This window comes from Phalacrocorax carbo, chromosome 1 (assembly GCF_963921805.1).
Source record: "Phalacrocorax carbo chromosome 1, bPhaCar2.1, whole genome shotgun sequence".
Classification (NCBI taxonomy): Eukaryota; Metazoa; Chordata; class Aves; order Suliformes; family Phalacrocoracidae; genus Phalacrocorax; species Phalacrocorax carbo.
Window position 1 is genome coordinate 26,312,995 of NC_087513.1, and position 576,716 is coordinate 26,889,710.

Genomic DNA, 576,716 nt, shown 5'->3' on the forward strand with positions numbered 1-576,716 from the left:
GGAATTGCTTTTGGAGTAGAAAAAATAGTTGGTAGACAGTCGTTGCAATCCAGTTAGAATAATTCTTATACTTTAGGTGTTTGAGGCTGAGGTTTTCACACTTTCAAACGCCCAAATAGTTTCTTTCATCGCTGTTCTATCACTACCTACTATTTCTTGCTCTAATGATAACTGATGCTTTTATCCAGATTTGTTTTTTGGCTGAGGGAAGGAGCTTTTACGGCTTGCGTGATGTCTGGTGAAGGCACAGGAGCGTAAGAATTGCAGTAGCAGAACAGGCTAGCTTTCCGCCATGCTCTTTATCCTCTTTTGACGTTCTCATCTGTGCCACATGCATCCAAGCAAGGAAACAAAGTATATGCTTAAGCCAAGTCTGAGTAAAAAACTGGGTGGGATGTTTTTGAGTGTCAGGACCAATGGAAAATGGCGTTCTTTTGTCATGTTCATATATTGTGAGCAGTTAGCTAAGGATGACTGAATTTTGGGAACTGAAGCATGAATTTTGTGTAGTAGCCTCTATGAAGACTGTTGTCAGCTGTGTCTTGAATACACAGCGTACAGCTAAGCATTTTTTTTAATTCCTATGTCATTACAGGTGGGGAAAAAAAGTATAACAATAGTTATCAGCTTTGCAAAAAAAGTGCTGTGCCAAAGCGGTCGCTTTCCATACTCCATCGTGTGGTCTGTAGTGCCAAAACAGAAATATCAACTAGTTTCATGCATACCAATGAACAGTTTTTAGCTGGTCATTAAGCTCTGTTAGTATCCACCAGAAGCCTGAGATTAAAGAATCTGTATACTATTGCTCATACAGATCACTCTTTGCTGTACGACTTCTGACGCGCTGGTGTAGGAACGACAATATTTGTGAAGTTTTGTGCGAGAAATTGCTTGGCCGCATTTCGTTATGAAACAGAGGAGATCAACCCTTCCTAGGAGTATAAATGCTTTTATTGAAGAGAAGGAGTTGATGCAGCAAGAGAATTTGGCGCATGCAAAAGCACAGCAAAGTAATGACATCCTACGTTCATTAGGAAAAAGCTAAGTGAATTTAGAGAAATCTGAATTGATGGGGTCACTTTCTTTTATGCTCAGTGGTGGCTTCAAAGCTTTTTAAAGAAAAAAAAAATTGTCATAGGCATGTTTGGGAGCACACTTCATGCAGCAGTAGTTTAGGAGAACAATATTGTACACAGATACCGTACAAAGACTCCACTGTTAGAACCACAGCTAAAGCAGCCATACAATAAGTTCTTAACGTTTGCTTCATGACCAACCAGGACATTGGGACCTTGTGACTTCTCCCAAGCTCCAGTTTTCGTGCTTGAGTTTACCACATTCTCATCTTTTCAAGCTTGGGAATAGCCAGCAAAATCCTCACTGAGGACTATTGTGTAAGGGTATTTTCATCTAGTTCCCATGTGTTGTGGTGCCCAGATCAAGCAAACCAAGAAATGCAGCTCCTGGGGCTGTCTCAGTCATTTACTATCGCTATTGCACGTGTGCTGTCTGCGTTAGTGGAAAGGGAAAATGAAACTCAGGCATGCAAACAGGCTGCTATCTTCAAGTACCCCCCTTTATGTTTCATGGTTTACTGGGACATGGGAGAGGCTGTTATAAAAATAGGAACCTGCTTCAAAAAGTGTTCACTGTAGTGCGTGACAGCAGGGGATGGGAGGGGATTACATAGTAGAATACAAATGAAAATACAATTCAACTTTGTTCAGGATCTATTGAAAAGCAAACAGGAACTTATTTATCTACCTGTAGTCTTCTTCAGCATTTTTTTTTTAGACAGGTGGAGAAACTGTCACATTGTTTATTTCTGCCAATGTTACTTCATATTGTACAGCCCAGTGAGTAGCCACACCAACTGTAGCGGGAGCGTGAGCGTGTGTGTAAGTGCTGCTTATCATGACGTACTGATGGAACGGAGCTTAAACTGACATTTAAGAAGGATTATCCACTCAGGCCATAAAAAAGGAGCTATGTTTACAATGGAAAACTTCCTGTTGTGTATAAATGTGAAGAATTAACTCCATTGATTAACCTAACTTTTAGAACAGCCTAATTAGAACAGCTCCTGATAAGGAAACATGGATTAACGACAGTGTTTATTGGGATGCAAATAGAGTGAAAAAGAACTAAATACCAACCGTGAGCTCAAGGTGAAACGAAATTCAATTTGTGAATTCCTATCAACATTGCTCAAAAAACTTCCAAACAGCAACAAAACTGCTTAGCACAGAGAAAGGAAGGGGGGCCACAGGAGCTGCTGTTTACTCCTGTTGATATAACATTATTAATGTTGATGGCATTTCTCCAGCAAATGTTTCACATAAATCATGTATCATCACTTGTGACAGAATGATGGCATAAAGGAATATTATAGTTGCTCTGTGATCTACCTTAAGCTAATTGCTTGCGTAGGTTTCATTAGTTTTCAACCAACAGGAAAAAAACTGATGAAAAACATGGGTTTATGTGCTGATGTACACTTCTCAGATGGGGTTAAGACTTTTAAATCTTCTCCCTCTCCTCTGTCCTTTCCCATTCCTGATCTCTGTAATGTCCTGCTTCTGTTATTCTAATTTCTTCTGTCTCTTCCCACATGGGCTGTTTGCCACATCTCCAACTCCATCCTTTCCATCTTTGTATTCCACCTGCTATCAATCCATTAGTCCTTCCCTTTCTTTCTTCCTTCCAGATCCATTCTGTCCCCTAAGGCTTTCTGTACCCATTTAGGACTCTCACAGTTGCATATTTTCTTCAGCATTCTGATTTTTAACTCCTGTCTGATACAGTGTTCCCAAACCTATAGTCCTTACTTTTTATTTCTTTGTTTTCAAGAAGGCCATGTTTCTAATGCTTTGATTTGAAAAAATCAGGAAAGACCTACCAAGCCCATGCCTAGATTGACACTCCAGGTCTCAGCTACTGCTGGTAGGTTCCTGTGCTTCAGTTTCTCATAAGGGAGCCTCACTGCCCGTTGCACACAAAGATTGCTGCCATATGGAGTGCAGAAGGCGAAACCTGTCTGTTACTGAGGGCTAGCCTGCTCTCACAGAACTTTAAGACACAGTGACAGCTAAGCGGCACCAGGCAGTGGTGCAACAGAGCCTGGGTAGACCTCAAACTACTAGAAATGAGCATTTTGCTTTTCTTTGGCACCTGCCACTGCTGCGCTACAGCAGTCCTGTCTGGCAGGCCAGAATCCATTCACCACGGTGCACTGCTGTGAGCATGTGTTGTCGATCGCAGCATTCCTAGCAGTTTTGTCTGCCAGTGTCTGCATCGGGTCTGCTGGTCTCCTCACATGCTTTCAACTATTTGATTATAATTCCTCCTCGCTTCCTGTTTGTTGCCTGCTATTCTTCTGCTGTTGCTGCTGTTTTTCCTTTCTTCCCAGTCCTCCCAGTCTCACAGTCCAGCTGTTCCCCCGCCCCAGCTGCCATGGACCCCACCATCTCCCATATTCCACCCCTTTTGCTGCTGCAGGGGCATCTCCCACAGCCTTGTTCTCCCTCTGCAGGAAATAACTATCATTCCTGCTGTGCTACACCCCATGGCCATTGGAGGACATGAGTTAAATAACTAAATTGTCTTGAGACCAAGCACCATGTAAGGGTTACAGCATGATCGTATTTGTTCTGGGCAATCAACTTAATGTAATGGGAAACTCCATCCAAAGCCACATCCTAGGAAAAAGCTGGGTGAGACTATCAAATACATAATGTTACCCTTGTCTAGTGCAGCACTATGCAGAACCTTCTCACTTCCATGAAATGATCCTCAAAAGGGCAAATTTGGCCCAGAAGGATGGTAATCTATCTGAGAAATCACTTTCCTTTCCTACTTACTACAAAATCTTTCAGATTCTGAGATTCTCATTCTTATTTCTGGAAACAGATCCATGACCCCAGATAATTAATTTGCTTTAACAGTCAACAGGAAAATGGAACTGCCATTTATCTTTCAGCTTGACTTTGTGTACAGACTCAGGCAATTACATCTTCATCTTTTAGTTAATTTTATCTGCTACAGACTCAGTTAAATTTACTTGCAGATTTCAGTTATTTCCTGAAAGTCTGCAGGATATGAGCAATTTCTGTTTATATATTAATCACTGAAATGTTTTATCCTGACTTCCTAAGGAAATAAAGCTTATGTGAGTAATCCATATGTTTGTGTGCACACTTCTTTATCTGTCCTTTCACTCTGCCCTGTCTCTGTCAAATTAGTTGACTAATTTCAACCTATCTGAAAGAAAAGACGTTCTTTTAGAGATGAACTGTGGACTCCTTAAATGCTGTGTTGTCCCTAATAGTATGGGGTTGTTTTCTTCCTTTTGCTGAGGAAAAGGTTGCAATATGAACCTTCCACCTATTAGACTCAAGGAAACCCACACACGAGAGCAATGAGCGCCTCAACCATGGAAAAAGCTTCAGCTGGTGAACATAACTTATTTGGCACTGTTGTACACCAAAAATGCACAAGGAACCTACTTAAGCAGTTTTTCTGCTCACAGAATGTCTGGTTTTGTTTGCTCAATTTTCTTAAAATCCCGAATGCTGGGTCACATAGCGTGCATGGGAGTAAAGTTTGAAAATAATTATTTTAATGATTATTTAAACACTTCTAGTAAAAGTTTAAGTTTCAAATACCTTTAGCTGATTATCTGTAAGGAAAGATATTTCTTGCCTTTTTATAATTGTCAGCTGTACAATCATACTTTTTTCCATGAGGTCAGCACATTCTCATGGCTGGAAGAGGTCCGTATATGCTAGCATTCCACCAAGAAATGCTATAAATGGCTGCTACACCATCAGTGGCACAGAAGAATGTGGGATATGACACCATCTATCTGCTGTGCTGCTCAGAAGACATGAAGAATTCTTCTGAGAGTTGAGGTCTGCATGTGGAACAGGTAAAAAAAAATTAAAAGCTGAAAGTTAGGAGATGACAATGCAGTTGTATTAGCTTCCACCCAAATTCATGCTGTTGTAGCCTCCTTTGTCCCTGGAGCAAATTCAAAGAAGTTGAAAGAGGCAGCAGGGGAAGGAAATACTCTGAGAAATTCACCAAAATGGTGACATTGTGATTGACTGACAGAGGACAGCTGCCACAGGAGAGGATGCAGACTTTGAGGGCAGGCATGAATCTTCACTGCTCCTGGGCATGCACTGTCAGATACATGAGGATAACCCAGAAATCACCTCCTCCTTCACGATCATTAAGAAAGAGCTGTGCAAAGATCAGGGCACCTGAGAAACTGGAGTTCAGACTCAGAGGAGTTGCAGGAGACGACAGATCCTTGCGACAGAATGCAAATACCATAACTTATTACCAAAAGAGAGAAGATCTGCTAGAATTAAGCATAGGACATGGGTCTACCTCTTTGCTGTGATAATGTTAGGCAAAACTTGGGGGAAAAATGGAAGAACTGACTTTCTTGAAATTTTATGACTGGATGTATTCAAGATGGTAATAACGTAGCTGTGATGCTCTAAAGATATAATCAAGTGATCTTTCTGGAGAAGCTAATTTACACTATAATTGTTTTATTAGAGATGTACACAGCTGATTAAAATACAGACAATTTAGAAGAGCACGTAAGCTCTTCTCCAGCTGTCCTATTCGCATTTTTCTGTGTGATGTTTTTAACTTTTACAAGCATTTCACATGATCTAAACATACCTGTTTTATATATCCTTGGTCAAATTTGCATCACAACTTAAAATATATCTGCTTAGCTTACAAATGAACTAATGTTATTCCCCACTGACTTGCATCAGCTTACTTTAAGGCTATTATTGTTTCTCATTTTTATTATGAAATGCAAATTCATGGTCCCACATGTGGTGAGCCCTGTCACATTAGTTACATTACTAGAAATAAAGAATAAAATGTGGCCACAGGCTAAGTTAATACCCGATTTGTTTTTCATTTCATGCCTTTCATTTTAGTAACCTTACCGTATTTTTAGATGACTTTTAAAGGTTTGCAATCAGCACGTACCATAATGATGTAACAGGTTACCTAATGTTTGCATAAATTCAAAAATCCTTAATGTAAGCATGCCCAAGGTTATTTGAAATTGCATTGCTAAAACAGAACAGGCAGTAAGTCCCACTGCAGTCCAATTTAGAAGGATTGATCTTGTTTCAAGTTTTCATACATGTCCACAGTTCTCATGTATCTCAAGGCCAGTTCTTTCCAAAACAGATACCTAAATCTTATGCTTGCAATATTCTTTTATTTTAGTGCAAGTGGAGAGTTTGGCTGTTAGACATCTGCCTTGCGTCAGTATTGTACTGCAACAAAATACGAAGAGGTACGTAGTCACTTTGGACTTAACTGGCACAATATTATTTGGCATTCATTGCAATGAACAGCGTATTGCCAGGGTAGCAAGTGCTAGGAATGCCACTTCAAAAACAGCTCTTCTATCACAAGCAGATCTTACTCACAAAAGAGTTAATTTTGGTGAAGGGGTTCTAACTGAGAGATTTCCCAGCTCTCATTGTCATGCATGTTGGTTACAGAGCTGTCTGGTCTTTCACATTTGCATATGTTTCACCCATTAAATTTGTTGGTATCACAGAAGTTACAAGAATTAAGGGCTTTACCAGAAAAGAGAGCTACTTCATGGGAGGTCACAAGTTGAATTTACAGCATGTCAGCAACTCTGAGCTAATGTTCCAGGGAAACATATTTTTATTAAAAAAAAAAATCCTTATTGTTAATTGTCAATAATTTAAAGGAATTTAACGGAAAGTAATAAAATTACTGCATGTTTTACTCCAATTAAATTTGAAAACAAAAAGTATTTTTTCCCTTTTAATCCTGTGTTCCACTTAATTACAATGTCAGATCTTCTCTGCTCTTCTCCCTTAAAGATTAATGCAAAACACTTGGGAATGCAGCTGGCTAGGAATTCTTCAATGAAACAATTTTTTAGCTGGAAAATACTAATTCACTATATTCTAAGACACTTGCAAGAACTTAGGTGCTTCAACGGGACTTTTACTGAAATGCAAAACTCAAAGAGAGCGAGAGGTATAATAGGTAACAGCCTTGTGATTGTGAAACTCTCTTGGGAGATAAGCAGCAAATTCAGGAGTCTCTTCTGCCATAGTTAGGTGTTGGGCCTGAGATTTTTTCTTCCTGATCTTAACCTAGTCCCCTGACTGCTAGGTGTGAGAAAAACCACTATAGAGCTGGCCCAATGATTATTCTGCCTATCTGGGATGTTGGGTACTCAGCTTCACTGCTTTGTTGCAGAGAATTTAAACAAAATGTACAAATACAAAAAGTTGTAACCCAGCTCTAGCTTAGGCAAACCACTGTGGAGTTGATTTCCTGGTGGTTGGAGCAGATTCCCAGGACAGGGAGGAATGGCAGACCTGCAGACTGAACCTGAATCTTTCACATCCTAGGTAAATTCCTCTCACTGCCAGACTGTTATCTGTGCATCCATAAAACTGAAAGGGGTTTGTGTCATTTAATAAAGAAAAAGAACATTTAAGAAACCTTGAAAAGGTTTTACAGGATCAAAAAAACATTTCCTGGTCTAACCTGATATTGAGCATCTTTCATCAATACAAGACAGATTTAATAAAAAATATTTATGATTATACATTATTATAAACTCGTATTATTTCAGTTTGATTGTGATTGTATTTATATCCTGATATCATTAAGGATGGCTTTTGTTAGCAGTGAAATCTGGTACTCTATGATTTACAATGTTCTGTATGTAGAAGGGGAGAGTCTCATCTGAAAAATTTGACAGAAAACTTAAAGAACTTTACATACCTTCAAAGACAGTGTTTTATAAATTTTTGAAAAAAATCCAATGGCCTCTAAATTATTTGCATAAGGTATAATCTTAAAACTATCAGGTAACAGAATGTTGTAATGTTATAATAACATTTAGCTACTAATAAACATAGTAACAGATAAGTATTTGGTAAAACTAGAAACAGGCCTTAATTCTTTTTTACCATGGATGTCAACATTTCTTTGCTGTAATTACATCTGGGCTATTTTTCCATCTTGAGGCTAAACATAAATTCAGATTATAAATGTTTGCTTCTAAAACATATTTACTGGAAGAATAAAAGCCTAAAATAGTATGTCTTAGCAGGTCTCTTTTGTAAACAGGATTAGCACAAACAGCGCTGCCAGAGGATGATGATTAATGGTTCTAAACACTATAGATCTGCATTATGTAATGCATCTCATATCCTTGAAATGAGGACTGTAATTTGTCATTGTTGTCTAGAGCTAAAATTACAACACGTAATTTACAAGAATAGATTGTAGTGTTTTATAATTGCATTTTTTTAATTCATATGGTCTATATTTGAATAAATGTTATATCTCAGAACGATGCGTTCATTTTCTGTGTAGTGATGTGCAGTGGCTGGATAATCAATTATACATTTGTTTAGCTAAAATGACCTCTGTCATATTTCTCATACACTATGGTACCCTGCAAGCAGCACCACAGAAAAAGACCCACATTCTTCCCACCAAGAAGCACTCATTTTCTACTTTTATTTCCTCATCCCTACTCAGCCCCATGGCTGGCAGGATTTACAGCTGAACCTTGGGGTTGGAGCACGTTCTCCCAGCTCATGGGAATTACCTTCTGGTCTCTTGTCAGTGTGCCCTTACAGGGGGCTGCTTTCTCATGGGCTGTCCCCGGCACCTCTCCTTGCCCCTGCTGCGTCCCCATTTTAGACAATGAGTGAATTCTCTGACTGGCCTTGGCTCATATCAGAGATATGGCTCATTGTAGGCCGCAGAGTTCATTAAAAGTCAAGTTATTTCACATTCAAAAAATTTCTCTCTCTGAACCTCTCTGTACTCACTCACACAATTACAGAAAATCTATGTAAGAGATGCCAGACAGAAAAACCTGATTCATGGCATTTCTTTATGGGAATGCACTAAGAATCCAATGTTTTGGCTTACGACATGGTCTAATGTGCCCTAATCATTTGAATGGGAAATTCCATTAAATCAGTGACTTATGGTTCTGGAATTGCTCAGTGACCTCAAATGCTGGAGGACAGATGCAGCTTGCCTTCTTTATTCACTGGTGCTGGCTCATAAATGTATCTTGCTAGCTTGGACAACAGAGACAGCTCCCTTGTGGGCCACTTAGTTGAACTTGACTGAAGAATGTCTGCCCCTGGAAAGAAAAATATTTGGTTTCCAACAGAGAGCTAGAAGTTTCTGTGCCAAATGGGACAGCGTTTGGAACAAGCTAGAACAGAATGGAGAGAAAATTAAATTATCGTGCTAGGACTGAACATTATTATATAGATAAGTAAAAACATAATACACCTACCTGTGCAGGTATTTGTTTACTGTGAATGTTTTTCCTTTTCTGTTTTCAACCAGTGTTAACTGCATAAAACTGATGTGTGATCATTCCTTGCTACTTGCTTTCAAAAATATAAGCACGCTTTGTTAAATCTATAGCATAGGCAGCAAGTGATATGGTCACATCAAGCTGTTAACAAGAAGACAAGTGCAGGTCGGGTAAGCCTTCAGAGACTTTAGAGAGTCCTGCAAAATTAGTAGTAGCCAGAGCCAAATGCCTTTGTATCTAACATCACATAAAATTAAAGTATAATCTGGAGGTGCTCTGTGCTGGCTGTCTATCTCAGAGATGTAAGAATTTATTCACTATGAAGAATCAATAAATTATACACATTTTTTTTGCTCAGAACCAGTGTATTTGATTCAAGGAGGAATACTGTCATCTGGTTAAGATTTCAGCTTTAATCACCCACTCAGATTTGAATTTTAAGCCCCCCCTTCCAAACACACGTCCACTCCATATATCTACATGTGTTTGTATTTGTATGTGTGAATGCACATGTATACATACATGTGTCATTTTGACAATGGTGCTCCGATCTTGTTCATAGTATTATTTTCTGTTGTCTGCCCTTGCATATCTCATTTCAGTTGACACAATATATACTTATAGATTCAGAATTTGAAATGGATAGGAAGAGAAAAGAATGCATATTTTCAGTGAAGGCGTCTGTGTGGTTTTATGTAAGATTTTTGTAAGACCAAACTGAAAAAGGGCAGAAAGAACATCATAAAGGTAAGCCTAGAGAATTTAATGGAATGTCATAACTTTGTTATATTTTTTAATTTATCTTACAGATTTCATCAGGAAGTAACGGTCTCACTATAGAATCTTGTAATGACAACAGTAAAAAGGACACATACTCGGATAAATTCTGTAAGTTTTAAAGTAATTTCTGTAGAATGCTGCCAGCCCCCTCACCTCTGGTGAGTAGTTCTAAAGGATTTTCTGTAGAGACTCTATTCTGTAAAGCCCGTTCACAGGAAGGCTGAAGGCATGGGTACAGCTGGATGATGCACGTGCCTCGTTCAGTGAATTACTAGTAGCTATCATTTGCTGCCTTGCCACAGCAGTAACAAAATAGTAACAGAGAGCAGAACTCCTGTATCGGGTAACACACATACACCAGCTGTCCCTTTAACCCACTGCTCTCCTCCTTCCTTATAAAACCTTTATTTTATCATCTTTAAATATTGCACGTTTTTCACTCATGAATAATACTTTGTTTAAAATGTCACATCTGAAGTACCTAGTGAGTTATGGAAAATTCTGTGTTTGTAATGGAAATAAAATAGAAACGTAGAAGTTTGACCTTACTGTTAGTATTTGTGTAACTTTAAGAAATGTCTTTGCATCATGTACACAGGTGCCATGTGATGCAGGAGTTACCATGGAAACACCACTATTGAATGGCAAAATCAGGCTTCAGAATAGCTTTATCTTAATCACCTTCAATTTTTCCATGTGTTCCAAGTATTTTTCTCTGTTCTACAGGGAGTGAACATGGAACATAACCAATCTGTGGGCTGAAGGATGATATGCTTCACTTACACAACTCTTCAGGCATTGCTGTCCTGTTTTAGTAATAAATTACTTTTGTTCCTAATATTAGCTTGCATAAAAAAAGACAAGTAATGGACAAGCCATGTATGTACTTCATCTATATATCTTCAGAAGATATTGTAAGGCAGACATCTCCCAAGGGAGACTTTAATACTTTAAGCACTCTGTCAGTAACGGTTATCCCATAAAAGGTCCATCACAGGTACCACACCGTGTTTTATGGAATAAAGGAGAATGGTTATTTTGAGCAGGGACCCTTGATACCACAAAACCTGTGGATATTGGTCAGTTGAGCACAGCCACTATTCTATCACATTAAGACCTCTATCAAACAATGCTTCCTTCTTTGAATATAAATTTCATCATATGAAAGAGCTTTTATTTGATTCTTTGTATTATGAGATGTTCTTGAAGGAGACAGAAAATGTACATGATATAATGCTGGACATAAGGAAGAACTCTTTTCTAACAATAGTGATGACTGGTCAAATGTGTTGAATGTTCTTATATAACATAATTCAGATCAATACTTTTTTATTGCATCATTCAAGCTTATTGACCATCTAACAACTAATAAAACGTTCTTAAACCTTTATGCGCTCAGACTTAGAAAAGAATAATCAAAAATGGTGAAAAAAAGTCAGAGTACAACATATAGTTGCTAAGTATGTATGTTATATTTAAGAGTGACAATAGCATGAAAAACACCGACACAACTGTAAATATACAGATACATATTTAAACTACGTTCATGTCACACGTAACTCCATCTTTGTCATTCAGCCACCTAAAATTTTGTTTTCTTATTTGGGCAGAGGGGGAAGTTCCTTTTTCCTGTGTGGCTAAGTAAAATATGTTCTTAACACATCAGATGTGATGATGTGAAAAATCCTGCTCAGTCCCAGCTGCAAATGAATCATCTTATGATTTCAGAGAAGGAAGGAACCAGTGTGCACTGCAAATGGGCAGATACAGAAAGGGAGGAATTTCCAAGAGTTGGATTTCACTTACATTAGCTGGTAGGAGCAAAGTTTTACTGAGGAATACTTATAAGAAAATGAAAGAATTAGACGACCTGCTGAAAACTAAAGCGGGAACACATGGGAAATGGCAGTATGAGAAATAAAGGATGCATGTAAAAGCTTACTGTGAGGACCTCCAAGTAGCCATAAGACTTGTCTGGCAGAATTCAGGCTGCACAAAATAAAAGGAAATTGCTGTTCAAAACTATCTATGTCTGGAAGACGGGGGGGAAGAAAGAGAAGGATTTATGGGTAAGAAGGAGAAGAGAGGGAATAGAGCAGATGAGTAATGCAAGAAGTAGGAAAGAAAGAAGACTGCAAAGGAGAAAAGACTGCAAAGTCATGGTCACTCATGAAAGGCCAACATATAGCCAGTAAGCATGTAGGAAACAATGGTGGCTGGTCAAAAATAGTTTGGATGTTGATCTCCTAGCCAGGCCAGTGTTTAATGAAGAGAAAGATAAACTAAATGGACATTTTGGTAAGAAGAGCAGTCACTTCATAAAAGAAAATCGGAAAAAATACGTCAAAGCTAGAAGGAGGGAAGAGGTCAAATGAGTGGTCAAAATCAGAAATGCAGTTTCCTTCATACTTAGGAAACTAAAATGTCTTATTCTAGTCTTGAAATTGTACTTCCACCTAGTCACTTCCCTTTACCTCTGGTCTTCTCAAAATTTGTTGCCAGTGCTGCTTTTCCCCCTCAAGAAAATGTTCTGTCCATCTCTTGGCTTCTTTAAAAGTCAAACATAACACCTGGCTTTAGACTCTGATGGAGGTGGACTCGTTATTTGATATGGCTGTATAAATAAAAAGGATGAAATACATGAAAATTTCATTGTCACTGTAGTTCATTATTAGTTAGGACAGGGATTTTATAGGCTATAGAGAATTTTTTATGAAATCACAGCTGAACCTTCCACAGTGAAAACTGCCATCCCAAGTATCAGAAACTGGGGAAGGAGGAGAACATGCCCTTGCTGCCCAGTAGCTCTGTGCAGAGCGAGGCTGTGGCTAGCCTTCATCATTTTGGCATCAATACCAAGAAGTTGTTGTCGTGATGTGACACAGACAAATGTTCTTTTCGCTCATCTCACAGATCCAGTACCTCGTTACAAATGTAAGGTGTCCCCAGAAGGAGGTTTATCGGTATTTTAGTTTAACCAGTTTTGTGTATAAAATACTGCTGTGTGTATAATTTGTTCCACTTCCATTTTTAAAGGCTTACTGGATTGAATTAAATGTTTTCGATAATTATGAAATATGAATAACAGTCTGGGTATTTAGCTGCTGATAAACCTGAAAATGAATTTGAATGTGGAAAACAGGTTTACTTTTTTCATTCGTTAAAAAAAAGAAGGAAATCACAGGCTAAAAAGGTTACACGAGGCAGGTCTCATTTGCAAAAGTAGCAGCAATATAGGCATATGTTACATAAAAGCCAAAGCAATTAATACCTGTACAACAAAGTGCATACAGCAGCGGTTCATACACAATGAGAACTATGGCTGTTAAACTAGCGTATTAATCTACAAAGCAAACTTCGTAATCAGTCCAGCAATTTTTCAGTCTCAAATAAGCCATTTGATGGGAGTCTACTTCGATTTGTGTTTCAGTGTGGAAATACCATTGTGTGCACTTTTTCTACTGCTTTATAGGCCATAACAAGTTGTTCCCAGGACACTTAGCAGACAAGTCACATTTTCATCATTCAGTGGAGCCTTGAGTACGTTTAGGACACGTCCTGCAGAGCTGTTCATTGTAGTGGTTCAAGGACACCTGGTGCTGTGGAACAAATCCTTTATTGACAAATATAGATTTAATGACTTTCTGACGTGCAGTAAGATATCCTTTAGTCCTGAAAAAGAAGACTTGTTACATACTAGTGTGATGCAAAGAGAGAAGATGATTTAAACTAAGGCATGTCATAGCTATCAAAAGCATCCCAATGCTGTAGTACTGAAGCAAGAGCTCTTTGATAAACAATCCACCAGGACTGCAAAGTCATTTTAATGCCTTCCATGGAAAATCATGGAGAAATGACAGTAGGGAGTGTCCAAGTCACTGATGTGATAGATCAGAGCAGACAATTCTCTTCAATAATGCTGTTTTAGTGTCAGACAAAACTGAACTTTATGGCATTTGGGTTCCTACTGTGTTTTTTCAGAATCACTTACAAAGCCTATTTATAATCACTCTGGCATTGCTAGGACACTATACTATACCATAGCATTTCTGCACCCCTGTTTGTGACCAGTTTATCTTATCCGGTTGTTAGTGTAGCTAGCTGTGTTCAGCCACGTCAGAGCCAATGGGTAGTGGCACAAGAATTGATGATCTCCAGCACCACTGAGTGGCAGTCCAGTTCTGTGTCCTTATGTCTGCAGGGTAAATCCAGCACCCTCCCTCCTCAGGGTGTTTGGTCCATGGGAGTAATGCATCACTGTTTCAATAACACATTGTATACATGAGGAGCAGCCAATTCATCCACTTGAAAAATGGGCTACATTCATGAAAGGTATTATAAGGAGACTCTTCATGGCGGAATTTTAACCAATAAATGCCATACATTCTCATCTGCCAATTTAAAATTCAAAATACTTGAGAATTACAAGTACTTGTGAAAATAAGGAGGTATTGTGTTCAGAGGAAGCTGTACAATGATTCTGCTGTATATATTTATGAAGTATTGCTGTTTGTTTTGCAGCAAGTGTATAGAGGCTCCGAGGAAAAATCAGAGCCTATGCTGGGTACTGCTGACAAAAAACTAGCACAAAGATGGATCAAATTTAGGGCACAAGCAACCTACTTCAGATAACATATAGGAAGTAGAAAAAAATTGGTGAGGAAATCACAGACATCCTCTGTCCTATAAAAGATTATTTAATTCCAACTTTAATGAAAGCTAGTTACTTGCTGACTCTCATGATATTAGCCTATTTTCTCACGTGAAGAATTCTTCATATTGCAGAAATGTGGGACTGATTACAACATGAAGGAAAAATATGGTAGTAACCCTGGTCTCACTCATCATTCTGGGGAGAAAAACCATTTTGACTTAGATACCTAAATATGTTCACTTTTTCCACACATAATTTCAAAGCAATTAAAACCTTCCACTTGACAATTCCAGATATTCAATAAAAAAAAATTATCCTTTGAGAGGCATCCTTCTCATAAAGACTTTCTGTGCCTCTTCTACTTTTTCTGTTTAGGTAAGTATCTTGGCAGGCATGTACCTTTGTCCAATACAGATCTAATTATCACACGTCAGAGTTAAAAAGTCATGGTAAAAATCTATGTCTTCTAACATGGAAAAAGAACTTTATTAGAATGAAGAAAATTGAGGCAGACAACTTACTTTTCCTTCCTTCTCTGAAGAGCTTCCGTCTAAAGCACCTTCACTCCACACTTCCTGCCAGGCTTTATAACAGCAAAGTCATACATAGTTCAGATGTCTTCATATCCCTTGCCTTCTTTTTCAAGCCTCAGCATCCGTCCATCATTCTCCAGGTTTCTGCATGCTCTTTTATCTTTCTTAATGCCTTTGAATTTCCACTCCTCTCTGTCATTCCTGTGTCCTGCTTTCTCCTGCATCTCACTCAAGCCTCTGATGACAGTTTCAGCAGCAATTTTCATGGGAATTGTAAGCCAGCCAGGGGGACTTTCAGATACAAGGAGAAGGGAACACCATTTGTGTTAAGGCATCTCACGCATTGTAGCTCCCGGCTTCGTTATCAGAAGACTTTGGTGTAATTGATCCAGATACAGCTGTCACCTCAGACACTTCTTTACATGGCTCCTGGATGACAACCTCAATGGAGAGAAGAATCTGGACAAGGGACGGAAACTTAGGAGGAAAAACAGGTGAGACACAGAGTATACTTAGAAGAAGAGAAAGAAAAAAGTAGAGATAAAAAGAAGGATAAGGAGAAAAAGTAAGAAGGTGAAACAAATGAGAAGAATAATTCTCCCCTCCCTTTAAGGCCACAAAAAAATTGATGATTACTTAAGTGTTCTTCTAGTACTTTGCAACACCAGATTTTGCTTCATTGCCTCTAGTAAGTTCTTTGCTAATTCTTAATCAGAGCTGAGCTCTGATTGTCACATGTGTCAGACCTGGGACCTCTATTACAGAAGATAATCCCATAAGGGTACGTGTAATTAGATGGAGCAACAGGGTGTGACAGCAACTCTGTACTGCAGAGCAACTATGTGCAGAGCAGCACATTCACTTTAGCTAGCAAGGGAGTCTTTTCTGAAAACCTATTTCATATTCACCCTGACCTCCCCAAAGAAAAACTGCCCTAAGAGATAATTTATCAAACACTGAAAAATAAGGAAGTGTCAGAGTGTCTGTGAATCTTTAATCCCTTATTAAATTATGATGCCAGCTTTAGTTATACAATCATACACATTTTTCCCCTTGACCCATGCTTCATTATGTGCAAAAAAATGAGCCTTTTAGTATATTCTCTTAGCTTCATTCAGCATGTGGTCTATTTACTTTCCACTTTTGAGTGTCAGCTGTGAGGACAGCCATACATTTCCTGCTTGCCTGTTCTGTGGCTCTCAGAGCCCATACATGTTTCATAAACATTCCTCTCCACAGCACTTGCCCTGAAAGAAAGGAGTTTCACCATCTCCATCCTACAGCTGGGAAACTCAGGCTGTATGATATGAGTATCTGAGAATTCAGGCTGATCCGTCTGAGTAGTTGACAATGGGTAACATTTCATATTTTCAAAAGGCAGCTCCCGGTAGCTTTGGATACAGTTGTGAATGTTTAAAATTTTCTGTAAATCAGCCTGTAAGATCTCAAGATGGACAACGAAAATGGAGAACAAAATAACCACCTGGGAAAAATGCGATTAAAGGAACTTGCCACACAGGAACTCTGCAGTGGAGGACAACTCCAGTCCCCAAAGCAGCTACTGCTAATGATGAGAGATCTCCCTATGGCACCAGGGCTTTAAGATAAGAAGTGTCATGCAACCTTGATAACTTGCAGTGCTACTGGCACATCGCAGATACTAAAATGTGCTCTTTACTTGTGTAAAAATCCCCTGTTGTGCCTGAAAAGGAAGTGCAGGCTGTTATAAACAGGACTCTCAAGATCACTGTGTCCTTCCTTGTTTCTGGAGCAGTTACAAATACTGAATGCCTCCTTACGGGATTTAACTGGACGAGAATGTTTACCAAAAAAGCCCTGTGACTCCCATTATAACATCAGGCACCATATATTGAAAAAAATCCACCAAAAATAATAGAGTAGATTTTCCAAGCTGCCTTTTAGTGCAGGCAAGATCTTTCTGTTGAACCGAAATCCATACTTATGGAGAGGGGAATAAAACAAGGAAGGAGAGGGACTGAGAAGTGCCCTAGGATAAACAGCAAATAAATTTATTCTATGGCAGGGATAAACAAATCCAACTCTGTATTTTTCAGGTCCTCTAGCTGGAGTCACCTTGGGAGTCATTTTAAAGAACACTACTTTTTTAAATCCATAAAATATTCTATTCTTTTTCCCAAGCTCTATGACACATGGCTCACTGACCACATGACACTTTCTTGCTTGCTTCTAAGAAATGCAGAGTTATACTCCCTGCTTAAACACTTTCAGTGATTACCTCTGGTAGCAACCTTCCATCTCTCACTGGCTGTGCGTTATTTTCTGGAATGGATGGGATTTCCCGACTGTCCTAACAGGGAGTTAACTCCTAATGAGTTGATGTGCACCCCTACTAAGGATTCTCATCTCCTGGCTTGCATAGCACATCTCAGGACTGTTGATCTAGAAATCACGGAGCCAGATTCATCTGTTTCTGATTATCAGACACATCGTTTTTGTTATTCCTAACACATTAATTTTGATACCAAGGACATATTTTTCCAGCTGAATTTGATTCACACATCGTTGGATATGCAGATTTTTATGCATTTTTATGGTCTTTAAAAAAAAAAAAAGTCTGAAAAATGTGAGTTGTTCTTTTTCACTTAGTATGAAGAGCAAATTTGAATCTTCTCATTTCTCATTTTTTTCAGCTGCTATATGGTATATTATTCTCATATTTTTAATGTGTATTATTGTTTTGCTCCTTTTTTTTTCTTATTCCAGGTGCCCTGCCTTTGAAGAATCTGTTCTTGTCCATACTCATATCCATATTCATCTTCACAGAGAAACACTGAAACTCATGTAATAGATCTTATAACTCTCTGATTGCTTGCTCGATATGTACTGTGTACAAATTATATATTGTGTGTTTTGTTAAGAAGAGTTTTGCTGGCTGTGAAGAGGAAGGCTGTTTGCCTTGTTCCTGCTGCTGTTGTGCTCTAGTTAAGGATGAGAGAGAAGATTGCTCCCCAGCCAAAGGGTGACCTGGAGGAGCTTCTAGAGGGACACTGATGCCAGGACAGGAGACAGAGAGGAAAGAGGTAGACGAGGTAGAAACATAGGCTTAGAGGGTAACTCAAGTTGGAAGGGACCAGCTGTGAGGTCAGACCACATTGCTCAGGCATTTATATCCCTCTGGGGCTCACATTAGGAGATTGTTGAGGGGAGAGGAGAGCAGATCTGCAGCAAAGCCTCTGAAATGATGGAGGAAAGGAAAATGGTCATTAGTCCCAGAAGAAAAGATCTGCTGAAGTGTTATTTCAATTCAGGGAGCCATGGAAAGTTGCTGAAGTAGGAAGCAGGGAGGCCCATTTGCAAGACCCCATTAAGCCAGAGTGTTTTCAAGACTATGGTTTTAATCTCTTAATCTTCTGTATTTTATTAATTTCAAGTGCTACCTTATTCCAGACTGTTGTTTTCATGTTCAAATAAACCCAAGCTTTAGAAACTGCAAGAAGTTGGCATCTTTTGATGTCTCTATTTCAAAAGAATAGACACTTTTACCTCATGGTCTTGAGCAGTGCTGGGCCCTGTTACAAACGTGCATTTACCGGACAGGTTATTCATGAGCCAACTAGTACACCTTCAGTTTTATTGATGGATATTTGTGTATCTGAGAATGTTGTTGTTAAACAAACCTCCATCCTGCCCTTGACATTAATACTGTCGTTAGGGAGGGACATTGATTGGGCAGACAGTCATAACCAGTGCTGAGGACCAGGCAACAATCAGGCTTAAAAACAAGGCAAAACAGACCCCAGAGAAGTTAAGCAGTGTACCAAGCAAAGAGCAGAAAAAGAAAACATGGACAGAAAGGCTCCAGAGTAAATGGCTCAAGGAGCAAAGAGAAGGAAACTAAGGAAGTCTGAGTCTAGGCTAAAGAGCAGACAGACCTGGAGCAAAGCTGAGAAAGAGCTAAGCAGACAGAACCGAAGTACAGAATACCTCTGCAATCAAGTAACACACTTAGAAAGCAAGGCCAAGTGGTGAGATGCCTGTCTGAAACACTGACAAGCCACCAGCTAACTTCAAAAATCTATCCTCAGAGTTCAGCGTTGGCTATTTACATATGCACTATCTTATACATAAATTTGCGCATGAACAATTTGCTCATCTGAGTAGCTTGAGTTGAATGATACCACACAGAATCAAATGAATATGTGCCAAAGCACATCCACATGTATGTTCCTCTGTTCAGTACTCATCTGAGTAATTTTAAATGTTATGGCAGCGTATAAAATTACATTATTTTAACTCACTGCTTTTTCAGTGATAAAGTTTCCTGCCATCTAGTGTCAGGCAATTATCATCTAGAAGTTTACACGCATGCCTGATGTTATTCCACTTGATCAGGCTACTCACGTAGTTTAAATTAAAGACACTTGCAGCTATGTGCTGGATGGGTCTTTGCTATCTACTCCTCTTTTAATCGGTTTCCTGATGAAGAAGGGCTTATGAGATCATACTGTAGTATTCACGTAGACATACGCCTGTCAATGCGCGCTCTTCTAATAGGTTTTGAACCTGTTGGCCATTTCAAGCACATTTGACAAAGAGGAGCTAGCTTACAGACATTAAGTTTCCATACATCAAATTAAAATAGGCAGTTAAGCAGAGGAAAGAGAGATTGTCAGAGTTATTTGTATCTCCATCCCCTTCCTCTGCCACTGATGGAGAGGCTGTATCATGAGCACTTTATTTAAGTCTACAGAATTCATATTAGAAAGCTATTGTGGAAGTCCTGTCACAGAAAAAAAACCTTCACAATTTGTAGTTTATAAAACACTGGAGAATTCAAGGAAACAATACTAATCCAGAAGGCTCCAATAGTTTCCATGCTCCTAAGTCTGTGCTGCACGTTAAAGAAGCATTACTTGCTAATAGCAAACTCTTATTTAAAAATTTTTTAAATATGAAGAGCTTCACCATTAGACTTCTGTTTGTAAAAAATATCCTCTTGTCATGCCCTAAATAAAATCTGAAGTATATAGCTTAAAGAAAAACAGAAAAGCATGTTCTGAAGCAGCATAGTAGCTTCCCTGATTTTTTTTTTTTTTGGGTGATCAGTAAATACTTCCAGTTTAGTTACTGTTTTGAATGCATGGGAACTTTCTCTGTATTTCTTTCCCAGTGTTGACATCACGGAAATTTCACAAAGTTTGATAGCCTGGTAGAAAGCCGTATTCCAAAGGGACCTTCCTCTGGACCCTATAGCGTTTGGCAGACATTCATAAACAGGACCTGTTTTCTTTAGGTTTTGAGCAAAATCTCTTCTGGACAAATAATGATTTAGCTAACAGCAAAGGGATGGAAAAATTCTTTGACCAACTAGGGGATCCTCGTTATGTTTGCAATGGAGTTATTGTAACAGAATTTTAACAAATTAGTCTGAGAGCATCTTATGACCAAAGACCTCAAAGAATGGAAACTCAGAGACATAAAATCTTAAGGTGTTATTTTTAGCAGGATTTTTAACAAGTAAGAGGTTTAAGAGACTGGTTTTCTTTTTCCTTTCCTCAAATTCCTTATGCACTAGGAATGGTTCAGCTCTAAGCCAAAAAATATCTGAAACAAGTAAGAGAACTTCTCATTTGCTATTTTAGGCGTGTTTAAAGAAAAATCACTGGGTGTAAGATAACCAAATATTTTTGTAGTGCATTTTTTCTAAAACCTTGCTCAGGTAATTTTTTCTCTCTTAAGGAACAATCAAGAACACAAACACAACCTCAATTATTTTTGATTTGGTTTATAACAGACTGTATTTCCTCAGCCAAGGCTGGAGCTCAGTTGTAAACTGACACTATTTTCATAAACTGGCATGGGTTCACTGAAAATACTGTACCTGTTCAAGATCTGTCTTGCTGACTGTGTTCACTTGAAGTCTTCAGTAGTAAGAGGAATGAATGGTATGTAAACAGCACAATGAATGTACAATATCACCTTTTAACAGTATCTGTCTTAGCTGAGTTTGCCTTATTTAGGTATGGAATTAGAAATATATTCACTTGAAGATTAGAAATGTGGCATACTACGCTTCCTGGAGGGGCTCTTGATTCTAGAAAAGAGGATCAAAGTAGCAGCTAAAGCTTAGCAAATTTCAAGGAAGAAAAATCTTTGCGTGCCACATCTCTGCAACATTCTTGAGTACTTTCTACTTTACTACCATTATCATTTCTATAAATTTGGCATAAAATCCCTGTTGCATGGGATTTTATGCCCATCCATGTCCATTTTACTTTCTTTTTAAGGAGGGATAAATACACCTGAAGAGTCGGTCTGCCCCGATGTGTTACTAATGGCATGAAATCATGGAAATTAAAGCTGAAGTGAGATCCCACCAAAAGCCTCAGTGATAAGCATTTGAATATCTGGAATTTGTGTGTTTTTTCAAGCCATTGTTTCTCATGCTTCAAGAAACAGGTTTTTGTTTGGCCTCACAAGAGCTAGATTTAATCCATTACATCCTTTTTCCTCTTTCTCAGCTTTCACTAGCAGTTGTTAAAAGTCTTTATATAACATGTACTGAAGACTGTTTTCCAGTTAAGAAACATTTTTTAGTGTATTTTCTTCTAATTTTTGTGATGGTGGCACTGCAACACCTTTAAATGTACTCATGGAAGATTCTTTGCTAATCTGCATATAATCCTATATTTTAAACTATAAATTTTCCTTTTAAAATATGCAGAGATATATACATTGAAGCAATACAGATGTCAGTAGGAATTTACCACCCTAATCACCAGATGCACACACACTTTAACAGATTTCAGAGACAGAATGACTTTTTCAGCTTAGTTGCGGCATCTTTAAGTACTATGCAGAGTATGGGGCAAATCAACGGTGGTTTTGCCTAAAAAGCAACTGCAGATTTTGCCTGTTTCTGGAACAACTTATCTCCAACGTCATTACACTTCTAGATTAGCTGCTTAGCGGTGGGGAGCATGCGATGACATGTTAATGACCAGATTTGGGTTCGATGTCAACAGGTTTAATTTCCGATGCAACAGCACTGAAACCTTGTGAAACGCATGTGAACTATTGCAAAAAACCCCGTTTTGTGAGGTATTCGCCACTCTGGGCCAACATGCCGCAAGAAGGGGGTTTTGTGTATTTCTTCTTGACGGAGCCCGTTCCTTAACGTCTCCCCTGAAGGAAAAAAAAGCGAACTAACCCCCAAGCCTCGCCATAAATGGCGTTCTGAGGGTGAGTGTCTGTCAGTGGGGAATGCATTTGTGGGGATGTCCGTCGCCGGGCTTTGCCCCAGAGGCCGAGAGCCAAAACCGCCCAGGCGGACGCCGCTCCCCTGAAGGAAACCCGCGGTCTTTCCCACCGAAATCCAGGTTATCATTTCCACTCAGCCTCGCAGGTACGCCTCCGCAGCCACCGGGCTTTAGTAACCGGGCCGCCTCCCTGTTCCCGTCCGCCCTCGGGCCGGGCGCCGCAGGGCCTTCCTCACCCCGCCGGGCGGGAAGCGCGGCGGCGGCGGCGCCGGCGGCGCTAGGACCCGCCGCGAGGCAGGGGCGGGCGGCGGCGCATGCGCGGCGGTGTGGGTGCCGCTGGCCGCCGCCGCCGGACTCGGTGGAGCGGTGCGGGAGGGGCGGAGGGAGGCGGCGGGGGCGACCGCCGGGACCTTCCCCTCAGCGCCCCGCCAGAGGCAGCGCCCGCGACGCCGGGCATGGGGCGCCGCAGTTCCGCGCCGCGCTGCCTCGCCCCGTCCCGATGAGTCCTCGCCTGAGCAAGTGAGTGAGGGGGGGCGCCCCGGCGGTAAGTGGCCGCTGCCTCCCGGCCGCCCTCCCCGGGGCAGCGCGTCCCTCCCGGGCGGGGAGGGAGCCGGCGCCCCCGGGCCGTGCCGTGCCTCCGCTGCCCTTGGCCCCGCTCCGCTTCTGCGGCAGCCCGCGGCTTCTCCCCTTTCCACGGTTTTACCGTTTTTCTGAGAAGCAACTCTCGCCCGTCAGTATCTCCGAGAGGAGAAGGGAGGCTGCCGGGGGTGGGCGGCCGGTGGGCGCCGCGGGGGTCCCGGTGGGACTCGGCCGCGGCCGGTCCGAGGCCGCCCCGCCGCTCGGCTCGGCTCGGCTCCGCCGCGTCCACCTGCGCGCTGGTTCCTCGGCAAGGGGGACTCGCCCGGCCCCTCTCCGCCTCTTCCCCTGCAGGGCGCTGGCGGGCCGGCCTCGGGACGGAGGATGTGGTGAGAGGATGGGGCTGTCTCCCGCGGGGGCTCGCCATGGCCAGGGAGGACTCGGTGAAGTGCCTGCGCTGTCTCCTCTACGCCCTCAACCTCCTGTTCTGGGTGAGTGGAGCGACGCGGGGCCGGGCTGGGCCGGGTCCCGCCGCCGCCGGAGCAGGTGGCGGGGCTGGCGCGGGGCGCCGGGGCCCCGCCGCCTCTGACCGCACTCGGTGGGCTCCCCGCACCTGGCCAGGGGGCGGGAGGTGCCCGCCTCGGTGGCCTGGGTGTACCTCCATGCCGGGCAGTTCCCGTAAGGGAATACTGATCACTTAGATTAAAAAAAAAAAGCCTTTGGAAACTACTTGGAGGTAAAATTAGATTTGGTATTAACCTAGCGTTATAAATACACGTGCGAATTTGTGCACCTATAGTGTGTAGAGAGGGAAATATCCACGGGTACTGTGGCTTCCTGACTGGATGAGTTTCAGAGCATCCCGTGACCCTAGCTGAAGTGCAAGCTCTCGCAGGTATCTGAGCAGCCAGCTGCTCTGCGAAGGCCTTGCCCAGAGTCTTTTTTCTTTTTTTTTTTTTTTGTGCTTTCAGTGGCCAGATCTGAATTGGCAGGCAAGGCCTGGGGTGATTTCTTTCTTTTGTTTTCTGCATTTTGGTCAAAGCTGTATTTATAGCAGCAGGCTTTCTCGCTCCCCGGTGTAAGTGGGTGTGATCAGCGCTTGCTTCTAAACTTCTGCAGCCCTGGACAAACAGCGTGATGGAGATTGCTCACAGTCCTCACTCACTAGTGCCAGAAGAAATCTGCTTCACCTGAACAGTTGAGATTTATGCTGGATAAGCGTAAGAGAACAAAAGGGCAAAAGGTGTTACATCCCACAGCTGTTCACAATGGCTGACTCCTGAGGTGCTGTAGCCTTGAGTGATGCAGGGATAAGACATGGGCTGGGACCAAGCTTAAGTTCATAATGGAATTGAGATGAAGTCCCATGATTACTGAAGATTAAGTGGAGATCAGAATATGAATGAGAGGAAACTGTTAAACAGCATTTGGAACAGAGTGGTACTTCTTGTGTAATGCAAGTGATCTGAAAATCTGTTGAAAGTATGTAGCTTTGTATATTGTGTTTGTTAGAGGTGAAAAGTGAATTATTTCTGTAGAGCATGTAGGAATAAAACCCTTTAATAGGAGATGAGGAAAATTTTCTCTTTTTAAAAAAAGATGCGTAATTGTTTCTCACATCATACGTGGTTTTCACTGGATACCGTACAAAATCTGAAAACCTATAGTTTATTTTGATTGAGATAAAGGTTGCCTGAGTTCAGTTGACTTGAGTTCAACTTTGTATCTTCACATATATGCTGTTAGAGTTGTGTGAACAAATATCGACATGGTTGAAAACATCCTGTCCTGCTGTTCGCTGCTTTCCTCTGGTTTCCATGATTCCTGCCGTGAGCTGTCCTCATCAGTTCCCATTCACACCTTACCTCACCATTTCTGTCCCCTTAAACTTACTCTGTTCTTTGCCTTGCTCTCCATGCTCATTGCCTGCTGTGTCTCATCAGATTTATTATTCAGTGACTGCTTTTTATAGTTGAAGCAGCTGTTTAGGTGGTAGCCAGGTTACATATGAAGTCACACCCCCTACGCTGTCAGTCGATCTGTCCTGTGGCGACTGGGGCCTTGGTGCTGGAGCCAGATGCTTAATTTCTCTGTCATAGAATCATAGAGTAGTTTGGGTTGGAAGGGACCTTTAAAGGTGATCTTGTCCAACCCCCCTGCAATGAGAAGGGGTATCTTCAACTAGATCAGGTTGCTCAGAGCGCTGTCCAACCCGACCACGAATGTTTCCAGGGATGGGGCATCTGCAGCCTCTCTGGGCAACCTGTCTCAGTGTTTCACTACACTCATTGTAAAAAATTCTTTCCTTATAACCAGTCTAAATTTGCCCTCTTTTAGTTTAAAACCATTACCCGCTTGTCCTGTCACAGCAGGCCTTACTAAAAAGTTTGTCCCCATCCTTCCTACAGTCCCCCTTCAAGTACTGAAAGGCTGCAATATGGTCTTTGCACACAGCCTTCTCTTCTCCAGGCTGAACAACCCCAACTCTCTCAGCCTGTCCTCATAGCAGAGGTGCTCCATTCCTCAGATCATTTTTGTGGGCCTCCTCTGGACCTGCTCCAACAGGTCCATGGCCTTCCTGTGCTGAGGGCTCCAGAGCTGGACGCAGCACTGCAGGTGGGGTCTCACCAGAGCGGAGCAGAGGGGCAGAATCACCTCCCTCAACCTGCTGGTCACACTTCTTTTGATACAGCCCAGGACATGGTTACCTTCTGGGCTGTAAGTGCACATTTTTGGCTCGTGTCCAGCTTCTCATCCACCAGAACCCCAAGTCCTTTTCCCCAGGACTGCTCTCAATCCCTTCATCCCCCAGCCTGTACTGATATTGATGGTTGCCCTGACCCAGGTGCAGGATCTTGCACTTTGCCTTATTGAACCCCATGAAGTTCACATGGGCCCACTTCTCGAGCTTGTTCCTGTTCCTCTGGATGGCATCCTGTCCCTCAGTCCTGAGATGTTGTCTTTGTGTAGGAAAGCCTGCCCTTATCTTTAGAGGGGACTAGTATGTTGTATTGCAGTCCCTCTAGGGAGATCAAGGTCTCACTTGGGAGATTTAAACCTGTCTGCCCTCTTTGCTCAGATTTGAAGTTCCTATCCGTGTCAGATTGCTTCTTCCAGCTTTTCTTTGTTTTGTTCACATGTCTTTCTGTTGTGGACCTCAGGTGTGGGGCTGCACAGCACCTTTTGAGCTTGGCAGTGGAACAGCACTAACTACACCTGTAATGCAGTGCTGTCGTTAACTTTGTCCATTTGTAAATCATGTCTAGATTTGGTTTAAAGTGTTCATGGCTAGAAATAATTTCTCATTCTTTAGATTTTGTTGTCCTTTAAATAAAGATGTCTTGGATCACCCTTAACTATAAAGTGTGGGGTTTTGTTTTTTTTTTTTGTCCCCCCCCCACCTCCCCCATGTCATATAGGAAAAAGAATCTTTTGAGTCTGTTGTGATATGACAAGTCCTAGGGAAGAAAATGGTAACTTCTTGTGCTTGTCTCCAAAATATAAAAAAAAGTCTGTAATTAATCTTCGTAGCTGAGGCCAGGACACTGGAAATTACACCCAAGCAGCTAAGTGAGTCTGTATAGTGCTGAAACATGTGAATATGCAATTAAATAATAAATGCCAGTATAGCAGATGACTTGCACCACAGATGTTGCAAAGAATTAAAGCTGTCTTTCATAGTGTATATAAAATTAAAGTTATTGGAACTCAAATGAAAAATTGGCCAGTCCATTTGGAGTTCTCTGCATTTTACACAGCAGATGAATGCAATGGTTTTGTTCAAAGCAAAAAACCCTGAGTCTGCCAGAATTGTGTGGTAGAAAATAGGATGTGTGGTGGGTGGATAGTTAAACATGTTGCAGTTATATCAGATGTCTTTAGAGGGGAAAAACCTCTTTCTGCTTCCTATCTGGTCTTGTTCAGATGTGTATTTCACAGCTAAACACAAATCTGCTACAAGCTGCTTGTTGTAGTGAAATCTGCCGTATCTCCTCCTCTGTCAGAGCTTGAATTTTCTCCTGTTGAATTCATTGGGAGTTTTGCCGCTGCCTTTTCTGAGTGTCAGAGCGTGACACTCATGGGGTAGAGTTTTCTTGTGAAAGTTCCCCATGCCATGTGGGGGGGACATGATTTCCCCTTGCTGCTGCTCTTCCTTCTGTTTGGAAAGCTTTAGCTTGCCTGTTGCCTGTGTTAGCGCTTACTGTGATAAATACCAGCCCAGGTTATGGGCTGGATGTCAGGAAGTTTAGAGTAGATCAGTCTTTGAAAATGTGCAGGTGTGTTCCTCTTGCATCCTGAGCACAGCAGGATCTGTCCAGTGGGTAAAGATGAGAGTGATGTGGAATTCCAGGGTCTGTACAGACCTCCCAATTTGGGATGCATATGTGTGATTCTCTTCAGGCCCAATCTTGGAGGGTTTTACGCTTTCTCTTGCTTGCTTCCTTCCTTCCCAAGGGCCATTGCCTCCAAACATCTTCAAGCCTATGATAATGTGCCCAGTTGCTGTGTCCGTTCTCAGCATTTGGCTGAAAACAGTGAAGATGTGCATGTTGGCTTTTTAAAATCATGGTTTGATTGAAGGTCCTGGCTGGAATAGGGTGATCTTCTCTCGTTTCACTGTGGTGGTTTCACACATTGTGCAAAACAGGTTGCTTTTGTCTCTAAGCTGGGGGATTGAACCTTTTGAAGGTCTGACAAAAGCTGTGCAAGAGCTAGTAGTTGTTGTCTGGTACGATGTGATTGCCAACTTCTTAGAAGGGAACATATAAAGTAAGCTTCAAGTGTGCCATGTGTGCAACTGTCCCACTGTGTGTATGATGGGACTCCAGCATCTGTCATTGGCTGACTAGTGCGTGAGAAGCTCCTTAAGATTACATTATGCATAACGGGACTGGCTAGTCTGACCATCAGTCTTGCTGAAAAACTTAAGATGCAGGTGGTTGCCACAACACACTGGTGTCGTCTTAATTTGGTTGCTGTCGGAGTCTACAGAAGCAGAGAAGTGAGAGAACTTTGTCACTCTGCTGCTGTCCTTGTAGCTTCTTCAGAACATTGCTCAGAATTGTACAGCTGTGTGCTATGCATTTGGAAAGAAATAAACTTTTTTTACTGGGTGCAGCTGATGAGCTGTGATGTGAAATGGTAGACAGGGCAATGTAGCTGTGTGTGTGCATGACAGGGAGGCAGGCAGTGGTGTTCGTTACACATTTTGTAATTTTTGGCTTGAAGGCTGTATAGCTGTAAATAATTCATCAGGTGGAAGGCTAAGGCTCTGATTCAGTGGTTTGTCTTGTTTTGATAATGGACCAATAAATGTACTGCCTTTACTGCTCTAGAAAGACACTGGATTTGTGGATGTGAATGGATCGGTGCTTCTGGAGCTGCAACTTGCAGCAGATCTCAAAAGGGGTTTTCTTCTGAGGTGGGATTAAATCTGTTGTCCATGCTCTAATTGTTGTTGATTAAGTGACTGACTGTGGTAATGGACCTGATGATACCCTTTTGGAAGCCGTTTCCAAGGTCAGTTGAATCGTGTGTCTAACTGCAGGATGTCTCTTTCAAAGCAGTGGGAGTTGTAGTTTCAGGACCTTCTCAGTCTGCTAATTTCATAAGGGGGTTTTTTTTGACAGTGCCCTGGACAAGGAGTACCCTTCAGATTACATCCTGCAGTTAACATTTGGTTTCATTCTTCTTCTATCCTCATGTGTAAATGAACATCACTTAAAGTAATTTATGAGGCTGAGAGACCCAACTTGATTTCTTCAGGTTTCTCATCTTACTCTCTGTAACATTTCTATTTGCAGCATTTGACATTCCCGACAGCCTAATAAAGAGGGGACCTCCAAAAACACATGATTTGGTGTTTTGTAGTCAGGACCTAGTGCTTAACTAAGCAGAATCTTAGTCGTGCTTGAGAGAAGACATGCTCCTACTGCTTCCTAACTTTCTGTTCTTAGTGGCAATACAGGTCTTTATTGTCTCTAGACAGCATGTGTCAGGACTAAGAGAAATTTAGTTTTCATAGCTCTACAAACGTATTTTATCCAGTTTGTGAGACTACAGAGTCTTTCCTTCTGGTGGAGCTTTTCTGTATCAGCAAGTTCCTGACACTGTTCCAGCTCTGTAGCAGTTGTGGGTGTAACATGAGCATCTTCATTCATTTCGAGCATTGTATAACTTGTCTGCACAGAAATCCTTCTCACCACATTTTGTAATGTTGCCATTGTTCTTCTCTACTTTACTACGATCTCTTGCCTAACTAGATCACCTTTGCAGGTGTTCATGCTAGGGAGACCTTCAGCCGCAGAACATGGCCAGCCTGTAATAATGGCATGACACAGGACAGGGCAGTAGCCCCTGGGGGTTGTGATAGTAGATGCAAGTAAAAGCAGCACAGTTTTTTTTCAACCTTCTCATTAAAAAAAAAAAAGGCAAAATACAGCTACCATGCAGGAAAAGGTCTGTATAGACTGTCTGTATAGACTTTCTGTCTTGAGAAGACTAGAAAGCTGCCAGTTGTTTTTTTTTCTTTTTCTGGTGAGCATATGAAGTGGAAGGGAGGAGCAGCTGCTGTTGTGTCGCTTGTAATTGAGGATGACTGTACTATAGTGGCTTGGGCAAATCAAGGTTGTAAGTTGCAGATGACTGTGTCATAAGTGATAAGGATCTCTTAACTGATGATTAATAGTGTCACTGGATGCTTCAGCCAAGCCAGCGATGTTGCCACATCCTTTACCTTGTGAGGTTTTTCTGCCTGGGGATATGCTGTTTCTGTTGAGCAGTGCCTAAGCTTTCCTTCACATACATAGCGGTACCATCTAATTTAGACTGTGTGGTTGCAGCCAATAAACCCTCTTGATGGTAGTAGAAATTGTTTTGCATCTATCTCGAATTTGTGCTTGTGAACAACAAAAAAAATCACATAAAAGAGGAGCAAGCTTCCAGTTTTCAGTTTGTTTTGAATACTTTGCACTTTGAAATATTCTAGTTTTGGCTATGTGTACCACCTGAGAATTTAAAGCAAGGGAATATTAGTGTTGTGCAAGGAGGCACTAAGAGTGGTTGGAAGAAGTGGTATTGTGTTTCCTTCTTTTTCCAACCTCAAATATGTGTGTTGAGTCTTGTAATTTTTTGCTTCATTTTTCAAATCTACTGTGACATGAAGAAATCAGTCTATCCTCCCTTCCCTGGAAGCAGATTCTGCATAGAGGTTGTGTTTGTGCTTCTTTCCAACCTCCACTCACATTGGTGGAATTTGTAGATATGTGGAATGATTAGAGTTAGGGTCAAGTTTTTAAGGAATTTAAGTGGCTAATAATATCCATTGAAATGAATGCTGCCTGGCTGGGTACCTATAGCAGTGTTGACATGGAGTTTGTTCTAGGCTAATATACTCTGATTTTAGAGACTGCAGCATAGATATGCATAATTGAAACCTGATTTTCTTAGCATTCTTGTATAAATACCTAAAAGCCATGCAAGAGTAACTCCAGCTTCTGTGGGAATATGGTGTGTTCAGCAGAGCAAGCTACAGGAGGAGTTTTAAAGAACTAGAAATACTTTTAATTCTGGTGTTTGAGAAATCTTTTACTACTTTGGTGTCTTTAGGCTGCAGTATTTACATAACATCATTATATTACCAGACCGTGTCCTGAAAAAGCCATAAGTCAACTTTGTATCTACTTCTGTATAACTTTTTATAGCACGTGTTATCTGCATAGGTAACATGGCTCACCCCACATGACATGTCAACAGTGAATTGGTAGATGAGTCTGCAAAATGGTCCTGAAAAAGAGAGCGGCTTGATGTGATGATGGAAAGGAAAAAATAAACCCCACACTAATGTTAGAAATTGCATTAATATTCTTCTTCCCTGGTGTTCAGGAGTCAATGAAACCACAGACATTTTTTGCGTAATCCTCACTATTAAAGGTGTGGAACTCACTGCATCTACCTTGAGGATGAAGGCACAAACCTGTACTGACTAGATTTGAGTGAATAGCTCAAGGGGAGCTGTTCATACCAGTAAGCCATGATCTCCAGCAGAACTGGGAAGGCTAGCCTGTAGGTACTTGCATATTTTTTCTTTAAATTTGCATCTCTTCCTGTAGAAGATAGCTACCCAATTATTCACGAGTCCTCAGGCACTGCTTCTGTACCTCGAAGACTTTCCATCATCTCCAGAGTCTGTGGAAGAACTAGGCAAGGGTCGTAGGAATAATACCAATTTTCAGTCTCTTCTAGCTGTTTCCCAAGATATAGGGAACAGTTTTATAGGAATGTGTGATTTAATTAAAAATTCCAGCTTATTTGAGTAATCTTCACATGCTTACGGGTATTCACATGTAAAACAGGAAAGTTAAGAGGTGTACCCACAACCGGCTGATACATAGGTCCTGTGGATCATAGGAAATACATAGCCTTTTCTCATATCAGTCTTCCAGTTATATACCCTGGGTTTAAAAATAATTTGCCTGCCATCTGTGAGGTTGACTACTGTCTGTGAACAAAAACAAGCTCTTACAGAAACAAAATTAAGAGAGTGTTGTGTATAAATGAAAGGGTATCATCTTGAAGGTGGTGTGTAGCTTGTGATGTGGATCTGGACACTTGAGCTCTGTGCATGATTACCCATGATCTGCAGCACATGCCTGTGCTTCCCCAAAGGCAAAAGGTATCTTGACAGTGAGATGCTTACTTTTGAGAGAAGAGTGGCACAAATTGTGTCCTAACAAGAAGTACAGTGACTGAACAGTCACAGAGTGAATGGGTGTGGAGAATACATGTGCTTTCTTATCAGTCTTTGCTTTCAATGCACTCTTAGGCTACACAGCCCAGAAGCCGATATGTGGGTCTGACACTCGGAAGAACCAGCTGATAGATGAACTGTACCTAGACCTGTTTGCATATTTGGCCTCTTGTTCTTTATGCTGTGCTGCTGTAGGAACCTTGCACAGTGAACTGCTGGAAAACTTGCTTGCTTCCCCCAGGAGGGTGACTCGTTAGCAGCTTGTCACTGCTCTGGCAGTTGCCTTACTGCAAAGTGTGCAAGCTCCAGCCCCTGCCAAACGTGGAGCAGGTTGTTAACTCACTGTTGCAGCTGTGCAAGCAAACGCCGATTCAAAGTGCAAATAAGTACATGCTTCAGCTGTTTGCAAGTGGGAGGGGACCAAGGCATAACCCTATGTAGGAACCTCAGCTAAAATTAAATGTTGTCATGTCTGTAGAATGAAAGGTGCATTAGTGGGGAATAGGGACGTTTCCTTTTTTATAGACCACATGTTTTTTCTGTAAACATTTAAATGCTTTTGCCAGGTAATACAGAAAAACAAGACCTCTCGTCCTGCTCTCCCCTGCCCTTACGCCCCTCCCTCCCCAAAAAAATGTAGTCATCTTGTTTGTCCAGGGATCTGAGTCATCTGTGTTTGTTCAATGATCTGAATATTGAACCTAGTTGTGAAAATCCTGTGAAGGCATTGCAACATGCCCTGTTCATGACCTTGTAGTGATTTCAGCACAGCCTACCCCCACCCTGCCTTTGGTAAGTCACAGCTCAGGTTACCCAAATTAATTTTGACTGGAAAATTGTCCAAGGTTTATTTCTTTACTAAAATTAAAGGATGTATTCTGATGAACACTGTCATATCTTGGATGTAATTTCTTTGAAGTTGGAAACCTGTTTCTGCAAAGGAAGTTGCTCCATAGTACTGCTAGTCAGCATTTTGTACAGGTACCAGAGCATGGCCTGAAGTTGTTTATCCCAGCTGTTTGAATAAATAGAAATGCATGTGATTTTTAATGTGGAAGATACGTTAAATCTTTCTTACCATTTAATAATGCAAAAACCCACCCTTCTCTCAAATTTGAGCAAAGCAGCTTTCATTGTTAAAAAATTAAGGTGTTGGAATAAAAAAAGTGAAAAGAGAATGAAAACAGGTGTGTAAATAGCTACAGCAGTTGGTCTTGCTCCGTCAAAGACAGAAATTCATGTTCAATTATGAATTGAAAATGCAGATTTATTCTCAGCGTAGGTATGGCCTCAAAGACTTTGAGTAGCACTGTCACAGTAAGGGTTTAAAATATATGCTTAATGAATAAAAGGTGATTTGATGTTTTCATTTTGATGTGTAATTTATGTAAGAGTTCCAAAGAAAATGTAAACTATGCTTGGAAATGACCACTCCTAATAGTTTCAGTCCATTGTTTGATATTGTAATTCAGTCGTCTGAGAAAAATCTAGTAGCTTCAAAAATTTTATGCTATAAATTAGTTCGGAATTGTAATATATTATTGTGTGATCTGCATATTGCTCATCTACAAAAATGTAATTTATTACCTTTGTTTAATCAAGGTGGAAGTAAATTTAAAATGGAGTATGACAGCAGGGAGTTTTCTAAACTCGTCAGTGTCATGTTGATGGCTATATAACATCCTGTGACAGTTTAGAATGAAACCCATAGTGACTTGTGCAGCCAGCTGCAACAAATAAACATGTTTTACTGCCTGCTATCATATGATGTTTACAGCACAGTGGACTGGCTGTCATCAGAGACACTTAGATGAAAACTTTTTGGTGAAATGATGTAACTGTTAATGTGGTGAGAATTATCTTCGTAGTTTTATTTCTCATAAACTTGTGTCCTTTGGTCTGATTGCTTGATACAGATTTCTAACCATATTTTACATCTAAATTAATTACAAAACAATCGTTGAAGTAGGGGTTGCCAGTTTTTTTAAGGCTGCCTTTTTTCTGTCCTCCAAATGAACCAACAAAAACCATAATCAGGACCTTGCCCCTGCCCATGACTCCTTGAAAACTGCGTGGCAGTGAATTGCAGTGAAGTGACTGCTGTTCTTTGCTGGTAGGTTTGGATGCACACCAAGGTTTTTGGGAAGGTTATTACTGTTCCTGCCTACTGAGCCCATGGGCTGAGTTGTGCTGCTGGTCTTAGTGTAATTCCTGTGCTGCTGGCTGAAGATCTGCCCCTGCTGTGAAATGGTGGGTGCCTGGAGCCTCCTTGATGTCAGCTGGCACTTGAGGATGCGTAGTGCTTTACAGGGCAGCACGTATGCATGTTGAGTTATAAGCAGGAGGCTGTGGAGAGTTGGCGTGTGTGTCTTGTGGTTTCCCCTGTGGCTATGAAACTGGTAAGCAAGTCGATCGATGGGTGCAAGGTAGCGATTGATAATCTTTTGTCACTAAACTAAACATTGGTCATTACGCAGGGTAGTCTGGTGTTGCAAACGCATCTTTCATGTTGCAGGGTGTTCCTGCCCAGAGGCTCACTTTAGCTGATCAGAAGGGATATGGCTTTTTTCCCAGCACTTCCCTTTGCTAGCAAAGAGCTACCAAGCACTTGCTGGGTTATGTGCCATAAAATATACCTTTTGTCATTAACCTATTGCTGAATTGCCTTTTCAAATTATCATGGTTTGTTCTTCCACAGGTCTCTCTGTTCAAGAGGAGCTTCTTGGGTATTTGCCTATTCTCTTTCTGAGCCATGTCTTTATGCTGTCCCAGTGTGACAGTGTTACTGACTTTCATGGATGTGAATCCAGTGTGTCACAGCACTCTGGCTTTCAGGTCATTCGGAGTAATAATTCACTTTGGAATTACTTCAAAATAAGGTTCCAAAGGTGCCTCCCAAGCAATTTGTCTGGTTGGCAGGAGGGTGTTGCACAGGCAATTTGTGTGTGACATCTGTGTAGCAGGGAGCTCAAGTGTGTGCGTGTATGCTTTTAGAGTAATGCTGGGCTAGCTCTTGTGTTGATACCACACGTGCAATGTAAGTGTAGTAGAAGTCAGTAACACCTGAAGGAGTTAATGGTGGTGGGATCATTCAGGGCACAGGGTAGGTGAGTGGGTAAGCCGAAGTGTGGCTTTCATAGGGGTTCCAGAGGGAATTTTCTTGCATGTAATTTATCTCCAGCAAGAAACAGTAGTAATTGGCTATTAGATATTTACACTGAAGAAGAACAGCTGGGTGACCTAAATGGCTAAAAGCTTTTTGAATTAAGTGAGAGACCTTTCACAGAGAACTTGTTCTTATGATCTGAAATAGTGTTCACATACTTACATCATTCGTGAAGGTTATGTTTCCTGGGTGAAAGGAACTAGTCTTTTTCTTCCAGTTGCTGTTCATGATAAGTGAAAACAGTGTCCTGTTCCATGATATGGTCATTAAGCGTTTCTGTAGGAGTCATGTGGCCATGTGTTGACCACAACTTGGAGATGTATCTGCCTAGATTTCCCTCTCACTGATTTTATGTGGGCAAAAAATACGTATCTAGGTAGAGAAAACTCAAGCAGACAGAGCAGAAATAAAAGTTCTTTTCCTCCCTGCTTTACATTTGTAGGCAAGTCCTTTCTTCTAGCAAACTGAATGATTCTCTCAGTGGCAGGACTCTGCTCGTTTTGTTTGGCATACAGGAAGTCCTTTCTGTCCCCTCTGCCTTTTAGGTGGTTGCTCCGTGATCTCCCTGTTGTCTCTGAATAACCTGCAGGCTCCAGTATCCTTGTGGTGACTCTTGCCTGCCAGATCTAACCTCTGCTGAAGGAAGCGTCTCTAGCCTTCTTCCAAGGGAACCACCTCCTCCCATTACTGTATGGGACTATAGTGCTGCATATTGAAGGCTGAAATGTTGAAGGCAGCCTGTGAGTTCCTAATGGAGAGTGGAGTCTAGACAGTCCATCCGTCTGGTATGGGAGGAAGAGTATTATTTAGCAAGCGAACATTTTTCTGGTACAGTTTTTGTAGCACGACTGTCTGGCTCTTATTAAAAGTTCCTGAGGAGTGTGGTTTTGATGGACTTCTCACTCCTGAGCACCGCTGCTATAAAGCAAAGTAACCATAGAATCATAGAATGTCCTGAGCTGGAAGGGACCCACAAGGATCATCAAGTCCAACTCCTGTCCCTGCACAGGACAACCCTAAATTCACACCATATCTCTGAGGGCATTGTGAAAGCGTTTCTTGAATATCATCAGACTTGGCACTGTGACTGCCTCCCTGGGGAGCCTGTTCCAGTGCTCCACCACCCTCTGAGTGAAGAACCTTTTCATAATACCCAGCCTAAACCTCCCCTGGCACATCTTCCTGCCATTCCTTCGGGTCCTGTCATTGGTCACCAGGGAGAAGAGATCAGCGCCTGCCCCTCCTCTTCCCGTTATGAGGAAGCTTAGACCTCAAATTTGTCTTAATTTGGTTTTATTAATTTGGTTAATTATCTGAAGTATTTTACAACAAACAGAGTAGAAGTGCAAGCTAACACTTTCCCTGTGTGTATTGGCAGGCCTTGCAGGGAGATGTGGAGGGTTAAAAATATTTTCTGTTGCTTTTTGTCTATAAGAACATAGTCTGTCTTCTTGTAGCCTTCTTTACCTCTCTTTGTGTTAGAAACATGGTTTTTATTGCTTGTATGATACATTTGCCTGATGCTTTCTTCCAGGGAGGTAGTTTTTGTCCAGGAGTTTATCTAGGAGGAGATTCTAGTCATCATCTTTTCCTTGATCCTGCAGCTTCCTGCAAATAACACAACAGAAAATGCTCTTTACTCCTACTGTTCCACCAGCCAAAATAGATCCCACAGAGCATAAAGGACATACGTGTAATAGACTTAACTTTCAAGGCTGTGCGTGCAGCGTGCTGAGCACCCAGAGCTCTCACTGGCACCACCCAGAACCAAGGCAGTGCCTGCACTTTGTGCACCAGTTTTGAAAAGCAGGAGGAAGCTGTGGGGTAGCCACTGGGACTTGTTGTGAAGTTTTAAAGGCTGAAGTAGCCTGATGTGGGCGTGCTGCAGGCATAGAACTGGTAAGGACACAGAGCGGCTTTTCTTATTTGTTAGGTTTGACCCAGTTAACTTCTGCATAAAAACTTCAGGGAAGTATGAGGGCACGTGGGAAGCTAGCTGTTGAGGCAACAGGGGAGATTCGCACTTCTCGGCGACTTAAGTTGCTAATATAATGTTGAGGTTTCCTAGCATACACCTATACAATGCATGAAAACAGTAGTATTCAGGAGAGCCAGCATGCTTAGTTCTTCCTTCCTCAGCTAGACAGTGGTGCTTCTGAAGTCCTGAGTCTGTCAGGTTCAGCCCCTGAGCTGCGGTTCAGGCTTGGGTGCCCTTTTGAGACAGATATTCCTAAATTCTCCTTTGGGTGTAATAAACAGCTGAATTCCCTGAAGTGGTTTGAGAAGTAAACAGTGGCATTAATAACCTTAACTTTGCTCCGTTTTCTAGAAGAGCTTAGTTGTTCCTTCCTGTCCTTGAAGGAGTTTATAGCTGCACCTCTCACCTTCTGTTTTGGGAGCAGCACTCTGTCTGTCCTGTGTGTGCAGGAGGAGATACAGTTCTCTTGGCGATGGAGAGCATGCACAAAGGTGGGGATTGACCGCTGCTGTTACATGAGCCGTCTTCCAGAAGGAAGGGCCTACTGACTTGCATAGCCCAGTGCAAAATAAATGGGCAAGTGCTATGAAGTGTGCCTTGTCCTTTAGCGGTGCTTCTGCTACAGCGACAGAAGAGCTGGTGCTGTCACAGTGTGGCAGATGTGTTCTGACCACATAATTCAGGTTGGGCTTCTTAAGAAAATCAGAGGCCAGAGCTGCTTCTACTGGTAGATCCCAGGTGTGCTGGAGTGCATGATGGCATCAGGTGACAGAAATCTGGGTCTGCTGAGGTGGTGGCCATTCTAGATGGGTTCAGTCTCAGGGATTTACTTGCTGTAGGAGCAGTCCTGGTGAAAGTGTAGTGGCTTTATGCCTCTCAAGTGTCTGGCAAGTTAGGTACCCAAATGCTTTCATCTGGGGTTTTTAGTTGAAGTACAGTGAGTTTTGTTACCATTTTACAGTTCAGGAAACTGAGTCATACTGTTCATGGTGTGACTTTATCTGAATGAACAAGAGAAACAGATTCTTCTAAATTTAACCCCAAGATAAAACTCTCCTGTGTGTCAGTGTATCAGGACTGTTGTAGCCTGTGTGGAGCTTCAGATGATTCTTCACTGGCTGTGTATCAGAGCATGGCTTCACAGTTTCATACAGACTGGTAGATATCACCTGTGAGCCCTGAAAGAGTCGCTGATTTTATCAGCATAAACCCTCCCTATTGTTTCTGTGGTACACTGTGCAGTGGTGGGACTTGGGCCAGCAGTGGCATCACTGAGTGGAGGAGAAGGTGTTCCAAGCATTATTTATGCATACTGGAAGAGATTATTATTGTCACTGGCTCCCTAAATATTTGGGCAACAAACCAGCTCTAGGCATATAGAAGAACACTTTTGGGGACGGTATGCTGTTTGGATAAATGAATGCATGGAAAATATTACTGATGATTGATCTTCTACTTAAATTATGAATGATCTTGCAAATTTTTTTTTAAACACATAATAAGTAACTTCATCTTTTCTTTACAGTTGATGTCCATCAGCGTATTAGGTGTGTCTGCTTGGATGAGAGATTACCTGAATAACGTTCTCACTTTAACCGCAGAAACAAGGTAAAGCTTTCCTTAAACCTATTAATCTGTGTGGGTGATTTATTGCGGTATATGTCATTCATTCTGTATGGCAAGATTCCTAATTAGGATTTCTAGAATTAAGAAGCTTTCAGTTGAGCTAATCATTGTTTTGTTGAAAGGTGTATTTTTGCCACCATTTCTGGCATCAGTTGAAATTAAAGAAGGGGGAAAGATGTGAATTCAATCTTGGTTTATTCCTGTGCCTTTCTCTTCTGACAGGGATCAATTTTGGGCCCTTTGCCAACATGTAACTATATTATATTTCTGTTTAGTTTTGAATACTTTATTCAGACCAGAGATTTGGGAATGCTGTTATTTTTATTTTAGCAGTGCTTATGAGCCCTAGTGATGGAACAGGGCCTCACTGCACTACGTACTGTGCAAGTGCAGGACAGGAAGATTGCCTTCGCCTCAGATAGATGCCGGATGACGCATTACTTCCTAGTACCTGAATGCAGCATTTGACTTTAAAAACACATAGAAGAAATTTCTGTGAAACATTTAAGGTGCTAGAAAAAAATGCATCTGCTAATCCACTGTTTTCATTTTAATGGCTATATTGTGTTTTTATTCTGATTCATTTTTATGTGATTTTGATTTTTTGATTATTGTTCTGATTGGTTTTAGGGTGGAAGAAGCTGTTATTTTGACTTACTTTCCCGTGGTCCACCCAGTCATGATTGCAGTCTGCTGTTTCCTCATCATAGTTGGAATGCTAGGCTACTGTGGAACAGTGAAAAGAAATCTGTTGCTCCTTGTCTGGGTATGTTTCATAACCTCTAAAACCAGCTAACTTCTGCTTCACTTCAACAGCGTAAGAAAAGTTTTAATCCACAGGCCCTAGATAAATACTGATTATTTTTTATTACCGCGTTGAGTTGTGATATTGGTGAGAAATTGTAATTGCAAAGCACACAATGGGAAATAATTTACTGCCTAGACTGCATTATGCTGTGACTGAAAGACAAGCAGTGTCTCATTTGCAAAAATCCACTTCATTTTGTAGAGGAGTTGCTGAAGGGAAAAATAACTCAAACTCTTAAGTACTAATAATTATAGGAACATGAGTCTGAGTGCTCTGAAGTAAACCCTTATGCTACCCTTTTGACTCTTGGCTGCGCAATAGCTAAATAACCTAGATTTTGCTTTATTCCCACAGTTGATTGTATGTGTAAAGTAACAGCATTTGTAACCGATGAAAGTTAATTCTGAGTGTATTCAGAAACTTTGCCTTCTCTTACGTGGATGTGGAATTTTGCAGTTGCATTTGGTTGTGAGCAAGTTTAAAAATAAATTCCAAGTACCCAGGTTTTTCACTTGTTTGGAGGCTGTATAAATGAGCCAACAGCAACTGAAAAGCAACAGTTTCTCCTGCAAAAGGCTCTGTGTACAATTTAACTGTGATGAGGCCTTGACTGTCAAGGGAACCAAATGCATTTTTCTTCATCTGGAAGTCAGTGAATTTGAGGACAATTAAAAAAACCAACCAACAACAACAACAACAAAAATCCCCAAAACGCCCCCCCCCCCCCGCAAAAAGCCCAAACCAAAAAGCTCATCAAACTTGCACAAATCTTAAAGGTTGAGAGTTAAAAAAGATTTAGACCATTGGCAACACTGAGATCGCAAAGTGCCATGTACCTGTATGCCTAGCTAGTAGCCCTTTGCGGAGTTGGGCTTTGTCTTTTAATGTGAGGGTGAGCAGGATTCCAAACAGTTTCTTATCCCGTAGCCCGAGAGAGTGGGAGCAATGGATGTGAAAGAGAGGTATCAAACTTGACTACTGTAATTGCAGTAGGAGAAAGTGGACGGGTAAAATCCTTCAGCTCTTGAGAATATCCAGGAGTCTGACACAAGTAGAGTTGGTCTCCTGCTGCTTTTCACTGCAGTGTGTGTTGGGTTCTCCTGAAGTGCATAAGGTTGCATTTTTCTTGTGCATCTGGGCTGGCTTGAGTACATGATACTGGAACCTCACAAATTTCACACAAAGTGACCAAAAAAAAAAAAAGTGAGAAGTTGGCTGAGATTTATGCAACCTTTGCTTTTATCTAGTAGAAAATATTCTAACTGCAACTAAAACAGTTGGGAAACTCTACTGGGGTTTTATGTTAAAACATCTCTTATATATGAGAGGCTTGGAGTAAGCTTTATCTGAGACTTCCAGCTGAAGGTCTGCAGCAGAAGTGTTCCTCAACTGCAAGAGGGCAAATGTTATTTCTCCTTTTGGATATTTGTTAAGCCCATATACAATATGAAGATTGTTGTTTCAAAGCTATATAGTTAGGAAAAACTCTCATTTAAGTCAGAATACTTTATAATAGTCATGCATTTTATATTTATAGATCTTAACCTTGCAATGTTACAGTCAATGGGAACAAGTTCTAAGACAAATATTCCTTAGTTATGAGCACTTGCATAAAAATAATGGATTAATATAATTTCATACCATATAATTATTTATCTAGTAATCTTTCTTACATAAAGGGCTTTGTACATATTTGTTTTATATAAAAAGTGAAAGTGTTAAAAGATGGTAAACTTAAGATCATAAGATTATTTTTATAAAGTGTTTTTTTATTTTGCAGTGGTGATAGTTTTTAATGTGAATGAAAATTAATTAAAAGTCAAAAGCAACTATATGATGTAGACCAACGCTACATAGCATCTTGAAAAAAAAAAAGTTACCGGTTTTGGTATAAGCCTTGAAAAAGATCCGAACCGATTGAAAAGAAAATTAAGTTAAAACTGGTTTTGGCCTTCAGTTTATTTAAGCTGTCAGTGAAAAGAAGAAATCATTTCTAGCTTTTAATGACATCTGGAAATCAATTATTTAAAGTGTGTTTAGGCAGTCAAATTATACTAAATCAAACCAAGACATTTCTATAATTTTATGTTGCACTATTTCATTTTCAGGAGCCTGAGAATTTGCTCTTGCTAAGCAAACTGATAAGCAAAACTAAATGATATCTTCCTAAGTATGTCATTGTCTTTGATTAATTGTTAAATGAATGCAATCGTGTTATACCACAGAAGTATGCAGACATAAGTCAATGCTTCATTCATCAGACTAATCAGAAAAGTGACGGATCAACAAAATGAGCTTTTGTGCAACCAGATGAACTAAAAGAAAAGAACCTTCATGTGAAACATTAACAACCTCTTCAATCACGCTTTTAATCTTCTTTTTGAAGGACATGAACAGCCATAATGGTGGCATGCAGAGATGTTTGGATACAAATCTTGATGTTCCTGGCAGCATGCTAATTGCTAGTGCTAATGTTGTTAATTGAATTGGATTTTTGGAAAATCTAATAAAGCATAAGGATCATAAAATATATATTATGGTGTTAGATATTTTAATACCTCTGAATACATAATTATTTTAATTTGTGTTTGAAATTTTATCTTGCAATTAAATGCTTGAAACCTTCCCAGCTTCACATGGGGCATAAATCGCACTAATGTTTACTCAGTTTAATAGTAAGAAAATACGGCACGTCAGTCTTCTGAGGTGCATGGTCTGGATTATTTATAGAACCAGCATTTTAAAGCTATGATAATTTAATTTTAATTGCTTCAGGAATACATAGTCCTGAAGGCTCGTTGGTATAAAGAGCCTGTGTGTACCTTAAGTGACTATAATATAATTCTGTTGTGTGTCATGAGTGACCAACGTCCTCATGTAGAAGCGGCTGTGATGCCAGCCGGAACTGAAAGATCTGGACTCCACCAAGTCACTGATTTGAATGTATAGAAAGTCTAAGGATAAGAAACTTGAGGACAGGTTTTATGGTGCTTGTTAAAGTATTTCAGAAAGATTCTTTAATTTTTTTTTTTCAAATCCACCTTTTGCCTCTTCTCTTCTGAGGCTCTGTGCATTTTGGATTGTTTTTTAAGTCTGTTGTGCACATAGCCTAACAGGGGCGGGGAGGGAGGAGGGCGGGAGGGCGGGAGGAACCCAAACAAACAAAAAACCACAAACCCAACCCCCCTGCCACATGCATATATTCTTTGAAAATAGTAACCTTAAGGGTATGTGATTTTTTTTTTTAAAGTTCTTCTTTTATTAAGACAACAAAGAGTAAACTCTGACTAGAAACGGCTTCATGAAAATCCCACTGGAAAATATTTTCCTGGCTGGAGTTTTCACTGCAAATTCTGGCATTTATAACTATGCGTTTTCTGTAATTACGGGATTCAAACAGCACAGGATTCAAATTTGTCTGCATATGTTTTCACAAAGGGAAAAACTGTTAGAAATATTTGATGGTCAATAGGGCAAATAATTTTACTGATTTTTATCATGAAGTTGGCAGAGAAATAAATATCCCTCAGAACCAAACATTGTTAGTCCCTGTTGGTGTGTGGTCAAACAGCTTGTTAATTCAGTTATGGCAGAACCTGGTTATAAATTGGAAGTTGGCAGACTGAATTGTCTATTGAGTTGAAACACAACCAGGCAAACAATCATTAAACTAAACTGATATTTTCTTTAAAAGCAGGCAAATATTTCATAAAGGAAAAAATGAACTATGTTTTCATTGAAAAGGTAAACTGGAGATGTGACAAACCTACCATGAATGTGGCTGGCTTATGTCAGTAGTTCTCAGCCAGCTAACTGCAGCGTTGGGGAGGGTGGTTGCTGTAAAGTCCATCTGAAGAATGACTGGGAACCACTCACTGTATTGCCACTTGGGGCAGATTCTTCTGTACCCATACACCCATTTCAGTCCATGTGGATGCAGAGCTGATAGGGATGATTAAATTCAGATGTCTGCTACGTTGCAAGATATCAATAACTGCTAATGGCTTCCTAGAAGGGACTCTGTAGCTGCTTTACAGAACCACAGCACCAACTGTTCTGCAGTACTTGTGGCTACAGTTACCGTGAATTAATATGAGAGATTAGTGATAATTAATTTTTTGCCTTTTTGTGGCAATATGTATTTCTGATATAATACATAATAGCTGTTATTTGTTCTGTAATAATACAGGATATTTGTTCTGACCCCTGTGGACTCTTACCACAGTCACAGCTGCTCCAATACCTTGTACTAATATTTGGCACTGGAATTGTTATTTACCAACCAGAAGTATTTCTTCATTATTAAACTACCAAGCATTGAAAGGGAAGAAATAACTGACAAACATACTTGGTGTAAACCTGTGGAGATTAGAATTAGACAGGTTGCGGACTGGAGTTCATCATTTTCATATTTTGTGCCTTTCATCAGCAGCTCATTTATGAATGTGGTGTGAATGGGAGAAAAAACAGTGATTCACAAGATAGGTTACCCTGCCTTTTGAAAGACTGATTTAAGTGGGTTCACAATACTTTAGTACAGATTTGGTGAGAAGCCAGTACTGTGCTAAAACTCCAATTCAGCTAGTCAGTGGGTAAGTAAGGGGCTGGACATATAGCTTGCATTTTGAAGTGTTGATTGTTTGACATTCCACTTGTAGGAGAAAATACACTTGATGTTCACCAGTTGTTAGTATACCCCAGTAGTTTTAGATATGAGCAACTTTCTCAAGGGAGTAAATATAGGACTAAACTTTTTTTTGCTTTCTTAATTTTTAACTTTCAGTCCAAAGGTGAACTCTTCAAGGAGGTACCTGAACTAATCATCATTAGACGGTTTTGGCTTTAAATTGGATAGAGGGTAAGCTTCTTTCCTGTTCAGATCAGAGTTTTTAAGGTTCAGACAAATTGGGGTGGACAGTGTTGGTCCTGCAGTCCAGTGCCCACCTCTCCGCCTGTCTAACCACAAGATGCGTTTTGCTGATCTTGTCCAATGTAAATGTACAGCACTGTATATGTGCTTACAAGACTTTTTCAAAGTGCTTTGAAAGGTTACCTAATTTTTTTAGCTGGGAGAGGAGCATGACAGGAATTGAGCTGGTGGGAGTGTCCAGGTCTTCTTCTGAATGCTTGGCTTAAATCCAAATGTTTGCTGTGCTTATGGTGATGATCTGCTTCCGCCACCCTGGCGCTTAGCAGCTACCTTGAACAGGCAGCCATGTTTTACCAGGGCAGGGGCAGCGCGGTACTATTCGGTGCAGTTATCTGGCAGCTCAAAGTGACAAGAACTGTCCAGCCCCTTGAGGGCTGTTCAGGGAAATGCCTTTGACTTACAACAGCAAGGTTGGAGAGTGCAGTTATGATATTGTCAGATAAAATGGGTTGGGTTTTTTGCGTACTCCTGCAGTAGTGAAGAGCCACTTGCTTGTCCTTTTGAAAAAGGTACAGTGCTAAATTGAAAAGTAAGTATCTGTTGACAGTAGCCATTTTACGGTTTCAGTACGTTTTCAGCATGAAACGTGCTGCCTGGACTTCTGTGACCCGCTTTTCACTGCATCGTGTACTTTTAGGCTCATCTAATGGGGGTGGCTACTTTGCCTCGTCTTGGGGATGTGTCTTGAGTGTTGGTTTTACTAGGTGTCACTATGTCTGGCCTCATGATCCAAAACTTTTGGTGCAAACCTTATTCCTTTTATCTTCCTTGTTCCCATTTTCCCCCATTCCCATTCTTTAAGCCATTAATATTGCTTTCTCCCTCCAAGTTCTTGAAAGTCATTGATACCCAGGGCAGTAGAAGAGACTGAAATGGCACCAGAGCTGAAAAGGGCTCTAGAGTGATACTCCCTGGTGAACAGAGGAGGGAAGATAGTGATAGAAAAATTCAAGTGAAATGATGGAAGTGGGTCCAGGAAGCTATTGAAGAGGCAGGTTCTGCTATGACAGTAGTTTCAAGGGAGCTGGGCTGTTGAGGCAAGAGAGCTGGGAGTGATACCAGGATGGGAACAAGGGATGCTGCATCTTGAGTGAGAGAAGTGGTGCAACTGCTGAGGTGATATGTGGTCTTGCTGCAGTAGTGCTTTTTTCCCCCTCTATCCTTCCCAGCTCCTCTTTTCTCTTTGGTTGTTTGTCCAGCTTTTTTTCCTCTGCTGAAAGGAATAGGGAATGGGAGAGTCCCTGAGAGCAAGGAAGGAGTGAATGAATAAACAGATCCACAAAGCCCAGCCAAACCTCCATGCCTTGTCTGAAATGCAGCCCAGCCTCACCAGTGGGGCATGCCTTGACACTGTGGTTCAACTGCATTCTTGTTGCCACAAATTGAGTATGGAGTGGATGTCCAGTGAGGTAAATTAATCTCTTTCTTGCGTAATCTTGCCCTTTTGACTAATAAACCACAGAGATACGTTGCTGTGTGCACAGGGGCTGCACTATGGGCTTTATATCTAAGAGCACTTCTTCACTCAAAATGGTAAATATTTGAAGTGTTTTGGGGTGTGCTGAGGCAGAGTTATTGTGTGTATCAGCACCAAATTCATCTGTTTTACAAGGAAAAAGGATTGTCTTGACCAAAGAAGCATTTCTATGGTGTTTAATTTCCTTGGTAGAAAATAGAGGGGTTAGAGAGATGAAGGATGCTGTGTTTCAAAATAAGGGGAGAAGATGGGGGAAGGGTATATTATAAGGCCATGACCTTGCAGTGACCCTTATTCCTTGGAGTTCATTGACTTCAGGTAATAGCGTCTTGGGCAAATAAATCCTAATAATTGTCTGAAGTGTATGTTTGCTTATTTCCAAAGTAATACCTGTTTCCTTATATAAGCAAAGATTAACTGTTAATGATCTGTTTTAAATTTTTACTTTAACCATCTCGTAGAAGAATTGAGGCTGTGAACAAAGTTCTAACTATTTATAAATAATTTAGTTTTTTAAAAAGTAAATGGGTCAATTAAAAGAACTTGGACACATACCATAGAAAATTAAAATGTTCATTGCCATTAAAAAAAAGTTTTTTGACTCAGAAAATTAGTTGCAAAGGTTTGGGGAAAAGTGATAATTATTTATATAAAACTTGGATTTTACAAAGGTCACAAGCTTTAAGACCCTTTGTACAGATTGACAAAATTTTGTGATCAGGGAAACCGAAATCTAAAATAAGAGATATCTGATCATTTTGCTGTGGAATGTACGTATTCTGAAGAACTGGATGGCATTCAGTAGCTCATGTTGTAAGTTGGTGGTTTCAGCCCATTTCCTTGTTGACTTGTGACTGCGTCTCTCACATATTTCTGCGTTGTCAAGCAAGTAAAGCAAATTTTAAATCAGAATGACAAATGGACTGTTAATCCCTTCAGGGCAGGGCTGAGGGAGCTGGGGAGGGAGGAAGGTGGGGGCAGGGGAAAGTTTGCACTGCCAGACTGGATAAACAGCATTTCAGTTTTCCGTGCAGCTTGTGTGACTCCATTTAATGATTGCTTGCTCCATTTTTAAAAAGTATAGCTGGATTAATCGTGAAAATAATCTTGTTAGTTTTTAAAGTGTAGCAAAAGTAAAGGGAACCGTAGGTTGTAACTTATGGAGGGAGGAAGGAGTTTTTATTTTGTTTTGCACAGAAAGAGTCTGGTTCCTGTTGGTCATCCAGCGTTGTGGTGGTCATCTGACGCTTCTCAGGGTGCAGACAGATGTCTGGATGGCTTGTGTCTCAGTAGAAAAAGGCTGACGCTCTCAGGCTGTTAGCCATTGGGAAATGCTATGCATAACCCTCTTAAAATCTGGCATCTGTGTTACATACCATATACTCTAGCCTTTTAGAGATTCCCGTAAGGTTTCCTTCTGCAGCTGCCTTACCCTTGGAATATACTTCAGCCCCTGCCCTTCCCTCCCAGAGCTTTCCTTGCCTCTCTTGCCATATGGACCACGTTGCCCAAGGAGGTGGTGTGAGCACCAGACAGCAAGTCTGAGGAGGCTGGACTTGCTGATCAGCTCTGGCACGAGGGTTGTGGTTTCTTTTGAGACTGGGGGGGGCGGAGTGTGTGTGTGGGGAAAGGTGTTTTATATCTTCTGGGAGAAAAGAAAAACACTTGAGATGAGAGTGGTAAAGCTTGAAAGATGATACTTATTAAATGAAATACAGAGCACGTGAATGACAATTCCTTAATAAGTACACTGATGCTTCAAAGAAAGGCACATTTGCTCAAAAATTGAAGGATTTCTACAGTCTTGTAGACCAAAATCTCCAAAAGCTGCAACACCCTCCATGCTCTCACTTTTCTTCACAGTGTTGCAACTTCTGACTCCAGTTGTTAGCCCCTGCCGTTGCCATTTGCTTTCATATACAGAATGCTCTCTTGCTTTCTCACTGTCTGGAAGTGGGCTTAGGAAGTGGATATTTTGAGTATATGAGATGGGGTATATTTTTTCTTTAAGGATGAATTTAGTAGACTGTGAAGTCTCCTCGGGTTTTCTAGGGTGGCAGTAGTTAGCTAGGAAGCTGTCAGAACAGATGAAATAGGGTCCTAATCCCAGAACAGGAGCATCATGCAACATGCAAACCCAAGGTTTGAGTGAGGAAAAAGATGAAGTAAGCTACTCTTGTGCCTTTCTAGTTCTGCTGAAATTTGGGTTGCCACGGAACCCTGTCTTAGTTAATTTTCTTTGTGAGTTGCCTAGACTCTTGCTTCTAAATCACTCTTCCAAATCGTAAACAAAATGATTGTACCAAGTTTGGTACAAGCAGGATCAAGAGAGGATGACTGGGGATGTGTCCCGGTCTTTGATTCTCCTTGTGTGTGGGCTAATGGCCCACTGATTTTACAGGTTATAGTAGCTGAATGCTGAATAGGCATTCCAGAGGTCCAGGGAAGTACTTGAGTCACCATCCCTGGAGGCATTTAAAAGACATGTAGAGGTAGTGTTTAGGGACATGGTTTACTGGTGGACTTGGCAGTGTTAGTTTTACAGCTGGACTCAATGGTCTTAAAGGTCTTTTCCAACCTACACGATTCTATGATTCTATAGGTCATTGGCAAAAAATTACCAAACCCATCTATGGCAGAGCAAAAAGCCCCATACGGTACCACTTCAGTCACAAAGTTGGGTATGCATGGCGTTGTAGCATGGCTACGCATGCCTGTCTGGGCTGCTTGGCACCAGAGGGCCATAGTGACTCTCTGGTCACTAAGTACCCAAAGTCATCACATTTCTATGAGGGCTCCTGCTCTTAGCTTTGTTTCTGGCATAATGCTTGCACTAGAGTTTGGAAGGGCATCCTCGGAGGACAGTCATGTGTTTTTTGTATCTGTGCCAGTGGGGTTATCACAGTGGCCGATAATAGGGCACTGGGCATTCAGTGCAATAGCCAAGGTAATGTGAAAGAGACCACTGCAGGACACGAGTTTTAACTCTAGTTTTGCTTTGTTAAATGTAATTAGAATTTAATTTTTGCACTGTCAAAAAAATCTCTGGAAAAATTCTGTGTTCTCGGAAATACTTTGGAGATGGGCATTTAAAATGGGGACTGGGGTGGGAAGAGGAGCAAATATTCTTACCAACTCCCTCCACATGCTGTTTTCTGAAATCCCATTTTTTCCGTCATCCTGTTGCCATGTAACAGAAATAGAAGGTTATTTTTCACCAGTTCTTTTCACCTGTTGCCTAAAAAGCACAGGCAAAGTATATTGAGTGATTAATTGCAGGAATCGTGGTATATTGAAGACAAAAAATCTCTAGAACTGCAGTAAGAGTTTTGTATTACAGCTCTGCAAAAAACATAAAGCATGGTGCTTCACGCTTTATATCCTTCCCTGCAGCTGCCCACAATTGCAACAAAAAAAAAATCCTATACTCTGCAGGATAGAAAGCCACAAGGGAGAGATTTTATGTTGAGAGGCACTTCATGTGTGTGCCATTCACTGTTACTCTCTGAACTGAATGGAAATTGTTGGAACGAAGACCTTTTAAATGGATGCAAAATATCTTAGATTCAGTAATAGTGATTTTGTGCTTGCATTTGCTATTTTTATTAGTTTTGTATCTAAATGGTTGTGATGATCAAGAAAGAAATTTGTTCCTGCAGTGTATTCTGTGGTGGAGGTCATTCTCTTAGTTTGGCAGAGAAAATAGGATAGCAAAAACCCTGTCATAATTTAATTAGGATAAATTAATTTTGTACTTCAGTTGCTAGTCTTAGAGAGATAGGAAGACATTTTGGGCATATGCCAGAGCATATATACTCCATATAGGGAGCACTGCTATATATGGAGCTTGTATCCTCTTACGGGATGCTACTGCTGCGTGCAGGAATTTTATTCACACTAAAAGTTTTTATTCTAATTAGATAATCCATACAGATATTTCTAAAAGCAGTTTTAAATTATTTTGATTTTTTTAATGCATAGTGAAAATACCATGTACCTTTCAAGTGTTTTATCAGGTTCTGACAGCATTTATGCAGGTATCTATCTGAAAATAGTCATCTGAATTAGCACACAACCTATTACTTCAAAATAGTTCAATAGTTCCCTTTTTCTGCCATTGACTACTTGATGGTTACCTGCATTCTGTGGTTGAATTTCATCATCATTGAATTCCCATTCCATGTTCCACTGTCCCACTACTCGTTTTGTCTTATATATTAATTCCCTGTAGAAGTGGACTATGTTTGTTTGACTTTCACAAGAGCAAGACCTCTCTAGAGGCAGTTTTAACTTGTAGTAGCTGAGTATGATCTCTCAGTGTCTCTGCACTGGCAGTGAGTAAGTGGGTTTCTGTGCTGTTGATGTGTGTAGTATCTGCATCGGATGTTTCAGGGCAGGATGAGGATGTTGGCCGTGGTCGCTCTTACACCTGTACCACATGAAGAGTATTCCAGTAGAACAGTGTCTGGTGACTACTTAGGGAATAACACAGAATCACAGAATGGCAGGGGTTGGAAGGGACCTCTGGAGATCATCTTGTCCAACCCCTCTGCTTGAGCAGGGACACCTAGAGCAGGGGGCACAGGAACGTGTCCAGGTGGGTTTTGAATGTCCCCAGGGAAGGAGACTCCACAGCTTCCCTGGGCAGCCTGTTCTACTGCTCTGGCACCCTCACAGGAAAGATGTTTTTAATCATCTTTAAGTGGAACTTCCTGTGTTCCAACTTGTGCCCATTGCCCCTTGTCCTGTCATTGGGCACTACTGAAAAGAGTCCCAGTCCCATCGTCCTGACACCCACCCTTCAGATATTTATAGGTATTGATGAAATCCCCTCTCAGTCTTCTCTTCTCCAGGCCGAACAAACCCAGGTCTCTCAGCCTTTCCTCACAAGGGAGATGTTCCAGTCCCCTGATCATCTATGTAGCTCTCTGCTGGACTTGCTCAAGCAGTTCCAAATCCTTCTTAAACTGGGGGGCCCAAAACTGGACACGGTACTCCAAATGTGGTCTCACTGGGGCAGAGTAGAGGGGGAGGATAACCTCTCTCGATCTGCTGGCCACAATCCTTTTAATGCATCCCAGGATACCGTTGGCCTTCTTGGCCACAAGGGCACAGTGCTGGCTCAGGGTCACCTTGCTGTCCACCAGCACTCCCAGGTCCTTCTCAACAGAGCTGCTTTCCAGTAGTTCAGCCCCCAGCCTGTACTGGTGCATGGGGTTGTTCCTCCCCAGGTGCAGGACTTTATATGCTTAATCTCTTTCCTTGGCCCTTCCCCCCCATCTTTTTGACATCTCTTTGAAAGTGGTTTTTGTAGTAATGACTTTATTTCTGCTCCTGCTTCTTTCCTGTTTACTCTTTTGCATAAGAAAGGAAGGGGAATGGGATTCTCCTGAACTCCAGAGTTCCTAGTTCCTTTACCTCTCTTTCAGGACTGATGTGCTGGAAGAATACAGTTGTTTAAGTCTCTGCAGGCTGCCAGTGCTGGAGCTCTGTGCTCTGGAGATGGAGCCACACGCAAGTACTCATCCACTGCTGCAGAAAAAATCCAGGGGCTTCTGCAAGGTTCCAGATATTAGAGGAGATGCTCCTGTTGGAAAGCTACTGCTCTACTGAGCTGCTGCCCTCCTTCTTCCCCTGCAGCCAGTGGTGGTGACCAAGCTTAATGAGGAAGTTGCAGGAGAACCAGCTCCTGCTAATTGACAACACATCCATTTGACACGGCAGGGAGGCTGAAGTGTCTTGGCCACATGTGTGCCTGTGACTTAGTAAGGAGCAATAAATGTCTACTGCATTATTAATTATTTTATTGGCAAATATTTTTACGTTGATTTGTTACTCTGAAAAGAGTGTTTTCTACCAGCATTTCAGCCTTTTAGCTTCTCAAGGAAGCAACGTTTCAGCCTTTTCACAACCTCACTGGAGGAAGTCCTGCAGTGAAACTTACTCTGGGTTTGTAACAGGGTGAAGGCATCTCTTCAGTTTTCTGATGACTTTGCATAGTCTAACTGGAGAGTGAATGATAGTGATTACCAATTGCCTACAAAAGAAAAGCGTTAAAAATCTGTAGGATTTGCCATGTAGAGGGTCTCTAGTTCTTGAAGTGATTGTCGCTTTACATAACTGCTTGTGGATTTTTTTATTTTATGATAACCTGTAGATATCTTTGCAAAACAGTTTGCTCCCTCCTGTGCCTTTTCTACCCTACCCTCTCCCTGCTGAAAAGCCCACCAAACCCAACAAAAAGAAAAGAAGTAGAAAATGTCTCAGCAATGGCTGAGAGTGCTCTGAGGGAGGTGTGCTGTAGGAGGTAACATCAGTGACCTGCTGGCGCAGTTTTGAGCATAGTGCACCGTGGTGTTCCTCAGTCAGTCTCCTTTACAAAATGTAGCCACTCAGCCCATAGGAGGAAATATTAAGCCTTGCTTCAAAACCAAGTCCGTGTTTCTGGCAAAAAGCAGAAGTGTGTAAATGCAGGAATATGCATTTAGCATTCAGACTCCTGTGGGAATTTAATTGGGGACAAGGAATAAGCATTGAAGCCAGTAGTAATTTCTGTGTTTGGAAGATGGAAATTAGGGGTAATAAATTTAAATAATGGTTAGAGGGTTTTTTTTTTTTCCCCCACACAACTTACATAAGAATTATTTGTTTTGCAAACCATTACATTTAGAGAGAGGTATAATATTCCCCTTCAACAGCAGAGTGAAACTGAAGCTCCTGTGTGCGGGTTTGGTGTGCCTGCAGTTGCTCAGTTCCTAGAATGGATTTTCATGTGGGTAAACTTTGTCTCTTTTGCATTATGGACAGATGATGTGCTTTCTCAGGACAGAAGGCTTGATTCTGCAGTGCCCTTATGCATCCAGATGTAGCTAGAGTTAGGAGATCTCAATTCCCAGCAGACCCAGAAATGGTTTATGAGTGAATCTGGCTTAATAGTTTTCTACCCCAAGCTTTACCCAGTAACTGGAGAAAATCTTGGTTTTGGCTCTTCTGTCTCCAGCTGCTACCAGAAACTTCCTTAACTGTATGCTGAGAAAAATGAGATTTCAAATGTTAAGGTTTGTGAATGAATTAAATGTCACAAGGAACAGCAAATTAAGAGTTTTCCAGAGAATGCCACATGTACACCCCCCAGAGGTACCACTTTCACTATGATCAGTGAGTTTTGCATAAGATTTGGAGATGGCAGGCAGTCCCAGGCTTGTTATTCTATTAGAGTATAAAACACTGACATTTGCTTTGACAGCTGAGAACTCAAATTCACTTTTCATCTAAACATTTAGTTAGTATTACACGTAATGTCCTTAAACAATTTTTTCTTATGAATTGAAGAGCTAAAGCACGTGGCATTCTTTCCTGCTTATGAAGTGAATACTTTCCAAAGCAGATTTCTTTAAAAAAAAACATGGAACCCTTTGCATAACTTGCAGGCACTACAGTGATAGTGGATACATTGTCTAGAAGCTCATTAATTTACTTTTTAGAGAATGCGTCACTGTTCCTACAAGGTATGACTCAAATTTTTTCCTTTCTTGGACCTTTGGAGGATGAACATATTGGTTATTGAAGGCCTAGACTGGAGCTCTGCATGTGGTTATAGTGTTGATTTATAAGGATATATATCCTTATATATATGTATCCTTATATATCCTTATATATATATATAGATATATGTTGATTTATAAGGATTTATAAGGTTCAGCTCTAATGACTATGAAGATGCAGTGTAATGTGGTGGGGACTAGTAAAACAGGCTCTCTTCTTTCAATACCATCTTTACTGAATGGACCTTTGCAGGGGGCAGGTATGAGTGCAGGTTTCTCTTGAAAATTCACGTGGATATTTCTACATGCACATTTTTAATTTTCCCGATTGCGTCTACAGACCTAATTCAGGTAGTTAGATTTCATTAGCAAGTAGAAGTTAAGGCAAGACACTGTTCAGTAGCTGTCAAGGTAGCTGTGAATTACAAGGTATCAGTTGCAGACTGGGTGAATGAAAAAGATTCCATGTATATGACCATTAAATCTGAACACTTGTGGGCTTATTTTCTCTATTTTAAATAATACAGCTTACTGACCTTTTAATAGGAAAAAAAAAATCACTCACCCTCAATGCATATTTTGTGTCTTCTATACCTGCCCTGAATAGATTCCAGAATTAAGTGGCTAAATTAGAAGCCTTTTGGCATATATCCTGCTAATGAAATTATATATTTATTCTAGTCTGTTTTATATTGTGATGGTGTCTCTCTGATTTACAAATAAAATTAAAATCCGTGAAGACTATAAGTCTTGTATACTGAGAACAAGGGGGAGCTCAGTCCATTGACATAGAAAGTTTTGAGTCAAGAATGATTGGAACATTACTTCTGCTTTAAATAAAAGATAAATGGGTTACTTTTAACAGAGAACACCAGTTAAAGCAGTCTTAATTTCAGAAAGGGTTTGTCGATGCTGTACAGAAGATAGTACTACTCTTTTTAATCACAGCGGCCAGTGTTTCTTAAGTGTCATTACCAAGACCTGTATGGCTTCTTTATTTATACATGTATTTTCTATTTTTAAATAGTTGAAGGGTTAGATCTGGTAATAGACAAAGATATTTCAATCCATCTCAATAAATATTTGTACATTTGTGCCCGACCTCAAATATCCAAATCACTTTGATAAGAACTATTTGCTTCCATCTTGTCAATTTTCTCTTTTTTATTCTTTTTTTTTTTCTTCTCCCTTTTGGCTATTGGCATGATTTGGATTATGTTGCTTAAATGGATAAAACTTAGAGATGTCTTTTTTTTCCATGTATATGAGGGAAAAAACATTGTCCTGTTTGCAACTGTTTTAGCATACAGTGTCATGATAGTCTTGTACTCTTGGGCAACAAGGAAATTAATTTATTTTCCCATTTTAATGTTCATATGCTTTATGGTAAGTTAGTGAGAAATGTCACATGACTTAAACTTTTAGAATGTTTGCTGAATGAATCTTTCATATTTTGGTTACAAAAATGTATTTCAGATTCCACATCTTCAGTCAAGTGAAATGTTAATAATGTTTTGAGACGTCCTTCAATATTGTTCAGTCTTTTTTTCAAAGTTAAACTCAATATCAAAAATAACTATGACCATTTGGTTTTCTGCAGTACTTTGGAAGCTTGCTTGTAATATTCTGTGTTGAACTGGCCTGTGGTGTTTGGACCTACGAGCAGGAAATAACGGTGAGTCAGAAAAGGAGGCTGCATTTTTTCAACAGAAGAAAACAAATATTTCCATTAGTTAGCTGTTTTCTAATTGCTGTAGTGTTTATCTTTGTTCATTATTCTGACAGTGTAATTCCATGTGACTGCTTTTTCTAAAACAGAGAATTCTTCTGGGAAAGCTTGTCTCTCTGGAAAGTCCTCTCTGGGTTTCTCCCCACCCGCACTATATTGAAGAGCCAAATCTTGCAGCCCCTGATTTAAGGAATTTGTTTTTTGTTAATTCCTGCTTAGGCAGGTTGTCAAGTCGGTGGAAGTTTTGAGGGTAAAGTATGAACTTCAGGCTTAAGATAAGTATTTTGAGGGAGGAGATGTGAGAATTTGAAGGGATTTTGCCCTGAAAGTTCTTCATGTTTTAAAGAGCTATAGCTGAGTGTACTACGTTGCAAACAGACAGTGTGTTCTTTCACTAGAGGACTTGCTGTCTGCTGAAATCTTCACACTGCCTCCACAAACTATAAATGCCAGTTTTAGGCAAAACATGTCTTAGCTATAAAACACTCTTCTGTAAACTTGTGAAGAGGTTTTATCTCTGTCTAGTTTTTATGGCTGTACCAACCTTTAATTTTCAAACTGAAGACTTGTAACCATCGTGCAAGAAAATGGGTAAGTGTTGAGCAGAAATTAAACAGAAATGTTATTCTGCTGGCTGCTATATCCTTACGTCTTGTACTCGGTCTGGTACATTTTTATGAATAGAGGGACAAATATTTTCTCTGAGCTGCCAAGATATGCCCAATATACTGGTCTTTCCAACAGTGAGTAGCAATTATATCGCAGTAAGATGGGAGGGAGCCTTCTTGATGTTTACATGGTATTGGGTCTAAAGGGATTTCTGGCAGATTTGAAGTCTGAAGTTATGCGGCAGCACTTTGCATCAGCATTTATCCCCTTGTGGTACAGATTCCAGAGGAGTATTCTAATATAACAGCGATTAAGGCTATCCCTTTACTTTAAATGTCAGCTTACGTTGATGCATTTTAAAATTGGTAATGCGGACAAGAGACGTGCTTCATCCTATGGGCACAGCTGCCCTCTGCGGGGGTTTTGCCAAGGATGACAGTTATAGCTAACATTCATCTTTCCACAGAACTCTTGTCAGTGGAAGCTGCCTGAAATAACATAGCCCTCAGTGCACTGGTACATGCCATCTCCAGCCTTCACTATTAATTTAGAGAACCTGAAGTTACAGTGTGTTTTAGTGTGATCCCCCAAGCTTTCAGTTACCTGCTATGCCACTGAAACCCAAACCCGTGACAGTTTGATAAAAGCTGGCATAGCCCTACCATATGTTAAGGCACTGGTGATGCTGCTGGAAAAAACACAACTGTCCCTGCACCCCTGTGCCAGAAGAAGCAGCGCTGAGCTCCACGTCTGTGCCATCTGCAGTGGCTCGCAGTGAACCCGGATACTCCACACTCCTCTGGTTTTTCCTCTTTCTTCCAGGGATTCAAGTGTATGAACATGAGAATGCATATAGAACAGAAAAAAAAATCTCTTCCTCAACTGCTTTTCATTTTTTATCTCTTTTCTTCTCTCCCTTATATGTATTTTTTTATTCTTCATCCCCGAAACACTGGGGGTTTTTGTTTTCTCTTTGCATCAGAATTTCCTCTTTTTATTTCCTTTGGCCTAGCACTACTGATCCTTATGTGATGAGGTGGGCCAGACTCAGGTTTCTTGCTGCTGAGAGTCATAGGGAATGTGGCAGTCTGGAAAAGCACAGTTCTTTATCAGTGGTTCTTTCATAACTGTGCAGGTCACTTCCCTAGAGCACGCTTTCCTCTGCTCTATTTGATAAAGATAAGAAGACTCCCTCTTATACCATCTTATACTCATGGGGGTGAATTGATGTCATGTTGGTTTCAGCGTAGCGTGAAATCACACGAGCCCCTGGTGGGTTTCAGAGAATCAGTTGGCGGTGGGTGGGTGGGTGATGTTGTCAAAAATGTCACCGAGGCATAACCGCCTCTGCTGATCCAATATGGGCTCTCCTTGGCGTGTGGACAAGTTGCTGTAAGAGTCTTTGTATAAACAATTTTCCTTCCAGCTCATGATAGCTCTCAGCGTGAAGTGTGCCTCATGACTAATTTATTCCACCCACAAGATTGAAAAGCCAGTGTGGGTTCTTGGCTTACTTGGGCATTGGTCAAGCCTTGAGACTCATTAGAAAAATAATAATAAGTAGATTTCAACGGCAAACTGAGCTTTACAGAACTTATGCTAAAATCAAACCACCACCTCTAGTTTTTGTTCGTCTGCACAATCCACAGAAGTGTTAGTGTATAGTCCAACAAATGCATCATGTATTACTGTGCTCTACTGCGTGTGAGCTAACAGTAAACTATTTAGTAAATACCTCAATGTCCTTTTAGTTTGACATGTTGGTGTTCTCGGAGCAGTCAAACACACAGATTCCAATATCCCTCCATAGCTCCAGAATTCAAGTTGCCTTCGTACAGTGGGGTGTAGTTTGTTTTGACTTGCTTTTAATTTCCTTCTCTCGCTCCTTGATTTTTTTTTCTTGCTTTCCATTGTTTTCATAAAGAAGTTGGATGCCTTGTATTACGTGCATAATCTTGGACTGTATTCAACTCAAATAAGATAATAATAAAAAAATAAAGAAATCGTCTAGTAAATATGAGCTTAATTGCAGTGATAGCAGGTATTATCCAAAGAAAACGGTACTAACTTCCAATGCAATGAAAAGAGAAGTGCCTTGACTGCAAAACTAAATTATTATAGTGACCAGTGTAAATGTTTGTGGTAGAAATATTCTCTGATATTAAGTGTTTTTAGTACTCTACTGCTAACGTTTTTCACATGGACAATTGTGAGTTCAATGCCTTATAGCTTAAGAAATAAAATTGGCTAAGTGAAAGGTGTGTTACGTTTTGGTGATATTATTATTATGTTCATATTCATGATACATGAAGCTTTGCCAGGGCATCAAAAATGTAGTATAACTTAGAAGCGGTAATGAAATATTATCAAATGGTCTTATCTGGCTTACGGGGTCAGGCAGGCAGTGATTGTTCCTATCTTTTTGTAGAGCATCTAGCACGACAAAGACCAGGCTCCTTTGGGAAGTATTGTGATATTTTTATCTTTTCAAATTTAGGTTAGGGCTATTTGCAGAATGCCCTTACTGTTTGCTTCAAATGAATGGGATAGCTAAGTCACAGCCGCTAGAGGAGCAGGGCTCCCCTGCCCTCCAAACGAAAGCTGATACTACAATTGTGATTTCTTTCCCCATGACTATTAGGGCTAATGGGAACAAGGCATAATTCAGCATGAATGGTATGTGTGCCTAGAAGGGCAACTTGCAAAGTCTTCAGCTCCTTGTTTTAGTTTGGCACACTGAAATTTGTGCTGCTGGGTGGAGGTTAATATGTTGACTCTTAACTGCGTTGTAGACCAGGTGCCATAGCACTTGCTTCTATTGTTTCTAACAAATTACTAACTGAGGGTTGTAGTCTAACAATGGAGAACACCAGCTCCTCACTTCTGAAGAGTCAAATTTGAAAGAAAAATTCTTTGAGAATCCTTCTTTCAGAAGAAAAAATTTACAAGGTCGTGTGTATGAAGAAAACGTTCACAGGGCCTCATTGCCTACACTTCTTTGTTACTGTTCTTGAGCAAGATACTGAAATGGAGTGCATTCAGGATACCTGCAAGCGGGGCTCCAGGCAAAGCCAGAAAGCTAATGAAAAGGCTCTCAGGGTAGAATTCATCTCAGTTAATTTTATATATTTAAGAAGTTAGATGTTTATATCTAAGTTTATCACCTTAGTTAAGTGGGTTTGAGACTTCAAGGGAACGATTCATCTGCTTTGTTTAAAATATTTATCTTGAGATGAATTGCCCCATATGACTGCCTGTTTCTTTCTATTGACTAAGAAACCACCAGGGAGATACCTAAATTGGGGCGGACAAATGCCATCCTTGATGACTTGGAAGGGACTCGGTTGAAGTTTTATGCCAGATAAAAAAATATGGTAATGATATAATCAAATTGTACCCAACTATCTCTGAATCTCTTCAAAATGCATCTCCTTTTCCAGTGTACATTAATTTGTAAGCAAAGGATAGAAATAACTTTTTCCTGATATTTTAATAAAGACTCAAAGTTTCAATATTGTAAAAGTTGAAGCACTTATTTTTCTCTTTTCTTTAAATACGGAGTTTATTTGGTCATCACAATGGAAAGATCTCAGAATAGATGGAAGCTGGGGGTTTGGAGCCATAAGCCAACTGATCTCTTGTATGAATCACTTTTCTTTCCTTGCACCAGGTTCCAGTGCAGTGGTCTGATATGATCACGCTGAAAGCCAGGATGACCAATTATGGCCTACCTAGGTACCAGTGGCTGACCCATGCATGGAATTTCTTCCAGAGAGAGGTAAGGTGACAGTTAATCATGAGCTGAACTAATACATGCTGAGTAAATGTTATTTATCTGCTGAAGAAAAAGGTTTGATTTTAAGTGAATAGGTAAAGTGAAACCCTGCATAATGATGATGTCTTTTAACATCATTTGATATCCAACTCTTGAGCTTTTGTAGGCCCTAATGACGCTAAAACACAAAAAAACCCCAATGTTACTAAAGTCAGTTAAATTGCTAATAACTGTCTTCATCTTTGTCAGTAAGGTTAGGACGCCAACACCTTTTAATATTATTATAACATTTAAAAATATGATGTATATAAAATCAAAATTCTGCTGGTAAAGTAAAATGGACATTTCTATATGCTGTTTTAATATTAAACTGGGCTCCCCTTCCTGTAGGCTGTGTTGTTTCCTTTCACTGAGCTGTCATAGTTAAGATATGTGTTTAGCTGGAAATGAGTAGGAAAGGAAGTTTCCAAATAGATGCCAGTGGTGTCTCTTTGGCTGAGGTTAGAGAAAGTGATCAGAGTTTTTATTTCCTTTGACTGGGCAGGCAGGAAACAAACCAAAAAGCTTCCTTGTGTATTCACAGCTTTGCCCTCTAGTCTACTAAAATTCAGAACTGTTTCAAAGAATGAAGTATTATGTTACAAAAACATGAAATTGCCCAAGGTAAAACCCATTAACTCCAAATATAACTCACGTGCAGGAAGAGAGCTCTTTAAATGCCTGTCATTGTGCCGCTCTTGTTGAAATGTTGAAATCTATCATTGTTGCACAGATTTCCTGTTTATTTAAACATTTCCTGGCAGCACTTGGTTAGTCTGTATTTATACTAAAACACGAAAGAAAGAGTGGGACTACATGAGGTTAAACACCCCCCACCCTCCCCAGTCCCCTGCTCTGGCTATGCAAGTGCTCTGTGAAACAGAGTAATCCTTCATACGCAGGTAGAGTGTTTGTGTCTGTTCTGTACCTGAAATAACATAACCAATGGTCTTGATTTCCTTGAATGGAGCTGATACTGTATCTTGGTTTAAATGTGTAAGTTCAGTAAATTAAAAGCTGCCTTCTACACTCCTCGTTGTTGTAGTGTCATAATGGCTGGTTTTAAAATGAATATTAGTAATAAAACTTCAAGTGTGCCTTAACTCTTCCAGGGGATAAAAAGTTCTTTTAGAAGTTAGGTTTCCTATATTCCATCTCTGACCAGAGGAATGATTTGGGGAATGTTTGAAGAGAACTGAGAAGGCTCTTTCAGAGCTCCTAGTTAACTGATGGGCTCTCCTTTTTATTCTGTCTACTCATAAGTCAGATGGTGGGTGTGTGAGCCTGGTATGTGCTTTACGCCTGAATGAGCACTATGCCTGGGGCCCTTCTTCAGGCAGCATTACAATTTTTTTCCTAAATTTGTAATTACAATTTTATTCCCAAAGATTCATCCCTGATCAGGTTTGTGCTCTTTCTTCTGTATCTTTTAACATCTGGGAGATGGGAAATGTATTTTCCCACTAGCCCCCTTGCTGGTCTAATATCAGAGTTGTGACTGTGCTAAGGAAGATGGGAAGGGTCAGTTGAAGTCAGGAAGGAAGAACTGGCAGGGGAAGAAAAGATTTGAGAGTAAGAAAAGGATGTTTAATGAGGATGTCTTTGCAGTTACAATGAGGAGCTGAAGCTTGAGCTTTCCTTAGAGAGTCCCGTACTGGGAGGATTTTGACTGACTAATGAATTGATAAAAACAGAGACATTAAAGCTGTGGTGAAAAAGGGAGAAGTGAGATTTGTAAGAGGACTGGTGAAGTCAAGGCACAGTGTGTACCAACATGGTGTCTGGGCACTGATCTGCTTGATTGTGACCGAGGAGTGGCGTGGTATACAGAGGACTCTGGCTCTGGAGCAAGTAAGGGGGACAAATGTTCCCAGGCCCACGGGTCAGAGGAACCAGGTGATGAATTACACTCAGGCAGGTACTGGAGAACATCCAGATAGAAAAAAGTGCCATCTTGTTCCTGCAGCGAGGCTTTTTTTTTTTTGCTCATGTCAAGTCTCCATCTGATGCTGAAGAAAATCTAATGTAGCTGCTTCAGCCGTTTTTTATGTGAAAGCAGCTAGGAATGTGGTAGGCTGGTTGTTCGGCTCTAAATCTCTCTGGGTGCTTTGCAGAGGAGACGACAGGTTGTTAGTCCTGGTGTCTTTTATAGCCGATTATGGTTCATCTGCTTTGCAGCCAGACTTCCTACTTTTATGGTTGATTCTGTTGCAGTGTTTATTTTGGTGTGGTACTGCTTCCTTCCATTTTTTTCCTTTTTCCTTTCAGCATTTGTGATTTCTATACCTTTTTGCTCACTTTTAAAATCTTTTTTTTTCTTTTTTCTGTGTTCAGATAAATCTGTGCTTTTTCTCATCTGATTTTCAACAGATGTGTCCATAGTTGTAGCCTTGCAGGAAGAGTCCTCACTAGTAAGACCTTAATCATCTTTTCCTACTACTTCCCTTCTGACATGAGATTATCATGTGTTAGTTCCTTGTAGTAGGGATAGCAGAATTACAGGGTAGGACAATTTCTGTGAGGTAGCAGTTGGGATTTAAAGGACAGAGCAGCATCATTGGCTGTTTCTGAGGTGTTCATTGGTCACCACATTACATTTTTCACATTGCATTTATGTCAAAGTACAGCAAAAGAAGATACATGGAAGCTCTTGCAGGTGTGTTTAGTCCTACGTAAATATTTTGAAAGTTATTAATAGGAATTTATTTAGCTATTTTGATGACCTACATATGAAGAAGTAGCACCATTATTGCTGATCTTTGCTAATCCTTCCTTTGCAGTTTAAATGTTGTGGGGTGGTGTACTTCACAGACTGGCTGGAAATGACAGAGATGGACTGGCCGCCCGACTCCTGTTGTGTCAGAGAGTTCCCTGGATGCTCTAAGCAGGCACATCATGAGGATCTCAGTGACCTTTATCAGGAGGTAAGAAGAAAAAATGTGGATATTTCAGAAGGCTTTGTACATTCTCCCTGATCAAGTAGTTTTCCAAATTCTCATCACTTACAGTGCAGCAGAAAGGTTTGTAGAGTGATTGTGTTTATGGAACATGTTTATTGTGTTTGTTTATGTTTTGTTAATGCTGAAGAGGGGGAAGAAAGGAAGGCAGGCAGACAGAAGGAAAGAAAGAAGGAAAGAGCCCACCGACCCACTCTTACCTGGACCTGAGATAAGTTAGTAGCAATGCAGTTAATATCTGAGATATGCCTAAACATTGAGGTAGTTGTTTTATATTGGTTAGGCTGGAGTTGAAATTTGCTCCAATCAAAAAAAAAAATAATAGTTCTGGTGCAATGTCCAGTCTCCAGCTTGCCAAACTAAGAAATTCTGCATACTGTGGAGTAGTGAGGACTCTAGTGGTATGGACAGTGAAGGATGCTTTTGAGAAGTCCTTTGGAAGATGGGAGCTCTCCTGTTAACAGGGCTCATGCAAGGAGGCAGGTAATTCAGTTGCTGTGCTGTGAGCATGCATAGATACTGTGTGTGAAGATGCTCTTCCTGTCTAACTCTGTTACATTACAGAATGATTATTATTTTAAAAGAATTTTAAAAAGCCTTAAAACCAGGAGAGGACCTGTTTGAACTCAGAGTGGGTAAGGGAGGAGATCATGGTAGCAAGTCATTGCTGTTCTTAGGGTGAAAATCATAAAAACAAGTAAACATGTTTGTGATAGTTTAGCAGTTGGGCTTGATGATCTTAAGGGTCTTTTCCAACCTTAATGATTCTATGATTCTGTATTAAAACTCTTAGCTGTTCTCACAAAAATGCTGTAAAAAGTTGCCTTTGTCTGGAGACTGCTTTGCTATCTACCTTTTTTTAATGCTAGCAGTCCTCTGAAGACCTTTAGTTGTGCATTCAGTAATATCAGAATGACACAGTCCAGGTAGTCCAGTAGTGACAAAAAGCATGTCTCAGTTAGTTATGAGGATCTGAGAAGAGGTGCATTCTTCATTTATTTGCTTTAAGAGTAATATAGAGGGCATAGGAAGGAGGATGGGCCTGAGAAACATGCTTTCAGATGCTGCAGTATGAACATTTCTCTAGTGGACAGTGCAACTCTGCATTATGGAAGAGCACCCAAAGAACCATTTTATCTTGTCACAGTCTCTTACTGCTGTTCAATACTTTTTCTTACAAGAATCTATTAATGTGGCTCTTGTTCAGGAGCCACGGAGAGATACCTCTGAAGCAGGGGAGATTCACTTTATAAACAAGCCAAGATGAATATTAGCTATTGCCAGGAAACAATCGAGTTTTTGGGAAATGGCATCACTGACATGGAATGATTTGCTAGATTTGTATGGCATTGATTCTATGAGCAGAAATTATGTAAGCTCTTCTGGACTTTCAGACATCCATCCTAGGCCTCGTGTGCTTCTGCTAGGAAGAGAGAAGGTAGACTGCCAAAAGGCAGGTACCTCAAAAGGCCAATCTGTGCTAGGGAACGTTAAAGACAGTGGTAGATGCTGTTTTCTTTCCATCAGCTACTTGTAGAGCTTCTCCTGCCTTATGGCAAGGCTTGCACACAGGAAGCACTGGTTACACTTTAGAAGCGTCAGTCTCTGAATGGGCAAGTGTTTCAAGCTTTTTCTGGGGCCTGCCAATCTCTTACATGTTCTTGAAGAAGAATGAACTGGGGCTCACTCTGCAATAATGGGTGGGTTTTGTCATACTGTTGCCAGTATTGATACCATACAGCCCAACTCTGCTATAAAGAGCCCTCGAGGAGAGGGCTGTGGAAGCTGCAGGATGTTCATTTGCCTTAAGCATCCATCCTGCTTATGTGAAAAAGCAAGCATATGTAAGCAGTGTCACTCAATAACAAACTAATTTTTTTGCTCAGGAGGCTCAAAAATTTCTGAGAAGGAGTACTAGTGACCGGAGTGTATTGTCAAAACTGCAGGGTTTTCTCATCTCATCTCTTCTGCTAGCATTTCATTCACATAGCCGTATTCCTGGAACGTGGTTCTCTGTGCACTTCGAATGAAGGGTTTTTTGATTCTACTTAGAGAAAATTAATAGCCAGAAGTAATGATGATGTAAAACATAAGGGCCCTGAGACCCACCTGATAAAAAGAAAGGCTGCCGGGCTTTTGTTTTTTAAAAGAAACCTGAAGGGCACATTTCTGGTTCTTCCCCTACCACACCCCAGAGCATTTTGGATGGATTCAGCTCTTAGCAAAAATTTGGTTTTGGTTGTCTAATGCAGAATCAGTTCCAAACAGGGACAGGCTGTTTTCTGTTTTACCAGCCACAAAAATACTCTTTTGCTTTTTGAGATACATTCAACATTTAGTTGGCAAAACGTTTTTTTCCATGGTGCTTGCCTCTGGGTTGTCTCACAGGCTCGTACCGTATACTTGCTAATATATTTATCTGTATCATGCAAAACCAACTTACACTTGCAAGGCTAATCTGTCTGAGTTCTGCTTTGGAGAATTGGGGGAGAAAAGCTTTTTTAGAAAGCGATACAAAACAAACTTGCATAGTCTTGTGGTTTGAGAGGGAGCCTCACGAGATTAGCCTCGCTAGCCTAAAATTGGCTTATGTAAATGCTTCACAAGTCCATTCTGGTACTTCAGAAAAATTCTTTGTAGTACTTCAGAAAATTGAAGTTTGGTTTGGCTGGGGTTGATAAAATTGTTTTGTTGTAGCTGTGCTGTAATTTTCTGCTGGGATCTCAGAGCTTTCTGTAGTCTAACTTGGAATCCTTCACAGTACAGTTTCTGTAGAAGGAAAGGGGGCTTACTTGTGGTTCTGCTTTAGAGTACTTTTGGCAGTAATCACATTCCCCCTGCTGGATTTTTGAAGGCTTTTTTTCTAATGTGTTAGTCTTCTTGAACTGCTTTTATTCTGACAAACTTCACCTTTGGTGCAGTTTGAGGAACAGACGCACCTTAGAAAGAGCGTGGTTGTGAGGGAGGTGCGTCAGGTGGCGATGTGACCTCAGAGGTTTGTTGTGGTCTGAGGACAAGGGGAGCTCTGCCCGCCTTGTGGTTGGGAGCTGTAGCCTAGACAAAATGATTGGTAGGAGTTGATATCTTCAGAAAAATCAAAATTGCATATTCAATATTTTTTCTTTTGTTTTCTAGTATAATTTTGAGTATACTTGAAATTTGAATATACAATAGATCTGTTCAATATGCTGATGGTTTATATGCTCTACTCTGAGAAGTGCCTCATTTAAGATCTGGTCCTTATTCTGTGATGTTGCAGTAAATCAGAAATCTATGCTTTGTTTCCATTTTAAGACTGAAAATATAAAATGGCCTTTGTAATAAATATGAATCAGGCCTTTAATCCGTAGCTCTGTAGGAGTTGAAGCTAATTCTTCTGAATGATCGCTGCAAAGTTTTATACTATTTTTGAGTTGTCAACAAGAGGTCCCTGTTTAGTGACAAACTTTTACTTTTGCCAAGGAAAGTATATTTATGTACTCTTTAATTGCAGGCTACCGACTATGAATGTGTCGCATAAGCAGAAATAAAATGCATAAATGTGAGGATAACAGGGTGCCTGGATATTTCTCAATTTTGAAACTGATTTTGAACATCTATTAGAGCAGAACTGTAAGAACATCATTAAATGGAGGGAGGCAGTTTATCTAGATTGGGCATAATTTGTCTCAGTTATGTGTCTGTACTGCAGGAGATGTAGGCATTAATGTTATTGCTCTCTGTTAATGGATGTTTCCTCTAGGCAACAAATGAACTGAATTTGAATACTGCTGTGGTTGAGCATTTTTAAATTGTGACCAGCCTGTACCTTCATCCCTTAAAGTTATCAAAAGTATTAAAGTGCAGCCAGTTTCTCTGTAATTAAAAACAAATTTGAAAAGTAGTATAATTAAAACACTGTCTTCTAGTTGAACGAAAAAAAAAGACAATTTTTGTTCCTCATCAAGTTCAATTACATTGCTTTTGCTACAGTGTGGGCTTTTTTTGTTGTGGTGTTTTTTTTTCCTCCAGATTTCAAACAATCCATATTTACTCCTTGTTCTGTCTACACTGTGTTAATGTTTAAAAAACGATACATGAAAAAGAAGAATGGAGCAGGCATGGAGATTTTTTAACTTTGTACAATTGTTATATAGTACATTAATTTTATTTAGATCCTAAATGAGAATCTGTTGACTGCAGTGTGAATTTTGTGTGAGGCAGGCAAGAATCAGGCCTTTCATTTTCAGTTTTTGGATTCAGTTTCAGGATTGTAGCATTTGAAATTGTTGGCTTTGGAGAATTTTAGTGTGATTGAACACTCTTATTTATCATGTCCTGACTTCGGATGCTGTCACATTGATCAATTGCTTTCTTTTTATGGAAAAACTATAAGAAATGTGTAGTAAGGATATAAATACAACAATGACATTTTGAAAACAATGCCCATTTTGATGGGTTCCTGATGTCTTCTGCTGGGACCAATGCCTTTTTGTACGTGTGGTGTTATCCCATCTAGGTTATTACTCTGAATTTTCCCTTGGTGGCTGTGTTCCTTTGATTTCTGTGCTGTGAAGCCCTGTAAAGTTTGAAATAGAGATTAAGTATGGCCAAGGCTTATCCTTTCTAAGACTGGGCATCACCACCTCTGAGCAGCAAGCACCATAGCTTGTGTTTGCACTGTTGTCCAGTAGTTCCCAGAGTTGGTGTCTCTGTGTATCACTGCTGCCTTATGAGGGCTTCAGAACTTTCCTGAAACAGTGTACAGTGATTGCTTGTCCATTTGAGCAAACTCTGGAGCATGTGCTGATGGACTAGAAAGAGCTGAGGAGTGAGAGAGCAGTTACTCTTTCTAAACTTTCATTCCTTGTGGTGTTTTAACATACTTTTTGTTCATCAGATTTTTTTCTGTGTAAATAATAATAGTACTTATAATTATAGTACTTATTATTCTATAACATTGCTTTGGATTTGCACCTGCTCAACGGTAGATGTGGTGTGTGTGACCATCACCCAGTACGTTGGGTGGTCAGCTCTTCGGAGCAGGGTCTGTGCAGACCCTGATGCAAGGTGGGTTGTTACCGTTGCTCTCACAGTGGTTAATGAAACAAAACAAGGCAGTAATACAGTGATGTGACTTTCAAACTCAAATGTTTGCACAGTCTGCGTTGACATAACAGTCCGTGGGATATGTATTGGTACTTGCATTACTTCAGAGCTGTAGGTAACCCAAGTCAGGCTGGGGACCTGCCGTGGCGGGGGGTTGCCCCTGCTGCAGCCAGAGGTGCTGTACAGGAGGGGAAAAAGTGTGGAAACCACTGTGCCAAACCAGTTCATTTTTGAACTGGTCAATTTCCCTGCCATTTTTCACGATATTGGCTTTGATGTTGCCTCCCGGTAACAATGACTTGGAGTTGATATGATTTTTTTTTCTTAAGCAAATAACCAACAATCTTTTTAAAGACTTTGGGGCATTACTGTGCTTCCAGTGGCATCAGCCCAGCACAAGATAGGAGATAAAACTGGTTCTTGGTATAATGCCATCATAATTTTTGACAGAGAAGTTTCTACATTCAGATCAGAAATTAAGCCAGTTGATTAAAAAATATAGTCTACAGATAGGGAGATGTAGGCAGAGTGTAACTAACATAAATGGATAGGCTTTTCGCAATGAGGAGATGCTTCTAGTTCAAGAACAAAAAGCAAGAGTAACACCACGTATATGTGGTATGATTACTTCTAAGTAAAATCTGTTTGTACCCACTGCATTCTGGAAATTTGCCAGAAGTCCTCTGGTAAAGGTTATTCTGTATGATGCTCCTTACTCAGACAGTGTCTGGAAGGTAATGATTTTTCTGATCCCAAGGGACTTTCTGCGGAACTAATAAACTGGCATATGATGAGTCCAGATAAAACACTAAAAAAGAAAAGGTGGGAAGAAACACTGAGGTTATGCAGGTCTGCAGATCTTTCCTAGAATATTGTTTTAACTTCAGATTGTGGTATTATTTGTAGAAAGAATCGAAAGAGTTTAAAATAATGGACAAGCTTGAACATCTGCAATTTAAGGAGGGAAACAAGAGGATTTAATGGCCTTTAAACCTTCACAAAACCAGCTGAGTTTCTTTAAAAATCAGTGGTAGATGACAGAAACTCAGATCAACTTTGAGTGATTTCTGAATTGAAGAGTAGCACAGATCTCTTGGAGGTTGTTACATGCAGTAAACTCTCAGTGTATGAGAAAACTTAAAGGTAGCATTATGGAAGCAATTAAAAAGTAGGCAAAATAATTTTCAAAGTATTGTTTGAAAGAGGTGAGAGAGAGTTTCGAGAGCCGGAAGAGCCAGCACTAGGTAGGATGAGCTAAACCTTAGGAACTGCAAGCCAAATAATATTGACTAATTTTTCTAATCTATTTTTGTTTTACAGGGATGCGGTAAAAAAATGTACACTTTTTTGAGGGGGACGAAACAATTGCAAGTGCTGAGATTTCTAGGAATCTCTATTGGAGTAACGCAGATCCTGGCTATGATCCTCACTATTACTTTGCTGTGGGCTCTGTACTACGACAGAAGGGATCCCGGGGCGGATCAGATCATGGCCCTGAAGAGTGATACCTCACAGCAGCTGTCATGTCATTCCGTGGAGCTACTGAAGCCAAGCTTGACAAGGATCTTTGAACACACATCCATGGCAAACAGCTTTAATACACAGTTTGAAATGGAAGAGCTATAGGTGGTGCAACGAATCTGAGAAGTCACAAAGGGTTTTAATTGCATTTTGTTGTTGTTATTCTATTCCATCAAGTATGCCAAATATACCAGTCTTCCTATGCTTCAGAAAACAGGTAATGAATGGAGTGAAGGAGGCCTGCATAGAAAGAAGGATAAACCCTGTCAGCCTCTTGGAAGAGCCGTGAAACTGTTGATTTGGTTGGTTGGTTGGTTTTTTTAAAAGGCACTCATTCACAGTAATACTTAACTTATTGTCACAAGCTGTGTGATGTGTGAAATACTGATTCATTCACAGGCAGACAGACAGAACCTCTAAAGAAGCATCATGGGAAAGGAAGAGAAATACTCATCTTCTGAAGAAACGACTGTGCTTTGGACAAACAAAATGTAACTTGAGCTGACATTGACTTCTACATTTTTAATAAGCCATTTGGAAAATGTCTTAATCAGGGATCTATGTGTGTTTTTGTGTGTGCATGGAAAGCAGAACTACAATTCAAGTCAATGCTTGGATTTAAAAACTTGCAAGATTTGTAAAAAGGGCAAGATTTTCTTTTTTTCTAATAAAACCTTTATCTTAGCTGTTGTTGAAGATGTTCTAAAACTTCTATTTTTATCTAACAACTGTTGATTTTTTAATTTTAAATATATTAAACAGGGATTAAAAACAAAACTATGACTCTGGACAATAGATTTTAATATTCTGAGTAATTCTGGAGAATTCTTCTTTGAAACAGTTTGTTCTATGGACTGTTTCTTAGTGGAAAGAAAAGAAAGAAAACCTTAAACATTATTTCCAAAATGGGAATCAATATGGGGAGTAGCACATTTTTATAGATAAATCTTTTCTCCTGTCTGTGATTTCCCTGAAGGTAGAAACAAAAGACTACAAGGAAAACACTTACAGTTCTGGATGCTATTGCAATAATTGTAAAAGTACACAAGGAGAAATTAGACTTTGGTGGCGTCTTCATTAAGAGCTCTCTAGTGGCTTAAAATGCCAACTGGAAACAGCATTAAAATGTATTTATTGAGATGGGGAAAGTGCATTTTACTGTATTTTTATGAACAATGTTTATTTCATAGGATTATTTTTACAGTTGGCCACGCTCCTGAAATATATATTTGTTCCACTGAGTACAGTAGTTTGTGGCAAATGGGTTTTTACATAGTATTACATTTTAAAAATTCTTTCATTTGTTTTGGAATTTTTAAAAGAAAAAAAAATGCAAGGTGTGATTTGGTAGACAATAAAATTACTTTTTCTTAAATTCCATAATGGCTTTTTTATTTTGAAGTCCTAGAGGGTGAATGCTTTGGGTGGGAGTTGGGAGGGTGGTCTTGCTGGTGTGAGTTAATTTGACATGTCTTTACCCATTCCACTTATTGTGTCGTGGAGAAACTGAATTGTAAATTTCATTTTGTTCTTTTATTGCTTCTCAGAAAGCATCTTAAGGGCTCATGAAATTAAGCTCTTCAGTTGTGTGGGATGTTGGTTGTTTTTTTAGCAGTCTACACGTGGGTGTAATTATTTCACAGGTACTACTGAGAGCAAGATTGCCCTTCTAGTTTTGTACCTCTCCTACAGAAATGCTAATATTTATTTTGGGAGGTAAGAAAAAGGCTAAAGGATGGACTTTCTCAAAATTTTGCTTAGAGTATCTTTGTCAGAAATACTTTCTCATGCACTGTTTGGGAAGCCTTGTGCCCAGTGTTATCGCAGACTTCACCCTTCCCATCACTTAGCTGCAGAAAAGGTGCCCAGGCTACGGGTGAGGTTTCTGTGTAGAAAAAGAGCAGGTGTCTATAGAGCTGGTCTCCATCCAGGCTGACTTTGGAGCACTACAGAGACCTGTGATGCTACACAGTGGATTGAGCTGTTGTTGGTTTTTTTTCCCGTTTGTTTGGTGTGGGTTTTTTTAAATTAAAAAAAAAAAAAGAAAAAAGAAAAATTGGGAGATGTTTTGACTGTGGATTGTATGGATTACGTGCACACTGCTACGTTCAGCTGTGGATTACAGCGGTGGATTATAGCTGAATGTAGGGAATTTCACCCTAAGTAATGTAATAAAGGGTAGGAAAAAGTCCTGCCCTTTGTCCAGGAAATCTGGCCACTTAAAGTTTTACCCAAGGAGTGTCCGTGGAAGCTCCCTTAGCCATGCTCCAGCTATCCCGTGTGCTCCAATGGGAGGACTGCCCAGGCTACCGGTGAGGTTGCCTGTGTATCTTCTCATGTCTGGGTTTGAGCTCATGAAGGAACAAATATGGAAAGCTGGGCTAAGGGAGATCGGTTGAGAAGTCCACAGCTGGAACTAGAGATACTGACAGCCCAGGTCGTTTGGTTTTAGGCTTCCCAGTGGTGAGGAAGCACTTCATTAGGTGTAGTCAGGTTATTCTAGGAGCACGAATACAGCTGTCTGAATGGGTGAGCCAGTGTGCTTGCTGGGACAGGCTCAGGGCAAAGGTTCCTCCCTTCTAGAGGAATGTTCATGTGGTGGAGTCCCTTGTTCGGGACTCCTTAAATCCAAAAACATTTGGACATTGTCTTGTAGTGGTCCTCTTCCTAGGCACTGAGGAATGGCATTTATGCACCCCAGATGTTAGTCTGAGAAAAGAGGTTAGAGCTGCACAGTGGCAAATCATCCCTGGCTTCTGTGGTGGGGGTGGGGATTGATACGCCATCCTTGGTTAAGCCCAGGGTTGCTCCTACAGGGGTGTAACAAGTGGCGGAGGTACTTGTATGGTCCTCGTGGGGGCTGCCAGTCGTTGGAGTAAAAAGCAAGCAAGGTATTAAGGACACGCTGAGAAACACCAGGCTCCAGAAGGGCAGGATCTGCGGTTGTCCCTGGGATCTGCGCAGTTTTTCAGTAAAGCAGCTCATTGCCTCTTGTTCAGCTCAAACAGTGAAGGGGATTTCTCATATCACAGCTAAACCAAGAGACTCTAGGTCCAGGAGGTGATAAATCCAGGAGATGGGTTTGAGGTAGCACTTCTCTGAAACTGATTTGGTGCTGGTTCCCTCATTCAAAGATTGTTTGGGGTAGGGCTCCTTTGATATAGGACCAGCCTCCCAGACCAGTGTTTGTGGATGCCCACGACAGTGAGCATCTGTGGTCAGGGTAACCTCACGTGGGCTTGGCTATTCAAATCCTGGGCCAATCTGTGGTCAGAAGGGGGCTGGTTTCATCAGGGGAAAGACCCACATGTCAGGAATGATAAAAGTATTCCCTTCCCTAGTAAGGACTACTGGTAAGTATTCTGGGAAAGAATCCTGTTTTGAGTATCTAACCACTTTTGCTGAAATAGGTCTTAGCTGTAAATTGGAATGCTTTAAAACTTTTTTCTTCCGTTGTGCTCAGGCTATGAGGTGTCTGTTTTTCTAGGGCTTGTTCAAAGAGCCTTAAAATTGATTGACTAGGCTGCTGTGAGTCTGTTCTTTTCCTGTAGTGCTTCAGGATATACATAGGAGAGAGGCTTCTTGGCAAGAAGGGAACATTTAGAGATACTTGCAGCAGTGAAAACTGCTTCGTCCTTTTATTTCCTCTTCCCCTCAGTTTTGCAGGAGTACCTGAAGAAGGGTGGTGTGTTCTTTCTTCTCTGCAGCATAAACTGTAATGAGCCAAATCTTGTTGCAACAAACAACTATGGCGCTGCTCCTTAATGGTTTTCTCAGGTGGCTTAGTGTCAAGGAGAGCAACTGTGTTGGAAAAGGGGTCGTCCCCCACCTGCACTGGGTGTTTCCATCCAGCCCAGTGAATCACCCTGAGTCCGTGGGGCTGTGCCTGTAGCTTTGGGGCTGGGTAAGATTTGCACCATGCAGTCGTGACTTGGGAGTATGGGGGTGCTTTTAGGAGGCAAAATTCACTATTCCTGGTCTTTGGACAAGGTATTGATTCATTTTCCAGCAGGTTGTATGACAAGGTTGTATGAGAAGGAAATTTAGCTACGTTTTCTGTTCTTTATAACAGTTCATTTTGTAAAAGCAACCTGTAAATATAAGGGAAATTATAAAAAGACTGGCTGTTGGTCACAGCGACCGTACAGTTAAATATGATGGATACAGTGATTTTCAAATAGTTTTTGAAGTTTTTACCACAAAAGCATTACATTTAATTCATATGAATTGCTATTATTGAAGTGAGATTGTATCTAAAACTTTAAAACTCGTGTATGGTTGACTACATTCGTTTAAAAAAAAATTGGGATGTCCTAAATACTTCAGAATTTTTATGCATCTGCTTGCTTTTTATTCAGTGCCTCCCCCTTCAATAGTTTCTTGTACATAGATACTATAAAATAGGTACCTTAGAAGTAGATAGCTAGATTTACAGTTAGATAACCGCAGTCTAAATACGTTGTTTGCTCCTGATTGCTCTTTCATCTGCACGTTTACATACCCTGTCAGCTGATTGCTGTCCCAGAAGACCTGAAAATCTTCAGATATTTCCATAATCAATGGGAAAATAAAGTGCTGGTGGGCCCCAGATGCAGGAAAGAGAGCATATGACCTCCTAGGCACCCTCCCTGCCCAAAACTTTATGATTTTGTGATTTCACTAATGCATCCTCCTCCAGACCAGTTTCCTCTCTGGAAGCCACCCCTCTCCCTGGAGCATCTGAGGTTGCATCGTGATCTCGGCTGCGAAAGCTTTCTCTCAGCAGTCCGTGTGTTTCCACAGCGGGTATATCCAAAACCTTAAAATGTAAAGCATATGCTTCCAGTTTGTCTCTGGTAGCCATTTTACAGGAGTACAGTTGTTCTCCTTAAAAATGCTCTGGGACAGTTCACAGGCAGGTATTACCTTTACCTCTTTCCCCCCCGACAGAGCAGTGAGCTCCTGGCAGAGGCAGCCTTCACGCGTGCCGGTGCTATGGTACACGCAGCTGGCAGCATCATCTGCGCTGCCAGTCGTGCTCTGTAAGTGATACAGAGTGTTGTTACCCGCTGTTATACTACAGGAGGAGTTTGATCTCGTCTGTGCGCTAATATTTTATCAAGAGAATTTAATACCGGGTTTGGGGTGGCTCTGCAGCCTGGGAGGTTCAGCAAAGCAGTGTGTCTGGATGTATTGAAAACCTAGAAGATACTTTTTGAAAAGTACAGATAGAGGGGTGGAGTTCATCTTGCTGGAAATAATTTAATGCCCCAGTTTTCTCTGCTGCTGCAGGCTGGGATGGGAAAGGTGATGGCCACTCACACAAGAGGAGGGCAGCTCTGTTACAGAGCTGTGGCATCCTGGTCTTGGTGACTCTGGTATGGTTTAGATGCAGTCATGGCTTGCCTGGAATTGGTGTCAGGGACATTTGTTGCCCTGAAATGTAGTGTTCCTTCAATCTTATTAGGAAAAAAATAGTTCCATGAATAAGTTATTGCAAAACCAGATTGACCCATTCAAGCATGCAGATGTTTTATTTAAGTATTCCTCAAATGTCTATTTATTCAGCATAATGCGTGTATTATGCTGCCTTCTGAAATACGATATATGACTGTCAAACAAAATTGTCAAAACAACCTCGGTTTCTTTGTATGATACACAGAAATAATTACATTTCATGTACAGTACAGATGCATTTTACACAGTCATCAACAGTCATTCACTACCAAAACAGCATTTAAATCACCTAAAACACCAAAAGAATGTGTATTTCCCAAATTCAGACTAAATCGATGATTTTGCATGGGACATATGGAAATAGGAGACAGGACTGGAATTCTGCAAAATCATACTAAATTATTCCTTAAGCTGCATTTTAAAAATGAAAGTACAAGTTGCTTCAGGGGTCTAACTGTTACGCAAGTGTATTGCTGTAGTGTGTTCTTTGTAGTCCATATGAAAAGGAGAATAAAGAGATTTTAAAAGATGCATGACCTGATGGAGTCAGTAGGTTTCCTGGGTTGTATGTAGTCTGTCCCAAACTGGGCTTAGTACCTGCCTTTTTGCATTATTTACCTGATATAACTAGTCAAAAAGTACCATGTGGCATAAAGAAGTTGTTGCAGATTGCTAACATCAAGGCAGTTTTTATACCAATAACTGTTTGCCAGAAGGTGGGGACCAAGCCATTTTTTGTATGGGCGACCGTGGGTAGAAGTAGGATGCAAGTAAAAACACTGGGGCCATTCTGCCTCTCCTTTAAACCCCATTAAAATGCACATAAACCACCAGCTTCAGCAGATCATCTGCAATTTTCCAACAGGGTCGAAGAGAGGAGAGCAATGTCAGGTAATCGACCTCAGCAGAGTTCCTCAGAAGGAGCGTCCCTCTGGGTCAGAGGACAGCCTGTGCTTCTGCTCTCCGTTAAGATTTGGAAGAAATGTAGCTCAGTTTACAGTGAGTAAGTTACTCTGATTTGCAGAAAATGTGGGAAGTCAATTGCAAATTAACCAAGCTTCCGAACAGGTCAATGATAGGATAAAAGAGTAATGTAGACATTATGTACTCCTTTTAACTGCAGTTTAATTCTCATATGTGATATTTTTGTATTTTGCTGTACATACTGTAGCATGATAGTCCACCATCTACTCTTCAATCTCTGTTGACAGGTAGAGAGAAAGACCAGTATTTCTGTGCAGTAAAAAGTGTATCATCTGCAAGTTTCAGTTTTTAGGGGGTATTTTAATCTAAATTTTCAGGTCAGTAGAATGCTAGCAAATACTGTACTGAAACATACACTATTCAAACTATTAAGTAACTGTGTTAATCATTTATTTTAATGGCATCTAATGCATTGAGCCTTTTGATTTATATGCCTATTTTATTTTGCAGACATGCAATTATTTCTGATCCAGTGTTCTGATGTATATATGTATGTATTGATATGCACATATTCCATGTATATTTGATGTATAGCATCTATGGTATGTCATGTGTATAGGAAGCATTATGGTACCTCTCCTAATGTACTCTCGTGAAGAAAAATGACACTTTTTATAAGAAAGGTTTCTGGTAACATCAATGTCTTTTAGAATGAAGCCAAAAAGCCTTGATTAGTAGAGCATTCATATTAGCTTTTAGGTCTGTCCATGTGGGTAAATTCCAGTTGAAATAAATTATATTCCTATAGCTTTGGGACCCAATCCATTATTCTATCAGTGTTCTTAGGTAATTAAATATCCTCACACAATATAAAGTCTCAAATTTTAGGATGCAAGTTTACAGATAATTACAAAAAGAATTCAGCTATCTTTTTTATCTAATATCTTTCGGCATCTTCTAGCATAGCCAATACTCTGGATGCTGCAGAATGTCAACAAGGAAGGTTTGGAGGTAAATGTTAGCTGATCCCTAAAACATTGTAATTTTAATTCAGCTAGATAAATCCTGCAAGAGTACACTGGGACAAGAGGACAAAGGTTCTGAAAATACAGAAGTATACAAGGATGTCTATGGAAGAAAGAAAAGACTGTGTTGATTCACCAGTAGCCTTGAAATCCCAAATAGGATGGTAATGTTGGAGTGGACAACAAACTGTCATAGAAATAGAGGACAGTGGACAAAAAGAGCAATGACTGAAGAGCGCATTCGTGGTGCATGGTTTGGCTGTAAGATTATTTAAATGCTTGCCATTAGAAGTTTATAGTGTAGATGAAGTTGTGTAAAATACCTTAAAAAAACCCAAATCCTGATTCCTGATACAACAGGTGTACAATGACTTATTGCAGTTGTAACAGTATCTAGGAAGCAAGATAAAACAATAGTAAATATTGAACTAACTGAACACCTGTAGTTCACTAATGAGTGTTTGAATAAGAAATACTGCATTTTTCAAAGGGAAGTTATTTGTACAACTACCATGGAACATTAACAATCAGCTTGTTGTAAGTGCACGGAAATGCCCCTTTCTACAGTAATATTTTATCATGCCTAATCTGAAAAACAACAAAAGTAAACTGAGATCACAGCTCCAAATAATTTCAGCATGCATTATGGTTGTCGTTCTTTCAGTCAGTACAAACATATTTCATATGAGCATTTTTTTTCTTTCGTTTTTTGATAGTTTCTCAACAAGTTTGTGGTTTATTAACAGGAAAAAAAAAAGACATGTTATCAAAATGTTTCTCCTTTTGCATTCAGCAGGAACACAGGTTTGTTTCTATTTTTTGTTTTGCTTTTTTTTTTTTTTTTTCTAAAAAGAGCTCTCATGATAAGAAGAAGCATCAATGGGGACATTTCATTGTGCTCATATAGTAAGTCAGGATGGTCACAGAAGATTCCACCGCGTGTCAGTTCAGACAAGGGGTAAGAAACTCCTTTTGGTTCACACGCTACGACACCGAAACCCCACAATGTGTTTTGTTTCTCCTGAACCTCTTGGTCTGCGGCCGCTGGCGCACACGTCAAGGGGCGTTGTCTTTGTCAGCTCTCATTCCTTGCGACTCATTTCTCTCTGCTCGAGCTCAGCTTGCAAGTGGTCTTTATGCTAATTTATAAATAATTCCTTCTTTTATAAAGCAGATACTCTGACAATGTTTCCTCCCGAATACTCGGGAGACTCTGGCCTATCATCTCCTTCAGGTGTGGTGACTGGAGGTGTCGGGATGCTAATTATTGCTGTAGTGACGTAAGGCTGCTCACAGTTTAGTTTAACGCACTCTTCCACTTTGGCATTTAAGCTGGAACGGCTGGAGGAAGAAACAAAAATCCATGAAGAAAGAAAGCCCATGTGCTGCAAACCTCTCATGCGCCTGATTCCACTCCCTCAGCTGGCCACCTCCATCCTGCCCTGTTAGAGAGCTCAAAGCAGCACCACCCCACCACCTTGCGCCTTGGCAGCAGGGGCCCGTGGCTATGTCCACGGACAGGCCCCCTTTCTCCCTTCCTTCCCACCGTTTCAGCACTTCTAAAAGTTTCTGGGCTCATCAGCTAAATGTTTCTGAGCAGGGGAAGTGTTTGAGCTGCTCCTTGGGGAGCAAACTTCACACAGCCAAATGACTCAGCAAAGCGGAAACTAAGTGGTAGTCCCAGTTCCCTAACGATTCCCCTATGCCATGCTTATTTAAGAACATTTTGTATATTATGTATCCTCAAGACACAGTGCTATATGCACTAATAGAGGTTAAGGTGTTTCTGGAGTTGCTGCAACACCTCAGCATCATAAGAAACTTGTAAAACTCCCACTGTTTTGAGGTGAGACTGGCATTTTGTCCTTGTGCTTTTAGCTTGGTATTTTTACCACAAAGCTGGTGCTTTATGTTTTTACATACTCTGTGACTGGAAGTACGGAGCAGGAAAGTCCCCTAGCAGAGAAAGGATGGATCCAGGCAGAATATTTCCTGAAAACCTAAGACAGATTGGAGCTTTGTGCTGGCCGGGAGGTCTCCTTGCTCAACATCTGAAAAACTTCAGTGGCTACAAGCGGCTGGATTATTCATGGAAGTGAAATCCAAACCTAGTAACTACACAAAGCAAGCTACTCAAAATGTAACTTAACAAAACGATCTCTATAGCAACTAGTGCCGAAAACACTTCTTTTTAAAATGGTGGCATGTTTGAGTTCAATAGAAAACACTTCTGTGTCTCCTGAGACTGTTTTCAGAGGTGGTGTTTGGATATACCTGAAAGCCAAATGGTTGACTTGTGAGAGTAGAAAGATGTTCAGTAAGTTACAAACTCTTCAACTGCACTTTCCTCGCTTTTTTAATAACACCTCAACCTAGGAAATACGTTTTTCTTATCCATTTCATATTTTTTATTTAGAAGACTCTTTTGTATGACTATTACACTTACAACTCTGGGAATCTGTTTTATTTCACTGCTTTGTGGAAATGCGAGGAAGTCTCATTTGTCCTGTGCCTCTGAACCAAACCAGTAGAAACAGCAGGGACAGATCATTCTTTCTCTTCCCACTTGCTTGTCTCATATATGAATTGCACATTTTTCTATGCTAAATTTTTCTTGTTTTGTGTTTGTCCATGGCGTATAATATTTGGTGCTTTATTTAATTTGGGGTCCCTGGATGCTATTTGCTGCAGATTTTACACGGTAGTTTGTGCGGAGGGCGTGAGCGGGCAGAAATGGATGTAGAGAGACTATTCTGCTATCTTGGATTAAGCCTGGAGCAAATTAAGTGCAGGATGCGTCAGTACTAGTACCCGTTTTTGGATGACTATTTGACTGTCATCTTTAGCCTCACAGCCTGCCTGCAGAGGCCACAACACCTCTACATCTCTCCTCTAATGAAGAAAGGGGCTTCAGCTCTCCGTGCGCTGATGCATGTGAAGTACCTGTTAGACAGAGGCGTCCTCTCCACACATCTGATCTGGATGGTGCTGAGCTCTTGTACGCTGCCTGGACGGCTGCCAGTGATGGTGGTGTTTGGGATGCGGTAAGTCTTTTTATGTCTTCGTGAGCAGCAAGTGCTGGTAACACCTTGTTGAGATGAGAGAGAGGGGCTGTGGCTGGGGGGTCTATTGACCGTGGAAACCTCCATACAGCTCTCTTCATAGACTTGCTCATCCACAAACTCGTGATTCTAGCCCAGAGGAATCCAACAAAAGGACAAAGCACATGCAGAAAGATAATGAAAGTGAACATAATAATCACGATTGTTTAAAGGCTTAAATTGATGCAACTGAATAAACCGGGGAAGTTAGACAGCTTATTCTTTATTATGGTGTTTAGCCCATATTAGCCTGGGCTGAATACCAACACAAATGTAAACGCTGGAACAAAATGCTCAGAGCTCTAAATAAGAAAACGTTAATCCAAATTATTTTGTAAAATAGCACCTGATTGTAATGTGGTTTGCATTATAAATATCTGTATAATCTATGAAGTGCCACAAAATAGGGGATTATGTTTATTAATAAAAATGCAAGTGGTGTTTATGTAAATGCTCTGAATGTCATCTGGAAATAAATAAGATTTATTGTATTGAACTATAATAAAATAAAAGTCATAAATATTTTCCAGATGAGTTTATAAAGCTTCCTGTTGAGTTACATGTTAGAAATCAGGATCTGAAATCAGCATCTATGTAAAAGAAAAGGATTCAATTAAATAGAAGTTTTGATTAGAGGAGATGAGACAGTTATTTAAAAGCATCCAAAAAGTTCTTTCTTACTGTAGATGGATGTATTGAAAGCAGTTTAGAAGACTAAGCATTTAGTTAAATGAAGTAGTCTTTATTCATGCAATCTTTGCTTAATCCCAGCATAGACGGTAACCTGATAGGGTTGTCATAGAGCTGAATCTGAACCCAAATCCAAGCAAACGGCTGGTTTACGTTGACTCAGTAGGTGATTAGGGAGAGTTTCACACATAGCCGTGATTTCCACATTATCTTTGTGTGCAAAAGGGTGTGAAATAGTGGTGTTGCTTATGGGGCGGGTGAGAACTTTCTACAGTTGTTTTAAAGTGGCAGCGCAAACTAAGCTAAGCGGAGACTAAGATATGTTCATGCAAAGTCTGAGAAAGCCTCCTTTAAAAAGAAAATATCTTTCCAGTTACTGCTGGAATCAGTCTGCATATCCTAGGAAAGGTTTAGGGAGCATATTCTGGGTTGTTCTACACTCTACCCAGTCTCATTCACTTAAAGTTTGTTAGCCTGCTGTGCCTTTGTGGATTAAAATGAGAAATACTATTTTTCACCCTAAAAAACGATGCACTAATTGGAAGGGTGCCCATGTTTTCCAGGAGAATTACAGTACAGTGCTAGTATAAAATATATGAACAAAGTAAAGAGAATAACAACTGTAGCCAAGTGTTTGCGACAAATGGAAATACCTTTATAGGCATGTTATTTTAATTTCCATTTCTTCTGTTCTTCACTCAGACGTAAGTTTGTGTGGAAATGAGTGGTGTTGAAGATTGCCAATTTCAAGAGATATGGAAAGAAAACTTGCTTTAAAATTGACTTCTATAAGGCTTATGTCAGTCACGATCAAGATTTTGAATGTGATCACGCAATGGACATAAAATTCAGAGAGAAATCACCATCTTTAGATTACATTCAGTGCCTTGCAGTATGTTTGCCAAGAACTCTGTTAGTTTTCCAATTAAAAGTAATTTTGTCCTTCCTCGAACTTTTATGGAGCAACCAAGTAAATTCAATTCAACTCAATTCAATTTGTAGGGTCCATTAAAGAGGGTTATTAAGTGAATTTTTCATATAGACTGGAAACATTTTGAAATTATATAATGTCTCAAGTTAATATATTTGATTATACTTATGAATTAACTGTTCTTAAATCAGCTAAAAGTAGCCTGTAAAATATAACTTTCATTGCAATTATTTTCATCATTAATGTAATTTTCACAGAATTCCATAACATTGCCTAGACTGCATTTTTTAGAGTGAAAGAGATCTTATTCTATTGAATTCAAAGTTCCAGAAAAGAGGAAATATGCCCTTGCTTAGTATCATCTGGACTGATGCTTATACCAAACGATATTTCAAAGGATGAGGTGAGGCTAAGAGGGCACCTCACTTTTGCTGTTATACCATGAACCAGCAACTTGCCAGATTTCACAAGCTGAGGGCCCAAAATTTCAAGTTCCCACTAAAATTTTAGGAATGCATGATCTGACCAGGCAGTTGCAGAATACAACTTGGAACTCCTGCACACATTTTTGTGCTCATATGTCATGTGTACATCAAGACCAGTAGCAGGACCCAACAAATAATGAAAAAAGAAAGTAGATTCTATGCAAATTTAGAAAACAAGATAATACGTGTTTTACAGACTTATTCTTTGCTTAAAAAAAAAAAAAAAAAAAAAGAAAAAAAATAGGTTTACATGTTCCACTATTATGGTTAGAGGGAATGTGAAACTTTGGGAGTTGAATCCAGCTCCCACCGAATTAAAAGAATTTTTTTTCCATGATTTCTGTGACAGTTTGACAAGACCTGTGGCTACTACTAGGGTTTTTAAATATGTTTGTAATGTTCAACTGTGGAAAGATTTTTAAGGCAGATCGCTATTATCAGGTTCTAGTACAAAGTATCTCAGAAATGTTCCAGAAGGACCTAGCCTGAATCTTGGCAAAGAAACCACACTGCACCCTCAATAGGAAGCAAGAGATTTTGTCCTGCAGAACATTATATAAAAATGAATACTCCAGAAGTAAGAATGGAGAAGACATAAGCACCTGTGGGATGACATATTACTATCTCAGTGATGTAACAACCGGGCCATTCTATTTACAAAGAAATGCTGTCGAAAGGAGAAAATTAATTTTTTCTATCCATCCATCCATCCATCCATCCATCCATCCATCCATCCATCCATCCATCCATCCATCCATAGTATATTTTAATATAGCAATGACTGTTGTGGGAAAACTTTTTAATCTCTTCTTTTCTGAGAAAGAACAGAAAGATTTTCACATTTATCTCTATCAAATATAGCAGAAGCATCGCTGGGTCTTTTAATGGAAATCTAAAACTAGACTATAAAGGTATGACAAAATAACAAAGTTCCTCTATACAAAATGAAGAGAAACCATATAATTTTTATTTATAATTTTGTATTTATATATTATTTATATTAATTTATAATTTTTTTAACTTATAGAACTACATTTGTAAATGGTAATTTAATGGATGTTGACCAACTTACCTACAATATAAGGTAAATTCTACATAACAATATAACCCCCACAAAGATTAAAAATACAGGGAGATAGTTTTAGCACATCCTATGTGATATTCCAAAATCTACAAAGATTAAATTCAATAAAACTAATATTTATGTTCTTAGTTTCCTTAGGAAATTATAAAAGGGGAAACAATGTGAATTTAGGGATGATTAGAGTTATTGCTGTGATGTTGTCTGTCCAGAAAATTGCTATTAGTAAACATGGTACTTAGTTATTACTGAATCATAATTCTGCTATAGTTTACTATCCTTTATGGCTGTATAATTATTCAGGTATTGACCGGGGAAAAATATAGAGAGCACATAAGTAGTCCTTCTGACTTATAGGGAGTTTCAAGTCTAGATGAGCGTATTTGGGCTGTTACGAATTACATCAGTGATTTCTACAGGGATCTCAGTGTCTAAACTGAAGCCAAAAGACTTTGAAGCTTTGCACCTGCATCTGGATGAAGCACTTGAAGTTTCAAACTAGGATGCCTGGGGATCCTCTTTTAGAGTCACTTCAGTGAGAACTGCATTCACGTCCGAGGAAACACTCAGCAGCTCTCCCTGTACAAAAGCCCAGCCTTTGCCCAGGCAAAAACCTGCTTTGCCTGCACTGAGTAAGTATTGAATATGCAAGGATTGCAAATTGTGGTTTATGAACTGCACTGCAGAAAAGTGCAAATGATAACATTATGGAATGTATGAAAACCATACTGAAGGTCATATATACAGCTTGGCTATACTGATGTCATCTCACTGGTGACAGTATCTTTCACCCTAGATGAGGCTCTCATCCAGGAGCTCTCTGAAATTTATGTGCAACGGGTATAATGCCTTAAAATAAGATTAAATGGCTTTTCTTTTCAGTTAACTGCTTTCATATAAAGGTTTATTAATTAGAAGAAATACTAAAAAACATTCAAAATTAGACTGGTGGTGGAATTTACAGGAAAACACTGTTCACTTTTCTTACCGTAGTTTTTTCCAGGCAGTGAAGCAGGTGGTGGTGCTGCGTTTCAAACGAAGAGCCAGATTTGCTAACAAAGGCCTGTTCTTCTTCACTGGAGGACTGTTAATACATAGAACACTGTATTATTCTCATTTGTGAACAAGAGGGCTCTTATCCAAATATTTGATCAGAACTAATCTGGATTGTACATGGTAGCGTAACTGCAATGCTTCATCTACACAGTATAACCCAAATAATTCTGGACCTGAGCTCTTTTGCATGTTTGTTTTTTAATCAAAATATTGTCTTTCCTTCCCTTGCACCTCCTTTTAAATGTTTCCATCTTAGGTCTTTTATGCATAGGTGGAATAGTACAATTTACAAGTGCAATCAATGTGTAAGCTTTGAATGTTGAATCAATGCATACTTAAAATTATCATAAATTTAACTGACAGTGAAATATTTTTTTCCTTGGAATGTGCCTCATTTAAAGGAAATTAAACATAGTTGTCCTCTTGGGATCATTTCATAGCACTAAAGAATTTGTGGTATTGCTGCTTACACAAAAATTCATGTCAGTGATCCCAATCTGCTGAGTTTGGAAAGCACATAGCAGATGTTACTGACACAGAATGAGGAATTAAGTAGAAAGCATCCACTGTTTATTAATTGCTCTCATAATTATTCACTAGAAAGCAGAAAACTAAATAGGGGAGGAAGTGGGGTAATAGGAAAGATTACAATTCAACTTTAGGATATTTGAAATCTGCATGGCAATCGAGCCATTTGTTTTTTGTAGTTCAAAGATTTGAGTTCTTTCAAGCAGGAGAGGAAGCGAGCGCTCTGACTGCTCATCGTTTGTGCTAGACTGGACGGACAGACAGCCCCTTCCTCCTCTTCTGGCTATAGGTTAAAGCATTCGGCTTTTTAACACGTAGTGAACAGAACGGGCATAGAGGAATCAAAGCCTTCCTGTATCCCTCAGGGAATTGCCTAAATACCAGAAAATGTCAGGGATTAGAAAACACTGTGTCTTCAGTCTTTCTCAGCTGGCTACAGCTCCGAGCAGCCAAGGGGCTGCCTCCAGCGGCACAGGTCGCTGTGGATCCCGGTTCCAGCTGCTGCCTATGGCTCCCGCTGCTGGTCCTGGTTTCCTCAGCAGGGGTAAGGCGGGAATTTGCTCCAGGTAACATTAGATTTCAATGAGTTTGAGGTAATCACCAAGATTCTCCTTAGAGCAAAGTAGGGGCTTCCAGGGAACACTTTTCACTCTGCAACACCCCTCTGTGCAAATGGTACCCCAGAGCTACCTCTTTCCCTCACTTGACAGCGAAGCCTGGTTCTGTCACCTATGTTCTACTTCTCTAAAGCCAAATGAGATAAATCCAACCTACCTTCTAAGAGACAAATACTGTACTGTATTACTGAGGCCTTCTACATGCTCTAACTCTAAAAATGTGGGTTACCCTTGAATCCAGCATTTCTATCTGGCCATTTCCCTCATCTTTTAATACCTGGTCATCAACTCTTATTAGCTTCCTTTAACAATAGTAATTGTCCAATTTATCCTTCCTTAATCTACCTTTAAAGATAACATTGCCTAAAGACCCAAGCTGACTTGCCCTGGTGATAAATAGAATAAGCTACCGCTGGGCTGTCATTAAGCTGTTTCTCTGGAGGTGGAGGATATGAAAACATTACCTGCTGCAGCTGGTTGCTCAGTAAGCCATTTCGTTTGCTCTGCATGTAGGCATTAGCGCTCCCACTCTTTGCTGCACGAATTCGAGCAAGTCTGGCTTTCTGTGTAAACAGACAAAAAGAAGAGTGTCACTTGTACTGGTATCCATTATCCTGTTTATCTAAAACTGCTAATTGGAATCAGCTGCTTATGAATACCAATAAAATAACCACTGAAAGGTTGCATTGCATCTGTCCTCCAGGTGGAGCAAATCATAAGTGCCTACCTATTTAAAATGCAAATGACAGAAGTTTTTATTTGTTCACATGCATCAGGTAATAAGAACAACGATTTTGGAGAAGGGATTAGGCAGATCAGCATGGAAGTGCCACCTCCTTTTTTTGCATTGCTGCAACTGTGCCACTCATTATGCCTTGCGGATCAGGAACATGGGCATCCATCTCAGCTGCTCCTGCAGTGAAAATCTCTTTAAAGGGGAGGAAACGGTTCAGAAAAACATAGTATTGCAACTGCTGTGAGCTGGTTTCTCAGAGCTTTCTAAGATTTTAGAATAGCAGAATATGATAGTGTTCTTTATGCTGCCTCCCAGCTAAGTTCCTGAATGCTTGCCAGGCCTTTTAAAAGCCTTTTTACCTCTTCATGTCTATTGATATAATCAGACTTAATACTTGTCATGATTGGTAATAATCTGTCCATAACCTGTTTTTTTTCAGAGACTTCAGGCATCAGATTGCTGGGAGAGATTTGAGATTTCTCAGCTGAACTTCATTGCTTGTGAAGGTGACTTTCATCCCAGAGTAGAAGATGGCTCTCATCCCAGAGTAGAAGGTGGCTCAGTGAAAGACACTTTGCATCCACTGACTTTTGTACAACAGTTAAAAGCCAACATTAGGGGAAAACGTGAAGAAAAGACTCTCTCCACCATTAATATGGAAAACAGAAATTTTTATGGAATTTCTAGGATGGCATCCTGGTTCTGTAATATTTGTGGCTGGTTATATGTGTAAGAAGGAGTCTGGGTTTATCTTCATGCATTGATTTCTGATTCTGAAAGCCAAATGGTGAGCAGCATGTGGAGTTGAATGGCTGCTGAAGCACAAGAGACAGAGTGAAGAGCTTGAAAAACTGACTTTGATATATTAATAGGGATTCTCATATCTGATAATTACTCTGTTGATATTTTCAGAAAATAGAGGGAGTATTCCCCCTCCCCCCTCCAATTTCTGTGGCATTAAATGTCAGCATGAAATGCTTGAGAATCCCTGAACACTTATAGAGGGAAGCAGCCTGGTCACTGCAGCCGCCCAGTCTCTCTGGCATGATTAATAGTTAGCTGACTATGAGGAATGACTCAACACCACGCTTCTTTGCACTCACAGCCTCGAACTCACACATCTTCTCAACAGTGAGCCAAGAAATTCATGACAGCTAACAGCAAGCATGGCTAGAATCTGGCTTATGTTATATGTCATGTATTTATTATCTTTTAATTGTTCTGAAAGAAAATAAGTTAATGCTGTGCCTGTGTGCATCACTGAGTCACAAACCTCACGAGCGGCTGCTGCCTGATTTGGTGATATATTGGCCATTTTAGGGTAACACGTTGGTTTGTCACCTTCCTCAGTGCGCACAGCCTCTCCAGCCGTGCAGGTAATGCAGCTTATTCTAGCGGTAACGAGCAAAGCGTGCGGGTCACCTGCACAGTGCCTCTGCACAGCTGAATTCCTACCTTCCCCTTCCTCCTGTTGGCACTGAAAGGACACCTGCAGCCCCACACTCCATCGCCTTGGGTGGGTCCCCAGAAACTGAACTGGGGTAGATGTCCAGTCAGGGCTCTTTCACTGAGCACCACGGCTGACCAGCCGCGGGCAGCCTGGTGGGCTGCAGTGTCACCCGAGCGGCCAATGTGTGGGGCTGGCCTGGGGTCCCCAGGAGCTGACCAGTGGGGGAAACAGTCAACAGCTCCAACCCTCCGGGCACACACGGGCTCCTTGGCGGCACATCCAGGGCCAACGATGTGGTTAAGGCTGAGTCGTCAGGGATGACAATTAAAAATCTCCTTGGGCAGGCAGAAAATACGTTATTTTCAAGGTGGAGCTCTTTAGATGCCACACCAGCATGATGGGCTGAAGGCTGGGAGAAGAGCTTTACCTGCACCGCAGAATAGGCTGGGACATGTGCAGTGAGTTATGTTCATAAATATATTAAAGGTCCCTTAGCACTACTGTTTAGCCTTAGGAGCTTAAGATGCTTTAGAGATGCCTTTGCAGGGTGCAGCATGGAGTCCCATAAATAAGTTATTTCAGTCACAAATTTTTTAACTGTGGTGCTTTTCAGTGTGCTCTTTATACAGGAACATTCATTAGATTTAACTAACAAACATTTTACATACATTAGTTATGCTTTTCCTTTTAGCATGCATATTCATTTTCTCTTTCAGTGATTGAAGTAGTAATTAAGTTGCAGCATCATTTATTAAAGAAATATAAAAAATATAACAGTTCATCAGAATATCTTAAAATATCAATATGCTACAACACATATAATATGACGGTCATACTTTCCATAGAAAGATTCCAAGTTGCTTTGCAAATATGAATTTATTGTGTCTTAGAAAGCTTTTGTGAGGTGGAAAGTAATAGCTTACATCTTTCTAGCTGAGACTTATTCAGATGACTTGAATTTACATTATTTACCAAAGAGAAAACAATAAATCTGTTACCAAGATGGGACTCAGATATTATGGCTTCCATGCTTATACTTCAGCTTATAGAAAATACTCCTGAAACTGGAGGTGTTTACAAACCTGTTAAAGTGATAAGATTTCTTTTCAGTGCTTCTGCATGGTTTATATCAAAGCCTATAGCCTGGGTAGTCTAGTGACTCCTCACATTTCCTATCAAGGAATCATTAAAAGCTCATGTCAGCCACAGGATCTGAAGGGCTGTGCACTGGAGATTGAATTCCCATGAAGGACACCAAAATGATGTGATGACATCAGGAAAACTGTGATTACAGAACAACTGCATTTTCCTTTGGTCTGTGAACTGCATTTTCTGCGGTGTACAGCAGAAAGGGAGTGATAACTGCCCCTTTCAACCATTACAAAGCCCTTCCTAACTCTCCCCTTTCATGAAATATCTAGCAAAAAAAGAAAGGATTAAGTTCTCCTGCAGTAGATTATCTTCGTTGCTGTGAGGTTTTCCCTGTTAGCCACTGAATGTGAAACTTTGGTTATGCTGATTTTTATGTTGCCTAGGACAAAACCAGTGTAGCTGAAATACAGTTCTCTTACTCTGATGAAATTCCACCATAATAATCTCATCTGAAACTTCCTAAGGAAATTGATGATCAGCTCTAATTCTTACCACATCTCTTGTATTTGCACTGCACTTCTCTTTTGAATGCATCGCTTTTTTCTTCTAGCTTCAAATTTTACAGCTTGGAGGTGGATCCTTGTCTATGGCTGCATTTATAGAAACCTTACAAAGGGAATTCACTGTTATTCAACAGCAGCTAGCTCTGCCAGTTTTAGAAACATACACATTTATTTTCATAAGGTTTTAAACAGTGCTAAATGTAGCACTGTGGTGTATTTACAACATCCATCTTTTAACACTCGAGATGTCCTCAGCTGTCCAGCTGTGTTAAGAGAGAGATTCTATCAGGAACACTTTAGGGCAGGGCTTACCGCGATACTGGGAATAATTTTTGGCAAGAGCTTCTCTTCAATTTGCTGTGCAAGAAGCCTATGTAGCCTAGGTAATTCAGTACTTAGATTGCTCCTGTTGTCCCTCTTTTGCTGCTCTCTGGACTACATAACTATCTTACTATCAAAACCTCAAAAATTACTAATTACTTACCTTATGGTTAGTATTTTTTTATGATCTTGTACAATTAAAAGATCAGAATTCCTTCACAGTAATTCTGTGTGTACTGGTTTTGGCTGGGACACAGTTACTTTTTTTTCTAGTAGCTAGTATGGGGCTGTGTTTTGGATTTGTGTTGTAAACAGTGTTGATAGCACAGGGATATTTTCATTACTGCTGAGCAGTGCTTACACAGAGTCAAGGCCTTTGCTGCCTCTCACCCCACCCCACCAGTGAGCAGGCTGGGGGTGCACAAGAAGCTGGGAGGGGGCACAGCCAGGACAGCTGACCCCCACTGACCCAAGGGATTTCCATTCCATACAACATCATGCTCAGCAATAAGACTAGATGGGGTGGAGGTTGGCAGGGGCTGCCTTGGCTCTGGGACAGGCTGGGTATCCGTTGGTTGGTAGTGTGAGCAATTGTTTTCTTTTGCATCACTTTTTTCCCTTGTGTTTGTTTTTTTTTCTCCCCCCTCTATCTCTGTTGGTTTTTTCCCCTCCTTTTAAAAAATTATTAAACTGCCTTTATCTCCACCCATGAATTTTTGCACTTTTACCCTTTTGATTCTCTCACCCATCCTGCAGGGGGAGGAGTCGGTTGCTGTGTGGTGCTTAGCTACCTACCAGGGTTAAACCACAAAACTGTGGCTCCTAAAGCAATGACCAAAATTGTCCAAAAATCAGCCACATTGTCCTTTACACCATGTTTTCTTTGGTCTTTCATAAATCCATCCTGTATTTTTGTTTTCAAGTGAAAAATCAAGCCCACATTTAATGCTCTGATTTTCTAATTTTCAGTAATTGCAAATAATTGACTTCAGATTAGCTGGTAATAGTTTATAGGATGCCAGCATGCATTAGAGAAGAAAATGCTCTTTACTTTGTACATTAATGGATATGGAATTAAATATGGTTCATATATTTGTTGAGTCATGCTTTGCTTTCATGATCTATTCAAATTATTGTTCAATAAAAGCAAGTTTTACATGCTTTTGTGCTAAATTCAAAGATCTTGGGTAAGTTATTCTATTAGTTATGTCTGTTTCTGCAACCCCACTGAGATTAATAGCCCATCTATCTCCTTTAAAGAAGTCATAATGGCTAGCAGGCTTCCCTACTGCAAATGCTCAGCTCTAGACTGCCAGGTGCTATTAAGCAGTTGTTGCAATTTATCCTAGAACTATTTTTATTTATCTTGTAACTGATTATTCATAACTTGTCAGATAAATACATCATGTATGATCAATAAATAATAAAGCCAAGCCAATCTTCAGGATATGTTTTGCTATGTGAAGGTAGAAGACCATACTCACATGAAAGATGCAGGTTGAATTTTATATATTCAGTCAGGTTTTGGAGCTGATGATAGTTGCTTGGGTGTCCTGTAGAGGCATCATGCAAAGTCAATCTATGGAGAAAGTGCCTGGGCAACTAAAATTAAGGCTCCTTCAGTTATCAGGTAATGAATAACAATGTGCAGATGGACCTGCACTTAGGACTTGCTGGCTAAGAGGATACAAGACTCTTGCCTTCAAAAGATGCAGAAAAACAGATGTATGGAATACAGGGAAGGTGTCTAGCAAGGAATGCTTCATTCAGGGCAAGGAGGACATTGTCATAATAAGAGCTGCTGTCGTACATTGGGATGGAGCAGACACCTGTTCCAAGAGCGTAGCTATGCCTCCTCTTTTCCATTCCCAATACTGGCAGTCATCCCAGTGAATCTGACACTTTAAGGGTCTAGCCATATCTTAACCCTTGATACCTAACAAATATGGAGTAGGAAATAGTACCCAAGCTTACCTAAACCTTTCTTCTTCCTTTCCTGTCCTTTACTTTTTCCTTTCCACACCTTTCTTTTCCTTTATGCATGGACTAGTCACAACACATCTATCATTTACTTTGCCACCTGAAGGCACTGATGGGCAACCAAAATAACTTGGCCTCTTGAAGTTGTCTCTAGCTGAGAAAAGCTCCACTTCAAAACTGTCTCGGTTGTGGTAAATCTGCTTGTGGAAAAGGCATAGTAAGACTACAGGTTGTAAGTAGATCTGCCCTGAATGCCCTGGATTTTTTATTTATTTATTTTCAGGATATTTCAGATTTTTGGCCCTTATTATCTCATAAAGCAAATGTTCTGATAAGCACAGATTATTTTTCTTTATATTTTATTTTCATCTCTTTTCTTTGTTTACATTGAGGTCTCTTTTACAACAATGTATTTCCATGGTTGGAAGCAGAAGCTTCCTTTAAAATGCATTCAAAATGAGATGGTATATAAATAAATTTTCTCTTCCATCTTCTCCTGAGGATTAATGTGCAGCATCTTTTTTGCCAAAAAGAAAAAAATGGAATTGTCTGATGTTGAATGACTGTGCAGAACTCAATAAATGCATATACTGATTGTCACATGGCTCTTGAACAAACCTGATATAAGTGACAAAATATTTCTGCTGAAAATTGCCAGTGCTCCTGGAACTAGATTTCAGCCCTTCAATGGAGAACTTCCTCTTGAGTTTCCTTACAGCCCAAATGTTTTGCCATTTCTAAAGACTGCCTTGATTAAACTGCTGTATGAGATATTGATAAAGGAAGTTGCACAATTCAGATATCCAGCTCTCTCAATCAGATGGAAGCTGTTGTAGCCAGCAGGAGGTACCATCACCTGCAGGGGTTCATGCTGTGCTCTGTGAAACAGCACCTTCTTTAAAGCTTATATTCTTCAGCCTTAGAGAATAGAAATAAAGTTGGTGCCTAGGGCAACATTTATTTTAGAAATCTGTGTAAAGCTTCTATTGTATTGAATGAAGAAGGAATTTCAAACTTCAGTAATGTGACCTTTTTCCTTGAATATTCCTACACAATGCAGTAGAATCCTCCTGTGGAAAGCAAGGCTATACTCTATAGCTAAAGATTGCTAAATATGGCCTATACAGTGCCCAAGAAGTGCTTTTTGTTGTTTTTTTTTTTCAGTCCATCAGAACAATATTCAGTTCAACATCTCAGTCATTTTAGATTGACAGAGATTAGCTTTGCAATAGGAGATATCAAAGAAACACTCATCCAGTGCGAAGTTAATCAGACCTCAGTGCCATTTTCTCTAAAGCAAGAAGGGCATAAACATGGTCAGAGGAAATCTCTCATCCTTACTGTTGGCGTTGTTCTGGGGAGCAGGGGAACTCACTTGGCAAGACTGCCATTCATCACTTCATATTCCTCTGAAACACACAATAAGCTCACTGTTTTGCAAGGAGAAAAAGTCAGTTATTAACTCAAGCAGTTTCTATTCAGGAAGAGATTAGGGGGAATATCAGCGAGCCCGCCGATCTAATTTTTGCAATGTATTTTCTAGTGCATATCTCTTTTTCACTGGCAAGCGTAAAGCAGGCATAGAAAATTCTGTTTCATGGCATGTAGTAGGAGATGGTTTCTATCTGAAGTAAGGCTGGTTCTGTCTGCAGTTATTAAGAAAACTCAGAACAGACACTGATTTCTGGGATCAAGCAGATCTGTTATCCATGACTAGTGCATTGCTTGGGGGCACAGTAATGAAGCACGGTGTTCTGGCTGATACATACTGTTCTTTCTCTGCCATTACACAAATGGAAGTGGAAAAGTTCTCAACAAAAACAACATAGTGTAGAAGTGACATGTTCTCTGCATGTTCCAGCTGTGGGAGTAGAGAATGCACAGCTGGAGTTAGCACAAGGGACAAAATGGCAAAAGGGTGGGTGGAATTAGTAGATAAGTAGGGTATGATATTTGGATCACTGAAGCCGTATATATTTGAAATCAGGTTTCTAGAAAGATGTGACATTTCTGTGATATACCTAGTTTCTTTTATGGACATTTTCCTCATCTGACAGCATTCTTCCAAGACATCCCATGAAATGGTATGATATCGTAGCCTGGGCCTATGACTGACTTCCTTGGCCATGTACCTCAGTTTCTCCTGATTTTAAGATAATCTGGGAGTGGTATTACTGTGTACATTTACTTCATTTCCATGTAAAGATCAGTGAAAATGGTAACCTTTCTGGTCAAATGTGAGAAAGAAATACACAAATATTTTGTATCTCTAAATCCGGTGCTGTTGCCTGTATGAGGCAGATGCAGCCTTTGGCAGCCTGCGTTCCCTGGTTTACGTACGTAATCCCCATCCACAGCCTGCCTGCCTGCCTCTGCGGCAGCAATCCTGCTGTCTCTGGACCACTGGAGATGCAGAACTTCTGAAGAGAGGCCAAAGTGGTGACATCTCAGCCTTGGCAAGGTTAGTGTTGCATCCAGCGCCTTCTGACTGCCACCAGCAGAGGAGCAGAAGGAAGTGCATCTCGGCTCCCTTATCAGGGCTTCAGGTGCCAACGGAGGCTCTCTGAGCTGCTCAACATTATAAGGTTGGGCAAAGTGGATTTGGACTAGTGGTTTGACAGTGATGTGGAAATGAAGGTGACTACCCAGGCTTAGATGCATCTCTCCTGGTAAATAGTTCTTCCTGCCTCCTGACCATGCAGGCTCCTGACAGCAACTGTCTTCTTGTAGAGATGGTTGATATTTTAGTGAGAGACTCAGCAAATCAAGGAAGCTGGAAAAACAGACTTTTGCTTTCAGCTTTTCCCGATTAAGCTCTTTTTCTGAAGCTTTTAAACAAACTAGAGCTGAGGAGACAAGTTCCCCAATAATCACAGTCCCCAGAGACTGAACCTGGGAATTAAACACATGGATTAGTGAAGTAGGCTGTTAGGATAGACATTAGAAATCATTATTAGGGTTTTCTTGTTTGGTTGGTTTTTTCATCAGAAGACTGGTGGAAAGAAAGTCTGCCTGAAAATCACTGAAAAATCTTCAGTGGATGGGACTATTGCCTGAAAATACTAGATCTAGTCTTAACAAGTAGCATGAATTACCACAAAAATAGATCTGTGCATTTTCACAGAAAAGATAAACGAACCTTTTTTTTTTTTTTTTCACTAAAAATAACACAGTATTTGCAATTTGCATCTGGGACACGGGCTAGGCATGTAGCACATACATATAGCAGCTCTTTTGCTAGGAAACCAAACTCACTTTGAGGTTGCACAGCATATAAAAAGTCATATTTTATCTATTGCTCAACAACAAAAGGAGCAAAAATTTCAAGCTCACCTTCTGTGCCCTGCGCTTGTCTGCTCGTTGATTCTGATGGTAGATACGGCTGAAGTTGGAGACAATTACAGGAACTGGCAGAGCAATAACTAAGACCCCACTCAGGGAGCAAATTGAACCAAAAATCTTGCCAGCTATTGTCTTCGGCACCATGTCGCCATACCTGGGTTAAAGAAAACAAAGCATTTAGTAAAGACAAAATCTCTTCTAAGTATTGAATTTCAAAATTAATTAATTGCACAATAGATTTTTCTTCTGCAAATAATAATAACTGCATATAAGTAATACTCTATACACATATGCATACATATACAGCTTGCTCCGTGTTGTGCACGCATAATTTTAATTTCAAGCTAATGTAGGGTATCCTGTGTATCAAACTGTGGGCATCTATGTTTTACCTGCTCTAGTCTTCCCAGGCTGCCTCTATTGCAATGGAGAGAAGGTGACCTTGCTAAGGAAAAAAAAAAATAGTGTCAAAATTAGGTCCTTACCCTGTGCCTGTTGGAAGAACTCATCACCTTCCACTGACAAGATCCTAGGGAGATCACCTGGTAAGTTAGATGCCAAGCTGAATAATCTGTTGTCTCACTAGGTTGATATACTACTTTCATTTAGGAGGGTAGCACATTTTTGGAACAGGTTGCCCAGGAGATTTTGGACTTTCTGTCATTCGAGATTTTCAACACTTGGCTAGACAAAAGCATGGCTGACATAAGCTATTGTTGTTGATAGGCTGCCTTTGAGTGGGAGGCAGGACTAGCTCACCTCCAGAGGTCCCCTCTAAAGTCTAGCCAGAAGCAAATACAAAAAGCAACCAACCAAATTCTAGGTGCAAATCCTGGCAGTGCTCAGAACGGGGCTACCACCTTTCTTTATGATGCTGGATATTTTTTTGTCCAGCAAGTAAGAACATAGTGTTGCTGAAGTATGAAGAGGCACTCCAGTGACAGGTTTTTAAGAGATAATAGCTCTTTGCACTCTGTAGATTGCCATGTTCTATAGACAAGTATGTAATTAGATACTACAGAGTTTAATAAAGAGATACATTACCTTCTAGTACTATTCTGGTTTTAACTTTACTGAATTTTAAATTATTATTAAACATTGATTGTAGCATGTAAGTTTAGTATGCTTGTGAGCAGAGATAGCACATTCTCTATTGCAAAGAATTTAAAAATTGTTAACACAAGAAAACCTAAGAAATAAAACTGCAGGAGGGGCAGTGTTTGGAAAATGCTATCTGGAAAATAACACTTGTCTGTTCAGCAGGAACTGGAAAAATAACAGATAAGATGGGGCGGAGTCTTCAAGTCCCATTCTCCAAATTATGCACCTAATCATGAGAAGGAGGAGATAAAGGGATGAGGATATCAGATGATGGAGGCTCTATATGGGGTTAGAGAACACCTTCTAGCAATGAGAGTTCAGCATATGTCAAAAGCAGATAATGTATCACCTTGTAGATGAAGATGAATTGTTTGCATTTTCTAAGGTAAGAGGAAGGTTTTTAATGTAAATATTCAAATAAATTGTCATCCAGGCAGACATAATATCTAAGACCATGTCTTAGACTATTGACAAAGATTATGTTGTGTAAAACAAATGGTTAGTTGCTTTACTAAGCATGCCCAAGTGTAAAATATTCACAGGAAAAAATACATTAATATTTCTATCAATAAACCCGCCCACCTGCTTAGAACTTGAATGCTATTAGTTTCTGATTTTGTGACATCCAGGATTGGATAAGAAGACATAGTGTAATAGAATCCATCTTCTAAATTATTAATATAGCTGTTCTTACTTACAAGATGTATAAAACTGGAAAAATACTAGAGAGTCATGCTTTCTTTAACTTCAACATTTTTACCTCACAACATAAACACATTTGGTGCTTATCTTCCTAAAGCCAGAGCTGACTATCAGCTGTCAGGATTGATGCATGCCCAGCTGTTCTTTCCTTTGGGCAGGGAAGCGGGTGAACAACTGTCCAAGGACCCTTCGACAAATAGGATCCCCAACACCTAAGTAACACTAAAGTAGTGGTGAGGTGAGCCTTGGGCATGGGGCCAGGGTGGTGAGCTCAGGGGAGAAGTCCGAGGATCAAATCACTGATAATCATTGCTGGTTTACAGCATTTGTTACTGTACTACTTCATCCTTTTAGATACAATCCAAGTATTTTCTTAACTTGAATCAAAGTCTATCAACAGAAAGCTGTTTGAAAGGTAATATATATTTACACACATCTGACACAACCAGGTCTTGAAATGCAAAAATTACACCCACCCAGTACTGCTGGGACAGATCTCTCAAATTAGATTCCTGAACCTATATTTAGATACCTGTCACTTGAAATGTCAAATGCTGAACCTTCATAAGCTCACATTGTCACTGATGGCTGCTGTGGACAGAAGGTATTTCTGGCTCTAATTAATTTGGTTAGAAGTTGCTCAGGGATATAGTTCATCCTGTTGATAATGTGACACTGTAATTATGTGAATCAAACGCAGATTCATGCTTTAGGAGTGGTGACAGGAACTATTAGCTGATCTGTCCCTAATATTTCAGTATTTATGTGTGGACCTACCTACTGACATAAGGAGGTGCCTTTTCACAGTGCTTCAGTGTTACAGAATGAAATTAAAAAAATCAGGATTGTTTGATACTTGAAGGTATTTTGCAATGTTTTTCTTAACTTCTAGGCCAAATGAGGCATAGATGGATATACTGCTTATTTTAAAATAGGTTGCTTCTGATTATTTTTCTATTTCAGCTTGAATAAGTTGTAGTACAGTGACATTTTCCAAATATAATGCTATTTGTCCATTGTTTAGTGCTAATAATATCTTTCACATCATTAATAACTCTTACATAATTAGTTTTTCTCCTGTTGATAAACACTGTGTTGGAGATGTTTAAATAAAATTATGGTCAGAAAAAATTACTTCCAAGAAATTAGCCTTCCTGCACAGGGTAAGGAACGCATTTGCTCACTTTTGTCACAGAACAGAGTTTTTAGTACATTTACCCTGGTTAGCCTTCCTCTCCTTTGGGACAGTGACACAGATTTTAGTCTAGTGTAGGCATGACCAGAATTGTTAATGGAGTTCCTCCTGCTGGGTTAAACATTACCTTTAGTTATACCTCATACATCACTGAGGTGATAGAAGTGGATGACAGAAAATTAAGGGAAAAATTTTTCCTTTACCCCACCTGCAACTGCTTTATTCCTTGGAAAGTCCAAGCTAAAAAAGAACATAAGACCATTTTCAGACGGCAGCGTAGCTTTGTGGTGCTTGTATTTCAAAGTGGAAAAATTATACTTGATCTCTTAAACAAATTCTAAATTCTGCAGAAAATCTGATTTCTTCAGTCATGGAGACGCAACAAATATGGAATCTTATTAAGCAATTTTCACAGAGTCACTTTTCAAAAGGGAACTATTTCAAGGTTTTATCTAGTGCTACCCTGCTTGTCTCACTGCTCTTCAGACTGTAACTGCAAATATATTCTCCTTTTCGTGCCTTTTCCCCCAGTCTCAGTCTTTTTATAAGTTTCAATATAGTCTGTTCCATATAAGTCTATCGTTGTGGCCAAAGCGCAAGGCAGGTTTTGGGCATTTATGATTTGTACTGACAATGTAATTTTGTAACGTCAAAAGTGTCATCCCAATATTGTATGCTCTGGACGAGTGAAGAAAAAGAGATGTCGCACTGATCCCTGTTATCAATCAGGTACATTCTACTTCATTAGCCAAAAAGGGAAGGGAACAGGCTATGACAAACTAGATGTGTCAATCAAGATTTGTCAAATCACAAGTCAGAAACTACATGATCAAACTAATGCCTAGGTTTCAACAGACATAGTCAAGACAAGTCAGACGTACTACTGCTTGTAGGCTGTGGATATCTGTCCACTAAGTGACACCATACAGGGATGGATGGATGGATTTAAAGGCGTGTGTGTGTCTCAGTTGTTTGTATTCAACAGGTGACAGGCCACTTCTGCACACGTGACTCCTTACTGCAAGAGAAGGCAGCAGGCTAGTGGATTCCTTTATTTTGCAAAACCTGGATCCTTCAGAGTACTGATCTGAGTAGCATGGGCATGATTTCTTAGTGCTTTGCATGACAGATTTGGGGGCATGAAATGCAGCTTGAATCACACAAAAAAGGCTGAGCTGCCCTAGGAGCTTGGGGAACATGAATGTGTTTGGGATTACAAATGCACATTTTGTAACCTAAGCATTGCCGTGTCAGAGCTCACCTGTGGACATCCACCTGCCAAAGCAATACTGCTTTTCTAACTGATGAGTGAAATACGTCTATTGTCGCATACCCATAATTCAAGAAATCTCAGGCAACGGAGGCTGTATCTCTGTCATCATCAGCTATTTATCTTATTCCTAAATCTAATGAAGACAGTTTTTTTATGGCTCTAAGATGGAATATGTCATACGTCAAAGGTCTGAAGTATAATTGAAATGAGTCATACTTTTTGGCAATTGTCTGTGAGTAGTGAAGGTTTTTCTTCAATAATCTTAACAAATGAACGGGACAATGCTGCTTATTTAACTTCTGTTTGTTTGAACACAGGAGTAATTTTTTTCAAGGCAAAAATAAGTGTATTTTAGAGGATAAAATAAGTAATCACAGAAATTGTAATCTAGCAATATTTTTGTGTGTGTTTGCCAGACCAGAAATTCATATTTGGAATAGCTTCGGATAGAAACACCATCCCCTCTAAATGACCTTTATAACAAAACTCTGAAACGATAGGAAATCTATAATAGGGATAAATCCAGGATGTGCATTTTTACAAAGATCAAATAGTTTAGGCTGATACTGACAGAAACAGTTAAGGAAAAAAAATTGTCAATATTCAAAAAACCTAGATGCAATAGCTTTTACTGACACTAGAGGGCATAAACGCCATTAAAAATAAATGCAAATACAAAAACATTTTTAGATGAGTGTTACAAATACATGTGCCCTCTCCCACCTCCTTCGAATTAATTTACATTCTTTAAAAAATGTTACATTGATTGAGGTCTGTTGTCTGCTCCCATCTTATTTGCTGAAAAGGAAAGTTAGTAACATTTTTGTTTTCAAACATGTAAAAAATGTCAGAAAATAATGGAGTTGTAAAATAAATGAAAAGTCATTAAAATTAACCTGGTAATATTTAATCTAAAATCAAGTGAAATGATGACCAAGGAACAATGAAAATAGTACGAAATCCATGGAAACTAAACAATCTTTGTAGAAGCCAGCACAGGCATTTTTTTTATGTGTGGGAGACAAATCACATTTCCCAGTGGATTTAGCAAGTCATGCAGGTGGAGTTCAAGCTTTTTGCGCTGGAGGTGATTAACAGAATGGTGCCCTGCCTTTCTAGGACAAGGTCTATCCTCCCGTCCTCCAGCTGCTTGCTTGCTCTGGGCAGGGTGGGTGCTTTCCCCACCTGGGTGGGACGATGCATCTGCCTTCTTGCTTCCCGTCGCTCCTAATGGCCGTTTCCTGTTCTCCAGGAGCTGCAGGCAGAGCCCCAGAGGATGCTCTGGTGAGAGCCTCAGCGAAGGTTATACAGCTGCTCATCACCCCACGCGATCAGGCAGCCAGCCACCCAATCGGGCAGGCACTTACGTACCGGCAGAGGGAAGAAGGCAAGAAAAGCAATTCCTGGCCCCTCTGACACTAACAGTAATCATGATGAATCTGCAGCCTTGCCTAGATCTTAAAATAGCCTAATGATTTTGGAAAAGTAATTTCCAATAATAAAAAATATTGCTGAACATTACATAGATTATTCCAAATTTTATTCCAGCCTAGGGAGATTCTGCACGGAACTGCAAATAATCTTCCCAGCTGCTTTTACTGCTGTGAAGGGCCCTCTGTTGCAATAGCCCTCTCTTCTGCTCAGTTGTGATGGACATGGTCCCCTCTGGGGTCCACAAATGTTCCTCCAAGAGCTGGCCAGAATCATCACTCATGAATGATGAAAACCACATCTGCTTCTCTAGAGTGGCAGTGCTCCTTGGGCTTTCCAGCCTGCAGTGTGAGACAGTCAAACTATTGTCCCTGCACCTGGCTGAATTTACCGTTTCTGAAATACAAAGTTTCTAATAAAATTCAGGGATTTTTTTCTTTTTTGCATGTTCATCAGGACTTTCATCTAAGAATCTTAAACAGATTTGTAAAGGTGGACTTTAGTACTTAGAGGTCAAAAAAAGGAACTTTTTCAAATTAAAAGACTTGCCCAAGGAAACTCCTCCTGCTTCTTGCAGTCAAGACAGGTCTCCAGATAGCCAAATTCCTTCTGCTTTCATTTACCATAAAACGTTAAATCCAAAAAAATCTTTTTTTGTCATCCCTCCCTCACTCCATAGGAAAACCTAATATCCTGACTGTTCCTGAGGTGCTGCAAAGCATCGCAGAAGTAGGATGTCTGGTTCATGTTGTATGGGAGATATTTAAACCACCAGATCTACAGCTCAGCTGACTCCTAACGGTTGCATTACAGCTTCAAAGACATACTACTGAGGTTGCATTTTGTTTTGGGTTCCCCCCTCCCCCGATTTCAGGGGTAAAAATAAGCACATTTGTTTTTAGGAAAAAGAGAATATTTCTTAATGGATCAGATACTTTTGATGACTAAGAAAAGAACCATAGCAGAAAAACTATTCTTGATGCAAAAGTTGCAAGCTGCCTTTCCTAGTGTCACCTAAATCATGGTGGTTCTCACAATGCACTGGCCATGATCCACAGTCATAGATGAAAATATGCATTTTTTTTATATTTTTGCAGGCAAAGGGAGCTTTGTGCAACCTTTCACATGCTAGCAGGCTTCGGCACCAAGTGCAGCTGCCCTCACCCTGCGTGGCTCCTGCCAGCGCCCAAGCCCTCTCCTGCTGAAGGGTGACACTGAGACCATGACAATTGCTGCTGAGGGTCTCTGCATACAAAGGCATGCATTGGCTTGCACTTCCAAACCCCTTTTTGGCTTTTGTTTTTAGCAAAATAACATCATGGCCCATTATGGAGCACCTCAGAATTGAGGCTTCCAGCACCAGCTTCTGTGACAGAGCTGCTTACCTGGTGAGAGACCTACTGTGTATTTGGTGGGGTTTTATGCTTAGTACAGAATGGAGGACTCTAGATCAGCAATAAAATTCATCAGCTGGACTGCCACACACTCCAGAAAGAGGTAGTGACTGGTTAAGCCCTGCCATTGTGCTATCACACGTGTGAACTGCCTGATCTCAATTCCCTTTGCAATAAGGCTAGTCCTTAGACTAAGCAGATATGCTGCAAGGGAGCAAATATCAGCTAACCACTTTAACTTCGAGGCCAGCTAAAAAAAGACCATCAGTGAAGAATATAAACTATCCATTTTGAGAGTAGAAAAGGAAGTGCTACACATAAAGCAATATTATAGAGATGTCAAATTATATCTGACAATTGCAAAATGGTGTCCTTGTCTAAGGAGGGTGCTGTAAATTGTTATAAAGCTGTTCCCTAGAGCTTCACAAGATGCTTGGTGGCTAAATGCTGGCAAGTTGACACTAATTAGTCATTTATTTCAGCATTACATCCAACAACAGAAAATTTAAGTTGCTACTGGTAATAAGTTTAAGTGGAATTTCAAATAAGCATTTCAACTGTGTTGCCTTAAGGATTCAACCTGTACATTTACAATTTGAAAAGTATCTAAGTTGCTGTTTAGGAACTAATTCTATTTTTAAAACACCACTGTATGTGAATTTGAAATGATGCAGGGCTGGATTTGGAAAAAATGAGGCAAAGGTAAGTAAAAATGTCTTCATTTCCTAAAATCATCTTTAGTCCTAAGAATACTATATGTAATTAAAATAGAATTAATTTATTACTTTGTTGTATTACTTCAGAATTTCAAGTCTTTAAGATACCATGGTGATAAGCAGAGAATAAATGCTTGGCTAGATGATTACTTATAAGATGGTACAAATTATTACAGGAAGAATACACTTTTCCTCTGTCACTCAGAACTTGGCATTTTCTGGGGCCTGATGTGGACATTCCCTTTCTTCATACTATTTTGTGTGAAGCCAACAGTGACTTGAAAAAAAAAAAGAGACAATTTGATCTTTCCTCCTGCAATTCTGACTCACTTCCCTAGGAGAAAGTGTTCCAAGATCTTCACTCCTAAAAATTGATGACTTGTATTACTTATTTAGTCAGGACCTAATTTTTCAGCAGTTCTTTTGTCAGTGCATGCCCCCACACAAGCACATATATAGGATGAACTGACCAGCTCTTTCAAGGCTTAGAAATGAACAAAAGAATACCAGTGATAGGTCAAACCAAAGCTTCACCTAACCTAGTATTCAGTCTCCAGAATTTGATGTGAAGCAAACAAACATATAGGGAAAAAGAGTAGGCTAAATACACATGATAATATCCTTGAATGCTCTTCCATCCTCCAACCACTTACAAATAACTCAAGAAGTACTGGAGCTATAATTTCTTTATAGTTAGTGATCCTTAGTGGATTGCACTTCCACAGGCTCTATTTTGTCCCCTTAAATCCATGTGCATTTTTGGCATTCACAACACTGTTTGGCAGTTCCTCGGGCAGTGTCCTTTTGACTGTTCTGGCTGCAGTTCCTTGCTTCATATGATGCCCCCAGCCAGGTCCTTGTATTCCCAAAAGCAGTTGGTGCATGATCTGTAACCACCCTCCTCCAGCTACTTGTGTTTTTATACCTATTTACCTTATGTCTTTTCTAGCCTGACAAGTTCTACTCAGCTCATACAGAATCTACTCCCTAAATTTGATCATACTTTTTGCCCTTTTCTGAATCTTCTCCAATTCTTTTATGCTATTTACAAGAAAACAGGATCAGAACCGCTCACAGTTTTCAAATAAAAGGTATGGACAAGTACAGAATAGCTTATTTTTTCTGGTGCCAACTGGGACAGCGAGTCATTGTTATTCACAATGTTATGATGTGATTTCTCACCCTTGTTATTACTCTGTCCAAATCTTTATTGGTGGGAGCTGGTAGAATTTGCCTTACTTCCCAGATCTCTGTCACTGACAGAGGAAAAGGAGCTGTTAAGCTTCAGCACAGCATGGGGTTTGATGACTGTCATGACATAATCCTTGCAAAATAATTGTTGAAATGGCATAGCTCACCCAGCACCTGTACTAATCAGAGAAAGAAAATGCACTCCTATATTTGTACCAACATATACGCTAAAAGAAATGCATCTTTCTTTGTCCTGTGAATACAAATTGTTAGTTGTTCTTTCCTTTTTTTTCCTTTGTTCTTTCAGAAAATCCTTTATTGGGTGAACTGGACTAAAAAGAATGCAAAGTTAAGAGAGAGTGTTTTATATATCATGGAGAAATGGAGAAATAGGAACCAGGATGAATGCATACCAATCCCAAATGCTCAGCATTTTAAATAAATTGATACAAATACAATAGAGTATAAAGAATTTCTAGCAGTTCCTACCTGAGACATTAACTGGAAGCAACGTGAACATCAGCATATAAAAGGCCCCACCTTCAAAAGTACCACCATCTCTAGCCACTCTTCACATTAAAGGTTAGGGGTGAAAGATGGGCAATGCCTTCAGGTGAGGGTCTGGCCACAGTGTCTAGTAAAGACTGAATAGTAAAGAAGTGACTAGTAAAGAACCCATAGTACAGGTAGTAAATGAGAGCAATGTGAGATTTATTGACTATGCCAAGGTTGGCTGAAAAGAGAGTCCAGCTGCAGGCTCCATTGATTCCCAGCAGGATGGACCAGGGTTTGACACATCCTTCCTGAGAAACAATCCCAAAGGCAGCTGCTAAATATCATTCATCTCCCCCACCTGGCCTTGGTTCACGGATTCTCTCCGTTCCCCAGGCACCTCAGGAGCATGTGGAAGACAACAAATCCACACATTTCTGCATTCTTCTAGGAACACACGGTTTAGTAGAACTTTTTGGCATTGCGACTAAAATTAGGATTGAGGTGTGAAGCAGAGATTTTGGTGCAGATTCAAATGCATATTTCTGAAGAGCAGAGCTCTGTTTTGATGTGCCACCTTACTTCAGTGGAGGGGAGAATTTTCCTATTAGCGGTGTGATTAGGTACATTCTGGGTCCAGTGTTCATCCCAGAAATATTGCTGAAAATTTTATGTAATTAATTTCTACTACAGATTTTCTTTTAGTTGAAATACATGAGCTAAATAGCAGCAAAGTCAAAACAAAGCATTGATTTGCCAATCCATTCCTAAATTTCTCTTGAGTATATATTAGCCATCAGGTCAAACTGCTCCAAGTATAAATCACATTAACACTAGAAAAGCACTGTGGAAGTTTGCAAGGACAGCCGTGCCTTTTCTGTGACAGCTACCGGGCACAGCATGGAGCTCAGTGAGCTGATTTCACTTGGGAATCAAATCCAGCTGCTCCCATGTTCAAGTAAAACTCTGACTGACAGAGGTTTTGGCCACTGCTGGCTTTAGTGCTGTTCAGCACTCTAATGGGCAGATCAAGATCTAGGGATGATTCTCAGCAAATTTGGAACTCCTTTTTCTGCTTCTTTTCAGCAAAGAACTAAGCAAAGTACCCAATCTGCAGTACCAATTTATCTTCACCCTTTGGCACACATTCTAACTTAAAACCATTCTGGTTTTTCTTCCACATGTTTAGTCTTATTAGATAACACTGGAGTTTCATGTGTTAAAATACTGACAGTAAAAATATTCAAAAAATGTTCTTGAAATAATAAACGGAATTATATCCTTCTCTTTAAAAATAATCAGAATCCCTCATCCTCCCAACTTTCTCATTATTACTTGTTTTGTTTCAAATATTTTCACCTCATTTGAAAATAGGCTATTGTGTCACATTCAGCACTGGCCAATTAGGCCAAGCAAATTTTCTGCTTGCCTACACAACCACCGAAGGACCAGCATTATTTTTATATTCCTTCATGCAAAGCTGAAAAACACAAAATAGCTTGTGTCACTGCTAGTGGCCTAACTCTCTAGGGATCTCTGCCAAATATTGAATACTTCAGTTAATTTTTCTCTAATGCTAACTCTAAATCTGTTAAACCAAGAGTAAAAACTACTCTAGTATATTTTCATACATGCGTGTGCACACGCACATATATTTTATATATATGTACACTTAGAGAAGGCTAAGAACTTTCCCTTTAAGGTAATAATAATACTTTTGTACAACTTTTGTGCACGAGAAGACTGATCACAGTCCATGATCTTAGTGTCTCTTTCTAGCTAGTAGTCCAGAGAGTAATTTTTTTGAGAACATCTACTGTTATTTTGTCTCAGAAATTCAGCTTTTTCCTCTTTAATGACATTTTTCATGCCTTTCTATTTAGAATATATTTGAGAAATCACATCAGCTGAAGTTACTAGCTGCAATGGATTATTTGCTGTTTTTACCCTTGGCCTAATTGTCTTTTTTACTTTTTTCCAGTTTTCAGGGATTTCTGAGCTTGCTCAGATAAGTCCAGGAAAAATGAAACAATTCACGTACTTCAAGCCTAGCAAAACAAAAGCCTTTCCTGAGTTCAGTCAAGGCTCCTCACAACTCAGCTTTCCATCAGTGCTAAATCACCCCAAACCTTGAAAGAAGGAGGGGATGCTATAGCATTCAATCCTCTTAAAGTTTCCTGGCAGAGTAATTCGTTTTGGCTGAGCGTAGTTATATCCCCTTTCTTGCAAAGGAACCAAAAACCTGTGTGAGCGGCTCTGCCCAGGGGCAGCTTAACCCTCACCCTCCCAGCTGCCAGGCGCTGCCTCTGCAGGCCGTAAAAGCTTGGCATTACATAGTTTATATACTTTAAATAGGGTAATTTGCAATTATTACATGAGAAGAATTGGATCAATGGTCAGGAGACTAAAGTCCTCTCTTCATCAGATTATGCAGTGTGGACTTTGAATGCTTCACCACACCAGCTTTGAGTCTTGACATGACTTTGAATGGATAACTTTGGATATGGAATGGAGGCATGTTACAAAGAGTAGAAATGAGTTTGCCTACCTCTGCCAGTTTTGATAATGCATTTTGTAATGTGACCTCTCAAGTGCTCTTAATTGGACTCAAGCCACCAATGAATCTCTAAACGTTAGCAAACTGCAATGACATGGTAATGACTTTCTGTCACTACTACCCCATTCCTATTTGAATTCATGTCCCATAACTGAAAGGTTCTGTATCTCACTACCAATCCTCTCAGTCATTCAGGCATAATGCTTCATAATGCTGACAATTACCGTTCTTTTCACAGGTAGTAAAGAAATAAATTTTCCTTGTGTTTTCTTAATTGTTAAAAAATGTGCCAGAGCCCTTTGAAAATCAAACTTTTTAGAGATCAGTCTTAATACTTGAATTTTCTCATGGATGGCTCAGGAATGGATCTTCTGGGCCACTACACATCCTTTCCATCACATTTTAAAATGTAAACTCTGTAAAGTTTCAGCATTCATTAAAAAGTCTGGAGCTTTTTAGGAAATTTGCCAGACACCCAACGATAAAAGCAAGGCTTTTGGAAGGTCATGTGAGAATTCTCTGCCCAGAGAGATATGAGTATACACTCCACACAAGTACTCAAGAAATCATGCTATAAGGAATGCTGGAAAGGGATTTTCTCAATCTCTTGCTGTGCAGCCTGTGTTTCATAAAATGTTTAAATATTCACCAATCCAAGCCTGAAATTTGGTACCGTTTTAAGTGAACAATCAAACTACAGCTACAAGGAGTCTTGTAATTTTTTTAACTAGTTAATTTTCATTTTCAGATTATGACATAGACAAAATACCTGCCAATGGTGAGTAAAGGTTTTGGAGACTGGAGCTTTCACGGAGGCTCAAATCCCTCATGCAGAAAATCTGTTTGATCCCGGCTCTCCGACAGTTGGTCTCACTGCACTAAACTTCAAGGCTGGAATTCAGAGACAGCACCTGTGTTTCCTTCCTTGCCCTTTGGAAGAAAAGCCTTATCCTATTCTCTCCCCTCTTCAGGTTTTGAAAGACAAACTTGTTTCACTTAAGATGATGGCTCAGTAAGTATATCTGGAGGATGTAGCCCTCCTCATAGCATGGATCTGGATTTTTTGAGGGAATAGGAATTCAGTCCCACAGCACTACTTCGGCTTTTTTTCCCACCAATTGGCTTACACTGACCTTCCCCAGAGGGCAGACTCCATTTTTAGGTGTCTAATTCTCCCATCATTATTTGGCACAGCCTGTGTGCAAATCGTTATGCCTAATAATTAGATACTGCAGTGCTCAGGGTTGTGACACGAGACTTTCTGAATCATTAATATTATGCCTCCGCTGTAATTCTTTCCCCTTCCAAAGGTTGTGTGTCATGCTCAGAGAAATGCTGTGCTATGTCAGACATCTGCACGGAAGCACTGTAAAAGTTGCCTTTTCAGTAATGATTTCTGTGCTGCAAATAAGAGCTCCTTCTGCTTATCCACCAAGCAGTGAATTCCCCAAACCAGTGATTCGTGAACATTTTGAACCACACACCAGCTTTCTTTGACCTACTGTGAACCTTTAGAATCACACTGTTAACTGAAAAGACTATAAAAGCAATGTATTGCAGATAATTTATCTTGGCCTTGCAGGCTGTATTTTTGGACCCCTTAATGTAAACAAGTAAAGCTCCTCCTGACCAGCACTCTGACCATAGGTGAAAGATTATTTCCTGAGCCACTGTCTCCAGCTTGACCTCAAGGTCCACAACTGCGTCAAAGAACAATCTAACAGTCTCTACCTGTCTTCACTTCAAGTATAACTATATTCGATGTATTTATCTTTCTGTTTGTCAAAATCAATCAGGAACTCCAACCAATATCTGACAACGCTCATGCTTAATGTTGCCTGTGCCATTCACCGAAAATTTTGTCCTTGGATTTTAAATTTCTACTCAACCTTTTTGTTCAAACTGAGCTTCTTTTATATCTACAACAACAGGCACAATTTAATGAGGACTGCCAAACCCTCTCCTTTTTATGCATTTTCAATTAGTTTTGCTTCTCACTGAGTATAAATCTCGTTTTAGAGACCTTTATATAGCAAGTCTTCCATCCTTTTCTGCTGTCAGGTTTGTTGTTTTCAGTGTGTTGAACACTGATTTTCTTCCTTTTCTCCTTGACTTCCTTATTATTGGTACTTTCTTCTTTGTGCCTGCATTATAACTGCAAAGCTTTGCGATGGAGCTGGCATCCTGGGAGAAGAGAGTCAATGCTGCAGTCCTGGTGCAAAAAGATTATATACCTCAGAGCACTGCTTCTGCATGAACTGGGCTGGGACTGCCTGACAATTGCCTCCTGGATCCCTACTGATTTTCAGCTCTACACAGAAGTTGTGTGTCTAGGGAATGTGTGAAGAAATGACCTGCTGGCCTTGAGCTCTTACATGGTACAAGAGGCAGAGGAGTGACAGGTATGGCTGCATGTCACTGCTATGGACGTTGTGTCACGTTGCGCACACACATCTCCAGAAGTGAATTCTGCTCTCCTGTGGGAGATGGGAGTTGGTGTCTTATGATTGCAAGGACTCTTAAACTGACTCTTAGCCCAGAGATTTAATGCACTGGGTCATTGTAGCCTGAAAATCAGAGATATTCAATTTTTTTCAAGGGTAATTTTTTTCAAAAGTAATATTTTCAAGTGAAGTAAAACTTCTGATGAGGACCAGATTCTGGCCTCTCCACTTGCAACAACAGTTTCACTTACTTCAGTAGATCTTCTTTTATGAGTACTTGCTCTCAGCTGTAAGTATCTGTTTGCAATTTGGTTCGCAACCTATACCTAATTGCAGAGGAGACCCCATCAGTGCTGGTGTTAATGCTATTTCTTGTGATGATAAGGCACATTATTTAATGAAGTAATTTGCATAATTCCTATTAATTTATCTTCTGCAAGAGAATTCCCCATTTTCTCCCGTCCATTTTCAGAATACACTCTACTCTCACATTTGTACTGGTCCCTGCCACCCTGCTTAACTCCACCTGATACCACACCAGACGTTCTCCTTGGATTCCTGCTGTGTCTCTCTTTTCAGTACCCTGCTTTCCCCCACAGCTGCAGCTGCACACCCTTTTATGGGAAGAGTTTGCTTAGAGCCAGCTGGGAATAAGGGGGAAGGTAGGCAGAGCATGGATCTACTCCACTGCCACAGCAAAAACGCACAGCAGTGGGCCACACCATTCACATCTTTTTATTTTCCGTACTTAGGATTCCTTCTAGCACTACAAAAACTGAACAATTAATAATTTTCATAGAAAGAGTAAAAATACTTCAAGCATCTGAGACTGAATAATCCTGTGGTCTTATTACCGTGATTCTTGTCGTATTTGCTGGCTTTTCCTCTGGTGCATTTTAGACCATCCTTCACCCTGCTGGTAAACAGACTGTGAGATCTCAGAGTTACTTGTGCTGGAAAGCATAGATCGGTTCTGGATGTTAGGCAGCTAAAAAGCCACTAAATAATTTTTCATTGCTTTCAAAGTAGGGCAAATTTTCGTTGTAAATATTAGGAGAGTTTTCCTTTCTTTTTACGCTGTTTGCTATTAAAAGCTCATATGTCAGATAACAATTCAAGCCTCTTTCCAGACTTTTCTTTCTTTAATGTGCTCATTAGTATTAACCACTAAATGCGTTTGCCATAGGAGCTAGAAGATCTCTACTTTCTATTACCAATGTTATGTCTTTAATAAGTAGGCATGCAGGTATATCACTGGCCTGTTCCTGTTCAGAAGGAGTGGGAAGGAATGGAGAAAAAATTCACAGGAGTCAACTCTCACAAGAAAGAAAATAGAAGTCCAAAGTAATGGAAGCTTCTTAGGGAATAAAGAGCAATTCCCGTCTGTGCCAATAATCAGAACACAGCTGAGCCGAGCAGTATTTTTTCCGATTTCACATTACTCCACTTTGCTTTTCCTCTCCTCTCCCCAGCCTAAGAATGTTCCATCTGCCTGGTAATCTCTGATCCTTTCAGTCATAGGAACTACTGTCCAGTCATTCAACCTCAAATTTCACTTTGTAGGTTCGTGACCTACAGGCTTTGGGATCCTGCCTTCATATAAATCTGTGTGTCACCATATGCATAGGGCGAGGATAACCTCACAAAGAGTGAAGAACAAAGGGCATAAGGGAAGAGAAGAAAGAATTGCCTAGGGACATGGTTCCTCAGGAATTATTATAGACATGTCTATGAGGTCAGCCACATGTGTGGTCCTCCCGCTCGGTGATTCAGTTCTATAAGGGTTAGGTGGAGGCACCAAGTAGATGTGTCGGTCACCTTTTCAAGCGGTTTATCAGCTTTAGCTCAGTGCGGTGCTGTCAGAGGCCCCAGAGCAGGACAGGTTCCATCTCATCAGCTCAGAGGGTGGGCAGAAGAGCCAAGCAACCTGGCGCTGTACCCCCAATGCATTTGCTGCTCGGTACTGCTGGTATCCCACAGGGAGCGGGGCTCTGCTTCTGCTCTGAAGAGAGGATGGTCTGTGACCCTTAGTGGACAATATGGACCGCATTTTAGGGTGTGGTTACTGGTGGCTGGAAGACAGTGACTCATCTCATCTGCATCCATTCCATCCTTCTGACATCATGATTATACAACTATTGAAAATGAGCAATCAGACAAAAACAGTGTGGTTAGTTTTCCTGAAATATAGAGTTCATCAAAGAGTAGGGATGAAACAGTGATGCCAAATTCCTGTTTGTACAAGTGTTTGCTGCAGTAAAAGAGCTAAGTCCTAGATAGTGCTGGAGAAACTAAAGAAAATCAAAACTTCCTGACAGTCCAAGTAATTGATGCATTTTAGCTTGTAGCTAAGGGATTGAGCAGATTTACTTAATCCTTAAAAAAACCCCACCTTAAGTAGTTTCTAAACCTATATAACATAGTATTTGAAAAATAAATCAGAATGTGATGTAAAACAAGTATAATAAATGCTGCTGTTCTTCCAAAAATTTTTTGGACATGTCAGATATAATTACATTGGTACTTATTTTATTCTATTCCCATAAAAGGGATGAATTTGTGGAGGTCATGTACTGCATTATATCTAGCCTTTTTTACTCAACTGAGCTGTTAGGCATGAAATGCATTAGGGCTACAGGGCAGTTCTTGCCAAAGACCGAGTGGCACCATAAAGAAAGAACACTTAGCAGTGGAGACTTCATTAAAGTATTTCTCTCTTCCTTTTATAGACAAATAATTTTGCCTTGTTGGAGTAAAAATCCTGCTGTTAAATGGTCATAGATGCTGTTTTTGGTATCCTAGTCTCTCAGGTCTCAGGATAGCAGTCATAGAAGCCTAACACAATCTTTTTTGTCCTTCTTCTATGAGGACTGCCCTAAAACCCCATTCCAGATCCTGCTAAAATGCTGCATTTGAGGAGGGCAAGAGCAGCGTAAGGAGAGAGGGGTATTTTCCCTGCTGAAGCCAATGTAAAGGCAATATGTGTGCCCTTACATGTACTGTCTGATTTTATTAACTGAATTAGCAAGAGCAGGATTAGACCCATAATACTCTTCAAATCGGCAGGAGGCAGATTAGGGCTAAAACTACTGATAACAACCTGTTTTCTTCAAAAACAATCTGCACATGTGTTTTCCAGATTTAAATGCAAGAAAATGTTTGTAGGCACCATGAGAAACTACTTCTGAGTTGAAATTTACTAGGAGCATAATTCCACAATGACCAACAACTACAAGTTTGTGTAATGAATGTTCTTTAAGCTCTGGAGATACAGTCTCCTTTGACTTCTAACATAAAAGTATATAATTTATAAAATAGAGTTTTGAAAACAAAGTGACAGGAAACATGTAATAGGGCTCTTTAATGAAGGCAACTTTCAAAGTAGTGAAACAAAAAGTTTTGCTGTAAAACAGTGTTACATAAATACTGTAGACTAAATTCTAACCTCATTTACACCAATGAACCCCCACTGGAATCAATGGATGAATACCACAGAAAAAGTGGTAGTGAATTTAAGTCTGAAAGCCAACCTCTGTCATTGGGAATCTTTCAAATAAGATAGCAAATAAGCTCCCTATTGTTGGTGATGAGGATTTATTAATGTTGCAATGCTAATATACTTATGTAATTATAAGTAGTTATAAGTACTTATATGTACTTATAAGTACTACATAAGACAGAGGTGAAGGCAGTGCCTATGCTCCAAAAACCTTAACAGAGCATATAGAGACAGGACATGAAACAAAAATGGAGAAAAACCCAAATAGGAGTTGAAATACATATTTTTGCTTATATGATCTTTGAGAATGTTGTTTTGTAATGGGAACGCTCCTTTCTCTAGTAGGAATGGTGGGACACATGATGTATGGTTGTACAGACCTTCACCTGCATTCACCTCACTTCCCTTTGGAAAGCTATCTGAGGAATCTGAAACAGACACCTCTCAGTTCTCAATGCATACTTGAGCCATTTCCAAAGACTTCAGGGTAACTTCTTTCTGGTCATCACCTGAAAGCCTAGGTAAACTCAAGTGCTTAAATATGAAGAGCTAAAAAGCAGAAGAGGTGACCTTCAGCCCATACATTTATGTTCTCAGAAGCAATGTTCAAAATGTTCAGAGACCAATGATGGTGGTCTTTAGAAGTTCCTCACATTCCCTTTCCAGTTGTCAAGATCAAAAAATTTCTTCTCGATAGATCAGTAAATATTCAAGGAAATAAAACCTGTCTTTTTCCCTGAGATGCACAGAATACTTCAGTTGTTCTTTTTTTCTCCTTATTTGACTGTGTTTACCTGTCAGTGCATGCATACTTGAGTATGTGTAAGTGCATGTATATGAATCACCTTTGGCCGGAATTTTAGGGAGTCTAAGAAATAATATATTTGCTTTTTATTAAAAAGTCTGATACTTGTTGTTGGAGTACCTAATGCCTGGTGTTAGAAATGATAGTTCTGACTTTTTGGTTTACAGTTGAGGTTGACAGGTCATTTCTAGTCTAGAGATATTCTACTTCTTTTTTATTGCAATTTTTATTATTACTCTGCCTTAAGCAATGGAATATATACTTCAATATTTCGTGTACTCGGTCTATTAAGATACACATGCTCTTCTCCCTTTCCTTTTCATTTTATATGCTCATACATTTTTATGATACTACTCTAAAGGATTATCTGTAAATCAGATTATGCTCAAGTTTTATATTAGTATGTGCTAAATATTATAGAGAAACTGTTCGAACCTATTTAACACACCAGACTGGAAACTCTTTACTATGAGGTATCTTACTGGGCATTTCATAGGTCTCTAATCCCCATTAGCCTGAATAAAAAACCACAACCCACACAAAGCAGCTAAATCTAGGACTGGATTGCTTACAGAGGCAGAAAAAATAATGTTTCTGCAAGTTTATGTTAGCAAAGACAACAGAAAATTATAAGTCAGTAAAGTGTTGTCCAGAGATTGAAGTACTTTCTTCTTATTCCTCTACTTGACAAAATATTTAAAAGAGAATAAAACATAAAGCACTGCTTCACTTACAAGAGCAGCCTGTATGCTCGTCAGTGCTCAGGTCAAATGATTTCCTCCAGCAAACAATACTTCAGTGAAAAACAGTGCCACTTCTCGAGCATTTGGAACAATTATTCTAGGCTGAAAATATTATGCAGCGCGATTTCTTTCACGATCTGAGAAACCTGTCTCTGTAACTGCTACTTCTTTTATAAAAAGGATCCAGAGCCAGGCCCAGAAAAATGAAAAACTATGATGTGTGCTGAAAGACACCAAATGAGGCTCCTGGAGCTCTTCAGTGACTTTTGTCATATCCAGTAGGAATACAGATGTGCTGCCCATGTTGATGTAAGGAGTGGCACAATGACTGCTGGGGCCTTCAGTATTTGCAAACCAGAACTCTCTGCAGGTGAGGCTGCCAGTTGCATTGGTTTGAGTATCCCTTGGGTACAGGCACATTGGTAATGTGTCTTCAGCCTGGCAAATACAGGCAGCATTTCCATCAAAAAGTTGTATAAAATACCAAACTGAAGAGAAATAATGGGGTAAGGGAAAGGACAGAGTGCTACTCCATCCTCTACCAGTGACTTACTGTGTGAAATGGAGCATGCGACTTTAGGACACATTCATGCTGTCCACTGTGGCATGTAAAGTGAATGGAAACAACCCACCTGACAGCACCTGAATGAGGCCTTACAACAGGCAATATGAATGTGGTACCAAACTCCCTCTATTTCACTCTGTGAAACAGACACTTTGGCAGAAGAGGGAATGCTAAGGAAAACAAGAGCCTGCTGCTGGGTATGGGACTGAGCCTTTCCAGGGAAGACCCTTGCATGTCTTGGTATGCAAGCCAAACATGGGTCAGCAGTATGCTCTTCCTAACCACATGTAGAGCTCCATTACCAGGAGTTTAGCCACCAGGAGAAGTAAAGTTATTATAGACCTCTATTCAGCAATTGTGAGATTGCCTTTGGTGTACTGCGTCTGAGTTTGGACTTCCTGGCGCAAGGGATACATTAGTAAACTGTCAGAGGGCCAACAAGATGTCTAGGCTGTGGAGTCTCTGCCCTTGGATATATTTGGAATTTGACTGGAAAGGGCATGAGCAGTGTGACCTAACTTCAAAGTTAGCCCTTGTTTCGAGCAGGCTGGACCAGATGACCTCCAGTGACATTTTTTCTACAATTCCATGGTTACATAGTGAGCCAGCAGCTCTTAACAGCAGGTGGACTCTCAGCACTCTCCTTGGGTTGAAGTATCATGAGATATGTAGTCTGACTGTACTCCTTTGCACTTCTCTTTCCCCTCCCTTTCCTTGATCTCTGTTGTACTTTGAATTGCTGTGAGGTCTGAGGTACCTAATCCCCACAGAAAGACTATTTTATATTTATAGAGCAAACGTGAAGCACCTAGTTATGCCTGCTGGGGATATTGCACACATTATAAAAACTCTTTAAGACTGCAAAAAAGTGACATTTCATCCTAGAAATTCTAACCCTAACCAACCCAAGGCAGGTAACATGCCCACTTACCATCAGTATTATATCTTCACTTTTGCTCAGTGTCATTATCAATTTCCCCCTCCCCCAAAAAAAATTCAAACAGTTATTGTCCAGCAGTCAGTGACTACTGAAATACTGATTGGGCTAATAGCATTTGTGAATTTTACCCTGTTTTTTTCTTGCTCCAGGCTAACTTTCCTATTGAGATTCTAAAATGAAGCAGCTGATGTGACATAGTACTCAAGTAATGACTGCCATTTTAAAATAATTTACTGAATTCTGAAGTCTCTTCAGAAGTGTAGCCTGGCCTTCATTTTTGGTAAATTAGGATTTGTGCATGATATTAAAAGACAGCCAAGCTTGCATCCACAGGTTACAAGATCCAATAGGACTTACCTGGGCCCGGTGCCACCCCAACATAGCTAAATCCTGCTTCTAATGCCACTTTGGGTATCGAAAAAATATAGCCAAATTTATACAACACTGGGCCAATAACACCTAAACTGGCTTGCCTGGAATGTGTCCAGGCACTACTTGGAACCCAGAATATTGGGAATGTGGTAGTTTAACTTTGACTGGCTGCCAGGTGCCCACCAAACTGCTCTATCACTTCCTGTACTCAACAGGACAGAGGAATAAAATATGGCAAAAAAAGCTCATGGGTCAAGATAGCACAGGGAGTCTCCTGACTATTCTACCTCCCCGCCCTGAGTGGCACAGGAGGATGGGGAATGGGGGTTGTGGTTAGTTCAGAACACACTGTCTCTGCTGCTCCTTCCTCCCCATGCTCTTTCCTGGCTCCAGCGTGGGGTCCCTCCCGTGGGCTGCAGTTCTTCAAGAACTGCCCCAGTGGGGGTCCTTTCCACAGGGGTAGAGTCCTTCAGGAGCAGACTGCTCCACTGTGGGTCCCCTGTAAGCCACAGCTGCTGCCAGAGGCTGCCTCTGCATGGGCTCTACATGAGCTGCAGCTTCCTTCAGGGCATCTCCACCTGCTGCGGTGTGGGGTCCACCATGGGGTGCAGTGTGGATATCTGCTCTGCTGTGGTCTTCCATGGGCTGTGGGGGGACAGCCTGCCTCACCATGGTCTTCTCCAGAGGCTGCAGGGAAATTTCTGCTCTGGTCCCTAGAGCACCTCCTCCCCCTCCTTCTTCACTGACCTTGGTGTCTGCAGGGATGTTTCTCTCACATTTTTCTTACTCTTCTCTCTCACAGATGCTGTGCAGCATTTTTTACTCTTTCTGAAATATATTATTACAGAGGCACCACCAGTATCACTGGGCTCAGCTTTGGGGATCAGCAGGTCTGTTTGGCAGCTGGCTGAAACTGGTTCGGTCTGACATGGGGGCAGCTTCTGGTGTCTTCTCACAGAAGCCACCTCTGAAGCTCTTCCTCACCCCCCCCTCCCCCCATCAAAATCTTGCCACATAAACCCAACACAGGGGAACATGTTGGTGAGTCCCTGAACTGGCTCAGCTGGAACCAATATAACCAGAACAGAGATTACCAGCATCAGGTGAATTGTCCCGCCCAGGCTCATGACTTTCTGCTGCGCTGAGGCCTCCTGTTACCTCTCAAGAGACTGTGGACTCCTGGTCTCCACCAGCCCTGAATTAGGAGGTATTTCTGCATCTGAGATACCACAGCTTTGTATTACAGCAGCTGACGGCAAGAATACTCTCTGTTGATGCTTCTTACTGTGCTCTGTTCAGTCTTGCCCTGAATTGGTGTAACTGCAAGCATTCACAGAGAGAGTTCGGATGAACAAAAATTAAACCAGAAATTTGCTACAGAATAGTGGGCTAGATTCTTTTCAGATGCATTCAGAATGACTAGAACTGTTGGCTAAATAACAGCTTGCCAAATACTTCTGAACTGCTTGTCTCTCTGTTGCTTCCATGCCCCTGAGAACAAACCTCAGCGATCAACACCCACACGCAGGGTGGCCTTACAGACAATCTCTGGATTTTGAAAGAAGAGAAAGAAGAACTGAAACAGATTTTTTTTCTGTCCAATTCAGTTTGCACAAAAATTAGACTTGGAAGACAGGAGAACAGGTGGGGCCATCTTGACTGGCTCTGAAGCCTGTCTTAACTGGATGGCAGCAAAGTTTTCAACACCTCATCTGATGATAAACACTTATCACAAAAAAAGGCCATTGCCTGCTCAGCTCTAAATTAACTCTCACTAAATAGCACAGATGCTATAAACTCTCACCTACTGAACGGACTATCACAAATAAAGCAGCAGAAATGGTCTCCAGTCCTGACTATGAGCTGACATTTCTCAGTTTGGCCTCAGGTCTGGATGGGGCATAGATTTTTTTTGTCCCCTGGTCCCTAAACCTGCCACCTTGTCTCTTAGTTTTCTCTTCTGGCTTCCCATCTACTCTCATCAGAAGGTTTGACTAAATTTCTGAATTTCAAAACCTTCCTGCTGAGAAACTGCATGCCCCTTGCTAACTGCTGCCTCTGATAACATTTATGATCCTCTGAAACAATGGAACAACACCAGGCTGATGTGTGCAGGGAACAAAACTTGCAGAGGATAATGGACATTATCATGCCCTCTTCTGCACAAGATAAGAATATCCACATTACTCTAAAAGCTTTCAGAACAAAAGATAAGACTTAGCTTATTTTCTCTCAATAATTTATTTACACATGCATGAGACACGCATTTGCCCCTTATCACATAAACACATACAAACGCAAGCAAGCAAATAGAAACAAGCAGTTTTATCTCTGGGCTTGAGAGGAGAAGACGACTTATAGTTATTGTTCTTTCTGTTTCAGAAAACCAGAGGGACACCCAAAGTCTGTGAAAATAAGAATCATTCAGTATCAAGACAGAAGCAAAAGAGAGAGAGAGAGAAAGAAAGGTAATATATATGTAATACGAAACAGAGAGATGTCAGCTAGATTTTCAAATCTGTTTGCATGTCTGCCAGAAATACTTTCTTTTGACTGATAAACTGAACTAACTTGACACGAAAGCAGACATTTCTTTGAAAGAAAAACATGGACACCAGAGTGTCACTCTGAGGAGAACTAGGCTCTCATGACACCCAGCCAAACATGTAATTTGCTGATGAATAAGCTTATTTGGTGGACCTATTTTTTTTTCTGATACTGTGCTTTGCTGCCCACGAGTAGCATTTCTTATTCTTTCTTGCACTCCGAACCTTAGATATGTGAAATGCTGCCCAAAATGTCCATATATGCGCTTCCATAACCTTTCAACAGGGGTGATTGCTTGGGGAAAACAGGATTATAAAACAATTCTGCCTCTCTACTACCTTGTGACATGGAGGGTGCCAAAATTAATGGTTCACCCCCTCCTTCTCCACTTCTCACAGCTGCTACCAGTCAGGGGTCTTTAAGGCTCAGGAAGGATAAAACTGTTTGCTGCCCGAGGCTGAGCAGACTGCAGGCTGGCACTGCACTGGTCCCTTTCTCTGCTGTTCCTTTCTTCTGGGCCATTCTAGGCCTCTCCATCCAGGTGTTTCCACCATCCCCTGCCTGCTTTCTATTAAAAGAAGAATGCCCTATTGTTCCTTTTTAATGGATTGTCAGATGACTAGAGTTCATTCAGCTGCCTTTGTGAGGCACCCCAATTTTGCAGAGATCCAGGTCAATACCCAGTGCTACTCCGGTCTGCGCTGGCAAGACCTGCAGCCCACCCGTGTGCATACGCATTTGAGGAGCAGGGGTCACAAGCTATACAGTGTTATACAATGAGGCTGTGACTCCTTATGGAAATGGAGAGATGTTGTTGGTGCTGGGATAACTCAATTATCTCCCTGCTTTTCCTGGAAACATTTTGAGAATATGAGAAAAAAAATATAGTAGGAGTTGATCTGAGATGTGATCTATGCCCCTCATCCTCTTCATCTTATTTTTTTTCAGTAACTCGAGGCTGCATTTGCCTGCACTTGTATTGTCTATGCGTGAGTGTTTTCAGTTTCATGCCTGGTTGCCTGCCTACCTGAACACTGCTGAGAGCATGTTTTTCTCTGTGAAAGGAATGCATATGTTTGCCTGCCTGCTTGAACCAGGAACTATTTCTATGAGGAAAAAGAACAATTGCTGCTGAATTACAGGCAGGCACTTCTTTCTCAAAATTGTTCTTCTTGTAGACACAGCTGAGGTTTGCTGAGGTGAATACAAGGATGTGCCCCAGCCTGTCCATTTTTTTTTAGGTAAGGAGGGAGTATGATTTCTTACATAGAGAGAAGGGATTGTTCTGTCACCCTTAGGCTTAGAAGGCATGAAGTTGTGAATGAAGGATTCTGGATCCTTCCATAATCTCAGCAGCAAATTAATCCTTTTTATGCTGGATAAAATGGCCTCACTGAGAAAGGTGGGGTTATGGCTGCTTTCCACGGCTGCAGCTCCCCACAGCTGACTTTTATCCTCAAAGGCCTTGAACACGATCAGTGTCAAGGGTAACTTAAAAAAAACCTTTATTTTTAATTTGGGGTAAAATGGGTTTGTGATTCTACCATCAGAGCTGCATCAAGAAGTGTTGTGTATTCCTTCTAGCTTTGTGTTATGTTTTTGCCACGTGTGGGGATATGAAATCAAAAGTTCCAGCACTCCTCCCTAAAGGCAGATACTGAACAGCACGTTGTATTTCATCTGAGATATAGAGGAAAGTGGAAAACAACAGGGAGAAACAACATAACCTATGTTACTGCAGAAGCTTAAATCATGGCTGAAAGTAAAACCTTCTCAATCACATATGTACTTAAAACACACTGTTCTGAGAAAAAGAAATAGGCAAATCCATGGAACTAGAGTCATATAACATTTTTTCTTAAAGTCCACTGCATAGCCTTGCTTTTAATTCTGTAAATAATAAATACAATACAAAATATATACAAAATATATGGTTGGTCTTACTAAAGCCTGAAAATTTTCTGTGATTAGAGCTGTATTGTCAAGGAAAGAAAACAGAATTGAAAGTTCTCTTTTTTTTTTCTTAGGATTTCACCTATAGGAATTGCTTTTGCTCCGTTTTATTATATTCTTTTTTTTTTCTGGTATTATCTTCTCTTTCCCTGGTCAATGAAAACTCTAATAATTTCAATTTACTTCCAGGTTTATGCCCTGTAACTAAGCTCTTATCTGATAGCAGCTGGCCTTTTATCATCTTCATTATCTTCTCTTTTTCCCTAATATACCACTGTTCTCCATACACGTTCCCTAAACCTATTCTTTATTCCTCCTGCCCTGCTTTGGTTCACTGTGGAATCAAAGGGGTGAAATGCAGGTGTATGCTGTGCGCTGACCTTTTTCAAGTGGTCCTGGCTGGTTTTGTTTTTAGGAAATCAAATGTGGAACACCAACTTTGGATAAGTCCTTTGAGCAGGAGGTGGTAGGCCAAAACTTGGTGGTAACAAGAAATTTGGGCTGCTGCCTTGTGGGACTGTGCAACTGATTTTCTTCTATCCTTGTGTGTCTGCTCGATTTGCTCTGTAAACTCATTCAAAGCTGGACGTTTACTGCATTCTGCTTGGAGAATGTCTGAAATTCATCCAGAGTAAATCACAGACATTTATCTGAAGTAATATTTATAAGAATAAAGCACCTCTCAAAAAACTTTTCAGGTGTTAATAGTAAAGGTTGTTATTGCAGACCTCAAATTCTGGGCACTGAGGGGTCATGTCTTCTTTGCCTGGCAACGTTTGCATAGTGTTTCTTTGAAGAATCAGCGTTCAGCAATTCGGTTTCAGCCACAGGTGACATGATGCCTTTTGTTAATACTGTGCCACCTTCTGATGGCTGGTCAGACCTGTTCCTTGCCTCTTCTGTGTTTTGATTTCTATGTCTGCTTCCTAAATTAACTTCTTCCTTCATATTTATTTTCCATTTGAACCTATTTTGCATGCTTTTTATAGATATTTTGGTATTATTACATTTAGTCCTCAGCCAGCATTTTCCATAGTTAATTCAATCTCCTGAATTAGAAAGAATAAAGTTTCCCTTTTGTTATGTCATGAAGTTAGAGTATGTAAAAGTCATTTTCTTAACTGCTACAGGGGCTTTTCCTATTTATAGGGCAGTATTTTTAACTGTAATAAAGAGGTCATTTAGTAAGTGAAACATTTCTTTGTCTATGAACATGTCCCTTGAATAAATGGCAGCTGGGACAGAAACCCCAGATTAGCATCTCTCTCTGACAGTCTTTAAAATGATCTAGTAAGATCCAGGATCTTCACTGTCACCAGCTAGGGAACGTGCATCTTTGAAGTATTTTTACCAACTCTTTGTGATTTTTGTTGTGAGCTGAAAAAAACTCTTTCTGTGTGAAATTTAATAACCCCTAGTCTGAGTTCTTTTTCAGTAATTTCTCCCACTTTTTGCTAATATTGTGGAAGAAAATGTAACATGTTTTCAATCCCAGATTTATAGATGCCTGAAGCTGCAGCTCAGTTCCTGGAAGAGAGGTATTACATACCATTGTTTTGGATAACGTGTCATTTTGCTGTAAATTGAACTATTCAATTTCTTTTTTGCTTCCTCAGAACCTCAGAAAACATTATTTTCGTCTGTTCGCAGCCATTTCACCTTTTTTTTTTGTCTTCAAGAACAGATATCAAACCAATTAAAGTTGTTATATTTGAAATGAATATTCCATAGTCCTATCTAGGCAGCAGAATATTCTGAGGCATACCTTGGACATCTAATATCTGAACCAGCCCTCACTCTTAAGAAGCAAAAAGTAACAAAGCATACTTGAAAAAGTAAAATCCCACAAGGTTTTTACAGCATACCATGCTTTGCCAAACTAACAGACTCTATCACCCCACAGCATCCAACATCTAGCTCCTCTCATGGCCCTAAAGCTCATCCCTGGAAAACTCTTGAAGGCCCATTTATATTCTGTGTATACTGGATTTTAATATTTGGAAGACATGTAGCCTTAATTTTCAGCCCATATGGCTATGTCACCTGGCTTGGGGGTGGTGATGGTGGGGGGTGGGTGGACGAAAAATCCAACAAAAATGAGCACATTAATCTTTGTTAGCTTTAGAATCACATCTTTGCAATTTCTTTCAAGCCTCCTCTAGGTTTTGTAAATGTTCATCTGAAATCTTCCCAGTTATTAGCATGTCATCCAGTTAACAGACAACACCATTTACCCCCTGCCTTACTTAGCTCATTATTCTTTGAAACACAGCAGGTGCATTTTCTGTTCATACCTAAATAGCCCCTTATGTGTGTTTGTCGTCAGAATTTTTTTTAATACTAGCTGCAAAGCCACCTGCTGGCACTCTTGGGACAAGCCGTGTTTGGTCAGCTCCTCTCCGCTCAGCACTTTGTAAATAACTCTTCTGCTCTAGAAATCCAATATTGTCTAGTCTGAGCCAACGAGTGCTGGCGATTTCGTATTTCTGCCAAGCTTTTCTTTACTCCCCCCTGAAATACAGTTTTCTCAGCCCAGTCACTGATGTCCAGGGGAAGAAACGGACTCTGTTTTTCAGTGCACCAAGCTGCTTTTCCACAAGTTTTTGCAGGGCTTATGGCACAGGTCTGCTCCTGAGAAATGCGGAAATGATTTTGTCGCTAAACAGTTGACACTGCAGTTACACCTGTTACTAAACCACATCTGTAACGAACACAACTTTAGTTGAATTTTCCTACCCTGTTATACAGCTGATTAGCTACCATCCACTATAATTTAAGCTTAGGGAAAAAGTTTCTGCCCACCACTTTCAGTTATGATTGCTTTCAATGTTAATGAAGTATATTTGTAAACTACAGTGACAGGAAGACCTACCTGTTAATCATTACTTGTCCTTACACTACCAAGATACAGAGTGCTATATATGTTCATTTTCTACTGTGCACAGCCAGTGCTCAGTTATCCACGGACAGTTTATTTAGTTGACAGATTAATTGTGCCACAGATGCAGAGACGCTGGGGGAGGCCAGCCTAGTTCTGGCAGGGTTATTCATGCAAGTGCAGTTCTGTGCAGTTGTTGATACATTAGTCTCACTGGGTGTGCGGTGACCCAGCCAGGGAGGATACAAAGGACCATAGACATCTCCAGCGTACTCCAGCACGGGCAGAACCACCTGACACAATACAGTTCAAGCAGGTCCACTTGGATGCATGTGGGAGATGACTCCAGTGCTGTGGTTAGGGGCTTCTTACCAGATCGAGTAGTGCAGCATGATCTTGCCAGCCAGCTTAGGTCCGGTCCTTGGCAAAAGCTCACAAACCCTCAGAGAGCTGTGGAGCTTAAAGCAGAGAGCTCAGATAGTTCCACAAAAATCAGCTTAGGATAAACAGGAAACATTAGCTCAAACTGAGGACCATGCCACCCTTGTAATCACAGACAGCTTACTGGGACACTCCTCTTTAGGTCTATTGCCCAGGTTTCTCTCATACCCTACTGTTGCTGTACGCTTCTATGGGAGAACTTATCTTGGGCCGCATATCTCCGGGACACAGGGCTCTACCCACCCTGGGGACAGTGATGCACAGACATCAATATGATGGATACAAAATGTCCGTTTATTTAGCTGCGTCACACGCTTATATAGCTCTTGCGCTTCCTGTTCCTGCCACTCCTATGGGGAGGAGTCTATCTTTCCGTCACAGCCCGTGATCTTCCGGTCGCCGATCCATGTCTATTCCCCTACACCATACACCACCTACCCTTCTGGCACTGCAGCTTCTTAAATGAGTGATGCTCCTGCATTGGGCTGTAATTCTCCAGGCTCTTTGGTGGAGACACAGTGAGCTGACTCAGAGAATAGACTCAGGTTCAAACATTTAATTTCTTGAGTTAGTTTAAACCAGATTACTTAGCAATTTATTCCATGATTGCCTAAATACTTCTGCCAACTTAATGGAGGCAGTGGTATGGAGATGGAAAAGAAGGGCTGGGGTGAGAGGAGGACTGCCTCTTTTGGGTGTAGCACTGTTTTGTGCAAATTTAAAGTGCTTGCACAATTATGAAGTTACTTCTAGGCATCAGACTGATTTTTGAGAGTCTTTTGCAAAAGGTTGTTTAAACAACCGGTAGCAGGAAACATTTTAGGCTCGCCAAATACCAGAACACTTTAGCCTTCTAGTTGATTTCCAAGATAAAACTATTGTTCTGTTAAAAAAAACAAAACAAACAAACAAAAAAGAAAGTGTGGAAAGTTTTTAACGGTTAGATCGACTATGTCTTTATCTCAGTAAGTTCTGGTGTAAAGTATAATCCTTTAAGAACCACTTGTGCTTCATATCTGACAATATTAGGATAATAACTTTTGTATAGTGGAACCTTCCACACTGTTTGTATAAAACCACTGTCAAAGTCTGAATCTCTTTCAAAACTTTTCTTATTTGCATTATATACAGTCCCTTTTACCCAATGCAAACAGTTTATTTTTGCTCTCTTTTTTTAATTTCAAGATCTAAACCTTTGCCAGTTTTCTGGTTTGTGCTTTACCATATACAAAGGAGTTAAAAAGTAAGTAATCCACTGTTTTTCATAAAAACATGTTCAGATTATGACTTTATTTCCTTAGGATACAAGACAATAACTCCCAACATCCAAAAATGAAAGGCAACTAACGAAGAGGACTATTCTATCCTCCCTTGCTGCAGGAATTGTAAATCATAACTGAAATTAAAGACTACGTCTTGATGACACATTTTTTATATCCTCGCTCTACAAGAGAAGAGCAATTCCTTGACATTTAAAGCAGAGCTGAAATTGGGAAACTGAAACTATTTAGTTCCTATTGGAAGTGCCTTTCTATGCAATTAATCTCTCTGAACCAGTGAAATCACTTATGGAGAATTTTATAGATGTACCCCCAAACTTGTTATCCTTTCTAATTCCCGTATGAAGACTTTAAATACTGCTAGAATCAAAATCTCCTTCTAAATTTAGAGAAAAAACCCCAACTACTAAAAGGAGGTTGAAAAATGAGGAAATTATAAATTTGCTCTAGACCTCATTAACAATAGTAAAAATAAGAAATATTCTCATTTCTGTAATGTACAACTGGTAAGGAGCTGGCAGTGGAGGGAGGAAAGTAAGTGTCTTTCTTATGATTATTTTTCTCCGGGATACATTATATAATCCCAAGCAAGAACAAAGATATGAGCTATATTTATAAGTGACAGATCTGAGTCAGTACTTTCCTACACCAAAGTAAAAGAGGTATGATACCAGAGGTGTTGCATTGATTTAAATCCACAGCAAAATCAGATTCAGGTCTCACTTTGTCTTTGAAACACTGCTTAATTTAGTCTACAGATTTCTTGCCTAATTTCAGAACAATAATTAAAGGATGCCAAAGGATGACCTAGACAGCTGTGATTGAGAAATGAAAAACTGGAAGAACTGAGTGGCAAAGAGTTAGCAGCAGTGCTGGGGAGATGGGGGAAGGGAAGAAGAAAGGAACAGAAAACAGAGCAGACAATCAATGAAGGCTAGGCAGAAAAGAATCCAGATAAACTAGTAAAAGATGGGTGAGTTTCATCAAATAGAAAAATGTATGTGCATGTAGAATAGAAGGATAATAGGAGTTAGAAACTTGCACCATTTTACAAAGTGTTTTCAGAACCTATGCAGTGAGTATATCTTTGAAGGAACAGAATATCATTGCTTGTATTGTCATACAGTCTTCTTTTGGGTAGATCAAAGGAGCCTGCTCTTTGCCCTTGAGTTTTTGGCTAAAATCTTGTCTTGGGGCAGAATGACTTGTTAAGGAGCAGGGTTAATGTCACAGCTGAAGAGTCAGGAAAGTGTTATTCTCTCTGCTGTTTGTGACCTCTTGTCTATGCAGCATTAATAAAACAAGTTAGGGGAGAAAATAGCCAGCTACATATTCCTGATTTCTCTTTCTAAGGGAAATTACCTGGAAGACTGAAATCCACAATGGGCTACCTGAAGTATGACAATAGGTAGATGTCAGTTGTCATTATTATCACAGAATCACAGAATGGTTTGGGTTGGAAGGGACCTTGAAGATCATCTAGTTTCAACCCCCCTGCATGGTCAGGGACACCTTCCACTAGACCAGGTTGCTCAAAGCCCCATCCAAGCTGGCCTCAAACACTTCCAGCGATGGGGCACCCACAGCTTCTCTGGGCAAGCTGTTCCAGTGCCTCACCACCATCATGGTGAAGAAATAAAAGTGATTAGATAGAATGCATACAAAATAGAGAGAAAGAATATCTATATGTGCCTGAGTATAATCCCAGGCCCATTATCTTCAGCAGAAGAATCACCCACAACTTCAGCTCTTTGTAGTCTTTTTAACACCAAGAGAAAATGGCTGAAACCACTGTTTCTCTGGGGTTTTTTTTGTTTGTTTGTTTTAATATATGCTCCAACTGCTGAACCTCCAATATGTTTAGTTGTTTTCAAAAGTCAGTTTGATTATGGATTCATTACAGAAATTGTTAGAGCAAAAACCCAAAATATGCCTACCAGCAAAGTCAGCATAGCTACATGCTATGTGTAAGTGAAGTGCATTTATTTCAACATGACTGGAAATGTCAGCTGTGCTCCAGATATGGTTAGATGATGGTAACTGTTTCAAAACTAGTAGGCAGGAATTATAATGAAGTTTAAATGTAGTGCACTGACAAAGTACAGGTAATAGACAAAAGAGTTATTTTTAGAAAATGGAGCTGAGGGGATGCTCAGTCTCCATCCACAAAAGCCATTTATTGCACTGAGAGTTCAACAAAATATGGCTAACCAATTAATGACTATGCTCTCACTAAATGATATACATGAAAATCCTGTTTAAAGTATATGGACTGCTGATTTGTTTCATGTACCAAAAAATAAAACTTCTCAATACTTCAGAATGACATGGTAAAATCCCATTTTTTTTTTTTTATTTTTCCTAAGAGATGTCATTGTGCCCAACGACAGGCCAAGGGGCAATAGGCACATATTGAAACACAGGAAGTTCCACCTACACATGAGGAAAACCTCCTTTCCTGTGAGGGTGCCAGAGCAGTGGAACAGGCTGCCCAGGGAGGTGGTAACATTGCTCCTTCCCTGGAGACATTCAAACCCCGCCTGGACGCGTTCCTGTGCCCCCTGCTCTGGGTGTCCCTGCTCAAGCAGGGGGGTTGGACGAGATGATCTCCAGAGGTCCCTTCCAACCCCTGCCATTCTGTGATTCTGTGATACAGATTACATTAAAGGCAATGGGATATATTTCATATTGTATTATCTTTCTAAACTTACGTGTTTGGAAGAACCAGCCAACTTTTTGATCTTGGGCATTTTAAGGACATTTCAGGCAATCTGCTCCGCACAGAATGAAAACTACCACGCACTATTTAAATGGACAGTATCACACCATGAGCTCCCTGCCTGCTCATCCCCAGTTACACCTGCACAAGATTGATGGCATTATGAGCAGAGATGAAATGCTCATATCAATCTTGACTTTCTACTGCATCCACGCTTTTTCATTTGAAATCCAGGACCAAAGAATGGTTTCAGACTAATTGCTTCTAGGCATTTTTCTTTTTTGAGAAGTTTCAGGCTATGACAGTTCTAAAATGCAGGAAGCATTTTTTAGAAGCCCTTCATTATAAAACTTCAACATCTGTGAACCTAATGGTTTGTTATATTTTCAAACATTCAGAAACAAAGAGAAGAAAAGCCTGTATGTGAAATTTAAAATGGTGTGGTTACCATGGCAAATATATATATATATGCATTAGCATTCCCATGAAAATAAGTAATCCATTGATCAGGGCACACGTTATTTTTTATTTCTTATCTGTCATATTTTGGAACATGCCTTCCTTCCAGCAAAATAGATTGCACTCATAAACACTTAAAGAATTATGAAGTAACCACATTTTCTGGCAAGATATTTTTAAAAAATAACTGCTTTGTGAGATATGTACAGTACATTCCAGTATCTCTTCACTAAAAAAAGGAAAGCATTCCCTAAGAAATCTAGAGAATCTGTGGAGTTCATTTAATTGTGCAGTAACACTATAAATTATGAAAGAAAGTACTGTGGTCTGTAAAAACAGTGCAACTGCAATTAAAAGCTACAGAGAAAGCTCTTAGATAAATAAAGGAGATATTATTAGAACTATGGCACAGAAAAGGTCAATTGGTTCCTATTTACATGATAAAATTAAAAGTCAATGCATCTGATTCATGCTGGCATAGTTCCACAATTTTCATGGGGTTGATGGTGACATAATAAAGATCAGGAAGTATAACTTACTGTGCACCATGTTCCTGAAAATCCATCGGCAGTACCAAAAATGCTGAATGGCAACAAATACCAGATTTTTGAAAATAGCTCTTTTTTGACTAAACAGAAAGGAAATGAAAGCCATCTTCCTGAAAGAGTGAGTTGAAGGGTGCTACAGACCTCTAGGATGCCCATCTAATTATTGATATGAATTGCTGCAGGAATCAAAACAGCACCATTTGGAGGAACAATGGAGAATAAAGGGACATCCTGAAGAAACAGGAGTCCATTATTATTTCATGTACTATATGCTGTTCAGAACAGCACTGCTGAAACTCTCCTTGACAGCTGTGATACACCTTTTCGGAGACAATCCTGCTCTCTCCTTAACAAGTACTTATGCAAAGGAAGAAAAACTCTCAGGAACAGTCAATCTGTTGCTTAGCTAGCATGACAAATTGTGCTCTCATCAGACTCATGCACTTCTAATTTGCCAAAGCTAACATGGATTGCAGAGTTAAAAATGGGAGCAGAATATGGCTCCTCTGCAAGTCCTTTTTTAAGGCTCTCTTCTTAATTGCCCACCCTACTGTATATTTCATTAGTTCATAATCACACTTTGATTTTCATGCAGCTTAGTTTTGAAGCTTAAGAAACTCTAAAACTGAAAAGCATTTTTGTTATTGAACTCCAAGAGGTGCATCAAGTCACTTCCCGTAGAATCCATTAGTATTCAGAATATTTTGGTAATGAAGAAGGGCATGGCTTATTGCACTTGAGCTACTTTTTTTTTTGTTTATTTCCTTTTCAAATGAATTTCTAAATCATTGAAGGATCTCCAAATGACAGGCTTGCTTTCTATTGATATTTACAGAACAGGTACAAAATATGCACTTCTTTGCTGCAGCCTTATGCTGAAATGTGTTACCCAATGTGGGAAAAAATGGGGTACTAACCAGATACACACACAAAATTTAAAATGGGGGAAGGATTCATATTTATTAATGCCTACTGCCACGGAGACCATTACCTCTAACCAATCCTGAGCTGAAAGTATCTGATAATTCAATGTATTCAGCAAATAACAATCACATTACACTGATATTCAGTGTCAATATTAATACTCAATTTATTAAAAAACTTTAATGTTTAAGATACTTATATGTTTGGGATAATTTAAGTAATGTTGTCCTGTGTTCAGGTTGCATATCACTCCTCACACCTATAAGCCGTATGGTGCTCATTCTGAAATGTTATTTAATTTAGTCCTTCAAAGCCTGTTATTCTCCTACCTGTTTTTTAATACCTACTCAGTTTGCAGATAAATTTTAGCAACTTTTTTTTTGTTCATTCTTATCAGATATCTGAAAGGAATGACTTTAGGACATCTTTAAGATCTATTTGCCTTCTTTTGATTTTTGTGTCCTGTCTCAAACTTTACGCACATCGTTATTTTCTTTCTTGCTTTCTTTCAGGGGCGGGAAGAGGGTCAGGCAGGGTGAAGCGCTGCCAATGCAACGTTAACCTCTAGCAGCTGCTACCTCAGTGACCTATAGCAAAAGAAAGGAGGTATCTTGAAAATCGTTACATTCCTTTATGGTCTTTTCAATTTGCTGAGACAAGAATGATGTTGGCATGCAGCACAGTCCCAACCTAAGGTTCCTGCTAAATGGCAGGGTCTGCTGTTACTGGGACAGTTTTATCTACTGCCTCTGCTTATAGTGCTTCCCCCGTGAAAAACATCCTTTCTTCTTCTGCTTTGAGAGAGAGCAGCCTGAAACTACCTAAAAAAAAAAAAACCAACCACTTTGCTAAGTCTTTTTATCTTCTGCCTCTGTATTATATAGCCTTTTTCATCAGAGAAGGAACTGTCACTGGCAAGCTGGAGTAGCGCTGCCCAGGGGCCATGCTTGTTTCAGACGGAGGTTATGCTGAAGCTCTGGAAACAAAACTTCTGGTGTGTTGGTAGGCTCACTTTTGTAGAGCCTTTGCTAGTAGATCTAAGGAATGGGAAGATGTGAAATGATGAAAGGAGCTCAGCAGATACTTCGAATGATATCAGTGTTAGAGTTTTGACCTAGTGTGAGAATTTGCCAAATCTGAGAAGGCAATTTATTGTTCACTTACTTACTCCTGGCTTTAAATACCTCAGTTAATATGAAACTTGGACATCTATGCTTAATTTATTATCCTGCTACTGGAAATTAAGCTTTATTATGCATAGTGAACCAGTTACAGCTAAGCATGCTTGTCTTTGCTAACCAGGGGTGACAGGGTCCTTGGTACTATCAAGGCCCTGAGGGCACTAATGGTTTTTCTTCTCCAGGACTCCCCTGGAGCTGTCAACCCTTGTGCCAGCAATGCCACAGTATGGCTGGTCTCCAGCTCCTTGCAGCCCTGCCCGTCCATGGGCCCTGACAAGCTGGGTCCACATCCTGGCTTGGCCTTGGTCCATTCCCACACCCATGGAAGAGTTCAATGCCTGGGGTTGGGCTGCTCCTTGTGCCCCCCTGGTCTGCCTTACTCCCTCAGGGGAGGGGCCTCCAGCCAGAATCCACCTCACCACCCTGGCTTTGGGATGGGCCCTGGCTGGGGGACCCTGCCTCACCACCCTCAGGAGCCCCTGCTGCACCCAATGGGAAGCATAAGTTACACGTATATGTAACTTTTAAGTTTGGCAGACAAAGTACTGAAAAGGCAAAGCAAGCAAAGCCCTGAACATGGAACATCTTCAGTTATCTTACATAGCATTGGTCCAGAAGAGCAGTTCTGGTCTTGCTCACCTCTGGCAATTATGTTTTGTGGCGACCCTACATCCTTGCAAAAATAGGTTTGCAGGTACACCTGTATGTTGTCTGCAAAGAATGGGTAGTAAAAGTTAAAGATCGTCCATTGAACAACTGTTGTGAAACCTTGAGCTGCTATAAAAATTTTCTACAAGAAGCTGATCATGCTTTACAGAGAAATAACAGAGAAGTGACTATACATGTAAGATGAAATGATGTGGTATTTGTATCATCATATATTTCTGAAAAGACCATAATTTTAGAGGGGATGAAATTGGCACTATATTTTCATTGACTTGCTGTATCTGTTCCAGTTCTAAGTGGCATGTTGAAAATATCTTTTACCAAAGATTATTAAATGCCTGTCTGTCATCGCTGAAATTGGTTTGCATCCACTCCATGGACCTAGACTAGCCAACAAGCACGTCAAAATCGTTAGAGGCATTTTGATTAAGAATTACTAAGAACTTAATTTCCTAGTAATTGCTTGGAATTTCTTGTCTAGATTTTTGGAATTCAGTAAATTGTCTACTCACCCACTGAATCCAAAGTATTAATTTTGAGAAAAAATCAGAACAGTTCTGAAAGAATTAATTTTGTTGCTTATGCTTGTTCCCAAAACAATGATTAAAATTAGTATTATTAATGACTTCTCCCCTTCCATGCCTAAGAAGGCTTTCCCTTGATTAAAACACAGTCCTACGTATTCTAAGGATTCAGGGAAAAAATGGTTTTCTGTAAAATTTATTTGAAGTATTTTAAATTCCTGCCCAGTTTCTAATGATGAAAAACTGCAGCGTTACACATTGTGACAAAGACACAGGATGAAGGATAATTACAGAATATGTTACCACCATTCACGTGTGAAATCTTCTAGGCTGGAAAAGTGCATGCTCTTACATAGTAAAAGAGACACCAGTTAAATGGATAACCTTGATGCACAGAAAAATTCTGGACATGTCTAGCTCTTCATCAGGTATTCATCTGAGAATGCCCCTGTGTACCGCACTGTTTTTCATTCTGTTTGGGTTTTTGCTTTTTCAGCACAATGATACTCTTTTAAGAAGAAATACCCTAAAGGTCAAGTTATTGTCAAAAATTAATTGCTAGCTAATACATTTTTAAGTAGGTAGGTTTTAGGCAATTTTTATTATACCAGTCCTGAATTCTTTGCTAAACTATATATTTTACCTTGTCAAGGAAATGTTTTATTTTATTTACTTGTCTAACATTCATGTATGAATACATAGATGATTTAAAATATGTATGTGTAAAATTCATACAGTTATGATATTTGATAGTGAAATTGCACTTATTTCTCACAGTTCATTACACAGTCCACAAAGAGACAACTTATGAAAGAACATTCACTTAAGGTACACAAATCTTTTAAGCAAAAATAGACCCACTGTTATCCAGTAAAAAATAAAACAAAAAAGATACTAATTCATTCAAAGAAACAGATCAATTTTTAGATAAACGTCTGTGTTTGTATAAGAATCTGCTGGAAATCATGATGCTTGTCAGCTACTCCCACGAAACATTTTATAAGTAAAACATTTTATAAGTAAAAAGCATTTTGAAAATTAATAATTTTGTCAGCAAAACAAAAAGTATGATATTTTCATAAAGCTGATCTTCAATGAAGCAAAATTTGTGAGTTACGTGCTGTCCATGCTGTAGACCCCAATACGGTACAACACCTTTTTTTTCTTTTCTCATTTGTATCATGTTTAACTTTATTTTGCTCATCTTTGCTTTCCCCTAGTTATAAGACCAGTCACTGTTTCTTGTATTTCAGCAGTGGTACCAGCATTGATGGTAAGGTACTCCCCAACAACTTCTCATATTCTTCCATGCTCTATCATGTGTGCACCTTCCCTGCCAGGCTGTAACTGAACTGCTTCTCAGCACTGTCTGTTTCTGCTATTCTACCCTCAAAGGATCATTAGGAGAGAAAGACAGAGAGAAGAACAGGAGGAAACATCCATACGATATTTGGAATTATAACAATGGAATTTCATATTCATTTGAATTTTGTAAATATTTGACATTTCTTTCACTCCACTCTATGTGTAGAACCAACATGAATTCTTACTTCCTGCAGCAAAGGTGCAGAAAACTACATGACTTAACATGATACATGTAGTTCCACTGAAGTCACTAAGACTACTCAGTAGTTAAAACAAATAGGACTAAATTGTTGAGGGACCAAAGCACTTTATAGTAACCTGTTCTGAGCAGGGACACTTTTTTCTGCTGAAATGACCCTTTGTAATGCCTTAATATTAAACAGACAAGTATTTCCTTATAAGACAGTTCTCAGGGAGAGAGAGTTAGTATCCCCATCTTTGTGAGACTCAGAAGCCAAAAGATGCAGAATTGGAACTTGGGTGGTTGAGGTTAGCCCTCGGAAGGAGTCTTTTTCCATCTACGGCAAAGGAACCCTAGGGAGACCAGACTTTGTGAAAAACACATCTATGGTGCAGAACCAGCATCTGGATTCTTTCAGATGCTGCTTGGTTGATCTGGAGCAAGTTACTGAATCACAAGTACTGCTCAGTCCACTACGACCTTTCCTTAAAATTAGAGCAGTTCAGTGGGACCTCTGCAAATTTGGGTGTTATGTTTATCCTACCAGGTTTCTGTCAACAGAATGTTTATAAACTACAGAGCAGCATGCAATTATAGCTTATTCCACCTGCCTGCCTTGCTTTGGAAGACTTTTAGGGAAATAAATCTTTTAAAGATCCTGTATGAAACAATCTGTTAGTCAATTAATACAAATAGGAACAGAAATTATATTACTGTAGTATATTTTTGAATAGTAAGAGTGTTCCATAAAAACTCTGAATTCCCTAGGTTTTTAACTAATTTTATTTCAGCTTTATTGGCAACAAAGTGGCATGCATATGCAACACCTTTTCTCATGCCCTCAAGGAACAAAAGCTGTTAAAAACATTATGAAGGAAGCTTTATGACTGAAATCTGTTGTGTTTCTCCTAGTGTTACACTGGCAAAATACTCTGTAATAATAAAATTAGTTAATGGGGAGTTTAATCAGCTTAGAATAGCAAAAATACCCTGGTATAGTTTGTAAAGCAGAGTTCTGCGTCGTTGCAGCAAAGAAAAATTCAAAGTACATATTTGATCAACTGTATTTGAAAATACAAAGAAGAGTGCTACATGTACATCAGATGTGAAATAATCACAGTCAGCACCTCTCTACCAATTACTGAGAGTATGAGTTATAATCAGTTGTCACTAAACCCACTGGCAAACTTATATTTTAAACTGAATTGCAGGAGAAGAGTAAACAGTGGATAGGAGTATGTCATTTAAGAGTAAAAAGCTATATTCAGAGAAGAAAGAAGCTGGGGGCAGGATGCAGATCTTCAGCATAGCTGATTAGGAATTAATGGAATTTGACAAAAGATTCCAGTCAGTACTCAGGGCAAGATGAAATCTTGTCACTCCTGTCAATGGGTGCTTTTGGTTTCAATGTAGTCAAGATTTCTACCCTAATACCAGATTTGAGGCCCATCACTTCTTACTTCAGTCTCAAAGTCAATTCTATGTGAAAGTGGAAATGTTGCATTCCCTAAGCTATGCCACATAATGCCCTATGATGGACTGCCTTCTCTCCTACTTTTTGTGTAGAAAAAGAATGCACATATATTTAAAATGTTTACAGATGTACTTCAGTTTTAAACCAAAGTACTTCAGAGAATGGTTTCCTTACTGGGATTAGAGATCTTCCACATCCACTTGATCACTGCCTCCTAAAAGTATAATCAGTATGGCAGTTTTTTTGGTTAGAGAACTTAGACTGATCTTTAACATGGACAGAGATTAGGAAATGCCATGAGTTAACCTCCATCCTAGGATTTGGGGCTCGCTTGTTGTCAAGGCTTTCTATAAAGCAGTGGTAAAAATAAACTATGTAGCCTCTACCATTGAGGAATTACAAAGCAATTATCAGGCACTGCCTTTGATGTTGTAGATCTTCAAAGAATTCCTCACCCCTCCTCCTTACAACAGGGAAAAGTCTGATATCATCCAGCTGTTTGAGCCTCATACAGCAAAATCAAGGAGAATCAACAAGATGAAGCAGGAGTCCTTTCTTGCCCTCCCCAGTATGATCCTCTGTGTTCAGCCTGACTCAAAATGTGCACAACACTGGGTAGGCACTAGAAATGTTTAATTGTATTTTAATTTTGGTTTTTTTTAGAAACCAAATATCTGCCATAGTCTGATGTATTCATTACTGGCCATTACTGGTTCATTACTAGCCATTTATCTCATTGGGTTGATTTCAGTTTACAAAACTGAGAGAATAACGTAGTTCTGTACACAGCTTGTCATGGCAGCCATGTAGCAGAAACTGTAAAGTTCTCAGTGAAAAGATAACTGTGTTTGTTTAGTTATGAATGTTATAATTTGCATTACAGACACAGCGCATCAATACCTGTGGTTCTGTCCTCTTAAGTCACTTTGTGAAAACCCACATGGTCTGGTTCAACTTCTTAGATGTATATACAACTCTACAAGGCTCAGCACTGTTTAAGGGTGAATTTTCCTTTGTCCCTGCTGTTAAAACCTCAGAAGAGTTTTCTCCTTCTGACTAGACACCTTGAGACAAATAGTTTTGAGCTGAGCAAAGTTGTGTCACTTATTTCTGGGGAAAACAATGACTGTTGCAGATATTCCCTTCTATAGAAAGATTTCTGCGAGTTGGTCTCCTGCAGAACTATGCCTGTTTCCATTTGTTTTTGCCATATATACAATTTATCTGTGCTTTTTTTTTTTTAAGGGATAGGTCAAACATGCAATCAGAGTACCCCAGAAGACTCAAAGTCCCCATATATACCTTCAGAAAGAAAACCATTTCTTTGACAGGATTTAAAGAGTAAAAGGCTGGGAAAAAGAGGGACATTTGTGAAAGTGAGGAGATGTATTAGTAAAGAAGGGAGACATAAGGGAAAGTCTGGGTAAACAGGGATCAATAATATTAGGAGAATAGTGAGTAGAGGAATGGAAAACAGGAGGAGTAATCTGAGAGAATAAATGAGAGTGCCTATTAGCTTCACATCCTCTTCTCTTTTTCAAGCTGTGATTCCCTATCACTCTTGTGATGTCCCAGCTCAGTCTCATTCTCTTTTAAAGATGTCAAGATGCAAGGCCCTGGCATCACCCAAGACAGGTGAGCTCTCCTCCTCACCTTCCTCATGGCAACTGGGATTTGTCTATTATCTGTTCCCTGCTTCTTTTCCCATTAGTCAGGACCTCAGTCATCTCTGCTATTTGTTCTCATAACAAGACAGAAAGGAGTAGGAGGAAGGAATATGTATGCTCCAAATGACTCTGCCCTCCATGTGAATGAGAATTAAGGTTATTTTGGCATTTCAACTGGGTTTTACTATTAAAAGCTTTGAATATAAAATACAAAAGTAACTCTTCACTGCCTGGTATTTAGAAGTCAAATTTTGCTGACCACACCAGAAAGTACTGAGAAAAGCTAATTCTATGATACCGAATATTTTTGGTCAGCGTAGGAGTCTTCTAATTTGCAGAGGTGCTGCAAAGTGATTACAAAGTGTTGTAAACTCTTCTGAGAAAATTTAAAACAATGGGTGTTTATAGGTATGTTTCACAAAAATATGACAATGACTTAAGTAATATGATCAGTACTTTTAGGTGAAGAAACAAGCAAGTGAACACTGCCCTCCTCTTTTCTGTATTCTGTAACTAATGCATACAGTGTTTTTAACTAAGACAGATAATTCTGATATAAATTTGTAAATGCAGAGCAAGCTTGATTTATGCAGGAATTATTTAATGTTCTGTATTTGCAGTCTATTTCCTTTCTGTATGTTGGTTTTGGAATGAAGCACACACCATAACTTTTATGTTATTGTTGTTCAGCCTTGTTGTTGGACAGTTAATTTGCTATAAAATCCACACTATATCATTGTTATTAATTAGGGTAGCCGTGAACTTGCCTTTCAAAAGCTATTAAATGCAAATGTTTAGCCACATAAAAATATAAATGTGCAGTGAAGTTCTTCAGCAGAATAATGCCATGAAAGAATTAATACAAAGTAGTTAAATCTTCACTGTAAGGAATCCACTTTATCAAGTGACAAACTTAACTCATGGAATAAAAATATAAAAAAAATTAAAAATACAGTGCCAATTGACACAAAAAGCAACCCTTTGTGTCTTATAAAATTAAGAGGCTCAGGACTGTACCTTTATAACCTTATTCATTGAGAAGCTGAAGAAATAGGTTAGTGTTAGTGAAGTGATCTGTACTTTACAATCTGCATTGTGAATTGTTGGGGGTTTTCATAGCATTAAGAAGCATGGCAGACACGGTATTACTAACCCCTTACATGAAAATTTCTCAAATGCATGTACATTTTACAGACAGAGACACAGAGTGCTGTAAAATATTAATGGAATTATTCCAACTCTGCAAGCAAAATTAAGAATTCATCTAAGGTTTATAATTTCAGAGATTTAAACCAGAAATTGTTCCTTAATGGGAACATACTTATACATGTGCTTCACTGAAATTATTTGGCTAAGTGCTCTTCTGAAGAGGAAAAATCTTCATAGACACTCAAATGCATTTCTGATGTATAGCCTTAGATTTTAAGAGGCAAGGTTTATCATTTGCCCCCATTTTGTACAGCAGCTTATTGAATACTAGCCTGGCTTCAGGTGCTCCTAGAATACCAGTAGACCAATAATAATAAGTAGGTATTAAAGTGATAATGTTAATCAGAGAATGTGTGTTTGTGATCTACATACCCTTGGAACCAGAAATACCAGTGTCAGTTTGAGGAACTCATCTGAATTATGCTCTGTCGGGAGTCTGGTAGGACATTAACGTTTTTTAAGTAGCTACAAAGAATTCATGTAATAAGAGCTGGAATAGTAAATGAACTTTTAATTCACTGTGGTGGTAAAAAACTGTAGCAAAAAGGTATTACTGATGAAGATGTCACATGTCATTTAAATGGGAATTACATTAGTCCTAGCTGTACCATCTTGCAGCTAATATGAGATAGATTAAGAACGAGTTATGTATCAGGGAAAGATGTTTAAAACAAGAGGTTTAAGTACAATAGCAACAGAATGAAAAAGACCTGCCAGCTACAAAAAAGAAAATAAATTCATACTCAAAAAAGGCTCGGGAATGCAAGCTGTCTCTGAGAAAGTTGCATGGAATACGCACAACCATTTATGGGACTAAAATACAGCTAAGGTCATTTAACATTAGTCCTTTGCCAGGAACCCAGTGAAAACTTGGAAGCTACACTAAGTACTCCTGGCACAGATATTATACAGCTAACATATATTGAACTATTACAGATAAATATCTCCACTTCTTCCCTTAACGTGACCTCTGCAATTTGGTTTTCATCTGGTTAGAGTACAACACATTTTTCCATCTATCTTACTCAAAAAGAAAGGTCACCTCTCAGAGTGGCCATGGCTCTGCAGGGAAGGCACTTCTGTGCATATTCCAATTCTCTAGTTGCACTCTTTGTGCAATCTTCTAGTTGCACTGTCTGTCCAATTTTTCAAGACAAGCTGGCCTTTTTCAAGTTGTTACTGGGAAAGGAAACAACAGGCAGTTTACGTTGCTGTAAACTCCACTCCGGCAGATTTTCAGACCACACACCTATCCAGGGATATCTGCCAGTAGAAGCTAACAAACTTTTTGAGTGAAGGCAGGCAGGAAACTTGTAGAGATAAGAAACTCCTGAGAGGTTGTTTAGGAGAGTTTTAACTTCTATTACTCTAAAAAAGGGGAGGAAGCTGGTTTTCTGAACTCCTCTTTCCATTTGTGATTAGTGTGTGATGATGGTGAACACATAGAAAATCAAAAGCTCTGATGATTGTAGTGGAGGTTCATGACCAACATATCCCACCCAACTTGTTAAGCAAAATCAAGCCACTGGAGTTAAGTGGGGTTTCCAGCTGGCTGCTCTGGTTGTTGCAATTACGCAACTGAGTAAATCTTGGAGCAGTTTGAATTATATCTGAATCAATGAATTGGACACATAAATATTTAACTAATCTCTGATAGTTAAATAACATTCTTCCTCTATATGCTGGTATACTATTTCAGCAACATACAAGTGACACACTAGTGGGATTTCTCTCTTGCGCAGAATTTGTTCACTATATCTTGGCCAAATTTGAAAAATAAAAAAAGATTTAGACACCCCATCTCTTTTCTCCTGTTACTTGTATCAATTCCTTTCAGGTTATGCAAATATATCAAGTATTTCTCCAAGAAGCATGTGCTTCTTTAAGAAAGACCTTAGTATCAGTACTGCTTCTACCACATTATGAAGGAAGAAGTAATTGCATTGGCATAATAATTATCTTTTTCTAAAGTGTAGTTAGGAATGTAATCCTGAATAAGCCTTGCTGTATAAATGACTAGTGTCCAACAAATCCAGTGGCTTACACATATTCTTTTTACAGAAATGATGCCTCATTCATGTTACCAAAAATACGAATCATTCCTTTCACCTTTTGTTTTTTTAAACAGCTGACCGTGACATTTTTGAGTAAAGTAGTTGCAGTTCAGTGACATGCTGCAGGAAAAACAGAATATAGTGAATTTACAAAGTATTCTTACTGTATGAGTGAAAACACTGACAGTTTTCCACATAAATGTATAGAAATGTCTCAGATATTTTTGGTCAGTCATGCTTAAAAAGAAAACGTATCTGCAGGCACAATTACTAAGGTTACAATCAGAAATAGGACAGGTAATAGGGGTGGATGTTTTTTGTCTGGTAGGTAAAAACTAGTTTGGTTTTGATTGAAATGAGATGTTACATTTGCAAATGTTGGATAAGATGGAAAAGGAAGAAATACATAATTTGAAGTTAACCTGAAAAATGCAATTGAAGTGTTTAATTAATTTTGTGTTCATGTTAGAAAAAGCTTTTAGAAACCTTTATTTTTTTAAATAATAGGTCAAATAAAATTTTCATTTTGGAATACATTTATTTTTAAGAACTCATGGAAAACAGCACTTGATATTTTGGAAATTTCCACTCAACATTTTTGGCCTGTATTTTTGGCTAGATTCAATTTAATTTAAGGATAGCTCTAGGCTCTTCATAGATGTATTTTGGAGTAAATCTGCTGTTCATCAAAAAGCAATCATTTGACTTCATTTAGAAAAAAATATTGCTGATAAGTGTTCATAATTCCTCACGAAGAAAATGAGTATTCATTTAAAACAGTTGCAAATACTGTAGCTTACAAAACTTAAATTGTGGCTGGTGAAGTAATTTTAGCCTCAGAACTACTTATTTTAATCTATTCTAGAGTATGCATCTGGTCAGGCCAATAAAGCAGGCTCAAAAGAGAATTATACTAAATAGGATTGTGAAACACATGGAAGAAAACTCCAACTCCAATTGTATGCTTACCCTGGTTACAAACAATTTAATTCAGAAATGCACTTAAAAACAGGGACAATTCGGAAGTATGCCTATCCTCTTGTCATTTAACAATTGGAAAACACCTTCTGGCATGGTATGTGGAGAGTTTGGAGCCAGAAAATAGAAGTTTTCACTGAGCTGAACCACTCTCCAGTATTGAACTGAAGCCATAAATGTACCTTTCTTCCACAGCAGTGTGACAAACTTGATAGCGAAGCAGCTAGCTAACTATTCTTAGTCTCAGCATAGAGCTGAGATGTCTTTCAGCCATTATTCAAAAATATAAGATTTATAAGATCAAGAAAGCGTAATGTTTCTTATGGGTTAAAGTAAACACAAACCCCAAATGCTACACTCTTAAGGGTGTAATAGACTTCCAATGTATAAACACACGATTCCTCCCATCTTTTTCCAGTTTCAGGTGGAGCCAAATGTTATTTGTCAGCTAGTTTTCCTAAGGTAACAGGGTGTTTCTGGGGGCTTATTTTTTTTTAGTGAGAGCAGTGGAAGAGGGAATCAACAAATCTAATTGCTAGCAGCAGCTATTGCACTTCTGACCATCATGTTTCAGACCAAATGGTAAATAATAAAATGTCTCTGTAGAAGTCTCTGTTAATGATGAATATTATCAGAAATATTTTAGTCATGAAGCTGTGTTTTAGCTTTAGCAGGACCTGTCAAATCAGAAAGTCTGATATGAGGCTATAACCTGTAGCGGAGTGCTCCCACAGAGCACAGAAGTGCCTCATTCAGTTTGCATAGTATCTTGTTTGAAGAATCTGGATCCGCAGAGAGCCTTCCCTACAGGGCCTACCTCTTTGTGTTATTCCTTAAACTCAGCAGTGAATTGGATGCTTTCAAACCAGCACGGGCTGATCTAACAAGAGAATAATCTGTTTCCTCCATAGAGGAGGACTTTCTGAAGATCTTTTGCTTAAAAAATTCAGACTTTCTAACTAGAGCAAAAGTTGAAAACCTTTTATTTCTTGACCAGGAACAAATGGAAAGCTGATTCCCCTTCCCTCTGTATTTGGTTAAGCACCCTAGTCTATATAGAAAGCACTGCTGCACATGCCAAAGCCTACCTTCAGCTTTTAATTCTAGCTCTTTCTGCAGTCATTTCTTAAAACACCTGTGGTGCCCTTTCGCCTGTTGTTTCTTTCAGAGTTACTGACCATCGGAATAGCTGGCTGAGGCCTGATGTGCTGGTTATCCCAGCCAACAATTTTAAGCTGCATTACTTTGCCCTGCAGTGTCTCTCGGAACTGCCTGCCTGCTGTGGTAGTTCCTCATGCAGACAATAGTTGGAAATCATGTCAACTGAATTATTTCACTATATTAAAAACTTCAGGATTTTTTTTCCCCATGTAATTTTATTTGAAAATTTACTATTCAGAAAATACAGGAACAAGAGCAATTAATGTGCCAGGCCATAGGCAGTCATACACTGCTGAAATAGCTCTGATAGTGGATGTTATTTCCCCTGTGGTTCCTCGCTCCCTCTCTGCTGCCAGAGGTTACTGTCTCTGAAGCTGAGTGGCCGGGGTACAGCATGTAAGTGCTCCTCAGTGCACTCCCTGGCAGCTTACTCAAGCATCTGCCACAGCAGTTTGAATTAGCCTGCCAGACTCTGCACAGAGTTAGCTGAGCGCAGATGTATATTCTGCCCAGTAGTGAGGGTAATCATTTCATTGTCAGTCTCTAGGTAACACCTAGGGACAGTGATGTCATACATAGCTACAGCCTTTTGGCAAACGTACGGCCTCGCCTTTGTGAGATTACCACCATCCTGGGCACACTGTGGTTATATCCACCAGCACCTTCCTCAGGTGAAGTGCCTTCAGTACCTTTTGAGGAATCACGTAAAGAGCACTTTGCTTCACCATCTGTATTCAGCTTAGATTTAGCAATCATACTGAGAATTTCCTTTGCCTCTCTTACCTGACCTCAGGTTATGTATCTACCCAACACCTGCTGAGAAACTGTGAGGATGCTGTCCATTTCCCTGTTGGGTTCAAACACTAACTGATGAGCAAATTCTGCTCATCTCCCAAATGAAAGGCAATCATTTGCATGGGGGAGAGTCACGGTATGTTTTATATAAAGTCACTGATTTATGTAAAAAGGTTAAACACATTTGGCTCAGTATATTCCCCTAGGTCTTTGTGGAAGAAATTGGCCTCTTTAGTAGAATTTCACAGGAGTAAACACAATATGACATGAACAAGGAAAATTCCTGGTTTTAACTTAAGAACAGTATATATGTAGTGTTATCACTTTTACATTCAAACTATCAGTTCCAGTTTAGAGTGTATTATCTCCCATAGAATGAAAAAGCACATTAACATGAATGTGCAGATAAGGATGCACTATTGGTAAAATGAACATAAAGCAACATAAAAGGATACACCAACCAGAGTGTCTTGAACATATCAAAAGAGTAATATTTTACCTTTTTTTTCCACTGTTTTTTTTTTTATGAGCTTTGACTCAAAAGACCAAACATGAATTCTATTAGTGAGATCAAATATTGTATGTTAATTATTCTGACATTTGCTAGTAACAAAAGAATGCTAATATGAATGTACTTCTGAAATCTAAAAATGTAAATGTAAATTAATGTATAATGAATACCACAAAACACTGTAGCTAATAAAAGATCAAGCTTACTAGAAAGCCAGTAGCAGGCTTCAAGGCAATCTGCTAAATTAGGAAAACATTTAGTTTTAAGTTAATAGAAAGTAGTAGGCAAACAGTCTAAATTGCAAACTGTGACAACTTTACAGAAAAAATAGGTTAAATTACTTTTCTGATTATATTTTAGGGCTATGTAGACTGATCTCCCTGGTTCCATCTCATTTGTCAGTTTTCACTGGTTGTCACTAATTAATTCCCTTCATTTTGAAGTTCAATATCAGATGGAATCAAACTTCAGTATACATTACTGTAGGAGAAAGTCTGAGAATGTCAGATAGGCACCTGCCATTTTCTGACTTTCCATTTGATTTTTATAGGCTTTGTATGCTCATGACAAAAATTTATAGGACAATTTGAAATCAATGGCAGGGCTGCCGCTGACTTTGGGGAGTCTGGGAATTCACCTGTGCCAGTCTGGAAAAGCAGAGATATAGTGGGAGACTGAAAGATCTGATTTTCAGAAAATGCAACTCAGCTTCTGACAGGCAGGCCTCAGTGCTATGCTTGAAGTTGACCGCTAGAGTCATCAATCAATGATTGAAAAAGGTAGATTTATTTGCTGATATTATGACATGTTACAGGAACCAAAACTTCAGTTGGGATATGGAGGAGATGGGGGAAAATAGAGATTTTGTTGCAGGGATTATAGACTAAAATCAGAAAGCAAATGTAAGATCACACAACCTAATTTTGGAAGTGTAGTGGAGCATCCAAGATGACTATATGCCACAAAAAAACCCGCACTTACAATGTGCATGGAGAGAATTAGGCACCCTAACTCGGGATAAATCAGGCAGCCAACCAAGTGGGGAGTCAGCTGGGAATAACCTTCAGAAAAATGCAGGGGGAAAACCTCAATCTTGAAGTTTGCCAGTCTCCTCCTGCAGGTAAGCATCTTTGTCCAGGCAGGACTGAGAACCCAGAAGCTTGTCCTGAATATAGGTGCTGGTTACTTTTACTTAAATGAGAGCAGATTTTGTAGTTTGGGCTTTTTTTTTTTTTTTTCAGTGTTATTCACTGCGGGCAAAAAGTAGAAATGTACTGATCGTATATGCAGGAAATAAAGTGATGGGATTCAGTCTTTCTGTCCCTGCTGTGGAAGCTGTTCAGGACTTGCTGGTCTACAGAGGAGGCTAAAGGAAGCAAGTCTTCTGAGGTGAGCTACTTTAGGTGTTCACCTGAGAACTGGAGGCTCTAGACTCAAGGGTTGTTTGTGTGCTTTGTGCTAGTCACATACCATCTGTGGAGCTGGGACTAGGCAAACAGATAAATCTTCACTTTGGCACCCACTCAAAAGCAAGTCCTAACAGTGCCCCACCATTGCTTACACATCCCTTCCCAGGAGATGGGAGTGAATCTCCTCTGCCCAAAGATGGGAACTGATGCTTCATCTCCTATGAATCTGTTAGTGCGTTAACCATTAGGCTGTGGTTGGAGTTGAGGAATGGAAGAGCATAACTCAGTCATGTTTTAAAAGAAAGTGACTGTCGAAGTGGTGTTTGAGAAGCGTGACTTCCCCAGTTCCTGGGAAGCCCCCTCAGAGAAAGGCAAGCAGGATACCCAGATTCACAAACAGCAGAGACGTGAGCCGGACACCAAGCTGCTCAGTCCTGTCAGGACTGAGGTGTTGCTGGGAGTGGCAGAAGCAGCTTGGCAGGGGTTTGAGATCTGAGACAGAAACCTGGTTGGCAGTGTGGGTGGTTTTCAGGGCTCAGGCAATGGGAGTTTTTGGAATCAAGATTGTGTGCAAACTAAAGTTCACCTGAATTCTCCTTTAAGTGTTTAAGTCTTTCTTTATCTGTGGCCTGAAGTTTTGTATCCATTAAAATTCACAGGGATTAAAATCTAATTATTGTATTGTTGCTAATTCTGAATTTAAAATGCTTTCTCTGGCAGTTAAAAAGAACAGCTAATCATGCCAATCCACTCATGCATAAATCCATGGAGGTTAGCAGAACTGTTGTGGGACCTAGTCGGGTGCATCTGGAAGTGTAAGAGGTATCTTTTAATGTTCCACTTTGATTTGAAGGATTAGAATTTTAATAGCCAAGGGAAAATGACATGAATTTTAACTTTCAAACAAGTGACAGAGGGAAACCTGAGAATGCGTAAGCTGGCAGGGTGCTAGCTAGCTGTGATAACTGCCATTTGCACAGAGGTGTCCCCTGGTAAAGGCAAAGTAATTTAACTGTTCATGAAATAGGGACCCATGTTTGAGGGTTTCATACTTTTGGCTTTGCCATGGGGAAAGACTATGCACAGATAAAGTTTTCTATAGAAGGATGGGACACAGATTTATGTTTAAAGTTGTGTTTTCCCCAAATTTTAGACCTCAGATAAATTCCATTCAAGATTCATGTTCCATCTGTGAGGAGGAAGTAGTTTTACAATAGACAGAAATAAGATTATTTAGTTTGGAGAAGGCGGCCCCTAGATTACCAGCACTGATTCTGCAAGTATTGGGAATAAATCAATAATGCAAAGTAGGATGAGGAAAATGGGGAACAGGGCTCCAGATAACAATCTTGTACTTCCAAAAGCTACTGACCAAGTCACAAAGCAAAGCCCTGCATAGCTAAGTCTAAGTGAGGAAGGGGAAACCATACGTACAGTGTTTCAAAGTTACAGTCACATCACCAGGTACATGTGGTGTACATCACCAAGGGAACCGCTCTCCAGCATGCTTGCCAAAGCAGCCCGCCAGCTGCTTGTGATTTCAAGTGCACCTTGGACTTGATTCACCTACGCTGATGGAGTCCATTGTGGCACTAAACTGACTAGCACCAAGGGAGAGCTGGTGGATGTATGTGTGTGTTGGTGGTTCTTAATGTAACTCTTACCTATGAACTTTTGTTCATAGGTCATTAAGGTTGGAAAAGACCTCTAAGATCATCAAGTCCAACCGCCGACCCAACACCACCATGTCTCCTAAACCACGTCTCAAAGTGCCACGTCTACACTTTTTTTGAACACCTCTAGGGATGGTGACTCCACCACCTCTCTGGGCAGCCTGTTTCAATGCCTGACCACTCTTTCAGTGAAGAAATTTTTCCTAATATCCAATCTAAACCTCCCCTGGTGCAACTTGAGGCTGTTTCCCTTTGTCCCATTGCTTGCTCCTTGGGAGAAGAGACCAACACCCACCTTACTACACCCTCCTTTCAGGTAGTTGTAGAGCAATAAGGTCTCCCCTCAGCCTCCTCTTCTCCAGGTTAAACAACCTCAGCTCCCTCAGCCCCTCCTCATCAGTCTTGTTCTCTAGACCATTCACCAGCGTCATTGCCCTTTGTTCGCTAAGGACTTCACAGCAGCCGGTGATATTTACTGAACTGTTACTATTTATAGTGCTTTCCAAAGTCTGAAATAAACCATTTCTCCAGTTGCTGTGATCACAGTACCCTTTAAACCAGACCCACCTGGCATTTGTAGGAGCTGGATGCTGTGAACAGGATAGTTGATACCCTGCAGATACTACTCTGTTAAATGACTTGAATATGAACCATGCAGGGAAGGATACATAAGTATGGACATTACAGCCCCAGAAATAATTTTCCTAGGGATCTTAGTCTCACATACAGAGGCTGATGGCATAATCCATGTCTGCTGCACCTGTCTCTCCTAGAAAAGACTGCTGGAATACTTAATAATAGACCTAGGAAGAGTCATTGCATGCAGGTTAGTTTTCTTTCATACAGATTATATACATAAAAAGATTCTTAAAATATAGCTTATGTGTAATGCACAGGGCTTCAACATAGAGAAATAGTCCTTTCATTGCTAGAGCTCTTAGATTTTAATTGGAAATATTTAAAAAAAGAAGAAAATGTTTTAATTATTACATTTTTTTTGATTTAACAAAACAGAAAAGTAAAACATCTTTTCTTCTGGGATACCATTATTCATTGTGTATACACAGCATGTACAATTTAAGGCTGGTAGAAGCAGATAGGTGAAAGAGCCTTCACCAATAAGGGCAAGATTAATACATTAATGATTTTTATTAAAATATCGGAATAACTTGCTTCTTTAACATATTCTATAGAGGATTATAAATCTTTTTGTAACTTACCAAACTACATGATGGAGGCACAGAGGATTTACAGCACCTCTTAACTTTAAGATTTTTTTTACACAACACAAGCGTTTAATAAAAGTGTTCAGCGAAGCTTATTGACATTTACTTTTCCCTTTGCCATACATTTATTAAGTTTGAATATCTCATTCACATTAACATCAAACACATAAAATATGGAATAGCTGCAGAGAACAGAAGACATATTTTAGTGCTTTGATGTTGATGCCAAAGTTTTATTTAAGATATTTATATGTAACCTAAAAAGGATAATAAATTTCATTGAAAGCTCACTATATTACTACACTTTTCAAAGTCCACAGGGTAGACTGAAAGTACTGAAATGGGAAAAATAGAAATACTGCTGAACAATCAATCTTCAAAAGCAATGAATGTTATTAGGAAACCACATTTAAGATATCTGTAATTTAAATTTGATTTCTGAAAAGTGGAATGACACATACACATGAGTTTCAGGTTAGACATAAGAATGGGTTCCATTAGCTTTTTCTTCTTTTTTACACTGGGATCATTTGCTTTAGAGGTGTTGAAAAAAAGGCTACTGTGTACAAAGTGCTTACTATGAATTGCAGTATGATTTAGTAATGTAAAGTGTGGTCAAAGGCTGAGAAAAGCAAAGACAATTCCCTTGACTGAAGTGTTTGCCAGATTCTACCTACTGCTACCTAGTTGAAATTAAATTCATCCACAGATTTGTAGCAAGAATATGAGTAACCAAGCAAGAATGAACATGTACTTGGTAGATTAAATTTATCTCTGCTGTATTTCTCCATTCACAGTTTGCTCAGAGATGAATGATATTAGGTATGAGCAAACTGGATCAGATTAAAAGAAAGGTGAGCTATCCATCTCAAAGAAAGCTGCACTAGAAGATTTTATAAAGAATAAAATTGTTTTGGCAACTTTTGACATTAGATATTAAGCATTTATTGTTAAAAATAACCACTTATATAGACTGGAGGTTATCGCGTGAACACAAAATTCCTTTGCCAATATATGTACATACACTTCAACGTGAACTCAGGTTTAATTTGTTCTTGATGGCATTCAATGCAGGGGAAAGTAGAGATGAGAAATTCAGTCAGTGTCTCCCAAATATTAAAAAAATATGCAGACCTACTTTGGATTAAATATCATGCTTTGGCATCTCATTCTGTTTTGTAAAACCTCACAGATAGAACTAACTTTTTGATTCAGTTTAGCTGGGAAACTTTTCCTGTACTCTTCTGTTCAGATGCTTGAACTTTCATCGATATATTTCAATTAACAATTAGATTCCCAAATACATTTGTGTATTTTCTCTTTCTTATTATTTGCTGAACATTCCTAGAGGAAAAATCAATGGAAGCTGTTGAATGTTCAGTACTTGCAAAGAAATCAGTCCTGTGATTGACAGCTATTATAGCACCAAAGAAATTAGGAGTCAGGTCAATTACTGGATGAGGACTTAAACATATACCAGAAAGCCAACTGTATGCTCTAGTTTAGAAAAGGACAAAGGAAGAAACTTGGTCTCTGACTTTATATTGTATTACTTCCTCAAATTGTTGAGGAATCAAATAATTTTGGAGTCTATTCTCTGAGTAGTTATGTGTAAAGTTCAGCAGGTTTGCTCCGTTAGTAAAGAAGCGGCAGCTGTAACACCAAAAGTAATGAGTTCTCAGCCTGGCATGCTCCTGAGGAACACAGGGAAAGAAAGAGGAGACAGAGATGATAAAGTTATCAAGATACAGGATGAGGCAGATATAATACTCTCCCACAGTCATGACATCCAATATATTTCTATGCTCATCAGGTTTTCCTGGATCTGTCCCCTTACATATTGGTCAGTCAATCAGGGAACCGCACAGCCTTCTGTGCTTGAAAAAGACTCCCTCAGGTAGGCTGAAATCTCAGCCCAAAGGGTAGAATATTAGGTTCATACTATGCTACCCATATCTCAGTAGTTAATTATCATTAGTATGACTTGGTTCACATTTCCTGTTTTGGGCCAACCTCCCATAAAGCAATTGGAAAACCTTGTTCTTGAGATCCTGTGAGAAAAAAAAAATAATTACAATGAAATCTGAACAAATGCTTTCTTATGTTTATATACTTACTTTATATACTTTCAGGCTATTTTCTTGGTCTTGAGATAAGAACTTAGGCTTAAGACTGGTCCAAAAAGCCACACTGGAGGATCTCTGAAGTGCCTCGGTTGAAAGAACCCTCAGAGTGCAATGCCTGACCTGGGCATTGCCACAGTGCAGTAGCAGCCTTAGATCACCTATTCTTCCTTCTCCACATTTCTGCCTTTGGTGTAAATTCCTGGAGGACTTCTGACGAGGAGAATTATTAAATACCTTGTTAGATTGGTTAGGGAGATCCCTTAGTGTCAGGCACCATTAGCCTGGTCCAGACTCTGGTCAAATACCTCTTAGCATTAAAAGATGAAAATTCTGACTTTGTGGAGATGTGTAACCACTCAGTACGAGAAAAAGTCAAGTGGAATTCCCTGTTATCACTATGAGAGCAGAACTAGTTATGAAACACAAGTTATTGGAAAATCCTAGTTGGCATCAATTTCTGCTTTGGATCTAAGAGGAAAAACATACTTTAAGGTGCTTCTCTAGTATTCTGTATTAATATTCTTAAAAAGGATAAGCAGATATTAAAATCTTCCCTGTTCAGGTCTACATTATATGAGGTTTTATATCCTACCTTCCAGATAATAATTTTATCAAGTAACATCCAATTTATTATGTTTCAAATGTCATTAAGCTCCCTGCTCAAGTTCTACTGCTGTCTATTTAAAGGCTGGATGAGCCCTGCTGTTTAGAAACAAAGGTAATGTTCTTAACTATGATGAGAAAGTATTGCCATCACTCTAAGTAGTCTTGAATAGGGAATGGCTTAGTAGACCAAAGTTTGTAAAATCATTATTTAAGCTTGCATAAACAGCATTTTATGATCGCCCACATTTGTTGTAACATTACCCAAGTGAAAATGGATCAAAAATTTTATCTCAATCACATTTTGAGATAAACCTTAAGATATTAGACCATGCATTATCTTTCTGTCAACAGCTTTAGGAACAGTTGTTAGCAATATATGTAATCTCTTTTAAACGATAGCTCCTTAAGGCTGATGTGATCACTAAGATAGAAGATTTTATAATTTACAGGTTTAGTTAGCAGATGTAGTTAGCAGCACCCTTATAACGTTAACAGTCATATACACCTAATTTCAAATTCTGCCATATGAAATTACATTAAAAGTCTGCTTCTGGCAAGTATAATTTGCATATTAATATACTTTTAAAAAAGGAAAAAGGAGATATAAAATTTCTACTTTGAAATTGTCCAGAGCTACTGCATTTATATTGGAGAGACAACCTATATAATTAGCACAATTCAGATGGTTTGGGTTCACTTACAAAGTCCATCTATGCTTTGGATCTCTCCTACTTTGCCCACTATCTTTGTCTTTAGTGTCCAGTCTCACAGATGTAATGCTCAAGATGAAACCCTCTCGAAAATGTTTTGGGGTGACTGATAGGACCAGTGTGCCTCTGCTAGAAAACATATCTAGGCATTCCCTGTTGACATAACAGATGGAAACCAATGACCTAAACTTTTGAGGAGGAAATGACAGAGATCTTTAGAGGATGGATACTTGACTGGATTTTTTATTGGGTCATTTTCATTGGCAGGTGGTTTAACAACAATATAGATGGTTAGTTACCAGTCACACAATGTGCAACTTGTGAACAGCAGCTCATTCAATGAGGGTGTTTGGTGGACATAAATTCTCTCACACATGGTCTTCTGCAGGTCTAAAAGCTTATTTTTTATATCATTAATGTGTGTCTGTTCTTATAAAACTTTTATAGATGAACCATACGTATCTAAATGCATAAATATAAAAAGGTAAATCAACATGCAGGTATGTGCATGCGCACGCACGCGCGCGCACACACACACGCAAGGCAGAATTAGTGTTGTCTTTTAGTTGCTTTGCAACTGAATAAATAATTACTTACCATGAAGACATGGAAAATGAGATTTATTCCCCTATAATCCTTTGTGATGTTCTCCAGATTTTTTAATCAGTTTAATGAATTCATGTTTTGTTAATTTTTTGCCAGCCAAAAGGAGGCGACACCCGAAGCAAACAGAATTCAACCTCTTGAGAGCTGAAATTGTTGTGGATTCATCTTTGCGAAAATTAAAAACTGCATTAGACAATATCCTGAGCAACTTGCTCTAGCTAGCTGACCCTGCTTTGAACAGAGGGAGCTGAACTGGGTAATGTCAAGAAATCCCTTCCAAACTCAACTGTTCTATGATTCTATGAAGTTTTCAGGTTTTTTTTCCAATGTAGCAAATATATAGTATGAGCTATTTCTGATTGCACAGGAAAGGATATAGATGAAAACCCGCATGTTGAATAATCTTAACACATTTCCAGAGAAGTCAGTAAACTAAACAAAGTGAAGAACAAAACGGAGGAACTATTCTAATAACTTGCGATAAACATAAGACTTTAGAGATTTAAAGAAATAGTTGGGTAGAGTGAGCAGTCCAGTTCCCTGCATCCTGAACAACTCTTTTACTGGAAATCTTACTGTCCAAATGTCAAACATCTTTATTATAAAAACAAAGGGGAAGTGGACAGAGGCATTATCCTGTAAGAAAGCTTTATGTGGAGGATATAATATGTAGCTAAACACATACTGGAGTGAATATCAGTGATGAAAGTTGGTTGATAATCACTGCCCTCAGATGCTGGTTTAGTGTAAAAATCATCTTTGCCAATTAAAACTATGGAATTAGATTTAAAACAAAACAAAACCACCAACCAATCTGAGACCACCCCTCCCCCCAAAATCTGGAGGAATAAAGAATGCTTTGACAGAGAGGAAACTCTTTCCAAATAAAATGTTAGAAATTTCTTGAAACATGTGGAGACTTTTTGCTCTTTCACTCCAAATATCAGGTCCAGAGCTGCCAAGTCAATTTGCTTTCTGCTATTCAGTGATGGACTTCTTGTTATAGAATTACTCTTACATTGTGAAAAGCAAACAAACAGCTGGTACCTTTTGTGTATCTTCCACAGAAAATATCACTATGAAGATGAGACTCTTGATAAGCACATGCAGGAGAGTGGGAGTCTCCTGTGGAACAGAATGTTCCAGCAGTGTCTTTTTTCTTAAAGGTGGCAGATGTGTTCAGCTTCCAATCAGAGAGCCTGCCAGAGGTTTTTTGTCACTGTAGAGTTTGAAAAATCAATTTAAAGTTATTCTGTTTTTTCTACATTTTGTAGTTTTGCTAAATTAGAAGGTGTTTTGAAGCCCACTGAAATGAAGATGGATAACCTCAGAAGTGATAAAATGAATGTCAGTATCAGCATGTAGGTGGGTAGCCACTGTAGACTAATTAAGCGTTCTTCTCTGTGTTCTTAACACCACAGCATTCCTTACAATAATTTGATTAGGTGCACACTTAAAAGTCTTAAGTCTAGATTGAGAGAGGTACTGCAATTAGCGCTCCAAGGACATTTCCTTGTCTTCAAAAGGAGGATGCTAGTGAGAAACTTTTTACAGGTAAAAAGCTTGAATGATACATGTGGCAGTCTTCTTTTAGCATGAAGGTAATTTCCTGAGACTAAACTTAAATCATAGGGGGCTTAATTTTCTTAGTTCTTGAAACTTTATAGCTTTGATTATATGTATGACAGAGGTTATCAAAATGTAAGACCCAGTTTCTTAAATGAAATAGTGGAGGCATGTAAAATTAATGGACTTTTTTGGATACTTTGGCCTAAATATGCCAATGAGTAGGTAGATCAAAAGACTACAGCCTTCATCACGTTTCTACTAGTTTAGGTAGATGAAAGCTAGATTGGAAGGCAGGGAAGGCAGGCACTTGTCTGTAGAAAACTGAGAATTAAGAGAAACAGCAAAAGGAAAGAAGGCTAAGATACAATAGCAAGAGTTATAATTCTCGGTCTTTCAGAGTGCCTAGGACCAACTGTTTTATCACGCCTTTACTGAGGAGGGAGGGTCAGCTTAGTTTTATGATTGTGATTCCTGTTTCTCTGTTCTTCTTTTGGGATACATACATATGTTCTGCAGCTTTTACTAAAATGAAAAAAGATTGTGGATGAAATCAGAAGGTCTACATAGGAACTGAGTGTCAGATTGAGTAATTTTTGCTGGGAACATTTAAAAAGATCATTAACTTCTGCTACTAATACCTACTGCTTTGCTGTTTTTCTAGTGTTTCTTAATTTGCTTCATCAGTTCCAAGTGATGTGTTAAATCATTTGACACTGTGTACTGTGATATTTATCACAGAGTTACACGTTATTGCTATATAATATAAAAAGATTCCAAATACTTTACTATACTTTCTTCAACTAATAAGACCTAATGAGAGATGTTGTGGTTCTTAAACATCTTGAGTAATTACTCTCCTTTGTGAATGAGATGTTTAAATGCCCTATTTGTAATTGATTGCTGAAGGTTTATTTAAAATATGTTTACCCTTTTCTTTGCAGTCACTATTGACTGAACTTACATTAACAATAAAGAAGTGCACCAATGGAACTTAAATGTACATCTCATCTTGCCACTTTCTCCCCCCCTCCCCCCCCCCACGTAAAGCCAGCTTAAGCTGCCTCAGTGAAGATCTGAAAAAACAGAAGGAAAACAGATAGCTATGTCTCTAAGAATTATATTCTTAAGTGATGATGTTACTTGGCTTTTTTTAAAAGAAGACATTAATATTTTCTATCAAAACATGCCTAAGACCTGCCCACTGGGCTGATTTTAAACGCTCAATTTATAAAGCTTCTAATGGGAGTTTTTACACATCATACCTAATATTGTCATTTTTCTGAATGGTATTTTATTGTACAGTCTTATATTTATGTTTCTGTCCCCACAGAAAGAACTAAAAAAAATCTGGAATAATTTGGGACTCACTTTTATGTTCATCTATATGAGAGATAATACCATAATCAGAACTAAAAAGGACTGATACCATGATGAACATGTCTTTTCGATTGGAGAACTGTTCGAATTGGAGGTGTTTATTCGTTTTAATGCTGTAACTAAATGAAAAAGAAATACAGCATTAATAATTTCTTTTCCAAGAATTAGAATTCCTGCTACAGAGGCAGAGATGTTGAGAAAACCATATAAAAAAGCTTTGTCAGATGGATACCAAATTTTGAAAGACAAAAGGTGGAAATATTAGTATTATTTGTATTTATGTCTTCAATTCATTTTGAAAACACTAATGAACTTCTCAGCACAAGAAAGTAGATGTGTGAATAACACCATTTGTGATAAAAATTAATAAAAACTGTTCTTTCAAAAGTTATAAGGGTAACATAAGAAGACACTTGAGAATTCTCTCTGTGCTCATTACATTAACAAATACATCTTTTTATTCTGAGAACTTATTGTTAATTATGTCTTTAAATTGCTCACATCTACAAATGCACCTCTTCACCATAGTCCACCGGTACAGAATTTTTCTTTTGCTATGATGTAATTTTGCTAGGTATGAAATGTGCTTTTCATTGGTTTCAGATAAGTGCCCACTATTTCAGTTCACAACATTTGCTTAGTTTCCATTCTTCTCTCTTTTGAAATCAATAGAAGACAAAGGTGATGTAAATATTTTGTAGTATTTATTCAGCATCCTAATTAACATTCAGGAGTTTCAGCAATGGGAGCCAAATAAATATTTTAGAAGATGTAAATAGTATTCTTTTATGTGAAGTCAGAAGAGCATCTATTAAAAAAAAAAATATCTTTTTAATACAGTCAGCATAAGTTTTGTTAGTTCAAAGTCATTGTGTTTGTATTAAAAGATGTGAGGCTGCACTGAGTTCTTCGATGCACTTTTGAAATTTCTCTTTCTTGGTGTTTGAAAATGTAAATAAGAAACAAGTCATCAGATTGAGTTTAACAAATTGACTTGGTAAGTTTTGTTTCATTTCTAGGTCCTTTGGTTCAGTGCACTGAAATCTGGTAGTGAATGGTGCTAAGCACTGCTCCACCACTGAAATGGAACCTGAAGAGTCCCTAATACTGAATTAATTTCCTTATGTGTTAGAGTTTTGCTGCTACGTTTCCTACAGAAGCTTCATCTCTCAGAAGAGTTAAACACTTCATATAATGTAATTATAAGTTGTGTTCCATTTAGGAACTTATAACTTTTGTTACTATGACATACCATGAAGTAACCCTTTTGTCTAGTGCCAAATATCACAGAACAACATCAGGCAAATTTAGCACCTTGGACAGCGCTGCCACCTCTGCAGGCGCCGCCGACCCCGGACCATCCGCCTTGGAAGGACCTCAGCGGCTCTCTAGGCCATCTGCTTGATCAAAATAGACTCAGCTGTGAGGTGAGACTGTGTGCCTCTGGGGATTTATCCAGTCTGATCTTGAAAACTGCCAAAGATGGAGGCTGAACTACCTCCCTGGGCAACCTCTTCTGCTGCTTGACTGTCCTCATGGGACTTGACTGTTCTCATAAATGTCCAGCCTAAGCCTGTCTTGATTCCACTTACACCTGTTGTCCTTGTCCTCCCACCATGCACCACTGGGAAGAGTTTGGTTTGTCTGTTTTGGTAACCTCCCTACATATACTGGCAAGCTGCTGTTAAGCCTTCTTTTCAGCAGGAAGAAGAAACTCTTTTCTCTCAGAAGCTTCTCTGCACAGGGCAAGTGCTCTTGTCCCCTGACCAGCTTGGTGGCCCTCTGCCAAACTTGTACCAGTTTATCAAAGTCTTTCCCCAAACTGGATGCAATACCCTAGATGTAGTACTATCAACCGCTGATTATGGGGGCAAAGTCACTTCCCTCAATCTCCTGGCTGTGCTGCTATAATACAGCCTAAGATGATGTCGGCCTTAGGTGCCAGGGCACCCTGCTGGCTCTTGTTCGGCTTGTGCTCTGCCAAGAACCCCTCAGCCTTTTCTGCAGAGCTGCTCCCCAGCCAGGCAGTCCCTAACCTGAACCTCAGACAGGGGTTCTTTGTTCCCGGCTGCTGGATAACTCAGTAATTCTGCTGGCTAGTAAAATAAATAACCCCCACAAGATTTCTCCTACAACTGTCTTAAAAATGAAGTAACTTTAACACATGTATTTTAATGAGCGTTATTAAATGTTATGACACAGGCATTCAAGCTTTTTGAATTTCTTAAGCTGTAGGCTCCATGCGGGAGTGTCTGAATCTAGCAAGGTATCCAGTTGGTGGGCTAAATGAACTCAAAGGCAGGCAATGCACAGTGGAGGATAAGGAAGAAATAAAATAAAGAGATCCAACTTCCATCTGTTTTCATTCTATAATTTATAACTGAATGAGAGAGCATAGCATCATCAACCCCAAAACATTGATTTTTTTCATTGTTTCCATCTAAAATAACTTAGGTATATGCCCCCTTGCCAAATATTTCTATTACTTTCTCAGCTCGATATGTTCTCAATACCACTTTCTTGTATAAAAAATTAATTATCACCAGCTGTTCTAGCCATTATTTCTCTGGCGTGTATTGTGTAAAAGAACAAAATATCTCTAAACTAGTATTCAGTAAGTAGACATATTGAAAATATATGTGAAGGAAATTAGGTATTGTGCAAGAAGACTTACAAACAGATCCTAGCTCAGGTTTGTATTCATGTGAAATTAATTTTTCTTTAAACTACGGTTATCTAGAGGCATTTAAAGGGAGGGAGCTGATAGCAGTTACCAACCTGAAATAAAATACACCTGTACATGCATTCCAGGAATTAATACTTCAGAGCACTTCTCATAAGTATATTTCCACTCAAAGGAGAGTATGGTTAATATTTTTAAAATGTATAACTCATCAAGGCATGTTTTAAGAATTCCTTATTCAATGCTCTCCATTTGTCATGAATTAACAGGTTCATTTTAGCATTAGTTATGAAAAAGTTTTTAGGGATCTAAAGTACAAGACATTATAGATGATGGTATTACCTACCTTCTGAATGTGCAGGCCCCTCCAGCTGGAGACATGAAACACTCATTTCCCATTCATTACCTCAACTCATCCCACTCAAATAATTTCCAGACGACTGCTATCATCAGAACTGCAAATTTTACTACATATTCCTGCAGAATGTTTGCCTAAACCAAAAATATATTAATAGTATTTGCCTTATTTTCTTTTGGGATATGCACACACTCATACACACATGCACAACCCATTTTTCTATTTGCTCCACTGTCAGCTTACTCTTCCTGTAGTCCACCCCAAATTGGTCTTTATAATAAGAAAACTTACTGGTTGCCTGAAAGCAGAATCATAGAATTATAGAATGGTTTGGGTTGGAAGGGACCTTTAGAGGTCATCTCATCCAACTCCTCTGCAGTGAGCAGGGACATCTTCAACGAGACCAGGTTGCTCAGAGCCACGTCCAACCTGATCTTGAATGTTTCTAGGGATGGGGTCTCCACAACATCTCTGGGAAACCAGTCTCAGTGTTTCACCACACTCAATGGTAAAAAAATTTTTCCTTAGATCCCACCTAAATTTGCCCTCCTTTGGTTTAAAACCATTACCCCTTGTCCTGTCACAACAGGCCTTGCTAAAGAGGTTGCCACTGTCTTTCCTACAGTCCCCCTTTAAATACTGAAAGGCTGAAATACGGTCTTTGTGCAGCCTTCTCTTTTCCAGGCTGAACAACCCCAACTCTCTCAGCCTGTCCTCATAGCAGAGGTGCTCCAGCCCTCAGATCATTTTTGTGGCCCTCCTCTGGACCTGCTCCAACAGGTCCATGACTTTCCTGTGCTGAGGGCTCCAGAGCTGGATGCAGCACTGCAAGTGGGGTCTCACCAGAGCGGAGCAGGGGGGCAGAATCGCCTCCCTCGACCTGCTGGCCATGCTTCTTTTGATGCAGCCCAGGATACGGTTGGCCTTCTGGGCTGTGAGCACACATTGTTGGCTTATGTCCAAGAGAAGATGCAAAGGGCAAATGCATGTATGAATGAGCATGCATATGTGAGGCAGAATCAAGGAAAAGCATTCTCAGTACATGTTTCTGTGTGCATGTGTGTTTATGTGTGTACATGCATGTGTCCCAGTTTGTAGTGCCATGGCAATTGCATGGACCCACAGTTACTCTGATGAGCAGGCAAGGGGAAACCCCTGAGGCTCCAAGCCCAATAAATTCAGCCACTGCTTAACACTCACCACTGATGTATACACTAGGCAGATCAGGATACAGAGGAGAACATGGCTTATCCACAAAAGTATAAGGCCAGAAAAATGGAATTACTCAGGGCAGATGCATATTTTTATATATAATGGGAATAGGACTTCTGTAGGTGTGAAAGGAAGAAAACAAGGTAAAACATGTAAAAAGAAAAGAAAATGAGGAAACAGGGTTTCCATCCTGAAAACAGGAGGAAAACTCCTTTCCTTACTAATTGCAGCCCTCTTCAACGCGAGCTGGGAAGGATGCAGTATTTCTTTGCATGCTGTATACTTTTGAGGCAAACTTTACTCAGTGGGAACATGTTCAGATAGGTATAGTCATACATATCAATCATTAAACAGGCAGCACTCTGCATTCATGCCTCTCCTTTTCTCCTCTTGCGCCCAGTGTTTTTAGCTGGGTAGGAAGAAAAGTGGCAGATTCTGCAGGGTTGGTGAAGTCCTTTCCCAGTTTTCCAGCACTAGTGTCCTGGGTCTGCCTGGGATAGAGTTAATTTTCCTCCTAGTAGCTGGTATAGTGCTGTGTTTTGGGCTTAGCATGAGGATAATGTGATAACACACTGATGTTTTAGTTGTTGCTAAGCAGTGCTTATACTAAGTAAAGGATGTTTCAACTTCCCATACTCTGCCAGCAAGGAGATGCACAAGAAGCTGGGAGGGGGCACAGGCAGGACAACTGACCCAAATTGGCCAAAGGGATATTCTGTACCATCACATTCAGTATATAAGCTGGGGACTTGGCTGGGGGGCAGTGATTGATGCTTGGGGATGGGCTGGATGTTGGTCAGCATGTGCTGAGCGGTTGCATCACTTGTTTTTTCTTGTGTTTTTTCTCTCTTTTTTTGTTGTTTTCCTTTTCATTACATCATCATTATAATAATAATAATAATAATTATATTTTATTTCAATAATTAAACTGTTCTTATCTAAACCCACAAGTTTTCTCACTTTTACGCTTCTGATTCTTTCCCCCTTCCCACTGGCGAGGAAGGTGAGCAAGCGGCTGTATGGTGCTCAGTGGCCAGCTGGGGTTAAAACACGACAACTGGTGATTCACTAAAGACAGTGGCTTTGTCTCATGAGGTTTTATCTTGCTCAGGGGTATGATTTCAGGGCGCAGATGTGTTCTATTATCCCTTTATACACTTCCATTCCTAGCACAACAGATAAGATCTGAGGAAAGGGAATCTATTGCTTGGTGTCTCAAGGAATTAGAGGAATTGGCATTGAAAGCTGCCAGATATAATAATGGTTCTTATGGTTGTACATTACTGTACCTATTACATTAGATATTGCCTAGTCTTCATCTGGCCTCAAGGTCTGTGCAGTGTGAATACAATGTAAAGTCATCTTGCATTTTGCCTCTTTCTTGGTTCAGTCTGGATAGTTTCGTCACACCAAGAAATTTGGTCGGACTAATTTACTTGTAAGAAAGTTTTCTAGACTGTCAATTAGCAAAGCAGAATAATCACAGAGCAACTTCAACTTTATTGTTCAGAGGAACCCTTCACTCTTAGAATATATAACTGTACTTCTAAAATATATACAGCATATCCAAGTCTGTCCCACTGTTAATTTTGTACTTGAATTTCAGGCCATTTTGTGAGCAAGGTCTAACATTAAATGAAATTTGAATTAAAAAATTAATCTTGCTTTGGGCAAGATACTACAGAAGAGGAAATGTGTGGAAAATCAAAGAACAAGCTAGGCAAAACCTTCAGGAAATAATTTGAATGTAGTTAATCTTAATTTTGCTTTTATGGCATAAGCAGATACATTGGGTAATCTCAGATCTGTTCCAGCTCTATGTTCTGTGAGGCAATAAGAATTTTGAGTAGTGGTCTGCAGAAACCGCAAGGACCTTTGTTTGGGTAGTGATGGGAAGCTTGTGTATGGAAGATCAGCCTGTGAAATGGAGAGAACATCTTCAAAGGTCTGTAGCACAATTTCCAGGTTCGTTCCTGCAGGTAGCATACTTTGTTACAGCCACTGTAGAGCAAGCTTAAGCTTGACAAATGAATGTTCTCTGCTTTCCTTTGTGCCAAGAGTTTAGTATTTTGCCACAGGCACAATCCCTTAATGTTTCCCCTCAAAGACTTTCATATTGGTTTGGCAGATATTGGTGTGTTTCAAGAAATCAGAAGTTATCTTAATGACAACTTTCTGTAGATCATTTTAGGGTGGTTGGGATTAATTTCTAAAATTCTTTTGAGGATTCTTTTGAAGCACACAGAAAAGAGATTTTTCCAGTGCCTCCCAGGCCTTGCAGTACTCTTAGAAATTTTCTTTCTCAAATTGTACCCAAAGCAACAATGATATTACAAAATAAATGTTCTTTCCATTTAAATATATTTGTCACGGGTCTGGTCTCTTAACATTAATCCGTTTCCTGTGACCCAGCAATCCAATCAAGTATGAATCAGAGTTTCACAGTTCCCTACAGCGGGAGCATTGGCCTTCGGGCCTAAACAGAGCTTCCTGTAATTGCCACTATAAAAATATGCTAATAACAAATAAATGAAGTGAGCTACGCAGACTACTGGGTTCAATGTTATCAGCAAGTAGGTAGGATGGCACAAGCTGAGATCTTTGATAGGGTCATCGGCGAAGAGAAATGAAGGATCCTTTCAAACTCTCTCTCACAAAACACATTCCTTTTATTTCAAAGGTGTTTTTTGCATATCCATTTTGTGGTTTGTTAACAATTACTATGACTCTTTTCTCTGCTTTAAGCAAAATTGTGCAGGTCTGGGAAGTAGTCACTATGATTAATGGTTGTAATGTACATTAGCTTCTAATACACAGAAATTTGGAAAGTTCCGTATTCCAGAAAGTTACCTGAGAAACTTTAAAAGTAAATGTATATACAGATATACTGATAAATAAAAGAAAACCTATATTTAGATACACCTACAAGCATGCACATAGCAGTGGTGAAGACTTTTCCTCATCATCCACAGATGGCCTGCGGTGTATACATATACATTTGATCTCATTACTTTTTTGTAAAAAAAGGAAGGCCCCTTCATCTCATTTCTGGACTGAGGACATAGGTACTGAACTTAATTAATAAATTTTTGCCAAAAGGAATAAAAAAAGATTATTTCCTTCAACAGCGTGGTTGTCGTTAATGAAAGCATTTCTTTAAGCAGACCATGCAGAGAAGTAACTCACTAAGTATGCAAATCACAAGAAAGCCTATCTTTTCCTTTTTACCTTCAATATTTAATAAAATGAGATTCTTCAGGTGCTACCTGCTTCTGTGTTAAAGAATACAAGGGCTACTGCATATTACTATCAGTTGCACAAGCCATATGGCATCTACTTTCTGTTAATATTCACTGGATCACTTCTGCAAGCCAGCTAGAACTCATTCCTAAGCAGACAGTATGCTCTCAACACCTTGACTATACAGGGCCATTAAAGTTTGAATTCTGGTCTGGATTTATAGCATTTGAGTTCAGGTTCAACACAGAGAGAGAAAGCAAGTCCCGAATCACTTACTGAAGTGGTTGAATTGCCTTCTAGAGGTGTCTGCTGCTATCCATTGATTGTAAAGGCAACCTACCACTACTGGCATACTAATGTGGGATGCTCAGTCAAGTCAAACAGGATGAGCCCAGACCTCCATCTCCACCAGACCCTTCATCCTCTCTGTTCTTCCCCATTCCCTTGTTCTTCACTTGTTTGCAGAACACATGGTAGTTAACACTGAGCTACAAAGAGAAAAGGTGAAGTTATCACACTCCTGTCTTTGTATTCATCTGTGCAGAAATGAAACACAATATTGCCCTTACTCTTAAATACTTTATCCCTGGTATAGATTAGGAGTATCTAAAAGTTGAACTTCACTTTTCTTGCACAGGAAATCTGTCTTCCACAATTTATAAGCGGTTCTGAATATACGGTTCCCAGTATTTGAGAATGCCCTTATTCTCATTGCCATTCATCCTACCACTAAAGTACCTCTCTGCACAATGCACATAAATACAATTAATGGTGCATAAATCTCTAAATGTGACTTTCAGTGATTTTCTATTTTTTGTAAGTTTTATGAAACTGAACAGATTTACTTTTGGTAACTATTTTTTAAGGAGAGACAATTTTTCAACTTGTTCACGTATTAACATCTCAACATCATATTTAAAAACTATGTTCAAATGAGCCATGCGTAAACCTGATATAAACAGAACACTACTTGATGGATTCAGCTGACATTGGATTGGCAGGAAAGGAGTTGTCTTACTACATTAAAATCTATCAAATGAGGAAAACATCAATTAGTGCTTAAAAATAACAGTCTCTTGGCTCTGTAAGAAAGCAGCTTTCAGATACATAACACAGTTTACTCAGGACTGTATGTTTCAGTTAAATTAAAGTGCATGCATCTGTAAGCAACTAGGATGTGCACGATTATTTTAAGAAATACACCACAATGGCATTCCATGACTTGTGGTCCTGAGCCAAGTGAACACTTAAAACTGAATCTTATTATCTCCCTGTCAGGAAACATCACTCAACTCAGAACTACCTTGTCACCTCCCTGTGTGTGTGTTTGACCCCAAACTACTAAGGGACCTTGCCATTTAAAAGCTTTACAAATGCAGAATCATTTTTGCATAAAGAGTATGACCATGCCGTGCCATGATGAAGTGCATGTTAAACTCAAGTGCCACTGAACTGCATCCTGCCCAAAAGGTAGATTTGTGGGGTGAAGAAACTGGCTCAGGAGACTGGTAGCAGAGTATGGAGCTTTCTGTTCCTTGACAAAGTCAAATTTATTAACTTGCAGCAATTCTGACACAAGGGAGAGAGAAAGGATCATCTATTACATTTATGGACAGAAGCAATGGCGGTGCAGGGTATCACCATTTTCTTAATCTTCCCTTCAAACCTTTGATTAGATTAACATCTTCTCCTGGCACTGGGCATTGCAAGCAGAGAAGAGATGAGGAAAGGTGCAGTTATTTCTGCAGTATGTATACCTACCTCCAAAAGATTGCACTGGCATGGAGAATTAAGTCTTCTGTCTACCACAAGGTGTTGAGAGAGTCTGGTGAATCAGAATGATCTGTACTGATTCGACACATACCACTTAGACTTCAGTATGTTTCCTGAGTTTTGCTAAACTCATTAATATTGCTTAAAGGCTCTTGATATCAACTGTGCAAGTTACATTAAAAAAAAAGATTTAAAAATAATTTAAAAAAGTAAGAGAAAAAAGTGATACAGATTATTTCCTGTTATTTTGCTTCCTTACATACAGAGGGTTTTCTTTGCATTTGCGGGGCAGGAGTAGGGGATCTGTGCTATTTACTGTTTTTAATTTAATGAAATAAAGCACACAAGTTCCACAAAATATCTTAGAAAACTGTAAAACCTTTTTAATACCATTTTCACACTCTACCACAATGAGCATGACTTTTAAAAATGTAGCACTACTGCTGAATGATTAATTCTTTAGATATTGTTTGCAGATAAGTAAATGTAATGAGGTGCAGTTACATTCTATAAAGCAACCCTTTCTACATGGCACTGTGCAATTCTGTGTTCCCTTGTGCTGTAAACAAAACTTTTCTTGCTCTGTAAGCAAAGAAAATGAAAAATTTTCAACTTATTTAGAAAACAAATTTAGAATTGTTTTCTTATTGGCTGATACATGAGTTGTTATAGAGGATTTGCTATTTAGTTAATGATTCTGAAAATGATTTGCCAGCCAGAATGGAAGCAGAGATCACCATCTCATAGTTGTATTGACTTTGTGCTGGCAATGATTTTTTGCCTCTCAAAGAGAAAATACTAGTAAACTTGTATGACTGAATGCATGGAAATAATGCCTCTGATGAATAAGATTTTGCATAAGCAAGTTCCTGACCATAATGACCACTTTAAAGAAATGACTGAGGAAATGTTAATTACTGCCTGCCTCAGTTATTGCTCAATTAGAGCCCTCCTGCTCTAATTCTAAAAGAAAATTACACAATGGAACAGAAAATTTAGATTGCCAAATGTCATAAATTAATTCATTAAATGCTACACATAGTATAAACATTTTAAAAAGAGCCTACATGACTTACGTGTGTAGGTCCATTGTTAGTCAGTCTTAAGGTGAAATTGTTTGTTTGAACTTTAAGTGACTTAGAAGCTTAACTTTCATGAACTTTCAATGGGACGCTTGCAGTGATAGCATTTTTCTCGGCTGTTTCTTTCTATATGACAATGATATTTCCTGGATAATGGCTGCTCTGTTTGAAATTCCTGTATACCCAAAAGCAAGTTGTTCAGCTCAGTGAAGGTGTACCCTGCTACCTAGGGATATGCTAGAGAAATCCATTAATCCAAAGGGCATTTTGACAATGTCCCAGTAATGTTGTTTTAATGATTGCAGTATACCAGGAATTGAGAAACTTAAATATATGTTTATATAAGAATGAAGTAATATGTATTATTTGCAAACACAGATTTGTATCAAGAGAACAAAATCACTGAAAATCCCTAGAGATAAAATATCTTCTTAAGATTGTGCTCTGCGATAAGGATGTTTCTCCCTGCTTAGTTTAAGGGGCTGGATAATGAGCAGATTACCCTGTGCCATGATATATTTTTACAACACCACCTTTCCTCATGTCCTCCTGTCTAAATTGAAACACTCTCTTCTTGTTTATCTGTCCCTCATGGCCTGTGATTTGATATTGTGATGTATGATAAAAGATTAAGTAATCCCATTCTCTCAGATATTTCTTATTAACATCATTGATGTATATTTTAAGCTTTAAAGTTTCAGCTTTAAGTTCCTTTTTCCTCTTACAGACGCTGTGATGTCCAGATCTCATAACACTTCTGAATCACATACATGGTTAGTAATGAAACTGTAACAGTTTAATTATAGCTAGCCATACAACTTGATGGAGAGAAACAACTGATGAGCATGACACAGTGACATCCCTGCACCTCCTTTTAGCTTCAGTAAACTTTCAGGCCGCCCATCACAGTCTTCTACATTGTGCAGGTATGTTGACCTTGTTAGTTAGGCCTACACGTGTTTCTGAGCTTGAGTGCAATTTAAAAATTGAATGTTAAACTCTTCCTGTCTGCAGTTTGGCACTCTGTAGCAAAATGCTGGAAGGGGGTCAGCTTTTCAAAGCTGGGCATGGATTTCTCCCTGTTAGCAGCTCTGACAATGGATCATGTGGACAATGTTGATATCTAACAGCTGGCACACTAAAAGGAACAGGTTTTTACACTTTTTGGAAAAAGCTCAGTCAAACCTGTTAGCTTCAATCACCATTTAAGCTGGTTCTTACCGGCTACATCTTATAGGCATCTGACCATTTCTGAGTCTGGAAAGAGCAGTGCTGGGTCAGGAGAGTCCTAGGCCAGAGCCATAGAACCAGGCCTGAACCAAGTGTGATAAATGAACATGCTGAGAAGTATGCATAGATATTTTAACTTTTTATAATAAAAAGCCACATGTTCAATGTATTTAGGCACTTTGAAAGAGAGAAGCATCTTCAAGGCACTAAATCAGTGGGGAAATGATCAGATGGACTTCTATGTTTCTGTGATCAGAACTGCAGTGTCTAATATTTGAATGCCTTCATATTCAGTGGAATCCTCTGTCCCAGGCAAGCTTTCCACACGGCTTCTCAGAATAGCAATGTGAGCTGAGAAGGGCAGGCATGATGCAGAACTGCTTGGCAGGATGAGAAGTTTGTGCTTCCGCCCTGTCAGAAATGTAGGGACAATTGCACAAAGAATCCTAGTAATGGCTTCTAGCATTTGCAAAATATATCTAATGCATTGCAAGATATTTGTACTGTTTGCAAAGCCAGTCCTTATATGTCCTAAAATGATGAGCAATGGCTGCCATAGCAGTTTTGAAAACCCCATTACTCACTCATCTTTGGATATATTCAGTACTTTTACAGCAGTGAACTAAGAAATTTACAAAGGAAAGATTTATATGCCAAATTCCTGATTGTGGGGCTTTGTTGTCTCTTTTTTTTTTTTTTTTTTTTTAACATGCTACATTATTTTTGCACTGTAGCTGATTGCGATGCAACGTTGTGAAATATGGGAAGTTGAGAAGTACTGCCAAGGGAGGAACTAGGATGTTGTAGGGATACTATGGCTAGACCTGTATTTTGACAGATCAAAATCATTAATGTGACATGCAAAGACAAAGACATATGCATACGGACAAGACCCAGAAATCTCTGCCAAGACCTAGCGCTTTATCAATTGATGGTGACTCAAGAGAAAAAAGATCTAGTAGATATACTGTTATCAAGAGCCATTTGTGTAATGCTGTCATGTGTGTTGAAGTATATTCAATGTCTGGTTTAAATAAAAACAGTAGAACATGGGATGCGTCACTGTCATAAATGATTTTTGCACGGCCAGGTGTGCAGTTCTAGTCACCTGTGTCAAAAAATATTAATTCAGAGACAAAAGCAGAGCTGGGGTATCGGGGTGGTCAGTTGAGTACAGAGCCTCCTACAGATCAGGAGAGAGACAGTACCTTCTTGTTTACTGCAGGGAAAAGCAGCTGAGGGGGAACACGATGTCGCCAAAAACATAATAGGGTAAACACCAGAAAGAGTAAATAGCTTTTTAAACAAAAGGATAATATAGGCAGAAGAACAACTGAATGTAAGCCATCTATGAGTCAATCTAGTCTGAAAGTTATATTTCTAACCATCTGAATAATCAGATTGAATATTCAGAAGTATATGAAACAAACCCAAAGCCCAAACTTCCTAATTTAAAATGCAGGCTAATTTGTTATGGTAGTGGTTGGGTCTGACATTAAAGTACTGGGTCCTATAATCAATGCATCCAGTGTTTCATAATGGGCACCCTGAGCACTTCTGTGAAACCATCTGACTATCAAATAACCACAGCCAACATCACACCTGAGTGATCCTGAGCTTCATCAGCCCTTGGATTAAACCTTAACAGCAGCATCCTTCTGTGAGTATGTAACAGGGCAGATCTACTCAAATAGTGAAGTAAGACACCTGGATTCCCTATTGCAAGAGAATTGAAAACAAACTTCATCTTTTCAGTTAAATAGTTGAACAAAACCAGGTAGATTTACCAGTGCTACAGCACTGTCTGTTAATAAAATCACACATATCATAGCAAGAAATATAAAAAAAAATTTCAAATGGAAGTGCATTAATGTTCTAATACATATGAGCAAACCAAGCTCTTATTAAACATTCAGAGAGTTTTTTCCATAATATTGCTAGAATAATAAGAAGGCTTTAGAAATGTACACAATTTTGATACTGAAATAGCACCATTGTATAATTACACACAGCTATTACATACTTTGTAGCTTATACGACTGCCTACAATAATTATAAAGTGACTTAACTATTAAGGAATAAACATTAATGGTTACTTTAAGGGCCATATTTCACCATTTTGCCACTTTGCAGAAATTCTCATTCTTATGAGAATTCAAATGTAAAATTATTGCATTCTCACAAACAGGAATCAAATATTTACACAACTTATCTTTCTGTGGTTTTGTTTCTTATTCCTCTGACAGGAGTTTTAAAGTATGTATTGTATGTATTGTATTTAAAGTATGTATACATAAATGTATTACAAATTTACAGGCTATCAGATATAAAACATTTATCTGATGATTCTAACTTGCTGCTGCACTGGTTCCCAAGGTGGATTTTTAAATCTATTTACATCCAAATAGAATTTTTTAAAAAGTCATGAGAAAATGTACTGTACAGAAACAGACATAAATAGCAGAGCTATACACTAGAAAACCCCACATTTTTGCAATTTCTAGTTGCCTGGGTCATTTTCATAGACTTGATTAGTCATAGATACCCTTTTTCTGTTGTTCCATCTGCTCTCCATAGGTTAAAAATAAAAGATCTATATTAAGTCTGGAAAGATTGTAGGGTTTTTGCTGTTGGATAAATTAGTTTCCTTCTTTTTTAAGTTTTCTGACTGGCTTCTGATTTTGGTTATCTATTTCTGATATTCTGTTCCATCTGTTTATTTATCACCCCTGCTTCTTTTTCCAAAGCTACAAAAAAAGAAAATCATACTGCCTTATAAAAGAACACCAGATAGGTTACTGCCTGAGCTTTCCATAGCTAGATAAATTTCATGCAACATTGTTTACCATCCCTCCAGACTAGGCAAAGTATTCACACTGTGTGGCTTATTAAACAATGTCGCCATCATGCATGATATCACATTATAATGGGCTAACATAAGAAACTCTAATGAGAATGAGCCATTGACAGGCTTTAGGCACAAACCTAAACATTGTCAATAAAATCACATCAGAAATAAGAAAAGAACCAGTATAAAAGAACAAAAACTCTATGATAGCAATGCCTGGCTGTTATTGCCTTGAGCTCTCCATTAGGATTTCTGGAGCGATCTGATGGCTGAGCAAACTCCCTCTCTCCATTGAGATCTGTGTCAACTTGTGTCAACATGTCATGCCACATAAAACTTGCTTATCCCTATCTGTACAGAAGAAGGTATTCTGAAAATGCATGGGTAAAAGATGTCTCTTTCCCCTTACATACCCTTATTTTTCTTGGATAGTTAATATTGGCTTGCTTCCTGCTTTCTCTCTGAAGCTCAAATTAGGGTAAAACTTAAGCAATCCTGACAGAAGGTGTTGAATGTCACCAAAGTAGTGATCCATCCATAGCTAGTATGGTGCATTCTTCATCTGCAATGTTGCATGCTGTTCCATGCCGGGGATGAATGCTCTAGGGTCATGTTAAAGGGCATTCATTGCCTTTGTTTCACAGTGCTCTGTTTTAGTCATGATTATCACAGTCAGCTATAATGACGCCAGCTGAGTCAAAAGCAGGACTTGGGTAGGTCTGCCTGTCTTTAGGAGCTATTCTGCATATATCTCTGTGTGCCTTCTGAGAATCCACATATGCTTCCCAGCAGAAGTCAGCCCATTCTCCTCTGAGTCTTCTGGAATACAGTTAAAAGTGGCGTGTTCCCCAAGGAACAGGAGATCTATCAGAGGTGGAGCAGTTCCCCTCCTAATTACAAGTGTATATACATAGGCATATGACCCATGAATGGAATATATTTGGAATAAATAAATAAACTTGCATAAATATACACAGATCAGTACCACTCTGATATTCATTAGTACTTTCCTCTTCGTCTGTAAAACTGCTTGTTTTGGCCTGCTGGCTTAATTTTTACTTGCTAAGAGTAAATAAACAATACTTGGGATCTCCAGTGCTATTTTTTGTGCAGTAGTTTCTCTTCTGAATAGAAAGACTAAGAGCTCTGCTAAGCACCTCAATACAGTGTAGATGAAATAGTTTCTCATGTGCTTATTCTTTCTGCAGCCTATTCAATTTTGTTTAATTTTTCCTCATTCTGTGCCTTGAGTGATAAACAATACTGAATGAGGCACCACAGCCTCACTGACCTGAGGGGAGAACAGGTAGCTTTCTGCTTCCACAGATTCTTCACTAAAGTATATACATGAGTCTCATTCTATGATATAGAGGCTGATTCACAAAGGGATCCCACTATTTTTTGAGAGACTTTTGCTACTCCCTGCTCAGTTTGGTGAGTGATAACTGAAGGCTAATGCACTTATTAACCAGATATATAAAAAAACCCTCAACATAATAAAGGTTCATCATAGTATTTTTGTCATAGACAAAGCCATAAAGTCATGGACATAGAGAACAAGAAAACAATGCCTGGAATAGCAAGATGTTTGTTTTGTTAGTAGGCCAAGATGCCATGTACTAGATATTAAAAAAAGATATCTGTAAGGTCCTGAGAAAAAGAAAAAACAGAACAGAATTTCAAGTCACAGCACAAAATATGGAATAAAAGGTGATAATTTCACACCAATGTTTTATTGGAAAGTAACTGTGCCCTCCTAATCACTTTTGCCACATAAGTGTAACCCTGCTCACTTATTTTTAAAAAACAGTTTACCTCCACAGAGTGCTGATTTCCTTTCAAAAGGACATTTATGAGACTGTTTGAAATTAAAAGCTAATAAAGTCTGCAGTCCACTTGGAAAATCCCTAGAGTCCCTAGGCAGCCTGTGGTCTCACAGCTACTGCTCTCCTGGGACAGCTGGGCTGGCCCCAAACACCTGCCAGGAGCACCCTAGGTAAGGGTCTATACAGTCCTGAAATGTGAAAAAAGGTCTCTGAAGGAAACACAGAGACACTCAGTGTTTAGTCATGCTACACTGTTCAGGTTTTCGTGTTTGGTTGTTTGCCTATTTTGCTGTTTTCCTAAAGTGCATTTGTTGTACTGGAATCGTATCTTGCAGTCCAATCAATGCGCATTCCGTACATTAAAGGTTAGAGCATAAAATGATAAACATATGTTACACATGAGAGGTCACTTGCAAATTCCTGAAGCTTCAAGTACATATCTAGACCCTGCAAATTAAAATGGTGGAGTAAATCTAATGACAGCTAGAGGCAAGAATATGGAGCCAGTAGGTTTTCTTAAAGGAACTTGGAGTTGATAGATCTTTATAAAAAAATCCGTATGTACTTGACGCTTTTTGCAATATAATTATAAGTAATAAACATGTATTTATTCTGATAATTTTGTAGCAATGTAAACTTGGGGGAACATATCAGTAAGGAAGTAGTGTAGTTCCTTGTATATTTTAGAAATGCTTGGACCTCAAATGGTCTTTGAGGCAATCTGAGGCAAGGCAAAGGAAAATGGAGTATTATAAACAGCCAGAGATTCTGTTTTCATATTAAGATACTATCAGTCTTGTTTCTCCATCACACAGATGCAAAAAGTATGGGATGGCTGGATGAAAATCAGACAGATTGAGAGATTTTTCAGGGCTTGACTCAGTGGAAAGGCTCCTATTTATACCAGTAAATTGAAAATCAGTACAGTTGGGGGTGTTAATGAATTCCACAGAACAATCCAAAAGGCCAAGTTTTCAGGCACAAAAAGATCAGTACTGGCCTAAATGCAACAAGGGGCACAAAGGGAATTTCAAGGCAAAGTAGAGCACTTCTAAATGAGGTCTAATAATTACTGATCTCTGTATTATATAAACCAAATTACTCGACAGAGAAGAATCTGAGCATTAAAAATTAATGTCTTGGTTAGGGTGTTTCGGCATCTGTTTATATCCAGACATGTTCCAAGTTATCTCCAGAAATGAAATAGAATAATTGGGTCAGATCCCAGCCACTCATTTGCCTAAACTAAAAGGGAGGAAATAACTAGCAGTCTTTATCATCATTCAGATCTGGATATTCAAGAGAGCAGTTAGACCTTTTCCATCAATTTCCTCTTAATTTAGTTACCAGCCAAAGGTTTTTCTAGTACAGAACATTATTATGTTTAACACCTGCTGTGTTATTGCACAATTTTCTTTATGCTGACATTAGAACAGGGAGAGGAGAGTGAGTGATTATGTTCTAAGATACAAGCTATACTTTTGAAGATTTACTTCTTGGCAATTAAAAAAATGAACATATCTGCATGTTTGCCTTTCTCCATGCTGAGGTGAGGAACACTCCACTCAGTGCCTTCCCATTTCTTATGCTTATTATCTACCTCCACAACCTGTGGAAGTTCTGCAGTGCAAATTACTTTGATGCAACAAAACACCAGTTGTGGCAGTGTTACAGCTGTAATGGCAAGACCTAAACTCTGTAGTTATGGATAACTACTTTAACTACCACACAGGCCTAACTAAACTTGGCAGTGTTTTCTAAAAAGGCAATGAAGCCCCAGCAGTGGAATAATCTGCCTGGCTGGCTTCTGAGAAGCTCTTTTGGAGAAAACACAGTTATCTGTGTGGTCTCTGGCTTGCAGGGGACTTGTGGACAGGTCATCTGGGAGATGGCTTTGGGCCGTGGGTCAAAGCAAGTGAGGGGTCATAAGACCACTCAACTTTCCAGATCTGCTGGGAGGCTTGTTTGTATAGTTCCTTCCCAGGGTTATGCCAGAATAGTGCTGCAAAACATTTCCATTTTACCTAACAGAGGTACAGTTCACTTTTTCTTACAAGCTCTAAGTAGACTACATTGAGACCTAAACCTTCCTTCAAAATACATGTTAGGTACCAGCATCTGTAAGCGTACCAATGAAGCATTTCTGGCATGAGGTGTCGAGTGGATGCACAAAACAAGAAGATGCTCTGTGTTGGACTGCCACAAGAGAGGAACGTGGATTCTTGTTATTGTGGGCGTATAGGGATGTGACTTATCTCAGACATTCACCTGCAGCGGACACCAAAGCAAGCACCAGTGTACATTAATGGGACGCTGATGAGATGTTGTGTATGCTGCCAGGGTAAGCTACAGCTATGAGAAATTATATGATTAGCTGGTGAAATGTAGACTGGTGCGAAGTGTGGATGAGGATGCAGACAGCAGGGAGAAGATTTTTCCTGTCTTATCATGCCTGCAATGATGTTTTAGACAAATACACAGGTGAAAACTGTAGAGTTAGAACACAGCTTGTTTTTTCATCAGTGTAAGGGCAGTACATCTGATAGCTGCATCTGCCACTTTTGGCCTCCGTCAGCAGTTTGAAGGGTGAAAGATGTCTGATTCAATTAAAATGCTATTTATCTTTAAAACACAACTTTTGGAAGGCTTTTCTAGGGAGACAGTTGATGAAGAATCCTTGTTCAGCTACTTGTTCAGCAACTGCCATCAGGTTAATGTTTCAAGTGTAGTCAACAATTTTTCAGTGTTTGAGGTTGCAACCATTTATTACTGCTACATTTAAAGAGGGTTTGCTTACAAGTCTGAATAAAACTTGTGGAAAAAAATTATTCTAAGACTTTGCAGGGGGGAGGGGAGAAAAGAAGGAAACAAAGGGAAATGTTCAGGGAAGTTCTGTCACCCTGTCAGAAATATTTTTTTGTTTTAATTAGTCTGAAAAGCTGTTAAGCCTTTGCTGTTTTTTTTTCCCCTAGAGATTAGGGCTATCAAATGAGCTTGCATTTTAATCTTCTATAGTCTATTTATAATCTATAATCTTCTACAGAGAACCTAGAAGGTTAATGCTTAGTATTACTTAAAATTCATGTGAATACTTTCAACCAACTGTAGGGTGTAGTAAAGGGATTTATGAATTAAAGGATGATTGATAATATAAGAAGTTCTTGCTGACTTTACAAGACAATTCACTCATTTTTCAGTTAATTTCATAGTTTATTATATCCAAGATAGGTTAATGGAACATTGCATTCCATTTTCCTTTCTCTTTAAGTAAAAGGGGTACTGGCACTACAGTGTTAATTGTTTAATGTTATGGTTAGATTATTGGGTTGATTAAATCAGATTAGTTAGATTACTGGCTCAGAAACTTGCTATCACGCATGTCACGTTCCTTCTGCTTTGGAATATTTTAGAGTTTGCAGCATTAACATTTTAGAAACTACATCCATACACAAACGTATTTGGAGGCTGTTATTGTAAGCTGAAACTTAAAATAAATTTATTAAAGTTTGGCCAGAAGGATCCAGGACCGATTGTTTGGTACACCTAATATTTTTTTTCCCCTTTGATAGGAAGCACTTGTTACAAACGTAACTTGGTTCCAAAAGGTAACGCAGGGAAAAACAAGACCATATTTGGTACCATCTTTCCCCCAAAGTAGTTTAAGTAGTTTGCAATGGAGATCTATCAATAACTTCTGCAGTGCCAGCTCCACCACCTGAGGCAGACCTGTCAACAGTTCTTTCCATGCTGCCAGCTGGTCTTTGCTGAGTGATGAACAGCCACATGTTCTCCACTTCTCTGCCTGTCCCTTCCTGCATCACACAGAACTAGCACCATCACTAGGAATTCATCCCATGATTCTGTGCAAGGTCTTTCCTCATTTTAGCAGATATTAGGAATTCTAAGCCTCTTTCTCATTGCCCTTAAGAAAAGGCATCATCTATTTCTCTTGACTTCTGGTTTGTGAACCATTATCTGAACTTTTAGTGGGAGCAGGCTGTCTCCATCTCTGCTGCTGAATTCCCAGACTGGTGACAGTTTGTTTTCCCAGAGCAGGCAGTATCATACTCATGAATCGTTCATTCCTTCAGTGACTCTGATATTGAACATGCAGTTTTGCAACAGGCAATCACCAACTTTCCTGTTGACATCAAAACTTCTGGCCACTTAACCCTTTGCCTGACTTCATCAATTCATGAAAGCCAGATGGGTTCCCTGGCAAATCTTCTGCTGTAGGCTCTCAGGGGAACTTGTACTCTACAGAAAAGGTTCCAGCTTTGCTTCTGGCCTTTTTCTCCCTAACTTTTAACACTATTCTTTTATTACCTTCAGGCTTTCAGTGGTTACCCACCTATTCACATACCTCTCTGTTCAAATAAAGGTAAAAGAAGATGATGGTTTACCTTGGATACTTCTTCCCATACCAATTTGGAACTGCTTTCACCACTGACGCCTAGCAATGCACTTCCAGGAAGATCCTGTCACCAGTCAGTGAGCCACAAGTACAGTCAGTGCTAGTCCAGGTAGCCACTAGCTCATTTTTCCTGTTTTATTTTTTTTTCCTTCAGAAGAAGGTTTGTACATTTGCTCTACGTGACACTCTTCAGGACTGTCTTCCACATCTTGTTTGAATTTTGCAGAACCCATGAGCAGAACCGTATATCATATCTGAAGTTCTGCTTGAGGGAAAAGCACTCTGAATTTAAACAAATGTTCCCCACTCCAACAGCAGAATTTCAGCAATCCCAGTGCCACAAATTAAATCTTGTTTTTCTGAGCTACCTTTATTTATTGTGAAAGATATATTTTTTGGCAGAGGGGGATTACTTCCACACACAGCCATTTAGTGCTGGCCACATCCTCCTCTTCCCATGTTTTTATACTGCTGTCACTCATCTTATTGGCTCATCCTTGTTGCTGGTGCTGTACAGACCTGCCAAGCCTCATAGCACCTGTATGAACTCATGCTTTTGGGACCTATTTCTCATTTTGGCACATCCATTTGCTGAGCAGTGTTACAGTTTGTCCTCTCTTCATCCTTCAATCCTGACCCCAGAGTAGCAGTGCTCACACTGTGCCATGCCCAAACACCTGCTGGAGGGCATGTCCCCTGGGCCACAGCCAGGAGCCACGGGTCTCTCCTGTCATGGGACTCAGTTGCCCACCTGTTAGTCATATGAACACCATACACAAGATGCATCTTTCCATCACCTAAACTGGCACATGGAATCTTAGATATCTGCATCACAGGCCCTCTCTGATATTTTTCTAAATGGGGCTTAATTACTGTATGAAGAGAAACCTTTAAGGATAACAAAGCTTGGAATCACACCATCAAATCCATTACTTTCACTGAATCTGGTATCTTTGCACATTCCATACATACAATGACACATGAAATCCAGTCATAGTTTAGAGAAGCAGCCCAGCTGCTGGTAGGGTGGAAGGCCCTAACTCAAGGCTGCAGCTGACTCCCAAGGGTACAGGCATAAAGGCCATCCCTTTCAATGCACCCAGACTTCCCTGATCTAGGCCAGTTGCCTTTCAGGCACAGCTGCTGCAGTCTGAGTTCACACTGAGCTGTTGGGTTTTAATGGAAACCCAGTCTCCCTTCAAGCTAAGGCAGCTTGGAAAGGGAGAAGGAGACAGGATCTCATACTGCTTCCCCAAGCTGATTCAACTCCTGCTGCATATTAGGCATCCCCAGCAAGGTGCTCTTATAAAGCAAAATAATCAAATCAAACCAAAACAAAGTCTGAAAGATCGAACTGTTTCTGTCACAAGAATTACTATTTCTCTCCCTACCTGAAACAGGTAGAAGAGCTTGCATTTTTTTTTTTTGGGGCACATCAGACTCAGAAAACTTATTTGTGTTAAGCTTTATCTGACTCATCAGCTTCAGAGCCCTGTTCCCCATCAAGTGCATTTTTGTGGCTGAGGTAGAAAGAAGGTTCTGTTAGTGGTAGAAATTCATTGTTGTGAATTCTCCCTCCTTTTCCTTTTTACCCACATTAAGACACAGTGAATTTTTACTGCAACCCATAATCTCATTAGTTAAACAAAAATGCACGTTCTGTCATATGACAGGTTTTTAACTCTGGAATATGTTCTTAACTTGATTAAATTGGCTTTAGCTGTGTAACCCCTATTAACACTAACGGCAGCCACATGGCTGAAGTTCTGAATATGAACTTGAGAATAAATCATTAAAATGCAATTGTTTAACTTTTATTGCCCTGCATGTCAGGGATATCAATTGGAGAGAGTATTGGAGTCTTGCATGTAACCGAACAGGTGATTAAATCCATCTCTTGATATTTTCCATTTAGATGAAACTTTTTTTTCAGATTCTCTATATCCTAAACAGTTTTGCCTTACAGAAAAAAAAAAAAAGTTAAATCTTTAACTAAATAGATGCAGATAAATATAAATAGATTTGTGTTCAGTGTGTCCAGTCTTAAAACTGAGTTAGCATAACAACTTTATTTTTTAAATAAAAGACCTAAAAACCCTAAAATTTTTTCCAGATCTCTAAATGGGCTTATAATGAATAAATATATATATGTCTTTTTTTAAGTTTTTTTCCTTGCTAAGAAATAGTTGTTTGGTTTTTTTTTTCAGAAAACACTTTGTTGCAAAGCCTAGACTAGATTTGCACTTTGCTGAATATATTTTTGTACCACTGAGCAGTCAAACTGCGTTTATGTATCAGAAAATAACATTTAATGTAGCTCTGAATTTAAAACATTCTGTAAATAATAAATTAACTCCATGGGTACAAAAGACTTCATATCAAAGAGCTGGCCAAACAAAAAGGTTTAGAGTTCATGATTTCTGCAAGTTCATACCAAAATCAAAGAGATTAAAAATCTGCTCCAAAACCCTACTGAGGGCAGTGAAAAGGTGCCCACTGACATGAGCAGGAGTTGGATAGAGCCCACCATGGGAAAAAAATCAATAGGTTTTGATTGTGCCGCGTTCATACACAGGATACATCCACATCTTGCAGAATGAGGCATTTGGCTTCCTCCAACATGTAGGAGATACTGTTTGGATTTTAATTTAATCCCTTGTTGACTATTCATTGGTGTGAGGCTGAGGAGTGGAGAGAATACTAAAACAGATACTTTTAAAGCCATACAAAATATGTTAGCCACTTTAAATGTGTATTCAAACTTAAATAAAACATACTGTGCATATAAACACATTACCCACACACACACTCTTGTACTCTTTCTGTGTTTGTATACATTCATATACATATATATCTATGTATGTATCTGAGAGTAAAAGAAAGACTTCAAAAGATTAAAAATTTCTATTACAATTTTACATCAGACACAACTCCCTGTGTGATTTTCTTCTTTTTTTTGCATGAATGAGTACTACAGGTATCTACAGGTCTGGATAGAAAAATAGTTACAGGAACACAGCAGGCTGCAGAGAGGAAACATGCACACTGAGAAGGTAGTGTGGGAAAGTTTCCCAAGGCCTGATAGCCTCTGCAGTTTGTTGAGTCTGCAAGAACTGATAAACTCAGAACACTGTGAGCCTGCCAAACTTGTGCAAAGCCACAAGCACAGACATGGTCAACAGCTCACAGCTGTGATCTGTGCCTGCCTCAACTCAATCCCTGAACAGGAAAAGGGTATTTACAGCATTTGGGTATCTATATAATCAGGCTAAACTGATTTTTTTTTTTGTGATAAATGAATATCAAGACATTAATTTTTCAGTGGTCCAACAATCCTGCCTTCAAGTTAAAATGTTTGGTTTGTACCCTTTAGTTTTCATATAGGAGCTTAATTCCTGCTATGGCTAGGCTCAAGCTTTACTTTCTGTTAAATGCTTGCCCAAACAGCAGTGAAATAAGAAGTTTTGGTGTTGATTGACTTTTGGTATTTATCTTATGTTTTGTTCTGAAATAAGCAGATCTGATATCTCCTGGCCACCAAAAGCATCAAGATTCATGTGGTGTACACAGCAGTGATGTCCTTCACTTTCCTCCTGCTATTTCTTGGGAAAAATCATCAGGGCAAGAGTAAAGAAGAGGTATTTGTTTCTTGAGGGTAATAAGCTTTGTGTGAGTAGTTTTAACTACTGGCAGACTATAGATAGCTTTGTGTGTTATATGGCTTGGTTTAACTATGGGCAAACTGTAGATAGCTCCCTGTGTTATATTTGATCTAAACCCAAATCTATGTCAGTAAAGTACTAGACTTACCCTGTAGTCTGGGGTCTTGAGCATCAATGAGGGTAAAGGCTTGAATACACACCAGGCATTGTGCAAAGAGGCAATGTTATAGATTCATGACATGGGAGTTGACTTTTGTATTACTTGGTTTTCAGAGGATTAAGTTTAGCTATTCATTCACAATGAGAGGGCTTGAGGACTCACTGAGCAACCTAATGTTAATCTGTGCTTTAGGAAAGATTTTTTTAATAAACTTCATAAATAGGCATTTGCAGGGCAAAAGGGGAGAGATTAAAATTACTATGGTAAAGTTAATCTTGGCATTTCCTATCTTCTGAGTATTTTATTTTGTATCACGATTGTTTTCCCAGTATATGGAACACCAGGGAAGTGTTGCATAAAACTGAGAATAAATAAAAGGGAAGCAGGTTCAGACAAAGCAGTCTGTCGCCCTTGCCACAGATGGTGCATGGTTTCTCTAGAACACTGAAAACAATCTGAATCTTGTGAGCTTGAGAAGATGCAGTACAATGAAGACTTTTTATGGTATGTGATTTATGTTTTGTAACGGTTCTGAAGAGCAGTGTGATCTCATAGGGAAGCCATTTAAGGCAGGCGGATTACACCAGTGAAAAGTGCTAAGTGAAAAGCACAGCAGGAGTGTAAACTAGGAGAAATCCCCTGAATAAGGAGTGGTGAAGAGCACTCACTACATTTGCATTGAACAGCAGTATGTATCCATTTAGGAACGGAACCAGGAGGGAAAAAGGGATCTATGTTGACCACAGGCACACAGGGAGGAAACAGCTGCCAAGAACTCCTTAGCTTGACTCTCCCAGGCGTCTGAGCAGGTCACCAGTGCTTCAGGCACACTGTGGAGGACAGCTCAAAAAGATCAGGAAGGGAAAAGCTACTGTGTCAGCCCATCAGATTTCACATCAAAGGCAAGCCTCAGAAATCCTACATGACAACTCAGAAAGAAACCTGATTCCTAGTACACTCCAAGGCTGGAGTTCACTATTGGATATTTCTTTCCCATTTCATGTAAGCAGGAATCTTTAGTTTTAGTGTTGGCTGTAATAAATTTGTTTATGTCTTTGAGTTAGTATGCTATTAAACATGAATTTGGATTAATTTGACAAGTGTGCGTGTGTGTGTGTGTAACCATTCATTCAGGGCAACAAATCCAGTTATAAAATTGTGGGTAGGCAAATCCTGGAAGGACCTGCAGTCTAAGAGCTCAAAGAAGCTGCCTCCCTCCCAAGGTCAGCTTGCAGACTGTTGTGGCCAGGATTAGCTCTCAGGGAGAAGCTGCTGCCACAAGGCACACAAGTCCACAAGGCACTGGGACGCTTCTAACAGGCAGCCTGAGCTCCTGTGCCCACCCTGATGCAGTAGTGCCCCCTGCCTGCCTGCAGGGATGGAGGGCTGGAATAAACGGGGCTTTGGGTGAAAGTAAGAGTGAAAAACATTGCAGGAGTGCGAAGTGTGCAACTGGCTGGACAGAGAAATTATGTGTTTACTGTGGAAGAACACTTTCCCCCCACTCTTTCCAATCTCTAGGACTCACTAAAGAAAAAAAAAAAAAAAAAAGAAAAGAAAAGCTGCCACACAGCAGACTAGAGTGGAGCATGGGTAACAGGGAGGTAGGGTGTAGCTGCAGGTGCTGCCATACTTCAGTGGAACTCTCCTTGAACTCCAGCTCTGGCCTCCCCATTTACGTTCACTTCTCTTGTTTTTCACCCTGGTATGCCTTGGTCTCTTCCTGCAGGACTTCTGCTCCTCTTTCCCTCTTACTGCTGACTATTTCCTCCGCCTCTGCTCCTTCACTTCCCCATCCACACCGAACCGCTGCATCTCCCCATGAGCTTTCCCCACTCTTGCTTGTTTACTTCTGTGGTTCCTACTCCCTTCTCCCTTCTCTGCCTGATTCCTGTTTTCTCCTATAGCTGAGTGCATCCCACCTCCATGGAGAGAAAGCCTTCTGGCTGCCTGATCTTGTGCTTGGCACCATGCTGTCTTGCAGTGCCCACGTGGAGTCATTTGTAGAGGCCTTCCTTGTAGCTGCTGGATGGAGCTTGTTCATGCTTTTGGTGGGGTGAGGTATGAGCAGTCTTGTCAAGAAAGGGGAGCTGTGACTTGGACTGAGTTTGTTTGTAACAAACAGTTTGTGAAGAACTGATCTGGTAAACTAAAGCCTCCATCCAGACTGTGTAAAGAGAGCATTTTTTTCCACTTGGTGATCATATTTGGGCAGCTTGTCACAAGGGCAATAAAAGACATTCCTGCTTGAGGTAACCCGCAGCCCTTCTCAAACCTCAAGTACCGTTTCCCCACACAGAAGTGCTGGTTTGACTCCTAAGCTTTATCTGCCCGCTTCCCATTTACCAACTGAAGTTCCTATTTTCTGAAGAGGACTGATTTTCTATTACTTACACAGTATACTCAGCACTGAAAATATAATCAGAATGTGAAGATAGAAATCTCAGGACCTCCTCATTTGAGCCCTGAGCCAAAGGGGAATATGCTTAGATTTTACAATGACATTTCTAAATAAAGCTTTTAAATTTTCACTATATATACCATCAATCAGAACAAGATCTTCACCTTTTACCCGAGTCGAAGAGTGGGTCAAAGAGGAGAGGAGCACAGACACTCATGTAGTCATTGTAAAATGCCCCAATCACTAAACAATGTTTAAAAGGCAAAGATGTCTTGAAAAATAAAATATCCTGACAGTATTTTGTGTCATTCTGTCTTTTATATGAGGGTTAAATTAACATGAAATATAAAACGTCAACCTAACAGTGAACTATTGCTGTGTGATTGCTGTTTGTTCGACAATGAATGTGTATGTGGGTCAGATGGTGCTTGATGAGCAATTTCTCTGGCCTGCATCACCACGCGGCTGTAGGAAATTGTTTGGGTTGTTGCAGCTTCTGATGCCAGAGCAGGGTGCTGTGGGCCCAAGAGCTGCCAGGAGGCAGCCTTTCAGGGGGACCCCTCATGGGACAGCCCTCCCTGAGGATGATGCAGGACAGGGTGGTTAACTGGGACATATGGGAGAGCGGGGGCAGTGCAACGTTGCCCATGAATGTAGGCAAAACTGATTGTTGCTACCCAAAAGATCAGGTGCCCTTATCCTTGTGGGCAGCTTTGAGCGGCTTTGAAAGGGTTGTCTGCTGAGCAATGAGGTGGGGAGAGGTGTTAAGGGCGATCTGGAGGTGTCAGCATGGCTTTCCAACAGTGGGAAAGGGTGCGAGGGGCCTGGCTTGGGGAGGGAGAGGGTATGGAAGGAATATACAGCTACTGGAGGAGTCTTTTGTCAAATTTGGAGATACTGGGGGTGTATGAATCAGGTTTGGGACAGAAATGAGGACTGCATATGGTTGGAAGAAATCAAAGTCTGGGAAGGATCTAGAAAATTTTAAAGAGTCCAAGAGTAGCTGTGTGTTTGGAGGGTGATCTCTTTTTTCTTTGTTTCTTCTCCCAGTTCTTCCCTTTAGGAACCATCTTTTCTTCCCACATATCCCTGCAGTAGAATACAGCCTTTTGGGGCTCCCTTTCTCCATCCTCACACAGCTATGTACTGATTTCCAATAAGCCCTGTTCCACTTCTGCCAAATCTCCACCCTTCTGCAACAGCCCTTATTCACCTACATGCATTCCTGCACTGGTGCTGCACAACTGGTGAGGGGAGGCAGGTAAAGCAGTGCCAGACCAGGTAGCCCTGGAGATACTGGTTGTGTGTGGGACATGCATGCTTCTTTAATATTCAGTGAAGGAGTGGCAAACATTTCCTCACATACCTTGACCCTCTCTCAATGGCAGCTACTGGATACCACTAAGAGCATCAGTTATTGCAGGCAAATGTGCTATGGGCAGTTGCTTTGCTAGCAGGCTTTCCATAAGAGACAGGGATCAGCTGAAGAACTGGAGTACCTGACGTGTTTGCCCAAAAGTCCACACCCAGATGATTTTGAAGAGCCTTTCCTGTTGTTCATGACAACCAACATGATGAACAATAGGACATCTGTATTAAATCATAGAAAACATTAAACTTTCCTCCTTTGGCACAGTTAACCAGGACTTAGAGCCAGAAGACTGTTGAACTCACAACATCACTTCTACTTCTACCTTCCTTGGAAGCTAGGAAATAGAAAATACTGAGCTCTAAACCCTCTTGAGCCAGAAGAGAGCGCAGCCACAGAAGACAGCAGCAGAACATCTTTCTACAGTGGGAGAGCCATGTGCCTCAGGTCCCTCCAGACAAAGGTCTAGAACCCAAATATGCCAGATGATTGGAAATGTACTTTAGATACTGGGGTGTTACGCAAAAGGTGTCCACCAGTACCTAACGGCACCCTCACCAACAGAGAGACTGGCAGAAGTTCCAGGTGAGGCTCCCTGAATATTTGCAGGAACACATATGGCATCACCACCTTAGGTACAAGAAATATAGTTTTTTAAATTCTGAAAGGTTTTAGACTGCAGACTGTCCTGCTCAGAAACAGCAAGATATCTATTTTGCACTTGTTGTACTAGCTTTTTAGGACATTTAGGAAAACTTGTACTTCAAACATTTTATGCACAGACTGTGTTTTCTTGAATTGTTCTTAACCTGAATGAATCTCAGAGGCTAAAAAACAATTTTGCCTCCTAAGTATTTGGCTGAAAGTCTGCCCCAGATTTTTAAAAGAGTACTATAAGGAAAACTGAATTAAATATATAACTGCACTTAACCTGTGCTTATTTGCTAACTGGACACAGGTAGGCTTATATACCTGAAAGAAACTAGTTTGATACAACAGGTGATTTTGTTGTGTTATGTCTAATATAAGTCATAACCAGGCCCAAACACACAAACTAATGACATTAGTTATTTCTATCAAAAATGTGAGATTTTTATTCTGAAAGACAGAAGTCACCTACTGAAGTATACCAAAAGTTACCCATCTTTCAACTAATGTAAGAAAAGATAAAACAAACATGAAGAAAAGAAAAAGGAAAAAAATCGAAAACATGGACCACTAAATATAAAGTAATCCAGTGGCATTTGTTTATCGTGCATATTTATAGGAAGTGATACCTCTGGGAGTACACATGGTACCTCATCCCAGGAAAAGACTGAAAATGAATGCCACAGGCCATCCTGTTTAAGGTATGACCAATAACTAGTAGTTACCTGTACATATATTAAAATGCTATTTATGCTTCTCAGGATGCCTTGTGGAATTTCTTGGAAGCAATGAACCCAGAACCTTAGGCTGTAAAAATGCATGTGTATCCTCTTGAGCTGAACAGCAAATCTGCAGCTTGGGGCAGTAGCTATCCCATAAATCTCCATAAATGCTTCAGTCATCAGAGAGGAATAAAGAGGCATATTGTCTAAGGAATGTAAAAAAAAAAAAGGCACTGATATTTTAGGTCAACCGTCAAAAAAGGAGTATATCCTAAAGATAAAAGTACTTGTTAATGATTTTGTTTCTGGGACCAATTTCAAAAGTGCAATTCTGAAAGAAAAGTAGAGATATTTTATGTACTTTTTCACAACCTATTTTTGCCTTAAAGACCTCAAAGTGAAAAAAACTGCAAAATCACAGACACCAAGTCCTTTTTTCTCCTTATTGAAAGCTGTTTTCACCTATGTTGGCAGCCACCCCATGTGATAGCATACACCTGCCTGGAGGCTCAACTGTGGGATCAGGCTACAAAACCACAACTGTTAAATTTTCCTTCACAGTTCCTAGCTGGTCAGGGAATTTTAAAAATTATTATATTTTGAAACATGCATTTGTATGTAATCTAACTTGTCACTAGATGGAATCACTGTTTGAAACACTACAGTGTAGTTATATAATTACATGGAGTGAAGCAGCCATATCACGTATGGGCAATTTACAGTTTCTGTGTTACCTAATCCTGCTGGAAAGGACACTAAGATGTAGTTGTTTTGTGATAGATTTTAAGCTGGAATAGTGGGTTCCTCTGCGTCCTAAATAGCATTCTCTCTACATCCATTCATGTATGCCAGGAACTTGCAGTTATTTCAGCTGCGCTTACTTTCTGCACTGCATTTGAATAAAAAGTGGAGTCTCAGGACTTAGTATCAAGACTACTGCAGAATGCTCCAATGTTTCCCAGAAAAATACAGTTCCAAGGATTCTTGCCTGGGGCTCTTGTTCAAAATACAGTCTTTTCTGATAGTGGCAGAAAATCATTTTCATATTATAATTCTTCCAATAACAGGTAACAGCAATCAATTCCTAGTGAACAAATGTTATGAAAACATAGACGATATCAGCACCTTTCCTGAATCCTGGAATGCCTTCAATTCTGATATCCATGCAAACTATTAATGAACTTCATTTTCCATGGTTTTCTGTACATCCTAATTTAGAAGCAAGAAATCTACTTTGATTCTTATCCGATGCCTGTGCTGCTTTGACATTCATCTAAATAGATGTATAGCAAAGAAATCTAAGAGTTTGGTAGTTGCTCCTCTCTCTGCTGAGACAGATAACCAGAAGAACAAACATTAAGCATTCTGAGGAAAGAATATTATGGCTTCAGAGTTACAACAGTACACAAAGCATAATATAGTACAGAAGAATGGTGCTGACAATTTTATAAAAAGATCACAACTAATACTATACAGTCACTTAAGTAATACAAAACTATGTTTTTGGTCCTGCCTAGATGAAAATTCCTAAATAAACAAAAAATAAAACACCTATGGGAAATAATTATTTCTAGGTAGTGAAATGTGAGCAAGCTACCAAATACAAGTAAACCAGAAGCAAACAAAAGCATGAGCTTAAAACTGACATTTCAAAAGAAAGCTGGAAGACTACTGTTGGTCTGGGAATATGTGTCGAAAAGCAGGCTGGAATTGTAGGCAAGAGCATTTTGAAATAACAGAATCACTTGCTTGTCACAGTCTGGAATGCTATGTGATAACTACATGAAGAGTTAGCCATGATCTGTCTAAATAGAGGCAAACCAAAAAGATACTGCAGATAAACAGCGGAAGAGATGAATGTCTAATAATTAACTCAGCCTGACATTAAAGACTGAAGAGCTTAAAAGGCTTTAGGTAGTTTTCAGCTGCAATTTTCTTTTCTTTCCAGTGAAACATCCTAAGGAAAAGGCCCTCACACCTCCACCCACACACCCGGAGGAATTACCAGAACAAGTGAAAGCAACATAACAAGGAAAGTCAAAAGGCCTTGTGCAGTCTCCGCAACACGCAATTGCCTTCTAGAAGCAGGAATAGCCCAAAGGGAAAAGAAATCCTCACCAATACTTACATATTGGGAGAAAACAGTTGTAGCAACCTGGAAGAGGAGCTAAACTGTTAGCATGTCCATATGCCAATATTAACAGTTCTGTGAATGTCCCACCTGTAGGATGATCAAACTCCTCAAGTCGTGCTTTTTCCTCCAACAGGAAGTTACACTCAGTGGAACAATTAGTCTTAAAAACACTAAGGAAGCCAATTTCTAGCACTTTTGGAGATAAGAACAAAGCTTTTTGCTCTTGCTACTCAACAGCCACTGATAGTGTTTATATTTCACTTCAGAAGAATTGTTCCATCACTTCAGCCAGTGCAATTGCTTGTTTCTTACAAGGTCCTTCAGCTTCAAAAAAAGAAAATAATATACACATAACCCTTCCCAGTTCAAACTTTCTGCTTGAAATAAGTCCTTTTCATAAACTGAAAAGTAATAGTGTTATTGGCTCTTCTTAAACAGATTAAAAACTTTCTTTCTGCTGGTCTAATTAATGAGAAAGAATTCCACATTTTACTTTTACAGACAGCAGTATGGACTCTAAGGCAACAGAAAGTCGTGTGCTAAAGTTTGGTAACTAATCACTGAATTCTGATCAGCAGTTTTTACAGAAAGATTTAAGTGATCAACAGGAGAGCTGAAAAAACAAGAAAAAGAAATGCAAGTTTACACTGAAACCTGGTCAGGGAAACAGGAGCCTGACTTTCACTTGGAAGAGGGGGTTCCCACACACAGTGTCTGAGTATGTATACTTATCACTTACCAAGAGACATTCTTTTGGAAATATGAATTGAGTTTATGTAAATATAGAGTCAGAGTCTTGCTTACTACTCTAGCTGTGACCGTTGCATTGATAGGGTGGGCTTCGCTGAAGAGAGGGGAGACACAATTTCATCCCTCAGAAGTACCAGTAGATGTCATCTGGAAATTACTTCAGCAGTAACAGTGTACATTAATTCAGGTTTACCCATCCCCTGTCCTGCAGGCTACATCCATCCCTTGAGAATAATTCATCCAGGGCACTTTCTAAACTAGTTAAGGAATATCCTTTATCATGCTTGGGCTGGATGGGTTGTTTTGATGCTCTACACGTCATCTTTCTTTCTTTCTTCTTCTTTCTCTCCCATCGCACAAAATCCATGGAAATAGAAATTTAATTACACAACCTTGTGCTGTCACATATCCAGAAGAGCTCCTACCATGTGGCAAGAATGCCTGCACTTTTGTCATATGCCAGTCACATCTCCGGATATATAACACAAAAGAGGATATGGACTACTGATGTGTATCCAGACTAGATTCTATGTATTCAAGATACAAGATCTTGTTCATACTCAGAATACACTAAGATTTAAACATTATCTATATGGTTGTTCAAGCAAGATTTCCCTTGCTTGATGTCTTTGAAAGTAGCTTTAAAAAAAGAAGGAAATAATGAATGTTTTTTTCAAGTTTAGGGTGGACTTAATGAGACTTAGTGTTGAAAGTGATTGAGTATGTGAAGATAGATGTAAGCAGAAAGACAGTTAGTGCTTCTCAGTCTAGGGAGGAAAACTCTTTTGCTCAAATGTTCACCCCACTGAAAAGGATAACCTAAACACTATATCAGAAATTATGTATGTGCCAATATACCAAGGACATTTTATAACAAGTGCATTTCATTTCAATAAATGTTCTTCAGTACATAGAGAAATCATGATGACCTTTTCAAGTATCACTATTTCTGGAGTCTCCTTTACCCTTTACCACGTCCATTGTTACATTCTATCTGGAAAAGCCTGAATGAGAAACTATAAACCACCAAATGTCAAATGAAATGTCATCATTAACTTTAATGTGTTACTCTTCATCATAATAAGTCTAATCTTGAAACAACTCATAACAGTTATAAACTTGTGTAGCTTCGCTGGCAGTGAAACTTCCCCTAATTTACACATGTCACAGGAAGACCAGGATTGTATTGTGTGTCCTAAATGTAGCAAAATTTGCTCTCCATTTAAATAGTTTCCTAGGAGCTGTGACTAGGTCTTTTCATTTATACTGTATTATTCCTTAAAATGACATATTTTGGTAAGGACTTTTCTTCTTTTGAACTGAACAATCAGTATGAAATATTCCAGTTGAAATGAGCGCAGTGTCCTGCCAGCAGACAAAGCAGTCAGGAAGAGTGAAAAGTCCAAAATACAATTAATTTTAAGGCCTTCAAAACAAGAATAAATCACTTCGTAGCCTCACAGTAACAGCCTCTTTGTATTAAAGTTTTATCACAAAGTTCTTACAACCTAAACTCTTTTCACCCTATATTCAAGAGAACCAGCTCATTTGTTTACATTGTTAATATTAAAAAAAATTACTATGTAGTTTGAGATGCATTTTGCATTTCTTTTTTCTGATAAAACCTAAAATCACAAAATACTATGTAGCTGCCTTCAGCACTAGAGTAAAAAAGAGCAAAAAAAATCAAAGAAAAATTTATGTTGCCTTTTCAGAATTCATTTGAACATTTGTATTATACATGTAAACGTTCTGCTAGAATCTGTTTTGAGCCTTAGCAGGATGGACACTGTGCAAGCAGCATTTAATTATAAAGCTGTGTTCTCAATACCAAATAACAAGGATTTGGCACATGATTCTTTTTGAAAATAATTTCCTAACTGCCTTGTATAATCTTGAACATGATAGTTACAGATTTTGAGGCACAGCAAAGAGCTGGATTAGAATAGCTTGCTGAAAGCAACAGAAGTTATTTCATTTCTCCTTTGTCTTCTTCACAGGGCTAGGAATCACACTTCTACTTCCCTTGTTAAGATATTTTAGACCAATACATCTTACATAGAAAAATTCTGCTTTAGGCTGGAGACTGATAATCCATGAATACAGTAGAATAACTCAAAGAAAATGGTGAAGTCGTGTCATCAACGTTATACTTTCTTCTTTTGCCATCTCTTCAGATTTCATCATGTTTGGTGAAAAGACGTACTGGAGTCACTGTTTGCCTTGCATCTATGTACCCCTGATTCCAAAGCTGCCTGAACTCACTGAGTTCCCAGTAAGGTGGTACGGATAGATGTCAGAAGTCTTGTTTTAATTTTACTGAAATTCACAGTCTTAGTTATCAAATAAAATTTGACAAAGAATATTCCTCCTATAAAGCTTTTCCACAAGTTTTGTTATGATTAAAAACTTTTTCATAATCAGCTCCTCTGTCTAAAAAAAGCCTAAAACCAGAAGAAAGATGACTGTGATACACTTAGAGGACAGCAGCAGTACTTACTTCCCTTCAAATGCTCTGTTTGGTCCTAAGAGAATACACCTGCCTCTCTGAAGCAGTCCCATCCACTCCCCAAAGAAGAACCTGAAGAACATGGCTGCAGTTATATTTAAACCTCACATGTAGGTTCTCCTGGTCCCTGAAGAGCATTGTAATCTGAAACAGGCTTCAGAGAAAACAGCATCTTTGATAATTAGTCCCTTTGAAACAGCCACTAAATACAGCATACTTCAGAATATATTAATGACTCTAAAAGGAATCTGAAGATCCTGATGTGCCAAAAATTCTCATGGAACCGTTCAGCCTTCATGAGGACCTGCAGAGCATATCAGCTCTCTTCAAGTGACACACACCAGCCTCCCTGCACTCGTCCCTCAGACTTCACATGCTCAAGCTATTAAAAAAGACACCATGTTTAATTTAGGGTGGAAAGTTATAGTGGCTTACTCTGCTAGCAATGCTCATCCTCACAAGGTGTCTTTCTCATATCTCAGCCCTCAATGCAGGAGACTTCTCTACCCGTTTTGAAACACTGAACCCCATAGCTTCCTTTAAAAGTAAGTTGCCAGCTATATATACACTATACATTAAACTCTTGAGCTCAGTTTGTGGCTCCACAAGCTCCAGACTGCTGTGTCCCCTGCAATCAGCCACAGATCTCAGCACAGATGTCACAGCTAGTCACAGCCTGGAGCAGGTGAGCCTGAGCCTGGCAGCCTTCTCTTCATCTACATCTATTCCTGGGAGGACAGATCCGGGACGGACTGTTTTGTAGTGCTGTTAGCTGCCTCCATTCAATTCACCCTTGGAACCTGCCTTCCAGAAATAGATGGCAGAATAGGTCCTGAAATAGATGGCTCCGGAGCTGACTGGGATTCTTCCTCCATTCCTGAGGTCTAGGGTCTTAGCTCAGCTGAGCTGCGACCCTGTTTAGAATGACTTTTCCACCTTCCTCTGTTCCCGGGAGAGTGACGTCAGGCCTGCCCAGCCCGCGCACGGACCCAAAGAGCACCAACGTGCGCAGCACTGTGTTAAAGGGCAGCAGGCTTTCGGCTGGTGGAAAGAGAGAGCAAATCATAATTTCTTATTTGCTGGGGAAAACAAGGATGTTTTTGAAGAACTGTGTTTTCATGTTTTCAAAAGCTTTCCCATTTTTGCTTTAAAAATAAGCAGTCCTTAGCAACAGATTTTGCTAGAAGAGAAATATCCAACCTCAAAAAATGCAAAAATAACCTTAGATCTTGAGTAGATTTGCATTTTCTTATGAATATTTTGCCTGGCATTGTTAATTTTAACGTGAATGAGTTCTATTTAGGTATACTGAAAATCTGAAAGGTTCCTTTTTAGTACTAGTTCAATTAACGTCACCGCACATCCCAGCACTCTGAGATTAGGGAGGTAAAATTTACTGGCGCTCTGCCATCCCTAGCCATCTTGCAGTTATATTTATAGCCTAGGGAAGTCCCAATGCTACTTTTGCCACATATGTGCAGTACAAATATAAATCTTTTGTATCTGGGCTTCTCTTCAAAGCTGTTAACTTGGGACACTACAGCAGGCACAGTCTGAGAAGTTACCTACCAGATAAACCTCCTAGTGACAGCAGAGAGATCTAATGGAAATTCAGCTGAATGTATTGCACCAGTTTTCTGTTTAAATTATGCTACAGTTTGACTGAAGCAGAAAGCGTGAGTTAGACTGGAGCTTGCATTATAGGTTTTAGTTTATATTTTGCAGTTTGCCACAAATTGCTCAGTATTTCAATACAAAACATGTATTTACTGTTCTTGACTCATTCATAATACATGCAACTCTCTAAGGTGCACAGACAATGTGTGTGTGTCTGTAATACAAACCTTTTGCCTATTAAGCTGTAAAATAAGTATTCCAGATATTCACTATATAACATACTGTGCTAAACTATAGAGAAGGTACAAGGTAATGTAGAGTTTATTGTTAGAGGCAGCATAATGAATTGAATTATTTTATGTCAACAGATTTCTGAAACCAATTAAAACATTTTAACAGCGTGCAAACAAATACAAAAACATTCCCAGGACTGCTATTGTAATTTACTTTGATATGTTCTTAAAACTAATCTGGAGCATGGCAGGTTAGAAATCACAGTACAATGCACATTATTAAGCTCTTGCTTACAGGCTGGCTGCTGTGGTTTTGCTGTCATGAAAGGCTGTTATTTGAGCAAGGACAGGACAAGAACTGTCCTTCAGAAACCTAATAACAGCATGCAGCTTGGGTTTTGTTACGCTTTGCTGGGAGAAAAGTCCTAAACACATACCATAATTTTTTATTTTTTATTTCCTGTATTTATTTATTTTTATTTTATTTTTACAGAGCTAATGTAGACAAGACGTTTGTTTCATACATAGGTATTATCTTAGGAGCTGAAATACCGGAGAAAGAGTTCTTACATAATATTGAGCAGTATGTTAAATTGTCCTTATCACAAAAAGCCCAAAAGAGAAGTCTGCAAAAGGTTCCCTGGCTATCATTGTGATAAACGTGAAAAAAGAAGCAATGGACGGTAACAGTGACAGCAGCAGTGATGTAGCTATAACGTAACTTAATTTAATTGAATTAATTGAAATTTAATTGAAAAAATAATTACTGCAAACTAGAAGGTGTTGTACTAGGCCCCACATTCATGACTACATGATGCTGTGTGTGCTGGTTCGTCATACAGCAAGAGTGCAGTTAGCATTCCTTATATGCTCCAGCACTACTAAAGTGTTTGAAGAATCCAGAACTAGAAAAATAATACTGCCATTGAAACTGGGACTGAGTGATTCTGTGACAGTCTTTCTAGAAGCCCTGATGACACATAAACAGCAAACGTGAGGGATTTCCATACCCACCATATCCATTAGGAAAATGATCTATTGTTTATGTGCCTGTCTTCTGAAGTATGATACTGTACACATTATACAAAAGCCTTTGGAAATGCGCTATTATACAGAGCATGGAAAGAAGAGATGCTGTACGAATCTGTATTTTGCTAAACAAAGTCCAACGCCCCAAACAAAATTCAATTTTCTTTGTAGTTAGTTTTCATGCTGATGAATTAAGGAAACCATTAAAAAACCCATAAAAAGAGGCAGCAAAATTGTCTGTTCAGAAGTTTAAAAATAGCCAACTTCCAGAACTCTGTAAAGAAAACAGAAGGAAAATAAAAATGCTTCCTTATATAGGGCTGTTCAAAAACAAGAGAGTTCGACTGTACAAGGTGCCTTTTGCTATTTGCTGCTCCTCAGGAGAAGCTGCTATGACACTACTCTTTTTAATGCCAAAGCTCTATAACGGGAACTTAATGAGAGTGTGGTAAAGAAACCTGGTGCATTAGTTGAAAAGAAAAAGTGGTATTAGTTTCCACTCCAGCTATATTATTTCTTTCTCTAAAGAGGCAATGATTTGAGTTCTTGTGGCACAGTGTTTTATAACTGGATGCATTGCCTTTATCTTGTGAAAACTGTTCCTGTCCTTCCCTCTCTGCTTTTCTCCATACCAGCCTCTTTCTCACCATCAGCCCAATTGCCTCCAAATCAGCCAGCGGAAAAAGCTCCACACATGACTATTCATGACTTGCTTCTTTTGCAGTTTTGGGTCCCCTTCACTCCCTGTTAATTTGGGGCCAGCCTTTTAGAAGGGTGAGGCAACAACATTCATGAAAGACAGTCATACTCTGAAGAATTCTTGTCTCTCTCAATCAAATGCTCTGCTTGCTTTTTAGTAATTGTGCCTTACCAACAAATAACTGGGGAAAGAGGAGGAAGAGGGGAGAAGATATCAAAGATTCACTTGGTTTTGAAATGCTAATGACTAGAAGAGAATTAAAAGTATTCCTCTTATAGAGCAAAGTGCCAATGTTTTGTTGCTGCTACACATAGAATTAATTTCAAAATAGTTAACTGGTTACGTCTGAGATGTTTTAAAAAGGATTATGCAGACCTGCAGTTGAAAACTTTACGGATGTTATTAATACATTACATCAGGAAATGGTGTGGTCTGTAAAATTAGACTATTTTCAAAGAAAGAGAATACTGATAGTGGTTGGATATGGTTTATAAATAGGAGGGAGCAATCATGAGAAAATTAGATAGACTTTAGAAAGAACAATTAAAGATCATTTATGACATAATTGCAGAACATAATTCCAGAACTGAAACTACTCCTTTTCTGTTATTCAGTTAATATCAAGTATTAACATGTTGATTTTTTTGCAAATGCTCTATATTTTTAAAAATAACTGTTCTTGCTTTTGAATGCAGATAGAATGTTTTTTGAAAGTGGAATTAATTTCAATTTAAATGAAAAGCCAAGTAAAGAATCTATACATCTTGGTAAGAGAGGTGAACTGAAAAGTGGGGTAGCAAAATCCTCTTCAGCTACGAAAATAATCAGGACTGATTTCTCTTTCCCCAGACTACCCTTTAATGCATTGGCCTCTATCCACATTTGCTGAGGTTTTATTTGCAAAATGAATGCATGCTTCACTCAGTCAAGCACTTAGAAATGCATCAGTTGTAAGCATAAAAAAATTTTAGAAAAATAAAATAGGAATAATAGATTTGTGATTAAGCTTACAAAAGGGTGAAGGCTTAGGCAAGAAGGGTTCAGTCACAGGGTCTTTTGTAGATTCCATCTGGGCCTTTGCTAAATATCATGGCTTTAATCAGTAGTGCACTAACACCTAAAAGCCGCATCCAGGGGACCACACTGCGCTAAATACTATGCAGCTACATAAAGGAAACTCTTAACCGAGAAGAGTTTAGGCACTCTGCGTCTCAGTCACTTACCTGTAAAACGAGAATATTACTTCTATTTTTCTTTCTTATGTATTCCCTGGGTCAGGGAGTTTCTTCTACTGTTTCTTTGTATAGCACTTAGTTCAGTGGGACTCTAAGTTAGTTCCTGTTGGTGCTAGTGTGATAATCCAATATTAATACTTATAGGCCAGCTACAGATAGTGATACATGATGAAATTCACTGCATCTGGATTAAAACATCCACAGTGTAGGTGTCTGCATCAGAACTAGCCATGCTAGGCTCTTTTTATAGTCATGGAAGATAAAAAGACACTCTAAAGATAAAGTTTGTCTCACCTCTTTTAGAGGAGATATATCATCTCTTTAGGATGAGAAGTATCGTGCCTGAAAGATACTTGTTTCTCTCCTTTGGCTACTGCAAGAGTCTAGGTGAGCAGCTCAGACATAGACAACTGATCCCATTCGCAATACCTGTAGCCTCACAGATAGATGATGACTGGCTGGATTTTAGGGATTCTTGATTTGTATGAATCATTGTTTCTTACTTAAGACACAGGAAAGTGTACTTAGCAATTTCTATGGAAGGAAGATAAATCTGCTCCCTAATAAGATCCAGTATAAGTTGTGACAGTTTTCAGAAATAAAAAGTTTGAAATAGGATTTTTTTTTTAACAATGGCTGCATCTTTATGTGTATAAGAGATTTTTTAGGCAATTTTTAAAGGCTCTAATAATGTCCATGGGTGCTTCACAGTAGGTCTGGACCTCTCTTTGCAAGCACAAGAACACAAAATTAGATATAGTAAAAACAAAACTCTAATTCCTTTGAAAAATTATTTTTGCTATGACATGCAGTAACACATACAAAATATCTACAAGTACAACAGCATACAAAGGTTTTATCCAAGTTGTTGATGACAGTATGGATTACTCAGTCCTGGCCTTTTCTGTTCACAAGGAAGTGAACCATACAAACTGGATTATATTTCTACAGCACTTTGAAAATTATTTGGTATGGTGTCCCATTCCATGCATATGAACTACCTCAGCGGACAAACATCCTCTGACTTTGGTTGGCCAAAGCAGGGATGGCCTTCCCCAGTGACGATGGCATCTCAAGAGATTGGGCAACTCATTATAATGCTGGAGAAGTAGCTGAAAAGTCTTTTTGGAAAGTAGAAATCTAGTTTTTCTAACACCTGATACTGACAGCGGCTTGAGCTGTGCTGCAAACAGAGGACTGTCTCCACTAGTTCATGGCCCTGTGAAGAGATATTACTGAGAGTATAACTAAATAGCAGAGAGGTCTAAGCCAAAGAAATGTTATATATGATTCAAGATTCAGGTACATGCAGATACAGTTACTCTGGAGAAATAAAAATGTCCTCGTTGATAGGATGCATTTTCCCTCTCTGGTTTGTTATCCACTTTCTTTTCCTTTTCTGTTACCTCCCACCTCTTACTTTTTTTTTTTTTGTCTTCTCCAGTCACCGCTTTTTTTTGTATTTTCCTTTGCTATTTTTTTACACTGCACTCCTTTTTCTTCCAGTAAGGTGCTCCTCCCTTATCCAACTGGTAGTTCCTCCCTTATTCCTTATTAACAAGTTAGCAAATTTAGGTTTTTTGAACTCCCTCTGAAAATCACTTTGACACTAGTGATATTGTATTGGCTGCATAAGAAAACAGAGTTTAGTCTGTGATGTTCCTTCTTGCTCCTAGGATGCAATTCCCCTTGATCTCAATAGTGCATTTTGTGGTAGAACTGTGGAATTCAGTTTGTTGTCTTAGAACTCCACAGACAGTTTCCACAGAGCTTTGTAGTGTACATTGTACAAAACCCTGTAATTTATACTAATTTGCTATACTCTTCAGTTAACAGCATGCTACCAATTTAAAACTGTTCTATGCAATTTTGAAGCCACCAGGAAAGAAGAATGACTGAAATAGAAAGAAAAGGCACTGCTGGAAAGAAGTAAGGGGATGACATCAACCCTGGTGGACAATGTTCACTAGGTCTTCATCCAGTAACTATCTATCTAGGGAGAGTGCTATAATGCTAACATGTAAGGAATTAACAAAACTCTGGAAAAAAAATGGATAATTAAAAATCAAGGACTTCTTTTCCATTAAAGAAAAATTCCCCAAACTACTTAAAACACACATACATTCATAATAATAAGACAAATTTCCTTCAGGTTTTCATGACTTTTCTTTATACTATGGTTCCCCAGTGTGTCCAGATATTATGCTGAGCTGTGATTTTCAGCACTTTATTTCATATAAACTGCTTGCAGTTTAACTGATAAGTTGATGAAGCTTTGTGATAAGCATACAATACTTCGAAACCTGTGACTATCTAATCATTTCAACTGTCTGTGGGAAAGATAGCAAGCATTTTATGTTACTTTTAAAAAGAAGACCTAAATTCTTCAGATCGATTAATCTGTTACAAGTTTTATGTAATAAAAGATTCTACAGCATCATTCCAGGGCCTCAGAAACAAGATTTTCTGTGGCAAACAGCCATTTTTATATCAACATTGAGTGATTTATGAATATGCTTTGGGGCAGAATATAATTCTGAGAACCTAGAAAAGTATCTTGTCAAGATCTGGGGGGTGTATATTAAAATGTTCGCCTTCAATCAATCACATCCTCATTTTCCTAATAGAAGAAGATCAGATATTCAATTCTAATCATGTGCTATGAAAAATTAATTTAAACATGATGCACAGTAGTTTTTATTACCATAATTTTTCCCTTTATTCTAGGAGTGTTTTTTCTTTAGATCTGTATTACATACTACAGTGCCCATTTTCACAGTAGTCTCAATATCTACAGTTGTTTTATTTGGGATTTTTTAAAAGAACTGGTTTTTTTTGTAGGCACTGCAAAATTTTCCTGTGATCAAATCACTGCTAAGCTCCAGATTACTATGTCAAATAGAAACAGAGAATATTTAAATGCCCCCTGCTTTAACCTTGAGAAATGTAGACTGTAGTTAATGTAATTTGTTTTTAGTTAAGGATTGTAAGAGCAGGCTTGTGCAATCTTTACCTTACTGAAATAATACTAAATGAATCTGAATGTGGTAGAAACGGGAGAATGCTCTGTGAGGAGTATGTCTATTGCTAGAGGGAGTAGGATTTATCTGACTAATCGCAGCTGTCCATGTAGTTTTTATTATCTTTTGCGGACATCCTTTAGAGCCATGTAGGCATGATTCATAATGCAGACAACATCTGGGGAGATGTATTGTGACCTGCAAATGCCTGCTCCTCTCCAGTGACTTTAGAAAGCCTTAGAAAGCCTAAGTTCAGTAATTTTGATATGACACCTACTGTTGTAGATACTACAGCACACTAGTGATATGTAGAGACAAAGGTGTTGAGGCAAAGTCCACCTTCTAGCACCAGCTGGGGGACAAGATGGAGCAAAACAGAGTTGGTCACAAGTGTCCCACAGCTGTCCACAGAGGGATGATGAGTCAACAGAGGGAAAGTAGCAGGGCTTGGGCAATAAAAGGCAGTTCAGATGGTCTGGTGCTTCCAGAGACTGCCACCATGCTTGCTGCTGGGGGCAACATGGAGGGCTCACCTCAGCCTGTACGTGCAGGGATCACTAAATTTGTAAGGAAACAAGAGCTTCCAGCTTTTTTCCTTTTTTATATGTGAGTTGCCGAAGACTTTTGTTTTCAACAAATATTGCCTCATGATCAGTCTTTAAACTCAGGCTTTACAGAACTTAGTGGCTAAACTCTGCTTGAGATCTATGGAAGCAGGGTTTCATACTCTTTACTTTTAACTGCATTAAAATGATACTAAAAAGCATAGGAATAACACAGAAAGTTTTAACCTGGTTTAAATTTGTTTCTATGGCTTTGATGCTATTTGTCTAAGTGCTGTTTTAGATTTCTTTCCTGCATTAAGAAGTTACTTAAATTCACATTCGTTTTTCTTCCAACAAAACAAGGTGTGTAAAAACCCTCATCTAACCTTTTTCTGGAGGTTTTCTCCTGCTTTTTATTTTTACTTTGCATGTTTTACTTTTGTTTTATTCTTTTTAATTAATCTTTATTAGAAGCCAAAACCATTACATTTTTCTAAGTGAAGCTTGCATTAGAGAAATTGTAACTAAGAGTCCATGAAGATAAATACTGATTTAAGGCATGCTCATACAAATGAGGGCAACATGCTCTTGCAACTTCATATAATCCTTAGTTTTAACTGACCCAAGAAGAAAAAGATTGATTACTTTCTTTAGTCTACTTAAAAAAGGAACTCAAAATATACTTTTCCGAATATGCTATTTCTGAGGACCTGATGGCCACTTCCATCTCCATTTGTCATGTAGAACAAGTGGCTAAATGTTAAACTTCACAGTGAATTTAACATCTCAGTAAGAATGCCTTGAGGAAATAGAAACGTGCTTCTGACAGTGTAATGTGGTTTTAAAATTTCAGTGTATTAGATTACCTCTTCCCCCTGAGGGATTAAAAGGGCAAAAAAATTGCAACAGCTATACTTGGCGAAGATTTCTGAACAGCAACATCTCTGAAGTTAAAACTTGGTGTGGCTATTGGGAGTGCTCCCAATTCATCATTTCATTGTAGGAGCTGAAGTGGCCAGGTGAAGAAGAAAACTTCAAAATTCATGTGAAAACCAAGCCTTAAGTGATCTTATTTTAGGTTCTTTGTTTAAGAAAAAAGACTCTCTAGGCTTTCTCAGTAGTCTACAGGTAGAAATAGACTTCTAAGCAAGATGCAGAGAACTTTTACTACCTTTCACTTTTTATTTGGACTCTTGTGGAACCAGATTTCTCTTTTAACAGTGGGACCCTAAACAATTAACCCCTACTGTTAGGGCACCTGGGTGTTTTGGCTTCGAAGAAAACACTGAAGATTACATCCGGGTATAGTGGAAAAGCTCATAAATTGGACTTGGCTAAAACCTCCTATCTACTTAATCTAAAATAATGCTCTTTTCACAGAAATAAGAGGGACAATGATGAAGAATAAAAGTGAATTTATGTATATTTTGCCTTTCTGAATAAGCCCAGAGTCTAGTTTGTAATATTTTATTGGTAAACTCTGGAACGTTAAACTATTTGTTCACTGTATAATGGTTTGTTATGGAAGTTAGTGGCTTAAGCCAACCATTCATCTAAGATAATCATCATATTGATATTTTGACTGCTCCATTGATGCATAGGAAATTGATACATTCAGTGGAGATGAATGTTGTGGAAGTCAGACATGTAAATTATATATTACACATAAAATGAATCCTAAACCTTAAAACATTCCTTTTATATTGCAGCAATAAGGCCAAATGTCTTTATAATAAGAGAGGGATGACCAATATTGTCATCTATTATTCCACAATCGTTTTTATTTCACTTACCATTATGATCAAGGGTCCCAACTGCAAATGATGTGACTTACTTTAAAATTTAATCTAGCACCTGATTGGATAAATAAGGTGAACTAGGATGAAGCAAATGAATATTATTACACTGAACATCTGTCACTCTTTTGTATGGCAATTCATCTGATAAAATGGTTAACTCTTCATCAATTTCTTGACATAATAGGAATGAAGTCATCATAATAGAGCACTGTCATAAGATCAATGTTTCCAGCTTTGAAAATAGATGTCTTGGTTCTGCCTCAGCATTAATGTGGCAGCTGGAGCCCATTAACCTAAGACAACTTCACTGCCATTGAATTATCTCTTAATTAAGAACATACTTCTGAGCACTTTTTTTTTGATTTTCAAGTTTTAAGAGTATAAAAACTTGTTTAGTAATTATGTTACTTGAAGGAAGCAATTGCAAGTGAAAGGGGGATTTTTAGTAAGAGTAACCATATCTATAAAATTAAATTACAAAAAACTGTCATGTATAAATATGAAATATTAATAAGAAAACGTGCTGAATGATAGAGTAGTGCCAATACAGCAATGTTTTAGAACCATAATACTCCAGACATAATCTCGCACCTCTCAAATTCTGTATGTAGAATGAATATTAATATACTCATTAAAGATATTAACCTTATTAAGATTAATTATTTAAGACATATACGTCACTGAAGTTAACGTGGTTTTTATATTCCTTCTTTGCTTCTGCTGACGTCTAATTTCTGAAGTAATCACAAATTATGACAATAGAGTACAAAGATTTATTAGCAAAACACCAAAATTCAAGAATTTTCCCAGCTAATGCCATGAACAAATTTTTAAAACTTTTTGCAACTTAGTAGTAGAAGTTGCTGAGCATTTTGGTTTTGCCATTGTTCTTGAACTCCTGTTTGCAAATTGCACACCTATTTTGCAATATGTTTGAATATTCAAAAATAGACAGACATATGTACATTAAATTGCTGTTTACCTGTTGATAGTCATGTGGTCCTGTTCTATGTTTCCCGATTCCAAGGGAGCTGTGACTTAACATAAACAGTTCCATATGACTGATGTAACTAGCTAATACATAAGAGATTGACAATAGTACAAGCAGAAATTCACTTCCAGGAGATATCCCACTACCTTGTCTCAAATTTGCATGTAGTGATGTTAACATACCAATAAAATCTGAATACTGAGTACCAGTGGAAAATGAGAAAGAACCCACCATAAACATAGCTGAATAATTTTTTTTTTCTTCCGCTTATGCCATCAAAATATCTCTTCAAAATAGGAAGCAAAAATTCATACACTCAGCAACACTGATCTGCTTCTGGAGAAAAAAACTATTGTCAGAATGGCTGCAAAATTTATGATCACCACAGTGGGTGAAATCCTTTATTCATGCAAGTAAAAAACCAACCTGAAACTGAGCTTAAGGGACTCAGGAGACCACTTAATTCTAATATATCAGGAATCTCCAAGATGTGTGAAAATGTTGCCTCATGTCACGATGAAGACATTTCACAAGTTATGACACAGCAGGGTATTCACCTCAGTTTAATGTACACAAAGCCTAATCCTGACTAAATGTCTATATAGTTACATACTGCTCTTAGTGGCAACTCTGTGTGGACTGTACGTGATAGCCTAGCCAACTAATCAGGGCTCTTAATTCATACGCTTATTTTAAACTCTCACTTTACTGGAATGTGCACGTCTCTAACCTTTGACCAGATGGCTCAGTTATCAGAGACTTCTCCCTTCCTTTGCACATCTTCAGAAAACACCTGGACAATTACCCTTTCCAGGTATTCCATGAATTTTGAAAGACATGCTCAGAAATGACTGGGCAGGACACAAATGAAAAAGTTATGATTTTGGCAGCTTGTAGCCCTCTCATACCACTTCTGCCATAAATAATATGGAAGGGAACACTGCCAACATGTATCTTTCAGTGGTCAAGGCTGTGCTGAATATAACTATACTGTAGAAAAGTCATTAGAATTTATCAAACTTCATAACTGCACTCAGCTATACATTGAGGGTTTGATGGTCAGACTATTCTAGTCATAATAGTCAAAAGATCTATTATAACAACGTGAGGACGTGCATTTGGAAAAAGGCAGTGCGGATCAGTGTATACTCCAAACCATAAATCCTCATTTTCCTTGTTATTTTCACTAGCAAAATGCGTCAAACTTCTTTCTTTTATCACTGAAGTCCTTGTGCTTATTCATCACCAATAAACAAGAGGCTGCATAAAACTCCCATCTTCTTCACAAAACTGTCTTTACTAAAGATAAAATTCCTGCTTTCTTTTGGTTAAAAACTTTCCAGAAAAATTCATGTGAAGGAAGAGGTACTGCTGTGAGATCACAGTCTAACAGGCTGTTTTAGAGAAGACAATAAGTGTGCAAGAATTTTAAATAATCTCTATTATATTTGTAAAATTTAAAAGATATTTGTTTCACTATAGACCTAACTGTGCCAATGTGAACCATGCCAGCTCTCTGTTGAGCTCCATGAAATTTGTAAGACCTAAGAGAATTTATTTTAACTGAGGGACAACTGGCAAAGTCAACTAGATTCTAAAATTAAAATTAAAATCCGCACCTGAGTCTGATAAGGTTTGAAGATTGCATGGCTATAAGAATTTTCTTTATGATGATGTTTTGTCTGTAGACTGAAGGAATAAAAGCATCAAAGTGTACTTCCATCCTCATCTATTAGATATTAATATGTTGCTAGAAGACAATAGTACAGTGTCTTTTTTTGGATGGAGAAGTTCAGGGTTTAAATATATTGCAATCAGCCTTCCAAATAAAAAGGAATTACTATTGCTTCAGTTATTATTTCTTTTTATTAATTTATATTTTTATGTAAATTCTAAATGTAAATTATATATTTATATATAAATATAAATTATAACTATATGTGCCGTAATATTAATAATTATTATTACTACAGCTTCAGGACAAAATTTGCCTTAGAGTGACATATATACTAGTGAGTAAAACAGGGCCCTGAGGTGATCCTAGTGAAGCTGCCCAAGGTCATATGTATTGTCCAACTGTTAGTGTAGTTCTTGGTTAGGCTCTGCGCTGTGCCAGCCTACACTACAGGGAATGGCATGTCCCACACACTCTTCTCACCATTCTGTTTCTGCATAAGGGAAAAAAAGTTGTGTGGATGTGAGCTGTGTCATGGCTTTAAAACTTAGGGCCAGAGAATGGTTATAGATCAGCATTTTTAAGTATTACAGACACACTCACAGTCCTACAAGATGATGTCTGCACCATGTTTCTTTTAGAAATATGGCACCATCTGATTATCCAAGTGTGCCTGCACTCTTGCAGTCAAAGCCATCATTAACTCAGCAAAAACTTTTCTCAGATGTAAACATCCTTACACAATCTTGAAAAACACTAGGAAGCCACTGGTTATTAATACTTTCTTTTAATGCTAACTCCAAGGTTGACATAAAACAAATAAAACATCATTCTAATTAGATTTTTTCCCCTTAAAATATGTCAGTATCCTAATGGATTACTTGTATTTCATATAAGCTGAATTCAGCTAGGACCATAGATACACCTTTTATTCTCAAAAGCATTTTAAATCACCTGACAAAGTTGATGTGGGTTGTACAATGAAGTACTTTCAGAAATCTTGATACCAGGAATGCCATAAGAACTTTAGCTGTGGATGCTTCTTCTTCAAGAGCAAGAAGAAGTAGTATGGGACTGCTTTATTCCTGGGATGGCAATTGCCAGGAGTCTTGTCTTATTCCAGTAAGAAATGAATTGTACGAAGCACTACAAAGGAATTAGTTAAACAGAACAATTTCCTTGGTGTGTATCTATTGTAAACACCTAAACCCAGAGGGAGCAGGCATGACGGTTTAAAAGAGAAAAGAAGCAGTGCTAATTGAGACTGACAATTCCTTTTGTCATAGGGAGATTTTTAAGGAGATTTTAATGGGCTTTAAAGAGAACAAACAAGACTTTAGTATATTGACACTTCAGTTGCTTTCTTTACTAGCTGTTTGTAAACATAAAGAACATACAGCGACATGGGAAAATGGATCTAGTTTAAGATTAGAGCTTTAGGGTTAAGATTTGCACAGCAGCTTAGATCTCAAATGTCATTTTGACAACTGAGTGCAAAATGCGTACCTTAAAAACACTCCTCCAGCTCTGGCACTTAACTTTCTACTAGCAAAGCTCCTAGGCAGCCACATTTCTGTGGCTGGCCCTAGACATGACTTGTTTCAATGGTTTTGGTGCCAAATTGTCTGGCATCAGCCCCAGTGGAAATACAGACTAGGTGATATCTCACTTACAACAGTTGCTGGGTTGGATCATCCTTAAAACACTGCAAAAATCTATTTAATTAGTGCAAAGTATAGCATTTTAAAAGAAAAACTGGAGGAATGTGCCAGCTTCTATTGCCTTTAGCTCTAGTTAGTGGAGACTAACTTAGATGTGGAGGGGACTTGATTTGGGTCTTCTCCCTGCCTGGGCTACGCAGTTTTGAGACAAGATCTCCCGATTACTATGCAAATATTCTGCCTATGAGAAGGGTTGGGGAGGGGAAGACAGCGTGGTCATCCTCCTGATGACACCATGCTGATGGAAGAGCTGGGGGATCTCCCAGTGTATAGATATTGTTGGGGATTAAGGACCAAGGTGTTCAGTAATTTTAGGACCTGCCCAGCATTGGAACTAAAGGTCCTGCAGAACTTTCTTGGTAGGACTCAAAATACTTCAAAAGTGAGATCACAGGAGAGTAAGGATTAGAGGATCCAAATTTTGAATTTATGTGCCTAACTGTAACTTTGGTGTCCTAGCCCCAAATGTACTGAAACCGAATGTTATGAGATGAGTTAGCAGAAAACTGAGACAAAGTCACTTCTTACTGGTAATTATAAAGTACTTAGTTGCGCTGTTTCTGAGTTTTTTGGAGTTTCTCGTATTATTTAATTAATACAGCCCTTAAGGCCCATTTATACTTCATGTAAATCAAATATAAATGAGCTGGAGATATTACCATGGGAAATGGAATGAAATTAATTAATATATTACTTGATTAGTTCTTATCATTAGTTATTAATAATTAGGTTTTTTTCCTGTACAACTAAGAGATGCCTGTACTATAGGAAAAGCCATAAAAAGTTAGTGTGTTTTGTTAAACATAATTCCTGGCCTCCAGATACCCCAAATTATCAGCTATTATAGAAGGATTCACATTCCTTAACAGCCATGAATGGGTACTGTTAGTCAGGTGCCCTTGCTAGGGTGTTATTTCTCAATGATATATTGATTACCAGGGAGAATCATTGTGCTCACCAGAAAGTGTTGAGATTTTTTGGATGTTAAATAGATGCAGGTTTCTGCACAAACTCAGCCTTGTACTTAAACCCAGGTTCTGAGGACAATATGTCATCTGTTGGAAGCATTCCTGTGGAATTTTCTTCTCTCATCATTCATACTTATTTCTCTCATTTATCCTTCTTCTCTCAGATAAGGTCTGACAACTAAAGTGCCATTAAATAGCGTGACAGCCAACCACACAAAATCAATCTTTTGAAGGCTGTATGGCCCCAATACTATTATGTTACACAGAACCCATGCAGAACATCATGAAGGTACCTGAGTATGAATTCCCTCCCACCATGGTATGATTTCTAAAATGGCAAACTTCTTAATGATTATGCAGTAAGCTTTCAGTACATTGGTGCATTTTGTCCACTAATGTCCTACTGTGAATACTGTGCTACTAAAGAAAAAACGGATCACCGAAAATATTTTACAACTCATCGATTGGACTTGGCATAATGTATGTGTAGTTCATAAAAATATCTATTCGTATTCACTTTTATGATACTCTATGTATGGTGGACATATGGACTTTGGCAGAGGCAAAGCAAAATATTGTAACCATAGCCTACGTAAACATGTCCTCTTTTGTCTTTTTTTTTTTCAAAGAAGGTGAAATACTAAATGTTCTAGAGAGCATACTTAGACAATTTAGAAATTTCATGTAGGGAAATTAGAGCTATGTATGTTAAATAGACTCTTTAATGGAAGACTTTTTGAATCAGCATCTTAAAGACTTTTAAAATTATATTACTAACAATACTGAATCAGTTAATTTCCTCTCATTAAAACTTCAGTTTTATGGGGAGTGACATTTGCATTAGTCTCCAATCATTATAAGCACTGTAGAAAAATGGGAAATATATTTTAAAATAGCTCAACACTGCTATCACTTCATCAAGAAAAATTCAGCACGAAATATACTGTTCCCAATGGAGAGCTAGTACAAGAAAAAGCCTACTCTGTCCTTGCAAGTGTCATGTTTAATGAATGTATTTGACAAATTCTGAGATCTTTAGTAATACATAATGACACAGAATGATTGAAGCAGACTATTAAATATATTTTTACTATTCAGGTTCAAATTAAACTGCATAAATATACAGAACAGGTACACATTTGATTTCAGCTGGTGATACGAAAATTCCAAAGCAACATGTTTATCAATTTATGCACATTGCAGTTAGAATGTGCTACACTGTCCTATCAAAGATGGAACTTTAGAGAAAATTAAAGAATCTCCTTTTATTTCTGGCTACATTAGAATGAAAACTCTCTGTAATGAGTAGGACATGAACTTGACACACAAACATTATTAACTATATCTTAACTGTGTCCCATGATTTGTGGATAATGAAGAAATAACAACCATCTTTAGGAAGGACTTGGCATTTGCCACATCTGGCCATTGACTGATATGAACAAGAATATTCCATTATGTATTTACATAAACGATTTGCACTGACCTCTCTATGAACTTAATGATTTCACCTTTTTCTACTTTAACTGCTGATAGCATGGATACCCAAACCCTCACATTTTCATTGACTTAATGTAAGTTTAGTGTAGGTTAATAATTTAACTAATGGAAAAATGCACTTTTTGATTAGCATAAAAGTTTGAGCGGCTGGCTTTTTAGGAGATACAAATAACGAAATAGCCAATTAAACCATGTTGAGTTTTGACTTGGCAATTTTTCTTCCTTCTTTGCACCTTGGGTAGGGTTTCTAAAATCACTGAGTAATGAGCCGTTTCATATAATTCAATGGCTGAGTTGATATCACTGAAAATAAAGTTAGGCCAAAAATTAATGCTTTTGAAATATTGTTTAATACTATCTGGATCCCAAAGAACAAAATAAGTCTTTGCTTATTGGATAATTTTCTGTCTTTCTTACCCCATTTATATTTACTACATTTAGGATTTGGAGTAATTTCTGTGTATTTTATATACATAATAGATATGACGAAAAGCCTGTTGACACCTAGTACAACCATGAGAATAATAATGTAAAAAAACCTAACATCCAAAACAAACGTTGCCAACTTGAAGACTTTTGTTTAAGTAAATCCTTAATATAAGGGCATGTTCTTTACTTCCTGAATCTGTTCTGAACCTTTGCTATGTGTATTTGCATTTCTGCAGAGAAAAGCATTATTGTTATTAATATACCCAAATGTATGAAAATGCATAGTTAAAATAAGTTGGTTAAAATTCCACTGCAAGCAATATACTTTCCATATGCATTATTAATAATAAAAGAATGACGCTTGTCAATGATTAAATGTTGCACTATACTGTATTACAGAGTACCAAGCAGAACATTTAATATACTGCACATTATTTTTCTTTTTCTTTATTTAAATCTTTCTAGTAAGCACAAACCATGACAGCCGGAAACACAATGACTGAATATGCAGAGATACGGCTAGATCATTCTTCCTCTATTAAAACGATATTGCATGTAGCAATGATGTTCTGGCTGCTCAGTGTTATTTCTGGGTCAGCATCATATCTCACCAGGAAAGGTGGTTTTGCTGTTGGCTTGACTTTCTCTCTCTCTGATTTAACTGACATAGTTGAAACCATGCCAAGGTGAGAGAGCATCTCAAGTTCAGCAATGAGGAAAGCAGCTTGGGTAAATGCCATGAACAAGCAGGCTTCTGAGAGAGATGTGGAATGGAGATTCAGTGCACGATATTCTTGAAATGAGGAAGACACACACGTTTGCCCAGTGAATATTTTTCTACCCCTTTCCTCCTCTTTCCCTCCCAGAGGAAACAGAAATCAAAGAACACGTATTGTGTTATATTTCACTCCCAAAAAAATAGTACTTTAAATTTTGGGTTAAAATCTGAAGATGGAAGTATTTACATAGAGTCATTCTTATGGTAAAACCTCTCTAAAGGCAAACTTCTCAAAGCAAATAGGTCACTTACTTCAAGGTAAAATGAGATTTTCTTCAGACAAGCCCAGACAAAGAAGAACTATCATAGCATTTAAGAAGAAAGCAGTGTTGTTTCAATAATACCTCCTCCTGTTTCCCTTATTAGCAAGATAATCTAGGTACTAGGTGTTTTTTAACTGTTATTGTTGTTTATTGTAAGTATAAAATCTCGCAGCAGCACACGCAGGGTTCCTGCTTCCACTGCACCAGGTATTGTGCAAATAGAAGAACAAAGGCAGGCAATTTAGATTTAAGACAGCTCGTTGGCAAGTGCAGGAAGACAGAGACTGCAAAGGCACAACGAGGTAATGTTAGTCAGTATGAGTGACAACAGTTTTGTCAGAGGTTGTGTAAGCATTGCAGAAAAGGGAAGGCAGAATTTGTGATTTGAAGGAAAACAGCGAGGCAGGTTGGCAGGTACTTATGGGACATACCTTTAGGTTATGGATGAAATCACCAAAGTGCATAGTGGAAAAATCTGCTGAGGGTGTGAGGGAACCAGCTGGGGATATATGTGTCTGGGTGACTATGTGCATCTGAACAGTCCTAAAACCACAGAGATGTTATCATTATGGAGATCGATAAAGTGGCCCGGCAACAGAATACAGCATGACAGTCATTGTCATTTTCAGGACTACGGAAGAACGGTGTTTTAGCAATCCAGGCATAAATTGAACAGTTTAACTGGGGAGTGTGTTTGTGTGTGTAGAAAAAAACATCTGTATGATTTATGTTTTAATTTAAAAAGACATTCCCCAACACATTTCCTCCAGTTAAAACCAGTTAGGCTAGGGTACTTGACCTTAACAGAAGTTCATATATGAATTAAACTCAGTGTGTACTTAGTAATGTTAGCCAAAAGAAAGAAACAACACCTAAAGCTCTCAACGTTTCCAATCTGGCATTAAAAAACTGCAGTGACGTGAGATGCAGCAGCCGCCTGTGACACATGATTTCCCCAAGAATAAATAAATAAGCATTTTTTTGCCAGAAGCTTTTGGCTAACAAGGAAGGAGACAAGACTGAAAGCCAGACCAGCGCCTAGTGGGCATCCTCTAGGACAGCTGCTGGCCAGCAAGAGCTTCAAGACAGCTGGGAAAGGCAGTAATTTTTCAAAGAATGGAAGAAAAAAAAGTGGGTTAGAAAGAGAAAAGGAAAAGCACTAAGACAGAAAGCTTGGAGAAAAAAATAGGATGCAGTTTGGCTATGGGAGTTTTTGTAAAAGCTTTTTGGGTATCACTTTTTTTAAACAGAAGTCATTGCATAGCTGTGATTATTTTTGTGGTCTTCATTTCACCAGTTACAAAGGGTATGATCTCTTCAGTACAACTTGTTCATTACACTGGCACAAATCCCAAAATAGTCTCCTAATCAGGGTCAAATATAGTTGTGATTTTCAGTCTGTATTGACTGATGAGCCAGCTGACTGAGACAGCTGGTACACTATAGTCAGGCTTTAAGGCATTCCATAATTTCAACTTAATTTCAAAGGGTACACTGTAAGTAGACATGAAATAAATAATTTGCATGAGGACAAAGATAATCTCCTGAAATAACTATAGTATTCATAAATTACACAGTTGTAGAACAGCCTCTCAGTATTTTTCATTGTCTGAGCACAGTAGAGTTGGTGTCAGTATACCACTACAAAATACACATGGTATCATTACAAATGCACGTGCAGAAGGTTTACTGGTAGTATTGGTACAAATTACAGGAAAACACCATCTATGTTGTGACTGTGTACATGGTTATGTAGATGTATAAAACACATCAACAAACTCCACAGAATTTCAGAAGCCCATTTCACCTTTAGTATTATCAAATACGTATATTTAAACATGCCAACATTTATGAGGCCAGCTTCATTGAAACTAAGCTGTTAAGGATTCATTAATTAAACATAAAATAGTGAGTGTATGTCAATGGCCACTACTTTTGAGGGCTGTCACTCTAGTCCTAAAGCTACCTCTGTTCTGCATAAATACTGATTAGAAATATACACAGATAGTAATTATTTCTGTGACATGGAATCATGAGAAGAGATCCTGTTTGTACTGAATAGTTAAGTGCACAACAATTCAGGCAAACATCTCTTTCTTTGATGTTGGGTGGGGGTTTGAGAGATCTGAGATCTAAATAATTCTAGTACAGGTGGAGGATATTTGGGATTTTTGAGAAGTAGGCTTTTGGGACAAATGCAAAAGACAATTAGAAGGAACAAGAGCATAATTAATAAAAAGAATGAGGAAAAATTAAAAATGTTCTTCCATAGTCACTAAGGGATAAACAGCCTGTGAGCATCTTACAAAGGAAGGCAAATGCTCACTTTTCTGATATTCTAAACCTCATGTACAAGTTCAGAATATAAAACCTTTGCAAAGTTTAGAATTCGGTGAGATTTCATCTTTGTGGCTTCTCTTCAGCTTGTATTTCAGAAACAAGCAAAGCCTGATTATATTTCCTTGGTGTCTGAGTACAAGAGAACAACACGAGAGAAATGCCTCCCCTTTCTGCAGGCGTGACAAGCCGGGCACAATGGCATCACTTCTTTGTTTGTTATGTGACAGTAGACCTCGGTGCCACGTCCTGACAGGAGGAGCACAGCCCTCCCCGATGGCTGCTGTCCCGGGGCTGAGCAAGAGCCTACCGGGAGCGTGGGGAGAGGAAGCCCCACCATGGACCTCAGCTCTGGTGAAGCTGCGTGTAGCTCCCTCAGGCTTTTTGTCTCAGTTTTTTCACACAGAAAAGGCTACTCTATAAAATGTGTAAATGGAATATAAACTTAAAAGGCGAGAGCACGATTAAGAAGCCTGTGTGTTCCTGTTCAAGTCAATGACCAAGGTGGATTGGACTCAAGGTCTGAGTAGGAGCCACTGAAGACAGAATTGTCCATGTACTTGTATATAATTCTATTTAAAAAAAACCCCACCCCTCTTTTACTGTTGCTGTTTCAAAAAAATCACCGAAAAAGGTCAAATCATAAGCTGGCATATGGAAGCGTTCTCAGAAAATAAATATTACATGGAATCCTCTTAGAGATAATGAGACAAACCATTAGTTCTGCAAAAAATATTTTTTCTCCATGCAAATATTATGATCTTTAATAATTATGTTAATTTGTCATTTATATTCACAGCTCATCTGGTAAAATCATTATATGTCTTAACATTAACTTTGATTGCATAAATATTACATTAACTTTGATCACGCAAGTATTGCACAATCACCATTTTAAATAGTTATGAAGGTGACTGAATAGGTTCCAACTGAGTTTAAATTAAGTGGATTAGGAAATATTTTTCCTTTGATTTTTAAATAATACTTTTGAGGTAGTTATTTTACATACAGACCATAGAAGATTTCATTCTTTTATTAACTCATATAAAAATGCTCATGGAGCATTTCTACAACCAAGTGAGAGTTTCAGGCTGACTACTACATAATTATCAAATTATAACAATGGCTTGTTTTTTATGGGACAACCCAGAAACAAACTCAGGTCCTGATACAGCAGCCATTTTAACACTTGCGTATCATAAGCACGTGATTAACTGCCACGATTAATTTCACCCTTCAGTGGTGATATTTCCAGGGTGTCCATGGTGGGACATTGCACTTGTGGAGTAGAAGCATAGAACCACATCTAGCTCCTTATTTCTGGACTTGCTATCCCTGGATACAGCTTCACTTTGGTGGAAAAGGGCCAAAGAACCTTTGGTGCCTGACAGCTTTATTTAAGAACATAACCCTTTTTTTATATAGTTATATATCATCCTGGCAAACCTCTCCTTGGAGGGCAAATATCCAAAGATAAGACACTCTTCTGCTGTACTTGGGAATTCTTTCCTCTGACCTACATTAACTTCTTCCCTCTGCAAGAGGAGTACCATAAACTCCTCCTCTCCTTCACTGGACAGATTCATATTAGCAAGTCCCAGGCAGCTCTTCAGTGGCTCAAATCTCTCAGGATACCACAGTTCTCATCTGAGCACAGTGAGGACTGAATGAAAAGCAAAAGAAGTAGTCACAGATTTATTAAGCATCATGCTTGGTTTCTCCATGATCTGTTTCCCTGCTCAGAGGTGTTGCACACCACTTCTGAACCAGTCTCTTTTCCTCCTGTCTGGCTTCTGGATATTTTCCCAATTTTTGAAGCTGCGAGAACAACTGGGGTTCGTTCATTTGTTCGTTCATTCGTTCGTTCCTTCCTTCCTTCCTTCCTTTTTCTTTTATTTTTCCCCCCTCTTCCTCTTCTTTTTCTTCCAGAATGGGAACTGGAGTCCCTTCTGACTGCACATCCTCCACCTCCTTCAAGCCCTTCTTTCCTCTCTGTGGCAGCCTGGGTATGGAAGTCTTTATGAACCACAAGAGGCTGGGATGTATCAAACAGGGTCTTCCATCGCAGCTAGCTAACAGGACTGAGGTTTTGGCTGAAGCCGTAGCAACTATTCTAGAGGTGTTAAGTGCTGTCCTTAGAGATTATCTAATCCAGTAGGGAGAGAGAATTTTTGTGTATGTGTATTGGGATAAAATCTACTTCAGGCTTTTTAAAGCAAAGAAGAGTTAATGTGTTTTTACATTTTACTTATGCTCTTTTTAAAGAGAAATGCATGTTTTTAATTGTTTGGTTGTAAATTCTGTTCTTGAGGCAAAAATCATAAAGGAACAATTAAAAAATTACTTCAGTGACTCCAAATTGGCAAAAGTCAACACATAACATTCCTGCTACCATCTTTTTTTTCTCTCTCCTCTTTCTTTGGGGTAATTATGCCTCTTTTAAATTCAGGCAGTGTTTTCAAAACACAGGTTAATATTTCCAGTAACTTTGACTTCATATTGTATTTTTGAAACCTTTAGAGCATTAGCATATAAAACTGGAATAATGCTACTCAACTGCCTTCATGCATTAAAGTCTGTTTACAACTTGTATTTTACTTTAGTTCTTATATCGCAGTGTTCTTTGGAAGCATGAATAACTCAAGTAGACAGAACAGCAATTGAAAAACAAAACTAAAGTGCAAATGGGAACAGATTTCAATGTAGCAAGACAAAAGAACCCTTTCTCTGGAGGATATAGTAGTGAGAGAGATGCTGCATTAAGAGCTTCTTTTACAATACTTTAATTGTAAAGATGCTTTAAATGAGTCTTTACCTTGTTACGTTTCGACAGAAAAAACACATTCCCAGTGTTGTAAGTCATAACTGATCATAACAAGCACGTATTATCTATAAATAACCTAATCAACATTCAGCAAGGAGTTGCATAAATGAGCCCTTCTACATATTGCACCTTATAATGAGCCTCTACACAACTAATGACTTATTAGTGCCATGGGCAATGAATGATTAATTAGTCAATTCAAAAGTGACTTTTTAAGTGTATAATTGCTACCTTTTCTAATTTCTGAAGGTTAGACAGAATTAATGCCATGTTGGCATACTAGAGCTGACAGAGTAACAACTTAGTGTGTCAGCAACGCACTAAGAGCAGGGGTGGTTCCTGAGAGCTGACTGCACTAAACTGAGTATGCACTCGGGTTATGGATTCCCCAGATAATAGTCGAGTACTTTACAGTGAATCTTGTCTGGTGAACCTTGGGGAAATTTAAGAGAGCAGCTAGCAAGTGAGAGCTGGAAGTGCCAGAGAAAGTAAAGCTTTCAGATCCTGCGCGGCTGCTGCTTTGCCCAGAGCATGCTGCTAGCTTCGATTCTGGCACATAACTCATTTCCTGCTCCAGCTGCTGCTGTGCTCTGCCTCTTCTTGCTTCCCATCTTCCCTTTGGCATTTGTGTCAGCTTTGGGAGGGTATGGACTAGACACTGCTCAACACCTACGTGGACAGAACCCCACTGCATGGAGATCTGTAGGGAAGGGCCATAAACATGTGTGAGACTAGAGGCAATTAACAAGAGAAGAATTTCTTTAGAAAAATTGTGTTTGGTGTATATGCAGTTCTAGGAAGGCTTTCAAGATACCAATATATAGTTCCTGGTAACACGCTGATCCTGGTTTGTGTGATCCAAAGTTCACAAAAGCCAATGGAAACTGTTGCACTGAATCCAGTGGCATTAGGTAAGGCAGTAAGTAAAGGGGATGAAGAAAATGTTGCTTATGGTGAGCTCTGTATGGGAACAGAAAGCTGTAGTGATGAAAGAAGCAGATTTCTCTGCAACATTTTTGTCTTCATGTAGGGGAGTCAGTGGAGGGACCAAAAAGGGCAACACGAAATCTATAACTATGTGATCATTTGGCCCTAAATCAAGGTTACGAGGCAGGAACTTGACTAGCAGACGATCTGTTCTGCAATTCAGCAATCTCACAGGGCTAATGAGAGCAACGTGTCACTTCCAACACACATCTAATGCCCTCTTTTGTACCTTTGGGTACAACAGCTGACATGATATAAATTAATAAAATCATGCCTTCAGTTAAGCAAAGTTGCTGCATATGTGGAAAGGAAATTAAAAAGTATGTTTGCTAAAGCCACACAGAACTTTGTTACAGGTTTTTGCCTGACTGAAGTTAAGTTGCAACATTATTCCTAGAAATACTAGTGTAGAGACCAAAACAATTGCTTCTCAGATTAATACATCTAACTAGCATCTCTGTGCTTAGCTTATTCATGTCACCTGCCAAAGAAAGTGCTGAAATTATCAGTGGCTATGCATGAAAGAGAAAACCATCAATAAGCAACACATAAAGGGATTGCATCTCTGTGACACTCATATGCATTATTCTAGGTTATTGAAAAACACTTTGGTGGTGGGGCACAGCCACTCAGCTGATGGTCTTTGGCTACTTCATATCCCTGGATCTGCAGCACTGCTCCTGGCTACAGGAAGCTGGGAAGTAGCCACTGCTCAACATGCTTCAGTCAACAAGTCTAAAGGGAGATCTATGCAGAAATTAATAATATTCTGAATGGTATTAACTCCTTGTAGCTTTACTATTTGTAGACAGTAGTTTTATTTCATTCATACAGAGCATCTTTTGTTGGAGGATCTCGTTACCATGAAGGTTGTTGTCAGATAGCATCAGTAATGCTATTGCCTAAATTAAAGTGCAAGACACTTTCCAAGGGCTGAATATCATTAAGGATCTGGAGTGATGAAAAGTTAGAGCTATATAAAGTGGAAAATTGTCCTAATTTCCCATTTCTTGTCCTGTTTCTGAGATTAAGCATCACTCTCAGTTTTTCCCTCCAGTTCTCAATGAACTTCTTCCAAGTAACCAAAGATATATACAAAGACTATACACTACTCATTTCTATTGCATATTTTAAAATCCCATTCTTCTATCAATTTCTAAAGGAATGGGAACAATTGGCTTAAAAGGGAACCTTCAGATTTTATTTTAAAATATGCATAAATACACATTTATTTATTATTGAAGTAAAATATAAACTGTAAAATAAGATTTATGTATCACCTAAAAATTATGTTCTCTTTTCCATCCTTTTATTCTTACTAGAGCTTGGGTGATATTTAGGATACCTCCATGATTTTTTGTTAATATATGTAGCTCCTTCCTATGACCTTTCTCATTTCTTACAGTTTCCAAACAGGTGGGGTACATTCATGCATAATTTCCTTGCATAAGAAGCTATTTCACATCCTTTCTTCCTCTGTGTGTGATTTTTAATTATGCCTCTGTGTCTTTATTCTTTGGACTGAAGATTACTCTTCAGCTACCTCCTCCACCTCCTGAATATCTGGTTGTGTCAGAGCCATGTTTGTCCTATTATTTTACTATTTTGCACATGAAGAACTGCACCATGAACAGTTTAGCTAATACAGTAGTGAATGGACCATCTCCTGCCCTACGCTGTCACTTGAACCATCGCTGGAAATAATGGACCTGCACTGGGAACAGAATTACAATGAGAGCATTTTACCTCATGTATATTACAATGTTATGTCCCATGAATATACAGACTAGAAGTGGTAAAGGATTATCTAAATATGATTCATCTAAGTATAACATGATCCAACAGCTGGGGTCCTTACTTGTAGCCACTGGCCATTCATTGCCTGAGAGGTTTATTAGAATGCTGTTATGTTTGCTGCAGGAAATGTAAATGTAAATGTTGTAACTGAGACCAACAGGGAGATAAAAAATTCATGTTGTTCTCACAGCATTTTCCCCTTTCTGTTCCTGCCCATGGGCTGGCAAAGGCTGTGACAATGGGTATGTTCTAATGTGTCTTTTTGACAAAACGTAAGTCCTTATAAACATAAAAATAACTAAAAGCAAAAGCTCTGCAATAAGGCACATGCATTTTAAAAGTAATTAAAAGTCATTTGTCTTGCTTTTTGATAACCATAGGAACAATATTGTTCAAAATCTTGATTATGACATAGGTTGCTTTTATGTTATTTTTAAAAATAAAACTCTAATTAGTAGCTAATACACAGTTGCGCTACTCTGCATATAAGTGAATAGACAATAATAACACTGAGGTTCATTAAAGTGATCAAAGAGAGCTGCATACTCTCCTCTCCTTTTAATAACTGTTCTACAGAGAGCTAGAAGATTTTTAAAAAGCCTGAGCAGTCCTTGCCATTAACGTACTAAGTGAGTATAATTACCTAAATCAAGAGAACACAACTTATTTGCAATGAACTTTCCAAATTAAAATCAACATTTGACTACTAACACAAATGAGATTCTGCTCATGAAAGGATCATTACAATTAAGCAAAAACTATTACTTTAAACTATCGTGAACCCTTAGGACAATGACCTGAGTTTGTAACAACTGCTCTTTGTAATATTGAAATGATGAGTCTAACTCTGATTAACTGGTTTTCAGTTTAGAAAGATGTTACTCAGTAGTAAGGATCTAAATCCACATTATGTTCACTGTGAAATTTATTGGGTGCAAAGAGATTCAGAAATCTTTATGGGTTGCCACTGAACTGAGTGACAAAATGTGAATCACATTTTAACTGCAAATAAAAATTGCTGGGAAACATCCTGTGCTGAAAAATCTGTTTGAAGATTCAAAAACAGAGAAGCAGGTAATAATATAGTCAGAAAGAGACAAATAAAGCAAAAAGGTGAGATGTTGTCACAATGAAAAGAGAGAAGCCTCTGAGATCCATGTCTAGATCACTAAAAAACAAAGGGCAGAATAACAGTAACTGAGAAACTACCACTGTGCTGTTTTTTTCATGGGCTTGTTAGTGTAAAATGTGGGTTTGGATTTAAAAGAGAAAAGCAAACAGAGACACCCCCATACATATTAGTTGAGTAGGGATGTTTTAAGACCATGCTTAACTGCTTTGTTAAATCCAGATAAATTTCTAACAGGTGAAATCCCTGAGAGTAAAGCCAGCTCTTAAATTTGATAATTTAGCTTACAATGGTTTAATGAAGTAAAGCACTGAGGGAAAAATCTGTGAAAAAATACAGCAGCTTTAAAGAGAGAAGCTGAACAGTTTTCACTCTTAAAATATTGTGTAATAAATAAAATGGCAAATTATTAAAAAGCTAGCATGAATAACAAAATGCTAAATTGCAATGAACATTGCTGGCCAAATAAAGGCTTAAGATTGCTATATTAAAGGCCTATTCTGAAGCCTACTTTTGGTTTTGTTTCTGAAAGAAAAAATAGTGTCTATTTCATTTATTTTCTGAACGTAAAAGAATAATGTTAGACATTTTTAATTCTCAACTAAAATTTAGTGAGAAATAAGTAAGAAAATATCTATTAAACTTTTTAAGTCGCAGACTTACACAAGGAGAAAAAGAGGTGTTTGGTTTAAGTGAATAGTTTCATAGTTGGCTGGAGTGGGATCTTATTCATTAGAAATTAGGTCTTTGGTGTTAATATTAAAATGTACTTCAAGGAGGCAACTATGTCAAATTGTCTTATTTTTTATATATTGATTATGATGTGCTGTATTGGAGTACTGCACAAGCCAAACAGAAGTATTTTGTTCCTCTTAGTGGTTATGTTGAATGCACTTTAGCATGAGCAAAAACTTTTAGCTTCTGCTTGGATGATCATGGTACATTGTTGTCCTAGGGCACTTTTAACTACACATGTACTTATACCTATAATTTGATTGAAAGCTTTTCCATTTGTGTTTATAGCATTTCCAATTTGTTTACATTATACCTTTGACAATACATTGGCTTAACTGGTACCTGCCCGTTTCACTAGTCCTAGTCTTCTGGAGCAGGACATTTTTTTTCTCGAATCAGCTTCCTTTGTGAACTCCATGTAATTATTTCTTCTGATTCATTGGAAAGGTCCTTAGCTGATGAACTTTGCTGTAGTGGAATATATAGCTGACCTCAGGTAGCTCATAAAAATGTAAGACATCATTTTGTAAATCATGGCTGGTTGTTTTAAAATATTTTTGTATTACTTGGTCTTCAACTGCATTTTAACAAAATTAAAAGTATTACAACATTTTCCATTACAGCACAGATTTGCACAAAGCCAGCAATGGGATAATTCAGGAAACTAAAATTATTAGTTCAGCAAGTCTTTGTGGGATCAGTCTCTGAGTCAGTTTTTCTGGTTCTTTGCATGGCTGCTTCTTCAAGTAATAAGATTTAAAAATACTTATAAAAACATTGTTGTAAAATCAAAAATGGCTCCCAAGAGGCTCAAATTAGCCTATAGTTATATCTATCTGTATCTACATAGACATTTACTGCCTTTGTACATATTTGATTGCATCTGCAAGGTGCCTCCAACACCAGATGTTATAATATAGTCATGGTAGCTTTGCACAAGTAAGCATGGTTGTCCAAGGATTTCAGCACGGTCCAGCAGCTCAGCCTTTCCAGTAGTCCCTCACTGATGTCAGTGGCCTGTGTGAGAACCTGTGTGAGAACTCAGCTGAGAAGTAATGTTTTTCTGAGGACAAATCCTGCCCAACAGCTGCTTCCAAAGCAGTGGGGTGAGTTCTTTTACACCTACACATGAACTTACAAAAGACTCAGAAAGATAAGAAACCATTGTGCTTTCTGTTAGCAAACGGAACAACAGAAGTGACACACTGCTGTTCTCATGCTCTTGATTTTGAAGTGGTTAGGAGTTACAGTAAAAGCAAACCAAACCCCAAACTTTCATCAGATTAATAGGACTCCATGGAATGTCAACTGTTTCTCTCCCATTATTCATAACCTAAATATGCATACTAATATTTTCATAATTTTAATAACAATTGTTTTACACAGTCTTGAGCATGGCACGATGCCTGGAAACTGTTTCACTAAATTGCATACCATGATGATCTACTCTTTGGATAGTCTCCAGGACAAAGGCCACGAAGTATAATTAAAAGCAACTAATAATTAACTCCCATAAAATGTAACATGAAGGAAAGGAGTGATAAATTTAGATATATGCTACAAGTAGCTTCAATACATTTCCCCTGATGAGCTAAAATAGCTAGCTATTCTGCCGATTACTGGTGTATGTAAATATGCTAAGATAAAACCTGAGAAACATGTCTCATTCTTTACTTCAGTACATCAAAACAATGGAATCAGTATATCTTAATGAGCACTTGCTATTTGTATTTTGTGTTACATGCAACCTATTATCAGGACTGCAACACTGCATTTTAGATGGAGAAGTTTCAGAGGCTAGTTTCACAGAAGCACAGACCCACAGAATAGCTGAGGTTCGATGGGACCTCTGCAGGTCATCTGGTCCAACCCCCCTGCTCACACAGTGCCACCTACAGCAAGCTGTCCAGGACTATGTGCAGACAGCTTTTGAACATCTCCAAGGATGGAGACTCCACAACCTCTCTGGACAACCTGTTCCATTGCACAAAAAATACAAAAAGTTGACTTCGGTGTAAGCAAAAATTTTCATAATGCTGCAATACAAAGAAAGAAGAGGAAGCTTAAATCAATTAAACATACTTCTATTTAATAGAGTTCTCATAAATTAAATATATTAAATGTACTCTGTCAATCTGTGATAATTCTACTCATACTGTATATGAACACTCATTATACATAAATATATATTTAGAGATGGTTTGAGTGTGCATGTGTTTCTCCAGTTGCTATATACGCCAGCAGACTAAGAGATTTTGCTTTCACTTGCACCTAAGTAAATTAAGAGTAATTCTACTGAATCATTCTATCAATCAGAGTTATGTGATGTGGTACAACTGGCTAGGTCTACTTGTATTTAAATTACCACCTTAATGACCATCTATTTTTAATGACTACAAATAACTAAAATACTAGCATATCACTTACTAAAGGTTACTTATTAATGTATCAGCACAACCTGGTAAATAATGCAGTAGAAAACTCCAATGTCTAAAAATATGCCAAAGACAAAAAGTTAATAAAGCATGCATATTCTTTTCAAGTCCATTTGTTTTGCAAGCCTTGAGAAACAGGTAAGCAACAATATATATATATCTCTTAACACATCTTTGTGAATATTTGCCATACCTAATAATATTTTTGTAAGCAGTGATTTATAATATTAATTGCAAAAATGAAACTCCTTTTCAAGTATGTGAAAGACATCATCTGCACTATTAATTTTGTGGGGTCTACAAGTAATTTTGGAGGCAATCATGGTATATTTGTGTCTGTGAAACAAGACAAACATGAAGAAAGTAATTAAAGATATTGCAGAAGAACGAGAAGCTCCGATTCTGTACACAGAGAAACTTTTGTCTTCTTGATATGCATTTAATCTTTCCTTCACATCTACCACTACCTTAAAGGACCTGTCTTACAAATATTTCTAATGATCAGTCAATACTGACAGTGTTGTCATCAATCACTACAGAACAAGTACTCTCTTACACAGTAATCTCATAAATTGTCTTCCAAGAAATTAGAATTCTTCATGAGACACCTCTTGATCTTTGGCAAGGTCATCTCAGCTCCTGACTTAATGGAAAGACAGCATATGTCAAAACTCAAAGATGGATGAATGGAAGGAAAAAGTAGATTCAGTTTAAAAAACTGTCAAAGCAAGCCTATCTCTTTAACAACCAATGGATCAGAAGCATTTTTAATTAAGAGCTTGATATTGGCTGATAATATCTAGTCGTACTAATGCTTCTTCTACACAGAAATAAATAACAAATGCTGGTTTGGAATATTGCCAGGAATTACTCAAAATTTTGCCACAATGCTCTGGAATGGGAGTTGAACGTTTAAAAATGATTCTTGGGAGAAATGTGTGTGCCTCGTTAACAACAGTATCTGTGCATCACTTCTGATTACATGAAGAAAGGAAATATGTTCAAATTTAACTTACATTTACAGCTGCTGCTTCAGTGTCTGAGGTGCTGTTAGAAGTATTAGAAATAGACAAAACTTTAGAGCATTTAGGGGAAATCCTTGCGTGCCTTTTCTGTTAGGAATTTCCATTGTCTTCTTTTGAGCACAAGATAAAGCCTTTACACAGCATTTTGCCTTTATGTGCATATATTAGGACTTTGGTTTTTGCTTGCTATATTTTCTCCCTTTAAATGTCATTTTCTCCATTAGATGTAAAAAAATACTGAAAGCAAAACAGAACAGAACTCTTTCATTGATTGCAGTTGTTTGTCTTCCTTAAAAGTCAAGAGAAAAAAAAACCAATAAAACTTATGGAGAAATTATTTCTGCAACAACATCATTATAAACCAATTGCTAAGAAATCGCTTTATGCAAAACTGCTTTACAAGAGAAATGGTCCACGAATGAGAATTATTTCAGCTGATGAAAAACCAGGGATAATAAAGAACACCAGGGTAAGAGGCAATTAGGGTCTGATTTATGAAAAGACGCCACATACAGAGGAACAGTTTTCCTCATAACTTGTATGCATTACTGAACTTACAGGTCACCTCAGCCTATCAATAAAGAATAAATTTATGGAGATGTAAAGAGAAATAAGTGAGTTGGAAGAGCGATCTTGGAAAAAACAGTTGTTACCTGAATAAAGTTTATTGGCCAAATCTTGCCCTGGGGAAGGAGCTGTTGGCTCCTTGAAATGATGCTAAAGTTTCAGATAACAGTCCGTCAGACCAGAAGATGCCAGGAACCAGAAGAGGAGTGAACTTGTAAACTATATCTAAGGGGGCAAATGTCTGACTGGAGAGAACAACTACTTATTACTTTACCTATAACATGAAAGGTGTAAAAATCATCACAAGTTCTAAAAAAAAAAAACCCAAATCAAAGAAGAGCTGTTTTCTTCACTTAAGGGAACTAAGCTAGATTTAGATGAATGTTGGCACACAACACAGGAATGTAATAATATTCATATTTCCCTATGACAACTAAACATATGACAATAATTCACCAGAGATTTTGCAGCATAGCTGAAAGATGTTACTGGTAATCAATAGGACAAGGTTATTCTCTGGAGAAATAGCACCGACTTAATAGTCTGGAAATAAAGCCCACATACTTAAAGTGTTTACTGTGCGATAACACAAAATAAAAAATACGCATAAAGCATATATACAAGCTGAACAGGAACACCTGGGCTCCTGATGTATGAGAGGTGTCCTGGAACATTTAAGTCCCTTCACTGCAATGTTTCCTTCATAATATTATATCTTATCTATACTGCAGTAGCAAAGAAGTATTCACAGCCAGCCAGCTTGATTCAAATTAGGAATGCAGTAAAGCAAACTCATCTGAATTCCAAATAGTTTAAATTGATACATACAAGAGGAGGCTGGTTCTGTGGCCATGTCACAAGACAGAAATCAGGAAAACAGATTCAGACCTTTTCTCTACCACAGCCTTTCTCTGTGACCTTGAGGAAAGACAGTTACGTCCAGACTGTTAAAGGTAAAGAGCTGGAGAATATCAACTCTAATTTCTAGACAAGTCAAAATAAACAAAATCAGGTGTTTTTTTTTTTCCAGACGGAATGCTGATAAATGCATTGCTGCATGACAATGTGCATGCAGAAGGTGACACTGGATCAAAATCTGACCAGGTAAATTCCAGTGAGAAATACATTACAAAGACTATTAAAAACACAGATACAACTGCTGGAGCTAGAAGTCTCTGAGACTTGTATTTCTGCAATTTTAGAGGGTAACGCAGGGGAGATACCACAATATGTTAACCCTGCTCTGATACTCTTTCACAGACACTGTTCCAAGTTGTTGGTGGAAATAACATGCCAGGCTACATGGAACTTTCGTGTGGCCATTTTTGTGTTCTTACAGAAACTTTTAACTTGCTAGCTTGGAAAGTGCTTTTACTGTACCTACTACAAAATGAAATTCATCTGTTTGACAAACTGGGTAAGTATTGATGCAGTTAGTTCACAGTGAACATTATGTTGCCACAGTTTCATTATTACTACTGCAGCTAATGTAAAACAGGCTTATATCTACATAAGTTGTAGTTATTCAAGATCGAAATATCTCTAGCTAGCCAAGCTGTATTTGTACAAATTAAATATGAACCTTAATGTTATGACACATAACACATTTGGTGATGAGCTAAAGGTGCTGTAGCTCTTGTTGTGAACACATTTGCCTCATATGAACATATGCCATAACATAGTGAAGAGGATACTCCACCACCTTGTGCCAAAGGGTTGGAGTAAAGACAGGGACTGTCAATGATAAAAAGCTGACATAGCACAAAATGTAATGCCATAGAAACTCATTGTTCTATCAAAGTTCCAAATCCCATTGATTTTCAAATTGAAAAATCATCCAGGAACACTGTCATGTTACCATGATTTAACAAGATATACTGAATTAGCTGAGCAATTTTAAATGTTTGTGCACTCAGTCTTAGCCAGTGGCAAATACGCGATAATTTTGTTTAGCCTAGCCTGAAATGATTGAAGTTCAAGCTAAGCTGATGAATGGTAACATGTTAAGCAGTAGTAACGCAATTGTGTGTCTGAGTTCTCAGGCTCCTAAGTCTGCTTAAGTCACTTTGGAAAATTGGATTTCACTAAGTCATTTATAACGAGATTTTTCAAGGTATTTAGACATTTTACTCTCATCAAAATCAGTGGGAGATAGATGTCACAAGGCCTTTAAAAATCTTGTTTGTAGGACCTTGCACTGCTGAGCAGAGAAAAAAGAAAACCAGACACGCACTTGCAAGTTATTTTTGGACAATGACTGCTTCCTGGGAACAAGAACGCCCTACAGACACAAAGGACTCACTGGGCACTCATATAGGCCCTCAGAGCAGGATCAGGCCTCAAATACACGTGGTAAGAGAAAGGCTGGGAGGGAGGGGCTGAATGATTACAATAAGATAATGCTTAACTTAGGCTGATTCTCAGTAAAATTTTAATGGTTGTGATTTACTTGAAAGTTAAAACACACAAATGATGATGTATGTCACCAATTTTTTTCAAGGCAGTTGTAGTCAGTTTCTTGGCTTCGCAGCAGACATGAATAAAGAAGACATGCTATTTCCGGCACTTTGGGTTTCAGTACTTAAGGGAAATCCAAAGTCATGACAGAAGTGGGCCATGGTGCCCTTTCTCCCTGCTTAGATGGTGATAGGAGAGAGTCCAACAGTACATGGAAGATGAAGGAGTCCGTGTGTCATTCCTGGTCCTTAGAGGGCAAAGAGGGAAACCGCAGCCCAGCAGAGGACTAGGTGATGAGGCTGACAGATGTCTGCAGCAAATAAAAGCTAAAATGAACAATTCCAAGAAACAAAACAGTGATCAGGATATTTTCTATGAGCTATAGGAAGAAGAGAGATCTGATTTTTTAATGTACTGGCCTCTGCCATTGAAAATTATCCTTTACTTTTCTCTGTAGCTTAACTTAGAAATGAGTGGGAGTTATACACCTGTTATGTGAGAACAGAGGGTGACCACAAAGCACCTCTCCTTAGAGTTAGTTTAAAATATTATCTGAGGTGTAAAACGCAACCCTGCTTGTTCACACGCTTAGTTAGCATGATTACAGATGTCTACAGTGCATTCCCTTTATTAGCTACTTAATAGTAAATGCATTGAAATAACCTAATAAAGTAGAGCTAAATATCAAAAATTGGACTATTCAAGCCATAAATGAAGTTAAGTGTGCCAGAATTATTGTCTTCATAAGATTTGCCACCCTTCTCAGTTTTTTACCAGAACTGAGAGAACAGCAGGGAGCATGGCCGAGCTGCACTGCAAAAGTGACAACCCTAGCTGGCATTACACAGAACCCCCCCCCAAATATTTAAATTTACCCCAATGTTTTTGAAATGTAAAGCATGCATGGAAGGGTAAAAAATACTGACATTTTTTATCTCCACGGTTGTGTGTGTGTGTTGCAGGTTTGAGGAACTCCACATCATAAAAATATGAGAATAACACCTGTTAATTCCTATCTAGGATTGCTGAATTGAAAGAGTTGCAGATCTCAAAACACTGAAGTCAGGGTACTAACAAAATTATAAAAAGGTAAAGATTGCAGAGACTATGATCTACAGGATGTACATTCTTTTGTTCTTTTTCTCCTCACAGCATCTAAAATATCTTGCAACCTGTATTAGAGCTTTACCCTTAGTTATGCAATTCTTGAAATGATACTGATACATATCTGATACAGAAATCATATTCAGTCAGAAGAAGGACTATCTCAGAAGTATTTAAAAGGAAATGAAAATATAAATGGAAAAGGACTTACGTTCTTACTCAGCTATTTAATGCCTAAAATAGTAAATGAAACAATCTCCCACTGATTTCTAGATCTTTTGTCTGTTTCAGAGTTCCAAGGTTTAAAACTAGCAGTTCAGAAATAGCAATAAAGTAAATGTTTTTCATAATTTCCTATATCTCTATACATGAGAATTATTAGGTAAAGTGAACATTATAATGCTTATGCATGCTAGGTAGCAATTTCCTGGTGTGAATGGATTTTCTCGTGTGTGTTAGTGTGACACAAGATATGTCATTGGATACTGCTTATGAGGAAGTGACATTCATTATGAATAGAGTTCTAGAAATCACCATCTAATAGATACAGTGCAACATCTTGTAAGCCACACATTGAAATTCAGTGGTCACAAATTTGAAAAGAATTTCAGGTTTAGCTCCCCTTTAGATGCCTGGATGCATAATTCCTTGGAAAATGTGATTGTTCCTAACAGACAGTCAAATATCGGAATTATGAGAATGAGAAAATCTAAGGAAACCCCCAGACTATCCACAGCTTTTCACAACTGTATCATTTCCTCATAAAATATGGTCTACTGATAATGACCCTAAGTGTTGCTATCACTTCAGTTTTTATTACACAACTACACAGCAAAGTTGACTAGTGAGGTGGCAAGTAAATGTCTTGACCCTTCTACAGATTTGTAGATTTTTTTACTCTAAGGTCCTCAGGCTGGTTCTTGAAATTATCATGAAAAAAAAGCATTCTTCTTAGAGATGTCTGTGCAGATAAGTAAAGAGCTGCTTGTCTCTGGGGTTCAGCTGATGTCCTCAGCAGAGCAGCGTATGAAGCAGTTCACTGACAGGCAGAATTCCTAGGAATTCATGATGTTGCAATAGCCTTAATTTCTCCAGCTGTCCTGTTGCAGCATGGAATAGCTGTGGCTTTCTATTTTCATGCAACCAGCAATATTCAAAATTTGTTGAGTAAGTATAGTGGGACTATTTTGATTGAAGCTTCTATTCATAGTTGCAGGGTCTCCATTAAAGAAATGACGACTTTTAGTCCTGCTTTCCAATGTCCTATCCTTTTGCACATCTAACTATCTGTCTATCTATCTATCCATCCATCCTTCTCTTTCATTTAGAAGCAGATGTTAATACAATACTGATTTATCACTTATGAAAAACTAAAAAGATGTTCGCTGAATTTGAATTTTAATATATCTCTGCATATTTCTGTGTAAGAATTTTTGTGCAGGCATTTACACCTATGTTTTAGAGGCAGTTGAGAGAAGTCTTCTCATATCATGCTTCTAGAAGCTGCTGGGTATTATTTGGCAAGAAGTGCACTTGCTGTCGTACTGTAACCTGCAATACAGGCACAGTTTTGAGTTATGCTGTGGAAAAATTACAATGTAATTTTACGAAAAAAGGCTGAAGCTATCACACTGCAGTATTTTAGCTATCACTGAGTGTATGTTACATTATTTCCATAAAGTTTCATGGAATCCAAAACATTCTAATGATGATTGCATCTATTTACACTAATTATGTAATTATACCAATTGCGCAAATAGAAGGCAATACGTATCATTGACTGAAACCAACAACTAATTATCAAAATAAAAACAACATGAAGCCAAGCTGGTAATAAAAATGAATGAAAAGTTAAGTGTTTATTCTTCAAGTGTAACAACTATGTACAACTTCTCCAGTCCTTTTCCTCTCCTGTCTTCTACCCAGAAGAGAACTCCCCCACTTAGACACTGTCTCAGGAAAATTTCCTTGGAAAGGTCCCCAAAGCTTGTTACATATATCAAAGCTGAACTTAAAGATATGTCTAAATGTTGCCCCAAATAAAAGCTGAATTATATAATCTGGGTGCAATATTGTTTTCCAAGTTCCTTAGAATAGAACTCAAAAATCTGGCCAGAGAAACATGGATGATCTGTTCTTCTTTCCAACTGGAAGTTAATGTTACCGGTAGAGATGTGAGCGTGGATCCTGGGGTAAGTAAGCCCCATTGTAAGGCACGAACTCCTGCTTGTGAGATATATTAATTCAGCAGAAGCTGGAAGGTACACCTCCCAGGAACAGGGTTTTTTTTTAGGTGCTATCTATACCATAAATACGGAAGGCTGTTGTCACCTTCCTCAGTGTATTGCATCAGTAAAATCTTATCCTTATGTCTTATGTTGTTTTGTCTTACGTCTCTTGCTAGCGTATCTGGGATGTTGTATTTCAAGAATCCCTTGGTAACATACAAGTAAGCATTTAAATAACAAAAATGCCTAATCAAGTACTTCAAAGTTAATTATACCTTAATTCACCAGTCAACTGAGGATCGTACTTCCCACACACAATCAACCTTACAAATATTTCACTATATGTGGATAAAGTAACTTAATTTACAATCCTTTCCAATACATTTCCCCCCTGGCAGATCCCCTACCCACTTTTTTCTTGGGGATTACAGAAACAGAATAAGTATTCCAAGCATGTCATAAATCAACTCCAGAATGAAGTAGGACAGCCTAAAAATGTGTCTAAAAATCATCAAGTGCTCTGAAAGGCCACTAGCAACTGTGCTTGATGGACTCAGATTTCCCAGATTATTTGGAAACTTTTGCTTTCGTGAGGGAAAAAAAAAAAGGCAATTTGTCTTCAGAAAGAAAGTATGACAGTGCTGTCATGATGCATAGATTTCAGTCTCTATACAGGTAAGATTTGGGCTTAATGTATCTTATTAATGAAGAGACTTGTAGTCATTTAAACATTCATTTTCCTCCTTTTATGCAGAATAAAGACTACCACTGAATTTGGGTTGGTATAGGGAAAGAAAGATGATTATCTGTTCACTAATTCATCTCTCTGCCTTAAAAGTTCACAGATTCTTCCACCAAAAATGTTTTGACACTGATTTGGGACCATGTAAGGCAGAATCGCTATAGCCTGTGGACCCCTCATGCAGAACACTGTTTCCCAAGCCAGCCTAAGATGGTGACTCACTTTCCACTTTTGTTTGGCTGTATATGCAACACAGGGCACAAACAGATCACTTGTAAGCCATATTGTTCATAACAGTTTAAAGGAAGGGAATAGAATTCACAGTAAAATACGTTTTATCTATTCCAAATCACTTATATTTTCCAGTTATTCTTATTTTCTTTCTATGGAGTTTCATGCATACACATGTCATGACAGTGAGTCTTTAAACCACAGTTTTACACTTTGTTTTATTTGCTTCTGTACTAAGGGATATTAACATACACTTCTAATGACAGATATCGTTAACTTCTAAAAGAGCTGTGGTAGTTTTAATTAGGGCACTCAATGGCATTTGCTAGCAACATTTAACTTTAATCGACAACTTGTCAACATGATCTAACATTTCCTATTTTGAAATGACTATGGGAGAAAGAAGTGCAAACACCCCTAAGTGAAACTGCTAAAGGACTTGCCATTAGTTCATGCAGCTAAAGAAACCACTTTAATGAACAGCTAGATTTTCAGGTTTCCTTAGAGTTCATTATGGCAATTTGTATTTTTAAGCAGGGAGAATGGATTTCTAAACTTTAGGTTTTCCATGAGGGCCTTCTCCTGCCTTTTCTGCAGAACACTGAAAGATATTTAAATTAAATCTTGAAAACAATACAATTTTATTGACCAGTAATTTACTTTCTGCAGTAGCAACAACAATGATGATGTACATAAATAACTTTAAAAAAACTATTATCATTATTATTGTCATTATCATTATTACTGGAATGCTTGGAGACTCTAACTGACCATTTTGTGTGGCATTTGTTTGACAGCTGTTGCCTGCATTCATTTAAGAAATGCACAAACATAAAGAAAAAAAACTCATCCCAACCCGTACCCCCCAAATAGGTGCAAAGAAAAGCAGTAATTCATCAAAGCTGTGGTCTGGGAGGCAGAAATGTTCTCTCCATCTCTGCTTTCTGTAGTCCATTGAGAGAAAACAGATTATCACAAGAAGGAAATTCAAAAGAGAGGGAGTGGGATTATAAATTGAGCAATTAAGGAAAGATCATTATCAAGTGTTTATTATAACAACTGAAGATGAATTAAGTTGTTTAGCAATTTTAAAGAGTCGTAAAGCAATGGTGACATCTTCATATTGCAGCAAACTATCAAAGTCATGACAGAACAGTATATTAGGGTAGATAATATAAACATAATAAAAAATGGGGAATAGCAGAGTTCATCAAATCATCACCAGAAACAGACAAATTGGATAATGTTTTAGGTAACTACTTTTGCTGAATGAAAAATCAGGTTTGATGGTCATTATAAACAAAAAATTAAATTGCCTATTATGAAGCATATACTGTTTTGCAGGAAACAAAACATTTATCTACGCCTGCAGAGATGAATTCCATTTGCAAGCATCAAGAACTTTTGTTGGGATTTTAAGTGGTTGCTAAAGGTCGAGGAATGTATTTTTAGTGACAATAAGAATAAAAGATGTCATAGTAGAGTCCCTAACCAAACACCCATCTTAGTCCATGTTATAAGATTAAGGCTTAGATTCACACTATTTGAACTGAATTAAGAACATGGCTTCTTCATACTTTCTGTTTCTAGCCAAAGGAAAGAAACAGGAATCCCTAGATGACTATGTCATCTAGGCTCTACTGTCTACCAATGGAGCTAGATGGAAAAAATCTAGATCCAAGGGCTTTTCTGCTTTGGGATATAGGTTGTCACCACTATACTTCAGTTGCTCTTGTATTCATAAAACTCTGAGATGTTCTTATCCCTCATTTGTGAGAAACATCTATGCACTTTAGAAGTGGGTTAAGGTAAAGCATGTTAAGAGCTTGATGCCAAGTCTTTAAGCAATAGTCACTCTAAAAAGCCTAAAGAGACAAATTTACACTAATGCAAAAATTTTGTCAAGACCACAAGTGATCTGATAGTGCAAGTTACCTTGCATCAGCTGATCTGGGATAGTTGTCAATGCATATGGTCTTACCTCAGGACACAGTATGGTAAATTTCTTGACACAAGTAATCACAAGCAGAGTTTTAAGCACATGCTTGAATCTTTCTGAGACTCAAGACAATTTGAAGTTCAAAGTTAAGCATATGCTTAAATATTTTCTTGAATATGCATGAGCTGCTCAGCTGGGCCCTTCAGTGAACATACCTCCTTTTAAAATTGTTTGCTAGAATATTTGCAGAAAGTGAATCCACTGAGGCCACAGACACAGCCAATTTTATTTTTTTTAGTTCAAATAAATGTTTGTGAATAAGTTTTGAAGTATTTGCTTAGCATTTCTTAAGGGAATAATATCTGCCAACTGGCCTTGCCATCAATAAGGAAGTAACTAGATGTAAAATGTCAATATATATTGCTCTCTCCAGAGTAGACATGGCAAAGAAATTAAAAGGTAAATTACTGAACATCTGGCTAGATCTATATTTTTAAGAAGCCTGTTCTAGTTCAAGTCAGAGAACTGGGAGAAGAACACCTTGCCTCTACTCAAGCATCTGCTGTATTCAACAGCTGCCTATTCCCAAAAGCTTTGATTGAGCTAGAATCCCAGGAAGGCATTTGAAGATTCAGCTGTGCGAAAAGACTGATTGCAGGGCTGCAAGTCATAGCCATGAATGAGGGCTTCCATGGTTCAGCAGCTGCACAAACTGATTGCAGTGACCTGTGCCTTTACTACAGTAATCAAGTGACCTATGGAAAAGAAAGGAATAACAGTGTGGCTTCAGACCTGCAGCAAAGATAGAGAAGAGACAAATCTCAATAGGTTTTTCTTATGAATTCCAAAGCTAAAGTATTACTTTGTTAACTATTTCTTTCTCATTCATATACTGTAAGATGACAGCAGATGTAGTACAAGACTACAGAAAAGATGTCAATGTCTTGTCTTTTCCATCCAAATTACTGTTAGGAAATCAGGTTGGGCTAGTGTGTGAAAAGTCTTTACTAGGAAGCACCTACACAGTGATAAGATAGAAAAATATCTGATACTTAACACATACCATAATATTTAGGAAAATAACATTTTAATGAGCTATATAACTCAATAAACATAGTTTTGAATAAGTAGTATATCCGTTAAAGGAGTGATCTCTTAATTTCTGGTACACCTAAAGCTCCTGGATTTTCCCAGAGAATCAAACCCCATAACAGACGAACCTATGCTTGGAGAAAATAGCACCCATTCATACTGAAGCGTTGTACAATTCATTGTCCATTAACTATTACTGATTGCTGTACATGAATCTGGTTATTCTTGATTTTATTATTCTGCCTAGAACATACTGATTAATTATCCAAACCCCATCAAACAACACTGTTCATCGTGCTACTTAAAATAAAATTATATGAAGGATATGATAAATTTTAAGATTTTTATTTTTATGGTAATTCTTGAATGTTAGTGTAGCAAATCTAGAAAATGGGGGCAGGGAGGCAGGAACTGTAGCCTGGGTTTGCTCCTAAACTTCAGTACATGTTGCTGTAATCAGTGTTAAGAGGTAGTGGTTTGCAAAACACGATACAGGGACAAAGTGGAAGAGAGCGATTTGTTCTTAAGTGCTAGTATACTACTCTGACATGGAGTATAAAGGGAAAACATTTAGGAGACCTACTGATATGTGTTGTAGGTCACATGAATTATGATCTACCTGGAAACTATGTTTATGAGTAAACAAATCTGCTAATTAGGGCTAATCGTGTCAGATGCATGGCCAACAAACATAATTAATCTAAGCTCTTTGATTCCATTGGGGAAAAGGTATTACTGAGCGCATGAGGTGAGAAATGTAAATAAACCTCAGAGTGGAAGGAAAATAAGCAGTAAAGTGTAAAGAAGCATTCAACTTAAGCATGGTTGAAAGCACAAAATATATTAGGGATTTGACAGAAAGTTAGGCGATAGGGAAATACAGAGGCAGATGAATGCATAGAGGGAAAAATTGTGCTGGTTAATTTATGGTGAATATAGGTAAAAATGACTGTTTTACCATTTTTACATCAAAACCATTTCCGCATGGTTACTAATGCTCCATTTGCAAACCTCTGACATCAGAACATAGAAACAGCTACTAAAATGTCTACATTGATATATATATATATAAATAAGTAAACCGGGTACATATACCATCCTTTTTTGTTGATGAAGAAATACAAACCGTTCTGAAAATCCTGCTGCCTGCTATCATTGCAGGTATGGAAAGATCACTGTCGTAAGTCAGCGTAGTTGCCAGGAGTGATCAAATGTCTACCTAATTAATCTATCTGAGGGGCTTCCAAGCCATGATTTCCTATTGATGTTCATGCTCTGAATTGCAACGAAGAGCCTGGAAGGCTGTTAAAAAATTGAAAGGAATGTTTACAACCCTGTGATTCAGACTCCTTTTCCTGAGACTAAACAGGCCATTCTGTGGAGAGCAAAGCCATCAGCAAACACTTGAAATTTATTAAATACTTTTCTACAGCGTTACTCCTCCACCTCACTAATTGCTGCAGCTGCTGCTACAGAAGCATTTCAATTACAGCTGAAAGGAGAGGTGGCCCATGCAAATCTTACGGGTGAAAAAGACCCTAATGATACTTTTCTGTGATGTGGTTCAACACATGAATGTTTGTGTGACTCCTGCTTTCCACATTCATCGCTGGGTGACATTCTGGCTGTTGTGGTGCAAATGGAAAAAACTCCCATTACCTTTAACAGAATATGATCTCATCTTTTGCCTTTTTACATTATACAACTACAGAAATTCACTGTAGGAGTGAGAACGGTGAATCTTTTTCTTCTCAGCTACAATAAAATTAAAGTCAAAGATGATAACCATGGCCTTACTTCTAGGTGCCCCTTGAAAACAGAAACCAAAGCAGAATGAGGACAGGCTGGATAAATTTCAGTTAAAGTAGTCAATGAGCACACATAATGAACGAAGATTGTGCTGTGGACTGCCTAATTTGTTCTGTGCTAGGGTAGAGTAACTCTCCTGGACAATGCGATCAGACCACACATTCTGGGAGGTTCATGGAATTTCATAAGTTCCTCTTTGCAATGACCCAAGTGGCACAATATAGATTTCCATGTTTTCTTTTCAGAAACCTGAATAAACCTATACTATCACAGGTCCAAGCTGTTCTCTGTATTTCAAATCCCAGGAATGTTTCTAGTCAGGCGGGGCTTGCAAACGAGGTGGATGAGATCTGTTATATTTCTTTGTTCACTGCTTACTGCACATGTGCTGTGCATGGTATTTTCTAAAAGATCCACCAGCAAGGAGGAGTTGGCTACTTGTTTTCTTTGGCCTGGGTTAGGAAGAAGACACTAAAATGCACAAGGGTTTGTTCCTTTCCTGGAGGCAACTATGAGAAGCTTTGAGAGTGCTCACTGGGATGGCACGCAGATGGTCTGCAGCAAAGGATCCCCTAGGAGTCCGCAGTGACACAAGAGGGAAGTCTCCGTAGGGTCTCAAAGAAAATGGTGTGACAGGTTTTGCTGTCCAAGCAGCCAGTGAACACTGGTGATTAGAAAGCATGTCTGTGAGAAAAGTTTAAAGAGGAGGCAGGTTTCATAAACATTTTATTTCAAACTTACTTAGTAGAACTGAGCTTTCTGTATTTCAGTTTCCGCATTGTAGTTTATCTTCTAATAGAGCATGGCTTTAAGGAATGCTTTTGCTGGGTTTTATTTGCCCATGTTAAAATAAGATAGGATATCTGTACCACAAGGCCATGGTTATCCTAGAGTTGTCAAAAGATCCATTTTCCCCAAATATTACTGGACGAAGTAAAAATGGTAGGCCCTTTCACCTCCCTTTTCAGCCATCAGGAGCAAGAATCTGTGCCTTGATGTTCCCAGATGGGTGCCCTGGCAGCCACCTTTTCTGCATTTTGTCCTACAACATAATCTTTGCATTTCACATGCTCCTGCAGGGTAACCTCAGGAATGGAGGTACCAGAGGGTTGAGATCTATCTTACCCATCTTTGCCTTTCCTTAGCCCAGAGTCTCATGACTTAGTAACAGCAACGGAAACATTAACCTGGTTCATAGGCATAGGAAAAAGAAAGTACGTGTCTTTTCACTATATTTTTAACTCATCCAGAGTAGGATTATTCTCTCTTTGAACCTCTAGATAAAATCTTGTATCTTCTGGTCTAGATTTTAGCTAGAAATATCTGAAAAAGGTCTCTTACGTTTCACTAAAATGTTTTCAGCTTTTTAAAAAACTATGTATTCTGTGACTAGGATTGAAATTTTGAGAGACTTTTAGAAAATTTTGTCTTTGCTCTTAACATGTTTGTCATTTCATGCCAAAGTATCCTTTTCCCCTTACTTTCCCTTCCCCTTCCTTTCCCTTCCCCTTTCCTTTTCCTCCTTTTCTTAAAAACAAACAAAGCAACACTCTTCCACACTTTTAATATCTCATAATTTATATTTGAGTCAAGAAAAATAGCGACTATTTGTTCATCTGCCAAGATCAAATACCTTTATCTCATTTTGAATCACATTGTGAGAGGAAAATAAAGATGTCTTTCTTCACTAGTATGGCAGGTAGATTGGCAAAAGACTGTGAACCACTGAATTGCTGTATTGATCCTTCAACAGTACTAATTAGAGAGAGAGAATTTAGCTTGTGTTGAGATGAAATAGCAGAGCAAAATTAGTTAAGGAGTCTTATTTCTTATCTGGAAAAATAGAATTTAAAATTATTGCCTAGTTATTTCTATTAGTCTGCTTTTCCCTCTTTCTATTTGTAGTTTACTACTTGGAAAATAATATTAGGGATATGTTAAAAACTTACAGATAATTCAGAACTCACCCGAAATCAGGTAGTTACCAGGAGTCTCTGGACAGTTGCACTACTGAACAATTTGATTTTGCCTGAATAAACATCTAATCCAAAACACCTTAAGGTGAATGGAAAGTCAATGACCTCTGTAGTACATGGGAATAGAATTTGGTTTTCTAACATTTCCAAAGCCATGTCATACTGTTGTTTTTTTCTCCTATCATCCAGTCTCCTAAATATTTTTAAAATAAAATAAGTTAAAAAAAAAAGACACTACATGTAATTATATTTAGAGACTCAATATTCAAACTCAAACTTGTGAAATCCCAGTAGCACCAGAAAAAGTTCTAAAATAGAAGTGAAATTAGATACTGAGCTACCATTTATAAACACAATTAAACATTAAACCTATGCCACAGATGTGTTCATTAAATAAGTTTCTGTATGCTGTACACTTATTTGCAAGAGTTCTACCTTATTTTTATACTATTTTATTTTATCCTCTAGCTATTTATATAATATCTAGTGCTGCTCTATTTAATTTATTTTAACTCCATGAAACACTTCCATGAACTGCATTCTATATATCAGTAAAAATTTGTGTAAATAATGCCTGAAGTGGTAAAATTTATTCCTCACATTAGGCAACTAATGAGACACCCTGACTGAAAGACTGCCATTATCTTTCAGAAGAGTTGGACTGGGCCCTTAATCTTCTACAAATCATCTACTTAAAAAAAAAAAAAAAGAGAAATTGTGATGTCTGATTTTATAGAAGCTGTTAACAGAACTGAAATAAAACATCTCCTATTGGTGCAATAATGAAACCACAATGCGATTATACAGCAGTTAAATATATTTTAGTGTGAAACACACATCTGATAAATTATTTGAAGATTAATAACCACATCTACTTCATAACAGTGGTATGACAGAGATGAAACACTGAGCTCCACAAATGAAAGGTTATAATTCATTTACTTCTATGCTCTACCCAAGCTCAACATCTAAGGGATTTGCACAGTGAAGTGCAGAATGGGTCAAAGCTGAATAAATCTGTGAAGTACTCTCTAAACAAAGTGGTATATTTTCTCCTAAAATTTGCATGTAGGTTATTACAAAAGGTAGAGTATGATACACCAGCCTGGGTACAGATTGAGTTCTGAATCTCCTGTGGTCTGCAGCCTGGTCAAACTACCACGACTGTCTGTGGAAAAGGATTGCAGAGTTATTGTCCTCTAACAAAGAGTTCAAATAATACCTTTAGATACTACGTCTTGTTATAATATGTCTTGTCAGCATGCTGAAGGTCAGCTCTAAGACAAGGGTTCTGGATTTTAGAAGAGCAAACTTCAGTTCGCTCAAGGCTCAGCTGGGAGGGATTTCATGGGATGCTTCCATAGAAGACAAAGGAGCTAGTGAGTGCTGGGAGTTCTTCAAGAACTCTCTCTTGGAAGCACAAAACCAGTTTATCTCCTATAAAGGAAAGGGAAATAAGCAGAGCAAGAGGCCCCCTTGGCTCAGCCGTGACCTCCTAGGTCTACTCAAATCCAAAAGGGAAGTATACCAGAGATGGAGAAGTGGAGGATTATCTGTCGAGAGCTACAGGGGCATTGCCAGAGTGGGGAATTGGCTGACAGGCCGCACCCAAAGGGCGGTGGTAAATAGCTCCTTTTCCAAGTGGCAACCTGTCACAAGTGGGGTCCCCCAGGGATCAATATTGGGCCCAATGTTATTCAATATCTTTACAAGTGATCTGGATAATGGGATCAAGAGTAGCCTGATGAAGTTTGCAGATGACACCAAATTGAGCAGGGAAGTAGACACTCCAGAAGGAAGAGCTGCTCTGCAGGAAGATCTGGGTAGGCTGGAAGAGTGGGCCAACAAGAACCTTATGAAGTTCAATAAGGTCAAGTGTAAGGTCATGCACCTGGGAAAACATAATCCGGGAGTGCAGCACAGGCTGGGATCCACCCGGCTGGAGAGCAGCTCTGTGGAAAGGCACCTGGGGGTCCTGGTGGACAGGAAGATCAACATGAGCAAACAGTGTGCTGCTGAGGCCAAGAAGGCCAACAGGATGCTGGGTTGCATCGAAAAGGGCATCACCAGCAGAGAGAAAGAAGTCATTATCCCACTCTACTCAGTGCCTGTCAGGCCACGCCTGGAGTACTGTGTACAGTTCTGGTCCCCGCTCTACAAAATGATGTGGCCAGGCTGGAAGGGGTCCAGAGAAGGGCCACCAAGATGATCAAAGGACTGGGAAGCCTGCCATATGAGGATAGGCTGGGAGAACTGGGTTTGTTCAGGCTGGAGAAAAGGAGGCTCAGAGGGGATCTCATCACTGTGTACCAGTACTTAAGGGGTAGTAACAAGGAAGATGGAGACTCCCTTTTTACATGGAGTCACATGGAGAGGACAAGGTGGGATGGACACAAGTTGCTCTTGGGGAGATTCTGATTGGACGTGAGAGGAAAAATTTTCACTCTGAGGACAGTCACCCATTGGAATAATCTCCCCAGGGAAGTGGTTGACTCGGCCACGTTGGACACCTTCAAGAGTCGTCTGGACAGGGTGCTGGGCCATCTTGTCTAGACTGTGCTCTTCCTAGAAGGGTTGGACTAGATGATCCATTCCAACCTGTGATTCTGTGTGATTCTGTTATGTGTAAAGCTCATTGTTTTGTCCCAAATGTACTGATCACATTCATTAGTTCCTGTTTCTTTTCACTTAAGTAATAAGAGTGGAACTTAAATAATATCAAATCTGTTTAAAATATTGAAGAACATGTCCGCTGTGAGTATGACCACGGCAGGTAGAGAAATTCTTGTAAAAAGGTATTCAGTAACACACCATAATGTACCTACCATCTTCCAAAACTAATACATTATCATTATTCACCTTTCCTGGTGCAGTTACAAAATACATTCAACCTTTGTGCAATAACTTATAACAACCACCAGACTGTCACTCCTTTGTTGAGCTGTTACTGCTTCATGTTTGAGATCTGACAATAAACTTGAGCAGCTGGGTCTGTAACAGGTATCTTGTGCTATTTATCTGTACTATAAAGTTTCTAGCACATTTCTGAGGTACTAGAGTGCAAAATCAATATCAGATGTTAAGAAAGGACAATATATGATTAGAAATAGCATTTATTACAGGTTAAAAAAAGAGGATAAATGGCAAACTATTACCATTAAGCAGAATCTGAAGATATAACATTTTGCCAGATAGCTCAACAGTGATATAGGATCTGCATTACTGTCTTTGATACTTTTTGCTTAACTCACAGAAGAATACATTTGTCTATGACTGCTATGATACATCCGTATTTTAAGCACACTTTTCCAATAGACCTTTCCCTGCAGTTTCCTTTTAGAATCATAGAATCATAGAATGTCCTGAGTTGGAAGAGATCTGCAAGGATCATCAAGTCGAACTCCTGTCCCTGCACAGGACAACCTCAAATTCGTACCATATTTCTGAGGGCGTTGTCCAAGTGCTTCCTGAATATTGTCAGGCTTGGTGCTGTGACTGCCTCCCTGGGGAGACTCTTCCAGTGCTCCACCACCCTCTGGGTGAATAATATTTTCCTAATATCCAACCTAAACCTCCCCTGGCACATCTTCCTGCCATTCCCTTGGGTCCTATCATTCACTGCCAGGGAGCGCCTGCCCCTCCTCTTCCCCTTGTGAAGAAGCTGTACACCATGATGAGGTTTCCCCTCAGTCTCCTCATCTCCAGGCTAAATAAACCAACTATGCACAGCTGGTAATAATTACCAATAAATAAAACTGTACACAGTACGCAAGGTGAGGCCACACCAGCGCAGAGTACAGCGGAACAATCACCTCCCTCGACCAGCTAGCAGTACAGTGCTTGATACACCCCAGGACATGGTTGGATCTCTTGGATGCCAGGGCACACTGTTGACTGATGTTCAAGTTGCCATCAACCAGAACCCCCAGGTCCCTCTCTGCAGAGTTGCTCTCCAGCCTCTTGTTCCCCAGTCTGTATGTACATCTGGGGTTGCCATGCTCCAGGTGCAAAATCCAGCACTTGCCCTTGTTAAACTTCATGTGATTGTCCAGCTCTCTAATTTGTCTAGATGTCTCTGCAGGGAGTCTCTGCCGTCAACAGCTCCTCCCAAGTTTTGTGCCATCAGCAAACTTAATTAGTATTTCTTCCAGACCTGCATCCACGTTATTTATGAAGACATTAAAAAGTACTGCCTTATGGTGGATCCCTGTGGAACACCACTAGTGACTGGCTGCCAGCCAGATGTACCCCATTTACTATGACCCTTTGAGCCTGACCAGTCAGCCAATTGCTCACTCATTGCATTACGTGTTTATCCAGCTGTATGCTGGACATTTTGTCCAGGAGGATACTGTGAGAGACATTACTGAAACCTTTACTGAAATCCAAAATATTATATCGACTGGCTTTCCTTGGTCAGCTAGGTGGGTAACCTTGTCATAGAAGGAAATTAACTTTGTTAGGCAGGACCTTCCCCTCGTGAACCTGTGCTGGCTGGGATTAATGACTGCGTTGTCTTTCAGGTGTTTTTCAATAACTCCCGGAGTAATCTCCATAATTTTGCCAGGCACAGAAGTGAGACTGATGGGCCTGTAGTTGCCGGGGTCATCCCTTTTGCCCTTCTTGAAGACTGGGACAATGTTTTTTAGCTTCCAGTCAACTGAGACCTCTCCAGATTCCCAAGAGCAATGAAAAATCATTGAGAGAAGTCTTGCTACGATATCAGCCAGCTCTTCAAGTAACCTCAGATGAATCTCATCAGGCCCCATCAACTTAAAGGGATCCAGCTGGAGCAGCAAGTCCTGCACAAGTTTGGGGTTGATTGGGAGTTTATCACTCCCACAGTCATGGTTTTCTAGCCCAGGGTCTGGGGGTCCTAAAGCCCATCATTGGTGCTAAAGACTGAGCAAAGAAAGCATTAAATGTCTCTGCTTTGTCTATGTCCCTGTTTGTGAGGTGACCATGCTCATCAAGTAATGGGCCAGTTTTATTTCTGGCCTGCCTTTTCCCATTAGAATATTTGAAAAAGCCTTTTTTACTTTCCCTCCCCTCTTGGCAAGGGAGGTTGCAATTAAGGGCAAATTTCAAAGCTGCTGTTTCACTGACCATGACATCTTTATCTCTAAGGTGATACCTTTACAGAAGGCCAATTCCCATCTAAGATTTCTTTATTTTCTTTAAGAACCCTGTGACCATTTCTGTATTAAAGCAACCTTTAAGGGCCGTGTGGGTTCCCTCTTCTGCTTAACAGGATTCAAAGCCTTTTTTTTCCCCCACCTATTTTTCTAGTTCTTTTTCCTGGTTTCATTACTCAGTATTAATGTTCTCAGATTCAGCTTGTTGTATTGAAGTACAGTCATACAGAAAGTGAAATCAATGTTTCTTTGTAGTATTCCACTTCAGATGTCAAGTCCCAAATGGAAATTGATAGTCTAATACTTAAGACTCTTGGGCACTAAAATTAAGCTTTCTCTCCTTCATTCCTGCAGAAGTAGTAAAAACTGAATCAGCAACAGAGAAAGTATAAACGATTGCATCAGCTAGAGTGAATGTGAAAAATCGAGAGCAGTATTAGTAATTCTACAATAGTGCAATCTTCTTAGACATTGTATCTTATTACAATACCATTATGAGAATTTACTTAAGAGCACAATTATTTGTTAGAAATATCAAATTTCAGAGCCAAAGAAGAATGTGAGAGATCTTGAAAAACTCTTAAAATATTAACTTATTCAGAATTAAATTTTGTGGTGATTTTTTAACTATGCATCTTGATAATAACCACTTGGATTACACAACTGGAAACCCAGCCGGAAAGTGAACACTACATTTCTGATTTAATCAGATTTTTACAATAGTGGAATTTTTAATCAAATGATACTTTACTGAAATAAAGAAAAAAGGATGCTTATTGATGAATTTAAAGAATTTCAGGCAAAGAGAAAACTCCACCCAGACGGAGCTGGAGGCTTCAGTACAGACAGTAGGTTGCAACATGTGCCCCAACCCCTCGCCTGGTGAGAAGGTAAGTACCTGCACAAGGTGTGCACGGGTTGATGACCTGCTGTGCCAGGTGACTGAGTTGCAGGAGACAGTTAGAAGGCTGAGTAATATTAGTAGAACTTAGGCAGAGATAGATAGGCAGCCTTAGAACCACGGTCCCGTAGCAGACACCACTGAGAAGGAGGAGGCACCTTGGACCCTGGTGACTCCCAAAAGCAGGGCTCTGCCTCAGCCCCCACCTCCCAGTATCACCACCAACAACAGATTTGTAGCTTTAGTGGCTGCAGAGACCCATGAGCAAGGTCCACAAGGTGCAACTGTACCAGCAGCACAGAGCAGATACTGCAGAAAGAAGAGACGAGTGCTCGTAGTGGGTGACTCTCTGTTAAAAGGCACTGAGGCGCCCATCTGCCGACCTGACAGGGAGTCACGAGAGGTTTGCTGTCTTCCAGGAGAGGAGATCCGAGGCATCACTGAGAGGGTGCCACAACTTGCCAAAAGCACTGATTACTATCCTCTGCTACTCTTCCATGTGGGCACAAATGATGCTGCAAGACAGAGTCTGGGCAAAACTAAGGAAGACTATAAAGCTCTGGGAAAGCAAGTGAAAAATATTGGTGCCCAAGTTATCTTCTCCTCCATATTACCTGCTGGAGAAAAATGGGCGACTAGAAATAGGCAAATAATAAATAATCAATTCCTGTTTATGTGGCTGGTGTTAGCGTGAGGGTTTTGGCTTTTATGACAACGGGATGTTCTTCAACAACCACAGGGTGCTAGGGAGGGATGGACTCCACCTGTTGGGAAGGGGCAAGGGAATCTTTGGCAGCAGGCTGGTAAACTTGGTGAGGAGGGCTTTAAACTGAGGAACCTGGGTGGAGGGGGACAAACTGGCAATGCTAATGCTATCACATACAATGGCAGAATAAGGCAGGACAACCTGAGCAGTGATAAAGGTGCCGTGGTGGCCTCAGGCGATGGCAACCAGGAGACCAACCACCTCAAGTGTTTGCATGGCTATAGCGGGTCCTTGTACACCCCTCTGGGGAAACCTGTGTGATCCAGCACCTTTCTGAAATGCCTGTACACCAATGCACACAACATGGGGAATAAACAGGAGGAACTAGAGGTCTGTGTGCGGTCACAGAGCCATGATCTCATTGCAGTCACACAGACATGGTGGGATAGCTTGCATGACTGGAATGTGGTCATGGATGGCTACAGGCCTTTCAGGAAAGACAGACCAGCAAGGCGAGGTGGGGGAGTTGCTCTTTATGTGAGGGAGCAACTGGAATGCATCGAGCTCTGCCTTGGAGTGGAAGGAGAACAAGTTGAGAGCTTGTGGGTAAAAATTAAGGGGCAGCCAAATATGGATGACACTGTTGTGGGTGTTTGCTACAGGCCACCTGATCAAGAAGAGGAAGTTGATGAAGCCTTCTACAGACAGCTGGAAGTAGCCTTGCAATTGCAGGCCCTGGTCCTCATGGGGGACTTCAACCACCCTGGTATTTACAGGAAAAGGAACTCAGTGAGCCATGCACGATCCAGAAGGTTCCTGCAGAGCATCGAGGACAACATTTTGATGCAAGTGGTGGAGGAGCCAACCAGGAGAGATGTGCTGTTCAACCTTATCCTAACAAACAAGGAAGGGCTGGTTGAGGATGTGAAAGCTGGGTGTACCCTTGCCTGCAGTGACCATGAGATGGTCGAGTTTAGGATACTGCAAGGTAGAAGCAGGACTATGAGTAGGGTTACAACCTTGGACTTCAAGAGGGCCACCTCTGGCCTCTTCAAAGACCTGCTAGGAGGAATCCCATGGACTAGGGCTCTATATGGCATGGGGGCCCAATTTCTTGGGCTGTACAATATTCAAGAACCACTTCCTCCAAGCTCAAGATTGGTGCATCCCCAGGAGGAAGAAGTCAGGCAAGGAGCGAGGAGACCTGCATGGATGAGCAAAAAGCTTCTAGAGAAACTCAAATGGAAGAAGGATGTTCACAGTCTGTGGAAAAAGGGACTGGCCAATTGGGAGGAATATAGGAATGTTGTCAGGGTATGCAGAGATGCGACGAGGAAGGCCAAGGCCCACTTGGAATTAAATCTGGCAAGGCATGTCAAAGATAACAAGAAGGGCCAATAGTATCCTGGGCTGCATTAAAAGGAGTGTGGCCAGCAGGTCAAGAGATGTTATCCTCCCCATCTACTCTGCCCTAATGAGACCACATTTCGAGTACTGTGTCTAGTTTTGGGTCCCCCAGTTTAGGAAGGACAGGGAACTGCTTGAGCAAGTCCAGCGGAGACTTACCAAGATAATCAGGGGACTGGAGCATTTCCCTTGTGAGGAAAGGCTGAGAGACCTGGGTTTGTTCAGCCTGGAGAAGAGAAGACTGAGGGGGGATTTCATCAATACCTATAAATATCTAAAGGGTGGGTGTCAGGATGATGGGACTAGGCTCTTTTCAATAGTGCCCAATGACAGGACAAGGGGCAATGGGTCAAGCTGGAATATAGGAAGTTCCACCTCAGTATGAGAAAAATCTTCTTTCCTGTGAAAGTCACAGAGCAGTGGAACAGGCTGCCCAGGGAGGTTGTGGAGTCTCCTTCCCTGGGAACATTCAAAACCTGCCAATGCGTTCCTGTGCCCCCTGCTCTAGGTGTGCCTGCTCAAGCAGGGGGTTGGACAAGATGATCTCCAGAGGTCCCTTCCAACCCCTACCATTCCATGATTCTGTGATTTAGTCCTACATCCTGTCTAATTTAACCATAGAACTGCTCAAAATTACATCTTCCTATTATTACTAGTATTTCCAGCAGCTGAGGTTGAAATAGATGTGTCTTTTTGAAATGAGAATCTCATTTCAATGTTTCAAATTATAGCACATACACTATATACTTTGCCAAGTCATTCTAATGTTAATTTCTAGACTGTTTGAAAAAAATGTGAAAAAATTATCTGAAAAACACTAATTAGTTAAAATAAAACCCACACGGGCTCCCTATCAACTCACTTTACTTATGGTCACCTGTAAAACTTGGAACCTGGAAGTCTTGATTGAAGATCAAGATCATCTGTGATCTGTAGATCTCCTGTGGCTTTGTGCCTCCTCCAGCACAGTGAGCACCTCAGAACTTCTGAGGAGCTGGTTTGATTTAGCATTTGCAAGGTGTCAGTTGGACTTCAGACCAGCCCCCAACCTCACATTCCAGAAGCAAACAAACAAGCAAGCAAACAAAAATTCCAGTGCCAAGGCAGTCTTGTCTGTTGTTTAAATTTTTGAGTCTTCACTTCTCAGATTGTAAACTGTTGTAACTTTTTCTACTGGACTGAAAAACTCACCGCTATCACATTTCTCCTTTGAAATTCTGTTGCAAATCATGATCAAAGTATTCCTCTACAAAACGTGAATGGACTAAGAGCCTTCATTTTCTTTCTGTTGTGCATGTTTTCCATTAATTTAATTATCCTTTGTAATTTCACTAAAGCTGATTCATTTTTGAATGTCTTTCTGGAAGTTTGGTGACAGCTAAATACAGTAGTCCAATAGAAATAGTCTCAGTACCAAGTACAGACATGCATTATTGGTGTATTTTTTCAAAGAAATGTATGTATTGTAAACATCTGCATTTTCTTTGTGTCTTTGCTCTCATTTGCAGGAAGAATAGCATGAAAACTGTTTGTAGAAAGGTTATACAGAAAACACAAGCCCCAAATGTTAAACCAGTTTTGGCCCATATGGTGCTTTTTGCAGAGTCAGCAAAAGGGAATTTGGTCAAGGGTAAGAAATCAAAACTATTTACTATACAGGTATCATCTTATAACATCTAAAGTTAGTGCATTATGTGGTTCCAACAAATTCCATCAAATGGAGAGAAAATTAATAGCAAAACAATTGTAATATGACTGTGCAGCCACATCCTTTCCATTCAGTTTACCACTGAAAAAGGACCATTAGATCACTTAATATGTTACATTCCTGTGTGTGCACACATGTACAAATTTGTACTGATGTACAAATTGAGTTTGGCCAAAGAATATCTTCCTGAAAAGCATCCAGACTGGTTCTGAAGACATCTGGCCACTGATACTCTAGTGGTTTCCTGTAGTTTTCCCCAGCAATTAGTTAATCTCACTGTTGCAAATTTTGGCCCAGTTTCCTAGTCAGTTTAACTATCTTCCAGTTATAAGTTCCTATTAGGGTTTGTTTTTTTTTTTTTTCACATTAAAGAGACCTTTAACAGCCGGTAGTTTCTTTCTGTGAAGAAACTAATCCTCTGATCCCCAAGTTACCTCTCAATCCACTTTTGAGAAGCTAAACAGTTCATTTTTAAGTGTTTAACCACATTTCTATTTATCCACACTTAAATAATTCTCAACATACTTTTGCAAACATGTGTATCCGAACTATACACACCACAAACTTTATACCTGTGGACGCTGTATACATCTTCTGCTAGAAAAGGGCAGCTATGTCATGTCCAGAGATGTGTACCATTTCATGATGTCATATAGCTATGGTGAAACCTGTCATCTAAGATGAAGCCATGGATTTTCTGAAGTGGCAACATTTCTACCAACATTAGTAGGGCCAGAAAGAGGAACTGAAATCAAACAAATGGGGAAAAACATTCAAAGGAAAAGGAAATGCAAGTGAATTGCTGAGACATCTAATATTAGGCCTGTAAAGAAAACACATGACAGGGCTTCTGAAATCTGTATTACATGTGGTTACACTGATGTGCTGTAGTGAAATAATATGCACAGGATCTTAATGGAGCACAAGTATAGATATTTTCTTTCAAAAGATAACCCTGGGGAATTTATTGGGAAAATTTTGAACTCCTCCAGCACCATCAAAATCATAAAACTGATTAAAAAACAATAAGGTGTGGGACTTTAAGAAAATAAACGAACCCCCAGTGCACAAATTCAATTTTGTAACAATGAAAACTTGCATGTTAGAAGCATAAATGAAGTTTCCCTATTTCAGGCATGTTTTGTGGTTGATCATATGTATGTCTACTGCAGGCAGAAGTTCTCTGCAGAAGTTCCCACGGTGCAACAGTAACACTAATTGTTTACTTAAATTATTTCTTTCTGCCTCCCAGACCCTAAAGAATGAAATAATTTAAACAGACAGGGTGAGATTATTCCCACCTAACATTTACCATGTGGATGACCTACAACAGACCAAGCCATCTAAACTCCTTGGTAAGTGGCAAGAGGAATGTCACCCAGAGGTACTGCGGTGACTAACACAGGACAGAAGGACTGGCAAAGAAATCCATTGTTGAGCACTCTTTTCTCTTGACCACAAGTAATGTCTAAGCTCGATGTTAAAATCCATGTTATACATACCAAAACTGGTGAGATGTATTCCATCCATATTGATATACAGATAAAGGAATTTTTAAAAACAAATGTGGGTTAAGTCAGGCTTGTTCTTTGAGAGTCATCCCCAAGCATTTTAATTGGTGGGGGATTAATTGAATTTCCTGGGTGGTGATGAAATGTGTATTTAAGAGCTATGATGGAAAAGGAAATACTCATCAGTCTTCTCTGTGCTTGAAATTGAAAATTCCCTTCCAAACATCTCCACTGCCCCAACCAGATACAGAATGAAGATGTTGAAGTGACTTCAGGAGAACAAACTACAGATTGAGAAACCTTCTTTTTCCTCTTTGACAGCTGGCAAGTAATTTCCAAGAGGGTTAAAGGAAAGAGATAAATATAAAGTACAGTGGTAACCTCCCCTCAGGGCATCACAGATTGTTATTATAGTTGAGGATTCATAGCCGTATGAGTGTGTGCGTAAGTTGTCCAAGCTGAGGTGAAGATGGAGGGTATCTATTATGTTGCCCATGAAGAGTGCCCAGTTTATGTTCCTCTCTGTGACAACTGGAGTTGATTTGACTGATTTAGGAATGGCATTTTCCTGGCATTGGAACAAAGACTTACAAACTCACTTTTCTGTCAAAGTATGGCAGTCCAATAATGGTCAAGTTTGGAAACAAAGTGACAACATTTAACTGTTTTCAGGACAAAATATGCTTGCCTGTTTGCCCAGGGAGTAGAGCAAGGGCCAGGGATCCTTGGTTGCCAGACCTCTGGCTGACTTACAGACTGAGCAGCTGCAGCATGGGCAGGCTGCCCAGCCCACAAATATGTGAAGGTTATCAATAAAATTGGAGATTACCAACACCTTATACTTGCCTAATGTTTGTGTATGCAGTGGAAATGCAACTAAGGTCCTCCTAACAAGCATGATGGTTGACAAAAAGCACTACTGCCAATTGCAAAGAACAAAAAGCTCAAACATCCTGGTAATTAGAGGCTGATAGGCTGAGATGGCTAAAACTCGAATATTCTGAATTAGCAATGGATTGGATGGAATTTGACTAATTATAATTAGAATGTAAGCACTTGACACATGTCCTCAGCTAAAGCAGGGATAGTTGAAAAGTAGGGTTTCAAAATTATAATGGTAAGAAGGAAAATGGCTTGCTCTGATAAAACTGCAAGGGGTATTTGCACTGAATTGAGACAGGGTTAAGAAACAAAAGTTCCTACATGAAAACATAAGTATCTTATACTCAACACAAACTACATTAAAATGCAGCTTTTTATGCTGGATCTGAACATTTACAAGTCATCAAGGATGGTGACCAATGGGTACTTTGGAAAAGCAAGCAGGTTTTTGCTGCTGTAAGAGTAAATTGAAAATTTGTGATCTTTAACAGCCCTGCAGCAAGTCACATGATGTAATTATAAACCAATTCCTTACTCTATTGCATGTGTACTTGCTCTTCTACTGTGCTAGAATTGGTTATTATTTTGGAAATTGAGAGTAAGAAACATAAATTAACGGTTGCACCTTCCAACTTCTTTGGAACATACCTCTCTAAGGAGACCTGATCTAAGATAAGCATACAAATTGTCATAATGGGTCAGATCAAAGGTCTACTTAGCCCATTAGCCTGTCTCTGTTAGCTGCCAAGAACAGAGGCTTAACTAAAAGAACAGATACACAGTAAGAAGAGCTTACGAATAGAGTGCTCTTCCTTCTGGTGTATCCTTTCCGTTTCCAGGAATAAGTAGCAATGGTCTGAGCCACGTCTAAACCATTAATACCCAACCTAACACACATTATCGATCAATTTGTTTTTTCAACCTGTGTATATGAACAATCTCATAATCATACAATTTAAATTACATACCAGACGAAAGCAGCACTTTCTTTTGATCAGTTTAGAACTGCTGCCTAATATTTTAATTGATGTTTCTAATTCCTCTTTTGTGAGAAACTTAGAGAAATCTTTCTGCTTTGCCTTCTTGCCATTCATAATTTTCAAGAAAACTATTGTGTCCCTCTTCCAAGATGAAGAACCACAACCTATTCTGTCTTTACCCATTCAAAATCTGTTTTTCTCTACTTGTTGACCTCCACAGTAGTTTTTCTTTATGCTGCCCTGTTTATGGCAGGACCCAGAACTTCTCCAAGACTTTTCTATACCTAGCTCAAAATATCAGGCTAAGCTAATGATATCTTTTATGAAATGTACTAATGATTTCAGGTTAAATCATATAATTTTTATATGGAAAATCTTTTGGAGATATATAGCTGCTTGAAGTATTCAGGATAAAGATGCACTACAGGCATGTATGATGTTATGTACTTCTTCTCAAATTCTACCTAAATATGTAGCATTTACTATGCCGCTTTATTTTTGATGACTTCCAATCACAGAGTTATATTTTTAGAAATTTATTCATGATGACTCTGAGTGGCAAAAGTTAATTTAGAGCACATCACAGTATAATCGTCATTAGATGTTTGGGGACAGTTCAGTTTATATCACTTTGCGCCTATCGTTACTTAGTTGAATCTTTGTTTTTATTGTCCACTCACTCAGTGTTTGTGAAGAGTTGCAGAATAATTCCCAGTCAGTGGCAGATTTAGCTGCGACTGATTAGCTGCCTTGAGTAGCTTAAAATTTAAACATCCCCCTATTTTCCCTTCTCATTTTCTCTGCTCATTTATTACTGTATTAAATACTACTTTCCTGGGAGAAATTCCTGTGGCACATACAGAAGAAAATCTATTCAAACAAGCCCAATTGTGCACCTGTTGAAATCAAACATCAAGCTGTGTATATAATGATCATTATTCATATTGATATAGCTTTTTGTGCACATTTTCATTACAAAAATTAAGACAGCAAAACATTTCAGGTTTTTTCTGTTCTAAGATTTTCCTTCTAATACTGTTATTACTGTTAGTACTGCTGTACTGTATACAACTTAAATGGCTGTTTTCAGACACTTCTGTCATATGCTTTCTACAAAAATGCATGTTCAGTATTACAAACTGAATTTCCTGGAGATTAAAGACATATCAATTGCATGAAAACATGAGTAGCAGCCATTTAATTTTTCCTAATATGCATAACTTAACATAATATCTAATAGCCATTTATATTTCTAAAAATCAAATAATTTCTCCAACTGTGTTAAGGATGAACAATTTTATCTCACTGTATTTCCTATGTTCTGATATCTAAATGTTGCATGAGTATGACAGGGATTATCATAAAATGTGACTCAATCAGACATCACATCTCTGAGAGGATAAAACGGGGTTAACAAAATTGCTACTTATTTTTTCTTCTAAGTTTTATTTTCTCTTTCTGCTCCTGCTTGCCCTTGACAAAGAATTCCCTTGCACAGAGGTCCCTCTCCCCTTACCAAAGAAGGGAATCGATCTGGATGTTCAATGACTCTTGCTATCAAGATCTCTTTCACTTCAGCTTGACAGCAAATACCTAAAGGAACTGGAGTGTTCACGATTTCTCCACAGTCATTTGTTTAGTGACAACTGTCATCTCCCCATCTATCAGTGTGACTTCCTTGCCACCTGACAGAACAGAGAAATGATTTTCCATACAGCTTTAGATTTCCATATCCCAGGGCCAGTATGGTGAAATGTTAGGATTGACTGCCATGCAAATACAATGCTTTATTTCAAAACAATCCTTTTCAGCTCTCCTTTATAAACACACTCTCTCCTTCCTGCCTCTCCGCCCAGAAAAGGCAGTTACAACAGTTGCTTTAACATAAGTAACTCTGATCACATAAAAAAGAGTAATTACCTTGACCATTGAGAGGATATAATGCCCTGCTGTTATTCTAGCTGTTTAAATACTGTTTGAAAGTGTAAGTGTAAGCAGCAGCAGCAGCAACAACAAAAGAGACATAGTTTACTACTTTTTTCTTTTTTTTTTTTTAACGGATTGCAAATCCGAAAATATTGCACTGCAGAATCTGGCTAAGTATGTATCACCTCCAACCAATTCCTGGATGATTGATTTCCTAATTCCTTAGATTTCAACACTGAACATTATTCGTCTTAACCAAATGTTTACCTGCTCCCAAAACATAAAGAGGCAATTCTAATTATTCCATTTAGTTTAACTTTATTAAGTTCTTACTTGAAATAAGGCATGAAGTCTAAACTACAAATTCATACTTGCATTTTAGAAGGTGAGATGATGCTTTCTATATGTTAAAATGTAGAGAATATTGGGAAGAGTCAGAAGGGACAAAGATGATTTGGGGAGTTTTAAAACCACTATTTTAAGATACAACCTAAAATTTTCATTTGGATCTTTTCTTCATTCAGAGTACTGAAAAACTTCCTACAACACAAATTTAAAGATTGTGCAAGAAAGGACAATCACATTGCAAATTTAGGAGGGTCTGTGTTCATAGGAGAGTACAATATTACAACAAGTATTACTAACATTCTTGGACAGCCAGTTTGTGCCCTAATTCAAAGCAAAATCCTTTCAACATATATGTTTGTTAAAGGACAAGATTTTATAACAGATTCCTTTCTTTGTAAAAGACTGTCTTAAACTGTTCGCTAATGGGATGTAAGCCTAGGCTTTGAGTTAAGTACCCCTTTTAAATAACTCACTGAATCATAGTGTGGATGTTTCCAGGCGCCCAAACTCATTTGCTTTACACTAAGCACTTATTGAGTTAATAAAAGTGCTTTTTACTCTTGTATAGACTACCTGGCTCCTGAGCGCTCTCTAAGCTTTATAACACATACCTTTCTATGAGGCTGATACATGAAAATGTTGCTGCTCATCCAAATAAATTCTAGCTTTTAATTCACACCCTGACCTTGGAGAAGCTGAAGATTGTGAGGCACCAAACGTTAGAGAAAGGTAAGAATTTTCTTTAATGTGTGAGAAGAAAGACAGGAAGAAGGAGGACTTCTTCCAGTTTGTAGAAGACTGCCGTCAACTCTTCCCTGCTCCAAGCAGAGATTAACTGAGGGGCCTAAGGCAAGTCTACAGACAGCCCTCCTCTTCCTTCTCCCATTCATTCTATCCAGTGAGGTGCATGCTTTGTGTGTCAAAAGATATAATCAATATACATCTGCATAGTCCTCCCCTAAGACAGACAAGCCCCATTCTGTTCTTCATCTTCGATTCCAGCTAAGAACATCACAGTCTTCACCAGTTTCTTCTTAATTCTTCCAGGATTGCGATCATCACAATATTTTTCACCTTTTCCCACCCTTGGGGAGGATGACTCCCCTATCTCTAGTTCCACCTGTGGATGCCCAGAAACAAGTGTATGTGTAAACTGCAACTTGAACCGACCTACCTCATGGAGATTCCACCTCTGCCCTCAGAAAGGTGAAAACCACCACCCTTTTCTCAGAAAATTTGATGAAAAAAAAGTAAAAACCTACTTCTTGAAATGTCCTTGAAATGTCAACCAGTATAATGGATTTAGTAGACAGTAAATCCCAGTCCCATGCTGAAGGGAGGCTGGAGCTGCTCATCTGTGAGCGACAAATCTGGTTATGTTAGGGTTGTATAACCTCATCCAGTTGTCTGGGTGCCAACTTAGTTAAGCCACACTGGCCAATACACTTGCTCATGTGGTCTTCAGCTCTCCTCACCTGATGACTCCCTGTTTTCATTCCTCACACAGAGCAAAATTTCAAATGACGTGTTTTGTTGGTTTCTGTTTGTTTCCAGTGGGCCTCCAATTTTGAGTTCATCATATCATCAGGTTGAATTGAGAGCCCAGAAAGACCTCACAGTGCATTGTGGATTTTGTCTCCTCCCCTGCAGCCGGACATTGCAGTCCATGTGGAGGGCTATTTGACATCACACAGAACATTTTGCTGAAATTAGCACACCTGCTGGGCATTAATGGTGCAGAGTAAACTTAATAGCGTTACATGCATACAAGGCAGGACAGACTTTGGCCTAAGAATTTTATGCTGGTTTTACATATGAAATGTTGTATTACATGTTCAGCTTCCAAAGGCGATTTTGAAATGTGATATGTTAATGTGATTCAGAGGTTTGGAGAACAATAGGGGCTAGTTGGCTGCACCCTCATCTAGCCAGCCAATTCTATTTCCCCTCTTGTGGATATTACTGGTTTTATAAGGTGATGTATCACGATGAGAGTGTCAGCTGCATCGTTCTACAGCTGCGCTAAATCCTTCTTCACACAATGATGTCCATTATGGTGTCCTGATACTAGTAGGCTGAGTTATGAGCTGGACATGGAGTGCTGCGGAGTGCTGAAGTGGTCTGGCAGTGAGCCAGGGACATGCTACAGTAGTGTGCGCTTGGTGGAGTGTAGCAGATGATAGCCCGTTGCTGGAAATTGCAGTTCTCTCATGCTGTGCAGAGTTATGATAGGGTGTGATGTGTTGGCAAGTGGTGGCTATGATTTTATGGTAAAATTGAACTGCAGTATGAAGCAGGATGAAATTGCTTAACAGCTTTAGTTTGTCAGTATTTGACTTAAGCCATTTTTTCTAGTAATGAACTAGGTCAGAGTGCTGTGGTTCAGTACTCTAGGAATGTGGCCATTTACTTCTTCAGCTATGAGTCTAGAGGTGCCTAGGTATTTTTATTTTACTTCTGCTTGTGTTCCTTTTGAAGAAACAGCATTAATTTAGAGCAGATATTCTCATGGGATGGTACTTCAGGAGAAAGAATATTACTGTTCACACAATTTCTATCTGTAGGTGTCTTCTGTGGGCTTTCAGCATTTAGTACTGACTCCTCACTGGGTTACTGCCGTATGTATGGCCGCATCCTAATGAACTAGTTAGGCTTCACTGATTGTTTCATACAAATGCATTTACCCTCACTGGGACACAGTTGGCAATTCCTTTGATGAATTCCTTTACAGGGCAAAAAGTTCTCACATGAATCCTGAGAGCTATGAAAGAACAAGACCTTCAGACATGATAGTCCAGATTCTCTCGCCCCATTCATTATTTTAGTGTTTTGCAATGAAAAAAAAATCAGTACTGTCTATATGGAAGACACCTTTTCTTGAATTTAGGTGAAGTTTAAGATGATGATGTTTGGGTTTTTTCTGGTTTTGGTTGGGGTTTTCTTGTTTGTTTTTTCTTTATTTTTATGTTTGTTTATTAAAAAGGATTTGGAGAAAACTACTGTGATAGCTGATTAGTTTACATTTTTAAGAAGAATCCCTTTATCCATGGAACCTGCCTGTACCCTATAATGCAGAAGTGGACAAGAAATTGAAATTGACATAGCAGGTCTTCTTCCAAGTAGGACAGATTATTTAGTTCTTTACTGATCAAAGCCAACATTATGTCAGTGTGTGAATTGTGGAGCTGTAGTGTTTAATATTCACAATAACAAGTGGTCACTGAGTTGTCCACCATTTATCTTGTATGTCTAGCCCACAATAAGCATATTTAACTAGTCTTGCCTGAAGGTGGCAAAAGCATGGGCGATGATACTAAGGTCCATATCTGAAAAGATGAAAAGAACATGGTCTTTCATGAGAAGGACTTTAGACCTTATCTTTTCTATTTGGTAAATTTTCTATTAGATTTTCACAAAACACCTGAAAATTAAGGAAACTGTAATTATTTTATTTTTTTATTGTCCAAATATCTGGCAAATGTTCTAGATTCAGGAGACTGCCAAAATACCCACATGCTGCCATTATCTCCTCAGTTTTTATCTCCTTCAGAAACGAAAAGGCAATTTACTTTCATCAGTGTCCTGATTGATGTCAGTAGAATTTTTAATACAAGAGAAAGACGTAAAACTGGGCATCATCAAGATGCTACTCATATTTCAGCTGATATCTTCTCACCAAATCCTAGCAATATAATACATCCTTAGATTTAAAAGGGGTGACAGCAGCCTGAATCTTAAGGATCCTGTGAGAATGTTTAGTGTGAAGAAATTGCTCAACACTAATTTCACTCAGTCTGAGGAGAGCGAATGAAGGGAACACTAGGGCAACCTTGTCCACTCTCACATGCATGACTACACCAATTTTAGGACCCAGACTATAAAAAGTACCTAGTGTTTGCATAACAGCAAAAAAATTAATGTGTAGTTGACATCAAGAAATCATCTATCAATGAGTAAATGTATTGCTAATGTACTTCAGCTGGAACCCAATAATCATGTTTAGAGAGTTCAGGTACATTTCTGCCTGTCCTACCCTTTTCTGTCCTAACTTTTCCCATAACCTTGAACAGAAATCAAAGAGAAGTCGCTAAAAGTGTGTTGATTTATACTTTTACGACCTTACTGAATACTGTGATGTGCTAACACATTCTCCTCTGTGTTATAGTCCCATTTCATAATATTTTAATATGGAGTATTACAGGAATCACCTTCTATGATGCAATTTCTGTGCATTTTTGTGTTGTAGTTATCTGCTCTGAATTTAGTTGCTAAATTTTAGACTTCAAAAATTACATATATATACACTTCAATTTTAGTAATTTATTTAAATTTTATACCTTCCAAGACACTCAAGAACCCAAAACATCATAAGGCCTGTAGTTGAAAGTACTACAATGGTATTATTGAAAAGCTCATTGGAAATATTGGGCCTGTATTCTGAACATGACACTATGGTCCAAACAGGAATAAAATTGGACTTATATCTCCCCTTTTGGCAATTACACCACAGTGCAGTTTTTGCTTCTTGAAAGTTTGCTTGTTAGAACAAAAGAGAGTTTGGACTGTAACTGCAGAAGACCTTGAATTTTCCATGGTTTCAAGAATTCATCCTGCAACTATAGCATGGAATACAAATACAACACTGTTCCAACTATATTTTCTGACTTTGAATGACTGCTAAACAAAAGTTTTAGTTCCTAAATTGATACCTATCCTGTTCAAATGCTTATTAACTAAAACTCAAGCAGCATGAGAAAATGACAGCATAAAGCTTTGCTATCAGTCACATTTAAAAGAAATTCAAATTTCAGTATGAGATATCTAATAAGAGGAACATTCATCTTTTTGTAAAAGGTTCCTCATAATAAAGAAAAAAGAAACCAATATGGAGTACATACCATGGAGCAGATTCACAAAGAGTAAAATTATAAGCAGCGTATTTATGAAAATGGCATTGTGCAGAAATTAGCTAATGAACTATTAAAACCGTATTACATATTGGTTAAAAGATACTGTTCTTAATGTATGCCACCTAGCCTTGCAACACCCTTCTCACCTTTTAAATAGTCACAACCCCAGAGGCTTTTTCATGAAACTATTATTCTTACACAATGTGTAATTATATACATATATCTAATATACTCTTATATCTAATATACTCTTATATAAAAATAGATTAGCCAAATTATTGGGTTATTAAGCAAAACCTGTAAAAGATGAGCAGTTTTCAGGCATGAATGTATATTTATGGTTATCAGAATAGATAATAGTATCAGATTTACAGTAAAAAGACATGAAAAGTAACACGAGACAATTTTTAAAAATATACATTACTATTATTTCGTGGTAGCAGGGTTGGTTTTTTTGCTTTTCTATTTAAACAAATTATGCAATATTAAACAAAATTATCCAAAGCTTCTGTTTTACGATAATTGTACTCAGTGGAGACTTCTGAGCTTGCTGTATTGGAAGAGTATCGTGTTATATATTGTTGCTGGACTAAATGAGTAAACTAAAAGCTCTAATAACTTCTGTTGTTGGCAGAGAACCAGCAATATGCAATGTATGTGTCTTCTGGATTACCTGGTATTTAATGTAAAAATGCACAGGCATCTTAACCAACGGTTTCTTAATTTTAATTGGCTTTACTCTATTTGAAATTGTGTGCACAAATCCTATTAAAATACATAGCACAGGATGAAACCAAAGGTGGCCACAAAAATACTGCAGTAGTTATGGATTAATTCATGCATCACATCATATCACCTCATTCACAGATCAGTCAGCCAATTTTGATCAAAGTATTGGTTGTCTAATGGCTAAGATTTTTCTGGACAGGAACGCATTACAGCAACACAATCTTTTTGGAGTTTATACATTTTGACTACATAAAGCTAGGAACAATAAAGTCTAAATGCTTAATGAATATTAATAGCATTTGTGATATTAGTCCACTAAAGTGTTTTCCAGTATTTATCTTTTTTTTTCCCCTGCATAAAGGTTGAGGAGTTTATCTAGAAAAAACCTTTTTATTTTAACTTCTTGTTTCCCCTGGAACAAAAGAATGATAGCCTCAACATCAGGTTTAGTGCACAGAGAAAGAAACAAAGCTTACAACCAGTAGATTAACATACTGTATATTCAGAAAAAGGAAATTGCTTTAGCAAGGATTTGAAACATAATAAATCAGTTTCAAGAATAATACAGACCCATTTATTGTTACGCCACAAAGCCTCTTAAGGATATACTGATATACTGATTTATTTCTACTGTCTACAGACAAAAAATGTAAACTGTAATGTTGACTATAATAGCAGAGAAACACTTTTTTTGAATATTCAAATAGATGGTTTTAACCACAAAGCTGCCAGTATCTATTTCCAGTCGTCCTGTGGAAACCTAACTGTGACAGATGGCATCTAGCCTGCCTGACATGAATTTTACCTGCTGTATAGTCACCAATTATTTAAATCACCGATACCTATCTGCGTGTGCTTCTACATACATATCTTAGTCTATCTTTTCTTATCTTGACTTATGCTGCATATAAAAAGCCTACTCGTCTGGCATGATAATGATGATATAGTAAAAACTTTTATACTAGGGCATTTTATTTCTTGTGTTTTCCATTTAATTTCCAGGTGGGATCTGTGTCTTTGGACAACTCCTTTCTTCCGGACGAACACGTCTCATCCCTCTGGATCCCCTCAGAAGAAACCTTGGCACAGGTACAGCACTCAGTCCGCTTCCTTTTGACCTGTTCCATTTTTCCACTTTCTCATTTTCTCTGTGGAATTCTATTTCCTTTTCTTTCATTTTTGGATAGTGTATTTTCATTTGCTTCTCACTTGATATTCTGCTATGCCAGCTAAATCTTTCCCTTCTCCATTTACACATTCTCCTACTCATTAACATGCTGTCAGCGTTCAGCGTTCCTCCCTCACCTCGCACACGTGGAGGTGCTATCTCTTATTCACCTCCTTTGGTGGCAACAGTCATGAAAGTGCTAGAGCAGGAAGGATGCCAGCATTTTAACTACTCTGTTGTCTAAACCTGAGCAGATGGTCTTGTAATCTCCTAGGCAGAGGAGGCTTGAATGTGTGATAGATAAATTCATTGGGGTGAATTTGTGGGAAAATGGAGGGCCCTGAAATACATGGTGCACTGAGGTCAATGTTTTGAGGTGAAGCTGAGAGGTACTTTGGCTTTTCTTCCTCCCTCTATTTAGAGTTTCATCCTAAAATTTAGCCATGACAAAGGTGAGGCATTGGCCATTTTAATTTCACATAAGCCTGGCTATTGTACAGCTGGGGATGAACAGTACTTCATCCTTCCTACTTAAAAACATAGAATCTTTCCTCACTAAATATGCTCAATATGTCGCTAAATGTGTCCAGTGTCACTGGCGTGTAACCTCTCTCCTAGGGGTCCTCTCAGAGCTGTTTGTGATCCAAGGACTGCTTTTGATATAACATGGTTGTGTAATCTTGGCTCAAACTTCTGAGAAAAATTCTAAGTTGTGAGAAAGAGCTGTGAAAAAGTACTAAGCTAGAAAAGAAGGGTAAAATGACAGGCAGAGGTAAGACTGTTGAGACAGGTATAGATGGCATCTCAGTGATTCCAGGATGAAAACAATGACACGAGAAGGTATAAAGATGGCACATCAGCAGCACTGAGGGTTAGCAATGGAGGCTGACTCTTTCACACCTGCCATCAGCTGTCTGGCCAGCACAGAATTCCTGCATGCTTTACCAGGGGGTGTAACCGTATTAATACTTATTCTCTTTTCTTGTTTGTCCAGATTGTCTGTTGTATGTAAGAGCCAAAAATAACTGCTGTATACTCTTTGGATGTGTACATCCTTCCTGCAGTGTCTTTGCTCATGGTAAAAGTTGTCCAAACAAAGTGATGCAGAGAAAGCAGGTTACAGACGTCAGCTGAGCAAAGGCATCAGCCCTGTCAAGGCAAAATGTCAGGTGGTGATTAACCAGGGAGATTTACATAATAGCTACTGAGTGGGAAGCCTCTCCCTAGAAATCAACATCACTGAGAAAAATTCAGGCCGTATAAATTCTTAATATACATAAATGGAGAGCTGCATACTTCACCATCATTCTTCTCTCAGTGATCACTATATCACTACACCACTAGTACAGAAACCAGAACTTTGAGCTAAGAAAGCAAAGAAAAATAACTTAATATACTGCATCAATTCTATTAGTTGACTGATATGGGTCCTCCTTGCCCTGATCTATCAAAAAACAGTGATGCAATATAAAAAGGGAAATACATTTTCCCAGTCATATTGTACCTTAATTACAAGAAACTGGATGCAGAAATTTCTAGGCAGAGGTTTTTCCCTTCTGTGTTTGATATGACATCACCCATGATGATCTAACAGGCCACTTCCACCCACAAGTCCACAAATGAAATCCTGACGCTGTTAGTAGCAAGGGCAGAACCCCCTTTCATTCAAATTTAAAAAGTCAGAAGACCACATGGATCTATGAACTACTAAGTATTTTATCAATGATTATTCACATAAGCTGAAAATAATGAAGTTTGTGCAAGTCAGTATTGCACAGTGGTTGGGACCGATTTCAGTAGGATCCATCTGTTTTAGCATTTTATAGTGGTTCCTGCCTTTACACTCCAAAACAGTTCTGAAGTAATTAAACTGGGATTAAATCTCATTATGACTTTGACTCTTTTATCTCTCATTAAGGGATGCTCTTTTTTGGGGTAGCCAGATGTGACAAAACCTTTTGCATTTTAGAAAACAAATGTACCCAAAAGAACATCTGTGACTGAAAAACGAAAACAAACAGGAAACAAGTGCATGTGCCCTCTTTGAATCACAAGTCAATATCTACAAAACCATGAAAGAAACCAATTAAGACTGAATGCAACTTTTACTCCTTGTACCACACAGTATTTCCCATGAGGTTGTTTCCTGATATGTTACAGTGAAAGCATACTGCATACTCTAGTTCCACTTTCTACTTAATATATGTCATGATCTGCCTCTAGAAAGAGAATATATCCATAAAACGGCAAGTAATTTTTGTAACTGTCTGTTGGAAGTTAGATGATTTAAAGTTGTTCTCTGCAGTTGTGACTTAGGTTTGTCCAGACACTCTAGATATTTTTTAACTGATTATATCACAATATAGATTTAAAATAAGAAATTTATATGGCTACATGTATAAATACATGTTTCGAATACATGTAGGTTGATAATAGGGAGTTTTCTAACATTCTAGTGTTTTCAAACAAAATTTGAGGCCACTTTTCTTTACCTTATCTTTATTTCAACTCCTTCTGTATCTCTAAGATACAAGAAAAAATTCATGAAGCCTGCCTGTGTTAGGTTTTATGCAGATATGCTTTTTCATCAAGTATTGAGATTGTTATAGCATATGAAAGTGATTCAGGTAATACTGTAAGTCTGCTCTTACTTCTTGTTATTTCAAATACATTAAAACACTCAACTCCCCATTCAATGTAGCTTGACCTACAAAACTAACAACTTACTATCGCCAAAGTATCCAAAGAAGTCAAGCCAAATAGGATTCATCAGAAGAAACACTTCAGAAGTGTACAATTCTAAGAGTGCACAGTAAACAGGATTTAAGATCAAAACCAGAAATGCATCACACCTTTGTCTGTTCAAACTGAAACTAATTAGTGAAATATAGAAACAATTAAGAAATATTAATATTTGAAACCATGTTTATATATTACAATATGAGAAGTTACTATATTTCCGAAAGCTATAGTCAGTGAAAATATTGACACTGTTTTCATCCGCAGAGAAAACTGTGAACACTTTCAGTGTAACTGCCAAAATACAGGTCAACAGTTTTCATGCTGCAAGTTTGTTTTGTAACGATTGATAATGGAAGGACGAGAAGGAATAAGGAAGGATCAGAGGGAGAGGTTGCTTGAGGCATTTTGTAAGCAGTATTGAATAAAGAGGGGAACTCAAGCAGTTCCGCAGCATGTAAGATGGAGAGCAGAGATGTGGAAGGATGGCAACACGGATGCAGTGGCTGATTGCTTGAACATTGCATCAACATGAGAGAGAAAAGACAACCAGGATGAGCAGTTGAAGTAGTTTGGGACAGGGGCATGCAGGAGCAGCAGGGGGTGTAGGGCTTTTAGCTTAAGGGAACAGGTACAGTGAGATTCATACTGAGGCAGGATTCTTCTTTTTGTATTCATTAGAAAAACTAGAAATCCTAATGTCACCATGTCCATGCTCTTGAAAACCTTCAAAGTCTTCTGAAAAAATCATAGGTGTGTCAATGTGATTCTACATCATGGGATTTTTTTTTCACTGTGCTTTATTTTTTAAACTTGAGAAATCTGAGACAAAAGAAACTTAAGCTGCCTTACAAGAATGCTGTTCTCTTTGGAAAGTCAAATACACGAGGCTTATGTAACAACAAAACTAAGGTTGCATTTACTGCCTTAGCTCAGATTCTTTCTGTGTTTATTTGTATAATTTATTTTGTTTTCCAGTCACCAGGATATTGGAGATCCTCATAATCTTTCAGATTTTTATCTTCACAGCATCCTTGTGAATCTCTGCTGAGCACTTGGCAAGGCCACACCTGGAGTGCTGTGTCCAGTTCTGGGCTTCCCAGTACAAGAGGGTTGTAGAGCTACTGGAGGAAGTTCTCGAAAGGGTCACAAAGATAATTGAGAGACTGGAGCACATCTCATATGAGGAAAGGCTGAGAGGGCTGGGGCTATTTAACCTGAAGAAGAGAAGGCTCAGGGGAGAATCTCATTAATCTGTACAAACCTCTGAAGAAACGAAGAAGACGGAGCCAGGCTCTTTTCAGTGGTGCCCAGCGATAGGACAAGAGGCAATGGGCACAAACTGAAACACAGGAAACTCCCTTTGAACATCAGGAAATACTTTTTATCTGTGAGGGTGACCAAGCACTAGCAGAGTTTGCCCAGAGAGACTGTGGAGCCTTTATCCTTGGAGAAATTAAAAAAGCCATCTGGAGGTGGTGGTCTTGGGCAACTGGCCTCGCTTGAGCAAGTGGCTTGGACCAGGTGACCTCCAGGGGTCCTTTCCAACCTCAACCATTCTGTGACCCTTTGTAAGAACAGTTCCTCGTAGTTTTTCTCATTTCTGCATTTAGAAATCTGAGGTAGTAAGGGTGGGATCCAGACTGCTTAAATTCATGAGGCATCTTCCAGTTTGACCTGGAACTTTCCTTAGTTACTACAGGTCACCTATATTTGGCCCTCTTCCATTCACGTAGGGAGGCTGAAATTAGAGTAAAAAAAACTTTCGCCACCTTAATATTATGTACTTTATATTCCCAATTTATAGGACTTACATAAAATTGTGTTTGTTTTTTATTTTCTTGTGCCATTACCTTCTCCGTTTGGCCTCTGAATTCCCTCTCATCCCTCATCTCCCCATTGCCGTTCCCCAGAGCCTGCCCAGACCCTTGCTGCCACTTGCCACCTGGCAGATGGGCGAAGCAGGTAAGTCCCAGGGCTCTGTTTCTCTGCTGTTGACAACAACCCTGTGTGCTCATTCTGTCATGCATGCCATAGGCTTGCTATCATTGCTTATTATAAACTGTAGATGTGCATGAAGGCTTGTAATTTGAACCCCCAATAACCTAAAGGTTTGGATAAAGGTGGACTGATTTTTAGAGATGCTGCACATTTGCAGCTCTCATTGACCTCAGTGCTGTTTGTTTAAGTGTGCACAAGACACTTTTAAAGCCAAACACATAAGGAAACATTAAAAAAGATGTGTGGCCTTGAAAAACACAGCAAAATGACTAAAAGGAATTAAAATATTACCAGCTGATTTTAACTTCATTTTCCAAAATCAAAAGGGGTGGTTTGAAGTTGAACAGTGAGTGCTCAAAACTTTAAATATCACATATATCTCACATATAAATAAAACATATATTTTACACATATGTGTTTGAGCTGTCTCCAGCATTTGACACTTGCTATTTGCAGTTTTATGCCTTGATCACAATGTGTATGTTCATCCAGGTATGGTATTTTGATATAATCTCTGCCACAATAATAAAGATTTTGTACTACAACTTACTCTAGTTGCTTGTCACCTTTTCCAAATAGCAGTTATTTAGGGATGACTAGCTCTAAATTGCCTGTTGGAGCACCACTAATTATGGAGCCCACTGTCTTAATTTAGTCCCCAAGTTAGATGCCAGAAGTTAGATGGTGTGAATACCCCCCTTGGAGAACAAGCCATATAAAGGAACAGCAGCTATGTATAGAATGCAGAGCAGCCTAATATAAATCTCCTGAACAAAAACGCTATATGTCTATATTTGGCAGGTGAAAGCCTGCTCCTGAGAGAGGCTCATGCCTCTTATCTCCAGTGAGAACTTCAAGACAAACCCTGTACTTCCCAACATCAGGCCTTAAATGATCAAGCATTTCTATCCACTGCCGTGCTCTACCTTGCATGATCTCAAGCGGGGTTATTACAAGAACAGGGATTACACATAATTTCCCTCTACAGTACTTTGAATTATTTAATCAATGTGCTATATTCTGCAAGCCATTCTAACCGTGCTTGTGAGGGTTTAAATAAAAAGATTGCGTTGTTACATGAGCAATCCTTAGAGGAACAAAGCACCCTGCTGTTTTCTCTGTGGCAAGTCAGAAAAACGGCATATACCATTTAGACTCATGCCACTAATGGTAGTTCCTAGTCTGATGTATTATTCTAATATTCTCCCAAGTTTCATTACGATGTCATGTTGATCATGCTGCTGTCAGTGAATTTTGGAACAACCCACCTCCTGCTGGCAGGTACAGTAAGAGAAGATGGTGCTACAGCTGACACCAGGCATCTGTCATTAAAACTGTCAGGAAGCTAAATACAAAAGAGGTTTACTGGCCAGACAAAAAATTCCCAGAATTTTTAGCTTCTGCATCGTTTCTGTGTCTCTTGCCATTATTAGTAATGCTATAATGGCTACTTCAGTTATGAACATGAAACAATACTTTATAAAGCAAACCAATGGTAAAAAAGGATGCAAATGGTTTTTTCCATTTTAAAAGTATCATTAGTCTCTCACCATCAAGATTAGAGAGACCATTTTCAATTTTCAAATTTAAAGCCCATACCACTACTTATAAAACAGTCTAGATCACGTTTAGATAGTAAAAGTAACATTTTCTAGATTTTTTCACATTTTTAATTCCACTGTATAATTTACCATAGTTATAATACTTTCCTTTAAAACTGAAATATTTACCCTAAGATTAAATTTTTGTTTTCTGATATCTATTAAGCAATTTCTGTTCCTTAACAAACAAACAAACCTTACTATGTCTTTCAAGATTCATTTTCAAAACAAGATATGCAGTCTAAAGGGGAGACACATCAATTACAAAAGAACTCAAGATGCTAATATGAAACCAATTTATTCCAATATTAGTCCTAGAATTTCAGGACAAGACCCTATTATATGGGTTCACTTGAGATTATCAATTTATAAGTGGGTTTCAATTCAATATTTAGGGACTGTTGCCAAAGAACCTCTTTAACTAAATCAGAGGCCATATATAAAACCATTTGTTTTGGAACATTTATCTAGAGAGAGTGTAACCTTCTGAATTGGCCTGATTCCTCTTGGAACAGAAAATAATAAATGTGATAAGGAACAGGTCCATAAATGGTGTATGTATTTTTGGACTGAGTTAAGAAACAAATGGCTTGTGATTCTGGCTAACCAGAAGGAAAGTAAGCAGATCATCAGACCTGCGAAAAGGATGAGCCATAGTTTCCTTGTTGTGCTGGCCAAGTCCAAAGGACTTTCAGCCAGCAGGGCCAGTTCACGTCAGCATCACACGCCCTACTATTTAGTCCCATTTTTGTCACTGCCTTCCTCCATGGTATCAGCAAAATTACTTAATTTATCTCACACTTGGTGTCCCCTTCTGTAAAATGAGATGACAGTAATACATATCTCTCTATTGTCAGGAGAATATTTTTGTCAAGTATTCTGAGATCCATTTATATAAAGCTCTAAAAATGTTTTATTGTATATCAATACACAGAGAGGAAGAGTTTCAAGCATCGTAGTTGCAAGTTTGATAAAAGTTTAACCTAAGACAAATCTGCTGTTATCCGTGTTGTACGTTGTTGATGTTTTACAAAAATGCCAATTTGAATACTTCCAGCAAAGGGGCACCTTCTTTCTGGGTCTTGTTAATCTCTCACCATTCACCCTGAGAAAAGAATCTCCATTCTGTGTCCTCCATTTCTCAGAATTAAATGATCTTTAGAAATTAAGTTAGATTTTTTTTTCTTTTTCTTGTTTTAGTATCGGAAACAGAAAATAAAATATTTAAGGTCTACAGGGTTTCTCAAAAGATGATGAGACTTCATCATCAAGGAATTGAACTACCTGGAATATATTTTTCTTGCGTTAATAATGTCCAACAACATGAACAGTTCATCCCTACCTAGCCTTCAGTATCACCTTCTTAGCTTTTTAGAAATTAGCATTAGAAATTGATTTCTGTAATGGTATCTTGGCCAAGAAGTAGGTTTTCACAAATTCCTAGATCATAAAACTAAAAGGACCTCAGCAATCACTATCACTTACATAATACAGATTGCAGGGCTTCCCTGAGGTTAATTCTTGTCCAAACGACATGTCTTTCAGAACAAATGATTATTCCTGTTTATAAAAGTACTTTTGACACAGCATCCATTTCAAATCTTTGGACTTTGCTAAAAATGTAGATGAAGCTTCTTCTACCTTCAGATCTAGCCAGTGGAAAGATTAATTTCTGTCTGTAAGATTAGAGAGCCTATGTTTGTTACCCATAACAACAGTACGTGCCATGGACGATCTTACTTGACTTTTTATTTTATAAACTGAATACATATAACTTCTCCAGTATTCTAATGTATATTTTGCTTTTCACTTGTTTAAACACCTTATGAAACTTCTCTGTCCTATTTCTGAATCAATATTCTTCACGTAGTCATCGAACAGGCACAGGTTCACTGGGGAATTGTATCAACATTACAGGCTGAAGCAATGGAAGGACTTTACCTATTGCTTGCTATACGTCTGTGCACCTGAGGACCATATCTGTGTTTTGCCACTGCACTTTCTAAGAGTTAATATTTATTTAATTACTCATCAGTACCCCAAGTTCTGTGTGAACTGAAAACTTTTGTTTTTTAATGTTTTTTCACTATATATTAATTAAAATAAGATGTGACTGACCTCTTCAGAATAGCAGAAATTTCCTTCTACATGTTCATTTGAGATGTCTTGACTTTATGGTACCTTTTTATTCTCACATTTTTCAAAACAAAATAATTAACAATGCTAATCATTGTCTTAGACTATGTTAAATACAAGATACAAACAAAATTTATCTACAGAAATTGTCTTTCTATTAAAATGAAACTGCATTTGAGGGGAATAGTTTTGCTTTTATCTTTCTGATTGTCTTTCACTATATTATCTTTGTTTAATACTTTATTAATTGAGGTCCATATCGCCATTGCATTACTTTTCCTGTAGGCTTATATTTCCTGTGTTGGCTTATTTACTCTTAGATAATGATATAATAGTTATTATCTTCCATTCTTATGGAATTTCTCTATTTGTTCAAAAAAAAAAAAACAAAAACAAACCCAAAACAAAAACCAGTAGTAATAATCCAGAAAGCTCCTTCATTTCAAGGCTCCTAGATGGAAGGTATCTACAGATGGTAGTTTGAAATTGTTTAACTTCAGTAGCTGCTGTTTAACCTCTAGTTACAACTGAAACAAAAACTGTTTTTCCTCATCTTGTGATGTAACTATAGTATTTGGCTTTCTCTCCAGAACAGAAATACTTATTGAACAATTTTCTTTTTGAGAATTATTACTATGTTCAACTATTTCCGTTTAGAGTAATGTGAATTCTGAACCTGTATCATAATGAAACTACAGTCCCTTATGTTAACTGATGAAGCTATACAAACCAATTTCATATATTTTGAGTCAAACCCCATGAAGCTTTGTGCATCTTTGTGAAGTAATGAATATTCTGTGTGACAGATAATCCTAATTGATAATCAATATCTCAGCAATATCAATTGTTGAGAAATTAAGAACTATTAAATAAATATCTGTTTACAGATGCACACACACACACACAAAACACACACAGAGTCACTTTCCTTTTATACCTGTGACTGACAGAAACTGAGCTCTTGCCTAAAATTATCTTTCAAAAGACTTCAAAGAGCTTAGAATTTTTTACAAGAAGCACAGAGATGTCCCCATTTCTCCCCCATATGCTGGGGAGATGTGAATCGTTAAAGTGTAAAGCACCTAGTGCAAATATTCACAACATTATTTTGATTTGATAGTAATGTTGCATTTGCAATGGACACGTGTAAAGGATTACATGAAGTGCAGAGCTCTAGAGACTCAGTACATTGGAACATGAAAAACAAATTACTCTAATCAGGATATGCAGGAAGCATTAACACATTTATAATGTCAAAGAAACTCCCGAAATTAGCTTGAAATAAGACAAAATAAGAAACAGACCACATTCAAATGACTCTGGGAAACACAATGCCATGCAATTTAGGAGGAAACCAGGATAGATAACTATAGCTAGAAGCCAGAGTGTTTTTGGATGCACCTGTGCAAATATATTTTTTTTCAGGGTGCTAAATATAGAAGATACATTCATGCTTGATATAATAAAAGATCAGACCTTTTACTTCAAAGAATCTAAGGGGTATAAATAGGAAGAGAGAAAAAAGAAGCATATAGGTATGTGTGTGCATGTGCTTTCAGTTTATAAAGATGCAAGTCCTTCTGACGCACAAAGGGATAAACTACCAACAGTCTGCAGTGCTAAGAGACAGGAATTCTGGCAACATGTGTTTAGTGCTGGATACCATGTATTTATGTTTTCTTTATTGGTATGGTTGTACATAAATAATCTGTGTGTTATGTAGATGAACAGATAGCCTACACTTAGGGCAGATATGATTTCACAGCTTTATTCTTTTGAGTTGTTTTGACAGAATCCTCTCTCTTTAATTAGCAAATAAGACTGTTACTGGAAAATTCTTAAAAAGCTGTTTGTCTTGATGAAAATAAAATCGGACTTCTACATCTGAGCTACCTTACAGTTTTGTGAAAAGCAGCTCTATAGATGGTTTGATACTATACTAATCTGTGACCAGTGATGTGATCAGCACAGGATGTTAAAGAAAACCTGAAGTGCCTTATCCTGTGACTTCTTGACTCAAGTCTGCTTGTCGTGGTATATTTACTCCCAAGCAGGAATTCAGCATAGTGTATAGTCAGATATACATGTTCTTTATAAACTGGAAAAAATATGTTCAATGTCCAAAACGCTTTATTTCCTTACATCATTTTAAACAAAATACAAGATGTGACCAAAAGACACAACATTTTTCAGAAAAATCCTCAGGAAGATGGTCCCCTGAAAGAGGCCTTTGCAGCAGTGTAAAAATCCTATCCAGGTGACTGAAAGCAGCTAGCCATGGATTACACGAGGGCAGCACAGGAATATGCATTGGCAGTTCCTGAGAGGCAGATGGCCTTTGGCTGCCCCTATGATCCCAAAGCTGCAGTTCAATTTTCCATTTCAGCTTCACCCAGTGAACAGGGTCAGACCATGCTGTCTGCAACAGATCGATATCTTAGATGCACAGCCATTGCAGGGTGTGCATAGGGTTCCCTTACTTATTTCCTTCTTCTCCTTTTTGGGGTTTTCTTTATTCTCTTTATTAACCTACTGTTCATTCCTTTTTACGTCATGCATTTTCAAAAGACATAATAAAAGAGCATGATTTTAGCAATAATTTAGTGACAGCTTTAATGACGTGATCTAGCACCTTTTTAGTTTATTTTTAAAGCTTAAATTCCTCACTGTTGCTGCAACAGGGTGGTGTAAATGAAAGTTAAAATGTTGACTGATGAGGTTGTTACACACCTCTTCCATGTGATGCAAGATCATTGTGGCTGTTTTCTCAAGGGCTGTTCTTTTATGAGACTGAATTACATCATTGCTTCACAGAAAGCATTTTTCTGCACTATCAGGAGGCACACAGGGTGAGAAAGAGATTAATGCCAGCAGCCAGTGGAAGACGCTGCTTCTCAGCATTACTCTGAGAAGACATGCTCCTAAGGGCATGTTTAATTTTGAGCATCAGTGGCCCCACTAAAATTTAGAAGACTAGTCACAGGATTAGTGTTCTTTTAGGATGCCCTTGTATATTTGGGACATTTGGGGGTCAACAGCATTTACAAGCTGGTTTTTTCCCCTTTCCTTCTCTCAACTTTCTCTTTCAGACTTAAAATGTGCTAAAACAATAGCCTCAACTTGGTCATCTTCCCCTCAGGCATCACATGGACATCAAGGACAGCAGTTCTCATCCTGCTCCCTTACTGCAGATATCACCCATCTTGCCATACATTACCATGTCCATTCAGAGGAACAGTCTGTGCCCACACCAGAATCACTATAATAATGCCTCTAAGCAGGATAAGGACAGCTTTGTACATAAAACTGATGTTTCTGGTCATGTAAAAACATTTCCTTCCAAAACTCAGCATGACTGGCAAAACTGAAACAAATTCTGTCACCAGCAGTGTAACACAGTATTTCTTAACAGCAAAAATAATACTTAAAATTAAAGGAATTACATGGTAGAAATGACCGAAGGGTATTTAATAAGGGTTTGACTGCATCCACAAGGTGCAGTCATTTCTTGGGGTACTATAGAGTTCTGTCCTTAGAAAAGAAAAAGGGTCATAACAAAAGGTTTCAGAGAGGAGAGCTCATAGGCTTTTATATCTTCATCTGCAATTCAGTTTTTTGTCCATCACTGCTACACGGTGCACAACAAAGAAGGCAAAAGCATAGCTCCCCTTCATAGACCAGCAGATCTTCAGAGGGACAGGGAGGAGAGGGTAGCAAAGAGAACATGAGGTCTGTGGGTAGGGACAACTTCTTGGCAGACAGAACAGGCGAAGGCAGGGATAGAGAGAAAGGTTGTCTGCATACGCCAGCTGTGTCTTAGAGCTCCAGAACAGCGTATGAGCTAATTGCAAACTGCCCTGCATGGCTAAACTGAACTGACAGACAAAGAAACTATTTGGCGATGTGGTATTTATATAAAAATCAAATTAGAGCTGTTTAAAATGGGCGTAATACTGAAATGACCTACTAGGGCTCAAACACTTAGGTATCTCTGCTGCCTTAATACACAAGAGACGCCAAGGTCATGCTTCAGAAGCAGCATACAAATTAGGGCCTGTTTCCTGTAAGGAAAATCACATAAAGCTGGAGAACATAAACGTAGAAGGAAGAAACCTGAGAAAATCTACTACTAGCAAAGCAATACTTAAGACTTTGAAAATTATTTAATATTCTGCTAAACTAAAAACATGGCAACATTAACATTTTTCCTGGTGTAGTGTATTTTGCTTCTCAGCACATTTTTCCTCCCCACAAAGAATTCTGGGTGAACGGTTGCGTGAAGAGAGTGGGTACAAGAAGCCTACTTTGATCAGGGTAGAGTGGTATCTAACCAGGATCCTACACGAAGAAAATGCAAGAAGTAACCCTATTCCCTGTTATAAATTAATGTCTTCCCTTCAGAGCTGAATCAGTCAGCTTGTTCCAGGTCGTCGGCTTCCAAAGACTTCTTTTTTATAAACTTTGTAGGTGATGAGTTCTTTTTTCCTCACTGTCCAACCCTGCAACGGCCTCTGTGAAATCCCTGTTCCCTGCCAGCTTTCTAATTCTTGGTACTGTTGCCTCATGCAGGTCTGCTTTCTTGTACCACCAGCCTCCCAGCAGCGCTCAGTCCTAAAGGAGGTGCAGTAAAAAAGCAGAAAACTGTGAAACAATACAGAGAGTAGCAGATTAAGACATAAGAGTGGTTTCTTGGGAAGGATAATGTCTTCCTGTTCTCATAATCATTTTTGCTCCCTATGTGCAATTGCATGGACTCTAGACTAACAAACCAGACAGATGTTGTACTCCAGGTCTTATCTATGACATAGATAAAGTTGGTATCTGCTGCTCCAGATGTGTGTAACAGGAACCAAGTACAAATTTGCTCCCTTGAACAAAGACATGGTAAAGAAATCTAGACTGGTTTTCTGCAGTGTTAGTTACATCTGCCCTTCAGTGGATGGTGAGTGCAGGGCTGCCCCAAATCCATGTATGCTCCATGGATCGCCCAGCCTCTGCCTGAAGGACAACCCGCAGACAGCCTGTCTAGTCATGTCCAGTTGTGTACTAAACTATTCAGTGTGCTCAGACTTTAAAACCTCAGAAAAGAATATCAGTTCAAGATGCAGCATAGAAATTGAACCCAGCCAGATTTTACAAAAAAGAAACCCACCCCCAGTCCCTGCCTTTCCATGCCATCCCAGCTAGCAGCCAGCATCATACCGCTGTGGGCTACCACTGATCCCATTAGGGCTGCTCAGCTCCTTATCTGCTTCTGACAGGATGCATAGAGCAATCTCTTGCTGAGCGACTGGTGGAGCTCTGGCCACTTTGAGTAACAGTCTTTGAGACTGACAGCCTTCTGCGCCCGAAGGGATCAGAAATACGACTGGGAAACAATTTAAATCCTAGCTCTGACACTGCCTTCCTGTATGACATTAGAGATATCAGCATCTTACCTCAGGGTGCTGCGTAGGTGACTGTGGAAAATAATAATACATCATCCTAAATTCCCTGGAGACTGGATCAGACATCCTAAGCCCAATTGCCTCGGAGAGAAGACTTAAATCATATTCTAGGGGGTATTAAGCTCTGAGAGATATCAGAGTGTGCATGAGGTCTAAGCTGAGGACTCTTGCCAATTCTATTTTTGAGAATAAACTCTGTTACCTTTTAGGAAAATAGTTTGGAATGACACAAAAAGAAACTCTGAGGAAGCCCCTTTTCTTGCTGCTTTTTGCTACAGTTTGTCTGCTGAATGACACAACTCAACCCCAGAGGACTGTAGTAGGCTGAAGCTTGAGAGGAGAGGCATATTGATCAAGGGCAACATGTCTACCTAACAGCTCCAAAGAACAGTTGATTTATGTTCCTATGTTCTGTCTTATTATATATACTATACTCCTATATTCTGTGTCCTATATTCATTTATACTCCTATATATTTTGTTCCAATATGCCATAAAGAAGCCCTACATAGTTTAGTAGCATCAGGAAAGAGTAACAGCAGTCCTTCTAGCTGAAATAATTTCATTTTACTCAGAAAGATTCAGCAAGTTTAAAAGACATTCCTATCCTTTAAAAAAGTATTTTCTCTGTGCTTCTTTCAAGGAGCCTAAGGACAACAGATCTGGTTCTCAGAAGATGAGAAGGATGAAAATTCAAGGGGAAAGCTACTCAGCTGAGCATCAGAGGAAGGAAAATAGGAACCTGAGATGTCAAGCTTGAGAAAAATATAGAGATAAATATGAGGGATTAGAGGAGTGTAAGACAGGTGGAGAACAGGGGAATGTTTGGAGTGACAACAGCGATGGGAAGACAGTGGGAACCAAAACAAGTTTCATGTCCTTCAACCTAACTTTGTCCTCAGAATAGCTTCAAATGAAGATTAAGTTGCTGTGCTTCACTGAGACTGATTGCTATTTATAGACCCATATTTGTCCTAGTTCTGCAGCATTTATGCATTAGAACAAACAAACAATAAAACCTGAAAACATTTCCTCTCAATGTACACGGAGAACCTATTTGACTTTTAAAAATGGTGTTTTGATACTGAGCTACTTTCAATGATTTTTAACAATTTCTAGTTAGGTAGAAGACATAAAGGTTTTAGATCACACAGTGTAAAAACTGTAATTTCTAAAATATTTCAGAAAGTGAGATTAATGGTACCTTAATTTTTAAGAAGCATCTTTTTGACATTAAGGACTGCTGCTTATTTTTACAGAGACTGTAATTTTATAATTTTGTTTCAAAATTTCATCTTGTGTCTACACATGACCATCACTGTTCAAAAAGTTGGAGATTTAAAGGTATTTTTATTATTTCTTAGTAAAAACCTTGACAAGTATAAAAACTATCCATTTACTCAGTGTTCTAGCTTACAGGGTTCTTTTGAGATTCAAGCTCATTTATGAAGTTATTTGTATGATAGTTATCAATTTTTTAATCAGAAATTTTCATCAGTATAAAAAAAGAATGATGACCTGGTATTGCCTGTTTTAAGAATCAAAAAAGAGGGCTGTGCCTTCACCAGGCAATCTTTGTTTTGTTGGTTTGGTTGTTGTTTTTTTTTTGGGGGTGGGGGAGGAGTTGGGGCAGAACGTTCCAATAAGAAATAGGGGAGCTGAGTTTATCAGTAACCTAAAATAAAATCAAGCAATCATCTTGAAACTTTCTGCATTTAAATCTTCAGATGTTTACAATATCAGAAGCTAAATAAGTACATTTTACACTAGCACAAAAGAAAAGATAAAGAAAACAAAGTTACAAAGAGCAGAGACAACCTAGGTCGTGACAAGTGATCTGCATCAATTACTAAGAATTTAATACTGCCTTCAAAGTTAGATGAGATAAAAAAGGCTGAATTTGTCATTTGCTGAGAAATCCATTCCAGCACAAGATTTTAGGATCTGAAAGTACTCTAAAATATTATTCAACCTGAATATGGAGGTGGGACTGGCAAGAAAGCAAGCACTGGAGCAGTATACAGGAGGTGACAGGGGTGGTGGGAATGACAAAGTTGGAGAAGTGGATGTGAGAAGAGCTAAGAGTAAATGCAGAAATGTAAGCTGCTTAACATCAGTTGAGAAAGTTGCCTTAAGAAGATGAGCAAGATATAGTGCTAGGAGAGTTTAGATGAAAGGGTATCTATAATAAATGACAATATGATAAATTAAGAAAAACATGGGTCTTGTTTCCTATTTAGGTGATTTATGACCTTAGAAGTCTGAAAGCTCATCTTGTTAGTGTTCCCATAAGGGGACAGAGGTGGAAAAGCCTTATGCCTTATTATTTGCTCTGCTATGAGGGAAAATAGCTACAACCACCAATTTAACCCCTGTATTTACAGCAGAAAGTTGTGCTGATTTGGGGGGGGAAAGAAAGATGTGGTCATCTGGAATGATGCCTAATGATTAAATAATGTCATAAACTATTGGTACATCTTTTCACATGTAAAGAAGAGAAAAAATGAAGTGTTACAATAGCTTATATCAGACATGAGACACATCCAGCTCTTTGAACCTTATCTGAGAAGCGCTTTGCTCTCCTGGCTGTGCATTCAGAGCCCTTTCAGGCTCCTTAGCCTGACTCACCCTTCTAGTTTGTCTCAGGTATCATAAGGAAAGAGATAACAATGGGCGCAGGAAGAGATAGACAAAGAATGGAGTCAGACTTCAAGAAAACAAAGGGAGAAGACTGAAAAAAGTAGAAAAATTGCATGCATCATAAGAAAAAATATTTAAGCCAATCTGAACCAATATGTCTTGCTGCGACAAGAGAAATTTACCCTTGATAAAAGCATCTTAAAATCCAGCATGAGTTTTTCCTGTCAACTCCCAGGACTGTTAACTAAGCCATGCAGTCCATTGTGATACTTGTTATCCTTGATTTTCTTTCTGATTTAGGGATAGTCATCACACTCATCTGTTGTGGTTTTTCAGTTTGAGAGTATGAGCTCCCCAAGGGCCAGACTCCTCAACAGTTTAAAACATTGGAAAACCATTGACTTCACAGGAAATTCTGTCTCGATTGCACCAGTAGAGTCTGGTCCTCATGTTTTTTACTTGCTGTCTGGCATTCTGCAGGGTGTGCGTAGTAATAACATCACAACAATGGCCGTCATTTAGAGTTCAGAGGATATTATACCATTCAGAGGGGAAAAAAGAAATCTACACTCTAGTTCCACCAATTTTTCATTCAAGATAAAAAAAGATTTTGTTACATGCATGAAAAACACAGTGAAAAACATGCAGTAGTTTAGACTTGATCTTCACCAATGTTTAGATGTGTGCCTTGAGTAATCTTCCTAGAAGACTTCCCATTAAACAATTTACTGTCGAAACATTTTATGATGTTCTGGACTTTCTGTTCTCTGCGAAAAATCTACAGAGATATAATAAAAAAAATACTAGAAAATTTGTATGAAAATTATAGTGTAAAATTGCTTTTGCCCTCCCTATTTTTTTACTGCATTTTGAAGAATATGTACAATTATTTCGTCATGTCAACAAAGTAATCTTGAGGAGGGGAAAAAAAAGCTCTATAATCATTCCTTATAAAACAGTTACGCTTTCATGCTGTTTCTGTAACAGTGTCCATAATAAAAACCCACAGAAATGTTACTGCAAGAATTTAAAGTCTTTTCAAAATAATTTCTAGGAATGGGTGCATTATGCTCATTTGGAATAATACGGGATAACAGTCAAGCAGGGAATTGAGTACTTTTCCTTGAAAAATACTTTCACTCCAAAACCAAATCTAGAAATCCCATTTTTTTACCTGATTGTAGTATAAAAGGCAATCTCATGAAGAAAATATCCTGTAAGACAAGTTTTACATTGAGCCTATTGTATGCAATATGTGATAAAACCCCAAACCCTTAAAATAATAAAATAAAAGAAGATGACCTTTTTATGCTCTCATATATTAATGGATTTTTAGTTATAATGCTAATACAAATAAAGGTCATGCAATGCTAAGAGCCATCAAATGCCTTACTGTAACAGTCATATTTGAGGGATTTATATGATTAACATTACATAAAAGTGACCTTCCCTTTAATGTACTGGTATTATCGTTCCCAGTGAGGATGCCCCCACTTTGAGATATCTTGTCTTACTAAATCACAACGATTTAGAAGACACCACCTAATTTCCTTCTTAATGTAATTTTTGAGAAATTGAAATCCAGTGACTGCTATAGTAGCTCTAATGCTTCCTTCAAGCATCTACAGGTGACCTACGCATACTGTTTACCCTGAAAGCAAAATGAAGTTGCCCTCCTCCAGCAATTTGTATTGGAACAGGATTTCCTGTTTCTGTGCCTCAGCAACCACAGCACAACAACTAGTTTGAATAGCCTCAGTATTAAATTATAGCATTCCATACCTGGAAGGATATAAAGTGAAAGACTCTTTTGGAGGGTATAATAGAATAAACATACAGCTATATAAGTGAATTTGTAATTTATTAATCAAAGTCAAAACCCAGGCAGAAGCCAGGTTTTAACCTCTTAAATCCTTAAGTCCTAAAATTGAGTCCTAATATTTACTAACCTATAATTTTATATTGTATCTCAGCCATTATCAGTGAAAAAGGAAATCTGTGAAAATAAAGAATTTAAATGAGAAGTAGACCTCAGAAAAAGAAAATATGAAAAAATATAAGCAGGAGTAAACAGATTCGTAACTGTTCTTAGTTGTACTTCAGATACCTCTTGTTTTTCTCCCCTAAAAGTATATTTTCATTAACCTATTTCTCTACAGAGCAGAGCAGCAATCATTCCGGATCACGATTTACCTTCCTGAGTAATCTAAAAGGGACAGAAGGGAAGACAACTGTGTAGCTGCCTGGAATATAACACAGATTGCCTCTAGTAAAGGAACATAAGGTGCTAATTACCTTGAAGGTGCAAACTAATCAAGTTAGGGTGATAGCCTGCTCATGTTATTCACATGAATAGCCCAGATGAGGTTACTGAAAATAGTGAGAAGTTGCTGATAAAATGGACAATAACATTTAAAGGCCTCAATCCCAGCCCCCATTCTGTCTTACTGGTCCTAAATTCAGATGTCCCATTTAACACTGCATCTGAGTTGAACCCCACATGTAATACAAAAGACATATTAAATTGATCTTTCCCCATATGTCTGTGGCAACCTGCTGCTTTTCCAGCTGTTCACCAATCCCGAAATATAGTAACTATCTCGCTGTGAATAAAGCCCAAATAAATAAAACTCTATATCATGGGTATGGGTTCAGCTGGACTCATCTGTTTTACACATGATGTAGTCTTTTGCACGTGCATGATTTATCTGTTTGGGACTGAAAAGGATCTCAGACATCTCTCTGACAGGTGTATCTCATGCCCAAAGGAGTAAAATCATAATGCCTTGAAGAAAAGCATTGCTTATGGATGATGCCTACTTTGGATGGCCAGCTCTGCACCAGTTCCTTGTAGATTAGGACAGTATTGCCTTCCTATTTTTATATGTACAGTAATATTGAAAGGTGAGACTTACAGAAGTTTGGATCAATGCGTAAAAGCCTTTGTACTCATTTAGAGAGAAATAATATTGTTCATTTCCCAGAAATTGAGGAACTCTGATTTTTCTCTCCAAACTGTTTTACACTAATGTAACTCCCTTCAGAAAAGTAATTTACATCATCATAAAGAGCAACGGAGTCAATAACTACTGAGACAAATACAGGAAATCTTAACGAGGCTCCTGTGTGCGCTTTTTAAAATGATAGGTGAATAATCCCAAGAAGGGCAAAATTATGCGCCATTAAAGGCTGTTGCTACATCAGCCTGAAAAGGCTGGAGGCGGGCTGCACACCACCACAGCTGGGACAGTAAGTCCGACTCTTGCTTGCATGTCTCTCCCTACACAGCAAACGCTTGGCCACCAAGCATAAAAGCTTTTTGCTCACTCCTCAAAGGGGAGCACCTTTGAACAATTCACTTCTTTCCCAGCTGCCACACTTGAAAGGAGCAGTTACTCCTGCTCTGTCGAAGATACTGACCTGGAACTTTTCATAATGGGTAAGAGAGGAAAAAAATTGCCAGTTTCTCAGATGTCTGTATGCACTGATCTTCCCTCCCACTTCTATTTGGCAAGACCAAATCCAGTATCATAAAAGTTAGGAGGGTTTTTTTTGCTTTTTGTTTTCAAGATGATTTTAAAGATTAGTTAAAGATGAACAGCTAATGTAGCAGATCGGATGATGTCAACCGACATACCATCAAATTTGGAATAAGGCAATCTATTCTGTATTTCATTTCTCCATCTGTAAAGAAGGAACTGTATTTCTTTAATTGTCCCTCAAGTAGGTTGTGAGTGAAGTTGAGCAAAATGTTTCAGAATCTATAATCTATTGATTATATACAGTCAACTGATGATATAAAATCTATTGATGATACATATCTTTTAATGATATACTATTCTCCAAAAAATATTTTACTGGAATTATTTGTGTATTTTATTGATTTTGGATTAATTATTTCAGACAAAAACATGTGCTTTAAAGATAAAGTAAAAATGAATTATGTGAAAACAGCCATCTGCAAAACATATGAAAAATACTTTAACTTTTCCCTTTAAAATTTCCCTTTTTAAAAAAATCCATTAAAGATGGTATGAACCACACTTGAAATAAGGAATCAATTCTTCGCTCAACCCTTCTCGTGATGATAAACTTCATTAGTGTGAGAACGCAGAAATACATGAGTAGAATGTAATTATTAACTGAAGTCAACGTGTATTAATTGTCTGAAAATAAGCAGTAAGGGATTTTTTATGTAGTTTGGTGGGTATCCAACTCTAAATTTTCAAGGAGATTTAAGAGTTTATGTCAGAGATTTAATCACTTTTTCAGAGATAAGGGTGACCGGAGATAACCTTCAGCTGTTCCATAGTTTCTTCAAACTTCGATTTGTCTTTAGGAGAATGATTTAAGGTCTGTTCTATTCCTGAATACTTCCACGGTTGCTATTCATTAAGGAAATGTCTACATGCTTTGGAAAACAAACAAGTTGCCTTTGAAATTTTTGTTGTTTGTAAAAAATTGATATATTTTAAACAAACATGGAAACAGAAGAATAAATGCTACTTTTTAAATTGGTTTTATTCTGAGCTACATTCTGTATACTTTGCAAACGTATTAAATGTAAGAGACTTGGTAGTACTAACTGCATTCTTGCTTTTCTTCAAAGGAGGCCAGACTCAGATTATTCTTCAAATGATAATCACATTTCCACCTCTTCTTTCATATACTGACAGTTTTAAATTTCAGTGAGACACAATGCACTTTTATGTATCTAAAATATTTTCTTGATTTCCTGAAACCACCTGCTTCCTGATGGAGGAAAAAGTGAAAATGACACAAAAAAATCCTTGTCTGCAATTTGGAACACCTCAGAAAATGTCACAGCTGGGATTCATTGGCTACAGTAGTCTCACTGATTTCAGTGCATTTTGAGGGCCATCTTGAGACCTTTTGAAGGACCAGATTTGCTGTGTCAACAATTATGTTATGATTGTGGTGGCAGGCATAGTCAGAGCCTGGTGGGATGCCACATGGCTGCACATATCTACTAGCTCCAGCAAGCAGTCAGAAGCGTTTTTCAGGTGAAATTTTCAGGCAGGTCTGAGGCTGGAAAGCTGGTGGCTTACCATGGTGCTCAGCTCATGAGGTTTTCAGGCCAGCTAGACACCGGGGCTGTTTAGGTAGACAGTATGCCTCCACAGACCGACTACTCATAAAGTACTGATTGGTCAGTTCGAAGAACCATAAATTGGTTTTACTGATTAATCCCAGTTTAGGCAAACATTGAAGAAAATCCTAATCTTTCTGCAAATTTCAGATTGTCCTCACTTTTGCATTTCTTTGGCAGTTTCTGTAAGAAAAAGAGTTTGCTGCAATAATCCTGAGTGTATCTGTCAATTCCCTATCAATGTTTGAACCTATTGTCCAAAGCCTACCAAATTTGATAGATAAATAATCATATCAAGCATAAGAAGCTCTTCAAATTTTTAAAAAATTACTACTGTTAAATATTAACAACCTATTAATATATCCACTGAGGGAATGATTGGAGTGTGAATTAACCTCGAATTAGACATGAGAAAATCCATGCAGGAGAGAAAGATACGCTATGAATGCCCCAAAACAGAAGTTGTTTCAATTAGAAATTACAGCTTGAGGTGTTGGAAAATCCACACAAGATGCACATCACAACAGAAAAAGAGTTCACCGGTTCTTCTACTACTTTTTGTCTATGAAGCAGCTTTCAGAAACAGAAAATCTGTTCTTGCAATGAATTTTTTGAGTACCATGTTCATAGTTAGGTAACAGGATAGTTTTCTGTACTTTTACATATAAAAATAGTTATAGAAATTGAAAACACCAGCACTGCGTATATAATTTCATGTTTAATTAATTATTATTAACTTTGCAGAGTTGCTAATTCATTATAGGAAAATTGCTTTCCTCAAGTTGTAGTCTCAGCCTGAAAGCGATACATTGGTCCACATTCAAAAATTATGCCCGCAGCTATCAGGTACAGAACTATTACATTTAAGATGAAAGTATACAGAACTGATATTTGAAGAGCAGGACTAAATTAGATGAGAAGACCAGGTGTTTGACATGAGTGCGCACTGTTTAGTAGCTTAGAGCTTTTACTAATAAAAATGTATTGTTTTTAATATATTTTTTGTGGTACTAGTAAACTAAATGCTGGTTAACTTTAATTTATAATTTCTTTGATTCACACAGTATTGTTAGCTTCCAGGGTGTAAGGGAACATGCAAATCATCCAACTGATGGTTTTGTTTTACAGTCCAACTCTGTACTTCTTTCTCTGCATGTGCCTCAGCACAAAATTCTGATCCACAAACATCAACAGAGTTTTGCTGCAGAGTCTGATGGGACCATATTTTTCCAGGAATTTACACATGATTAATGGCTGTAACAGTGAGGCAGAACAGGGAATAAATTTGTTGACCTGTGTGAGAAAAAAAAAAGAACTAATAGTAGATTAATGATCAACAATATACCTTGCTACTCCTTTCTTACAGAACTGTTTAACACCTTTGGATGTCCACAGAGACATGTGTATTTTTATGAGCACCTAGAACAGCTGCCTTGGTGTAGCTTTTACATCAGAGTTGTTAGAACAACACTTCAAGTTAGAACTGCAAGTGTCAATACCCTGGACAACAGCTAGATTTCACTGCAAGTGATTTTCAGATCCATTCTGAGTCCATGTTCATATAATCAGAGGAATTACATTTTACTACTTATTCCCACTACAGTTTTGCCTGCATTCTTCTGCTAATGTTCTATAAAACTCAGGAATATCCCAAAAGGAGCTTTTTAACCAGAAATAACGAATGCTAGAAGATGCCCAGATCTAATTTATATCATATATCTCGATCACTCCACCAGTGATCCAGTTTACCTCAAAATAGACCTGGCTTGACTCTGCTTTAGACCCTGGTAAAGCAGTCAACCTTATGCTGCTGAACCTTCTGAATATTATTGGAACAAAATATTTTCCATTTAGAAGAGTCTGTCTTACTTTCTGTAAGTGACTATTACAATTTACTAGCCATTTATTTCAGCTTTATTTTACTTTCAGCTACAAATGAGCTGTTCACTTAAATTGACATAAATTTTCTGCACAGATTAAAGTGGAAGACACGAACCATTTACTGCAGAGAAATGTAATATTACAACTATGATTATATCACCCCTTCAGACTCTAAAAAACCTTGTAATGTGCCAGATTTATAAAAAAGTTCGCATGTTTATCAAAATACCAGTCAGCTAACACCAGTCACTGAGAGGGGAAAAAAATGAGTTGTCTGGGAAGAAGTGCTTTTGGTTTGGATTTCACTGTACTTAACAGCAGAAGATATAGGACAATGTCTCAAAAGATGGACGTCGCTGGCATTCATTCATTCTTTATTTAACTTTAGAAACACTGTATTCTACTGTGCCAAAGGAACTCTTATTTCTTGCTCAATCCAGAAACAAAGGATGAGAAAATCCTTGAGCCGGGGAGTCCAAGCCTTCTTCTTCGGATGACCAGACCAGAGCATTAGGCAAATGCACACAGACTGTCTCCATCCCTTTTCTGCTCTGATATTTTAAAAGGAAAGAGTGATTCAATTACCCATGCTCAAAAGAGGTGACAGACTTTTACACATCCGTGTGATGTTTACCAGGCTATGAATTTCAATCCTATGCAGATTCCTAGATCAGGATGGGAGTTTCCTTGCATTTCTAAGTTTACTTGCATGTCTTAACTGCATAAACCACTGCCATGTTACGTTTACTTGGATGAGCTCTGCACAAGAATGTAGGACCACACAGCTCAGCATGGCACCGCGCTTGCATCTGGTAAGCAATGGTGGTACGTTTCTGCAGCACAAAAAGGTATCACATTAGCTGGCCTCGAAGTTCAGGTCAGATTAGTTATTTGTTTGTGTAGCACTGAAGAATTGTGCTGTTTTCAATCTAGAAACCCTTAGGCAACTCTGACATCTGGGTTTGTGCGCTGTGTTTTACTGAGCATAACAAATATGACATGAGCAAAGCAAGAAGATGTGTTCAAATTCAGGAAATGAAATTCCTGAAAGTGTGGAGTTACAGAAAGGAACAGAGGGATTGTGACAGAGATTTTTTTTTTTCTATTCCTAAAAGGATATTTACATTGAAATACAAAACAAAGATAGACAATATCAGCAACACCTCTGCATTTTACAGGATTCACAGAAAAATAATTTTAAAACCCTTGTGATGGATCCAAACCTTTAGAAATGGAAAGGCCTGCATTAAAATCTGGTTTCACATCATACTTAAAAGCGGTTGTTTCCATGTAGGGTAAAATAGTGATGCCATGTGCATTACAAAACAAATGACGAAGTAAACAATCCTTGCCCCCACTGGTCTCTGACTCTTGAATTCTTAATCTTTTTTTTCAGAGTCCTGAAATAAAATTAAACCAATCTAGATTTAAATTAACAATCTGTCCATTTTGCTTTCTTCTGCTGCCTTCACAGCTTTCATTTCTTCATTGTGTTTTCTTAAGTTCAATACTCAGTAATTCACGAAGCCCAAAATTCTGGTTGGTAAACAGAAAACAAAGGGATGTGAGATAGTTTCTTACTGAACTTCTTGGGAGCAAATGCAATGTAAAGCTTACTGATCCATAGTGCAAAAAGCTATCAGACCCTAAGGGCTGGATCTGCTTCACATCATTTTAATCATTCTAAAGTTAGTTACTTCATAAACTTCAGTCATCTATGCTCCCTTTCTAACCAAGGGAGAGAAACAGATTCTTCCAGAGGGTAATAAAAAGTATATGCACCCTCAAAATGCCTTTTCCTTTCCTCAGCGACAGAAAACTTCCATGATTTACCTAAAATATCTATACCCATATCAATAATCTTAATTGAGATGAACCCCAAGCTAAAACCTGAAGCTAAATGCTTAAGTATGCCATGAAGTTGTGTATTACTAAGCTTATTTACATTTCTTTTTATAATTCTGGGGTACATGCTGAAAAGCCAAACTTCAATAAGTTTCAGGCATAAATCACGTACCGATTCATGTACCATGAATCATATGCCAGTTCTATTGACAAACCTGTGCCTGCTTGTATGGATGTGGCTTTGGTGCAAGCTTCTGTGACAATTTCTATTTTGAGACCTGTGAAGATTTACTTCGGGACTGCTGGGGACCTAAAAGCCTGAATCTTGGTCTGATCTTGAGAATGACAGGGAGACACTGACTCATTAATCTGTTTAGGAGCCTCTCGTGTTCATTGTTTTGTTAAGAACAGAATGGTTATGACAAGGAAAGAAGTCCGATTTTAGAGCTGTTAAAGAGGTTAAAAGAATAACTAGTGCTTAGTTCATTTGGTTTTAAATTATGGTCTTTCTATTACTTTGACTTGGGTTTTTTTGGGTTTAGTGTTCTGTTTGGATGTTACATTACTAGACTATTTCAGCCCACTATTTTGCTGACTTTTTAAAGTATATTGTGAGCCCTAAATCTTCTTTTATGCTTTTCCTGAAAGAAATGTTATTTCCTGCATATGATAAACCAATAGAGAAGATCTGATTTTAAAAGCAGAAATATATCCAAACCATGCAAAATTGTAGCATAAAATTACTCTAAGTAGTTAGGCAAGCTGGGATTCTTGTGCAAAAAATGTTCAAATTTATAAAGGCAATTATTGTAGTAAAGCATGCAGATTTACAATTTCACTCATGTTTTGTTTGTTGGCCTTGGGATTTTGCATGTTTAAAAAATCAGTGCTGAATGTTAATACTAGAAATACAGCATTATGAGGATAATTCTGCTCATATCTAAGGCATAAAATTAATTTTAAAAAACAGTTATACTTTTATAAAGGTGTATTTTATGGAAACATGATGAAAATGTTGGAGCTGTTATTTATGTAATCAGGCCCAGTGCAATCCTAGCCAATTTCATAATCTTTTTACTTTACATTATCTAGACCAATAAAGACTTCACAGTAATTTAGAAATTATATTGTATCAAAGAAATAGAAATAGTTATTAGGGTGCACAGTTTTCATCTTCCTGTAGTTTCTCATTTTATATAAGCCTTGTTATTTCATTCCTCAGCTGTTATGGTAGAGCCTACTAAATTTCTTCAACTCCGATTTCTCTGAGCACCAAGCTTTTGGAAGGGGAGTTTACTCTCTTGCTTTTGTCAAGAGTACCTCTGAGATTTCTTAGTGGACTTTATCCAGGCCAGCTTAGTACCTAAGTAAGCATCAGACTTATCCAGTCCTTTGCAACCTAGCTAGTATGCAAAATAGACCAACGAATTCTGCCTCCATTTTCACTGGAGGCATCTGTATCTCCTGTGATAATAACAGTAACTATACACAAGGTGCACAATACAGTGTGGTTCTAGCCTTAGGCATTAGATGTGGTGCTTGAGGATACGGTTTAGTGGTGGACTTGGCAGTGATAGGTTAGCGGTTGGACTCGATGACCTTAAGGGTCTTTTCCAACCTTAACGATTCTATGATTCTATGATTGCATATGCATCTGCGTAAACAATAGCTTATGACTAGACTGCTCAACAGTTTGGAGCTGTAGTAGATCGCTTTGTTTCACAGGCAAAATACATTGTCTAAAAAGCCAGTGTAAGCAAAAGTGTATAAAAAGTAAAAAGAAAGTTAAGCTTGTCTGCATGAAAGTAAATTTCTTAGGGCCAGTCTGAAGATGTGGATTGACGTGGTCAAGCATGTGGATCAACATCCTAAAAAGAGACATCGAATAATAGAAAACAACTGCCTCTCCTGACAGAGGATTTGAAAAAGAATGAGCTATGTTTATGTTATAAATTGTAGATAACTCAGTTAAAGTACTCTTGGACTGTTTAAATACTATGGAGATGGACATAGTCCAAGACACTTAGAAAACAAATTCACAGACCTTCGTCCATCTTATCAAACACATAAATCCATGAAAACTGTGTAACTACTGCCTCCAAAACTTTTTCAAAAAATCGTGGCACATAACTGATATGTAGATATTTAATATGAAAGATTGTTATGAGAAACTGTACCTCCCGTAAGTATAGTATTTCTTTACAACTTACATCTTATTTGAACTAAGTGAATAACCATCTCCTTTTGCAGATTAAACTCTGAACATGATGCACAGTCTCTAATATGGCAAAATGATTCTGTAATACTTAGAAATAATTTGAGGATATGTACAATACAAAAAAGAGAAACTGATTTAATTAACTCTGAGCAATCTTCTGATGGGAAAAAAAAAACTTGTTAACTGGATTTTCAAAAGCCAGCCCACAGTTCATTAGGTATAATTTAACTAACCATGTCATATAGGAGATAATCTTAGCTTACACAAAATTTCGTTCTACCATCTTTGGGGTATATAAAAAGCCACCTCCTTTGTTTAATTCAGTTCCAAGTTTTTAAAGAAAGTGTTACGGGCATAGTGTTGTAGCAGTGCTTGAAACCAACATTACCAGTTGAAAGATTTGTTCGATCATCGCTTGATGCTTAAAGATTTAGAGAAGTTTATACTGTACAGTTATTAACATAGAATTATAAAGTCATAGAATGGTTTGGGTTGGAAGGGACCTTCAGAGGTCATCTAGTCCAACCCCCCTGCAGTGAGCAGGGACATCTTCAACTAGATCAGGTTGCTCAGAGCCCCGTCCAACCTGACCTTGAATGTTTCCAGGGATGGGGCATCTACAATGCCTCTGGGCAACATGTTCCAGTGTTTCACCACCCTCACTGTAAAAAATGTCTACCTTTTATCTAGTCTAAATCTACGCTTTTTAGTTTAAAAACATTGCCCCTTGTCCTGTCACAACAGGCCCTACTAAAATGTTTGTGCCCATATTATGATAGCTAAACTTTGATAATGGTGAATAATCTAGATTTCAAAGAAAAGAAATGTGGAAATACAATTTAGGAAATTTTAAGACGACTCCAAATAACAGCCAATGCTTTGATGATCTAGCTAACACAGAAAGTGATTGAAAAGACATTCTACATTTGCTGTGAGAAATTGTGACAGCCTATGTCATTTAATCCTTTGAGTGTAATAATCCAAAGCTTAATAATTACTATAATTAAATACAATTTAATTGTAATTATTGATCTTGAAAATAATTTTACTATTTTTATTTTGTTGATCCTTCCTAAAAAATTATTTTAGAAGTGATTTTTTAATTAATAATCATATAACACTGCTAAAAAATAAAAGCAAAACAGTTTATCAAAGCTTTTACAAAGCCATCCAGGCTCTAGCTGGAACAGCAGTTAAAACAAATTCTCCAAGAAAGCCAGTTGCCTTAATCCAAAGGACATCAGGGGGAGCTTCTTTTGTCTTTTTAGATCAGTGCCACTAAAACCTAAGTTCCCCTAACATTTACTGAAATCTACTCTTAAAGACTGCATTCAGAGATGTGCCTTCATTTGCCATTCTCCTGTCTAACTGATACGGGTGTTCTCAAGACCACATCATGGTGGCATGTGGCAGTTCTGGCACATGAGTTTCCACTGCTCCCCTCATGCAAATGCTGACGTCTCCCTGCTAACACAGAAGGGCAGGCAGCACTTTTGCTGGTCTTACAGGATGGGGCAGTTAGAAAGGCTGCCTTCTCTGCAAAGGCACTTGGCTTTGCTTTGGTACAGTCACCTTAAATCTCAGCAGGACTGCTTCACTTCACTCTTATGCTCCAGCGTCCTGCCTTTTATCTTTATGTCCTCTCCTCTCTGGTTTTCAGTTATTTAAGCCAGAGCTTAGATATGTCTTGCTGGAGCAGTTGTTTTATTTAAGTAATTATCTAACAATTGACACAGAGGTTTGAACTTGGGTTGCCACTCCCTGGGGAAATGCTGTAGAGCTGAACCAGAAGCCTGTCCTTCAGTTTTTATTTACAGAAAAAGGCATGATTCCACCAAGCAAGAAACTACAGCTCATGGAGGCAAAGGCACCTGCCTCCTGCTTAGGCAACCTTAGATCAAGGTCCTGTTTCAGGTCAGGTGAGCGTGAAGGATCTCATGTCTCCCACATTCCTTATGGATACGCCTCCCACTATAGTTTTTTTTAAAATCAGAAGGGAATCTTTCCTCTAGATGTTAGGATGATGGCTGTGAGGAACACAACTCACAGCTGAAGATGCTGAGAGGGTGGAGGTATTACTGAGCTGACTTGACTAAACGTATTTCTTCTCCACCATTTTCACTTGCATTTGATCACATCCAGGTGAAGCTCTTTTCCATGCTGTGCGTTTCCCACAGGCCAAGGTCCCTGACTTTCCACTTGTGGTATGTGCTGGGCTCAGAACTTCATGGCACGGTAAGATGATAGTGAGGCCACATGATGCTGAGCAGAGCACACCAATTACTCTTAAAAACTGGCTATCTAATGCAGAGCTGTGTACTAGTTCAAGACTGAAATACCTACATTACTTTCTGCAGATAGATCCTACATGATGTAATTTCCCTAGAAAATCTAAACTGAGAGGTTTGCCCAAGCTAGTGCAAAAACTCTGCAGCAGGAAAAAGTGTTCCCTGGTTTCACCCTCTCTTTCTAAAGTATGGACCTATGGGTAGTCTATGGGTCACTAAGGCCAATGCTTGTTAACAAATACAATCCTGAAGAAAGGCACAGGTGTGAAGCCTACTTGGAAGGGGCTTGCACAATGGCTGAAGCACCAGGTAAGCTATCAGCCATGGAAAAAAATATACAGCTTAATTTAACAACCCTGAAGATTTACATAGCACTCAATGTAAGTTTGCTACTGTGGGAGAGAAAGCTGCCTCCATCCCTCCCAGTTTTTCTCACCTTCGTTACCAGCTAGTTAAAAAACCAACAAGTAATCCCCCTGCCTCCAAACAAGGATTTCCAAAATAGTGATGAGTTCCGATCTGGAATTCCTTGATATATTGTCCCCAGTTTGCACTCAGTTTGCCTTTAATGACAATAAAAAGTTGATATAAACTCTGTAATATAATCTGCTCCTGAGAATTTGCATTTTGTGTCAGAACACACAACAGCTTCTTGTAAAAGAAACTGTGAAAATCCATAAACTGCAAAACAGGTCCATAAAGCAGAACTGTACTCCTGAGGGCAAATTCAGTTTTTGAATTGAAGAGAAATGTTAGAGCGTACCATTCTTGTTCGCTCTACCTCTGATGGACATTTTGGTTTTTTATCTGGCCTCTTTCCAATATTTTTGTTGCAAGCATTTATGTAGCACTCCAAAGAGTCAAGGACAGAACACTTTTATAAATAAAAGATGTGTTTGTGTAATTACTAGGTAGAGAAAATAACTCTGGATTTAGTTTATTTCTGTTTGAATGCACACAGAAGGCCTATGTTTTTCCTTTGCACTTTCAGTCCATGGCCAAAGCCCTCTTTGGAATCTTGGTATATGAACACTAATTCAAAATATTGCATGGTGTGACAATACTAACGGAAATAGTGGTACCTTTCTGTATTTCTCTTCAGGTGGCCAGCTGGAAAGCCTTCTGGATTCTGTGGCATTCTTTAAAAGGCTTGGTAAATAAAAAATTTAAAGGTTGGATGTTTTAGCTATAAAAATAAAGCCTAAGGCATTAGATAAGACTGATGTTAGTCATTTTAGGGTTATGGTTTAAACAGCTTATTTTCTTATTTCTGTCATAAAATTCAGTTGCAGATGAAAAGCTGAATAAGGATGGCAGGTCTTCTAGGCTTAGCATTAAAGCAAAAATAAAAGGATGAACTTTGAATAATTTTTATGAAGCATTTCACTTTTTTTCTTTTGTTGGTACTGAAATCAGGCTCTTAAATCAAGTATCTTTCTTTACTCTAGCAAAACAAGCAAGGAAGATGTGCTGGTACTCTTCACCTGTATCTTAATGATGAAATACTACAGCACCTATCCACCATATGGGAGGGCACATCCAGGTTCAAAGCTTATCTCTGCTTGACCTTCAAGTTCATACTTTGCTTTCCTGTAAAAATACCCTCTTCTACTGGACATTCAAGAGTGAGGTGCTGTGGAAGTGAATGAGTTAATGCATAGCAAGTCACACAGTCCTGACTACTAAAAAATTAGCAAGACATTACCTCAGGAGAACATGTTTCGACATCAACAAATTTAGACCTTTACAGATCCATGCAGTTTTCTCACACTTAAAGAAGTCTTCTGATGTACAATGAACTTGCTCCTTGTATTTTCAGTTTGCAGTCTACTCACTGCTTTTATAGGAAGGATAGCTATGGTTTGATGGCTTAAGCATCACCTTTCGACTCCTCTGTGTCTCTGGCCTTACTCCCTCCTCTTGATGCTGTTCCCTCAGATATCACCCTGGGCAGTAACAAGTTCAAGCTGATTTCTGAGGTTTTAGGTAATCACAAGGAAAGGGGAGAAGGAGAGCGAAGAGGGTGTACCAGAAACGTTGGAAAGGTACAAGAATCAGTGTTAGGGCTTTGCTTTAAAAGAGTTGAAGTATGCAGTAAGATAGATACTGAAGCAGTAAGATAGAAGGCATACTGAGGCACAAGGATGGGTTCCTAGTCTGGGAAGGTGGGGAACTCAGAAACAAGGTGCATTTTTTGCTTTTGCAGTAAAATCTTGGCCCAGCTCTGAATCTTTACACAGCCATAGAGGGGGGAATGAAGCAATTAATGAAAGGGGAAAGGATTTGAGGTTACTGCAACAGGGGAGTAGAAAGATGCAAAGTGAGTACAAAAAAGGACCTTCAGGTACCTTGGGCTTTCTTCCAGACCTGCCTTCAAATCTACATTCAAATTCAAGGATCTGCCTTTAATCCACTTGTTGTATATTGAAGGTATGTGATTGGACATTTAGTTTTAGAATTAGGTAAGAAACAGGACACCCTGTGTGAGGCCAAAAGCCTGATTGATTCTACACTGATTAATTGGTAGGCTGGGCTGACTTCGTTTTAAGATTAACTTTGGTTGATTTCCTTCCTGTGGCATTATGTCAAGGTGAAAATGTATTGACTTATATTAATTTCTTTTGTTCTGGCACATTCTATATATTCAGGTTAATTTATAAATGTGTTGCTGTAGTCTGGTTTGGCACATCACCTTGATAGTGACTTTTGAAAGGTACTGGTTAGTGCAAATGCTGTTGAAAGTCTTTACACAGCTGATATTATAAAATCTCTTTAAAATAGCACAATCTGATGTAGCAATTCATTATTCTCCTGCCTCCCAGTAAGAAGGATGATCCTTACTTCAGCGTAGCTTTGACTGAGGAGGATTTACAATGATTTACACCAGCTCACAAGCCAGTCCTAACTTCTTAACCTTGTAACTGCAAGTTCAGTCATTCTAGGAAAGATGACATAATTATTTTGATTCTACCATCCATTTCCTGAAAACCTTCTGAACAATCTGTCATCTTCTGAGAATAAATAATCTGGACACAAAGTTTCATCTTTCATCTCTTGCCTTTTCTGCAGAAAATAACTTCTGTGCAAAACGAGTTGCAAATTGGGTGTAATACAAAACACTATCAACATAGTTGTATAAGGCACAACACAGTATGTAAGAAGGGAAGGGAGAGAAGAGTAATATCCTATTTCACCGAACTTTAGTAAAATGTGACTCAAATATTTCAGTAGTTTAGCAAACTACAGAGAAAATAAGTATTCTCCACAGGAAAAAAAAATAAAGAAAATGGTGTGCATGTGTTGTAAACAACTTCAGCACTGAAAGGAGTGAAAAGACAGAAAATCCCTATTTGCCAGTGAAACTACTCTCAATCAGGGCAAATTTGCAGCTGAAATTGTATTTGAATTCACACCATTACACGTCACTGAAAAACTCTCTCTATATAAGCACAGCAGACTCTAAGGAATGGTAATACACAAGAGCCACCCAACAGCCTCCTTCCCTTGATTTCAAGGGAACTATAGCAAAGTAAAATATCATTGGATCTTTTGGAAGTCAGGCTACTGATGACTGTGCACATAGAATATTTGCTAAGAAAAGTGCTTTAAATATATGGAAATGAAAATGCTGTTGAAATCCTATGTTGTTCATCTCCCTAGCTACTTTTCTATAGGGAAAGAAGGTATGTGTATTTGAGCTGAGCCCTGCCTATTAACAAATGGTGCTATCTCTGAAAATGAAGGGTCAACACAGAAAAAAGAAGAGAAAAAAGGTGGAGATGAAAAGAGAAATAGAAAGAGACCTTACTGAGTAGAAAATATGGGTAAAAGATCAGAGGCAGAAGATGAGGAATGCATAAATGGAGTAAAGAATGATGGGGATGAGTGAAATAGATTGCAGAGACTGGAGCATGGTACCAATGGTGAAAGCTGTGACTGAGATGAAATTCATAATATCTCTAACAAGAACCTTACAGTTCATGGTGAAGATACCAAAATGTGTGATTTGCTTGCTTAAACTATATTGGCCAAGCAGATAAAATGATATTTGAGTCAGTAAAGCTGCTATTTTGTTTTAAGAAGCTATGTGACACTCTTAGTATCTGGGATCCTGGAGGCTACTAAGTCAAATTATGTGCTTACAGTACAATAAAACAATGTTTTTATTCACACTAGCTAATATAAAGGACGATTGGGTTGTGTAGGATAACAATTTAAAAATAACTTGGGGAATTCCAGCATTCTGTCTACACATATCTGAAGTTTTTGCACGCAGTGCTAAATTATAGCTGGGCAAAGAACTACATTTTACCAGATATTAGTGATTATCCATAGTAAACTCAGTGCAGTAATATTAGATCATGTGTAAAAGAGCTGATACAAGGTTCGGTACAGCATTTTATATTTTATTTGATACATGCCATATTTTTTGCTGGTTTGGGATTTTTAGGTAAAGAAAAGCAGAAATGCAAAGGGGAGAATTGAGCAGGCATCACAAGGCACACCAACAGCAAAAGGAAGACTAGGGAAAACATGGCCCTGCCACTGGATGGGGCAGGCTGACAAAGGGCATGGAAAAGGCCAACGTGTCAAGGCCTTCTTTTCCTCAGTCTTTACTGAGACCTCAGGAATCCTGGGTCCCCGAGAACAGAGGGGAAGTCTGCAGCAAAGACTTATCCGCAGTGGAGGAGGATCTAATCGGAATACTTAAACAAAGTAAAATCCATAGAACCCAATGGGATGCACCCAGGATTGCTGAGTGGGCTGGCCAGTGTCATTGCAGGACCACTTCCAATAATCTTTGAAAAGTTAGGGCAAATGATGTGGGCTTCTGAGGACTGGAAGACAGCAAATGTCACTCCTGTCTTTAGGAAGGGCAGGAATGAGGATCGGTACACCTACAGGTCATTTAGCCTCACCTTGTTCCCTGCAAAGGTGATGTAGTAAATAATCCGGGAAACCATTTCCAAATATACGAAGGACAAGAAGGTGACTGGGAGTTGTCAGCATGGATTTGTGAAGAATTCCTGACTGACCTGAAAGCCTTCTGCAATGAGATGACTGGCTTGGTGCATATAGGGAGATAGGTTTTATGTTTGTCTTGACTTCAGTAAGGCTTACATACAGCACTGTATCCCATAAAATCCCCCGAGACCAACTGGTGAAGTATTGCTAAATAAGTGAATGGTGAGGTGGTTTGAAAACTGGCTAAACCATTGGGCTTAAAGAGTTGTGGTCAGGTGCACGAAGTCCAGATGGAGGCCAGTTACCAATAGTGTACTCCAGTGGCTGATACTGGGGCCAATATGATTTAACACCTTCACTGATGACCTGGACCACAGGACAGGGGGCACCCTCAGCAAGTCTGCAGATGATACAAAAATGAGAGGAGTGGCCGATGAACCACATGGTTATGCTGACATTCAGAGGGATATCAGCAACCTGGAGAAACAGACACCTGGGAAGGAACAACGGTGTGTACTGGTACAGACTGGGGGCTGACTGGCTGGGAAGAAGCTTTTCAGAGAAGCTTGTGGAGGTCCTAGTGGGCCATGAGCCAGCAATGTGCCCTTGTGGTAAGGACAGCCAACAGCCTCTCCAGGGCTGCATCAGGAACAGCATCCCATTTCCTGCAGGTTGAGGGTGCGGTCCTTTCCCTCTCCTCAGCACTGGAGAGGCCACACCTGGAGTGCTGGGTCCAGTCCTGGGCTCCCTGGTACAAGAAGGACATGGGCATATTGGAGCAAATCCAGTGAAGAGCCACAAAGACGATGAAGGGCTTGGAGCATGTGAGTTACATGGAGAGGTTGAGAGAGCTGGTATTGTTCAACCTGGAGTGGAGAAAGCTCAGGGGCATCTTATACATATGTATAAACACCTGGTAGGGGTGGAAGTTAAGAATATAGAGGCAGACTCTTCTGAGTGCTGCCCAATGACAGGGCAAGAAGCGATGGGCAGAAATTTAAATAGTGAGGGTGTTCACTATAGTGAAGAACAGCTCTAACATAGAATAACGCATTCTCTCCTATTTATTAATATTTAAAAAATGAATGTATGTAATGATCAAACCTTGATCAACAACCCATGCTAAGTACCTTTGCGACTTCAGCTGTACATTTTTGTTAATTTTGTCAGGACTACAGATTCCATTTAACCCTCCTATGGAACATGCACTTCTCTGCTAGCAAGCTTTGGTTTGGGATGGATATTCCAAAGGCTGAAAAGTCTTGCACTTCTTCTCTAATCAAGAGGAGAAATTGTTCATTATCAGTTGACTTCAGCAAGACTCAGATTGAATGATTATTTAAAAAATTGCTAGCACCATGGAGAAATAAAAAGAACTGTGGCATTTCTAAATCCTCTTGAAGCCAATCCAGAAGGTGATATCTTTTGTATTAAGAGTCTTCTATGTATGTGCAGAAAATAATGGTGGGACTTTACAAAACAGGCTAGTTTTGAAATGCAGAATTTTTGTTTATTATTTCCTTTGATATCCTTTTTTTCCTCCCCTCCCATTTTTAGTGAGAAGACTGGACAAGAATGTACCCCTCCCCCTCGCCCCTGCCGCTTTAGCACAGCTGTTGTTTTCTTCATGATCATTTAATAGAGATAAGGAAGAATGAGAGAACGGAAGATGGCATGAAAGGAAGATGAAATCTTCATACACATAAGTAAAATTAAATCTGGAATGAAAATAACTGATGCAGGAATAGCTGTGAGCATTCCTGTAAATCCCCCAAGGAATACTGGCAAACAACACTACAATTCCTAGAGGACTTTCCTGTGTATCTCTAAAAGATAACATATGCCATCCAAATCTAGTAAAGTGAAGGATTTTTTTGAAAGATTAAAAGTTTTTTTGCAAGATTGAAACCAAACATTTTATCCTGAAAGCAAATTTCATAATGAAAGATTTAATGCCCACTAGACTAATCAACTTTAAAAAATGAAAAAACAAACAACTTTCCCCTTGACTCTTTTAGTTTTATTAAGCAGAGAGTTGGTTAGAAGATCTTTGACAGCAGTTCCAGGTCTGGAGTACAACATAGAGCTCTGATCTTGTACTGTCTGACAGTGCCAAGTTTAGCTGTTATAATTTTTGCAATTTTCTTTTGTCTGTCTATTTTATAGAACACTGGAGAAAAAAATTAGGAGGCCTGTCAAAGGATTAGGAAACAAACTTTCTGGTGCAGTGCTTTCTGTGGGTAGTACTAATCTGCTTTGTGGTATTAAGAGGCAAGGGAGAGGGTCTTCCTGAGTGAAATCCGATGAAAGTTTTTTAATCTTTTAATGGTTATGCATTATGCCTCCACTTTCACATCTCAGAGTGAATAAAATTTAGGACAGATTTTCAGTGAAGCATGTTTTCAAATGCTATGATACTTTTATAATTAAATAATTCATAAACAAAGCAAACACTTAAAGACTAGATTTTTCAGCCCTGCAGTGTGCCTGGATAGCATTTGCAGTGGGTGGAACAAACGCTACTTGTGTCTGTGGGATCGGGGTAGGCTGACAGCTGGCCCTTCTGTGTCACCACTGCTGGTCTTATCCAGTGAGTAGAAAGGGGCAAAGAGTGAACAGAGACCACATCCAACCTCAAGCGAAAATCTCAAATTTAGCAGCTGGTATATCTTTGGATAGAGAATGTTTTTGCTTGCTTGACTTTTTTTTTTCCTTTTCTTAATTTTAAGCTTACATTTCAGGAAGAACTCAAACAAACTGAAACAGGGCACTGCATCACACTCCATCTGCACCTTCCCCAGAACCAGGATGAGACACCGGACTGCACGGTACAGATGTTAGCCACATCAGGTACTGCTGAAAGGCATTTATATTCTTGGTGGATGAGCACTGGGCAACTTTGTATGGACCAGAAACAGAGCCAGCAACTCCAGTGAAAGGAGCAGTGACAACTGCTTCCTGGATCGAGGGGAAAGTACAGATCAGAACCAAACTTTGCCAGTCTCTTTTTAAGGGACAGTAACCCTAAGGCCATATAAAAATCCTTTCTTTTCTAGGAGGATTTTATATTGCTTTGTCAACTTTCCTCATGGCGGAATCTATCCCTAATTAGTGCTGTTTTAATGAGCCATTGCTAAAGATAGATGAGAGTTACTGTTCTCATTGAATAGCAATTTTATCAGGCTGCACTGATACCTTTATGTATGGGTCACGGAAATAATATTAAAAAGACAGCCACATAAAATACTTAAATTAATTCTAGAATTACTTACTGGTGTGATACTGACTAAGCAATGCAGCAGATTTTAAATAAATCTGCTCTAATTACTTTTGACGAGAAGGATCATCTCTCCCAAGTCCTGCAGTTTTATCTGCCTGGTCATGTTCCTGGTCAAGCAGTTTTGACCCAAGGAAATGGGACACTGGCTTACCACTTCAGATCAGGACTCGGCTGTGCTTTTCATTTGTTTCTTTGCATACTCACTTTAAATCTGGTGAAAGAAATGTATTTCTTTTATTTTGGCTAATGGTCTTTAATGAAAGTAGGATTGTGACTTGGCAAAGAATTGCAAGCTGGAATGTACAGGCATGGAAAAAAGCCTGGAGAGAGTGATCGGGGACAGATGAAGCACTGAGACAGGTGTTGGTGGCATAAAGAAGAAGAATGCAATAGGGAATAAGGTTAGAGAGACAGCTTAGGGCAAAACTTTGAGGGTCTTTCAAGGCAAGGACACAGAGTCTGAACTCAAGGTGAGGTGTGTGAGTACAATTAAATGGGACTAATTTTCTCTAAGAGCTCTCTAAATACACATTATAACAAATTTTGTACTTGCATTTTTTAGAAGTCCAACTTAAATAGACAGAAGCTCAGTATTTTTGGTGAGAAAGATTCTGATATGCTCTTAAAGAACAATAAACATCTCTTGACTGGCTTAACATAAAGTAGAAAAAAATATGAATAGTTGCATTCCAGAAGCTAAAACAAGCCAAAGATAAGAGACACCAGGTAGGAGGGCCATGTTGTGCAGTTTCCAATTAATCATTCCATCAAGGGGTGGAGACTTCAGAGCAAGGTACTCAGGGACAGCCATGTGCTCCAACACTCAGAACATGCTCCCATTTCACCTCACGAGCTGTGTCTTTTGCAAAATTCCAGAAAAAAGAATAAGGGTAGATGTAAAGCAAGAAGCGGTATGAATGTTGAAATAAATGGTTGCCAAACCGGAAGAAAGCAGTTGCTGTGAACCTGCAGCTAAAACTAGTATTCATGGAAATACATCTGTTCCCTTCTCTGAGCTACACACAGCATTAACGGAAGAAGATAAACTTCTGGAATCCTCAGCATGTGTTGAAACACTGGATTACAGTTTTACTGCTGCTTCATAGGGTCACTTAGTAATGTACAGGGCACTTCTGTTACGTGATTAATACATTTTGACAGATATTAGGTGGTGCACGGTTCCAACTTTTCCCTAACAGAAATAGCTGAAAATATCTAGAAATCTGAAGCAAGGCTAAGCTTCACTTAAAACATTGGTACTGTTTCCTGAACAAGGTTCAAACCCATAAGACTACGTTTGAATTATATATATAGTAAGTTACCACAGGCTTGTAATAGCCTTAAACAAAACTCAAAATTATGTCTGTAGCTGGGGAACAAAAGCAAGTTAAAAGTTTAGAGAAGACACCCTGGACATTATAATTTCAAAAGTATTCTTCTGAGAAGGCCATTCACATTTAACATCCAGGAATGTTAAAATGGTTGTAAATGTTCACAATTATTTCTCAGCAGAATACTACTTCATATGAAAATGCCAGTTGTCAAAACTGGAACTTTCTGCACGGATACACTGGGTTTTCTTTGGCTTTCATTGGACCTGTTCCTTGTATCTAGAACTGAGTATGTTACCTGAGAGCAGAAATCAGTGCAGAACACACAGTGTTACTCATCAGTAGTCACCTTACTTACAGAAAAAAGGGTTCAAGTCCTTGACCTAAAGGAGGCCATTTGCTGGAACACTCCTACATCATATGACTACATCACAGAAGGTGATTCTACAGCCCTGCAGCCAGAGTATTGATATCAGACACAGGTTGGAGCCCCTGCTGTCTCTAGAACCTGGGGTCAGGACAATATATCCCACGTTGCCTTTGAGCACTCCTGCTACTAGGCTATTGTATGGAAAGAGACATGGCAGCAGATGATATAAAGAATTGTGATCGGCACCTTCAGATGCCACTTTCCGTATTGCATAACTAATTACGTAAGTATCTCTGTTTTCACTAAGGTGGCTGATACCTAGATATCAAAAATGGTTTCGAAATATCAACCGTAACCTGAAGAGACAAAGATCCTGAATTGTTTCTAGTTCCTGCCTTACTCCCTTCCCAGTTGTTACCTTTCAAAGCATGACAGAGAGTTTTTTTGATGGTAAAAATGCATCTCATATTTTTAATTCTGTCTGGGATATACTTAAGATTTCTATACACAGAAATTCCACATCAATATTTAGACTGAAACATTTCAATTGACAACAAAATTACACATGGAAAAAATAAGACATTGCTATAATTTTCTTGCGACTTGGGATAACAGGATTTTTTCACATGAAGTATTTGTTTGCGAAATCACAGCCATTGTACAAGATAAGAATAAGTGACTTGTCTGAAGTTAACTGTCTTGTGAAAGGGTAATGAATCAAACTGTAAGCTCTGATCACACAGGACATAATCTTTCCCACCAGAGCAGTCTTTCTTTCCTAATCACACTTTTCAAAAATCACTGTTCTTCAGCAACACTCCTTCCACCATGAAATGCTGCCAGGGATACAAAATAATGTAAATTCATAATAGCATATTGTGATAGTAACAGAGCAGCTCTATTTCTCAGAATAATTGGACAAAAATAAACACATGCATGTGTACATATATATAGAGATAAGCATGTACATGTGTTTTTGTACACAGATTTATACATATACACATGCAAAAACACTACATTTAAGGTAGAAAAAAATGAGCGCTACTGTTCCCAGATACTACCAACAGCAGTATATTTTCTGGTTTAGATGTTATCAGCATGATACTTTGAGAAGGCATCCAGAGCTGGGTATTGCTTTGGAAAAGCCACAATCTGTATTTAGTGACGTCAATCATATTATTAAAACGTAATTACAGAAAGCACTTTAATAATAAAACACTAGGATGAATATCAGAGGCCTTTGTCAGTATCGTAAGCACACCAAAAAAGATTTATGACTTTTTTTGTTTTGAGTCTGATTTATACAGTTTGAGGATTTTGTTTGTTTACCTGTGAAAATCATCTTAATCATAGCTTACAAATATCGTTCCATATCTCAGTAAATTCAGCTGGCTTAGAGGGTTGTTAAATCATAAAAAAGCCTTGACCATACTATTTGCCTTGATTTACATCTATCTTTACTAGGAAGCTGTCATATTAGAAAAAAACATCCTGCAAACTGTGTGCTTATTGAAAATGGAGGAAGCTAAGGACCCTATCTTAAGAACACCCACAGAGACCTTCACGGCAACTGAGGATGGACACAGAAATAAATAAATAAATAAATGCAAGGGATAAAATACTGAGACAGGATGAGTCATTTTGTATCAGTCAGTGCCAGCTCTACATTTGCATTGTGGAAGGTCAATTATCTCACACTGAAATATAGCTGAAACTATGAACTCAGTAGCTCTGGGCACTTAACACTGTTTAGATCTGTACTTTAACACTTAATTTAATATTTTTCCTGAAGGGAAATGATTAATAATTGCATTCAGTGAAGCAATACACTTTAAAAGATTGACCCTCACAAGCTGTTGGGGTTTTTTTAGGATTAGAAAAAAGTAGCTGTTTCCCCAGACACTATCCACTTATGTGACATTTTTTACACTTCACAAAGCTGCTGAATATAATGTGCTAAAGGCAAAATTTTAAAGATAACTAATTAGAAGACTACTTCACAATTATGTTTTAGACCATTCAGCAACAAATAAGAGTGAAGTGCTATTTGATGTTGAGTCTTGTATCAATGAAACTTTAAACTTTCTTCCAACTGAATTCAGTGTCATGCCTCATCTACAGCTTAAGTGGAACCAGGGAGCAGCTTGAAATGATGTCTGTTAATTCTTTAGTTCACATACTCAAATGTACACTATTGTTTTGAAAGGGTTGACTCCCACATTGAAAGGGTTGTGGCTTAAGCAATACCTTGCCAGACCTGAGATATGTTCTATGGATATTTTGAGAAACAAGGAAATTTAAGCAATGGGAGACTGAGGAAAACAAGTAATAGCATGAGGCAAGAATGCTTGATTCAGTATCTTAGTATCAAGTTAGAAAGAACTGAGAAAAATTTTCTAAGTGCTGTTTAGGAGCTAGAGCACAAATCAAGTATAGTGAAAGCTATTTATAGTCCAAAAATTAATGCTGGAAGAATAAAATAGTAAATTTTCTGCTCCTCAAGCTTCTTTTGATACTAAAACCTCAATTACAATAATTAACATTTCATATTTTCAGAGCACATTGGAAACAATAAATAATTTTGGCAACAAAGTAGATAGGCATTATTCATATTTTATTATGTTATAGATCAGAAAACTGGAGCAAATTATGACTTAGAAATGAATTTTCAAAGTTTTTTGGCATAAGAAGTTGGAGATGGGAATCAAGAGGATTTCAAAAATGCAAAGATGTTTAACCCCTATAGATTAAAAAGCAAAGAGCCAGTCACCCCCTTATTTGGGTCTTCAAACCAGCATTCATAGTTAATGAACTTGTCCAGAGAAAATGCTGACTGGACAGAGAACGGTGCACAAAACGGACAGAGATATTAGTTAGAAATTGCCTTTGAGAATCTAGCTACTTCTGCATGGAACAACACAGCATTTGCTATATCATCATAATTTTCAAGAAAAATGTTGTCATGTCTCCAATATATTTCAAGTGTATATCTCACATCCTGCCAAGGCTGCTCACAGTCATGTCCATTGTGTTTGTATATTCATATATAGATACAATGCATTAGGAAGAGCACTGAAAGCTTAGCCACTCACCTCAAAGATCTCCAAGAGCCACTTCTTGGCAATAATTGTTGGGGCACATCTGCAATAGCTCATCTTAACACTGTGTTAGGTGCAGGAGGCTCTCTGCTCCGTGTCAATGCTTTCAGAATACAATGACAAGAATAGGCTGTTCAATGTACTATAAAAGTAAATATTGTTAAGCAAATGACCTTTATGTACTCTCTTGAAAAATATTCCCACCCTCAAATATATAGAGAAGCATATAATGTAATTATTAACATGTGATCTCCTTTGTAATCTGAGTATGTAGCTTGAATATGCAGTATAACTAAAAAGACTTTCCATCAGTACAGTGGTGAACTAAAACCTGAAACTTGCAGCTGGGCATTCAATAGTAAAATGCTTTTAAATAGAAGGGGAAGGTTACGGTCAGTCAATATAATTAAAAAAACACTATTTATTTTACTGCTACTGAATGAAATGTGATGTGTGCAGACAGATGTTGCACAGCACACTGCATGTCATTTCACACATTCTCTGCAGTAAATTAGGCTTCATAGTTTGAAGTATTTACAATGGAAATGAAATGAAAAAAATTGCTTAAGAAATGCAATTTACATTTCCAGTGTGTAATTATCACCAGATTTAATGACACAGTCCTTTCACACAGTATTCCTCCAGTTCCTTAAAATAAAGCCTAATTCTCTGATGCTTTGCACATGTTCAAAATGAGAACAACATTTTACAGTTTTGCACTTAGTGGTCTGGCTTATCTCATCTACTTCTCTCCCTCTGCACCAACCATGTGGCACAGAGGAGTGAAAAACATCTCACCAGCAGGTGATACTCTTAGTGTGATACATTCCCTGGCAGTCAGAAAGCTGGTAAAGCTCTTTCCTACCCCTTCTCTCCTACATCTTCCTACTTTCCCTGGGGTTACAAAGACAGCAGACGAGCCAGAAGCAACAAGCTCACTCTTTTCTACACACCCTGCTTTACTCAGCAAGTAAATGGGCCCATTTCCCAGGAAATAGAGATTAATGTCTCTCACTGCCAATGCACACATATTTATTGTACACAATTCGGAATCTGAAGAAACTCCAATGGGACCTTAGAAATACCGTAAAGAGGTGGAATTTGGTCTCTGCGTACCTCACATTATGATACACTAATCAATGAGGTGGCCTTCGTTAGCATTCTGATGCCTGAGGTGGACAGCAGGTACCAAGATGACTATTTCCAGCACCATTATTTCTCACTAATATTTTTTCAGAGATCCTGCAAGGATGCTCCTTGGCTTTGTCCATCATGGCTATTTCTGATTCAGTGCTCCAGCTAAACAGTGCCAAAACTACTCAAAATGTGTGCCAAGGGGGCTTCTGCTATTCTGTAAGTATTACAACTTCTGAACTGAACTGTCAGTGCCCTACCTTGGTTGTTTCCCAAGTTTCAACCCTCTGTTCATGACAGGAGCACCCAGATTTTTTTTTTGTTTTGTGTGAACATTTCTATGACTGGTCTTTTTATTTAAATCACTGAGTGTGAATCACAGAATATATATTAGGTCACAGCAAAGTGGTGGGTGACACTTGCATCTCTGAAGACCTTAATTTGCTTCAGTTGAGAAAGAAAAGGAAATATCATCCAAAACACCTTACAGAACTCCAAATCATCATTCTCACCAAATATTAACCCCCACTAACCCCTTTTAGTAAAACTGATCAACAGCATAATCACTGACTTTCTCTTGCATGATGCAGTCAGCCACAGATAAGTACTTACAAAATAAAAGGATAAGTCCTAGGTAAAGTATAAGTCCTAAGTAAAGGATAAGTCCATAATAAGAGAATTTCCTCTAAAATCATGATCTATCAAAGGTTGATTCCTGAAAGAATTCTACTGGAAGAACTTTCCATATCAACACACAGAATAACCAAATGGTCTGCCTTAAATACAGCTTTTACAGCCATTTTACCCTCCTTCTGACAAGCTTGTCAAACAACATTTCATCCTATTTCTCTGCTTTAAGAAGTACAATATTGATCCTTCCCAGTGTGCCAATTAATCTTTCCAAAAATTTTAGAGAGGAAATGTAGTTATATTTATCTCTAAATCAATATTCAGTTTTCTAGTTACAGTAATCAGTTTTGGTTCAGTTCATGCAATTTTAAATCATTTAAACTTACACAGAAGAGAATTTGGGGCTGCAAATAGAGAATCAAGCGCTTATCTGGTGTGTACAGAGGAACATGGACATAATGTGCTTTGTAACAGGAGGACAGATTAAGACACTAAGACAAAGTAAAATGTAAGAAACAGCTTGTTATCTGTAAACAAAACAAAGGTTTGTAGATTTCAAATGGTACTGATCAAAATAAAATTTTAGGGTATGTATATAAATTCAATATCCACTATAAACAAGATATTTTCAAGACAAAAGTAATTTTAGTCCTTTTTTTTTTTTTTTTTAGACAATCTCAGAAGTCATGCATTTACACATTTGCCAAAATTTAATATTCAAAGTATAAGGCTGGGATATATTTTGTAAATACATTAAATACAATGGAGTTATGGATCATGACCTGTATGAGTTGACATTTTACAACAGAATCCTAACATTGCTCATTGAGCTTTGAAGTTGTCTTGTTTAAAAGTATGTTGTCAACTTTTATAGCACTTAATGATTCTCATCATGGACATGAATTGAAGCTTAGGCTAACACCTGAAGCTGAGTCTTTCCCATGTTGTCAAATGTCGCTTGCTGTGCAAATAAGGCCTGTCAGAAACCGTTCATTACATTTGTGTGTTTTTCAGTCTCATAAGTTTTCTCCTCTCTCATTAATATTGGACAGAAGGAGACTTTTAGCTGTCCACTTGCATGACCCTTCTGGTGTCCAACAGCATACCTATCATGACATATCTCTAGCTTTATTTTTACCACAATTCCCACATATTTCCATCTTCTCTTTGGATATCTTTAGATAAAAAAGTTGTTGAATACCAGTCTTATTAACATTTCTTACATATTGATTCAATGCAATATCTAGCATTTTTCAAAGGTGTTTGCTTTTGAAAGAAATGAGACCTGAGTCTATACCTTTGACAGATTTACATCCTTCACATCCATATGTTGAAAGAAAATCACATCTGAGCTGTACATTTCAGAATTTGATCTTTAAATAGCAGATTTTCAAAAGCCTAATTTTGTTTAAGATGATGAATGTAACTACCAGCTTTCCAGTTGATATTCTTTTCCTTCCAAAACACCCCTACTGGTTTGAATGCTACTGCCAAGATATGCAAACTGCTTCACTACTTGAATTCTTCTGATTTCTGAACCAACACAGGTTGCAAACTGACAGAGCTCTGACTAGATGCTCTGAGCTCACTGGTAGTTCCACTTTCTTGGGGTGCCACATTGGGTATTCTGATGTGGTTAAGGAAAGAAGCTCTTTGCTCCCCTTTAGGGGTCTCTCTGTCTCCTCAGTTTCTGTGAGGATATCTCTATGTTCAGATCTGTGCCCAACTGCGCTGGCATGGGACTCAGTGTAGAAGGAGAAGGAGAAGGAGGATGAGAAGGAGGAGGGAGGCCTCCTTCCTTTATTCTGTTCCATCCTGATCCAAAATGCGGTGTCCCAGATGTCCACTCTCTTCCTCATGGTACGTCAGAGGCACATCCACTCTGTGTGCTTACCTACTGGTTATCTATAGAAAAGCTCTAACTGTATCCATAACTAGACCTTCTAGTGGACTGCAAATGAACCTTGTGATGCTGCTCTTGTATCCAACTAATTTTTTTCCCCATAATCAAGCCAAGAGCAATGCCAGGTAGAAGAAGAAAGAGAACACAGGCGTTTTTTTGTTGCTAGTAGCAAATGTTATGCCAGCAAACCTCCCATGTGCAATAGGACTCTCTGGGCACAGGCCTGCAGAGATCACTTTGAACAAGAGAAGTCGCTACTTGCTTTCCAGTCAGATTTCCCTCATGGTGGGTGTCTTTCAAACAGCAACTCTGCAGAGAAAATATATTTAAATTTCTAACTGTAAAGCTTCAAAGAATTGCCAGGAAGTGTCAGAAGCACGTGCAGTTTCTGAAGCTGGTTTTAGTTTGCTTCTCCTTAGCAGGGCATGGAAGAATGAATTGGTTTCTTACTCTAGTGTCTGTTCAGCTGGTAGAGTGGGAACAGAAGTGATAGGTCTCATGTAGTTTCTCAACTTTAATTTTGCAAGGGTGTATCCCTCTGACTTAGGCAAAAATAAACCCAGCAAATTGACTTAAAGCCTCAGCATGACCTCTCATGAACCTGAAAGGATGTGCATACTGCCCTAATTCTGTACTGGCTTTGTGGTAGCACATGTGCTCCTAATATTCTTTTATGAACCTAGGACAGAATATCAGATTGGGATATCTCAAATTCTTCCTGGGCTATTTCCTGTAAAATAAGCAACATTCTGTTTTGGTAATTGCATCTTATGACCTTGAAAAGACAATACACTGGTCATAAAGTTTTATGGGTGGGGGTTTTTGTGGGTTTTTTTGTTTGTTTGTTTGGGGTGTTTTTGTTGTTTTTGGTTTTTTTTTTTTCTTATAGAGAAACACGGATTTTTATTCTCTATATGCAAATTCTTCAGCTGTTAAAGCCTGGGTAATGCATGACTCTGCTAGGAAAGTACAAACTACTGAGAATTTGGGATGATATGTGGCTGTTATAGCTTCTTCTCAGGTGTGTAGGGGACCATAATCTCTCATTTATTTCTATGAGACAATAATCTCCGGTTTAACTGAGAGCTTCAGCACAATGAAAATGCCTGTCTGGGTTCTAATTTACAGAAAATGCCAAACTGGCGCTCAGAAACTTCCTCCTATATGTCTTTCCTAATTCCAGACTTGTGAGACTTACATTTTGGATTATGTGAATGATCACATACAGTTATATTAGATTGCAAAGAGGTACATACTCGGACTGTACATGGTGGTAGGAAGCAGCCTGGACATATTGCCTAATATGTCCAGTGTTGAGACGAAGGAAGAGGAGGAATGGAGGAAAGGAAATTTCTGGTGGAATTTATAGGGAAAAAGCCCTGTATCCTTTGTATTTATCTAGCACTTCTCATCCAAGAACATCAGAGCCTTAGGTCTTTGATGGAAAGAGAAAAAAACCTCAAGACCTTACTGCTACAAACCTTTCTCTAAAAGAGAATTAAGCCCATGAGTGTTAGCGGTAACAGGGCTTAAATTTGCAAATGATCAAAGGCAAATGATCAAAGCAAATGAGCAATATCTCAAGCAGGTTGGGATACTGCCTTCCCACACATGTCTCTAAATTATTATTAAATAATGTCTGTGCAATCTGGAAGGTATATTTCCCATGGAAAATATATACTCTGAGTGTGTTGGGTTGACCCTGGCTGGGTGCCAGATGCCCACCAAAGCTGCTCTATCACTCCCCCTCCTCAGCTGGACAGGGGAGAGAAAATATAACAAAAGGCTTGTAGGTCAAGATAAGGGCAGGGAGAGATCACTCACCAATTACTGTCATGGGCAAAACAGACTCAACTGGGGGAAATTAGTTTAATTTATTACCAATCAAATCAGAGTAGGATAATAAGAATAAAACTGAATCTTAAAACACCTTCCCCCCACTCCTCCCTTCTTCCTGGGCTCAACTTCACTTCCAATTTATCTACCTCCTCCCCCCGAGCAGCACAGGGGGACAGGGAATGGGGGTTTTGGTCAGTTCATCACATGTTTCTGCTGCTCCTTCCTCCTCAGGAGGAGGACTCCTCACACTCTTCCCACGCTCCAGTGTGGGGTCCCTCCCACGGGACACAGTCCTCCATGAACATCTCCAATGTGAGTCCTTGCCATGGGCTGCAGTTCTTCACGAACTGCTCCAGCGTGGGTCCCTTCCCTAGGGCGCAGTCCTTCCGGAACAGCCTGCTCCAGCCAGGGTCCCCCACAGGTCTACGGGTCCTGTCAGAAGCCTGCTCCAACATGGGCCCTCCCTGGGGTCACAGCCTCCTTCGGGCACATCCACCTGCTCCAGTGTGGGATCTTCCATGGGCTGCAGGTGGATACCTGCTCCACCATTAACCCCCATGTGCTGCAGGGAGACAGCCTGCCTCACCATGGTCTTCACCACAGGCCGCAGCGGAATCTCTGCTCCGGCACCAGGAGCACCTCGTCCCCATCCTTCTTCAGTGACCTTGGTGTCTGCAGGGTTGTTTCTCTCATGTATTATCACTCCTCCCCTCTGATTGCTGCAGTTGCCAGGGGTCCTCCCCCCAAAAAAAACCCAAACCAAACATTATCCCAGAGGCGCTACCACCACCACTGATGGGCTTGACCTTGGCCAGCGGTGGGTCCATCTTGGAGCCGGCTGTCATTGGCTCTATTGGTCATGGAGGGTACTTCTAGCAGCTTCTCACAGAAGCCACCCTAGTAGCCCCCCTGCTACCAAAGCCTTGCCATGCAAACCCAATACACTGAGAAAAACACAATTTAACAAAATATGGCAAAAACCTCTGCCAGGGTTAAGGAACAGCAACAAATAGCTAGTATGCTTAAAACCGCAGTCCTAAAAATATGACATGCAAAAGAAATCTAAGTCAGTAAGATGTGTCAGAATACTTTAAATGCATTAGCTGAGCTTTGTTATAGCCCCAGTGAGACAGGTAATGAATAGATTTTCCTTTTTCTTATGATTTCTGAAAGTCACAAGTCCATAGCCAGTTATGCTCCCCCAGCCTGATTGCAGAGAGCAAAATAAGCAGGGCCTGGCTAAATTTTGCTAGTATAAAGTTGAATTGACATGCTATTGACAGTGCAAATAGATGCTGACTGGAAAACAAAACATGTCCTGACAACAAAACAAAAGAAGACATCTAACCATATAACAAGAGGAAGCAGAGAAAAAAAGTCCTTGCAAATAGTGTTAATTGCATTAAGTATTTAAACAAACAATTCTTTCAAAATGTTACACATTTACAAAAGAGTGTCTTGGGTCTACTTACAACTTAAGAGGGAGATTCTTACTTAAACATTAAAATCTTGATTTAAAAATGCAAAGTAGTAATCTAAATCAAATGTGTGAAGCAGCTGATTAATGCACACCTTGAGTACATTAGTGGCTCTCTGCATCAACAGCACCTTGTGTGTACATCCAAGGTATATTTTAATCAGAATTATTGCACAGTTTGTCATCTTATTCCTTAATCAGAGCCTTCCCTCTCGAGGGTTATGGCTCTTTGCTCATTATTATTGTCATTAAAGCATGTGCCTTTTAATGCTAGGTAATTAGTAAAAATTACAGTAAAAGGTTTTTTGTATGGTTTCAACTGAGAACTGCATAACTTTTGTAGCAATATAGTTAAAATTTTAGTCTCTTCCAGTCTATATTATGAATGTAAAGCTTCTCTGAAGTCTGTGGCCATAAAATAATACAGCTGCTTTAATAACATGCCTTAGAACTTTTGTCAGTCTTGTGAATCTTTTTTAACATCTAGCTGTTAGGACAGAGATCTAAGCCTCCAAGTGATAAATAAAACAATAGTGCTAAATCCCCATTTCCCTTGACTAGGAGAGTATTCTAATTCTCAACAAGGACTTTGATTTATGGAGATTGAAAAGATTTCTCATCAGATTTGGGAAAAGTAGTAAAGAGAGGAAGACATTTTTACACTTCATAACAATTGAGATATACTAGAAAAAGAATAAAATAACTGCCAGAAATGGTAAATGCATTCATAGGTTTAAAAATAGAACCTGAAGATATAGTCTCATTGTTAAATCAATATTAGAATTCTGTTTTAAAGACATTTACTTATCCACTGAACATGCTTTTTCTGAACTAAGACATTTGTATCTTACGATACTAATCTTGCAGTCTTCCTCTTGCCATGTAAGCTCAGTGGACTCTGTGATGAAAAGATTCATCAACATGATGAATATGGTAGGGTCAAAGTGCAAATCATGCTAAGCATACATACATTTATATATTTATGTGTATACATATACACACACAAGCAAACAGGGCACATGTGCATGTTGTAGAGTAGGCAAAGAAGAATGTCTGCTTAAATGCTTAAAAAATACTTTAATTTTACTCTTATCTATTTTGTTTTCTTGAAAGGAGAAGATTGAATGTGAACCACTAGCAGTCTTAGTGTCAATATGACAACGCAATATATTTAATTTTGTTACAGTATAAAATAAGTTTACGAAGTATAATAATAATAATAGTTTAAGAACTTCACTAGCAAAGCCAGTAACATATTTTAAATGAGAAATATTCTAATCTAGATTATACTTTGTGTTTATATTAGAAGCGTATAAACATGGTATAATGTATTCAAATTTGCTTTCGTCTCCTAATGCACTGCGTGTGAATCTTGTATGCTACCAAAAGTTCCCTGAAGGAGATGACGTAGTAGTTCTTGATCATTCTAAATTCATACTCTGTGTTTCCAGAAAACTTCACTTTCTAAAACACCAAACTTTAAAATCATATTAATTAAATATGTTTATGGATGTCAAATTACCTGCAGTAACTTGGCTCTTGTACTGGAAAAAAATCAAAGGATGAATTATATTAGCTTTAAAAGGATTACTTGTGCCAGTGAAGCTGTAGGTAGAAGTTTTAAAAGGGAGGAATCCAGTGTATAACCCGAAAGCCATTTATGAGAGTTAATAACTAACAAGTATTGATTCAGAAAGCAAAGATAATAAAACATAAGTTGACCAAATGATGGACAGTCAAGTTTTTTAAAAAGTCTTGCCTTGTAAATTTTAAAGTGGTCTTAGTAACAGGTGCAGCGTGATGCCTGCAGATGATGTGTTAACAATAGAACTCTAAATATATGGTATCTTAACAGAGGGGAATATAATTCCTCACACTCTTTCTTTACCCTAAAACAAGCAAAAATGGTTTATGATTTAATCCTAATTCCATTTCCATTTGGAAGGCCAGTCCTGTATCCAACATTAATCTCTCCAATAATCACTGAATTCCCAGCATTCATAATTTATTCTAGGCATATGTAAATTAGGAGCCTAGCCATTTTACCGTCTTCCTTCATTCAAAAGAGAGAGAGGAGTACTATTCATCCCAAGCACTTTCTGTTCCTCTCCATTGACTATGGAAGAAGTGTAAGGCAACTACGCTCTTAATTTGGACACATCAGTTAAATTTCCAATATTAGGTAGGATGAATTTCAGCTGATTCATTCAGTTTAGGATAGTGTGGAGTTTGTCCCTACCCATGGTAAGTATCAGGAATAGAGAGTTTAGTGGAACAGATTTTCTGCTGCATCTTTCTGAGAGGGACATTTGGCATTAAACAAACAAGCAAAAAACCCCTTAGTACTCTTAACAGCAATAAAGCAGGGATATGCGCATACCATTTGTATCGCCTGTATATAGAATGGAAATCTTCAGTGCATTAGTAGTAAATGCCATTTCTCATGTGTCCCTCAGCTAGAATCAAGCAGCATCCTGGGGCTCTATACTGTTAAACTAGGGAAAGAGGTAGCATTGAAGCATTGCCATATCTAACCACTTGATTTAGAAATACAAACTGAAAGTTAATAGTGTCTCTAACATTAAAGGCTCTTTTTGCCTTCGGTGTATACTTATGACTTTTTGGCTAACTATTAAAAAAAAAAAGACTCATCTGCGTGAAACATCAAATTATGGCACTGAGGTAAACAGAGACACAATCGAAGGGGCTCCTTGGATGCATTTAGTAGTGTTTAGAAACTGAAGAGCCAGTGGTCAACTAAAACACTAGGTTTCTCATAGTGTAGTTCTTCTAAAGTTTGTAGATTTTTCTCTGCTGGATTATTCATTAATTTATAGAACCAGTGACTGTACTGTGATATGAATTTCAATGATCTGTGTGGCTCAGCTAGTCTTTTCATATCAAACATTTTCATCTTTCGTAATGTTTACCTCTGAACATCATTGCTTTTATCTTTACCATTATTTTAGAAGGCTATTTTATTGCTTTTTCAGCTCAGAGGAAAAAAAAAAAAAAAACCCAACCAAACAGGGCAGGGGGGAGTAATATTGTTTTATCTTTGGGAACCTGATCCACTCCTGTAAGTGGATGCAACTCCTGTTAACTTCAGTGACAGCTGCAGCTGTTTACACCTGGGCTGATCTGGGCAGTTTAGGCAGGGCTAACAGCACTGGCTGACATTAAATTTCCCTGAAATTTCTGATTACAAAGATTCTGTGTTCCATTCTTTATGCTTTGCCAACTCAGACAGCAGTATTTTTCTACACTCAGAATCTGCTCAGACTTCAGCTTTCAGCTCTGGGCTTAACTGTACACCTTTGCAACTTTAATCAGCCTGGCTTTCCGGTGCCTTGATTTGGGGTTAGGATTGTTTTCATGGATTTCAGTATTGGGTTCCCCTCATCCATGTAACTGTCTTGTTTTATAGCATGCATGGATCAAGATAGGTAGAGTGCAGTCTAAAACTGGTGTTAGTGCAATTTAAGCCTCTTTCTAAAAAGGGTAAAATGAAGCAGAATAAATCACATCTTCTAAAGGTTTCTTCAGCTGCACTCGTGATTTGCATTAGCACAGGTGGAGTCAGCAGCTGCAGTCTCCAGGACAAAGAAGATCACAAAATAAAAAGTGTCACAAACCGGTGATGATTAGATCTGGAGTATGGCGGTTAGAAAAATAAGCCTGAAAAAGCAAAATTATTTTTTAATGAAACAGCAATTTGTTGAGTCTGAGTTGTTTCACTGGAGAGATCTCATATTTGACAAATTTTTGCCTATTCCAAAGCAAGATAGTTGTGTGGTTTACACCTATACTTCTGTTAGAAGGTCCCTGGGCCAAGGAATCATGTTTCTACAATATATGGCCATGGGAAAGACCTACAAAGACAAGCTAGTGCCTCCAGAGAACATGTACAGACTCTCAAGACCCTGTCAAATACTAGAGTTTCAGGCACATGTTTTCTGATATTCGGATTTGTCATTCCTGGCAGTGATGAGCCTGGGGAATGCAGTTCATTCCAGACATGCCCCACTGGGTATTTCTGGGAAAGATATCTTACACTTCAGAAAACAAAAAAGGCTTGATTCATTTCGGATATGAAGAAATTCCCAAAAGTGGGAACTCATTAGACAAACTGGATACGATTTATCCCATATCAGTTCAGTTCATGAAAGAAAGAAAACATCTATTCAAAATTCGAGAGAATTGTTTTAATCACTTTGGAGTGGCCAGAATATCCACCACTCTTTACTGAAATATTAGTTTGTTGACCTTCAATCATCTGTCTTTGAAGACTTTACAAAATGTGCAATTATCATCCCCAAATACATTCTATATCATATTTTATTGCATAAATGAACAGCTTTCTTTCATCTAGAGATAAGTGGGCATGGGAATTTCAAAGATGACACAAAACAAGATGTGCATTTCAAAACAAACCATGAAAAATAGACTACACCTCCTACTCAAAGCTGCAACAGGCATGATAAAATGGGTAAAACCAGATATTCCTGCACAGTGAACAGAGATGTTCAGGGCTCAGAAAAGAGAACAGACACACACTGAAGCTAATCTACAAACAACAGACAAATGAAAAAAATACATGATTCGTCCTCTGAGAAATTTCTATCATTATTGTTTAGAAATATTTTTAGAGAAGTTTTGGACATATTAAGTGTTTTTGTTGATAAGATACTCAGAAGTTTAGACAAAATCACTCATTTACCTGTTCTTTACGAGTAGCCTTTTAGAATGAAATTTCTACCAAATCTTTCATGTTTTTCTTAGCCTCAATCAGTCCTGTGATTGCTCAAACTTTGGTATCCTCAGCAATCCAAACTTGAAAACATAAACCTTATTTGTGCATACAAAAAAAGGGAAAGATTTCTTTATCCACTTGCATAGAAATAGTGTACTAAACAGCAATTAAAGCAAAATTCTTCATAAAAACATGCCTTATTTGCAGTGTTTGATCATGTTGAGTAGCACTGAAGCGACTTGCTCCAGAAGCACTGATTTTATCCATACAGCTATGTGGAAAAGTATATTTTGTAAGATTTGCAGAAATAAGAGTTGTGTTTCTGAGTTGGAGAAAAGGAGTAGCTGAGCCTATTTCATAAATAAAAGAGAAGAAAAATCCCAGCTCCATCCCCTATTCCATTAACATTAACACACATGAAAAAAAAAAATCACTGCTGTCAAAACCTTTTTTTCTCAGGAACGTTTCCTTCATTTCTTTTGGTTGAAGAGGGATCACTCAGTTTATGCATAGTACGCAAAGTATTTATGTAAGGTGATACCTGTGGAGTCAGTAATACAAAGTGCTGAGTGCCCCTGATGTCTACTGGAGTCAACAAGTGTCAAGGCTTAAAAATGAACTGTAAATTTAACATAAAATTTGGCCCTTGTATGTCAGTTTTTTCCAACAATTAAAAGAGACTCTTCTGCATTTCAGGGAATGTAGGGGCAAGGGAGAACCATCTTCAGACCCCATTAATAAGCAATTAGTGTAAAAGATCAAACAGTGCCCCATAGGGCAATGACAGGGTCTGGTTTTTGTAGTTGAAGTAAAATCTTGAGAAAAAACACTGCTAGTCTTTTTTCTCACTTACAGTAATATTTATCAGTTATAATTTTCTAGGTTTTTGTTGCAAGTTTCTCAAGTTGTGTTTTTTTTCTAATTAACAGAGGAATGTTTTAGTCTGATATAACAGTATAAAATCATATTAAGTTTACATTCCTATTTTTATAGAATCATAGAATCACAGAAGCTTTTAGGTTAAAAAAGACCTTTAAGATCATTGAGTCCAACCATTAACCTAACACTGCCAAGTTCACCACTAAACCATGTCCCTAAGTGCCACATCTACCTGTTTTTTAAATACCACCAGGGATGGTGACTCTACCACTTCCCTGGGCAGCCTCTTCCAATGCTTAATAACCCTTCTGGTGAAGAAATTTTTCCTAATATCCATTCTAAACCACCCCTGGCACAACTTGAGGCTGTTTCCTCTTGTCCTATTGCTTGTTCCTTGGGAGAAGAGACCCAACACCTACCTCACTACAATGTCCTTTCAGGTAGTTGTAGGGCGATAAGGTCTCCCCCCAGCATCCTTTTCTTCAGGCTAAACAAACCCAGTTCCCTCAGCCGCTCCTCATAAGACTTGTTCTCTAGACCCTTCAATAGCTTTGTTGCTCTTTTCTGTTGGGCTTTACTAAAGATCAAACAGGTTTTTTTGTAACTAAGATACCTTTGGATTATTTTCTCAGTTTTAAGAAGCCATGGTCCATTCAGAAGACTGGACCAAGTGGAACCAAGAGTTGTGCCTGTGTGCAGGAGGACAAGAAGACACTAACCTCCAAGCAACAACACCAGAGCTCTCTATTCAGTTCCCAGGCCTTCCACAAATTCTGCAAACACCAGCAAACAACTTACTCTCTAGGCCCCAGATTTTCCTCCTCAAAATCGGAATACTGCATCCTCCCCCCTACTGTCTACCTTTCTTACTTAGTGTGCTCCCACTATGTAATGGGAAAAGTTCATTCAGGATAGGAAACAACTTGCATAGAAATCGCATGGATGAACTACGGTTTTACTAGATTAACATTGCTAATTTACTATACACATTGGTTATTGATTGTAAATACACTGTTGGTTTGCAGGCTAAGGCCACATGCCTGTTGTTTCCTTTTCAGTCAGCTTTATGGAAAAGGATAGGAGGAATATATTATTACATTATATGCTAATACGATTTAATCCTAGCCCCACTGAAGCAGAACTCCCACTGACTTCCACGCTGCTAAGATTTTACGCAGAGTGAAAATTTCTTCTCTGCATCTTTCTATTTTGATTCACATTTCCAAAATAGCTTTGAAAAACAAATGCAAATACCTTCATATGCAAGAATTAACATCTGCATAGAAATTGATTCATACCACTCTCCATATAACAAAAATGTAGCATGAGTATGTACTTATTTTGCAAGGCTGAACAACTAGAATAAAATGCAAATTTCTGGTTAGCCAAAGGAAAGTAATGTGCTATCATTACCATCAGTACAGAAATTCCACTACAAACAAGCAATAAATAATGTCAGGAAATGTCAATTTCAGAGGGGATGTCACCATAGAAAATAAGCTTATGAAGTGCTAAAGTACAAGTGGTATTGCTTCTAATTTTCAACTTTGACAGTAGAAATCAAACCAGTTTAGAGGTATATTTCACAGGAGACAGAGGGGGTATACTTTAAGATAGGAAATTCAAGTAAATCATTCCTTCAATATAAAGTATTGAAGATGCAAATTGATGTCCAAGGATTTAAGGACTTAAGATTTTTAAGGATTGAAGGCTTAAAAACAAATACAGCACACATGCTCACTGATAATTCACAAGTTCATTTCAAGTCTCCTGACGTTAGAGTCATTGTACTATTTTTTCCAGAGTGTGGCAAACTGATTTAATCTGAAGTAAAACCTAACAAAGGTTTTACTTGTATTCTAAAAAAATGCAAACCCATTTTGGAAAATCAGACTGGTTTCACTTACTTCTTTGTCTATTGGTAACAACAATACTGCTCGTAGGATTCGTTTCAGGCCCAAAACAATGCCTGGTCATGTCAGTGGGAGTATTTCTGGTGTGTTGCAGATTAGACCCTTACAGGGCAGTGCAAATGGCACTGTTCCTTGTCAGACCTTTCGGTTACGAAGTCCCAAATGTAATGCTTACACTGCTGTACACTGCAGAGAAACTTCAGAATGGGTAGATTTATGGGAAGTCATGGTGACAGCTAGATAAAGTTAGTGAATTCAGCATGTGCAAAGATTTTTTACCAAAGAAAGCTTCTATAAGAGAAGAAAATAACGGTTTTCTGCAAAGAGATAGAACTTATCTTTCAAGAATCACATGAGAAAAAATGATTCTATAATACAGAACTTCTTCCTACAGAAGAAAAAATTAATGTTACTAAGGGAATGATACCAACAAGCTACATTCAAATAGCTTGTGCACATTTTCAGCCATTGTTAACCATTCATAGCATTAATAGGAATTTCATATTTTTAAATGCTTTATCGCAGTAGGCACACCGTTTTGTTTTCATGTGTTTTACTTCCTATTCTGGCTTCAGATGGTGAATTTCCTGTTTTTTCAATTTGTAATAAATCATGAAGACTTGTTTAATTTTCTCTAGAACACCTATTAAGGTGACTAGGGCTTTTTTGTTTTTGTTATTGGGAAAATATCTATTCTTAGCTAAACCTTGTAATGTGAACACTGTTTCTTTCCAAAGTTGCTAGTTCACTACTTTAATTTTTAATATATAGAATATGTGAGGAATACACTTGGTCACATTTGAAAATGGATTTTTTAAAAAAATATAAATATTTAGTTCCTAGGAAGGACTAAGTACCTGAGAAGTTTGAAATGGTAGAACTAAGGTTCTCTTGAATTGTAACCTAACAGACAAAACTAGATAATCACTATGAAGGTCAAAGGCTATTAAAAGTCACTTCTATGCTTGAGAAACAATGACTTTCTTGAATATGCACTGGTTTAAGTTTTCACTTCTAAAAGAAGATGCCCTTACACATATATTAGGGTTTAAAAGATTTGTGATGGTGGTCTCTAGTGAGCTAAAAAGAAATAATCCACTAGTGAAATGTTAAATAATCCAAGTTTTTTGTTGTTGGATGTATGCCTGTAACAGTGTACATTTTTTTTTCCCAAAATGGTTTATTGAAAGTAAACAAAATATTCTGTATTATCCATAGGAGAAACAATCTCTTGAATTACATGTTCCAGGACTTTCATCTTCCAATAATCCCAGAAGAATTTCAAGATCAATGTTTTCAACACAGGATTAAAAATTCCCAAAGGCTATGAAAGAGTATTTATGCATATGCCTTTTCTAATCAAATTGAGGCTGGCAACTTTAAAAATATTCTACTCAAGAGGATACAGCAAATCTCCAATTTTCAAAATTGGTATGTTTCATAATTTACAGGCAAAGAATCATAATGGTCTATGCTACTATATTAACACACTATCAAAGTTGAAAGTAGTTTACGTCAAACTTAACTGTTCTTAACTAACTAGGTAACAAGTTCATTATCCCATATATTGTGGAGTAGGTGAGTGCACTTAAATTTGACTCAGAAACACAGGACTTAGAAATAAGTACAAACAGCATGCTAAGAAGTTAAAAAAGCAGTCTTTGTATCATGTGCTAACAGATTTATATGGAACCTGCATTTCCAGTCTGAACCCCCACGCTTTCAACACAGACTTAATGCACTTTCCTTACCACTAGCCTTATTGCGATTTTCACCCATTCTGTATTTTCTGCTCTATTTATTCCCAAGTTCAGCTGGCCCTGTAGCTTTCTTTGTAGACTCTCTGAATGTGATTCGGTTGTCTAAACCTAGGCATATAGTTCTGTGTAAGATGGCCTAGGGCATCTGACCTGGCCATCTGGTCTTCCAGAAAAAGGAATGGGCCTCCTGTCGGTCATGGACGTCTGTCTGCTAGCCCTGTGTGGAAATCTTGGAAGCCCTAGGGTGTCCCACACGGCAGTCAGTACACACCTGCCTTCAGAAAACTGAAATGAGCTCTCTGTCCTCTCTCATGTCCTGCCTTGAGCTGTCTTTGGAGTATTGTAATCCATTAGGTTTGAATCTGGTTTAAAATTAATATCTAACTTCATACTTATGAATTGGTGTTTAAATTCCCGCTATAGTCAATTAGTGAAGCCACTGATGCCTGCTGAGTGTTGCTACTCACCTAAAGCAGATACGGTTTGGATGTCCAGTGCCATTTGAAAGAGCAATCTAGAGTTTGTGTATGTAAATGAAAGCTATAACATAATCCCAAAGGAGACATGCATCCTGTAGGAGAAGCAGATGGCTACCATGTGTCCTGTAGGAGGAGCAGATGGTTACCAGGTGAGATGTCATGAGTTTTTTAAAATGGCACTACAGGTGTCTGTTCAAGCAATGGAATCCTAAGTCAGCTGAACACCCAGCTCTGTGGATACCTGTCAATAGCTACCTACCTTCTCTGGAGCAGAATTTCATTTCTAATACTTACCCTCACAGGCAAGATTTCTACACAGAAGTCAGCATCACAGTGCCTAAAAAGTGGGTGCCTAACTGTGGCAGTATCTTTGGAAAGAGGTAGGCACCTTTGTCTACCAACGATCATCCAGATCTCTTGAGTTATTTACTTCACTCCATTGACTCAATGGAAAGATCAGTCAAGTCTGCAGAACAATTCAGTGTATCTGGATGCTGAGTAAGGCAGTATCTGGGGACAACCAGGGGGAAAGAATTTCTGTATTATCAACGCCTAGGGTGTTGATAATGAAACTGATCTAACTTTACAGAGCTTAATATTTCAACAAGGACTGCTGCTGAGGGTGCTGTGTATGTTTCACATTATACTCCAGTTGTTAGGAGCACCTATACAGGAAAGTGGAAGAATTGCCCTGGGAGGAGCTTCAGCTGAAGAGTAGAAACTATTCTTGCTTGTCATCTTAATGTTCCTCTCCACCCCCATCTTGCAGCTCTGGAGTAGCCTGCTTCTTAGGACCTTCTCTTAGAATAGTCCCTTTACACTGAATCCCTAAACGTACAAATGGACACTGATGCTACTGCCCGTATTTCTGAACAAAGGTAATGCCATTTGATACAATTAGCTGTTTTCTGAGTCCATCTGCTATTTCTAAATCCTCCTGGAGACTTAAGTGAGGTTTGCATTTTAGCAGAATGAAATGAGGAAATAAGTGCCCATTTCCTAGACTGAGATGTTTCTAACTGTGGAAAATGTCTGGGTACAAGCACTGAAGAAACTGAGGCCAATGTAAAAGTGACTGAGTTGACATGCTCAAAGCAGAAAAGGGCTTTCTTCTGCCTTGCATCTAGAAATATCTTTTCATGTTCCTTGAAGCAGATGCTTTGGACCCATCGATTTTGACAGACAGCATTGGTCAGTGCACACAATGGGGTGCTTTTTTGTATCTTCTTTCATACAAAATAGGAGAGGGTTAAGGGTACACATCCCAGTTTATCTTGGTGCAGAGCTGGGATTTGGGAGGTTCTGTAGCAGGATCTGGTGGTGACAAGTAAACATTCCAGAGTGCTATAGTACAAAAGCAGTAATTCCAAGCTTTCATATAGAGTTCAAGGAATAAAGAAAAAGGTGACTTAAAGGAGTCCTGAATCCTTACTGGATAGCCCGAGGTCGACAGACTCTTTCAACAAAGATATTCTAAAACAACAAATATCTGTGCTGAATTGTTTATTATGTGCTGAGTTGTTTATCTGTGCTGATAAACTTGTTTATTGTTCCTCAGGCATTTTAGTACATCTATCTATGTGTCTGTCTATCTATGTATCTATCTCTTTTGCAAATTTATCAAGATAAACATGTATTGGGATAGAACTGCCTACTTCTGTAGCCATATTAAGATGGCCATCTGGATAAAAGAGCTGTAAATTCCCTTCAATATTGATACCTAGAAGGCCCTGAAATTCTCCTAACTTTTCATACCTCAAGGAGCAGAAGGATAGGGATGAAGGCAAGAGGTTAAACTTGATCATTATTCATGAATCACGGGCTTATTAAACTTTTTAATGAACTGGAATCACAGTTTTCCAATGGCTAAAAATAATAACAACTCTTAAAAATCAATCAATCCGGGTTAAGCAAACCTGAAGAATTCTAAAATCCTTGATTCGATATATAATTACTATTGTTCAATGTATGGTACAAAGGCAGGCTTTCCTTTTCACTGATGAGATTTTAAACAGCTGCTGATTACTTTATAAATGATTTTTCCGTAGATCTACTGTTAAACCCAGGTATTTGACTTGAGAGATCACTCACATTCAGCTTCACTCAAAGGAAGGACAATCTAGTACTGAGTGGTAAATTTATATGGATAAGTACATTTGCAGTTAAATGAAGACTCATTCTTTAAGAATATTCACCAATCAGTACTATGCCTTAACCAAATATTATGTCTGCATTCAGTCTTTAATGAGGCAAAACTACAGATGAGGTAAAAGAAGGGGCTACCAAGCAGGTTTTCTTATTTAATGGACATGAAGAGTGCCTTCTGTAATTGAATGGCCATTCTCCTCAGATTTCTTTGTAGCCCTAAAATTGACTTTTCATGGTTTGGCTGTATTGGACATAACAGTGCTGCTCAGGATGGCTTTTGACCTTCTGGTGCAGTAACGGAAATAGGATTATGGCAAGGCTTCTAAATTCATACATTTACTACACCTGCAGAACTAAAGGACAGGTAAATGTGAGAAATACACCAAGGAAAGCATGGTTTGTCAGCAGAGGTTACTTTTAACTATGCTACGGTTCAGGCATCAGCATGTGGTATATGACCAAAGCAGAAAAGTGACAGCTGTGTAAGGCCTGATCATGAGCAATATGAAAATGTATGAATGCCACAGCTTATATCTTACAGCAGGTCAGGTTAGTGGTTCTTTCCAGGCGGTGAGTGTAAAGCAGATGCTGCATGTAACATCCACTGTTCATATGGAGTAGAAAGGACTGCAGTTATTTTACTCAGTTCTGTACCTGGTGCAAGGTGAATAGAAAATCTGATTTCTCTCACCTGCTGAAGACAGAAAACGTGGCTTATACAGGGGGTATGTATTATTCAAAAATTATATCAATGCTATTTGCATTTTTCTCAGCAAGGATACTCCGCACTGAGGTTCTGGACAGCTAAAGAACAGTGCTCAGGAGTTTTAATCTTTTAGGGACCAGTTTATGAAAGGACTTAGCAGCTGTGATTTTCGTTGTCCTGCTGTTTTCTTAATATCTGATATTGTTATTGTTATTATGCTATAACTCCTCAATGTTTATCAATTAGTGGACATATCTGCAGATAAACGGAATCTTTAATTAAATTAAGTCTACCAAAATATTTAACTTCCTGTAGGAATTTATGTGATATAAATTTACCAACTCGGTGATGAAAATATCATGTAACAAAAAAAAAAAATTGAATTGTAATGCTCAAAGATACCAATGAAAACATTACTACAATTAGTGAAAGAAACACATTTATAAAACCATTCAAAATTAATTCAGGGAAATGTAGTGTTCCAGCTGTACAAGCAGTGCGTGGCCAAAAATGTGGGGGGTTATTCTCCCCTGTGTTTTGCAAGACCAAAACCTACTGTCTTGCTTTATGTCACCTACATGTGTCACCTAGATCAGGGTATAAAACTTCAGTGGAACTTATCAGATTCCATGACATTTGTCAACCTTGCTGGCAGCAAAACACTGTTTTCCTGATCAGAAACTGTTTTCATTAGCTTCAAAGCATAATTCAAGAACTAATTTCGTCAAATTTTTTTTCAAATTGAATGATAAAGAAAGGGATTAACAGACTCGTTTTCTAATTTTTTTGTTGTTGTTCTTTCTACTGATGCAAAGATTTGTTTGCAAGTTTTATTCCTCCACCATCATATATAATGACACATTTCAACTCTACATGAAATATTTCCTTACAAAACAGCTTTTTATATCTTATATTGGGTTTATTCTAATTAGTAGGATTAAGACTGTCACTAGGTGTTTAATTTCTTAAAATATATCCATGTTGTTTAAGATATCATAGAATCATTAAGGTTAGAAAAGATCATCAAGTCCAACTGTCAACCCCTTATTTCTGAATATGAAAACAAAAATAAGTATACAATGCTGTTTTGCATAATGCAGCGTGTGCATGTGCCTCTGTGGGTGTGCCTAAGATAGCACTATGGAGAGGAGTTTTAACTTTAGTTAAGACTGGGCCCTTGATCTCGGCTGCCTTCTTGGAAGTGCCTGCTGTCAGAGGAGGAGGTTGCAGTACCTGAATGATTAGGCATAAACTAGTGTGTAAGGGAAAGTAGAAACACTCCTACTAGGAATAAACTAGTTGAGGAAAAACACATCCTCAGGCACATTCTTTTTGCTTGTAATATTGTGCAGCGTTCAGAAGGTTTGTATCCACAGTTCTTGAGCAGATTTTTTCATAAGGAAACCAACATACAGAACAGAATTAAGAATTTCTGCTTTTCATCTCGAAGGCACAGACACGTTTGTGGTTGAGCTGCAGGAGTTGGTGGTGGTAACTGGATTTTCATGGAAATAAATGATGACTCACTAGAGTTGAGTTCATAAACAAGTATAAGATTGATCTATTCAGCGGGCAGACTAACAGTTCAATGAGGAAAGATCAGCATAGTCCACAAAGGCTTCAGAAATCATGTAAACATAGGCAAATAGATTATGGTTGGCTCTAAAAACAATGAAAAATAGCCCATGCACACTGTAACTACAGCTTATTTTTAAAGATAAAAAATAACCAGCACAAGCTGTATTATTTCATAACAAACCGGAACAAAACACTTGCAGAAATACATGAAGGAGGCTATTGTACAGAACAGCTTTCCTTTCAGATCTTTCCATTGATAATGTCAGAAGGTTCCACTTAGCTTTGTTTAACCAGATGTCAATGGACAAAAAAACCTTTTTCCTGATCTGTTCTCCAATGTAAAGCAATGAAATATTAATTAATACTACATTTAAATGGCTATTCAATTTAGAACAGTTCATTTTTTAAAGGCACAAAAAGAGAAAGAGTAATTGACATCTATGAGCAGGTGTTCCTCATGCCAAAAAATGGCTCACTTTCATTTATTTAAAAAGCTGGAAAATGCACATTTGTTTGGGAAAGCCATTTATCCAGAGAAATCTTTAATTACATGCGCCATAACACAGGCGCAAAATGCTATCTCCTCAGACCTGTAACTTTAAGCCACTGCAAAGCATGAACTGCCTAATTTCACCAGAGAATAACAGTCACTACTTCACTCTGGTTTTGCATGACAGCTGTATATGAACAGATACTCTCCTCTGTGAAGTGGAGGGATGCCACATGACTAGAGGCAAAGCACTACATTGTGTCAGTGTCATTTCTGTTAGAGATCTTCTTGTAGCCTGACATCCAGAATGGAGTCACACATTAATGTACAACAGATAATATTTCTGACAATGTACTCTGGATGGCCTTGAGCTGATTACCACTACTTCTTCAGAAAACAGTTGTTACTGAATTGTTTCCTTTCAACAGAATCTGCCTGAGGAAGAATAGCAAGCAATACTGGATCGTTAGTGCTGGATATATCATAACTTTGTAATTGCCCTACTTTGGTTCTCAAAAACAATTCTTTGTCTAGGCCAGGAAACAGCTTGCCTGTAGGTGCAATAATAGAAAAAGTAGAGCTGATCTAGATGAGCGCCTGTAAGATTATCACATGCTTATGCGCTAAAATTTTAGCTAGTTAACAATAACAAACTCGGGTTAGAGGCACATGGTATAATCAGGACTGATGCTCAGTTTTTTAAGCAGGGCTGTACACGACACCCTTTCAATTTATTCAGACAGAATAGTGCTGCTGATTTAGCAAAATGTTTTACTATAATGTGCTATCTGAAAGGTGAGAAACAACTGGCAATACTGGTGTCCCACAATAATGCTACTATCTGGTATCAATCACGGATCCTGCATTACAAGCAGCTTATGGGTAGTCTTTCAAGCCAGATTTGAGTCTCAGAACTGAGAGTGGAACTGTGTAGGTATGGGGATTTGGGACCATTTAAACCTCATGAAGATGTAAGACAACAGGGTGATGAGGTGACATGATAATTGGCTACGGAACTCAATGATAAATCTAACCCAGATTTGAGGTGATAAGGGGATGTAAGAATCAGCTTTCATCTCTCACCTGTGAACCAAATCTAAAGCATGCCCTTCCTTCAGCTTTCTGAGGCATGCAGCTGTTAGTCCTTAAATTTCTCAGTATATGATCAGTAAGGTCAGCCAAAATGGCCACCCTGTCCTACAGTTCTACAGAAGCAACCATATGTTCAGTCAACAGTGTGCCCTGGCACCCAAGAGGGCCAACCATGCCCTGGGGTGCATCAAGCCCTGCATTGCAGCCAGTCGAGGGAGGGGATTGTCCTGCTCTACTCCACGCTGGTGCAGCCTCACCTCGAGTGCTGCGGGCAGTTTTGGGCACACACAGTACACTAAGGATACAAAGGTACTAGAGAGTGTCCAGAGGAGGGCGACGGAGTTCGTAAAGAGTTTAGAGGAGAAACTGTACAATGAGCAGCTAAAGTCACTTGGTTTGTTCAGCCTGGAGAAGAGGAGACTGAGGGGAAACCTCATCGCGCTCTGCAGCTTCTTCACAAGGGGAGGAGGAGGGGCAGGCGCTGATCTCTCCTCTCTGGTGACCAACGATAGGACCCAAGAAAATGGCAGGAAGATGTGCCAGGGGAGGTTTAGGTTGGATATTAGGAAAAGGTTCTTCACCCAGAGGGTGGTGGAGCACTGGAAGAGTCTCCCCAGGGAGGCAGTCACAGCACCAAGCCTGATGATGTTCAAGAAGCACTTGGACAATGGCCTCAGAGATATGGTGTAAATTTGGGGTTGTCCTGTGCAGGGACAGGCATTGGACTTGATGATCCTTGTGCGTCCCTTCCAACTCAGGTCATTATGTGATTCTATGATACGTATACATACATACCTGTTACTATTTTAAAATTTATTGCACTAGTAGAGATGAATTTTCCTGTGACATTTATTCCTCAAAGAGAGATTTTCATAACAATTTACTTCAGATGCAAGAAACATAGCTCATCCAGAACATAAATACATGCTAGGATCTCGCCTGTGTTTAGGAGCTCCAGCTGCGGAGATTTCTGAAGGGTCTCTGCAGGAGACAGAGTTCTGAATATCAGCCCATCATAACGAATACTTAAACAAATAAACAATAACTTCCCAAGCATGAAATCCACCTCAAAACCTGACATTCCTTAAGCAGACAAACTACGAGGAGAGCAATTGCATCAGACTATCTGTTTAACTTAGGAAAGCCTTGAAAAGCTTAGAAGAGTCACTGAGCACTGAAACCAAAAGCTCAAATGAAAGCTGCAAAGAATTGCTCAGAAAGGCAGGAAGTAAAGAATATTAGAGGATAGGGGAAAAAACTGCCTAATGCCAAACTCCTATCAGGAGCTCCCATGTTGCCTGCAGGAAAGTTGAGAAAATGTCAGGGGAAGCTGAACTCGCTGGTACAAGCACAGCAAGTGGTCCGACTTCATTTTTTTGGTCTTGGAGTACCAAAAAATTTATTAACTCTTAATAGCTTGAGTGTCCTGTTGTGATTCTGGTGCACGTGCTCTTTAAATTATCCATAATTTATACAGTATTTACTTTAAAGATATAAACATTTACCCTTACAAACAGGATTTGGGATTAATATTTCATATAAATATATATATTACATATATCTGTGTATGGACAAATAATTAGCCCTGTTTTTCTTGATACACATTTCCACGTTGCAAGGCCACATCATTTCAGTTGACCTAAGCCTCTTTCCCATCAACGTCTTTCCAATAGGTCAGATACTGGCCGTAATCCTCCTCTGGACATTTGACAACAATTTCAATAGGAACAGGAACAAGCAATTTTTGTCTGCATTTGCATAAATCCAAATAGAATTTTCACACCTTTAGTGTAACAACCTTTTCTCCTCTGTTTTAGTCCTATACACAGATCACTGAATACCCCAACACATACCCCTATCCACGCAACTTCCAATCAGATTTGTTAATCACATTTTTTTATTCATAAATTAGCATTACTCTTCCTCAGTCTTTTCCTTTAATAGTAGATATAATCTTACTGTGATCACCATACTTAGACACAAGAGATATAATGCTGTATCATCTCATTTAAAACATCCTTTAACAGGGATATCTGTCCTGTTAAAAGGAATAGAAGCAACTGTAGAATTCCCTTTGAAGCTACTACTAACTCCATTCTGCATTTTCTACTCAATAAAATTCCGACTGTGAAAAACCTGACAGTCCTTACTAAGCCCTTACTCCAAGGTGTTTCAGATTAAGACAAAGACTTCAGTACAGACTTCCTGATTTGCTCAGTCTTGTACACAATATGCAAGGTCCCTCACTATTTGTTGGATTAACAAGGATGCTGCTTCTCAGTGAACATGATATTCCTTTATTACATCATCTCGAATTTGACAGATTTGTGTAATATAAATGTTTTCCAATTGTCTTACTTGAAACTTCTGTAAAGCTCAAATAAATCTAGAGCAGGTATTTTTAAGGCACAATGCAAATACTCAATGCCACTGACAGCATGCTTGCACAGTTCTTTGTGTCTCATGAAATCTCAATACTTTTTCACAGGGTCAGTTTAGCTGTATGAATATTCTTATTCTGGTTTCACTTATTTCTTGCCATAATTACTTGAAATTAAACAAAATTTATCGTAGAGGATATAATCATCTGAATAGCTCACAGTTTATTGCTGTGGACAAAAAACCAGTGTGATTCACCAACACATAGATAGGAATCACAATTACACAGGTTATATTACTAGCAATTTTCTCTAGAAAAAGTGTTCTGAGAATACTGCATGCAGTTCTGCTGCACATAATTGAAGACTAACACTGAAAATGAAGGTGAATTCTTGGATTAACCACAAGAGTGACTGAGGTTTGGAAAACATGCTTCACAGTGAAAGACTCCAGAAGCACATTGCCCATTTAACTTCTCAAAGAGACTCTATAACTGGTGACCAATTTGATCATAGTGAATACTGAAATGTCTATCCAGAGAACATACTGATGATAAACTCTTCCATCGAGCTCAGTGGAAATAAGACAACTTCCAAATGTTCAAAATTGATGACAGAGAATGTGCATGCTATTCAGGTTCATTCTTTTCAGATACAGACATCTATAGTATGAATAGTTGCCTCGACTCTCTTTACAGGCTGTGGACAGCTATGAACATTTCTATCATAGTACTTTTTTCATCTTAGGTAAATTAACTGTGCTCTAAAGGGCCTATCACTCTCCACTAGAAAACTTGCTCAGTTGTAGATAGACATCTAAATTAAAGTTTGGTGAGAAGAACCCCTTCATTCCTATTAGAAATGTCACACGTGTTTCAACAAATATTAAAAGAATTTGATGGAGTCTTCACTAATGGCTCTTCAAATAGAATAGGAAGCACTTCTTACACTGTACTCCCAAATTTAAATCAGAACTAATTCAGCATATCCCTACACCTTGTGTCAGATATGAGGTCTGATGCAGTGATCACAATGGTCATATATGACCTTAAAAAATGAATGCAGTAGACTGAAACCAAAAAGGAATTTCCAGAAACATTTCTTCATTAGCTTAACCTTGCTACTTTAAAACCGTGCCACAAAACAAGTGTCATGATGTGCATAACCAAACCTAGATCTTTTATTTCTGCTTCAACTGTTCAAAATCAGTTTGGAGCTCTAGCTGAAATAAAGCTAATTAATAATTAACTCCCCTACAAAGCCTGTGTGAATGGACCTTTTGCAAAAAAAAGAAAGGAGACCTGTATAAATAACTTTAATGCTACGGTCTTGATATTTTTACAGAATTGTTGTAATTGCATTTCACAGATGCATTAATCTTTTATTCTTTCCTGATAGCAATGTTTGTATGCTCATGGGTTGGACGATACTATTTATTCATCCATCCAAAACACGAGTTTTCACTTCTGTCTTAGAAATCAAATTGTAAGAGAGGGAAGAGGTGTCAGATGTAATCAAAACCAAGAACTTCATTGCCTTCTGTTCATATTACCCTTAATTCAAAAAAGAATTTCCAAATGTCTTCTTCCGTTTAGCAACCTTTGTTATATGCCTACAGAATTCGCTACTCTGTGCCGAAATAATTCACTATATGTAAGACTTCAGTACAAGCTGTGCTCATGCCAAAGGATTTCTAACACAGAACATAAAAATGCTCTCTCCTGTCGAAAAATTAAAATGTGAATAAGTTTTCAGCCTTGTAACCGCACTAAATTATAAATGCAACAGAATGCATGACATATTTAACATCACAGTTCTTAATTCGTTCATTAGTTGCAAATATTTTTGGCTTTGGTTTGAATCTTCAGCATGCTTAAATCTCCTTTCTTCCTCAGTTTTTTAATTGAGCTTGCAGTTTAGACTTCTAAACATACTGTAGGTGCAACTTTTTATGTCCTAAATTTACCATTTTATATTTTACATGATAAATTGAAGGTTCAACTTCTTTTTTTGTAGTTATGTGGGAGTATCTGACTTAAACTCATAAGCGTGAAGCAGGTCCAGAGGTGCTTTAGATACTCATACTCTCAACTTCAAAGTAGTAATACAAGCTTCTGCTTACAACCATGTGGGAAATGTTTAGCTCTGGGCACATTTCACTATGTAACCTATATATGGCCAATGAGAAAGACCTCCTTTCCATAACCTATTTTCCCCTAATAGATAGAGTTTAAATTCCTATGAGTAATGAGAATCACATAAAAGAATTTCAAAGTCAATTTTAAAATGGAAGAAGATTGACTGAAAGGAATTATTAACATTATTTTGCTTACCTCTTACTCTCTTGTTCCTGTATTGGGAATCTGTCATTCTGACTTGTGTTAAGTCATTTTCTGCCCTTTTCCTAAGTTTTGAAGACAGGCAGGAGGTTTTTACCATTTTTCAGTATTGTTCCCTCCTTTTACGTTTGTATATGATGAGCTTTGATTCTGACCACGAAGTCAGAGAAATCAAATAATTCAGGAGGGCCTGAAGGGCAGGGGCAGACAGACAACTGCTTAGCGTAAAACAGTTTCATGGTGTCATGGCAGTGATAAGGCTGCTCTGGAATCCAAACGCGGCCAGCAGTTAGTACGGAAATCAGTAAGCTGTACTGCTCCAGCAAGGTAACGCTCCATAAATAAGAATGAAACTCTGCAGGTTAACTTTTATAAATTTATGTATATGCTTAGTAGTAATATTCACCAAAACTAGGCTGTTTGGTTTTGGGTTTTTTTTTTTGTTTGGGTTTTTTTTTTTCCACTTAAAGAATGAAGACAAAATAGGGAAAAAAATTACTTTGGCTCCCAACACTGTCATAATCAGACACTAATTTAGTTAAATAATGGGTGATGTCATGGGAGACTTCTAAGTAAAAATAGATGTCACTGTATTGACTTATGCTTGTTCAAATTGAATTCAGGACACTACTGCAAACAATTTATTTGTTTTTTGGTTTTCTGCAAACCAAATCTTTGGGGGTTGCAAATGTTTGAGTTCACAAAGAATAGCAAGATGGTTGTTTCTAGTCTTTTCTAGCCTATCTAATCTTAAATCTATTTTATTATTATCTTTAAAATTTCTTTCAAATTCTCTCCATTATAATTGGTTTTTTGAGTTATCATTTTTAGTAAGACTATCCAATCACCACATTGCTTGAAGAACTGTATTTCTCTTAATGTTAATTTCATCTTTGCAGTTTGAGGTGTGATTGAAGAAACCAGTAAAAAAATATAAAATATGTTTATAGATTAGGCTTTCTATCCTGTTTTCTCTTGAACTTATTTAACTTTGAACCTTATTTTTTTCAGTCACTAAAATGTAAAGTACATTCACAGCTGTCCCTAACCTTTCACATATCCCATAAGAAAAGATCTTTTCCATTCCTGATATTTTACTGAAATGTATTGGTTTCATATTCACTAAAATTATGTGTTCAGTTCCTTCTAAAATCAGATTATTAGTCCCTAAGCTTTTTCTATATGCTTAGCCTTGCAAAGACTTTTCCATGTCCTTATCTTCATGTACTGGATATAATCAAGCTTGACTGGAAGTTATGCATTGAGTTCAGTATGAATAGGACAGGGTACAAAGGAAATTTTTACCATTTTGATGCCAGATTTTACAGTTCCCTTGCTTGGGTTGAAGGCACTTCTGTGACTCCTGTGCAGTATTGCATTATTAAGGATATAAATTTTTTTTCCAACACGTCTTTACCTATGTCTCAAGATGAAAGCGAACAAATTAAAGGAAAAAAACAATGAGGTTGAATAGTCCTCTGTAGCCTCTTTTTTTAAAAGTATGGAGATGGTGTCATTAACTTGTGTCATTCACTGAAATTACATTACTTAGAAAAGATTTTGAAGGTTCTAGGACTTTTTTCAATATGTAACCAAGATCAGATGTCCTTTTACAGTGGAACTGCCTTTGTTCTAGAGCTATTTGGGATAAAGAATTAAGATTGACTTATAAGAAACGGTATTGTTTTCCCTTAGGGGAAAAAAAAAAGAGAAATTCAACTTTCCCCCAATAAAAAAGATAAGTTACTAAAAAAGGCTGGAAATGAGATATTATTTGTTCTGTCACACTTGTTCCAAAACACAATAAATGCAGTATAGCGACTGTAAACCACCAAGTGATACTGTATAGCTTGTATAACAAGAGTAAATATATTATATTCTTAAAAGCTCTTTTAATGGAAAATAGAAAAAAAAACACTATTAGAGAGAAAGGAATTGGCAGAGAAGTTTTACTTGGGTCCAATATCATAGATATCAAATCACCCACAAAAAGTTAGTATACATAGTATTGTTCCTATCTATATGCCTATCTAAATGACATAAGTGATTTCTTTTTTCTGGTGTGGACTCATAAACAACACAAGATTTTTTACTTTTAAATCTAATCTATTGGCATCTACCTCATCTGTTGTACTTCAGCTGGAAACATCTTCCTATTGAAGACACACAGTAACTCACAGCCCTCTTAGCCACATATACTCTGTCACTGTGTGGGGTCAGGGCCATGGGAACATCTTTTTACAGCTGGCAGTCAAAGATAATTTGTTGGACTTCCTCAGTACATGAACAAACTCAACTGATGAAGCAGCTGGAAACAACACCACAATGAGTCCCAAAAATGGCCAAGCAGAAACAGAGAAAATGTGTTCCTGAACTTCAACTTTTCTTACTAACAGTGCTATCTTCATAAAAACATCCCAAAATACATATATTTTAAAATTTAACTGGCATTTTGTGACATTTGAGTATTATCATATCCCAAAGATTCTTAACTCTCTGATAATCAAAGCAAAGCAAAGTTAGCGAGCCCAATATCCACTCACAGTACAGGTGTTTTAAATTATTTTGCTCAATTAAAAAAAAAAGCCTTAAAGTAGCAAAAATATACATATTTATTATTAGAAGATATTTGCATATCATAATTACATATAGATGTTAAAATGAACCTCTTAAATTAGGTAACTAATGTGTTTATCTTCAGAATAAAAGAGTGAATTTCAGGAACAGCAAGATGGAGGATCCAGGTAACTACAAGCCAGTCAGCCACACCCTGTCCCCTGGGAGGCAGAGGAGCAAATCATGCTGGAAGTCCTTTCCAAACACATGAAGGACAAGGTGACTGGGAGTAGTCAGCATGGATTTCTGGAGGGAAAATCATGCCACAAGAACCTGAAAGCTTTCTATGGTGAAATGACTAGCTCAGTGGATGAGGGGATATTGCTTATCTTGAATTTAGCAAGGCTATCAGCAATGTTTCCAATAATACTCTCCTCAACAAACTGAGGAAGTACAGGCCACATCAGCGGACACTGAGGTGAGCTGAAAACTGGCTGAACTGCTGGACTCAAAGGGTTGCGGTCAGCAGCACAAAGCCCAGCTGGAGGCCAGTCACTGGTGGTGTTTCCCAGGTGTTAGTACCGGGGCCAGTACAGTTTAATATCTTCAGTAACGACCTGGATGATGGGATAGAGTGCACCCTCATCAAATTTGCAGATGATACAGACTTGGGAAAAGTAGTTGATACAGCAGATGCTTGTGCTGCCAAAGGGACCTTAACAGGCTAAAGAAATCGGCAAACAGTAATCTCAAGAAGTTCAGGAAAGGAAAATGCTACATCCTTCACCTGGGAAAGAATAATCATGTTCACCAGTACAAGCTGGGGGACCGACTGGCAATCCTGGTGGAACAGCCAGCAATGTGCCCTTGCAGCAAGGAAGGGCAGTAAACTTTCCTGGGCTGAATCAGGAACAGGATCGCATCGCATGCAGGTTGGATGTATGATCCTTCCCGACTCCTCAGCACAGGGGAGGCCACAGCTGGAGTGCTGGGTCCAGTCCTGGGCTCCCTGGTACAAGAGGGCAATGAACATACTGAAGTGAGTTGAGCACAGAGCCATGAAGATGATGAAGGGCTTAGAGCATGTGAGCTACATGGAGAGGCATGTAGTTCAGCCTGGAGAAGATGCTCAGGGGCATCTTATCATATATATAAATACCTAATGAGTGCAGAATTTAAGAATATGGAGTCAGACTCCTCTCAGTGTTACCCAGAGAAAGGCCAAGTGGTGATGGGCCACTATTGAAATCAAGGAAATTGCATATAAACAAAAGAAAAAAAAGTTGTGACAGCAGTCAAACACTGGAGCAGGTTTCCCAAAGAGGTTGTGCAATCTCCACCCCTGGAGATATTCAGTAACTGGACTCGACCCTGAGTAGCCTGCTTTTGGTGACACTACTTAGAGCAGGAGGGGTTGGACAAGACAATCTCCAGAGGTCCCTCTCAACCTTACCTCAATTCTGCAATTTTGTTCTTCAAGAATAGAGCATTGTGCTGTAAGGCTATCTCCCCTACATTGTAACACTCCTTGTGTCTTGAAATCCATGGCCCTCGCATGGTGTGATGGTTGCCAGAGAGCCTGGCACAGCAATGTCTGGAAAGTCAGTTCAGGTATCTCACGAATTAGAAATGACTAGACTTTGCAAAACCTACATTAACATCCACTGAGCACTTTAAGAGATGAACAGTACAGACTGAGGAGTCAGGGGAAGTCAGGGGACTTCAGAAGACTTACTTATGGGACTGGTAATCCATGAGAGTCTTTAAAACACTTTTCCCATATTTCCATGTGATGCATTGCTTCAACTAGAAAATTAGGAGAGTTTAAACAAGCTCCTGCAATGAAATATGACTTATTTTATTCATCATCTGGTCTATCAAGTGTTCTAAAGTGTTAGATGCAAGTTTTCTAAGAAGTTAATGGCTTCAAATTCTTATAAGTCTTTTGAATAGCTATTTAAAATAACTGGCTTTATGGTCACAAGCATTAACTTGCAGTTTTTACAGCCTTATAGACAAAAAAAGTTACATACACATTACTGGTATCCTGTGGAAGCTAATTTTAAAGACATTTTCTGCAACTTTCTTCAGTAGTGTGATTTTCAAAGAAATCACTGGAAGTAATGATTGAGAACTTAGAAACATTTTTCTTTGTAACATCCACTTAACCCATTTTTCTGTTCAATGTGCCACTTAACTTTTTGCTAAAAAAGAAATGGCACGCATACTCATTTTTAATTAAGAACAAAATAATTCCTCAGACTAAGTATGCAGTAAGCAACATATATACTGCTAATTGGAAACTTCCTAGCAAATGTTTTATGTTGATATGATATTTATGATGAGACAATGTGATGACAATGTGTTGAATGCAAAATATTTTGTTAGAACATCTTAGGACTTCTGGTGACTCATAAGAAGTAACACCAGGGACATTCTGGAATTTTGGAATCTCCATTCCTATAGCACACAGGCTTGATGCATCTACCCAAAACACAGCAATCATGCTCCATTGCTTTTGAAGTGACATAAGGGCTTAAGAATACGTACACTGTGCCAGATCAAAGATATATCTAGGCCAGGATCCTGTGGCCATTACTGACTGCACAGAAAAGAGTGAAAAAGAGCAAGTATATTTGATACTTTCCCTTAACATTGTCTCATATTCTATCCATTTTCAGCTCAGGGATTTTATGACGCAGATAGCTTTTCTATGTACTCACGAACTTAAATGAATTTCTGTTGCATGAATTTGCCTAGCTATCTGCTTGAGTAAAACTAAGTTTTTAAACATCTATCATATGAGAAATATGCAGAGTTCAGTGAGTTTCTCGTTTGCTGAAAATCTGAGAAAAAAAGTTGAGTTCCTAAGAACTATAAACTCTCTTAATACAGGATGAAAGTAAGTGTTAATGAAGCATAAAAGCATTCATAGTAAAAAAATCGTAAACTAACAGAATTTTTTTTAGAGGCAAGTCTTTTCCATAGATCTTACGCCAGCATAGCTGAAAACGTAGAACGATGCAAAATATTCAAAGTTCCTCCATTTAAATAAAATTATTAAAAATAATCCTTAAATTTTTTAACTTAGACATTATAGCTTGACCTGCCATTTATCTAACATGTAATTTGATATGCAATCATATTATATATGATCTTGCTCTTCTGTATTAGCACAATTTTAGTAAAAAGAATTTCTATCATCTTTATTTCCTCTAACGCATTCCTTGCTGAAATAAATGTAATGATATACTCTGCAAATAATCTTTTTTCTTTCTTCCACCCTGAACCTCAAGCCTGATGAACGGCTCCTGGAAAGCAAATTCTTCTTGAGAATGTTCACTGGACAGAAACCAATTGAAACCAGGAACTTTCTCCATGCACAGCCCCAAACTAAAACAGATTTTCATGTCTTCCCAAGACTAAACATATGCTCACACATAAAAGAACAGGAACTTGGACCACGGTGAACAAGAGCACCACCTGGTGACACCTTCCCTTTTGTTACCTTGCCCTACTGCTGTGCACTGAGCCTGGTCTCAGTTCACGCTCGCATGGGAAGAGAATCGGCAGTTTCCAAAATCCCCTTGGAACTTTCACGTCCTAATGAAAAATGCTTCTTAAGGTACCTTAACTTTCAACAACACTTTCAAGTCTTGAATTCTTGTTCTGAAATTACTGGGTTCTTTTTCCTCCCCTTTTGGGAACATTATACTGTCTGGCATGGGTTTTCTCTTGAATTTTCCAGAACTGAATTTCCATGACCAGATCCATTTTGATTTTACACGGAATGCCAGGAAGAAATAATGTGGATATAAAAGGAGGAAGAAGTTACACACAGACCACCTGTGAAAAAAAGCATTTCTGAAAATGCATCTTTTAGATTACAAAATTCACTAGGACAAGACGATTCTAAAGAGAAATGTAGATCAAGAAATCCCGCTTTATCAAAGATTTTCAAGAATTTTTTCACAAATTTTGCCCAAATCTAATAATTACTATGGCTGAAGATTGAACTGTGATGCAATTTATACTTCTAAAGAAACCTACTTTTTCCTCTCTTCTGAGGTCTTTTTCTAGTAAAGATTCTTTATTGAGAAATTCCATATTCCATAACTCTCTGAAGTCAACAGGATCCTTAGCAGGCTTTGCATCAGACACTAATTTATTTGCCAGCTGCCTAAAGGACACAACTTCAACTGTAATTATTTTTCTGTCATTAATAGTCAACTTAATTTATTTTCAAAATACTCTAAAAAGATTTTGTAAAATTATCTTTAGTTTTAAACAATGAAAAAGATTTTGATTAATTTTATGATTACAAGAACAAATTAGCATGAAAGTAGGCTAAAAATTGTGAACATGCCTTTGATGAAGAAAACTTCTGGGCTCCCTGCCAATTTTAAAAGAAAAGAGAGAGGTTCAAGGTAACGATGCTACTGTTTAGCTAGTGTCTGAGTCAGAATCTGGAAACAGAGATCCTTACATTTTGAGTCCTTGCATATGCAAGAAGTCTTACTGAAATTAAGTGGGGCAAAAATAAAGCACTCAAAAAAGGAGATATTTCTGTAATAAAGATGCAGATAGACAAAAATAAGCTGCAGCACTTTCAAGATTTGAATACTCTCATACATAATGAAGTATGTATAAGGTGTGTTGCTAAAATATATAGTAAAATCACATATAACATATTTATGTGATGATATATACTACATTTATACTCTACTTGTGAGTATGTTTATGTGTGTATACATATATACAAAAACATGGATGCACACACACCGTGTAATTATTTGGTATAAATTGTATACTGTACATTTTTAATAGGCCCTAAAAAGTGTGTAGAGAAGAAAAATTCTAATAGGCACTAAATCAGCTTTGAGGCACCTCATACGTGGGCTTTTTTGTTTGGTTTGGGGTTTTTTTTGGTTTTTTGTTTTTTCCCAGAAAGAGCCAGGTACATAACAGTACAGTGTTCTGAAGATAGTTGCATGGAGAACTACAGGCTTTTCAGGAAAATGCAACAAAGGTCTTAGCTGCTTTGCAACGAACAGGCATCTCTTATGGGCAGAAAGATATGTCACCATTTGGGAACAGAAATTAAGAACACCCTTTAGATTAAGACCCCGTGAAGCAATACAGCTGGGCTCTCCTCCCATCAGGGCAGAGGGTGTCAGGCTCTTCTGATGGAGGAAGTCTGCACTAGAAAAGGAAGGAGAAAGCCTTTGGAACTAGCGCCCTTTCCTATTAAAAATGTATACAATGTGAAAAAGTTGCAGCAGGCAAAAAACAGGGACTCACATGAATATAGCACCTGATAATCAGACCTTTTCTTGGGACTGGAATCAGAACAGAATGGTCCCACCAGTTAGCTGAACAGCCTCATAACAAACTTAGACCCTTTTTGCTCAAGTTTTGTTCTACACATAACTGAGAAAATATTATCGTAACTTTTAAAATGACTTTTAAAATGAACCCTTATTATTTTACAATTTTCCCGACAAAGTGGTTCATGGCTGAAAAGTGTTCATTGCATTTTTAATACATCATATATATTGAAAAAGAAAAGTGGTCCACTGCATTTGAAGAAGCAGATGATTGAGACATGCTGTGTACTTCATGCCTTTTAAACCATAGTAAAATTTGCCATGCAAAATAATGTTTTCTTCTCTTTTTTTAATCAGCTTATTTAAAACCTATAATTGCTCAGAGGAAATTGGATTAAGCTACACAGCAATATGAATATAGGCTATCTATAACTACTATCTCAGAAGAAAGAAGAGGTAAAATGAGTATTAAAAATATACCTAGTACTTGATATGATTACTGAACATCTACTACTTTGATAATTAGAACTGTTTTATGGTATTTTAACATATATCTAGTATTATTCACAAGAAAATTGATGTAGAATTTACCAATCTATGTTAGGTGCATTCTTTCTGAAATATAATATTTGGAAATGTTGTTGAAATATCTTGTAACAGTATTTAACATGGAAAGCAATGAATGCAGAATTATTTTACCACAAGCCACTTGTGTTAAAACATGACAGTGATCCAATCTATTACCTCTTTTACTTGAAACTCTGAGCAAGGTTCTCCATTTATTATCCTTGATTATCCATGTGTACCTGCTTAACTGAGTGGATTGCTGATAGAAATAATCCGTTAAAGGCTTTGTGTTTCAAAGACCTCCCATCTAGTTCGAAAAAGAGAGTTACAGTGACATATAGTATCAAAATTAGGCCCCCAGGTTGCATCATATATATTTCAATTTATTATATAGATTTGAGATGTAACTTCTTGGTAACTTTTCAAAAAGTAGAATATTTCATGTGAGAAGTTGTAGAATCATAGAAACATTATGGTTGGAAAAGACCTCTAGGATCATCAAGTCCAACCATCAATGCAACACCACCATGCCTCCTAAACCACGTCCCACGTCCCAAAGTGCCATTTACACTTTTTTTGAGTACTTCCAGGGATGGTGACTCCACCACCTCTCTGGGCAGCCTGTTCCAAAGCCTCACCACTCTTTCAGTAAGAAATTCTTCCTAATATCCAACCTAAACCTCCCCGATACAGCTTGAGGCCATCTCCTCTCACATCCTATCGCTTATTACCTGGGAGAAGAGACCAATAGCCACCTCACTACAACCTCCTTTCAGGTAGCTGTAGAGAGCAATAAGGTCTCCCCTCAGCCTCCTCTTCTCCAGACTTAACCCCAGTTCCCTCAACCTTTCCTCATCAGACTTGCTCTCTAGACCCTTCACCAGCTTCGTTGCCCTTCTCTCAACATGCTCCAGCAACCTGATGTCCTTCTGGTAGTGAGGGATCCAAAACTGAAGACAGTATTCAAGGTGTGGCCTCACCAGGGGCACGATCACTGCCCTGCTCCTGCTAGCCAGACTATTCCTGATACAAGCCAGGATGCTGTTGGCCTTCTTGGCCACCAGGGCACGCTGCTGACTCAGGTTCAGCTGGCTGGCAACCAACACCCCCAGGTCTTTTTCCTCCAGGCAGCTTTCCAGCCACTCTTCCCCAGGCCTGTAGCGTTGCATGGGCTTGTTGTGACCCAAGTGCAGGACCCGGCACTTGGCCTTGTTGAACCTCATACAGTTGACCTTGGCCCATCGATCCAGCCTGTCCACACCTGATCCAGCCATTCCACAGCTTGGTTACTTGGAGAACTGACATTTCAAGAGAACCATTCATTTTAATTTTTTTTTTGCCTGGAGGGGAAGTGCAAATAAGGAAAACTTAGTTATAACAACAGTCCCTATGAAACACCTAGCAGAAATGGACAGATACTTCAGGAACAGTAAACTGTCCTTTTTGCCGCGTATGATCACCAGATGAGTGTGTCTCATCTGCAGTACTTCCAGATTAAGAATTCCATAGTTCCGTAAAATTCATGAGAAAAACTGTCCAAAATTTGTTTTTCCAGAAGAAAGTGTCATTTTATCCAGTGGCTTCTCAGTTGTTTGAACAATTGGAGGTGAAACCCTTCTTTTCACATGTGTAGTATGGACCACCAAGTCACCACTCCATTGCTCAATGAAAAATGAACACTTCATTTTCTTAAGTCCTTATGGCACTGTTAGCCCTAACAATAAATTTCAAGTTACAATAACAAGCATCAAGTAATAGTTGGAATGGTTAATGAAAATTGTTTCTAACCTTAGATTTTTATATATATATATCACTTGAATCACAATAGAATTGCTTCAACTGTTTCCTACATCCTACCACTTAAAAAAAAATAAAAATGTTCTTTGCTGGCAGTGCTAAGCATGACAGATCAGATCTATTTTTGCATTACTTTAATGAATGTGAAGTGAAAACCAGGAGTAGCTTGTGAAACAATGGATTTACACTGCTGTAAAACTGATGTAAGTGGGATAAGCAAGCAACCAGGCTCAGTACCCTAGATGAAAATGCCTGGAACCCCTCCAATAAAAAGGTCATGCTTCAGAAGAGAAGCTTAGTCTTTAGATGGTGTGGTAATGGATGCTATAAAACCATAAAATGCTTTGCAGAGACAGAATTCACATTGGCATAGTGGCAGAGATGCACACATTCATGACCTCAACACTTACCTGCTGCAACTATGTCCAAACTACCAACCTTGAGGGAGCTCCTATTGCTGTTGGAAAAATAAGTTGTTCAACTTGTAGAAACATGTTTACAATATATGTGCTTGAGTACTGTGAAGATGGACAGAATATAGAAACCTAACTAGAACCAGCTGCATTGCTGTGGAGCTCTGTCTTATATACTAGCTTCATGCTGAATGTTGAGTCAAACCTAGGGCAAAGAACTGTGGGGTCATGATACTCAGAAATATTCCCAAGACTAACCAATGAGTTTGCTACATTTAATCACCACAGTCTCTGAGGAAATTCACAATATACTGCATCATAAATCTCTTAGTGAAAAGAACAGGAATAAAGACAGTGGTACTTCAATCTGGATCTCACTGCTACGTCTGAACTCCAGAATAAAGCACATTTTTCTCTCTATAGTTCAGCCACGCATACACACACACGTACACACAGAGAAAAAAAAAACTAGCTATTATTTTAATCAAGTGTGCAAAGTACTGAGAAACCACAGTGGACTTTGTGTGTCTGTCTGCACATAGTTTCAGGACAGGACTTCCACTGACAACAAAGGATGCACTGAATGAATGTCAGAAATATTCATACTTCATAGGACCGCTATTTCATATTAGGAATTTAAAAATAGAGAAAGACTATCCCTGTATAAAACAAAAACTGAAAAAGACTTGAAGAAACAAAAAAAAAAAAAAAAGGAAGAAGCTGCATTCTTTAGTAACTTCTGAATGTTTCTGCAAAATAGCAAAACTGGGATACCGTTTGTGATTTAAGACACCCACATTTCAGTAGCTAGCACACTAAATTGATAATTGTTCACAAAAAAAGCTAAAACATATCTGTTGGTTTTACATGTTCTGGTAAAAGAGAACTGGAACCATAAAATACTAAACCCCACAAGTTTTTAGCTTTTCTGTCACATCTCAGTGCATTTAATATCCTTCTGTCATATTATTTATGACTTCACAAAGAAACCAGTTATTTCCCATTATCTCTTCAATAAATAAGTAAAGCAGAGCATGCTACAGTGCTGCAATTCGTTAATGAGATGCCTACAAAATCGTCACGGTGTCTAGTCTCAGAAGCTTGCACAGCATCTAACTATTAGAGTTTGCCTCTGCCCTGAAGAGTAATTGCATTTTTTACACATTGATATGTTCCAACCTGACGACTGAGACACACATTTTGGAGTGGATTACATAAAGTAAGTAAACCTTTCCATGACATATTTAACATTTAAAAACCAAAAATTTCTAGCCATTTATTCAGCTTTCATTAACTTTTCCACCAGTCTATCATAAGAAAGTTCCCTTCCTTTCTGATAAGGAAAGCAGGCCAAAACTTCTACTTTGGATTTCATGTGGGAAAAATCCAACACTCCCACCCTGACTGGAATGAGTTCTTTTTAAAGTTATGAAATAATGACACAGAACTGTTAGCTTATATACTGTAAGACATAACTAGAACCCTGATCTAAAGCCTGCTGAAGAAAATGAAAGCCTTTCCATTAGCTCCTGTGGGCTTTGCCTCCAAACCCAAAGGCTGGTAGAAATAATTACCTTTTCCACCATTTATCTATATTGCTGCTTAGAAAAAAAAATGCACAGGTGAAAAATGTTTCTCTTTTGTATTCTGTCAATAAGACTGTCGAAAATAAACTAGCACGAAATCACTTAGAACAACAAAATATTTACCAATATTTTTCAAATACAGTAAGTACATTTCTCCTGTAGTTTCTACTGGTCTTTTCATCATAAGACATAGTGTTCACTATGTATACTTCTTTAGTTTTATTTGCTGTAGTTCTCTCATTTCATTTCACTAGTTTGTAGTACAGTTCCATAATATTCCTCTACAGTTTTTTTCTTCTATCAATATTTTATATCTTGGAAAATCATTTCAGCTGTTTTTCCCACTGTTTATTAAATACACTATCAATGACAGAAGTTTTAAATGCTGTGAATTTTGTATGTTTCTATTAAATTAGCAGAAATATATTTACCCAGGACTCTTTAAAGACATGTACAGAGGCTATTGTAATATAATGCCTCAATAGAATATGGGTACACAAATTTTTCTGAGGTGACCTGTTCAATATATTCTGTGTCCTTTCTCCTGAGAAAGATGCTGTCACTCTGTTTGAGTGGGCAATGCCATTAGGAAAAAGCATCCTGGGGAAAGGAGCTTGAAAACGGAACAAGAAGTTAAACTGCATCAGATCATTAGACAGAACAGGTCCAAAAATCTAAAGGGAAAAAAAAAAAGAGAAAAAAAGAAAAAGAATTCATAGCTCTGACATCATGGTCAGTTAATTTTGCTGACCTGGAATAGTATTCAAGTAGAAAGTGAAGACACCTTTGGTGTGCTTGTGTAGGTTCTTGCACGTGAGTTATTGCTGAAGCTCCCATTGCAGTCATTGCAGTCAATGAGTCTAGGAAGTGATACATTCTTGTATATATGTACACACACCTTTGAATTCTGTTCTCTTTTTTCTTCAGCATTATTTATATAAGAGATAAGAAAAAGAAATTTCTCAGGCAGAAAAGGAAATCAGACACTAGATGATTGGTAAAATTCCTGGAAGAGTAAATGCCATCAGAAAAAACTTTTTTAGTCAACAGCTCATCTCAGGCAATGAATATAAAGATATGTGTTTATCCACAAAACTCATTTACACATGCTATATGATTACTGTTTAATAAGCCATTTCTTTCCAAGAAACAGTTGTGAATACACATAAAGTCACTCATGCAGTGCATCCAATCCAACAAAGCTGCAATATGTTCTTAAATGGAATAAAACCTAAGAATAAAACCTACTCTCAGTCTTTCCTCCAGGATTTTCAAAGTATTGGCATTCATGTGTCATATCAGAAAAAAATTAACTGAAAGTTTATTTGCTTTTCATTAAACAAATTATTTAGCTGATGGTCATCATGTATGGGAAGAACCTAAGAAAGCGTGGGCCTCCTCACTGGGAGTGATGGATTTTAACGTGGAAGGGCAAGCAAACATAGAAATGCATATAATAATTATTGTGCTGTTGATAAGTATGGGTCTTAGGCAGCCATTGGTTTTAACATACTGTTTGACAGATTCTTGTTAGGGAACTGAGTATTTCTTTATGCCCATTTTATATGTGACCTTATCCTAATATAGTTAAGCAGGACAATCCCAAAGTATAGGCAGAACTACCAGTGTAAAGGTCCTTTATACCAGCAGGATAATGATAAGATATAATATATGGCACATTTTTCACCGACTATTTTAGTAAACAGATAAACCAACAGATAAAACTTATATTGCTCTAAATAGCACTGTTATACCAGCCCAAAATTAGTTACATCAGGTTCTGGCTGTCATGTTCCCTGATGCTATTAATTTGTGACATGCTTTCAAGGTTGTCTGAAAGTTTCTGTGAGTTAACAAGAGTTTGGTAACCTAAGGAAAAAAATACACTAACTTGTTCCCCTTTTAGCTGTAAGAAACTCTGAGCAAATTCCCTACTCCAGTGCTGATTATTACCAATTTCTGTGAAATACTCAGGGGGAGATTCCATGTATCACTCAACCTCCACGTTACCAGAGGGGATGCTGTATTATTTGCTTCCCATAAAGAGTTTCTTCTTGATAAACTGCAGACAGAATAAACCTGTTATATCAGAAGCTGAAAACCATTATCTTACTGTTCTTCTGATGATGAAACTATGCTTCAATGAATATAACTAAACTCTGTCTTTTGCTTTTTTCACCCTATTTCTCTATAATGCACTGACAGCAATTCATGTACTGCAGGAATTCCTGTTGCACTGCCATGGAGTTTGGTTTAAATCCTTAGAGTTTGAGATAATTCAGATAAATAATTGTTGTCCTGGTCAATATCTTGCTAGAGTTGTTCATGCACAGGCTTGATGCAAAGTCCTCTCAGGTCAAATCCAAGTCTCTAGTTGATTTCCATGGGCTTTGGATCAAGTGAATAGCACTAAATCCTGCAAGGCATTCAGCACGCCCAGGTGCTGCAGCTTTTATTCATCTTCCATTGAAATGCTTATTAAGTTTAAGTGTTTTGAAGCCGACATAAGTTCTCATCACCCTGTAGATTACGACCTTTGATTATATAAATAGCTGAGCAAAACAGGGATGTAAGAAGTAACTGTGAATTTAAAGCAGCTGTTTTCCTGTTTGCAGTTTTCAAGCTCTAGGATATTCTTGGACCTTCCGAGCTTTTGGCACTTGAGAATAGCTAGCTTTTATCCATTGCCATTTCTTTAAAAGAATTTAGGAAAAAAGTATAAATGTTTAGTTCCCTAATCTAAGCCTGATCCAACCCACAGTTAAGTCATTTTCATTAACTGAGAACATGAGAGGGTGAGATGATGGAGACATTTAGTCCAATGCCCTATCAGTGGCCAGAAGCAAATGACACGGGTAGGACATAAGCAAAGGCAAGAATACCATGATACTCTCCCCATTACACCTCCTCAGCTTTCAGCAATCTGCAGCTTAAGGACTTCCCAAGGCAGATGTTGTATCTTTTGTATTTGATATGCATTGGTGGATATTTTGCCATTAATTTTTCTAATTGTTCAGTCAAAAAAAGAATGGAACAGTAATGGCTGGAACATGGCCTCTCATCATAAGACTAAATTGTTCTCTCATAGCAATGTTTCTTAAAAATGTTCTCCATTCCATGTATGGATGAAAAGACAAAATTACTTCGAACTGAAATCCCAAGAGCAATTCAGATCAAACAATCCAAATGTGTCATTTCAGTTTGAATTTTTGTTCTACGTTTCTAAAAAAAAATTAATAAAGAATAAGTGGTTTTCACTCACAGATTTTCAGACTTTTGGAAACAGGAAATTCATAAATCATATTTTCCATTTACGTTTTGCTCTTATCAAAGTCTCACTTAAGAAAAAAAAGTTCAAAGATGACTGAATAGATTACCTTTCATGGCAAGAGTTCTTGATGTTTTATTGTGAAACTTCTAGAAGACATATGAGGTTTCTTTTGGAAAAAGTCCTAGATATTTAATTGAACATATTCACCTTATCGTGGCACTATCTATGACTGCAAAAGTTCTTGGCACTTTTTAGAATTCTCTGATCAAATTCAGTAAACAGAATCAGTGAATAAGTTACCAATTCTTATACTATAGTAACAAAACTTGTGAACAGGTATATTTCCCTTCTACCTTGTACCACAAACCTGTTGTAATGAACCTGACTGGGAGACTGTACATGGAACTAAGCGTAGTAGGCCTGTGCTGCACGTCCATCCCAGCCTTCAGGCTGTGCTGTTCTGCCCAAATACCTTGGCTGCTGGATAAGCCTGACCAGATCATTGTAACAGAGGAGGCCCCAGGCAACTCAGTACCAGCGATTATCCTGTGTGGCCTTGCCTTCATCTAAAAGTACACCAAGAAGTTCTCATGAGGACATCCTTACTGTAAAAAAAAAGAAAAAAAAAATAGCACCAAGGACAAAAAGGAAGATCTCTCCACAGAGAGGGTCTGTGCAGGGAGTAGTGGGAAAATCCATCCAATGCTACAAGAATGCACGGTTCCCAGCATCTGAAGTGACACACGATTTACTAGCTATCTATATTCTTCTTTTAGTCTATCTTATTAAAACAGCTATTTTCTTAAGCTATTTGTTGTTGGGCTTTTCTTGTTGAGATCCAGAAAGAATCCTGCACCATCCCTCTCTCACCTCACATCCCACTGCCCCACTCCAGTGCAGAACACCAGTCACTATCAGGCTGCTCTCTTGAAGGACTAGCGATTCAGACTTCAAACACTGTCTTAATCTATTTCTCTCTAGCAAACTAGTTAGGTAAATAAGTTCTCTGCAGACATGTTACATGGGTTCCTGTTCTCAATTTGTTTCTCAAGACAGTGGAAAATTGGTTGGCATATAAAAAAATATCACTTCAAGTCTCAGAAGTATGTAAAGAAACTTGTCTTCATACAAGGACTTGTTCCAAGGACAACGTAGAATTAAGCAAGAAGCTTAAGAAAGAACCTACATTCTCTCCCATCAACATCATCACTATTCAAGCTCGTAAAAAACATCTACTTGAACTGCAAATGGAAGGAGCACTATTTCTATAATTAAATAAAAATTAATTTCCCAAAATTATGAAATAACCACTGTTCCCCTCAAAGGAGAAGCAAATTTTCTGTAGTAGTGCGGTGGTGCAGGATAGCACTTTTGCTTTAGAACTTGACTGGAAGTTTATGATAAAGCTGCCCAACTGAGGGGAAAGAAGAGGAAATATTATTTCTTCTGCAGTTTATTCATCTCTTTCCACAAAAAAAAAAAAAGTTTAATATGCTATTTAATGCATAAAAGAACATAATTTCATGAAATCTTACACAAAAGAGAAACATACTGAAGGAAATGTGGTTATTTCACACTAGGATAGAACTGTACTAGCTGGCAAATTTGAGATTTGCTGCTCTGGAAAAGCAGAACATGAAGATGAACTAAAATCAGTTAAACAAAATAATTGTTGATAACAGGATTTCATACCAAATTACAGAATTTCCTCACCAGAGAGATTGGTATGATTTGCAGAGAAGTGAACAAAGTTCAGAAGGAAAATGAGAAAGACACAAACTCTGAAGCAGTTTTGACTATAATCCTCTCTCGTGGCCCTCAAGCTTCTGCAGTGCTCCAGTCTGGACACAGCTTTAAAGAAATTGGTAATTTTAAAATTGAATTAAATATGAAAATGAATACTGCAATGAGGAGAGTGTCCCTGCTGAAATTTATTTTAGTGTGTCTCTGAGATTTTCATTCTGCTTCAGAGCTATGTATTGGCAATGCCTAACTGCAGTCTAGAGCTCTGACACCTCCTGGAAGACACCAGAATAATGAATGGCATGGGGGAATATGCTTGACACTTCTCCATTGGGGCACCCTATAAATGGACAGTGGTGAAACAGGTAACAAGACCAACACGTGAATCAGTCTTTAGGTTTCCCATTCAGAAGAACAAAAATAGTTTACAACCCTTTGAAGTTAAGGTTTTCAAGTTCTCCATATCTTAATTCAAAAACATTGTTATTTGAAGAATGACTTCTTTCCTGCAGAAAATTATAGTGGATACTTACATAAACGTTTCTTTCAGCTTTCTAGAGGCTTCTACTAAACTACCAGGAACATAAAAACTCAGTATTTTTTACAAATTTTAATTTTTTGTGTTGTTTGGAAAAGGCCAAAAAAAATGGCAAAAGCACTCAAGTGGCCTTAAGGGTTACACACACAAGAATATTTTGAGTAGCAGACACATTGCCTTTTTGATAAAGGGGGAATTGTCATTAAATCCCAAGCGCACACTCTGCTATGTTATGGGCCCTTCAGAGTTATGTAAGTGGGAACAAGGAGAGTAGACCAAACCAGCTAGACACGGAGGTTGGGATTTATCTCATCCATTTCACATGGTATTTAAATATTTAAGTCTCTGCTAATCATAATGAATTTCATTTATACTTAGTGCAGAGGAATGAGCACCTCCAGATGCCTGCTTCTCTTCATTAGCTCCTAAGTGAGACAAGGATGACTAGTTCAGAGGATTTAACTTTTGGAGGAGTAAGTTAAGGCATATAAATACCTCCCAGAGATGGTAAACAACTGGCAGAGAAATAAGTTTGAATTCCACCTCCAGATTCTTCTATAATAATTCTATTGTATGGTATGTCCTGATTGTCTCCTTTAAAAAAAAACCATGTCCTACTTGTCTCCTTTAAAGGAGTTGTGTGTCCTGATTGTCTCCTTTAAAAATGCACACACCTAAGACAGGATCTATAAATTCCATAGCTCTATCTTTCCACACAAACATAGAAACTGGGAAAAGAAAAGTATACAGACAACATGAAAGGCTTATTTAAGGAAACTTTCTGTTGTATTTGGACTTGTTTGCTTTGAAAACAAAGGAACTTCTAAGTATAGCTAACGAGCTGCAAAATAGTTATCAGGAAGTACATTAAGGCAGGAGATACACCATTGACGCTAAAGGGATGAACCAACCTGTTTTCAGCCTTTTGATATGAGTATCTTTCAGATCACTATGTGGATCCAAATCCATGGTTCAAACCATTGTCCTGTCCAGTATTCCACATCATCTAGCATTTTTCTCTGTATTTATTTAATTTGTTTGCAAAAACATAGCAAACAATGCACACTAAATTTGGTGGCTGCATGCAGAAATAGGGAATGCTCACATACCTTTTGGAAAAGTGTTGCAAAACTCACAACCTCTTTCCTACTGCATGGCCAAACCCACTGTAAATCCAGTCCGTGGACCACTGCCTGACAGAGAGCGTGCTGTACTCATGGTGCGAAAGGGCTCAGGGCAGACAGTGGCCAGAAGGAAGTTCCATCCAAAGGGATTTTTGCAGTTCACTCCAGGCACTCTTTTCTGTCTTCTAGACACCTGAAACAAAACCGGTTCCTATCTGCCCCTCTCACAACTAGGTTTTTATCTTACATGTGTGCACTGCTGCACAAAGGTGTCTGTATTTTAAAATCATTGGTCGCTCATGCCAGACACAACTAGTCAGCTTCATCTGTGGTCTGCAGCTGTGCCTGTCCCCGGAGAAGGAGAGAGGCTGTCACATCTCTGCCGATACAGCAAGAGGCTGAACCGTGCTGAAGGGCTCGACTAGCGACATTGCTTCCCCCATGAATGATTTAATGCATTAAATTTCAAAAGTTTGAGCCTTGGAAGGAAAGAAACTGTAGGTTAAATGAACGATAATGATTGCAATCTTTCAGCAGCAACCATTTCTGCAATGATCTGACTGACATGGGGTGAAGGGAAAGAGGTGCCAGAAGTAGCACGTGGTGGAATAAGGGTAGAATATGTATCGCATATTACATGTTATTCTGTAAGGAACTTCCTTTATAATATTTACCACTAAAACTCGGCACCTTTTGACACAGATTAACATCCTATAGGTTGATTACTGTGTTCACAAGCAAATCAGATAAAATTTGAGCTTCCCTTTCACTCAGAAAGTAACTAATACTGAGCTTGTCAAATCATTAAGCCAGTCTGTGGATAGATTTACTCTAAACTATCTGTCTGCGGGGAAGCTTCAGTTTGTACTCTTTGAAGTTTTCCACCCATCCAGGTGCCAAAAAGGTAATTACTAACTAAATTCTCAATGACTGTAGAGTTTACACAAGAAATAGCTGCACCTATAACTTATCTAGCTCTCATTAGGTGTATGAGAAAAGGTGTATATACTGTTTGTCTAGTTCTGCCTGTCCCTAGTCACTGATACCTGTCTCAACATGGATTTGATCAACCGATGTAAACAAATGCATCCATAACCATAGCCAACCAAAAAGCTTAGAAAAGCTAAAAATTCTCAATTCTGTAAGTGATACAAAATACCACGATATTTAAAATACAAAGCTCCTGTTAAAGAGAGTTGTTGCTAAAGTTTTTTTGGTACTGCTGTGCTTTCAATAGAAAGGCCACAACTCTCAACCTGCTATTTACCAATAATGAAGTGATTAGATACCCTAAAACAAAAAAGTATATACCTTCTTCACAGTCAGGTTTGGAAAGCACCTTAAACCTCTCTGCTCTTTATTCCTCTGTGGGAAGCAAGAGAGTTTGGGGACCAGCATGTTGCAACTGTAATCCACCATGCCAAAGAGCATCAATTTTGTTCCTAAGCAACCCTTCACAGTGCAGTAGTTGCTGTCCATAGCTGATAAGGATGCTCAGGGAATTGTTAACTGGCTGCAAGTAGGAGAGATGAAAGTTGCAGAACTGGAAGTAAGGCCACTAACACAGTAATAGAATTCCTCCTTTAGGTTATAAAAAAGGGGGGAGATGAACAGTAACAACAATGAAAAGTTAAGGATCCCACTCGCATTACATACACTCTCATACAGAAAACTCTTTTGGTTCATCTTACTGGAAGAAGAGATGAGTTAGGATGCAGCAGACACGTTCAGACTGTGAGCTATTACACAATGTTAAATTACGTCCTTCACAACCTCACAGTCTGACTCTCAGCCATTTACAAGGGATGCCTGGATGGCCAAGCTTGCAAGTCATAACTTGAAAGACTGTTCCCTGTGCATCAGCCAAAATATTTTGAGAATCTGCCAATACAATGCAAATCCCCATGTGTCTGGATACACATTTGAAGAAAGTTGGGGTCTGGCCTCAAAATAATTTTTTTTCCAAAATAATAATTAATCAAAGAATGTTAATGTATTATCATAAATTAAATCATTATAAGTACTTTTATGGAGTTTCACAGTTGATTTTTTTTATCCATGGTGATTTAAAACTGTAGTGGAATATACTTACTTTGTTTTAATTTACCAAAGTATTCAGACTAATTAAATGAATTCCTAGAAGTTCATACTGTCTGTTACACCATAAGAAGTTTTATCTAAGGAAATCGATTCTTCAATAATCAAACAGCTAAATTTATTTATGCAGATATGGATTTTATAACATTTTTAATGTTCATATTATGTTATATTAGATCTTACTTTGAAAAAATATTTATACCAGTGTTCTTAATATTGGGAGTTCTGCTTCACATGTTAATTTTTGGTATGAAGCTTTAGTGCAAGTGGTAGTTAGTACAATATCTGGTTAAGAGTCAACTCACAAATCACAATGTCTCCTCAAAGAGGAGGATGCTTACCTCAGGAAAATAAGTTTTTATACAAGGAATCAGGAAAAATCAAGGAAATGTGTTTTAAAGAGGCTTCATTTAGGAACACGGATTAAGAAAAAAATCAAATAGCAGAGCAATAGACCATGCTTACAGAACTCATATTACTGCAAAAAAGGAAAAGCAAATGCAGGCAAAGAACTTCTCAAACCTCCCACTTAAGTCTACAAACAATATACATCAAAATCAAATAGAGCCAAAACAAAAATATTTGCCAGCACACCAGAGAAGGGGATGAATTTGCAGTGCTCAAAATTGAGAAGTATGCTTTACCTTTTCTTACCACACATCAGCATCTTAACAAATTTACTGTATATAAGCTAAATATGAGACTTACTGAAACCAATAAATCCTCACGTTGGACGTTTCTTTGAAAACACGGAATCTCTTACCTGACACTGTTTTATAATTTTGCACCCAGTTTCTGAAACCATTTTCATTAATTTAACAATATCTGCATGTCACATCTCACACTTCTTATGTATCTTTTCATGCTGAACTGTTGGTTTGAAAAACACAGAGGCAGAAAAGTAGGATCAAAAAATATATCTTCCCTTGGATGCTTTACATTACTCTTTCAGTCATATTACCCTTTTTTTGTTCTCAAATTACTCATTCCTCTTTCCTAAGAATACCATAGACACAATACCTCCTTCTACAGTGTTATGTGAATATAGGGCATACTGGATGTTAACAAGACCTGAACGCTTGTAAGATCCATTTGAATCTGACAGGGGTAGGCCATACCCAGAGCCTCAGTACACTACTCTACTTATCCTAGCAGTTATTTTTGTGCACGTAAGACTATGTTTTCTAAGGTGACTAGGTACCTAGTTTCCCAGCTTACTTGCTTTCAACTGTTCTCCTTTGTGTTTCTAAGCACCTAAGCCTCTTCCGAGAATTCAAGCTGTGTGCCTATCTGCATCTCCAGATACCTAAATGCCTTTAAAAATCTTCCTTGCAGTGTTTGGCTCCCATAAACTAATAAACCCAGGAGACCTCTGTGTCTGTACGACTTGAATTCACCATTAAGCCAACCAGATAAAAAAAAAACAGTAACATGGACAAAAATGAAAAACGGGTAAAATGCAAAATATTGCTCATTAATACTTTAAATATGCCAAATTTTACTTTGTTCATATTAATAATATTTTTGCAGGTTTTTAGGCAACCTCCCATTTTCTGTTACAGTGCAGGATCAAGCCCTAATTAAGTACTTTTACACAGTGGCTCCAAAGGCTTTGAACTTCAGACCTGCAGACAAGCAGGGAACAATACGGTACCGCGGAATATAAGAAAGGAAACTGTTTTTCTAAATACACAAAGAACATGATTGCTTGTATGAATAATATCTTTGTGTCTTTAATATTCGCACAGATAGCAGCCTTGTAGTGTTTTGTTAGCTTTTGTAAATGCACTTAACTGCTAGAATCTGAACTGATGGTAGTAGGAACTCTGTACTGATGACTGGGTACATTCAGATATGCCTTCTAATAATGCATAAGGTGTGTCTATGCTGGTGTAAGAAAAAGACTGCAGCCTTATTTGAATTATAATAGAGCTGTATCTTGTTGATTTCTTTTTTTTTTGATGAAGCTAAAATATTCTAGGACTGATGTATTGGTCACATGACCTTCGTATGTGCTCATGTTTAAAACTGAGGCTTCATACACCAGATACCTGAGTAAATACTTGTATCCAGTACTTTTCTACAGAACACTTACACCTCTTGCACATCAGGTGCTCTAGTCAAAAGCACTATTTTGTATTTCATCTCAATTCACATTTATTTAAGTCTATGCTGTGGAAATGATGCTAATTTCTTTGTGTGCTTTGGTGAAAACAGATTATTTTTTTTTTTGTCAAAACTAAACCCACAACTTTTTTACTTAAGTGGTAGATTATAAAATATTACCAGAGGCACAGGAAGATCAAAATTATATGCTTCGGCAAAAAATACTTAAGAAATAATGGTAGAATTCAGGCTACTAATTGTGATAGGGGTCAAAGTCCAAGCATGGTAACTATTATTGTTCCAGGAAATGTAGCATAGAGCTACCATTTCAAAGCACTGTCTATGAATTTAAAAACCTTTCCTCCACTGCATGAGCAATGCAGAAAAAATATATTTTAAAGACTACATCTTGCACAAAAATCTGTGCTCCCATCTATTGCCCGATAAATGATGGGTACAGAAATATAGAGAATCTTTTCCATCGCTCTGTCAGCTCTGTTGTCAGGTAACCAATGAAACCTGATAAAGTTCAATCTAAACTTTGTTTCTGTATTTCTAATTTATATTCCCTCTTTTGAACAATCTATGCACTTAACCCCTGCTGAATCAGATTTTTCTCTCATCAGTTTACCATGATGCAAACTAGGAACTGCTGCCAGTGGACTATAACGGCATAAAAATCAAGTAATAGGAGTAGTTCATTCGACTTTATTTCAAATGTCTGAAAAGTTAATTGGCATCCTGAAGTTGCAAGATGTTCTCAACTTATTTCAGATAATAATTTTAATTCTGCAATATTTATAAGTTCCCATGTTCAGAAATACAGTTTCCATTTCCAGATTTTTTTTTGCACAGCAGCACTACTTCTAATACTGTATTCATAGATTTATATGGCTTTTATGTTGCAAATTTTTCTTCTTAGACAGAGGCACAAAGATATGAGTCAAGTACAGACTGTCATCACTCAGTTTGAACTTCTTGGGTTCGATCACTTAAGGATTTTACTAAAATCACAATATTCACTGAGGATTAGTTGAATGATAGGCCATAATTAATAGATCAGGCACCAGTCATAATTACTGCCTGAGTCGATTTGTTCTGCTCTACTAAGTCAGCATATTTCTTTGCTACATCCTGGCCCATGCCAATCTCATTGCTCTTATTCTTGACTGACAATAGCAACAAGGAAACAAAATTCCATCTGTTTCCACCAAAGGAGCAAATAAATTAGATTCTGAGCAGAAAGATCTTTTTGTTAATCATCACCTTCATGTTCTTTGTAGCTGAAGTAAGGAAATTCATGCTCAAGAGAAATGACAGAAGAAAACTAACTCCTGTTCCTCTAAGAGATCTTCAGGATTTTTTTGAACAGGAAAGCCGGTCCCCAGCGCAACTAAATAAGAATATAATGACTCCTGTTCTCTGTCAAGCCAACAACAGCCCAATACAGTTTGAATAATCTTTTTATTAGAGAACAAATAATTTTTTTTCACTGCCATCAAAATGATCCTTACTTTTCAGTATTTTGAATTCTCCCTGGAGCACTTTTTGAATACCTAGTAATGTGCTTTGAAGGTGATTACACTACACTTTGTCCCTCCTCTGTTATATAGTATTCTAACTATTCAGGCTAAACATCTCTGCTGTGAAGAGAAAACAGATTGAGACATCAAACACACTTACGAAATACAAAATTCACTAGGTTATATACAAGAATACAAAAATAGAAAAAAGCTATTTGAAACAGGGTTGAAGATATCAAACGCAAAATGAATGAATGAACCAATACGTAAGAATGAGATACAGAAATAATATTCCAACTTTGCTAATCTTTACCTTTGTAATGTTTATCATAAAGGCATTTCTAAATTTTTAATGAAATTGTACACGAAACAAAGATTTCTAATTTTGTGCTCTCTTTTTAGATATTATTGAACTAAATTTTTTAATACAACTTCTGAAGAGATGGATGTTATTTTACAATGATCAGAAAAGGAAAAAAATAATGTGTGTGGCATTTGGGAAAAAAGTGATGATGTGGAAATTTTATGATGCTCATAAGGAAAAAATCTATCAAACAAAGGTCAGAAAAAAACTTGTTATGAAGAAAGTTCAGGTCAAATGAATGACAATGATGACGAATTAAAGATTTGATCTAGTGGTGAAGGACGAATAAAGAATCTGGAACAAAGAAGCAGAAAAAATAAAGCCAAAAGAGTCTTAATATGAACATTAAACCTGTCTTGAACACAGGAGGAAAGGTGCCAAGCCAGCAGACAGGAAGACTGTGGAAACTGGTAGTTTGAAAGAAAAGTGAAGAAAACAAATAGATGGAATATACCCATATGGATGCTATATGAATGAAAAAGGAGTGAAGATGGGAGAGAATGAAATGTGTAGGAAAATGAAATCCATTGCCCTATTCCCCTGTTCACTATTTGAGGCTTTCTGTTGTCACATCCAATCACCTGTTTGACTATAAAGTCTTCAGGGAATTTGATATACCTTAGATGGAATTCCTCATACATTATGGGTTATATTAACAAATACTGAAAATGAATAGTTGCTTTATCTTTTCTGGAAGACACACCTCCAGTATATACAATCAAAGTAAATGAATAGTCTTGTGTTTAAGCTTCCCTTCATAAAGTATTGTGCTCATCTACAAAAGTATTGTACAACTTGATGAAGCTACCCAATGTAAAGCCTGAAAATACAGAAGTTTAATATAGCAGTGAGATTGCTTTAGAACTAGTCACAGAAGAGTACTGTGTTCCTTAGTTAAAGTATAATATCTTTACAAAACATAAACTACACTATAGCTCTGCCAGATTTGGGAACAAACATTACCCTTACACCACAAAAACCTTAACAGCTGTTTGAGTTCATTTGCTGGCAACTGACAGGGCAGAAGGAAAGTTATTAGATTATCATGTTATGAGGTGACAGCAGAAAGTGACATAACTGTGTCATTATGGGTGTAGAGGTTCATAAGCCCCCCACGTAAGTCTGTCAGTCCCAATTTAATAGACTTGAGCTTTTTTCTCTGCCAGGTTTTACACTACCTTGTTTCTTGACCTTTATGGCCCTAACTTCTATGCTTTACATTGTTATCCTGAATCTCCACAAAGTGCTTTGTGACCTCTTTCAATTTTTATTCTCTTCTGCTTTTTTGTCCCTTGTACCTACTTCACTTTTGCTTTTGCTACAAATAGTAGTGACAAAACACTAATTTTAAATTTGAAATCAGACAGCTCTGTTTCTGGCAGAGCGCATGCTGTTATTCTAGAGTAATCTTTCTCTCTCCTTTCTCTCTCTCTTTCAGCCTTCATCTCTTTCTCACTCTCTCTTTCTCTCTTCTTTCCCTCCTTTCTTCCCTTTGTACCATTTATTTCACATAACACCTCTATGTCCAACTATGCACTACTTGAGTTGAGCAGTCAAGAACAGTTAATAGCTGGGCTATCCTTGGAGGTTAAAATATAGTAATATTTGAAGGCACTGGTACTCTGCAGAGGAAAATGTAATCTATGTTTTTTAAAGACACATTAATTGCTCAGCAATCGTGCAGAACTGAGAAATATAGCTCTGCTTCCAAGATAATAACTCCCCAAATTGCAAAGGTCGCTTACTCAATACCCTTGCTATCTAGCAAAATATGAGAATGACACCAAGACTCAAAAACTCAACTTTATGTTAAATGATTACTTGGTATTAGCCTTAATATATTTTTGTAATATTTCACATAACCTGCTGTGTGCTACTGCCACTTAAAACATAAAGACTTCATGTAGTTTTGTTGCTTAAAAAAAAGTTGTTCATATAGAGGCCATTTATATAGCCCTAACTCAGCTAAAATTAAAATTAAAAATGAATGGGAGTTCTATATTAGTAAACAGACAGGAAGCTTTAGCACAGAGCAAAGGTAGCAGTATTAATTATAATCAGCTTTGACTGACCCTTGCTGTTGTTCCTTTTAATTTCCCTCTCTTTTTGTGTAATTATTCTATCAACTAAAAAGAGTTCAAAGTTTTTATTATGTTAGTTTTATTTAAATTATTCATATGTATTTAACATTTAAACATAATCTTTATATGGTTATCATGATGTTATTAAAAGGACATCATCTAGTTAATGCAATGATTAAAGATTTCCCAGAAATTTTTTATATCTGTCATATCTGAACTTATCATGTCTGAACTTCTGAGGGTGAAACTTTGGATCTCTGTACAACCTGCTCAAAACTTTCTCTGTGCAGACTACCTCGAAAAAGGAGGCAAGCATGAGTGCCTTCTTTTTAACCCCTTTTCTTCCCCTTGGGACCTAAATACTGGATGGCTGCGTACTTGGAAATAGGTTCTTAGGTGCTATTCAAAGAGATTTTTAATGATGTTCAAATCTCATTGGTACTTCTGAATATTTTACTCGGTGCAATACCTCAGAATTGAAACTAAAGCATAGCACTCATTTTTTTGGTAAAACGAACAAACAAATTATATTAATGCCGAATAGATATCACACCCATGTCACAATCAATTGCAAACTGCCTATAAAAATGAGACTCAATTATGTTCAGCACCATGGACAAGTACTGCCCAAACTGTCCACCACAGCGCGAACGACTTCCTAAAAAAACACCTTTCATTACAAAAAACACAGACCAGCTTCTTCTCTTTTATAATAAGATTATCCATTCTATATATTGGTAAATTCTTAAGACCTGATATGTTGAAATCGTCACAGTTCTAATTAAAAATATCTGGCAAAAAAAAGTATCAGCATCAGAAAATACAGGGCTATGGAACTAGTTATCATGCATAACTTGTTCCTTCTGCTAACTTGTCCCTTCAGTTTGTCGCTACTGGAAGAAAATGAAAACCAGAAAAAAACAGGAACCTAAAAAGCAGATTAAAATCCCCAAAGCTCTTGTCACTCCTTTTTAGCATAACTTGCCCTTAAAAGTAGTATGAAATATTCACAATGCACTATATTTATCTTCATTTGTTATATCACGCTGAAGATAAAAGCTCTGTATAAAAAATGGTGGCATAAGACAGACCCTTTATCTTTTTCAATATTTTGTTATGAGCATTTTCCAACTAAATTACAACTGCACATAATAAATTAACTTTTTCATAATAGTTTAATAATGCACTTTCATTTTGTTAAATTTAAGTTATACATGTTTCATTAATCTCAACAGTCCCAACAAGATGTGGCAAGATGTTTGACTAATAAAATGATGGGCTCTGTCTTCACGAAAGTGAAAAGTTTGTCTTTTAAATATCTGTAATTATTAAATAACTAGACAGTTTCTAAGGAATCAAGAAATTTTCATTTTCATAGATGATACTCTACAGCTCAAAATTAAGAACAGGGCAAAAAATTGTCTTCTCAAATTAGTCAACCTTCTAAATCCCTGTTATAATTACAGACAAATGCATTTTACAACTTGGTGCACAGAATCAGCTGGTACAATATGACTCTGGTATCAAGAGACTTTATAAAAAATAATACTATCTTCAGTCTTTCCACTAAAATGCATTGGTGTCTAATGTCAACAATGGCATTTTTTTAACTCCTAATTCTCTGAAAGAATTTGTATTGCCATTAGAATTATGCTTTCAGACATATGCTTGATCTGCCACGTCTCACATTTCTTCAGATCATTTTTCAGAGTCTGTCACGAGTCGGTAGAATTTGACACTTGCCATTTACAAGTTACAGGTCCGCAGAAATCAAAGGAAATTCATCTGGTGTCTTAAATAACATCAGGAATGGTTTATTTTGAAGCTTAAGGTACCTATACCTGTTCTATTTTCATGAAAACAAATCACTTTGTAATACCAAACTCAATATCCAAGTCTGTATCAACACATCACCTCAAACAAAATGGCAGACTTTTATGTATCACCAAATTAAGACTGCACTTGGGTTCTCCTTATAATTATCACTGCTTTAGCAACATTGTAACAAGTCCTGTCAGCAAACACATTACTCTATTAAAAATCCATTGATAACTTACAGATATTTGGAAAATATTCCAGTTTCCCTATCCAAAACCAAGTAAAATGTTAGAGAAAACTGAAAAGAACCCAAACAGCTTCAGGATTGTTTTGTTTTGTTGTTTGCTTTTTCAGTTTATCTGCAGTTTAGGGGTTTGAGTTATTTTAACTTCAGCAACACTTTTAACTCACTTGCATGTGTAAAACATTTAGAAAGAAGTGATGAGTCGTATTCATAAAGTTCTGTAACAAAAACTTACCCTCGCATTTTTCCTATTGACATTTTTGTAAACCGAGTATTTTCCATTCATGCCAATACACTTGTTGAAATGTTGGCTGTAACCAAACACCAGCTGCACTTACCCCAGTGTTGTCATGGTGACAATGGTGTACCAGAAGGCTGCAGGGATGCTGGTGAACTTGCTGGCTGATGAACCTTTCTCTGCATAGTACATGACTGTGGCAAAGATGATGATGGCCATAGTGAGTGAGAAGAGGAGGAAGCCTAACTCCGAGGCACAACTTTTCAAGGTGTAGCCCAGGATGCGCAGCCCCTGTGAGTGGCGGGAAAACTTAAAGATCCTGAAGACGCGAAAGACTCGTAGCGTCACAAAAGCCCCACTGACATCCTCATTATCTGTCATCACCAGGCCAATGTAATACGGCATGATGGCAACCACATCAATGATACTCATGACACTGCGCACGAATTTGTACCGACTCGGGGCCGCCAGCAGGCGTAGGAGATATTCGACTGTGAAGATCATGACACAGGCAGTATCCAGACAGAAGAAAGCCACAGCATAGCGCTCTCCACAGGGCAGCTCCTTGATGCGGCCCGGGCTTACCCCGCAGGGCACTGTCTCCACCACATTGGCAATAACCGAGACAGCAATGAAGAAACCAGTGACATAGTAGAAGACCAGAGCCAGCGTACTGGTGTGTGGGTTTTCAAAGGCCCGCCACATCCTCTGCCGAGCTGTCATTGAGGGCAGGGAGCTCTCGGCTGCATGATCCTGATCGGCATCATCCTGCAGGCGCTCGGCATTCTCACGCCGGCGATCCTTGTACTCCTCGTAACAGCAGTCGCCGATGATCTCAGGGATGATGCCAAAGAAGGCCAGCTCCTCATCGTAAGCTGAGATGCACTCCTGGCGGGGATAATGAAGCTTCCCAGTACGGTAGAAGTTGAGAATGTGGCGGAAAATGTCAGGGTCCCGATCAAAAAAGTACTGCTGTGTCTCAGGGTGGTAGAAGAAGTCCCGCTCCGAACTGCCCAACAAGGTGTCAGGGTAGCGCTCTAAGGTGTCCAGCCACGTCTGGAACTGTATGCCACTCACATTCAGCACAATCAGAGAGTCCTGGCTTCGCTTCCTCTCCTGCCGCGGAGCAGCTGGCATGGGACCTGTGGCCACTGGCATCCATCCTATGGCTGCTGCCCTGGCAAAGGGTAACCAGGCTGCTACTCCTGCCGCCATGGTCCCAGGCAACTTACTACAGCTGAGGGAGTCAGTCTAGAGACAGTCCTGGTCCAGCCACTAAAATAGAGAGAGGAAAGAAAAATACAAATGCTCACATATTTTTGAGGCAACAGAATTTCTGAACATTGCTGTGATTAACCGAAAATCTTTTTCCTTCCTTGTTGTTTCCTCCCTTTTTTCCACGCCAGAATATCCTTTCCTGGGGCTGGTTAGCCAGTTAGGACAATAAATCAGGGCACTTGGAAATCAAACGTATTCAAAGCAGCTACTCGAGCAGCCACATCCTTTGGCTACAAGGTCCACGCGAGGCCCCTGGATGGAAGCAACGGTCCACGAAGCGCTAACGCCAAGACCCGGCTTGGTGCAGCCACCTGGAAAGAGATTTCCTTCCCCGCGCGATGCAGCCGGTCCCCCGCCCTGCTCCGCTCCGCTCCGCTCCGCTGCCCGCCCGCTGCCGGAGCCGGGCCGCGGCGGCCGGCGGGGCCCTTCCCGGGCGGGCTGCAGCGGGGCCGCCCGGCGCCGCCGCCCCCTCGCCGTGGCGGGGCGGAGGGGATGGGCCCGGCGGGCCGCTCCCCCCTCCCCAGCCGCAGCCCCGGAGCGGCAGCGGGACGAATCCTCTGCCTGACCTTGATCGCCGCCCCGGGGACTCCTCCTGACCCCGGCTCCGGGCCGGGGGAGCCGGCGGGGCAGGGGGTGGAGCTCTGGGCGGCAGCATTAAACTTTAAGGCAAGTTTTCGGTGTGGGAAATGCGTTGAGGGGCAGGGGGGCGCCGGGGAAGGGGCGCCGGGAGGGGGGGAGCGCCCCAGAGGAAGGAAGTGGGGCCGAGGGGAGTCTCCCCGGGACGGGGCGTCGGGGCACGGACAGGGGCTGATCCGGAGCGAGGGGACCGGAGCCGGGCAGAGCGGCGGTGGCGGTGGCGGGGGTAGGAGTGGGGGCTTTGGAGACAGCTGCAGAAGGTGGGATGCAGGGGCCATCCTCGGGAGCGGCCGAGAGGGCGGCGAAGGGCGAAGCGGGGGTGCCTGGCGGCGGAGCGGGAGCGGGGCAGGGGCTGCCCGGCGGCGGGGGAGGCCGGGGCGGGCGGGGGCCGCGGAGGAGGGCGCGGGGTTCCGTAGCGGCTCGGCGGTGGGATCGTTCCTCCCCCACCCCCCGCCTCCGTCCCCTCGAGGGCCCCTTCCCCTCGGCTCCGCTCTCGCATCCCTCCGGACGTGCCCAGCCTGCGGCACCTACCTGGGAAAGTCTGGCGAGAGCGCTCAGTTGCATAGAGACTTTTGGAAATACGGGCTCAGCCGCTAGATCTCCGCGCCCCGCCGGGAACGGCGGGGAAGTAGTTGCTCCTGAGAAAGCTTGATCGCATCCAAAGGGACATCGATAATAAGGCTTTCCCCCACCCCCACCCCCCGCCGCCGCCGCCGAGCGCCAAGCAACAAGTTCAAGGGGTGGGTGGGGGGAAAAACAACGTAATCGCGCCTGGCAACTCGGCGGAGCACGTCCTTTCGGGGCGCGGATCCTGCGGCGCGGGGCTGCCGTCAGGCGCGGCTGCGGCTGCGGCCGCTGCCCCTGCCCCTGCCGCGGGGCTGCCGCGGGCTGCGGGCGGCGGCGGCGAGGCCCTGGCGCGGCCGGGGGCGGGGGGGGGGGGGCTTCCCGCTGCCTCCCCCGCGGCGGGCGGGCCATGCCGCCCTGCCGCCGCCCGCGGGCTCGGGGCGCAGGGGCGGCGGCGGCGGAGCGGGGCGCGGGGCGGGGGCGCGGGCGGGGAGGGCATCGCTCCGCCGGCGGAACAAAGGGGCTGCGGGCGGCTGCGCCGGCGGCGGCAGGTCGGCGGGGAGTGCCGGGGGGGGGGGGGGTATGTGTGCCTGTGCGTGTGCCCGTGTGTGCGTGTGTCCCTGTGCCCGTGTGCCCGCGCGTGTGTGTGACCGTGCGTGTGTCTGCGGGGCCGGCATCGCGCGGTCCAGCCCCTCCGCCGGCAGCGGCGCGCAGACCCTCCGGAGTTAGCGGTGTTTCGGGTAGGGATCGGGCGGCGGAGATGGCTTAGGTGAGGTATCCAGGGGGTTTCTCCGGAGCGCCAGCTCCTTTCGAGGGAAGGGGAACGGTTTACTGAAGGAAGCGGGGGATGGAGTGCCTGGAGCGGAGTGTGGCGGTGCTCCTCACAGCCCGCCCCGAGCCACTCCGGAGTTGTCGCTGCAATATCCAAATGGCTCTTACCAGCTTTGGGAAAGGCGGGAGCTGGGACGGCTTTGGGAGCCTTTTCCTCCTCCTCTCCTTTCCGCTCCCGTGCAGAGCCGCCCCCCTTTTTCCCGTCGCTAGATGGCGTGTGGATGACGGGAAGCGAGCTCCCCGCCGGGGTGCTGCTGCGGGGCCGGGCCGCCCCCCGCACCGCTCCCCGCCGCCCACACCAGGGCCCCGCCGCTCCCCGCCCCGCTCCCCGCCGCCCGCACCAGCGCCCCGCCGCCCCCCGCCCCGCTCCCCGCCGCCCGCACCAGCGCCCCGCCGCCCCCCGCCCCGCTCCCCGCCGCCCGCACCAGCGCCCCGCCGCTCCCCGCCCCGCTCCCCGCCGCCCGCACCAGGGTCCCGCCGCCCCCCGCCCCGCCCCCGCCGCCCGCACCAGGGTCCCGCAGCTCCCCGCCCCGCTCCCCGCCGCCCGCACCAGCGGCCCGCCGCCCCCCGCCGCCCGCACCAGGGTCCCGCAGCTCCCCGCCCCGCTCCCCGCCGCCCGCACCAGCGGCCCGCCGCTCCCCGCCCCGCTCCCCGCCGCCCGCACCAGCGCCCCGCCGCCCCCCGCCGCCCGCACCAGGGCCCCGCCGCGGGCGGGACCGGGGCCGTGGCACCGCCGCATCGCCGGGGGAAAGCGGGCACGCCGCTCCTCGGCCTCCGCGCTCCGCTCCGTTAGCTCCGATAAATGCAAGCAACTATCTGTATTTTTTAATTAAGGTTCTGAAAACGCTCGGCAGAGCTCGCAGCAAGGTACCAGAAAGTATTTCTCCTTCTAGTTTACGCTTGTTCAGCTTAGTAGTAGGAGGCTTCCAAAGGAATCAGAGTAAATAGGTTCATGTATCCTTGAAGGTCTTCTGACCAAACCTCCCACTCCGATAACCTATTTTAGGCATATGCCAAAGAAACCCAAAGCAAAAATAAACCAAATATATATACTGAAGCCTGAGAGGCATCTCTTTTCTATATTTTAATAATACGCTCAACTTCAGTATGTATCAGCTTCTGGTTTTGTTTCCATGAAAAAGATGAACACTATCAGTACTGTGGTGTCCAAGCTGTTCCTCTAAGAAATACTTGAAAGCACGGAGAGAAAAGGTTTAAAAATGTTTGAGTGCAATTCCTAACTTGGGAAAACTTGTGATGATGATCGGTTACATATATCAAATCACATGAAATAAAATATCACATAAAATAAAGGGTACTTTCTGTAGTTTTACTGAAGTTGTCCATTGGTTTCTTGTTTGGTTTTGGTTTTGGTTTTTTTCCATGCTCAAATGTTCAGTATGTTAGATCCTATAAATTCATTAATTTGAAATTGGTTGGTCAGCTGTAGGTTTCGAGCTTTCAATGATGCAGGTATTCTTCTCCCATATGAAATATTGGGAGTTTGATGTGATGCTACAAAAAGACAGTCCTGTAGCAATTAATAAAGCCCAGTTTATGGTCCTGTCAGCTCAACAGTGAGACAATAATACAGGACTTCCTTTCCTGACAAATAATCAAAAGAGGTTTCATTTTCAGCTATAGATTCTTTTTGTAATCAATACCTGCTCTTATTTTTTAACATGCCTAGCTTTACAGAAAACAGTTACTGCTTTCAGTTGCTTTTTTCTTTCCAGTTTTTCCAGAACAGAATTCTTCACTTGCAACAAAGGGTTTTTCGCCAATAGAGATGAGAATGGGTTCCATTAGGGAATCACTCAGATTCTTGTTGTGATCTTAAAGTTGTTTCACAGACTTACACATTTCATCAGGAAATGGAAAAAAAACCCAAACAAACCCTATACATTTGGACAAACAGGTATCAGGAAGTGTTAAAACATTGTGGCTGTTTTAAATCAGAGGTCTGAAACCTGTCCAGCTTCAAAGTCTTTTCTGACACCATTGACTATTTGGAAAAATGATCACATCAGCTTAAATTTTTGTGCACAGCCTGTGGGTCAGAGAGGATCTTGGAAGGAAAAGACAAAGGGTATTCTCTATTACCTTCTTATTCTAACAGAAAGTCCATTAATAAACTACTGGGAAGTGATAAGCAGGACCTCAAACTTTTGCACCTTGTGCCTTTAGTTCCTTGAAATTGTCTGGCTGCGGTATTCCTTACTTTGTACATTTCAGAAAGACTAAATTCTGGTACATAAAGTGTACCTAAATAATCAGCTCTTCTGAAGTGAAAATCCTGCTTGTGACATCAGAATTAGCTACCAAGAGATTGGTGTGATGTGACAGGGAGGATTATGACTTCACATAGGAATTAAGTAGCAGGGGCTCAAATGAGACAAAACTCCCATTTTCAAATAAAGGAAATAAATCCTAGCAATTGTAGGAAAAGAAGAAAATGGTACTAAGGGGAAAGCACAATGGACTCTAATATGAGCTGTTTCTTAATTCTTTCCAAAGTCATGAGGCACAAAGAACATTCGAGGGATTAAAGAAGATACAGCTATGATGCATAAATTTATATTCATGCATTTTATTTTTTCTTTAATATTTTTAGAAGTATTTGGAATGTTTGAAACCAAGAATTGTCTTTACAGACTGAATGTACATGTACATCCCCCCTTCCTAATTCCTCTAGTATTAAGCCACTGGTCTTTCCTTTTGAGAAAAGAACACTACAAATGTTTAAAGCCACCTTGTAAGCCTTAACCTCAAGATTCAGCTATACATCTGACTTTTTTTTTTCCTTCCTCTTTAGTCTAGAAGATAATTTCACAGTTCCTGCATTCTTTACTGGTATTTTTGTACACTCGATACCAAATGCATAAAATCAGAACTGGTTTCTGAGTATATGCTATTTTCCCCCTTCTGGATTAGTAAGAATAGCATCCATAAAAAAACATATCTTTATCTACTATTTGGTGAAACAATACAAAGGGCTTTTTTTTTTTAAGTAGGAACCAAAATTACTTACTCTTCTTCAAAATACAAGTTTCTTCCAAAATGCGCTCTGGTTATTACTAGCAGAACATTCTACTGATCTGCCTGTTCTGCCTGACGTATTGCTTGTTTGAAGGTCTGAGTGCTTCTCAGTCTGAGCAAAAGAAGTTTGGGTTTTGGTGTTTTGTTTTGAGGGGTTTTTTTTTCAATGGAGGGAACATTCCTGAGACCTTCTGAGTAGAAGAAGTCTAGTATGAGGATTTCTAGAGTGCTGATCGCAGCCCCACTGAAGAACTGGGTCACAAGATTAAGAATGTGTCTCACAGGGGAAAATGTTTGATTCTATAATGCAAATAAAAAAGTAATGCTTTGGTCAAGCATGCAGTCAACACAGATATATATATTTATAGTCTGCAGTTTCCTTGTCTTCATAGACTTGTCTGAATCTAGCTGCTTTTTGTACTATGGGCCAGACAGAATAAGTGGGAGGCTTTTGATGTGGGCATAATTTTACGAAGACAAAAAGCCACCTTTCTAGGAGTTTCCTAAAATAGGCTTAGGTCACTCTGCAGTGCAAGCGCTTGTCGTCCTTCTTTCTATATGGAGAAATGGATTGCTCTGGATGTTAAAAAATGACCTCTCACTGGTCAAGGATTAAGACATACTGTGGGGGAAGTACACAATATGCAGCATTTCTTTTAAATTCTGAAGCCAACCTGAGAGTTAGTGTAGCCATCCTTAACCTGATAAAAGACCCTTATTCCTGAGGAAAATATTCTTTTTGCATTTATTACTGATTTAGTGGATGTAAGAGGAAGGCAGAACTATCAGCACTGTGGTTTCTTTTTTTCTTAAGGTGAGGTTAAGTCAGTACTTGGAATCACCTCAAGAAAACGTCACATTCTTCCAAGGAAGGGGCTGATGCGATCTCAAATATTTGTACTTTATCTGCTCTGAACCAACAAATAATGATTTGTTCATTATTCAATGTGTTCATCGAATTCTGTGATCAAAAAATGTGTAGACATGGCACTTCAGGACATGGTTTAGGAGGCACGGTGGTAGTGGGTTGGCGGTTGGACTTGGTGATCTTAGAGGTCTTTTCCAACCTTAATGACTCCATGATTTAGTAATTATATATGTTTTTCCTGATGTACAGGGTATTATATAAAAGATTAACTATTACAAAAGATTAACTATTAACTATTAAACTATGTATTAGTCATATCAAGCTCTGGGAATTCCTCTTCAAATTAATGACACTTTACCCATCAATGAAATTGTAAATAAAATTTTTTAAACTTTAGATAAATACATATTTCTCATTTTGAATTAATGTTTCAGCTCATACAGTATCTTCAAATGAATGAGGCCAAATTTCAACCAATTTAGCTTTAGGCATCTGTGCTACTTAATTAAGAGCCTACTCACCCTGACTTCCTAGAGTTGACAGAGAGAGAAACAACTCCAGAGAGCAATTAATTCTACCTTCAATCTCAGTGTATGCAGGCAGGTATCCGTTGACTGTAAAAGGCAGGCTGGGATGTCTCTGGGCCTTAGGAGTCTTAGATACTTCAATTTAGGTGGGATGATCCTGAGACTGAGAGCCTGAGTCAGTCTGCCAAGTCAGTGGGAAAACTACCTTGGACTTCAAGTGTCTTTAAGGTCACATCCTTAGACAGAGAAACTTAAAGTGAATTAATGCAGAAAACTAATTAACCACTTGAGTTCATACTCCTGGTTGTGCTGAAGCACTTTGGGAAGCCTTCTTTGACAAGGGTGCCTCTTGCCAGACTACTGTGTCACTGTAGCCACATTTCTAATCACATGCAGAATCTCCGGTATCATCAGATACTCACTTCTCACTCCACAAGCACTTAAAAAAAGAGAAAAAACAGTAAGAAACTCTCTTAGAATATATAGCATAGAAACACTCTCATACTGAAGTGTGAAGGGCTAGTAAAGTACTTAGTTCACACAAATCTCTGCATCAGTGCGTGACAATGTGCCACTCTGACTAGTTGACTCTTAAATATGTAGAGTTTGGTACTTCTATTTGACCCATTTCGGTGTGCTGGTCCTCTAACATGAGTTTCACAATTTTCATGATTTAAGCTATTTTAATTAATCTGCTTCTCAAAGACCAATGCACATAAAGACTACGTTGCAGCAGGCAGACATCTGCGGAATTAACAGTCTTTGATTCTTCATGTTTCTTCTTGATTCAGAAGAAGGCTTGGCTATACTGAAGGACTGAATTTTGTCAAAACATATAAATAAAATTTACGAGTCCAGGTCATTTTAGTTAGGATGCTGAATCCTACTTTGCCCATTAAACTGAAATTATTCAGTAAGTTCTCCAGCCTTAGAGCAGTGAAAATGGTAAATCAGATGAGAACCTCGGTGTCAGCAGGGAAGGAACTTGCCTGATAATATTTATCAGAGAGAGCTGCAAGGTCTGCTAATACAAGAACTGATTGATTCACAGGGAGTAACACAGAAAGGGACATGCATGGTCTGTGGTCCAGTGCAACCACAGATGAGACAGACTCCATCAGGGTGGTTACAATATCTTGGAGGATGCAATAAACTTGCACAATCTTGGAAAGCTTGAACCTTTCCATTTTCAAATCAGGTTACTTCTCTTCTTTAAAGTTTCTATAGGCAAAGGCCAAGGTAAAAATTAAGTTAGTTTACATTTCAGTAGCTTCCAGATTCAAAGAATATGAAGAACATTGCAGAAGAAAGTTTCTCCCCCTTCTGTTAAGGTTTTAAGCTCCTTACTCCAGGCCATCCATAGCCCTACTACCCTTGTCTATCTACTTATACTTGTAAAAGTCATCAGATCAGTGAAATTATGAAATATTTGCTCGGTGGAAATATGAAATCTTTGTTCCTTTGGGATAATACCTGATAGAATAGATGCCTAATGTTGGCTGAATAAAGCAAGGGAAAGTTAGTGTCCTTTATGTTTTCTTCCACTTTAATTAAGATAGAAAATATTGCTAAAAATTTTGAAATTGTGGTAAATGTGCAAAAGTGCAGATAAGCAAAGCAAACTTGGTAAAACTAATACTTTTTCAGGAGTTCCCATTCTGATTTTTCTTACCTCAGTCTTAGTAGTGGATTTTGACAATGTTTTGAGAGTTATCTATAAATTAAAATGTGATGCACTTTAGAATTTTTTTAGTTTCTTTATTTATATTTTGCTAGCAGACCTTTCTCACTTTAGATGATGTTTGCCTCATAGATAACATTGTATGGTAAAATGATTTATTAGCCAAAACAAAAGAATAAATATAGTGGTTTTTTTAAGTCACAGATTTTTGACTTAACTTTCCTTTTTTTTTCAATTTTTACTCTATAACATACTCAGAGCAATGTGTATCCAAACTTTACCATTTCAGATATACTCCTTTTTCTTCATATTCCAGGAAATGTAGGGTTTGGAAGTCAGCCACCTTCCTCCGTTCCTGCAAAAGCCTCACAATCATCCATGGCTCCTTGCCTAATTAGTCCCATCTCTCTTATACTGCAAATCCTTTCTAAACTGCTTTGTTACTAGATTGGCTCTGCTATTCAGTACCTTACATGGAGGGTACCCAAAGAGGGGTAACACAGCTCTGACTGAGAGTGAGTGGAATTGTATCCTACCCATTTTTAATAACTGGTTTCTGTTCCAGCAAAGCTTCCGCCATTTTGAGTCTCAGTGGCTTTATAGGAATCCTATATGAAAGAGATGAATATGTGCAAAAATATAGTTGATAGAAATAATGTGTAATTCACTGGCGCAAATGCATATAGAACATTTTTCAGAAGTTAGTAGATTGAATAAAGTTATTATCTTGCATTACAAATTACTTCCTTAGTCCATCCAGCTCTTAGCAAAGGAAGGAGCCTGAGGTCAGGCAGACTGGCATGAAGCTGGTAACTCTTCAAACCTGAGAATATCTGGAGAGCTGCCTGTAGGGGCACTTTTTATGCCAGTAATTGCTAATAGCCCCTATACCACAGTTCAGAACAGGAAACAGAAACCTTCTTTCTTGTTAATGATTGCTTTCTCATTGCATAAACAGCAATGAGAAAGCAGTCCTTTATAGCAAGCCACTTCTCCACCTTGGGGAGGAAGTAAAATTTTTGTGGCGTTCCTGGTGGCATTGCTGTGGTGAATGTTGAGTCCAAGCTTCCAATAGGAAGAATGTATGAAATAAAATGGCTTGGAGTCTGTGTACAGAAATGAAACACTACCCATGACTGTTTGCAGGAAATTAATTTTAAAAATCAAGCTGAAATAATAAAAATCAGAAAAACTAGCATTTTCTTCATATTGTCTAAAACTGGTTTTATTCCTCTGGAACACAAATGAGGATAGAAGAGTGGATAGTTAGCAAGTCCTGAGAAATATGTTAATTAGACTTATGTCATGGTGTTAGTGGATGTCATCCAGACCTAGCCGTAATAAAATCAAGAAGTTAGCAGTCATAAAATCAAGAAGTTACAATTGAAAACTGTCCTAAATTTACCAGTCATTATACTCTACATGCTTCCAGAAGAAATATGTCACAGAGATATGTTATGCTTAGTCATTATTTAGCTTTATCACAAAGTTAAACAAATATCTTATTGCTTGATAAACAATACTTAACCTCAAGGGCAGTTTTCAGCACAGGCAGTTCAGTTACAAGTTGTGCTGCTAAGACAGTCTGTCGGCTTGCACAAAATTATTGCTGTCCGCCTTAAAAGAAGTGTGTTTCAGTGAAATCATACTTGCTTTATAAGGGCTGTAGTTTTGTTTAGCAGTTAAAACCACTATTTTCCTGTAGTATCATTGTTCATAAATCAAAAAGCAAGAAAATATCTAACTTGAATTACAACCTTTTTAAAGCAAGATAATAAGGAACAAAATCATCATAATGTCAGATCTTTAGTTTCATTCTGGTTGTGTATGTAGCATTCCTCAGTCTCTTGAAAGAAGTGCTATGTGATATAACATAAGCCAGCTTCAAGATGACAGCAATTACAGTCTAGATATTTGACATACACCATGTGATTTAAAAAAAAAAAATCTGTTCAATCTAATTCATGTTAAAGCAATAGAAAGCAGAAGGGTGAAACACCAGGCAGTAGGGACATTTCTGTAGATACAGCTCTGTTAGAAGAAACAACTTGAAACCACTTGTGTAGCTCAAGGTCCCAGAATCAATGAGAGCTCTGTCACAGGTCAAAGTCCGTTTGCAGCTTCTGCTCTGCTCTCATCAGCCTCTGAAAACCGGTCATGTAATTGACAATAAGTTTGATCGTCTAGTTTCATCTGTTACACTGAATGGAAACGTTGTCTAGATGGGACATCAATCCTTCCAAATCCTATATCATACTCTTCTAATTCATCCCCCACTTATAGCAATTAGGAGAGAAGATAATATAACATCGAAAGCTTTAAAAAAAAGAGTAGTACTGTGTGCAGCATAACAAATGATGTCTGATTTCCCTCCTGTCTCTGATGTCTAAGAAAGGGTGATCTCATTAGCTTCTTTCACAACAAATAAGAAGAGGGTGTCTATTCTCCATCCACTTGCCAGTTATCATAGAATTATAAAAACTTCTTATCTTTAGGCTCTTCACCCCTCTAAAATGATGTTCAAGAATTACTGTGAGTTTGACAGACAGACTGACATGGGAAATGATTGCATTCACTCAGTTTTGGAAATGTACTCAATTACCAAGAGAACCAGGTTATGAATCATCACCTCTCCTTATTTTGGTGTGTTAATTCTGAGAATTTCTAGCCAGCTTACTGTAGAAAACAGAGATCTGGACACACTCTTTTCCAGTCTCTTTATTGTGGACTTGCACGTTTCTCTCCCTGTAGGTGAAACTCTGGTTCCATCGGGCAGCTACAAGGAATAGCGCAGAGGTTGCTCTTGCCTGGCTGTCATGCCCCTGATCTACAGCAGCGAATGACAGTTGAGAAGTGGGAATCCTTTGGCAGCTTTTCCACAGCTGTGACCATAAACAATTGCAGCTACTAGCCAGAGGTGTGTGTAGATCAGCAGCTGTTCTTCAAAAATAGCTCTTTGGTGGCATATCCCCTGCTCAGACCCTAGTCCATGTCAGGTCAAACACTTTGTAGTTTGTGGGGATCTCAAGAAGAAATCCTGTAATAGACTTTTGTATGTATGTGTGAATGTGCAGGTCTAAAGCAGTGGAGGTTTAAGAGAACGTTATCTTAAAAACCAAGTACAATATAAGTTTTTCATTATCACAATGATACTAACAAGATGAGAAGCATTATTGGGAGGAAATAAAGGTCTTTAAGCTGTAAAGGTCCTGGTAACTTTTCTGGCGTTGCTGCAGTCGCCTCTTTGAGCTTGGGAATAGCCTGCAAAACACCCGTTAAGAGCTGGTGTGGAAGTGAACTGTTGCATGACAACTCTAAAATGTGCTTAAACATTAGTGAAAAACATACCTATGGGAACCTGTTAATTGATGCAGTTTACATATTGGGGATTTCTCTGGCTGTCCTCAGGCTGGCAGAGACAGGCGTGTAGCAACATCAGGTGAGTGCGAAAAAAGTCACAGAAGAGGAAGTTACAAACAACGTAATGCTATTTTTTCCCCCCTTTCCAGTGTATAACAACTAAATAGTCTTACCTTGTTAGTGTTGCCTTGATAACAAATAATCTCTACAGTTCTTTATTTGTACAATCTTGCTGCATTCTGTTATCACTGTGTGTCACTTAAGACTGAATAACAAAGGATTTCAGTGAGCTTCCGAAAATTTGTGTGGGGACAGAGCTCAGTATCTCTGATATAAAGGCTATTGCCAGTCCCAGTAACTTATAGAATTGGTAGAATTGCAGTTTCAAAACCCCCCACATTTCTATATTATGAAAATATTAAAGGGAAACTCTTCGGTTATTTTCCTCCTATCTCTTCCTGCCATGTCATTTTGTGATTGGGGCCGATGGGCAACTTTTCATACTTTTTAAAGTGTCTTATTTTCAGTGACATTTTATAAATGTTGAAGTGCATTCAGACTTTCAAGACCAGAGAGTGAATGAGCCAGCTTTAAATATGGTAACAATTTGAACTCTTATTTCTAGATGTTAGGAACCTTATTCTGAGCTAATGGTGAGCACCTCCTGCAAAGTGCCACGCACCTCCTGCTCCTAACGAAATTAGTGACATCTAAGAACGTTTAGCACCTCACAAGAATAAGTTCTTGCTTAGCATCTAAGAAGATACCAGGCTGGGTCATAATTATTAAATTTAAGCCCTTGTTTGTCATTCCTGTTAACTTTAGCACCATCAGGAAGACGTCCTGTATGAATTATGTATCTATTTTTCCTTATGCTGCCACATGGGTAAAATTACAGCTCAGAATGCAACTGCCTGTGTGTAAATGGCTTTTCTTAGTCAGCATCAAGATGTATTGATCAGTGATGCTCTGTATAAATTATACATGTTAATGTTTCAATCATTAAATTGGTATTATACCTGCCAAGATAATTTTGTCTTTAACTAATATATATATGTACAGTATTTTAAAAAATCTAAACAAGGAGTAAAATACCTAGCATTTTAACATTTAAAATACAATCAAACCAACCCAAAATTATGCTTACAGAAAAAAATCAATCCCAGTACAAATTATAACAATTATAGAAAATTTCCTAGAATTAATTTGCCATATATGAAACACTTCACAATGATCAGAGTCCATATCCTGCATGCAATATTAAGCAGGAAAATTCAGCAAGGAATGATTTTACGATTGCAAGCCACATTCACTCCAGTTTACACTGTTGCACCTCTGATTAAAGCCACAGAAGCAAACAGATTTAGTAGGTTTTAAACTTACGTAACTGGGAGAAGAATTTTAATACCTTCGCTTTTGTTGGTGTATCATGAAAAATGTTTTTTCAAAGGTAGAACTAATGGTTAATATCATTTGTACCATTGGAGAGATCTTTCTAGTATTAAAGAAGCACTTTCTCTACTATAAATATTCTCCTTTTCTCTTTTCTTTGACTAACAGCAACAAAGGGCAATGAAGAATTCATGTGGGTTTTTTTTTTAAAGATACAACATCAGATCATAAGTGTGCCTGCCTTTCTTCTGAATTCATAATCTCCTACTATGTTTCATTACATATGGAAAGCTCAAATACAGTATCTCGTTAAACGCACTCATCCTTTCAGGAAATTACAAAATCCAGTGTTATGTTTGAATAATAGAGATTTTGCTATTTGGTTTGCTGGAATGTAAATATCATGACTCTAAGTAAAACAGAAATAACATAAGGAAAAAGTTTTACATGCATACAGTCATAGAAAAGTAAGAAACATACATGTTCGAGTCATTTTAAGCTTGATCTAAAAAGTTTTACGTAGCCAAGTACATTTTTCATGGTAAAACTGTAAAGATGGATTACTGCTATTGCATTCAGGTTTCCTTTGTTTTGTTTTGTATTGGATATGAAGTTGACAAGCTGGTAGCTTTTCAGATGAAAGGATTTATGGTTGGTACTAGAAATGCAAATAATTGGTTTCATTTCTTTTTTTTTTCCAGTTCACTGCCTGGGCAGAAACATTAAAGTAACCCAGAATGGTGTTGTATGTTGACCCAGAGCTAATATTCATTGATTGTGCCACTGAAAGAAAAGAATGAAAACAAATTAACTTATTCGTCAGATTGTTAGAAACATTTCATTCAGAGTTTTTACATTATTTGTAAAATTTACCCTAATTTTGTCATTTAACAAAGCAAAAAGGCATTTCAAAACAATAAAAAAAGAAATGTCTTACCTAGAAAATGTCAAAAAAAATATACTTTCAGATGTCCCCTTCCAGCCAAAACTATCAAAAGTTATTTCAACCCAAAGGCTATTTTTTCAGAGAATGGACTGTTTGTGGGAAAAAAAGGTCATAAAATACAGATTTACTATTTGCTGTAGACTTTTCAAAACTCATTAATTAATTTAGGCTGCGATATGGGTTTCTCTGATAAAGAGAAAATTTAAATTTATATCCTCTGTTTGGGTTTGCTGTCTGTAGTGACAGCTAATACTAAATTTGCTGTCCTTCTAAGTACCATGAGCTTCAACAGGGTTTATGCAGGCACAGGGATGTTCAGTATAGAATTCATACTGAAGGACCAAGGCCTAGTTTTAAAATTCATGATTCCTCATGTAAGGACCCATATGTAAACATGAACGTGTCCACGGTGAGTGTTGTCTTTGGAAAGGAACCTGCAGGGTATGGTAGCCAGTCAGAAAATCAGTAGTTATTTGAAGGAAAATGTACATGCTTACCTTGCAGCTTTATGCTATGCTGATCAGTTAAGTCTGTAATTGGGAAAGCTAACATCTTTTTAGGCTTTGATCCTCCCAGTAATTGCATACGTGATTAATGTTACACTCTTGAACAAGTATTTTGACCCTGAAGAGCCATCCAGAACACCTGCATTAGTTTCAGGATGGTTATGAGGAAACTTACTTGTGTCTTGGACACTGTTTACCTCTACTTTCGTACTGGCTGAGTATTTAATGTTTTACAGTATGACTAATATATGTAATAAGCTAATAAGGGTTCTGATTATACTTCTGTAACTCTCATTCCTTGACATAAAATCTTTCTCCTACTGTGTAAGTAAGATTAATTTGTAATCTTATATGCCTACTTACATCTCCCACAGTGATCAAAGGAAGCTAAATACGTAGTCTTGAACACAGTTTGGGCGTAATTTGTAAAAATTAAACACTCTTGTCCATATGCTGCTGCCTCCCATTAATGATATGCCTGCATCTGAAAGAAGAGATTGCCTGACTTTACTGTTCATGAAAATACATATGACAAAAAAAACCCCAGGTTTACTAATATCTATGAAAAGCAGCTTTTATTACTAGTCACAACAGGAAATCTTAATAATATTTAGTACTGTGTATTGTGCATGAACCGCTGACTTATTGTCCAATGAATCTTTAGGTATTTGATGTGTACAAATATCAACAATTCCATGAGGTAAGTAAGCAAAAAGTAATTCTTAGGATGACATATGCTTATTTGATGGCATTGCAAGGTTATAATGAAGACTGTTAGGACCATGAAATATTACTCCATGTTAGTAAAGAATCAGCCCCAGGGAGGAACCTGAGGAGAGTTGCAGAGGCTCTCTAAAGGCACATTGCAAGGTGGGGTGCATCTCACCTAAGTTTAACCATCTGAAAAATAAGAATTTATTCAGAGGTAGTATTCTAAGCTCCTTTTATTATTGAGAAAGGCAAGCAATTGCACCTTGTCTTGTCTTGTAGTATCTTTCAGTATACTCTAATCTTAATATTTGCAATACTTTTGTATAGAAGAATAATAGGAAAACAGACGTCAGGAGATTTTTCTAAGATATCTGTAAAGCTCTTTGGCATCAAAGGGGGTTCTGGGAGAGCAAGAAGACATCCTTCAAATACTCCTCACTCTGTAAGACATACAAAAGGTCATGGACTGAAAAGTGAAACATGGCCTCACAATTGAAACTGTCTACTGATGTACTGCAAAGCTGCTTGTATCGTGTGTCCTAAGGCAACGTCCCTTCCCTGTCATATAATTGCTGTTAGATGGTCGTATGGCTATTCCATGAAGCTTCCATGCATTTAACACAGCGAAGAAAAGGGAAACTACAATTGTCTTTGATTGGATTAAATTATACATCTAATCTTTTTTGTTACAGATGTTAATACATAAAAGTCATATCAGACATTCAAATGCTTCAGAACCTCATACATAATTTTAATCCCTCATCCTGTGTGATATGTTACAGATCTGGAAATTATAGCATGTAAAAGCTTCTAAAAGTGGATTCCTTTCTTGTTGCTTTTAAATCCAGTACTGCTAATAGTAAACATTTTACTGAGTTATTTTGGATACCCTGCGTGAGAACTAAGTGAATTGCAAATTGTTTATACAAAATGACGGAGGGAGTTCAGCATTTCATGGCAGGTGAAAAGCATGTCACACATACTGACTCTCCATCTGTGGCTGCATACCTAGACAGTGCCAAACTGAAAACTAGGCAGCACATAACGGCTGAGAAAACAAAGTGTGATGTGCATTTAGTTTCACTGAGAGAATTATCCCATGCCATGAAACACATCAACTCCTACTGCAAAATAACTATTTTATACGAATGTGTGTGTATATATATGTATATACACACATATATATGGTGTATGTACACATATATATTGCTTGTTTGGGTATGTGGTTTTTCTTCATTATAGAGACAATCTTGTGTGACTGTAACAGCTGTACAGACTAGGTATATGGTACTCTGCATGTTTTGCAGGTGCCAAATGACAAAAGTCTATATAAGGTCTGCTAATTTTCTAGTGCACAGAAATCCCTCATTGCATGGAGGTTACAAAAAGAGAGTGAATTGAAATCTGTGTATCTATTTTTTTTAAAACCACTGGTATCTCAATAAGAAATAATAAAAAGACTGTGTTTTTGAAGAACCTGAAATGCTTTATACTTTGCTGCTGCAAATTTAGTCAGCAAAAGCAGCTCAACTCATCTAAAACTCATTTCTGAGTTGTGCTGACATTAATGAAACCAACAATTATACTGGTGAAAAACAATGACAGAAAAAAAAAAAGGTTTTTATTACATGCTTCATTGAAAATAAAAGACAAAACATAACATTTGACAAATGGGACCAATTTGTGTTTAGTAGAATTTTGAAAGTCCAAATTTAAAATGATCATACCTCAAGTGTTAGTGGATGACAGGTAGGCTACATGTACTGCAACAGGTGATAAAAAAAACCCTAATTTATTACAGCAAGAGTTAAAAAAGATTCTGAAGGCGACAGAGTGCATGTACCCCAAGACTTTTGTCCAAAATTTGTGCAGAATGGCTGTGATATATTTTCTGCTCAGATTTCAGATCCTGTGGCTGTTGAACAGTATGCAACAATCATAGTAGAGTAACAACTGTAAAGCAGCTAAGGGGCTTTCTGGAGGTTCCTGCTGTATACACCTGGCAGATGCTTGCAGTAGGTCCTGACAAGGTAGTCTTTTGCCCTGTTGGGATCACTTTTCCTTGCTTTCAGGCAGGCAGTCCACACAGATGAGTAGTTCATTTCTCTGGTGAAGGCTGCTGCTGGTGATGTGAAGAGTCCTTCACCAACTAAAGGACCTGAAAAGGAAAAACGGGCAGAAGGCACTTCAAGAGTAACACTTGTTTCTTTAGTTTGTACCCGACACTTGGAGACAAGATGCTGGAAATCTCGTCAGTAAAGCTACTGACCAGATTGCTTTCTCATGGGTAATTGGGAGTTAATGAAGAGGGAGTCCTGAGGAGGAAAAGGAGACTAAAATGGACTTCAAGGCAAATAAGCCCATAGGGGAGAATAGGGAGGGAGAGAGATGGGAAAGGTCCCTGGTGGGGTAGGTAAGTGCCCATGTGTGAGTATAAAGGAAGATATACCATTCAGAAGTCCAGCTTAATAAAGTCACCCAGAACTTCTTTTATGGTAAAGTATATCTGCCAGCTTTCAGAGGGAAAAAAAAAAAGAAGGAATTTGGTGCAATTTTGTTGTTGTTATAACAGAATTTTAAAGCCTAGTCTCCTCCTTGCTTCGATGGTGTAAAATGTATTTCATAGCTTCTCCTAAACCTAATCTGCCTTACTTGGATTCAAAATATTCCCCTGTGATTTTGCATTTATGGCAACGTACTTAGTGGGGAAGTGTATCTCCCTCTTCTCCTCTTAGTTTCTGCAGGCCTTGAGTAAATACAGTTGTGTTCTCATTTTCTTTTTTGTTTTTGTGTATCGGGAGGAAACAGTACCATGCACCCACTTCATGAAAAACTATCACGTAACATTATGTGAAAGATGCTTATCTTCTGACAATCCGAATGAAGTAATTGAAAAAGGACTACCTTCATGAAATAAAAATTCTCACCTAGTTATCTAATTGGGTATGCAAACTCCATTTTATCAGCAACAAGAATTGTCCTCTAATGGTGTTCACACTAGTTGCCCTGGGGATGAAATGGCAATCAGAGACACTGTTCATTCTATTCGGGCTTCTGAGTTGTCATGCAAATCAGTATGCAGATATAGTCTGAGGATGAAACAAATAACCTCCACGATGAAATGAAACATGAAACTCTCATTTGAACCTTTTGGTGTTGCTTTACCGAGCTTCACTGCCTAAACAACAGTATGCATATTATTACCATAAACATTTGACATTGTCTTGGTTTTGTAGTGTTCTGGTAGGGAGCTTGCTGTGACCTTATTGTGTCTTTATGTTTAAAGACTCGAACAATAGTTTTGTCTTCAGTGCAGCCATTCCATAACTGTCTCACAAAAAAATTTCCAAACTTCTTGTTTAGAATGGGGCAGTTAATGCATGACTTAAAAGGAAATTCTATTATTGCTTCTTCATATTCATATTCATATTGCTTCTTCATATTTATAATAATTATTCTATTATTATAGTTGGTGTACATTTTTATACACAGTGTACCTATACATGCATATACAGATATATAATTTGTGTATGCAGATCTATGATTTAAATGCACATTTACATTTGTAAACGTGGAAGAGCTTCAGAAAGGTCAGGTTTTTATGTTTCTTTTCTTCCTGTTCCTTTTCCAGGAAGACTTTCAGCCCTTAAAAAAATTTAAACTAAATTTTCAGCTCTTGATGCACAAAAAAAGGAATACATATAAGCTCCCGTTTTGTAGATGAGTATAGCTAAGCAGATAATGAGGGGTGAAATATGCAAATATTTATTTAAATGAAACATTGAATTTTCCATGGCAATATTCTAACTTGTTTTGTGCTCACTTTGCAAGAATATTCTAGGAAATTAATTTACTGAGAGGCTGCTTAAAATATGTATTGTTACCAAATAGTGGATGATACCAATGAAAGTCATACTTGGAGTTCTAATATGCAATTATTGAAAATGAACAATAAGCTATTAGTTCTAAGCTTTGCTCTGCCCTGAAGAGAACAAATATGAAAATGTGACTGCTGCTTATACGCTAGCTGCAATACTTTACCTGTAAAATCCTGCTCTTCTTTTACAGTTATAGTCAAACATCATCATATTAAATACATAGTCTGTCCCTACAAGCATTTATGTATTCATAATTCAAAGCATAGCCAAAATGGTCTTATAGTATGAGCAAACATGGGCAGAAATATTTGTAGGATGGGAAATTTATGAAGCCGGACTTTAGGGGCAAGACTTGTATTCACATAGGTGATAAAGTGCATCAAACAAAAGGCTTATTTCTGTTTGTTACTACAGATGAATTTGATTTTGATCTTTTATTATTTATCTTCACTGTCTCCTGTTATTCCATACTTGTAGTAAACTGCTTGCTATGCTATTACCAAGTATATTTTCAGATGGAATTTGGCTAATGCTAATGAATAAATAAATAGTAGTATTATATTATGAATCTTTAAACTAATCTCAGCACTCTGTTCAGAGGTGTACCATGTAGTATGTATGAAGCTCATGCTGTTGATGCTTGCCTTGTGAACGTCAAACACAGGTCTTAGGTGTACGCATCAGAGAGCCGTAGTTCCTCAGGTGCTCTATAGCCTGCATGTCAGGCTGGTTGGGTCAGAGGTCATCAGATGCAAGTGGATGTACACCAAGGGTGGGTCATCATGTGAAGATTTGTGCTCAGAGGACTCCCCCAAGGAGGCAGGCTACAATGATGCAAAGTATATTATGGCGTCTTGCTCACCTTAAGTGACCCAGTGGGCCATTGCCTCTCTCAGCTGAAAGGAAAATGCTCTTTCACAACTGTTCAGAAAGGAAGAAAGGAAGCTATATTCAGCAAATAAATTATTAACTCTGAATTATTCCCTTAGCTCTATGGCACAGTCATTGCCGGCCCAGTTTTCTGTCTTGCATATGAAGCATAAAATATCATCCCCATCCTCAAAGCCATTTCTGAAAGAAATTGGCAAGATGGCTGAAGTCAGAACTGGGACTTATGAGGTAGCATCTTTTGGCAAATATGTAATTTTGCAATTTTATTTTTTCAAGATCTTGTTCTATTCTTCTTGAAAGGGAGATGTGCCAATGACATAAAGGAGGGGAAGAATGGCCCTGCAGTTTCTCTGAAATGGGAAGACCTACTTAAATGCATACATCAACAGCAAAACATTCATACTGCCATCATACTTGGTGCAGTAGTTTCAACATAAACTTTTAGCGCTTTTAGCTGCTTGCTTACAGGAGTTTGATATGACCCAGCAGCATGAATTTTCACACAGGTCAAAAGGCGTCAGCCAATGCAGAGATTTTACTGGCTAATACACTGTAATGCTGAGCCTTACTTACATAAGTGAGTATTTTTATTGAACTAAGAGTAGTTTCACAAAGTAGCTCAGATGTTTTCAGGAAAAATTAAACTTGACTCATCTCACTTGTCCCAGCTCATTCATAGCAGAAATTTGTCCGGGCAAAAATTACTTTGCTCTTTTATTATATATCTATTCAACAGTAGAGCTCATTATCTCTGTCTTTCAAATACGGAGATGAAATAAGTAAGGAACATGATCATCTGAAAACAGGACAGTAAAGCAGGGTCAGAAGTAAGATTTGACTCAGTATCTTCTGAGTCCCAAATCAGTTTCCCTCTGCTAGACAGTATGTGTTTCCAGACTGTCTCCTTGCATATCTATATCTTTACAGATATATTTCGGTATAGCTACCTCTCTGTGTGACTCTCTTTAGAGTAAAACTGTTGTTTTTCTAACTGCACATTACCAGATCTGAGGTGGTGTGTAGATTCAGTATATTCTGTTATGGAGAAGAATATTAGTACTGTTTGTTAGTGATTAGGAGCCCAGAGCCCAGATAATACAGTAGGTAGATGTATGAAATATTTTTAAGGAAAAGCTGTTTGATTATGCAGACACCTAAATGCATGTGTCTGCCTGGATAAATGCGTTTTGTATTGAACTTTTTCAGTGTAACAGGGAAACCCCCACTTTATTATCAAAAAGTGTTGGCTGAAAGTGTAGTCAAAATGCCAGTCCATTAAGGTAGTTAGAGATCTGTCCACTGTAGAAATTTACTGAAATTTACTAATTCTGAGGAACACAAGAATATTAAGAAGCTGCCTAGATATAAGTCATAGAGTACCTATTTTAACGTCAGCTGTGGAGTAAGATGTTTTGACTGGATGTTCTCCTGTGTGAGACTTAGTATTCAGTAATTACTAAGAGAAAAAGAACATTTTACTTTGGGAATTTCTTTCAAGTTTCTATGAACATAAAGTCTTAGTCTAGAATTGTAATTAACTTCCAATAGTTATTTCTCCTCTCTGTAATTTAAATAGTAACATAAATATTTAATCCAATTTAATAAAATAGTTTAATATAAATGTAAACTTGTATTTTACATTTATAAGACAAGTTTTGAAAGTCTGTAATATGCTGATGCTGATGGTTAATTATAACCATGGTTCTGTTTGACTAGGAAAGTATATATGGGATCATCTACCTACAGGAGCATATTAATCAGTTGGTCGATGAATGCTCTGTGCAGAGACACATATTACACCATGCTGATCACTGATATTAGACCTGAGTGAAACAGTCATCTGTCAGACAGTCTTGGCTCCAAATGCTTCCTGAGCAATTCAGAAGGCAAGAGAAACAGTTCCAAATCTTCATTCCGCATACTGACGTCTTCTGCGTCAAAAATCTGCTTCTGCGGCAAAGCAGATGGAGGTGGCAGCTACATCACGTGCTGAGGAGTGAGCCTGTTCCCTCGGTGCAGTCTGTGCAAGTCTGATCAGACGCTGTTCTTCTGGAGGCCAAGATGGAAAACAACAGAGAAGGAGAAATGTCCCATTGACTGGAACTTCCTCGGTGAATCAATATCGAGAAGAACCAATTTAAATAAGATGCCATAGATACGTAAGCTACTAAAAGTCAGTACATACCCAAATTTAGCCTTCATACCGATCCCCTTATGTCCTTCCTACTGGCTCGTATGGTCATCCCACAGCCTATTTGGAAACTCATTCAACCTAAATGCTCTCTATTACATGAGGTGCAAAGTAGGTTTGAACTCAGCTCTTGGCAAATACATTGTTAAGGTCTCAGGAAAAATATCACTGCGTAGCCAAGTATCACTATAATTTTTTAGATCCTTTTTTAAGCTTTTTGTATATTCATTCTTCTGCTTTTATCCTATTTCTCTTGATCCGGATTTCACTGATTTTTTTTTTATTATTATTATTATTTTTTGTAATTTCAAGCAAGCTAGAAGCAGAACAAGAAGAAAATTCACTCAAGGCTCAGGCTTGAACTCATTTTGCAGTTAGGGATTTATTGCAAGGATTTTAGATTTATCCAGCCTGACACTGAACACGTAAATGTCTCTAGCCCTATTTCTTCCTTGTAGTGTGACAAACAGAAATCGTCCCCCAGAATAAAAACTCTTGAGTTATTCAGTGTTTTCCCAGCTGCTGTGTTTTCCCAGAGCTCTGCTCTGTGGCTTACTTTTTGGCCAGCAAAATCCTCTTTGTTTCTCTTTGTGAGTTTAATATCCTGTATAAATGAAGGGCCTAAATGGGTTTAGTTGCCTCAATTAGTTCCCAGGTAGTCAATGCTTTCCTGAGCTGTTTTGTTATCCTCTCTGGGAATTAAGCTCCCAAAGTGGTTCACTGGAAATATGTGGGGTCATCTGGTGGTTACCAAAGGCCTCCTCACTAGTTGTGAGTTAAATATTACCCAAAGGTTTAGTTTAAGGTTCTGAAATAACATAAAGAGTACAGCTGCATAATCCAGAAAAGAAAACGTATCTGCTAATTTTTTTTTGCCAGTTTTTTTATTTGTAAAAAATGTGGGCACCCATTCTCTTCCCAGATATTCCAGGATAAACTGACCTTAGAGGAAACAAACTGAGTTCAGTAACCGAGACAAGAATTGGCTCTTATTCAGCAGTTTGAATATATTCCTGTTGGTGAGCATGTGACCTTGCAGGAGTTTTTGGTAGTGCTTAGTATAGTTAAGTCCTTTGACTAACGATGGAATTGGACTCATTTGTTATGGGTAGTGTTAGGGTGTATTTTCCTAATGCATTCAGCAAAAGCAAGTTCAAACATGGTCTGACTAACCAGTCTAGAAAGTGTATAGATGAATACTTGATGAAACGGGGAAAATAGTACCCCTGCATGTTGTGAAGCAGAACTGTAGAAGCTACTGCAAATGGAGCAGTTCCTAGGAGATGTAGCTCTGTTATCTGTGTTTAGGGAATGCCAGTAAATGTCAGCAGTCTCTCTCCCAAAGAGATCTGAGTGAGAATCGATTTCCCTACTCCCAAAGTATAGTTGCAATTTTTTTTTTTGAAATAAAGCAATAAAATAAAATTATGATCTTGCAGCAACTTGTAAGGCAATTTTTTAGAGATCTGCAAGCTTTACCCTCCTTCCTTGTATACCCAAGGTCAAGTCATTTGTTTGCCTGTGGAAGAGTCTGGCCCTCAGTTCTTCTGACTCAAGTTAGGAATTTGAATCTGAATGCTCTGACAACCTGGGGCTGCTGTGGTTGTTAATTGCAAATTCTAACTATTCAATTAGATAGGCTTTTGAATCCTCCTTTTCCCTGAGCACTCTAACCAGAAATCTCTAAAGTCAGTCTCTAGTCGTGCTGGCCAAATGAGAGTTACCCAAAGTGTGATGCTCCAACAGAAAGACTTGTCAAGTCAGGATAACCCAGCTATTGCAGACCCACTTTGTCTTAAGCAGATCCCTCATGAAGCCTGGGTGAATTTCTTGAGATACTTTTCAGTGCAAAACTACTAAGCTTCACTCACGTTCTTTTCAACATTCACGCATTCTCCTGTGTCACTTATGTGTACAGAGATGCGCAGGGAATTTGTGTATTATCAATGAATGAGGAAACACTCCCCCTTCTTAGCCCAGACTCCCTTCTCCTGAGGGTCAGCTTTGGAATTTCCTTTTCCTTCCAAAGTTTTATTTCTTAAAGGCATCAATCTGCATTTGGAATAATGTAGGTCTGGATAGAAAGCAACAGACTGCAAGTGAAAGTGTACAGATGAGGTAATTCTCATTTTGAAAAGAAAAAAGAGACCAAAAAAACCCTATAGAGCAGCTTTAGCCTATGTAATAGTTATAGAGTGGCAACAGTCAACACATAGAGGGATCAGATGCATTAGTTTTCTAATGTGTTTATGATGTCAGAAAGATTTAGGATACTAACTAAGCGATAAAGTAGTTTTGAAGTTATGTGTTTATTGGCAGCTAATGACTGGACACTGGAGCTGAAACCCCATGAAGGAGCTTGTCATTTTACCTCCCCTGTCATTAGTTGCCAAAAAGAAGTTAAAACTCTATTTTATATCACAGATGTCTAAAAATATAGAGGAAAGTAATTACTTTTAAATATTTTGCCTTTATTACCAAATTAAAATTGTGTTCTTTCATTTAAAGCTCTGGCCTGCATCACTGCCTTTGTTTCTTATTATATTACTCTGTGGAAGAAGCAGACATCATGCTTCTGTCAGTGAAATTCTCTGAACCAGTTCCCCCAAGATTTTAATAGCATCTGATTTACTGCGTTTAGTGATCCTCTGTAGAAACAAATGGATGAAGTGCTTTATAGTTTTAACTTAGCTCCACTTCTCTCTGCCTTTAAAGCTCTAATCCCTTTTTATCTAGGGACACAGACCAACAAACCAACCACAGTTCTGAAGAGATTTTTCCAGGCAAATGAAATCTCTCAGAATTGTTTAAACCATGACCTTAAATGAAGATGATTTTGTACTGTGAAGCAGAGGGCCAAATCCCTAGCACATGGAAATCAGTATAGTGGTACTGACTTCATTCAAAATCAGTAGAACTCTTCTCATTTGTGTTAAATGAGGGTCTGACCCAAGGCTTCCTGTGGAGAACTGATGGTCTTCTTGTGCATGGTTAAGTTCTGAAGAGGTTCTCTGGAGTGTTTCCTGATAAAGGTAGTGATTTTCCCAACACAAGGAGCTGTATGAGTAAGTGAGTAAAATGGGCCAAGAACCAAATCTGTGATGGCAGGTTGTACATAGTTTTCTTCCTTCACTGAGAGGCTTCGTGCATCCAACCTGCTGGGAATAGCCCCTTGCCCAACCTGTTCCATGAATACTGCTTAGGCACTGTGAAGGACTCTCCTGGTTGGCACAGGTCAAAGTTGTTTTAGGGCCCGTGCTAAAAATTCAACAGTATCAGTGGCTGCATACAGAGCTTTTGTCTGTGACCTGTTTAGAAGTTTCTTTTAGATCTGGTGCCTTTCATTGTTGTCTAGGAATTCAGTTTAATTGGAGAAGTGATTTCTTAAGCCTTAAAACTGGTACTTGTGCAAACTGAGTCCTGTTGATTTCACAGTTGTTCCAGAAGTTTGGTTTCTCTTGCACTAAACTGCTTTGAAGACCGAGCTAGTTAAAGTTATATTAAATTACTGCTGACTCTGATAAAAAGTTCTGTATTGTCTTCTGATAAAAGGGTTTTTTACAGAAAGTTGAGAAGGTCCTACAGGCACTACACAGACTGAGTTTACATGTCTTCTTAAGGTCTTTGTTGCTCGCTTGTATCCCCAACATTATGTTAATAATGCAGCCCTTCAGTTAACACAATAGTTATAGTCAAAGTTTTGTGCAAAAATGGTGAGCCTTGATCTGTACACTGAAAACCAGCATAAGAAATCAAATCAGGAAAAGTAATATGCTTTGGAAATATCAGTTTCCATTTCTGTATGGCCTGAATGTCTGCAGTTTCTGTAAATACCGTGAACTACGTATCAGGAGAAATGATCAGCCGCAACAAATGCATGTGTTTCAATCCAGAAAACAAACAAACCAGCAAACATTTTCAGGTTATGCTGTATAGTAGTTGTTCTTTATAGTAAATATTTCACAGTTCTGTGCAAGAACCTGAATTTACCTGCTCAGAGCAGACTACTGAACAAGTTGCTATATTCTATTTTTCTGAAAAAATTGCTTTTAGGACATGGTCCTGTAATAAAATGTGCTGTCCGTCCACAAGCATGCAATCAACTGCACATAGGCAACGGCAATCCAACCAATTGCAGCAGGTCTGTCAGAAATTTATTCCCTTTGATGTAAACCTTTATGGCAAAGATGAGTGTATTTTTGGTTTTGTGTGTTTGCTTGTTTTATTTTGTTGTTGTTTTCCTTTAGCTGAATACATCTCAGTTGCTGGTAGTTTCATTATTAGCTGGCTAGTAGTGAAATAGTTGCTTTGATTAAGTCAGTATGGAGCTTGACTCCCTCTGTCCTTTCAGCTTCCATTAGCAACTATTTAACTGAAGCTCTTCATACAGTGTCTGTTACTCTGACTAGGATGCGCTCGGTTTTTGAAAGAAAATCGCAGCTGTTGCATTTGGGCTGTTTACATCTATAGCAGAAGGTCACCTACTAGTTATGAGTGGAATGGTGACACCTGAGGGCTTGTGGTGGCTTATTTATTTATTTATTATTTATGTAGAAAAATCCAGTTCAATATGCCAAGACCTACAGCTACAAATAATTGGGACTTTTCTAACTTCTCTGCCAGACTAGTCTCAAGTTTAGATCCTGAGCACGTAACAACCGAAAATGTTAATGTTATTGTAATGTTTCCTGAGGTGCTGAAAGTCATCTATTTGTGCAGTAAAATTTCCAAAACCATTCAGTTCTTGATAGTGGGGAGTAGATCAATGTTTCTCTTACACTGGCACCCACCAGGAGTCATAATCTAGGAATCTCTCTTAACTTTTCTGTACAGTCTGACCTGGCAATTATTTACTGCACACTGAGCAGAGTATGCTCTGCATACAGCATAGCCAGAAAAGGCTGGTTAGAGCACTCACTGTGGATGCTGATGACATAAGTCCAGTTCTTTTTCACCCATCCCCTCATCTTGAAAGCATTTGAATGCATCTTTTCCAAGACAGTGATTTAACCATGAGAGTCTCTTTGGGTTTGACTCTCAGATTTCTTAAATCTATTTCACTTGCATAATAAACCTTTTATCTGAGACAGGAATACTTCTTTCACCTGTCTAAGCTCTAAACCTAGAGTCAATCTCTTGTCTGACTATGTTTTAAGAATTAATTCAAGGAGAAACATTTTCCACAAGGCAAGGAAAGCATATATACATACCGTTTCCTTCTGGGTGGGTAGAGATATCAGCTCAGATTTATGTGACCAGCGAGGGATTTGAATGCATCTCAGGTGAAAAGGAGCTATTGGATTACTCAGTTATTGGATAAAGGGAGGAGAATGCAATGCTGCAGAGGACCTCTGAGAATTGGCTGGCTTAGATGTGTTTTTAGCATTTTGTCATTGCTAGGATATGAATCCTGAGTGGCTGCTGTCTTCAGTCCATATTGATGCAATTAGATTATAGTGATCGCCTGTGAAACACCATGAATGAAAGGGAAAGAGGTTCTTAGCTTACTGAAGGCTGCTGTGTGTGAGCATTGCTCTAAAGACATTGAGAGATGTATCTGTTGCTAATGTAGATGGAGAGTGCATTTAACACTGTCAAAACAGGCTGGGATACCAGTTTTCCCATTTATTTTCTTGTGAATTCTTCAGTACCCCTATCACAATCATTGATAGACTACTTCATGTTTTTATTATGTAGGCATTATTTAAGTAACACTTTTCCAAATAAATGGCTATTTAAATGGATTTTTAGATATCACAAATATATTGACACTGAAATAAGGCAGATATTGTACTTTTGTTTGGCTGTTGCTAAATCTTTGATTACATACATGCTTCCTAGGTGACCTGCTCATTTCCTACTCATATGGTGAGTGTAGTCTGTTGGAAAAATTAAGAAATTGCATCCAATAACCCATTACAATCTCTGCACCTCACACAGCATTAGAAAAAAGTCAATAACGTAATGATGAGACCTATTTAACCTTTGACAATATTTCTTCATTGGAGCAGTATCTTCCAAACTTGATTAGGACTGTTACAAGAGGGAGTTTTCCAAGGCCTGCTGGGACTTCTTGTCTTGAGAACACCTTGATGGCTGATAGCAGAATTACTGTTTAATTAGCTGTAGAAAGCATACGTCTTTGCCATTACATAAATATTTTTCTATAAATATAAAATAGGAGGCATTTTGTCATCGCCATAAAACTTGGTTGCGTTTTGCTAGCACAGTGCAGCCTGCATGTGGATGCAGGAGCTGTGCAGCTGCACGTCAGCCCTTCTCCCATGAGAAGTGGCTTGGACAGGAGAAGGTGAAGAGTGTTGCTTTCTTCTCACTTGCTAAATCTGCTTCTGCTCCACTAGATGATGTCTAATTCCATATTATCAGCCTCTTTGATTTTTTTAATTTCCCAGATGCAGATATCAGAGTGCACCTGGAGTTGCTGATTAAGTCTTTTTTGTACTTAGCCTAAGCAGCCCTCCTCCTCATGTGAATTGTTTAAACATCCTCTGCCAAGTCATCTTGTGTCATGGAGGTGAAACAGGGTTCTTCAATATGTCTGGAACCTAAAGATACACTGTCAGTCCTTGTTTCCTAGTAAATATTTTTTTAAAAAATCTACTGACATTTGGAATTAAACATAAAAGTCTAGTGTTGTTTCCCTGAGCCCATATTATATTTCACTTGATCTTCACAGCTGTCTTGCTTTGAATAAATATTGTCCTGAATTGGTTTGGGATTTTTTTCTTTCCTTTTTTTTTTCTGGCAATACTGCAGGAGTTCACTCACGTTAGTTTTAAATGTAAGATATAGTCTGTTCAGTTCAACACTGAATATTACTGTATGTTTTTTTCCTGCATATTTTGTCCCTTGGAATGTGAAATCATCATGTGATGTACGCTGATGACAGCAATGTTACCTCCAGAGTCTCTGGGCAGCCTCTGTATTGTTAGGAAAGTACCTATTTTATGATACTTCCATCAGTCGTCCTCTCTGCTGTTCATAGTTTCCAGCTGTTGCTTGTCATCGTGCTCCTTCCTCTACAGCTCTACTGTTCTCTCTGGTGAAGAGATATTGTTCTCCCTGTCCCTACTTGTGCACTATTTTTGTATTATGAGAATGCTCCTGTTGCTATTTCAGTTCTGTTTGGCTCATCTTCCATGTATTGAGGCCACCTGATACAGGACTTCTGCTTTGGGAACGGTAAGTAACATTGCCTGCGCTTGAATGTGAATGACAGTGTCTCTTCCCAGAAGTGGGGTCCTTTTATATGTGCGATTATTCTTTCTCTTATTAATTCTCGTTTGAAGTCTACATATATGCAGCATTTGGCAAACCTATCAGCTGCTGTCAGTAAAACTTCATTCTTTACCTTAATTCCTAGCATTCTGTTATAACAAGTGATGCTGTCTGAAACTGATTTTTGAAGGAAGACACAAGGAATAATAGACTACTCCAGCTTTTGAGACATGCTTTCCTGTCACTGTAAACTTAGACACAATAAGTAGGAAGGAGCCAACAGTTGCACCTTAAAAAATAGCTTGATAACAGTTTGTTTCTTAATTAGGTTAGATCTCAGTCAGCAGCTTGCCACTGTCACTTGTTCTACTTGAATTGGTTTTCCTGCCCCAATAATGAGAATCTGTCCCCAGAAAGTTTAAGTTATTACTTTTTTGTAATTGGCCTAATAAGATAAGACAGATAAGATAAGATAAGGTAATATTAACTAAGACAGGAAATTGTGACGTTTATTGTACAAAACTGTTTTCTCTGAATGAAATATATTAAAATCCAGGAGGGAAGCTAACTTGTTCTGGCACCAGCACACATGAGAACAGCACGCTATATAGTCTTGATAGTATGTAATCATATTATCTTATTTAAATTTAACATTCTTTGCATTTTTATCAACTTCAGAAGATAACCAGCTTATGCTGGTATAGCATGTTGTATCTGGAAGAAAATTGTTCTTCTGTGAAATAACAGAACTGATTAATATCCAATATTGTAGCTTCTGAAAACAACTACTCTGTCTAGTTAACTGTTTTACCCATACAAAAAACAGGTAGTGATACATATTGAAGAGTAATTATGTAACTGAAAAATAAGTTTAAGGAAAACGGACTTTTAATGTAAAATTTATTTTTAAGAAAAAATTGGCAATGTCATTGTCTGGCTTTTTTATGAAAGATTGAAAAGATTAAAATATAAGGTTTTTACAAATATTTTGGAGAATGATATATATCAAAGCATTTTTTTGAAAAAATATTTTTAATAAATCATTTTTCACAAACAATTATTATTCCAGGTTGTTTCCTGCTTCTGAATTAAAAAATAGAACCAATCCCATAATGAGATTTTTCAGAAATTACTTTTCCCAGAATGATATTTTTGAATGGACCTAACCCTCGAAATTTTAAATAAATGTCATCTTTTGCAAGGAACACCACTCCAGCCCAGTACCTGCTGAGCTCAAAGGCAGTATGTGACTCACAGGGTCATATAATAATTTAAGATGGAAGGGATCTCTGAAGGTCATGTAGTCAAGATCCTCCTCAAAGTGGGACTAGCTTCAAAGGTAGATTAGTTTTTACAGGATACAGCTTTTCCAGAAAGACTTTATACAGGTTGTAGTCATCTGTGATAGTCTGTATATCTAAGTGTACTTTCTACATATATGTTAGGGCTCAAAATATGACTTACCACAAGGAAGGAATGTGAAGTTAGTTCTCACAGTTTGGGATGGCTTCCTGCATCTTCTGCAGTTGTCAAAGAGCTTTCAGTTTGAAACTGTGAGAAAATAAAGTTTTGCTGTTCACTGTGCAGATAAACACTCATTTAAACGCAGTTCACATTTCTAAAAATACTAATTTTTATTTTTTTTCTTTGGGCTCAGTTATGAAGCCTGCTGCACATTTATGGGTGAAAATCATAAATGTAAGGATGTCCTTTACATTTTGTGCAAATACTTCATTTTGTCAGGTTCTGCATGCGAGCATGATGAAGACAGGAGAAGGGAAGAAGTAACAGCTGTTGACCAACTTTGCTATTCATGATGGTTGTATGAGAAGCAGAAATATGGAGTCAGGGTTGTGTGACTGTCAGGAGCACTGACACAAAAGCATGGAGGGAGTACAATCTGCTTCAGACCTGCGCGGTGAGAGAGCAACAAACAAGATCAGTACTACACAGTCTTATTTTGAGTAAATTCTGTGGGTGCACGACCACCTCCCTCCCCCAGTAATCAACTTTTGCAAGCACTTTTCTGACTCAAATCCCCCAAAAATATTCACAGAAGATGTATGTATATACATATAAGTAAATAAATATGCTCTTGAACATACCCTACAGAAAGACAAGGAAGAATTTTAAGGTGTCATAGTCTGCATCTTAATTAGGTATTCTCTTTTGAATCTCATCTAAAGGTGCAAAAGCAGGTCCCAGAGCATGTCCTGTTCATGTTGCAGTTCCGTGACTTATGTATTCTAAAACCCTGTAATACCACTTCATTTGTCTGTTGATATACGATATCAATATATCAATATCATATATTGATATGTGACTGAAGATTTAGTTTGAGGCTCTGAGATCCTGCTCATTGGCACATGTCTGAAGCTGCCTTTACACACATAAGGATTTTATTTATAATTTCATAACTTTTAAAATTAGCAAATATATACATAACTTTAGAGATATTTTATGAAATGACATGGAAAAGCAGTTATGACAAAAAGGATAAAAATCCACACACTTACGGTGCCTTATTTGGTTTGTCAAAAACACTTGAACTGTTGAGTGAATCTAATGGAATTCAATGAATCTGCAAGTACATTTTCAGTCTATTGACAATGACTGTCAATTCAAGGTTACTTCAAAAAACTGAATCATTAATAAAGGCTGGTGAAGGTGAAAAAGGTGAAGAAATAAAACAAAAAAGCAAATGGGTATTAATAAAGTAGAAATTAGAACAATGGGAAAAAGTTAAGAGATTTATGCCAATGCATTTTTTTTTAATCAGGTACTTCTTTGACCGTCATTGGCCTATCTATCTGTTCAGTGTGTAGAAAAATTATCTATTGACTTCAGTAGTACTATTTCAATTCATACAGGCAACCATTTCCACTTGAAAAAATCATAAATATCATTCATAAGTGTTTTCTTACACAAATGGCATTGCAGTGCTATTCCTTTCTCCATATATTTTTCACCCAAATTCCATTTTCAAGTATTATTTTGAGCTAGCATTAAAATATGAATAAATTTAGTAATCTGTAAGCTTATGTGTTTATATTTTCTTTTACATATCTTCTTATGAAAGAAACATTTGTCTTGTTAATTTTTCTTCATTTCTTGCCTTCAACTGGCATGTGAAGCATGAGATGCTTATAAGATTATAATCATCTGCTTAGTAAGAAAGGTTATTTATCAAGTATACAATTACTGAAAACATAAAGGCATTAGTCTCTCCCCTTTGTTTGCTATGCTTTCTATGTTTCTTCTGTTCCAATTCTCTAGCTAGAACTGAGTTGCTGTCTAGACAACTCTAATGCCATCCTTCTTTTGCACAGATAGTAAGATTAACTATTGATTTGGCCTATGTAAAAACCTCCAAACCATAAATGCAAACTGGGTTTCCCAAAAGGAAACGGTGCCAGATTAAATTAATCTCTTCTTCTAAACCAGATAATTTTCAAGATAATGGAAATCAAGTAAGTTTATTGTAGGTTTACATATTATACGCACTGTATAACAAGTCTATTACATAGCAATTCTGAAATTTATACGCTCACACTTCAGAAAGTCATCTGAAATTATATCACTTGGAAAACTATTAGTTTAGCAGCAGAATGAAATGGTAATGGAGGAATGGTAAAGTGATCACGTACTGGCTAAAGAGTAGACACAGAGGGCAAGCTAGAGGGAGACTGCCAGTGGAAGTTTCTGGTATTGATCATGGGAACAATGTCAGTTAATATTTCCATTTGTGACCTTGGAAAGATAAGTAGAAGTACAAAATTCACTGGTAACAATGATATTGAGAAGACATTGTCAATAGATGGAATGCTGTATCCGGGGGTGGGGGGAATAAAAATGATGGCCACAATAAAAATGTTTTCAAATACAACAGCACAAAATGCATGGGACTATATGCATAATAAAAACAACCAAAAACCTTTCTGTTAAAAGGAAAAATGCTCATTTTTGTATAACGAAGCCGCAAGCTGAAATAACCAACCAGAAACTTAAATTCTGTCCTGAGAAAAATGAAAACTCCATCTTCCCTTCTGCATCCAAATACTCCATCATTCTGTTTCCTTCATGTTTTGAGTGTCTATACAAAAATATGCACTTTTGCTGGCCTTTTAAAACACTGAGTCCAGCTCCGTGTATGTAGGGGAGGCTAAATTCTGAACTCTGATTCCAAACTGGGAAGACAAGTATTGCTCAGTATTTCCTGCTTGCCAGCAGTATCCGTCCCCCTGCTCACACAGGATTTTTCTTGAAGTGACTTTACATTCACTTATAATGTGCCAGCATGTATTTCTGAAACCCACATTGTTACAGTGAGGTACTGTGCTTCAAATGAGGCAGTAAAACATTGCTCAGACAACACAGCTTCCTGAAGTGCCTTTCAGCAGCTGTACATGGTTGTGCACGTGCTCCTAGTCTGTTGCAAAGAAACTGGACAAGGTGAGGGTACAAAGAAGAAAGTATTTTAAGTTAATATCTTTCTCTTGCATAAGATGGAATCAAAAGCTCAGACAGGCCACAGTTTCATGATGCAGAAGCTTTGGCAATAACTGAAGTTTATAGCATTTCTGCCTCTCCACCCTTTGCCATTTAAAACCCAGTCCTGCCCTATGGCTTGTTGCTCACTTGTACTGCAGGACTGTTAGTAACGCCAGTCATTTCCATGGTCTAGTTCACACTACTGTATTGGTCTGGATTACAAGCAACCCTGCAGAACAAGTTAAATAAAAACTGTTCTTTTGTTTGTAATCTGCATCTGTTTTATGTTGAGTTCGGAGCAAAACCTCACAAGCAGTTGAGCTGACACAACAGGGAGGGTAGAGTGCTATGACACAGAAGTGGGAACATTTTACAGAATCACAGAATGGCTGAGGCTGGGAGAGGCATCTGGAGGTCATCTAGTCCATCCCTCTGCTTAAGCAGGGCCACTTAGAGCCAGCTTGCCAGGACTGTGTCTAGATGGGTTTTGAATATCTGCAAGCATGGAGACTCCACAGTCTCTTCAGGCAACCAGCTCCAGTGCCCAGTCAACCTCACAACAAAAAAATTTAACTTTCACTGTCTTCAAACGTTTTGTGTGATCACAGCCTGCTGCAAATAAGAGCTAAGAAGCACATTCAGAGGTTTGTGACTGGGTCCCAGCTCAGGTCTTACAGTTAGAGACTTCGTGCTCCTGTGTCAGTTTGCCTGGATGCATCTGTACTAGTCAATTCTAGAATGCTTTTGGGCATGGGAAAGTGATTGTCCTTGCTAGGCAACTCTCAACACTCCCTAAAAAAAAAACTTGGCCTGTGTCAACTATTGACATCCCCCAACAACTCCCTGGCATACTCTGGCTACTCCGTGGGTCAGAGTAGCTCGGAATACCCAATGGGCAGTTTGCCTTCAGTTACCATGTCTTGGCAGTTTCTTAGTGTAGATACCAGCCATTCTGTGAATTATGTCCTTGCCTTTGGTACTCTCAGACATGTTTAATTTGCTGGTATACAAGTGGCCCATGTCTGCACGGTATCTGAATGTGTGCTCAGCAGTGTGACCTGATCTTTAGTGCATCTAGCTGCTTTACACACCCTTGACTCCAGGCTCGGTATGCGATGTGTGAGGGTGATGGGGCAGGCAAGAACAGCAAAACTGCCTCTTTGCTTCTTGTCTTGGTTTCGCGGGAATATTTACATTAACTCTTTCCTTTTAGAACTTCTGCAGAGCTTGGGTTCTGTTTGTGGATTTGCCTTTCTGTATGTAAGCCCTCTGGTCATGAAAATCAATTTTGTTTAATTTTTTTAGTTACTTACATCAGAGCGGATAATGTGACTCAGACACATGATAAATAAACAAATCAGTTTGCTTAATTTTAGCTGAAGTACAACTTTTCAATGTGCTTTTAGCCTTCAAAACAACAACAGTTCTCTGAGTAGAGTTTTTTTATTAAAAAACTGCAATTGCTATCTGTATTTCCAATGGATCTATTTCAGAGTGAGAATGAGAAAACGGACTTTTGGAAACCTCAGTATTTATTTTTAATTTCACCTGCATTTGAGACCTCCTGCTGGCCTACTTCTTGTGTTTTTCTCAATTTATATTCATTGTAAAACTGATTTTGGGAGAGAATCAATCACTAGATTTGGAGTGCTGATGAATTTCTGTTCTTTAGCTATATGCCTTTTTAGCACAGTTATCTTTAAGCTATAAATATATATAGCTGAAGAATGTACATTAGTAAAATAAGGTACTTCTGTTTTAATAAAATGAGGACATCTCCATTTATTGCTCTCATAAGATCTGCAGGACACTATAAAGAGTTTGAAGTTGTAGTATCATCATAAAAAAGTGGGTTTTTATGAAGATCTAAATAATAAAACACAAGAACTATGTTAAAATAATGTTTACATTTAGAAAATTCTCTTTATACTCCTGTTAGCATTGTTATTCTATTGAATGTACAAATGGTTAATTATATAAATCTGTTACATCATAACCTACTGAAGCAAGAAACGGCAGCCCTCAGCTTCTTCTTTTCTTCATATCTTGCAGTTGTCTTTGTACCAGACATTTTAAAATTTTTTTTCTTGAGACCCTATATTATTTTGCTGTATTTTTAGGCTTCTCTGACTAAATTGTATTTACACTTTTCATCATGTATTCTGAGTTCCAGTATAAATTAAATTCTCCCATACTTCTCTTTTCACTAATTCCGTTCAGCCAATTGTTATATGATAACTTCCAATGTGGTGATTCTTCCAAAGTGAGCACACCACGTAGACATACAGATACCAGACTACTGTCTATTCTTCTAAGTGAAATTAGCTATTGATTGCGGTTGGATTTGTCCTTTATTTCTCTTTCTTACTGCAACAGCAAGGAAATGTAAGATGCATATTTATTGACTGGCTGATTATAGGCTTTTGTGTAGTACTTTTATTTTAAAATATTAGCTTTTCTAAAAATGTTTGTGCCATGGACTGACGACTACATTAGTAAAGTAAGAACTATGCTTTTAAAAATGTGGAATGTCCATGTATATAGTATTTTTATAACTAGAACATAAGATGTGGTATGATTTATGGAGCAAGGAATTGTACATGCATGAAAATTGAATATGACTAAATATTTTTCTTCAGATCTTATTCAAATTAGTTATGTTTTTCTATGGGCTTAAATTCTTAGGAATTACTTCCTTTTAAATGCATTTTATGCATAGCAGAAGCGGTAAAAAGACAACACATTCTTTCCGAGCAACTTTCAATACAAAATACAGTGTTCGTGAAAGGCTTAGAATTAGCATGTTTGAATGAAGATTTAAAATACTATAATGAGGATCATCCTTTGTGGTTCCATAAAAGAACAGCACACTTTCAAATTAATTTAATGCTTATGGAAAGTATGAAATGGACTGGTACAGAAGTGAAACTTATTTATTGCCACTGAACATGTACTTCTGTACTTCTGCTTTTCTAAGCAGAGGCAGAATAAGAGTCCCCCCCACAAAGCAACGGTATGTCTTAAATGTGATATGGAGAAAGATTTCTAAATATTTTAACTTTTTATCTCTGCAAAATCAGCCAATGAGGCTGTTGCTTGTGCAGATAGGTAGTTAATATGGGCATGTAGCTATCAGAAATTCAAATGAGAACTGTGCCAGGAAATTGTCAATGGGTTTGTACATGCTGACAAGCAAAACTTCACCAGCTACTAAATACTGACCTTTCTGTTTTAACCACTCCATAGTACCTGAAAGAGAAAAGCTCTGTGGTCACTTCTCTGTTGCCCAGATAATACAGTCATGCTACACAGGACAATAAAAACACTTATTCACCTAGGAAAATGTGCTCAAATCCCATTCTAACTTCTTCACATCCCCCCAAAGCCACAGAGTGTTTCATTACTCTGCTGAAGACAGAGCTTTTAACTCTGCCATTTTCATTTCTTTGAGATCTGGTACATTTATACTATTTCCCTCTATTTCCAGCATTTCAGGTGGGTGGAGTAAAACATGCCTTCAAGTATTATTATTTATACTTTCCAGAAATGTTGAAATTACTTACCTGTTCACTAGATAGATTAGACTAGTTTGGCTGTCAAGCCCTTAAAGACCTAAGGAGAAGCAAAGAAGATATTCCCCTCCTTTCATCTAGGCATATTCCTTCATGACACTAAAAACATCTGCTTGCTTGTCAAAGATAGCACTGAAATATTTACACTATTAAAAAGAAAATTCGGCATGAAGAAGAAATCAAGTACATAGAAACATGTTGGGAAAAAAAAGGCAAAAGGACCAATGATATAACTAAACAAGCACTTGTTAAACCATTCTGGCTCTCATTCACCGTGCGAGACCAAATGACAGTGAAGAGAATAAAATGGGCTTGGATGCCAAAACACTTTAAGCACACATATATGCCATTTTACAAATTTGATGACTTCCCTGCCCCACAGGAAAGATGACACAGTCTCTCCTTGACTGTCTTGGGTGCTACCAGCACTGGCCTTCACACTCCATGGTCTCACCACTTTCATGACTTTCCCATGTTGTTTATATTTATTATCCTCTATTCCAATAACTGAGCAACTCTTTTTCCCTGCAGGGTTAATGAAAGTTCATATGCTAACTTTATTGTCTACTAGCCCTAAATTATGCTAATTGCCACACTCTTATAGAAATATTTGGCTGAACTGAGGTGTAGCTAAAGTTGTAGAAAGGTTATTTGGATGGAGAAGACTCTAATGTCACAGGTCTCTCTGGAGGTATCTGGGTAAAAATCTGGTACCTTATTGAGACAATATACAGAATAGGAGAACATGGGCAGGAAACACAGAAGTATACAGAAAAACAGTACATCAGTGTAATTATTAATCCTCTTTTGTTAAAAGATCATCTAAATATTTTGCATATATAATTAGAAAATTATCACTTCAGAATAAATATATCTATTCACTACCTTTTTAGGGCTACAGTGGGTTCCCTGGTTTCACAGACCATATTCTAACATTTCTGCACAGGATTTTCCAGGCAGAAATCTAGCAGCCCAGCTCTGGTATTAGTACTTTTTCTTTACTGCTTCCTATTCTGACTTTCTGTTTTAGGAAGGTCACACTACCCATAAAATTAATACAGTGAAGGGAGGGAAAGAGACTGTATGATCTATGTTTGTCAGTTGAACAAAAGCAAGATACTAGTGAATGGGAATTTGTTAACAGAATAGTTAAAACTCACATACAGTTTAGCTACTGAGGACACAGACATTTTCAGGTCAACTTGAGAAAAGGTAAAATGCCAGAAGTGGAACCCCCATTTTTCCAATTCCAACCTTTCAGTTTGTCTCCTTTCATGATTTAGTGAGGACACAAGGCTTTTAGGTTTCCATGATTCAGAGTCTGGATTCTTTCCTGACGATGACAAGAACAAGGACTGCAAAGGGCTATAAAGATAGACTGTAGGACTTTTTACTGCTGGCAGATTTGAAATGGGGTCCTTGGGGTGAAGAGCACATTAGTAGACTCCATAGTCTACTTTTTCACTGACTAAACTGAAATATAGAAATACTGCACATATGCTTTGCTCATGCATTGATATGGTGTACCATGCCATAAACTGGAAATTTACATTTTAAACAAGGTAGTTCCAAATCTCAGTATAGCAAAGAGTCTTCAACAGTTTGATTGATAACTCTCCAAATACCTGAACTTAATTGCTTTCATTAGAAGAGTTTTAGAAGTATAAGCTTTCAGAAACTTTAAAAACACTTAACCTGCATCATCACTGTTAAACCCTAATCTATCCAATGAGATAAGCATCAAGTACCAGCATTTCCTAAATAAAAAAGGAGATTGTTTAGGATGATAAAGCTGAAGTAGAGAAAAAAGCCTTTCCCTTGAGGTATGACATGAAAGTCCTGAATTTCCATTGCTAGTGTTATATTCACGGCCATGAGGACTTCTCCTTATTTTAAACAAATGAATGGACAGATTAAAACTATAGGTTGGCTTTCATTTTGAAGAGTCTTAAAACATTTGGAAATACACTATTTTACAACTTCATATTCTTTCTCTATTTTGTATCACAGCATTAGGAAAACTTATTTTAGGTTAGAAACATTAATTGCTATCTGAGTTTTCACCTGTTCCATAGGGACCTCCACAATACCTTCTTGATTGTGTTAGACCAAAATTATAAAATGCTACTGAAGTAATTATTTGACTCTATCAACAGTACCCACAAGACTACATGCATTTTATTTTATGTTTAGATGCAATTAAATACCAGGTAACATTTCTTGAAGACATTGTAAATTAATTTAGTATTCAGATCATTTCTGTATTGCATGTAAAAGTAAAAAACCCAGACACTCAGTATGGTTTTAATAAAAACAAGGTCAAAAGGTAAAAGGAAAGAGCTGCTGTATCAATGAATTTATACTGATATCACCTATGCATTTTACTTATTTCTAGTTAGCTGGGACATTCTAACAGCATATTTCCTCAGATTTGTATGTACATTGCTTTATTTCAGGGAAATGTATTGTAATATATTAATATGTTCATTATATGAGTTTAGAATATTGAAATGGCATGTTTTATCTTGTGCATATTTATTAACATAACAATATGCAGTAGGCTACTTATTATACTATTGTCATTTGTACCACAATATCTAAGGACCTTGTCAGGATTTACATTATAATTTCCTATTTTCAGAGGCTTATAATTCATTAATAAAACTTTGCTCCGAGCTTAAAGTTGACATGAAAATTCTACATTCAGTATCATATATTTTGCACCAAAAGGGACACTATAAAATGAGAAAGTATTTTACTGGGGGTTTATTTTCCTTTTTTATTGTTTTTCAGAACAGCTGATCGGGCTGAAGATGTTACCAAAAATATCAGTCTATTTCTCCCTACAATTCCACCAATTTATACCAATATGCTAAAGGCAGCTGTATTACACTTTACGTAAAACTCTCATAATCCACTGCAGATACATGTTGTCACCTCCACTCTTTTTGTGGTTCCCTGTGGGTATATGTATTCACTTGCACTGCTCGAGCTTCATGCACTGGAAATGTTTTGGTAGGCTGTGTAATTTGTAAAGACTAAGAATGAGATGAATTCACAAGTATTTGATTTGCCTGTGATCAAACACCACCTGTCAATTCATCAGAAAAAACAAGCAGAGATGAAGAGTCATGGAAGAAGTAGGAAGGGAATGTGAGATAAGAGGTGAAGCATCTCCATGCAACACAGTGTCAGGAGACTTCCAGGGAGGAAACATGATGGCAACTGAGCAATGAAATGAGTGAGTTTCTGCAGTGATTATCTGCAGCTAAGGCAGAAGGAAACAAAGCTGTAGTGGATAAATAGGAGTGATTATCAAGTAGTTTCCATGATTAGCATTCTTAAATATTACTTAGACACTTGCAGAGGATTTCAAATAGAATGTTTCATTAATCTGAATATGTAGATAAGTTTTCGTTCTTCTCAAACTAGTGTTCATGTAATAAAATGCATATTAAATCAATGCTGGGCTATATGTTCAGCTCATTAAAGACATACAGTACAATCTACCTCACTTAGACATCACAAACATCACATAGACTTCTACATTTGAGGCAATCAGCACATAGAAGTAAACGTTTTTAGGGCCCTAATTTAAGACATGTTTTTCATGTCTAATTTAGGGTGAGGTGAATATCACCTTAGAAGCAGGAATTCCTCTTTGCTGAATATAAAGGAAGCCTAGGATAACTAATTCAATGTAAACACTGTAGGTAACTCAAGCTTGCTTAGAAGATTCCACTCATGGGCATTCTAATAAAGAAACCACATTATCTGTCATGCCTCTTGCTGTCATAACTATCACATCATGTATTTAAATTAATGAGTTTTGGGAGCACAGAATTATGGGTTCTTCACCCGGGGCAGGGTCTCACTCCCTTATTACTTTTTGGGGTTGTGAAAGACATATATTACTCTTCTTTGCTGGGACTTTTCTTCGGTTGACTGACTTCCAGCCTCCTGCTGAAAAGCACTCTCCAAAAGTATGTCTAAATTGCTAGTCAACCTTAAGACACCTGTAAAGCCAGAGTCATGGATTTTCCCTCCTAGTAACTGTTCTCTTGGTCTCTGGCAGCAGTCCCAGTGCAAGCTTGGCCAGCAGCTCTGCTCTGCCTGGAGCCTCTGGAACTCCACCAGCCATGGCAGGCTCCAAGCAAGAGGATGGTATCAGGAAAGTCCTACCTCCTCCCCTTCCTCATCTTCTTTTCTTCTGACAGCAGGATAATGCCATTATACTTTTCAGTTTTCTTTTTGTGCTTTCACACTGGAAAAAAAAAGGGGGGGGGGGGGGGGTTTGCAGTTGATTAACCATTAATTAGTTTTAAGGAAATATTTCTGGTCTTAAACTAAACATGTTCTTTAGAAAAAAGCCAAAGAAGTAAAAGACTTGAGCAATGATCACTGCTTATAGAAATACATATAGAAATTGTGACACTGGCAGACCCCATGATAACACAGAGCATGATTGGCAATAAAATATTAACATTATACCTATAACAGTGCAGGAAAGAGTGTGCCTTTTCAAGTGCCTTACTCCTGAGTCTCTAGCACATCATTAGTTCCTTTTTCCTTTCTCTGCACATGCCAGTTGTGACAGAGAATTGAGAAATATATACAAGTTAAGAGCAGTGAAGAGTTTTGTATGCTTTCTAAATATGTGGTTGTTCAGACTATTCGTTTACTAAAACAGAAGGGGCAAATGATCTCTTCGTAGTCACAGACTAATGATCTTAGAGCAAGCAGATTCTAAGGATGGTGTTTAACACTGATGTTTATAATATGGATTTTAGAATCACTGCAGTGACAGTAAAAAGGTAAATGGATATTTAAAAAACACGAACATACAATATGCAAATCAAAATATTTACCTTCGATTTCTCCATTGATATGGCTGTGTAAATTAATTTCTACATAATTATTTTAAACAAAAAATAAAACCCAGATGTGGAATTATGTGAGCTGTTAGTAAAGAAACAAACAAAGCTTCTGCATAAAAGGAAGTATTGTGTTCTGAATTTTATAGCAGCACTAACTTCTTCAATTGTAGCAGGAAATAGAAGGAAGAAGGAAGGAAGAAAGAAAGAAAATGGAAAAGCAACCTGGATAAATGCCATTGTTCTATTTTACATCAGTATTGGCTGTCCATTTTATTTGAAGTATCAGTATAACTAAACATTTATTTCACTAAAACAAAAGTAATCAATAATGGCTGGTGACAGAATACACTCATTTTCTTTTCTATGGTTTCCCAAATTGATGTTGTTCTTTATATTTCTAATATAAAAAACATCTGTTTTGGATAATAGCCACTGAATGCCTTAATCCAAAACAGTTGAAGGGAGTAGATTTTCTCTTAGCTTCAGAGCTAAAGTTAGTGCTGCAGCTAGATTCACCCATCAGATACACCTGCCTATATAAACAGAGAAGCATATCCACAAACTCAAATCTTTGTTTTGAAAAAAATAAATCTATTCTTTGGAAAAGGCAGCAAAAGATCCGCCTAAGTATATACAAGAGGTCCTATTATCTGATGTAAAGATATAAAGACAGTAAGAAGATAACAAATAATGCTCCAAATTATTTTTAAGAAGAAAAGTATATAGCACACTGTGCCCTACCATCCATAGAAGTGGACATGACTCCAATTAGTTGATATAGTCAGAGATTGCTGGTCCCCTTTATATATGTTTAGAATATGTGAACTGCAACAGTTGGCTCCAGATCTGAAATTTATTTTATAGTTTGGTAATCATTGTAGAATGTAATGGTTTTAGTAACAAACACTATTTTTAATTTCACCACATCCTCTGCATTGATCTTCCTGATAATCCTGTATAATCACAACCAGAACTGTGAAATATGTGGCCACAGATAGTATCAGCAAGTATAATCTGAAGTATACATACAGAAAGTGAGTGAACACTAGGACAGAAGTCTGGAATTAGAGAAGAAAGCCAACACTTTAGTCCAGGGAGATAAATTTACCTGATAAAGGGAAAAAATATGAAACTACTCTCCTTTATTTTTTATTGTGCTTAGAGACAGAACAAGATATTTTTGACCCTTGTGTTTTACAAATGAACAAGGAAAGAGCAATAAAATATCTTCCTCATCTCACATATTCCCATTTTACTGTAAATTATACTCTTTCTTGGGAGCAGTAGTAGTTTGGGATTAGATCCATGAAAAGATTTAAGCATTGCAGTGGGTACAATTATACTGACTCTTAAAGCATTTTGCTGCCTAGTGGAATCTCCCATCCCAGCTCCAGTGCTTAGGCTTCCCATAAATGCCTGGAGAAAATGAGGTCTGAAGAATTAAGGTAAATAACAGAAACAGGAGCTCATTTCTGAAGATAAGATCCATAAAAGACAGAGATAACAAAAGGAGACATTGAGGTACCTAACAAGACACAGTGAAAACAGGGCTTGAACCCAGAGTTAAGTCCCAATTACAGGATACCACTCCTGTACACTGACTGCTTATTCCAGCTTCTCTGGCAGAACATGGCTAGAAACACTCAGGAAAAAAAGAGGAATCTACCACTTTTGGAAGAAGGGGCAGGTAAACACAAGAAGAGTTAAGAGACTTTGTTAGGTCTTGCAGTGAGAAAATTAGGCAAGCAAAAGCTCAGCTAGAACTCAACTTGGCTGTTGCTGTAAGGGATAACAAAAATGTTTTTACAAATATATTGACAACAGAAAGACAAGAAAAGACAATCTCCATCCTCTGTTGGACACGGAGGGGAACGTTGCAACTGAGGATGAGGAAAAGGCTGAGGTACTAAATGCTGCCTTTGCCTCAGTCTTTAACTATCGGACCAGTTATCCCCAGGGTATTCAGCCCCTTAAGCCAGAAGGCAGGGATGGATCGCAGAATAAACCCCCCATAATCCAGGAGGAAGCAGTTTACGACCTGCTGTTCCACCTGGACACTCGTAAGTCTATGGAGCTGGATGGGATCCACCCAAGAGCCCTGAGGGAGCTGGCAGAGGAGCTTGCCAAGCCACTCTCCATCATTTACCAGCAGTCCTGGTTAACAGGGGAGGTCCCACATGACTGGAGGCTTGCCTGTGTGAAACCCGCCTACAAGAAAGGCCAGAGAGAGGATTCGGGGAACTACAGGCCTGTCAGCCTGACCTCCGTACTGGGGAAGGTTATCACAGAATCACAGATTGGAAGGGTCCTCAAGGATCATCTAGTCCAACCCTTCTAGGAAGAGCACAGTCTAGACAAGATGGCCCAGCACCCTGTCATACAACTCTTGAAAGTGTCCAATGTGGCCAAGTCAACCACTTCCCTGGGAAGATTATTCTAATGGTTGACTGTCCTCACAGTGAAAAATTTTCCTCTCATGTCCAGTCGGAATCTCCCCAAGAGTAACTTGTGTCCATTCCCCCTTGTCCTTTTCATGTGACTCCATGTAAAAAGGGAGTCTCCATCTTCTTTGTAGCTACCCCTTAAGTACTGGTACATGGGGATGAGATCCCCTCTGAGCCTTCTTTTCTCAAGGCTGAACAAACCCAGTTCTCCCAGCCTATCCTCATATGGCAGGCTTCCCAGTCCTTTGATCATCTTGGTGGCCCTTCTCTGGACCCCTTCCAGCCTGGCCACATCCTTTTTGTAGAGCGGGGACCAGAACTGTACACAGTACTCCAGGTGTGGCCTGACAGGCTCCGAGTAGAGTGGGATAATGACTTCTTTCTCTCTGCTGGTGATGCCCTTTTTGATGCAACCCAGCATCCTGTTGGCCTTCTTGGCCTCAGCAGCACACTGTTTGCTCATGTTGATCTTCCTGTCCACCAGGACCCCCAGGTGCCTTTCCACAGAGCTGCTCTCCAGCTGGGTGGATCCCAGCCTGTGCTGCACTACCAGATTATGTTTTCCCAGGTGCATGACCTTACACTTGTCCTTATTGAACTTCATAAGGTTCTTGTTGGCCCACTCTTCCAGCCTATCCAGATCTTCCTGCAGAGCAGCTCTCCCTTCTGGAGTGTCTACTTCCCCACTCAATTTGGTGTCATCTGCAAACTTCATCAGGCTACACTTGATCTGTTATCCAGGTCACTTGTAAAGATGTTGAATAACAATGGGCCCAATATTGATCCCTGGGGGACCCCACTTGTGACAGGTTGCCACTTGGAAAAGGAGCTATTTACCACCACCCTTTGGGTGCGGCCTGTCAGTCAATTCCCCACCCACTGCACAGACCACTTGTCTAGGCCATAACACATTAATTTCTCCAGGAGGAGGCTGTGGGGGACCATATCAAAGGCCTTGGAGAAGTCCAGGTAGGCAATGTCCATCACCCACCCCATGTCAACCGGGCAAGTCTCTTTGTCATAGAAGGCCACCAGGTTTGTCACACACAATCTGCCCTTAGTGAAGCTTTTCCCAATCACGTGCTTCATTTGACTTGTGATGGCCCTCAGGAGGATTCGTTCCATAACCTTCCCAGGGATTGAAGTAAGGCTGATGGGACTATAGTTACCCGGATCCTCCCTTGAGCCTTTCTTGTAGATAGGGGTAACGTTTGCCTTCCTCCAGTCCTCTGGGACATCCCCCATTCTCCATGACTTTTTGAAGATTATGGAGAGTGGCCTTGCGATGATGTCAGCCAGCTCTCTCAACCCCCTCGGGTGGATGGCGTCAGGGCCCATCGATCTGTAGGGGTCAAGCTCGAGTAATAATTCATGTAGTAATTCTTCCTTCACTGATGGTGGGTCGGTGTTTGGATCAACAGGGAATTTCATTTCCAAAGCCTGGGACCCAACAGTGTTGGTAAAGACAGAGGTGAAGAAAGTGTTGAGGACCTCTGCCTTTTCAGCATTGTTGGTGATTGACTCTCCTATTCTGTTTAACAGTGGGCCTGTGTTTTCCTTCTTTTTCTGCCTGTGGTTGACATACCTGAAGAAACCTTTCTTGTTATTTTTGACATCTATGGCCAGTTTCAATCTGAGTTGGGCTTTTGCATCTCTGCATACTCTGGCAATGCCCTTGTAGCTCTCGACAGATAATCCTCCACTTCTCCATCTCTGGTATACTTCCCTTTTGGATTTGAGTAGACCTAGGAGGTCATGGCTGAGCCAAGGGGCTTCTTGCTCTGCTTACTTCCCTTTCCTTTATAGGAGATAAACTGGTTTTGTGCTTCCAAGAGAGAGTTCTTGAAGAACTCCCAGCACTCACTAGCTCCTTTATCTTCTATGGAAGCGTCCCTTGGGATCCCTCCCAACTGAGCCTGGAGCGAACTGAAGTTTGCTCTTCTAAAATCCAGAACCCTTGTCAGAGCTGACCTTCAGCATGCTAGAGCTGACCTTCAGCATGCTCAGCAGTATCCTGAACTCCACAATATTATGATCACTGCAGCCGAGGATATCACTAACCGAGATATTACAAAGCAGGTTTTCTCGGTTTGTGAATAGCAAGTCCAGCAGTGCCTCATTCCTGGTTGGCACATCTAATGTTTGTATGAGGAAGCAGTCCTCTACGCATTCCAGGAACTCGGTGGATGACATGTGAGCTGCTGCGAGGTTATGATGTCATAACCTTCTGAGTGGGCACGGAACTCTAGTTCCTCCTGTTTGTTCCTAGACTGCGTGCATTCGTATACATACACTTGAGGTGATTTCTGTTTTACATCTTGATAGACAGCTATGGAACATTTGTCACCACACTGCTTGGTCTGACTTACTCCCCCATTTTATGTGCTGGTACGAGCGTTTCCACAATGGATCCCACCCCCCAAGTCCTTCAGTTTAGAGCCCGCCTCACCAAGTTAGCCAGCCTACTGCTGAAAATTCCCTTACTGCTTTTGGACAGGTGGATTCCATCCCTGCCTAGCATGTTGTAGTCATTGAAGAAAACCTCATTGTCGTAAAAGCCAAACCCCTCATTGTAGCACCAGACATGTAGCCAGGAGTTGATATACATTATGCGCCTGTTTCTGGATGCTCCCTTCCCTCAAACTGGCAAAATGGAAGAGAAGATAACTTGGATGCCAATGTTTTTCACTTGCTCTACCAGGGCTTGAAAGTCTTCCTTGATTTTACCCAGGTTACGGCTCTCAGTGTCATTCATGCCTACATGAAATAGTAGCAGTGGATAGTAGTCCATTCTCTTGATGAGTTGTGGCACCCTCTCGGCCACTTCTTGAACCTTGGCTCCTGGAAGGCAGCATACCTCTTGTGACTCCTTGTCAGGCTGGCAGATGGGTGCCTCAGCACCCTTCAACAGAGAGTGACCCACCACGAGAACTCATAGTTTCTTTTTACAATGTCCACTGTATGTTACTGGTAGAGTTTCCCCTTGCAGGGGACTTTGCAGACCTTTCTCAAGGGTGTCCTCAGTCGCTAACGCTTCATATGTGTTTCTGATTGTGATGGTGGAGGGTGCAGGCTGATGTGGAACCCTCCTTCTGTGGGTCACCAGGGTCCATGGTACCTCATTCTCGGTGGTGTCTGCCACAGGAACATGATTCTGAAGCCACCTGTCTATCTCTGCCTCAGCTCCTCTAATACTGCACAGCCTCTTATCTGTTTCCTGCAGTTCGGCCACCTGATGTAACAGGTCATCAACCTGTGCACACCTCAGGCAGGTACTTACCTTTTCGTCAGGAGAGGGGTTTGGGCATTTGCTGCAACCCACTGCCTGTACTGATGTTTCCTTTCTTACCAGATCCGTTTGGGTGGATGCATCAGACACCTCAGGGGCTTTCACTGTAGGAACAATGGTTTTAGCTCTGAGGTGAGTGCCCACCATTTCGTGAGAGACCAAAGCACTTGCCTGAACTGTAGACCTACAAGCAGGCTGCTGAGTCCCTCCTGCTCATCCTGTCTGCGTGAATTCCCGTGCAAACTGCCACCCCATGCCCTTGTGACCTGCCACGCCCTGATTGCCCGTCCTGGTCACCATGCTACGGGTCACTCGTGCTCCCTAGGGTATGTTTAAATCTCCCACTGTTGCTTCTGACAATGCCCCACACTGCGTCAGCTTCATGTCAGCCTCACTCGTGGGAGCTGCTGGCTCCTGATGGGTCCCTTTACATACCTTTGAGCTTCTTGGGCTCGAGGAACTGCCTTGCCTGCCCCGATGTAGCACTGAGCCACAGGACTTGCCCTTGCTGGATGCTGCTGTGCTCCTCGCCGACTGAGTGCTGCTGGTGATTAAGCCGCGTTTAAATCTCCCACCATTGCTTCTGGTGCGATTCATCTTGAGTGTGCTCACCAGGCATGTGCAGAACAACCAGGGGATCAGGCCCAGTCAGCACGGGTTCATGAAAGGCAGGTCCTGCCTGACCAACCTGATCTCCTTTTATGACAGGGTGACCCACCTAGTGGATGAGGGAAAGGCTGTGGATGTTGTCTACCTGGACTTTAGCAAAGCCTTTGATACTGTCTCCCACAGTATCCTCCTACAGAAGCTGGAGGCTCCTGGCTTGGACAGCTGTACTCTTTGCTGGGTAAAAAACTGGCTGGATGGCCAGGCCCAGAGAGTTGTGGTGAATGGAGCCAAATCCAGTTGGCATCAGGTCATGAGCGGGGCTCCCCAGGGCTCAGATTTGGGGCCAGTCTTGTTCAATATCTTCATTGATGATCTGGATGAGAGGATGGAGTGCACCCTCAGTAAGTTTGAAGGTGACGCCAAGTTGGGCGGGAGTGTTGGTCTGTTCAAAGGTAGGAAGGCTCTGCAGAGGGATCTGGACAGGCTGGATCGATTGGCCAAGGTCAGTTGTATGAGGTTTAACAAGGCCCAGTGCTGGGTCTTGCACTTTGGTCACAACAACCCCATGCAACGCCACAGGCTTGGGGAAGAGTGGCTGGAAAGCTGCCCAGCGGAGAAGGACCTGGCGGTGCTAGTTGAGAGTCAGCTGAACAGTTGCTGGTTGACAACCAGCAGTGTGCCCAGGTGGCCAAGAAGACTAACAGCATCCTGGCTTGTATCAGGAGTATGGAAGTGATCGTGCCCCTGTACTCGGCACCGATGAGGCTGCACCTTGAATACTGTGTTCAGTTTTGGGCTCCTCACTATAAGAAGGACATTGAGTTGCTGGAGCGTGTGTAAAGAAGGGCAGTGAAGCCGGTGAAAAGTCTGGAGAGCAAGTCTGATGAGGAGTGGTTGAGGGAGCTGGGGTTGTTTAGCCTGGAGAAGAGGAAGCTGAGGGGAGACCTTATCGCTCTCTACAACTACCTGAAAGGAGGTTGTAGTGAGGTGGGTGTTGGTCTCTTCTCCCAGGTCACTAGGGATAGAATGAGAGGAAACGGCTTCAAGCTGCATGAGGGGTTGTTTAGATTGGATATTAGAAAAACATTTCTTAACTGCAAGAGTGGTCAGGCATTGGAACAGGCTGCCCAGGGAGGTGGTAGAGTCACCATCCCTGGAGGTATTTAAAAAACATGTAGACATAGCACTTCAGGGCATGGTTTAGGATACATGATAGTGTTGGGTTGATGGTTGAACTTGATGATCCTAGAGGTCTTTTCCAACCTTAATGATTCTGTGATTCTAGAAGAAGAAGAAACTTCGGGTTTCTGTCCTTTTTCTTGTCTGTTTCCTCAAAACTTCCACACAATGCAACAAGAGCTTATAAGGAAATAGGTTTCCATTACTACTTCCTGCTGAAACTGGCTTTTTTCCCCCATGAAATACATACATTTTTGTTGGACCAGAAAACATAAACAACTTCCTTCCAGTGTATAGCACAGTCCTTTGAACAAAGGGACTAGGTGCCAGTAAATGATCACTACTCTGTGTTAAGTATTCAGTAGAGCAGATAATCAAAGATTCTTTTCCTATCCACTTGCCTGTGAAGTCATGCTTAAATATTGAATACTGAACATGTAATCGTTTTGTACTGAGTGAAACAGCTAAGCTAGAAAGGACTAGTATCTTACTCTCGTTTCACCAGGCTGGAGAACAGAAACAAGCCTGGTGTTAACAACACTGGCATGGGTATGGGAGACAAAGATGGGATGGCTTTTTACATGGGACGTCCCCAAAATCCAGAGGAGTGCCTTTTTTTACTGATAAAGCTGGAGAAAACAACATATCCTCTTGTACAGTAACATACTTTGTGTCAGCCAACAAGTGTGCTATGAATGTCTACTGAAATTAGCCTAGCAGATAATGTGGAAAAAAGGAACAAATAACTTTTAATTGTTGTCCATATACAGTTAGTTCTAGTAATATCTAGAACCAGTCCCTACTCAGGGAAAGATAGGGCATTCTACAGTTATGGCTGTTGAACATGAGTTTTTAGAATCTAAATTTTTGATTACTGAATCACAGAATGGTTAAGGTTGGAAGGGACCTCTGGAGGTCATCTGGTCTGATCACCCTGCTTAAGCAGGGCCACCTAAAATCAGTTGCCTAGCAGGTTGCTCTAGTCACCTAGAGCAGATTCAGGCACTTAAAGGAGTTTTCCAGGCAGGTTTAGAAGCTTATGCCCTTTTGTGGGTTAGTCCCACTCTATTAATCTTTGAAATTTTTGTCACATATGAGTTGAAATAACTGTTCTGTAAGAGGACCATTGCATTTTTCCCGAAGGCAAGAAATTAAGATAATAAATAAAAATGACTCATATATCCATTCAGAAATAACAAATACATAGAAATAATTAATTACTATGCCTTCATTTTCTTTCCCAGTTCCATTTTATTTCTCTCATCCTAACAGATGGCCTGCAAATTTGAAGTTATTCTATTGAAACACACGTGAATCATTGCTGAAAAACTGTTATGACATTAATTAAGCATTCATTGATAATCTGAGGCTGAAACCTTTTGCTGTCCTCTCTGTAGCCTTCTGCATTTATATACTGTCTCCTCCAAATGTTAGGGTCAGAGTTCTGAACTGATCTTCTGACCAATGGATATAGACAGTGCTTTCCTCAGAAAGAGAATCGTGAGCAGAGAACTGTCCAGGTGATCAACATGACAGCAGCACCCAACCTGTTGCGAGCCTTTGAGGAGACTTAATCACAAGTTTTGTGCTGATGTTGAGGTTACCAGGCAACAAAGAATGTGCTGAATGGTTACTGTGTGAGTCTGGAATAATGCTGACAAATCACAGCACAGCTTTTTGTCCCAGTGCCTTGGAACAATAGCTGCTGCTTCCTTGCCTGTAGGAGCCAATCTCTGTGGCCACAGGTTCTGCCTGGCTTCTGTTGGCTCTCCCAGCAATTCTGAGATGTCAGTCTAGCTGACTGCTCCTGCTGAGAATAGTCCAGGCCTCAGCCTGGACACAGAAGCACACAGGCATTTAAAAATTATGATGGTCAATAACAATGATGATGGTAATAGAGGTACTAGTAATAATATTTTGAACAAAAGTGATCATTATTTGAAAATAAAAGAAAAGATGGTGCTTGGACCATAGGACAGCTATCTCTATTTCTTAGGTATTTCCACCTTTTGGCAGCTCTGTAAGCCTCCTGTCCCTGACTCACCTCTGATGTCCATCACAGGCCAATCTGCTTGACTGTTCAGCTATTTCTTTATGATCAGTTCAAAGTGTTTATTCCTGCTATTCCTTGCTCTTCTACCCCTGAAAGGTCCTCTTGTTGCCTGCGCATTTTTAGTATTGCTGATGAATGAATACAGGGTCCTCAGTTGGCAGAATTCATGTATTTTATTTTGCTGTCTCCATTCATCAGGATTCAGAGATCCTGATGATACTGCACTTCTTCACTGCTTTCAACTAGACCATGGGAGATGATTAATCCCTAAACCTTTGGATTTATTCTTTTTTTTTTTTTTCAGTCATCTGCAGGGGAAAAGCAGATTGCAGAGGATCTTGGCTCTAATGCTGATGTATCTTGTGCATAAACTATGAGTATGGAACTCAAGGGGATAATGGTAAGCCAGGTCCCTTTCAAATAGTGGTGTCTGGTGGTATTTGAGGTAGCAGGGCAGTATACTATGGTGAGATGAGCATGGTTTAAATAATAAAGAGCATTTCCAGGTATTAAGCAAAAGCCTGAGGTTAGGTGCTGTGCCCATGACAACCCATCTAGTGTCTCTAGCTCTGGCACACTGCCATAGAGTCCTAATGCCTTGGTGTGCAAAAGCTGACAGGGACCTTCAGTTTGGGGCAGCTTTACATGGTGGCTCTTAAAAGATTGTGAAAGTTGTAAAACCACAAGCAAGGTGTCAAAATTTTCACATTTGTTGTGGTTTAGCACCAGTCAGCGACCAGGCACCACACAGCTGCTCGCTCAGTCCCCCATGCTGGGGCGGAGGAGAGAATTGGAAGAGTAGAAGTGAGGAAACTCATGGTTGAGATAAAGACAGTTTAATACGTAAAGAAAAAGCTGCGTGTGGAAGCAAAGCAAAACATGGAATTCATTCACTCCTTCCCATGGGCAGGCAGGTGTTCAGCCATCTCCAGGAAAGCAGGGCTCCATCACATGTAACGGTTATTTGGGAACACAAAAGCCATCACTCTGAACGTCCCCCCCTTCCTTCTTCTTTCCTCAGCTTTATATGCTGAGCATGACGTCATATGGTGTGGGATATCCCTTTGGTCAGTTGGGGTCAGCTGTCCCGGCTGTGTCCCCTCCCAGCTCCTTGTGCCCCCGGCAGAGCACGGGGAGCTGAAAAAGTCCTTGACTCTGTGTGAGCACTACTTAGCAACAACTAAAACATCTCTGCATTATCAACATTATTTTAATACTAAATCCAAAATGCAGCACTATACTAGCTACAGTGAAGAAAAATTATCTCTATCCCAGCTAAAAGCATGACAGTATTGTTGACTTAACCACTTCCCTTTACATTTTCTGGCCTACTTAAGAGATATAGATTGTAACAGATAGAGGGTGTTTTTGTTGTAAGGGGCCTCAGGCAAGAATGCACTCAAGGACATAATCTTCACAAGTGTGATCTGGGACCTCCTGGAGGGATGCAAACAACCTAGCAGCAGGTGCCAGTCAAAACCAAGACAAAAGGCACTAAGGACATCTCCATCTAGATAACAGTCAGACCACCAGCTGAAACCGACACACCTTGCAATAAACTGTGACAAGATTACTCGATGGGCCAACTCATGACCATATGTGGAAGAAGTACTCAGAGTTCATGGAAAGGACACAAAAAACACCCCTTCAACAAACCACTAGGGACCACCAGGGACCACCTGATACCTCTTCTGGGGCTCCTAAGGGACTTAAAACGCATGGGTAATTAAGCTTTCTTTTGAAGACAACAGCTCAGTAACTCAGTAGGTAATAAATAAACTAGAAGGGAGAGTCAGTATTAGGAGGAGGCAAAAAAAAAAAAAAAAAGAAAACAGCTGCTCTATAGTACAAACTACAAATGAAGATAGAATCACCATTATAAGAAATATTTACATCTAGACTTATTGTAAGTTTATCCCATCTATTTAAAAAGACATAATGAAATATGTAAATCCATGATGTAGGAGGAACTGGCATGTTCTCATTAAAGAATTTTTCCACTGTTACTAGCTTGGAATTGTCAAGATCTGCTAAATATGATCTGTTGGATCAGTAAGCCCCTAAGCCCATTTTTTTTGTCTTTCAATTTTTTAAATGCTGTAGTTTGTTGGATGTCTTTGGGAGACAGATTTTTTTTTCTTTTGGTGTGAGAACTGTAGGAGAAACAAGCAGTTAAAATAGGTGAAAATATCCTACAATATTCATTCAAAATTGTCATTTGGAAGTAAGTGAGAGTCCACCCAGACTGAAACTCTCTCTTCATTTGTGGTGACTCCTAAAGAATGCAGTTAAAGGGGCCATAATATGTTTAATTGTGTTATAGTAGAGCAGTAAGCATTTCACATCTGTTCCCATAGCAACAACAACACTGCAGAAACAAGTTGTTCAGCTACAGTCTATGTCACATTGGTATGGGGAAGCTCTACCTGGCAGGGTAATAACTATAACTTTCTAAGTTTCAGAAGACATTGTTTAAAACTGTACCAGTAAAAACTGACGTTTCTTAACAAGAGTATTATGGCACCAAAGAAGGAAGAACTGCAGATGAGATATACATAGCTCAATTTGTAAAAATAATTTCATTTTTCTAGTGACATCACTTTAAAGAAAAGCAAAATAATTTTGCTGGCCATAGACACAGTATAGGTTTTAAAATACCATTGAATTTGGATCACCATACTTTGCCTGGGAAGCTGTAATAAATCCAAAACAATAGAAAATTACTGATCAGACCCAATTTTGGTTTTGTTAAAACTACTTTTTTGGTCTGTATCTGAATGTTTATTGGTGATTTATTTTTAAGGAGTTCAGGTTTTTGTAATATACAATGTAAGAGAATAATCACTTTTCCCTATTAGATTCATTATATGAACTGAGGTTCTATAGAATATTGAAATTCTTTCCTCAAAAATAAGCAGTTTATTATTGTCTTATTGGATGTGTCTGCTATGTTGTTTTAGAAGGGGACAGGAAAATTGTTGTGTGAGGAAAAAAATGACAAACTTAAAACTGAAAATACTATGAAAATATAAGGACCTTTTTTCTGCTTTCTTATGTGGAAATTCTTCACATTAAAACTGCAGGGATTAATTGAACTACCTAATAGTTCAATAAAGCATACCAAATTGGAATACATTATCTTAACACATTTGTTCCACGGTAAGAAACACAATAGTTAAGGGTGCAAAATGGTTTCAGATATAACCTCTAATTTTCACACCTGCATAATAGTTTAAATTGTCCCTTTCATGGGAAACTTCCCATGTTGTTCTGTGTCCAAATTAGGTTGTGGGTTTTTTTGTTTCTTTGGGGTTTTTTTTATGTTTAATGATACTCCAGCCAGCTATCTTCATGTCAAGGAAAGAATACATGTTTGTAATTTTAAAAATATTAGCTGTATTTGTTTTAAAAGGCTTCTCTAGTAACAACTGAAATATGAAGTAAGGAATTTAAGTCTAAGTGCAAGGAAGGAGTTGAACTTACCTTGGCAACATAATTAGGCAGGTCAACTGACAGCCTTGGGACTTGCTCTATGTAGTAGGACATTTTTGTTAGGGCTACTGCCTTTCTTACGAAGATTTAAAAAAGTCACAGAGACAGCCAGTTGCTGTGAGGGCAGGCAGCTGGGAGTTAGAGGTGTGCCTTTCAGAAAGGGTTGTATCTGGGCCATATCAAGAAGAAAACCTGATTTTCAGGCAAAATTTTGGGTGGTTTTTTTTGTTTGTTTTTGTTTTTGTTTTGGTTTGGTTTTTTGTTCCAGCTGCTTGGCATAAGCATCTTTCTCTTTGCTCTAATGTGTACTGCAAATCCTGCTCATAAGTGACTGAGGGTCACATCTCCAGAAAAGGACACTTAATTATGAGCTTCTGTTTAAATTTTGTCAATAATTTCTGGCCTTTAAAACCAATGAAGCTTTATGATTTATCATACTGTAATTATTTTCGCTCAGATGATGAATTCTGATCAAACAGGGAGACTTTTGGGTTTTTTACACAGCACAAAAAACATTTACAAAGAGTTTGTACTTTAGTCTAACTCTGCCGTTTCCTTCCTGCCATACCAAACAGGGTGAACTTACACCTATTATCCCCAGAACAAGCACTTTGTTCTAAATGTGTGATAAATCCAGATTTGTCCATTACAATACACTGACTTTCCAACTCGCCAGATGGTTACACTGATGTGGAGGATGTGAATACAGGAAAAAGGAAAATAGACAGTTGCTCTGGTAGGAAGACTGGATAAAGATCATTGCAAGGACTAATGTTTGGACATCTTAATGCCAAAAGCAATCCACAGCTCTGAGGTAAGTCTCTGGAGACTCTATACAATCTATAGGGATAATGAGATTCCTGAGGAAAGGAGCCTGTGCCAGTGGCTCCAGTATGCAGGGAGCCACGTAAGCTGCCTGGGTGTTCTTCATGCCCTGATTCAGTCCTGGGTATTTTGCCCAGATAAGTATTTACACATCATCCTTCAGGGTCCTCTTTCTGATGACTTTAACTATACCATTTCCCTAGAAATGCATCAGCTAGTCTCATGAATGAGTCTCTTGCTCATTAATGTCTCTCTCTTATGGTCTTTTTATCTTTTCTGCTGTGTCCCTTGCAGAAATTTATAACCCAATTGCTTTGTTCAAATAGTTCCATCTTCCTGGAATTATCCCACATGCTTTAACAGGCTGTCTTCCTTCCTTCTTGCTCTTGTCCATTGAAACCCACCTTACCTCTCTGTTTATCTGCCCCATGGTTTGCTGCCAGGCTCAGAACTGTTGCTCACAGTTTATCTCATTTTCTGGAGCTGCAGTCCTAATGGCCTTTCTAAGTCCATTTCTTTCTTTCCCTATATTCTGGCTTTTGTCCTTTTTACGTACCATTTTGACATCTCTCTCCTTTAGGAGGATTTTTTACACTGATCATGAAGGACAGTCACAAATGTGTCTAGCTTACTTCTCACTCGCTAGCTGTGGCTGCTGTTGGCCAAAATCTTTCTCTGGTGTGACTCTGCGATGGAAAGAAGATGCCATTGGAGATATTGCTTTATGGTTGGGTCAGGCTCTGTCTGGGAGGACAGAATCATTAAAGCTTGCTTCTAATTACCACCAATGACTCCTGCCCTGGCAATTTTTCAGAAGGCACAGCAATGCAGATTTCGTGACGAGTATAAAAAGCACTCTTCTGACACACAACAGTCCTTTCACCAATGCTAAGCCTTCTGCCAAACCACAGAATACTAAAGCTGTTAAGGACTAAGGTCTCCAGAATTTTTTAACTTGCATTACGTTTTGAAACGACTGAACTATTCCGGATAAGCTAAAAAAAAAAAAAAATAAATGTTTGATCTGAGGTAGGCGCGGAGGTCATTAAAAAGAAATCAGTCTAAAACATAGAAGTTTTATGAAGTTATAATGTAACTGAAAATGTGGCAGTCCAATGGGAATTCTACAGAAGTTATAAAAGTATATTGCATGACCAGCTCCATTTTTTACTCAGAAAACAAACAAGCAAAAAAGCCCCAACCATTTGCTAAGAAATTTGGGACATTATAATAGGACATGGGGAGCTGGGGAGAAACACCACTAATAGCAGGGAAAGGAGGAAAATTACTTTTTTTTCACAAGAAAAGAAAAAGACTGATTCTTACTACAGGTTCACACTGTTAATAGTTGCAGGAGGAACAGTTGATAGAGTCAAGAGAGATTAATGACAGGGGAAAGCTGAAAGAAGTGTATTCTTTGCCAGCCAATACAAGCTAAAGCATTTGCAGAATAGGTGGCCTTGATAAAACAAGTTATTATGAAGCTTAATTTTCTCTTGGTTCTGAGACAAACCAGCTACCTCAGTACTTCACCATTATCTGTGTAGTGAAGGTGAGATGAGATTCAGGAGAGTTTATGACTTAGTTTTTCAGCAGTAGTAGTCAAAGTAAAAGGCAAGTAAAGGGCAAGAATTGAGCTCAGCATTTTCATTTTCCACATGGGACATTATATATTACATTTGCATTTTATATGTTGCATGCAATTTTCTGAGCATTTCCCTCCTGACATTTATGCCATATGAGATGGTTGAGTATTTGTTCACTTGCATTACTGTTATCACTTTTAAATTATTGTAGATTCTTGTTGACAGGAAGATGCAGACTTTAACATAAAGTGAGCACAGGCAAAAGAGAGAGAGGAAGGAATAGCGGAATGAAAAGCAGAAGGAATAGAGGAAGAGATGAAGAGAGGGAGGGTGGGAGATAACATTTTTAACAAGCTTTCATTCCCTGTTTGCTCCCTAAATTTTTATGTAATGACAAGCTACTTCAGAACTCTCAATTTTAGTTTCTTGTCTTTAAATGGCAGATAATATTACTTAAATAACTTTCTCCAGTACTTTGAAAATGTGAAATGAAAGCAGATTGTACAGGAAAAAGGAAGAAAAATATTTTTATATTTCTGCCAAAGAGATTCTTTATTTCCTTCCACTTGGAAAAAGCTGTTCCCTCTTACTCAAGAAACAGTGGAAGGTTGTTATGAGAGAAGTCAGAACCATCTGTCTAGGACACTTATGTTACCTTAATTTTCTTTGCTTCAGCTTTAGTCTCCCAAAACCTGTTGTTCTTCTGGATCCATATTTCTATGGAACTGTTCCTACCCAGACCACTACTGGAAATTTCAGATTTCTGTGCATAGAAAGGGGTGTTGGAAAGGTAATAGAAGTGTCATTTTTGGTAATACTTTTAGGAGGTATTAGAAAAAAAGGACGGAGACAATTTACTAAACCAAGAGTATCTCCAGGTTTTTGTAAGTCCACAGACTGGAGAGAGTGGTGTGGGTCACAGGGAACAAAGGGGAGAGGAACGATGGTGCATGGCCGTGGCTCAGCTTAGTAAGGTGTCCTTCATCCAGCAAGAGGAAATGAGTTTCCACTCACCCTGCTTAGGTGCAGGAGTTTGTCAGAGAAATTCACAAGATGAACAACAGATCTTCTAATGAGTTTCCTTATGTGGATTTTATTAGCAATAAAAACATTACAGTTTCACAGCTTGCTTCATTGCATTTTCAGAAATATTTGACAGGTACATGCCTTGTTGATGTACTGGTTCTTGGGAATGGATTGAGTTTCTGTATTTGTTTGTACATTGGCAAAGATAAAATCATCCTATTAAATTTCAGTACAAGCCCTTAACTTCTGCTTTCATACTGTTTAAGATGAATCTACATAATCTTCCAGAAAAGACGGAGAAACACGTTCTGTGCTGGAAAGCTAAACTCTTAGCTAAACTCTTTTAAACATGAACAAACAAAAGCTGTCTGAAATTTTATTCTTAGTGTGGCAAATGTATATTAAAAGGTTTTACATTTTTTAAATATTGCTTTCCTACTTCAGAACTACAAAACCTCGCTTCATCTTTCTAAGATTTGTTACTGATAACTCAGTAATGGACACTCAAGCCCTTAAATGCCGTATTTCTCAAAAATCTTGAAATTTAAATAATGAATGCATTTGTGATTCTTTTTAATTCTCTCAGTGATGTCTGTTTATTTTCAGTATATTTGGCTTTCTGGTTAAGGCTTTTCTCCACAGGTAGGAGGACGTGCAAAGTTTCATTACAGAGGTGAAAAGGAACCTCAGGCTCACTGAGTGCAACACTTTTACTCTTGCTTCAGCAATACTTTTTTCTCATAGGAAAAGGATAAACGAGAGGAAGGCTTTTCTAGAAATAATTACAACTAATAAAGAGGAACTGTTACCACTGTCATTGTGGAGGCTAACTCTATGAAGACTTAAGCTGAAATAGCAGTCTTCACAAGACCTAGGGTAGGAAAAAATGTAAAAAGGGATGAGTTCAATCAACTCAGAGAAGTCGAAGGGTATATTTCTGGGGACAGTAACCAAAAGCAAAAGAATTAAAGAGAGCTGATACCTTTAAAGAAATAAAAGCATAATTACAAATGATCTCACTATAGAGGAAAAATAGGGAGACTACCAAGAGATCATTTTGATTAAATCATGCACCTTCCATAGAATTCAGGCAATAGAATCAGGAATATAGAATGTAGGACTAAGGACAGGTTACTAAGGAAGAATTAAAAAGTGTAGCACAGATGTGTAGGGACAAAATTATAAAGAAAAAAAAAAGATGTAACAAGAATAAGAGGCAACTATTAAGTGGCAAAAAAAGGCATCATTAAATCATCCTGCAAGGATCATAGCAGTCAGATGCAAACAAAGAACCAAGGAAAAGCTTGGTCTGATACAGAACTACTAACCAGTGATAGTTTTAAACTGTCTTTTTGTATCAGTCTTCACTAAAAATATTTACTGCCATCGTATACTGGCAATATTTTTCATATTAGTCACATATTAGCAACCAAGGATAAAAACTCAATAATAAAAATTATAAAATAAAAATATTAATAAATAATAAAAATAATAAAATTATTATAATAAAATTATAATAATAAAAATTAAAAATAATAAAAAAACTTAAATAATGAAAATAAACATTTAAAGGGTCTCAGAATTTGTAATGATCTGGGTCTTGTTTAGGTGCATAAGGTGCTCTCAGAACTACTGGCATTATCTAGAGATAAGGAAGTCTCCAAACAACTGGAGAAATGCAACCTAGTATTACATTTAATAGAAGAAACAACTGAGTAAATGCCAGTTCTGCTAAGAAGGATATAAATTTACAGCGGATCAAATGCTATGCAATCAGCAATGTCCCTCTGCTTAATACTGGAAGGCAAAACAGGAGTATAGCCAGGAAGGTATGTAAAGGTATATATATAATCCTTCTGCTCCGCTCAGCATCTTCCAGTCTATATTCCATTGTTAGACATAGGTAAAAGAGTGAGAGTCCCCAGAAGCAGTCTGCATAAAACAAAGTGTGAAGGGCATGGAAGTAGCTACTCAATTTAAGTGCTATCAGTGGTGTCATATTTAATATTTGTACTTCTCTCATGGAGGAAATAGTTACGATTCATGTAAAAGCACTGTTTGATTGTTCCGTATCGTAATATATACATGTTAACAATGTTTCTTCTAGTAGCAAAACGGCTTAAAGGCAGAAAATTACTAATTAAACTATTCACTTTAATCCAAAGAAGATGAGGGAGAGAAATCTGGGTCAGATTTATCTGGCTAAATACAGGTGTTTACTGTGTAAACATCTACATTTCAACTCATTTAGACTCCATAGCTTCTGCAGACAAACAGATTCTTGAGCAGATTCAACTCATCCAGATGCAGGTTTCCAAAACAAAGCAGATAAACACTGCCCTAGAGGTGTATTTTTTCTCCATTGACCACAAAAGGAAATTAGAATGAACATCTCAGATACATATATATGTAGACATATCAAAAGAGAAATGAGAATATTTCAACCTTGGCTGTCACAGTGGCAAAGCACAGGAAAAAGTACAACAACATAATGTGAAAGACAAATGAGAAAATCTTTATAGTTTAGAGTGGGATAAAAGTTGGGCTAAAGATTTTGCTTTGTGCTCTTCCTGTTTACCTGGAGAGGAAAGGAAAAAAGAGTGGCCACGTTGTTCAGAGAAGAGTGGCTGCTTCTTAAACTCGAAATGGACCATTCCAAACTAATTCAGATGAAGGAAACATGGAAGCTAGTTTAGATTGTCCTGAAGGTTTTTCACTCATCACTTCCCAATGCAAAGTGTGGTTTTACCATTTTCTTTTTTTTTTTTCTCACTGCACTAAGCACTACGTTTACCAGTAAGGGAGGGAAAATGATACCTGATTCTTAAGGGGGTTTGAGGGATAGTGCAATAGCAAGCTAAAAGCCAGGGCTTAGTGCATATACTGTGCTATGGAAAGCATTTGCTTGCGTATTGCAAATCCTAAAAATTCCCTGAGGTTCTCTGCCTGCCTGTGTCTACAGTGAGACCCACAAGTGCATTAGGGAGTGCACTCACTCCCTTTTCAATTCTCAGAAACCACAATTCACTGAGAAATTTTTTTCCATGACGCTTGAACGGATTGCATCAATACCATTTTCTGTATCAGAATGCACGTTAAGAGAGTGCTCCTGACCTCTGCCTTAAGAGGTGGTGAACAGTTAAAGAAAAAAGAGACACTAAAACTTGCAGAATTCCCCACTACTCAGCAAACCTTTGCTTCCCTGACTTATGAAAAAGCAGACTGACCATCTAAATCATCGCAAGAATTCCCTTACTTTCTCACTCAGCAGTCACGGAATGTCTATTAAATACACCTCTGGGAAACTTAAGGTTTATTGATGTATGCTTGATGAGCATTTTAAGTCCAGCTTGTGGTTCATGTCCAGAATACTGAATGACTGATGCGCTCAGTAGAAAATCTTCAAGACCAAAGTTTAACTTTTAGATGAAGGCTGTTATGAGAGACAGAGATTTGCTTTTCAGGATGGTTAGCCAGAATCAACAGTAACATCTTGTCCATGAGGGGCCTGTAACCTACTCTGAGTAAAATACATGGCTGCAGTTTCCTTCTTTTGATGACTGTAAGTAAAAATGGAAGAAAGAATTTGGAAAGAATGGGAAGAGCCTTTTTCCTGTAATGCAGCCTTGGAACCACGAGCGACATATCACACTAGCTAAATATTTAAATAAAGGTAAATGTGTATAGATTAAAAAGTGTTATAGAATATATATGTTTCATTTCAGTTTCAGGTCAATATACAGCTTTGAAAATTAGACATTGCTTTAGTTGTACTGATTCCTAAGTGAGAGTCAGCCTCCAGTCTCTATTAAAAAAAAAAAACATTTTAAGTGCTTACCTATATCCAGAGGAAAAATTTCTGGTTTGTATGTTATATGATACCCCAACCTCAAGTGCCAAGCAATGTCTGCTATTGCAGGGTTTTTCTCCACACCAAAATATGCTTATATATTATAAATGTGACAGAAAGGTAACTGTTGAGCAAAACAAATATTTTTTTGTTTTTTTAATATGCGTCATACACAGACAATGGCAATCAAAAAGGACTGAAGAAGAGCAGATACAAAACTATTACTTGGAAGAATGTTAACAAGCGTCTCTTCTTTTCTGGTTTTTGTAACACTGATAAACATGGAGGAGCCTATGCTCATTGCTGGACATTCAGGTCTGGGAAGACTAAAAACTCTTGGCTTCAACTGCTGAAGCATTAGAAGCAAATTTAATAAGAAAAACACTCTTGGATGCCAAAAACAGTGGCAATGCTGATCCACATAGTTTTGGTCCAATGTGGAATGTTTTATATCAGCCACAGATCTATTCTGTTAGCAGTATTTCATAGTTTTCCACTGTCTGCAGACAAAATACAGACATCCAGACTCACAGTGAAACATGTAAACATCAAAAAGTCCAATAGCACAGAGCTCTAGCTTTTCTTTAATAGAGTTTTCTAACCTTGGCAAACCTCTCCTGTCTTTAGTTAACTATCTTAAAAAGTATAAGGAAAAAAGAAACAAGGAAAAGACATCAAACTTGTTTAGCAGCAGAAGAGAGTACACAGGCCTACCACTGTATTCTTTGTTCCTGAAATTTCAAGTTGAAGAAGTGCATCATGTGTTGGCACAGGTGATACAAGTATGTTATCATTCTTCAACTCACACTAAAATTGGAACAGTTGTGACTGGTGTATTGGTTCTTTTGTGTTGAATGAGAAAATAAGAGTTGAGTTGAAACATATGACACTGATGACTGTTGCTATGGGCATATTTGACAATAAGCATGTCATAATGGCTCAAGTTCTTGAATGCTGTCAGTGGCATTTAATGTTACGGGAGTTTACTCATCTACTGGAGCAACAAGCAGAAAGATTTCTGGATTTCCTCACCAGATCAGTGAAAATAAAAGCCTTAAGCATATGCATCATTTTCACTGGTGTTCAGATGACACCAGGGCCAATTTTTGAGAAGACAGTGAATGGGAAATAGCATGTTTAGTGAAATGTGAAAGCCATCATGATGCAATAGCTTAAGGACATTTTGCTAACGGTGCACAGCGTGAGGGAAAAAAAAAAAGTGGCATTTTGTAGTATGTAGAAGTGTTTTGCCATGTGAACCATCTGAATGCAAAAACTGAAAAAAGTCTGGCAAAAGACAGTGTAAGAAAGTTCTGACATATAACAGTGTTTGATGGTTGCTTCTGGCTATTGGCGTCTCTTGCATGGTTATGATCCCTTGGAATCACACAATGGCATTCTTTCAGGAGTGAGATTCCATGGCCTTGTTGTTATTACATCACCAGCTAACACTTCTAAATTAATTTTCAAGGGAATAAATAAATAAAGTATACAACTGTTGAGACTGAAGAGGCAGAAGTTAGAAATACCAAAAGCTAGCAGTGCATGAAGTGTTGAAGGTGTTTATTATGCTCAGGTCAAAAGAAATGCTGAAAAAGCTGTTTAACAAAGCTGTTGTGCATACCATGTCATCAAAAATGTTAGTATTTTATGGTACTTGGGTTTCATATTTGGAAAAATGGAATTTCCTGAAAAAATTATAGAATTTTTTACTGGCTGACGTTGAGCACTATTCCAGGATGTATCTATGGGCTAAAACACTTCTTACTTCCCCTCTTATTTTGTGAATAATTCTCCTCTGATGACAGTTTTTTGGGGTGAGATGCTATGGATTAAATACTTACCAACTCCCTTGAGGACTCCAAGAACAGCAATTAGAGTGAGCCAATGACAAAACAGTTAGAGAATATGGTGATATCAGAAGGTGTGCTCATGTGTTGTCTTCTGGTAGATCCTTTTGTTTACTGCTTAGCTGTGGTTGGAGAAATGCTTGTGCTGTCAGCGCTGTGTATTGCCTTGTTTCATTGGGTTACTTTCATTGGCTAGCAGAGTAAAGAACAGAGGCTTTCCATGGTGTTTGTAAAAAATGTGTTTACTATTTTCTCCAAAATGCATGCAGTCTTAAAAGAAAAAGTGGCAGCTAACTGGTGTTAAACTGCAACAATTATCTCCCAATTATGACATAATTCAGAGTTACACATCAAAAGGGGTACCTCTAAATACAAGTTTATGAAAAAGAAAAGTTCAATTTCGTGCTTAAGTCTTTCATTAGGGTCTCAATTTTCCTGCTTTTCTAACTTAATAATAACATAATGAAAATAAATTTTTAAACTGTTTTAGATTATCCAGGTAGATTGTTTACAATTATTATTTTCTAGCTGGATGGCTGACTTGGAAAAACTAATTACTTTTGCAGTTCCCAACTATATTCCACTTCATAAGTGCCCAGGAGTTAGGATGGGGGAGCAGAGAGAAAAAAGGAATGGGCAGAGCGTTGGCTTCATTTCAGTTCTTGGCTTGAACATCGAGGCAAGTGGGACAAACACCACCACTTGTGCTGACACAGGCAGCGCTAAATAAGAACTGGAAAGCAGTGTCACCCAGGAGCCTTTTGCAGTGCATGTCAACATTAGCATTATTGGGCCATCAGTCTTACAAGCGGTGTCACATTTTCTCATACCCAACAGACTTAGCACTCACAAGCTGCTGTAGCTCCCGTAATAGTTTCTGCTATGGGGCAAGGGTGAAACAAAGAGAAAATTGGGCTCCAGAGGCACCGTGCCTCCCAGATCACATTTACCCGTGCATTTTACAGGAAAGGATCTAGTTCAATAGATACATTTGTAGTCATGCAGATGTGTTTCTGGCAGCTATAGGTTCTATAGAACCTTTGAAAGTAGGGCTTATTATTTCTTTGCTGCTGTCTGGACATCTGGGTACTGAAGGAATGAAGGGAAACAGGTATGGACATAGCAATGGCATTTACAATAAGGTAGGTACATGATAGGACTGCAGCTGAAGGCAGCAGCTGTTTAAAAGCTTGACTGATGAAAGTGAATGAAATCTGGAAAGCTGACACTGAGATGTGACACCAGGAGCCAAAAGATGTCAGAAAAACTGAAAAATGCAGTCAGGAATAGCTAAAAGATGTGGACATGAGAAGTTAACAATCTCTGAGAATGGGCGGTTAGGGAATTCAGCAGATATTTGAAGATGAAAAGAGAAGCTGAGGGAACAGAACCCACTGGGAGTTTAAATATAGGCAGTACACTGGGGAGGGTGTGGAGCGATGCGAGTAATTAAAATGTTGAATTTACATCTATCAAATAATTCAGCGTAAAATATTAATGAGGGCAAAATTCTGGGTCCTTAACCTCTGATTGCCTAGAAATCAGTTGTCACTTACAGAAATCCTTCCATTGCTCTTTATAAAGCAACTAATACACTTTTAAAAAGGAAATTTTATATGTGATTTGAATGCTATTTTCAGTTTTTAGCTGAATATGATTCCAGTGATACCTGTGGTTGCTGTGCCAATAAAGACTTGGGGAAGCCTATCGATCACTCATAGAAAGGGGGCTGCACATTTGTTCCCTAATTCTCAGTCTGGCATATTTAAACCTGCCATAAAATTATTGAAAATGACAGGCTGGGCTGGTTGTGATTTTTTTCACCTCAGTCATTACACTTAACATAAAGCAGTGTTGTTAGCATGTCCACATTTGTCTTTCTACCTGATGATTTTCTCTATTGCTTATTTTATGAATGTAGAGGCTTTTAATACAAAAGCAACATCAACATAGAAAAAAAAGGTCATTTTCAGCTAATGTACAATTACTTCACAAAAAGGATATGTGTAAAAGCAATAATTATTTAAATTGGGGCTAATGCTGATTACTTAGTGTTTATGAACATTACCTCTGTTAGTAGAGTATTTTTAAAACCGAGTAATGTTTTTTTCAGTGAGGTACATCTGCTGACAGGGAGACAGATCACCCCTCTGTATTGCGTCAGATCATAGACTCTCACGTGGCTGTGGTAATACAGCAAGCAGATCAATTTAAACATTGCACAGCTTTTTATTTTCATAAAACAAGGCCAAAATGAATTAGATCAACATGTTTTTAGAGCTCTACTGTAAATTCCTTGCTTGATGATGATAATGATAGCTTTAATTATTTTAGTTCCCAAATATGCTACCTGAAACCAGAGCTCTAACGTGCTACCTATCACACAGATAACAAACATGCAACAAAAGCTAAAGACTGTTTGCAGAAGGGGCTGTATCAAAATTCACAATCTCAGCCTCAACTTCAAGCAGGGCTGTAGGTTTCTTATAACTTCACCTTCCTGGTATCATCAATCTGATCCACTGAAGGTAGTCTCAGCAGTATGTCCTAAGAGCATCTATGTCTTGCAGACTTTCATTATATGCTTTTGTACTGCACATCCCTGAGTGAGTAAAGAGTAGGTATATCTGGAATAATGAATGAGTCACAAGAATTCTCATAAAATAAAATTTTACCACCATACAAAAATCTGTATAAATACGCTTGAACTAGAAGATTAGGGTAAGACAAAGATTCTCACTTATGCCGTTTCTTATGTTGTGAGCACTTGTTTTGTTTTGTTTAAAATTTTCTGTATGTGCTTTGAAAAAATTTTACAGATTCTCAAAAGCAAAGTGCAAAAGTAGGTATTCCAATAAATGTCATCATACTAGCGTCATCATACTCAGAATCTTTAGGTCCTATATGCAGACATTCCTTGTTTGGGCTTAAGAAGTAACTGGAATTCGGAATAGGTTGTCATGTACTAGGAAAGGGAGGAAGCAGACTAGAAAACCATCTGGAAAATAACCAATATATATATAACTTCAATACAGATTTGCCAAGAACAAATCATGTCAGACTAACCTAATTGCTTCTTTCTATTCCAGGCTAACAGACTTACATAGATGAGAAACTGTAGGCTTTTGACAGTCTTCACTGATATTCTAGTAAACAACCAACTTATGAATTTCTCTACTTATTATGTAGTGAAAGTGTGACAATTATACAGATTAATTTCTCATTTTGCCAGGCTGCTCAGAATGCAAGGTTAAATTATGTGAAAGAAAAGGTCTTTAAAGCTAATGAAATAATGTGTTCATATTATTTTTATTATTTTACCTTAAATATTGCTTAAAGTGTGCAATTTTTTAGTATCCTTATTTTTATATCTTGATTTTTAACTTTTAAATTGCATTCATTTAATAACTTGTGTTGATTTTTGGAGGTTTGCTTATTATAAACTTACTGTATTGACAGTGATTTTTAGCCAAGATGCTGGTCACCTTTCAACAGTAGAGCTTACAGGTCATGTAAAACACAGTTCCTCTTGTACCTCAGCACATATCATCACATCATTTAAACCATGAGAGAACAAATGATTGGATGAAATCTATTCATATAAGTCCCTCACATTTAATTATTAGATTCCAAACGATCAGAACTTCCTCACTTCTTCTTAGGGATATACCTACACTAGATCCTGAGGTATTTAGTCTTAATATAACTCCTTAGGTACCTGAACTATGTATCCATTTGGACATAGCATTCTTCCTAGACTATCACACTCTTTTTCTTAAAATACTGTTCTCAGTAGGTAAAGCAGCTAGCGAGAAGATGATACTAACAAACACAGCTGTACTTTTTCTAAATATGCTAGAATTTTGCCATACAAATAGATGGCCCCAACATCTATTTATGGTGCAGTTCTGCATCAGCAGAACTTATTGGTTGTGCGGTACTCCAGGATATCATGAACTCATCAGAAGCATCTACTGCTCTTTACACTGTCATACGATAGGAAATAGAACCAGAGTCAAAGTCTTGGACTCAATCTGCAAGATATTCATTAAGCACATGGATAAGGACATTTACAGTTCTCTTGTTGACAGACTTTATCCTATAATATAAATAAACCATATGCAAGGAAACTAAAGTCTAACTGAAGGTTCATGAGGACCATCTGAGACCATAGAATGAACTGCAACAAAAATCCTTGCCAAACAGAAGGCACGTTTCTGTAAAGGGTTTATTTTTCAGTTGGGGTTTTTTGTTTGTTTGTTTGTTTTCTTTGTTTTTTATTTTCTTTCCTTTTACTGGAAATCCATAGCAACAAACTTACATAAAGCAATAATATTATTAGCCCAAATTAGCCATTTCTATACCTGGAAAGAGAGAGAAAAAAAGATACCTTTCAGGTGACTTCTTAGTCATGTTGCAGTCCTATTGGAGGCTTTTCAACTGTTCTGATGAGTGCTATAAAGCCTGGGTAAAATGCAATAAGAACAGAAGTCAATGACCTAGGAAAATAAGGTTAAATCCCATTAACTGCTACTAATATCAGTAAGCGTTGTCAATAGCTCCCTTGTTACTCAGGTGTCGAGTAATTAACACATGTCTATTGGACTCATAGGCTGTCTAAAAGCCTGTCCTTGACAGTTTTACCCACAGTAGAGCCCTAAGTATTATTTGTTCATTTATGATCTTCTTCCCCTCCCCCATGGATCATTTATGAGGACTGCAAATAAAAGAACTGTAGATGCACACTGGAAGGGGCTTTTGAATATTTGATGCAGATAACCTTCTAGGGTATTGAAATGGGTACTAGAAATTTAAAACTATAGTGAGATCCAGAGAGCAGAATAATGGTCAAATTCCTTATATGTTTTCCCATTATTAACATTTTCAGCTGAGCTATAAAATATGTTATTTGCAGGAACTCAAAGACCTTTGTATGGCTGTATATTTGTGAAATACTGTTCTTAATGGGCAGTGAGACATTACAGTCTGTAAGATGATACAACCAGCTATTATTCTTGGACTGGAGTTCAGAGCCACCGTTGTTGAACAACAGCAGGAATAAAATGTCATTCCTTTAACGTTGCAGTTCTGCAAACAAAAACCAGGATTAATTCTTCAATATATAGCAAGACTGGTAGGGATGCAAAGAGACACCCATAAAATGGAAGTAAAGAGAAATAAAGGAACTTTACAAAACTATACAAAGGCTGGAAGCACCACATTAAGTAATTCACAAATATGTTTCACCTCTGGCAGGGAAAAGTTAAAGAAAACAGGGCTTGGTTAGTCTACTGCTGACATTTTCCTCTTCAGAAGAACTATCAATACTAATGTTTGGCAACGTGGCTAACTGATTGTTTTGCCTTGTGACACATACAGTATGAAGACGGTAAACTGTTAAAGGGACAAGAATTCTGGATAATCACTATATGTCATTTTGTAAAGGTCAAAAACTATTGCATGTTATTTCTACCTAAAAATATATAAAAAGCAAAATGTCAAATCAGCAACAATTTTTAAGGAAGCTTACGTAGATCTGAAGCATTTATTCTATATTCTATATTTTATTTATGTTCTATACTCTATATTGTTTCAGAGGTTTTTGTTTGATTATTTGTTTATCTTAATAAACATGTCCTTGGTGCATTGCCCTTTCAGTTCAAACTGCACTCAAGATACAAGGTTAGTCTATCTTTGTGACAGAAAGATTTATGTCTGTACAGAAAATGCCACAGTAGATATCCATTCTTAAAGTTCTTCCTAATAGGAAAAAGGTAAACTAATCATATTTCTGTAATGCTGAAATTATGGAACTTTTCTTAAGGTGATTTTATTGCAAATAACCACCAATTTCTTATTCTCAAAATGCAAACTGACATTTTTTGTAGTTAAATGGTCAAGTCATAATCACAGTGTTATAAACAAACTGATACATCAAAAGGAAAGAAGCACTCCAGCAAATCATACTAACAGCAGTCATTAAGGTTCTTACAAAACTGACCTTTGGAAGATATGAAGCAGTTCTCAAATATTTGGAAAAGCTGGTATAAAAAGTGAAAATGCATGTTTTTATGATCTGTGTCATAAATCTATGTTGAAAACTATTGCTACTACAGTTAGCTAGTTTTATGTCTATCACTATAAAATATATAATTATCATAAGTTAAATCTTTCTTGTCAGCTGTAACTTACCCCATGTTATGAACAAATAACATGCATTTCATCTATATATCATAGCAACAATCTTTGCACTTTTTTTTACAAATATCTGTGATTAAAACTATCTTAAATATAGCACTAACTGAATATTTATGTATTTAATTATTGTTGAAGAAGTAGCTTAAGATTCCCAGTCCTCTAGATGAGAAACAATATACCCATTATGCTCAGCAAAGAGTTGCCTGAAGAGATTGGTTTTTCACTGTGCTGGACAAACTAGGTTCTACTAAGTTGTAAGTTTTTGACTTGTTAAGGACGTTGAACCCTAGTTCCTGTGCCAAAAATTTTACATTTATGATGTGCATTCTGAACTAAGTCATAACCAAAAATGTTGCCCTTCATCATATCACTAAAGGCCCTGGTAAAAACAATCTCTCCATCTTTCTTCTTTCCCCCTTCATATATTGAAAGGAGGCAATAAGGTGTCCCCAGATCCTTCTCTTCTCCAGGCTGAACAACCCCAGCTCCCTCAACCTTTCTTGATAGGAGAGACGTTCCAGCCCTCTGATCATTTTTGCAGCCCTCCTCTGGACCAGCTCCAACAGGTCCATGTCCTTCTTGTACTGATTTAGTACATGATTTAGTACATCTTCTCAAGAGAAAGAAGCAAGCACCTATTTGACTACTCAGAATAAAGGACGTTACTGAATATCCAAAAAGGTACATTTCACATGATCATGAGTATTTTTGAAAAACACATAGCCATATTCAGTTCATCATGATTACTGCACCCCTTAGTATCAAAATGACTGTTTCTAATAGTCGATAGTAATCTGTCCTTGACAAACTCACACTCTTATGTCTGATTGTTTCATGGGTTCGATTTATAAATGTAATCAGTTCAGAAGCAAAAATTTTGGCCATAAGCAGGCTATTTCTGCAAAATTTTCAGATTACCAATAGCTGTGCAAATATCCTCACATTCAGTAACACACACCTGAGGACTGATCTTCGAAGACCATTAAAATTGCCAAATGTGGTAAAGTCACCCTCTTGAAATCAGAAGGCTTTAATCAGGATCTCTAGAACTTACATTTATGTATTCAAGGCAGCAGACTTCCAACTGCTTTGCAGGAGTTTCTTATGTCATGGCTGAAAGTTTTATTGCTTGTACAGTTGTACCAGAGTTATAAGGTATTATATAACAAAGGTATTTTTTTAATCCTTGAATATTTCCAACAGCACAATCAGATTTCATAAATGAAATATAATCATACTGCCATCCCACCAAAGCCTTAGGAAGCATATCCTATGGTTTAATGGTTAAAATATGTTTTTATTTTCATAAATCAGCAAACTAGGATTCTCATTCTTTACTGTATTTTCTAAAATGCATCAAAAACTGTAGAAACATAGAAAATACAATACAGGTCTAGAAAGTCTAGGCAGTAAGCTACCAATCTGGATAAGGAAAACTGTATTTACAGTAGTAACTGCATATGCTATGCATAGTCTATGTTTATACTACTAAATAAGGAGGCCAAGGCCAAGTGTCACACCAAACGCTAGATGGGAACCACAGCAACTGCACAGAGCACAAGCTCACACAGATCCAAAACATAGCTTCATACAAGCTACTCTGAAGAAAATTAACTCTATCCTAACCAAGACCAGTATACCTAGGAGTATAGTGAAATAGAGTAGAGAGCACTAGCCTAATATTTTCCTTAAACTGCTCCCTAACAGTGTGCTTGTGGTAAACGTTCATGCTGTTGTTACCATCTGCAGTTCCTTTTTCTTCTTTAGGGTGGTCACATCACCTTTCCTTGCACTTTTTTTGTAGACATGTACAAAAAGCCTTGGCAGGCTTTAGGTATTCTGCTTACATTTTGAATTATTATGCAAAGTTTTATAACAAAACAACCATGATCTCCCTTATCTTAAAACCATCCCTATGTCAAATCCTGTGTGAAAAAAGAAAAGATACTATTTGCAGGGCCTATGGAATATGTAGCCTAGTCTGCTTTTTCACCACCAACATTCAAATTTACAGGTGCTACTACTGCCTCTGCCAAGCTCTACATTAGGTGACTTCACACCACTGGAATCTATAATTTTATATTTTTTTCCCCTTTACATGCAAATTCCAGTTTGCCATCATACACACTTACAAGATGTATCAGGATCTTTCTCTGAACCATTTGTTAGCTTTTATGTTATCAACATTACTTTCTCATATACTATAAATGCCATTATAGCTTGTGTCATTTTCTAGAATCTTGGCTATTACATATATCATTTTGCCTTGAAATTTCAGCAGATGCTAACACTGTATAATTTGCACTAATAGGGCCACATTTTAAAATGTGAACTCTGGTAGCTGCAAAATCTGCAACTCTAGATGTGGAAAATCTACATAAGTAATTCACTGATACCCTTCTGAAAATGCATGTGCAAAATCTTGAATGATTATTTGCAGATAAATCAGCATAAGCTGGATGTAAATATTAAACACGGAATTCAATCTCAAAAAAAAATCTTGCTCACTGATGAGAAATAAGCTTGCAATTTCAGAACAGTTTATGTGAATACCTTCCCCATGTCAAAGCATGGGGTGTCGGTGGCTTAGGATCATAGCACAAAAGAGACATCAGATTCAGAGGACACTGACAGAGACTGGATTAGCACATTAGGGAAATCAATACCACCCACCCCCATCATACCCCAGATAACACAGCAGAACTGGAAAGAGGGGGAAGGGACTCATCTGATGTGACAAAACTGTAAACTTTTGTGGTGGGTTGACCTTGGCTGACTGCCAGGTGCCCACTAAGGTCCTCTCTCACTCCCCCTTCTCAGCAGGACAGGGGGAGAAAATTAGACAGAGAAGCTTGTGGGTTAAGGAGAGGGAGATTGCTCACCAATCACTGTCACAGGCAAAACAGACTCAATGCAGAAGATTTAGTTTATTCCCAATTAAAAAAAAAAAAAGTAAGATAGAAACAAAACCAAAACTGAACACATTTTCCCGCCTCCCCACTCTTTCTTCCCAGGCTCAACTTCACTTCTTTGTTCCCAACTCTTCTACCTCTTCTTTGCTCTATAGCAGTGCAGGGGAGATGTAGAATGGGGGTTGTGGTAAGTTCACAGCATTTTGTCTCTGCCACTCCTTCCTCCTCACACTCTTCCCGTTTCAGCATGGGGTCCTTCTGATAGGATACAATCCTTCATGAACTGGTCTATTGTGGGTCCCTCCCATGGGCTGCAGTTCTTCAAGAACTGCTCCAGCATGGATCCTTTCCATGGGGTACAGTCCTTCAGGAACAGACTGCTCTAGTGTGGGTCCATGGGTCACAGTTCCTACCAGAAAACCTGCCCCATGTCAGATCCTCTTCATAGACCACAGCTCTTGCCAGGAGCCTGCTCCTACATGGTGTCTCCATAAGCTGCAGCTTCCTTCAGGGCATGTCCACCTGCTCTGGAGTGGGGTCCTCCATGGGCTGCAGGGGGATAACCATGGTCTCTCCACGGATTGCAGGGGAATATCTGCTCCAGCACCTGGATCATCTCCTCCCCTCCTTCTTCACTGAGTCTGGTGTCTGCAGGGCTGTTTCTCGCACATTTTTCTCACTCGTTCTCTCACAACTAGTGCGCAGCGTTTTTTTTATCCTTTCTCAAATATGTTTTCCCTGAGTCACTGCCAGTGTTGCTGTCATGGTTTCAGCTTTGGCCAGCAGCAGGTCTGTTTTGGAGCCATCTGGAACTGGTTCTGTCTGACACGGGGGCTGCTCCTTGTGCCTTCTTACAGAGGCCACCCCTGAGCACCGTCCCTGCCAAAACCTTGCCACATAAACCCCATACATCTCCTAATTACATCACACTGTGAACTAAGGAATCATCTCATTTCTGGTCAGATTCATGGCACCACAGATCCTTTATGCAATAGGAGCAAAGAGCAAACTCTCATTCTAACCCTTGATGAACGACCTTTCTTTCCAAAGGATAATTTTATAGTTGAAGGGTACAGTCCTTTAGATTCTTATTCCTATGAGCAGTTTTTTCTCTTTGCATTTCATCTCTATAGTCAGTGCACTCAATAGGTATACTTGCATGCCCATAGATACTTGTAGAGTAAATGCTGGCCAGTTTGAGCCCAGATCCATTTCAGATATACGATCACCATGAAATCCTCTTTTAAGCTCGGTGAAGTGAGAGCTTTGCCCATGAGAATGAACAATAGCTGAATACATCTTTCTACTCAACTTCTAACACCATTTTCTGTGCAAACTTTCCTAATATAATTCTTAATTGCTGGAAGACCAGATAAGCTGGAATTAAGTATGACATAAATAAAAGCAGGAGGGGGGAGCAAGACAGTAGCCTAGAGCTTGTTCAGCTTTTGTAAAGAGTGCTGAAAACAATTTAACTTTGCTTCAGTACTGATGCGGAAACTGGTCTGGAATAGATGCTTCCCCAGACTCTAATTAGAAAAGAAAAAATGGAAGCAATGAAGGTCATTGTTGAAAAGGCCTGTTCTTATTGATAACAATATAATTTGTAGCCGCTTTCAAACTAAAGTATGCTTAAATGGCTAATTAGAACATCCAAATAAACATTTTTGGAGTAAAAAGCCTTTCCTTCCTGTAGACACATTTCTCAGGGTTGTCTTTAACGCTGACTGTTCTTTAGGGAATTCGTGTTTAAACAGTTAGATAATTAACAATCTGTCTAAATATCCCTGATTTTTGTTATGCTTAGCTTTTGATTAGCTTTAATCCTTATCTTTGCTTCATGTCTGTATTTAATACTCTACAGAACTCTCCTGAAATGCATTTCTACAAAATTATATCTGGGCAAATAATGCAACATAGTAAGTAAAAATATTACTTTGAATTTAAAAGAACTATTTTCTTCAACCATATTATGCTTTTAAAATAAATATTTAAACAACTATGTTTTCACTTCTTATATACTTTTTTTTCCTGAAAGCTTTTTATACAAGTATACTCTTGTACATGCTTGACCAACCTGATAGCCTTCTACGATGGTGTGACTGGCTGGGTTGACGAAGGGAGACCAGCGGATGTTGTCTATCTCAACTTCAGTAAGGCATTTGACACTGTCTCCCACAACATCCTCATAGGCAGGCTAAGGAAGTGTGGGTTGGATGAGTGGACAGTCAGATGGATAGAGAATTGGCTCAACAGCACAGCTCAGAGAGTCGTGATCAATGGGGCAGAGTCTGGATGGAGGCCTGTCACTAGTGGTGTGTAGAGGAATAGACAGGGATCGGCGACCGGAAGATTACGGGATGTGACGGAAAGATAGACTCCTCCCCATAGGAGTGACAGGAACAGGAAGCGCAAGAGCTATATAAGCGTGTGACGCAGCTAAATAGACGGACATTTTGTATCCATCATATTGGTGTCTGTGCATCACTGTCCCCAGGGTGGGTAGAGCCCTGTGTCCCGGAGATATGCGGCCCAAGATAAGTTCTCCCGTAGAAGCGTACAGCTATAGTGGTGTTCCCCAGGGGTCTGTGCTGGGTCCAGTCCTGTTCAACATATTCATCAATGACCTGGACGATAGGAGAGAGCGGAACCTCAGCAAGTTCGCTGGTGACACCAAGCTGGAAGGAGTGGCTGATACACCAGAAGGCTGTGCTGCCATCCAGCGAGACCGGGACAGGCTGGAGAGCTGGGCTGAGGGGAACCTGATGAAATTCAACAAGAGCAAGCACAAGGTCCTGCAGCTGGGGAGGAGCAACTCCATGCACCAGTACGTGCTGGGGTCTGACCTACTGGAAAGCGGATCTGTTGAGAAGGACCTGGGAGTGCTGGTGGACAACAAGCTGACCATGAGCCAGCAACGTGCCCTTGTGGCCAATAAGGCCAACGGTATCCTGGAATGCATTAAAAGGAGTGTGGCCAGCAGGTCAAGAGAAAATCCTCCCCCTCTACTCTGCCCTAGTGAGACCACATTTGGAGTGCTGTGTCCAGTTTTGGGCCCCCCAGTTTAAGAAGGATGTGGAACTGCTTGAGCAAGTCCAGTGGAGAGGTACAAAGATGATCAGGGGACTGGAGCATCTCCCTTATGAGGAAAGGCTGAGAGACTTGGTTTTGTTCAGCCTGGAGAAGAGAAGACTGAGGGGGGGTTTCATCAATACCTATAAATATCTAAAGGGTGGGTGTCAGGCCAATGGGACTGGACTCTTTTCAGTGGTGCCCAATGACAGGCCAAGGGGCAATGGACTCAAGTTGGAACACAGGAAGTTCCAGCTAAACATGAGAAAAATCTTCTTTCCTGTGAGGGTGCCAGAGCAGTGGCACAGGCTGCCCAGGGAGGCTGTGGAGTCTCCTTCCCTGGAGACATTCAAACCCTGCCTTGATGCATTCCTGTGCCCCCTGCTCTAGGTGTCCCTGCTCAAGCAGGGGGGTTGGACAAGATGATCTCCAGAGGTCCCTTCCAACCCCTACCATTCTCTGATTCTGTGATTCTGCAAATGTGCAATTTTCTTAGTTTTATCACTGATTCTTCCATATCATCTGGTATTATAATGTTCCTCCATTTTGGTAGTCATCAGGAATAAAACAACAAAATATATATTTGAAATTTGACAGACAAGATCTGTGCAAGACCATTAGTTCAAAACAGACTATAAGTGGTAATATACTACTTTGAACTATAGAGGTGTTGCTCTAGACTACTTATGAAATAAAACAATATACTTGTGAAAGCAGGATTGGTTTTATATAAACATGTCTAAATTTATTAGACAATTAATTTGTAGTGAGTAAATACAATTTCTCTACTATGGTACTTGGCATGTAGCTCTTTAAATCAAAAGAGCTGAGAAAAATGGAACTAATCCTCTAGGTATTTAAATAATTTGGCTCCTCTAATTTTGGATTTTTTCCCTATCCTCAGTTATTTACCACACTGATGGTCTTTCTAGGTGGGGGTATTCACACAATTCAGTTTTAGCAATCCAGATTCCTTTTAGCATGACTAGCAGAGGCGCTCACTGAACAGCCAGTGGTCCCCTTATGAACAGATGGCAGAAACTGATGCTTTTAGCGTCAGACCACCCATTAAACTCTGGTGAGACCAAAGGGGCTAATTCTGCATGTATCCCTGTAGAATATTACTTCTTAATGCACTGATTTAACTATGCATGAGAAAACTGAAAGCAACTGCAGGAGGAGGTGGCTTTCCCCCACCTTTGATCATTTGAGCTTCAGATATGCTAAAAGACTATACCATCCACTGGTAGAATTGAAGAATTCAGCCTGATCTAAGAACTTAAGGAGATCTGTACCTAGCATTCTGTTAAAGATTTAAATAAATGCATTATCCATGCAGAGGAGAAAAGTTTTGTTGTTAAACAGTATATCTGGAGATAGTTGAGCTCCTCTACCTATTTTCCAGTAGAGAAGACAGAGCTATGACTTTAAGTGGAAACATAAATCCGTGTTGTAGAACCCACTGCCAAGGCCTGTGATTAGAAAATTAAATCATTGCTTGTTCACTTTTTCCAAACTTTTTTTTTTATTTATTTCTGCATGCCTCTGCACTTTGAGTTACATGTTTTCTCTCAACAATTACAACACAGTAAATCTCTACAATACTGCCTGTGTAAAACCCTGCTGCCAGGGAACTGGTCCACAGTAAGTTAATCATGCACATTATATTGCAGTTACACTATGACTCTGTCTGCTTTTCCACCTTGTCAAAAGTGATTTAAAATTTCACCTTACATTTACCAGTAGTTGGGCTTGATTTCCTTGCGCAAGTTTTGTTCATATCTGGTCATTCCCTGAAGTGAGTAGCCACATATTTGTTTAATGCTTCCTTGGCATATGGATTAGCTCCCAGACTGACAAGCTCTTTAGCACTCATGGTCTGGATTTTAGAATTCATTGCCAAAAATATATCAAAACATTGACTCCTTCTTATCATGAGGAAGAAAATCTACTTCCTCAAGACCCATTTGCATTGGCTTTAGCTGCATATTCTTGGTATATTTTGAAAAAAAAAAAAGATGTTTTATTGAACAGTATATTGTCTAACTTAGTTTTGACAGCATCTATAATGAAAAATTATGGCAGACACTTTAAAAGGAACAGACTGTATTGTAGAGGACTTTCACACAATATGTTGTGTACTATGGCATGCATGCTATTGAATTCTGAACAAGCTATAAGAATGTGACTGAAATAGCAAAGATTTATAAAAATTTCTTTAGAGAAGCAAATGTGAATGAAGGGAATGAAAAATGTTTTACCACATTGAACAGGGACTGTGATTCGCATACAGGTTAACACAGGAATCAGTACTCACAAGTACAGAGGATTTATTTGATTCTTTAGTCCTTCCTTCAGAAAGTCTTATGCAGGAAGTCAGACTGGGAAATAGTTAGAATTTAAGATATCACAGAAATTAATTTCTGGTGTTAGCCTACAAGTATATATTGAAGAAACTGCCTTCCACAGGCTTACTGAGGTCAAGTGGGGATGGCTTCCAGAAGAAAGTCTTATGTCAGTACTAAGTGCTTACAGAACTGCTTCTTACAGGACAAATCACACTGCATTAACAAAAGTAGAGCTTCTTTCTGCAAGACTCCAAATATTCCAAGGTGTGTGTAACCTGTGGGCCACACAGGCTGATAATGTCTGTACCAAGAAGGCTGTTGGAATGTATTGCCACTTTGGACCTGTGCCACCTGGGTTTCCTTTGCATAGAAGAGAAGAAATAGGAGCAGATAGTGCATGCCCGTATCCTGTCCTGCTGTGGAACTGGGACACAACTGAGAAGTCTTCAGGTCAAACACCATCTCAGCATGGTCTTGTGGTTCTCTTAATGGTTCTCATTTTGCTTAGCCAAGCTTGTAAATATAACTTTAATTAACAAAAAAGTTAACATACAGCATGATCTTTCATCCACAGGACACAAATAGTTCTTGTTTGTGAAACTGAGGGAATTCTGGAGAACCATATAATTAGGAGGTGGCTCCAAATATCCTCTTCAGGGAACCGTTGTTCAGGCTTGTTTTGCTGCTGAATGTGAGAAGTCCTTATACCTCAAAACATCCACAAGTTTGGACATATGAAAAAGATTTTGTTGGAAGACAGTAATGCCATTTAGGTGTTACAGAATTTTCTGAGCAGGTGTTCCTTGCATTATATTGCCTTACATACCTGCTCAAAAAGTCTCAACCTGCATAAAAGAATATAAAGAACAAAACTTTTAGACTGATGTGCATGTCCTCATCTGTCAATGGTTATTTTATTATCCCAGCATGTGGAAGACTCCAGTTCAACTCTCCACATTATTTGATATTTGACAGTGACCAGTCCAATCTGCAACATACAGGTAACCCAGATAATGGCACATAGTTTCTCACCACAATGTCACTGGTTGCTCTAGTGTGAGTGTCTTTGCATTTTCACAGCTGAAGAGGCTTGAATGTGTAGAAATAATATTTATCTGTATTAGTAAGACAGGGTTTCTGTATTCTAACGGGTAGGACATTTTATGTGGATACATGGAGTCTAATTTAAGTCTCTGTTTGAGAAAAAAGAAGTATTTATTTGTACAAAATGGGTCAGATTAAATATGAAATTTCTACACATACCCTCTTGGAAGGATTAATATAGGTAACAAATTGTGAAAGGGAGTGTGAATCATAGTATTTCTCCTTGAGGACTCCTTATGTGTTTATAGGGTTCCTGGTCCATTTTGACCACCTCATTGAATTCCCATCTTGGATACATTTCTCTTGCTATGCCTTGTATAAAATAGAATCATAGAGTCATTTAAGTTGGAGAAGACCTTTAGATCACTGAGTCCAACTGTTGACCTAACACTGCGAAGTCCACCACTAACCATGTCCTTAAGTGCCACAACTTTTAAATACCTCCAGGGATGGTGACTCAACCACTTCCCTGGACACCCTGTTCCAATGCTTGATAACCCTTTAAGTAAAGAATGTTTTTTCTAATATCCAATCTAAACCTCCCCTGATGCTACTTAAGGCCATTTTCTCTCATCCTATCACTCATTACTTGGGAGAAGAGACCAACACCCACCTCACTACAACCTCCTTTTAGGTAGTTGTAGAGAGCGATAAGGTCTCCCCTCACCCTCCTTTTCTCCAGACTAAACAACCTCGGTTCCCTTAGCCACTCCTCATAACACTTGTTCTCTAATCAAGTGTTTATAAAGGCACCTAACTCACAGCTCAGGCAGGTTTCAGTATTAAAAATTCCTTTGCACATCTAGGCTTTGTCCAGTCAAAGTCCACAGCTCTCAGTACTTTTGAAAACACATTGACTACAGTACAGTTTTAAATTCACTTTAAAGATATAATTCTCTGTTCCTGAAATGTTTCTACTTTCACAGGCTTGTATGACCAATCATTAGTCTTGTACATAACTAAGCACACAACTTAGTGCACACATCTTTCTTATTTGTTGAGAATGCTGTCATCAGATAATTAAGCACCAGTAAGTTTTTACTGCCTTTATGTATGTATGCTCATCCCTCATCAATAGTCAGAGTGCATTTAGTCAATTGAACTTCACAAGTAAGAATGTAGAAATAAGCCTAAGTGATAGGGGAACTCTGGTTCCAACTTTTGAAGTTAAAATTCCTATCTGCAAGGCTTTTTATTATATGATTTCATAATTCTGCTTTGAATCCTGTTTCTCTTCACATACACCTTCTGCCAGCTAGACTGTAGACTTCAACAACTCAGACATTGTTTAGAAGTGTAATTTTACCATAGCATATGAGCAAGTTGATACAAAGCTGATATCACAAACATAAGGATTTATTTACCTTTATTTACAGATTACAGGAGCATCCATCTAGAGTTGGTAGCCCTTTTTAAAGTTAAGCATGGTAATCACAGAATTCAGATTAAACTACTAAAATCTATTATCACACTCGTGATGTCAAAAGCACATGAGATCTGAAATCTAAATACCCTATACAACTAAAAAATTCTGCCCAATTTTTATTTATTACTTCTGTAAATGCTCATGAAGACAACAGATGAGCTAACATATCTAGTCCCTCTCCCTCATCAAGGTGCACTGCAAAAGCATTTCTCTTTCAAATTGAATCCCTTCATTATTAAAGCTCTTATTGATATAAAGTGAATGCATAGGAGGCAAGCAGACTTATTTTCGTAACTAAAAGAAAAATCACACAGAAGCTGAACATACCTTTTGAGAAGAAAAATACAAGATTCTACTGGAAACTATAAGCTGATTCTTTGTCTCATTTGAGTGTTATTTGTGATGCCTAAATTTACCCGCATAATATGGTAGGAATCAACACACAGGTAACAGGGATGGGCTGTTCTTTAGAATTTTTGAGCTATTCTGATAAAAGCTACTAGTCAAAAAGATGACAGAGATGTTTTCAACATTTCAAAATGAACAAGAAATATGGGAGGTGGTTGGGCATGTCACTAAATATGTGGAAGAGAGATGCTGTTCTGTTAAATATTTACTGGTCATTATAACATTACGGAAAAGGTTTCAGTATAGCATTTGCAGAAAACAGTCCCCCATTTCCACACACATCCCCTCACCACTAAATGATCAAAGTACATATAAAGATATTAGTTTCTTCATAACCTTTTATTGGTGGAAACTTTACACCATTAAAGACAATGCTATTAACATTATTCAGAGTGCACTATAGTTCTTTAGAGCTTCATCTAACGAAGCATCTTTAGATGCTTCAGAGCATCATTTAGAGCAGTGCACTGCTCTGTTATGTAATAGCAGAAGTGAAGTATCAGATGCTCATGCTCTACTCCTGGCGTGGATGACATTTTGATTGAAATGAAAGGCAGCAACATATTTTAGATCAGGAGAGGAACAGTCACAAGTGGTGCATTTGCAGAAGTGCTTTAGCCTTGTAAAACAAACGCTACTAAGCCTGTCTTGTTTGTCTCTGCTCTGTTAAGGTAGTCCACTTGTTATGCTACCTCTTTTTAAAGGTAGCAGTCACATCTTCCAGCACTTAAACCTACATATTGTTCACAGCCAGCCTCACTTCTTTCATGCACTCACACAGGCCCTCGACCTAATTGAAAAACTGTGCTGTAAATAACCATTCAGAGTCTAAACTACAAGTGCAGTCTGGGATCCGCATTTTGATCAGGTATGCCTTTCCATTTCTAACAGAAAACAATTAATTGGTAACAGCACACACCAATTCCAACTTGATTATATACTTGACTATATACTTGACTATATATATTTGAGTACATACTCAATTATACACTTTCCAAGAAAACTTGGAAATCTGCATTTGAACATGTATTTGCTAGATCATTACTACAACAGTTTCCTTTTCTGGTCTCACAAAAATCAAATAACTTTTTAGAATTGAAACGGGGATGAACCACATCAGGGAAACACTGATCTTGCCAGACACCACCACTTCTGCAGAGTTGCCTTTGGGATTTTCACCAGGGAGAGTGGCTTACTAGTACAAAGCAGAAAAAAGCCTAAACAGATTTCACAGAGTTATCAATATGCAGTCTTTAATCTTAGTGTTTAAAAGTGTTTGTAGAATATTTGAGGTCTTCTCAGGTAGAATATATGTAAAAATGCTGGACTGAGAGAAAACTGAGCTACAGTTGTAATGAACTAAAAGTGGCAAAAGAAGATACAAACCTTTCCCCCCCCCCCAGTTTTAGGCAGGATTTTGCAGGCGTATGGAACTAATGTTGTCATATTAGCACTCAGCAGCAAGGTATTATTTCAGAGCAGAGTTGTCCTACTGTGGTGTTAAATGATTGCCCCCAAAAGATATTGACAGAAGGACTTGCATAAAATAAAATCTTCTTCATGAATCTGAGTTACACTTCTGTGTGGTTTCAGAAAGTTAAATTAACTTAGGTTTTAACCTGAAATATTTATTTTATATCTATAAATGGTAAACCAATTTAAAAATGCTGAAAGTGTAATATTTTTGGACTAGTTTGACTGTTTATATGCTGGAAACTTTGCTAAAAGAAGATTCTTCTCCTGTCATTTTTATACTAGTTTTTACAAAATCAAAGCAGGAAAGCTTGAAGTTTGGGACAAGTATTTTAACATTTGGCTGAATTTGAAAACTACAGCCAAACACTTAAGCCTTCTGAAGCTGACTCTTCAGTAAGTGACGAAAAACAACAGAAAGAACAAGATATCCCAAGAATAGAAAGGAGAATGCTTTTCCCCCCCATGTCATAGTTTAACCCCAGCCGGCAACTAAGCACCACACAGTCACTCGCTCACTCCCCCTGCTGGGATGGGGGAGAGAATCAGAAGAGTAAAAGTGAGAAAACTCATGGGTTGAGATAAAGACAGACTAATAAGTAAAGCAAAAGCTACACACGGAAGCAAAGCAAAACAAGTTGTTCATTCACCCCTTCCCATGGGCAGACAGGTGTTCAGCCATCTCCAGGAAAGCAGGGCCCCATCATGTGTCATGGTTACTTGGGAAGACAAACGCCATAGCTCTAAAGATCCCCCATTCCTTCTTCTTTCCCCAGCTTTTATATTGCTAGGCATGATGCCATATTATATGGATATCCCTTTGGTCAGTTGGGGTCAGCTGTCAGAGGTATGTCCCCTCCCAACTTCTTGTGCACTGCCAGCCTACTGGCAGTCTACCGTTCACTGATGGGGTGAGAGGCAGAAAAGATCTTGACTCTGTAATTACTGCTTAGCAGTAACTAAAACATCGCTGTGTTATCAACACTGTTTTCAGCACAAATCTGAAACATAACCCCATATTAGCTACTAGGAAGAAAATTAACTCTACTTCAGCCAAAACCAGCACACTCTCCACCCCTTACTCCATACCATTTATGTCATGCTCAGGTCCCACACTATCCATCACATCCTCAGTATCCACCACTCTGCTTCCCATCCTTTGATACAATGCACAGATATTGTCCCCTCAGTCTATGGTCCACCTCTGTACAATGTCCAGAGTTCATTCAGTCCATGACTTTGGGCTCCCCCTCTGTTCTGGTGGTCACTCAGGACAGGAGAGGTGGTGTGTTGTGTGGCGTTACTGGGCACCAAAGCCAGCTCAGGTAGGGTCCCTGATGCACTTGCACCACTTCTTGTAAGGCTTGTCCTCCATCGGTTCAGGTGGTTCCTGCTTTAGTAATTCCTAAAACATGCAACTCATCTCATGGGTTACAACAACTGAAAGGTATTTCCATTACATTCTCTACCTTTGGTCCCTTTGGACCAGACCATTGGGCTTAACATTGCAACAAACTCCTCTCTCTGCCCCTCCTCCTGCTTGGACCTATCCACAGACTGCAGTCCCTTAAGGGAGTATGTGCTCCAAGTGGAGCCCTATCTGTGAAGCACAGTCTCTCCAAGGGTACACCTGCTTCAGCATAGACTTATCTACAGCCACAGTCTCTTTGAGCTGCATCTGTTCCAGTGTGGCCTTCTCCGTGGGCCACAATGGCTTCAGAGATACACCTGCTCCAGCATGGCCTTACCCACAGCCACAGTCCCTTCAGGAATGAACCATCACCAGCATGGCCTTACCAACGGCTGCAATCCTGCTCTGTTGAGGGCTTATCCATGGCCACATGCTGTGAGGTGCTGCAGCATGACCTCATGAACAGCCGCTGATGCTCCAAGGTCTACCTGCTGCAGCATGGACTTATCCACAGCCACAGATACTTCAAGGTGTACCTCCTCCAGTGTGGATTATCCTTAGCCACAATCCCTTCAGAGGCATACCTGCTCTGGCACAGATGTAACCACAGCCACAGACACTTCCAGATGTACCTGCCCTGCCGTGGACTTATTCACAGCCACAGATGCTTTGGGGTGTCCTGCTCGCACTGGACTCATCCACAGGTCACAGTCCCTTCGACTTGAGTTCACACTGGAGTTCCAGCCTGTCCAGTACAGCAGCACAGAAACAGCAGGGGTGCCCTGGCCATCTGCCAGCCCAGTCGCATCGCCACTGCTGTTATCAAAACGTTCCCGGGCACAGCAGAGTAAGATGATCAGCAATACAGCAGTACAGCAAGCAGCAAAAGCAGAAAGCAGCCACTAATGAGGACTAGACTTTAACATACAGTGAGGCAAACAAACTCCATGGCAAGCACACCCTGTCTGGACATTTTCTCCAATTTAACCTTCTCTGATTTTCAACTTTTTCCCACCCTTTACCATATATATTTATAGATACACTCACTTTCATCACAACTTTCCTTTCTAATATAAAACTATTCTTTTTACTGCACTGCAAGAATGCCTAATATTTTAATATCTTTTTTTATCTTCTTTTTATTCTCTGACAGGTATCGTATCTCATCCATGCAACTATTATCATCCCTTAGTTTAGCAATCTGCCTCCTTGTTCTAAAGAATATTTTCTCCATGAACAGCTGTACAAAGCTTATGATGCTTCACAGAAAATAAAAAGCAGTCCATTTTTATTAGTAAAGCATCATCATCTGTACTATCTTCTTATAATACATTATAAAACAGCCCTTTCTACACAGGCGTTTCGCACCTTATTTTCAAATAGTGTTTTCCTCAGCAGATGTTAGATATGAGAAAATGACATATTTTTTTTTAAATCAATGAATACAGAGGGAGCAGTGAGCGTTTGCATGTGTCACTAATTCTGAGATTGCCAGTCTGCAGTAATGCTGGATTTGGGGACTGCAGACAGAGCTAGGTGTTATCGTAGTAAAACAAAACCCAGGTGTTCACTTTGAATCTCTTTTGTCTTTCTTCTCAGCTTCAGTATTAAAGGACTTGCATTCAGTCTGCAATTTTCAGCAAATCATTTGCACATCAACACTGTTAACCATCAGATACACTGTGACAATTGCTGAAGCCTTATTTTCAGCAAAACACATTTTGCTCCCCTCCACATGCAAACATTTCCACATATGCTTCTGCTGTCACATTTACAAAAGATACCAGTTAATGTAAAATTACCATATGTTCCTGACAGGATGGAAGCCTTCCTAGTAATTTTTCACCAGATTTTCAATTTCTGATGTGGAAATCCAAATAATATATATCATAAACAAGAGATATTGTTTTACCTGCTGTGTCAGGTAGTTATTAGCCTCAGAGGTCATAAGAATAATAAACAACAACAGGGTTCATTTGTGAATTGGCTATTGCAATAAAATAGGGTATAACTGGATATTGCAACACATTGAACCCTATTATTCCATTGCTGGCATCCTAAATGCAGTGAATCTGAATATTCAGTCTTTTTTATAGGTATACTCTGCTTGAACTTGCATCCTGAAATAAGAAGGAAATTATAGTAAAACCAGGGACTGAATCCATTGCAGAAGTCCTTAAGTCTTAGCAAGGAATTAACAAATTGCTCAATATAAGGTAGAATAATAAATTTTAAGTTCATAAGAGCCATAAACAATTTAAAGGCAATACTGAAGGTCATTACTCCATAAAACTGTAATTAAGAAATTAGCTGAGCACCTAAGAAGCTGCTATCCTGTTAGAAACCCTGTTTTTTTTAAAGAAGCATTAAGAAGTCACAAATAACACATTAATTAATGTTAAAAGTGTGTTAGCAGTCAAGTGTTCACCTGAAATATTGTCTGCACAGTTATGGTATTTATGGCTCAGATTCACACTCCAGCCCCCACCTAGTGGACAAGCTGAGGCTCAGGGTTGAGGATAGTTTACATGCAAGACAAGGTTAGTGAAAGGATCTTCAAAGAGTGATACCTCCTTCATCATGCAATGTCATACCCGAGACTAATGTCCAAACAGCAACAGATTACAGAAACCACAAATAGACCAAGTTTATCCAGGAAGGCACACTACCATTTCCTGGATCTATTCTTACAGTTCCAGTACAAACCATTCTTTACCTTGAATGGAAAATATAAAAACCTGAATTGCATTTTACCAATTTTGCAGCACATCCTTTGAAGAACCAAGGTTAGCCATGCTTCCCCATCCCTGTTCCCTTCCTTCAGCCCTCCTTCCCCACCCCAACATCCTTGTAAACAATTTAAGATTATGTCTTCCATAGGAATTTTTGTTAGCTACCACTCCCATGGTACACCCTGTGAAAGCCTTGGCCATGTACTGTTACTAAGCAGAATTTAATTATCAGGTCCTTTCTTCCTATCAGTAGCAGCAGCAACAGCTTCCAGCTTGGCTTGTTGCTGTTCTTTCCCAAATCATCCAAAATAGAAAGAAGAATGTGGAAAGACAGAGGGAACAGAGAAGCAGCAGTTCTTCAGTGCTGGGAGTAAAGGAAAAGGGGAGGAAATGAAAATAAGAACTACAGTTAGAATTGCTGCTAAATGGTACTATGCTTGCTGCCTCACCGAACCATGTGTCTTCCATCGCCCTGAAATCCTGATGTCACTCATCACTTAGTAAAGTAAATGGTTTATTAATCAAGTAGACTAATTTACTTGCTATTACTTACTTTACTTGTTACAAGTAATCTTATACCAAGTTGTCCTGAAAACAGTCAGCAGAATCATTTGTCATTCTATAGCCATGTACAAAAAGGAAAGGAAGCTAAAAAAAGAGGAAGATTTGATCAACTTACTCAGAATGGAAAAAGGTGTAGCTTTACTGAGGTCTCTGAAGATAGGCCTGCGTACAGCTAACAATGCTGGGTTGGGTAACTTTGCTTCTGTTATTGAAAAAAGAATAACTGCTGTATTTCTAAGTATAGGAATATTCAGGGATCATTTACCATTTCAAATCTCCTCTGAATTGTACTGATCTTTTCCCTTGAAACTCAAAATATTACTGTGAAAAACTTCCTTCTGAAAACAACATTGAAACGTAGCAGTTTGATATATCCCTGGTGAATCAAAAATTCAGATGGGAGCATTCATCAGCTGGCTTCACTGTACTATTTTGTTATTAAAGAAATGGCAAACAAAACAGGATCCTTGAGTAACTAAAATAATTACTTAATATTATCATCCCTTTGTAATTATGGATATGTGACTGCTAAATTCTAAGGTGCCATCAACCAATGTTAAAAAAAGATATTCTTCGTACTAGAAAGAGCTTCCTAGTGCCCATTCCGTTGTCTCAGAAGTCCAGAAGTAAGTCTTTCCTTTAATTAACTGTACCACCTGGGAATCCATTCTGCTTCAAAAACATTTCTGATCCCATCAAATGCAGATGATCTTCCCACTGCTTTGTTGATTCTTTCATCTGGTTGTAACCCAAGAGATCACAGCCGACGCTTCTGTATGGAGCGGTTCTGACTGGCCTGCAATGGAGAGAGGGACAAGGTGGCAGCAGCCCATCACAGGTGTTACTGTAGCTTGCAGGTGCATGCCACTGCCTCCAAACCCCAGGCACCTCAGGCTTTAACATTGCTTAAAGCCACAGGAGGTCCAACAGTCTGCGTTATGATTGACCTGCTCTGTTTTTTTGTCTAAGGTAATTTTCAGTTTGTTATTGGCAATTAATGGCTGACAGGAGATAGTAACCTTTAAGTTATTGGGCAGCTATAAGCAGCAGTACTTATTTTTTCTAAATTGTTCGCACATCTGAAATAGATGCCATGTCACGATTAATATAACAGTAATGACACCTCTCCAGGGCATTCCAAAACAGTATATTCAAAGTTCACATTGTTTAATGGGACAATTAATGTAATAATTTTGACTCTAATATATCTTCACTTGTAAATCATCAAGCCATTAACCTTAATAAAGTCAACCTGCTGTCATTTATCATGATCATCGAAATTGCTTGATACTGCTATAACAGAATACTTCACAGTAAGAAATGTTTGAATGCCCCAGTGAAACCTGATAAATACAGCAACCTTTTAATGCACTGGGAGTATTTTGCAAAGAACAAAGGCAAGCTGGAAAGACACAAGACAGAAAATAGTGCCAAAAAAGCAGGTGAAGTTATACACAACAAAATGGAAGGTGCTGTTGGAAAACCTAGTCCCTGTGCATTATACCCCAAACCAGACATGTAAAGTACAGGGTAGGAAAACAGAATACCTTGGCACAAAGAATAAGATAAATCAAATAGCTAGAGAGTGTAGACAATATGTGTAACTATCCCCTTGTGACTGAGGCAAACAGGCATGAAGTTTGAGTATGTTTCTGTAGCTAGAGTATACCGTGTTAGTCACATTATAAAGCAATCCGAAGCAACACTAGGGTATGTTCAGCAAGATAAAGTAGTAGATCAGAGGCCCAATTTTATTTACCCATGAGAATCAGACCTATTACAGTAATTTATGAGAATTTTGCCTGGAAAATTTTGGTCGTAAAAACTACATCACTGACTTAATTATAATGTAGATACCACCTTAATTCTTATCAAGTCAAACTCTCCTCTCTACTGAAAATGCTTAATCACAGTGCAGATTTTAAATTTCAGTTGCTTTCTTAATGATGAACTAATTCTTAATGTGTTTTGTTTGCCAATAATTATTGATTTATGTATTCAAAAAGGACTAAATTGCTCCCAAATGAAATAATGAAAGAGTGTAGCAACACATAAGGAAAGTTATTATAAGTTATTGTAATATGTGGATGGGTGAAAGAGCAACTTGAATCCAATGAACAATTTAAGGACTGTTTAACAGCATAGTGAGGAATAATTTTAGAACTAAATTACCAAAATAATATTAAAAAAATAGTACAAAGAGAAGGAACAGATTATTACAGTGATAGCTGTCCATTACATACAAAAATGCACAGGTTAAAATGACTGTGTTCCAGACTGTTCTGAGGGGAAAGCAAGCTCTGAAAGTGAAAGAAAAGCACCTTAATCATACTTCTCATTTTACCTCCCCTAATCATCAGCTGTCAGCATTACCTCACTTCATGGTTAAAAAGCTGTACTGGTTATGCACTAACCTGTAAGAAAATCTTGAATAACAAGTTCTAGAGTACATGGAATACTATTTAAACTTACTGGCCCAGATCAGCAGCTGGCATATATCATTGTAGTTCTGCTTAAATCAACACAGCCTAGGTATCTGACTCAGAATTTCCAGAGGGAAATGATCATATATCTATGAATATCAGACTGGCATTGTCTCCTGGTTTGTAGGAAAGGTCTATAATTGGACACACTCCCAATTTAGGTATTTTAAACTTTCTGAGATATTGGCTCAAGTTAAAAGTACAACCATTACTATCTATAACAGACACTTGGCAAACTTACCTCAACAAAAATAGCAGATTTAGTATTTCATATGAAACGATAATTTTCAGTAGTTCAAGGCAGGATAACCCCCACAGTATTCGGTCCCCCAGTAGGAGAGAATAGTTTGTTCCAAACTAAAACAGGAGTTGCATTACAGGAAAATGACGTGCAGTAACCATGAACATGTCTTTATTTTAGACCATACATTTCACAATATTTAGTGCCCTGCCAGCACTAATCTTCCACGCTAGCTGTGATTTCATTAGTCTATGTGTCTTAGTTAAACAATGTGTGAAAAAACAGCAAGGTAGTGTATCCCCATGTATAATGTATCCCCATCACCCATAGTCATCCAAGCAGACTGGATTCTTTTCCCCTACACCTCTTATCATCAAAGATTAGTAAAGGCAGAGTTTTGTACATAGCCTCTTTTCTTGGCAGTTTCTCAATCTGTAATTGAAAACCTTGGTCTAGGTACTAACTCTGAATTGAAAGGTCCAGTGAGGTAACAGAATCAGAAAGAAGAGCCCTTGGAGGGTTAAAGCCACAGGATTTTTGCATTAACCACCTCTACCACCAAATACGCAGTTCTGCTTTGGCAATGTAACTTAGCATTACCACAACTCTAAATAAATTGTTTCAGAAAAAGAGAACCTTTCCTGGTGTCTTTCAGTGCATTCGCTTAGTTTCAGAGACTTGGAGAGCTTTCTCCAGCCCAGCATTGGCTTGATAGCAATATTATAATTATGTCTGTACATTTGGCAAAGTTATGTCATTCTTGCAAGTGAATTTCTGCACTTTCAAGTGCCCATAAAATGAGATTAGGGGCATATTGCACACCTACCCTCTTCAATGGAGTGGGACGCAAAGCCACCTGCATGTCAATTTGGCACGCTGCAGTACCCTGCAGGAGGTCCACCTCAGACTGGAAAACATTGAGGCTATCTTAAAGCAGAACTGACTGCTCTGCTAACACACTTCGTTTCTGGCTCTGTAGCCAGCTTAGTAAGGATCTCAGCATTGTGTACTATCGGCATGGATGGGTCCAGACATGTTTGATACTTCTGGAAACACAACCCATGTCTGTTGATTAGGGCACTGGTCCTGGGTAGGGCAGCATAAGTCCAGCCTTTGAGTCAGAGACATGCAGGGCTGGGAAGAGAGCATCAAAACACTGAGAACCCTGGAGACAAAAGCTGCTGAAGTGCTGCCACACTCCCTGGACCAGACAAACAGAGCTGGGAATCTCCATTTTCCTGTAAAAGTGTAATATCTTCCAAGGGGTTTCTAGTTTAATAAGTGAAGTATTTCAATAAATCCATTTCCAAACATGGTCAAAACTTAGAAGACCAGAAATATAACACAAAAACTGGTGTTACATACTTGAATAGAAAGTCTTGGCCTGGAAATACATGTTTTAGACATGCATTCCTGTTCTTTGCCTGTTAAATACATACAATGTAACCACCGATAAATATGTGTTCAGAAGAAAAATGAGGCAAGTAAATGACAAACAACTATAAAATACAACACACATAAAGGCGTTAAAATGGAAAGCCAAAACCAGAAGTTAAAGAGCAAATATTCAATATTTATGAAACATAGTATATATACCTTATAAAACACCCATTCCACTAAATTTTCTACTATTTCTGGCATTTATTATGGCAATAAATATTAATTGTATTCTAATTATTAATGTGCTTCAGAGATGAATTTTCACAGCAGCATGGGTGATAATTTATTTATTTATTTGTGTATTTCTGTATTTATTATATATTTCAATAGCAATGACTTTGGTCTTCTTGTTCACAGCCTGGAAGTTTTACTCTAAAGTGTTTATTGTGTATCATCCATCATTTTGTTTCATTTTGCTCATATTTATGTATGTTTGGTCTTTTTAGGAGTGCGTGATACTTCTACTAGTGTGTGCACACCACGGGAATCCATTGTGATTTATGTTTTTCTTTTACTGTGCAACTGTCATTAGTAAACTCCTAATTCCAAAATTGTTTCCAGCAGTTCCTTAAAATTCCCACATACTAACCCTCAAATCTAATTGTTAAAAAGAGTGCTGATGTTAAAGATGACTGAGCACGCTTCTGACAAACCATTAGGTAAACACACTGCTCATGGTTGTTTCCTCAATGACATTAGAATAAAAATAAAAATAAATCCACTTAAGGCAGTAGAGTTAAAATAGCATACAGGTATGTAGACAGAATGACCAAATTTAATTATAAATGCTATACTAAGTTGTTGATATTTGCATAAAATTACATAAAAATGTGGAGAGTTTTTCAAAGGCAACCCCCAGCAGTGACGTACTCAGAACCTGCTGAAATTCTACTGCAGCAAAAGCCCATTTATATTTTTTAAAAATTTCACTTTTGTGAATGTCACAAAGAATCTAAAAGTGCTCTTTTTTCATGCTCATGAATGTTACCTCACAAGCAGTTCTACTGATTTCCTATTTCCCTTGAGAAATGCCCAAAGGGCCTCATCCCTCCTATATTCAGCTGTCTCATTCTAAATATCTCCTTATCATCTCGTAATTGCCACCCAGCTGCTCAAATTTTGGAAACCCTTCCAACTTCATAATCTGCTTTGTTTCTTAGGACATATCTTGCCTACCCTTTTACATGTCTTTCTATACATTTGCATTCGTTTGCTCTTCCATGTCCTTTGGATTGATTGGCTTCAGCTCTACTGAAAATGGTAGATTCTGGTAAGTGGTTTACCTTCTGGCTACCTTGCTTTGCCCCGGAAAGACTATGGACATTCATCTCTGGTGATGGTGGTCTGTGACTTTCATATCAGTGTTTCAAAAAGTATGATGACCAGTTTTGTAGGACAGGACTTTGCATACTTGGGGAAATGATGCAAATAGTAACTTTAGTAGATAGCTGAAGCAATTTTTGAAAGCTGGAAACTATTGGCATTAAAGAACAAAATCAGGAACTATAATAAGGATAATAGAAAAATTGATCATAGTAGTCATTGACAAATCTATTAAAAAAAATCAATTTGCTCTATGATAGACATAAACCCCTATTAGTCATATGTATCTATCTGAGAGGCAAGCTAAGTTTACTGCAAGTTTTCAGTGAAAATACCAGAATTCTAGACTAATAGGAAGGATGAGAGACTAGAGAACCCTATTTGCCTTAAGTTCAGAGTTTTTGTTGTTTGCTGGAAGAATTATTTCATGGATCATTTATTTGAATATTAGTCTTTTTACAGGGTTTTATTTCCCAGACATTCATGCTTGTTTCAGAGATAGGCTGTATTCAGGATGATAGCTCTGAAAGAAGTGCAAGATAGAATATTAGTTTCTGTCCATGGTCTTCTGCCTTTTATAAGGAAGAATAAATCATGTGAGAGAAAAAAAAAGAGGTGACTTTATGTGAACCTAGGTATTAAAGCAAACTCTTTTGTGATGGATGTTTGAACACAGCTAAGAACCAGTTTTCCACATTAAATGAAACTTTCTTTTCCTAGACTTTACAAGAGTGATTTAATAATATGATACTTTAATAAGTAGAAATGTTCTGAAGCACACAGAAATAATATGAATAGTGACAGCAGTCTTTTCAGTACATAAACCCACTTTGGATATTAATTCATTTTCTGGGGTAAAACCGCATAATCTTCAAAATACGTAAATTGATCTCTGCTGCACAAATGAAAAATTATCTGCTTATAGAAAAGCTTGAAATTTTAGTGGAATAATTCTACATACAGAACTTTACAAGTTGAAAAATAATTAATCTTTACAATTTAATTTCAAAGAAATTAAGTAAAATTCTCCTCAGGATATAGGAAATGAAATTCAGAGATTTGCAATGAATTTTCAGGATAGTTTGCTTCTAGATTTTTTACCTCAAAAAATTCTGACGATCCAGAAAGTTGACTGACCCAACTATACCACTTAAAATACACTTCATAAATATTGTAAATATCTTCCCCTGACTGAGAACAAATCAGAATAAAAGATGGAATTGATACTTAAATGCACCTGACCTCTGTTTTGATGTTTAAATCTTATCACCTTTTATAACTGTTAATGTGTGGCTCAGGATCCCACCTTTCAGGAGTCTATTAACTATAACAAGGTGGGTCTTTTTCTCTGGTGAAATCTGATCTGCTCAAAGTGCCAAAATTCCAAGAGAGAGAGCACAGGCTAAAATCCCATGATGGCACAGGTCTTTAATTACTTGCAATGAGCAGGGCCTGCTGACTACAGGAGAGGGACAGAAAATGAGTTTAATCTATTGCTTCCTGGTTACTATGCACTGAGCTGAGTTTTGAGCAGATTGTTCTTCCAGAACCTTGCTAATGAAAGCCTGTTTATTTTCCACTATCCCATGTAAATCAGTATCTTTTAGAAAAGACAGGGGAACTTCCTAATGACACAGAGCCTGGATCACTGCTGGCTGATACAATAGTAGGAGAGCCCCATCAACAACCAGACTGACCCAGTCTTTGTATTATAAAGCCAAAGTTACAGTTTGCCTGACTCAGATAATATAGAACCGAGTTTCTATATAGCTATTAATATTGATAGCTATATTGATAGTTTCATAAATAGCTGATAGAACTTCCTTTTTCCTGTCTCATGTAGAGATTGAATCAAATCCCTAAAACACAGCTTTTATGCAAAATAGGACAAAACCACACACATTTCATAGACCCTAAACAAAGTAAAAGTGACAGCATCACTTGTGTGAGACTGATGCAGGAGTTTAAGCTGTTGAAAATCAGCCAATTAAAGACAGCTAGATAGTCTCAAAAATTTTATCCCAGATTTTCCTGTTCAAATGAGATGAGAGAATATTGAAAGCAATAGAACCCCACAATAAATAATGCTGTTGACAAATTGGCAGACACCACACTCAGTTATCCACATATCTATCATTACTCACTGCAATGGGCAATGACATCATCTATCAACTAGAAAAATAAACACCAAGGAGAGTTCAAAATAGCCTTAGAGAAGCTTTAAGAAAGCTGCCAGTTGTTATTTTATACCATCTTGCTCATTTAATATTCTAAAACACCTACAAAGTCCATGGTCATTTATATTAATTGACTCATTTCCACAGCATGTTTCTGAAGGCAATCATGTGATTCAGAGCAGTGATTAAATCAAGTAGCAGGCACAGATATTCATAATCAACACAAAATAAATGGACCTGATGTTATATTCTGAGCTCTTGCGGATTGCAGAGAGAGCTGGCATGGAAATACCCTCGATAGCTGAAGACTGGCAATTTGCAGATATTACTAAAATATCAATGCTTAGTACAGTCATTCAGATTCTGGAGCATCAGTGACTGCTTTTATTTGCCCATCCATATCTATGACTGCTAAGGTGAGCACAGATCCGGGTATGTGTGCTCAAAGCTACCCACTTCTTTCAAAACATTAGCAGCTTTCTTCTGCATTAAAAGAAATCTCTGGTGGTATCCTAAGATACCTCTAATGTGAGTCTAATACAGAAATCAGTTTAGTATTTGAAACAAAGTGACAGTTATAGAGTCATCACTTAAGAGGATTAGCTTCATCTTTCAGTTGTAAATGACATTATCTAAAATCTTAGATACTGTAATATTGACTTTGTATCATTTATTTGCCTGGCATAAAATGAAAATGAACAGAAGTTTCAAGATTTGTATTGGTGAGTCCACAAGCAATGCTGGGTCTAACATGATCCTGAGGCTGTAAGAAATTCTGAAAATTTTAGGTATTGACCCTTGAAACATAATCCAAACACAATCTGTGCCTCTATTCTCTCTAGACAAATTCAGTGTTTCTTTTGGTTTTTATTTTCCCTCTTCCTCAGCCACTAGAAGCCTATTTCTATAGTATGTACAAAGCAACAGTTTCATTGATTTGCTTCTAGTGCTGTAACAAGCTGCTCTCAGTACAACAGTAGCAGTTGTCTAATGACAAATCGTCTTGCATTTATTCAAATATATATATCAACAGGGTTTATGAAGGGCCAAGAAATTGTAGGGTTTTTACTATTAAGATAAAAATGTTTTTGTCTCCAAAACCAAAGAAACAGAAAAACAGAATTTGACTAAGTATATTGTGTGAAAATGTAGCGACTTTGATCCTGAATAGTGTCCTGGGTAAAGACAGAGAGCACAGCATGCAATTTATGTAGCTTAAGTTTAAGTGATGAATTTCGAGATAATGGAAGCGAAAGAACAGGCTAAGAAAATGAATAAGGGTAAAAAGGATCTTTTAGGTTGTTTTCCTCCAGGAAATAGTCAGAAAATTATTTACATTGGGTAAAAATTAAGGGAAAAAGTCTACTCTTCAGAACTATATATGAGCCTCAAGAACAAAAAGACTCTGGTAATATGCCTCAGTGTATACCTTAATACACACTGAGATAAAGCAACAATCGAACGTATATTGATACCTTAGATTTTCCTGTCTTTTGGCTCTATTTCATTCTATAGTAGATTTTCTGCAGTCTGATAAGTGTGAGACCCATACAGAGACTAAATTAACATCTGTCTTACCCTTCCAGTGCCGGAACTCAGAGATAAGGTTGTGTCTTATAGGACAACATATCATTTTGTGCATCGTATGCTTATGGGTGTTTCAACTTTAATTTTCTTCTCATGACGTTTCCAAACATTAGTAACTAGATTAAAACAAAACAAAAACAAAAAAAAACAATCAAGCATTAAGGGCCACAGAGGAAAACTTGAATCTTCTTTCCAATAAGTTAAATGCTGTAAATAACCATCCAGTTCAAGCTTGGTGCCATACCTAAAACATGCAAAAAAATCTTAACAATATCTTCGATTTTGTAATGATTTGTATCACTCTGCATTTGAAATGTGAATAAGAATATTTTTCCTATAATACTGAATCAAAATTTCAACAGCTATTACAGCTGTCTTCATCGTAAACTTCCAGCTGCAGCCAGATGAAAGCAAATTCTGTAAGCTATGCTTGATTTCTAGGATGAGCACGCATATGATTTTATTAACTATCTTTTTTTATGTAGGGGACATAAGACATTGAACTTGAAAATTCATTAATAATTCATTAATCATTCGAAGATATTTCTTCCGTGTTTGTCTGATGGAGGAAAATTTCAGGGAATTACACACTACCATTCGTTTAAAATATGATGCCATACCTCCACTGGGCTTCATTTATTTTTGTGCTAAAAGCCATCACTGATGAGATTAATTAAATTATTTTACCCTTTTCAGTTTTAGTCAGATGCAGTGGAATAAATCCAATGCCTTAAAATGGTGAAATACAATACAATACCTAGTGAAAGTACGATGAAGGTTGTTGCAAGGAACTGGTATCTTGAAGCAACCGCCTGGGAGATTGAGATTTTTGTCTTTAATAGTACTGGTAACTAATTGCATCAGTAGCCACAAGAATTCCACATTCTCTGAAGAGTGTGGAACAGCAGCTCAGCACAGAAGATGTTCCCTGAGACAAGTCGAATTTCTCAGGAGAACTTGGCTGAGACATGATTATATACAGTGCTCCCAGGCTAGCTGGTTGTTTTTGTTCTATTTAGTTGAGTCCCCAGTGACTCAGGATATTGTCACTGTTGCCTGCAATGATAAGTTCCATTATAATGACCAACAATTTATTAAAAGAACTTTTAAGTATGAGGCTTTTTACTAAGCAGTTTTCTTTAACAACAGCAGGTGATTTTACTTGTCAGGCAGGATTCCTCCAGGCCCGTACACCCAGATTTTCAACCAGTCCTGTCTCACCCCTGTATATCCACACTATTTCCATACATTCTTCGATTGTGAACGTTTTCTGATTATCTTATTTGTTGCTACTGTTATTAGATGTAGCAGCAGTATGATAGTGACAGTATTTTGATCCATTCTCCTTGTGGCCATAAAAAGAAATATATATATATGTATGTAGGTATATACTATGCATATATCTATGTTACAGGTGTGAGAATTTAATCTCAAGCAGGCATGTGCAGAGTGGTATGTTATCTTCCCTCGTTTTTGCTAGAGGTCCAAAACCAATGACCTGAGTTCATCCCACCTTCTCTTAGGTACTTAAAGGAGACAATTATATTAGAAGCTTAGTTACTGAAAGCTTCTCTTATGGAGAGTTATAGACATCTTGACAGAATGATTCATATCTTACACAAGCTGACTCATTTTTTGGAAATTAATATCTTTTTGCACTAATAATAGAGGGAGCCTAAGGTGAACAGACTCCCAACATTGGCAGCCCAGCTAAAGACAAAATTAGGTAAGTGAAGTTAGGTCCATGTAATTCATCTCTATCCTTCTAAGGAAGTCTCCTTCAAAATTGCCTCTTACTTGTGCCACAAAAATGAGGGCATTTTTAAATTCAGGAATGTTTTTAAAACAATTTAAAGAAAACCCATGAGCAAGATATTTCCAGTTTGGGGAACACTTCTTAGTTTGAAAATTCCTGACTCTTTTAGTGATCAAAAAGCTTTCTTTTCTTCCTTTTTTTTTTTTGAAATTTGGATGAAAAAAAGCATGGCTGTTTAGTTGTGGAAGTTCTATCATTGCCTCCAGCATACAGCCAGTCAATCAGAAGTCTCTGAGCTGTCAAAGTGACAAAGTGAAAGAAGAAGAAAGAGCTGAAAGAGGAGACAGTATCAGGGGACTGAGTGCTTTCTCATTTGGAACTGTAGAGTTGAGAGTAAGGCATAAATACTTGAAAAGCAGGAAAAGAGGGACAGATCCTTGATGACGTATTTATATGTACACAAGAAGATGAACGTATAAAGTCATGGGAAAGGGAATTTTTCTGAAAAGTTGTTCTGCAGTACATTTGGTTTACTGGCAGTCAATGGCAGTGCTGTAACTCCAACTCTAATTCCACAGCCTTTCTCATTCAACTTTCCAGGGAAAGACCCATTGACCACTAGAAATGTCAGCAAGATTCAAGGCCATTTTTAAGTTTCAAAATTATGTTGTGACCCTGTATTGCGAGACCTTATATATGAGCAAAGCAACAGATATTATTATGAATTGGAGCCAAGGTACAGAGATACGCTGTTCAAGATTTTCTGCCCATGCAGTCATAACTTGAACTCCGTTTGCCATTGATTTATCAGAGGAGGTATTGCGATATTAGTTCAGATTACATAGTTGCTTTAAGAGATGGGTGAATATAAAGAATTTAGGGAAGGAACTCTAGTTATTTAAATTTATATTCAAAACCATATTTTAAACTCATTTTTGGAGCATTGTAAGAAGTTCCAAAACACTTTTGCTTGCATTTGTCCATAATGATCTGTAGGACAGGATGTTTTCATGCAAAACTACAACCTTTAACACTAAACCGGCAAAGCATTCACTCTGGAACACATTTCAGAAAGGTAATTTCATAACTTGATAGTTTTTCACAAGCAGTATTTGTAGAAAGGTCCTGAAAAAAAGGAAAAAACAAATGAGGAAAAACACTTGCAGGAGGAGTTGAAGATACATGCTTCCATTCTTTACTCTATTACTCAAAAGGATAAGGGAAAAATCAAAACCAAACCCAAGACAACCAATCAAGATTCAGCTTATATTTTTTCACTACCTAAACACTCTCTTCACCTGTGCAGCAATATTTTTCTCTCTCAAATACAAGTATGAGACTATTTTGGCTCTCATCTGAGTGGCAGGGGTTTAATAAAATAGCTGTACTGTTTTATAATTTCTCTAACAGATTCTGCTCACAGACTTGTGACAATCAGTTCCCTTCTGTAAACATATTGCCTTAATCTCAGATTTTACGGTCCCCCATCTCTTGGTATATAGATGGTGTGGGCTATGCAAAGCATACTTTGTTTTCATTTATTTAAGTCAATATTCTAGAAACAGACTTGAAGAGTATTAAAACCTTTACCTGGGAACATTCTGAGAACTAAACTACTATCATTTTCCTATACTTGCATTGCTCCCCATCAGCATTGTGCACCATAAATTGATGAGAGATAATTTTAGGGACACAAGATAATTATATTGTCAGGTTTAGCAGACATCTGTGATTATGTAAGAATCTAAAATCTTATTTACTGTTTTTCTTGCCTTCCCAAATTTACGCCTTATGGTATGGGAAAAGGAAGAACGCACAACAAAGGCCAAGAAAACCCCCATAAATAACATGTATTTATTTATCTGTTGGAATCTCCCTCATGGTTTTATTTTTTTTTTTAATATGTTACCAGAAGTATTATATCCATTGAAACATATTTGTAGGATAATATTTTTTTAATTTACTTTAATAAAAACAGTACCAGGATCACAGTATATGCAAAGGACATTATCATTTAATAAATATATACCTGAGCATTCAGAACTCCCTTTGCTTGTAAGGATGTAGAATGCAATAAGAGTTACTAAATATTCACTATATTCACTAAATATATCAAGATTTACTCTTTAGCGTAATCAGTGGGTTTTCAATGTTTGTATGACTTTCTTCCCCTAGGTACTTAAAGACTAAAACACCAACTGAGAATTACAGTTTGGGCATCAGAATGCAAGTTTAAAGAAACATCATTACATTTTATGTTAGTGACTTGAAAAAAAGTTAGTTGTTAGAGTTATATGCAAATTGGGATTTCACATTTTGCTGTTTCCTCTAGGACACAAGACACAACTCAAAACACAAATACTTGTATATCAGGATACTGTTAGCCAAGTCTGAAACTATATAGAGCCATATACAATCAATATCCATGCAGGAAAACCACTTGTGTAAGAACAAGCTAAAATTTTCAAAAACATCAATATTGTGACTTGATGCTCCATAACTTTAGGCTCCAGCAAAGAAGTTAGGTGCTCAGGGAGCGGTAATGGGTCTCAAGCTGAGCAGGACTTTAAAGAACTGTTAGACCTGCTCCATAATGCAGGAGACCACTCCAGCAGTCTCTAAAGTTGTGATCAAAGAGCAAAGTAATCACTTTCAATGAGAAAACTCGTATCTCCTGGGAAAGTCTATCTCCTGCCTGCCTCAGCTGCAAAGTCAGTTTTCTTCCAGCCTGACTTTCTAATTGGTAGTTTTCAGTAAGTTCCTGAGTCAATCAAACCCCATTCAGTCCTCTCAGATCACTAGATCACTTTTTTCCTTGACTATTGAGAGCAGTGTGTAAGCCAGATCCCTTCTCCCTACCTGATGCTCTCCCAGCCAGGCAAACTCTGTCCCTTCCAATAAGGGCATGTTTAACCCATTATGCATAAGGCATGATAAAACTATCCTTGTCTTCAGCTGCCCACAATCTTTCTGAAATAATATAGTAGACAGTAAACTGCAAGTAAGCAAACATAAAACATATTTCCTTCTTCACCAGTTTTCCCTATGCTCTGTCTACAGAAAATGGCAAAAGAAGAAATTTGCCAGACGACTCACAACACTTACACTAGACACCTGTCCTGAACTTTCTCCTGGAGGAATCCATCCTTTTTTTGTTGTCTGTGCAGGGCATCTAGGCAAAACCTCCCTCCCTGGTAAACATTAGATTTGTGAATACACAGCTGTACACCTACCAGGCCCTGTCTGCCCATGGACCTAAGCTCTTAGAGGTCTGCTGTTGAAGACTTTCTCCAGTGACATTACATAGTGAGAACTATTCATACCTTCAATAGGTGTGTATGGGTGTGTTTTGATATCTGGCAGCTGAGAAGCCAACTGCTTGTCTGTATCTAGACATCAGAAGTTCCTTTTCCCAGCTCTTTCTAGTTCCTTTACTGATGGGTGCACTGACAGCATCTGTGAAGCTGTTTCTTCTGTGGTACAAGTTTTTGTTCTGCCTTGCAGCATTTATTAGAACACAAATCTCCAATTTACATATTTGCAGATTTTGTCTTTTATGCATTTTGTTGGTACATTTAGCACGTTTGATTTATTATTTTCAACTTTGATATAGTCTAAATATTGAATAAATCTATTTTTCTTCTCTGATTTGGATGTTATTTTGAACAAAAATATTGCCTGCCATGAATGTTCATTCTTTGAATCACAAAAGATTTGTGTATTTGTTCTATCTATTGTCATGCAGGGTTTTTTTCTGCAAAAAGGCTTTCTTTTTCCTTCCTTTCTTTTTCAGCTGAGATGAACCCTTGATAAATTAACACTTGTATTGCAGGCAATCTCGGGAAAAGAAACATAACAAACAGTTATGATTAGACTTTTGGGATCGAGACTTGATAAATGAAATTACTTCAGTTTATTTTTAATATTTATGAAGAAGCAATCTGTTTGTCACAGTGCTTACAATGTAGCAAAAATTAACAAAATGTGAGAGTGGTTTGGAACCTAAATTACTAGCCATAATTACAGTGGGACTTTGCATTCACATGAAAGGACTAGGAGACTGCAAAGCAGCCCATGGGGCCTTTTATCCTTAGCTAAATGCTGATGATGAACTTACTTGCTGTTTCTTTAAGGGATGTGTTATCCCACTGCTAGGTGTTTGCAAACAGTTATTGAATACATGTCAGCTCAAGGTCTAAAATATTGTGCTCACGTTTTCTAGTCTCTTGCAAGAAGGATCCTATCTTTCTCCTTTACACAGATATTTTATGACACAATTTATTACTTTTTATTCACAAATATAGGCTCAATTTTTAAGCAATTTTTGCATACCATTATAGACTTCCTTGGACAGCCACAATCAAAAAGAGATTTAAAAAAATCCCCAAAATGAGCAAAAATCATCTTGTCAGTATGTGTGTGGATTTCCTTGTGTACATATACATATAATTAACAGTACACATATACCATTATGATTAAAAGACATGTAGGTGTGAAATGTATTTAAATATATAATGTATGGTCTAAAATGTATGCCTTCTGTCTTCAGTGGGTTAGCAGGAGAAGGATGGATGGATGGATACTCTGGTGGGGGAAAGAAACAGGATATAGATGGGCAGGTGGGAGGAGCAAGTGAAAAGCAAAAACTTTCTTGTTTGTGAATGAGGAGTGGTCATAAAATCTAAGAAGATGGGAGACTAGTGCTGAGACAACAGACTACGAGACACTTTTTCAGAGCAGGCATTTTGTTTCCCCAGTCCAGTAAATGAAGTGGTTTTTATCTACTTTGCAGAGGAAAGTGCCTCACAGTCCACAAAGCATGGGTGTGAATGCAGAGAAGCTTCCCCTGGACTCCTTCCACCCATACCCAGTATAAATAAAGGATATTAACAAGCCATTCTTCTTCCACTTAATCCTGCTGTAGGCCCTTCACTATGCACGCATGTATTTAAGTCTATCTGTGCCCAAGATCTTTTTTTGATATATACACAATACTTGTAGAATATATGTGTGTGGTGAAATATGAAGAAATTAGAAGTTAATGTTACATCTCTGTAACAGACCATTCCTTTAAAGAAGTTTAGGCATCTGCATAATTTAGGGAATGTTAATATTGAAAAAAACCCCACCAATCCTCACAGAAAATTTGATAGCCTTCTTTAGAAATATTGCAGTAAATATTTAAATTAAATTTAAATTTTAGTATGAAACAGAATGGTGATTCTATTCTAAGTTCAAGTCTCAAAGTATTCTGAACACTGAGTCTGCTATCGTTGCATCTATAATGTAGCAAACTATGAGACAGCATAATTAATAACTTTAAATTGCTATAAGTAAAAAAACCATAGAAGGAATAAAAATAGCATGTTATAATCAAGCAGTAAGTAATGCTACTCTTAAAAATAAAAAGCAACATGTTTCTCTGAGCAGTTAGATGACTGAAGGTACAGATTGTTTTTTTCATGTACTCATGCAATGTCCATGATTTATTTGTTAAGGTTATAGATCAACAGCCTGGTATGCTGTTAAAAACAAAGAGTAGAAAAAGAAAAATAATGGTTGGAATAACCATGCAATGGAAAGAAGATATGATGTTTAAAACTCAGATTCTGAGAACCATTTTTTTTTGCCCTCGATATAAATTTTCCACAAGGTAATTGTTGACAGATCCCACCAAAAAAGTTATTCTTACTGCAAATCAACCAGCTTGGTGGCATTATGCCAGCTGTGATTTTAGACTCTTTCTCTACATGGCTGTAAAATATTGTTTAGTAACATAAGTGCAGATAACATAATATGGAAGAGGTAGATTATTTAAATGAGGATTTGCGATGGTTTGCTATAGTTTGTAGTAGTAGTGATTCTGCACTGTCATTTGAGATTACTTGCCAAGCACTCAGTGGCCACTGTAAAATTTTCTTACACTCCATTTGGGATACTCAGATTAGGTTCCCCTGCAACAGCAAGTTATATGTCACTGGAAGTGGCATTGACTGTTACTCAGAAAAAACAAACCAACAAAAAACCAAAACCCCAGTCAACACCAAAAAACTCTTTCACTGGAATAGAATATTTCATTGGAATCTTCTTATTCTGTTACTACCTCTTCCAGGAAAGCTTGGAAAAATCTTATGGACAGTGAAAAACTGGAGTGAGCTCTTGCTAACATCACAAAGCTGCCTTGCCTATGAAGTCATACAGGCTTACAGCCAGCCAAGTGCTGTAGGAATGACAGAGAGGAATAACAAATACTTAAATAATCAAGTGCTTGGATAGTAAAATGCCTGAAAAAGGAAAATAATAGAAAAGGTGAACTGAGAGTAAGGCAATTTTGAAGGTGTATTTGAGTTCAATATTCCTAATATGACTGAGAGTAATTTCTTCTGTTCTTTCCCTCTCTGTCCTTTACACAGTTTGAAAATTCCCACAGAGTATGTGTTTGGTATGGAAAGGGCAAGCAGTAACAGTGCTCAGATTAAAGAAATAATTTCACAGGTTCCTGGATTTTTCCTGCAAGTAAAAGAGGTTACCTAGAGCTGTTTTTAAAACATATATTTAACTATTACTGTTACTGAAAAGTGGTCATTTTACACTTCGTCTTATTTAGACTTTTCAGGAAACCAAATTCACCAGATCATTTGAGTATTTTTTGTACCACTTCTGTTCTTCCTGCACAGACAGATAGAATACTTGGAGAAAACAATTGCCATTGTTTACCTCCATCTTCCTTGGAGACCTAAGCAATATCTTTCATCATAACTCCTATTATTATATATCCTTTAGCTGTTTATTCTACCATTACACAGTAGAAGCTCTGAGTATCATCAAAGCTTCATTAGATCATAACAGCGCAAGGATGTAGGTTACATTCTCTAGTTATTTTAAGAGTTGCTTGGCTTGCTGAAAGTACCTCATTCATACATCCAGCATGGGATTCATCTGATCTGATGTAGGCATCTGCAATACAGATCTCTATGCCTGAGCCAGCAATGCATATTCCCTTTATAGCCAATGGAGAGAAACAACCATTTCTAGAATGCAGCTCACCACCTCTTAATATAGATTCCCAAATTAGGTCAGATAAATCATGAATCACACCTTAAAAATTGCTACACCTCTCTGTTGTCTGTTGAGCATGGTGGATGACCAGTTCGGATATAGATAAATGATAAACATTCCTCTTTTTTCAAACCTGCCAAAGCTTGTTTGCATCGTTGTTTTCAAGAAAAAAAAATCCTATGGATCTTATTTTTTATCTTCAACATTATTTTTAATAACTTTTATCTTATCTTTACTTTCCACAACAGTGTTAGTTAATTACATTTCATTTATTCACTGTCTGCTTAATACAGGTCATTGTGTTAGCTCCAGAATTGCTACAGGGGAAGAAGAAGTTTCAATAGGCAATTTCATAGACTAATTAAAGACATAAATGGGTATAAATTGGAGCATGAACTTATAAATGCTCTTTGACTGGCCCTTTCCTGAGAATACTCCTTTCTATGGGATAGCATCTTCCAGCTATCCTTTCAAAGACTGACAAAAAGTTTGCTCTTTGAAAAGAGAGAGGAAGAAATTACATCATGATGATATCATCTTTGTAAAAAATAGTCTAGCAGTTAGGTACATAACTGGTTAGATTAGATGAATTCTTTGAAAACCCTCACATTAAAAAGAAAATTGGATCCAGGTGCCCAAAGTATTAGGTTATTCTGTAACAGATGGATATCACTGCTTCCTGGAAGAGAAGAGAACAGCAACAGGCTGAGCTGTTTAGTGTACTTTAGTCAGTTCTTGTTCCTGGTACATATAATTGAGGAGTCAACAAGGAAAGGATCTCTCCTGGTTCTGATACTTACAGACAAGGAAGAACTGGTTGGGATGTTAAAGTCAGAGACAGCCTTGATTGCAGTGGTGGTGTTCAAGATCCTAAAAGGAAACAGTAGGGCAAAAAGCAGGATGGCAATCCTGGCTTTCAGGAGAACAGACTTTGGTCTCTTCGGGGACTTGCTTGGAAGAATCCCGTGGGATATAGCCTGAGAGAGAAGAGGGGTGCAGGAGACGTGGTTGGTATTCAAGGATCACCTCCTCCAAGATCAAGAAAGTCATACCGACAAGTAGGAAATAAAGCAAGGTTAGTGTGTGGACTGCAAGGATGATCAAGAGGCTCTTCACTGTACTTAGATAAAAAAGGAAGAATATTAGAGGTAAACACAGGGGCAGGTAGGAATAGAGTTAGGAAACCCAAGGATAACCTGGAGTTGAATCTGGCAAAGCCAACAAGAAAGGACTCTACAAGTACGTAAACAGCAAAAGAAAGACAAGAGAAAATATGCCCCCCCCCCCTCCCCGATGAATGGGGCAGGGGATTTGGTGACAAATGGCATGGAAAATGCCAAGGTACTCAGTGCCTTTTTTGTCTCAATCTTTACCAGTAAGACCACCATTCAGGAATCCCAGGCACCTGAGATCAGAGGGGAAGTCTGGAGCAAGAAAGCCTTACCCTCAGTGGAAAAGGACAAGATCAGGGACTACCTAAACAAACTGGACATACATTGGAGGTTGTGGAGTCTCCATTTATGGAGATGTTTGAAACCCTACTGGACATTGTACTGGTCAACCTGCTCCAGATGACCCCTCTTGAGCAGGAGGTTGGATTAGGTGATCTCAGGAGGTGCCTTCCAAACTAAAGGATTCTATGATTCTGTGATTCCAGCTATAGGCACCAGCTTTTAGGGGTGGTGAATAAAGGAAATTTATGTTTGAACTAAAGCTGAACTGTGGTGATGCAAAGAGTTCAGGGCACACACAAAGCCACATCTTCTAGGCACAGACACTAACGGCAGTATGGAGGACCTCACCTGTGTAGGTTTCTGACACCGTCAATGGAAATAGAGTTTCTTTCAGAGACAATTCAGGGTGGAAAATAAGCTGTAAGAGTTCTGACTCCTTTCTCGAAGGAGTCCCTTGCTTAAGTGTCCAGCAGGACCCCTGAGAAAACATACAAACCCATGGAGGTTATATAGCAGCCAAACAGGGGCTTTTCAGTTGTTGCTTTAGACTTCGTTGTTAAATCTCACCAAGCCCCACTTCAGGTCCTTTTCTGGATGTAACCCAGGAAACTTTCTTCAAAGCCTGAATGGTGAATGAGAGAAAATCTTTGAGCATAGTTGTCTCATTAAGCACCAAGCTGCCAGGGTTTAAGTTCAGAAATATTAGTCTGATGTTCTTTCATCTGCCTAAATACATTTTTACAGGACATTTGGCCTTTTTCATTCCCCCAGTTTTCTAATAAAGATTGAACTTCACAGGAACAGAGGAGGGCAGAGAGTCTACTGAGAGAAAAGAGAAAAACTGGGAGAGTGACTCTTTCTCTATAAATTGGATCTCTCTGACTCAGATGATTATTATATACATATGATATCAAGAGCAGAATGATTGACTTTGCAAAAAGAGAAAAAGATAGAAACACCTCCAGAATACCACAGCATTCATTTGCTATTTTAGATTATATGAACACTCTTGATTTAGTTAAGAAACATAATTAGATTTAAAAGATATGCACTGAAAATGACCAGAAGTCGTAGGTTACATTTTAGATTGAAATTTCTTCCCCCTGTTTAAAAATATGGTTTTCACGGCTATTATAGTCAGGCATTTCTAGTTAAGCAGAAAAATAGACAAGAACCATTTGGACCTGTTCTTTGGATCTGTGCCTTTCCCAGGCAAGTCTTCGGTGAACCATGTATCCATCAGCCAATACTTCTGTAGTCATAATCATCCCACTAGTCTTACGATAGTACCTTTTTTCAGTAAGCAGCTGGATAATTTCAGTGTACATGCGCAAAACCCAAATCTTGAAGGTATTTCTTTTCACTTCCTTTAAAATTGTAACTTAAAAGAACTGAGACAAATTTAATTCCTTAATTTCTTTTCTCTTCTCTTTCTTTTTTTTTTTTTGTGTGGGGTGGGATTTACTGGCCTGGTGACAGTGGTAGAGCTAGACAGAAAGTTTAAGCCATTCAAAACTGCACTCACAAGTTAGCTGTGAAGAAAAAAATTCAGGCTGACGAAAGCATGAGCGTTTTATTGGACTTATTTTTAACCTCTTTGTATAGTAGCCATGGATTTTAATGAACATAAATAAACCAGAAAATTATGTAAGAGAAGAAAGCATCTCAGCATTCATAGATGCATACTTTACTTGGTGGGTTGTTGCTGGCTGGCAGCCAAGAACACACACAGCCGCTCATTCTCTCCTCTCTGATTCCCCCCAACCCCACACGATGGGGAGAAAGTAGGAAGAACAGGAGCAAAAAAGCTTATGGATCGAGTTGAAGACAGGAAAATCACTCATATATTACTGTCATGGGCAAAACAGACTCAGTTTGGGGGATTTGACTTAATTTACTGACAATTACCATAAACATTTAGCCACTGATTGAGTAACAAAACAAAGAAGACAGACATTTAAACTGTTAGGGAAAATATGTTTTCTTCCTCTTTCCCACTTCACTCAGCCACCACTTCTTCCCCTTTGGAAGTCTCCACTCCTCCTGTTTTCACTGCAGGGTATGCTCAGTCCTGTGTTTGAGATGAAAAGTGGTGCAGGAGGTTGGGTCAGAGCGTGCTGGTTTCTTTCTGTTGCTCATCATTTCTCATTCTGTTCTTCCACTGCTCCTTCCTTCTTACTTGTTTCCTCTGCTCTGGCATGGGCCCTCCAGAGCCTGTGGTTACTTTGGGGATTGTCCATGGGCAATGGTACCCCTGGGAGTGTACCTGCATTGTCATGGGTTTATCTGTGGGCCCTCTTGGGGTGTTACCGGTTCCACTGTGGATCACCTCCTACTGCTCTGGCTGCATTGTTCTTTTTCTTTGGTGTTCTTCTCTCCTTTCCTAAAGATGTTTTTATAGAGGTGCCACCAGCTTGGCAGATGTGCTCAGCTGTGTCCTGTGCTCTGTCCATTGAAACTGGCTGGAACCAGCTGTGTCTGGCACAGGGTAACCTCTGTCTTCTTTTCGCAGAGACCACCCCTGCAGCCCCACTGCTTGCTGCCAGCACCTTGCCATTTATGTCCAATACATTACTGTAACATAAATACATTTATTTTATATAAGTATACATATAAAAGAAATATCTTTCGTGGTAAACTCTGTCTTTCACAATTACATAAAAGTCCTTCTAATAAAAGGACTTAAAATTACATAAAAGTCTTAAAATGAGATGTAAAGGTAAATGCCCACTGAGTAACTGATTATTGAGTAACACCCTCAGACTTTGAGAGTCATAAGGAGAGGGAACAGAAGATGAAGTAAGTAAAAGATGGGAGAAGGATCAGGAAGGATATGAGACAACAAAAATGGTGAATTCATAAAAATTTCAAACTGCAGGCAAACTATGGCATTTATTCAAAATATAACACGTGAAGAATCTATTTACAAATGAGCTGACCTGTATTGTTTCAGTGAAATGCTTCATAGTGGTGTCAAAGTAACTCCATAGAAAGTTACCTTATTCCATGAGCAGTTGAAATCTGCAACATCTCATGTTTCATGGACTAATGCCTGCAGAATTTTCTTGTCCGGTGCCCGTTTCAGGGCACAGATACAGGGGACCACAGGCACCATGCATTGCTCCCTGTCATGTGGAATTTACAGTTCTCTCATTTATGACATCTTGAAGACTTTAAAGTCTTTTCCTCAATACGGAAAAAAGTAAAGAATATCCCTTCACAGAAGGGACACTTATTGTCTGGCTCAGAAGTGTGGCTGAAACACGGTGGGGTTTTCTTCATTTTGGTTTGCTAGGGAAAAAAAGTGCCTGAAGGATTTTGTTCCCTGCAAAACTTAACTTTGTGACTTTCTGTTTTAAAATATGGCTGATTGCTTTTTCATTCAGATTTCACCAAGCATAATACTCCCTGACTAGCTAAATCTAATTCCAAATGCTAAGTGCTAAACCAAGCCCTGCTCAACAATCAGTAAATTGCGATGCAACCATCAAAGGATATGGTCCCTACACTTAGTTTCCCTGATGCCTCTCGGTCGTGTAGAGGCTGTCATTATAGGTAGTGGGGATCTAATTGAACCAGTGCATAGTGGCGGAAAATTACAGTCCTGATAGTGAAATAAGAGCTGATATGATTTTGCAGCAGTACCAGCGCTATTCAAATCTCATAATGTTAGAGGAAGGTAATTGCCAGGATTGATGGAGGATGCTCAAATGTATATTGAAACCCCTTTAACTTTGCATGTTTGATATCTACTCTTAAAATGGAACTTTTCTGTTTGAGGCCTCTCAAAAATGTTGTGCATTACTCATAGATAAAATTCTTGTCTTCAGTGTCATTGACAATCATCACAATAGGTTACTGAGCACTCAAAACATTTGGGATGTTTTTCCAAATCTGAGGATTCTTCCAAATTGTATTATCACTCCTTTTGTGTTTTTGGACTTGTGCTTCCGTACCTCTCTAGAACTACAGGAAGAAGAAAATTTTTTTTTTTCAGATTATCCGACTTTTCACATTTCTTACTTTGTCTAGTGACCATAACTAAAATAAAGAAATAAATTCCTCTGAATATTTCAAAATCCTTAAGTGTTACTTTGAAGTAATCCTTAAACATGTAGTTCAGCAGACATTTTCAAAATTTCAGTGAGGGAAATAAACTCAGTTACACACATCTACTTTTCCTGTTAGATTTAGTAGCTAAGCATATTCATAGACAGTAGTTTTGCATAACAATAGCAAAATAGTGTGTAGCTCCTATGTCTGAAATATTTTTTAGAATATGTTGAATTAATTTTTGTGGTAGGTTTGTTATAAATCTCTTGCTGGCGTAAAGAGTGGCATAAGGTACAGGGTTAGATGTGAATGGAGACAACGAACAGTAGTTAACGGCATAAGCTTCTCTGTAGGACCAAAAGGTGAGATGGGATTGAGAAGTATCAGCAGCATTACAAGGTTCTTTGTAAGTAAGAATGAAAAGTCCTGGGAGTGCCAAGGTTTGTCTCTATTAATTTACGCAAGGCTTCATGACACAAGTTTTAAGATCTATAAACATTGCCAAGCTTAACTCCTAATCCTGTCAAAGGAACTAGCTGTATACATGGTTTCCTAAATATTTATGTATCATGGCCAAAGGGCTTCTGAGGTAGGAACCCAGAATGAAACACTAAGTTAAGTACCAAACTTTCCCCTGTCTAGTGCATATGCAGAGTTAGAGGATGCCTCAAAGCATCAGCTGGTGAGGACCTGCCTAGAGATTCCCTGGAGGAAATGCTTAGAATTGAAATTTATCTGAAAAAGACTTGGGTGCCTCTATCCTCTTGAGCTCCAGTGTACATAGATCCTCCTAAGTCTGAGAACCTGTAAAAAATGGAAGAGATCCTAATGTAAGGAAATGCAATCTCACCATTTACATTATTACTTAGACACAGGTCCCATAGCTTATCTACTTTTTAGGTATTCAAGCTTCTTTCTTGTTTGTTGAGAAAATGCAGTCTCTGTCAGACTGCTACTCTTTCAATACTCCTGCTGAATCTGTGTCACTCTGCAGTAAAGAACACATGCTGCACAGGGAGAGCTGGTGTCTTAGAAGGGTATCCCAGCATGCCAGCACATTGGAGAATGAGGCATCAATCGAGAAAGATATGTTGCATAGTCCAGAGTTTAGGATACTGAGGAAGGTGTCCTGGGTTCTACTCCTGTGAATATGAATGCGTTTTAGATCAAGTACTTCAGAATCAGTTATTGCCAGACGTGATGACTATTAACTTCTGACTATTAACCCTTGTATTGGTAACTTTCACTTGCAGAGAAAAAAATTTCTTCACATACCCTTTTTATTTAAAGTGTTTAAACTCTGACGAGGCCTTAACCTCTCCTTCATTTCACGCTCATTTTAATTTATTGCTAGACAATGTTCAGGACAGCCTCAGAATCATGGGATCTAACAGACGTTTGCATTTTTTAGAAGGTGAACTCCACAAAATCAGTTATAAACTCTTGAATAAAAATCGACCCTGTGTCATATCAGAAGCTACCCAACCAAAAAAAAAAAACACCAAACAAATTCTATGTGATGTTCACAAAAGCCTCTCAAACAACCCTCAGCACAGAGCTGTGGAAAGCTGCTCAAAAAGGAAATTCATATATCATGGAAAGCACTTGAATGTTTTGTGTCTGCTCTTGAATCAAGTTGACAGGATGGGAAAAAAGTACTTTTTGTTGTTGTTGTTTTTCACACCATATCTAGAGCTGGTAATGTCTCTTGTGCACTTAAAAAAACTAATAGAAATTATTGCTTTCCACTACAATTTCCCCTCATTGTTCTGAAAATGCTGGACTAATCAGGTCACTGCGCAGAATACTGCAACAGCGTTGCTGCCTTGCACCAAGTTAATACGGGCAGAGTTGTAACAACAGCTCCAACATTTACCTCAAACGAACCTATGAAAATGCTCCAGTGTGTGTAACCATTTTAGACGGGGAAAAAAAAACCCACAGGAGTTTGAAAATACATATTCTGCCTATTAGCATTTAAGCACAGTGATGATGCTCCAAAGATAAAATGGACAAATGTTATGCTAATCAGTTTCAACTGCATGTTCAAGAACTCTTTTGAAAGCCTTTTGTACAGCTGCACACTTTAGAAAAGGAATACAATTAAGAAGAGCAACTGAAGCTTTAGAGTCTGTCTACTAAATTTTACTTTTCAAAATTAAGATGCCATAAAAGTGCTTGAAATCTCAAAAATTTAATGTTTTGCCAATTGCTAAATCAAAGTGACAAATAGCTAAATAGAGCTATTTAAATCTACTCAATTGACAGGCTAAATTTCAGTCTCATGAAGTCTGAAGCTGCAGAAATACTAATGTCATCCAAAAGATTATTAATAAAAAGAAAGTCAGTGGAGTTTGAGCTACAGTGCTGCTGCCAGTGGCAGAAATGTTTCAAGGTTTTTCTAGTATGTCCATTTCAGAATTAATACTTCTGTAATTTTAATTAATCTAATTTTAAAATTGGTTTTAAAATTTATTTAAGTGAGCATACTCAGCACTAGAAACTCCCTTACAGCTATATATTAATCTCTATGATTTGTTTAAAGATGTCTCTAGGTCAGTTTTCTTCATCAGTCTCTACTGCATTAAGTGCAAGTCAGTTCACTGTTTCTATTCCATTTTCACATGTAAAATGTCCATGTGCAGTGCTCTATTGATTTTAAGTAGTCTTTCACCTTTGATTGAATTTTACTTTTGTTCAAAAGTCAATTTTCTTTCCTCCATTATTGAGAAAAGTGTTTTACCTTTCAGAGACAGAGAAGAAAAGAAAGTTAGGATTTTAGACCTGCCACAGGAAATGGTTAAATGATTATTTTATCAGACATAAGATGTGTCCACCTTGTGAAAATGTTTGCTATATGTAGCAACAGAACAGCTGACAAGCAACTCACCCTTCTAAAAAAGCAGGCAATCCCTTCGATATTATTTCCTGCGTTGGCCTCCAATGCAATTGAAGTTAAGCAGGCAGGTCCTATCTGTCCTATTCCAATTACATTCTGGGAGGCTTACTGCCTTTCTATATTCTACAAAATATCTGCTCCCCCTTATAGTTGCAAATATTCCTGATATAGTCCAAAGCACACTCACCACTGTGTAAATAATTTGTAAAGTGCTGTGCAAGAATTCTGGATAATTTTTATCCTGTAAGCTTGTTATTCTCCCTTTTCGCCCTCATTTTCTGCTCAGTATTTTTCTTCATGGCAATTTGTTTTGTAGCTTTTTACTAGGCTGCTTTCACAGTGAAAGTAATAGAACTACACTGGGCTGGTTTCTAAAGCTTCTCATCTATCATACCCATTCCTGCAACTTTATCTGTTGAAGTAAGTGTCTCTGTTACTGAGTATAAGAACAGCTCATTGTCAGCTGCAGGAAAACTAATCTTAGCCTTGAATGAACACATCTAACAACATACACAAAACTTGGAGAGAAAAGTATGGATTGTACAAAGAGACAAAGACAAGCACCAGGAAGCCCACGCAGTAGCAGCTTCTTTATAAGTTGTATGCTTAATTTCAAAAACAGTTTATTTTTACAGCAGGATTTATATGAGGTTTGGTTTGGTTCAGCTAACAGGTCACAGCTGGGTATCTAACTGCCTGCCACAAGTCGCCAGCAGCCTTGTGATTCCCCTTGCTGCCTCTCTAACTCTTGGCCAAGGTGTCTTTTTTCCTGGTCGGCTACAGACCTGGTCTTCCCAGGCTTGGCGTAGCAGGTGGCTCACACCACACCACACTGCCTTGGAGCACACTCGTGCTGAGTGACACCAACCTTTTAGGGCAGAAACTGGGGAAGAAGGGGTTTAACTTTCTTCTCCATTGATAAAGTCCCACCCAGGTTCATAGCTGTTTATTACAGTGAAGGCTTCAGGATTGGCTGATGGTAGCTGTTAAAGATTTCAGTTGTCTTCAGATGAAGTTTGCTCATATTCAGTATTATGTATCTGCTCCTTACAGGCACTGGACCAGTGAATCTACCCACAGGACCTTACTTCTAATTACCTGTTTCTATGTTACCATACCTACCCATGAAGGAATCCCATTTTTTGTAACTATTCAATAAGTGTTAATTTGATTCTAGTAATCCTTCCTCTCTGCAGCGTTAACCTTGTTTTTGTTATCCATAAACAAACAGTGAGCTTTGATGTATCTATATATGGCTATGTATCTATTTTAGTACCTTTCACATCGAAGTACTTTTTGATTTCCATGTCAGATTCTAGTACAATGTGAACACATCAGTGTAATAATTTTAACTTGCCTTGTGTGTTCTTTTATTCTTTGTCTTTAAAGGATTTGTTTGAAATATCTTCCAAGTGTGCTGATTTTTGTCCTTTTCCCTTACTTTCCTTCCACAATTTGTTTTTTCTACATCCTCTTTGCTTGTTTTTATATTCTCACTTGTCTTTTTTTCCTCCGGATATGTTTGCATTCACACAGATTCACTGCCTTAAATATCTTTTACCTGCTTATTTAGGAATACTACGTTTCGGCATTCTATATCACTCTTCTTTTCAGATACTGACATGAATCTTGCTTCTGGCTTCTGATATAATAACATTTTTCAATATATCTTTCTCATCCATTTTTGTCCCTCATAGTACTATCTTCCTTAACTTTCAATTTCTTTCAAAATTTGATTTTTTTTCAAAGAGAAATATTTGTCATTGGGAAAGCCTTTAAGTAGTTCATGTTGAAAACAGAAGGGTATATATCAGAGATTAGAGGTGGGCATGTAATGCTTAGTTTGTGTGATTAAGGGCTCATCTCCATGAACCCAATGGAGCTCAGGGAAACAGTGACAGTTGGAAGAGCCCCAACAGCCTCATCAGGGCAAAAGGATCTCTTAAAGTGGCTCCTCCCCAGGAGATCCCAGGGGAGCCTCAGCCTGTGGCCCCAGGGTGGCACCCACCAACCTGATCCTTCAGTCAACCAGCAGGAGGTGATTACTGCCTCTGGGGATGTGGGAGTCATTATAGGACATCAGGAAGAGCCTACTGCCATTGTGCAAGGTTTATTGTGGGGTGTACAGGAGAAGGATCAAAGACAAGGAAAGGGAGGGATCTAAGAGGGCTGGTGAGGAATGAGCAAAGGAAAACAAAGGAAAAAGGGGATAAAAAGGTCCAGTCATGTGCAGTGGGCTGGTCAGCATTGTTGTCTGGCTATGCCCTGCACCTGATCATTGCTGTCTGTCCTGTCTTCTCACTACACTCCATTTCTATTTTTCACGTGCAGGGAACTTTATTCTGTGTGCACATGTGTGTCTAGGAGTCTGAGTGCGGTAGCTGGAGTGGAACCACGGGTCTCAGGGTCCTCCATGTCTATGGTGGTAGGAAATGTAGACACCAGAGAATGTGTGCAATGTGTGCAGGTGTGCATTTCAGTGTGTAATCACTGGTGCGCATCAAGCTGGAGTAGCTGATGAGTAGAACAAGAGGCTCAACAGATGGGTATCACAGTGGCCGTAAGTCTGGGCTGGATCCTGGAGAGACCAGGGGGCTGAATTTTGGCTACCTGAAGGATGAGGGGGTCCATGCCAGGTGCTGGAGAGACTGTGGAGTGTGGGTGTGGGCTGCTGGAGGGCTCATAGATCTGACCCAGCTAGTAGAGCATTTGTTGTGTGTGCATCTATGTGTGAGGCAGCTGGGACATCAGGGTGTCCAGGGCCAGCTACTGAACAAACTGAGTGTCCAAGGATGGTTACTGGAGGGATCTATAGTGTAGGGGGGAATGTGTGTGCATGTATGTGCATGTAGGCTACAGTACCAGCAACCAGAGTGAGATTGTGACCTTGGGGGCTCCTATGTCCAGCTGCCAGCAACTTGGGAGGCTGGGATCCAGGGCCTCTACTGGCCAGCCTGAGTGCCTGAGCCCAGCTGCTAGAGGGCAAGCTGTGTATATATATATTTGCTACTAACAGGCCTTCATCCTTATTAGCCAGAAAGGGGAACAGGATGAGTCCCTTTGTGCTGTTTATGTTTGCATGAGTGCTGTGCTTTTTGTCTGTGTTTTTCTGTGTGGCCAGCAGCGTATACGTGTGTGCATATACATATAAACCTTTTGAGAATCAAAAAACTTTTCAAACTACATTTTTTTAAAAAACATTTGTCTTTGAAAACCTACCACCTGTTCAAAATGTGCAGACTCTCACAGCTACGCCCTGTCCTGTTATGCTATTTTGGGCTTTACTCTCCTCTCACACTTATTTTACAAGCTGTGTATAATAGAATAAGTCTTGATTTATAGCAGCACATCTGAGAAAAGAATCAGTTCCCAAATATTTCCTATCCACTAACTGACAGAAAGTGTATACTGATTAAACAGGGCAAGTTAATAACAGGAGCTTTAGTTATCTGTGGTTTTAGCAAGAATGTCGGTATTATTCATACTGTGTTTATGCCATATGAATACTACTAGTGTTCTCATATATTCCAAGCTATATAAGGTATTTTCTTTTGCTTGCTTTTATCAGCACTGAAGAATAGTTTGGGAAACGTGATCACCTTTCCATTTCTGTCTCTCCTCTGGAAAAGCTGAGAATTCATTACTGAATCATAGAATCATGGAATATCTCAAGTTGGAAGGAACCCATAAGGATCATTGAGTCCAAATCCCTGCTCCTTGCAGGACTACATAAAACTGGACCATATGACTAAGAGCATTGTCCAGATGCTCCTTGAACTCTGAAAGGCTTGGTGTTGTGACCACTTCCCTAGGAAGCCTGGTCCAGTGACCAACAAATCCTTGACTGCATTGGCATTGTTCAATATATCCGTAGATTGTATATCTAAACATGGAAAATCAAATTATTTATTCATCTTATGTTTTACAGTGTTGCATATTGCAACACTCAGTTTGTCTTTACTGACAGTTTTAAGAGATACTTCTCTCTCTCTTCATGCACATATACATGTATGCTTCTTGAAGATTATGGTACTTCGAATGGTTATTTTAGTTCCATATTTAACTATATAAAATGTAAGCCTAATTGCAGACATTCCTAGAGACTTCCATTTTCTGTTAATATGACAGGTTCCCAGAAAGTCAAGAAAAATAATTCCTGGTTATAGAACCTCAGACATACAGGTCCAGAACAACTGTTTTGTTTAAAGATTCTTTATCATTCTTTATCATTTCCATTTATACCATGATTTAAAATATATGATTTTAAATCAGAAATAGTGCATCCAGCTTGTAGGTCCACAGCCCGGGAAGTTCTCTAGGTCTCTGCCAGGATGGTGATACCAGAGCTAATACCAGTGTTCCCATGGTGAAAGCCCCAGAGAGGTCTGATGCATCCACCCAGATGAGGCTGGGAAGGAAGGAGGCTTCAGTACAGGCAGTAGGTTGCAACAGGTGCCCCAACCCCTCGCCTGGTGAGAAGGTAAGTACCTGCACAAGGTGTGCACGGGTTGATGACCTGCTGTGCCAGGTGACTGAGTTGCAGGAGACAGTTAGAAGGCTGAGTAATATTAGTAGAACTTAGGCAGAGATAGATAGGCAGCCTTAGAACCACGGTCCCGTAGCAGACACCACTGAGAAGGAGGAGGCACCTTGGACCCTGGTGACCCACAAAAGCAGGGCTCTGCCTCAGCCCCCACCTCCCAGTGCTGTGTGATCCAGCACCTTTCTGAAATGCCTGTACACCAATGCACACAGCATGGGGAATAAACAGGAGGAACTAGAGGTCTGTGTGCGGTCACAGGGCCATGATCTCATTGCAATCACACAGACATGGTGGGATAGCTTGCGTGACCGGAATGTGGTCATGGATGGCTACAGGCCTTTCAGGAAAGACAGACCAGCAAGGCAAGGTGGGGGAGTTGCTGTTTATGTGAGGGAGCAACTGGAATGCATCAAGCTCTGCCTTGGAGTGGAAGGAGAACAAGTTGAGAGCTTGTGGGTAAAAATTAAGGGGCAGCCAAATATGGACAACACTGTGGTGAGCGTTTGCTACAGGCCACCTGATCAAGAAGAGGAAGTTGATGAAGCCTTCTACAGACAGCTGGAAGTAGCCTTGCAATTGCAGGCCCTGGTCCTCATGGGGGACTTCAACCACACTGATATTTGCAGGAAAAGGAACACGGTGAGCCACGCACGATCCAGAAGGTTCCTGCAGAGCATCGAGGACAACATTTTGATGCAAGTAGTGGAGGAGCCAACCAGGAGAGATGTGCTGCTCGACCTTATCCTAACAAACAAGGAAGGGCTGGTTGAGGATGTGGAAGTTGGGGGTACCCTTCCCTGCAGTGACCATGAGATGGTCGAGTTTAGGATACTGCAAGGTAGAAGCAGGACTATGAGTAGGGTTACGACCTTGGACTTCAGGAGGGCCAACTCTGGCCTCTTCAAAGACTGCTAGGAGGAATCCCATGGGCTAGGGCTCTAGAAGGCAGGGGAGTCAAAGAGAGCTGGACTGTATTCAAGAACCACTTCCTCCAAGCTCAAGATCGGTGCATCCCCAGGAGGAAGAAGTCAGGCAGAGGAGCGAGGAGACCTGCATGGATGAGCAAAAAGCTTCTAGAGAAACTCAAATGGAAGAAGGATGTTCACAGTCTGTGGAAAAAGGGACTGGCCAATTGGGAGGAATATAGGAATGTTGTCAGGGTATGCAGAGATGCAACGAGGAAGGCCAAGGCCCACTTGGAATTAAATCTGGCAAGGCATGTCAAAGATAACAAGAAGGGCTTCTTCAAATACATCAGCAGTAAAAGGAAGACTGGGGACACAGTGGGCCCACTGCTGAACAGGGAAGGGGCCCTGGCAATGCAGGATGCACAGAAGGTGGAGTTACTGAATGCCTTCTTTGCCTTGGTCTTTACTGCTAAGGCTGGCCCTCAGGCACCTCAGCCCCCAGAGAAGAGAGGATAAATCTGGACAAAGGAAGACTTACCATCGGTTGAGAAGGATTGGGTCAGAGATCACCTATGCAAACTGGATCCTTGCAAATCCATGGGCCTCGATGGGATGCACCCATGCATGCTGAGGGAGCTGGTGGATGTTCTTGCTGATCAACTCTCCATCATCTTTGAAAAGTCATGGAGGACAGGAGAGGTCCCCGAGGACTGGAGGACAGCAAATGTCACTCCCATCTTCAAAAAGGGCAAGAAGGAGGACCTGGGAAACTATAGGCCAGTCAGCCTCACCTCTGTACCGCGAAAGGTGATGGAGCAGTTCATCCTGGAGGTTATCTCCAGGCATGTAGAGGACAAGAAGTTTATCAGCAACAGTCAACATGGATTCAGCAAGGGAAGATCATGCCAGAAGACCAACCTGACAGCCTTCTATGATGGCATGATTGAATGGGTCATAGAATCATAGAATCGTTAGGGTTGGAAAAGACCCTTAAGATCATTGAGTCCAATCACTAACCTGTCACTGCCAAGTCCACCACTAAACCATGTCCTCAAGCACCACATCTACCCTTCTTTTAAATACCTCCAGGGATGGAGACTCAATCACCTCCCTGGGCAGCCTGTTCCAATCCCTGACAACCCTTTCGGTGAAGAAGTTTTTTCTAATGTCCAACCGAAACTTCCCCTGGTGCAACTTGAGGCCATTCCCTCTCATCCTATTGCTTGTTACTAGGGAGAAGAGTCCAACCCCCGCCTCACTACAACCTCCTTTCAGGTAGTTGTAGAGAGTGATGAGGTTGCCCCTCAGCCTCCTCTTCTCCAGACTAAACAACCCCAATTCCCTCAGCTGCTTCTCATCAGACTTGTTCTCTAGACCCTTCACCAACTTCGTTGCCCTTCTTTGGAAACAATCCAGCAACTCAATGTCCTTCTTGTAGTGAGGAGCCCAAAACTGGACACAGTACCCGAGGTGCGGCCTCACCAGTGCTGAGTACAGGGGCACAATCACCTCCCTGCTCCTGCTGGCCACACTGTTCCTGATAGAAGCCAAGATGACATTGGCCTTCCTGGCTGCCTGAGCACACTGCTGGCTCATGTGCAGCTGGCTGTCAACCAGCACCCCCAGGTCCTTTTCCTCCAGGCAGCTTTCCAGCCACTCTTCCCCAAGCCTGTAGTGTTGCATGGGATTGTTGTGACTGAAGTGCAGGACCCAGCATTTGGCTTTATTGAATCTCATACCATTGGCTCCTGCCCAACGATCTACCAGTCCAGGTCCCTCTCTAGGGCCTTCCTGCCCTCCAGCAGATTGACACTTCCACCCAGCTTGGTGTCACCTGCACACTTACTGAGGGTGCACTCAATCCCCTCATCCAGATCATCAGTGAAGGTATTGAACAGGACCGGCCCCAACACTGAGCCCTGGGGAACACCACTCATGACTGGCCACCAACTGGATGAAGGAAGAGCAGTGGATGTTGTCTATCTCAGCTTCAGTAAGGCATTTGACACTGTCTCCCACAGTATCCTCGTAGGCAAGCTAAGGAAGTGTGGGTTGGATGAGTGGACAGTCAGATGGACAGAGAACTGGCTCAACAGAGCGGCTCAGTGGGTCGTGATCAATGGGGCAGAGTCTGGATGGAGGCCTGTCACTAGTGGTGTTCCCCAGGGGTCTGTGCTGGGTCCAGTCCTGTTCAACATATTCATCAATGACCTGGACGATAGGAGAGAGCGTAACCTCAGCAAGTTTGCTGGTGATACCAAGCTGGAAGGAGTGGCTGATACACCAGAAGGCTGTGCTGCCATCCAGCGAGACCTGGACAGGCTGGAGAGCTGGGCCAAGGGGAACCTCATGAAATTCAACAAGAGCAAGCACAAGGTCCTGCAGCTGGGGAGGAGCAACTCCATGCACCAGTACGTGCTGGGGTCTGATGTACTGGAAAGCAGCTCTGTTGAGAAGGACCTGGGAGTGCTGGTGGACAACAAGCTGACCATGAGCCAGCAATGTGCCCTTGTGGCCAATAAGGCCAACGGTATCCTGGGCTGCATTAAAAGGAGTGTGGCCAGCAGATTGAGAGAGGTTATCCTCCCCCTCTACTCTGCCCTAGTGAGACCACATTTGGAGTGCTGTGTCCAGTTTTGGGCCCCCCAGTTTAAGAAGGATGTGGAACTGCTTGAGCAAGTCCAGTGGAGAGGTACAAAGATGATCAGTGGGCTGGAGCATCTCCCATATGAGGAAAGGCTGAGAGACTTGGTTTTGTTCAGCCTGGAGAAGAGAAGACTGAGGGGGGGTTTCATCAATACCTATAAATATCTAAAGGGTGGGTGTCAGGCCAATGGGACTGGACTCTTTTCAGTGGTGCCCAATGACAGGCCAAGGGGCAATGGACTCAAGTTGGAACACAGGAAGTTCCAGCTAAACATGAGAAAAATCTTCTTTCCTGTGAGGGTGCCAGAGCAGTGGCACAGGCTGCCCAGGGAGGCTGTGGAGTCTCCTTCCCTGGAGACATTCAAACCCTGCCTTGATGCATTCCTGTGCCCCCTGCTCTAGGTGTCCCTGCTCAAGTAGGGGGTTGGACGAGATGATCTCCAGAGGTCCCTTCCAACCCCTACCATTCTGTGATTCAGTGATATGTGTGTGTATATATACATACTTTTTCATTACTGGGAGTAACTTTGCATGGAACAGTGATAAATCCGCAGCTGCAACTTTGAAGTGCTTGAAGTATAGAATGTAGGAATGAATAATTCTTAAGTGGAGGCTCAGAAGCAATAAATAGAGTCTTCCACTTTGCATTATCTTAATTTAAATTCCTGCAAAAGATTTCAGGAATATTGTAGCAAAAATAATTTCTTATTTCAAATTCTTTGCTTTAAAAGATAACATGAGTAGGTTGAAAATATTTCCATTATGTCCAGTGTATTTGCATTTTTTTGCTTCTTACATTGTTAAGAATATATTTTTGAGTTCTACATTTGCAATTTATGTATCTAATAAGTTTTGCGTATTAGTATAGCAAAGAGTTAATATTTTCATTACTATAGCAACAATCCATATTTGTTAAAATTTTATATTAATTGAGAAACTAATTATTCATTAATGTTCAGAAAGTTTTCAAACTTTAAAAGTGTAACCTCTCCCAAAATTTTCTTATGCCTCTTGAGGCTGAAAATATAAAAAATATTAATTACACAAGTCTTTCTCCTTGAAATAATAAAAAAAGCACCAAATACTTGAGTGTAAATTTCTGAGCTGAAAGAACAGCTGAAGGAGCTTTTCTTTAATTGAAATGGCAGCACTTGTTCCAACACTCTCAAGTGTTCAGCTAATTCCACAGCAGAGTTGTTAACTGAGAAGATCAGATCACATTATCAGTAAGCAACTTCCCATACGACATCCCTCACTTCCTCACCTTAAATCTGTCTATCCTGCTTACCAAAAGCACTCTAACTGCAGTAGCACCGATTTCAGTGGAATGTAATTTAATCCTAGAAAGGCACACTCAGGCACATTTGGTGCACAGCACCGGATGAAGAAGCGGGAGGTGAACACAGTCAGTTGCAACCAGGAAACAAAAAATTATGTGAGATGTTGCCTGCTGAGCAGGATATCTCACAGGTAGGACTAGCAGATTTGTGTCTGGCTTCCTATTTAACTCATGCCCAGGGAGCACGAGTGATCAGGAGTGCTGCCATCAGTATGTGCAAACTAATGCAAGGCAATTAATTTGGGTATCGGCATGGGAGGGGGTGCATAGGGGCCCAGAGCTGCTACGCAAGGCTGCTGAAGTCAGTGCAGGGGTGGTGGTGAGATGCCAAGGCATGTTACCCCCTGCAGTTGGTGGCATGTCAGAGGCCTGAACCCAGACTGCACTCCCAGGGAAGTGCCAGGGAGTGGCAGAGTATAGAGATAGATTTTTATTACTGAGGGCATATAGGTACATACTGCTAAAGGAAGTATATCAGCCATTATATATGCTTACTTTAAATTTGGATTTAAGATGAAGAATTTGGAACTGGAAGGGCTCTCCTGAAGCATGAAAACCAGCCGCAGCTGCTATAGCAGGCAACTGCTTCATCATAAGTTCTTTAGCTTCAAGGTGGAGCTTAATCAGCTTATTAGGTTTGAATTTCCCCCCCTACCCCCCACAGAGTGCCACTCCTCTGATGGTTAGAAGTGTTATAATTTACAACCTAACTTAAGTTATGGGCAGTTTATATTCATCATGTTCTTGTGTCAACATCATCATTTACCTTAAATCATGCTTTTTTTTTTATTCCCTGAAGTTTATGTATGTAATGTAGGTTGTAGGAAAATGATTTATCTCCTCAGTTATATCTTCTGTTACCCTTTGTTTTGCAGGCAAAAGAAGGAAACCCATTTTTCTTCTTCAAAGCAGGCATCCTTTTCTCCACATGTTCCTAGAAGCATTATTGTGTCGAATCTACTTCAATATGAATAAATCTTCTGCAGACATGGGTGGCGAGTACTGTGTATATCACCAATGCTTTTTACATAAACATACTTTTGCAGTTGTCGTGTCTGAAAATGCCTTTCCTTGATGCAGTCTCTGACGTCTGTTTTCTTTTTCTTTTTCATGTTCTGATCCACCAGCACACCCAGATTTGTTCTTCATTAATTGTAAATGATCTTGTGCTTGTCCTTATTTGAAGGGAATCCAATATTTTTTTTAGACCATGTCTCCACTTTAAAAAAAATATTTTGGATGCCAGCCTATTCTCTAGCATTCTTGTTACCTTACTAGTGTTCTGCAACACGCCTACACTCTTCTTAATGTCTTGTTATCTAAAACTTAGATATTGAAAAATATTACTGAAAAGTAGAACATCAAACCAGATTGCCGTGGAAACCTACCGTTCTCATTGATAATCACTATCTGAATGTAGCTCTCATACCAGCTTTGCACCTGTTCTTTCTGAAAAACAGACACTGCTTCCTAAGTCTGCTTATGAAATGTCACGTAAAACAATGTCAAAAGCCTTACTAACACCAAGATAATTGGCATCCAGTGTTCTTCCTGTATTCACAATGCCTGTTACCCTGTCACATGAGCAAGGAAGATTGGTCTGACACTACCCGATTTTGACAGACCTATGTACGCTTACTCATCACCTTGTGCTTTTGTAGGTGTTTACCAAACCGTTTGATTATTTATACCAGTACTTCTTCTAGGAATTGAAGTTCACCTACGGGTTTATAAATACCCAGATCCTTCTTCTTTTGTTTTTAGCAGATGGGCACCACATTTTGCCTCTCATATGATTGTTGAAAACTGCAAAGTCATTAAATACAGTTCTTATTTCATCTTTACTGCCCTTAAGGGAATAAACTAGTGGCCAGAACAGACACATTTAGAATCTGATGCAAAACTACCTCCCTGATAATGGTGGGTGGTGGGAGAGGGAAGATCAAAAAAAGCAAAGGATTCGTTCAAGGACAGACGTTCCAGAAATTAGAGGATTGTGGCAAAATGTTCATTATTTTCCTCAAAATTACTATCCAGAAAGAGTTTGCAGCAGAAAATTGTTTCAAAATGGGTGCCGGCATCTTCTGTAAACATGATGCAATCAGTGCATTTCTGAAAATACTAACTATGAATGAAAACATTAAGAGTGTCAGGACAAGATTATCAAAACCGAAATGTTAACTCAAAGACATGAAATTTGAGCAATACTCAGGGAGTGCAATGTAAAAATACTCTTTTGTTGAAAATAAGAAACAGTAGGCAATGGTACATGTTATAGATTGTTAATCAAAGTCCTGAGAAGGCGGCATGAGAAATGGATATGAAATCTGACTGAGTCATACTGTTGTGGAGATTTGTATCTTGCTTCACATAGGTGAGAGGCGATTGGCTAGGCTTAGTGTAGTATGACACATGTCAAACCTGTCAACAACTGCTGTAATCACTAGAAAATAGACTGCTGGAGTACAGTGAAGGTGATAACTTAGAAAAAACAGATAGCAAGATCAAGAGCTTTCCGAAATGTCTCTGTGGACTCATGTCTCAAACACTCTTTGGAAAGTGAATTGAGATATTCTTTTATTCAGAGAACTAACAACCAGATACAACGAAGATTTTTAGAGCAGCTAAAATCCACCTTTCACCTCCCAGCCCTAGGATTGTTATATTTTATGTTAACGAGTCACTGGATAAAATCCACAAACAAGATTAGGTAGGAATTAGGATCCACAATTCACTATCCCTTTGAGAGAATTGGAACCACTTGTTTACAAACTCATACTATCTCTGGCTCAGTGAATTTTAAATTCATTTCTTTGCTCATGGAATTGCAAAGGGGGAATCATGTTTAATCCTTTTATCATAGCTGTAGGACAGGACTGGACTTTGAATTTTCTTTCTTGGGAGGAAGAGCTGAGTTTGCGGTTTCCTGGGGAGATGAATAGCTATAGTCATTTACGAAAAGCTGATGCCATACAAACAATTTTTATGGAAAACACTGGCTGCAATTGCATCCACATTTACTACTTGTGCTCAAAGAATGTTCAACAGCTCGATCCCCTCAAGAAATCTGGGGTATGAAATCCTGGTATGTGGGTCTAATTCTGATCAGGTTTAGAGGTGAGGTAAATTGTTGTGCTGTGCACAGAGGGGTAATTCTGATTATTGATGTGGGGAGCTTGGAGCTGACAGTAGCTGATCAGAGGTTGTCTGGTTTGCAGTTTGTGTTTATCATTGCCATTACATTTTAAAAGTCATATTGTGTGTGACCTTTACAGAAAATAATTTACCTTTCAGGTTGCCTGAAATCAACAGAGTTCACCAGCCTTGTTGTAAGATTGCTGTTGCACTAATAAATTCATTTAGGCCAGCTATGTTTGTGTGACTGTACCAGCAACTGGAGTGGGGCAGTGGCTTTGGGGATCTGTATGTCCAGGTGCCAGCAACTGGACAGACTGGGATCCAGGGACAGCTACTGAGCACACTGAGTAAACGCAGCTGCTGGAGGGACCCACACTGAACATATCTATATACATATTCTCACTACTGGACCTCTATTCTGTCTAGCCAGAGAGGGGAACAGGATGAGGCTGTCGGTGCTCCCTGTGTTCGTGTGTGTGCTCTGCAGATCTGTCTGATCTGTGGCTGACCACGTATATATTTTTATATATGTATGGACATATGTGTGTTTGTATATGCGGTATATATATGTGCTCTGTGTGTGCGCATCTGCTGAGAACACATATTCAGCCTCACCACTGTTTGGGCCTGGGGACACAGAGTGGACACAGACTGGTCTCTCAGGCTGCTGGATCCAATATGATATGTTTTCCTCTCACATTTCTCAAAGCTGAAATCCCTCTTAAAACCTCCCTGCAAAAAAAAAAAAAAAAGACATAAGGAAAACATTGTAATGAAAAAAATGTTGTTTATTGCTTGTTTGTTTAAATTGTTTCCTTTTTGATAAGTCAGTTAATTGTGGTTACATTGCTCATCTAACTATGGTGTCCCCTAAGGCAAAGAAAAGAACTTAATGTAGCTAAAATAATGGTGCCTCAACCCTGGATTTGCACTAACAGAGACTTGTTAAAATTTATTTTGTTCCTTATTTTTCTAGACCAGTAATTTTTGGAACTAAATATTACTTGGCACCCAATAAAAACATATCATCTGTTTCTTTCAAGCCCATCTTAAAGACCGTCTGTGCCTTTGTAATGCAAGGAGGGAGAGAAACAGTCCTTCATTTAGATCATTTTTCAGCTGCATAAGTCAGTTTGACTTGCAGAGATTTTATATTGAATGAGAAAACCAATGGCTTGCTTTTTCTTTGAAAGCTGCTAATCAAAATTAGATTTTGCTAAATCATTCCATGCTATTTTTTCTATGTTGCATAGAATTAATAGAATTCAAGTATAAGTCTTATAATTTGGTAGTCTACTCCTACTATTTTGAAATACATTGTTGTTGAACCAATGTGTATCATTTCATTGATTTTTTTTTTTCCCAGTAGATGAAGGAAAACCTTAATGACATATCACATTGCAGCTGAAATATTGCAGGTCAATTCGATCATTCCTGCCACTGTTTTAATTTGTACGTGTTGTGATCACAATAGATTGTAGGTGAAGAACAGAGACTGCATGGAGTCCTCTGAGCAAACTTAGATCTCAAGGATGTCACAAACAATTTGGAAGCCCAAGAGAACCAGTGCTGTAACAAGAGTTCAAGGAATAATGTATTATTACAGTAGCGGGTGCCTTCAAATGAAATTTGTGATTGGTATACCCAGACACCTTCACAGAGCTGCATTAATAAAGGCTGATGAAGCCTTAACTGTCTGGAATAACCGAGAACTGCCCTGGAAGGAACTTCTTAAAACCATCCTACAGGTTTTTAAAAGCATTTAACACTGTCCCGCATGATATCCTTGTCTCTAAATTGGAGAGACATGGATTTGACAGATGTACCACTCGATGGATAAGGAATTGGCAGGGTGGTCACACTTAAAAGGTTGCGGTCAACAGCTCAATGTTCAAGTGGAGACCAGTTGATGAGTGGCATCCTCAGGGACTGACACTGGGACTAGCGCTGTTTAATATCTTTGTCGGCGACATGGACAGTGGGATTGAGTGCACCCTCAGCAAGTCCACTGATGGCACCAAGCTGTGTGTTGCAGTCGACACGTTGGAGAGAAGGGATGCCATCCAGAGGGACCTTGACAGACTTCAGAGGTAGGCCTGTGTGAACCGCATGAGGTTCAACAAAGCCAAGGGCAAGGTCCTGCACATGGGTCGGGGCAATCCCAAACACAAACACAGGCTGGGCGGAAAATGCATTGAAAGCAGCCCTGAGGAGAAGGACTTGAAGGTGTTGGTGAATGAAAAGCTGGATGTGAGCCCACAATGTGTGCTCGCAGCCCAGAAAGCCAACTGTATCCTGGGTTGCATCAAAAGAAGCGTGGCCAGTAGGTCGAGGAAGGTGATTCTCCCCCTCTACTCTTCTCCCCTGAGACCCCATCTTGAATACTGCATTCAGCTCTGGGGCTCCCAACATAAGAAGGACATGAACCTGTTGGAGCGGGTCCAGGGGAGGGCCACAAAAATGATCTGAGGGCTGGAGCACCTCTGCTATGAGGACAGGCTGAGAGAGTTGGGGTTGTTCAGCCTGGAGAAGAGAAGGCTGCGGGGAGACCTTCCAGTATCGGAAGGGGGCTTACAACAAAGCTGGAGAGGGACTTTTTACAAGTGACAGGACAAGGGGTAATGGCTTTAAACTAAAAGAGGGGAAGAGGGTAGATTTAGACTAGGTATAAGGAAGAAATTCTTCATTGTGAGGGTGGTGAGGCACTGGAATGTGTTGCCCAGAGAAGCTGTTGATGCCCCATCCCTGGAAGTGTTCAGGGCCAGCTTGGATCGGGCTTTGAGCAACCCGGTCTAGTGGAAGGTGTCCCTGACCATGGCAGGGCAGTTGGAACTAGATGATCTTTAAGGTCCCTTCCAACATAAACCATTCTATGATTCTCTGATCCTGTGTTTCATGTCTCCTTCTGCAAACTACCGGTAAGGGCTTTTGGCAGATCCAGAAAGAAAGGTCTTCAATGATTTCTAGATTCTTTGTTAACATAGTTATTAGGGTAGGCTCAAAATGCCAGTCTTGGCTCACTTCAAATTACTCCTTTTTGAAGCCGGTTTAGTAGACCAAGTCCTACCTATCAAAATACCCTTAAGTATCCTTTCACATCAACTTATCAAATGCATTTTCTAAGGAAAATTATCATGGTTCCTTACTGATTTTTTTTTTCTGGATGTATGTCATCTGTATAGAAGGTGGGCTACTCAGAACAAGCTGGTGGTAAGAATAACCAACCACAGGAATTACCAAAAGCCCTTGTATTACAGTAATTCAGATTGTACAAACTACTGAAATTGGTTGGGCGAGGGAATAAAATCCAGAGGTCCACTAAATAATGCTACAAGGTTAACACCAGCTCGAGACCTCTGCCTACCTGTGTTTCACTGGAGGCTAAAGGCCTTTTTTTGCCCAGTATAAATCAGTGCCAGGCCTTAAATTATTTCCTTTTCCCTTTCTTCAAATAGTTTTTGTTTTGTTGTGTTTTTCAGAGTGGACATCACACACTGTGGTTTTCATTCTTCACATTACTTAATATCATCTTGTGTAGCAAAGGTTAAGCCAGTTGTGGGCATCAAGTGCCCTTGAAATAGAAACCAGCACAAATACTTTCAGGAACAAATAAATGGCTGGAAGAAAATAAATTAAAAGCAAAAAATGAAATGTAGAGCAAAGGGGCAAAACCACATGAAATGTGGGGCAAAAGAGGAAAAAGGAGGGACCAAGGATATGTAAATCTTTTTTTATTAAAAAAAGACATTTTTAAACAAGGTATGTTCCCATCCATAATTTAAAAGCTGTTTTCTGAGAACTGCAGCTTCTGTGAGTTTCTTTGCTGCACCTTGAGCTAGATAGTTCATTCCATTCAGACCACAGAGAACAGCAACAGGCAAAATTTTTGTCTCTTCTTAATCATGGGATGGGGTGCATCTATGCAGTGATTTAGGACGCCAGTGACATTCTTTTCAGCTGCATGGTTTTCTTATGTCTATATTGCAACAGCTTATGTCTATATTAGACATAATATAGACAACTACTAACAAGTTAGCAACACTAACTCAAAGGCACCAATGATGTGCTCCAAGTAGTTTCCCTCTTGGTGAAATCAGAAAGAAGATGAATCAGGTGCCAAGTGGATCCAAGGTCCTCCAAGAGTTAGGTGCAAGTTCTTGCATAAATGTCATTGCTAGCAAAGATACAGTGTGGATAAATCATCCTAAAACCATTAGACATTGTGCTAATCAGCCCTCAGTCCTCCTCACTAGATTTCTAATCAGTCAATAAAGCAGACTCACCAACTGAGAGTCCAGTGTTCACAAGCTTCCTATTTATCCCTGTTTATTGTCTCTGTATTCATAGAATCACAGAATCATAGAATGGTTTGGGTTGAAAGGGACCTTAAGAGGTCATCTAGTCCAACCCCCCTGCAGTGAGCAGGGACATCTTCAGCTACATCAGGTTGCTCAGAGCCCCGTCCAACCTGACCTTGAATGTTTCTAGGGATAGGGCCTTGACAACCTCTCTGGGAAAACTGTGCCAGCACTTCACCACCCTCATCGTAAAAAAGTTTTTTCTTACATCCAGTCTAAATCTACCCTCCTTTAGTTTAAAACCATTACCCCTTGTCCTGCCACAACAGGCCTTGCTAAAGAGGTTGCCCCCATCTTTCCTATAGTCCCCTTTAAGTACTGAAAGGCCACAATAAGGTCTCCCCACAGCCTTCTCTTCTCCAGGCTGAACAACCCCAACTCTCTCAGCCTGTCCTCATAGCAGAGGTGCTCCAGCCCTCAGATCATTTTTGTGGCCCTCCCCTGGACCCGCTCCAACAAGTCCATGTCCTTCTTATGTTGGGAGCCCCAGAGCTGAATGCAGTATTCAAGATGGGGTCTCAGGGGAGAAGAGTAGAGGGGGAGAATCACCTTCCTCGACCTACTGGCCACGCTTCTTTTGATGCAACCCAGGATACAGTTGGCTTTCTGGGCTGCGAGCACACATTGTGGGCTCACATCCAGCTTTTCATTCACCAACACCTTCAAGTCCTTCTCCTCAGGGCTGCTCTCAAACCTTTCATGCCCCAGCCTGTATTGATATCTGGGGTTGCCCTGATGCATGTGCAGGACCTTGCCCTTGGCTTTGTTGAACCTCATGATGTTCTCACAGTCCCACCTCTCCAGCTTGTTGAGGTGTCCCTGGATGACATCCCATCCTTCTGGAGCATCATTTGCACCACTCAACTTGGTGTCATCTGCAAGCTTGCTGAGGGTAGTCACGATCCCACTCTGTATGTCATTGAGGAAGATATTAAGCATTACTGGTTCCAGAACAGACCCCTGAGGGACACCACTCATCACCCGTCTCCATCTGGATATCAAGCCATTGACCACTACCCTCTGGATCTGATCATCCAACCAATTCCTTTTCCACCAAACAGTCCACCTGTCATTTTATGATTATTTATATAGTATTATTATTAAACAGTAAATAATTGAAACATTATTATTAAATAGTAATTTTAAGTTTCCTTGAGATTAAAAAAGTTTCTGTACTACATCAGAAATTTTTTTCAAAGAAAAGAAGATTCAGTCATCTTTGCAGTATCATCAATAGCCAAGTGATTAGACGTTATTAGGGATGTCATAGGTCCAGATCCAGTTATGGATGAGGTGGTGCTGGGACTTGATTATAGATTTTCCATATTCCTTAAAGTGCCTAACCAGTAAACCTCTGGGAGTCTATTCTGTGAAGTTCTTCAGAAATGGATAAATTTTCATTAGGGAAAATGTGACTGAGAACTAAATATTCCAGTGACAAATTTCACTATCAGGTATTTGAGATATTCTTATTTTCGTCAGTGTCTGAAAACCTTAAACCTAGGCTTAACGTGAAAATGTATTTATTAATTCTTCATAATTTATGCATATTTCAGTTATTTTTCATGTTACTTTTATCACATAAAAGTATTGGCATATCCAGAGTTTTCAGGATAAATTCCTAGATAATTATCCTTCCTTGGTTCAAAAAAATCTAATATTATTCTTATATACTCTTTTTATGTACCTAATTTACTTTTTTTGCTCATCTGAGCAGTTTGTGATCCCATTGTATCACAGCTTATTGTTCACAAACAAACCTTAATTGCCTCATTTTTCAAGCCATTACTCAGCATTGCATTTAAACCAGATATATTAGTTGATATCCATCCTCTGTTCTTGTTCAGCTCCCCTCTCTGAAAAAAAAATTCTGTTAACTGAGTTACATGTCAAATTTTATACAAATCTGAAGAGGTATGCTTGCAAGAAGTCTGTGAGCCTTTGAATATTTTCCTTACATACTGAGAAAGAATTTTCTCAGTGAACAACACCACCTTTCTATTGTCTAATTTCAATGGGTGTGTCAAGGGTTGTTACACACAGCTGTAATAAACTAATTTTTTATTGTTCATGGCAAAAGAGATATAGTGTATCTTATCTGTAAATAAAATTCAGTAAATTGGTTTAAAAACAATTTTCTTTTATTCATATATATTTAAAGGAATCAAGCAGATAATTGGTTATTGGCTTTTTAACCTCCCAGAATTCCCAGATGAGGTTTGGTGCATCTTCATGAGGACGTTGTGTTCTTGCTTGTACTGGGTGACGGTGCTCAGGCGCTGGCAGCGGGGGCTGCAGGGCGATCTCTGTGAGGAGAAGCCAGGGCTGCCCTGTGCTGGACATGGACAGTTCCAGCTGGCCTCCACCCACCCGGCCCAGGGCACAGATGAGCCCCGCAGCCATGACGGTGGTGCCTCTGAAAGAAAGTATTTGAGAAAGGGCAAAACACCAGACAGAGAGAGGAGGAGTGAACAAAAGTAGTGCAAAACAGCAGAAGAAATACAAAGTCGGAGGAGGGGGCGGAGAGGTCATTCCATGGCAGAGCAGATATTCCCTGCCACCTATGGAGGACCTGCTCTATAGAGGGTTTTCCCAAAGAACTGCAGCCCATGGAAGAGCTCAGGCTGGAGCAGAGGAGAAGTCTGAGAAGAATGGAATGGCAGAGACAAACTACTAAGGACTGACCATAAGGTGCCCTTCCTCATGTTTTCGCTCGCTGAGTGTACCGAGTGTAATCTGTGGTGATAAGCAGAGGAGTTCGGACTGAAGGAGTGAAGTTAAGCCTTCAAATGGGAGGAGGAAAGTTTTGTTACAATGTTTGGCTTTTTGTTTCCCACTACTTGAATCAATAATTAAGTATTTACTCCAACTGACAATAAATCAAGTTAATTTTCCCAAGTCAAATTGGTTTTGCCCACAACATTAATTGGTAAGCCTGTGCAATTGCAGCTGGAGAGAGGAGTAAGAATATGTGCGAGAAACAACCTGGCAGACACCAACGTCAGTGAAGAAGGAGGGGGAGGAAGTGCTCTAGGCACCGGAGCCAAGGCTCCCCTGCAGCCTGTGGTGAAGACCATGGTGAGGCAGGCTGTCTCCCTGCAGCCCATGGATGTTAACGGTGGAGTAGATATCCACCTGCAGACCATGGATGAACCCATGCTGGAGCAGGTGGGTGTCCGAAGGAGGATATGCCCCTGTGGGAAACCTGCACTGGAGCAGGATCCTGGCAGGACCTGTGGGCCCTTGGGGAGAGAGGACCCCACACTGGAGCAGGTTTTTCTGGCAGAACTTGTGACCCCACAGTGGACCCACGCTGGAGCAGTCTATTCCTGAAGGTCTGTACCCTGTGGAAGGACCCACGCTGGAGCAAGGGAAAATTGTGAGGAGTCCTCCCCCTGAGGAGGAAGGAGCAGTAGAAACAACATGTGATGAACTGACCACAACCCCCATTCCCTGTCCCCCTGCACTTCTGGGCGGGAAGTGGTAGAGAAAATCAGGAGGAAAGTTAAGCCCAGGAAGAAGGGTGGGGTGGCAGAAGGTATTTTAAGATTTGGGTTTATTTCTCATTTCCTTGCTCTGATTTGATCGTTAATAAATTAAGCTAATTTCCCCAAGCTGACTCTATTTTGCCCATGATGGTAACTGGTGAGTGATGTCTTCCTGTTCTTATCTCGACCTACAACCTCTTCATTCTATTTTCTCTCCCCTGTCCAGCTGAGGAGGGGGAGTGATAGAGCATCTTTGGTGGACACCTCAGGAGGAAGGTGAAAGCTTTGTGCTGGAGGATTTGCCTGCCTTCACGGCCCTAGAGGAACCTCATTCCACCACCTCCAGTCTCAGCTGTCCCCATCAGAGTACTGAAGATTTTCTTCCCCCCGATGACTGATCGTGGCTGCCTTTAGCATCAAAAAGCAGATGCTGTGGCCAGGGGAGGTATTGTACAAGGGAAACATGACAATGTGCAAAAATAATTTGCATATTCAGCTTTTGCAACTGGAGAGGTTTGAAAGCCCATGTATCATCTTCATTTAAAACCATACCTCCTCAACCCACCCAAACACAATGGACCTGTCAACTTATGTCAATGTACCATACTGTAACAGAAAATGTGGCCCAAAGGCTTAGGCTTATCCTTTAAGAAACCTCACTTCACAAAGAAGATTTCATATTTATAGTTTTCAGAATCTTTGAGGTACACATTTCCCATTTTTCAGCCTCAATATTAACAGCTTTTTTGCTGTTAGTGTCCTACCAAAATGTTTCATGTATACGTTTAAACCTATATTTTTTCTCAAAGAGACACATTGGCTTACTTCACTGATTCTTACAGTATTGGGAACACCACAAATGTCATAACACAGAGTGTAAGTTGTGATTTCAATGGCTATTTTATATGTCATTTAAAACTACCTAAGGTAAATGCAAGTTCCTCAGACATGTTATACAGTCCTTTTGAGTATTTCAGTATGTAAATTTTCAACAGCTTGCTCAAAACACCTCACTAGAGGCTCAATGAAATAAAGGCAAATAAATGTCTTTGACAATGACAGAATTTAGAGCTGTGAAGGGATGCAGTAATTTACTAGGTTTGTTTTACATTTATTTACTGTTCTAGGAAGCTTTCACCTAACTTAATCTTGACATTAATCACATCTGAAAGACAGTTTCTTTGGAAGCTCTGTTGAAGAAGGAAAGATGGATGCTGTATGCAAGATCAAGTTCAGCAGTAGCTTAAATAATGGAGTTAATATACGTATTCTAGTGAAATAGCTTATCTTCTCATAGCTCATGTGCCCTGGTCTCCTGACCATATTGCTATCCCTCCATTGGACTGTCTCCAGTTTCTCCATACTGTTCTTGAACTGCCAATCCAAACATCAGCAGACATATCTCTGTCTGTACATCTATCTATCTATACATCAGGCATGGCCTTATACAGCATAGGATGCTATCCTTGGAAGCTCATCTTCTGGCTCCATCACGCTTCCAACTTCCTATGTCCCCTATATCTATCTGCCTTTCTCCTCCTCCTCTGTTTCTCTTTCCTCAAAGCAGGACCTCAGCTCAATATTCTCTGGTGTTCATATAATCCTAATATATCTCTTACAATCATGCTTTCATGTCCACCCTTCTACTTCTGTAGTCCAGCACTCCCTACACTTTTTTTGTCTTTCCATCAGTCCTCTATCACACACCTACCACTCAAAGAAAAAGTTAAGTCATGGGCCAGGGGTTTTTAGACTCCACAGAAACTTCTTGTTTCTCTCATATATTAAATTCCTGGAGTCCTGGGACCTTAAGGTCCCTTCCAACTCAAGATATTCTATGATTCTATGAAATTGAGTGTATCAGCTATTGTCCTCATGTAGATGTCTGTGTATATAGTTATTTATATATGGGTGATCAATGCTGAGCATTTGGTATTCAGTTACTGCAACCAGTTAGAAGGAAAAATAGAAGTGATTAGTAGGTAAGGACTCCCTGAAGTATGGGGCTTTAAAAATTATATTGTCTTCTTGTGCCTAAGACCAATGCAAACAAAAGTAGTACCAACAGTAGTTTAGATTTTCCTCTACAGTAAAGACATACATTCCATATTTAGAACAAAAATATAAACTTTTTGCTTGATGACTCTTTTCAGCATCTTTCAGAATGGTTTTATTTATTCTCTTAATTGACAAATCTGGTGTCTTGCACTCAACAGTTTTGCCGAGGTGACTGAGAAACCTCTACTCTGTTCTTGTGAGACCCCACCTGGACTACTGGATCCAGCTCTGGGGTCACCAGTATAAAAAAGACATGGATCTTTTAGAGCAGGTCCAGAAGAAGGCCAAAAAAAAATGTTCAGAGGGCTGGAATACCTCTCCTATGAGGAAAGGTTGAAAGGGATGGGGTGTTCAGGCTTGAGAACAAGAGACCTTATTGCAGCCTTTCAATATATAAAGGGGGCTTAAAAGGAAGATAGAGAAAGACTTTTTTACCAGGGCCTGTAGTGGCAGGACAAGGGGCACTGGTTTTAAACTGAAAGAGGGTCAATTTAAATTGGACTTAAGAAAGAAATTCTTTATGATGAGGGTGGTGTGACAATGGACCAGGTTTCCCAGAGAACCTGTGGATGCCCCATCCTTGGAAGTGTTCAAGGTCAGGTTGGATGGGGCTTTGAGCAACCTGACCTAGTGAATGATGTCCATACCTATTGCAGGGGGGTTGGACTGGATGATCTTCAGAGGTCCTTTTCAACCCAAACCATTTTATGATTCTATGATTTTAAGCCTGCTGGAATACCTCAACTCCTGTGAAGGACTGATCACTTATCAGAAGGACTGATCTTATGATTCTGACATCATCCCAAGTAAAATAGTAAAATGGATGATCTAAGGCTCTTGAAACCAAGAATGAAAAGGATAAAGAGTACAGAAAGAAATTCTGTGGGGTTTAGTGTGAAACTGGTTGGTCAAAGTGGCTATTTTTTTCTCAGATAAAATCATACATTCAATTAATAGAAACTGGTATCTGTAGCTTTATATTATGTATGTTTACATAATATAAATTTTGATATTATGTAGATAATTGTATATGTATAATAATTATTTATATTATATACATAATTACCTTTAACATTGTAAGGTAAAAATTTATATTATAAGCCCCTAATTAGAAAATATTAAATGATCTTGAGACTGCCAAACTGGCAGCAGAGTCTTATTAAGCAGGTAGCATTTTATAAGTTAAATAGCTCTCACAGATCTATTTGTCTAATATTTTGCAAGAAAAATAACATGAAAGCCTTGATTTGGATCTTACTTCTCACACTTACTTCTGTTGTCTGTTTCTGAAATTTTCCTGATTTTCATTATCTGGAAGAGACAACTTCTGCTATTCATTTCCATTTATCTGATCTAAAGCCTGCTGAATCCAGTGAGAAGATATCCGGTCACATTGATGGACTTTGATCTAGGCTTTTTTGTTTGGTTGGTTGGTTTTGCTAACTTTAAAGTTATTACCAGCAGAATGGCTCAATTTTTGTCTTTCATTCTCCCAGTATATCCCTGTAGGGAATATTATTGAAAAGCTGCTTCCAATGACCTATCAGGGAAGACATTTTTTCAGTCAGGGTGCTGTTGCTTGCAATCCTGCAAGTCTATTACAGGGGTGTGGCTGTAAATAAACTTCTGTAACTCAGTCTCACCAAGATTAGAAATTGAAAAGAACATGCATAACCAAGTATGAAAAATAGATTAGTTGTTTCAGTGTCCAATGAAGTATTATTTAGTCAGATTATCAAGCCAGTTAAAAATAATAATCAGTTGGATATAGGACTGCAATTCAAATATTAGTTTCTGATCCTAATCTTTCTTCAGGTTTTCAACCCTCTATAAATTGGGAAAGGAACATTTGTAAAAGAATTGCACTCAGTAACTTCCACTCCAAATTTGCTGGCAGGGCAATTGAGTCATTATAGTATCCTAGGTCTGACGGAGTGTTATGATGCCAAGAAACTGTCTAAACTGGTTTGTCTTCCTGAAAATTTTGCACATTATTTTCAGGGGCAGGGGGTGGGGGGGTAAGAAAAAAAGTATGTATAAAAAAAAGTATGTATAGCATATACCTTCAAAGAATCAAAGAATCAAAATCATAGATTAGCCCAGGCTGGAAAGGACCTTGAAAGATTATGTGGTTCAACCTTTCATGGGAAAAGGAGCCTGGATGAGATTATCTAGTGTCCTGTCTAATAGCATCTTGAAATGAATTTCTTTCTTATGTTGAGATAAAACCTCTCCCAGTGCAAGATGTACCTGTTGTCCCTTTTCTTCATGTGGTGCCTTGTGAAGAGAGACCCCCAGTCCTCCTTGTAGCCACCTGTTAAGTACTGGAATACTGTGATGACATTCCCACTGAGACGTCTTCTCCAGAGAGAAAAGACTTAACTCCTTCAGTCTTTTCTCATAAGGTAGGTTCTCCAGCCCTTCGATCATCTACGTAGCCCTTCTTTGGACTCTCTCTAGTTTGTCTGCATCTTTCTTGAATTTTGGGGACCAGAACTGGACACAGTACTCCAGGTGTGGCCTGACAAGTGCTGAGTATAGTGGGATGATTGCATGTCTATGTCTGCTAATAATGCCCTGCAAATGCAGCTGAGGATCCGATTTGCCTTTGTTGCTGCAGTGGTGCACTGCTGACTGATGTTCAGCTTGTTGTTCTCCTCAGGTCCCTTTCAGCAAGGCTGCTCTCCAGCCACCCAGATCCTTGCCTGTACTGGACTCTTTGATTATTCTGTCCCAGGTGCAGGACTTTGCATTGTTTTTCTTAAACTTCATACTGGTCTTGCTAGCCCACTCTTCCAGCCTGTCCAGGTCTCTCTGTAAGGTATTTTTCCCTTCTGAAGCGTTCACCTCACCACCCAGTTTGGTACTGTCAGCAAACTTGGTGAGGGTGCTTTCAATCTCATAGACCAGGTTGTTTATGAAGATGTTGAACAGCGGGGGGCCTGTATTGATCCCTGGGGGACTCCACTTGCGACAGGCTGCCAGCCTGAGAATAAAACATTGATCACCACCTTCTGAGAGTGACCTGCAAACAATTTCCTACCGATTTTGCAGACCACCCATCTAATCTGTATCTTGCTAGATAAACTTTAGGCCAATTTGCTGCTCTGCAAGAGTAAAGGAAAAAGGAGGATAATTATATAAAATTAAAGATTACATTTAGTGAGAAATATTCCCCACACCTTGTATTAAAAGTACATTAGTATTTCATAATCAAGCATGCTCAGATTAGGTAAAAGTAAACCACAACTTGTTCATGCAACCTTAATTCTATTCCCTTGGAAATATGAATCATAATGGTTTATGTGATGAGACATAAGAAAAATGTAACAGAACCATCCACAGGAAGTTTTAATGGAAAGGGGGAAATAGCTGCTTGTAAAGCATGTGTGGAACCTGGCACAGTGTTTACATCTGAGTTATATGTAATTGGTTAGTTTTGATAGATTTTAACATTTTTATTTAGTTAAAATGTATATTTTAATACTATTAAAGGTTACAGAAATTATTACTCTTTTCATTTACAATCCAAAATTATTGAAGAGTTTATATTTTTCACTGGCAAAAAATGTGAACTCCTTTCCCTTCTTCTTTACCTCCCTCCCAATTACTCTTAGCTAGTATTTAGCTCTCCAGGGAGTCACTCCTACATCTAAAATATTTCAACGCCTCTGTGAGAAATGGAAAGAATAAGATACTTGTCATCCTAGAAACTTTTTCTATTCACAGCTATGCTAGAGGTGTCCTTACACAAACTTTTCATCCTCAATGTCAATATACTTAGTCATTCTTCTACCCACTATTGCAAGACCCAAGTTATTTTTTAATGGATTACCCTTCCTACTTCTTAGTAGAGTCACTATTCAAAAATAATGTGCTATGAAGTACTTAGAATTACTAGCAGTAAGTGGAAGACCCAAGAATAGGACTTGCCTTAACCAATAATCTCAAACAATGCAATTTCTGGTTCTCATATCTTTTTATTTTGACAAACATATATTTTCACATATGTGCATGTAACTGAAATGTTAATTAGCATGCTGTTAACTCCTGTGTTTGAGAGTTGAACTAAAAGTCTTTGGAGTAAATGGAAATTATATCATTAATTTCAATGGACAAAGAGCCAGTTTTTGTAGAGCAGAGGAAAAAGCCAAGTCTGACAAAGGTAATAAAAATTTAAAGAAATCTTGCCTGGTTTTTATGCTTTGTCTACTAGGCAGACAGAATTAATTCCACTGCTGTCAGTCTGGCACTTTGTAGTGGCTCTTTGTTCACTTCTGGGAAGGAAAAAGAAGGAAATATGTTTTAATGAGTGTCTGTTATGTTGTTAAACTGGAGACAGTCATCTATACATGGAATTTATATTATTTTGGAAATGGTCATCATTTAAGTTCTGTTTCTCAACACTTTTCTATGTGTTGATTCTGTAAATATTTTTGACATGTGTCAAAGAGGAATGTGTTCTTGTTATTCCTCTAAAACCAAATCAAAGTTTAATTTCCATTAAAGAAAATTAAATTCAAGTTATAAAAACAACCAAACAACCAAACCACTTTAGCCCCTTCCAGTAGAGCATGTAGTTATGATGTATCTGGAAAAGAAATATGGATCTAGTTATCCAGATCATTGATAAGGAATCTTCACATACAATGGCTCTATTACTGCAAGAAAAAGCAGCATGCACTGGAATTAATTTCTGCATAAAGTTGTATCACTAAATCAAGGACTGATGTTTTCTAAAAGAGTAAGCAGAAACCTCATACTTACAGTATATTCAGATAGTCAATAAAGGCAGGTATTTTATTCAAAGGATATTACTCGTGCAAAATATAAAGTAAAAGTTTTTGAAAACCCCTATAGAGAAAACTGATAGTACATATTTGCCATGAAATTTTGACTATTATAATAGTAAATAAACTGTCTCAATACTTATCTCATCAAGTCGGCCTGCACAAATTCAGTCACAGAATCCCATGTATTTTTATTTTGGCCAAGGCTAGGCATCTGTAGGCACATAGACACCATCCTGGGCTGCAGAGCCACGGTCAAGCACCCCTTCCCAAAAGGATGGGACTCTATATGTTAACCATCTACATCCTGACACCATCTCCTCTCATGCCAGCTCTCCCACAAAGTGGGAAGTAGTTGTTTCTTGCTTCCAGAGCTCCACCAAAATGGTGATTCTGAAGAATTTATATAGTTTTTAAGATACTTTCAGGGACAAGATAACAATGAGAACAAGATAAGAATGGAGTAGTGAAAGGATTTCTAAACAACCACAGATAACTCACAGATATGCCCAGGAAGGACATAGCCTTTTGGAAAAACAATAAAACCTTCTACTGAAAACCCACTCTCAAAACATCTACATTTCAAGATTTATTCAGTCCTTTCAAGATCTTAGGGCCTATGCAGAGCTCTTTCTCCTGCTCCTGCTCTCATTTCTCTTTATAAGTATCAGTGTGAAAGCTTTCCTTTTGTAAAGTTCTGGATTCCTCAGTCAACTAATTATTTTGAAAGACTTCACATCCTTCAGCAGGTGTTCTATTGCTTCCTTATAGTCTTCCCTGAGACTACTCTGTCTTTAACTTTCAGCTTAGTCATTGAGATAAGGGGCTGCCATCTCAAATGTAACAATAACATTCTGTTATTAGTTCTCTGCTAAAAATCTCTTCCAACCCCAGAGAAAAATAACAAACAAGCAAACAACGTAAGTGGAAATTCTTCTATTCTCCATATGAAAATATTTTATACACAAAAAGCACCCACCAAACAAAATATAATAATATATGCATATATTAGAACCAGCCATGTGTAGTCTAAGCAGTAAATTTATCAGAATATAAGTTTTAGGTTATAAGATAACCATTTTCCAATAGACCTCCAAATCAGGGAAATAGAGATATCAAGTCTTCTGCCACAGTTTTTGTAAGAAAACTAAAAGGTAAACCACAGGGAAAAAAAAAAGCTTTTAGGTTCCTGATATCTCTATCACATTACTTAAAAGACAGTAATAGAAACTGACTTCATACATCATCCCCCATATATATGGCACTTCTAAAATCTTAAATAAATCCTTTTAACTTTAAGTAGTATTGTGATTTTGTAAACATATAAAGCAGCCTTGAATAGTAACAGACACAAAATCATAAACACTTGAAGACTTTTCAGAAAAAGCACTAGTCAGTCTAGTGGAATAATGATGACCTTTTTTTTATGATTTCAAGAAGGAAAATTATTTAAAGCCAAGGTATTCCCATGAGCTGGAGAATGAGTGACAACTTGTTTCCTACTGACTGTGTTTAGGTCTCCTTAATAAGTCCCTTGCCATGATACTGGGCTGGCTTTGTCTTAGTTTTTTGTGTTCCTGTGTCAGGATATATTATCAGTACCTCAGAGGTATATATGTGTTTATTTTCTTCTTGAAATTATTCACTGGGTCAAATTCATACCTCCTTTTCCTTATTTTGGTCTCCATTCTCTACTCCTACTACTTTCTTAATGATTCTATGATTCTACTCACCTCCAAATTTCCACAAAATTTTTCAGATTTTTTTGTGTCTAAGATTTTTACATTTTAATTTGTATAGAAATTGCTCGGTTAAATTACATGGGAAGATGCAAAAGGTAGAGCAACCCAGCATACTTAATTTTCTTAATTAATCAAACATCAAGACTCCATTACTAGGTTTTCCTCTCACAGTGTGGGGCTTTAAGTTTCAGTTGATCAGGAACAAGAACCTAAAAAAAAAACCAACCCCAAGAACAACTTGCTATTTGAGAATTGTAACAAATATTACTGCTCTTTTATACTTTTTTGTAGGTCAGTGAATTCTATTTTTTTAAAACTCCACCGAGTCCCTGCATTTCACACCATTTCTGTTAATTTCCTTGGAAAGCAGGCAGATGTTCCAGGAACTGTTGATTTTTAGCAGGATGGCCTGGCATTCCTGATTGTTTATTAGAAAGTACATGTATTAGTTTCAAAATACACAATCGTTTCTTCGCCGATTTAAATTTATTTTCTTCTAAAAGTAGTTTAAGCATAAGAGAACAAGAACTCAAGTCAGCTTAGTGCTATGACATGTTCTGTTCATTCTAATTTGTGCAATACTGATGCAAACTACTGCAATAAATGTTGCAGCATGTTGGACAAATGAAAACCTTGCTAGAATTGGTTGCTAAATCACTTTTCAAAGCAAAAATTTGGAAATAACTTTGAAAAAGAAACAAATCATCCCCTACAGCAATAGTGGTGTGTTGCTCTGTAGTAAATTCAATGGCCAAGATCTACTCTATATGAAACAAAAGCAGAATCTGACCTCAAATAATAATAAATTGCAATAAGGAAAACTGGAAAAGCCAGATTTTTAAAGCAAGTAAGTATTCAGAATACAGAGTTTGCACATGCATTTTTCTAAGCAAGATTTTTACTTCCATTTGCTCTTTATATCTTTTCAACACAAGACACTTTTGAAAGTGCAGCTGAAGCTGCCATCTAAAAATTAGCATATTTTGTATTAAGAAGCCTACTTAAAATCCTTTTAGGCTATTCTCTCTGATTCATGTTTATCTTTATCATACTGCTGTGACGGCGGAATGGCAAAAAAACAGTAATGCTATGTGTCTTTTACCTTTTTCAGTGTTTGAAAGAAAGAATTCTCGGACTCTTAGTTAGATACTTGCTTGTCATTTCTCTGCATCTGTTTTCAGGAAATACTGTATGGACTTGTAATCTCTGTAATCTTAAGAATAATGAGGATTTAAAGGATTGTTCTACATTTAAAGTCAAGATAACATGATCTTTTTTTTTTTCTTCTGGCAAAAAAGAAGCAAAGACATAGAAAATGAGGGAAGATTTTATCTGAGTAGTCCTTTAATCTTCTGCTTTATAGAGAAAAAAAAATCCTTAACTACTTCTTTCTCTTTTTTTATCTCAGGAAGAAAGATTGACTACAAAATCCTACCATTTGAAAGGTATTGTCTCTTATTTAAGAAGCCATAAGAGACAATCTATACAATATACTTTTATGGCAATCAATACTCTTAAATAAGGAGTAGGTTAAAATGATTAATGCTTTTTATTTTTATTTGGAAAGATGATATGTTTGTATTCCACTCTTGTTATATGGAGTAAAAATAGTTGGACTGGGTTTGACATAACTGGCCTGGTTAACTGCCCATGAATACCATTCCATTCCCATCATCTATTGATAATACAGAAAATCCTGATCTATCTCACCACACTTTCTAGTATAAATTCTGCACTAAGACTTTTCCTTGAATTGAGATTTGTGAGAATAGGAGAACAGCAAAAGAACCCGAAGGATGGTTCCCATATTGTCATTATCTCACTAGACAGTCTTTGCGCCTTGTCCCTGTGATAGCTGAGTGTGTAAATATGTGGGTGGCAGTGCATTAAATAATATCTGGTCAAATATTTCAATAGCTGAACATTTATAGGGAGTAAAATCTCTAAATTTTTTTTTTTTTGCACATCTAAGACCCGAGGATGCACAACACATCCTGCGCTGATCTGAAATTGCGTTTGTAACCTTCCTGGGATACACCTTCTCATCTCAGTTCACATGCTCAGAGATGACCCCATGAGCCAAATGTGGTAAGAGGGCATAATCAGAAGAGTCACTTTAAAAGTGTACTATTAAACCAAAAAATGTTGTTGCTTCTGAAAGAACCACAGGTGTTGTATACTGAATAAGTTACCAGATTTAGAGAAAGTAATATCTTTTTTTTTCCTTTTTCTTTAAATTTTTCTAGTTTCCTACTGTTGGAGTTATATATTTCAAAAATATAACAACAATAAAATTTAAGACATGGTATTTCAACTAAATTTTGCCCAAAATACTGCAATGGCATGACCACATAACTTCCCCTTTCTAGCAGACTTTAACTGAATAATTTTCAGGGCCTGTAACAGATTTCAAATATGAATTAATTTTGCATTGATATGTAATGAATTTTGCCATGAACTCACCTTAGCGCAACACCAGCTACTCACTGAAGTGGTGAGCAGCTTTTTGAGGACAGTGAAGGAAAGCACTGGCACAGTAGACATTGAACTTAACACTCAGATTGTACAGATTTATTGCATTAGCATAAATATAAAAGGCAATCTATTATAGCTCAAAATAATTGAGACAATTTATCTGGCATGCTGGGAAAGCTAAATCTCATAATTTCTATAACCGATAGGAAAACATTTTTATTTTGTAATACTTTTAGTTTCACTGAATTGCAAAGCACTCTCAGTTTTGGTGAAGGACACGGATAAATGCACTAAATGACAGATTCTAAAGAGTCGTCAGTATATTAACAAATTACCCCCTTTTCTTATCATAATGGCAATAATTTGGGGTTTAAGTTAGTATGGAAATTAATAATATAAACCCCCTTAAAATCTAGTATAATATGGCTTTATGCCCCATTATAGCAGCAAACACTGACAGAAGAACTAAAGAAGTAATTATTTAATGTGCTGTCATCTGTTCTAATCTAAACTATTCATAATTATAGGCCCTGAATAACTTTCATCACAGGAAGACCACTTGATAGACTCCTTTGTTGCAGAATGCTTTCCTTCTTGATAGATGCAAACCCTGTACTTGTCATTCTCTGTTTTTTATTTTTAAATGTCTATCAACTTATTTATTTTCATTCTGACATACTTATTCATTTTAGTACCAGCAGGAATATTTATCACTTTTAATTTAAATACAAAGTTAACAAATATGTGAAAAATGTAAACATAAAAAAAATAAAATGCAAAGGATGGTAAGCATGAAATAATCTACTGTGACACATTCCTTTCCAAGTCCCTGTTAAGACAGAGCATTCAATGGAGTCTAAAATAATATCAGCTCATATGTATTTACACTTAACAGGAATCTGCAAAGGAAGATATTCAAAATGGCATAAAATATGTAATAGTTTTAATGAATAAACTGTTAATGAACCAGGAGGTACTAAAGATAAAATTAATCACATTGACATCAGTTTTAGGGTACCACCCTTAGAATTCCATTAGCTTAATAGAGAAGAATTAATGATATGGATTAATATATAAAGAAAATAAATTGAGGTCTTACTTGTAAATACTTGCACCTGTTGTTCTAATAACTTGCTTTCTGCAATTAAAGCAGGTAAATTATGGAATTTTATACACCCAAAAGCTCGGAATGAGACTTGTGAACAAGTATATTACCTTTTGAAAATAACTAAGAGTGAAATTATCTTTAAATGTACATGAAGGCCATGCTTTTTCCAATTTCTTCAACTTCAACTCCTTTATATATTAAAACCTATATAACCTGCATTAAAACTGACTAAGATGTTGCCTTTTGAATCCCATTTGTTTGGAGCTTCACTTATGAGAAAACAAAGATCAGGGAGCTGTAGAAAGTGTACAGAAAAGTACGCATTCCACATACTCAGCTACTTACTGCTGTGTCCTCTTTTCTTATGTCCTTCACAAACCATTGTTTAAATGCAGTTTCAGGTGTTTAGTATTAATAAACAACTTTTATAATTCTCTTTTACTTTGTGTTTTGATGATTTTTGCAGAGAAATCTAGGATAATGGTTAAGATAATGATTGCAAACATTCTTCTGAAGTATAGATTGTATTTCAATAAACTGAAAAGTTAATACAGAAGTCTTTTCTTTTTGCAAAATTGAATTATCAGCTTAAATGCTGTTCCAGTTCAGATTCTCTTTACCCCATTTATATTTCATAAGTGTGGAGTGGGACTGGTCTTTCCAAGTTTAGTTCACCTAAAATGCAGGGGTCTAGCCTAAGGTAGCTGCCCTCAGATCTTTCTATGCTCACAGAAGAGAGAGAGGCACCCCAACAGATAATTAATTCTGTCTTAAAACAGAGCACTAATGTAAGAGGAATGACAAGTATGATCTATTGGTGTGCCCCAGGGGATATTCTGTAATGAGATTAATAACCCAGCAGATCTCACAATTGTCAATGAAGAGCTAGAGACTCCTCTAGAAAATGGTTCAGAGCATCCAAGTTAAGCTCTGGAGGAGCCTCTGCCTTTCCATTGGCTTCAGAGGGATTAAAGAGCCAAAAGTCAACTTTTGACAAATCTTTTCCTTTTCCACTGCTTTTATAAAGTAACTGTCATGGTTCAGCCCCAGTTGGCCAATTAAACACCACGCAGCTGCTAGCTTACTACCCCCAGCCCTCTGGGATGGGGGAGAGAATCGGAAGAGCGAAAGTAAAACAAAAATGCTTGTGGGTTGAGATAAGAACAGTTTAATAATAAATATAAAATAATAATGACAATAATGATGATTATTATAGTAATAACAATAATGATAATATAATAAAAAGGAAAAGGGAAAAAGGAAAAAAAACAGAAGAACAAACGATACAACCGCTCGCCACCTGCCAACCTACGCTGCTGGTCCCCAAGCTGTGATTGCTGCTTTCCTCCCCGGCCAGCTCCTCCCAGTTAACATACTGGGCATGACGTTACATGATATGGAATTTCCGTTTGGCCAGTTTGAATTCACTCTTTTAGCTGTGCCCCCTCCCCTCCCGGCTTCTTGTGCACCTGGCAGAGCATGGGAAGCTAGAAAAGTCCTTGACTAGTATAAGCACTACCCAGCAACAGCTAAAACATATGTGTGTTATCAACATTGTTCTCATACTAAGTCTAAAGCACAGCACTATGCCAGCTGCAGTGAAGAAAATCAACTCTATCCCAGCTAAATCCATGACAGTAACCTTGGTGACCAGATTATGATAGATGCTTTTCCTTTTTTATTTTTTTTTTGAAAGCTAAAATTAGGAGATTTACATTCCAGCTGTTGCTTTTTTCTACGAATAGGGATTACAGAGTTGAGCCCACAGCTTCTACTTTAAATGGAAGCTCCGCCTTAAGAGTCTTCCAAAAAAAAAGAAGAATCAGGAATTCAGCTTTCTGTTCCTTAAGTAGATCAGTGGCACCCTTGCACACGCAAGGAAGGTTTACTGTGGAAACTGGTAGCACTGTGGAGTGAAAAGCAACAGCTCAAAGTAAATGATAGGAAAATAATCTCCATGGAGAAAAAGAAGCACCACTCTCTCTTCCTCTATTGATTAAAGCATAAGAATCTTGCATCATCCTTTCATTTCATAGAATCATAGAATCATTGCAGTTGGAAAAGACATCTAGGATCATCAAGTCCAACAGTCAACCCAACACTACCATGTCTCCTAAACCATGTCCCAAAGTGCCACAACTACATGTCTTTTAAATACCTCCAGGGATGGAGACTCAACCACCTCCCTGGGCAGCCTGTTCCAATGCCTGACAACACTTTCAGTGAAGAAGTTTTTTCTAATATCCAATCTAAACATCCTCTCACGCAGCTTGAAGCTGTTTCCTTTTGTTCTATTGCTACTAACTTGAGAGAAGGGACCAACACCCACCTCACTGCAACCTCCTTTCAGGTAGTTGTAGAGAGTGATAAGGTCTCCCCTAAGCTTCCTTCTCTCCAGACAAAACATTCCCAGTTCCCTCAAGCTCTTCTCATAAGGCCTGCTCTCCAGACCCTTCACCAGCTTCGTTGCCCTTCTCTGGACATGCTCCAGCAACTCAATGTGCTTCTTGTAGTGAGGAGCCCAAAACTGAACACAGTATTCGAGGTGCGGCCTCACCAGTACTGAGTACAGGGGCACGATCACTTCCCTACTCCTGCTGGCCACACTATTCCTAATACAAGCCAGGATGCTGTTGGCCTTCTTGGCCGCCTGAGCACACTGCTGGCTCATGTGCAGCCGGCTGTCAGCCAGCACCCCCAGGTCTTTCTCCACCAGGCAGCTTTCCAGCCACTCTTCCCCAAGCCTGTAGCGTAACATGGTGTTGTTGTGACTAAGGTGCAAGACCCAGCACTGGGCCTTGTTAAACCTCATACAACTGACCTTGGCCAATTGATCCAGCCTGTCCAGGTCCTTCTGCAGAGCCTTCCTACCCTTGAACAGACCAACACTCCCGCCCAACCCGGTGCCACCTTCAAACATACAGAGGGTGCACTCCATCCCCTCATCCAGAGCATCAATGAAGATATTAAACAAGACTGGCCCCAACACTGAGCCCTGGGGAACACCACTCATGACTGGCTGCCATCTGTATTTGGCTCCATTCACCACAACTCTCTGGGCTCGGCCATCCAGCCAGTTTTTACCCAGCGAAGAGTACACCCATCCAAGCCACAAGCCACCAGCTTCGCTAGGAGGATGCTGTGGGAAACAGTGTCAAAGACTTTTCTAAAGTCTTTTCTAAAATCCACAGCCTTTGCCTCATCCACTAGGTGGGTTATCTGGCCACAGAATGAGATCGGGTTGGTCCGGCAGGACCTGCCTTTCATGCAGCCATGCTGGCTGGGCCTGATCCCCTGGTTGTTCTGCACATGATTGGTGTGCTCACTCAGGATGTACCACTCCATAACCTTCCCTGGTACCGGGCTCAGGCTGACAGGCATGTAGTTCCCTGGATCCTCCGTCCACCCCTTCTTGTAGATGGGCGTCGCATCCTTAGATTCCCACAGTGAACATCCTATCCAGCTCTTCTTTTCCTCTGTTTCCTAGAGAAAAGTGGATTTACTGGAGGCATGAATTAAATGATAACTTGAATTGTAGGTGATGGTTCTCTATGTTGCTGAGAACTTTCAAAAAAATGCTTTTGTTGTGTAAATCTTGACTCATTTTAAGTTTAGAACACAAACATTGTATTGTCATTAGTAGAAATCCTGTATTCTCTGTACTTCTATTTCTATTCAGTTCTTCACATCTTTTACATACTCATATACCTAGTTCATAAGATTCTTAAGTGGCCAGAAATGCAACTCTACCAGCTCAAATATTATAATTTTATCTTTGGCTTTCTAACATTACTAACAAGGTGACATGTTGCCACGACCTAAAGGGTTATCTGGCCTGAGGATATGTAGAGATTGTGACCGTGGGTTTATGGGATTCAGTAATACACAAGAACATGGAGGCTTTATGTTCTAAATTTCTCTACTTTATTACAGAATACCACAAATACCACAAAAATCTCTTTTAGCAAGTAAACTACCACAAAGTCACTACTATCAAGTATATCTATGATTGATAAAACAAATATTTATCATCTGTTATAGCTAATAGATTATAGCTTATTCTACATCAATAGATAAATCTTATTTGTAATAAGCTATTACAAATTACTATCAACAATCAATAATATAGTATCAATCAACAGTATGGCAGCAGTTAATAATAGCAGCAACTTATTGTATAGCAGCAACACATAATGGCAACAACCAAGCAGGTATATACTATTACAGATTCCTACAAATTTATCATTTGATCATTATCCGTTCAATTATCATTATCAATTTATCTTCAGAGAAGCAATTTGCCACCTAGGTAACAGCAGATATACTTATGTGAGATTACTTATAGAGGTATGTGATACAGGTATCAAGTGAATGAGGGTGACAGAGCAGTGGCACAGGCTGCCCAGGGAGGTTGTGGAGTCTCTTTCCCTGGGGACATTCAAAACCCGCCTGGATGTGTTCCTGTGCCCCCTGCTCTGGGTGTCCCTGCCTAAGCAGGGGGGTTGGACAAGATGATCTCCAGAGTTCCCTTCCAACCCCTACCATCCTGTGATTCTGTGATTCTGTGAATTAGACTGATTTCAAAAGGGAATAAACCATCCCAAAGGGGAGGACAAACCTATACCAGAGGGAGACCCAACCATCCCAGAGGTGGGAGGACAAACCAAACCAACCCCAAAGGGGAGGAACCAGTAAGATAACAAAGTTTCACTTCAGAAGTTATCCATGTCACAGAGTCTGGAGTCAGCCAGGCATCCCTGGTGAGTCTCCAAGAACTTGTAGAAAGTTTGTGCAGAGAGTTCAACCTGTTTAAGAAAGGAAAACTATGACAACATGGTAAATTCTCAGAGAGTGAGGCTCTATTTTGGATAAAACTCAAGTCCTTTTTATATCAGAGACATAAGAGGGTGTAGGACGTCACAACTTCAAGCAGCTAATAGATGTTGTTAATTTTGATTTTTCACCTGTAACAGCCAATAGGTGACGATTTATTTTTGGTTCTTTCAGACCAAGTTTTCTAGACTGTTCCCACTTTTTTCAGATGATAAGTTGCCATTAGAGTTTCTTTTATCTTGAGCTTATTGATGGCATCTCAGGATATGTCTGGTTTCTAGGTACCCCAGCTGTACTTTGAAGATGCCAGCTGCACTTTCTGAGGAAGTTTCTGGTTCAGAGGCCTGGTTTCCAGGTTCCCAGGTCCCAGGCCTGCAGGCAATTTCTCTGTCAGTATTTTTCAGTAGATGTTTTCTTCTGTTCAGTAATTTTCCCTTTCTAACCAGGCCATGTTTATGGTTGCTTACATCACATGTTCACCAACAACCAGTTTAAAGTCTGAAAAGTCACATTATTTTCTGTTTAGTTGTCCATTTGTCTTCGGTTCCAACATAGATGTGGCACAAAGGGACATGGTTTAGTGGTGGAGATGGCAGTGTTATGTTTATGGTTGGACTCAATGATCTTAAAGGTCTTTTCCAACCTAAATGGTTCTATGAATCTATGATTCTATCTTTTGTTTCACATGGGGAGAGAGCACACAAGGAAAAGAGCAAGGTACCTTCACCAGTGATATTGTGGTCTGCTTGATGACACTGAGCACATTTTCCTGGAGCAGGAAAACTTAAGGAATTAGGTATGTATAACACTTCTTACAAGCTCTCTTGTACACTACACATTACCTAGATCATGCTGTTTGTTAGAGTGAGTAGAGTTCCCCTCTCCTTAATTTAGCCATATGAATACTTCATCTGAAATAGTAGGGGCAGCTCCTACACAGTCAAATGAGAGAGGTAAACTAATCTGGAGAGAGTTTTGTCCCATCATATGATATATATCATTGCCTAAATAGAATAATTGGAATCCCTTTCTGGTGATGTGTGTCTTTTCATTGCGTATAAATTGAATTTAGTGTGATTTTCAGACAGCTAGAATCCCCTGGTTCGGATACAACTTTGATTTTGGGCTTTCTGTGCCTTTTCTGTCTCCCCATCTTTGTGTCATCTTTCAGGTTCTCTGTTGTGGTTTTTGGCATACTGCAACTCCCAATCGAATTCACCTTGTCAAATTGCAGTGTTACTGTCCATTCTTTATCAGCTTCTTTTTGGACATTCTTCAATTGCTCAGAAAATTATCATCTACTTGTTAAAAAGATAAACTGAGGTCTCCCTGAGGTTTTTGTTCCACATGCCTATTATAGTTGCATCTCCTATCAGATACTCAGATCTTTAGTAGTAGGGATATTTATCTCTACGTCTGTCTTCTTACCTGTGTGTGATTCCTCAGTAGTGATGCAGTCTGGCTGCAACCCAGATCAAAAGAAGAGAATTTTCTGCCCATCTGTCAGGTGGATAAAGGTTCAGTTTGCATCTGAGTTTTTTTGCAAGAGCTGTTTAATGTGAAGGTTACGGATTGAGCTAACATATACACTGTAAAATCCATTGCAGGAAGAGTATGGAAAATAGGCAAGTAGAAGTGGAATTCTGGGAAGATAAAAAGAAACAATAAAATAAATTGAAAAATGTACACAAATAGGCAACCTGGACAAACAATTTGAAAAATGCAGTAAAAGTAGACCAAGCCTTACCTAAGTATTAAACTATAAAATACAGGAAGCGTTCACTGAATGTGTGCCCTGAGGACAATGGATCCAAAGAGCTGCATTGCATTTAAAACTTTTATGAACTTTTACTTCTATCTGTTGATGAGTCCAGATGATTGGTGGACCTAGTGGAATTATTGAAAACAGCAGCCTATTATTTTTAAATATTTTAAATGGTATTGTTTATTGTATTATATCTCATAAAAGATCTAATTAGATTTTATTTCATAGATTAAATTCAGCTACCAAACTATAGATGATAGATATTTTAATAAGATTGTTTTTCTAGGTATTTTTTGAGACAATATCTTTGCACTAGAGTTGGAAATCATAGTTGCAAAACTTACTATTATTTATGATTTGCAATTATTGAAAACCAAAACCCACTTTTTGGTGACTAAAGAACAACTTTCTAGCCTAGACAGTAATTGTGTAGGACAAGCTGTGGTAGTAACCCCCAAATGATAGTTTTATCTTGAAGTCATTTAAGAGCTTGAATCCTCTGTCTAGACCATAAATAGTACCACTAAATGTTTTCTTGTGATGTGGCCACAAAGGGGTCAGTTAGCACATCTATTAATTTCAAATTGCTTCCACTGACACCAGACCTGTCCCTTCGTCATCACAGAGGGAGATGAAGGGGAATAATGAATGAACTAAAAATAGAGGAGTGAATCTATTTGAGGATGACCTGATAGAAAGTCATAGAGAAGAAAGGCAGAGGAAACCATCTGGATATTTTCTGAACAGTAACCTGGGGTGACATCTTGCCTCTGCTGAAGACATGAAGTCTTTCCACTGCTCTCACTGTCCTCAGAATTTCCCATTTCTTTTCTCAGTTTTTGAAAGTTTCTTCTCATTATTTTTCTTCCTGCCACTACTAACTTGATCTTTACTCCTCAAAATGCAAAATTAAACAAATCTAATTAAGCAGAAGTCTGACTTTTCTTAATAAGAAGAGAGACAAGATTTTAAGTTCATCAGGGTGCAAATGCATGCTCCTATGAGGAACTTAGGAAAAAAATAATGGCGACAAATCTATAAATGAAATATTTTGTTACCCCACTGTTACTGAGATGGAGGCAGTGTGGAAGGACAAAACAATCATGGCGAAGGGCCAGAGTTCAAGTATGATGTATTTTGGAAATTATAAATAAATCTAATGAAAGAAAGAAGCTGGAGAATTTAGAATCTGATTTATATTTTATAGTATTATTTAATCCTACTGAGAGTAAGAAGAAGGGGGAAATTGCATTTTTATTTATGTTGCAAAGCATTCCAAAAAGGTAGTGAAAAGGGAAAAACCTCCTGCATAATTTCAGTTCAACATAATTAAATATTGGAGAGGCCCTGATTTCCAACATGAATTATAATGTAACACTTTGAGCCTTTATTATGTACAGATTTCTGGCAAGTATGTGAATAAGATGTGAAATTGAGAGGAAGCACTGGAGGATGAGGGCAGGAATGCCTGTTTCAGAGTGTGTTTACATTCCTGCCACAAAATGGTTTCTTAATCAAGAGTTCGTTTTGTCACTGGTAACACTAAACACTCTTAGGCTGAGTGTATGGTCTGAGCAGTAACCAAAACAAAGACTATTGCACCACGTCCCAAGAAACTGGTCATGAAACAATGTCTGAAAAGTGTCAGGGGAATCGGACCAAGACTGGCAGCCCAGCAGAGGGGAGGCTGCTGTGGCTCCCTGCCCTTGGCTCCATGTTGAGCAAGGGGGAAGAAAGACCAGCCTCTTCCATGTCATGCAGCCCAGCATACTGCTAGCCTACACTGTCATGTAAGCAGGAATAGTCTTTTAGTTTTTGTTAAATCTGAAACTATGCATTCTTGTAATATGTCACATCCTTCAGTAAAAATAAAAAGCCAGACAGCTGATGCTGGGAAAGGGAGAAAGATGGAAAAGAAATCTGAATGTACTGTCCAGGATATCATTCTGTCTCAGGACTTCTTCTTTAGTTTTCCTTTTCAAGCAACACTATTTTTCTAGCTCCACTTTTGCTATATTCTCAAGAAATTCATTCATGTATGTTACTGAAATCTAGGAAACAAAATGAGAATAATCTAAGAGCACAGAAGAAGAAACCCCTCAAGGTTTAAAACATAGCTAAGTGCACAGCTATTATTTTGCACTAAGGTGTTCCAGCATACGGCAAGTCTAGGCAGTCATTGAGAAAAATGTGGGAGGAAAGCATTTATAGTTGTTTGGAAGAATAGGACAAGGTTTTCTAAAGTAATACTTTTAAGTGTGCATATATTTTTGTGGTGATTGCAAGGCTATGACAACTCCAGCGCAACCAAGTTTTTCCTCCAAGCTCCAATATTTCTCATGTGACATCCACAGGAATAAATTGGGCCCAAAGTACCAGCTTAAGTGTTTGTGACTAACATGGGAAATTTAAGAAATATCAAACCTCTCAAACCATGAAAAAGAAAGCCAGGCTCTTTAATTTTGCTTTGCTGTGCATGTAGAGCAAACACTATCATTTCTTCTTTTGGCTCTGAAGACTTTTTCAACAGCAGCAAGCTGTTATTACTACTTCTAAACACCTACGTAGTAGTAGTAATAATAATAATAATAATAATAATAATAATAATAATAATAATATCACAGATTTATTCTCTCTTCCTCTAGAGAACTTAACTTCTCTGAGAGCAGGGATGTGTCGAATCACCTGTAGAGTTAAAAGTTTAATTGTCTGACTCAGAGCAGAAAGTCACTATTAGCTACTTGACAGTAAAGGAAGAAAGTGCACCCCTCAGCACCCAAGCCCATCAGTTTCTAGGAACTGGTCCCTCTGGAAGTACGCACTTGATGTTAAAAGATGACCTCTGCTTCATGTTCTGGGACAATGAAAAAGAAAACAACTGCTCAGGCAGTATACTTGGAGAAAAAAAATATATTCTAGTCCAAAATTAGTTAACAAGTGTAATTGTGGAGATAAGCAAGGAATGATCTAAGCATGGCCTAAACTAGTGTCATTTTCCCATCCATCTGCACTTCAATATTTCTATAATTTATTTCCCAATTTTAATACTAATTGGTTTCCTTCTTATTTATAATTTCTTTAGTTATGATAGTTTTATAGAACTGGAGAAGAAGACTTGGAAGCTAGGAAAGTAATTCACACTGGCAGGGTTTGAGGTGAGATTTTGTCACACTTTTGGAAAGGTGTGGGAAAAAGAATATCAGATAAATGCTAGTTCATTAACAATTATATACAAGATCATACTACAGGCACACTTTTCAGAACATCAAAAACATGTTTCCAAAAGAAATGAAAAGGCTGTCAGTTAGAACTTGAAAAAGTATACTGGAAATTCTGATTGTAAAGATACTTTGAGAAACAATCCAGAACTAGCAGAAATAAGCTACATGATTTACTGGGTTTTTTTTCATCTTAACTTCACTGAGACTTGACTTAATTGTGGACTACTCATAAAGTGCATGAGTACAAGGAAGTGAAGTGCTCTGAAGTATAATGCATTTAAACTCATGGATCCCACCACCATGAATGAAGGTATGTTGCAAACTAAGCCGTGTGGTGGCCAAGTTCAGCAAAGCATTCTAGGTGTCCTTCAGTTTGTGTAGACATTAAAGCTGATGTTTCTCAGCAGTGTGGGAAAATGGCAATGGGATTATCAAAATGAATATCAAGGTTCTGCAAATATTTAACCATCCAGGTCTGCCCCAAATCCTGTTGAAGGAAATGAAAATAATACTATTTATTTACAAGAGCCTACTGAATCTTAAAATATTATAAATCATAACTGCATATGGTTCCCTGCCTTTGGAAGTTCTTATTCAGGTATTCTCAGGCAAACCTTTGACATCAAAAAGAGTTTGCCTAAGTAAAGACTGTGTCAAGCACTGTAAGGATGCAAACTTTTAAGTTCTATATTATCACTAAAAAGCCTAATATAAATGTTACTGACATTCATCCCCACTAAGAGGAGTTAGCTTGCCAGTTTTCTATGTTAAGGCGAAAAGAATTAAAAATGTTTCCTTGGTAAACCCAGTCTTCTATAATCACAGTACAGTAAAGCAAAGGTGAATACTAATAACATCCAAGTATTGTCAAAAAGAAAAGTATCCTTGCCCAATGTTAAAACAATCATATCTTGAACAAAGAAGCAAACAGGATGAAGTGCAATTACTATAATCTTGTCCTCATTATTTACTACTAAAGGCTGTGCATCTTATTTTTAATCACAAATATAGTCTCTGGGTCAGCAAAACTAGAATATATTGGTTATTTTTCTTTCTTGTGGATAAATTGTTGATAAACATTGGTAACCTGACAGCCATATTTTTAGATTTCTACTAAATTCCTAATTGTGGGAAATAGTTCAGTTAAATAAATTTAAAAAAAAAAACACAGGACAAATAAAAATACAAGTGACAATCCCTTCAGAGGCCAGGGCTTTGTGTTTGACTTGTCAATTTAATTGTAATGTTGTAATGAATCTTTGTGGTTCTTACTTAGATTTTTAAAGGCACTTTTTTTTTTTCCCCTCCCAATGTTATAATCTTTTACATTAAGCACTTCAAGTGTTAGAGTGAGAATTAATCAGTGGGAATTTTTTTCTGTCTATATGATACAACAAAGAGGGAATGGTAGGGCAGTGCACTATTTAACCAATACACAGGTTTTAAACATGCTGAGACAGAACAATTTGACTATTGGCATCACTGCTTGGCTTAGCAATTGCACAGTTGTAATTCTCAGAATGATACTGGTGGGCTTTGGCAGAGCTGTGCAGTCCTGAGACCTGTAGACATCGCAGAGGACATGACCTTGCCATGGATCATCTCATCTTTCATTGTAGGAGCTAATGTATACAAGCAGAGGTTACAGCCTACATGTTAGATATGCAATTGTTTAGCTGAATGATGGCAGTGTAGTGTCCACAATTCTTCTATGATGCATACAGTTAAAATATAGAGCAGCACATATAGAGCATAAAGAGAAGAAGAGCTTTTTTTGTTCTAGTCAGCAGCAGCATTTATTTTACTGGTTAGATATGAGATATAAAGCAAAGAATACAAGCCATGTTTTAAAGGTTATGGGGAACATGAGAAGATGAAAGCCTGTCCTAGATCATTTGAGATGGATAGCACATCATTTGTAAGAATTCAGAGTCTATTTTCTCCGTTCTTCATCTGGGAACTGTGACTACTAAATCAACAGCAAGACACCATTCAACTACAGAAAAAGGTGGGATTAAAAAATGTATATGGAGACATATACCAGAAGATATGGAGAGGATGAAGAGAGGGGGAAAGGCAGAGAAGGAAGCCTCTTGCCAGTATGATTGTACACGTAGTGCTTGCTTTCTGAACTCAAGGTTTTTTTGTTACATGCAACAGAAAGGCTGAGGAAGTCACAGTAATCACAGTTCATATTGTCAGAAACACAAAAAAATCAGGAGACTCAGAACTGGATCTTGGCAAGTACAAATTATATGATGGGAATGACTGAGTGATGAGCTGCAAGACATAGGATTGAGAAGGAAGAATCATAATAATTTCAGTATATTTATCTGTGTTTTTAACAGCTTCCATGATGGAATTTTTAAAGCTCCATATTTACAACATGTTAGATACGCAATTGTTTAGCTGAATGATGGCAGTGTAGTGTCCACAATTCTTCTATGATGCATACAGTTGGAAGAGACCCCTAGAGGTCATCTAGTCCAACCCCCCTGCAGTGAGCAGGGACATCTTCAGCTACATCAGGTTGCTCAGAGCCCCGTCCAACCTGACCTTGAATGTTTCTAGGGATAGGGCCTTGACAACCTCTCTGGGCAAACTGTGCCAGCACTTCACCACCCTCATCATAAAAATTTTTTTCCTTACATCCAGTCTAAATCTACCCTCCTTTAGTTTAAAACCATTACCCCTTGTCCTGTAACAACAGGCCTTGCTAAAGAGGTTGCCCCCATCTTTCCTATAGTCCCCTTTAAGTACTGAAAGGCCACAATAAGGTCTCCCCACAGTCTTCTCTTCTCCAGGCTGAACCACCCCAACTCTCTCAGCCTGTCCTCATAGCAGAGGTGCTCCAGCCCTCAGATCATTTTTGTGGCCCTCCTCTGGACCCGCTCCAACAAGTCCATGTCCTTCTTATGTTGGGAGCCCCAGAGCTGAATGCAGTATTCAAGATGGGGTCTCAGGGGAGAAGAGTAGAGGGGGAGAATCACCTTCCTTGACCTACTGGCCACGCTTCTTTTGATTCAACCCAGGATACAGTTGGCTTTCTGGACTGCGAGCACACATTGTTGGCTCACATCCAGCTTCTCTCAAACCTTTCATGCCCCAGCCTGTATTGATATCTGGGGTTGCCCTGATGCATGTGCAGGACCTTGCCCTTGGCTTTGTTGAACCTCATGATGTTCTCACAGGGCCATCCTTCTGGAGCATCAATTGCACCACTCAACTTGGTGTCATCTGCAAGCTTGCTGAGGGTAGTTACGATCCCACTCTGTATGTCATTGAGGAAGATATTAAGCATTACAGTATGGATCCCTGAGGGACACCACTCATCACCGGTCTCCATCTGGACATTGAGCCATTGACCACTACCTTCTGTATGTGATCATCCAACTAATTCCTTATCCACCAAACAGTCCACCCATTAATTCTGTATCTCCCCAGTTTCGAGAGGAGGATGCTGTGGGGGACCATGTCAAAGGCCTTATAGAAGTCCAGAGAGATGACATCTGTAGCTCTTCCCTTGTCCACTGATGTAGTCACTCCATCATAGAAAGCCACTAGGTTAGTCAGGCAGGACCTGCCCTTGGTGAAGCCATGCTGGCTGCTTCGAATCACCTCCCTGTCCTCCATGTGCCTTAGCATGGCTTCTAGGGGGATCTGTTCCATGATCTTCCTGGGAACAGAGGTGAGGCTGAAAGGATGGTAGTCCCCCAGGCCCTCCTTTCTACTCTTTTTAGAGATGGGCGCAATGTTTCCCTTCTTCCAGTCCCCAGGGACTTCACCTGACTGCCATGACTTTTCAAATATCATGGAGAGTGGCTTGGCAACTACCTCAGCCAATTCCCCCAGGACTCTGGGATGCATCTCATCAGGTTCCTTAGACTTGTGTATGTCCAGGTTCCTCAGGTGGTCTCAAACCTGATTTGCTCTTACAGTGAGGGGATCTAGAAGATCAGGAGAGCCAAAAAAAGTGCTTTAATCACAAATGGGCCTTTTAGTTGTCTAGCCAATTATATATTAACATGTATACACGTGCATGGATAAATCCATATAGACAGGTATAAATATTTGTCTCCCTGGGGTCTTTGGTTTAATGAACTATATGCTTCTTTCAGAAACTCAGGTTACAAACTTGATATGGTTTTATAGGATGCCTGAGTATCCTTATAGACATGGTTCCATGTATTATATTGCAGGTAGTCAGGTTTTACACATAAGGTTTTTGATATATTTGATTTTGATCTTTTTGTTAATATCTCAACAAAATGCATTGTTTCCTCTGTTCATATAAGATTCCACTGAGACATTATATTGCATGTCATTCACATTCCCCCTTATCAGTAGAATGCAGTTTGTCTAAGCTGGAAAGACAATTCTTCCAATAGGAGACTGAAGAAAAATAAACCCAAACCTTGATTTTTGATACGACTTCCAGATTATATACACTAAATATCTAAATTGTGTTTAAAATATCAGCTGATTATGAGTTAGATACAATTCAAAGATACACATTCTTAGAATATAGCTAGCTAATTATTCTGCAGAAATGCAGGTTGTTTTCAGTCTGTTGCATAGATCATGGGATCTATGGGACTCAAGTCAGAAAAATGCCTTTGCAAATTGTTTATCAGTATCTATTTTCACATCATGGGCTATTACATTTCTGTATATTTAATTTAAGTGCAATGGGAATGCAGAAGCTAGAACTCTAAGTTCTACTGATAAGATCCCAGCCCCAGTCTGAAATATGCTGAAACCTGTAGTGGTTTCAATCTCTATTTAGCATTCTGCAAAAATCAGTGCAGGCTTGCATTGTACTGTAGTCTGAATTTGTCATTATTATAACCCCTCAAGTCAACACCAGTGACATTAGTTTGCTGTTTAAATATATCTGTGGCTTTGCACCAGTGTTTTTATGGTCACTAACATCCAAAGGAAATGGCATTTATCTTACTTACTTTCTTTAAAGTGAAACAAACAAAAACTAAATCTGTAAGAGCAGATTGTGGGGCTTCAATTTAAATGACTGGGACTGTGGTTTTTGACCCAGAAGTTTAACATAAATATAGTTTTCAAAGTTTTGAAAAATAGTTTTTCTAAATTTTAATAGGGAACAGTACAAGTATGAACTAAGGTTTAAATTCTTGGATCTGCCTTAGAGATATAGAAACTTTTATAAGTTGCTTTGGAAATCTAAGTCTAAATTCCATTACCCTGATATTTCTAATATTTGATCAAATTATCAGTATTCTAATGTATAACTTAACTATAACTGTGTATTGGCACCAAACAATAGTGAGGAGCATTGTGTGGCAACTGAAAAATCACTTTTTCAGTTATAACAATGAAAAAATATGTCTGGATGAAAATGAAATCAATGCAATGAAAGCCAAAAAGACTGTTAGTGTTATATCATCACACCACTACATGCGTCACTCCCGATAAGGTAATGAGGTTTCATCTTAAAAAGAAAACCTCTGTTTTCCTACTCATTATTTACTAGCAAATTAAAATGAAGATTTTAACCCTAAATTAGTGAAAAAGAAACTAGAAGTCTGAGAAAAAGGGTGGGTTTATAAATAAATTAAAAATAAATTTTGGATCAGAGAACAAATTATGAAAACCAGTTTTCAAGACAATATTAAAAAATATTATAAAAAAAAGAATGCCATTTACAGCAAAAATGAAGGGGGTTTTGAAGACATTACTTTCTGTAAGGAAAATGTATAGCTACTTCAATAATTACAACAGGGTAATATTTGAGTTTTATTTAAAAACTTTGAAAAATCTTGATAAAGAAATTTTTTTTCTAATAATATAAGAAACAGGTGCAGGACAAAACCTAATGAAGAAGAATAGAAATATATATGGGGAGCAGGTGTCTCATTTTAGGCAGGTGGTGTTAGAAAATGAAATTATTAAAAAATACTGTTACAATGCTGTCTAAGGCAATCTGTAAAAAGATCTATGATAAAGAAAGATGATTCATGGAGGAAATATTGACTATCATACTTAAGCACTTACGATCCTAAAATGGAAACACCTCCCTGTGAAGCCAGAGTTGTCACATCAGAGGTGACATCTCCAGTGGTGGAGAAGCCTCTTCCAGAGAGAAAGGAGTGCTGTCCCTTTCCGCCCCTCCTGAGAAAGCTGTCCTGCTGCCTGTCGGAAATGCAAAAGCCATGTTAGCAGCCACGGGTGACCAGGTTTAATGGACAGAGGCTGCCATAGGCTTCAGGTCTTGATCTATTTCCATTTCATGCCGCACTTATATTAATGCTTACATGACATGAAATGCATAAATAAATAACAGACATTCAAAGAAAGACAATCTTATTAAAAAAAAAAAAAAAAGAAAACCCCCCAAACCAAGCAAAGAAACACAGAAAAAAGAACAGGAGCTTTTTCACTACAATAATAAACCAAGATCACCTTCAAAGTATGTTTTTGACAAAATCCTCTGGTTTCTCCTGTGAAGTTACTGATTCTTGACCTTCCTTCTCACTGAGAAAGCATTAAGTTAAGGCAAGTAAGAAGAAGTATAAGAATATAACTTTTCAGCTACAAAAGAAGGTTAAATCTCCCTGACCTTTGACAAAACCATTGTGCTGAAATATTTTCAGAATGGGCACTGTGCTTGTTTCTATAAATTGCTAGTGTTAGTTTAAAAAAAAACCTTTTTATATCTTCATTTGAAAATATGTTGCCTCCAGAGGCCTACATATAACAGAAAAAGATGAATTTGGGGCAAGTGCTTTCTCTGAGAGTGTTGATCCTGAATAGCTTAACCCTGTGATGCTTTGTGTGAGATGATACAGCTCAGCATGAGCTCTTGAATGATCAAGAGTATTTAATCACACAGAACAGGATATGCAAAGATAAACTGGAGCAAATGAAAGGATGTGTTAAGTATAGCAATCAAGATCTGTGATTTGAATCTGCCTTGATTGTGACAGCTTAATGTTTCAAGAGTAAGTTTTTTTTAATTTCAGGTGAAGCAAGGAAACGCATATGTTGATTTGCTAGAAAGTCTGTGAATTCCAAAAAATCTGTGAACCCTAATCATGCAACATATGTCAAGATTTCATGTTCACTTACTTCTAAGGAACCTTACATAACATTAACAATTACAATTCAGACTTCTGGTTTCTGCCCTTGCAATTAAATGGATCTGCCTATCTCTCAGATTTACATAAGATTGAAGTTCCCATTAGTTCCAAACGGGGGGGAAAAAAAATGCTTACTAAATTAACTTGAAAGAAAACGACGTTTGGGAATTTTCAGAATAATCCCTTAGTCCTTTATGTATGCTTTCAAGGAAAGCAAGTTGATGGAAGGAGGAGGGAGAGGGGAATGGTTCAGTTGTGCACGTGGGCCTGAAGGGGGAGAAATTGTTTCATGCTCAGGACTGCTTTGGGGCTTCCCAGCCATGGTAATTTCATTATGCAATGGAATAGAGTGGCATTTCTTTCCTTTTTCTTCCAAATGCAAATTAACTCAAGCTGATCCACAGGAGTTTTACAACTCTTTACAAATTTACAATTTACAAACCAAATTTTTAAAAATAATTAAAATTTGAAAGTATGTTACATAGATATCGTAATCAGGAAACTGATGGAAGATGTTGGACAAAAAAAAGAAGGCACCATTTGAAGTAATTATTAAATTCTAATTAAAAATATTTTATTTCTAATCTTTTTCATGTCTATATTTGCCATCTCTTGAGATACTGAGGTATACACAGGCATAGAAATGTAAATATTTTTTCAGCAATCCTATATAGATTTGAATGATTAATACTACATTTCCTCCTCACAAAATTCCACAACAAATTATCAGGCACTGCTATTGATTACCATCCTTATTCATATTAGTTGAAGCAATGGCTAATTCCCCATCAGCCAACATAAATATGCAGGTAATTGATCTCCAGCACGATTACTTCAGAGGAGCTTGAGGACAGGGTTTTAAGGTTTGCAGCCACGCATGGTGAGGATGGAGAATCTGACATGTAGGCACAGCAGGATCTACCACCTTCTCTAGCACACCATATCCACAGCTCCCTCTCCAAAAAAGAGCTGCCAGCAGCTGTAATCCAAACTGCAAATATAATGTCAGCCATTTCTTTGAAATTAATATTATGCCAAATAAGCTGTAACCCCTCAATTTCCTGTAATTTTATATATATCTATTGTTTATTATTATTATTGCATATACTGGTTGTTCTTTACATGGATAAAAGGGGACAGTACTCCTCCTAAGAAATAAGCACAATCCATGAAGCAGATAAACTGACAAAATTTAGGGTAAAGCAAGAAGTCTAAAAATTGAGAAGTTGATTTGATGCCTAGCTAGGTGGTACAGTATATTCAAACTTAGGTTTACTGAGGGATCTTAGTTTCTTTATTAGTGCCAGTCAAATAACTGACAATAACACATCATGCCATGAGTCGCTACCCTTGTCCTGCCACTTGTTCATGTTCATAATCACTAAATGAACCAGTAGCACAGTTTTTTCAGGTAAAACTCAAATGCAGAAAGGAATAGAGGGTCACATACAGTTTACTCACAATGGATTCGAGCAATGTGTTTCAAACAATATTCATAAAATTGGAGCTTTCAGGAGGAATGAGAAAATTTGGTCTTCCTCAGTATCAGGTCTTACATCTAATGGGTAGATCCTGAATCCATATACTGCTTACAGAAAGTTACTTAAAAAGTTGATCTTTCAGTAGAATTATATTCTTACTTGAGATCATAAACTATCCAATTCCGACTTCCTGCTAATTCCACACACATTTTTGCCAGATAAAGTAATGAATGTGCCTATTGTATTTGTTCTCTTAACTCAATCAAATTTCTATGGTCTCTTAAAGAGACCTATGAAGCATACTCTAGCAATAGTCCCCCTCTGAGCTGCAGGACTTGTAAATAAGTCAGGTACAAAGCTTTCAGTAAACCTGATAAAATTTCCTTAATGTTTTTATGGAAAATTCAAAAATATCACATAGACTTTTTGATGACTTTGTCTGTTATAGTTTTTTTTCAGGTAAAATGTTTAAAATGTAATTTTAAAATATAGCCAAAATACAAGCACTGTTAGAGAGGGTTTCTCATTAAAAGGTCAATATTTGTTGATTCAAAGATAAGTATTTATAATTTCTATTTTTTAAGAAACCCACAAGTAAACATGACATCTGAAAACAGAAAAGACCTTTTTGTTAATTTTCCAAATCCCCTTTTTGTACTTGAGGTCATGTAGCATATCTCCAGTTCTCTGCTCAGCATGGCTGTTCAAAGCCAATTAATTACTTCACAGATATTTAACGTATACATTCCTTTTTAAAAATGCCAGAACACCAAGTTCTCTGAAAAGTTAGAAAGATAAGAAAAATAAATTTGTAGGTGAATCAAATCTTATTAAAGGGTAAGAAAAGCCTGTGTCTGGATAAACATTTAATTTATCAGGTACAAATGTAATTTTAAGAATTAATAATATCACTGTGTTAATGTAGAAATATTAAACATTATTCAAATGCCCTGGTGTATCTAAGGAACCTACAAAGTGGGACCTATGACCCAGGTCCTACGGCAAGCCTCTACTGAAGCTGCAGCTGGAGCCCAGGGGCATACTTTATGTCATATAAAACAGTACTGACACCTGTGTTAAGGCAACTGCAGCACTCTGTTCCCCTCAAATTTCTATTTACCATAATGAGCACTTAGACCCCTGTTAAAGTGTAGACATTCAGTTTCAGGTTTTTTTCTCTGAAGAAGAATCCTACCATTTGTCTTCAGACTACGTTTATAAAGAGCTACACTTTTTTACAGTTCATTATTGCAACCTGAATTAAGAAATGCTATTTTTTTCACTGGTATCATGAAATTCAATTGTTCAACTGATTTTTGAACACATTTGGTGTTATCTCAAAATGAAGTTGTGGCCAAAAAGTGTCAGCACGTGAAATCAGTTGTGAAGTATAGCACCATAAAGCTAGTTGTATATTAACTCTTCAAACAAACGAGCTGTGATTAAAGGTTGATAGCTTTACTGGAGGGAGCTGAGTAAGACTGTAGCAGCTGGCCAGCAGTTTAATCAATTAACCAGATTTCTAAAAATACCCTGACCTTTGTCTTTTCCTTTTAATTGGGAAGATAATCCTCTGATATAAGAAATGTAATTGGTCTGTGTCGTGGATTTGAGCCTAGGCTTACAAAGGCTTTAAAACCACTTGTTTAAATAGAGAAATATGTTGGAATTTGATTTTTATGTTTGGCTTAGCACTAGGAAGATGTTGATTTGTAATTACAAGAGAATATATGCCACATGGATGCTTTGCAGTAGTTCAGAATTTTCGAAGTCTTTGCACAGTCTTCATTCAGGCCCTAATGTTAATCACTCAGCTACCTTGTATAATCATATATTTGAATCTCTGACAACACAACCCCTGAAATAGTTAACTCCAACTTTTAAAAAGTATAATTTAGTATGCAGTACAAAAGTACGCTGTCTTTATCATCAGGCGGAGACAATTACCATGTAGAACATTTCAGATTCTGATTGTACTGCAAATTAAACAGTAAATGTAGAAACAAGTGGCTGATGTTTAGAAAGGGTATAGGTGAAATGTTCTTCTTTTTTAAATGTGCATATAATAATTTCTGTGTAATTCTATAATTATTATTTAATGAAGACGCTCTCCACTTTTCTGTTTTGAAGACTGTTTTTTAAATATTGTATCTCTGCAGTAAACAACCACTTGTGAAATGTTAGCAATGGCATAAAATATATTGCATAAACACTCCTGATGCAGTCTATTGTATTGTAGATACAAAATGTACTCCACTCTTGCTAACACAAGATGAAAGGGAGGTAAAATCGTACAGCTGTGAGATTAGAAGAGATCTTGGTTAAAATTCTCTGCTGCAACCACATTCTAACTTTGAATGGGCTAAGAAATGCTTCATCGAACTCTTCAACAAAGATTTGTATGGATTACTGCTGTTATTCCATCCTTCTTGTTTTCCCTTCTACCAGGATGAAGAATATTACCCTCTCAACTCTTAATAAACTCTAGACATAAACATGATGAATATGCACAGTATTTCTTTCCCTATTTACCTTTCCTGGAATATCAACACTCCAAATAAAAAATTTGTTCCCCAGAATATCTGTGATACTAATCATGTCATATAAAGAGTTTTACCAAGACTTCTAGATCTTCTAATCAATTTCATGTTCTTGTGTTGCATTTCCAATATTTGGCACCTTGGTATTTTACAATACCAATAGTAGCAGTTGGTACAGTGCCAAACTCACATTAGTAATCTGAGTTAAAGGCTGGTGTTATTATTAAGCCTGGATGGTTTGCAGGGGCTCTACAAAAGGTGCCTAAGAAAAGAAAGTTCACTGAGGCTATTCTGCTATTTACACAGATGACATTTCTAATGGAGACACCACCTCCACTGGAAATTCTGCAGTTAAGCACCAGTTAATCTTTTCCTCAAGTCTTTTGCCTTGCATAGAGTTTATCCATTGATAAAAAAGGCCAGAAGGGTAGGTACTTAGCCCTTACATCACGAAAGAAACACAAGTATTCTTGCTGGGGAAGACATTTAGGGGAGGTGACCTGAACAGTTAGACGTTTCTGGCATTTTGTGATAAATGCATGAATAATTTCTCAGAGCATAGAGTTATTGAAGAACATATTCTTAGCCAATGTAAATTCTAATTCCCTAGTTTACTTCACAGATTATATTACATAATTTCAAAACCTGTTGCACTGTTTTTTCATATTACATGTAAAGATTTGCAATGGTGTTGCATGGTCGTTGCTTATCTAAATGAAAATTATTTACTTGCATAGAAAGTAGTGCTGGACAGCAGTGACCAGGACTGCTGTTTACAGATTTGAACTAACTCAAATTAAATCTGATAGATGCCCATTAAATGTAGTGGGAATTGGTTCAACTCTTTATCATGAACAGGAAAGGAAAATACTCTTCAATAACATGCTGGGGGGGCTATGTCAAGTGATGAAATATGGCTGTAACATAAGAAATGAGCTGAAAACATTTTACAACTAAAATGCTTAAAAAAATGATTTAACAGTAATACTTTAGAAGAAGAACACATAATTTCTATTTTGTACCAAAGTAAAATACGGAAATTACTGCTTCAACAAACTAAACAATTCAGCATCATCTTTGTGGGCACTTTTAGGACACTCTTAAGTAAGTCTTCACTGATGTGAGAAAAAGGTCATCCTAGATGTGTCACCTCAGACGTTTCACAAATCGAAGGAACTGGTGTTTCCACACATTAAGGAGCTAATTCTGACTCTGCCAGAAACCCTGGCTGTACATAGCTATGTTTCCTGAGGTGAAAAGCAAGAAGAATATTCTTACATGCAATATCTATTTTCTCTTTGCTGCAGAAAGAGGGGAGAAATAATCTGTGCTTGCCTTATAATTAGCTCAATAAGATTGCTCAAAAGAGTATCACAGAACGTGTGCTGGTGTTCATACTCAGTTCTACCTGTTTCTGTCCCTTTTCCTCTCCTCTCTAACCATTTGTACTTATGCAGAACTTGTGGTTTCAGAATGGCTACTTGGCTGCTCCTGTTGTAAGCAGCACGTGCTGGGCTGGAAAGGAGGTGTATGCAATCTCTTGCATCCTTTAGCAGGTGAAAAAGGTGGATATGAAATACATCTGAGCTAGAAGTGAACAAGGAATCTGAACCTCAGGTATGAGAGGAAAGAAATTTATTGGTGCAATTACACTATTGTGTTCTCAAATAGAAGAGGTAGCAATCTGTGATATTAACAGTGAAATAATTTCAAGCACTGACAACAGATCAAGCTGTACCATAGGAAATATGTGAGTGCTAGATACAGAAAAAAAAAAACAAACCCACAAAGAATCTTTTTCTGTAATCAGGACCATTTTGAAACAGGAGTTAAGAAACAAGTTACAACCAGATTGCAAAATCAGTTCTGTGAAACACACAGCCAGTTCAAGTCTATAATAAAGGGAGCAATTACAGTGTGCTGTGTTCACATAGCTGTGGTTAAGACTGCATCAGCATTTCTATTGTAACTCCATACTTCCATGGGCTTATAACTCAGCTGTACATGCTGGGAGTTTTTGTTGGTTTTGTTCTGCACTGAAGCTTAGATTTCTTATGCAATTTTACTAGCAAAATATTTAACCTTATTAAACACAGAGGTTTAGAAACAAGCTATAACACAGTCAGTGTGGTCTGACTCTTTCTAGTGTGCTTTGAGCACATATGGTAGGAGATGAAATGTTGGGTTTAGACAACGGTAACTGAGAGCGAATGAAACTTTGTGTATGTATCAGTGCATCTGTACTTGTCAAGTCAGTAAAGTATGTGAGATTCCACTTTAAGTGCATTTTAAAGTCAATTGAAGTAAGACTAAAAGGTTGGGCTGAGTCAAGCCTTTGCGCTGTTGTGCAGATGGCTAAAGCAGAACCATGAGCATCTTTTTAAAATGCTGTAATTTGAGGAAGAATGTCTAGAAATTAATACTGTTTGACATACAGGTTTTCCAGATGGAATATAGAAGACAATTGTTTAAGAAAGCTAAAATGAATAACTCCCTCACTTCAGTAGCCCTGGCTGGCACTGAGTGTGCTTTCTCCATTAGGTGGCACAACAGTAGCTGTGGGGCTGTTCTCATGTTGTGACTGTAGAGAGCCCTATGATTAACTGCAAGACTTGTATAATGGATCATTTATTGTAAGATTTATCATGTAATCTAAAATACACATTTTAGGATACAGGAAATAGTTGTTTTATCCAAAATACACATTAACTAAGTGTGTACGATAATTTTTTTTTTTTTTCAGAAAAGGTGTTACAGATGTATTAAAAATGCCTTAGTAGTAACATATTGCACAGTATTTATGTTGGCCAGAATTGTGATAAGCATAGCAAATCACATTTTTATAGTTGCTTTTATCCTATGGGATCTCTGAGTTGTTTACAAGTATTAATACTATTTGTTTTAGTGGTTGTTTATTTTAGTTTAAAAAGAACCTAATCACATGTTTACATTACATTAATTTTGCATTTTGAGACATTTCTGGTGTGCCTTGCCATTGCTAAAAATAACCAGTAAAACTGAATTTGATTTTCTTGCTGTTATTTCCCATAAGTAACTGTTGCAAAAACAGTTTACATCAAATACTTCCAGCTCTACAGCATCTCTTGTTTTGTGCTTTGGTTCCATGCTAGCAGAAGCAGTAGCAGCAGAGGCAGCAGCAGTTCTTACTGCATGCTGAGAAGGGTGTGAGCCTTGTGAGGTCTTTGGGGGCTGGCTGTCCCTGCAGCCAGTTCAAACCATGGGAAACTGCATATAACGGGCCTGTGGGGAGTGCCAGTGACTGGGAGCACCACACAAACAGGGAAAGGCGTCTGAGAAGAGTGGTGTGGCAGTTTGTGTGGCAGTTTGTGCAAGAAAGGCAGTGCACTTTGCCAGTTGTCAGGCTGCTGCCTGCGCTGCCCATCTGCAGGCTTAGGCTGCAGCTCTGACAGTCACCCGAGCTAGCTGCTGCCTGTGCAAACCTACCCAGCAGCTTGAGGTCTCCAGGGAGTTAGAAAGGCTTATTAGGCAGTGCTTCGAGATCTTCAGAAGGGTGATGGTGAGATCAGGCAAGCGCTGTGCTCTGCAGCAGTCAGGAGCCGTCTACCTAGCCAGGCTAGCCTGGGGCAAGTGGAGGTGGCCACCCAGACAAAGCTTCCTATCAAATAAGCTGCTGCCCAGGTGGACGACTGCAAACTACTCATGCTCCTGAGCGCAGGAGAGTGCAAGTTCCACCTGTGCAAGTTGTGCTCTGGTGGAGTCTCTCAGGCAGAGGCTGGAAGACACCTTACCACTTGCACACACTAAAAAATGCTAAAGGAAATGGGGACTGCTAGTAGTGGGTGAATCTCTGCTGAAAGTCAGGGAGGCACCTATCTGCCAGCCCAATATACAGCCAAAGGAAGTTTGCTGCTTGGCCAGGAGCTAAGATCCAGGACGTCGCGGGGAGACTGCCATGACTGGTTAAAAGCACAAACACTATCCCCTACTTCTTTTCTATGCAGGCATCAACGGTGTGGTAAAACATAAGCTGGGCAAGAACAATCAGACTTCAGAGCCCTGGTGGCACTAGTGAAGGGGATGTGGGCCCAAGGGATCTTCTCCTTTACTTTGCCAGTCAGAGATAGAGGTGCGGGCAAAAGTCAACCCATCATGTAGATCAACACCTGGATTTGTCTCTGGTGTCATCACCAGGGCTTTGGCTTCTATGATCATGGGACATTCTTTGATGAATACAAATTACTGGGGAGAGATGGGATCCAGCTATCCAGTAGAAGAAGGAGAGTCTTTGCCAGAAGGCTAACTTAATGAATTGTACTTTAAACAAATAAACTTGGTGGGTGGGGTGTAAAGTCACAATACTTGCGTTCTCACATGTAACAGAGTGGATGAGTGCAACTACCACAGTAGTGAGAAATGTCCCCCAACCCTCAAAAAAAGTTCCTCCAAAAAGGTGAGACAGTCAACAGTCCAACCAACTGCATCTCTATACCAGTCCACACAGCATGAGTAACAAAAAGGAGGAACCAGAAGTCATTGTGCAGCTGGAAAGCTACAATCTGATCACTATCACTGAAACTTGGTGGGATGAATCACATGATTGGAGTACTTGAAAAAGAGCGATGCACAGGTCTGGAACTTGTGAGTGAAAATTAAAGGCCAACACAACAAAGGAAACCTTGTGGCTGGTGTTTAGTAAAGGCTGCCTGATCCAGGAGAGGATGTCAATGAAGTGTTCTTACTTCAACTACAGGAAGCACCATGCTCAAGCTAAGGCACAGCTGGAGCTAAATTTGGCAAGGGATGTGAAGAAAAAGGGCTTCTACAGGTACGTTAGTCAGAAAAGGAAGACAAAATATATGCTACACCTCCCTCTGTCTCTCCTTCAATAAATGAGACAGAGGATCTGGTGACAACTGACATGATGAAGGCTAAGGTATTAAAGAAATTTTTGTCTCGGTTTTCTTTGGCAATTGCTATTCTCACATCTCTTGAGTCCCTGAATCTCAAGGCAGAGACTGGGGAAATGAAGTCCCACCACTGTAAAGAAGATCAGGTTTGAGACCATCTGAGGAACCTGAAAATACACAGGTCCAGGGGACCTGATGAGATGCATCCTGGGGTCCTGGGACACTTGGCCATTGTAGTCGCTAAGACGTTCTCCATCATATTTGGAAAGTAATTACAATCAGGTGAAGCCTCCAGTGACTGGGAAAAGGGAAACATCACACTGATTTTTAAAAAAGGGTAAATGGAACTACTGACTAGTCAGCCTCATCTCTGTGCCCAGTGAGATCATGGAACAGATCCTCCTGGAAGCTGTGGCAAGTCATATGGATTACAGGAAGATGATTAGAGACTACAGGGTCTTTAGTAACAGGACATGGGGCACTGGTTTTAAACTGGAAGAGGGTAGGTTTAGATCAGACATAAGAAAGAAATTATTGATGATGAGGGTGGTAAGACACTGGAACACTTTGCCCAGAGAAGTTGTGGCTGCCCCACCACTTGATCTAGAGGAAGATGTCCCTGCTTGTGGCCTAAAGGTCCCTTCCAGCCTGACCCATTATATGATTCTATGGTTCTATAGTTCTATGCTTACAAGCACCTTAGAGCTAATATTGCTAGGAAACACCTGCATATACTCACACATCTATAAATGATTAGCAAGAATTTCTTGGGTTTTATGCAGGAACATTAAGTTTTTGCTGAATCACACTTTGTTTTAAGGTTGGTACTGCTCTTATTGAAGTAGCAGAGTTTCACAAATGACTCTCATGGGAAGAAAATTGCATGTATAATTGCATGCACCGTTTAAGGAAAAAAGGGTCTGAAACAGCACGTTCTCCATGACACTGATTCCCACCAGTGCCCTTCATACTGCAATCTACTTTCTTTTTCCACTGGATCCCGCTGTGATTGTTTTAAATGTTAAGAGAACTCCTGAGATTTTAATATTTGCCTAATTTAGATGATTAGTCTTCAGCTGCTTCATGTGTTTTTGTCTTGTCTTTCTTTTATCACTGTGGAATAGTTCAAACAAATTATATAAACAAAGAATATACTATTTTATTCTATAAAGAAGTTTATCTCTGTTACAATGTTCTGCTGAGATTAGTTGGATTGGAGAGTTACTTATGATGTTATCCACAGGGTTTACAAGGAAAGTGTCCATGCTGTGGTAAAGAAGCAGGAAAGAATGTTCCCTACAAAATATGCCCCTAGAGTAGTCATTCAAAGGAGTAGTACCATGTGTACTCAGTCCTTTGCGAAAGTCAGGGATTGTTTCTGCATAGTTTTCACATGAGGAGGATAATCTTGTATACACCCATACTATCCTCCTCCTGCCCATTTGCACAGTAAAGCTTTTTACTTTTACTGTCCTCACTCAGTTCTTGGATTTTTAGGCATTCATCAAGGAGTCACGTCTCATACCACTAAGAGCTGCTGTCCCCTTTGTTAACACTCCTCAGTGTTGCAGTCTGAGCAAACGGGACAGTAATATATGAACCCAAAAATCTAAACCCATAGCAGCCCTTTGGACTACCTGACATAGCCCTAGAGACCTGGTTGTTGGGCTGTTCCTTCCATAACTTATGTCAGGATGGAACCTTGATATGATCATCTATGAGTAAAATCATTATATATAGTCTATCCATTGGCAAAATGTTATAACTCATATGAGGTAGCCAGTGGGTGTCACTAATCCATCAGCTGGTGAGAGAAATTGAATGGATATTTGAATATCTAAAGGCTGATGGATATTTTGTTATTTTATATATATAATCTTGTAAACTTGTTAAAATAATTTAATATTTTTCAGTGCAAATTCGACTAAGCTTCTCGTATGACTTCCACTTCCACTAAACTTCCTGTGAGAATTCCTTCTAGTGAATGTTATAAGACCTTTACACAAGTTCTATAAAGACAGCATCTTTGGCAGGGTCAAGTTAATTGCCTTAAGATGTGATGTTACACTTTGGTTCGCTGGCTGGATTCTTCTTCATTTTCTCCTCACTGAAATACTCCTTCCTTCAGAAACACATCATTGTAATTTGCATATGTGCCTTGATGTGACAAAGAAATACATTCTGAAACAATTTATCTGTTAGACATTTTCCTCTCGGCTGATGTTTTATTTCCAGAGAGTTTGTTGTATAGTATTCCATTCATGATATTAACTTTCACTAATGTCAGATGCTCTAAAAGACCTCAACATATTTGCCTAATTTTTTTTTGCCAGCTATCATGGATATCATAAAACCGGAACCAGAACAGGAAAGTTGTTTTTAATTAAAACTATGTTGGAACACAAATAACAAAGCAAAGACATTTGGGTATAAAACCTTGGGTTTACTACTAAACTGACCCCTAGTGCAGCTGTTATGTTTTATTATTGGTCCTGGTAACAAAGCAGGATATTAGTTCCGCTTAGCCAAGGTATCTTATTAATTGGTATGAATTGGATAATGCTTGATTTCGCATGGATTTAATAGCTGCCATTACAGGAAATATTGGCTTGTTGTCAGCGAACAGCATTAGCTCTCCCTGAATAGTGGTTAAAGGTCATAAAACAGCACTTAGTTTGATTTATTTTATTAATCAAAACCATACTTGTTTTATAAAGGCCTCATGATCTTGCATTTGATAACTGCAGTGTGATGTGAATCCATCAGCCTTTAAAACCTTCAACACCTTGAAGACCCGTTCTTGGATACTGCTGGCATTCTCTTCAGGGAACACACCTTAAACATACCCTTGAAATTTTGCAAACAGAAGCAAAGCTTACTTAATTTCTAATAAAAGTGAAAATTATAAACATTGGTGAAGTCAGTAAGGCTTTACAGGGACATGGGTGTTGGCTGCAAATTGGAAGATTTGGGCCGAAAGGTCATCTATTCTATTTGAACTAACCAATTGCATCACTGCTAAAATATCCATTGACCTATGCAGAACACTTTGTATCATTAAAAGGCTCAATTAACTTTAGGTCTATTTTATTAAGATAAAAGACATTTTTACTGACTTATAAAGAACATAAAGTTTGTCCTGTACTTTTGTCCTGTAATTTTCCCTAAAGTCACACTAACATTTCTCAAAAAATATTGCAAGTAATTAAAAAACTTCTGTTCCATGACTTAACAACAGAGATAATTGAGTAATAAGCCGGTGGTTAGATAATACTGCTGAATCACAATGCCTTTTTTTTTTTTTTTGAAGAATGGAACAATAGCTGAAGTTCTGAATTCAATAGGCAGCTGTTCTCAGGAAAAGGGAAATTTACAAGAAATAATATGAATTTAAAACAAAAACCCCAAAACTTACAGAAAGGAAGGAATAATTACCTCTAGCCTGATATCCAAGAGTAAATCTTTAATATGGAAATCAGCAATTTTTAAACATTCTTTTGCCTTTTACTATATTGGTATCTATTTTTTTCCCCTCAGCCTGAAATGTAAAATATTAATTTAATCATGGTGATCTAAGACAGATTCTAAATGGAACATGGCCAAGCAAGAACTCTCATTCTGACTTTGCAATTTCATTTCTTAAGCAAGAATCCTGTATCTTTATGGAGTTCTCAGATTTTAATGAAGTTATGCATGGATTGAGTGGTTTTCTTTATAGACACAGCTGTAGAAGTGGAGCTTACAGTATGGAAAAGAAAAGGAATTCCCAGATGCAGTATCCAAGAGAATAAAGAATATGTTTAGTGAGACATTTCAATTCTAATATTAAGGTAATAATACCATTTCAAAACACTGAACATTAATTACCTAATGCATTGTACTGAGAGAAAGTAATAGCCGTAGAGCTGTAGATTGTCTAAAAATATTACCTACATTTCAGTCCTTGCTCAGAAAGTACATGATTGTCAGGAACCATTCAGACAATTATGCTATAATTTAGCCCCTGCTTGGAAAAAAGGCAGAGGCATATGTTTATGTATGATTTTTCTAACAAGGGTGTGATATTCCTGAAGTTGAACAGTTATTTTGTGGGGGGAAAAAAAGGAATATTTTGAAAATTACAGTGCAAATATTAACAGTAAATTTACTGGAATTATTACATTCATGGCTAATAAGAATAGTGTTAGTACAATTTCCAAGTCACCTGCTCAGAAAATGGTTTGTTACATGATGTCAGTTATGTCACTTTTAGTTTCAGTAGTTAGGCAGACAAAAGGCAAAGAAGAAAAGCAATTTCCTTTACAAACTTTGAATTTGTAAGGGTTTCTGTTTCCGGAAGGTAAGTATAGCTAACAAGAGGAATCAAGTATCTGAGTTCTAAGAAATTTGTTGCTGAAATAATTACATTATGTATTTGAGCAATAAGTTCCTTTTTGTAAGACTGTAATTTCTCTAGGCAGGGGAAGCTTATTGATCCTTTCAACTGTGTGCTCAGCCTGTCTTATCTACCTATTCATTCATTTGACCCACATCGCTGTAAGCAGTCTGTAAAAATTGTGATGGTGTCTGAAGTTTTACATTCAAATTTATCATAAATTAAATCAATATAGAAAAATGAATAGAGATGTGAGGAACAGATTATGTGCAAAGACGAAAAGTTCTAGCTCTAAATTCGTCATGGCTATAAAATGCTGCAGCACTACACCTTATATTTAGGTTACCAGGACAATAACTAAGATGGGAGTAAATGAAAGTGAAAAAAACCCCAGCACACTAAAAGGTATGAACACCAAATGTACTGGGTTTGCCTGGGATGGAGTTAATTTTCTTTGCATCAGTCCACATGGTGCTGTTTAGACTGGTGACCAAAAGAGGGCTGATAACACAACAATGTTTTAGCTATTGCTGAACAGTAGTGTCAAAGCTGCTTGTTTCCCACCTTGACCCCAGTGAGCAGGCTGGGAGTGGGCAAGAGGTTGGAATCAGGCACAGCTAGGACAGCTGACCAATACTGACCAAAGAGATACTCCAAGCCATATAACGTCATGCTCAGAAATAAAATGGGAGTGGGTGGGGATTTTTTTAAAAAGAGAGCCATTTTGGGGGGACTGGATGGACATTGGTCTGCTGGTGGCAACTAATTGCTTTTTCGTCACTTGGTGGTTTTTCTTTCCTCCCTTCCCACACTCACTATACTGTCTTTATCTCGACCCATGAGTTTTCTTGCTTTTTGCTCTCCCAGTTTTCTTCTCCCCTATTCTACCGGGGATGGAGCGGGGAGAGTGAGTTGGTGGAGGTTTAGCTGTCAGCCAGGTTTAACCCATGACACCAAGGAAAGAGCAATTGCAAAACTCCTCCATCTTTTAAAATGGGTATAAAATCAATGCATGGTAACCATGGATGAATCCCAGAACTCTTCCTCAGCAACTGCTTATGCTGTTAGATCTTACCTTTTAATTTCTTCAAGACTTCAATAAGAATTTTACCTGACAAAAGACTGAAGGACTTGGCTGCAAATATAGGGCAACATTAGAGATAACATTTTAAGAATGTGGATGTGATGAAAATTAGATTTCTGGCAATTTCGTTATGCTTAATTCCACTGACAGATAAATATTAAAGCCATGGTTTCAATGACCAAATCTATACTGCTAAAAAAAAAGGAATGTCCTTCAGCTTTGGAGCATTGGTTGTACATACTACCTAAATTTTAATTGTGTTGGGTTTACGGGCACTTTCCAAGAAGACTCCCAAGCATAATTGTGGGAATAGCACAAAGACCATTCACAATAGGCAGCATGGATAGGTCTATAGCGGTTTGTTTCTCTCTATTCTGTCTAGTCCTTGAGCACTATCCCTGTCCACACTCAGGCAGAAAACATAAGCAAAATAATATTAATGTGTGAAAGCCATCTGAAACTGATTGGAAACCCAGGGTCACGTGTTGCGCAAATAAGACACAACCAGGCTGAGCCACTTGGCTTCTGGGCTAGTGGTCCCTGATCCTGTGTTATTTAGCAGTACAGGTGGAGCTAATGTTTTTATAGGCTATTTACCCTAAGCATGCAATGTCATTGTGAATTGCAATGTATAAATAGCAATACAAAGTTTTATCAGGTTGAGAGACATGTTTACAGAAATAACTGAAAAACTCTGACAACAGCACGACAACTTCTGGTTTCCAAACCATGCTTTCCATGAGAATTCATACTACATTTTTTTATACTGAATGCACAACATAGTGTAGACTAGTATATTAATTTACTTATCAAGTAACCTTAATACCTAGGTGTTTACTGTTTCCTTCCTTTCTTCCTGTAATTACTGCTTAATTCACCTTTGTATAGACAAGTCTTAAAAGTCAGTTTGGTTTAATTGTTCCTACTGACTATAGCTGCAATGCTACCAGTGTCTATACTCAGGTTCCCAAAGTAATGTGGATCAAGTTGGTTTCATTGGTACTGCCAGTAGGGATATAGCACTGAGCATGAGCCAGACCCTTTTGGGGCCTGAGTGGGCCTGACTCTCCTCACAAAACCTTTTGATTTATTCTGAATTAGAACTAGAATGTGATCCAAAATGCAGAGGTAGGTGATCTGGGCTCGAGTGTGTACTGGCTGTATAGATGAGGTGACCAGCCACTTCTTTATTCATTAACCTCTCCATATTATGTGTCTGCAAGCCAGTGGGACCCTAGTCATTGTTAGTAATTCTATATATGGCAGAACAACCCTAAATAGCTTTGCTTGCAATTAAACCATGCCAAAGCTGAGAAACTTTAGGTTTTCTTTGAACATTTCAGAAGTTATTAATGATTTTACCTCATTGGTACTCTCATAATACAAAAGGCATCAGGACCTGGTAGAGTATCAATTAGGCTTTCCTAGATTTTATTTCTTTATGTATTTATTTCTTTCTTTCATAGTGGTAGTACTCACTTTTTGCTGCATAAGTACAGTTTAAGCCAGTGGCTGGCCTAGTTCTTAAAGCAACAAGTCAGTAGAGAGTTCAAAGGGGAAGAACACAAGTATTTTCCTCTTTGCAAAAACTGTATGCAAGTCTCTCTTTGTCTTGTATCTCATATGCAACATCTTGGCGGAAAGTGAGCTGTACTTTTGCTTAGCTGCTTGCAAAGGTTTTATTGTCAGAAACAAGCTCCTTCTCTTTTCTCAGGCTCTAGGTTTGCTGAACCACTTACTAAACTACCTGTCAGCTTGTATAAAATGGCTGCACATAAGCCATAGACACACTGCAGTGATCCTAGATCACACACCTGAGTGTCATCGCCCCTTTTCCTCAGGTGGCCAGCTGGTCTGTGATGTGGCTCGTTCTGTTTATTAATGCAGATGGTTAAAAATTTCACTGATCATTTTGCTACTGTAGTGATTTGTAAAAGAGAAGAGCATAGATACATCTGACTTAAATGTCAATTACTTCAGTAACAGAATAAATGTGGTTTCTTACAAGAAACTCCTTGAGAGCTGAGTACTTTGAATACTAATGTATTATTATTATGATTATTATTATTTCAAGTGGTTGTTTACTTAAAGTTCTGTATTCCAATAGATATCCTGCTGGCATTTCTTTTTGCACAATGCTTTTGTGTAATAGTAAGTGCTTCCAATTGTGTTTGGAGGCATTTAATGCAACCAGTAGGAAATTCCCAGCAGAAGGGATAATCAAACTATCAGACCTGTATCAGGCTGGAGAGATATACTTGTCTCCACTCAAGTTCGACAGATGTGAACTCTATTCTAAAGCTCAGCGACTGTACTCACAGCAAATAGAAAGGAGGAACCAGTGACTTCCTAGCTTCCCTGATACCAAGGAGGTCTGGGAGTGCTTGAAATATGGGTGACCCTTCCACAAATCTTTATTTTACTGATTTTAAGCAGCTTTTATGAAGCAACGGTTAGGGAACTTTTGTTATAAAGGACTGTATTTCAAAGTCCTGCTTTAAAATAGATAAGAGCCAGATAGACATGAAGGTGAGCCTAGGATGGACATAAAGATGAGGAATGCAGGAACAAGTGGGCTACTTGAATAACTGGAGAGGGTTTAGGATGTTCTTAGAAAGAATAGGTGAAGGGACTGTCAAATATGAAAATTGGAAGTACCTGGGTCACCTAAATGCTTTGGTGCCTTCAGGACTCCAGCTGTAAACCAGATGCAGAACAGCACAAATGCAGGCACACAGGACATTTTATCTGTGGAAATTCCAATGGCCATAGAGGTGGGAGATTGTTGATCTGGGCATTATGTGGGATAAAGATAAGAATGTGGAAATTAGGTACATATGTTTATTCATGAACTGAATTGAAAATCACTATGTTGCCAGTTTACTTGAAATATGTGATATTTCCATATAGAAGCTAGAAAATTTGAATAGACCTCTGTGGAGCTACCATGGAAAAATATTCAGACAGAAATCCCCAAAAAAAGAAATAAAAATTTAAAATTTTCTCTATGTAAAGTGCCAGTATAAGGCATAAAGTGCAAGAACTCACCAGCAAGATAAAATATACTATCAGTACCAGGCAAACTAGATAAAAGGTGCCTTAAAGACCATTTTTATTGTCCCTAAAACCATTGTTCTAAAGAACTATTTAAAATAAACAATTTTGATTGTAACAGAAAAAAGATACTAGACTTTCTCAGCTTAGCAGCAAGATTGTTGTATCAGTAGCTCATCAGCATTTGCCTACATGCCGGACTGATAATACCATCTTTTCTACATACACAGACGTGAAGCAGAACTTCAGAAATCCTCTATTTCAAGTCAGTGAGTACTGAAAAGCAAATATTTCCCTAGCAGTATTCTAAGACATGTGGTGTTACTTAATATACTTTTCATCTTCAAAGTTAAAAAAAAAATAAAATCTAAAAATGTGTTAAAAAGAAACAGGCTCAGGCATGAATCACTTCAGATGCCTGTACACAGTTACACCTGTATCTGTGGCAATGACCACTGAAGCTCTCATCATTTTCTGAGAAGTCTGGGGGTTATTTTTTGTCTGTGAGCTAACTAGGACTCAAAAGGCGTATTTGTTTTCTGTTTTTCCTCGATCACCAAACAAACCTACTTTTTCACCCATATGCTACAGATATCTTTTCCTGTTCTAGTGTATATAACCTTAAAATATTCTGGATCAGAAAGTGCTCAGCTGTAGTTTAAATTTTAAAGGTTAATTCCAAAGCAAATAATGGAATGATAAAGAGCAAAGTATACATCAGCAGACAAGGAAAAGTGTTCCTGAGAAACAGTTTGTTTACTAAAGTAGTGAATTGTCTTCCTGACTCTATGGACCACAGAGTCATATATTCCATTAAAGAAAAAACACAGGCCAAAGAATTCACAAGCTATTTGTAAGGGAGGGAGTAGTCCAGGGGACAGGTCACAAGTAGGAGATGATGGGGCCCTTCCATTTCCCAGTGGCCCACCACAGAGTTTACCTGGGTGTATGAACGAGCTTTGAAAACTAGCAGGATCATTTTTGGTAAGTCCTATTGCTCCTGGCTTGGATTGTCCAACAGCCTGCTTTCCAGCACAGCCCTGCTGCCAGGCATAGGGCACTGCTTTGGCATGGGAACTGCAGCTGAATCACCTGTAAGCCTCAAGAAGACTCATATTTTATCCCGCGCACTGATCTCAGGTCAGTGAAGGTGAACATTGGGATCCAAAGGCTAGTGTTTCTGAAGAACCTGGAGCTTTAAGATCTGAAGAGCTTGAAGCCATTGTACTGTAATACAAGGTTACTTGCTAATCTCTGGTTTTCCTTGGCACACGGGGGAGGAAGTTGTGCTATATTAACATCATGATGACTTTGAGGTAATTAACTTGTGCCTTGTGCTGAGATCAGAAATTAGGCATACTGCTATAAAAGTGAATACCAGTTCTGACTTCAGTGTAAGATACCAACAGATAAAAGAGATGCATTGATGGAGACATCTGAATACTTTCAACTACAAACTTCAGATAAAAGAGATGCATTGATGGAGACATCTGAATACTTTCAACTACAAACTTCAGCAGACAAAAACTTTTAGTATGAAATAAAGGCCTTATATTCAGGGACGGAAGCTCTGTCATTAAACTTTAGAGCTGATAAAAACAGTCTTTCACTTTTATTTGATGAAAAATAATACAAATATCTAAATGGGAAGGAAAGTGGAAAAATGTTCAAAAGTTATCAGGTGGTTAGCCCAATTATCCAGGAACATTCAGGTTCAAATCCCCGATCTAAATCTGAAAGAGGCAGTATTTGAACTTCCGCCTCTTACATCCAACCATATTTACTGGCATTGCTGGACCTGCTTATTCTCTTATTTCAGCTGTAACTGTCTGAAGTATGTTATTTATAACATGTTGTGTGGATCTGTGTATGCTCCTCTTCATCCAGTGCTATGGCTGTAAAATCACTATCTGCTCCAATATTAATGTAATACTTAAAATAGCAAATAAAATTAGGTAGGTTGTCTTTTTCTTGAAGGCAAAACTAGAATAGAATGTCCTACTGCGTAAAATATGCCTCAAGCATTTATATTCTAACGTGGTGAAACCTGAGAAAAGCAGGTTGATGAACTGCGCTGCTTGCATTCCTTGATTCTACTACAGGATGTCAGCTTATGCTTCAATTCACAAACAAGCACAATGGAAACTGTAACATGGCCCTTTCTGCTTTCTTCCAATGTGGGCTGCATACTAATGTCATAATACAATCAGACAAGGTGAAATAGTTGTCTTGAAAACCCTCAGAAGCATGTTATAGTGTTAGCTTGGTAGTATTAGAGATAAGTCTCACTATTCATTTGCTTGCACCCTTCTGTAAATTTAATCTCTCCACTTTAAAAAGAAAAAGAATACAATAAAAAGGACATAAAGAAAATAAATTTGTTGTCTAACATTTTCAGAAGTTTTTTTTTTAAAAAATTAAAGCATCATTCTCTCTCCTTTACATACTGAAATGTTTTGAGGAGGTTTGGAAATCAGTTTACACATTTTGTTTGTATGTTATGTTTTTGATTAAAGAATATCTGGTTTCCTCCTGGCTCTTCAGTGGCAATTCTGTAAGTCAGGGGCTGCATTTGAACTTGTGGAGGCCATACTGAAAATCGGCAGTTGCTGCCTAATCGGGATTTGTGAATGCATGAGACTACCTCATCATTGCACAGCAAGTTAAGAGATTCGGCTCTGAAATAGGTAAAAATATATTGAAAAGGAGAGGGAGAAGAATAGTGTAAAATACTTTTGGTGGGGTTTTTTTGTGAAATGTTTTGTCAGTTATCTTAATTTTTACTGTAAGTGGGAAACTGCATGAGGGCAGGTGGCTCAGGTCTTTTCAACTTCCTGCTCAAAGCAGGACAGCCCAGAGTCTTGACCAGTTGAATTTTGGAAATCACCAGGGAGGGAGATTAGGCTGCCTCTCTGCTCAGCCTCTTCCAGTGCTTGACCCCTGTCACAATACTGAATAATATACCCAATAAGAATTCTTCTTCCTGCTGACTGTGGCTACTAGCTCTTGAACTTTTGGTGTACACATCCAAGAGAGAAATCTGGCTCGTCTTCTTTATAACTCCCCTCTATGTCATGAAAGGCTAAAATTAGATTCCTCCTAAGTTACCCTTCTTTTCTCCATGTGAAACAAACAATGTTTCTTCAGCTTCTCCTGGTATTTCATGTTCTTCAGCCTCTCTAACCATCTTGGGGATTCTCTACTAGACTTTGTTTGTTGGTATTTCTCTTTTAGCAGGGGTCCAAAACCAGACAAAATACTCCAGATGGACACACTGAATTCTCAATCACTGAATGGAGAAAATGAACCATTTGCTTCTATAGGCTAACTACACTCTTGCTAATACAGCCCAGTAGGCATTTAGACTTAATTGTTGGAAAAATATCTTGTCCTGTAGGATCCTAGGTCATTTCCCAAAGACATGCTACCCAGCCAGTCTGTTCCCAGCCTGGACTGATGATGGACTTGTTACATCCCAAGTACGAGACTTTGTGTTTTTGTTTACTGAATTTTATAAGATTCTTATTAGCTCATTTTTCCAGCTTGTTGAAGTTCCTCAACAAGAACAGCCCAATTCTCCATGTTATCAACCATGACCCCCAATTTGAAGTCACCCAAGAACATGATAAGGGTGAATTCTCATCAAGGTTACTGTCAAAGTTCAATAGTATCAGCCCCTTTATCAGCTCCTGAGGATCACAACTTATAATTGATCACTAGATACACTTTAACTCATTGAGCAATACTCTTTGAGTCTGACAATCCAGGCAGTTTTTTCACCCAGTTTGTAGTTCACCCATCTAGTCTTTATCTCCTCAGTTTGTCTACGAGGACTCTATGGAAGACCACATGGAAACCATGATATAATCAAGGTAAATGCAGTCCATTGCACTCCCTTCAGCCAAAGAGCCAGTCATTTATTCAGAGCAAGGAAAACATAATTCACCCTCAAGAAATTGGTGCTGGCTATACCCAGTCACCTCTTCTTTCCTTCATGTGCCTAGAAATAGCTTCCCTGAGGATTAGCTCTATAATTCTGCCAGGTAGTGAGGCTGACTCTTCTGTCTGCCTAATAAAAAGCTTTTGGAGTTGCTTACTGTCTGGGGCCTGTAGAATAAGTTATTTAATTATTTATTATTAATTTTATTTTTACTTTTATATAAAAACATAAAAATATCTTTATAATGCCAATTATTTATTAATAATTAGTATGTAAGTTAAGTAATCGAGATTAAATATTGTAAATTTGGACATCTGTATGTGTACATCAACTCGCTGGCTTCCCTATTATAGCCAATAGAGGGAGGATTCAGGTACCTAAATGGGAATCTAGTGTCATTGGAGAAGCCTTAGAATACCTGAGGCATCCCCACAGGGCTACAGGATATGACCCATGAGCTGTGGAAGAATCATACCTTCCCACATCAAAAGCTGGAGACGAGGGAAAATATTTCAAAGACTCTCAAATGGCAATAAATACATGTGCATAACAAGCTGAATCATGCCATGTACAACCGCTTTTGGATCTGAATCACCCTCTTTGCGCCACTAGTGGTATTAACTTGATCTCTATGGGTTGTGATGGAAACTTACGTTATGTTTATAGCATAAATGTAAATATTATGTTTTGAGCTGAATCTTATCGTTAATTGTCTGTACCTACTTTTCACTTCCATAGCATCCATTAACAGAATGCCCAAAGTGAGATGCGTGCATAAAGTATTAGGTTTTAAGTATGTTGCAGAGTCTCACTGCTTGTGTATTACAAAGTAGTGTATAGGATGGTGAGAAAATGGAATATTTGCCCTACTTCTTGTGGATTTGTCAGGTTGACAAGGACTCAAATGCGTTAATTGCACTGGGAGATCTCTTCAGAGTTTCCAGTCTCCCAGCAAATATTGCCACTGCTTGTATTTTTATTACACGGACCTCCAATGTAGCAAAAACTCCATTAGTTTTTGCTAAGAATGATTCATAAACTTTTGTCAGCAAGGGCCGCTTCACTGATGAATTTCATTCTTTACTGACAGCTCTATGAAAAAGGAAGAAAGGTCTTCTAATGTTTCCTCTTTTTTAATAACACGAATACCTTTCAGAATTTGTTTTTTGCTGTTGCTTTGTTTTGGAGGCTTTTTCCCCTTTTCCTTATGTTTCTTTATCTTCTCTGAAATCTATATTTTGGAACAAAAAACCTGTTTATAAACCTCAGTAAGGCCTAAAGAATGCCCTTGAAAATGTAAGCATGAGAAAGTTATGTGCAACTAAATGGAAAAACACAAGTACAACAGTCATTCCTGCATCTGCTATAATATGCCAAAGGCTGCAAATTGCCTAAGCTACTCTAGGACAATGGTTAATGTTGCCAAAGTCGGCATCTCATCTGTACAATCATATGGTAAAAAATAGATGATGAAGAAAAATTGCTATTAAAAAAAGGTAATAATTTGATTCAGTTCTGCCACAAATCTAATTTGGGTTGCATCTATGATAACTAACTGTTGGACTATAGCACTTACGTTATTCTTAATAATCAACTCCCTTTCTTAGAACAGATAAGATAAGAATAACTATCATGATAATTTGTACTACACTACTTAGATCATTCCTAATTATTAACTCCCTTTCTTACAGCAAATAATAATTTGTATCCTGTTTTTTTAAATCAAAATAGAGGTTAAAAAAAATTATCACAACTGTATAGAAGTCACCGTTTACTTTGGGAAGTGTGGTTCTGTTAGAATAGTGATTTGTAGCCTAAATGAAATTCTTTGATTTTCTCTGAAAAAAAATGCACAAGATGATAAGAAATTTAAAAAGAAAATAATAGCAAGAAAACCATAGCATGAAAATTATTTGGAAACTTTCTTCAGTTTCTGGGAGGACAAGAACTTCCAGCAATCTTTGATATGTTAGCAATCTATCAAGGTAAAGTAAAATGTCTCCAGAATAATAACAACATGGGAAAATTATTAAGAAAAAAAAGAAGTTCCTGGATATTAGCTTTTAATATGTTATTCAAATTACTGAGTAACAAGGAACTCTTCAAGCAAGTGCAATTAGCAATACTTATGAATTGGGGGGTGGGGGGGGAAGGTACATTTCTGAATCATGTAAAATGCACAGTGGTTTTGTTGAGCTGGTTGTGATAGCAAACAACAGAATGGCAGTTCTGTGATGATTAGCAGCTAAACAGACAACTTCATCTTCATTCCATTTTATAGTGAAGATGATATAATGTGATGAATAGGTCCATATATCATGAGTCATCCCTCTGAACTCAATGGACCTCGTTGCATGATTAATGTTGTCTATAGCAAACTAAGTACCGAAATTTTGTTTTTGAGGATCTAACTCTGCTTGGGTCACTGCTAAATCTCTCTTTGCTTTCATATTGCAGGTTTCGACTCAGGTTTAATAAAATTATGTTTACATATATGCTTTATGACAAGATGAATACAATTGCTTGTGTAGAAAAAAATCAAACAACAGACTCTAACTTTAAAAGGAAGATGGTTATTATTTTAGACTGTTTTTCAGCTAAAAACGGTCTTAGTGCTTTCCTAATGTAACACTTTATATTTTGCAGGTTCCTAACAATAATAGTGTTAAGAAGCTCAATGGAAATATTAATATCACCACAACTTAGACCTCAGGAATTCAGAGAGATTTTTCTAACTCAGTTGATGGGAGATGGAGGAACAGGAATAAAGAAATGAGGTAAACATTTTCAAATGAAAAGGACTGAAGCTAACCAGTGTTTCCTATATAATAAGCACCTATTGTAACCTCATTTTTGGAGACGCTGAGAAACCAGTGCTGACTTTTCAGCACTCAGTTCAGTCAGGCTATCTGTTAATTCTATCACAGACTTCCTGCATGTTATAGAGCAAGGAAAACAAGACCATTAATTACTCCAAGTTAGGAAAAGACCAGAAGAGAAAATAAGTCACCAAAAGGTTTGCAAAGTTCTTTTTGTCAGACATGTTATATGGTTGCTATTTTAATATGATGATGGGGTTTGTGTATGTTTTTCATCCAGTGCAGATCCAGCTTATATCACTTAGTCCGATTGTTCTCTTTTCACTATGTAAGTATGGAACTCCATCTTTTCAAAGATGCACTTAGTCCCAATAGGAGCAAGGTAAGAAAGCAAAAAAGATTTGTTCTTAGCATGAAGCAAACATATTTTGATTATTTTGGGAAACTTTCCAAACATAACTGAGTTTCTATGACAAGGACAAAATTCATTTTTGACCTCTGCTAATTTCAAGTATATATAAATTGGGAATTAAACCAATATGTTGGTGTTCTACTGCACAGTAAAATAACGCAGCACCAACAACAAGTTGAAAACCTGGGCCATAGTGGAGAACATTTGAATCAGAGATTACACATTTCTTCTGAAATGAAACATCAAATATGGTCTCAAAGTATAAACAGGCAGTGGACATGATACTTCTGTCACTAATGACTCACGTTAGGAATGCTATTTTATGTGTGTGCATGTGAATTTATTATTGATTTATGAATTATTGAATGCAATTACTAGCAGCCATTATTTCCAAATATACTCTTTAGGCATTAAAAATCTTGGAAAACTATTTTCCTTGAATGTATCCTTTCTAGAAGCCTACTTAGTTTAATTTCCGGGATTTAACCTTCAGAGTCATGAATGCACATATAACATCAGTAAAACACTAAGATTCACCCATTGAATTGCCATGCGGAAAACTCTCTAGTGAGCAATGCATTTTGAGGCAGATAATGGGCATTCATATTTAGTATTGTAAACTGTAGGAGATTTCCAAGAAATGACTCTCAGCTCCTCAGACATCCATCAAAATGTCATCAGTGGGATCACTTTTTAAAAAAATCTGTACATTCACTTAGGTGATGGACAAGCAGTTCCATTACAATAAGATTCATTACTAATTCCAGTTAATTTTAGTTATTTTTTTCAAGTTTAATTAAGCTTATATTTCCAAATTAAACTGCATAACTCACAGTATTTTAAAAAACCCTTATATTTCATCAGTCTCATTTCAGATATAGTTAATAAGTAGAAAATCCTCTTTGGAAATTAAAGAGCCTTTTTACATTATCTTTATAATTAACTCAGTATTAAATTAATAATGGAGATGTAGTAAAACTTTAAACTGAAGCTTTGAAATACAGAATTACAAATAGCTAAATAAAAGTAGAGATTAATGAAAAAGGAGAGATGGGCCCACTTCAGGGGAAAGTATCATGAAACTAAGTTAGTGACTATTGTGTGTGTATATACATATAGGAGAGTTATATTTCCAAAGAGACTCCAAGCTACTGGTACTTCTGAGTTCAGACTATGAATATATTGTGCTATACTTGCAAGTTGTATTGCCTAAGAAATTAATAATATTGTATTTCACTTGTAACCCAATTCTGCTCTAGGGAAGCAGATGGACTTCTAGTGTCCCATAAGAAGCATCTTCTAAGGCTTTCTATTCAGTCAGAATAAAGGTTTAGTCTCCAGACAGCCTCAACTATCTGATTTATAACATGGCTGAGTGTGTGCCATAAAGCACTCCACAGTCCTAGTCCCTCAAGCAGCAAGACTGGGGAGCTGTTGGAGCCCATTCTGACCCTCATATGGATGATGCTCGACTTGAGATCAGGGCATGAGGATGGAGAAAGAGGGAGTGATACATTCCCTGGATTTGTTGCACCACAGAGTTGTAGCATGATGTCTACATCATGAGTTGTGTGTATCCAGACAGTGGAACTAAGAAGCCTTGTTCCTCAAAATAATCTCCAATCCTGTCCCTACCTCTACTTTGCTGTAGTGGGACTCTATGTATTAGATGGGATTAATGACCCAAAAGATCAGAATCAGCTCACATTTCCAAAGGACTTTTCTAATGCTGAAACATATAAATACTTATATTTCACAGTCCTCTCACAGCAGCCTTTAAAATATTGGCATTAATATTGTTAAAATGTCAGTCCATTCTAACGGTAATTTTTACAGCAAACTTCCTCTTAACCTTTGTTTGCCAATACTGCAATACTTGTGATACTGAGATGTCATCTAGGTTTGAAATGATCATGTTCAATTTTACATGTCTTCTTCTGTATGTCAATAAATCTAGAACAATTTTCACATCTTGTCGAGGCAGAATGCTAATTCAAACTTTCAAAGGAGCTCTGTTACATAAGAGGCAAACCTGCAACACATGTCAGAGAGAATTAATTCACTTCTTTCCAAATAGAATAAACAAATCTGTACATGAATAAAAATGCATTGTATAAAATGCATTGCCTTTCTAAGTGAAAAGTCAAAAATCAAAACCACAACCTATCAGAAAAAATTAATCGGAAAAACTCAATTGTGAATGTGAATTACATGCACAGTAGCAACACTTTTGTACCTCACCACCTATTTCCTTTTAATTCGTATCAGTCTTCTTTTTTTTCTCTGCTGTCAAGTGATGTAGGTCATATAAACTTCACTTTTAAAATGGAAGAATTTAAAAGTGAAAGGAAAGCATAATTTGAATGAAAATGAGAGGATTTAAATACATTTCTGAGGGATGCTTCTGATACTTGAAAGACCTTGCAAAATGAGATTTAAGTAAGTTGATATAAACAGCATGTGATTGGAATGTAAATTTTAAGGATGTGCATTTACAATTGGTAGGATATCTGAAATAGGCCCAGAATAAATTGCTTAAAGACTAATGGTTTAGATTATGATTAACAATAATAACTTATTATAATTACTGTAGCTGTTATTATAAGGAACTATAAAATAATGATTCAGTGAGGAAATTAAAACATTAGATTATTTTAGAATGGACTTTATAGGAGCTGCTAGCAATCAAACATCACTCCAATTGATTTTCTACACCTAGGTCTCTTGATCATTCCTTCTTGAATCACGGTTATTCCTGTAGAAACTTCTCATTTTTCAAGTAATATTTTACAATGCAAAAATGCCTAGAAGCCTCAAAAGGTCCTGTCCTTTAATGTATAGTTCGTCTTGCAAAGGGATGTTGAGGGAAGAAGAGGATCAGATACAGGAGGATGTCCTACACACGCTGGTCTAGCTCAGCCTCACCCACCTTTAGACCTAATGTGCCCAAGATCAGAGAGAAGTTGCCATAAACTCCCTCCATTTTCAGTGGGAACAGACAGACATCTGGTTCTGATCTTGGGTTGCTGCACTCCCAGTTGCCAACAGACTACACAAGGAGCATGGGGAGATCTCCCTAGTGGGATTCTTTATTAGGACCAACATGTTCAAGTTTTACTTATTTCACATTGTGTATACGCACAAATAAATGTAATCTTGGGATTATCGATGATATTTATTCTAGCACAAGGGGAGTCTGAAAAAGGAGAAACTGACCATTTTGATAATCTCTGTGCTAAGTGAAAGGTACCTTGTGTACACCATGTCAGATGGGACATAAGGTGAAACTCAAGACACCTTGCAGCGTGATGATGAAAAAGATGCTGTACTAAAATTGGAAAAGTAAGTAGGAACAGAAGAAATATAAGGAACTATGAAGGTTGAGTGGGTGGATTTAAAATATAGAGAACAATGTAGTTCAAATGTCAGAGAGGCAGTCTTGCTATATTTCTTACTTGCTCTCCAAACAAACAAAAAAAAAAGAATCCAGACAGGAATAAAATGTCTTGCCTGAAAATAAAAAGTTTATATGACATAATTTTATAAATATACCTAAACCTGTCAGTGAAGTAATTATTATCCCATTAATTTGGTGCTGTCAGGCAGTCATTAGAGAGCTGTAATACACCTTTTTTTTTTAAACTCTATTACGGCAATTTTTTTTTTTAAGGTCCAATGTTGAATGTGCTTTTTCCTTCAAGGTAAAATATTAGTTTCAACAAATCACAAAAAGGATCAGAGAATAACATAGTTCTGGAGAATATTTTATATACAGACCCAAATTCTGGAGTTGATAAATGCTTTATATGTGAGAACCATACAGATAATTAGATATATGTAATATAGCTTTTTGCTATTAGCAAAGAGTACAAAACCAGAATGTTTTCTTTGGGGAAACAGATCTAGAAAGCTCCTACAAAAGTTAATGCTTCATTTTGGCAGGAAAAAAAAGAATATTTACATTGAGTTGGGTAAAGTGTCTTCTGTTTTGGAAATCTAACTTATTTATTGTGAAGCCATACAGCTGGCATTCATATTGAGAGTGACTGTTAAATCCTGGAAAGAAAAAAAGAGTAAAGGGACTCTTTCAGACTCAGTGCTATATTAGCAACAAGTTTCTTCATTATGGAAAAACTGCAAAAAATAGTTTCATGACTTAACTTTTATGAGTGCAATAAATTTTGCCCTACCCTCTTTGCACTCTTTTTTTTCTTTTTCTTTTTCTTTCTTTTTTTTTTTTCTCTCCAGAAAGGTTTAATGTATTCTGTTTTCCTCAGTGGACAATGTCAAATACTAGAAAATAGGATGCAAATTACAAAATGCCCATGATACTTTGGAGCATTATATTAATATTTAAAGAGATTTCTTCTAGTTACCTAGGAAAGTTTAGTTTATCCTTCAAATAATTTATAATTTCAAGGAAAAATAGCTCCTTTAAAAGTTGAAAAAGAAGTATACTGTTTCTGTATAAGTACTGGAGTCAGTGCTGTAAGATTGGCAAGGATCATCATTAGACAGTTAAGGCCTATGCATTTTAGTTTACATCCAAAGTGCTTTACTCAACAGAACATACAGAGAGAACAGAACAGTTGTAGTCAAATATATAGAGTTAGCATTTTTCTTTTCTCATAGAAGACTTAAATGCAAACTCCTTTTTTCAAGAAATTTATAATCGTGCTAAAAGGAACTACAGAAAAAAATTGTATACTTTAATTAGGAAAAAATATTACATATTTTTCTTGAAAATGTTGATGTCTGAAAAAATTTCCTAAAAGTAGACAAGTTGCACAGATTAGTTCCTAAGCTGTTTTATATTTTATTAAATACAATAAATTATTACATTAAAAATAATAACATAAACTTGTGTGGTGGGTTGACATTGGCTGGATGCCTTGTGCCCACTATCACGTCCCTCCTCAACTATCTGTCACTTCTGGCATCAGCTGGGCAGGGGGAAGAAAATTACAATGAAAGGCTCGTTTATCGAGATAAGGACAGGGAGATCACTAAGCAATTACCATCACAGGAAAAACAGATTTGAGTTGTGGAAATTAATTTAATTAACAGTCAAATCAGAGTAGGGTAATGAGAAGTAAAACCAAATCTTAAAACACCCTCCCTCACCCCTCCCTTCTTCCCTGGCTCAACTTCTCTCCCAGTTTTCTCTACCTCCCCACCCCAAGTGGTGCAGGGGGATGGGGAACATGGGTTGCAGTCAGTTTACCACACATTGTCTTTGCTGCTCCTTCCTCTTTACACTCCTCCCCTGCTCCAGTGTGGGGTACCTCCCATGGGAGACAGTCTTTCATGAACTGCTCCAGTGTGGGTCCTTCCCACAGGCTGCAGTACTTCATGAACTGCTCCAGAATGGGCCCTTTCCACATGTCCTTTCCGTGGGGTGCAGTCCTTCAGGAACCGACTTCTCCAGCATGGGCTCTCCACAGAGCCCCAGCCTCCTTCAGGTGCATCCACCTGCTCTGGCATGGGGTCCTCCATGGGCTGCAGGTAGATATCTGCTCCACCGTTAACCTCCATGGGCTGCAGGGGACAGCCTGCCTCACCATGGTCTTCACCACGGGCTGCAGGGGAATCTCTGCTCCAGCAGCTGGAGCACCTCCTCCCCTCCTTCTTCACTGACCTTGGTGTCTGTAGAGTTGATTCTCTCATATATTCTCTCTCCAGCTCCTGTTGTGTAGTGTTTTTTTCCCCTTCTTAAATGTTATCCCAGAGGCATTACCACCGTTCCAGCCTTGGCCAGCGGCGGGTCTGTCTTGGAGCCAGCTGGCATTGGCCCCATTGGACATAGGGGAGCAGCTTCTCACAGAAGTCACCACTGTAGCCCCTCTATATGAAAACCTTGCCATGCAAGCCCAATGCAACTTGAATTAAAATATAAACCAGGTGTTCATTATATCTGTTTAAACTGTTTGCTGTATATACAAATTTAGAATATACTTCAAGGTCTAGAGGATGATATCATGGTCTTTCTGGTGACCACAAACTGAAAAATGCTGGAACTTCAAAGATTCTTGACACTGGTGGCTGGAAGGCAGCAATGAATTTAACCTCCTGAAGCTTCTCTTCATGCAAATGGGAAATTAATATAAAGGAGGAGCCTGTGTTCCTGCAACTAAACTGTTCTCTGTCCTTTTTATAATATGCTGGGTTTCAGGAGAGCAAACTGAGTTTTAGAAGGTGTACCTTATTGAGCAATCTAAACAGCCGTGGAGTTTTCTTGAGTTACCTAAAGATTTGATTAGCTATTGTCTAATGCATAAAGGAAATAGTCTACCCATTGTGTGTTTTTAGAGAGCTTATTTTGTTTATCCAAATATAATCTAAGTTGGTATGACGGGTGTGTTGATAAGGATCATATTAGATACATTCTTGAAATTTATATTTTTTATGAAAATGTTTTATTGTGGAACTTCAGCTTTCAAAATGTCACATTGGATTTTAAGATAGTGCTTCTAAACTGTATAGTAAAGACTATAGACATAATAGAGGTGACCTTCACTACACAAGAGACAGAAGTTAGTCTCATGGTATTAAGGTTTCAGCATGAAATTTATCTAACCAAGGTTCAGGCATCTGCCAAAGAGGCATCTGTGCTTGCTGTCATCACACTATGATCTACCTCTTTATGCCCAATGGAAAGGAACTGAAACTTTTATTGTGTTACTCACATAACCCATTTGAAATAACTCCTTTAGAGAGACATGAATCATACACATGAAGGAATTTTCTCTTCAGAACTTAAAAAAAGAATTTTGTGGGGTATCTGAGGAGTGTTTCTGTGGCTTGTAGTATTTTGAAGAGTGTATCTGTAGTGGTTTAACCCCAGTCAGCAACTAAGCTCCACACAGCTGTTTATTCACTCTCCCACAGTGGGAAGATGAAGAGAATTGGAAGAGTAAATGTGAGAAAACTTGTGGGTTGAGATAAAGGCAGTTTAATAATTTAAATATAATAATAATAATAATAAAAAAAAGTAATGAAATGGAAAACAACAAGAAAGAAAGCAAGGAACAAAACTCAGGAAAAACAAGTGATGCAACTGCTTACCGCATGCCAACTGACATCCAGCCAGTCCCAGAGAAGCAATCACTGTCCCCCAGCCAATTCCCCACAGATTATATATGGTATGGAATATCCCTTTGGCCAGTTTGGGTCAGCTGTCCTGGCTGTGCCCGCTCCCAGCGTCTTGTGCATCTCCTTGCTGGCAGAGTATGGGAGGCAGAAAAATCCTCAACTTAGTATAAGCACTGCTTAGCAACAACTAAAACATCAGTGTGTTATCACATTATTCTCATGCTAAATCCAAAACACAGCACTGCACCAGCTACTAGGGGGAAAATTCACTCTATCTCAGCCAAAACCAGGACAGTATCCATCCCTTATTCTATACCATCTATGTCATGCCCAGGTCCCATACTTTCCAATACATTTCAATTAGTCACCACCAGTTTTCCTGTCTTTTGATATATACACAAGGGTGTAATTCCCTTGTTCTGTGGGCCATCTCTCTAAAATGTCCACTGGGTGCATTTAGTCCATGACTCTGGCTTCCATCTGTCATAATAGTCTTTCAGGGAAGGAGAGATGGTGCGTGGTGTTAGACTGTTGCGTGCTGAAGTCAGTTCTGGTTGCATTTTGCACTTTGCTCTGTTTCATCAAAGTTCATTCTTCATTAATATGGGTGATTCTTATTGTAATACCATTGATACAACATATACAAATTATAGTAGTAACAATATACAGTATTACATAGCAATTAACATCATACCATTCAAATCATTGACTATTCTTACCCAGAATCTAATCCCCTTCAGGTACACATTGGACTTGCCCATCCTCCTGCATCACACACCAAGTGCACCCAGGTCCTTGAGAAAAAGCAATCCCATGGATGGGTTTGCCTTTGCCCAAGACAGGAAAAACCCAGATTATCTTCCCCAGCATATTTTTTACATGCACTACATCGACTTTATCTTCCTCTGTAGTACGTAGAAGTTTTGATTAGACAGGGCCAACTCGATTGGCAGATTCCCTAGTGGTGTTTAACCAGGTGGCTTTTGCTAAATGTGTATCCACGTGTTTAAATGTCCCAAACCCCGTTGCTTTCAGTGTAGTCTTTAACAGCCCATTTTATCGTTCAGTTTTTCTGGAGGCTGGTGCATGATAGGGGATGTGATACACCCTATGCTCTTTGGCCCAGGTGTCTATGAGGTTGTTTCAGAAATGAGTCCCGTTGCCTGACTCAATTCTCCCTGAGGTGCCATGTCACCATAATACTTGTTTTTCCAGGCCCAGGATAGTGTTCCAGGCAGTGGCATGGGGCGCGGGATATGTTTCCAGTCAGCCGGTGGTTGCTCCCACCATTGTAAGCACATGGCGCTTGCCTTGGCAGGTTTGTGGGCGTGTGATATAGTCAATCTGCCAGGCCTCCCCATATTTATATTTCAGCCAACATCCTCCATACCAGAAATCTTTAACCACTTGGCTTGTTTGATGGCAGCACATGTTTCACATTCATGGATAACCTGCACAATAGCATCCATGGTCAAGTCCACCCCTTGATCACAAGCCCATCTGTATGTTGTATCTCTCCCTTGATGGCCTGAGGTGTCATGGACCCACCAAGCTAGAAATAATTCACCCTTATGTTGCCAGTCCAGATCTACCTGAGCCACTTCATTCTTAGGAGCTTGATCCACCTGCCAGTTGTTTTGATGTTCTTCAGTGACCCGACTCTTGGGGATGTGAGCATCTACACGATATACTTGTGCAACCAGGTTCTCCATTTGGGCAGGTATATCTTGCCACAATGTGGCAGCCCAGGTGGGTTTGCCTCTGCGCTGCCAGTTGCTCTGCTTCCACTACTGTAACCAGTCCCAGAGGGCATTTGCCACCATCCAGGAGTCAGTATAAAGATAGAGCACCAGCCACTTTTCCCGTTCAGTGATGTCTACAGCCAGCTGGATGGCCTTTACCTCTGCAAAGTGGCTCGATTAACCTTCTCCTCCATGAGTTTCTGTGACTTGTTGTATAGGACTCCATACAGCAGCCTTCCATCTCCAGTGCTTTCCCAGAAGACGACAGGACCCATTAGTAAACAGGGAATAATGCTTCTCATTTTCTGGTAGTTTGTTATACAGTGGGGCCTCTTCAGCATGTGTCATCTCCTCCTCTGGTGATAATCCAAAATCTTTGCCTTCTGTCCAGTCCATGATCACTTCCAAGATTCCTGGGAGACTGGGGTTTCCTATTCAACCCCACTGGGTGATCAGTGGGGCCCATTTACTCCACGTAGCATCAGTTGCATGGTGTGTAGAGGGGACCCTCCCTTTGAACATCCAGCCCAGCACTGACAGTCACAGTGCCAAAACGAGCTGTGCTTCAGTACCCGTCACTTCTGAAGAAACTCAAACCCCTTCATATGCTGCCAATATCTTTGTTTCATTTGGAGTTGAATCAGCTTATAGATGGGAAACAGGGAGTTTTGGCTGTTGCAATGTTGTCGCTAGTGCACTGTTGTGGTGGCGATCAGCACCTGTTGGTCTTTGACCCTAAGGAATCCCACACAGAATGGTCCTTCAAGAGACCGGACAAAGTAGATGACTGTTTAATTTCCTCTGTCTCAAGGCAGCTGTACCAAAAGTGCACCAGTACCTTTTGGGTCCTTGAAATACCCTTTCCTGAGATAGTCTATGCCAAGGATGCACAAAGCCTCTGGACCAGTCACAAGAGGGTGCTTTTGCCACTCATTCCTGATTAGGCTCACTTGGTTTCCAACACAGTTAGCTGTTGGGATCTTCCTGTCACTCTAGCAATACAGATGGGTTCTGCCCCTGTAGAGCCTGATGGTATTAGGGTGCACTGTGGTCAGTGTCTACTACAGCCTTATACTCCTGTGGGTGAGATGCGTCAGGCCATCGAAACCACACAGTCCAGTAAACCTGGTTGTCCCCTTCCTCCATGTGGCTGGAGGTGGGGCCCCTCTAGTTCTGGTCATAGTTTGTTACTTACTTCTAAATATTAGTCAGAAGTTCCGTTATTAAAATCAGCAGTTAAATCAGTCCTTCTACTCTGTCTGGGGACCTGATCACTGGAAACTGGAGCAGCAATTTTCCTGGAATAACCCTCTTTTGTGACTGTCTTTTCTTGCAACTCATATACCCGGACCTCTAGGGTCGAGGTGGATTTTCCATGCCACTTCCTCATGTCCTCTTCATGATCACACAGGTAAAACCATAGGGTGCCCCATGGTGTGTACCCTCTATATCCTCTGTCTCTCAAGAAGAACGCTGAATCCTAATATCTAAGATACTGGTCCATACAGGTGGGGAGTAAGACCTCTCCTCTTTGAGTTGCTGGACCTCTCAGGGCATTTTATCCACAGCTGAGATGAGTGAGGAAGAGGCACCTTCTTTGTATTCCCAGAGCTGGCCAGCTATTTCATCCACTGTTGGTCTCTTTTCATCTCTCCAGGTCATTACTGCCAATGAGTTAGCATATGATGATGGTGTTCTCTGTCCAGCTTCTGCCACATGGGTTGTGTGTGCTGGATTTCATCTGGATCTTTGGATAACTTCTCCTTGTCCAGGTTGCTGTAAATCACCTCCAGCATGGTTAATTCTCTCCAGTACTGGATACCTCTCTCCATGGTCATCCATTTACCTGGGTGTTATATAATATATTCCTTGAAGGGATATCTTTCCTTTATAACTGATAGTAGTCACCTACAGAGGCTGAGTGCTTATGCCTCTTTTTCAATCGTCTTGTCAATGCCCCCTTCCCTAGAAAGGGATCCTGGCTGTTTGGCTTCCTGACCCTCTAGTTCCAGGCAACTGGCCCCATTATCCCAGCATGGGAGCAGCCAGGTGACAATCTCGCCTGGAGGAGAGGCTGAAATATTTTCACATATCTCACAGATCACTCAGAGATTTGTAGATCCTTCTTAAATAAATATCAATGACAAAGATATCTGTGACTACAAGAGATGGGACTGGATGACTCATGCTGTTTCATTGGCAATGCCTGTATGAGTAAATAAAACTGTTCCAGAGTGGGAGCTTGTAATAGCCCGTGATTGTCCACACTGTTTGAATTTTAGCACAGTCCCTAGCATAGTTTGTGCCAAACAACAGGCTCCTAGATAATTGCTGCATTGTCCAGGTAATTGCACATGCCAAGGACCATTTTCAGTTTGGATTTGGCCATACTATTTAGAAGGGAAAAAAGTGCTTGATGATATGCCACACCATTTAACCTCAGGTCCAGAGAATGTTCCCAGCATGTTTAAATCTCTGTTCTAGACATTCCCTTTCAGTCCTACATGATTATGAGATTTGGGGCCATATAAAATCAAAAAGGTTCAATTTCCTTTAAACCATTTTGGTATAGATCTTCCTAGGAACTTAGCATGAACTTTACAGGAACTTCTTTACCAATTTCATGGTGTCTCTGTGTGGTGTCTGAAGAGGAAATATGCACTTCTTAAGCAGGTGAAACTGTAGTCTCCACTGAGAGTTCTGCCAATGAATGTGAAGGAGAATTAGTTAACTAGTATTTTCTGTGACATAATTAAACTTCATATAATCAAAATCCTGTAGCTCTAAGCAACTTCTGACTCTAAAGCTGTCTTTGAAACTCTGTAAGGAACTGAGACATGTAAACAACATCTCAGAGGAACACATTTGAAAGGGAATGGGGATTATGAAGATACAGTCTAACATACAACTGTAGCATTTTTTTTCCCCCCAAATAACAAAACACATCAAATGGCAACGGAGAAAGATAAAAGAGGAAAAAGAATTTCAAGCTTACACAAGAGGAAGTAAAATAACATTTTGGGAATTATAAATAACTTTTTCTACCAGTAAAAAAGGCAATATTGTGTGAAACCTGGAAATTTCTCTAGCTGGGGTTGTAAAAAAAAAACACCAAAAAGCAACTAATAAAAATATTTATCATACATGCACAAACTGATAAAAAGCTATGATCTTTTATGAGGGAATGAAAAATGAATATACAGAAGTTGTTAAAATTTTTAAGCAAAGTATTACGCTATCTTATGAAGGTAAACTCTACACACATTGCCATGTTATGTATGAAATATACTATAAAGGAATAGAGAAAATATCCCAGGAGAAAATATGGCCTACCCTGGTACTGGTTAACTGTCTGAAACCATGATTTGCATCCAAGAAAGTCTAAACTTAATTTAGCTCTGTAATTGACTGTGTCATTCATTACATTGCTTTTATTATTTCTTAATGTATATCAGAATCTCTGGATTAGTGTTTCAGTTTGAGAATTGATGATCTTTTACCTTAACATATAGCAGCCAAATACAAAGACATCAAGGCGGTGTTGCAATAAGTAAGATGTCTTCAGGGAGGTAGCAATGAGGAGGAGAGTGAACACAGAATTGTCAGAATCATCACAAGCAGTTCTGTTATCATAACAAGATACAGCATGATCTTAATCCACTTTTTTCTGCCATCCATGTACATCCTTGTGGAATGGTTCTGATATGTGTCCCCTGGCAGTGATATATATTGTTTAACTTCCAAAATAAAGTTAATGGTCAATGTGAAGCCATATGTTCTTTCATTTCCATAGTACCCTATAGCTTAAGCACCCCTCTCTGTCCCTTATGTCATACACTACAGTTAACACAATTACATTATTTTTTACATTACATTTAGTAATGAATAGTAATATTCATTACTAAAATAATTAGTAAAATAGAAAAAAATAGTAATGAATATGCTTGAGGTGGGTTGACCTTGGCCAGCTGCCAGATACCACCCAGCTGCTCTCTCACTCCCCCTCCTCAACAGGACAAGGAAGAAAATGAGATTAAAAAGCTCATGGGTTGAGATAAAGACAAGGAAATCACTTGCCAATTACTGTTACAGGCAAAACAGACTCAGAAAAAATGAAAACACCTTATACCCACCCATGCCCCTTTCAGGATCAACTTTACTGCTTTATTCCTGTCTCTACCTCCTTCCCTTCTAGTCCCTGGCAGCAAGGGGGAGATGAAGAATGGGGAATCATAGAATCATGGAATCACTAAGGTTGAAGAAGAACCCTGAGATCATAAAGTTCAATCATCAAGTCCAACCATCAACCCAACACCACCATGCCTCTTAAACCATGTCCTGAAGTGCCACGTCTACATATTTTTTAAAAAACTCCAGGGATGGTGAATCTACCACCTCTCTGGGCAGCCTGTTCCAATACCTGACCACTCTTTCAGTGAAGAAATTCTTCTTAATATACAATTGAAATCTCCCCTGATGCAGCTTGAAGCCATTTCCTCTTGTCCTATCGCTAGTGACCTGGGAGGAGACCGACCCCTGCCTCACTGCAACTTCCTTTCAGGTAGTTGTAGAGAGTGATAAGGTTGCCCCTCAGCCTCCTCTTCTCCAGACTAAACAACCACAGCTCCCTCAACCTCTTCTCATAAGGCCTGCTCTCCACACACTTCACCAGCTTCATTGCCCTTCTCTGGACACGCTCCAGCAACTCAGTGTCCATCTTGTACTGAGGGGCCCAAAACTGAACACAGTATTTGAGGTGCGGCCTCACCATTGCCGAGTAGAGGGGCACGATCACTTCCCTACTCCTGCTGGCCACACTATTCCTAATACAAGCCAGGATGCTCTTGGCCTTCTTGGCCGCCTGAGCACACTGCTGGCTCATGTGCAGCTGGCTGTCAGCCAGCACCCCCAGGTCTTTCTCCACCAGGCAGCTTTCCAGCCACTCTTCCCCAAACCTGTAGCGTAACATGGTGTTGTTGTGACCAAAGTGCAAGACCCAGCACTGGGCCTTGTTAAACCTCATACAACTGACCTTGGCCAATTGATCCAGCCTGTCCAGGTCCGTCTGCAGAGCCTTCCTACCCTCAAGCAGACCAACACTCCCGCCCAACCCAGTGCCACCTTCAAACATACAGAGGGTGCACTCCATCCCCTCATCCAGAGCATCAATGAAGATATTAAACAAGACTGGACCCAACACTGAGCCCTGGGGAACACCACTCGTGACTAGCTGCCATCTGGATTTGGCTCCATTCACCACAACTCTCTGGGCTTGGCCATCCAGCCAGTTTTTTACCCAGTGAAGAGTACACCTCTTTAAGCCATGAGCCGCCAGTTTCTCTAGGAGGATGCTGTGGGAGACAGTGTCAAAGACTTTTCTAAAGTCCAGGTAGACAACATCCACAGCCTTTGCCTCATCCACTAGGTGGGTTACCTGGTCACAGAATGAGATTCGGTTGGTCCGGCAGGACCTACTTTTCATGAAGCCATGCTGGCAGGGCCTTATTGCCTCGTTGTCCTGCGCATGCCTGGTGAACTCACTCAGGATGAACTGGTACCTTCCCTGGTACCGGGCTCAGGCTGACAGGCATGTAGTTCCCTGGATCATCCTTCCAGTCCTTTTTGTAGATGGGCACCACACTGGCAAGCTTCCAGTCATGTGGGACCTCCCCTGTTAACCAGGACTGCTGATAAATGATGGAGGGTGGCTTGGCAAGCTCCTCCACAAGCTCCCTCAGTACTCTTGGATGGATCCTATCTGGCCCCATAGACTTGTGAGTGTCCAGGTGGTACAGCAGGCTGTAAACTGCTTCCTCCTGGATTATGGGGGGGGGGGGGTTATTCTGCAGTCGGTCCCTGCCTTCCAGCTTGAGGCTAGATACCCTGGGGATAACTGGTCTGAGTTACTGCAACTGTAGGAACTGGGGAGTTACTGTAAGTTTCAGTGAGGAGGAAGGAACTGTCTGCTGCTCCTTCCTCCTCACACTCCTCCCCTGGTCTAGCATGGATACTTCCATGGGATGCAGTCCTTCAGGATAAACCTGCTTGAGTGTGGGCTCTCCATGGGCAGCAGGCCTTTCAGGGAATATCCACCTGCTCTGGCATGAGGTAGTCCATGGGCTGCAGTGTGGATATCCTCTCTGGTGTGGTCCTTCATGGGCTGCAGGGAAATACTTTCTCCACCATGTTGTCTTCCATAGCCTACAGGGGAATATCTGCTCCAGTGCCTGGGACACCTCCTCCACTCTTGCTTCTCTGACCTTGGTGTTCCCTCTGCTTTTTCTCACTGTTTCTGTACCCTCCTCCTGCTCGCTCTCTCTGATGTTTTCTGCCCTTTCTCAAATATGCTGTCACAGAGGCACCACCACCACTGTGACTGAGGGCTCAGAGGTGCCCTGCAGTGGGTCGTTCAAACCAGCTGGAACCCAACATGTGCAGCACTGAGCAGCCCCAGCCTCTCCTCAGAGAGACTGCCTGGCAGCCATCTCACCACCAAACCTCACCGTGGATACCCTACCCAACACACTGCTGTAGGCCAGAATCAGGACTGAAGCCATTGTCATAGGCTCTGTACAAATAAAATGCAGTAGATAATTTTGTGCCATGGAGACTTTATAGAATATAGTTAATTAAAAACACAAACTCCTTTAGTCAGTTGTATGTTACTCATGAAAGGAAGAACAACAGTGTACAGATGCTAAAATAAAGACCCAAAACACTAAAAACTTTATCTAGGCCCTTTCCCCAGACTGAGTTGGTATGACAGGGAGACGACAACAATTGCAGACTGCCCAAGGCAGAGGTCAGAGGGATCTTGCCGAGGTCACAAAAGATTTGTTCCTTGAAAAGCTTATCTAGAGGAAGTACTCAGACATTATGATAATGCCCATAGACTGAAAACCTGTATAAACAGTAAAGAACAGAAACACTGAGTTAGATTATTTACTGATAATGTCAGTTTTTAAAAAATTGGATCCTAAGTGATCTCCTTCATGTCTGCAGATGAAATCTTGAATATGCAACATCCAGTTTTGAATCTCAAAAATTTGTAAGCAGCATTAAAAACCCAGACAAATTCTTACCATTCTAAAAAAATAATTTCCTTTGGCAATGGTAAATTTGGCACTGGTAACATATGCATAAATATGCGTAAAGAAGAGAACTTCCATGAATGTATTAGCCAAGTATTCTCTGGGCTATTATATCAGGTAGATTAATGTAAACAAGACAAACTCCACCACCACCCAAAAAAAGAGAGAAAACTCCTAAAAATATTGCTTGCAAAATCTAAGGTTTTAGGGTCTGTGAACCGTATGTCAGCCTTTGAGAAATGCAAAGATTGCAGGAGAGAGATAATGTTGAGTGTAAGTAATGCTGATGTTGTAGAGAAAATCTGTTAAGTGGAGAAGGAATCCTATTTGGAGTGACTTCTCTCCTCCTGGATTCCATGAGACCCAGTTCAGCACTCTGGTTTTGTTCAGCAAAGCAAATAAGCACATGCTTAATTCACACTGATTACATCTGTAAGCAGTTAAAGTGCACATGAACTCTAGCCCTTTGCTTAACATGGACAGATTTAAGTATGTGCTTGTTCAGCTGGAGCACAAATGCAGAGTTGCTGCAAAGAGGCATCTCTGTATCCCAGATAAAGGCAGGGGATGTAGCCCACCTGACTGGCATCTCTCGTACCACTCTCTGACCATGTATTATAAGTTTTGCTTCCTTCAGCTTTTATATTTTGATATCCAGATATGTATTTCCAGATGCTGTATTAAGGATGACAGAGCAGTAATTCAATACTGTTTTCTACAGGACTTACAGTTCTTTGGGTTTTACATTTACTGCCAAAGATTTTGCTTACCAGAAAATTAATGCTTGTATACGTACTATTTGGTCGCCATCATCCCAGACGGTATGGGCCCAATGTATTCCAGGGGGTGGATCTGAGCTTGTGCCCATTAAGCCAGGCTGAGCACTTTGCCACACACTCCCCACTGCATCTGGTTCCTGAAAAGGTTATGAGATTTGACAGGGTACCACAAAACTGGATAGATGAAGACTGCCATGATCATGTGGTGCTCTGCCTGAACAAATGAGTCTTCCCAGAACTGATCATGCCAAGATATCTGAGATGATTTTCTGTGGTGCCAAATCAAGTTTGACAGGATTTATTAGCTTAGGCTTAAGGCCATGGTAATATAGCTATTTTGCTTTAGCTTGAATTCTCAGCTTGAGGATTGTGCCTGATCTAATAAATCCTATAGAATTGAGTTGGTCCCTCATAATGCCAGCTTGTCTTTCTGTCCCCATTGTACGTTGTTTTGTTATGCTCAGTTTTGAAGCTTGATAATCCACCATTTTAAAGTGACAATTGAATCTCTTTGACTACATCTTACACAGTTTCTGATCAGGCAGAAACAAGAAACTGCTTATAAGAAAACAAATGTTTTCTGGTAGCAAAGGGCTCTAATCCACTTGATTCCTCCTTTTTTTTTTTCTTCTTTTTTTCCCTTCAATGATTCAGGCTGAGAGAAGCTGAGCACCTTTATTGCTAGGTATTCTAAAACATGAAGTAGATAGTTCCTTTCTCTTGCACAAAGGTGCACAAAGCAGTTTTGGTTCTTACCTTTAATCTGCTATTATGTGTATAGACCCAGAATTCTCTAAATCAGTAGTTCAGGCAATGCATCTTCTGACATGAGTTACTGCTTACTACTGCTTGCTTGAGGCACAGCATTACCATAAGTTAGTATGGAAAGCCAAGAGTCAAATAAGCATATTTCATAGTTAATAAATTACTTTTTTCTGTTACATTTCTATGTAAAAAAGCAAATCTCCCTCCACGATCACTGCTTTGTCAAACATGCTTATTATACTAAAAAGATTTCCTAGAATAATTTGTGGAAATCATTCTGTGTTAAAGCAGTTTATTGTAAAGTATTTTCTTTAAATACAAAAACGTTTGAATGGATGCACAGAAACAGGGTATTTTCTAGTTCTATGACTGTATCTCTAAGAATGGGAGATTTGTGCCATTAGTAGGCATGATTAAAGACATAAAATTTGTCTGCTTTTCAAATCCTGCACTATCAGCTTAAAATGCACTTTCAGCAAATAATCATGACAATAAACTCATCTGCAAGAAAAGATGAAGAACACAATGAAGAATTGGAAAAAACAGATGTGAATATCTGTGAAACACAGAGTGAATTTCTTAAAATGACTGTTCATAAAATCATTGAGCTTTCTGTCTCTTGGTCTGGTAAGCAGGAAGCCTGACGCTGAACACTAATAATGACATTCCCATGGTCAAACACCAAACAATTGAAATCACACAATTGTATTGCCATTGATTTCAGCACGTAGAATATTTCACATTGGAATTGACCTAGAGTAAGCAGGAGGTAAAAGAGGGACGTGTTATTTACATGGAAAATAATTTCTCCTATGAAGAAAATAGGTATATAAATGTTTCTTTTTTTTATTGGCTTTGGTGTTCTTAATTTCCGTCACATACTGCTTTTTAATCTGATTTACACTTACAGAATGCACTGACACTTGCCACCTGACAATCTGAGAACTCTACACCTGCATATCTTCTTGAGGTTTTCACACACTACATGTACAAATTCCAAAGAAATTAAGAGAACTTGAAAAGTAATAATAACAGCTTCTACAATGTGTGGATGTAAAATGTACGTTCCAAAACCAGAGAAGTCATTTGAGTCTCTGGTATGTGGTCTTGTCAAGAAAAATATTAATGATTTATCTACATGACTTCTTTATATCAATGACAATCAAATAATTGATGATTTTTGCTTGAATGTTATTTTGCTTTGGTAAATAATTCTAATGGCTTGTAATGTTCTTTTCCTACATGTATGTTTTATTAAAAAGTGTAAAGTTGGATATTTTACACCTTTATGCATATATGTGTGTTGTCCTAGATACACAATTTTATTTCACTCATCAATTACTCTGAAAATATAATAACCACGACTCAAAACTGACACTTGACTGTTAAGGTTTAACTAAATAATTAGAGTCATTGGAGTCTTCTTATCAATGAAGTTTTTGCTAACATTTGTAATAGTGAGATCTCTTTTCATGATGATATTTTCATTAAAATAATTAGTGAAGTGACTATAGAGTTGACTTTGTACCTACAGGTTTCAAGTCACAGAATTAACGGAACACTTCAGCAATCATCTTTAACTTCTTATTTATATAGTTAACACTTCTATGTTGGGCCCTTAAAGATGATGCCTTATATTAAAAGGTAAAAAAATTACTCCAGCTGGTCTGTTTTAATTCTTTATTTAAAGTAGGTTTTGATTGTGGGTGTTTTAAATTTTATAATAACACAAAACAGATTCCCTTTAACTGCATTTTTTTTCACTTGAGATCTAGTGTGTGTTAACAAATATCTACATGCCTTACTTTTCTTGTCCAATACTTAACCTCTGAGCCTACAGGCAGTCCCATGAGCATTCGAAGGTGGAGAAGATAGGGTGAAGGGCAGTGCAATTCCACAAAATCATTGTATCATAGGACCTGGTATGTACAAGCTACAGGTTTCAGACTTGCCTGAGCTTCCACTAAGCAAACTCTCAGCTGTTTAACAAGGTTTGATTTCCAGTGGGAGACTTCAGAAAGCCCTGGTAATGTCACCTCTATTGCAAGCAAGAGGTCATTACCTCTAAGAGTTAAGGAAGCACGGTTAGGATTCAGCTGAGGTTTAGTGTCCTCATGCCCAGCAACAATTTTTGCCCCAGACAGTCCTACAAAACTTGTTTGTGCTGTTAATCTGTTTGGCAGGTACATTTCTTTAGGCCAATTATTCTCATATTGCTGCAAACAGTACTGAAAAAGAAAAAGTTTTTTTTTTTCACCTATTTTATTAATTTTTATTCCTACAGAAAGAAAGCTTAAGAGATCACATGACCTGTGACTTGTATTCATTCTCCTCTAATAATCCATTGTTTTATATCTAAGAAATTGGTTAGGGGTCTGGATGTCTTCCAGATAATTACTCCTTATAAGTGTTAATAAAAAAAGAGGGGAAAAAACCCCATCACAACACTTTCAAGGCTATCGAGAAAGTTTGGAATATTCACAGTTTTTTCCTTAAAAACCTTTGAAGCCAGTCTACTTATTTCTACAGCTCACAATTCACCACCAACTTGTTATGCTGGAGCAGGTAATAAGTATACGGCAGACAGCAAAGAAAATTTTATTGTCAGTTAAAAAGTCAATCAAACAAATTAGAAGTCTGCAAAAACCCAGCTTTATTAGTACCAGGGTTCATTAGCCTACTGATTTTAAAAGATATTTCCCTGGGAGAATACAGAGGCATAGAGGACTTAGCAGTAATTTGCACAGGTGTGCTGGTTTTGGCTGGGGTAGAGTTAATTTTCTCACAGCAGCTAGTACGAGGCTATGTTTTGGATTTGTGCTGAAAACTGTGTTGATAATACAGAGATGTTTCGTTACTGCTGAGCAGTGCTTACACAGAGTCAAGGTCTTTTCTGCCTCTCACCCCACCCCACCAGTGAGCAGGCTGGGGGTGCACAAGAAGCTGGGAGGGGACACAGCCGGGACAGCTGACCCCAACTGACCAAAGGGATATCCCACACCATATGATGTCATGCTCAGCATATAAAGCTGGGGGAAGAAGAAGGAAGGGGGGGATCTTTGGGGTGATGGTGTTTGTCTTTCCAAATAACTGTTACGCGTGATGGAGCCCTGCTTTCCTGGAGATGGCTGAACACCTGCCTGCCCATGGGAAGGAGTGAATGAACTCCTTGTTTTGCTTTGCTTCTGTGTGCAGCCTTTGCTTTACCTATTAAACTATCTCTATGTCAACGCACAAGTTTTCTTACTCCTACCCTTCTGATTGTCCCCCACATCCCATTGCTGGGAGAGCGTGTGGTGCTTAGTTGCCAGCTGGGGTTAAACCACAGCAACAAGGAAATGCAATAAGGACCAATATGTTCAGCCCTAAAGCTGCTAAAATGCCTTTCATGTCTTGGTCTCTACTTAGGTACCTGAAAATCTTCCTTTTTCATTCCACACATGAGCACTGAGGGTCTTTCCTCTGAGTTTTCACTTAATAGTAGACTAAAGGTGTATCAACAGCAGATACTTTTATGGGCAAAAATACAGCTCATATTTCTCATTCAATAGCTGATGAATAACAGTAATTATAATAGTATTAAGCACTTGAAGCCATTTCCTGTACATTCTGATATGGGCCACATGCTTATAAGATAGAACCAATAATAAAAAATACATCTCTCTTGTTTTATTAATAAAAAGCAGTCCTTCCATTTATTATACATTAAAAATCTGCTGGAACATCTAGTTAGGGCAGAGGCTGGTTTTTTTGCAGCTTGCTGCAGGAAATTTAATTGATGGAGAGTCTGTTTCTGAAAGCTGTGCAGAACCATGAACTTACCGAACTACTCCAAAGGCATGGGTATTAATACCCTAGGACTGGGCCAGAGTTATTTCTCTGAATGAATGGCAATTAAGCTGAACATATCAGATTGAGTGTCATGGTCTTATCACCTTCGTGTTTTCACTAGAAACAACCTCGACAGCCTGCATTAGATCAACACTACTAAAATAATCTCTATTTGAAAGTACACAACTCTACTTTGTCCTTAAAAGTCAGATCAATCGATGGAAAGAGGAAAGTCGAATGAAAAAGTGGCAAGGAATTTATCTTTGGAAAGCAGCTCTGGAGTATGCATTTTATTTTTGAGCTATGCCCTTCATGTGAAATTCTGTGACTATTTTAGCCTAGCTGGTCTCCAACAAGAAAGAATAAGTGCTGTTATAGTAATCCCTGTGAAAAAAAACTGGAGAAAAGAGAGCATTCTTAGGTGTTGGACACTTTGCATTGTGTAGACAGGCAGCTCTTATATACACACTCTTTGCACATATGAAATTTTTAAATTACATTAATGTCTTTAATTTAAATACAGGCATTGGGCCTTAATCAGCTCTTGGGTAAGTCCAGTAAACAGTCAGTGGTGAATTTAACCATGAGTCAAGGAACAGCTGGGCTTACTCTTAAGGACTATCCAAACTGGGACACACAGAGAAAGGGTAGGGAGAGAAGAAAAAGCAAATACAAATTGCTGAGAAAATAGATGCAAGTGGCAAAATAGTTTATAGCTCATACAGCTGTGATTCATTGCAGCACATTTTGTGAGTATTTTATGGTACTGGTAATTAGGAGAGGCAGGATGGGAATATCTGCTGCTATTCTTTTAAGTTGCCTGATATCTAAGAGTCCTGGCTCCTAAGTCACTCTCTAGCCCAGCTCTGAACCTCCTTCCCCCCATGCAGAGTGCCGGGAAGAGCAAAAACTTGTTGTCCCAGTTCAGTTTCCCTAGTAAGTCTAGTTTACCAGAAATCATGGTTGCAAGGGGATCCCAGTACCTTACTTTTCCTTAAAGCTGCATAGGAAATGTGTTTTCGCACTCATTTATCTCCCTTGTATAGGGAGAGCTAGAGACAAAAGGTCACCTGCAAACTGACCCTAGTAGAGCAGTAAGACAGAAAAATGAGATATTAAATGCTTGCTTATAGTCAAATAGTAGCTATAGTAAAATCTGATGCAAAAATTTGTAGATTTTTGGCACTTCAGAAAAATTATGAGTTTCTCAGATATAGTATCCAGCAGCAGTTTGGATCCTAAAAGGGGAAGCTCACTACCTTGAAGAGATGGTTTCAGAATGCTTCATTCACATTTGACATAGATTTTCAAAGCTTTTTCTTTTATCTTGTAATGTTAAATGTTGGAAAATCTATGAAAAGAGAAGTATTCTACAACACAAAATGGTGGCATGAGATTCCGAACTCTGACAAAAGTAGCATATTCCAGTGTACTATATTTACATTTAAGTGTGTCTTATTATACTAATTTAGAATGGAGATAAAAGGCTTCTTGTTGCCATATCTTTCCCATTGATTTATGTCACTTTTTTTATGGGTTAGTTTGAAAGGGTCTTTCCTGCATTGCAGTGGTCTCCTATTTAGCAGTAAGAGAGAAATTACAATGACAGAGAAAATCAGTAAGATATAATGTTTAGATCTGACTCATTGCCAGCTGTGAGTGTCCTGATCAAATGCTTTAAATTTAATATTTAATGAATAATGGCTAAAAAAAGAAACTAAGTGATCTGAAACAGTAGCAAATGAAAACCACTCAGGAGAGCTTGCATGTTAGAAGGAAAAATGAAGTAGAGTTTACTTGAAAAGTCTTAATTGTTTTCACTTCCTGAGTTGCTTGAAACTTCGATACATGGTCTCTTCATCATAACACCAAGCACAGCACCTGCCTGCCAGGGTGCAAACTTAAAAGTTGGTGTTGCTAGCCCTGGAGTTAGCAGGCTAGCCTGCCTCTATTGTCAAAAAAGGTATAAATGCCCATCCTTTAAAATTAAAATATGACAACCTGGGGTGGGGGGGGGGAAGAAGAAAGCACAGTCATTGGGATTTCTTTCATCATGCAAAAGCGACGAATGAGTCATTTCACCCCATTCTCAATTCTGAATACTAAAGAAATTACACATGTCACAGTAAGTCATTTCAGGATTTATTTGCGTTATATCAACATGACAGCATCAGCCTTTTTGCCTAACAGCTTTAGTGTTTTGCAATTCGATACCTTTCCACTTATGTTTTTTCTTCACTGAAATGCAAACCTCCCTTGTGCTAGTAATATTTCCCTACATGCTATGTGACCATTCCAGCCTTTCAAGGAGTGACCATGGTACAGTTTCCACTGGAGTTGTATTTCAAGGGAGGAAATCCTTTACCATCCTAGGGAATTTTGCTTGTACCTCCATCCACATAACTTGAGCATACCTATTACTGTGACTTTATATTTCTGTCTTGAGATGGCACTAATATATAATAATTTGACTTTGTTGACCTGAATGGATTCTGCTTTCATTTGGGTTCATTAAGAGCTGATGTAGGTTAAGTGGTTTCATAGCATGTCAGAATTTGATACAGCCCAGCAGGATAATTCACAGCAGCACAAATAGGCAGATCCATTCCCTATCAGTTCAATAGAGAAGTTAAGTTCCTTAGAAATGTAATTCACAAAATCTGCATGTGACGATGGAAAGCCACTTAGAGCAGGTACAAAATGTAGTGGTGACTGAGAACTCCAGGATCCCCTGCCAGCTTTGCTGTGTGACTCAGGGCTTGAAATTTAAGCTCTTGGATCACTTGGAAGCCAAGATGGGTGGGTACCTAGCAGAGCAAGGCTCCCTCTTTTTTTAAACCAAACAAGTAGCCTTAGGGACCTTATTTTATAAAAAACCTTTGGAATTAAAGCAGTCTTCCCAAAAGCAGGGAATTAAGGTTCACTTCCAGAGTCATCCAGAAATGATTCAGATGCACCTTGTTACTTTCCAGAGGACTTTTCCAACTTCCAGACAGGATATGTCATCTCTACAGTCAGGACCTTGGAGGGGGTATCTGGCTGGTGTCTGTAATGTGTCAGCCCCTCTCCACAAGGAAATTCAGAGTTCGTGTCTCCAGATAAAAGCATATATACAGATGCACAGGGAATCTTTAGGACAAACAGGAGTCAGACCTAGTAAATTTTGGCAGTTGCTGAGGTTGAGTGCTGACATCAAAGAGTGGGCTTTCTACACTTTCTTCATGTTGCTTTTCAGATTTAAGACATCTTGTAGGAGCAATGTGAATTCTACTGGCAATACAAATACTAACCTGCTCAGACAATTCAAAGGTTGCAGAAATTAGCTGGCTCTGACAGGTCTCTTGCAAATAAGATCTTGCAGCTCCAAGTGCAGCTAATTAGGAAGGTACTTCCATGGCTGCCCATTCAGGCTATCTGTGGGAGACTATCAGTTCCTCAGCTGCACCATTCATGGCTCAGAGTTTGCTCAAACAAACAATGAACATCTACCAGTTTGTCACTCACTGTGCTCTGCTTTTCAATCCTTACATGCCTTCCGCCATTTCTAACAGGAAAAAAAGAAGGACTTCTTAGACTAAGACAATGAAAAGGTTTGTAGAGCACCACCTTTTAGGAAGCAGAGGACTTCAGGATCTTGGATTTACAAAATGAAAGTTGGTGTTAAAGTTACTTCCATAGGTGTTACAGTTCCTATTTAAAATGCCTGAAGTATTGAACTACCTGATATAAAGAAAGCGACCTATGTCCTCCTCTGTCCTGTAGAAATAATTCAACAAGTTGTAACAGAGGAAGACACACAGACTTGATGCCACACATAGAACTTTTCTGGACTTCAAGTTTGTGTTGAAATTGCAAATGAACAAAGTTGGAGACTAAAGGTTGTTATGATCTGTTACCTCCACTTTGATGTCAGAGTGCTCACTTTCATTACAACTGTTTTGTTGTTCTGTTTACAAATGAAAACAGTTGGAAGTCAGGAAAAATGCTGCTTAACTGACAAGCCACTCTGTCAGTGGTCTGACACAATAGTAAAGTACTTCTCTGTCCTTGAGTTCTCAATACAATGATAACCTTCCTTTGGTTCGGTTTCCTCAATGAATGTTACATGGAGCTCTGATACCTGTCGCCTCAAGTCAGAATTTAGATAACTATAACATGGTGTGTGAAATTGCAGTCAAGACTATGACATAGAAAATTTCTAAATAATGCAGACAGAGCCTATATGCACAGCACAGTATGCAGCAACATAAATTTGCCAGACTCTGTAAAGCTAGGCACCCTGCTAAATATTTTACTTTCTTGATGTATTTTTGCAGCTAGATATTCTATAGAAGTCACCAAATATGTACTACTTCATACATATTTGAAAATGTATAGAATATACTTTAATAATAACATTTCAGACTGGTGCATATGTCTCTTTAGAATTATCCTTTGTCACAATACCACAACTTTAAAAACACATATTATGAAAATACATTGACTTGATGTTTTTCTCATTGGCTTACATACATTTTTAGTTAAGGAAAACAGTAAACTGCTGAGGTTAAATTTTATTTAAATTTTCAGTATTGTCGTGGGAAATTATAATACCAGGTGCTGCTTCTCAGCTGGATTTATTTAAAAAACATGCCCAGTGCATGAAGGAAATACTTAACAATATTAGCTGTAACAGGACAGTACTCAGAAATGTCACAGAACAGCAGGAGACAACCGCCCTACCGCTCTTAGGAGGATGACTTTTAGTCAGCAGCCACCAAGGAGAGGAAACAGCTTTGGCACCAGTGCAATAATATTTAGCCATTCACTTTCTATATGAACACGCCCGTGAGTGTAGCTGAGCAAATCTCAAATACACTGCAGTGTCTGGGATCTTTTCATCAATAGTGCTTTTGATAAAGAAGTGAAATGAGTGCCTGGTATGTTTTTCTTTCACAAAGGTCCTCATAACAAAGCTAATATTACAGAGTCATTTATTAACTTTGCAAGACCCCGATCTGAAAGCTACAGACCCAGTGGATTAATCAACTGTTTCAGGATCTAGTAGTGTACAAAAAGAGAGATCACTGCCGGAACATTAATTATTTCCCTGATTGTTTATTCTGGTTTAGATGACAGAAAAAATCATATGCCGCAGTGACTTGTGAGAAGGAGAGTTAGAAGCACAACTGCAACAACAAATCAGATTTTTTACTAGCCATAAAGCTGATTGAAACACCAAAAAAGTAAACCAAGAACACTATTTTTTACATTTTTAATGTTTTTTTCAAGATGATGTTGAGCATGCTGTCTAAAAACTTAAATTAACAAACAATTTTAAAAAGACTCTTCAAGTCACACAATACCTACAATACATTCAAAAATATAACCACCAAATATCTTTTTGTGTGAATCAGTCCCAGTAGCCACTAAGCATATATTATTATATTCTAAGTCTTTGTTTGAATATTTCACCTGAGAAAACTTTAAATCTATTAGATAAACTGACCTGCTACAATTACAAGTGTGCGACCTTTATACCAAATTATTAGCTTATGTATTAGAAACCAAATTGTTTTATCCTTTATCTTCTGCTACGTAAAACTGGAAGCATGGCTCTAGACTGTTCAGGGCAAAGTTGGGAAGGCAGAGGAGCATTATATTCTCAAATAATTTTAATTTTAATAAATGTGACAATATTTTATATAGTACGGGGCACAGATGGAATGAACTCTGTGAAGAAAAGCGAATCCAGTCAAATTCCAGTAATTTCAAAAATCTAGCTCAGGATAAAACATCCTCCCAAATACTGCTCAGATGCATTACAGGACCTTTTTCTTTCCCTCTCTTCCTCTACTTCTTTGCCTGGTCATTGACAAGTGAGAAAGTCTTTGTTTTGTTTTGTTAAAAAAAAGTTGGATAAAACAGGGTCAAACATATATGACATTGCCTTTACAATATACATTCAGTATATGACATGGATTTTGGATCACAAAATTAAATCACATTTACCTTCACCTAATTTCTACAAGATAATATGATTGATCAAACACGGTCTTGGGACAGATAACTTCTTTTCTAAAAGTGATTGCAACTAAAAAAATATATAATTTTTTCTAGTAACTTGTGTTCACTGCTTCAAATTGTGAGGCAATGTATGGTGTGATAAATTAAGGTAATAATCAGTTGGCATCTTAAAGTGAATATTTTTAAGAACAACAATATGTGCTGAACCTACCCACGTATAAGATAAGCTCTGAATATATACGATTCCTCAAAGATTCTGCAATTGATAAGGAACTTTGATACTGTGGAGTTAAAGAGATGGCTCAGCTTGTAAGACAGCATTAAGGAACTTTTGGAACTAAGATTAGGTTACTATATTAACAGATTCTGACATGAATACATGTCCTAGCATATTCATGAGAGACATTTCTTTTCCCCTTTTTTCTTAGAACATATGAGATGTATAAAAATCCAAATCTCAGTACAGTCCACCAAAAAACCCCCATACCTTAATAAAATATAGCTTACTAAATACAACCTCAAAACTGTCAGATGGAAATGAATCAGTTTTTCTTTTATATGGCTTTGAAAACCTGGATGATTTGCTAGTATGATTCTATGCTGTAAATTACCTAAATTATTAACATTACTTTTGGGAAAACTAACTGCCCTCTAATATCCACTCTTTCTATATTTAAGCCTTTTCTATTAGAGAAATATGAAATGTGAAAGATACCATATAATTTACTTTTAAGAGTCGGCTTCAGAATATTTGAGTAGATGGATAAATACAGGAAATCTAACTAAGCAGTTAAAAGTATGGAGCATAAATATATCATACAAATATTTTCCACATTCTCATAATCATTATTAGCAATATTTTAATTGTAAGAATGGTTTAGTATCTAATATTTTCTCTGAAGGTTTATCAATTTTGCAACATAATGCTGCTAATAAGGTCAGCGGAGTTTCTTCAGATTAAATACACAGAATCATGATAAAAAAATTGTTGGCACAATATTTTCACCATTCAGAGATTAACAGATGTGAATTTGTTAATCTGGGAAATGCTTCTTCAGCAGAGGAGTTTGCATTAGCTATAATAGGTTTGGATTAAGTAATTATTCAGTTAACTATTTAATTGTTTATTTGAATGTTTGTCCTTTTTTACAAGTCTGTTTATAAATTTATCATTTTGTGCAAAATATTGTCAAATTCTATGGGTATTCTTTTCGCCAGAAGACATCTACTTTTATGTCTCTTCTTTACATTCAGTGGGATCAAGTGGGAACAAATCTGACCAAAGGTGAGATGTGCTGCATCTTATTATCCCTTATTATCCCTATTTTTCTTCATTAACTTCAAAAGGGACCTAATATGATCTGCTCACCTAATGTGATCTGAACTTATGTGGGAGGAATCCCATTCCTGGAATCCTGCAGAGTTACTGAAAGACTGTGTCAAGGACCAGTATGCTTCTGTTGGGTACATGCCCAGAGGTAGGAATGGCAATTAACAGAAAGCTGATGAAAGGAAAAGGTGAGCAATAACTGCTTCCAAGTTAAGTATTGAATAAACTTACAAATCTCCACGTACAGCCTACTTTCTCAACTTTAAGCAATTTAAATGAAGTTTTTCTTGTATAACCAGATCATTAACTGAA

General features: G+C 38.8%; 3 protein-coding genes across 5 annotated transcripts; 1 reads left to right on the forward strand and 2 right to left on the reverse strand.

The window, feature by feature from the left end:
• Positions 1 to 22,870: 22,870 nt before the first annotated feature.
• LOC135311651 (serine/arginine repetitive matrix protein 1-like) lies at positions 22,871 to 23,596 on the reverse strand. Its single transcript, XM_064441714.1, has one exon. The coding sequence runs from the start codon at positions 23,594 to 23,596 to the stop codon at positions 22,871 to 22,873; it is 726 nt and encodes a 241-aa protein (XP_064297784.1).
• TSPAN12 (tetraspanin 12) lies at positions 22,902 to 70,540 on the forward strand. Of its 3 annotated transcripts, none has more exons than XM_064446657.1 (8): positions 22,903 to 23,137; positions 23,524 to 23,660; positions 38,588 to 38,670; positions 39,319 to 39,454; positions 55,048 to 55,122; positions 59,456 to 59,563; positions 62,380 to 62,523; positions 68,965 to 70,540. In XM_064446657.1, exons 2-8 carry the CDS (start codon positions 23,595 to 23,597, stop codon positions 69,268 to 69,270), a joined length of 918 nt encoding a protein of 305 aa, XP_064302727.1. In that variant the 5' UTR covers positions 22,903 to 23,137; positions 23,524 to 23,594; the 3' UTR covers positions 69,271 to 70,540. The 3 variants fall into 3 exon arrangements, with proteins under 3 accessions (XP_064302736.1, XP_064302727.1, XP_064302722.1); XM_064446652.1 differs by having other exon boundaries at positions 22,903 to 23,112; XM_064446666.1 differs by lacking the exon at positions 55,048 to 55,122 and having other exon boundaries at positions 22,902 to 23,112.
• A 4,119-nt stretch (positions 70,541 to 74,659) lies between these two features.
• KCND2 (potassium voltage-gated channel subfamily D member 2) lies at positions 74,660 to 360,670 on the reverse strand. The gene is made up of 7 exons (XM_064446725.1): positions 360,295 to 360,670; positions 357,950 to 359,124; positions 94,515 to 94,677; positions 85,504 to 85,602; positions 83,827 to 83,922; positions 79,494 to 79,741; positions 74,660 to 77,891 (listed from the first exon to the last, which is right to left on the reverse strand). The coding sequence occupies exons 2-7, from the start codon at positions 359,062 to 359,064 to the stop codon at positions 77,714 to 77,716; spliced, it is 1,899 nt and encodes a 632-aa protein (XP_064302795.1). The 5' UTR covers positions 359,065 to 359,124; positions 360,295 to 360,670; the 3' UTR covers positions 74,660 to 77,713.
• Positions 360,671 to 576,716: the final 216,046 nt, after the last annotated feature.

Coding starts and splice junctions, on each gene's coding strand:
- TSPAN12 (XM_064446657.1), top strand. CDS start 23,595: ATGGCCAGGGAGGACTCGGTGAAGTGCCTGCGCTGTCTCCTCTACGCC. Junction 55,123..59,455: donor CCTACGAGCAGGAAATAACG/GTGAGTCAGAAA, acceptor TCCTTGCACCAG/GTTCCAGTGCAGTGGTCTGA. Junction 62,524..68,964: donor TCAGTGACCTTTATCAGGAG/GTAAGAAGAAAA, acceptor TTTGTTTTACAG/GGATGCGGTAAAAAAATGTA.
- LOC135311651 (XM_064441714.1), bottom strand. CDS start 23,596: ATGGCGAGCCCCCGCGGGAGACAGCCCCATCCTCTCACCACATCCTCC.
- KCND2 (XM_064446725.1), bottom strand. CDS start 359,064: ATGGCGGCAGGAGTAGCAGCCTGGTTACCCTTTGCCAGGGCAGCAGCC. Junction 85,603..94,514: donor ACAAGCGCAGGGCACAGAAG/GTGAGCTTGAAA, acceptor CTGTTTACACAG/AAAGCCAGACTTGCTCGAAT. Junction 77,892..79,493: donor AGGACGCCTCTGTCTAACAG/GTACTTCACATG, acceptor TTCTTCCTCCAG/CCGTTCCAGCTTAAATGCCA.